Below are 519,740 nucleotides of genomic sequence, written 5' to 3'. Positions count from 1 at the left end.
CCAGATGCACAGCATTCAGGCTTAGGCTGGTTAATGAGAAGTAACATTCACATCTGACAAGTGTCAGCACTAATTAGAACACCACTTCTTGATGTTCTATTCCACTACTGTGTCTGAATCTCCCAACTAAAGGTGGCTACTGACCAGACACTGCACTGGAGAAACCTTACGTATGCATTGGCTACGACAGCAAATTAGTTGGTGGGAATCCTGCAACAGGTATCTCACTTCCTGACTCCCCAAAGCCTGTCAACCATCTATAAGGCAAGGCCGAGGACAGAGGTGTCAGCGTGAGAGCGAGACGGAGATTTAACACAAGTGACTGGAAGCTCAGTGTTGCATTCACAGATTGAACAGAACCGTTGCACAAACAGTCACCCAAGCTATGTTTGGTCTCCCTAGACTACGTCATAAACAAAACTGAAGTAAGTACAGATCTTGCTTTCAGCCAGTTGCCATCCAGAATACTATTGTCTATTGGTCTGAAAGGATCTGAAATGATTAACGACGGGAGCACCATAAGCACCACTGTGTTGACAGCAAACCAACCAGTTTAACCAGTGAAAAAGCAGGAAATATTGATTTTCACCACGAAAGGCAGGATTGCACATTTTAATCACGAGATGGCAGGGATCCACCATTTTGGCCACAAAACACAGGGTATTGTCCTGTACAAGAGTAAACAAGAAACCCAAAGAACTACAGATGCTGGAAATCTGAAACAAATACACAAACTGCGAAAGAAACTCAAGAGGACTGGCAGCACTTGTGGAGAGAAAGCAGAGTTAAAATTTGTTTTCTCTCACAGATACTGCCTGACCTGTTGAGTTACTCCAGCAATTTCTGCTTTTGTACCCACTTGGACAGCAGCACAATGCAGTAACATTGCTATTTTTGGGAAAATAAAAGCCTTTCTAAGCATAACAATTCCATAATCACATTGAGAAGACATGGCATCAGAAGTAATAGTGCCAGAAAAATTTAATTGTGGAGATGGATTAAGTAGAACATAGAATTGAAAATCTTTGACAAAACAGTTCTTTGTTTATATTAAAGGACAAAGAACAACTAGAGAGAGAATAGACCCATCAGGAACCAAACTGGACATGCAAGTGTGGACCCGTAGGAGATGGGTGAGGCCCTCAACGAATATTTCTCCTGTGTGTTTACTGTGGAGAAAAACATGAAGATTTGGGAGAACCTGGGGGAGTTAGTGGTGACATCCTGGGGACAGTGCATATCAAATTGGAGGGGGTGTTGCAAGCAATAGAAGATATGAAGGTGGATAAATCACCTGATCCTGATCAGATACATCCAAGAACTCTGCAAGAGGCTAGAGAAGAAATTGCGGGGGCCCTGGCTGATATACTTGCATCATCATTTGCCACAGGTGAGGTCCCAGAAGACTGGAGGGTAGCGAATCTTGTGCCCTTATTCAAAAAGGGCTGCAAAGAAAAACCTGAGAACTATAGACCAGTGAGCTTAACAGGTAGTAGGTGAGTTACTTGCGAAGATTCTGAGGGATAAGACATACACATATTTAGAAAGACAGGGTTTGATTAGGAGTAATCAGCATAGCTTTGTACGTGGAAGATCATGCCTCACAAATTTGTTTCAGTTCTTTGCTGAAGTGACCAGGAAGGTTGATGAGGACAGGGTGGTAGATGTAGTCTATATGGATATCAGTAAGGCCTTTGATAAGGCTCCACATGGTAGACTGCTCTGGAAGGCTAGATCGCATGGAATCCAGGGAGAGCTGACAAATTGGGAACATGATTGGCTTGATAGTAGGAAGTGGAGAATAATAGTGGAAGGATGTTCATCGAACTGGAGACCTGTGACTAATGGTGTGCCTCAAGGGGTAGTGCTGGGCCCATTACTGTTTGTTGTCTATATTAATGAGTTTGATGAGAATGTACAAGCGTGATTAGTAAGTTTGTGGATGACACTAAAATATGTGGTATCGTGGACAGCGAGAAAGGTTATCGGAAATTGCAGCAGGATATTGATCAGCAGGGGAAGCGGGCCAAGAAATTTCATATGGAGTTTAATATAGATAAGTGTGAGGTGTTGCATGTTGTAAAATCAAATCAAGGTAGGAGTTTCATGGTGAATGGTAGGGCCTTAAGGAGTGTTGTGGAACAGAGGAACCTTGGAGTTAGGGTGCATGATTCTCTGGAAATGGAGTCATCGGTAGATTGAGAAGTGAAGAAGGCTTTGGGCACACTGGCCTTCATCAGTCAGGACACTGAGTATAGAAGTTGGGAAGTTATGTTGCAGTTGTACAGGACATTGGTGAGACCGCACTTGGAGTACTCTGTTCAGTTTTGGTCACCTTGCTATAGGAAGGATATTATTAAACTGGAAAGAGTGCAGAAGAAATTTACAAGGATGTTGCCAGGTCTCAAGGGACTGTGTTATAGTGAGAGGTTGGACAAGCTAGGACTTTTTTCTTTAGAGTGTAGGAGACTGAGTGGAGATCTTATAGAATTGCATAAGAGAGGCATGGATAGGGTGAATGCACTCAGTCTTTTTTCCCAGGATTGGGGAATCAAGGACTAGAGGGCATCAGTTCAAGGTAAGAGGGGAAAGAATACATGGGAACCTGAGGGTCAACCATTTTACATAAGGGGGTAGTACACATATGGAATGAGCTGCCAGCAGAAATGGTTGAGGTGGTACATTAACAACATTTAAAAGGCACTTGGATAAATACATGGATAAGAAAGATTTAGAAGGATATGGGCCAAGTGCAGGGAAATGTGGTCAGTGTGGATGGACATTTTGGTCGGCATGGACCAGATTGGGCCGAAGGGCCTTCCTCTGTGCTGTAGGTCTCTATGACTCTATGACACAAATAACAAAGGTCCTAGCACCAACCCCTGTGTCACATGAGTAGTCACAGGCCTCCAGTCCGAGAAACAACCTTCAATCATCACCTTCTGCATCCTACCATCAGGTAATTTTGAATCCAATTAGCTCGGTCTCCCTGGAACCCATGTGACCCAACTTTCATGACTGGCCTGTCAATGGGGGACCTAGTCAAAGGCCTTACTAAAGTCCTTATAGACAATATCCACTGCCCTCTTCTCATCCATCCTCTTGGTCACCCTTTTGAAAAACTCTAGAAGATTTGTCAGACGTGACTTCTTGCACACAAATCTATACTGACTATCCCTGACCAGACCTCGACTATCCAAATGTTGGTTGATTCTGCTCCTCAGTATCCCATCCAATAACTTGCCTACCAATGATGTCAGGCTCACTGGCCTGCAGTTCCCTGGCTTGTCTTTGCTATGTTTATCGAGCAACATTAGCCAACCTCCAGTCATCTGGAACTTCACCGGTGGCTAAAGGTGAAGCAAAAATCTCTGCAAAGGCCTCTGCAATTTCTTCCCCAGCCTCCTATAATGTCCAAGGATGGACTTGATCAGGCCCAAGGGATTTATCCCCTTAATGCACTTTAAGGCTGCAAACACCTCCTCTGTGGTAACATGTATGTGGTCCAAAACATCCCCACTTGTTTCCTTTATTTCCTTAGCATCCATGATTCTCTCCTCAGCAAATACTGAGGAGAAATATTCATTACAAATCTTCTCCATCTCCTGCGCCTCCACACATAGACAGCCATGCTGATCTTCAAGGAGACATATTCTCTCCCGAGCCACCCTCTTACTCTTAATATAGCTACAGAACATTTTGGGATTATCTTTCACCTTATCTGCCAGATTCATCCCATCTTCCGATTTCCCTCTTAAGTGTGCTGCTACACCTTTATAGTGATCTAGGGTTCACTTGAGCCCAAAAGCTTAAATCCAAAGTATGCATTCTTCTTTTTCCCAACCAGAGCCTCAACATCCCTCATCAGCCAGCGATCCATAAACCTGCCAGCTTTTCCCTCCACTCTAACAGGGACGTACTGTACCTGGACTCTTGACATCACACTTTTAAAAGACTCCCATTTGCCAGTCATTCCTTTTGCTTCAAACAGACTCACCCAATCAATCCCTGATGAATCCTGCCTAATGGCTCCAAAATTGGCCCTGCTCCAGTTCAGCACATTAACCTGTGGACCTGCCCTATCTTTTTCCATAACTAGTAAAACTAGGAGAGTTATGGTCGCTGGACCCAAAGTGCTCTCTGATTGCCAGTTCCACCACTTTTCTGACCTCGTTTCTAAGGGGAGGCCCAGTGTGGCACCCTCCATAGTAGGGCCCTCTACTGGCACAAGACAGCAAATGTCTCTGTTAGAGTTATGAAGCGAAGAAGCCTCACAGGCATAGGCAGTGCCTTGCTATTAAAATTGAATGCTTTGTCTGTCACACAATAAGTCACAAATACCTACCCATACAATATGGTTGAACAAACTATAACAGAAATAAACTTAGTGGATTCCTAATAGTGGAAAACCATATATTTTTCACAATCAAGAATACTCACTCTCGAACAGAAATGCATAGCTTGACTTCAATCTTCTTTAAATGGTAGAAGGAGTTAAACTAGTGCGAGTCCAGTTGAGGAACAGCTAACCAAGGAACAGCTGGTCAAGAATTAACCAAAAGACAATCAGTGGAAGGTTTCGTTTGACTTCCTGGACTCATGATAGAGTGTATGCAGAAAACAGAATCCATTGAAATTGACCAAGTTGGCATATGAAATTAATTTCATACTGTTAATGAGGTGGGAACTTGTAGCTATACTAGTTTGGCAGACATACTATCGACTGCTTTCAATATTGAAGGGAGTTTTGTTAATAATGCAACCATTCCATGTGAATGAGAATTTCCAAACCAATGAATAAGTGGCAGTGAAGAGCTGAATTTTATCATAAGTTGGTTAAATGTCAATTGTGACAAGTTTCATGGAGGGTTTCTCTCCATGAGCTCCATAGAGATTTCTCACACAATTCTCCAAAACTTTCCTCATTGCTAGTGCACTATGCCTGTAAGATGGAAATACCCATCAACACTGAGCCCTGCTGGGTTTTCCAGCATGGGCACCATTTCTAATAAAAGCCAAAAGATCTGCGGATGCTAAAGATCAGACGTAAAAATAGAAATCACTGGAAAAGTTCAGCAGGTCTGGCAGCATCTATGGAGAGAAATCAATGTTAACATTTTGGGTTGAGTGACTCTTATTCAGAATTGAAGAAGGGTTACTTGGCCTGAAACGTTAAGTCTGATTTCTCCTGATAGACGCTGCAGACCTGCTGAGCTTTACCAGTAATTTCTACATTTGGCACAATTTCCAAAGCCCATCCTTGCATTCAGTCAAGTAGTGCTAGCTAGGAGCTGCCCTTTATAGTTCTCACAGGTGTTGGGACAACACAGGGTACATATGTGCCATGGCTAATGCAGTATTGCAAATACAAGTACTCATTGATAATTCACCATGAATCTATAGGCAAATTGGAAATAAAAATCTTGTGATTAAGACTGGAGATGTAGTGCATCCATGGAAGCCATCACTGAGAAGTGAGGGCCAAAGTCTAATGATTTAAGATAACTCCAAAAAAGGAAATTCCCCGTTTCTGCAGAAGACATCCTGGACAAAGGGAATCCAAAAGACTGAAGTTTCTCCAGTTTTAAGGGAGCTCAGGCTGTCATGAAGAAAGTCAAAGCCAACAGTCTACCATCTGGTAAACTACCAGTTTTGCAAGTTCGAAGAGAATTCGTTTCCGGAGAATAGTGAAGCCAACAGATTCACTAAATTTGTAAAGTCAGAGGCTTGAGGAGATGGGTAATGATAAATGTAATTATGTGCACGAGTGTATTATAATAACAATGGAAATAAAGCATGGTAAGGTTCAATATTGGATATGGGTCTGAACAGGGTACGAAAGGCTTCATATCGAGGAATTCCATAAGCACCAACAACTACAATGATGTCATGTGGACTTGTGGATAGAACAGTTTTAGTTCTTCAAGGAGTGAGACCTCATGTCCAGATCCTACTCACAGTCTCTGTGACAACGTCTGTCATTATCAATGAAATCTGTATCTAGTTGCTGAAATGCAATATACCACATTTTGTTCAGTCCTAGAGCTTCTTCTAGTTAGACCAGCAAATGAATTTCCTTTACAGCATTAGACCAACCAGGCGCTTGTAAATCCTGATACTGAAAGAGGACACTGCAATAAATGTCCAATATGGTGAGATGGAGACTCAGTTTAGCTGCACAAACATTAGCACTGCCGTTCATACTTGCCATACACAAATCTTCTGTTTCTTTTGCTTGCCCCATTACCACTTCAACTGGCCTCACACTTATTTTTCTTTGACCTCTCCTGCCCTCCTACCTAAACATAGATCTCCCCTTTTGTTCTTCTTCCTTGCCTTCTCACTCTCAATTGCTCAAAACTTTTAACTATACTCATTTCAGTTGAAAGATCAAAGAGCTGTAACATTAAATCTGTTTCTTTCTCCAGAGATACACCCATTGCAGCATTTCTGATTTCCAGCATTCATATTATCTTACTTTTGAATTAGTACTACAGTTAACGACAGGAACGCTGGCTCAAGCAGGGAAAATAATGCTGAAGGCACCTTCTGGAAAAGATAATTAGGCATTAGGTGGGAACAAAGTTGCATCCAGATGTGAAGCATTCCTTGCTGGTTGAAATTCAATATTTTGGTCATCATGTGAAAATTGACCTTCGGTCGGAAATACCAAGGGCTGCAGGCTCTGAGGGGAGACTACCTCACTTTTAGAAGAGTAGAGGACAATCCTGAAGGAAAATAATTGAGGTCAATGTTGAGGTGTAGTTCAATGCTTTATGAGAAGTCAGCTTTGGGATGTATTTTTATAGAAACATCAAGCATGGCTGCATCACATGTCAAAGTAAACGTGACCCTTGTTGGGAGTCCAATTATTCACACAGGAGCATTTACAATTCTCCCATGGACATCTGAACTTTTGGGTGTTTTTGTCCTCAGTTTGACTGCAAATAGACACAATGATCACTCAGTGTTCAACTTGGCAGCACCTTAACTGCACAGACAATGAAAACTTTAGAAATGTGATATGTAATTAGGTTAGATTCAATCCTTGATTTGCACTTTCTGCCCCGGTCGCCCATGAACATACTCTGCATTTTGTGATGTTGACTTTATTTAAAGTATTCCCTTTGGAGCTGGAGCTGAATTTCTTTAGACAACAGCGTGATTGCTAGACAAAGGGATCTGAATTCATCTGAGAACAAGGAGCCTAACCACTGACCCAGATGGAAGAGTCTGTGTTTAGATTTTAAAACTTTTTACTTGTGGTGTGTGTTCTATCACAGCATTCATCGTACAGCTCTCACGACTGGAGATAATTAGAGATAAAATATATTTGCATAGAATTAAATTAAAATTTCAACATAGATGAAGGTAATCTGGTTCAAATAGTCCTAATCCTATGGCCCCACTCTGTTCCCTTTAATCTATTTTTTACTATAACCAGTTTCACCTATTATTAAATAATGACATGGCTTGCTTCAATCATTGTCTGACACAATGTATTCCACAGCTTTACAGCTCTCTGCATTAAAAAATCTTGCTCTCTGTCCTAAATCCCTTACTTTTATCTTAGAAATATATATCCCTTTGCTCTTGATCCTTTGCTGAAAATAGCCTATTGCAATCCCGTCTCTCTTATCACTTCATAATTTTAAACCTCTCTATCAATCCATGATCTGTTTTCATAAAAACAGCAAGAATTTGCCATTTTTTTCATGTTTATGTCCTCTCTTACCATGCAGTATCTTAATGAATCTGGGCTATAATACTCTCCTTAATTAGCTTCACTACTGTGTTCCAACTTTAAATCTTATACCTATAAAGCAAAAAATAAACTTTTTGTTTATAGCTGTGTTAACTTGAATTGCTCATGTTTAATGAACCTAAATCCACTCTGCTTTTACCCATCACCAGGCCATTCCACATTCAAAATATAATTATTAGTATTTCTTTACCACTTAATGATTACTGCCCATTCTATCATCTCATCATTAACTCCATTCATCTTGGATTGGTCCTTAGAACTACTTTATCTTCTGTGTCAGTGTTCCCTGTGCCTTTGGACACTGTTATGGACCAGATCAGACCCCCTCAAAATATTTTAAGAAGGTAGCATAGATCCTAATGTTTTCTTATCTTAAAGGCAAACGAAAGTTGCTGTGTTCCAGATGTAATTTAACTGGTCAAACTTCTCAATGTTAAGCAAATCACAATTTATTTAAACACTATAGTTAAACTACAAAAAAAAAGAAACAAAATAATAATTGCTGGAAAAGCTCAGCAGATCTGGCAGCGTCTGTGGAGAGAAATCAGAATTAACATTTTGGGCCCAGTGACCCTTCCTTTCTCTCTGATTTACAGCATCTGCAGTTCTCTCAGCTTTTAATAGCAAGAAGAACTTAGAATAACAACTCTGTTGGAAACTTAACAGAATAATTGATATAGTAACTGTTACTAATTAACCGTTCCAATATAATAACATCCTATACACATACCCCTCAGCAAAAAGGCAAGTTCAGAAATCAGATCTTCTCAATGTAACACCCACCTACAGTAGGAAGAGGAACCCCAGCTTGTAGCTATAACTGACTGTGAGAAAAAAATGTGCTTCTACTTCTTCAAGACTCCAGAAGCTTCTGCTGAACCCTGAAGCTAAAACAAACCTAGAAATCTTGGCCTGTCAGAGCTAGCCACACCCATTCAGGCTGCTTTTATTGTTCCCACTTATAAAAGGAGTCCAAGGCCTCACAAGCTGTTAATGTTACAACAGACACCTCTGTACCTTTCGTTCAATCTATCCCTTGAAAGAAACCAGGACAAAATACATCTCTTAAAGCCACAACAATGTCACGCTAGCCCCTACACAACAACAACTTGTATTTACACACTCCCTTTCGTGTAATTAAATGTTTCCATAGGCACATTCCAAAACAAAAAATGGGTCTGAGTGATGTAAGAAGACTTTAGGTCGGAAACCCACAGATCTGGTCACAGGTTTGAAGTATTTTAAAGGAGGAAAGCAAGGTAGAGAAGCAGAAACATGAGGTGAGGGGAGAAAGTTCAAGGCCACCAAAGATGAAGCAATTAAACTTGAGACTGTACAAAAGGCCAGAATTACAGGCAATGCAGATACTCAGGGGACTCTAGGGTGAGAGGAGATTAGACAGAGAGGAGCAAATCTATGACCAAGCTTTGGTCGTCATTGCCGAACATCATAACCTTACACTCCTGTAAAGTCCTGGTGTGTTTTGTTATGTTAAATGTGCTCAATAAACAATGATCTCATTAAGGGAGCAGATTACAATTCAGAGTGCCATAAAACCGTGCAGGACTTGGTCATTTTAAACAGATATGCTTTTCTTTTCCTTCTTTATTTGAAGATAGAAGAAAGTATCAGAACGAGTAAAATATTTCAAATTATAAAGCTTTAATGTGATTGACTTGAATTTAGGCTTCAGGTTATCTGTGATTTATGAAGGAATATGGAGGAGGTTACAGAGTTGTAAACCTATTTAATTGAACATTATTTGGCTTTCGAGCAGGATTTATATGTCTGAATATGCAATATTAATACAATAATCGCACTATAATTTGTTGGCTTCAAAGTAGTGGTATTAATTCTAAAAAAATGTTGACTAATGCTGTGTATCAAGTTCAAACAATGTATGGCAGCATGATTTCCTTGATAATGTGCAATGTGCAAAGTAATGGAAATTTTAATTAAATTTAGATTTGTTTGAGATTAAAGTCTTCTCATTTTAATTTCAACATTTGAACTGCTTTGGCATAGGAGTGTTGGAAGAATATAATGATACCATAAGTCTATAAAACATAGGAGTGGAAGTAAGGCCATTTGGCCCATCAAGTCCACTCCACCATTTAATCATGGGCGATACAACACAGAAGGAGGCTGCTTAGCCCAGCCTATCTGCACTAGATCTTTGGAAGAGGTATCAGGTGATACATTAATTTTTGTTTTATTTTTACATTGTTGGCAATGTCTAATTGCTGTTGAGAAGTTGGGTGGTGAGCTATCTTCTAGGACGGCTGCAGTCCATGTGGTGTAGGGTCACCCCCAATGCTGTTAGAGAGGGAGTTCCAAGATTTTGACTGAACCACACCAATACCAGTATCTTGAAGCCAACAATTTATAGTGCAATTATTGTATTAATATTGCATAATCAGACATATAAATCCTGCTGGAAAGCCATATAGTGTTCAATTAAATAGGTTTACAACTCTGTAACCTCCTCCATATTCCTTCACAAACCACAGACAACCTGAAGTCAAAATTCATCAAGCACATTAAAGGTTTATAATTTGAAGGAATAATGATACAGTCCCAACTCAGGTTGATGTGTTGCTTAGAGAGAAATTTGCAGACGGTAGTGATGGACTTAGTCAAGCGAGCTGCTTTGTGCTGAATAGTGCACAAGCTCTTGAGTGTCACTGGAGCTGCACTCATGCAGGCAATCATAGAATATCCCATCACACTCCTGACTTGTGTCTGGAAGTTAACCCTTTGTTCTCCATGCCTCCATTCAGAAAGCCAAGCACCCCTATTATTCTTTCAACAGCCTTTACAACTTGTGCTGCTAACATCAAAGATTTAATCGTATTAATCATTCATCAACACACCCCTGCCACTTTGCCTTTTAAAACTGCACCATTCAGAAATTGCCAGAAAGAAATTTATCTCTAAGTTTGGCAGATTATTTTTAAACGATTAGGTATGAGATGTTTGAATTAGAAAGACGTCTGCCGTTACAAAACTAAACTCGAATATTTATTGGATTTGTCTTTAGACAATCTCATCAGAACTAAGATGCACAGTTAGGTTTAGGATTGTGGAATAATCTCCTGAGAGGCGATTCCTCAGCAATCAGTTGTCAGAATCAGTAATCAGACATTGTAATGAATGGGGTGTTGTATTATATTTTGTGAACTGTCACAGTACAGCCACAGAATGGTTAGAGCTTGCTACATGATTAGTATTTATTAGAAGAGATATATGTAATGGCGAGTGAATACAAGGTAGTAATCATTGTGTCATCTCCCGGGCCTCTTGAATAATTGTTGCTTTGTTATACACTCCCTGCCATGTACTATTCTATATAAAGTGGCAACTTGAAGCTATAATGACAGGAAGCACAATTGTGAAAGATTCCAATTGTTCCCATTCAATTCAATGGAACAAATTTACCTCTAATTTAATTGAAAGGAAGTATTGATCAAGCATCGTTTGAAGCTCCAAAAACTTAGGAGTGACAAAATCTCCAAAGTCTAACATTCCTTGAGCTTATTTTGGGTCATTAAACAGAAAAACTGATTTTCATTTTCTTTTGCTGCACAGGCAATCTCTACAAGTATTGACACCCTCCTGGGGATGCTGTGAAAATGTCGAACACATTCCTCTGCAGCTGGGCTGAGAAGTGGGAATGCTGTTAAAAAGGCACTGGAAGGCACCAGGACAGAAGCGTGTTCTTTCCTCACTACCCACTGCATGCTCGCAGAAGGAGATGGCCAGACAACTAATCGCATAAACTTGGCAGCATCTTGCTACCCCTGTCGGCATTTTACCATACGTGGGGAGCTTACTGGATATATCAAGGGGATTTCCCAATGGGCTTCAGAGTGGCTGCCCCTTTAAGGTTGCTCTGTGGCTCACAAGGGGCTCTCTGACCTCCACTAATGGTTGACCACACCCCTCCCCAACCAAATTGCAGGTGGGTTAAATAAGAGAAAACCCACCTGCCCATCGAGAGTAAAGACTGAAATAACTGCGGATGCTGTGAATCAGAAACAATGACAGAAATTGCTGGAAAAGCTCAGCAGGTATGGCAGCATGTGTGGAGAGAAATCAGAGTTAACGCTTTGAATTGAGTGATCCTTCCTCAGAACTCAGATTCTGGGGAAGAGTTACTGCAACCTGAAACATTGACTCTGGTTTCAGTCCACAAGATGCTGCCAGACCTACTGAAGTTTTCCAGCAAATTCTGTTTTTTGTTGCCCATCTAGAAAGCCTGAACATAGAGTCACCCCGGTCTTCCTGAAGCTGCAGAAATGGCCACCTCTATCCGTTCCTGTGATTAGGGCCCCGCAAATCAGGGTCACTGAAGTCACCACCAACAACACCACAAAAGGCACTACACAAATGCAAGGTCATCCCGATTAAATGCAAACGACAAAATCTATTCAAACAAAAAGGAACAGGATAACTTGAAAAGTTGTGTCCTTAACATGAAGGTCAACTCCAAGACAGGTGGAATTTTGTTGATTTGATGACCCAGAAAGCCCATTGAAAGACCCTTGGTGCCAGGGTTTCCCAAAACATATGTAGTGACTCTGAGTGGATTTGCCTGCTAAGCTGTTGGAGGTGTGAGGTCAGGGGTTTGCACTCATTTCTGACAACCATTTCACATCTTTGTTTCTTTTTTGTGAGTGGATGTGGCCCAATGGACAGATTTCTGGGGCCTGACTGCAGTTGCAACATTGGAGAGGGGACTTTTCATTTTTTTATGATAAAAATCTTGCCTTTCTGTGTGCAGCAAGGTGTGGAAAATATCGAAGCATTGGCTGATAATCGGCAAGTGGCGATCATGCCACACAACACTTCAGAAACAGAGTCTTCACAAGTACTGACTGACCTGCCGAGTTACTGCAGCACTTTCAGTGTTTGTCTCTGATTCCCAGCACCCGGTGTATTTTGCTTCTCTCCCCAGACTATTAGCCTGGACCTGTCAATAACTAATCCATTGTCATTACCCATATGCTTTCTCCCCCAAATAAAAAGGCTTTATATAACCCCTTAAGATAAGGTGATCAAGCTATTTGAGCCCTTCATCACTAGATAAATTTCAGTCCTGCTGTAACATCATCCAATTTTCCATTCCTTAGCCAAGTCACCGACCAGGATAACTGGATCGCCAAGCTGGGGTAATAATGCCTGGCCTTGACATCCAAATATGGCATCAAGGAGCCTGAGCAAAGCTGCAATGGCCTAATGGTTTTATCACTGCACTGCTAATCCAGAGACCCACATACTCTCTGGCAACATGGGTTCAAATTAGGCCATGGCAGATGGCGAAATCTGAATCCGACAAAAATCTGGAATTAAGAATCCAATGATGGCAATGAATCCATTGCTGATTGTTGGAAAAATCCATTTGATTCCCTAATGTCCATTATGTGGTTGACTCCAAACTGCCCTCTGGGGAATTAGGGATGAGTAAAAAATGCTAGGCAAGCAAATGACGTCCACGTCCTGTTCAAAAATAAAAAAAAAAAGTGGAATCAAAGGTTAAACACTCCTACTGGTAGGAGTCATATCTGGCTTAAAAGTTTGAGGTCAGCCATCTCAACTCCAGGACATCTCTGCAGGAGTTCCTCAGGGTAGTGTCCCTAGACCCAACCATCTTTAGCTGCTTCATCAATGACCTTCCCTCCATCATAGGGTCAGAAGTGGGGATGTTTGCTGATGGTTGCACAATTTTCAGTACCATTCACTAATGCCCATAACATGGCTGACTGAAGCAGCCCCTGTTCAAATGCAAGGAAACCTGTACAATATCTAGTCTTGGGTTAATAAGTGGCAAGTAATATTCTCAATGACCATCTCCAACAAGAGACTGTCTAACCACCATCTCTTGACATTCAATGGTGTTATCATCACTGAATCCCCCACTATCAACATCCTGGGAATTATCATTGATCAGAAACTCAACTGGACTCACCATATAAATGCAGTGGTTACAAGAGCAGGCCAGAGGGTAGGAATACTGCAGTAGCTTACCTCCTGACTAGCGAGTTTTGAGAAGATTTGTAGCTCAGGTTGAGGTTCTGGATGTGAGTTTGCTCGCTGAGCTGGAAGGTTAGTTTTCAGACGTTTCGTCACCATTCTAGGTAACATCATCAGTAAGCCTCCGACGAAGCGCTGGTGTTATGTCCTGCTTTCTATTTATCTGGTTAGGTTTCCTTGGGTTGGTGATGTCATTTCCTGTTGTTTTTCTCAGGGGATGGTAGATTGGCTCATAGTCAATGTGTTTGTTGATGGAATTCCGGTTGGAATGCCATGCTTCTAGGAATTCTCGTGCATGTCTCTGTTTGGCTTGTCCTAGGATGGATGTGTTGTCCCAACCAAAGTGGTGTCCTTCCTTATCTGTATGTAAGGATACGAGTGATAGTGGGTCATGTCCTGACTCATGTCCATGCCACCTCCTGACTCCCCAAAACTTGTCCTCCATCAGCAAGGCACATATCAGGAGTGTGATGGAATACTCCTCATTTGTCTGAATGGGTGCAGCTCCAAAAACACTCAAGAAGCTTGAAATCATCCAGGACAAAGCAGCCCACATTATAGGCTCCACATCCAAAAAATTTCACTCCGTCCACCACCATAGCAGCAGTGTGTAATATCCACAAGATGCACTGCAGAAATTCACCATCTTCTTAAACAGTATCTTCCAATGATGACTACTATTTAGTAGGTCAAGGGAAAACATTGCATAGGAAGCCTATCACTTGCAAGTTCCCATCCAAACGAATCACCATCCTGACTTGAAAATATACCGCTATGTCTTCAGTGGCATTGAATCAAAATCTTGAATTCTCTCCTTACTGGCTTTGTGGATCCATCGACACGAATATATTCGAGAGTTTCAAGAAGCCAGCTCACTGGTCCCTTCTTAAAACAGTTAGGGACACGAAATTAATGCTGGCCTAGCAAACAACACCTTAAAAAAATAAAAAAAAGCACGAGGGTCAACTATGAGACTGGGCCGATCTGGAACTGAATGATTTGATTCTTGCTCCAGCAACCCACTGGCTTCAGAATTCTCATTCAGTTTACAAATTCTTCCATAGCCTTGCCTCTCACTATTTCTGCAATTCCTTCCAACACTAAAACCCTCCTCGAACTCTGCACATCTGTGGGTGGATTCTGGGGTGTCAACACTTCTATTTTGTGATGCTAATTATAAAAGGAATCTGAGAAAGGAAATGGAGCCTTGCAGTTTTCAGGAACATGAGATTGAAACTGAGATTGGAAACCCCAACTACTGGGTAGTATGGAACTCATCTGGGTCAGAGAGTCAATGCGACTCAGTTGATATCCACAGTGGTACAGTACAGGCAGGCTGAAGAAGATGGAGGCTACAGTCAAAAGCTGACAATGGGCAAGTACAGAGTTGCTTTAGCTGTTTCTGTGACTTGAAGATAATATTGATGGATCTACACCTTAAGCAATGTCATGTGCAGCGTTGTTTAGGTTCTGCTGGCATGTTCCAAAATTGGTAAAGAGCATGCTCATTCAACTCAGCACTGCTGCCAGCTGTTGACCAGGCTAATTTCTAAAAGAAGAGGTGAAGTTCTTTGTGTACAAGACCAGAGTTTTGAAGGACTCAGCAACTGATATTGATTTACATTTGTGCTGAGTTGACTGTCAAACCAATTTGTAAGATCTACTATTTAGGGTGTAATTTATAGTTTATGATCAAACTCAATTTCTCTGTTAATTCATGTTTAACTTATTGCCACAGCTGTGGAATTATGTTACACGCAGGGTACTATAAAGAAGGTTAAAGTGATTTTTTTAAAATCGACATAGCGCCTTACAAGACAGGTCTCAGAAATCACTGATCTCGTTGATTCACTGTTGCCATGACTTAATTTTTCAAAAAACCCTCTACATTGCTGCCCCTCTACATCCCTTCTCTCTCCTTTAAGAAGTTCTAACTAAATTTTTGGCCATTTAATAACTCCCTATGTGACTCACATCAAATTTTACTTGAGAATCTCTCTTGTGAAATACATGGGGTGCTTTACAATGTTAAAGGTACTATGTAAGTGCAAGTTCTTGTTGATAGGAGTCATAGGCTCTCTTTTCTGAAAACACTTCACAAACTAGTTGGGCGTTTGTGACAGTCCGGTGATTTTCATGGTCCTTGTTTTGAATATTGATCCACAGAATTATTTGTAAATTGCACTCATGATATCCAGCACAATAACTGCTGTGCCACAATTTCTAATAAAGTAAAAGAAAAAGGTAAAGTTACAATTGTCCTACCAGACCATAGGGCTGCCCTCTCATTAGAGAGAGAGAGAGATGACTGGTGGTGTTTTAATCCAAGGGTCACTATGCCTCAGGTGAGGGGAGAGGTTGAGAAGGAGCTGATGGTGTAGGAACTGAACCTATTCACAGACATAGAATCCCCACAGTGTGGAGACAGGCCCTTTGGCCCAACAAGTCCACACTGGCCCTCAGAGCATCCCACTTAGACCCATCCCCTTATAATCCATCTAAGCTACACATCCTTAAATGCAATGGGCAATTTAGCTCGGCCAATCTGCCTAGCCTGCACATCTTTGGACTGTGGGAGGAAACCAGAGCACCCAGAGGAAACTCACGCAGACACGGGGAGAATGTGCAAACTCAACACAGGCAGTCACCTGAGGGTGGAATCGAACCCAGGTCCCTGGTGCTGTGAGGCAGCAGCCCTAACCATTGTGCTACCCCACTCTGTATTACAAACAGGCAATCAGGCAAACTGACCCTAATCTAGGTTTGCTGAATCTAATAATGAATCAATATGTAAATGGTAAGACATAGTTGAACATTATGCTGTAACATGTAGTACTGATATGGATAGATCAATATGCAAGCCACACTCATATTAAGCATTCTTGATCTGATATTCATTTACTGCAACCGACCAGGCGCGAAACAAAGATCATTGCTAGCAGCATACAGTAATGCCTGTAAATTGATGTAAACCAGAAATAAATTGCATGATGACATTCAGTTCACATGAATTGAAAAGCCTCAGAGATGTTCATTGCATAATTCTTCCTGTGAAGCAAATTTAGGAAGGCAGATAAACCCTGCAAAGGAGCAATGTAACCATGGCAACTAAAAGTACAAGGGAGAGGAGTTCAGCTTGTGACTGAGGAGAATAAATCAGAACCAAATGGCCCTCAAGAGAGCCAACAAAAACTCCCCCTTTCCTGAAAGGGAATGGTCCCTGTGATTCCAGGAGAAGTAGTCCCTAAACATATGCTGTAGAAGGGCAAAGGAGAAGCCATAAAGATATCATGTCAATGTCTGCTCTTAAAAAGGATTGCTCAGGTAATCCCTGCCTCTTCCTGTAGCCCTGCAGATTTTCCCTCTTCAGGGAATGATCCAATTCCCCTTTGGAAGCCCTGGTTGAATCTTTCCCCACCCCACTCTCAGGCAGATCCACTGCCACGGACTGTGTTAGTAGCAACATCATTGGTGGCTTATTATCCTAGCAAAACAACCAGAGATTTCAGATAAGTCTAGCTTTTGCATAGGTTTGGAAAGCTTGAGATCTCGATGCGTCAGTTTAGAAAATGGAAGTATTTTATTCCACAGAATACTAACTGAGGCCATCAAACACTTGCAGTCAAAATCATACCAGAACGCAAAAGCTAAAAGTAGCAACTTATCAACTTATAGAACATAGAACATAGAACATTACAGCACAGTACAGGCCCTTCGGCCCTCCATGTGATGCCAACCTGTCATACCGATCTCAAGCCCATCTAACCTACACTATTCCATGTACGTCCATATGCTTGTCCAAAGATGACTTAAATGTACCTGAAGTTGGCGAATCTACTACCATTGCAGGCAAAGCGTTCCATTCCCTTACTACTCTCTGAGTAAAAAAACTACCTCTGACATCTGTCCTATATCTTTCACCCCTCAATTTAAAGCTATGCCCCCTCGTGCTCGCCGTCACCATCTTAGGAAAAAAGGCTCTCCCTATCCACCCTATCTAACCCTCTGATTATTTTATATGTTTCAATTAAGTCACCTCTCAACCTTCTTCTCACTAATGAAAACAGCCTCAAGTCCCTCAGCCTTTCCTCGTAAGACCTTCCCTCCATACCAGGCAACATCCTAGTAAATCTCCTCTGCACCCGTTCCAAAGCTTCCACATCCTTCTTATAATGCGGTGACCAGAACTGTACACAATACTCCAAGTGTGGCCGCACCAGAGTTTTGTACAGCTTCACCATAACCTCTTGGTTTCGGAACTCGATCCCTCTATTAATAAAAGCTAAAACACTGTATGCCTTCTTAACAGCCCTGTCAACCTGGGTGGCAACTTTCAAGGATCTGTGTACATGGACACCGAGATCTTTCTGCTCATCTACACTACCAAGAATCTTACCATTAGCCCAGTACTTTGCCTTCCGGTTACTCCTACCAAAGTGCATCACCTCACACTTGTCTGCATTAAACTCCATTTGCCACCTCTCAGCCCAGCTCTGCAGCTTATCTATGTCTCTCTGCAACCTACAGCATCTTACATCACTATCCACAACTCCACCGACCTTAGTGTCGTCTGCAAATTTACTAACCCATCCTTCTACGCCCTCATCCAGGTCATTTATAAAAATGACAAACAGCAGTGGACCCAACACCGACCCTTGCAGTACACCACTAGTAACTGGTCTCCGGGATGAACATTTCCCATCAACTACCACCCTCTGTCTTCTTTCAGCAAGCCAATTTCCGATCCAAACTGCCATATCTCCCACAATTCCATTCCTCCGCATTTTGTACAATAGCCTATTGTGGGGAACCTTATCGAACGCCTTGTTGAAATCCATATACACCACATCAACCGGTTTACTCCCATTTGTGAGGAAGACCAGAACCAGGGGCTACAGATTAGCAGGGTTGGCTAAGAAATCCAAGAGGAAATTCAGGAGAAATCTGTTTGCTCACAGCAGGATGAGAATGTGAAACTTGCTATTACAGGAACAGATGAATGAAGTTGGACAGCTGAATGAGCAATTTATTTATTCACTTGCAGAGTGTGGGCATTGATGCTAATTTTTTTTACCCCAGTCTTGAAAAGATAGTGGTCGACTGCATTTTTGGATGCAACAGAGTGTCTTGCTGTACCATTTCAGAGGGTAATCAACCACATTGTTGTGGAGTCTGGAGTCAATGCAGACCGCACCACAGCAGGGAAGGACAGCTGACCTCCTGGCCTAATGTACGTTTATGAACAAGATTTCTCTCAGTCTGGTAGTTTCAAGATCACCACAACTGACAGCAATTTTAATTCCAGCCTTATTTAACAAAGTGCACATGTTTAACCTCAAGGGAGGGTATAATGCTTTTTCACAAGGCTGCAATGTGCATCCATCTCAATCCCTCTGAGACTACACTCAGGGCACCAGTGTCAAATGCTTCAAAGGGCACAACATTTGTAAGGTCTAGTTTGGCTGTTTTGATGTGAGAGTTTTTTTTCAGACAAGTTCTATCTTTTGCTATTGTCTGTTGACTTTTTTGTTGTCAAAAGTTAAATTCAATCTCTCATTTTCCTGCCACATCTGGTATTAAATCGCTTCAATCTGCGATTTGATGAATAAATCCCAGTGCTGAATCTGCCTCTTTAGTTCCCAATCCGTTCAACCCAAACTCCAATAGGCCACTGAACAACTGCTCCTCTCTTTCTGGCCTGTGAATAGTTCCAAAGCAAGGCTGAGAAAGAGAAAATAACATTTAACCTATTGGTTTGTAGCCATTGCCCAGACCCTGCCAATCACTAAAACATCTCCATAGTACATTGGGAAAATTTTCCTTTAAGTGGCTTCGTGCATCCAACAACACAGGAATATGGTCAGAACATGCCGAAATCTACTGCACACCTCCGCCTCAGCAACATCACAGAAATTCCTCAACAGCTTTGTCCTGCTCAGAGGAATGCTAACTGCTCCTTGAGAATGATGCTTCCCGAATAGATGTCAAGGTTTATTGTGGCTCTGTGCAGATTATCAAGCAAACAGCTGGCTGCAGCAACGCCCTTCTTAGCAGATTCTAGTTTTTGGTAAACACCGCTACGCTTTCTGTAAAGTACAGGCGCATGGTCAGTTCAACACACAGAAAGACTCTGCAACCTCAACTCAAAGGTGCTGAGTTTGGACAATATTTCAGCTGATTGCCTCTGAGGTTTCCTATCACAATGGAGAACCAGCACTAAGTGCTGAAGAATCACCTTCTCAACATTAAATGGCCTTAAAATTAAGGGGAGCTGTTTTATCTCACCTTTTTGAGACATTGGTTCCCAAAGGAAAGAAAAAAACAATTGCTTCTGTGTAAATCAGGTGCTCTGGTACCTAATGTGAAACTAGGAATCCTCACTCAGCACTTTCACCTTTGTTTGTTCACATGTCAGGTTTCTGACCACAGCATTGACGGTAAATTTCAAGAACACCCATTAGTTTGTGATCGATGCCCCTATAAGATCCTCATTCAGAAGCTCCTGTATGAAGGGGTACAATTTTTTGAGAATACCTGGCAGCAAGACGAAGAAATGCTACTGATCTCAAAGCCAAAGATCAATTCCACCTCCCGGAAACACTGGCCAAATGAGTAGCCTGTGATTAGTCCCCATCAGCCACTCAAGGACCCAGAGAAGACATGACCTGTGACACCGAATTTCCTCAATGGATATTCTCATTAGCGAGTGATTATTGTCGTCGCTACTGATGCCTGTAAGGTGGGCCTTGACTCAGGACACAGTAAACCTCACCTGGGTCAGCAGCAGTCCCTCTTGCTTAGAGGCAATGCAGGCGATTTTAAATAAAATCTCAACAGCGATGTGCCTGATCTTTGACTGTTCAACTTGTGCTCTTTTGACGGAAGGTACAAATTCACATCTCCCTCTTCTCAGTTGAAAATCTGTTGGCACAAGCTGCAGAATTAGGGCTGGGTGTGAAAGTGGGAATAACTCCACTCAGTTCCCACTCCACATTTAATTGGAACCAGGTTTAGAATGTTTTGAAGGACGTACTTGGCGAGTTCAGTACATATGCTTACCTTTGATTCTAAAGAACTAGCCTGACAGATTTCCTTGAATTTAACAAGTAAGGGATTAGTTTTAAGACAGTGAAACATGCCTAGGTAAAAATGTCAAAAATGTAAAAATGCAAGGAAGAGATGGGCAGAGCTCTTAAAGATAGTGGAATCAAGGGTTATGGTGATAAGGCAGGAACAGGATACTGATTGTGGATGATCAGCCATGATCATAATGAATGGTGGTGCTGGCTCAAAGGGCCGAATGGCCTACTCCAGCACCTATTGTCATTGTCTATTGTCTATTGTCTATTGACAAAAATACGTCCTGACTTCCACAAAAGCTGCACTCAAATCACTTGCAGAAATTTGAATAACAGAATATAGGAGGATGGAACTATCAAGTTAGAGCCTATAAGTAAAAAGAATACCTGGTCAGTGATGGCATGTGTTTACCAACAACGGGATGTTTTATCTGATGCAGCAATGCTTCTGTTATCTATCATAGTATACCAAACCGAGTGCTGATATTGTCGTATCAAAGAATCCAACAGATGGTTATTGCAACTAACTCTTGTGGATAAGCATTACATTCTCCAGGCACACAGGTGACTGGGCTAATATTAGGGAAAAACAGAGGAGCATCCATCCAGTAGAGAATCACAGAGTCATACAGCATGGAAACGGACCCTTTGGTTCAACTCGCTCTTGCTGACCATGTTTTGCTAATTAAACTAGTCCTACTTGACTGCATTTGGCCGATATCCAACTCAACCTTTCCTATTATCCAATTATCCAATTGTAATTTTAACTGCATCTTCCTCTTCCTCTGGCAGTTCACTCCAAACAAAAACCACCCTCTGTCTGACAAAGTTATCCCTCAGGTCCCTTTCAAATCTTTCTCCTCCACCTTAAAAATATTCGCTTTAGTTTTGAACTCCCCTACCCTGGGGAAAAGACCTTTGCTATTGACCCTATGTGTGGCCCTCATGATTTTATAAGCCTTATAAAGTCACCTCTTAACATCCTATGCTCCAGGGAAAAATGTCCCAATCTATTCAGCCTTTCCTTACAACTCAAACCCTCCATTCCCAACAAAAATGCTGGTAAATCTTTCCTGAGCCCTCTCCAATTTCCCATTGCAGCACAACCAGAGCTGAATACAGCATTCCAAGAGCGGCCTCACCAACATCCTGTGCAACCAACTCCTATACTCAATGGTCTGAGCGATGTAGGCAGGCGTGCTAAATACCTTCTTAACCACTCGATCCACCTGTGGTGCAACTTTCAAAGAACTATGCACCTGAAATCCAAGATCTTTCTGCTCAACAACACTGTCCAGGGCCCTACCATTAACTGCATAAGTCGTGCCCTTGTTTGTTTCAGCAAAGTGCAACACCTTACATTTATCCAAATTAAACTCCATCTGCCACTCCTCAGCCTATTGGCCCAATCGATTACGATCCTTTCATAATCTTAGGTAACCTTCTTCACAGTCAACTTTACTACCAATTTTGGTGTCACTTGCAAACTTACTACCTACACCTCCTGATTTCTCATTCATTTATATGAATGACAAACAACAGCGGACTCAGCACCAATCCCTACAAAACAGCATTGGTCACAGGCTCTAGTCTGAGAAAGAACCCTCCACCACCATCCTGTCTCCTACTGTTTGTATCCAATCGGTAAATGCTCCCTCAATTCCATGTGATCTAAATTTACTAATCAGTCTACCACATGGAACCTTGTCAAAGGTGCTACTAAAGCTCATGTAGACAACATTAAACCACTTTGCCTTCATCAACCTTCTTTGTCTCTCCTTCAAAATCTCAATCAAGTTTCTGAGGCATGATCTCCCACTCACAAAACCATGCTGACTATCCCTAATCAGTCTTTGCCTCTCCAAATGCATGTAAATTCTATCACTCAGAATCCCCTCCAACACTTTACCCACTACTAATGTTAGGCTCACAGGTCTGTAGTTCCCAGGCTTCTCCTTACAGCCTTTCTTAAATAAAGGCACCGTCCAGTCCTCTGGCACCTCACCCGTGGCTGTCTAATTCCTAGCCTTATCTAATTAACTTACTCTTTTTTCAAATTCAGAACCATCCTCAACTGTCCTTCTATTTTCACTACTGGTTAGCCCTACTCCCCGCATCACCCAGTATAACGGCCCCCACATAGCAAATCTCCTCACCAGGGTATTGGTCATCCTGCGGTTCTTATGAAACCCGTACCCTTTGAACAGGGATTTTCTGCTCCAGAAGAAATCCCAATAATCCGAAAACTGTATCCTTGCCCACTGCACCACTGCCTCAGCCACTGATTTTGTCAACCTGATTATTTGATTCTCGTTGTTTTTTCTCAGCCTCCCTACATGGTCATCATTGTCACAATGTTTTTCCTCACTCTCTTTGTCTATAATTGGTGTGTTGTACAGTGGACTGAGCCGTCTCCTGTTCTTTCCTGCTGGAGCATCATGATCAGCTACAACTTTGCATGATCAGGCATGGTCACAAAGTAGAGCAGATGATTCCTCATCGGGCAAGCTAGAATGAATGGTCATAATTTTAGGATTAAGGGTAGCGGATTTAAATCAGAGATGAAGAGAAATTACTTCTCTGAAAGGGTCGCAAATATGTGGAATTCACTATCCTGGAGCGTGGTGATGCCAGGACATTGAGTAACTGTAGGGAGGGGATAGACAGATTTTTAATTAGTAGCATCTGTCACTTGGCATGGGGTACTAGGCAGTGAATGGATGACTAGTTGGACCAAAGGGTCTGATTCATACTGTATGACTCTATGACTCTAATTGAAAATCAGGCTACACTTGACAAATTCGTGACCACCCTAGTTTTGAGTACAGTCCCAAACCTTATTAATTATTTGCAGGATATAACCATGTTGCCTGATCACTTGATCTTGTGGCTAATTGTGATTATAAATATGGGGTTCATTGGAGCACAGTTGTAATCCTAACAACAAACAGCAAATCTTGGACAACAAAGCAAGTCGACTACTCTGACAATTGAGAGTGTGATAGTGAATAATGTAGGAGCTCTCGGTGGAATTGTATTTTCAAGATACTCCGTGCAACAAAATTGAGTTAACCTTCATTGGAAGATTTTCCAGTAATTCACCCCTTGTATGTTCTGCTGTCAATGTTTCTGATTGAGTGTGGTACTGTACTAATGTGACTGAAAGCTGACACTTCAAAGCTTTTTCATTACAAGTGCTGAGTTACTTGCTAACAGTTGTTACTGTTTATTTGAAAATATTTTTGGCAACTGAACATTTCAAGGAAATTTTAACTGGCTGACCAGAGCATGAGCAGGCCCATTTAAACAATAAAAAACAACACTAGTTTGACTATCACTGAGTTAATGGGCAGAAGACACAGACTGAAAATGTTTGATTACTGTCTGATTTAAAGCCAGGAACATTGGGGGTCATACGTTTAGCATTCATTTCAGTTCATTTATATCTGAAAACCAGTTATGATGATTAACCTCAGTAAAATAGCTCTGAATTAATAAAATAGAGATAAAATGGTGTATAATGTAGTCCCATGTGGATTATAATGACCTGACAATTAATTTTTATTCACAAAATCTCTTCTGTATCTTAATATTCAAGGTGATTTAAGACACTGTACAAATCTGTAACATCACTGAGCAAAGGAAACTTCTTTCCTTTATTATTCATAGCCATCTCTCTCCTTTGAAGTGAGACAGAGAGAGGGAGACCCACCAAACATAAAGGGCAGTGTTCTGCATTAAGTGTGCCCGACCAGGAATCTCTCCAGTTTGCTGTCTGTACAGGTGGACTGGATGTGTTAGCAGATTGATTATCATGCCAGGCACACTAGTGAAAGGCACCACATAAATGCAAACTTTCTTTTAAATCTTATGTTAATTCTGATAAATTGATTACTGTAATTGAGCTAATTGTTATCTGAGTTCATGCACTCTGCAATTGTGAATCATGAAAAGACTGGCTAACATGTCATTTGAGAGCAGTTACAAAAATGACTTGCAACTTGCATGTGCCCTTATGAGCTTTGATGCTAGAATTAACATGGGTTCTAGTGAAGCAAGCAATTACATTTGATGAAAAAATTAACAAGGGTAATTGGTGTTCATTCAATTTGGAATAGTTCCCACAATAATACGTTCACATGGCATGGAAGGCAGGTCTACCTTAAGCTAGAGGAACAAGACTGAATTTATTGAGCACTTTTTATGACCTCAGGATGTCTCTAAGAGTTTTACAGCCAGAGAAACACCTTGGAAGCATACTTACTGTTTTAGAATAGGAAACATGAAATCCAGCAGCTCCACGAGCTGCAATGTAGTGGTGTTAAAAAATCTGCTTCTGTAATACTGACTGAAGGACGAACAGTAGCAGTAACTCAGTTAGCTGGGTGGATGGTTTATGATGCAGCATAACATCAACGGTACAGGTTCAATTCTTACAAAGATTGAGGTTACCATAAAGGTCCCATCTCTCAACCTTACCTGGGCTGAGCTGAACCCCAGGTTAAGTTGCCACCAACAATCATGTTTCTCTAATGACAGAGCAGCTGAATGGCTAGTAGGACTGTGTAATTTTGTCTTTATTGGCCAGGGCACCGGCAAGAACTGCTGAACTTCTTGGACATGGGATATAAAACATCACCAGATAAAGTCAGAGATAACCAGGTGTAGAGCTGGATGAGTACAGCAGGCCAACCAACATCAGAGGAGCAGGAGAGCTGACGTTTCGGGTATGGACCCTTCATAAAATGACAAAGTCAATAGTGCCACAGCTTATACATCTCGTCTGAAAGACAGTACCTCCAACAGTGCAGCATCCCCTCTGTACTGCACTTCAGCATCCTAAGGAATATTCCTCAAGATTCTCATTCTGAACCCACAACTTTCTGACTTGGTGGGGGGTGGGAGGGGCAGCATGAGTCCGCTACCCACAGCAGGAGGGGCAGTCAATGGAAGAGATGGGTAGCATGGGGCCATTAATGGGTTTGGAGGTGACAAATGAAGATTTTGCACAGGGGAATCTGGAGATCAATGAGGTGAGTGAAGAAGGAGCAAGGAGCAACTGCGGCTGACTAGCAATGTAGCAAAAACAAAAATTGCTGCAAAAACCTCAGAAGGTCTGGTGGAGAGAAACCAGAGTTAGAAATCAGACCTGAGGAAACATTAAAACATTAACTCTGATTTCTGCCAACTGATGCTGCCAAACTATCTGAGCTTTTCTAGCAATTTCTGTTTTTGTTCCTGACTTCCAGCATCTGCAGTTCTTCCATTGTTATTTAACACGGAATGAACATAGAACATAGGTCAGTATAGGCTTTTTGGCCCATGATGTTGTGCCAACCTCTTATCCTACTAAGATCAAACTACCCTGCATACCCTACATTGTACGATCATCCATATAATGAAGCAGCTGAGTTTATGTGAAACATACAAGGGTACAAGGCCTGAGTTTCATAGTATCACAGAATCCCGACAGGCCACTTGTCCATCGAGTCCACACTGACCCTCCGAAGCACATCTCACCCAGACCCACCCCCTACGCTATTCCTGTAACCCTACATTTCCCATGGCCAATCCACCTAACCTGCACATCCCTGGACACTCTGCGGCAGTTTAGCAAGGCCAATCTACCTAACCTGCTCATTTTTGAACTGTGGAAAGAAACTGGAGCACCCAGAGGGAACTCATGCAGACGTGGGGAGAATATGCAAACTCCACACAGACACTCCACTCAGCTCTCATTATTTTTGACAGTTAATGCTGGGTCATCTCTGCATCTCGTACCATCCAACAAAGAATGTTATTGGCTTCAGATTAACTCAGGCTTTATACATAATAGATAAATCTGCTCTGGCAATTATCAAACAACAACCATTGCCTCTAATCATTAGCTTCTGTTCAGGACTCCCAGCTGCGAGCTTTGAAAACTGAGCTAGGATGGCCAATCACTAAAATCACAAAGGCTGCAGTCTGACTATCTGTAATTGTGCTGCTCACAAAGAATTCCTCACAGATCTATCTTCTAGTTCAAAAAGAGAATTTCACACTGTCTGTCTTGATGCATATTTTTTCTAGCAAAATAATTAGATTCCTTTCTAGCTCCAGGGCCAACAGAAACACCCTCACAAAGCATCTGACATGGACCCATACATAATTGAGCGGCACTGCAGTTAGCAGCAGGGGTATAAACATAGATTACTCAGTTAAAGCAACACTCCTGAAATATTCCAAAAGTGCATTGGACAGGCACGGAGAACTTGTGGAAATCAATTGAAACAGAATAAACTAAATATGTTACATATAAAAATAGATGCATGTATACATTGATGCTGACATAACATCGATTAACAGCGATCACTTCAGATTCTATCCAAAGCCAAGCCTGGTCTCTTCATTGAGTGCTTCTTCACTCTGCACAACTTACATTTTCATTTCAACTTGCCTTCACCTTTTCCTGCCAACTTTCTTGCCCCCCCTTACTTTTCTCAAGCCTCTCTCTTGCCACCATGAGCACCCTCACCCCTGTTCATGGTCACCCCATTTCAACCTCACCATATTCCAATTTCCCAGTGAGCTCTCCAACGAACCATTTGCTGACCGCTTTATTCCCTCCAGTCTCCAGGGTATCCCTTATGCTCACTCCCAATTGTCGTTGCCTGGCCTCAGAAATAAGAACTGTGAATTCTCACTCTGGAACCCTCTTGATCTGGGCCTGTGCTTAAATCAGCCAGGACATTTTTCTTCATTCTCTCTAATCTCCCGTGGGCCCATCTCTCCAGTACGTACACTCCAGCAGACTAATTATTTACACTGGCCTGCTCATCAGACACTCTGATTAAATCAGCCCAGCACTGCCTCTCCCAAACAAACACCACTAACTGTTCCAAAATCATCATGCGACCAAGATAACTTCTCGTCTCCCACAGGAAAGCAGCTCTTCAAATCAAACCCACCCTCACCTCAATCGGGATTTGAGAAGGTCACAGAATGGAGGATATCCTGGGAGGCACTCTTGTTCCACTGCTAGAACCTGGCCATAGAACCTTTTTCTCACTGTGATGGGTTTGGGTTTGGAGTCTACTGCCTGCAAGCGTGGAGGAGACAGCCACACTTAGGGTGTTCAGGAGGGTGTTATATAATTATTTAAATAGAAATAATGCACAGGCTCACAGGGAGAGGGCCAGAGAATGGCATGAATTCATGATGCTCATTCTGAGAGATAGTACAGACATGATGGCCACATAGCCTCTTCCTACACTGTAGCAACTCTGCAATTCTGTGAAAGAGGCCATCCAATCCTACAAGACTGTTTTATAAACAAAAACAGAAATTGCTGGAGAAACTCAGCAGGTCAGGCAGCCTCGGTGGAGAGAAAGCAAAGTCAACATTTTGGGTCCAATGATCCTTATTCAGAAGATTTTCTTTTATATGCATTCTTGGCATGTGGGCATCACTGGCTAGCCAGCATTTCTTGCCCATGCCTAGTGGCCCTTTAGAAAGGTGATGGTGAGCAATGGTGAGCACCCACAATGCCATTAGGGAGGGCGTCCTTGGAGTTTGTCTCAGCATCCCTGAAGGAACGGCAGGATATTTCGAAGTCAGAGTGGTGAGTGTCTTGGTGGTAGCGCTCGTGTATATCTGGGACTTTGGATGTTTGGTGAACTTCCGCCGTGCGTCTTGCACACAGCTCACACTGCTGCTACTGAGCATTGTTGGTGGAGAATGTTTGTCAATATGGCGTCAAATAAGTGGGTGCTTTTGTACTGGATAATGTCAACCTTCCTTTTGGAACTGCACCCATGTAGGCAAGTGAGGAACTCTCCTTCACACTCCTGACTCGTGTTTTGTAGATGATGCACAGGCTTTGAGGAGTCAAGAGGTGAGTTACTTGCTGCAATATTCCTGTCCTCTGACCTGCTCTTGTGGGCGCTGTATTTATATGACTATGTCAATTTAATTCCTGTTCAATGGTAAATCCTCCCTGGATTTTGAAGATTTGGGGGATTCAGTGCTGGTGAGACCAGTGAACCTCAAGAGAGCAGAGTTAGATTCTTGTAGGGATTGGCATTGCCTAGCACATGTTGGCACAAATGTTATTCACATCTTGTCAGCCTAAAGCTGGATACTGTCCAAGTCTTGCTGCATTTGAACATGGACTACTTCAGTATTTGAGGAGTCATAGCAAACATCCCCCACTTCTGACCTTAAGACAAAGGGATGGTTATTGATGAAGCAGCTGAAGATGGTGGGCCTAGGACACGACCCTGAGGAATTCTCTGCAGAGATGTCTGTAAGACCACAGTGGCACAGTGGCTCAGCATTGCTGCCCCACAGCACCAGGGATCCAGGTTCAATTCTACCCTCGGGCGACTGTCTGTGTAGAGTTTGCACATTCTCCCTGTGTCTGTGTGGGTTTCCTCTGGGTGCTCTGATTTCCTCCCACAGTCCAAAGATGTGCAGGCTAGGTGGATTGGACATGCTAAATTACCCCATAGTGTTCAGGGATGTGTAGATTAGGTGGATTATAGGGGAATGGGTCTGGGTGGGATACTCCAAGTGTTGTAGTGGACTTGTTGGGCTGAAGGGCCTGTTTCCACACTGTAGGGATTCTATGATCTTCCGTGAAAGACATAAGACTTATTGAGCCTGCTCAGCCATTCAATGAGATCATGGCTGGTCAGTTAATCCTCAACTCCACTTTCCTTCCTTTTCCCAATAACGCTTGATTCCTTACTGATTAAAAATCAGTCTCTCCCAAGCTTGAATATATTTAATGACCCAACTTCAACAGCATCTCACAGTAAAGAATTCAGCAGATTCCCTACCCTCTGAAAGGAAAATCTTCCTTCTCGTCTCTTTATTAAATAGAGCACCCTTCTTTTGAAAGAATGCCTCAGCTCTATTTGGACTCTCCCCGAGGCTGAGATGACTACTGCCCAAAAACCATAACCATCTTTCTCTGAGCTGGTTGTGATTCTAACCCGTGGAGAACTCACCCCTGTTCCTGCTGACTCCTGTGTAGGCAAGAGCTCCTTGATGCCACACTTGATCAAATGCGGCTTTGAAGTCTCAAATAGTCCCCCATCCTGACTCACAACGCACAATGCAATAATTCTTTTTTAAAGTATTGATTGAAATACCTTCCTGAGATGTCTGATTTGATCTGCCATCTGTCCTCCCCTGCCCCCGCTTTCCTCAGAACATCCCAGAATCATTATATTTTGTTGCATAATTGATCCCTTCTGAAGAAAGGTCCCGATCTGAATCATCAGCTTTCCTGCTCCTCTGATGCTGCCTGGCCTGCTGTGTTCCTCCAGCTCCACACTGTGCTGGGTCTCACCCCCTCATGTCACCTCTGCTCTTTTGCCAATCACCTCGTCTTTTGCATCCTTTGACCCGCCTCCCATATAAAACAGCTTCTTCCTACTTGCTCTAAAGGCCCTTCATAGTTTTGTTAAATCTCCCCCTCACCTTCTCAGCTCCAGAATTTCTAGCAGCCTGTTGGTAACATCTCTCTCCAAAATAAATGACGCTAAGAAATGATACCAGAATGTGGGCAGAAATGTTGCATTAATGTCACTGCAATTTTATATGAAAGCATTAAGTGTTTGCTAACATTAACAACTATAATTACTGGTGCATGATAATTGTTATAAAACCATTAACTGATAATTCATGACAATTTAAATTTGCACACAGAGCTTGATTAATGTGGGCCCAAACACACAGCTGCAAGTTTTGATTTTTGGCAGCTTTCAGTCCATGTTAAACTCATTACTGTATTCTTGTAAAGAAAAGACAGGCCTTTCGTCATCACCTCCTCCCACTTCTATTTATCTTCAGCCCGTTTCATCTTTTCTCTTGCTTTGGCACTCTTTATTTTTTTTGTTCTCTCCAGTCCTCTCGGCATTTCTTCCCATCCCTTCCCAGATCTCTTCCTTTATAAGATGCAGGAGCAGCAGTAACCCACTCAGCCCATCTAGACTTCTTCGCCATTCAAAGGGATCATGGCTGACCCCATTATCTTCAACTCCACGTTCCTGTCTTTCCCCATAACCCTCAATTCCCTCACTGAATAAAAATCTACCTCGGCCTTGAATACACTTAATGAACCAACCTCGACACCCCGCACTCTGTGGTAAAGAATTCCGCAGGCTCACAACCCTCCGAGAGAAGAAATTCCTCCTCATTTCTGTCTTAAATGGACAGCCCCTAATTCTGAGATTACACCCTCTGGTTGTAGACCCTCTCAAAAAGGGAAAGAACATTTCCGCATCTAACCCATCAAGTCCCCGAAGGATCTGGTGTTTCAATAACATTGTTTCCCATTCTTCTAAATTCCAATGAATACAGGTCCAGCCTCTGCTCATAAAGCACTGCCTCCATCCCTGGGATCAGCTCAGTGAACCCCCTCCGCACTGTCTCCAATGTTAATATATCTTTCCTCAGATCAGTGGCCCCAAATTGTTGACAATATTCCAGCAGTTGGCTGACCAGTGCCTTGTACAGTTTTAGCAAAGCTTCTTCTTGACTTTCATCTTATATTCACTCTTGGTTGCTTACACTTTGCTTCTTCTCTTCCCTGGCTCTCCCAAGCTTCACCTGGGCACCACTGTCTCTCGCTCTGTCTCTCTCCACTGTAGAGCCCTCCTACCTCAGAGCCAATGACATTGGGCAAAAATTTATGCTGCGGGGACCACGGCAACCTGGGCCACTTCACAGTGAGAGAGATCCCTGGTACCAGGCCCCTGGCAGAGGGAGCACTCTCAATTTTGATTAGGTCAGAAAGGACTGAGACCAGATTCTCTGTCACAGCTGGTGGGTTGTCGGTTTGTCTCATTTGCGAGCCAGTTGATGCCCATCATCCCTGGGCCCTCTGCAACTTAATTGTGGTTCAGGGGTTAAACAGAGGTCGCACTGATCTCCTGCTCATGCCCCATCTTCATCAGGTCATCCAGCAGAATCCTAGATAATAAAATGTGAGGCTGGATGAACACAGCAGGCCAAGCAGCATCTCAGGAGCACAAAAGCTGACGTTTCGGGCCTAGACCCTTCATCAGAGAGCTCTTTGGATGAACTGTTCGAGCTCCTCTGGGGAGCAAGAGGCGGCGCCGATACAGTCATCAGTGTACCGGAGGAAGAGGTGGGGTTTGGGGCCTGTGTAGGTGCGGAAGAGGGACTGTTCCACATCTGCAGAGATTTGAAGAAACTTTAGACAGAAAGAGAACTGTAACAGGAGCTGAGAACAAGGTGTGTGTGTGTGTGTGTGTGTGTGTGTGTGTGTGTGTGTGTGTGTGTGTGTGTGTGTGTGTCTGTGTGTGTGTGTGTGTGTGTGTGTGTGTGTGTGTGTGTGTCTGTGTGTGTGTTCTGTGCATCACCACCCCTCAAAAGCAGAAGCAGAAAGCCAACTTTAGCAGGATTGTAATAGAGATAATGGGAACTGCAGATGCTGGAGAATTCCAAGATAATAAAATGTGAGGCTGGATGAACACAGCAGGCCAAGCAGCATCTCCCAGAATATTCAAAATAAGGGGGACTGCTGTTCAGAAAAGGGGCTGAGCTCTATTTCATTCAGCATGACATCCCAAAAAGTGATGGCATGGAGATTTGAAGGCTGTCTACCCAATGGCTTGAGACTCCTGTTGCCTGAATTAAATATCCTCACAGAGCTACAAGAGCCACTCGCAGTACAACAGGCACTATAAGGGGGCAAATACATGGGAACACCACCAAGTACATGCTCCCCTCCAAGCCACTCACCATCCAGACTTGGAAATATATCACCATCCTTTCACCGTCACTGGGTCAAAATCCTGGAATTCCCTCCCTAAGGGTGTTGTGGGTCTATCTACAGCACATGGACTGCATCAATTCAAGAAGGCAGCTCATCTCCACCTTCTCAACCAGGGATGGGCAATTATCTGGATGGGTATATGAATAGGATGATTGCGTTCAAATTAGTGACTAAACCTACTGGATAATTGTGGAAAAAAACTTTCGGAAGGGAAATCTGCTGGCCTGTACATGGCCTCAGACCCATATAAATGTTACTGATTCTTACCCGCCCTCTCCCAAGTCACTAATTTATATTAGAAACTGTTATAGCAGTTCAAGGCAATGGCTCACCACCACCTCCTTAAAAGGATGGGCAGAGATTCCTATGAATGAATAAAATATGCACCTGCTTGGTCCTCCACATCCCCTTCTCTTTCCCTGTGCACTCTGATTGTTATCTCTTTATTTTTTCCCCATCTCAGTCTCATTCTAGTTTTCAGTCTAATTTTCTCTGTCTATTCAACTTAATTGGAAGAATGTTCACTAAAACATGTGAAAAAGATGAAAGCCCTGGCTGATCTATCTGACTAAACCATCACCCAACTACCCATCTAGATCGAAAGCCAAAGATAGCAGGAACTGCAGATGCTGGAGAATCTGAGATAACAAGGTGTAGAGCTGGATGAACACAGCAGACCAAGCAGCATCAGAGGAGCAGGAAAGCTTGACATTTCGGGTCAGGACCCTTCTTCAGAAATTGACCCTTCTGAAGAAGGGTCTAGGCCCTAAACATCAAGCTTTCCTGCTCCTCTGATGCTGCTTGGCCTGCTGTGTTTATCCAGCTTCACACCCTGTTATCTCAGATTGAAAGCCAGTTTATTTTTAAATATTCATGACTCTTTCACCATTATTGCCTGGGTCTTTCACTCACTGTGTGTCAGGAACTGCCTTCCCCACCTCTGCTACTGAAATAGGATGTAATCTGGTTCTCTCAACAGCAGAGACCGGCTCTGGGAGATTGGATGCGATGAAATATTGCTAAGTTATGGGCAACAACAGATTTTGTCACAAATAAAAAAGAGTTCATTGAGAGGCAGAGGAATTGAATTTCTGCATATTTTGACAGACCTGATTAAGGTGAAAAGACCTTTACACACCTCTTAGAAGTTGGAAACCAAAATGTTGCCAATGGTTTTAAAAGTGCAAATGTACAATTTTCAGTGGGTGAAGCATTTGGAAACCAGAGGGCATAGATCAAGGAGAGCTAGCAAAAGAATATTACTGTTCTTTGTCTACTGAAAATTGTGATCTAGAATACAGTAGCTAGCTGTAGGACAGCAAAATAGTAACATCCAAAGGAGAAATAATTTATAATATGGTGGAGGTGATGGCCGAGCTCTGGGGACCTGTGTTTGAATCTTGCCACGGCAGATGGTGGAATTTGAATTCAATACAAATCTAGAATTAAGAGTTTAATGGCGACCATGAAATCATTGTTGATTTCTGGAAAACCACCTCTGGTTCACTAGTGTCCTTTGGGGAAGGAAACTGTCATCCATATCTGGTCTGGCCTACATGTAACTCCAGACCCACAGCAATGTGGTTGGGTCTTAATTGCCCTCTGGGAAGGGGAATAAATGCTTGCCTAGCCAGTGACGCCCTCATCCCATGAATGAATATTATAAGATGATGATTGGGAAAGTTATGGAGGGCAGGACTGAAGGGATAGTGCTTCCAATGAAGAATGGTGAATGGCTTCCATCTGTTCCATGGGATCCGGAGAATGTATAAGTCATTGGTAATGGGAAATGGTCCTCAGACTGAACTGTCCCTTCCTTGTCAAAGTCAACCTCTATGTGTCCACTTTCTCAAAACATCATTCAATCATTTGCTCAACACAATTTCAATGAAGAGCTTCATGAGTCAATTTGATCCAATCATTTGTCCTCAAAACTCGCTCTTATATTGGGTAGTGACCAGTCTGTCACAAACCTCGGCCTTGATTTTGCCTAGATCTCTCGGGAGATAACATGGCTGCAGAGTTAGGTGGGCAGTGGGGCTGGGGTGGACAGGGGCCTCGAGGCTGACATGGTTTGACATCAGCCATCATGGTGAATGGGCAATCTTAGTTGGTCTTTTCTTCGCAACATTCACAGCTTCCCTTTTTTTCACCAGCGTAGTGACCAGTTCAAATACGAGCAACCTCAAGTTAGCAGCAAGGATAAGTTAGTGTTGCCTCTGAAAACCTTCAACACTCCATTCTGTGAAGATCAAATTCAGCTACGTCGAAGCAAACTTGAACTGAGACAACGCATCCCTCTACCTACTCACTATCAGGCTCTTAATCCCACAACACCTCCCACTTTAAAGTCCTCATCCCTTCCTATCTGTAACCTTCTCAAGCCTGACGATCTGCTGAAGTATCTGCCTTCCTCCAAGTCTGGCCTCTAGTGCATCCCTATTTTGGTCTACGTGCCGATGGCAGCAGTGCCTTCAACTACCTGGAATCTAAACAGTGAGATTCCCTCCCTGACCATCCTGTCCCTGTCCCTGTCTCTGTCTCCTGTGAAAACATTGGGACTGGGACCAGATATATACCATTCAGGCCTCTCAAATCTGCTTTATGGCAGTCTTTGGAACCCTGCCTTTTTCAGTGAATCTTTTATGACCTGTCCAATAGTCTCCTTAATTGGCTTAGGGTCAAGTCAGTTTGATAATGACCCCATGAGAGATATTTAAGGGCATCACATCAATGTAAGTTGCTGTTACTTTGAATGTTAGCAAACTCAAATTTGAGGGAAGATCTCTGTCACTCTCTCTCTTAAAGCCTGGAAGACTTCAATAAACTCTCCTTGGCACAGAGAGAAGCAAGGTTTTCCTTCACCATCACCTAACGGATTCCTGACTATCAATGTGTCTACATTGCTAAAGATTCCCTGAATGAGTATTCAAACTGGAACGGAGCAGATAGCCTGGGCACAGTTAAGGTGATTCTCTATATATCACACATTGCCATTGCTGTTATAGTTTAACAATATCCAGCTTGGGCCCTTCTGGTTTGCATGGAACCTACCTTTAACCATCAAACCACAGTCAATTGTCAGAAAAACTCATCTGGTTCACCAATGCCCTTTAGGGAAGGAAACTGCAATCCTCACCTGGTCTACCCTACACATGACTCCAGACCCACTGCGATGTAGTTGACTCTTAACTGCCCTCTGAAATGCCCTAGCAAGCCACTCAGTTGTATCAGTCACTGCAAAGCCTTGACAATGCAACCATTAGCATGTGGACTATTGCAGTTCAAGAAGGCAGCTTACCCGCACCTTCTCAGGGGCAACTAGGGACAGGCAATTAATGCTGGCCCAGCCAGCGACCCCCAAGTCCCAAGAATGAATAGAAAAAAACACTCTTCCTCCACAAGTCCACGTGATAGATAGGTGACCCTGAACACACACAGCACAGCAGGTAAAAATATCAACAGAAACAAAGTCCAGTTGTGGTTGCCTCGGGGTGAGGGGAATCTGACTGCAGTTATAAATAACAATTCAGTCATGCCCAGATTCTAAAGCTGTGTCATCTGATAATATCAGTGTGTCGTTCCACTGTGCAGGCTGACCTCTATCTTCAATCTCAATCAGTGGGAGGTATCAATAAGACACTACGCATTATAGATGGATGTCACAAAACACTCACCTGGAGTGCTAGCCAGGAAGGAACATATTCTGCAAGGCTGGCAACAATACACCTGGGATTTGGATAAAATAAAAAATTGTGGATACTGAAAATCTGAAGGGAAAAAACAGAAATTGCTGCAAAAATTCAGCTGGCCTGGCAACATCAGTGAGGAGAAATCAGATTTAACGCTTCAGTTCAGTGATGCATCTTCAAAAGCAGCTCAATCTGAGGAAAGGTTATTGGACCCAAAACATTAGCTCTGACTTCTCTTCACTGATGCTGTCAGATGTGTTGAGTTTCTCCAGCAATTTCTGATTTTGTCCCTGGATTTGGAATGATAGAGTCATAGAGTTTGACAGCACGGGAACAGACCCTTTGGTCAAACTTGTGCATATACCCAATGTCGTAAGCTGAGCTCGTCCCATTTGCCAGCATTTAGCCCATATCCCTCTAATATTCATATACCCATCCAGATGCCCTTTAAATGTTGTAATTGTACCAGCCTCCACCACTTCCTCTGGCAGCTCATTCCATACCCGCAATACCCTCTGCATGAAAAACTGCTCTTTAGGTCCCTTTTAAATCTTTCCCCTCTCACCTTAAACCTATGCCCCTCTAGTCTTGGACTCCCCTATGCTGGGGAGAAGACCTTGGCTGTTCACCCTATCCATGCCCCTCATGATTTTCTAAACCTCTATAACGTCACCCCCTTACCTCTGATGCTCCAGGGAAAATAGCCCCGGCCATTTCAGCCTCTCCCTACAGTTTAAAGCCTCCAATCCCAGCAACATCCTTGTTAAGTGATAATGGGAACTGCAGATGCCGGAGAATCCAAGATAACAAAGTGTGGAGCTGGATGAACACAGCAGGCCAAGCAGCATCTCAGGAGCACAAAAGCTGACGTTTCGGGCCTAGACCCTTCATCAGAGAGGGGGATGGGGAGAGGGAATGGAATAAATAGGGAGAGAGGGGGAGGCGGGCCGAAGATGGAGAGAAAAGAAGATGGGTAGGAGAGTACAGGTGAGGAGGTAGGGAGGGGATAGGTCAGTCCGGGGAAGATGGACAGGTCAAGGAGGTGGGATGAGGTGGTAGGTAGGAAATGGAGGTGCGACTTGGGGTGGGAGGAAGGGATGGGTGATAGGAAGAACAGGTTAGGGAAGCAGAGACAGGCTGGGCTGGTTTTGGGATGCAGTAGTGGGAGGATATGAGCTGTGCTGGTTTTGTGATGCAGTGGGGGGAAGGGGAAGAACTGGGCTGGTTTTGAGATGCAGTGGGGGAAGGGGAGATTTTGAAGCTTGTGAAGTCCACATCGATACCATTGGGCTGCAGGATTCCCAAGCGGAATATGAGTTGCTGTTCCTGCAACCTTCGGATGGCATAATTGTGGCACTGCAGGAGGCCCATGATGGACACGTCATCTGAGGAATGGGGTGGGGGGGGAGTTGAAATGGTTCACGACTGGGAGGTGCAGTTGTTTATTGCGAACCGATTGGAGGTGTTCTGCAAAGCAGTCCCCAAGCCTCCGCTTGGTTTCCCCATTGTAGAAGAAGTCACACCGGGTGCAATGGATACAATACACCACATTGGCAGATGTGCAGGTGAACATCTGCTTGATATGGAAGGTCATCTTGGGGCCTGGGATAGGAGTGAGGGAGGTGGTGTGGGGGCAAGTGTAGCACTTCCTGAGGTTGACCAGCTCGTCTCCTCCACCCACTGCATCCCAAAACCAGCCCAGCCTGTCTCTGCTTCTATACCTGTTCTTCCTCTCACCCATCCCTTTCTCCCACCTCAAGCTGCACCTCCACTTCCTACCTACCACCTCATCCCGCCTCCTTGACCTGTCCATCTTCCCTGGACTGACCTATCCCCTCTCTACCTCCTCACCTATACTCTCCTCTCTACCTATCTTCTTTTCTCTCCATCTTTGGTCCACCTCCCCCTCTCTCCCTATTTATTCCAGAACCCTCACCGCATCCCCGTCTCTGATGAAGGGTCTAGGCCCGAAACGTCAGCTTTTGTGCTCCTGAGATGCTGCTTGGCCTGCTGTGTTCATGCAGCTCCACACTTTGTTAACATCCTTGTTAATCTTTTCTGAGCCCTTTCAAGTTTAACAACATCTTTCCTATAGCAGAGAGATCAGAATTATACGCAACATTCCAAAACTGGCCTCGCCAATGTACTGTACAGTCACAACATGCCCTCCCAACTCCCATATGCAATGCACTGGCCAATAAAGGCAAGCACAGCAAACGCCTTCTTCACTATCCTGCCTTCCTGTGACTCCACCTTCGAGGAACAATGGACTTGTGCTCCAAGGCCTCTTTGTTCATCAAACAGTCCCCAGGACCTGACCATTATGTGTATAAGTCCTGCTCATTTTACCAAAACACAATATCTCACTTTTATCGAAGTTAAACTCCATCTGCCACTCCTTTGTCCATTGGCCCACATGATGAAGGTCCTGTTGTACTCTGAGTTAACCTTCTTCGCTGTCCATTACACCACTAATTTTGGTGTCATCTGCAAACTTACTAACCATACCTCCTATGTTCACATCCAAATCATTTATATAAATGATGAAAAGCAGTGGACCCAGTACCGATCCTTGTGGCACACCGCTGGTCACAGGCCTTCTGTCTGAAAAACAGCCCTCCATCACCACCCTATGTCTCCCACCTTCAAGCTAATTTTGGATCCAATTGGCTAGCTCCACCATCCCTACCCTAGACTCGAAATGTTAGCTTGCGCTCTCTCCATGGATGCTGTCTGACCCGCTGTGACCTCCTGCGTTTGTTGTTTACAGGTGAACACACTGGGGACTGCCTAGTGCTGTGGGCCCATGACTGCGCAGACCATAACAGCTCATCCCACCAAGCAGGACTGCATTCAAACCTACAATCCTAGAGGTGAAAGAGCAGTAAGCAGTCTATAACCAACGGTCACACCCAGTTTGATGAACAAAGCACAAGGTGATTTGTTCTATTCAGTCATGGGACGTGATTGTCGCTGGGCAAGGCCAGCATTTATTGTCCATCCGCTAACTACCCTGGTGGTGGTCCTTGAATCACTGCAATCCATCACCATGCCATCAGAGAGGCAATTTCCAGGAAATTTGACTCAGCAACATTGGAGGCATGGTGATATAATTCTGAATCAGGAAGATGTAAGGCTTGGAGACAAACTTGCAGTCAGAACAAGATAAAATAAATACCGCAGAGAAAGAAATTAAAAATATCAGCAAGGGTGCATGGATTGGGAATTAAATAGAGCAACTTGCTTTCTTATTCATAGTAATTATGATGTTTGAGCTTGTTCTATTCCTCTGTCAGTCCTTCGGATATGTTATGTTGTTTACTGTCTAACAGGGGAGAAAGGCATTTGAGAGAAAGCTAATTCAATTCAATTAAGCTTCATGCAGATAGCGTTCCAGCTCTGAAAATGGGGTGTTTCTGAAATGAAGAAAAAAGTCCCTTGTGACTAAGGAACAGACTCATTTCTTCCATTTGTTGCTGACAAGCTTCAGAAATATTCCAGGTTGAAGCCAGACAACTATTGCTTTGGAAAGAAACCAGCTGTCAACAGGCAGAACACAAGGTGATTAATGTACATTGTGAATGAAGCTATTCCCACAAAGAGCCCTGATCCCTCCCCTTTCTGTATCTTACAGCAATCTAGGAGCAGGAGGAAGATTTAGTCGCTTCATTTCTCTGACCATTCAATGAGATTGTGACTGATTTGTGCCCTAATTTCCAGAGGTCCTCTGCTTAAACTCCTTAACTGCTGATCCCTTAAGGACTAAACAATCTCTGCTACATAAAGTGAAATCTGGTCCTCATTCAGTATGGTATGCGCAATGATCACGTTCACCATCTGGTCTTGGTAGGTTGAAACAAACAGAACATAGAACATGGAACATAGAACATTACAGCGCGGTACAGGCCCTTCGGCTCTCAATGTTGCGCCGACCTGTGAAACCAAACTGAAGCCCATCTAACCTACACTATTCTATTATCATCCATATGTTTATCCAATGACCATTTAAATGCCCTTAAAGTTGGCGAGTCTACTACCGTTGCAGGCAGGGCATTCCACGCCCTTACTACTCTGAGTAAAGAACCTACCTCTGACATCTGTCCTATATCTGTCACCCCTAAATTTAAAGCTATGTCCCCTCGTGCTAGCCATCTCCATCCAAGGAAAAAGGCTCTCACTGTTCACCCTATCTAACCCTCTGATCATCTTGCATGTCTCTATTAGGTCACCTCTTACCCTTCTTCTTTCTGATGAAAACAGCCCCAAGTCCCTTTCCTCATAAGACCTTCCCTCCACATCAGGCACCATCCTGGTAAATCTCCCCTGCACCCTTTCCAATGCTTCCAATAATGAGGTGACCAGAACTGTACGCAATACTCCAAGTATGACTGCTGCAGTGAGCTTTTGGAGAGAGACTGTGATGTTTGTCTGTTGAACTCCTTGTTTTTCTGACGTCCCTGTCCTGGTTATACTGTGTCTTGCTGTAATGTAACTTGTTTTCCTTCATTTCTCTATTCTATAACTAAAGGTTGTGTCTACGTACCTAGGACCTAAGATGTCACTGTAAGGAAATTACTGAAGAAGATTCTTGGAGACAGCATTTACTCTTGAATTTTATAGCTGGAGAAGAATGGACTCATTATGTATAGTTAGCATGGCTTTATGCAGGGGAGGTCTCGCTCACAAATTTGATTGAGTTTTTTGAGAAAATAATGGGGATGGTTGATGAGGTTAGGGCAGTGGATATTGTCAATATGTACTGTACTAAAGCATTTGACAAGGTCATAAGAACATAAGAACTAGGAGCTGGAGTAGGCCATTCGGCCCCTCAAGCCTGCCGCAGCATTTAATAAGATCATGGCTGATCTTTTTGAGACTCAGCTCCACTTACTCCCCCAGTCACCATAACCCTTAATTCCTTCACTGGTCAAAAATTTATCAAGCCTTGCCTTAAAAACTTAGCGAGGTAGCTTCAACTGCTTCACTGGGCAGGGAATTCCATAGATTCACAATCCTTTGGGTGAAGAAGTTCCTCCTGACCTCAGTCCTACATCTGCTTCCCTTTATTTTGAGGTGATGCCCTCTAGTCCCAGTTTCACCTGCTAGCGGAAACAACCTCCCTGCCTCCACCTTATCTATTTCCTCCATAATCTTACTTATTTCTATAAGATCTCCCCTCATTCTTCTGAATTCCAATGAGTATAATCCCAGCCTGCTCAGTCTCTTCTCATAATCCAACCCTCTCAACTCTGGAATCAGCCGGGGGAATCTTCTCTGCACCCCTTCCAGTGCTAGAATATCCCTTTGCAAGTAAGGAGACCAAAACTGCACGCAGTACTCCAGGTGTGGCCTCACCAGGACCCTATACAGCTGCAGCATAACCTCCCTGTTTTTAAATTCCATCCCTCCAGCAATGACAGACAAAATTCCATTTGCCTTTTTAATTACCTGCTGCACCTGCAATCCCACTTTTAGTGATTCATGCACAAGGACACCCAAGTTGCTCTGCACAGCAGCATGCTGCAAATTTTTACCATTAAAAACATAGCCCATTTTCCTGTTAATCCTACCAAAAGGGTTATGACCTCACACTTATCAACATTGCACTCTATCTGCCAGGCCTTTGCCCACTCACTTAGACTATCTATATCCCTCTGTAGGCTTTCAGTGTCTTCTGCACATTTTGCTCTACCACTCACCTTAGTGTCATCTTCAAATTTTGACACAACACACTTAGTCCCCAACTACAAATCATCTGTGTAAATTATAAATAATTGCTGTTCCAACACTGATCCCTGAGGCACACAATTAGCCACTGACCGCCAACCAGGAAAAACACTCATTTACCCCTACTCTTTGCTTTCTACTGGTCAACTAATCCTCTATTCTGGCAGCATCTGTGAAGTGAGATCAGAGTTAACGTTTCGCATCTGGTGACCCTTCCTCAGACATGTTGTGGACTGGGTGTTTGTGTGACTGGTGACCAATATAACTCTTTTGCAGAATAGAAAACAGAATTCAGTTCCAAGGGACTCACAACGTTAACTCAGTTTCTCTCTTCCCTGATGCTGTCAGACCGGTCCCCCCAGCACTTTCTGGTTTTATGTAAGTGTGCACTACTGTTGGCTGCATGGATTTAGCAATAATGCCCTTTGTGGCAGCACTATTGTGTTCCTTTACCCAACCAGTGACCTACTGAGAGGGAACTATTGGTTAGTTCTCCTCTGGTCAGGCCCTGAAATCCCAACAGGCAGAAGTTATCCTCAGGTAACTCCTTCAGGTATCAGCTACCCTTATATAACAGTCACTTCTATTGCCTCTTTCTTGATAACTGAACTCATAGAAAACCCCCCAAAATGTCACTTGTACTTTATTGAATTTGATTACAATGGCGTCACTTGGATGTTAAACATCTCTGCTAGCTCAGGCTATGCACTCCCCACTGTATCAAAGTGACTTGTATCATTATATTTACATTAGAATACATACAGAAGCTGGCCATTAGGGCTATGCGTGTGTTTTTGTGCCATAAATAAATGTCAACTAACCCTACCTCATCTCACTACTACTATGATATCTTTTACGATTTTGATGTTCACTCACCAGCTGTCTTCAATTCAACTGATTTGCTGGCATGGTGACAGCTCAGGTCTGCATAGCAAAATTGGGAAAATGAGAATTATTCGGAGAGAGATCTGAAGACAATCCACCCTCTAGTTTTGCTGCTTACATCAGCCGACTCTATGTGCATTTCTTGTCCTTGGACAAAATTGCACCAACGCCAACTAAGAGCATTGGGCACCATACACCCAAATCTCACATCAAACTCTCTTCGCGACTTTAAATTATAATGGGAAGTGCTGGAAAATCACTGCTGGCCAGGCTGCAGATGCTGCTGTTGGTGTTTACCAGATATTTCTACTTGTAGGTGGGCCTTGCCTGAGTGAGATTGCCCAGTCAGTGGAAAAGAATACCAGATTACAGGCAGGTTTATGCAGTTGGATGAGAAGCCACTGGCAACCCAACCTGCTCAAAAGCAGTGGAAAAAAGAAATAGCATGAATGTGCGGAGTTTGAATGAGCAAACTCCCCTTTCAGCAGTGCAAGACAAAGGGATGTTTTCTTTCATTTGTCCCCACTCAATAACTCATTGAAAATGTCATTCCTAAACATGTTGCCTTTTACATTCGCATAACATTGCATCCAAATATAGTACTCGTTATCTGACATTTTACTCATAAACATCTTTATCTTCAGTTGCTTTGCTCTCCAGTGACATCTCTGACTGCCAGTTTAATTAATTGTTGCTGAAGGATTTGGCCACTGGGGCATCCTAATATCACCAGTTTGAGAATTCTGCACAATGATAGATTTCTTCCTTCTGAACTGGGATTTAGCTGTTGATTTCTTATCACTTAAAGACTGATGCAAGAGGCAAAAGAAACAAATGGAGACTGAAAAATAGGGAAATCACATTGACCGCTGCATATCTCACCCTTGCTTCCAAAGCAGAACCCAAAACACTAACAGAATACAGATAACATCTGGCTGAACCATGCAAATATTCTGCCACTGACTTGATGGATTGAATGGCCTTCAGCTGCTTTTCTGTTTGGAGGCAGCAGGTGCAGAATTTTAAATATTTTTAAGGCAGAGGTAGATAGATTCTTGATTACGATGTGGATGAAACATTATTGGAACACATAGGAATGTAGAGTTGAGCTCAAAATCGGATCAGCCTTGGTCTTACTACTTGGTGCAGCAGGCTTGAAGGGCCGAATGGACTACTCTTGTTCTCTCTTCTGAAATGGTTTTTGGTCTTATCACAGGTTTACAATTGCAGGGTGGGTTTTGGAACTATGTTTCCTTCTCTTCCCCCTTTCCCAGCGGCCTCAGTCTCCATTCCTTGCGTGTTGGCAGCGGCGGGAGCAATCCCTCCGCCTAAGGTCAGGGGCTGGGGTCCTCTGTGGAAACGGCAGTCCCAGGAGGTGGCAGCAGCAGCGGCAGCGATGTAAGGCAGAATGAGGCATGGGTTGCTCCGGCACGCTGGGCCCAGCGTCGAAGATGAGCCCAGTTTGGGACCTGGCAGCTTCGGCAGACTCATAGTGATGAGCACTTCGATGGAGGCACAATGGTGCTGAAGAACAGTAACGTGGTTCCAGCGACGGTGCTGCAGCTCCAGCTGGGCCCAGGTACCTGACAGAGAAGGTGGTGGTGTGTGGGGGCTCAGCCCCCCTGAGTGCCCACAGACTGAGGGGTGGGCCTTGAGACTTTGTTTATCAGTAGCGAGGACTCAGGACCAAGGCGGGGAAATGATCTGCATGTTTTCCTTTTCTTTTGGCCGTTTCTTTTAGTTTCTGTTCTGCTTTAATTCTATCTTTTGTGTACAGAGATGGTGCCAGGGAATGGAGACTTTTTACACTTTTCACTGTACTTCTGTAATTGAATACGCGTGATAGTAAAATGTTAATCTCCCAATGTATGGTCTTTCTCATCATAGAATCAAGATCTGCTAAAATTCATTTTGAAACCTGTTTAATAAGTAGTTAGATGAGCATTTGAAACACCATAGCATACAAGGTTCCAAGCCGGATTCTGGGAAAGGAAGTTTAAATAGATACATGATTAATGGCTATCATAGATACAATGGGCCACAGGGCTCCTTGCAAGTTGTTAATCTCAATGACTATAAAATACTTGGGTGTGTTGGGTGAATGTGCTTACTTGTTAAGTAGTAATGTTTGACCAAGTTTTGTTTGACACATCAACTTGTATATTGGAGGGTTAGCTTGAATCATCATCATCGTATCCCTACAGCGTGGAAACAGGACATTCATCCCAACACTGACCTTCCGAAGATCATCCCGCCCCAGACCCATCCTGCTACCTATCCCTGTAACCTTGCATTTCCCACGGCCAACCCATCTAGCCTGCACATCCCTGAATACCATGGGTAATTTAACATGGTCAATCCACCTAATTTGCACATCTTTGGACTTTGGGAGGAAACCCACAGGGATACAGGGAAAAACATGCAAACTCTACACAGAGTTGGAGTGTGGGATCAGACCTGGGTCCCTGGCGCTGTGAGGTAGCAGCGCTGACCATTGAGCCACTGTGACCCCCCCGCGTGAAGTAAACCAAAATCTATCAAATAATTTAGAATGAATGTTTCTCAACACATTCCCATCAGGTCAACAAATAAGAGTAGAAAACTTCAGAAAGGTACAGATTATAAACATATATATGCAGATTACAATATACTGTAGCACAAATGTATATTAACTAATTTATTAGAAATTTATTTGCTATGAAGCCATGTTGTGTTTCACGCTAAAGCTGTTAAGGACTGGCTTGAAAGGTATGATCCCATAGAGCTTTGTGGTTACCTGACTGACAGAAAAGGAATCACATTTGGATATTAATGAACCCTCACAACACAGCAGGCAGCTCTTCAGAGAAAAGGTTCATTTAATTCTGCTGGTCTGAGTCTATCTTTTATTTAAAAAGAATTAAACAGAGCTTAACAACTTGAGGAAATGGAGTGAGATGAATTATTAATCATAGAAATTTTTAAAATGATAATGTGACAGGCAAATTTATATCTTTAATTGCCACAGTATGATTTTTTTGGCCTATCTACTGCTGGTCTTAAATTTTTACATCCAATCTCCAAATTAAATTTATGTATTCCTTGCCATTGTGAATAATTAGCACATTGCTTTCGATCTGGCTTTGAGACTTTTTAATTAATAAATGCTGCTAAACTCTAATAAAATTAATTATTTTGTTATTACAAAGTAACCACCTTCACCCCACCAAATCCATCACTGTACTGGGAATAATCCATGACTTAGAGGTGACACTTACAGTGCAGTTGGAAGACAAGGTGGCACAGTGGTGAGTGCAGCTGCATCACAGCACCAAGGACCCAGGTTCGATTCCAGCCTCATGCAACTGTCTGAGTGGAGTTTGCACATTCTCTCTGTGTCTGGGTGGGTTTCCTCTGGGTGCCCCAATTTCCTCCCACAGTCCAAAGATGTGCAGGCTCGGTGGACTGGCCATGTTAAATTGCCCGTAGAGTCAGGGGAAATGCAGGCTAGGTGGGTTAGCTATGGGGAAATGCAGGGTTATGGGTACAGGGTCAGGGGCTGGTTTGGACTCAATGGGCCAAATGGCCTGCCTCCACACTGTAGGGATTCTATGCTGCTTTGTCAGAGGTGCTGATTTTCAGAATGAGAATTAAAACTAAGGCCCCATTCTGTCCTGTCAAACAATCCCCGGGGGTTATTTAAAGAACAGCAGGAAAGCTCTTTGAAAAAAAATCTTTAATCAGGATGGACTTGTTGCCTATCCTCAAATGGCCTCAAATTCTGTTTTATTGTGCCATTTCAGAGGGTAGTTTACAATCAACCCCATTGTTGTAGGTCAGGAGTCTAACTGTAAGTCTAACTGGGTAAAGATGGTAGATTTCCTTCCCTAAATAACCTTAGGAAATCAGATGAGCTATTACAACCATCACTAATAACCTACTATCACCATTGCTGAAATTAGCTGTGGTCCAGATTTACTGACAGGATTGAAACTCCCCCAGCTCTCACTGTGGGATATGAACTTACATCTCTACAACGTTAGCCTGAAGTCTGTAGATTACTAGTCTAATGACACTACCACTACACCATGGTCTCATCACACCAACAGCATGAAAACTGATTATCTGATCACTATTACTTTATGAGAACTCACTGTCAACAGAGTGGCTGCCACATTTCCAACATTAAAATGGCAATAAAATGTGCTTTTTTTTGTGGAGTGTCAATCTATTTTTTAACCGTAAATCTCTGGAGTGGGATTTAAACCTAAGATCTACCAGCTCAGAACAAACGTGAGACTAACTGAATCATGGTGGCCACTGGTGTGGTAGAATTTGCTCAGGGAGTCCGAGTTGCATATTGTAACCTAGAGCTATGGCTAGCAATGGTGGAGGCTCCAATTTAATTCCATCACATGGCTGACTAGGGACCTCTCCCACTCACCACTAAAATGCATTGGAAGGATTTGCATCTTCACCCCTGCCTGGGCAGATTATGAGCAAGGTAGACAAACAGGAGACTGGAAGATCTCAGCAAGCTAGTTAGCACCTGGAGGAAGGGAGCAATCAATGTTTCAAGCATTATCTTTCTTCCTGACCTGAAACATTAACTGCTCCTTTCCTTCAGAAGCTGCCTTGCTTCCTGTGTGTTCTTCCAGCCTCCTGTTTGCCTACTTTGGATTCCAGCATCTGCAGTATTTTTGTCTCTTACGAGCACACCTTCCTTGTCTATTGAGTTCTGGGTTGGGATTTGAACTCAAACTTTCAACTTCTGAGGCAGGAACACTTCTCATTGTAAACAAGGCCACCTTAAATCATAGCTGACTTTTGAGCCAATGTCCTGGACCAGAGCAGGGCAACCCAGAGCAGGGATGGCTGGTGGATTTGAACCAGTGCGCTCAATGGCTTGTGAGCCTGGTCAGATCACGTGGACTCCCCCCCTACACATTGATATTCTGCAGGAAGTCCTTATAGAAAGACTATAATGTCTATCTTTTTAAACTTTATTTCTTATTTTTCTAACCCATATTTATACTATGAATAGTTGTAATGTAATATGACTTCTTTTCTTCATTTCTCTTTTTTTATGTACCTAAGATATGTACCTTGGTACTTTGTACCTCAGATGGCACCTGGTGTTGGTAACATAATGCACTTTTCACTGTTCTCCTCTTTTTGAGTACACGTGACAATAAACCTAATTCTACAATGTGCAGGTTCGACATGGTCCAAAAGACCGTGTGCAGGTTCGACATGGTCCAAAAGACCGTGTCCAAGCTTAGACGTTGCATTTTATGAAGGATATCCAAGCCTCGGAGAGTCTCTAAGTGAAATTTACCAAGATTGACAGATCTGAATTATTTGGAGAGACCAGAGATTGTTTGCCTTCCAGCCCAAAAGGTTAACGGTACTTTTAATAAAAGTGTTGAAAATGATGAGAGGCTTTTTAAAAATTCAAGAGATGTGGGTATCACTGGCAAGGCCAGAATTTGTTTTCTATTTCATAATACAATAAGGTGTAGAAGCAGAAGTAGGCCATTCAGCCCACTGAATCTGCTCCACCATTCAGTGACCTCATGGCTGCTCTGACAATCCTCAACTCCACTTTCCTGCCCTTTGCCCATAACCCTCGATTCCCTTATTGATTAAAAATCTACCTTACTCAGCCTTGAATATACTTAATGACTCAGCCTGCACAGACCTCTGCTGTAATAATAAATTCTACAGATTCATTACCATCTGAGAGAAGAAATTCTTCTTCATACTTTGCTTTAAATGGGCGACGCACTATTCTGAGATGATGCCTTCTGGTCCTCTGCTCTCCCACAAGGGGAAAACAACTTTTCCACATCTGTCAACTCCCCTAAGAATCTTATACACTTCCTTTTGTTCCTAAAATTGCCCTTGAATTGAGTGGTTTTCCAAGGCCCTCCATGGGACAGTTAGGAGTCAAAGACATGGACATCAGAGGTTTTTCTTTACCAAATGACCAAAGGGGGTTATATATTAATCATTCACACATTTGTGATCACCATTTACCTACAGATTTTATTTTATGGTATTAAATCCCACCTGCTACTGTAGTGGGGTGTGAACTGACACTCCTGGAACCTGGCTCAGGGCCTACTCGTTACTAGCTCAGTGATGGTACCACGCTGCCACCATCTTCCTTTACATCCTGATAGACTAGCTTCCCACTGGAACAGGGAACCAGGGAATCACGTGTTTGAGATAATTGTCCAAAAGGAGGCGAGGTGGGAAGAGGAAGAGTTTACAGTTTGGAATGAATTGAGTGAGAAGGTGACACAGCCAGTACAGCTGCCACAGACATAATGCGCTGAATGGCTTTCTGTCTGCTATATAATTCTAAGCACCAATATATGTTAATTCAGCCTTTCAGTTCAAGTAAATTACAACGTTCTGTGTAATTCATTTACTCGCTTGACTGAGCTGAGAATCATTAAGATCAGCTTAAAATTATTACACACCATTTGTTTAAATTAGGTAGTCAATAATAAATTGAAAAAAATAATTATAATTTGATTTAAGTGAAAACTTAAATAAATAGATATGGTTTAAATAAATGCTCATAAATAAATTTAACAGTAACATTTAAACTACTCAGTTATACTCTTAAAAATCATAAAAGTTCTGAAAAATTAGCCACTATCATGAACCCTCTGACATTAATGAAGTTACTGAAAGATATTACCAAGAACTCGGAGTTGAAAATAAATAACTAATAGTTTATTATAAAACTCTGCCTTCCAGTCAGAAGATGATGGTTTTACATCCCAGTACACAAATTGATTGAATATACAATTATGGAAATTCTCAACATTACTGTAGCTGATTGTGCAAAATATTTGGTTGTAGCCTTTAAGGTGAAATGAGATGTAAATGAAGTGGTCTCGACATGACAGATTGCTTTCTCAAAAATGTCAATTTATTTAAGGAGGTGGTCTTAAAATAGTTTATATGTTATGTTAGGAACAAGATTGAGAAGAAAAGTATTACTTAAAGTGATGGAGCTCTGTGATGTTGGTGTTGAACCCCAATTCTCCTCATCTATCTCCTTGCTGGCTTGCCAATGATCTGACATTTGTGGCCCTTAGTGACTAACCCTCCTGGCAGTGGAGACTTATTTGTTTAAAGCCCCTCAGAATTTTAAACATCTCCAATAAATATTGCTTTAATCTTCTGTGGCACAAGAAAACTCCTCAATTCTTGATGGAGCTCTATACGGCTTTTAATTGTCCTTTGCAGTGGGCTGCCTGCCAGTTCTATCAAGTACTAGGCAGCGAAGGACAGGCAATGGCACCACCAAAGATCCAAGAATTCATTTTTAAGCAACAATTCAGGTGCTCATCCATGCTGAGGGAGTGCTGGCTACATCATTAGAGGTGCAATCTTTCAAATTAGACTTTAAAATGAGAAGTTGGTGCAGAGTCTAGTGGTCCATGAGGGTGTACAAGGTGTCATTATATCCTTCAAAGAAAACAAAGAGACTAGCATTGATATCGCACCTTTCACACCTCAGAACATCTCAAAGCGCTTTACAGCCAATACCTGTATAGCCCCCTGCAGCTCTTTTAAAAGAGCTAGCACAAACACAATGGGCTGAATGGCCTCCTTCTGTTCTGTAGAATTTGATGATATGTATTGCTTGACAGGTCAACCAACCAAGAGTCTTAAAAGCGATTGTCACATTTACTGTTTCAGCTCCTGAGTGGAATCGTGGAGTTATTTTGGAGAATTAGATAACACATTAAATAATATCACACAGACACACATGTCATATTTGCAGCTTGTTAGCACCTCTAACCTATTCATACTACAATCTCACCTCTGGGGCAGAGAGCTCCAAGATGAGATCTAGAGATAATATTGTAACAACAGTTCCTGTTTTAGATCTTCTTTAACATGTAATGTTTGAGGCTACACCTCATGCACATATTGGTAAGTGCATTAATCACATAGTTCTGTCTATCAGAAATCTCCGCAAATTTTTGAGGCTGACAAATGTAACTTCATAACACTTGGTTGAATAAAGATCTTAACTGATTTGCTGTTATCAACTATCACATTAGTATGTGTAATCAGTATATTACTGCCCTTAAGATGGAATAGTCTCATTTATCATCAGGCCATTTTAAACTGGAAACAGCCATAATGTTAACAAATGCTCCAGGCATTTTAAATGTGGATGGTACAAATAAGATTGTCCCATTTGTCATTATTCACCATGTTGATATATCATGTTCAAGCCATAGATTTGCCTTTTCAGATAGAATCATGTGCCCCTCTCCATTCTTCACAAACCAAAAGGCCTACAATTTGATTTTAGTTAGTTGTCTTTTCTCATTGCTGAGGATACTTTTACAAGGTTAATGAAAAATAATTATTCTTCTGGCCTGGGCAAACCTTTACCTTTTTATACATGGTTCTGTTTTTATTCGTTTCCCGTTCTCGTGCTAATAGTAAGTAGGGTGGAACCAAAATAATAAAATGTGAGGCTGGATGAACACAGCAGGCCAAGCAGCATCTCAGGAGCACAAAAGCTGACGTTTCGGGCCTAGACCATTCATCAGAGACAGCTCTCTGATGAAGGGTCTAGGCCCGAAACGTCAGCTTTTGTGCTCCTGAGATGCTGCTTGGCCTGCTGTGTTCATCCAGCCTCACATTTTATTATCTTGGATTCTCCAGCATCTGCAGTTCCCATTATCTCTAGGGTGGAACCAAATGCAGCTTAATTCTCCAGGTATGAGAAATGAACAGTCGGCTAATTGTGATCACATTCAACTAGTTCATTGGTAGGCCATACACACATAGATTCATTGAATCACAGAATGGCAACTATGCAGATGGACACCATTCAGCCCATCATGCTTGTAGGAGCACCTCAGTTGGAGATATCCTCACCCACACCCACCTCCTCAGCCCTGCAATTCTTACCTTCCCTTTCAGAAAATTATCCAATTTTCTCTTTGGAAACAACAACTGAATCATCCTCCATCATATTTAAAGGCAGCTGCTTGCAAACTATCCTACGCCATCTTGACACAAATATTGCCATGAGGTATGATTCAGGATAATTGAAAAAAATAATACTTTAAAAATTACTATTTTATAATTTGCCCTTCTCTAAATCCAGCATCAAAAATGGGCACAATTCATCTTCAGGGTCTAAAGAGAAATTCCCCTAAAGGTTTTCATTTGAAAAACATACATTTGTCTGTGTTCACAGTTGCCTATAATTGAAATAATTGAACTCAATAGCATCTCCACACACTAAGAGAATTCTCTTCCTATGCCCTTTATCTGACCTACATCCTTGAACAAAGAAACAGTTTTTACCCTGCCAACACAGCCTTTAAGATTTTTGAAGCTCACGATAAACGAAAACAGTGTTGCTCAGCACAAGATCTACAGGTCAACCCGGCAAGAGCTGATTGTTCCATTCAACAGGCCAGTGATGCATTTTAATGACTAATCCAACACACAGTGTGCTTCTGTAACCTTAGCCTTTATATTGAGGGCGAGAATGTATTCTTCTGGTTGGCTTCAAAGTTCAAAAAAAAAACTTTGTAGCCAGTAGTTTGAATCTGGAATGCACAGCCTGACAGTGTGGCAAAGGCATAATGGGAATTGGATTAACAAAAGAAGAAAAATAATTCACAAGACTACGAGGAAAGGGATTAGCTGCAGAGGGCTGTCAGGGACTTGATGGGTTAAATGTCCTCTGTCTGTGCTACAAACATCTGAAGAACTTAATGTGCTTGTAGTGCTTATCTTTATGAACACATCTATAGTAATAAAGTAAAAGGAGAAGGATCATCAGACTTGAAACATTAACTTCTTTTTCTCTCCACGAATGTTGCTGAGTTTCTCTAACAACTTCTGCTTTTGCTTGTTTCAGTGTTCCAGCATCACCAGCTCTTTGTTTTATTTCACAGTAATAAATATGAGCACAATGCTTTTCAATTATATAGACAGCTGCTGTAGTACACTCTTCATTTGACTCTGGATATGTCAAAGAGTAATTATGTCAGTGATAATGGGAACTGCAGATGCTGGAGAATCCAAGATAATAAAGTGTGAAGCTGGATGAACACAGCAGCCAAGCAGCATCTCAGGAGCACAAAAGCTGATGTTTCGGGCCTAGACCCTTCATCAGAGGCTCTGATGAAGGGTCTAGGCCCGAAACGTCAGCTTTTGTGCTCCTGAGATGCTGTTTGGCTGCTGTGTTCATCCAGCTTCACACTTTATTATCAAAGGGTAATTATGCTGGGTTGCACCTGATCTTGCTCTGCTTTTCTCTGAAAGATCTTGTCCCCTTAAAGGAATAGGTTGCTGCTAACTGTGTCATGAGATGTGGAAAGCGGCCAACATATGTCCTGTCTATCCAAAGCAAAACAAATCCAACCTTGTCAATTATTGCCACATCAGCCTCGTCTCAATCAAGTGATAGAAGATGTTGTTGATAATGTTATTAAGTACCTACCTTTCAACAACAACTTGCTCACTGGTGTTCAGTTTGGGTTCCACCAGCATCGCTCAGTTCCTGACCTCATTACCACCTTCGTCAACACAAGAACAAAGGAGTTTAACTCCAGAGGTGAAGCGAGAGTGGCTGCGCTTGGTGTCCAGGCAACATTTGACAGAGTGTGGCAATAAGAAGCCCGAGCAAAACTTGAGCTGGGAGAGAATCTCGCCAGTGTTTGGAGTCATACCTGGCACAACTGGGAGATGGTTGTGATGGCTACAGGTCAGTCATCTAAGTCCAGGACATCAGTGCAGAAGTTCTCAGGTCCAATCATCTTCAACTGCTTCATCAATGACTTTCCCTCCATCATAAGGTCAGAAGGGGGCGATGTTCACTAAAGACCGCAAAAGGTTCAGTTGCAACTCCTCAGATACTGATTTCAGTCCATCCCTGAATACAGCAAGACCTGGACAAGTTCCAGAATCGGACGGATAAATGGCAAGTTGTATTTGCAGTGAACATCTCTCACAAGAGAGAATCCAACCATCTCCCTTCAATGATACGACAATCTCTTTTCCCATTCAGGGCAAAACAGGCTGCTTGATCGTCGCACTAGCCAACATCTTCAACATTCAATCCCTTCACAGCTGCTGCACATGAGGCAGCAGTGGGCACCAGATTCAAAATGTGCTGCAGCAACTTGCCAAGGCTACCTACCACCGAGGACATCAAAGGCAGCAAAACCATGGGAACACTACCAGCTTGCACGTTCACCTCCAAGCCCCACACCGTCCTGACTTGGAACTATATCGCAGTTCCTCTAGTGTTGCTAGATCGCAATACAAAACCTTTCCCTAACAGCATTGTGAATGTCCCTATACCACATAACTGCAGTCGTTTCACCCCACTCATTTGGGACAATTAGGGATAGACAACAAATGCTGGCTTAGCCTCCAAGCCCACATCCCATAAAAGAATGTTGAAAAGGTTAACTGATCACTCTGAATGGGTATCTCATTAGGCTCATGGAATCCACCGTGCAGAGGAAAATAAGATTCCTCAACTGACTTTACTCTTTGCTCCAATAGGTTTACAAGTGACTACAATTAGCTGAAAAATTTCTTTAAGACCCCTTCTGCATCCAATACTTTATTGCATATACCATATATGACATATAATTCAGATGCATTGCAAATAACACAGGCCAATGTCTTGTACTAAAGGTAGATGCTTTGATCTTCACAACCCTAAATGGAAATTTGAATGCATTTTTCCCCCAAATAAATCAGAGAGGAGCCAGGACAGTGAGATATAGCCTCACTGAAAAATTAATTTGGTTGTGTTTGCCAAACTTGCGAAAACATCAAAGGCGTCCAGGATTCATAGAAGCATGTGATGTAACTGTCTACCAAGATATTAATTATTTAACTTAATTGGTTCCTATCTCTTATTGAAAATGCTAACAAAGTTAATTCACACTGTGGTTAACAGGAAGTTTTTTTGAAAACTTGCACATTGCTTTGACAGTCTCCTCAAAGCGAAGACCAAGTATGTTTTGTTGCGTCTGTCACTGCACTGTGTGGACCATCCTAACTTAGTGTCAGTTTTAATCAATAAATAATGTAAATCGTTTCTCATTTAAAATAATTCATTGCGGTTGTATATGTGTTGAGTCATGTTTCGTGACAAGTTTCTGTGGATGGATGTGTGTCATTATTGGAAGGAACAGCCAAATGTATTCAAAGGCAGGCTTCTAGTAAATAGATGTGATGTAGGAAGCCCCTCAGCTCAGTGCATACACAGCAGTTCCTTGTGAGAACAATCGCAAATGAACAACACTGCCCTTATCACACAGAAAGGCATCAACTTTAAAGCAAAGGGGCAGACCATTCAGCCTAAATAAGAAAGTAGACATAAGGGACTGAATGGTCTCTTTCTATACTGTAACCTATTGTTCTAAGTACTCTTTACTGGTATTTCTGCTCCACATCAGCTATCTCCCACCCCTATTTTATTTCAACCTATCAGCTATATTCTTTTGTCTTTCTCCAACAGATACTTACCTAACTTTACCTTTTGTACATCTATTTTGCTCTCTTACAAATGTACATCGCTCTGTGAATAGGGAACATACTGAAGCATCTCAAGGTTAGAGATAGTGGGTGGAATGGGGAGGCAGTTGCCCAGTAGCATTAACATTAGACCAGTAATTTGAAGACCAGGTAAATATTCCAGGGGCCCAGGTTTGAATCTTACCTTGGAAAATGGTGAAATTTGAAATCAATAAAAAAAATCTGGAATTAAAAGACAAATGATGAACATGAAATGAAACATCCTCTCTGATGAAGGGTCTAGGCCCAAAACATCAGCTTTTGTGCTCCTGAGATGCTGCTTGGCCTGCTGTGTTCATCCAGCTCCACTCTGTGTTAACATGAAACTATTGTCGATTGATGGGAAATACCCATCTGGCGCATTTGCTGAACCTGGGAGTTTTGCAGAATGCAAACATTGTGACAGCTCCCTGGCTAGTAATGTACATAGTTTTCTTTTAAGAGTATGAAGTGGGAAATGGAAGTTCGACACCGCTATATAGCTATACAGTACGAGGAGAGGGTTTGTATTCTGCAACTTGAAAATAAAGTGTGATTATGCTGTGTACACTTTAGTTAAATAAAACAATGTCGCTTTTTGAAGCAGGGAGTTGGATACTGTGATGTACAGTGGCACTAGGAGAATTTGAGTTAAGGGAAAACTACCCTTTGGATGAGTCCAACTGCAGTTTATTACAAACCCTGTAAGTGCCATTCAAAAGTCTGCAAACAAGAAGCACCTCTCACCATCTCTCCCTGTGAGTGCAAAGGCAAAAAAATCTAGAATCTATACTAAATAGCATGTGAAGGGATGACCTATAATCCGATTATTTAAGGCAGAGAGACAATTACAAAAAATCAAAAGTAAGACAGTGCTACAGACAAACCAAATGGTTGAAATAACATGAAATGTATGAGTCACATGACGAGTGTCCAACCAAAGTAACAAATAATCCAAAACTGTACAAACTAATTAAGGTGGAGAGATAATAACAAATTATCAAGGTGATGGATTTCATTATGAGAAAAGATCTAGGTCCATAATCAGCTATCGAACCATAGTTCAACTATTGCTCCACAGATAACACCATGTCATCGTTGCCAAAATCAAAAGAACTGAAGTAAATGACTCTTCATCTTGTGGTCAAGACTTTTGACCTTCAAAATGAGTTCTCTCTTTCAATTTTTTTTTCCCTAATTAATTTACTAGTGGGATGTGGGCATTGCTGGCTGCCCCCTATTTCTTGCCCATCCCGAGTTACCTTTGAGAAGGTGGTGGTGAGCTGCCTTCTTGAACCGCTGCAGTCCTCCTGTTGTGGTTGACCTAAGACGCTGTTAGGGAGGGAATTCCAAGACTTTGACCCAGCAACAGAGAAGGAATGATGATATACTTCCGAAGAAGGATGGTGAATGGCTTGGAGGGGAGCTTGCAGGTGGTGGTGTTCCCACATATCTGTTGCCCTTATCCTTCTAAATGGAAGTGGTTATGGGTTTGGGAGGCGTTCTCCGAGGATCTTCGGTGAATTTCTGCGGGGCATCTTGTAGATGTTGTACACATCATTGGTGTAGGGTTACATACTTGTGGGTGTGGTGCCAGTATATTTTATTCTGAATGATTGAATCATAGACTCCTTACAGTGTGGAAACAGGCCCTTCGGCCCAACAAGTCCACAGCGACCCTCAGAGCACCCCACCCAAACCCATTCACCTATAACCCACCTAATCTATACATCGCTGAACCTGACAGGCAATTTTAGCATGGCCAATCCACCTAGCCTGCACATCTTTTTGGACTTTGGAAAGAAACTGAAGCACCCAGAGGAAACCAACGCAGACACAGGGAGGATGTGCAAACTCCACACAGACAGTCACCCGAGGTGACAGGCTTCTTGAGTGTTGTTGGAGGTACACTCATCCAGGCAAGTGGGGAGCATTCCAGCACAATCCTGACTTGTGCTTTGTAGATGGTGGATGGCTTTGGGAAGTCAGGAATTGAGTTACTGTCCATTGTATTCCTAGCCTCTGACATGCGCGGTTAGCCATTGTGTTTATGTGGCGAGTCCATTTGAGTTTCAGGTCAATAGTAATCCCAAGGATGTTGATAGTGGGGAATTCAATGATGGTAACACTATTGAATGTCAAGGGGTCGTGGTTAAATTGTCTCTTATTGGGGATGGTCACAGCCTGGCATTTGTGTGGCACAAATGTTACGTGCCACTTGTCAGCCCAGGCCTGGATATTATCTAGATCTTAAGACGAAATCGAATTGAGAGAGAGATGTTGTAGGGGAAAATTTTTCAGGGTAAAAAAAGAGGAAGGAATGAAGAATGACTTTTGTGGCTTAAAAATTGAAGCATATTAATGGAGAATGTAAAGAACAGCACAGGGTAGTGGGATATGGAAAGACTACTCTGAACCAAGGAGCTACTTCAGGCAGCGCACTCATGATGATGATTAAAAAACATGGAATAGATTTCCGAACAGAGCATTGGAAGTGGTGTCATAGAACTTAACAATCATAGAGTCATTTACATCACAGAAGGGGCCATTTGGCCCATCAAGTCCATGATGGATCCTTTCAGAGCAATTCATTTGGTCTTACTCACCTGTTTGATACCTGGAAGCCCACAGGTTTATTTCCTTCAAGTGCCCAATCAATCTTATTTTGAAATCATTGATTATTTTCACTTCTACCACCCTTGTGGCAGTGAATTCCGGGTTATAAACACTTGCTGTGTGAAAGAAAAACTCTTTGTCTCATCCCCCTGCATCTCATCCAAAATCTTAAATCTGTGTTTCCGGCTTTGGTTATAGTCCAATAGGTTTACTTGAAATCACAAGTTTTCAGAGTGCTGCTCCTTCATCAGGTGAAGTGAAGGGAAGCACACAGGCACAGAATTTATATGCATGGAAGTAATGGTCAGATAATTCCAGGTGATTAAGAGTATCAAAAGATAAGTACAAATGGTGTAAGTGGGGTGTTGACAGGCTGAATAACAAGTCTTTGCAGATGATCAAACGCATTAGACGATGTGAATAAGGTGTGAACAGGTAAATTACATGTGAAGGGATGACCTATAATCTGATTAATTAAGGCAGAGAGACAATTACAAAAAAATCAAAAGTAGGATGGTGCTACAGACAAACCAAATGATTGGAATAACATGAAATGTATGAGTCGCATGACGAGTGTCCAACCAAAGTAACAAATAATCCAAAACTGTACAAACTAATTAAGGTGGAGAGATAATAACAAATCATCAAGGTGATGGTGTCAAAACAGAACAGTAGGGAGGATATTGCACAAAACAGTGTGGTGGGGTTACATGTAGCATGACATGATTCCTAGATCACAGTTCAGACTGTCGCCAAGGGTACAGAACTTGGCTATCAGTTTCATGTAAGCTAACTTTCATTGTCTTATTTAAGCCTGACATAATCTCGTACATCTCCATCAAACCTCCCCTCAATCTCCTTTGCTCCAGGAACACCTCAGCTTCTTCAACCCAATCTTGTAACGAAACCCATAGTATTAATTTGTTTTAGTTTAAAGTCATTCGATGCAGTGACAAGAGGATTATAGAGTCACTCTGAAAGTACAACGAAAAGTAGGATAAAGGACTTTTGTCACTTCTATTCAGAAAATATGTTAGTCATGCAGTCATTGAGATCTGCACTACAGTGAAATGTCATTCGGCCCATCATATCCACGGAGTCAAAAAGCAACCAACTAAACTATCCTAATTCCATTTTTCAGCTTTTGACTAACTAGGAAGCCCTTATGGAACTGTACATTGTTTGGCCCATCATTCCTGTGCTGGTTCTTTGTGGAGCTGTCCAATTAGTTGCACCCTCCTATTCTTTCCCCATAGCAGTATGTCATCTTTCCCCATAGCTGTATTTCTTCTTTCCCTTAAAGAATTTTGCGCTCATCAGGTCAATTCGCAAGAAACACCAAAGTAAAGAGAAAACAACATTTATGTTGTAGAGAAGATAATGCTGATTGATTCATTTGCCCACCAATCCATTGGCATTTCTTGCAAATTGTCCTGATGAATGCAAAAGGAAAACTTGGACAAAATGTATCTTTTTATCAGCAATACATTTTGAAATAATAATATAAAAGAATTGTCAAGGAAGATCTGCCTACCGAGTCAGTATGGGTGGAAATTAGGAACAGCAAGGGAGTAGTCACCTCGTTAGGGGTTTACTACAGGCCCCCCAATAGCAGCAGGGAGATTGAAGAAAGCATAGGTCGGCAGATTTTGGAAAAGTGTGGATGCAGTAGGGTTGTTGTAATGGATGACTTTAACTTTCCCAATATTGATTGGAACCTCCTTCGAGCAGAAGATTTGAATGGAGCTGTTTTTGTAAGGTGTGTTCAGGAGGGTTTCCTAACGCAGTACGTTGACAGGCCAACGAGGGGAGAGGCCATTCTAGACTTGGTGCTCGGAAACGAGCCGGGGCAGGTATCAGATCTTGTGGTGGGAGAGCATTTTGGTGATAGTGACCATAACTGCCTCACATTCTACATAGCTGTGGAGAAGGAGAGGATTAGGCAAAATGGGAGGGTATTTAATTGGGGAAGAGGAAACTATGATGCGATTAGACATGAGTTAGGAAGCATGGACTGGGAGCAATTGTTCCATGGTAAAGGCACTATAGACATGTGGAGACTGTTTAAGGAACAGTTGTTGCGAGTGATGAGTAAATATGTCCCTCTGAGACAGGCAAGAAGGGGTAAGATAAAGGAACCTTGGATGACGAGAGCGGTGGAGCTTCTCGTCAAAAGGAAGAAGGTAGCTTACATAAGGTGGAGGAAGCTAGGGTCAAGCTCAGCTCTAGAGGATTACAGGCAGGGGAGGAAGGAGCTCAAAAATGGTCTGAGGAGAGCCAGGAGGGGGCACGAGAAAGGCTTGGCAGAACGAATTAGGGAAAACACAAAGGCATTTTACATTTATGTGAGGAATAAGAGAATGGTCAAAGAAAGAGTAGGGCCGATCAGGGATAGCATAGGGAACTTGTGTGTGGAGTCTGAGGAGATATGGGAAGCCCTAAATGAGTTTTTTGCTTCTGTCTTTACGAAAGAAACAAACTTTGTCGTGAATGAAACCTTTGAAGAGCAGGTGTGCATGCTGGAATGGATAGAGATAGAGGAAGCTGATGTGCTGAAAATTTTGTCAAACATTAAGATTGACAAGTCGCCAGGCCCAGACCAGATTTGTCCTCGGCTGCTTTGGGAAACGATTAATGCAATTGCTTCGCCACTTGCGAAGATCTTTGCATCCTCGCTCTCCACTGGAGTCGTACCTGAGGACTGGAGAGAGGCAAATGTAATTCCTCTCTTCAAGAAAGGAAATAGGGAAATCCTTGGCAATTACAGACCAGTAAGTCTCACGTCTGTTGTCTGCAAGGTGTTAGAAAGGATTCCGAGGGATAGGATTTATGACCATCTGGAAGAGCATGGCTTGATCAAATGCAGTCAACACGGCTTTGTGAGGGGCAGGTCATGCCTCACAAACCTTATCGAGTTCTTTGAGGATGTGTCTAGAAAAGTTGATGAGGGTCGAGCTGTGGATGTGGTGTATATGGACTTCAGCAAGGCATTTGATAAGGTTCCCCATGGTAGGCTCATTCAGAAGGTCAGGAGGAATGGGATACAGGGGAACTTAGCTGTCTGGATACAGAATTGGCTGGCCAACAGAAGACAGCGAGTGGTAATAGAAGGGAAATATTCTGCCTGGAAGTCAGTGGTGAGTGGTGTTCCACAGGGCTCTGTCCTTGGGCCTCTACTGTTTGTAATTTTTATTAATGACTTGGATGAGGGGATTGAAGGATGGGTCAGCAAGTTTGCAGACGACACGAAGGTTGGAGGTGTCGTTGACAGTATAGAGGGCTGTTGTAGACTGCAGTGGGACATTGACCGGATGCAGAGATGGGCTGAGAGGTGGCAGATGGAGTTCAACCTGGATAAATGCGAGGTGATGCATTTTGGAAGGTTGAATTTGAAAGCTGAGTACAGGATTAAGGATAGGATTCTTGGCAGTGTGGAGGAACAGAGGGATCTTGGTGTGCAGATACATAGATCCCTTAAAATGGCCATCCAAGTGGACAGGGTTGTTAAGAAAGCATATGGTGTTTTGGCTTTCATTAACAGGGGGATTGAGTTTAAGAGTCATGAGATCTTGTTGCAGCTCTATAAAACTTTGGTTAGACCGTACTTGGAACACTGTGTCCAGTTCTGGTCGCCCTGTTATAGGTAAGATGTGGATGCTTTGGAGAGGGTTCAGAGGAGGTTTACCAGGATGCTGCCTGGACTGGAGGGCTTATCTTATGAAGAGAGGTTGACTGAGCTCGGACTCTTTTCATTGGAGAAAAGGAGGAGGAGAGGGGATCTAATTGAGGTATACAAGATAATGAGAGGCATAGATAGAGTTGATAGCCAGAGACTATTTCCCAGGGCAGAAATGGCTAGCACGAGGGGTCATAGTTTTAAGCTGGTTGGAGGAAAGTATAGAGGGGATGTCAGAGGCGGGTTCTTCACACAGAGTTGTGAGAGCATGGAATGTGTTGCCAGCAGCAGTTGTGGAAGCAAGGTCATTGGGGACATTTAAAAGACTGCTGGACATGCATATGGTCACAGAAATTTGAGGGTGCAGTCATGAGGATCAATGGTCGGCACAACATTGTGGGCTGAAGGGCCTGTTCTGTGCTGTACTGCTCTATGTTCTATGTTCTAACACTACACACCTGCTGCCATTTCAGAAGTAATTCAAAAGATGTTGAAGCTGCAACACGGTGAGATTGCTTAGCCCACTCTGTTTTTACCCCAGCCCTTTGCAGTTCCAGCAATACTTCCCCAGTTCCACTTCATTAGTTTTGTTCTGCTTTACTGCTAGAGTCTGTTTTGAAATTCTCAGGAGAACTGGGCCTATCTGCTTTAAATGTGATAAAGAATATAAACCTCGCCTGTTGAGCAAATACAGGACAACGATCGGCTGTTTACCAGTGGCACTTAAAAACTCTGCATGGAACAGCCTGCTTATTTATCACGTCCCTTTTCAAACATTGGAACAGTTTTATGAGGCTTCAGCATTAGCTTCACCTGCTGTTCAATGGTTATTCTGTCACTTCTCCATAATCTGTTCTCCAATACACGTCCTTTCCACCAGTATAAACCCTAAACATTTTTCCATGTGCCAAAATGGGCACCTTCAGTTGTAATTCAGGACACCGTGCAACACAAGGTCAGTATCTATATTACTAATTCTAATAACTGTTGAACGCTTATATTGGTTAAAAAGACTGCTTTAGGCAAGAGAGAGCGATTGAAATGTATAAAAATACATAGGGGAAGAGTTTCAATTATTAGAAACATACAGATTCTTTATGTAAATGGAATTGTTTCAGAAATGGAATGATAAATATATTTAATTTTTTAAAAATCAGACAATCCTCAGTACTACAACAAAAAAGGACATATCAATTTCTGAGGAAGGGTCACCGGACCCAAAACGTTAACTCTGTTGCTTCCTTCACAGATGCTGCCAGACCTGCAGAGCTTCTCCAGCAACTTTGTTTTTGCTCCTGATTTACAGCATCAGCAGTTAGAACATAGAACATAGAACATAGAACATAGAGCAGTACAGCACAGAACAGGCCCTTCAGCCCACAATGGTGTGCCGACCATTGATCCTCATGCATGCACCCTCAAATTTCTGTGACCATATGCATGTCCAGCAGTCTCTTCAATGACCCCATTGACCTTGCTTCCACAACTGCTGCTGGCAACGCATTCCATGCTCTCTCAACTCTCTGTGTAAAGAACCCGCCTCTGACATCCCCTCTATACTTTCCACCAACCAGCTTAAAACTATGACCCCTCATGCTAGCCATTTCTGCCCTGGGAAATAGTCTCTGGCTATCAACTCTATCTATGCCTCTCATTATCTTGTATACCTCAATTAGATCCCCTCTCCTCCTCCTTTTCTCCAATGAAAAGAGTCCGAGCTCAGTCAACCTCTCTTCATAAGATAAGCCCTCCAGTCCAGGCAGCATCCTGGTAAACCTCCTCTGAACCCTCTCCAAAGCATCCACATCTTTCCTATAATAGGGCGACCAGAACTGGACGCAGTATTCCAAGTGCGGTCTTCTTTTGGTTTTTGTATTAATTTAAAAGTCTGACTCAGGTTCACATATTTAAGCTACCTCCTATGTCATGAATCAGAGAGATAAACTTTTTGTCATTGTTGAGATGCCGGACTACTGGACTAAGTCAATTCAAAGCACCCCTCACTTTAGGTAAACCGATTTATGATTAGATATGATGTGTGACGGTGCATGAAATTCGAGGAACAGAAAAAACTCAGAGAATTGTTATAGTTCAGAAGGAGGCCACTTGGTCGTCATGACAGCATTAGCTCTCTGAATGTTTTGACTGAGAACCAATCTCCAGCCTGTTCCTTGTAACCCTGCACTTTCTGTCCATTTAAATAATCATCCAGTACCTTCTTAAATGAACCTGCCTCCAAAACTCTTCCAGGTGATGCATGCCAGACCCTAACTACTCGCGGTAGTGAACATTTCTTTTCCCCCAATTCCACCTTTAGTTCTTTTGCAAAACTCTAAAACTGGGGCCTCTGGTTCTTGATCCATTTATGACTAGAATACCTTAATTACTCTTAGGTCAAGTCTTCTCATAGCCTTCTCCTTTCCAAGGAAAACAGCCCCAATTTCTCCAATCCATCCTTATAACTGAAGCATTTCTGGCCAGGACCATTGTCGTAAACTTCTTCTGCACTCCCTCCAGTGCATTCGTGCCCTTCTTATAGTATGACTGGGCAGCTAGTTTGCAATGTAGAGTGACACCAACAACATAGGTTCAATTCCCACGCTGGCTGAGGTTACCATGAAGTCCCTGCCTTCTTAACCTCTCCACTCACCTGCGACATGGTGATTCTCAGGTAAAACCACCACGAGTGGTCTCTCTCTGAGGGGAGAGAGGGAGAGACAGGGAGAGAGGGGGAGAGAGAGCAGCCCTATTGTCTGGTAAGACTGTGATGACTTTAGCCTTTGAGGTCCAAAGAGTGTCCTGTATAAGTTTATCATAACTTCACTGCTGTTTTACTCTGTAATCCTATTCTAAGCCTTGAAAACTGTAAACTCTATTGCAACCTTCGTGTGCATATGACTTAAGTACATATATACCCAGAACTTTCTGATCCTGCACATCCCATAGGATAATGACCTTTACTTTATATTGTTGCTTCATATTATTTTTACCAATGTGCAGCACTTCAATATCTCCGCATTGAACTTCATCTGCCACCTTTCTGCCCAGTCCACCAATGTTTAGTGCCACTTTGAAATTCTACGTTGACTTCACAGACCATTATTCTCCCAAATTTTGTGCCATCTACAAACTTTGAAACTGACCTCTGCATGCCAAGATCTTGATCGTTAATGTATATGAAAAAAGCAAGGATCCTAAAAGCCATCCCATTTCAAACTTTCTTCCAGTCTGAAAAATTACTCTCTGTTTTCTATCTCTCAATCATTGTATTTGTAACTATCCTTCTTATTCCATGACTTTCTTCACAAGTCTGTTGTGTGGCACCGTATGAAATAGCTTTTGGAAGTCCATTTACACCACATCAACAGCCCTCCCCCATCAACCCTCTCCAGAAAACCCCTGCAAGTCAGTCAGACATGATATTCCCACAGTGAATTCTGGTTGACTCTTCTGAGTCAATCCACATTTTTCCATGTGACAATTAATTTCATCACAAATATTTATTTCTCAAAGTTTTCCGACCATCAAAATTAAAGTGGTCTGTAAATTGCTGGGGGGGCTAAAATTGTTTTAGAGGTAGTAGGAACTGCAGATGCTGGAGAATCTGAGATAATAAGGTGTAGAACTGGATGAACACAGCAGGCCAAGCAGCATCAGAGGAGCAGGAACAAAGAACAAGAAATAAAGAAAATTACAGCATAGGAACAGGCCCTTCGGCCCTCCAAGCCTGCACCAATCGAGACCCTCTGCCTAAACCTGTCATCTATTTTCTAATGGTATGTATCCCTTTGCTCCCTGCCCATCCATGTACCTGTCCAGGTACGTCTTAAAAGACACTAACGTGTCTGCGTCTACCACCTCTGCTGGTAACACGTTCCAGGCACCCTCTGCGTAAAGAACTTTCCACGCATATCTCCCCTAAACTTTCCTCCTCTCACTTTGAACTCATGACCCCTCGTAATTGAGTTCCCCACTCTGGGAAAAAGCTTCTTGCTATCCACCTTGTCTATAGCCCTCATGAAAGAAGGCTTTCTGAAGAAGGGTCCAGACCCGAAACGTCAGCCTTCCTGCTCCTCTGATGCTGCTTGGCCTGCTGTGTTCATCAAGCTCTACACCTTGTTATCTCTGTAAGTTGCTGGGCTGATCTTGACAATGTCTTTTGGACAATGGCATAATGCTTGCAAATTTCTTTTGCTTTGGCACCATCCCTGAATCCAGGGAAGATTGAAAGACTATAGCCAGCATCTCTGTGATGTCATGGGATCATAGGATCCCTGGAGTGTGGAAGCAGGGCATTCAGCCCATCGATTCCACACGGCCCCTCCAAAGTGCATCCTACCCAGACCCACACCCCTACCATATAACCCCACATATATCCTATGGCTAGTCCACCTAGCCTGTACATCCTGTCTCATTTCCTTCAATATTCTTGGAGGTAGCTCATTTGTTGCCTTATCAACTTTATGTGCCAACAGCTTATCCAACACCTCTTTCAGTTCTACTTTAAATCTTTTGTGGCTGAGTTTACTCCTCTGTAACTATCACCTGGGCAGAATGTAGAACCACAGCAACCAGAAAATGTTAGCATTTTGACCATTTAATCGCAGCTGAAAAGCTACAGAGATCTCTTCTAGAGGGCAACTTGGAGGGCAGCAGAAAGAGGGTTGACCTGGGTTTAGTTGGATACTGGATGTTATAGAGTGGTTGTAGACAGGTTACAGTGGACGCATGAATATACATTAGGATAGCTGAGTGTGACATACCATGACAGCAGAAAGTGCTGGAGAAACTCAGCAGGTCTGTCAGCACCTGCGGCGAGAGAAACAGAGTTTCTAATTTCGAGTTCAGTATGACTCTATTTTGGAACCTAGAAGAGAGATCAGTCAAAATGCATAAAATTATGGAAGAGACTCAATCATTGTAAATGTAGAGATACTCCACGCAAATGATTCAATTTCCTGTTCTCCATTCCATAAACAGTCAACTCCTTCTGGAGTATAACACCACAGGAAAGCTGACAATTTATTCAAATATTTCTGTCACACCTGATCTTGTTTTTAATCAGGACAAATACAATATTAAATGAACTTTATGTGCCTTTCTTCAAGGTTTGGCGAACAACAGTCAGAATTAGAACACAGTAGTAACCTAGCAACCTTTCGGGCAATCTAGATTCAGAATTAATAGCCCTGAATTTTATTCAGCAAATAAAAATTCACCCTGTGCTTCCTTTAAATTGAATGAAGATTTCTGCTCAACCACCGCTGCTGCTCACCTCCTCCTCAACTAAGTCATCCTTTAGTAGAAAAGAAAATCTAAAACATTTTGAATCTTTGATTCCTTGAAATTTCAAACAATGTCCTGAAAGTCTTAAATTCCACGTCCAGGGCTATAACTTTCAGAAACATTTTCCATATCTGCAAAGATGCTAACATTTCCACCAGGACCAACTTATTCTTCTCCTCCCCATCAGAGGTTGCAAGAGGCAATATTTTCTCATGACTAAGCCTTCAGTTCAGGAATCAGCCTCATAGACAAGTTCTGACCCAATTCAGAGACTGAGAAGCTAATTATAAGTAGCTAGGTGACATCAACTCAGCTCTGCATACACTGACTGAACCTTGCATCACCTAAGTGTGTGCAACATAGCATGACCCAAGTCTTATCATGTCTTACTGCACTTGATCAGGTCCCAGAAAACATTACAAGCCCCATTTTATGTTGGCATTTTTTTGATGTTGTGCCATTTTATATGCTCTTTCAGAGCTGTGGCTATAAGAGCGGGTTAGAGGTTGGGAAATAAGTGGTGAGTATCTCATCTTCTAACTCTCCAAAATGTGACCGCCATCTACAAAGCACCAGTCTTGAGTGAGATGGAATGCCATCATCTCGATGTACCTGGATAAGTGCATCTCCAAAAAGCTCAACATTATGCAGGACAAAACTGCCTGCCTGACTGGTGTACCATTCACTACCTTGAATAGTCACTCCCTCCACTACTGCACAGTGTCAGCAGTGTGCACCATCTACAAATTGCACTGCATCAATTAACCAAGGCTGTTCAATAGCACTTTTCAGACCTGTGAACTCTCCCAACCTCGAATGAGAACAGATGTATGGAAAAACCACCACTTGCAAGTTCACCTTCAAGCTAAACACTATTCCCATATGGAACTATATTGCTGTTCCACCATTATTACTAGGAAGAAAAATCCAAGAACTCCCTTCCTAAATGCACTGAGAATAACTATACCATACGGACTGCAATAGTTCATAGAGGTAGCTTATCACTATCTCCTCAAGGGAGGTTAGAGAGGTCCCTCAAATTAACACCACTAAATATAGATTATCTGATAGTTTATCAATGCTATTGTGAGACCTTACTTTACACATTTTGGCTGCTGCATTTGGTTACATGACCACAGTAGTGAACATATCAGAAGTGCTTTGATTTGGAACATCCTAAGAACATGAAATATATGAAACGAGCATTTGCGTATCATTAAATTTGTGTGTTGAGTCAAATGAGATGAAGGTCATTGGTTTCAGCAAATAGAACTTTTTTAAAGTCACATCAACAATTTCAACTGCATTCTGAGGAAGGGTCACCGGACCCTAAACATTAACTCTGCTTTCTCCTTCACAGATACTGCCAGACCTGGGAGCTTTTCCAGAACTTTGTTTTTGTTCCTGATTTGCAGCATCCGCAGCTCTTTTGGCTTCTATTCAACAATTTCAACGTCTGTTAAAAGGACAGGAGAGATGTGTTCTGCCTTGCATTGCACCTTAAAAGAAGAAAACACCATTCCAAAGTGTCAGGGCTGTGCTTTCAAGGAGTGCAGGCTGGAACATTGAGACTACAACCAAGTCAGCAACAATCTTGTTGAATGGCAGAACAGGTTTAGAGGGTCAATTGGCTTCTATGCCGGCTCCAACATTCACTCTGCAACACTTCCCTCATTGAGCTATTAAGGAAAAATATAAATAAAATTGTCAACTTGAGCAACCATGGATGTGGACAGCTGGCTGGAGAACTGCTGAGTCTTTAACTAGAGACACTTTGCTGACTGAAGCAATTAGCCCATCGTAAATTACAATTCAGGCAGTGCAATCATTGGTGCAAATATGAGGTGCCTGGTGATTAAATCAGTATATATGTCAGTACAAAACTGCCACTTGTTTGGCAGGCAGCCTTGCAAGATTGTTATGTTCTCTTCTAAGGAGAAATTAATTCACACATTGACTTTAATGGGTGGGAATGATATAGCAGCTTGATGGCTGGTTGTGTATTGTATTGCTTCCCCCAATCCCATTGGCAGAAGAGTGACTCTTACTCCACATCATTGTGATCCTTCCATTTCCCACTCCAGTTTCAGCATTTTCTTTATAACAAAGTGTAATGCTGGATGAACACAGCAGGCCAAGGAGCATCTCAGAAGCACAAAAGCTGATGTTTTGGGCCTAGACCCTTCATCAGAGCATCTGATGAAGTTCCCATTATCTCTCTCAGCATTTTCTTTAGTTCTGTTGTGAGCTGGCAGGCCTACATTGCCTGCTATCAGAACTCATTGTCCTTGACTGAGAGTTTTGCTAAGGTCATTACTGAGGGCAGTGAAGAATCAACGACATTGGCCAGACTGGGCAAGCATGGCAGATTTCTTCCACAAAAGCAATAGTGAATCAGATGAGTATTTACAACAATTGTTGATAGTTTTACAGTTACCGACACTATGATTTGATTTCATTTCCAGACTTATTATTTGAATTTAAATTTCACCAGCTGCTCTGTGTGCATGTGCATGTCTGTGAGGATTGAATTTGAACCAATGCTTCCAAGGCATTAGCTTGGGCCTCTGATGACTATTACCACAAACCACCTTCGAAAGCTCAGTCATCCTGGGCAAAATTTTACCAGAGATCAGCTACGCAGCATTTTGTTGACTTTTATTAAGGGTTTCTCTCGCTGAGCTGAGGCCAAGTAGGATTTCTCTGCTGTTTTCCCAAGCTCGTCTCATTAATTGGGCACCACGTGCTTATAGTTCCCTGTTCATCATGTCCTCCTTCTTGCCACAGGTGCACGTACACACCACTGCCAGGACTTCCTGGTGCCAGCACCAGGTCAAGCAGCAACATTCCAGAGCTGCCCTGTACAATTTTCATGAATTGGCCCATCCTTGATGGATGAAGGGACCACCTTGTAGGCAAGGACCTGGAGATGCTGGTGAGCAAGTAGTGCCAGAGGAGGGCTGTTCTCTTCCACCAAGACAGAAAAGGTCATCATGCCTGCAGAGCCCATGAGCCTGGTCTGAGGTGGTACTTGGGTCAATGTGGTATCTGTGGTCTCGAGGAAGGAAGTCAATGGCAATCTCCATTCTGGAAGGGTAAGTACCACCACCTTCTCTCTGCTACTTCACTCCACCTCTGCAGCTGCTTTCACCTCCCACCAAGGCTCATGCTGTTGCATGTACATCTTCCTTCATGCACTCTCGCCCAATTCATTCCAACTAACCCTGCATGCACTCTGCACTGTTAACTTATTACCATTCTAGACACCTCACCATCTTTGCCCCAGCTGCGTCACCTTCAGACCTCTCCATCTCTCTCATTCCAAGAGAAAACTACCCACAATGGGGCAAAGACAGCCAGGTTGAGTGGTGCAATGAGAAGAGTATCCTACTGGCCCTGACTGGTGATAACCTTGGTGATGTTCAAATCAACATGTCACGGCGACAAGTAAAAATTATTGTACATTGCTGTGCCGTTCTCCCATTAGTGTCACTATTCATGTGCTCTTAAAATACCTGAACATCAATCCCTTTATCATGCTACTTTCTCTCCTGCAAGCAACCACCATGGTAGTCCTTCTCCAACTCTGGAGGTCTAAACCACAGATCCTTCAGAGGAAATACAGGCAAGTCTGCCTCTTCCATGCTATACCAGCTCAGATATTGACACCTCAGTGGGTATTTTTACTAAGTTAGAATCAGGAGCTCATTCTGGTGAGCACATCACTGCCATGTCTCTATAGGTGGTTAAGGAATGAACAGCCCAGGTCACAGGCTCTCAGTGGGACTGCTGGAGATCAGGCACCTGCTTAGCTCAAACAGGACAGCGCTCCATGGAGTCGGCAAATTACTATGTTGTTGAAATGCACAAGCACATATAGAGCAATAGACAGGTTGGTTGGGGATCATTGGGAAAACTTACTCAAAGATTGAAGGACTCCACCAATGCTGTCTGCACTGTGTCACCTGGCCTTTATTTATAGGTTGATAGAGCCAGGTCAAGCACACTTAGTGTCTGCTGGATATCAACATGGTGCTGCACTCCATTCCTCCAGTCACCGTTTCTCAGCATCAACAGCAAAGTTGCAGGAACATGAGGGACCTCACTCCGAATGCTCTTTCCTTGCAAGGAGACATGGCAAGACCAGCCATGATGAGCCATTATAGGCTCCTCACTCTTCACGGTGCTCCAGAAGTGACTAGACCTTTCACCCTGTGTGCTACACTCAGCCCAATGGGAGGACATCAAGAAAGGTACATTAGCTCTGGGCAGGGCACACACAGCTTGTCTAGGCTTTCGATACATGAACCCTGGGGCTGCCTGACCGAACCTGCAAAGGCAACAGACTCCACTGTAGGACAGGTCCTCTCCACACGAGCTGTGGACCACGATGTAGCTGAGAGAACCAACCTTCTGAGGGCACATAAGGGAAAAGGGGGAAACTTCAATGTAAATATGTTCAATCTTCAACTGTGTGAACGTCCTTCTAGCTGCAAATGCAAGAATTCAGGTACAGAGCCTAGTCATCCTTAGCCATTATTCGGTCTAAGCTGTGAAGTGAACTGCTACTGCGCCACATGCAGGTTTGGAGAACTTGGAAAGTGCTGACTAACTTGACAACTAAGCTCTATCCTTCCAGCCAGCAATGTTGCAGGATGTGGTCAAGAATACTTCGGGCTAGGATTTAGATTCCACACAGGTTAATGTTTAAGGCTCACATTCACCATTTACTGCTTGCACGTATCTTTCATCTGTACTCTACAGGTGTCTATTTAATGCCAGTGCTCTTCGAAGGGCTTCACATCACATGAATATGAAGCCTCCCCCCTGACAGAATGGAACATTTACTGTCTTGTCTTGAAAACCTCTTGTTTTCAGCGGCTGCAGCGCGAGCCAGAGTGCCAACGGGAAGGTAAGGCTTTTTTTTTTGTTTTTCCCTGTATTAAAAACTTACCTTGTGCAGCAGAAGACCTCTTATTTTCAGGGTGGGTGTGCGGAGGGAACGCTAGCCAGGAAGAAACAGATAAATTCGGGTATTGGCTAAACCCAAAACATTACACATGTAGTGTCTCCTAGATGTCCTCCTTCTCTAACCAAAAAAGACTGTGTGGAGGTTCGGTAAGGTAACGCTTTTTTTGATTCTTCTTCTAGAAATCTGGAGTAGAGGGAATGGAAGCTAGGGCAGGTTGCATGCTCCTCTTGCAGGATGCAGGAAACAAGGGTCACTGCTGGTGTCCCCTCTGACTTCACCTGCCAGAAGCACACCCAACTCAGCTCCTCAAAAACCGTGTTAGGGAACTGGAGCTGGAGCTGAATGAATTCCCGATCATTCGGGAGGCTGAGGGGGCGATAGAGAGGAGTTACAGGGAGGTGGTCACACCCAAGATACAGGAAAAAGGTAGCTGGGTGATTGTCAGGAAGGGGAAAAGGAATAGGCAGACAGTGCAGGGATCCCCTGTGACCGTTCCCCTCAATAATAAGTACACCATTTTGGATACTGCATGGGCGGGGTGACCTACCTACCAGGGAAGGCCATAGTGGACAGGTCTCTGGCACTGAGCCTGGCCCTGTGGCAAAGAAGGGAAGGGAGGAGAATAGGAGAGCAATTGTAGTGGGGGATTCAATAGTAAGAGGCACAGACAGGCAGCTCTGTGGATGCGAACAAGATGAACATATGGTATGTTGCCTCCCAGGTGTCAGGGTCCGTGATGTCTCAGATCGTGTCTTCAAGATCCTTAAGGGGATGGGTGAACAACCAGCATCCACAAACCTGCCTGCCCTGGTCGACCCATTGTCTCAGCCTGTTCCTGCCCCACCGAACTCATCTCCACCTATCTGGACTCCATTTTCTCCCCTTTGGTCCAGGAACTCCCCACCTACGTCCGTGACACCACCCACACCCTCCACCTCCTCCAGAACTTCCAATTCCCCGGCTCCCAACACCTCATTTTCATCATGGACGTCCAGTCCCTACACACCTGTATTCCTCATGCAGATGGCCTCAAGGCCCCCCGCTTCTTCCTGTCCCGCAGGCCCGACCAGTCCCCCTCCACCGACACCCTCATCTGCCCAGCCGAACTTGTCCTCACCCTCAACAACTTCTCTTTCGATTCCTCCCACTTCCTACAGACAAAGGGGGTGGCCCAGGTAAACTTGAGGTTGGGGTGGAAGGTGTAGGTGAAGTGGATGAACTGTTCGAGCTCCTCTGACCCTGGCACCTGGGAGACAACATACCATCCATTCATATTGCTCGCATCCACAGAGCTGCCTGTCTGTGCCTCTTACTATTGAATCCCCCACTACAATTGCTCTCCTATTCTCCTCCCTTCCCTTCTTTGCCACAGGGCCAGGCTCAGTGCCAGAGACCTGTCCACTATGGCCTTCCCTGGTAGGCAGGTCACCCCACCCATGCATCCCTCACGTTCCTGGACCTCTCAGTCTCCATCTCAGGCAACCAGCTTGTAACTGATATCCATTTCAAGCCCACTGACTCCCACAGCTACCTAGAATATACCTCCTCCCACCCACCCCGCTGCATAAATTCCATTCCCTATTCCCAAATCCTCCGCCTCCGTCACATCTGCTCCCAGGATGAGGCATTCCACTCCTGCACACCCCCGATGCCCACGTTCTTCAAGGACTGCAACGTTCCCCCCGCAGTGGAAGGATGGGTGGATGACTGACCAGACTCCTGACCTAGCTCTGCATAGCTCCGTCTACCGTCCCGTGCACTGGCTGCATTGGGTCCACAAGGCCGACCATGGTCCACTCCCCAGACTGCAGAGGCATGGATCTCCTGACTTTCCCAAGCTGCTGGAATGTTATCAGAAGCTGCCTTGACTTAGGGGGAACACCTGAATAAAGGGTGTCACTCTTGTCAGATTGAAGTATGGTAATTTGGTTGAAGTACATGCATTGTGTTCACCACACAATCAGCAGGTGAGAGATTGATGTAGTACAGAACCTCACATTTACCATAGCCACGGAGAGGGAAAGGAGCAGTTACCAGGGCAAGATATTTAACTGGGGAAAAGGAAACTATGATGCTATCAGGTAGGAGTTGGGAAGTACAGATTGGGAGCAATTATTCCACAGAAAGGGCACAACAGACATGTGGAGACTGTTTAAGGTGCAATTGTTGCGAGTGATGCATAAATTTGTTCCTCTGAGACAAATAAGAAGGGGTAAGATTAAGGAGCCTTGGATGACGGGAACAGAGGTGCTTCTTGTCAAAAAGAAAAAGGCAGCTTACGTAACGTGGAGGAAGCAAGGGTCTAGCACAGCTTTAGAGGATTACAGGCTTGCTCGGAAGGAGCTCAAAAGTGGACTGAGGAGGGCCAGGAGGGGGCACGAAAAAGGCTTGGCAGGAAGGATTAGGGAGAACCTGAAGGCATTTTACTCATACGTGAGGAATAAGAAAATGATCAGGGAGAAGGTAGGACCAATCAGGGAGAAGGTAGGACCGATCAGGGAGAAGGTAGGACCGATCAGGGAGAAGGTAGGACCGATCAGGGAGAAGGTAGGACCGATCAGGGATAGCGTAGGGAACTTGTGCGTGGAGTCTGAGCAGATAGGGGAAGCCCTAAATGAGTTTTTTGCTTCAGTTTTCACTAAGGAAAGGGACCTTGTCGTGAATGAGAACTTTGAGGAGCAGGGAAACAGGCTTGAACAGATCGAGATTGAGGAAGTTGATGTGCTGGAAATTTTGGCGAGCATTAAGATTGATAAGTCCTCAGGGCCAAACCAGATATATCCTAGGTTGCTCCGGGAAGCGAGGAAGGAGGATGCTAAGCCGCTGGTGAAGATCTTTGCTTCCTCATTCTCCACGGGAGTCGTACCGGAAGGCTGGAGAGAGGCAAATGTCGTTCCTCTTTTCAAGAAAGGGAACAGGGAAATCCCTGGAAATTACAGACCAGTCAGTCTTACATCTGTGGTCAGCAAGGTTTTGGAAAGAATTCTGAGGGATAGGATTTATGGCTTTTTGGAAAAGCATAGCATGATTAAAGGGAGTCAGCATGGCTTTGAGAGGGGCAGGTCATGTCTCACAAATCTTACTGAGTTCTTTGAGGTCAGGAGACAGGTTGATGAGGGTTGAGCAGTGGATGTGGTGTACATGGACTTCAGCAAGGCATTTGATAAGGTTCCCCACGGCAGGCTCATTCATAAAGTCAGGAGGTATGGGATACAGGCTGTCTGGATTCAGAATTGGTTGGCTGACAGGAGGCAGAGAGTGGTTGTAAATGGTAAGTATTCTGCCTGGAGGTCAGTGCTGAGTGGTGTCCCGCAGGGCTCTGTTCTTGGGCCTCTGCTCTTTGTAGTTTTTATAAATGACTTGGATGAGGAGGTTGAGGCGTGGGTTAGTATGTTTGCATGATGACACAAAGATTGGAGGAGCCGTTGATAGTATCTAGGGCTATTGCAGGCTTCAGCGAGATATTGGCAATATGCAGAGCTGGGCTGAGAAATGGCAGATGGAGTTCAAGCTGGATAAATGCGAGGTGATGCATTTTGGAAGGTCGAACTTAAAAAGCTGAATATTGGATTAAAGGCAGGATTCTTGGCAGTGTGGAGGAACAGCAGGATCTTGGTGTTCAAGTGCATAGCTCCCTCAAAGTTGCCACCCAAGTGGATAAGGTTGTTAAGAAAGCATATGGTGTTTTGGTTTTTATTAACAGGGGGATTGAGTTTAAGAGCCGCAAGGTTATGCTGCAGCTCTGCAAAACCCTGGTGAGACCACATTTGGAATATTGTGTCCAGTTCTGGTCGCCCTATTATGAAAGATGTGGAGGCTTTAGAGAGGGTGCAAAGGAGGTTTACCAGGATGCTGCCTGGACTGGAGGGCTTGTCTTACGAGGAGAGGGTGACTGAGCTCGGACATTTCTCTCTGGAGAGAAGGAGGAAGAGAGTTGACCTGATCGAGGTGTACAAGGTAATGAGAGGAATGGATAGAGTCAAGAGCCAGACCTTTCCCCAGGGCAAGATTGACTGCCATGAGGGGTCATAGTTTTGAGGTGTTAGGAGGAAGGTATAGAGGAGACGTCAGAGGGAGGTTCTTCACCCAGAGTTGTGAGCGCATGGAATACTTTGCCAGTGGTAATCGTGGAAGCAGAGTCATCAATGACATGTAAGCGACTGCTGGACATGCACATGGACAGCAGTGAATTGAGAGGAATGTAGGTACGGTTATTTTATTTTTGGATTAGGATTAATCCACAGCACAATATTGTGGGCCGAAGGGCCTGTACCGTGCTGTACTTTTCTATGTTCTATAACAAAATGACCAGCCCTTTGCTAGTGAGTGCTGACAACCATGACTAGTCTCCCAGCACTGGGTCTGCATTAAAACACGGTAACTGTAATGCACCTTTAAGTTTTGGCTGAGGGAACAAAACACAATAAGGCAAGGCAGATATGCTGTGAGCCACCAAGTATGTACAAAGTGAGCGAGTGCTAAGACAATAATGAAAAGTCCAAGAATGCAGCCTGGTCCAATCTGCTTCAAAATGCAGCACTGAAGTGAAAAATTGCATTTTAAGTGAATCAGTTACGTGCCAGAGGCTGGTACATGTTCAATGGCAACAGACATGGAGAGTAGGGTGCAGGTAGTCATTGCCGATGGAATGTGTCCTGAGATGCTGGAGAGTGCTAGCCAAGATGGAAGTGTGGAGGAGCAAGCATCAAACTGGGGTCCCTAGGGTACCTGCCCCTTCACATCATGAATTTTTAGCATCTAGCTTCTCTCCAGCAGGTGGGAGAATGGGAAGCTGCAAGTAAGTGAGGTAAAATTAACAAGTAATGAGATGTGAATACATTCAATACTTGTTTCAAAATTGGGACTTTTTGCTCGCAAGACCTCACTCGATTTTCCCAATGTTCATGTGATTGCCCACTTTATTCAGTACCTGGGAAGATTTCAACTTTTAACTTCACGCAGTTTGTGATGTAGACCCACTGTAAACCTGAGCTGACAGCTATTTCACACAAGGTCCATATGCACCTCAGAGACCTGATCCCTGTGGGTCAGCAAAGGAAGACAAAAAACAGTCATTAAAGTAACATTAATTTATTGTGAAAAATTATATGTAGAGTCTGCATGTGTAAAGCCATTAAAAACATAAAACTGTGGCGGCTAGGTTATAAAAATTCACATCAGTTCCTAAAAAATAAAATCTCACACTAAATCCTCAATGAATATTTCTGCACAGATTGTGGAACATGAATGATCCTCTTTTCAAAAACAACACTGTCAACATACAATAAAATGCAATTTCAAATTACAGTTACTTAGTTTAATACCATACACAATATCAAACGGGTCCAGTTTGTCCATTCTACCAAGTGAGGCTGACTGGATTGTGGCAGAGAGCTAACATGGGGTCAACGGTTTCCTTCTCCTGCTGTAATGGCTCTGGCTCATAATTAAGTAAACCTCAGCTAATTAAAAAAAAGACAGTTATGAAAGAGACCAGCTTTGAATTCAGAAACCTTAATAAAGTTCCAAAGTTCTAATCTTAAAACAAGAAGTATCACTTTTTTTTAAACTATCACTTATTTTTCGCCTATGCTTGAAATGACAGATTGATGCTGGAACAAAACAATGAGCAATTCTGCCTTTAAGCATCAAGATCAAGCGCTCCTAAAACAGATGTGATTAAATCTCATTCGATAATATCTTAAATTTTAATTGCCGTAACCCCAAGCTCCAAATGAGCAGCCTGCTGTTGTGTGAGACATTTCCATTTTGTACCCTAATCAGAGGTTACATGGCTCAGATGGATTCAGTGTGATGCAGAATGACACAAAGGTTTGAATTCAATTTCCAACCACATGGTTTATGAAGGCTTCCTCATTTCTTTTCTGTATGCTTGTAGAGCAGTGCCACTCAAGTTACGCACCACCAATATCTCTGTATAATGGAGACACAGTCCTTTATGGGCCTTACAGCAGCCAATGCCATATCCTCTGTCAAGCCTGACCATCAATTTTAAGTGATATTCTTGTACTCTTGAAATGTGAGAATGTTCCAAACTTATTTCACCTTCCAGCAATGGATTTTCATCATGTCTACCTGGACGAGAGTCATATCTAGGTCGAAGAAGCTGAAAACAATGAGTGTTAACCCACTGTGCTACTCAACCCTCGAGGACATTTTCTAAAATGATCTAGCAATTATCAATAATTATAGGCAATCTCTTCAGATTTGATTTTGACCCATTGAACCCTTTAAGCCTACATATGGCTCCAGAACACTGACTTTGTAGTAGTCTTTAGTTACTCATTAGAAATAGTATACCAAGGGAGGTTTTCAGACATGGGAAACCACTTTTGTTATAAGTTTTTAAATTCGGCATACCCACATTCAACAGAATTGGTGTCAACCAAAAAATATCCTCATTAGCCTATGGAACAGTGATGTTCTTTTGGTAGTCTTTAAAATATGTATTTACAATACAGAAGTAGACCATTTGGCTCAACATGTCTATTCCATTGTTTATGCTACATGAGTCTCTTCTGACTGCTTGCAGTAAACGTGAGTAACCTATTAATACAAAACAAAAATGTGGATACTGGACACCTGAAACAAAAAGAAATTGTTGGAGAACTCTAGCAGCATTTGTGGATGGAAAATAATGTTAATGTTTTGAGTCAAGAGACCCTTCGTCAGAAAAGGTCACTGGATTCAAAACATAATCCAGGCTTCTCTCCACTGATGCACCAGTAACACTGTCTTCTTTTCCTTTCTGGGTGTATATCTGTTATCCCTTCAAAACATCTATACTATTCACTTCAACTGCACCTTGTGGTGGCAATCTTGCCTACAAGTGAAAATATCTTCCATAGGCTTACCTTATAATACTTTTCTAATATTTGAGGCCTATTATGTCTCAACGTATAGAGGATTTCAACTTTTAGCCATCTCTAGCTCAAGAGAAGAGCCCCAAAGCTTGTTGAATCTTTCCTGATAGGTTGCAGTAAAATTCAAGTAACTTTTCATTGCACCTTCTCGAGCACACCAACATCCTTTTTATAAAGTGGCAATATAAACTATTTTCAAATCTATTTCTCTTGCAAGTTTAATGACTGCAAACATCCATTGTTTGAAATTTGGCATTCTTGCATTTGTCCTGTCGAGTACCAGAGGAAAATCTTCAGTACCATGCTTCTTTTCAGGAAGATTCAAGAAAAACTCAATGCACAAGTCCAAGTTGTTGCAACAATTACATTTAGTTAGCTCTGTCATTGCAACCATTGCGCTGTCTTGATTCATAAATAGCAGGATTAAGATGGTAGGGCTGGCTTGGAAGACAGTTATGTACAGTCACTGAGACACTCTGGTTCATTAGTTTTATTCATCAAAATATTCATCTTGGAGGAACACTCCTGAAGGGAAGTCTAGGCTTTTCAAAGAAGGTGCTTTCTCCTCCTACAGCGGTAGAAATCTGAAAACTCTGACAACCTAGAACAACCCTCCAAAGCACTTTTGAAGCAAGGTCAATGGAAAAATTTAAGATGGAGGTATGCAGATTTGTTAGGTCAGTTAATTAAGGGGGCATGTAAACCATGAGGTTATTGAATAATGGAATAAGCTTGAGGGCTTATTCAGTTTCTGACATTGTTTTCTCCATGGATAGCAAAAATTATTGAAATATAAATATTGAAATCATACAAGTGAATTAATCTGGGCTTTGCTTAACAAGTCATTGTCTCCAGGATATCTTCCAATAGCACTTTATTTTCACCAGATTATCTAAGGATTTGCAGATTTCCTCCGCATTGACAAGATGATGTCTCTTTCATTTTTTCTTCAATGCAGTCGCATTTTGAGGTCTAGCACTTTGCTTCAACATCTGCTGGCGTGTATACTCCCACATGAGCAATGCTCCACTAACATGAACATTCAGTGATCGGATGATACCGCACTGTGGGATTTCCACACAAACATCAAGGTGTTGGATCAAATTGGCTGGAATTCCCTCTCGTTCATTCCTACAGAAATAAAATTGAACATGTCAACCTCAGTAAAAAAATCTGGCAGACTTTTCAAAATGGTAATATAAAGAGAGGATAAATGTCTTCAAGCAGCAGGCAGGAAACCTAAAGTTTAATCATCACAAGTTAAAATACCGTTCTGGTAGGTCAACAAGCAGTCTACATTTGAAAATAGAACAGAAATGTTTACTACCCAAATTTTTAATTCCTTGCAAACATCTGATTCCAATGTTGCAAGATTATCTTATCTTGGAATTTTCTTCAGTTATGCTTTCACGAACTGTCAGTGTTGCTAACTAGGCCAGTAGTGATTGGCCGCCCTAACTGGTCTTCGGATGATGACAAGCTGTTGTTTTAAATCACTGGACTAGGGGAGGAAATGGCCTAGTGGTATTATTGCTGGACCGTTAATCCAGGGAACCAGATAATGTTTGGGGACCCGGGTTTGAATCCTGCCATGGCAGATGGTGGAATGTGGATTCAATAAATATCTGTGATGACTGTGAATCCATTCTCAATTGTCCAGAGCCACAGCAATGTGGCTGACTCTGAACTGCCCTCTGGGCAATTAGGGATGGGTAATAAATGCGATCTAGCCAGCGACACCCTTATCCTGTGAATAAATAAAGAAAAAAACACCCACACAGCTCTGAGGGAATGGCATGATTTTGACCCAGTAACAGTAGAGGAATGTCAATGTTGTTCCAACTCAGGATGCTATGTGGCTATTTCAGAACCAAAGTCAGGAGTTAACCATATAGCTGTGGGTCTGGAGTCACATACTGGTAAGGCAGTTTTCCTTCCCTTCACGACATTAGTGAACCAGATGTGTGCTTCTGACAATTAATGAAGATTATCGACTTGAAAGGTCATAGAAAATATGCTGCTATAGAGGTGGGTTGTAAAGTGTTTGAACCAAAACTACTACAAGTTTTCCAGATTCAAGGATTTTATAGCAGAGCATTCAGAAAGCAGAGGCAGAATCAGACAGTCAGCGTGGATTTAAGAAGGGGATATTATGCTTGATAAATCTGTTGGAATTCTATGAAGATGTGAATTTTCACTTGGAATACTGCGTCCAGTTCTGGGCGCCCTATTATAGGAAAGATGTGGATGCTTTGGAGAGGGTTCAGAGGAGGTTTACCAGGATGCTGCCTGGACTGGAGGGCTTATCTTATGAAGAGAGGTTGACTGAGCTCGGTCTCTTTTCATTGGAGAAAAGGAGGAGGAGAGGGGACCTAATTGAGGTATACAAGATAATGAGAGGCATAGATAGAGTCGATAGCCAGAGACTATTTCCCAGGGCAGAAATGGCTAGCACGAGGGGTCATAGTTTTAAGCTGGTTGGTGGAAAGTATAGAGGGGATGTCAGAGGCAGGTTCTTTACGCAGAGAGTTGTGAGAGCATGGAATGCGTTGCCAGCAGCAGTTGTGGAAGCAAGGTCATTGGGGTCATTTAAGAGACTGCTGGACATGCATATGGTCACAGAAATTTGAGGGTGCATCCATGAGGATCAATGGTCGGCACAACATTGTGGGCTGAAGGGCCTGTTCTGTGCTGTACTGTTCTATGTTCTATGTTCTATGTTCTATGTAACTAGTAGAACTGACAAGGGGGAGCCAATTGATGTCATATATTTGGACTTTCAGAAAGTATTTGACAAAGTCCCATATAAGAGATTAATGTGCAAGTTTAAAGTGTATAGGATGCAGAGATCCTCCAGCATGATCTCAACAGGTTCGATGAATGGGCACATCAGTGGCAGGTGCAGTATAACTTGCCTAAATGTGAGGTTATTCACTTCGGAAGTGAAAATAAGAAGTCACATTACTACCTGAATGGCTGTAATTTGGGAGAGGGGAGTATGCAACAGGACCTGGGCATCCTTGTGCGCCAGTTGCTGATGGTAAATAAGAACATACATAAGAGCTAGAAGCAGGAGTAGGCCATCCGGCCCCTCAAGTCTGCCCTGCCATTTAACAAGATCATGGCCGATCTTTTTGAGACTCAGCTTCACTTACCCACCCACTCACCATAACCCTTAATTCCTTTACTGTTCAAAAATCTATCTAGCCTTGCCTTAAAAACATTCATTCAGCGAGGTAGCTTCAACCGCTTCACTGGGCAGGGAATTGCACAGATTCACAACCCTTGGGGTGAAGAAGTTCCTCCTGACCTCATCTACACCTGCTTCGCTTTATTTTGAGGTGATGCCCTCTCATCCTAATTTCACCTGCTAGCGGAAACAGCCTCCCTGCCTCGACCTTATCTATTCCCTCCATAATCTTATATATTTCTATAAGATCTCCCCTCATTCTTCTGAATTCCAATGAGTATAATCCCAGTCTACTCGGTCTCTACTCATAATCTAACCCTCTCAACTCTGGAATCAACCGGGAGAATCTTCTCTGCACCCTTTCCAGTGCTAGAATATCCCTTCACAAGTAAGGAGACCAAAACTGCACGCAGTATTCCAGGTGTGGCCTCACCAGGATCCTATACAGCTGCAGCACAGCCTCCCTGTTTTTAACCTCCATCCCTCTAGCAATGGCGGACAAAATTCCATTTGCCTTTTTTAATTACCTGCTGCACCTGCAATCCCACTTTTAGTGATTCATGCACAAGGGCACCCAAGTTGCTCTGCACAGCAGCGTGCTGCAATTTTTTACCAATTAAAACATAGCCCATTTTCCTGTTAATCCTACCAAAATGGATGACCTCACACTTATCAACATTGTACATCATCTGCCAGACCTTTGCCCACTCACTTAGACTATCTATATCCCTCTGTAGGCTTTCAGTGTCTTCTGCACATTTTGCTCTACCACTCACCTTAGTGTCATCTGAAAATTTTGACACACCACACTTAATCCCCAACTACAAAACTTCAATGTAAACTGTAAACTACTGCAGTCCCAATACTGATCCCTGAGGCACACCACTAGCCACTGACCACAGAAAAAAAACACCCATTTACCCCTACTCTTTGCTTTCTACTGGTCAACCAATCCTCTATCCGTGCCATTACATTATCTGTAATACCGTGGGACTTTATCTTATGTAGCAGCCTTTAGTGTGGTATCTTGCTAAATGCCTTCTGGAAATCCAGATACACCACATCCACAGGTTCCCCAATGTCCACCATGCAAGTAATGTCCTCAAAAAATTCTAGCAAATTAGTTAAACATGGCCTATCCTTCATGAACCCATGCTGTGTGTTTCCAATGGGGCAATTTATAGCCGGATGTCTTGCTATTTCTTCCCTAATGACAGATTCAAGCATTTTCCGCAGTACCAAAGTTAAGCTAACTGGCCTATAGTTGCCTGCTTTTTGTCTAATTACTTTTTTAAAGAGTGGCGATACATTGTCTATTTTCCAATCTGCGGGAACCATCCCACAGTCCAGTGAATTTAGGTAAATAATTACTAGTGCATTTGCTATTTCCCCCCATCACCCCTTTTAGTGCCCTGGGATGCATATCATCAGGGCCAGGAGACTTGTCTACTTTTAGCCCCATCAGCTTGCCCAGCACTGCCTCCTTAGTGATAATGATAGTTTCTAGGTCCTCGCTTGCTATAACCTTATTGCCATCAGTTTTTGGCATGTTATTTATGTCTTCCACTGTGAAGACCGACATGAAATAACTGGTTAATGTCATGGCTATTTTCTCATTACCAGCTATTAAAGTGGCCTTCTCATCCTCTGAAGGACCAATGTTTACTTTCGCCACTCTTTTACAATTTACATATTTATAGAAACTTTTGCTGCCTGTTTTTATATTCTGAGCTAGTTTACTCTCATTATCTATATTACATTTCTTTATAATTTTTAGTGGCTTACTGTTGGCCTTTAAAGATTTCCCAGTCTACTAGTTTCCCACTACTCTTTGCTTTTTTGTATGTGTTTTTTTTTCAATCTGATACTTTCCTACATTTCCTCAGACATCCATGGCTGGCTCTCTCGTTTCCTATAGTTCATCCTGATCACTGGAATATACTTCTGCTGAGCACTATGAAAAATTGTTTTGAAAGTCCTCCACTGTTCCTCAATTGACCCACCTCAAAGTTTTTGCTCTCATTCTACCTTAGCTAACTCCTCCCTCATTCCTTCATAGTCTCCTTTGTTTAAGCACAGGATATAGGTACTGGATTTAACCTTCTTGTGTTCCATCTGTATTTTAAATTTGATCATACATGATTGCCCCTTCCGAGAGGATCACTGTGAGATTATTAATTATTCCTGTCTCATTACACAGGACTAGATCTAGGATAGCTTGCTCCCTCGTAGGTTCCATTACACACTGTTCAAGGAAATTATCGCGGATGTATTCTATGAACCCCTCCTCAAGGCTGCCACGACTGACCTGGTTTGACCATTCAAAATGTAGATTAAAATCCCCCATGATAATTGCTGTACCATTTTTACATGCATTAGCTACTTCTATGTTTATTGCCTGCCCCACCACAATGTCATTATTTGGTGACCTGCAGACCAAGCCTATCAGTGACTTCTCCCTGCTATTCCTAATTTCCACCCAAATGGATTCAACGTTTGTTCAGTTGAACCAATATCATCTCTCACTACCGCCCTGATATCATCTTCAAAAATCAGAACAACACCACCTCCCTTACCTTCCTATCTGTCCTTCCGAACAGTTTGATACCCCTGGATATTTAACTCCCAGATATGACCATCCTATAACTATGTCTCTGTAATGGCCACTAAATCACACCCATTTGCCATGATTTGCACCGTCAACTCATCCACCTTGTTTCGAATGCTCCGAGCTTTTAGATAAAGTGCCCTTATGCCAGTGTTTGCATCTTCTTTTTGGGTCCTATTACCTCCAGTACTAACTGCTCTTGAGTTCTCCTTCCCTTTAACATTTTACCTAATTTTCAATGGAGTCAAAGCTTCCTCGTCACCTGCTAACCTGCCTTACATTAATTATTATTCTCCCTCTACGCTCACTTCTCCCTTCCCCTCTACTTACTAGTTTAAAGTTCTATAAACCACCCTATTTACCCTTTTTTCCAGAACACTGGACCCAGCCCTGTTCAGGGGGAGTCCATCCCAGCAGTATAGATCACTCCTATCCCAGAATTGATGCCAGAGCCCCATGAAAAGGAAACCCATTTTCCCACACCACTCTTTTAGCCACAAAGTAAGCCACATGGTTAGCATGCAGGTGCAGTAGGTGGTAAAGAAGGCAAATGGTATGTTGGCCTTCATTGCAAGAGGTTCGAATAGAGGAGCAGGGATGTGTTGTTGCAGTTGTACAGGGCCTCGGTGAGGCCACACCTGGAATACTGTGTGGGGTTTTGGTCTCCTTTTCTGAGGAAGGATGCTCTTGCTCTCGAGTGGTGCAGCAAAGGTTTATCAGGCTGATTCCAGGGATGGCAGCACTGACTTATGAGGAGAGATTGATTCAGTTGGGATTGTTTTCACTGCAGTTCAGATGAATGAGGGGGGATCTCAGAGGCTCAAAATTCTCACTTGATTAGACTTTTGAGTTGAACAATCAGCCATGATCATGAAGAATGACAGAGTAGGCTCAAAGGGCCAAATGGCCTGCTCCTGCTCTTGTCTTCTATGTTTCTATGTAAATATTAGCCCCAAAACATTTAAATTATGAAGATCAATGTTGAAGTGAGCTCTGGTTTAACAGACATAGAGACGTGCATTATTAAAGTGAAATCATCATCATTAACAACTCCATGATTAAAGGAATAATTCCCTATTATGACATCAGGAGCAAGCCTGGGCCAATAGGAACAGTAACAATGCCTCACAGAAGTAACCCAATTGCTAGTCCTTCTCAAAACCATACACAGTTCTTTTGCTCCTATAAATTTTCTGTCTCTTTTTACAGGACTTGCACAGGCCATATTTATCCCTCAACCAACGTCATTATGAAGTTGTTTGTGGGCAAATTTACTGAATGCTGTACAAATCATTTACTCAGTTCCCTACATTTTGGAAAGGCTGCACTGGGCTGTAAAGCATTTTGAGGCATTCGGATGCATTCCAAAGTGAAATAGATTGATATGAATCTAAGTCTTTCTAATAACAAAGTGTACAAACTTACAAATGCAAATTGTACAGTTTAGAAAAAGTATACAGAATGCTTCATGTGGCTCTACAAATGTTCTTCACAGTGACTGTTCTAGATCTTGGAGCATGATCTCGTCAGCCATCAGGCAAATATCTGATTAAAAACTCAGAGATACAAAGAAAAATAGATTTACAGATTGACCTATGTTTAACTCAGTTGACAATGACTCACTGTAGACTGCAAACTCAAGGCAAAAGGGAAAACAAAACACGGTCATATAAAGATGTGAACAGAACTCTGGTATCTTAGAATATTACACAGGCAATATCCCTCATGCTGGAGATAGGTGTTTGCAAATTAGAAAGAACATAAAGGCTCCACGAAAAACAAATCTGGCAAATAAGGATTCCTTTGGGCAATATACAAGTAAAGGCTGGTATGCATATGTTAACTGAGGGCACGACGAAATAAGGATCTGCATGATATGCCTGCTACTTTACCAGTTTAGAAATCTGGGAGTTGAAAGTGAAAATGGACTCCACAAAGGCTTATTGAAAACTGTGTTATACAAACGTAGCAGTCGATAACCGTTTTTGTATATGTAAGGCTTTCAGATGGACCGCGTATATTCATTTTCCAGTAATTCAAATGCCATTGTCCGCCCAATTAACCTCTTGGTTTTTCCATTGTACATGACGTGCACATCACTTAAATCAACTTTCCAGTTTTCCACACAGCAATGTTGTTTGCCCAGGACTGAACATAATCCTGGGAGCAAATATTGCTGCGAAAGTCTATAAACAACTTAAAGGATCGGAATAAAATCTGATTTATAAAAATTCAGAACACAACTTCTGATCTGCAAAATTTTTATCACGTTGATAAATGTTAAATGCTGGTCTCTGCTAGATTAATGTAATTGTTCCACAACAAACAGAAAAGGATGGAAAAGCTCAGCAGGTCAAGCAGTACAGTGAGTAACATGGGTTTATTGTTCCAGGTTGAACACTTCTGATCACATCTAAAACTTTAATGCCTACTTTGCTCTCTCTGCTGATCAACTTGCCATATATTTTTAGCACTTGCTACTTGAATTTCAGATTTCCAGCATCTGCACTATTTTGCTGTTTGTTTTACAGCTTAATGTAAACCTGTTTAAAACAAACAGCTGTTAATACAGCACACATAAAAAGTTAAACACACGAACCAGTGCACTAAAAATACTGGAGTTTCTAGTAAATTTATCAGCAGGAAATTATTGCCAATGCATTTTTCCATGACTGAATTCTTCCTTGCTGATCAGGTCATATCCAGGGTAAAACCTGGTCACATAAGAGCAAACTCAAATAATATGCATCAAGGTTTTGTATGCTGCAAACATCAAGATGCACTAGAAATCAGAATGAAAAGGTGGTTCAATATGTTGTCAAGCTCAAGGTCATTACTATCATTGAATGAGATTTTAATTTACTCCGAGTTAAAATCAGGGCCCATTCAGTTTGGTAACATCATGCAAAAAGGATTCTGCAAAAGTGGAATTCTGGTCCAGAAAGCATGTTCATAGAATCCCAACAATGTGGAAACCGGCCAATCGATCCAACAAGTCCACAATGACTCTATGAAGAGCATCCCACCCAGAATAACCCCCCTACACTATCCCTAGAACCCAGCATTTCGCATGGCTAATCTACCAAGCCTGCACATCCCTCGACACTAACGGCAATTTAGCATGGCCAATCTACCTAACCTGCACATCTTTGGATTGTGGGATGAAGCCATCCAGACACAGGGAAAATGTGCAAACTCGAGAGACAACAAAACGTGAGGCTGGATGAACACAGCAGGCCAAGCAGCATCTCAGGAGCACAAAAGCTGACGTTTCGGGCCTAGACCCTTCATCAGAGAGGGGGATGGGATGAGGGTTCTGGAATAAATAGGGAGAGAGGGGGAGGCGGACCGAAGATGGAGAGAAAAGAAGATAGGTGGAGAGAGTATAGGTGGGGAGGTAGGAGGGGATAGGTCAGTCCAGGGAATACGGACAGGTCAAGGAGGTGGGATGAGGTTAGTAGGTAGATGGGGGTGCGGCTTGGGGTGGGAGGAAGGGATGGGTGAGAGGAAGAACAGGTTAGGGAGGCAGAGACGGGTTGGACTGGTTTTAGGATGCAGTGGGTGGAGGGGAAGAGCTGGGCTGGTTGTGTGGTGCAGTGGGGGGAGGGGACGAACTGGGCTGGTTTAGGGATGCAGTTGGGGAAGGGGAGATTTTGAAACTGGTGAAGTCCACATTGATACCATTAGGCTGCAGGGTTCCCAGGCGGAATATGAGTTGCTGTTCCTGCAACCTTCGGGTGGCACCATTGTGGCACTGCAGGAGGCCCATGATGGGCATGTCATCTAAAGAATGGGAGGGGGAGTGGAAATGGTTTGCGACTGGGAGGTGCAGTAGTTTGTTGCGAACTGAGCGGAGGTGTTCTGCAAAGCGGTCTCCAAGCCTCCGCTTGGTTTCCCCAATGTAGAGGATGCCACACCGGGTACAGTGGATGCAGTATACCACGTTGGCAGATGTGTAGGTGAATCTCTGCTTAATGTGAAATGTCATCTTGGGGCTGGGATGGGGGTGAGGGGGGAGGTGTGGGGGCCTAGCCAAACTCGTCCTCACCCTCAACAACTTCTCTTTTGACTCCTCCCACTTCCTACAGACTAAGGGGGTGGCCAAGGGCACCCGCATGGGCCCCAGCTATGCCTGCCTCTTTGTAGGTTACGTGGAACAGTCCCTCTTCCGCACCTACACAGGCCCCAAACCCCACCTCTTCCTCCGGTGCATTGATGACTGTATCGGCGCCGCCTCTTGCTCCCCAGAGGAGCTCGAACAGTTCATCCACTTCACCAACACCTTCCACCCCAACCTTCAGTTCACCTGGGCCATCTCCAGCACATCCCTCACCTTCCTGGACCTCTCAGTCTCCATCTCAGGCAACCAGCTTGTAACTGATGTCCATTTCAAGCCCACCGACTCCCACAGCTACCTACAGTACACCTCCTCCCACCCACCCTCCTGCAAAAATTCCATCCCCTATTCCCAATTCCTCCACCTCCGCCGCATCTGCTCCCACGATAAGACATTCCACTCCCGCACATCGCAGATGTCCAAGTTCTTCCGGGACTGCAACTTTCCCCCCACAGTGATCGAGAACGTCCTCGGCCGCGTCTCCCGTATTTCCCGCAACATGTCCCTCACACCCCGCACCCGCCAAAACCGCCCAAAGAGGATCCCCCTCGTTCTCACACACCACACCACCAACATTCGGATACAACGCATCATCCTCCGACACTTCCGCCATCTACAAGCCGACCCCACCACCCAAGACATTTTTCCATCCCCACCCGTCTGCTTTCCGGAGAGACCACTCTCTCCGTGACTCCCTTGATCGCTCCATACTGCCCTCCAACCCCACCACACCCGGCACCTTCCCCTGCAACCGCAAGAAATGCTACACTTGCCCCCACACCTCCCCCCTCACCCCCATCCCAGGCCCCAAGATGACATTCCACATTAAGCAGAAGTTCACCTGCACATCTGCCAACGTGGTATACTGCATCCACTGTACCCAGTGTGGCTTCCTCTACATTGGGGAAACCAAGCGGAGGCTTGGAGACCGCTTTGCAGAACACCCCCGCTCGATTCGCAACAAACAACTGCACCTCCCAGTCGCAAACCATTTCCACTCCCCCTCCCATTCTTTAGATGACATGTCCATCATGGGCCTCCTGCAGTGCCACATTGATGCCACCCGAAGGTTGCAGGAACAGCAACTCATATTCCGCCTGGGAACCCTGCAGCCTAATGGTATCAATGTGGACTTCACCAGTTTCAAAATCTCCCCTTCCCCAACTGCATCCCTAAACCAGCCCAGTTCGTCCCCTCCCCCCACTGCACCACACAACCAGCCCAGCTCTTCCCCTCCACCCACTGCATCCCAAAACCAGTCCAACCCGTCTCTGCCTCCCTAACCTGTTCTTCCTCTCACCCATCCCTTCCTCCCACCCCAAGCCGCACCCCCATCTACCTACTAACCTCATCCCACCTCCTTGACCTGTCCGTCTTCCCTGGACTGACCTATCCCCTCCCTACCTCCCCACCTACACCCTCTCCACCTATCTTCTTTACTCTCCATCTTCGGCCCGCCTCCCCCTCTCTCCCTATTTATTCCCGAACCCTCACCCCATCTCCCTCTCTGATGAAGGGTCTAGGCCCGAAACGTCAGCTTTTGTGCTCCTGAGATGCTGCTTGTCCTGCTGTGTTCATCCAGCCTCACATTTTGTTATCTTGGATTCTCCAGCATCTGCAGTTCCCATTATCTCTTAAACTCGAGAGACAGTCAGCCAAGGTTGAACTGAGCACAGGTCCCAGGCGCAGAGTGACAGCAGTGCTAACCACTAACCCAAAGTGCCACCATGTACTATCTACAACCAAACATCGGCACACATTTTAATATTTACATGTTACAAGTGTACAGCAGTCCCTACATTTCAAAAGTACTCCATAGACTGTAAAGCCATTCCAAATATCCAGTAATCATGAAAAAGGCTAAATGCAAGACCTTTTCTAATCCAAAAATTAATTTCTGTCTGTGCTTATTTTTAAATTAGTACTCAAGGTATTTTTTTTTAATTCAACCTGTTCAGGGATTTTATGACATACCGCTGGAACAGGTGGGACTCGAACACAGGTCTTCCAGCCCAAAGATAAGAACACTACCATTACTCCACACGAGCCCTCACAATTATGACAAATTAGCACATAGTGTATAAATGATTAAAAATTGGTACTCAAGTGAATCCCCAGTTAATTCTCACCACCTCCATATACTTAAACACAATCAATGTAATATAACAACAGGCTGCAGCAGAATGGCTGCAAGACATTAGGTAAATTTTTCAGGAGAGAATCAAAACAATTTATTCATTTACAAAGATCATGTAGGACTATGAGCAATGGTCCATTTGTTTGAGAATAGTACTTAAATACCCATATAAATGCTCACAGAATACGGATAAACAGTCAGTGGTGTCAACACAACTAAAGCAAAAACAAAAGAAAATGCAATGTCAAAGCCTAAAAGGCTAATTAAAACCCATGGCCTCAGCATAAATGAAAAAGTATTGAGGTTATTCGACAAAACGAACAGAAGCAATTCTTCTGGTGAAATCTTGTTCAATTCAGTACCACAATGGAGCCCTCTCTGGACAAATGAATGGCATTAACGTGACTTTTATTTTCTTTTAACCATAGTTAAATTGGTGTTGTGGTAAACGCTTCAGTGGAGGCAATAATACAGGAGCGGCTCCCAAAAAGACAATAAACCATTGCTTAAGCGATATAAGATGAATAACACAATCACACTGGTAGTAGATGCACCATAGACAAATTCACCTCTTTTTCTTCCCTGGTATAATTCCAACTCACCTATAACATACCAACTGCATTCCTTAAATGAAAGGAGAACCATTAACCTGGGCTACAAAAACTTTGCAATTCAAATCAATTAATCTTCATTTTGCAAAAATTACTTTGCAAAAAACAATAAACCTGGTTCTATCATCACCATGTATTTAAGGTATTCCATTCGTATGACTGGATTTTTGCTTTTCATAGTCAGCAACGTGCAATTGCTATGTAGTCACTTTCAGCTGAACTTTGATGCTGTTTTGTTTTGAGGTCTTTATCCTTCCCAGATGGTAAGAAAGGTCAACTGCAATACTCAGAGTATTCAATACGGTAGCTAACATAATCATACAGACCACATTGAAACAATAAATGCAAAATATTAAAGCAAACACAGTAAGGCGGGGAATCAGGCTCAAACAATTGAAAGAAAATCTCAAGACAAAATGTGGAGATCTTCATAGTGCAAGATTACTACATAGAATGGACTCTCAGACTGGATTAGTGAAACCATTAAAGAATTTGGACGGATATGGGCCAAGCACAGACAGGTGGGACTAATTTAATTTGGGATTATGGTCAGTGTGGACTGGTTGAATCAAGAGGTCGGTTTCCATGCTGTATTACTCTCTGGCTATGACTAAGCACCAACAGCAATAAGTAGCATTTTCATTCTGGAGACAATAAGTAGCATTTTCATTCTAGACACACTAAGTGACGGTTATCTTCATACACTTTGGATACTGCCTATGAAAATCTGCTGCAAATTTAGTGTGTTAAATTATAAATGTCTGCTACATTCTCTTTTCACACAGATACACAAAATTACACATTGTTCATTCAAGCAGTAAATGTTTTTGACTGTCAACAAATGAGCAGAAATCTAGATGGCTATGGCTACAGGCCGCCAGCAATTCAAAGCAGCTTTTTAGAAGAGTATATTTAAAGAAAATAACCCTTTTATTACTTCCACCTATTTCTCAAACAGCATTTCCTAACTAAAGATGATGTGCCAAACTCCAGTACAATTAGGTAACCTACCACTAGGAGGTGTGTCAGAACAGACAGGCAAGACAATAGAGATTCTTTTCTCTCCCCCTGGAGACATCTCTCCCTGCCAGGGCCATTCCAGACTAGGAATTCAACATGATCAGCTGCAGTATCAATTACAGGCAAATCACATGTCTCACTATTCCATGGTACAGCACAAACACTTACATTCAGACAGGTCATTTAATGTAGAGAAACATTCTACGGTGCTTCACAGAGGAACAGTAGAAAAGCAACTTGGTAACACCAACAATGCTGCATATTCTTACACTTAAATCTCTGCCAAGATAAATACATTTTGCTAATCACAAAGCGCAACATCTAAAATATATCCAATTCAGTCTTGACTTTAAAGCAGTCACAGGTAATGTTGTGTGATAACAAAGTGTGAAGCTGGATGAACACAGCAGGCCAAGCAGCATCTCAGGAGCACAAAAGCTGATGTTTCGGGCCTAGACCCTTCATCAGAGAGGGGGATGGGGTGAGGGTTCTGAAATAAATAGGGAGAGAGGGGGAGGCGGCCCGAAGATGGACAGAGGAGAAAATAGGTGGGGAGGGGATAGGTCAGTCCGGACAGGTCAGGGAGGCGGGATGAGGTTAGTAGGTGGGAAATGGAGGTGCAGCTTGAGGTGGGAGGAGGGGATAGGTGAGAGGAAGAACAGGTTAGGGAGGTGGGGACGAGCTGGGCTGGTTTTGGGAAGCAGTGGGGGGAGGGGAGAGGAGATTCTCCAAGTGCAAATAAAGGGTGATTTGGTGAGGAATACTGGTCTCTATGGAGTTGTTTAACTTGAATGCTAACCTGTGATAGGTTGTAGCAAACCTTCCTGCTATCCCCACTGTGGAGAGCTTCTCCCCTCTGCAGTCACAGCTCCATTTGCCTGTTATGTCAGTAGACCCAGAAGCACTCCAACTCCTGCCCCAATAACTGGTACAGACTTTGTATGGACAGGTTACAAACCTCCTTTGACCCATCCCATGACATTGCAACAACCCCACAGAATCCAGCAACTTGCCCTCGTAAATCCAAGGACATTTTGTGGCATTTCCACAAATATTGCAACAGCAGAATCCAGTCAAAAGCATCTTAAGTCAGTTACCTGTGATAATGGGAACTGCAGATGCTGGAGAATTCAAGATAATAAAGTGTGAAGCTGGATGAACACAGCAAGCCAAGCAGCATCTCAGGAGCACAAAAGCTGACATTGCGGGCCTAGACCCTTCATCAGAGAGGGGGATGGGGTGAGGGTTCTGGAATAAATAGGGAGGGCGGGAGGCGGACCGAAGATGGAGAGAAAAGAAGATAGGTGGAGAGGAGAGTATAGGTGGGGAGGTAGGGAGGGGATAGGTCAGTCCAGGGAAGACGGACAGGTCAAGGAGGTGGGATGAGGTTAGTAGGTAGGAAATGGAGGTGCGGCTTGGGGTGGGAGGAAGGGATGGGTGAGAGGAAGAACAGGTTAGGGAGGCAGAGACAGGCTGGGCTTGTTTTGGGATGCAGTGGGGGGAGGGGAGATTTTGAAGCTTGTGAAGTCCACATTGATACCACTGGGCTGCAGGGTTCCCAAGCGGAATATGAGTTGCTGTTCCTGCAACCTTCAGGTGGCATCATTGTGGCACTGCAGGAGGCCCATGATGGACATGTCGTCTCAGGAATGGGAGGGGGAGTTAAAATGGTTCACGACTGGGAAGTGCAGTTGTTTATTGCGAACAGAGCGGAGGTGTTCTGCAAAGCAGTCCCCAAGCCTCTGCTTGGTTTCCCCAATGTGGAGGAAGCCACACCGGCTACAGTGGATACAGTATACTTCATTGGCAGATGTGCAGGTGAACATCTGCTTAATATGGAAAGTCATCTTGGGACCTGGAATGGGGGTGAGGGAGGTAATGTGGGGGCAAGTGTAGCACTTTCTGCGGTTGCAGGGGAAGGTGCCGGATGTGGTGGGGTTAGAGGGGAGTGTGGAGCGGACAAAGGAGTCGCGGAGAGTGAGTGGTCTCTCCAGAAGGCAGACAAGGGTGGGGATGGAAAAAAAAAGTCTTGGGTGGTGGGGTCAGGTTGTAGATGGTGGAAGTGTCGGAGGTTGATGCATTGTATCCGGAGGTTGGTGGGGTGGCATGTGAGGATGAGGGGGTTTCTCTTAGGGTGGTTATTGCGGGGGCGGGGTGTGAGGGATGTGTTGCGGGAAATGCGGAAGACACCGTCAAGGGTGTTCTCGACCACTGTGGGGGTTGGGGAGGGGGGTGCAGTTGTGCTCCTTGAAGAATACAGCCATCTGGGATGTACAGGAGTGGAATGCCTCATCCTGGGAGCAGATGCAGCAGAGGCGAAGGAATTGGGAACAGGCTTGGGAACCCTGCAACCCAGTAGTATCAACGTGGGCTTCACGGACTTCAAAATCTCCCCCTCCCCCACTACATCCCAAAATCAACCAGCTCGTCCCCTTCCGCCACTGCATCCCAAAACCAGCCCAGTTCGTCCCCGCCTCCCTAACCTGTTCTTCCTCTCACCTATCCTCTCCTGCTCCCACCTCAAGCCGCACCTCCATTTCCCACCTACTAACCTCATCACACCTCCTTGACCTGTCCGTCCTCCCCGGACTGACCTATCCCCTCCCTACCTCTCCACCCATACTCTCCTCTCCCCATCTTTGGGCCGCCTCCCCCTTTCTCCCTATTTATTTCAGAACCCGCTCCCCATCCCCCTCTCTGATGAAGGGTCTAGGCCCGAAATGTCAGCTTTTGTGCTCCTGGGATGCTGCTTGGCCTGTGTTCATCCAGCTTCACACTTTGTTATCTTGGATTCTGCAGCATCTGCCGTTCCTGTTATCTCTGATCACCGGTAATGTTGTAATGTTTTACAGTTGTGCTGGAAACAATTTGGGATTTGTGAGGATATTGATATTTCCTACAGAAAAAGTATGACACTCCAATTAGATTCTTTTTATATAATCAGAAATTCATAGACATATCATAGAAATCCTCAGTTTAAAACAGAGGCTATTTGATGAAATTCAAGATTTTTGATTTATTGTAACATATTACTCAGAGACTTGCCCTACACTTTTAAATTAATCTAATGTATAACAATTTGTCAAAATACAAGGAACTTCTATTTACCATTAATGGCTTCCTTTTCATAGATAATATTCTAACTCCTTTGCCTAACCTGCTGAGCTTTTGTGCATTTTGTGCTATTTCAGATTTCCAGAATCTGCAGTATTTTGCTTTTGTATGAGTCGAATATACTTTTGAACCTGGTCAGTTTCTTTTTCCAAGACATGCTACTGGTGCATATGAGAATGATGCATTTGTTGATTCCTCAGAAACTTACTGTTGGTTTCAGAAAATATTTGCTCAAAACTCTGTTAACTGCAAGTGACATTTATCAGTTGCATGGGTGCATCAATTCAGTAACATACACATCTATATTATCTAATGAGTGAAACAGAAATAAAGATTTATTCACACATCATGAGGTTAAGGGCTACTGATCTACACAGCTCTTGACTACCCCATGGCATGATGCAAATCCGACGATGACAAATCAAATTGAAGCATGGTAGCCATCTGCATGACAAAGCATTTTGCTCCACACTTCCTGTTTTCCCAGTAGATTTCACCCAAAACCATTTTGAAATAAATGTCTTACTTTTAATGCAATGCACATGGGTCTGTTAGTTGTGGTCAGCTTTTCTCACCAAAGCTTCTGTGCAGTATTAGTCCCTCAGCTCTTACTCAATACATACCAATCACCTTGCTCCTGCTGAGTAATAACCTCTATGCTGCATAAGCCTCAATGCTGCCAAAATTGCAACAGATACACTGGTACCAAAACAAAAAGAAAGCAGCAGCAAATAACAGTTCAGGGTAAAAGTGGAAGTGCTTCCTCCTTTGACATTTCTCACCCTACTCCACCATTCCACTGCAGTCAGTGGCGTTCTGACTTTCTTCTCTCCTCTCCACATATTAAATAAGGCATACATACATTTTCTTGACCTACATTTGTACTGGGTTGAGAAACCTGCGATTAGTTTGATTTATCCCCGGTTTCTACCAACCAGGTTGCATATGGCAAGCTTTTAAACATCTCTTAGCTTAGCTCACGTAGATTTGTCAATATTCAGCTTTGAAGAAAAATCATACTAGATGTAAAATGTTCTGCTTCACTCTGGGCCTGCTGAGTCTTTCAAGCATTTTTTGTTTTCATTGTCAATGTATGTGCAGTCGTACTCTGTTCTATAAGCAGTGACCTCTTTGGCTTCTCAGTAAAATTGTTAGAGACTAAATGGTATTATGTCCACCATACGAAATAATGCAATTGTTTTTTCTGAGGTGCTTGCAATGTAAGATTTCTGCCATCAACAGAAGGAAAAGAAAATTAAAACATGGCTCACAACATGGCTCATTAATAGTGTTCCACAGGGAAGGCACAAACAAACACCAAACAGAATAGGAGGATTCAGGCAAAAGCAAATGGACAGCTTCTTGTGTGTTAGTCTGCCTGATGTACTGTACAGTAACTATTCCTAATCTCTCAGTAGCTAATTACACACCCAAACAAGAGAAGTACTCATATAAAATGTAAATACTTGACAGAGCCAAAACTGACTGCATATTTTTCAAATTTTCTGTGCACCATTATACATATAATTACATACATTCAATAAAAGCACACAGCATACAGCAGTTTGAGATAAGCTCACATAAGGGATGGTTATATGCTCAGTATTAACATTCTTATTATAGAAATGGCATTATGAACCGAGGCAGCATACACCATAGATTTACCAGGAGGATACTTGAGATGTGAAACCACAGCTAACAGAAGTGATTGGCAGAGGAGGCTGAAAGGAAATGCAGCAAGGATTTTTAAAATATTTGTAATAAGTTTTCAAAAGATTTAGGAGGAAGTCTATTCTTTCTGGTTTCTTAAGCTACACCAATTTAAATTGATGACAAAAAGAGTTTTAACTAAAATACCCATGGGCAGAAGGACATTACATCAAGGTATAATTTATCACTGGAATATGAGAACTATTAGAAGTGGGCAATTCAGCCCCTTGAGCCTACTCTGCTATTCAACAGAATTACGGCTGACCTCATTTCGGCCTCAACTCCACTTTTCCGCCTGTTCTCTATAACCCTCCAACCAATTACTAATTAAAAATTTGTCTAACTTATCCTTCAATTTATCCAGTGTCCTACCATCCACCGTAATCTGCATTAATGAATTCCATAGATTCATGAGCCTGTGAGAAGTTATAATCTCTCCTCATCTATTTTAAATCTGCTATCCTTTATCTTAAAACTATGATCTCATGTTCTAGATTGCTCCACAAGGGGAAATGTCTGCTCTACGTCTACTTTGTCAATCCCCTTGAAACTCTTCTATACCCCAATTAGATCTCCACTTATTCATCTAAACTCTGGAGTGTTTGGTCCTAAACTGCTCAATTTCTTCTAATAAGGTACGCCCCTCATCTCTGGAAACAATCGAGTGAACTTCCACTGAAATGCCTCCAATGCAACTATGTCTTCCTCAAGTAAGGGAATCAAACTGTATACAATACTCCAGGTGTGGTCTCTCAAATGCTGTGTGCAGCTGCAGCAACACTTCCCACTTTCACAGTCTATTGTTTGAGCAATTGGTTGTTACCACAGGTACATTTTACCATGGATAGTTTTCAAAGAAGCGACCATCATTTTAGGAAAGTGAAAGCAAATGTTTGAAAAGGGAAGAATACACCTATGAAGAGAAAGCAGAGTAGTGGATCTAGTTGAAGATTACTTTGACATAGTGGCTACACTATGGTGCATGGCCTTTCAGCTTTGGTGTAAATTTCTTTGCTCTGGTAATATTACATTGGAAGTGATAATGAGGCTGAATATTTCAGTGCCCTTTTGCAAGAAAATTCCGCCTACCACTCTTTCTCATTTTTCTCAGTCCCATCTCTCTCAAGGAACTGCGAGTTGTTTCTTCCACCCAAATATATAGTTTACTTTAACATTTCCTGATGATATACATCTGAACTCTTCATTTTTTAAATGAGTCAATTTTTAATTTTGAATGTTGTGCTCTAATGCTGTAGATGCTTGCAAATTGAATACAGTGGTCCACAAGGTATAAATTTGCTACACAGATCTACTGGACAATTTATACCTGATTAAACAAGATATAGCAATGTTCCTGGAGACAGCGCTAAGGAAAATTAAAACTGAGAAACATGTAACACAAGTAATTTTTTTAAAAAATCAAACCTCTAAAAATGCTTTCAAACATTTGAATACTATATCATTTTCAAGCTTTCCACTGAATATTTTCCCCCTTTTGGCCAATTTTCTCCACATCTTCAGTGAACCACAGTTCACTCTATAGCAGTCACACCTAAACATCCATGCTGGACAATAACTGGAGAAAGCTATTTAACTGTGATGAGTAACCCAGTCCCATCTACATGCAATTCAGCAGAGGTCACCAGATATGAATAAGGAATGGGGAAACCCAGCTGATCTTTTCCTTTGCTATTCCAAAAAGATGACGAGGCCAACTGTAGCACATTAATTAGCATCAAATTCAGCAGATACTAAAATCAACTTTGAAGCTTTCCATGGAAGGTTCAGCTATTCTATGAAACATGGTGGCCAAGTAAATCCATGGAGCAACAGAATTAATAAAACCTTTTTGTACAGCAATTAGAAAAAGGAGTTCTGTCACCAAAAAAAATATTTTATGAAACCACAAGTGTGTAAGAATTAATTGTAACTGAATATCAAACTTTTAGAAAAAAAGAATGTTTTTAAATTTTGACATTTTTATCATTTTGATAATATTATCTAGCTGGGCTCTGCAAAGCATTGACAATATCATGCACACAAAAAGTTGGCATCTTAACTATGAACTGAAAGTAGCCTTTAGTAATTCAAAGTCACCTAAATCAGCTTATCTTGCAATTCAAATTTGTTTTTACATTTACTCCCTATTGTTAATTATGGTCCTTTTTGAATATTTTTTAAACATACAATTTATGAAGTTGAAACCCATTATCATAAATCAGGCTCATCAGTTGAACTCTGGGATGACAAACTAGCTATAAGCACCAAGAAAAACAGGTTTATCATAATAATGATTAAACAATTGACTGCTTTAAACTCCCTTGACATCTCAGCTGGTTAAGGAACTGAGTAACCGAACAACATGAATCAAGAAATTTTAATGGCTAGATTGTGCCCAGTTTGCTGATCCTGTCAGCTAAAACGGTAGCAGCTTCCCAACCACCTCAATAGTAGAAGAAAATAAGGTAGGCTTCGGCTCCTTCTGAATATTTACATAGCCCTGTATGTAGAAACACATACATGCATACAAATGAGCTTTATTTGTTGCCCCAACAACAAATCAGCCTATTAATTGCCACGTAATATGTGGGTTAATACTCTGGCCTTTCATCAGAATATTAATTTGAAATATTATGCCCATTTCACTCTCCACAAATGCTGCCCGACTCCTACGTGGCGTAACCTTTAAAGCAGATAACTTGCAAGCAGCCTGCATCGTGTCCTCTAGAACACTTTGGTGCTGTGCGTATGGACAGCTTAGAGGGAACACCAGTGTTGAATACTTCCTTTTCTTCCCCCAGCTACATTTCAGATTTCTTGCATTTTTAGCAGATTGCCCTTGTAATTCTTAGTTAGCTGTGTGATGTACTGCAGAGCGACTGGTGTCTACGGAAACGTACCCCAGCAAGGAACAAATATCTTTGTGGATCACTGCAGCATAGCAAGTGAGTTACTAAGGTAATAAGCAATAAATTACAGAATTCCATATAATACCTATTATAAATATGCTAAATGCATTTTCGTAAGTGAGTAACAAACAAAATGCTTTATTTAGTCTGGGCCTTAACAGAACATCTCAATCTCAAAGCACTCCAATGCAATGTACTATTTTTAACAGTGACTTAGACAAGGGAAAATAGTGATTTGAGATAACTTTGTTGATGAAACTGGTTTTTAAATAAATACTGTGACTGTGCTAAATGCAAATCTGTTTACACTTCCATAAAACATGCAAGTGCGAAAATTACTAATGCCTGGTCTCACTTGCTGATCCATTTAGGTTACCAAATCATTAATTACAATGGTATTTAAATAGCATTGGTAATTTCTCGATAAGAATTAATTCGACAGCTCATATTTTTATACGTTTGATATAACCTCTATTCATGAGTATTAAAAGGATTACATACAGTACAAAACAAATAGAAATTTCTGGAGAAACTCCAGTGTGGCAGCATCTGTGGAGAGAAAGCAGAATTAATGTTTCAAGTCCGGTGACCCTCCTCCAGAACATACAGTATAAACACAGGTTTTGCATGCTTTTGTGTGAAGCTTAAACCACATACATGCTTATATTACAAACTTCTTGTAACCAATCAACTATTACTATACAATTCCATAAGTTGCCACAAATGTGTAACTACCTAATTAAACCACTGAAATAATCTATGTACCTGTCAGATTGCTATTCAGGACATGTATAATGCAGACGCAGTTTCATTATTAACAGGAAAATAACTACTTATTGTAAACAAACTTATTCTTCAACAAATACCAAAAGTAATGGATTATTAATTATGACTATGCAAGTTAACTTTACATCCTTTAAAGTCCCAAACACACACAGACATTTGTGAGTAAAAGAGTCAAAAACAGATAGTTTGACGCGAATACTCGAGGTGGAAATATACAGAGAGGGAAAAACAAATGCTGTAATTCAAGCAATCAGGCTACAAAGGTGGATGAGTTGTTTCTCACTGTTCTTTTGATCTTCTAAATGTTGGTGACACAATATTGTCAGCAGACTGATGACTGATCTTTGCTTCAATAGCTGATCAAGTAAACCTAGGTCTTGTACCAAAGTTATGTGTTTAGAGCTTCTAGGTTTTTAGTCTTTTCAAGCAGAACCCAAAAGAGATGCTTCTTATTTGCAAGATTCTGGATGTCTCAGAATGCACTGCGCACTCAGGTCATTAACAAACTGCAGATGGTCCAATTCAAAGGGAGCTGTTAGGCAGTTTTCCCTCAATTCAAAGACTCCTGGTGCCACTTCTGTCTCAAAGATTCTAACTCACTGTTCCAAAAAGCTATATAACCAAAACAAAGGCAAGATTCAGTCTAAAGCACAAGTTTTGTCAAGTTTCAGAGTCCAGTGATACCTCTCGCTGCATCTTACCAAACTCATTGGCAATCTACACCAACCCTACAGTGACCCCTTGTCAGATATCGGCCCATCCTACCAACTCCTACAACAATTCACCACTCACTGGGTATATGGTGAAAGACCAGAGTCCCTGGTGATCATGCCACATTTGAAAGGCTGTCCTGTACCCAGATGAGCACTGGCAGCTTGGTTTGGTAGCTGACAAATCATTTTGAAGATGTGGGAGAAGCAGCAGCTGGAGGTCCTGGTGGAGTGGCTGGTGCAAAGGAGAAGTCTTCTTTCTGGAGTACCAGCAGAAAAGGCTATGGCACCAGACCTTGATTCGATGTCAGAACTGAGGTCAATGCAATGTCTAAGCTTTCAAGGAAAGGCCAATGTCACATGAGTGTCAATCAGCAGCGTAAGCGTTATACTCTTCTCCGCGCTACCCTACACTCAATCTATTCTGCTACTTCACTCACCTCCTTACAAAGCTCCCGCTCTACCACTCTCACTACAACCTGCAACAACTGCCTTCACTCATTTGCATCCCCCCCACCCCAAACACCCACATCACTAACCATGCATGGCCTCAGTGGTGCCCACTCTTCCGCCATGTCATATTATCTTTTGACCACTTGCATCTCACTCAGTCCCTTCCTTTCTCTTATGACAGGACAGAACAGAAAGTGTGCCTGACTAGAGTTTAGACACCCTGTAAGAGAACAGAATCCTGCACCCTGCATGAGAAGGCTGGAACAACTTCTGTGGGTATGCCAAGACATCCATATCCCAACAAACGAATAAAATACCATTCATGAATAAAGAACCATTCTCCACTCCAATGCAACACTCAGAATGACCCCACTGTCAGTGTCACTCACTACACACTAAATATAACCATTAAGCACAACACCTCTTCTCTCAAGTCTTGTAGGTGCTAGCAAAGGATCCACAGCTCGTGAGGAGAAATGGGCTGCTCCACCAAACGCCACCTCCATGACACAAGGGAGTTTCCCCCGGCTTCAGAGCAAGGCTGTTGCCTAATCAACTGCTAGCTCAGATATTGACACCACAGTGGAAACATAGTGTTAGAAAGTTTGACAGCACAAGCTGGTAAGCACCTTAGTCTGATAGTTTCACTGCTGGCCAAGAACAATACCGCAGGCCACTGGCACACTGAGGACTACCAGAGGTCAGGTACCTGTCAGGCTCAGGCAGGAAGGGAGCCAGTAGTGAAGGTAATCAAGGTCTTTGTCCAAACACACAAGGAGGGACAGGAGCAGTAGAGGTATGTGGAAGGTAATGGCCCTCATAGCCCAGAAACTGCAGGGATGCAGGCACTTTCTAATCCAAACTGCTAAATCTCCCTCAATCCCGTGCCTGTGTATTTTTGGAGAAAATACACAGGCACGGGATTGAGGGAGATTTAGCAGTTTGGATTAGAAACTGGCTTTCTGTAAGAAAGCAACGAGTGGTGGTTGATGGAAAATATTCAGCCTGGAGTCAGGTCACTAGTGGTGTGCCTCAAGGATGTGTTTTGGGACCACTGCTGTTTGTCATTTTTATAAATGACTTGGATGCAGGCATAGGTGGATGGGTTAGTAAGTTTGCAGATGACACTAAAGTCGGTGGAGTGGTGGACAGTGTGGAAGAATGTTGCAGGGAGATTTGGATAAACTGCAGAAAAGGGCTGAAAAGTGGCAAATGGAGTTTAATACAGATAAATGTGAGGTGATTCACTTTGGGACGAATAATAGGAAGGCAGAATACCGGGTCAATGGAAAGATTCTTGGTAGTGTGGATGTCCAGAGGGATCTTGGTGTCCATGTACATAGATCTCTGAAAGTTGCCACCCAGGTTGATAGTGCTGTTAAGGCGGCTAACGGTGTGTTAGGTTTCATTGGTAGAGGGATTAAGTTCCAGAGCCATGATGTCATGCTGCAACTGTACAAAACACTAGTGCGGCCTCATTTGGAATATTGCGTGCAGTTCTGGTCGCCCCAATACAGGATGGATGTGGAAGCATTGGAAAAGGTGCAGAGGAGATTTACCAGGATGTTGCCTGGTGTGGAGTGCAGGCCCTATGAAGAAAGGCTGAGGGACTTGGGTCAGTTCTCATTGGAGAGAAGGAGGCTAAGAGGGGATTTAATAGAGACATACAAGATGATCAGAGGATTAGATAGGGTGGACAGTGAGAGGCTTTTTCTGAGGATGATGACTTCAGTTTGTACGAGGGGGCACAGCTGCAAATTGACGGGTGATAGATTTAAGTCAGATGTCAGAGGCAGGTTCTCTACTCAGAGAGTGGTAAGAGCGTGGAATGCCCTGCCTGCCAATGTAGTTAACTCAGCCACATTAGGGGCATTTAAACAGCCCTTGGATGATGATGGGATAGTGTAGGGGGAGGGGCTTAGATTAGTTCACAGGTTGGCGCAACATCGAGGGCCGAAGGGCCTGTTCTGTGCTCTACATTGTAGGGATCCAATCACCTGAAGTACGCAGTTGTCTGGCTGTCTCCATGGGCAGGTTAGCAGTTGTCATGGAGACTTACATTCAGCAGCTCAGGGTCTACTGGATACACTCAAACGCCTGCACTCCCAACAGCCCAGCTATCAGTCCTCATACTGTTGAAGTTTGATACCGTGAACAATCCTGTTTCACACCATTAAAATTTGCCTTGCTCAAAAAAAGAACTTTAACTTTTATGGAAGGCCTATCCTTTTCCATAGCTATTTTGAAACTAAGTGGATTGTGACCACTAGGTCCAAACAGTTCCTCTACTAATCCTTCAGTCACTAGCCCTGCCTTATCGCCCAACAGAAGGTCAAGGTTTGCTCCTTCCCAAGTAAGTACATTTATATATTGATAAAGAAAATGATCATGAACATATTTAACAACTTCCACACCATCCAAACCCTTAACATTATGGCAGTCCCAATCAATGTTTGAAAAATTAAAATCCCCTATTACAACCCAGTTATTTGTAGATATATCTGACAGCTCCCTACATTTCAGCTGATCTTTTCAAACTTGGCCTTTTGAAGAAGATTCAAGAATTCTTCTGGACATTTTTCAAGGGGACAATCAGGTATCGTACTGGATTCTCAACAAGGACTTTTTCCTGAAACAGGAGAGGTAAACCTGGAAGCTCTTTTCCTTTGGCAAGAATTCCAAACAAACAATCTCCAAAGCAGACAATGAAACCTGATAGTCATAAACTCAGGCAGATGATATCCAACTAACTGACAGTTAGTACATAACATGTGACGACCAAAAAAAATGCCTTGTTCAAAAAGAATCTTAAGACCCTCATTAACGCCTTTTAAAAAGAAACCTAGGTAACCACAATCTTTCAAACTCAAATCCACAAAAATTAGTAATTTTACAGTCTTCAAAACAGGATTGGGTAATTAAGCGGAGAATAGCCATGATCTAGCGGCAAGGTGACTCAGTGGTTAGCACTGCAGCCTCACAGCGCGAGGGACCTGGGTTCGATTCCAGCCTCCGGCGACGGTCTGTGTGGAGTTTGTGCATTCTCCCAGTGTCTGCGTGGGTTTCCTCCGGGTGCTCCGGTTTCCTCTCACAGTCCAAAGATGTGCCGGTTAGGTGGATTGGCCATGTTAAATTGCCTGTAGTGTTCAGGGGTGTGTGGGTTATAGGGGGATGGGTCTGGGTGGGATGCTTCAAGGGGCGGTGTGGACTTATTGGGCCAAAGGGCCTGTTTCCATACTGTAGGGAATCTAATCTAATCTTATTCATGGTGGAACTGCCCGCTTCTGCTTCTAATGTGTATGTTCGTAAATCTTTAACTTTGTTTATAACTTTAATGAAGAACAATCACCAACTGCGCAAAATTATTTATCGACAGGGCTGCAGACAGTAACCAAGACGATCCTCTTATTGGGCTGTACTAGAAGTTGGGAGGGTAGCTCTTACCGTGACTCTTACCGTGCACTGTAACAGACGTGACAGGCTGACTGGCTTCTTGTGTTACAATCACCATTTCTATGTACTCAACTTCACATCCCATTGTTTTGTAAAAATAAAAAAAACTGAAAATAAGCTGCAGATACTTTTTCTGGTGAAGTTTAAGATTTGTGGTCAACCTAATTTTTAAAACAACAGCAGAGTGACAAACTTGTCAAATTAATTTTTGTGACAACATTATTACATAACCTAACCAATATCACTTCATCAAAATGGGTTCCAACTAAAATCATACATTATTTACTCCATAAATCAATGGTACTATGCATTATAAGTAGTTCAGTGGTGATGACCAGGGTATTTTAATATAGTAATGACTTGAAAGGATTAACGGCCTACTCTCAATTTCTCAAGATACAACTGTCACTACTGAGTAGTATTTTCCAGTACATACAAAAAGTTAAATACACACTTTGTGTATGTGAATACAAAAAAAGATGAAACTGAGTCAAGAACATTTACACAGCATAATTGCTGAACAAGAGTATGTGCATATTAAAAGCTGCTAAGAATGTCTGTAAGAACTTATGGTTCGCAGCCTTAAATTTAGATGTTGTTCAATTTACCATATGCATAGAATTTTAAAAAATAGATTGTATTGCCTCATTACTGCATGGTATGAAACAGAGTTTGAGAACAAACAGAGACAAGTCTGGGCACGAGTGAGACAGATGAGAACTTGGTTTATGTAGGGTAGAGGATAAAGAAGTGCTCCATTTTCTATCCTTTTCAATCTGCAGTAGACGTAGGAGACATAAATTGCTTCCTACAACAGATGGCATGGCAACAATTTGACATAGAGTTTGAACAGCCAGTAGGGCAGGTCTATAGATTCAGACAATTCCAAACTGAATTAAAGTGCGATGCAACAGTGAAGGAAGTAAGTGATTGATTGGCTCACTAGCAGCAGTGAAATCTATTAGTAGCTCATGCATTATTTAAAAAAAACTCCACTATGAGAAATAAATTTAATAACACATGATAAAGATGGCATGCAGATGATGTGTTGTAGCTGCTAGACGTGGAAGCAGATAATAAAGACCATATTTCTTTATCTTGTCTTTATCTAATCCACCTTCATTCAGAACTGAAGGCATGTACTCCCTAGCATCACTATTAATTCATAAACATCCATCACGTACGAATGGTTGAGATGTTCTTGCAATGAAAGTAGTGATATGCACCATAAATATCACAGCCTAATGCACTGATTTTGCTGTTGACATCTTGCTCTACATTGCCAGTATTTCACTTCTAAGCCATAGCAACTAAAGCAGTGTATAAAACTCCCAGGTGCAGGAAGCAAATACTTAAAAGGACCCATTAGTTTAATCTTTCCAATGGTAATAAATTATTAATTGGAAGATAAACTCCACCGTAGAACAACAATGCACACCACCACCTTTTCCGTTTTTAAGCCCAAGTGATGATGGTATAAAACTTGCTTAGATGCAGAAAAGCTGTGACTGTTGTTAATTTTAAAAGGGCAGCGCTATGATTATTACAGCCAACTGTTTTCAAATCAGTGAAAAAGTCTCAGAAAACATGTCACAAAAATATGGAGCAGTGAAACTAATGGCATAAGTCACTAACAATTTTCTTTTCAGTGTGTTGAAAAAAAAACTCTCTCTGATGTAGAAGGAGCAACAATGGCGTGTGGTCTCAGGACAATCTGAGCTATGATCTCGATATTGAAAATGCATGTTATTCTGTACGTGCCTCAGGTGAGACTTTTAGATTGTATGTGGAAGAAAAGAGGCACTGCAGCTGAGCTCAAGCTCAGCATATCCAAATTTCACATATGCAAGTTCAGTTATTATAAAGAGTGAAGCCTCATGGTAAAAGCACGGAGCTATTTCAGAGTCCGTTCTGTTGCCCAGTGGAGACTGACCAACTTAGCACAGGATGGGGATCAAACATGAAATGGCTCGTTGCCCGACAAATATGTTTTGTATTGGCACCAATGTGGCTCTGGTGGAGTGAAAGGGTTATGAAAAGAGGTAAATATAAGGCAAAAGGAAACAAAAACAACAGTTTAAGCTTTGCTGCACTGAAAACTTGCAAGGCTTCAATTTTAGTCAAAGTATCAGGAATGTCTGCCAACAACTGCCTGTACATTTTATATTTTTCATACATAGATAACAGTACCATTGTCTTGGCTGCGGGCAGGAGGGAATTGCGACTGTTGTCGGTGGTGAAGAGGAGGACCCAGGCCAGGCCCCTTTACTAAACACCCAAGGGTTTTACATCTGACAGATGCAACACTTTGTTTTTGTTGATCTAACATGTGCACTATAGATCCCAGAGGGATAACAAATCTACTGGCCTGAATGCCCCCTCTATTGCATGTTTGGAAGACAGACGTTTTGCTGCAAACAAGGCAATTCCTTAAACGTAAAGCAAGAGTCAGTACTTGGCTTATTTCAATCCCATTCTAATCTGCCGAGTTCACATCACACTTCTAGCTTGACTTAGGTTGGAGTCTGCTGTGAGGAATGGGAGATTTTTGGGTGTTTCTTTATTTATTTCTGGTTCCATACCCAAAGAACATCAAAAAACACCCAGAAATCAAATTGTGTTTATTTCAACCAAGTGACAAAGCAGCATGATTGATGAGATGCTTGGGGCCATTTTTGGATACGCAGAATTATATCAAGAATAAAACATCCGTTTCACATATGAATGTGTAAAAATGTAGCTCAATTATCTTTTGTGGCTTACCTTTTGTTCTCAAATCACAGGCATGTGAAAGAAGCCTACTCTCAATCAGTTCTGTTAAGTTCAACTAGTTATCAGTACAGAAACATAGCTCCTTCAAATATATTGGAGTGAGCTGTGCCAAGATTATTTTTAGCATGTAACTCACCCAAGCAAAAGCAATGTTTTTTCTGGGAAGCTATACTGTGCAAGATTATGGCTGTTGGCTGTCTGCTCCACTCCAATGATTGTATGTCCTTCAGTTTTCTTTTGCTGCAGATATTCAACCAACTGAGGAGGTCTCACCTATTAAACAAAGAAATTGAAGTCAGGAAACAAAATAGTTTGACAAATTTAATATCCTCACATTTCAGTGAGCAACAACTGGAATTTTGCCTTCTTTCTTCAACTAGGTGCCCCAGTCCCTCAAATATCAACAGCTCTCATTATCCCAACTTTTGAAGCCAGATCAACAGTAAAAGGAAATGCAAAAACTTCTAATGTAGAATATCAAAGAGGATTATCATAAAATTGTTAGAGAGGCACCTTGCCATACAAAATCTGCTCCTTCCAGTTTTGTGGCTATCATGAGCTCTCACAAACTCCTAACCTGGCACAGCCAGTCAACTTTATCAATGTACATGGCACATACACATAATCCATAAATATTCAGGGATGTGCAGTCTAGCTGGGTTAACTGTGGTAAATTCAGGGTTGGGAGGATAGGGTGGGATGCTCTAAGGGTCACTGAAATTCGATTTGCCAAATGGTCTCTATCTGCATCGCAGTGATTCTGTGATATTCAGCACAGCTGGAAGGAGTATCTCATTGGATTTATTTTAGTTTGAAGATGAGAAATCAGCAGACCATGTGCTGACAGTATTGAGTCATCCTCTTACCATTAGTGCAGAAATACGTTCATCACCTTCAAAGATTAGACGCAATGTGAGTAACATAAAATGAAAATTTTACCATTTTACATCAAGGCTTCTATTCTCCTTTTTAATAAGGAATAATCTCAACTTTTCAAGTTATGTGCTTAAGAATGTCACCTTTTAAAAAAAATGTTAAATTATCACCCTTTTTGAACAAGGTAACTGCACTCCTCTAATTCTGATCTCTTGCACATCACCAATTTTAACTGCCAATGTTTTTGGCTGGTTGGATCTTAAGCTTCAAAACTCATTCCTCAAATTTCTCCATTTCCTTTCTTTTAAGATGGTCCTTAAAACCCACATCTTTGACCATTTTTTGGCTCCTCATCCTAACGTCTCTGTGCTGCTTGGCACTGTTCTCCTGTTTGCACCTTGGGAAGTTTTGTGCATTAAACTGACTATATAAATACAAGTTTCTGTCATGGTTTTCTCCTTTCAGATGAATTCAGGAACATGCATGGGCTGCTGCTGTGTGCATACCTATTCTGAAAGCCATGAAATGCTGTGAAACAGGCTGCATGGTTTTAACATCTCTCTCACCACCACCACTCCACTTTTCACATCCATTCTTGGTCAAAGTGGCAAATTTCCATTACAGAGGGTGGTAATGTGCATTTGGGTTTGCAGAAACCCATAGGTACAAACCTTCGGCCCTACGTTCACTTCTGTCCAGACTGTACTTCATTTAACTGGCAGGTTATCACAACAAAGCCCACTGTTTGCTTTAAGCAAGCTGCAAAACAGCAAGATATCTCTAGATGAGAAGGTTAAATTATTGTCAACAGCCATATCATTTGACCTTCTAAAAAATCTTAAATCTATGTGACAGAAAGAGCTGCACATTTGAAGTATCACATTGGATCTGCTCAATACCTTATGACTCTCAAAAATAGCAGACTTAGTAGGCTTGCTTCTGAACCAACTGGTAGCTAGCACAAGTCCCACTCCAGAGCTGAAGGACTCAACCCACAACCTAACATGGTATTTCAGTGAGGGAGTGCTGCACTTTCAAAAGTAATGATTTTAAAATTAGAAATTAAACCAAGCTTTGCTTGCCCTCTGATGTCTGTTAAAAAGATCCCACTGTTGCTGTTAGAAAGGGCATATAGGAGCACACTTTGGCGTTCTGGTCAATCTACATCTCAACATCACCACCTTCCTGTATGTAAACTGGCGTCTTGTCTGATCTTTGTCTATCCGCTTGGACGTAACAAGTCAGAACAACGTCCTATGCCGGAAATGTCTAAGTTTCCGCCATAATGAAGAGGCTGTAGCGCAATGGTAATTGTACTGCAGTAGTGACCCATAACACCAGATTAATGTTGTGAGGACTTGGGTCCAAAAACTAATAGCTCAGTGACAATCGCTGTTGATGTTAAAAATCTGCTCAATCGTGGCACAGTGATGGCATCCTTATTCCTGAACGGGAAGGCTCAGGCTAGAGTCACAGAGCCCTTATAGCATGGAAGCAGGCCAGTCAGCCTATCGAGTCTGCAATGACCGAAAAAAAGAGCATCCCACCCAGACCCAACACCCCCTACCCAATAAAATTTTTCTTTACGCAGGGTTTCCGAGGAAGAGTCACTGGACCCAAAAGGTTAAATCTGATTATTTTCCCCACAGATGCTGCCAGACCTGCTGAGCTTTTCCAGTAACTTTGTTTTGTACCCTCTCTCCTATCCCTGAAACCCTGCATCTCCCAAGGCAAATCCACCTCACCTACACATCACCGGACACCAAGTACAATTCAGCAGGGCCAATCCACTTAACCTGCATATCTTTGGGCTGTGGGAAGAAACCAGAGCACCCAGAATTAGGCATAATGCTCCAGCTCAGGACAATTCAATGCTTTATACAGAGTTAATATAACTTCATTGATCTTGCACTCATGTCTGTATGAGCCAAACCTATGATACTGTATGCTTTATAAAACTATTCTCTCAACCTGTTCTTCTACCTTCAAAAACTTTGCTTCCAAGTGCTTCTGCAACTTCACCCCCTTTAAAAATGTGTGTTTTATTTGAAATTCTGAATTCTTCCTAATAAAATGAATCACCACTTTTTTCTGCAATGAATTCCATTTGCCGCATATCTGCCCATTCCGCCAATTTATCTATATTCTTTTGAACTTTTATACTATTCTCTCAACAGTTCACAACACTTCCAAATTTTATACCATCCAAAATTTTGTAATTGTGTTGTGCCATGTAAACTACATATGTGTATATCTATTAAGAAAAACAAGGGTTTCAACGCCAATCCCAGGGGAACTCCACGATAACTCTTTTCCCAGTCCAAAAGATATCCATTAATTACTACCTTATTATTATTTCCTGTCACTCAGCCACTTTCACAACCAGTGTTTACACTTCAAAAGCATTTCATTCTATAAAAAAATCTTGAAATAGCCTCAAGTGGTGAAGGCAATATGTAAATGCAAGTTAATGAAATGTGAGGCTGGATGAACACAGCAGGCCCAGCAGCATCTCGGGAGCACAAAAGCTGACGTTTCGGGCCTAGACCCTTCATCAGAGGGGGAGATGTGGTGAGGGTTCTGGAATAAATAGGGAGAGAGGGGGAGGCGGACCGAAGATGGAGAGAAAAGAAGATAGGTGGAGAGGAGAGTATAGGTGGGGAGGTAGGGAGGGGATAGGTCAGTCCAGGGAAGACGGACAGGTCAAGGAGGTGGGATGAGGTTAGTAGGGAGGAGATGGGGGTGCGGCTTGGGGTGGGAGGAAGGGATGGGTGAGAGGAAGAACAGGTTAGGGAGACAGAGACAGACTTGACTGGTTTTGGGATGCAGTGGGTGGAGGGGAAGAGCTGGGCTGGTTGTGTGGTGCAGTAGGGGGAGGGGACGAACTGGGCTGGTTTTGGGATGCGGTGGGGGAAGGGGAGATTTTGAAGCTGGTGAAGTCCACATTGATACCATTGGGCTGCAGGGTTCCCAAGAGGAATATGAGTTGCTGTTCCTGCAACCTTCGGGTGGCATCATTGTGGCACTGCAGGAGGCCCATGATGGACATGTCATCTAAAGAATGGGAGGGGGAGTGGAAATGGTTTGCGACTGGGAGGTGCAGTTGTTTATTGCGAACCGAGCGGAGGTGTTCTGCAAAGCGGTCCCCAAGCCTCCGCTTGGTTTCCCCAATGTAGAGGAAGCCACACCGGGTACAGTGGATGCAGTATACCACTTTGGCAGATGCGCCGGTGAACCTCTGCTTAATGTGGAAAGTCATCTTGGGGCCTGGGATAGGGGTGAGGGAGGAGGTTTGGGGGCAATTGTAGCATTTCCTGCGGTTGCAGGGGAAGGTGCCGGGTGTGGTGGGGTTGGAGGGCAGTGTGGAGCGAACAAGGGAGTCACGGAGAGAGTGGTCTCTCCGGAAAGCAGACAGGGGTGGGGATGGAAAAATGTCTTGGGTGGTGGGGTCAGATTGCAGATAGTGGAAGTGTCGGAGGATGATGCGTTGTATCCGGAGGTTGGTGGGGTGGTGTGTGAGAACAAGGGGTATCCTCTTTGGGCACAACGCATCACCGTCCGACACTTCCGCCATTTACAATCCGACCCCACCACCAAAGACATTTTTCCATCCCCACCCCTGTCTGCTTTCCAGAGAGACCACTCTCTCCGTGACTCCCTTGTTCGCTCCACACTGCCCTCCAACCCCACCACACCCGGCACCTCCCCCTGCAACCGCAGGATATGCTACACTTGCCCCCACACTTCCTACCTTACTCCTATCCCAGGCCCCAAGATGACTTTCCACATTAAGCAGAGGTTCACCTGCACATCTGCCAATGTGGTATACTGCATCCACTGTACCCGGTGTGGCTACCTCTACATTGCGGAAACCAAGCGGAGGCTTGGGGACCGCTTTGCAGAACACCTCCGCTCGGTTCGCAATAAACAACTGCACCTCCCAGTCGCAAACCATTTCCACTCCCCCTCCCATTCTTTAGATGACATGTCCATCATGGGCCTCCTGCAGTGCCACAATGATGCCACCCGCAAGTTGCAAGAACAGCAACTCATATTCCACTTGGGAAACCTGCAGCCCAATGGTATCAATGTGGACTTCACCAGCTTCAAAATCTCCCCTTCCCCCACCGCATCCCAAAACCAGCCCTGTTCGTCCCCTCCCGCCACTGCACCACACAACCAGCCAAGCTCTTCTCCTTCACCCACTGCATCCCAAAACCAGCCGAGCCTGTCTCTGTCTCCCTAACCTGTTCTTCCTCTCACACATCCCTTCCTCCCACCTCAAGCCGCACCTCCATCTCCTACCTACCAAACTCATCCCACCTCCTTGACCTGTCCATCTTCCCTGGACTGACCTATCCCCTCCCTACCTCCCCACCTATACTCTCCTCTCCACCTATGTGTGCAGGGGGACCTTCGGTCCGCCTCCCCCTCTCTCCCTATTTATTCCAGAACCCTCACCCCATCCCCCTCTCTGAAGGAGGGTCTAGGCCCAAAACGTCAGCTTTTGTGCTCCTGAGATGCTGCTGCACCTGCTGTGTTCATCCAGCCTCACATTTCATTATCTTGGATTCTCCAGCATCTGCAGTTCCCATTATCACCAATGTAAATGCAAGTCTTCATTTTTGCATTTACTCTCCTGGCTTGTCTCCCATAGCATGTCCATTGCTTGACATTTCACACTTGATTGATTGGTGAAACAGTGGATACTGACACCATTTCACCATGTACTTCTTGTGGCTATGTACCACCAGTAGCACTTGCTTTAGAGGTGATTATTTTGAATTTGGCTTTGAATACATCGCTTTCATTGCCAGTTTTTACCATAGTTAGTTTGCAGCAAGGGTATGTAGCAAGGATATGCAAGTCAAGACTGCAATTTTGTTGTAACTACATTTGAATGGCTAATGATAAAGCATGGTTACATGTTTAATGTTGAACCCTCTCTTGCATGGCAGATTTAAAGTCAATGGAAATGAAACCTTGGTTAATCAGAAGGGATTCTGGAACATGACAGAAGGCAAAATTACCTATATTCTTTAATACTGAAAAAAGACATTTTGTTGAAGTTTTTCACCCTGCACTTATCAAGACAATTGCAAGAATGTCCAATAAATGGAAGAAATATTTTCATACTGTATGAAAAGTACATACTGAGGAGTTGGCGAGAGGACTGTCCAGGGTAGAAGCAATGTCATGGAAAATGTAAATAACAGCAACTACCAATATTTCTTCAAATTTAAATCAGACTATAATTAAGGCATTGATCTGAAGATTGAACCAGAGAACAAATGTCATCCATTTTATTCTATTTGAACAGGAACAGGAGCAGTATGTGCACATGGTCTTTCTGTCTACAAAGATCTGTACTTGTACATTTAACATGTAGTTTTCAATAAGCATGTGTACAACACTGTGAGCCTAGATGATAATCTTAAACTGGTTGTCAGCATAATTCTAAACAGAGTCGGGTCTATTTACAAAAATGTTGTCCAAACTGCAAGAGTAAATCTCATATTGCATACCATGATTTGAGTTTTGGAAGCATGCTCTTGTTGAATACAGTCAGTGCCTTGTTTGTTTCAAACAGCAGAAGGGACATCCTGATTCAATAAGCCAGTCTTTAGAATGCATAGCCTGGACACCTTGCATCACAGTAGCATTGACAGTCAGAAACACATGCTTGAAAAACTTAAAGCACAATATCCAACATTAGATGTTTTCCAATGTTTGAACAATAGTTGGAACAAGCGCAGTGTGTGTACATGTTTGTTCCTGTCTGCAATTAACTATGCCTTTTGTGTTACTGTTTAGTTTGCCATAGCTAATTCGTACCAACTGTTCCCTGGAAACCATGTTGCTGCCATGCTAACTTCTCTGCCCTCTGCCTGTTACAGTGTTCCAATGGTGCTCAATCCAAGCTAGAGAAACACCACGTAATTTGCAGCTGAACTTTACAGCCTCTAGTACTCAAAGTTGAGTCATACAACTTCAAAGTGTGACTTCTGTGCTCCATCTTTCTTACATACTGTCAGTGCATGAAAAATGTCAAAATATGCCTTTTTCAGCAATATTCAAATCATAGAATTGTTACTGCATGAAAAAAGGCCTTTTAGCTCATAGTATCTGCACCATCCCCCTGCACACATTGACTTAGTACCAATCTCCTGCCACTTTCCCACATCTTGCATGCTGTTTCTATTTAAATAACCATCTAATTCTCTCTTAAAAGCCTCAACTGAACCCATCTCCACTACACTTCCTAGCAGTGCATTTTAGAATCTAATCACCGATTGTGTGACAAAGTTCTTTGTAGCTCATGTCGCTTCTCTTGCAAAACACTTCAAAATTGCATCTTGACCCTTTTACAAGCAGAAACAATTTCTCTGGTGACTACGCTATAGAATTCTGTACTACCAAATTACTACACATTCCTTATCTTGTCAATATTTTTGGCAAACTTAGTTTTGCTTCGGAGGAAGAAACAAGCGAGTCTGGCATCATTTCATAACAACTTCAAAGAGAAGAGAGGACATCAGTTTTACATTCACATATCTCTATGTTAGGCATTGATGTATTTATATATGCATTCCTTTGCTATTTGTTTATCTACAACATTAAATCAAGGTATAGATCCTAAAGTTATAAAATTAAATGCGATTACACAACATAAGATTCTGTTTAACTGAGTAATGGAGAGTCCAGGAGCTCTCTGGCATCACTCAAGTTGCAAACTTAACACTTAGCTATAGAGTGACCAATTTCAGAGTTCAAATTTCTTTTACATCTTTCAGTTCACATGACTAAATTAGCTATATAATGTCATGTTATATCTGTCGTGAAATCCCAAACTGCCAGTCATCATCACAAAATGTGGATTCTAACACTTTTATGGATTAGGGAAATCTTCAGGGAGCAGAGGTCTCCTGCGTAAGAAACTAGAGTTAAATTATAGGGCGACAGCAATGACAAAAGGATACAATTCTTAAACTTTGTAAAATAACATTCATTTAGGCATTATCTACCTTTATATGCCAGTATAAAAAACTATCCTGCATGTCCTACCCCAAAATCGAGTAAATTTAAGGTGATAAATTTTACTTCAAGCCCAAGCTGCCAACAATGACCCTTGTGTTTGAGACTTTCTTGTACTGACTGAGGTAACAAAACTTTACCCACTGGAATTTTTAACTGTGTGTTGCGTCTTAAACAGGGACCCAAAACATAGTTGTGACTAATGTCACAACATTCACTACTGCTGCCAAGAGATTACCTAAACTGTAAAAATTCTATTAAATATTTCAATTCCCATTGATGTCACTTTGTTAACTTACACATTTTTGCATTCACAAGGTGAACACAGATACACATTTCAGACACCCATCTGTTTCTCATGGGTTTTAAGCACAAACAAGTTTTTGAAATAACATTTCAAAAGTAAACTCAAATGACTATTTTAAATTGACTTGTATCAGATTCAATACTACACTCTTCGAAATCCAATTTCACTTTCTTTCCTACTGCCAGACATTAACGCCTAAAACAAACACATACTGCAGCAGATTTACATTGTTTGACTGCTCTCCTGTCAGTCACTCTTCAAATGTCATTAATACCGACGATCCACTCTAAAGTAATAAGCTCCATTGTATCATTATTTAAATGTGACACAGATCAGGCCAAAAGTTGATGGATCAGTCTGTTTCTAGAAAGAGATGCTTGTAACTGTCAGAATGCTGCAGTGCCAATATCGACATCATTCATGATTACGGATGCAAAACTATAACGTGTCGATGACTGGCACTCTTCCTAACCTCTACTCCATCTTCATTGGATCTGCAAAGTGCTTAAATAAACATTTTAAGATATCCTGTCTCCAACTAAGCAGCTTGCTTTTGGAACTGCAAAGCAACCCAGTTCATTTTCCTAAAATGCACCTTCCAACATTACAAAATAAAGCTGCAGCAAGAGTTAGAGCATCATGCAGCTTGGAAACAGACTCTTCAGTCCAACTAGTCCATGCTGAACATATTCCCAAACTAAACTTGTCCCATCTGCCTGTGTTTGGCCTATATCCCTCCAAACCTTTATTATTCAGGTCATTACCCAAATGTCTTTTAAATGTTGTAGCTGTATCTGCATCCACCGCTTCCTCTGGCAGCTCATTCCACACACTAACCACTCTGAAAACGTTGCTCCTCATGGCCTTATTAAATCTTTCTCCTCTTCCCTTAAAAATATGTCCCCTAGCTTGAACTTCCCCACCTTAGGGAAAAGACCTTTGGTATTCACCTTATCTATGCGCCTCATGATTTTATAAACTTCCAGAAGGTCAGCACTCAATCTCCTACATTCCAATGAAAAAAGTTCCAACCTATCAAGCCTATTTTTATTATCCAAACCCTCCATTCCCAGCAACATCCTTCTAATTTTTTTCTGAACCTTCCCAAGTTTAATAATATCCTCTAATATAATCTAAGTATTATCACTCTTCAGAAAACCAATATTATTATTATTTTTCACTAAAATATAAAATTAGTTCATTCATTAGAGATTCACATTTGTATAATGGCAGAAAGCCAGAATTCTTTTAATGCCAGAAATAAACTACAAAGATTAAATGTAATTGCTAATTTTAACCACTAAAGATGGTCAATAGATCACTGGCAATATATAGCGTGTATAGGTCAGTTCTAGAAATGGGTGGCATGGTGGTTCAGTGCAGAGAAATGCAGCCTCAAAGTGCAAGGAATTGGGGCTCAATCCCAGCTTTTGGGGGCTGTTTGTGTGGAGTTTTCATGTTTTCCCCCGTCTTTGTGTGGGCTTCCACCGGGAGTTCCGGTTTCCTCCCGCGGTCCAAAAGATATGCAGGTTAGATGGATTGACTATGCTCAATTGTCTGCAGTGTTTACAGACGTGAAGGGTACGTGGATTAGCCGTGGTAAGTGCTGGGGTTATGATGATAGGCTGGGGAGTTGGGTCTTGGTGAGAAGCTCTTTGGGAGGGTGGGTGCAGACTTTATAGGCCGAGCAGCCACTTTCCACACTGTATGGATTCTATGATTCTAAGAAAGGCTTTTTTTAAGCTTTTCCAGAAAGTCTGGAAGAGAACCAGAAAATAATTCAGAGACTATTTTCTATCCTAGCAATAACAGAAGCTCAATAAAAGGTATTATAGGTGATGGGCATTACCCTGAAGCACTACGTTATTAGATCTTCACATTAAGCTAATTTAAGAAAAATAATCCCCCAATGATTATGTAAAGGATTTTCCCTACACTATGGTTGACAGGATGCTGAAATGTGTCTGCTATACTTCATGCACTTCTCCCATCTCTCTTATCCCCCCTTTTCTCAAGTTTCTGGAAGCACAATAATGCTCCCATTGTTTTCACCTTCCATCACACCTATCTCTGGATCCAACAATTCAGCCCATTTTTTTTTTCACCCACCATGTGCGAGTCCACCATTAAAATATTTTTCCCTTTCCTCTGAGCATTGTTCTACAATTCCGTGGTCCACTTCTCAGTTCCCTCGTACACCTCCTTTCCTACAACACCGTTCCACATAAGCATGAGAGATACAAGACTTGTCCATTATCTTTGTATCCCCCCCCCCGATTATTCATGGTCTTAATTCTGCTCCTAGGTGCAAGTGATTACATTTCTTTCAATTCATGTACTGCATTCACTGCTCCCGACATGATCTCCTCTACATTAGGGAGATCAAAAAAGTCCACTTTGCAGAGCACCTTACTTCAGTTCACATGTGTGACCTCAAGCTTATAGTCACTTTCCATTTTAAGTGTCTGTCCTACTCTGACCAATCTATCCTTGGCCTCCTACATCGTTCAAGTGAAGTTCAAGACTAGTTCCAAGAACTAACTTTTCAAATTGGCATTTTACAGCCTTCAGGGCTCAATGTGGAGTTCAACAAATCTAGAAACTAACTGCAGTTCCCGCTTTTGCTTTGTGTGCTTCTCTCTCTCATTTCACTCATTTAATTTTCTTTCATATGGCAGCTATTCAGGATCCTGCCACTCACACCTCTTCCAGATACATTATTCTCTTGTCTAATCATCACTTTGACTTTGCACCATGAAGCCTTTCATCATTTAATCTTATCTATCATCAACCATGTCACGGGTGACTCCTTTTGCTTTTTCCTCTCTCACCCTCCTCTCTTTACCTTGTTTAAAACTTATGACGTTTCTAACCTTTCCCAGTCACAGGCCTGAGGTGTCATCATTGTTTCCATCATTTTATCTCCATTTCAAATTTCCAGAAATGACAATATTTTCCTTTTAAGTATTAAGCTCAATTCCTTATTCCCACCCAATACTGCCTGCCGCCTTTCCATTCAATGAAAGCTTCTGCATTAACTTCCCACAGGCCTCTGTAATGGAGCTAAGATGAAATTACGTATCTCATTTCTTTAAGATTCTAATCTGTTCATTGACCATTTCATCTTGGACATTCTCTGAACTGACATGAGTTATGATCATCATAGTTGACAACAAAGACATCTATTTCCTAAAGTATACATGAGTTAATCAGATCTTATCAATCCTTGCAGTGATATCCTTGCAACCCTTGCTAACATACAGGGAGGTTATTTAGTACTGAGAAGAGGAGAAATTTGTTTACGCACAATGGTGAGCCTGCCACAGAAAGTAGTTGAGGCAAAAACGTTGAATATTTTCAATGAGTTAGATATAGTTCTTAGGGTTAAAGGGATCAGATGGTACGAGAGAAAGTGGGAACAGGGTACTGAGCTGGATGATCAGCCATGATCATGCTGAACGGCACAGCAGGCTTGAAGATCTGAATGGTATACTCATGCTCTTATTTGCTACATGTGAAGGGGCAAGATTCTAATATGCTAGTGCATGGATAACCAGATGGCCTGCATTCAAGTCCACTTCGGTGCCTTTATCTGCAGCACGGAATTACCCTTTCATTTCTGATCTATGAAATCAAAAAGACGGCAAACACCCACCTCAATGACTGACAGCCACTGTTCAGCAGAAACACTGAGGGCTTGAAACTGTTTGTCATTCACACAATTCATGTTGTTTACAACAAGTGCAGAAGCCCCAAATATCTCACTAGTCCGACATAAACCTGGAGGAAAACAAAAGAACACGTTAACCATCAAGTTATCAATACAACACCAAAAATAATAGACATTCTAAGTATGGGAAGGGGGTATATTTAATTCCTGCTTTCAGCTCATCTCTATTGAAGCACCAAAATTAAAAAGCTACGCAAAAAACCTGCAGAAACTAAAAAAGAAGCTGTCAGATGTTGACATTATATTCAGTTCAAGAATTTCTTGAAAGTCAACTTATGGTTCTTAAGTTATTTCAGACAAATAACACTCGCAAGGGAGGCATATTGCAATGAAGTAGAAACAGTGTGCCTCAGGCAAAGCTTGATTCCTCATTTTAGGCGTTCCTGACCTCAAGCCTATTGCTTTCGGCAAGAATAATTAACTAGTATTCCACTGTGATTTTCAGTACCTCAGGAGTTCAAAAGTGCTTTCGAGACATTCAAATGCTGCTAAAGTGCAGTCACTTTGTACTCACTAAATGTAGCAACCTACTGGCACACAGCAATATCCTATAAACAACAAAATGAGGACATCCAGGTTATTTGTTTTAGTCTTTTGTCACGCAGATTAATTTTGGCCAGGAGGCAAAGAATTCCTTTGCTCTTCTTTGAAGTGGTCTCATGGGAACTTTTACATCCACCCAACAGAGCAGATATTCACTTGATTTAAGACTTTATTCAAAAATTACAGCTTTGACAATGTGGCACTCCGTCAGCATTGCAAATTAGTGTCAGCTTGGATTGACAGGTCACATTTGCCTTAAACCTGCAACCTTTTCCGCTGGAGACATGAATGAAGCATCAAACACAAGACATATGTTTCCCATAAGTTGGTCATGGGGCAAAGATTTATCAGACAGTTATTTGTGCAATGTCACTGTGTGACAGAGCCACTGGAGTAAATGTTTCCTTTCTCTTAACTACCATTAGTAAATGTAAAGGTAGACTTAACAACAGAGGAAAATGCCACAATAACAAAAAACAATGACAATGGAAACTCTTAAACTCTTACTTGATCACTAACTTTGCAGAAAGTTAAGAAAATTCAATTTTAAACGAGGGAATCCATACAAAGAAAGAAAGCAAGGAACATTGCAGCATTTCTACCACTGGATTGGCTGGAAACAGATGAACCAGCACAGAAAAACAATGAAATCCAAAAATTCCTATTGTGCATTACTCAGCCACTCAATTAAGCAGCCCACTGAACAACTGGAAAAACTTGTTAGGGCTAAATTTCTAGAATGTGAAGGCATTTTTAATGTGCAAGGCATTATAATTTTATACTAAGCACATTGATGGCCAAGAGCAGAAGATTAAAGAAAAAGGTTGATGATGACTTGTATGACTTAAAACTGTAAATAACTTTGAGAGAGATTTCAAAGATAAATTTGAAGCAAACAATGTAGTTCATATGTCCACAATAAAACAATCCTATCTAACATTTAATTGGAGAGATTTTTTTGAAATAAATTTAATCTGTCACCACTCATCAACAAGTCTTCTTTAAAATGGGGGAATGCAAAGCGAAATGATAACCCCAACGAGCAGATTTCAAGATGGAAAGGACTTCCGTGTAAGCTTTAAAAATTTGCTCAGAATGTGGGCATCACTGGCTAGATCAACATTTATTGCCTATCCCAAATTTCCTAGAGGGCAGTTAAAGGTCAACTGCATTCTGAGAGTCTGGAGTCACATATATGTGACCGAATATAAAATAGAGTCAAATAAACTACAGTTCGCTCAATACAGCGCACACACATAATTGGCAGTATAAAGGTTTTTTTTTAAGAAAACCCATGATAAAGCAATCACCTCGTAATTTTGCAGTTCTGTTAACTTAATACCTAATATTTTAAAACATCAGTTACCTGAATTAAACCCATAATAGCGTGCAATAAATTAAAGCAGATGGATTAAAAAGCCCATTGAACTGTGGCAAAGCTATTTAAATCCGGAAATTCAATTCAGAGCTTTACAAGTGTTTTGATGAAGAACTGGCAATTGTGGCAGGAACACTTATTTCTTATCCAGAAATAGAAGACTATGATTTCAATTGTCTTGTATTAAACAATTTGAAATATGTAATGATTTAATATACATAGGTGGATTTTTTGATGCTTATTTCATACTAGAGAGCAGGAACTCATTACTGTAGCTTGTAGCACATGGAAGTTGATTAAAAGATCAAAGGATCATTTAAAAAAATGAAATGGCTGAAGAGGGGAAAACAAAATCAAGTAAAATTTTGTGGATCAAACTAAAGGAATAACTCCAGCAAAAATACTCTGCTCCTTGATTTATTCAATAACTTCGTTAGATTTCTGGATCTCATTTGTCACCCGGATTTTCCCCAACATCTGCTGCACTTTTAAGTTTGGATTATCACAACATGGTTCCAAGATTCCTGGTTTGAAGTGGGAGAGAACAGCTGTGTTTTGACTTACTTTGGATTCTGTTCATCACAAAAAATGATTTGGTCATAGACCTTGAGGAAATAATATTAAGTAAGGATATATGATTTAGAACGACAAAAACATCAGAAATGGAGAATGAACAGGCAAATTAGTCTTTGAGAATGCGCTGCCATTTAATATGATTAAGGCTGAACTTCTACAACTCTACTTTCTGTTTTATTCATTTGGAAGAGATGGTAGGGGTGGGAGAGACAGGCGGTAAACTGATGCTAGAGCCATTACCGTTCCTGATTCACTTTGTCGCACCTTGGGGCCATATCGAAACATGGATTAACAAAGCAAAAATGTGGAGTGAGAAGCCACAATGTACTGTTCTTGCTACCACAAATTCAAAAGCTGGAGCCAACAGTGGCAAGAGTTCCATATTTTGTTCATTTAGAATAAAAATAATTCGGCAAAAGAAGTCTAATTCTGATGGAGTCTATGGCTGCGAGGCTGGAAATCCATATCAGCTCAGACAGCATCTGGGCCCAAAACATTGGCTTACTTGCTCCTTGGATGCTGTCTGACCGGCTGTGCTTTTCCAGCCTCACACGTATAATCTCTGGCTTCCAGCATCTGCAGCCCTTATTGTCTCTAATTCTGATGGGTTTGTGCAGGAACTGGACTGACAAAATTATAATTCTAACTAGTACTCTACAATTTTAAACACAAACAACATACTGATCTCTTGCATTAAATGGATCAACTACTGTGGCCAAAATAAATTAATCTATCTCACTTAATACTAACACAAAATGTGGTTTAATCTCATGCAGAAGAAAGACTGCAACCAAACAATGGTTAATAGACATGTGGTGTTCCCTTTCATGTTCTGGCATTTGTTACGGAGACATGAACAACAAGAAATTAATAAAACAAAACCAAAGCAAAAAGTCAAAGCACCTCAAGCAAGAAACCAGTCTGTAGGTGGATTTTCTCTTCAGTAAGCAATTTGACTTTTTTCATGTCTTTCACCTTCTCCATTACAAAGGCATACAAATAAATGCGCCAACATAGAGGCAAGAAGCCTTAGGCACAAACTGAACCCAAAGCTGTGGGTAGCATAATGCTTGTACTGAAATAGAGCAGGGAACAAGATCTTTGAAACACAAAACATATTCTTACCTCCCAGGTTAGCAGGCTTATCAATAAGTGATGCCACTATAATTAGGCTGCTATCAGAAGATTTTCCAGAGTTTGTGGTTCTTTGCTGACAGATCAATTCCAGAACTTGGTCTGGGACATTATTCTTCCACGGTATTATCTTCTTTTGTATATCAGCCCATTCATCATCTTGACTTACTTCAGCGTGGTCATAACCTGTTAAACATTTGCAACTTTATTTGGGCCACTGATTAATTAAGCAAGCATTCTGGACATAAAAATTACTTTTGTGATGACCATTATTATTTCTTTACCAAAAAAAGGATCAACTGACTCCTTTGTTAGAAACCTGTGAAGACAAAACTAAGGTGCACAATAATAGATAGCTTTAAAAGCTAAAAGGTTAATTAGGAAAAGAAGCCTTCAGAAACAATAAAATTACTGCATATCCTTATACAGCCTAATGCCAAGCAGTTAGATTTTCTACCACATTTCCCCAACACTGACACTTCTTTCATGGTTTCAACGCCATATGTACTTGATTTGGTGATCTGCACATAAGCTAACCACTTAAAATTCACTGAAAACAAAAAATGTTAGAAATCACAGATCAGGTAGCATCTATGGAGAGAGAGCAAACTAATGTCTTGAGCCTAGATGAATCTTGACATGCTCTGATGAAGAGTCACTAGACTCAAAACGTTAGCTTACTCTCTCTCTCTTCATGGATGCTGCCTGATCTACTGTGATTTCTAACATTTTTTGTTTTCAGTACAGATTCCAGCATCTGCAATAATTTCTTCCTCTTAAAATGTATTATTATTTTACAATGAACTGTAACACTCTTCAAGGCCAGAATCAGATAGATAATCATTTTAGAGGTCCCAATCACCAATCTAGGATTTATACGTCATTACACTTCGAAGTTCAGTTTTAAAATTGCAAAATACATTTTTTCCTTGATTCTTAATATTAAGAAATAATAGAACTTAGATACAATGACTGTAAACAATTGAGACTGATTTTATTTGAATTAAGGACACTAACTGGGAAATCTGAATATAAAGGAACAGAAACAGACAGATAAGAACAGCGTGTTACTATTGACACTTCCTGAAAAACCCAAAACGAGGGGACATATTTATTGCATTGAATGTTATGTGACCACTCAGACAAAGACAATATATCAGATAAATAAATCAAGGTGAAAAGCTTTAAATCAGGAGAAATTGCAGAAGGCCAAAATAAGGGACAGCATTATTTACAAATTAAAAACAATAACTAGTGAACCAGTCTAAAGGGAAACTAATATTTTAATTATTGAATTAACTTATTGAAAAGTGCTGATTAAACAGACTAAATAAATACAGCAAATGTGATGCACTTAAATTTTCAAATGTATTTAATAAAATGTGACAAGAGGACCCTTCTAACAGTGCAGCTGGATGTGTCAAAAGTGAAGTGGTGCCTTGGATAAAGCAAAGGCTGAAGAACTTTCCAAAGCAGTCAAACTGTTTTATTGACATTGGTATGATGCAGCTTGTGGTGCACTGCAAAGAACTAATATGAAGCAAAAAATATTTGATTTACAACCACAATAAGAACATAGGAAGTAGGAGCAGGATAGGGAATTTGGTTTTCGAGCTTGCCATGCTATTTAATATAAATAAGGCTGATCTTCTACAACTTGACTTTGCTGATGTATCTCCACATCTCTCAATATCCAAAAGAACTATTATGCGTGGTCTTGAATTTGGAAAGGGTGCAGAGGAGATTTACCAGTATGTTGCCTGGTATGGAAGGAAGGTCTTATGAGAAAAGGCTGAGGGACTTGAGGCTGTTTTCCTTGGAGAGAAGGTGGTTAAGAGGTGACCTAATAGAGACATATAAGATGATCAGAGGATTAGATAGGGTGGACAGTGAGAGCCTTTTTCCCCCGATGGTGTTGGCTAGCACAAGGGGACTTTAAGTTGAGGGGTGATAGATACAGGACAGATGCCAGAGGTAGGTTCTTTACTCAGTGTAGTAAGGGTGTGGAATGCCCTGTCTGCAACAGTAGTAGACTCACCAACTTTAAGGGCATTTAAATGGTCATCGGATAAACATATGGATGATAATGGAATAGTGTAGGTTAGATGGGCTTCAGATTGGTTTCACAGGTCGGCGCAACATCGAAGGCCAAAGGGCTTGTACTGCACCGTTATGTTCTATGAATATATTCAATGATTGAACATCAAGGTTTTTAAGACTGAGAATTCCATTGACACCTTTTGCGCGAATCAATTTCTCCTCTTCTCAGTATTAAATGGCCATCCCTGTGTTATGAGATTGTGGTCTCAAGTTCTAGGCCCCTGGCTAAATAAACACTTCATCTTTCGGAATAAAATAACATAAAGAAGTATGGACACTGGTGATCTGAAGCAAAACAGAAAATGCTGGAGAAACTCAGCAGGCCTGGCTTCATCTGTGGACAGAACAACAGAGTTTTGAGTACAGTGGCTCTTTGTCAGATCTAAAGCAGTCGGGAACTGATGGCATTTATATTGATAATGGAAGGTTAAGGTTGGGTAGAAAGGAATGAGTTGAATAGATGGAGGCGGTGGCCACAGAGAGAGAAAAAGGAGAAGCAGATAATAGGAATGCTGACAAACCAGGAGAGTGACAAATGTTGAATGGGTGCTAACAGGAAGTATTAATGGCTGAAAATGAGTTGATTGTACTGGGAGAAACCCACACAGAACAGAACCAGGGGGTGTCAGGGTGGTTAATGAATATGGAGCAAGATGTTCATTCTCCACTATTCAACTCTTTGCACGTGCCCAAATCAACATAAATACACTTTCTCAGCTGCTTTCAGTTCTGACAAAAGGGTCACTAGACCTGAAACATTAATTTGTTTTTCTCTCCATAGTTGATGCCTGGCCTGCCGAGTTTCCCCAGGATTTTCTGTTCTTTTGTTTCATATCCTCCATCAAGAAAGACCAACAAACCTGAGCATAATATCCAAGGTGTGTCCTTACCAATGCCATATATATTTGGATTCAAACTTCTTTACTCTTTAAAAATGAGGGGAGAGACCAAGGGAAATGTACTTTGGCAAAGTACTGTTGGAACATGGAGTGTAATATCAGAAAGAATAGTTGAAGCAAGGAAGATGGGATTTTAAGCAAAAACTAAACTAAGTTAAGGAACGGAAAAGAATTGAGTAGTGGGATTAGTTTGCACTATCCCAGCATTAAGGCATGAATCAACTAACTTCTGTTTGTGTGGCTTGTACGGCCAAAGGTGAAGCAGTCCATACTCAAATGAGACAAGATCAGGACAATATCCAGGTTTGATTTGAAAAGTAGTGAGTAACATTCATGCTACACAAATGCCAGGCTATAACCATCCCCACTAATACACAATCTAAGCACCACCACTTTACATTCAATGATGTTTTCATCACTGAATCCCCCCCAGTCAACATGCGCATACTAAGGACAGGATGGCTCTCATCTGGTTGTTCTCTGCGCAGACTGTCAAAGTCATTTGGCAGAATGCCTCATCACCAGAACTTTCCAACTAGCGCCAAGACATTGTTTAGCTGTTGGTGAGAAAGGCACTGCCTGTGAGATCCTTCATATATGCCCAGATACTCTGTCCTACCAAACGCTGCCTTCAAATCAACACAGACCGTCACATATCTCCTTCTGAACGTGGCTTCGCAAAGGAAGTTTGGAGACAGATGCAATGGCTTTTTTTGGTCAAGGTTCGTCTCAGGTAGCTGTGTGATGTGGGACTCTGTGCTCTCTGGCTGATCCCTAGAGCACACAACATCATCAGCACCATGAGGGCCATCAACTTTTGTTGAAAGACATGCTTAGTTATGCCTAAACTAGTAGGTCTTCGAGAGCAAAGAGATGATCTTGATGAGTGTTGTGGACTGGTATATTCCAAGGTCCAGGACCACGTGCTGAGGGACACACTAAAGCTTGGGCAGTGTGGAAAGACCACTGTCTGAGGTCTTTAGGCCTAAGAACGATGGGGGCACATTCAGTTATCGGACATTCCCGGTGCCTCAAATGCATGTATATATAGTATTATGTAAGCAAGGAATGCCTTGGGTTTGTTTATTCTACACATGTAAAGACTGTACAGAATTGAACTGCTCCAGCGACCATGTATATAAGATTTGTTTTATGAATAAGGTATTTTTTGAATTAAAACAAATTGACCAGAAACGGAACTGGACTTGCCATATAAATTCAGTGGCTGTAACAGCAGGTCAGATGCTAGGAATACTGCAGTGAGCAAACTCACATTCTGACTCCTCAAAGCCTGTCCACCACTCAAGGCACAAGTCAGGAGTGCAGTGGAATACCTCCCCACTTGCCAGGATGGGTGCAGCTTGAACAACATTCATGAAACTTGACACCATCCAAAAGAAAGCAGCCTGCTTGATTCTTCGTGGCTGAGATGCCAGTAGCAGCAGTGTGTATTATCTGCAACATGCATGGTAGGAATCTTCCAAAGGTCCTTCCAAACCCACAACCAAATCAATCTAGATCAAGGGCAGCAGATACAAGGGAACACGACCACTTGCAAATTCCCCTCTAAGCCACGTTCAATTCTGACTTGGAAATATACTGCCATTCCTCCAATGCTTCAATTCCTTCAAAGCTGTTCAAAAATTTAGCTCAACACCACCTTCTCAAGGAGACTAGGGGCAAGCAATACATGGTGGTCTGCCAGTGATGCTCACATTTCATTGGTGAATTTAAAAATTTTGACCTTTGATCTGTAACATGACAAATTCAACACAAAGCCCACAAGATTGAAGAACCTAGAAACCAATGTCATTTTCAAGTTTTGTTTCAATTTAAAGTTCTGCTTTTACTCTTTGGATTCAGGAAATTCGGCCAGAACTGAAATGTGTCTCCTAAACAAGTATATTAATTGGCAGAACTGTCTTGTCAGAATAACTGCTGCAGTGCTAAAGTTCTATTTCCATGTTTCTATTTTGAGAGCTGATCTCTCTTTGCCATAAGGAAGTTGATTTGCATTTCACATTGTTTGATTCTTGTGCTGCCTGAGGACCAAAGTATGTCTCATTCTGCAATTAGCATTTTGAATTAATTTCAGATTGTATTTGGTGGATTGAAAATTGAACATGCATTAGTAAGCTCAGGTGATGATCAGAGAAAGTCAATTTATAGTTTGCAAAATAGTTCTGTATATTGTTAGATATTTAAGATATCATTGGAGAGACTAAGCCATAAATCAAGGAAGCTGAAAGAAATCAAAGCTAAAACTGGGTATGTATTAAATTTTAAAGAATGGCAATGATTGAATCATAGAATCCCTATAGTGTAGAAACAGGCCCTTTGGCCCATCAAGTCCACACTGACCCTCAGAGCACCCACCCAAACCCAATCACCCATAACCCACCTAATCTATACATACCTGAATATCACAGGCTATTTTAGCATGGCGAATCCACCTAGCCTGCAAATCTTTTTGGACTCTGGGAAGAAACCGAAGCACCCGGAAGAAACCAATGCAGACACAGGGAGGATGTGCAAACTCCACACAGACAGTCGCCAGAGGCTAGAATTGAACCTGGTTCTGGAATTGAAGCTGGGTCCCTGGTGCTGTTAGGGAGCAGTGCTAACCACTGTGTCACCACCCTGCCTTCAGAGTGGAAAAAGTATTTAAATGAAACCAGTAATAGTCAAACATATCAAGCCAAGTGAAACTTCAGAACCTTCAACACTTCACAGCATTGGAGAAGCCAAAAAGCAAAAGATTCATATTGACTTAGACTACAGCTGGAGTACTGTGTACAGTTCTGGGTGCCACATTATAAGAAAGCTGTGAATGCATTGGAGAAAGTACCGAAGTGATTTACCTGAATCGTTTCAGGAATTAGGAACCTCAGTTATGAGAACAGGTTGAAAAAATTGTTGTTGTTCTCCTTTGCTAGGAGGGGAATTAATGCAGACTTTTAAAATCATGGGTGGGTTGGTTAGAGTGGATAAGGAAAAGCTGTTAATAACTGAAAGAACTGCTGATGCTTTAAATCAGGGAAAAAGCAGAAGTTGCTGGAAAAGCTCAGCAGGTCTGGCAGCATCTGTGAAGAAAAAAAAATCAGAGCTAACATTTCAAGTCTGGTGACTCTGCCTCAGAACATGTTTTTGCTCATAAAACCAAGAACAACAAGAGGACAAAGAGTGAAAGTGATAAACGAAAGAAGTAAGGATGACATAAGAAAAAACTTTTTCACTCAGCTAGTAGTTTGGGTATCAAATGCACAGCCTGGAAATGCGGAGGAGGCAGGTTCAATTGAGGCATTTAAGACAGCATTGGGTAATTATATGAATAAAAATTATATATAAAATTATGGTGAAAAAGCAAGATATTGACACAAGGTAAATGATGCTTATTTGAAGAGCCAGTACAGGGCAGGATGGGTTGAATAGCCTTCTTCAGCACTGTAATATTTCTCTGATTCTGAATCTGTGAACTCGATAGTCATCTTCTACTCTATGCTTTCTGGATGTTTTCACAAGAATTTGAAATAAAGTTCTGCAAAAAACTTGCCCCGGATGATATTCTGGCTGGAGAATGCACTTGAACCTCTGGTGAGAATGGAGACGGCTTAGCCACAGTTTCACCTCTCCAATCCTCGCTGTTCAAATTAACAATCAGGTTAGGAACAGTCATCATGCAAGGTTAGTAACACTCATGGCTTCAGGAAAAGTGTGGAAGAAAACGATTGCAATTAGGGAGCAAAAGATGTCTTCTACTACCATCCATTATTTTAGTTTATAGAGTGATTCCTGAGGGATCAAGAAGGCTCCAGCAACTTGTGGGAGCAGCAGCATTTTTGTCAGTACATTTCCCCTACCTGCAATCATTTCCCCACACTTCCCACTCTCCGCAGTCATTTGTTTTTGAAGTCTACACATTATAAGAATATGAGAAATAGGAGAAGTAGGCCATTCAGCCTTTCATTTCCACTTCGCCATTCAATGAGATCATGGCTGATCATCTAATTTAACATCAAAGAAATTTATTAATCCACTTTAACATCTACAAATCCATTTAAAGAAGAGTACATGGTGGTTTAGTGGTTAGCACTGCTGCCTCTCAGTGCCAGGCTAGCTGGGTTAGCCATGGGAAATGCACGGTTACAGAGATAGGATGAGGGCAGAAGTAGATTGCTCTTCAGAGTGTCAGTATTTACATAATGGCCCAAATGGCTTGCTTCCACAGCACAGGGGTCCTATGATTCTATCATTTTCCTTCTCCATCTCTATATCGCCTGACATTTTTGTTGTGTAAAAATCTATCAACTCTGGTCTTGAACATATTCAATGGCTGAGCTGCCACATTACTCCAGAGAAGAGAATTCCAAAAGATTTACCGACCTCTAAAGAAATTCCTCTTAATTCCAGTCCTAAATGGCCTTCTCTTATTTTGAGACTGCATCCCTTGGCTCTAGGGCTTTCAGCCAAAGGAGACATCATGCATCTACTCTGTCCGTGTAAGTCACATATAGATCCGACAGGGTAACAATGACATTAGTAAATCAGTTGACCCTTCAACAATCTTTTATTTCCATGGTTATGTTTACTAGAAACTAAAGTTTTAGTTTAATTATTGCATTTAAATTCCCCAGTTAGTCAGCTGGGTTTCAAGCTCACATTTCTGTAATATTAGTCCATACCTTTGGATTACTACTTCCTAACAAATCCATTGGGTTACAGTACAGTAGAAAAGCAGTTATTAGGTCCTTTCATCAAATTTACCTTTAAAGGCCCGTACACTTTCTATTACACTGATAAAGTGGCATCAAAAAGCACTCAAATCCCTCAATACCCAATTAAACGGCAATGTTACATTTAATGCAAAACTAGATGCTGGTCCAAGTGTAAAATTAATATTGGCACTTGACTATAGGTAAGTTAGCAACCATTCTGTTGCTCCAATTTAAACTAAATAAGTACAAAAAGTGAATAAAAACATCAAAACGAGCAAAATTATAAGAACCACAAATGGATATGAAAATGTCACTATTTAAAAGATGTTCACCAAGTAAATTACATGAGAGTAATTGTCAGGGTTTCACAAACCTCCCAATGGATCTCTTAACAATGTGAAATAAGTAGAATATATTCAGGTTTGTATTTATGTGATCTCAGTAAAAAAATCCAAAGTAATTCGATTGCATAATGTCTTTGCTTATGAGCACCTGGAACAAAGTAATCATTTGGAATATTGACTATTTTGTGACACACCTCAATTTCAAGTCTATGTGCATCTTATAGAATTTCCAAATTGCCCTCTTACTCTTCTGGTAAATGTAAATAATCAGATTGGACGTTTAACATCTGCTGCAATGCTGATCAATGCAGGTCTTCTGAACATTCATGTGATAATTCGATTAAATTATCATTAATTCAGAACCACACACAGCTTACAAATGTCAATGTTTTTAAAAACGGGGAGCATCTGGCCACAAATGTAGTCCAAGGTAAGCCACCGAGACTGGGCAAATGGATTTGAATGGGGTCTGAAGATGATCTAACTTCTTACGCTATTCTTGACAGGAATATTTCGCCAATACAATCACTTTGAAGGTAACCTAGTAGCCCGTGACAAGATTATTAAAATCCAGAGATACTGGCATGTCATTTAAATTTTATGGCACAATAGCAAGGCCAAAATATGTAGTCATTTTTTGGCCCTCACAATTGAAAAGGATCAGATTTTTAGTGACAGGTGTTCACTTAGAGAGAGATAAAGTGAGTTAAAATTCATTTTAAAGCCTAAGTCATTGACAATCAACCTCCTAAGGAACTGCATCTAATTGTATAATGTATTCCTTTGATCTCGAGTCTCATTTTGAATAAGATCCAGAAATGGCTTGATGAGCCAAGCAGTTTCCATCATCTATACTTATTACTGATTTTTATGCAGAATTAAAGATGTTACTGCCAGATGCAAGGGCATTCGCTTCAAATTCCACGCACCTATCAGTCCTATCCTTCCTGACTTACACTAACTTCATTCCCATCATCGTTGGTGACACCTGCAGCTGCCTGGGTCCAATACTCCGGAATATCCCACCTCAGTAATCAGGATGCAGGCTAGCAGTGCCTGATATTCACTGGAAGGGTAGTTAACATGGCCAAGTGATGACACGCTGAACATCGGAACAGAGCAGGACCAAGCACTTGCACCTTCAGCCAGCTCCGTCATCCAGCAAGATAGTGGCTGATCCAATCTGCGGAACTCGTCACAAAAGGCACGAAGGCTAAGTCATTGAGTGTATTTATGACTGTGATAGATAGGTTCTTGGCTGTTAAAGGAATGAAGGGGTGCAGGGAGATGGCAGGAGAATTATTCTGTGTGGCTCTTAGTGACTTCATGACACTTGATTAACTTACTGGTAAGCCAATAGGTGTTAAACCTAACTGTACATTAATGATGTGTAGGGCTGGATGAACACTGCAGGCCAAGCAGCATCAGAGGAGCAGGAAAGCTGACGTTTCAGATCTAGACCCTTCTTCAGATTTTTCTTCAGCTCCCCTGATGCTGCTTGGCCTGTTGTGTTCATCCAGCTCTACACCTTGTTATCTCAGATTCTCCAGCACTGGCAGTTCCTACTATCCTACTGTATATTATTGACGGTTGCTACCGACACAGGCTAAATATTTTCTGTAGCAATCTGTATAATGTAGATTAATAGCAATTAATGTTTAATCCGCATTAATAATTACTAATAATGAATAATTAATTAAGAGAAGTAGGTGTGGCTTTGGTACAAAAACATCCCTGCATGTTGATATGTCACCTACTTGTCCCTAAATTGACAGAGATTTAGGTTATTGGTATCAACCGTCAACATGTGGATTACATAGTGACTTGAAAAATAATCGGTTAGTCTTTAAGATGTGTAAATAGAAAACTTAGCTTTCACTACTGAAACCAGATAATTTACCATCAAGTAAGGCTGGCCAACCAAGGCTCAGATGCCATTTGGAAGGGTTGTAGCACAATGTAAAACGCCCTTCCAGACTGTGGATGCAAAAGGTGTAGGCTAGCCAGTGGATACATTTATACGCATATATACTTGAATAGTCAGATTGAAAACACGCATACTTATTGTAAAAACCAGAGTGGACAACATAAATTGTACCCTTGTCTCGCTGAATCCAGTCTGTAAATTTTACATCATGAAGTCGACTCCTAGGGTTAAATATATCAATTGAAGAACTGGAGGACATGCGATTCATAACTCGGCTGAACTTCCAGGGAGGAATCCACTCATCTTCTATAACATCTGATAAACTTGGAATGATGTAAAATATCACCTGCAACAGGAAGCAGAAACACAAGATGCTATGAAACCAGGGTTGTCATATTATCTTCTTTTAAAATTACAAAGTAAAGTGACTGCAGAATTGGAAAAAAAAAATCAGTTCTTGCTTTTTTCTTTAGAATCTCTTGTTCTTCATCTTTGATTAATTGTCTGTTGAATAATTACTATGCCTGATGATCAAATGCTGCAGTCAGTGTTTTACTGTTTGCTTAACTGGAATGATAAATTTTCAAAAGATTCTTACAAGCATGAATGCTCGAGTAAGTGAGAAACAAAACGGGTAAGTTTAATGGCTCTTTGAACTGTTTTGTCATTCAACAGATCATGACTGATCCCTGTTGTAACTCCATTTTCCTAAATCATTTATGTAGAACTGAAAATATGTAACAAATTTCTTTCATTTGGATGGCTACTATTTGCTTGGCTTTCCAGCACTGGAAAGCTTTATTTAGCATGACATTGCAGCATCAGTTATTCCAAACCAACAGGTAGCCCAGGTAAAGCACTGATTTATTCATGATAAGCTTCCCACCTTTCACAGGCTAAGACTGCATTTAACAGACAAAAGAAGTAAGGGGACACACATAGGTGCAGGGTCAGGGTATTTGGGAATGGAGCTGGTGTTTTTAAATATCTCAGATAGTCTGCTTTTGTGGTGTTGATTAAGGGATAATTATCGGCCAGGATACCAGACTCTCCTGTTTTTCTTCAATACAGGTAGTACACCTGTATCACGATACTTGTGTTCTTGTGCGAGTTAGCACTGTAGAAAATCATGCGGCAGAAAATTGCAATACCTGTACAGCAGAAAGTTCGCATTATCCAAACAGCGTCCACTATTCATCAATCACGTTACAGCCAATTTGCACTAATGAAACACGCATTTCAGCAGAACTTCCAATAATAGCCTTTGGACACATTATACCCATCTCAGCAAACAGGTCCTTGGTTTAGTATGTAACCGGAAAGATGGTATCTCTGACCCTAGGTACACGACTAGAATGTCAACCTTGAGTCAAGTCCGAGATGTGTGTGTTTAGGTCTTAAAGTGGGACTTAAAACTGGAGCCTTAATAACAGGAGTGATCCATTCACCCCATTGATCCTGGTCAGCCATTCAATTAGATCATGACTGAGATACACCTCAGTGCCACATTCCAACACTGTCTCCATATCACAAGGTCATTAGTCTTCAGACTTGTCTTGAACATGCTCAATGACTGAGCTTCCATAACCCTTTGGGATAGGGAATTCCAAAGATCTGCCATCTTCTGAATGAAAAAATTCTTGCACATCTCAGTCTTAAACGTTTTATTCCTTATTCTGCAAATATATTCCAAGTTCTCACCTCACCAAATAAGAATTTCATTCACTACACCCACCCTGACATACCCAGCAAGAATTTTGGAACTTTCAATGATATCACATCCCATCTTTCAGAACCTGACAGAATACAGACAGTTTCCTCAATCTCTCCTTGTAAGACAAGGCCATCATCCCATGGATCAGTCTGGTGAACCTCTGTTGCACTCCATCTATTGTAAGCATATCTCTCTTAGGTAAGGGGGTGGGGGGGGCAAAACCATACACAACTCTCCAGGGTCAATAAAATGTGGAGGCAGAGGAGCACAGCAGGTCAGACAGCATCCATGGAGCAGGAAAGTCAATGTTCTCGATAGGGACTCTTCATAGTGACTGGTGAAAGGTCCTGACCCAGAACTTCAACCTTTCTGCACCTCAGATGCAGTCTGACCTGCTGTGCTCCTCCAGCTTCACGTTTTATTGACTCTGACTTTCAGCAGCTGCTGTCCTTGCTATCTCCACAAATCACCAGGTGCGGGTCTTATCAAAACTTTATACAATTACAGAAAGACATCTTTACATCTGCACTCAAATCCCTCGGTGACGAAAACCAAATATTTGCTTCCTTTACTGACTGTTGGATCTGCACAGTAGCTTTTTTGTGACTCATCAACAAGGTCAGCCATGCTTCTCTAGGCACCAATACTCTCTCAACCTCTCACCATTTAACTTTTATACCAAAGTGGCAATTTCACACATTCACATTATATTCCATCTACCACATTCTCGTCTATTCACTCGATCTGTTCATGTTGTGAGAACAACAAACGTTTTTCGGAAAATAAATCTGGAAAATAGACGTTTTGAGAGAGAGAGAGAGAGAGAGAGAGAGAGAGAAGGCACAATGCGCGACACATTGCCTAGCAATGGCTTTTGGACTGTTGATACCATATGGTATCAATGTGGACTTCACCAGTTTCAAAATCTCCCCTTCCCCCACTGCATCCCTAAACCAGCCCAGTTCATCCCCTCCCCCCACTGCACCACACAACCAGCCCAGCTCTTCCCCCCCACCCACTGCATCCCAAAACCAGTCCAACCTGTCTCTGCCTCTCTAACCGGTTCTTCCTCTCACCCATCCCTTCCTCCCACCCCAAGCCGCACCCCCAACTACCTACTAACCTCATCCCACCTCCTTGACCTGTCCGTCTTCCCTGGACTGACCTATCCCCTCCCTACCTCCCCACCCACACCTTCTCCACCTATCTTCTTTACTCTCCATCTTCGGTCCGCCTCCCCCTCTCTCCCTATTTATTCCAGTTCCCTCCCCCTATCCCCCTCTCTGATGAAGGGTCTAGGCCCGAAACGTCAGCTTTTGTGCTCCTGAGATGCTGCTTGGCCTGCTGTGTTCATCCAGCCTCACATTTTATTATTTTGGACTGTTAAGTTTGTTTTGCCACAAATCAGGGAATGGTGCAATTGGTGAGAGACTTTCAAGAAGCCTGCAGGGAACAGAAATTTCTTCCTGTCTCCTGGAAAAGGAAAACAACTTCCAACAGTGGAGAAGTTAGCAAGGAAAGTGTTCTCTCTCGCTCTCAAAATTGTCATATACCTCAAGAAAAAGACTCTGAAAACTGAACTGCCAGCTCATTAAAAAACATGTATCTAAGTGACCACCCATCCAAATTAACTATCTTCCATGACTCTGTTGCCTTCAGCAACATGAACTTGTTTGCAGAAACCAACAAAAACAGGGAAAGTCAGCTCATTCCATCTTGTGGTTTGGATTCCTCATACACAAGATGTTCCATTTGCTTAGTTTTCCACCTATATTAACTCTGCAGAACTGCATGTCCTGTCTGTGTATGAATGTGTTAGGGTTCAGCTTTAAAGGTGATATAGCATATATTTTCATAATAATAGTTAATAATCTCTTTTGCTACTTGTTAAAGGCCAGGTTTATTCAAAATAAGTTTTTGTGTTTATTGATGAAATCTGGCTGGAGTTTGTCTTTTGTTCTGATAACAGTACAAGCAAATTTAACCATCTTGATGATTCATTTGGACATTTACACTTTTCAGATGCCTTATGGAGTAGGGGTTTTTATTATATAGAAAACAGGAGCAAGAGTAGGCCATTCATTTCTTTGGGCCTGCACCGTCATTCGATACAATCATGACTGAACACTGAACTCCATACCCTGTTCCCACTTTCTCTCTATACTTTTTCATCACTTAGCCTGAATAAGTATGTCTAACTTCATCTTGAAACCTTTCAAAGCTTTGGCCTCAACTGCTTTCTGTGGCAGACAGGTGTACAGGCTCACAATTCTCTGGGTGAAAACGTTTCTTGTCATCTCAGTCCTTTATGGCCTATTCTGTATCTGTAGACTGTGATCCCTGGTCTGGACTCCCTGGTCAACTAGAATATATTTAATGTACTTATCCTGTCTGATCCTCCTGGAATTGTACTGATTTCTGTAAGATCACCCCTCATTCTGCTAAACTCTAGTAAATATAGTCTTAATCTATCCAGTCTTGCTTGGTACATCAATCCTGCCATGCCAGAAATAATGGGATGGTAAACCTTTGTTGAACACCCTCCATAGCCAGAGCATCCTTCCTCAGTTAAGGAGATCAAAACTGCACATAATACTCTAGGTGTGGTCTTACTAAGGCCTTGTACAAACGGCACATTCATTTGTTCAGTCATTACAAAGACCACTCAAAGCCTCTTTGCATCCTCCTCACAACTTACTTTCCCATTTATTTTGGCCCCACATCAACATCATTTACTGAGGTTGTGAACAACTGTGGCTCTAGCACTGACGTTTGCAGTAAGCCACTGGTAACAGCCTGCCACCCTGCCACCCTGAGAAAAACATGTTAATTCCTGCTCTGCTTTCCGTTTGCTCATCAATTCTCAGACCTGACTAGTAAATTACCTCCAAGCCCATACACACCAATTGTGCTTATTAACCTCTTATGAAGAACCTTATCAAGACTTCTGAAAATTCCAAATGCACCACATCCATTAGTTCTTCCTAAATCAACATTACAAGCAACATTCTCAAAAACGTCCAATAGATTTGCCAAACATGATTTACCTTTCAAGATTAGGGCAGCATGGTGGCTCAGTGGTTAGCACTGCAGCCTCACAACGCCGTTCAATTCCAGCCTCAGGCGACTGTGTGGAGTTTGCACATTCTCCCCATGTCTGCGTGGGTTTCCTCCGGGTGCTCCGGTTTCCTCCCACAGTCCAAAGATGTGCAGGCTAGGTGGATTGGCCATGCTAAATTGTCCATTGTGTTCAGGGGTGTGGGGGTTATGGGGGGGGGGGGGGGGGATGTGTCTGGGTGGGATTCTTCAAGGGGCGGTGTGGACTTGTTGGGCCGAAGGGCCTGTTTCCACACTGTAGGTAATCTAATCTAATCAAACGACATGCTGGCTGCCTAGCTTTGATGTTTTTTCCCCCCAAGTGTGTAGTAGTTACAACCTTTGGAATAGGTTTTAACATTCTGCCTACTCACATCAAAATAACAAGTCTGTAATTTGCCATTCTCCCTCTCTCTCCTTTCTTAAATAGTGGTTTTATATTTACATCTGTCCAGTCTGCAAGAATCTTTCAAGGATCTACACAATTTTGAAAGAAAACACCGATGTACTATTCCTATTGCTTCCACATGCAACATTCTGGGATGAAGCTCATTTGGTCTGTAGATTCATCACTCTTCAATCCAGTTAACTTTGCCAGTTCTACCTCCTGAGAAATGCTAGTTTCTTTCAGTTCCTCAGTTTCACAAGTCCTCGCATTTCTGCGACATTTTCAGTATCTTCTTCCATGAAGACACAAACTAATTGTTTCGTTTGTCTGCCATTTCCCTGTTCTCGATGATAATTTCTCATATAATGGGCCAACATTCGTACAAGCTGATCTTTTCCACTCACATATAAGAAAGATGCTTTTCCAGGCTGACTTTATGTTTCTTGCTCACTAGCTTGTATTCTTTTATTTTCCCTCCAACAGTTTCTTGGTCAATCTTAGCTGGATTCTAACTTGCTTCCAATCCTCATGCTTACCGCTTTTTTGGAATCCTTATAAGATAGTTTCTTTAATCTAATGTAATCTTTAACTTGTTTTGTTGGCCACGGTTATTTTATTTTTCTCAGTGGGTGTCTGTAGGTTTACAGGAGTATATATTTGTTGAGAGCATAAAGTATCTCTAAATATTTCAGTTTCAAATGTTTAGATTTAAGATCCCAGTTCCAAATGAACTGCTTAGAATATCATTCAAGTTTGAAGTCAATCTAATTATGATCACTGTTGCCCAAAGGCTCCTTTACAGCAGTTAAGAAGCCTCTGTCATTAAGCAAGTCATTTCTCAGTCTGTAACACTAAATCTAAATTAGCCTCTTCGATGTATTCCTCCAGAAACCCATCTTATACATGAGGAATTCAACCTCCACAGCAGTAGCACTGATTAAGTTTATCCTGTCTATAAGTATACTGAAGTCACCCATTATTTCTATATTAACCATGTTACCTCTAATTTCTCTGACTGAAGCAGAAGAGTTACCAAGTGAGCCACAGTCATCACCATCACCAACTAAATAGCAATGGACAAGTGACTCGGTCTACAGGCTGGAACAAATTCACATTAACTGCATTTGAACAACATAACTCAATTTCAGGAACAAAAACAAAATTGATAGAAAAGCCGAGCAGGTCTGGCAGCATCTGTGAATGAAAACACAGAGTTAATGTTTCAGGTCTGGTGACCCTTCAAACACACATGAATAATGAATTTCCAACGTTGACCAGAACAGTGGGTGCCAAAGGAGATGCCTATCTTAAGCTGAAGTCCTTATACATTGTTGGAAAAAAGCTAAAGCCTCTTAGTGCTGCATTTAACTGATATTGAATATGACCTTGAAGCATTGCATGTTGACTAGAGATACTACAGATTTGACACAAAACTTTACGAAAACACAGATATTAAAGAAAGTCAAGAATATCTTCAGCATCTCTTTCTTACCTCTAAACTGTAGTCTTCTAATGGTTGAAATTTTCCAAAAAAGAAATGGTCCTGAATTCTCTGCCAGTTCTTTCCAGCATTCCTTAAGGGAAGAGAAAATAAATTCATCATGAAAAGAACAAAATCGAAACAAAATAAAACTGTTTAAACTTTCAACAGACCCATAAGCTAAATTTGTTAACATTTAAAATTTTATGATTTTAAATTCTAAAATGACAGGTGCTAAATTTTTTGTTCAATACAATTATGAAAGCAATAAGTAATTGTAAAATGATGGATGTTTCTAAATCTGATGCACAAACATCTGCTCCCATGCATAATAAATGTTCATGGTGCCAATCTTTGGGTAGTGTTTGATATGAAATATGGAGGCATCCCCTTTTCACCAATCAAATGTAAATTGGAATCCCCTTGTCAATTATCCAAATATCTTTAGCCACTCCATGGCTATTGTGTATACTTCCTCTATTCCTACAGCAAAAGTCATAGGAGTGCAACTGAAGGTAGGGGCTCTCAGATTCTCTTTGTTCCCCAAAGTCTAATAAGTTAAACTGAAGGGCAGAAATTTGAGGTTACCTGTATGAATTGTGTAGTAGCCGCTTTGCAATAGCTTTAACAGAGATATGTCAGCAAGTTGCTTGATTTTGGCCACACACATGGAATGAAGTAAACAGTAAGAAGATTAAAAAATAATAAATGCCTTAGCGAATTTTATTGCCCCTAAATATTTTTAAACGGTTACTGAACGTGTACACAGATGTATAATTTAAAAAGATACTCTTCCTAAAAGAGCAACTACAGATAAGCACTAAGGTCATTTGAAACTAATGACAATTAACTTTATTGAAAGAAAAACATACTCTTGCCTCATACTGACCCTGTGCTTTGCTTGCTTCCGGCGTGTTCTAGACAAGACTCAATAATTGGCGCCAAAAATTGCAGCTCCTTGCCTTCTACTTTAGACTGTAAACATGCCTCCCAAACTTGCCGTAAGGCAAGCAGGGCATATAGTCGCACACTGAAGTTGTGGTTTAGACACCATGGCAATATCACACTCAATGCCTTTTTCAAATGTTGGTCCTAGTTCATAAGACAATTAAAAAAACCCACAAGAATTTGGATCAACATATTACTGACTGTAAAGGTAATGCAATAAATTACTTGAAGAAAGTGATTCATGATTATCCTTTAGTTTTGCAATGTTAAACTGGTTACATCTCATTTATTGCGGTTCTAAATTTAAATATTTAAATAAAGATATAAAGGTGAACAAGTAAAACATGCACATTGTAAAATTAAAACAGGAATGACTCAGTCTATCCTATCAAAGTCCCCATTTTCATTAAATACATATCATACATCACTGTTCACAACCCATCTTCAACTCAGCTTTCACAGATTAGTGCACGTGACAGAAAACACTCCATCTAAAATAATCTGACTATCTGAAAGGAGACCAGGACAGAAATTTTTTGTTTTGAGAAACTGCAAGTGAGGTTCCCACGATTTTGCCATGATTATTACTTTAGAATCAAGATGCCAAACTCAACCTCACATTAAATATAAATATGTAACACATAAATATATATAAATATAAATACAGTCAGAGCGTCATTCAGCACAGAAACAGACCCTTCGGTCCAACTTGCCCGTGGCACCAAGTTTCCCAACCTAAACTAGTCCCACTTGCCTGCGTTTGGCACATATCCCTCTAAACCCTTCCTGTTCACATTCCTGTGCAATTATCTTTTAAATGTTCTAACTGTACCTGCATCTCTTATTTCCTCGGAGTTCATTCCACTTACAAATCTCCCTCTCAGTGAATGAGCTGCTTCTCAAGTCCCTTCTAAATCTTTCTCATCTCACCTTAAAAATATGCCCTCTATTTTCGAACTCTTCCACCCTAAGGAATACATCTAGCCTATTCACGTTATCTATTCCCTTCTATAAAGGCCACCCCTTAATCTTTTACTTTCCAGTGCAAATAGTCCCAGCCCATCCAACCTCTCCCTAGAAGACAAATGCTCCATTCCTCGCAACATCCTGGTAGATCTTTTCTGAATCCTCTCCTGTTTAATAATTCCTTCCTATAGTAGAGTGACCAGAACTGTACATAATACTACTGTTACAAAAACAGAAATTGCTGGAAAAAACTCAGATCTGGCAGCATTTGCGAACTGAAACCTGAGTTAACGTTTCAGGTCCGGTGACCCACCAAACTGTTCTGAGGAAGGGTCGCCAGACACAAAATATGAACTGATTTCTCTTCTCAGATGCTTCCAGACTGCTGAGCTTGTCCAGCAATTTCCATTTTTTCCTTAGTCTCTATGTTGTACTCAACAACATAAAGATTAACAGAGGTTGAAAAAAAACAAACTGAGCATTAATATACACATCACATCTGAAGATAAAGGCTTTTGCATAAATGCAGGGTTTAATGGAATTGATAGAAGTAGTCAACCATAGGCTTATTGGCAGGTGCAGAAAGCCCAAGAAGTCAAATGGCCTACTCCTACCCTTATTTCTTATTCCTTTCAAGCCAATTAGACATGCTCACACTCAGCTGACTGCCTTTACATCTGAGCTGTGAATTTGAATTTTGGTTCCAGAATTGCAACAACATACCTACAGCTGGTTGTAAATTTAGTCATGGCTGAATACAGGGGCTTTGACAATTTCTCTTTGGGATTTACTGCTATGAATACATAAATGGTAAAAGCTTCATGAGTGCCATCTCTTGTTTTATCTTTTGCAATGAATGTGATTCTTGGCCAACAGGACCATGGAATTCAAGATAACAAAGTGTGGAGCTGGATGAACACAGCAGGCCAAGCAGCACAAAAGCAGACGTTTCGGGCCTAGACCCTTCATCAGAAGAGGGGGATAGGGAGAGGATTCTGAAATAAATAGGGAGAGGGGGGAGGCAGACCAAAGATGGATAGAGAAGACAGGTGGAGAGGAGAGTATAGGTGGAGGGGTAGGGAGGGGATAGGTCAGTCCGGGGAGACGGACAGGTCAAGGGGGCGGGATGAGGTTAGTAGGTAGGGAATGGAGGTGCAGCTTGAGGTGGGAGGAGGGGATAGGTGAGAGGAAGAACAGGTTAGGCAAGCGGGGACGAGCTGGGCTGGTTTTGGGATACAGAGGGGAGATTTTGAAGCTGGTGAAATCCAAATTGATACCATTGGGCTACAGGGTTCCCAAGGGGAATATGAGTTGCTGTTCCTGCAACCTTCTGGTGGCATCACTGTGGCACTGCAGGAGGCCCACGATGGACATGTCGTCTGAGGAATGGGAGGGGGTGTTAAAATGGTTTGCGACTGGGAGGTGCAGTTGTCAATGTCAGCTTTTGCGCTCCTAAGATGCTGCTTGGCCTGCTGTGTTCATCCAGCTCCACACTTTGTTATCTCGGATTCTCCAGCATCTGCAGTTCCCATTATCTCTGAGGACCATGGAATTCCATCAGTTTTGATCATTAAACACAATTAGCATAATGATCATAGAACTTCTGCACAGATTCTAATAATCCCACACATTCCTAAATATTTAACCAATTTAGGTCTGAAAATAAAAATTCTTACCTTTTTTGAAATGTTCTTAAGGATTACATTAATGTGAACTAACACAGCCAGGAATGTGCAGATACTGGTTTTTGTATTTTCCGGGTTCTACAGAAAATGATCCAAAATGAAACAGGAGAATTGAAGCAATATATTCGAATCAATGTAACAAAATAAAACAAAGCCCTTATTTTAAAAAGATGGACTGTAATCTTTCCAGTTTGCAATGCTTGGTATCAAGTCACTGGCGGATTTTGGGATTTTTGGATGACACAATAATGTTGGGGTGCCTACCTACAAACACGTGAACAGGAAAACATTATAGATATGAATATTAACGTAAAGCACAAGTGATAAAACTTTATACAGCAGTCATGAAAATTATTTTACATTTCCAAAGTACTGTACTAGAATGATACCAGAATTGACATATCTGCTGAAAAAAATTCTACCTAACTGTGCTTCCTAAGAACAGATTTCCAGGCTGGCAAGGGAAAACTTAATTCACCATTTTCTGCTGAGTCATTCTCATTTCTAATGGTATTGATTTCTTCGAGTGATGTTATTCTGCCCGCAACAGCATCCACTGGTACATTGTGCAAAAGGTTTGAGTTAGAAAGTGAGGGCATAGTTTCTTTTTAATTATGCAAGGTACTGGAGCCAAGTTGAGCCTCAAACCGAAATAACGTACTGCAACCAGAGTTGTTGAACAATCATCAAGAACAGCAACCAAGACCAATGTTTCCCTATTTGTAAACCAGCTTACCAAGATTATTTGCAGACTGCTTAACACTACTTCAATTGTACTTAGTGAACTCAAAACTGTCCGGGGGGGGTCAATTCTGGGACCTTCCTGGACTGCATAACCCAGCTTTACATCCGCTGAACTGGTGAGCAACAAGCCAAATTAGGTTCTCGTGTTCACTGGGCAAGTAAAGGTTGGCATTACTGTAAAGTGTCAAAATGACTTGTAATCAGGAATAAAACAGAACAATGCTCAAAAAATGTTAGTTCAGACCTAAAATATAATACTATCTTCCATTAATTTGCTAGGAAGAATAAACAGAAACTATATCTTCACTTCAGATTCACACCTTCAGAAGTCACAAAATGCTGTATTTAACAACTGTTAATTCAAACAGGAGGAGTGCTAATTTGGTTGCTCAGCTGAAATAGTCACGCAAATTAGGAATATTGCACTGAGTTTCAATTAACTATAAAAGGATTTTTCCTTTAAGGCATAATTATAACTCTAGAGAATCCATTTAATGCTCCACTTGCAAAACAATTCCCTATACAATGAGTCTGTACTAATTAGAAACAAAATAATGAAACTGTCCTTTCTTTTATGCAACCCTCAATTTACCATTACTCATCTTATTCGATAATTTTGTTTTTAGGGCACAATATATTACTGTAATTAATTTTGTTATAATGCAACATCTGTAGTAATGATCAACAGCAATGAAGACTAGAGCATATCAGAGGCCAATTTCTGGGCAGAAGTTTGGATTTGAGGATTTACAGTGCAGATAACAAAGATGACAATTACTTGCTTGTTGTGCTATATAAAGGAACAAACAGATCATGTGCTTCTCTCACTGATTTTCGTCCTGGCCAACCAGTCCATTGTTCGGCCCACAAAACAATATGTTGTTAAATTCAATGGCAGAGACGGGTCTCAGCTGAGCTTGAGATCCCTCACCCGCTCAAAACACAAAATCATTAACTTCCATTTGGTAACAGCCTCTGCATCTGTTTTGATTTCTGCAACTGAAATTCTCACTTGTGTCCTTATCAATTCTCTTTCTACTATTCGAACTGTCAAGTTGGTTGTCTACTATCTCTTAATCTTCAGTTCACTCTAAGCTCCATTTTTGATATCCTTTCCGATAACCGTACTACTCATCTGTTTATCTTGCCCTTGCTTATCTATATTGGCTGCATTTATGCAAGAACTCAAATTTTAAATTGTTAACTTTTACTTTAGGCCCTGCCTTTGCCTTATCTTCTTCAGCACCACAATGAATGTAAAATTGCTTCAACTGACATTCACGTCTCATACATTCCTCTTCCCTTCACACCAGCGCTGATCATAATACCTTAATGGTTTAGGCAACAAATCAACTATTTAAGATCTCATAACAGTGTTGAGCAATAAAGCTGCAAAGGAAATAATCTGTCAATTTATCTACAATTACAATACTAACGGATAATAAATGATGTCCCTCAGAAAAGAAAATTTGGTTGCAGCTGTAGGAAATTGCACACCTTCAAAGTTTAAAGTTATCACACTGAGACTGAATGAAATGCATCTGAGGATACTGAAGAAAAAAGGGAGTGGAAATGTCAGGGGTACAGGCCATAATTTCTCAAGTCTTCTCTAGAGTCAGGTGAGGTGCCAGAAAACTCTTAAAATTCATTCACGGGATGTGGTTGTCACTAGGTTGGCCAGCATCACTTGCTCTTGAGGTGGTGGTGGGGGCAAGCTGCCTTCCTGACCCGCTACAGACCTTTTACTGAGGCTCACAAGAATTGTTTCAGGGATGAGAAATTTCGATTATAAGGATAGATTAGAGAGGCTGGGATTGTTCGCTTTGTAGAGAAGATGAACAAAACATCCGGTAGCAGTTTTCAAAATTATCAAAAAGGGTGGATAGAATAGATAAGGACAAATTGCTCCCACTCATAAAACTATCAAGAATGAGGGGGGACAGAATATTATGCACTGGAAGAAATACGCACTTGCAACAGGTCAACCATTACGCTGATCAACATGACAGTTCTCAGAACCATGAATTATAATGGATTCCCTCCATAGCTCTGTAATCTTCTCCGGTCCTACAAGCCTCAGATTCTGAAATTCTGAAGAACTCAGGGGACATGAACAGTTAACTTCATTTTATAAAATTTGGTGTAAAATTATGAGTATAGACATGTTAGGTAGGAAGAAACCTGTCTTATGGAAGAATCGATGACTGGGGGTACAGATTTAAGCTAAGGGGGAGGAGGTTTAGTGAGGACCATAGAATCCCTATGGTGCAGACAGAGGCCATTCAGCCCATCATGTCTTCACCAATACTATGAAGAGCACCCTATTCCTCTAACCCCACATTTCCCATGGCTAATCCACCTAGCCTATACGTCCCAGGGCACTATGGGGCAATTCAGCATGGACAATCCACCTAACCTCCACATCTTTGGGACTTTGGGAGGAAACAAAAGAACCCAGTGGAAACCTACAAAGGTAGTTTTGGAGTGGGAGCAGGACTCCACCCATTCACCCAAGACTGAATTGAACCCTGGTCCCCGAGAAGACAAGGCATACAAAGCCATGACCAAAAATGCTGGATGGAATTGGAACAGTTAGTTGGTTGTTTCTGACTGGTGCAGACCTGATGGGCCACAGGGACTCTTTCAGTGCTGCATAACATCTGCGACTCTATGACTCTGTTCTCTCAAACTGTTTATACCTTTCTCTTCCTCTGGGTAACTGATTGAAGTCTATTGCTTTGACTCAGCTCATGGTCACATCTCATTATGGCATCAATTGTGGTTTTAAAAATTTGCTGTAAAGAACCACAGACTATTTGGCAATATTTAAAATGCAATGTAAATACTTGCTATTGTTATTGTTGACATGCTACAATCCAAATTGATGGCAATAGTGGATACATCAGATCCCGGAGTGAAACCTGGTTCGACAGACCACTGTCAAGTAACTCTGTTACTTTTACAATAGTAAAGGAAAAGGATAGATACATACTGCAGGGTAAGGTTTATAATGGGAGTGGGGTGGTGAGGGGTAATTATAATTCTGTTAGGTGAGAACTGGGCAACGTAAAGTGGGAACAGATGCTGTCAGGGAAGAGCACTACAGAAATGTGGAGATTGTTTAAGGAATGCGTACTGCGTGTGCGTGATATGTTTGTCCTGAGCGGGCAGGGAAAATGTGGTAGAGCGAGGGAGCCTTGGTTCTCAAGAGAGGTCGAACAACTAGTTAAGAGGAAGAAAGATGCTTATATAAGATTTAGGAAACAAGGAATGAAAAAGGCTCTAGAGGGATACAAGTTAGCCAGGAAGAAGCTGAAGAAAGGGCTTAGGAGAGCTATGAGGGGGCATGAGGAAACCTTAGCAGATAGGATCAAGGAAAACTCCAGGGCTTTTTGCACGTCCGTGAGGAATAAGAGAATGACCAGAGAAAGGGTAGGGCCAATCAAGGATTGTAAAGGGAATTTGTGCACGGAGCCTAAAGAGATAGGAGAGGTCCTTAATGAATACTTTTCTTCGGTATTCACAACTGAGAGGGACCTAGTTGTAGTGGAGGACAGTGTGAAACAGGCTGGTAGGCTAGAGGAGGTCAATGTTAGTAGGGAAGATGAGCTAGGAAGTTTGAGTAACTTGAAGATAGATACGTCCCCTGGGCCTGATGGGATTTATCCAAGGATTCTATGGGAAGCGAGGGAAAAGATTGCAGGGGACTTTGACAATGATCTTTTCGTCCTCATTATCCACGGGTATAGTGCCAGAAGATTGGAGAGAGGCAAACGTCATTCCCTTGTTCAAAAAAGGGAATAGGGATAACCCCGGAAAATTACAGGCCAGTTAGTCTTACTTCAGTGGTGGACAAATTATTGGAAAGAGCTCCGAGAGATAGGATTTATGATCACTTGAATAGGCACAGTTTGATCGTGATAGTCAGCATGGATTTGTGAGGAGTAGATCATGCCTCACCAGCCCTACTGAATTCTTTGAAGAGGTGACCAAATGTGGATGAAGGTAGAACAGAAGATGTGGTACACATGGATTTAAGTAATGCTTTTGATAAGGTTCCCCATGGTAGGCTCATGCAGAAAGTAAGAAGGCATGGGATAAGAGGAAATGTGGCAGATTGGGTTCAGAATTGGCTGACCCGTAGAAGACAAAGGGGCAGAAAATATTCAACATGATGCTCAGTTACGAGTGGTGTACCACGAGGATCTGTTCTGGGTCCTCTTCTATTTGTGATTTTTGAAAATGATTTGGATGAAGGAGTGGAAGGGTGGATTAGTAAGTTTGTGGATGATACAAAGGTGGGTTGCATTGTGTATAGGGCGGAGGGCTGTTCTAGATTACAAAGGGGCATTGATAGAATGCAGAGCTGGGCTGAGAAGTGGCAGATGGAGTTTAGCCCTGAAAATTATGAGGTGATTCATTTTGGAAGGACAAATTTGAAAGCAGAATACAGGGTTAACGGAAAGATTCTTGGCAGTGTGGAGGAGCAGAGGGATCTTGGGGTTCATGTCAACAGTTCCCTGAAAGCTGCCACGCGGGTTGATAGTTATTAAGAAGGCGTATGGTGTGTTAGCTTTCATTAATAGGGGGATTAAGTTCAAAAACCGTGAACTTATGCTCCAGCTATACAAAACCCTGTTTTGGCCAGATCTGGGATTATTGTGTTCAGCTCTGGTCGCCTCATTACAGGAAATATGTGGAAGCGTTGGAAAAGGTGCAGAGGTGATTTACCAGGATGTTGCCTGGAATGGAGGGAAGGTGTTATGAGGAAAGGTTGAGAGCACAAGGGCTTTTCTCTTTAGAATGACAAAGGATGAGAGGTGACTTGATAGAGGTGTACAAAATGATCAGAGGTATAGAGAGAGTGGACAACCAGAGGCTTTTTCCTAGGGTGCTCGTAGTTATTACGAGGAGGCATAGTTTTAAAGTGAGTGGAGGTAGATACAGGGGAAACATCAGAAGTAGGTTCTTGACTCAGAGTGGTAGGGGCGTGCAATTGTCGGAGCGGATAGTGTAGTCGGCCTCATTAAGGACATTTATTTGCTATTAGATAGGCATATGGATGATAGCAGAAGGTAGGGGTGGAGACTAGACAAACCTTAGGTTTAGGGTAAACATTCAGCATAACATCGTGGGCCGAAGGGGCTGTACTGTGTTGCACTGTTCTATGTTCTAGATCTACTATAGAATTGTCATTAGCAAACCGAGATCCTACAAGAGTAAATTAATACCTCAGAAATGTAAATTCCTACAGCAGTGATATTTCTCACTGCTGCTAAATATACCCAAATAGATTTCAAGAATGGCATGAGAAAATAAGAGGAATGAGCAGATTTAATCAATCCTGTGATTACTTACATAACTGAAGCATTCCCAGAAAGAATCAATGAATTCAGGGCATTTCTGCAGTATTACGATGATAAACCATTCGATCAAGTATTTTACAGATGCCTGATTATCACTCAAACCAGCCTGATAAACTGTTTCTATGATGCTGCTCAGAAAAACCTGCGAAATAGATTGATGCAGCTTTAGCACAAAAAATGGGCAGGATCACAGTTTTGTGTTGTTCCTTGACAGTTTTAGACTGGTAAGTAGCACTGGTTCAGTTTACTTGAAAATCTCAAACAGATTTACTTTACAGAAAAACTGGTAAGTTGCTCTTCAACTGCAAGTTATGTACACATCCTGAGCCCGTAGGCTGCTGCATGGGCACCTCATGAGTGCTGGTCATGTGATGTCAACCTGATCCTTGGCTTATCAACACATTCTGCTCTTAAAGCAGTAACAAAGTATCTCTTTCCCTTCCCCATCTCTGTCTCACAACCCACGAATTGCAATGCATTAGGAATGAAAATACATTAGGTGGCTGCAAAACTACTTACACAGAGTTACGAACTCTAAAAGTTATGAATTGAAGAGTGTCATACTCTGTGTAATACAAAGGTTGCTTGACAATCCTCTGGAGAACATGATGAGCTTATCTTCTGGAGATCCGGTCTACACACCCAGTCATTCGTGGTTGTTGCTATGATGGTCTTTTCACACTTCACTCTCACAGCATACTTTTGTATGTGCTCTATGCATAATTGGAATAGTATACAGTTCCCTGTCTTTCAACTGAAAATTGAGAAAAAGAGTCAGTGGAAAGGAGGAAATTGCTGCCACAAATGATGACTAAATCTGCTGCAAAGTTCTTTGTATTGCTGTAGTTTGTGACTCTGACATGACTCACACATCCACACTGTCTTGCCAATGTCATTGTTGATCCTTGGCTAGTATGCAGTATCCCACGCCTGGCATCTAACTCATTCTGTTGGAAGTGGAACTGTGTGGTGTTTCCAATTTAGTTCCACAAATACATGCAACCCTTAGAGGCTAAATAACACTTTTTGAATTGTTTTGAGATGCAACTTTGTCACAGAACTAAGTGGGCAGCTGCACTCAGACTCCAAAAAACCCAGAGGTCAAACCAGATGTCTCTCTCTGATAATTCAACAAAACCAGCACCAAACAATCCTGAAAAGAACTTCTCACTCAAGCAAAAGCTTAGGTTTTACTGATTAGTTACCAAATTTAAAGTTACCAAATTTAAAGTTACCATGATTGACATGGCAATACTTGCCAAAAGTAAAAGAACCGAGAAAATCATTTCATTCCCACCCTTGTGGCTTGTGTGTCTGATCCAAGAATTTGCCTCTTTCTGCTTATGTTTTCCTTCCACAATATTTCTGCAAAATTGTACATCTTGTCTAGCATGTGTGCCCATATGTTTAAATTTAAAGGAGGTATGGTATAGTTTAAGTTTGCATGTCTGTAATAAACAATATATTTTGCCATTTTTTAAAGCATAACTATGTTACAATAAACAAATCAGTTTTCTCGTTTATTGATTAAACTGGTGAGTTTCCTTTATTTAAGATAGCGAATAAAGTAAAATAAATTAGACATTCTGTGATTAAGACTGACTCGAAATTTTGGAATACAGGACAGCTAGTGGGAGTAACAAGGTGCACTTTCAACATAGCTTGCTTGCTTGTTTTACGTATCTCAGCTACTGTGCCAACGTTGATAACGATACTTGTTTGCAGGTGCTGTTTGTCCTGCTAATATGTCTTCATATTTTCTGTCATCTTTTAGCAGAGTGGCAATATTATGCCTCTCTTTTTCTCCAATTGGTTATTTTGGAAAGCTTTGATGCATGTTGAAACCATTATCAGTTCATTATCCACAGACAGCTCAGCCTCTGAGAAATTAGGATGCTTGCCCTTGTCACAGCACAAACTGATCAAATCATTCTTGCTGCTGTCATTGCTTCTAAGACATCAGCTGTTAAAGACAAATTCCAAAGCCCACTTTTACACAGAACTCCTCCACTCTTTCCCACATCTTAGCAGGATCTCTATGCTCCTTTTCAAAGAGGCATGAAATGTTGACTCTCTGCAGCCAACGATCTCTTCATGTTCTTCACAGGCCAAGTATGGCAGCTACTTCCAAAAACAGAAATCTGTGTGCATGGAATATTACTGTGGCTGTGCAGGTGCATCTTAGAGGAAACGTTTTCTGTAACCCATCCTCTCTAAAGGCTATTTTTATTTGACTGCTACTTATCCAGGTCAGCAATGGTTAAATCTAAAATTCAGAGGTCAATTCTTTGTTTAAAAGCCTCAATTCAGCTGTAGCCTACCAGTTTATGAAAGGGAATTTAGTGGTGATCTTCTGTGTCACCCATCTTTGCAAATGTTCTGGGATATGGAGGGACTACAAAATCTAGTTTACTACTCCGTAAGTCTACTCCATGTGGAGATTCAGCAACATTGCTGTAGTGTTTCTACTTTTTAAAAAAATTCTATCCTGTGCTGATTTTAAGCTGTAGCTCAAGTCCTGTCACCTTCCACAGCCCAGCTCAGAACCGACTCTCCATCCACGAGGTCACTATTCCAACCAGCTCAAATTTAAAAAAAAAATCACTTTGTGGTCGGCGCCATTTGAACAATGATTTTTTTCATCCTGGGGTCCAAGTGTAAATATAACTTCTGAGCTGCTTCAAACCTTTCCTGAGGCTTCTTTGTGTTTTCAAATTCACATTGCTGCATTAATATTTTTGTAAAAGGAAAGCCACCACTGATCACAATGTGTATGCAAATATTGTGTTCCTTAATATAGAACTGCAACTTCCACAATGGAATGGATTAGTAAACAGCATAGGTTCAACTTACTTGAAAATCACAATCAGGCCTGCCCCATACATGAAGTGATAAGTGGCTTTGTAATTGCAAGTTATACACACATCCTCAGACCAATGCTGCTCTTTGGACTCCTCATGGCTGGTGAACATGTGATATCATCTTGGTCCTGAATGCTGTAACACACTCAGCTCTTAAAGCAGTAACACTTCATGTAAAAAAAGTCCATTCAAAGATCCCATGGGTGAATTGAGCAAGCTAATTTTGGATAACAAGGTGCAGAGCTGGATGAACACAGCAGGCCAAGTAGCATCTTAGGAGCTGCAAAGCTGACGTTTTGGGCCTAGACCCCCGAAACGTCAGTTTTCCTGCTCTGCCTGCAGTGTCTATCCTATCTCAGATTCCCCAGCATCTGCAGTTCCTGCTATCTCTGAAGCTAATTTTGGGTTGAATTTTTAAATTCAGCATGCATTTCAGTATGCATCACAATTGCACTTCATTTCAAAAAGCAAACACTGCACAATTATCTGTGCAGCAATCAGCACTACCAGAAAAAGAAATCAACAAACAACAGGCCAAAGAGTGCTTTCATCTTAAAATGAAAAATGGGCTATTAGAGAAATAAAAACAGAGAGCTGCTTTCAAGGATTAACATTTAGAAAGATTAAAATTACTTCACAGATAATTAGTTTTTGTTCCCTAATGAATGTAAATTATAGGCATCATTTTATAATGTTTCTACCTGGTTCATTTGAGGTAGTAAAACGAGCAGGGTCTGCCAAATTCTGTTCTTTAGTCGATGCAGCATGGAGTTCACATAGTATCGGCCTTTGGTGTTCCTTAGCTGTTCATCCTTAAAAACAGAAAAAAAAAAGTGATATGCATCAGATGCTGAGGAACATTAAGTTCGGGATTGTGGAGTGTTATCCGAAAAAATAAATATGATCTTGCGTAAATAATTGCTGAACAGGAAGCAAATGTCCTTTACAAAAATAAATTCCACATCCAAGAGCCATTCTAGCTAACTGGATTTCCAATTTGGAGAACCTCCTCTGATCAAATCTCACTCCAAGTACAAGTTCTGAAAATACACAAACTCTGAGACAGCACACCTACAAAGACTTAAATATGTAAATACCTAAAATGCATACAAATAATACTACCATACATTCAAGTGGAAGTGGAAGGAACAGCAAAAGTGAACATCTGTCGCTAAAATAAATTCTATTAGTCGATTTGTTGCGTTATCAATTGCAGATAGAAACACACTGAAGTTTCTTTCTCTGTTTGCGTTTCAGGGTTCCTACAGATGTTAGAAGTTATATTATATAGACACTGTTCAGCCCACCTGAGATTTATCTTTCACAGAAGTGAACAGTTCAAAGCAACTAATCATATTCCCGTATCCCCTTCAAATTTCTACACCTGTTCAACCTAATCTTGAATGTTACTGTGTTTCTGTCTCAATTATCAACCACAGAAATTAACTTCACAACTCTGCAAGAAGCTTTTTTTGCTGTTCAAAATCTCTTACATTTCAGCATAGTTCAACTGTGCTCCACTTTTCCAGACTTACAAAAGACTTTCTATCATATTGCTGGAAATCTGCATCACTTCATTCTAAGGAAACAAAGCAGTATTTCTTTGCAATTATAGTTCTCCATTATTCCTTTGTTAAAGTCTTAAATTTCTTGCTGCAGTGTGGAGGATATAGTTTTCTACCTGCAGTTATAGGTGACATGCAAACCCTTTGCAACAGTCCCTTATTTGCCTGCGTAAATGGCACACCAATCATTTCAACTGCAACCCCTAAATCACTTCTGGCTTTGCCAAAATGCTGTGAGGCACACTATCAACATGAAATATGAATACCAACTTATCTGGCATATTGCAAAAGGCAGCAGTGGCTGTCTGGGCCTATCTCGATCTAATTGTGTGCACTAGAGGTGTAAGCTGTTGGAATTTCTGCCTCAAGCGTCAAACAAAAACAAACACTCATTTTTTAAACTGACAGCAAAAGGCAGAGACAATTAGTTGACTTCAAAATTCAAATGTGTTAATTCTTTCTCCAACTCACGTACTTTCTGATGTTGACAGAAGATAGAATTTTATGCAATCAGACTTTAATCTCATTTTTACAAGCAGGTTCTCTTGCAAAAAAATTATAAATAGTACTTCAAATTGAGTTTATTTATGTTCCCTTTTGTACTCAGTCATTTAATTAAAGCTTTAAATAGAATGTACCAGAATCTGAAGATATTCCATCTGTACAGTATAGCTACCAAAGTAGTGTCAGATAAATTAACCACTTAGTGATTGGAACCATCAGCCAGGTAGTTCTCAGAATCAAGTCGTACCTGCTCCAAACATGTCTAAGTAGATTGATTAAAAATAATTAAAGTGGGAATAAGTAACCAGCATTGTTGGGATTTCTGTTGACAGTAGAACTAAATCAGACTATAAAAATAAACGTCTGAACTCTGTCTAACCAGCATTTAACAGGGTAGCGTTACATGGTGCTGAGGTCATTTCTGCTATCATGTAAACCATAGCTTAGCTTTGATCATCAAAGGAAGTATCAGAAATTATTATACATATTCAGCAAAAAAAAAATCAGTGTGTACAAACAGTGCATCAGGGTACTTGCCTGAGGAAAATATCAAAAAATAAGTAATTACCTTTTCAAGGAGTTTACTGAAAACATTCTCCATGAATTTCCTGTGCAGGGAATTTGAACCATTCAAATGGCAGAGGAAGTTAATGGCACAAATCCGCACTGATTGATCATCTCTGCTTTCACTGCAAGGTAGTAAATCAACAAAAAAGAAAACAACTATTTCAACAAGTTAATCACTACCCAAGTTTTGGGTCACAAGAATGTTACTGTTTCAATAATCTGATTCCAACCTTAAGTTAAATAATAATTACATACTGTTTCGAAAATGTTTGCTTTTCACCCCTTTTCTCAACTAATTTCCATGTGGCCTTCCCAGGCCAAGTACCATCTGGGGCTGGTGTACATCCTAGTAGATGATTAGTTCTGAGGTGCCTGCAAATGTCATTCTAACCCAGTGGCCATAAGGGATACAAAAAGTTTGTCTGTAACTGTTGCTCCATCATCTAATGCATTCTGACTAATAGATGGCTACAAAACGATTGATTGCATGCCTCTTTTCAGACTTTTGGTGTGTTAAATTGCATGTTGTAAGGCAAACAACTGCAGTTATTAGAAATTGTTCTAGATTACACAGACAAGGTGCAGAGATTTAACATGTTGTTGCCTGGGCTACAGCACTTCAGCTATGAAGAGAAACTCCATAGGCTGGATTGTTTTCCTCAGAGGAGGGAATACTGAGGGGGGGGACCTGAGTGAAGTATTTAAAGTTAGAAGGTCACCGAGAAGGTATATAGGGAGAAACGTTTTCCATTAGGAGAGGGGTTAACAACCAGAGCACACGGGTTTATGGAGCAGGTGGGGTTTAGAGCAGATTTTGGGGAAAAGAATTTCACCTAAAATAAATGGTTACAGCAGGAACATGTGAAAACACCACAGCTACAGGCCAGTTGCCAGAAATTGGAATTACAATAGAATGACGCTCAACAACTGACACAGACACGTTGAGCTGAGGGTCTTTTTCTGTGCTGTGAAAACTGTGACTCTAAAATGGTTCTCAAAAGGATAGCAAGGAAACTTACAAAATGTCTGAAAAAAAGAGTATAATTTAGATTTTAAGAAATTCATTTTTTTTGAAAGCCAACGTATCGAAGTTGGAAAGCACAGCTACAAACCAGGAACAAACACAGAGGCTGCTGGAAAAGATCAGCAGGTCTGGCAGCATATGTGAAAAGATCAGAGTTAATGTTTCGGGTCCAGCGATCCTTCCTCAGAACAGGTTTCTTTCAGTTTTTACAATTACAAACCACGTGTACAAACCTGTACATTGTTAGCACAGACAATGAGCCATAACCCAAATCTTAAAAATCATTAATATTCCCATCAACATCAAACACACCAGTTGGTTGCTCCGCAAGAGAAATTCCTCAACAATTCAGGAAATATACATTTATTGAGAAGTAACAAAATCAGTTAAGCTCCACATTAAGAATCTGATTATATCGTTTACAACTACTTATCCTTAATCATCATCTACAACTATCAAGGATCTCAGTTGCAAGATAAACCACTTTAGCGAGGCACTTTACACAGGTTATGCTGGTCATACGCATTTCAGTCTGCTGGCATATTAGCACATATTATTATACCTGTACTACCACATCATTATATGTAAACATGATGTTTCAGTAACAATTAAAACAAGATTAAAATTCAGGGGTCAGTACAATCTCCTCAGTGGATGGCATATGCTTTTGATTAATGAAGTAAAAGATGCTTCCAGGGCAGTTTCCCAGCTTCAAGGTGAGGCCTGACATGGTCTGGAATCAAAGCCCAGAGCAGACTCAAGGCTAGGTGCCAGCATGGGTTGGGTTGAAAGGACAATTATTCAGAAGTTTTTATTTCTTTGTTTTTAGAATTTATTTTCACACCTGTAAGAATTTGTACTGAAGAACCTGTACCTAGATACCTTTCGATCTAAAATGGCACTCTAAGTAGTGACTTGTAAACTTTTCGTGAGTACATGTGACAATGATGCTAATTTTAAATCATCCTGTGGAAACATGATGGGAATCTACCTTGGTTTAAAAGCAAACTGCTGCAAGCATTAACAAAATATGTCCAGACTCAATTAAAAGGTAGATAATTCACGTCAAATGTGACAGGTTTAGCCATGAGAGTTCAAAATACCTTTAAAAATGCATTTGAATCAGTGTCACACTTGCTAGTGATCAGAACAATCAAAGCCTCTTGTGCTGAAGCAATGTCTCAGTCTACCAAGCTAATTGATCAATGTTAAGTACATTACTTATTCCCTCCAATCAGAATGACAAAATTGTCATTATTGCAATCTGATTAGCATAAGTGGTTCTCACAAACTAGAGCCTCATCATGTATGTTTTAAAAAAATATACTGTAGTGCTATCTGGTCTCTAAAGTCAGAAGTCAAATGCCACCAGGTTATAGTCCAACAGGTTTATTTGAAATCACAAGCTTTCAGAGCGATGCTCCGAAGTCACTTCACCTGATGAAGGAGCAGCACTCCGAAAGCTTGTGATTTCAAATAAATCTGTTGGACTATAAAAACAAAGCTGCTGGAAAAGCTCAGCAGGTCTGGTAGCATCTGTGAAGGAAAGAAGAGTTAACGTTTTGGGTCTGGTGACCCTACCTCAGAACTGTTGGGCAATAACCTGGTGTCATTCGACTTCTGACTTTGTCCCTCCCAGTCCAACACAAGTACCTTCATATCATGATAATAAAGTGTGAACCTGGATGAACACAGCAGGCCAAGCAGCATTTCAGGAGCACAAAAGCTGACGTTTCGGGCCTAGGCCCTTCATATCATGGTCCCTAAAGAATTAGGCTTTAAAAAAGTATAACCCTGCATTCTTTCCATTGAGATTCAATCCAAAACATCAGCACATCCTTTGCAAATAAACAATGCCTATCCAATCCTTCATCATTGAAGAACTAACTCCTTCTCAACTCTGGGAACATGCTTTTTCCCCCACAGCTGTCACCCCAACACTGCCTCCCATAACCGTCTCCATCCCAAAGGCTTTGTGTGCTCATTTAGCTAGAAGAATAGATTTGTTTTCTTTTCCATCGTTTTCCTAATCAGTTTATCATTTAGTAGCACTGGTGTTAAGATCAAGGCGAAAGGAGTGCACCATTATTTTAGTCTTACTACTCCATAGATAACGACAATAAAAATTCTTTTCTCGTAACCAAAATGACATTTAAACACTATTGAGATCAGGTTTAAACAAAACATCCATCGACCAGCTCTGTTAACTACAAGTATAACTTTATATTATCAAAACAAAATGTCAAACAAGAAGCAGTAAATAGTTAACATACACAATCACTAATAAAATATAAATAAGTCAGGGCTTGTAAACTGCAGTGGGAGTGTCCCTACCCATGGACTAGGAGTTCAAGTCCCACCTGCTCCTGAGATATGTAATAACATATCTGCACAGGTTGATTAGAAAAACAGATTACATTTTTATAAAGTATAAATACTTTTACAAAAGCACGCTGAACTGGTGATCGCTTTGCAGATACCAACATTCTGTCTGCACAAAAGACCCTGAGTTTTGAGTTGCTTGCAACTTCAGCACACAATCATGTTCCTTCACCTGCATATGTTTCAGGCTTGCTGCAGTGCTCCAACAAAACTCAGTGCAAGCTGGAAGAACAGCACCTAATTTTTCTGCTTGGGGACAATGCAGCCTTCTGAACTTAATATTGAGTTCAACAGTTTTAGGCCTTGAGACACCTTCTTGCATGTCCTTTCCCCTACCCCCATATACCAGGCCTTGTTATCACATGGGCTGCTATCACAAACAACGCACTATCAGCTATTAATAGTGCACTGTAGTAGCTTTTCATTTGCCCAACTGAACTTTACGCATTCCTTTGTCTGTTCAACTGTTTTTCTCTCTCTTTCGGCTCTATACCAATCTTTTCCGAGCTACCATCAGTTCTGTAGAAGGGTTACTGGACCCAAAATGTTAAGTCTGATTTCTCTCATCAGATGCTGCCAGATGTGCTGAGGATTTCCAGAAATTTCTGTTATTGTTTCATTCCAACTGAAACAGACAACACAAGAACTTCTCCTAGCATGCTACTGTTCAAAAATAGCCCCTGATTGTACAGCAAAGCAAGCAGCTCATACCTATCGTGTGATTGCTAGGAAACATTGTTAAAAAATCTCCAAAGTGAACTTTCAGAACTTTTAAACAAACCATTTTAGTTTTGTGTACAAAACTTGGCAAGTTTAGTGTAAAAGTGAATTTAAGACCTTAAAGTAAGGGAACACTTAGGAGGCAGCGATCATAATATGGTAGAGTTCAGTCTGCAGTTTGAAAGAGAGAAGGCAAAATTGGTTGTAATCGTGTTACAGTTAAATAAAGGTAATTACAGGGGCATGAGCGGGGAATTGACAAAAATCGACTGGAAGCAGAGCCTAGCGGGGAAGACAGTAGAGCAACAATGGCAGGAGTTTCTGGGTGTAATTAAGGACACAGTACAGAGGTTCATCCCAAAGAAAAGAAAGATTATCCGGGGTGGGATTAGACAGCCATGGCTGACAAAGGAAGTCAAGAAATATATCAACAAAAAAGAGACAGCCTATTAAGTGGCCAAGAGCACTGGGAAATCAGAAGATTGGGAAGGCTACAAAAACAAACAGAGGATAGCAAAGAGACCAATAAGGAAGGAGAGGATCAAATATGAAGGTAGGCTAGCTGGTAATATTAGAAATGATAGTAAAAGTTTCTTTCAATACATAAGAAACAAACAAGAGGCAAAAGTGGATATTGGGCCGCTCCAAATTGATGCTGGAAGGCTAGTGATGGGAGATAAGGAAATAGCTGAAGAACTTAAGTACTTTGTGTCAGTCTTCACAGTGGAAGACATCAGTAGTATGCCAACAATTAGGGAGAGCCAGGGGGCAGAGTTGAGTATGGTAGGCATTACAAAAGAGAAAGTGCTAGAAAAGCTAAAAGGTCTAAAAATTGATAAATCTCTTGGCCCCGATGGGCTACATCCTAAAGTTCTGAGGGAGGTGGCTGAAGAAATAGCAGAGGCTTTGGTCGTGATTTTTCAGAAGTCACTGGAGTCAGGGAAAGTCCCAGATGATTGGAAAATTGCTGTTGTAACCCCCTTGTTTAAGAAAGGATCAAGGCAAAAGATGGAAAATTATAGGCCGATTAGCCTAACCTCGGTAGCTGGTAAATTTCTCGAATCCATTGTCAAGGATGAGATTTCTAAATTCCTGGAAGTGCAGGGTCAGATTAGAACCAGACCGCATGGATTTAGTAAGGGGAGGTCGTGCCTGACAAACCTGTTAGAATTCTTTGAAGAGTATGTTCTATGAGAGAAGTTTGTTAGACCAGGGAAACCCAGTAGATGTTATCTATCTAGACTTCCAAAAGGCCTTTGATACGGTGCCTCACGGGAGGCTACTGAGCAAGGTGAGGGCCCATGGTGTTCGAAGTGAGCTAATGGCTTGGATTGAGGATTGGCTGTCTGACAGAAGGCAGAGAGTTGGGATAAAAGGCTCTTTTTCGGAATGGCAACTGGTGACAAGTGGTGTCCCACAGGGTTCAGTGTTGGGGCTGCAGCTGTTCACCTTATATATTAATGATCTGGATGAAGGGTCTGGGGTCATTCTGGCGAAGTTTGCCGATGATGCAAATGTAGGTGGACAGGCAGGTAGTACTGAGGAGGTGGGGAGGCTGCAGAAAGATTTAGACAGTTTAAGAGAGTGGTCCAGGAAATGGCCGATGAAGTTCAGTGTGAGTAAACGTGAGGTTTTGCACTTTGGTAAAAAGAATACAGGCATGGACTATTTTCTAAATGTTGAGAAAATTCGCAAAGCAGAAGTACAAAGGGATCTGGGCGTGTTGGTCCAGGATTCTCTAAAGGTTAACTTGCAGGTAGAGTCCGTAATTAAGAAAGCGAATGTAATGTTGTCCTTTATCTCAAGAGGGTTGGAATATAAAAGCAGCGATGTGCTTCTGAGACTTTATAAAGCTCTAGTTACGCCCCATTTAGAATACTGTGTCCAATTTTGGGCCCCACACCTCAGGAAGGACAGAGTAGCCCTGAAGCGTGTCCAGCCGAGATTCACACGGATGATCCCTGGAATGGTAGGTTTAACGTACGATGAACGGCTAAGGATCCTGGGATTGTACTCATTAGAGTTTAGAAGGTTGAGAGGAGATCTAATAGAAACTTACAAGATAATGTATGGCTTAGAAGGGGTGGACACTAGGAAGTTGTTTCCATTAGGCGGGGAGACTAGGACCCATGGGCACAGCCTTAAAATTGGGGGGGGTAAATTTAAAACTGAAATGAGACGACATTTCTTCAGCCAGAGAATGGTGGGCTTGTGGAATTCATTGCCACGGAGTGCAGTGGAGACTGGGACGTTGGATGCCTTCAAGGCAGAGATCGACAAATTCTTAATCTCAGAAGGAATCAAAGGCTACGGGGAGAGTGCAGGAAAGTGGAATCGAAATGCCCATCAGTCATGATTTAAATGGTGGAGTGGCCTTGATGGGCCGAATGGCCTTACTTCCACTCCGATGTCTTATGGTCTTATAAGTCCTCCAAACAATATTAAATATAAGGTGTCACTGTAAAACAGTCCCTGGAGTCCTAGCCTCACACTGCGTCCGATGTGGAGAGTACAATCATCATTTTGTGATATGCCTTTGATCTTACAAAAATGTAAATCCAATTGCAATTGTGGATTGTGTGTCTTGTAGTGGGCAGAAAACAGGAAATTTGTAGAAAGAGCAACTAAAAGAGTTGCAAAGAGAGGGGTTCAGGAATTGTAAGGCAACATACTTCTAATGTTAAACTTGCCAGAACATCAACTTCAACATAAGCCTGTGCATACTATAGGATTGGTATGGCATGGGGAAAATTCTAAGAGACTCGTGTTCCAAATACTTGACCTTTCTTTATAACCAGCAAGCAACATGCTAAGTGGTTCCTGTTGGTAAATCATGCAAAGAGAATTGAAACAAACCACTACTGAGAAACAGCCAAATGCATCAAACAACCAGGCCACATAAGTAACAGACTGAAAACAGGCAAATTCAAGTTTTATGAAAGCACTGAAATGTGAACAAGAATGTATGGAGGTAGCTAAAAATAAACAATATGTATTTGCATACCAAAGCAACGTTTGTTGAGATTAACTGAAAATCACATAAATGTTTTGCTCTGAGAATACCAAAATAAAAAGCCAGAAAGATCATAAAATTATAGTCCTTCTTCACCCGCCATTCTGTGCAGTTATATTCATGAATGCAGGCTAATTGTTTACAGAGATAACTAGTGAATCTTGTTTTGTCTGTGTGAGCATTTCCAAGTTCATGAATCATTTCTCTGCTTTCCTCCAGATCAACTCTGCCCATTCTAACAATTAACCCAGAAACCAGCTTTTCACTTACCATTCAGTGCCGGTGTTGGCTGCACATTCATCGCCCAGTAATTCTATATGGGTATGTACATCTTGAATCAGTCTAGACAAAAAGAAAAGAATTGATTCTTCGAAAATTTTCATTACATTTATTAAAGACACAAATCAAGAACCGATCTGTGAAAGCATACAACAGATTTTTCTGATTCACCTTTGGTAATACAACTAATTACACATACTTTAGACTTCTAACTTTTGAGATTTCCAAGAAGTGGAAATTTTGTGAAATGATAAAACACTGAGGTTAGTATCAATTTTGATGAGAAGGCGCAGCAATTTTTTTTTCCCAAAAGGACTTCACTTTACCTCTGATCCTTCCTAAAAACAGGTCCAAATAGACATGCCTCTAAAAAAAGATCCATGTGGTTTTCAGGACTCATGAAATAATCTTGTAGAAAACCTTCAACAGGAGAAACAGCGGGCAGCCAAGTTTGGCAACAGTGCGTGATTAACACATTGAAGACTCCAATTTTAGTTTGCGATATTTCAAGCAACTTGTCTGTAATCTGGAAAGGAAAGATAAAAATGAAATTTTACATTTGAAAGATCTTTTACGACCCTTAGATCTTCCAAAATGCTTCACAGGCAATTGTGAAGATGGTTCATGATGTGCTATTATTAGAAAACATGGGCTCCAAAGCGGAAGAGCAATGTTTAGCTTTAAGTTGAATATGCATTTTTATATTGTGTCTTTTAACAAGGGGGGAAAACACAACCTTAGCTTCATTTTAAGTTTGGTGAGTGGTTCCACAATGTCTAGAAAATTTGTTTGCTTGCATGAACAGTCCAGTTCATGAAGAAAAAAGGGTAGAAGATTGAAATAAATAAACTACTCTTTCCCAGTGACAAGAGTCCAATAACACAAAAAACAGTCAAGCCCAGAAGAAGCCAGGCAGTGTATAGTTTTCAGTCAGAGAGAAAAAGGTCTATTGCAGAAGTGCTGTTGGGTTTGCAGTCTCCAAAGCAGTCTGGACTGAAAAGAAGTCCTAAGTGGCTTAAAACTCAGGAAATGAAACACTCCACAAACAGAAGGCTGTTAAAGAGATGACTTCAAACATAGGTGTGCTGAGGTAGCAGCTTCTTTAAGGGTCGGAGGAAGAGACAGACACGAACTACAGAATGTAGGACTGATTTAATGCCGAACTTTGCCAAAAAGAAACAGATTACAGTTGTGCTAATTGAATAAAGAGTTTTAAGGTAGATACAAGGTGACCTTACACAGGTTTAAGAGTCTGTGAAATTGTTGTCGCCAGCTAAAGGTTTCAATCTTTACATGTTGGATATATGTAATAGGTGTTTCAAATAATCCTTGGATAACGTCGCAGTTATATTTTGTAACAAACCCCTGTTCTTTTGTTAATAGTATATTGGCATTCTTTTGTGAATATGTTCAATGATTGACAAATTGCAAGAATAAAACTTAATGCCTATTAAGCCAGGTTTCACTTTGGAATCTGAGATAATGGGAACTGCAGATGCTGGAGAATCCAAGATAACTAAGTATGGGGCTGGATGAACACAGCAGGCCAAGCAGCATCTTAGGAGCACAAAAGCTGACGAAACGTCAGCTTTTGTGCTCCTAAGATGCTGCTTGACCTGCTGTGTTCCTCCAGCCCCATACTTTGTTATCTTCACTTTGGAATCTGACATGTTTAATATTAGCAGGGATCATAACCAAATAAAGAGTGGTCACAGTCATGAAACATTAACTCTGTTTTACCATGCTGGTGCTGCCTGATTTGATGAGTATTCCCAGCAGTTTGACATTTAAATTCAGATTTCCAGCTTCTGCAGTATTTGGCTTTTGAATCAAAAGAACTCCCTTGCTCATCTTTGGATAGCGCCCAGCAATCTATCATCAATTGGAAGAGACTGATGAGGGCATCTGTGTAACATACCATCTGAATGTCAGTACCTCTGATGTTTTGATACTTAGTGTAGTTAGATGTCTTGAGAGTATATAGAATATCATTTGACACAGTTGAGTGCCAGTCAGGCTTACTGCTATATGTACTGAGCATGAAAATAATGCAAACTTGCTTTTAAAGAGAATTAAAATGAATTTAAAAGGGTAGAACGGCTGGATCCCATGCTATAACATCTTATGAAATATTTATAATTCAAATGCGATACCGATCTGAATTTTGCCCTATTACGAAGTATCCCCACGATATTTGCTCAATATGTTTCTTGGACATGTTACCATCTTATAGCCTATGTTCTCTTGAGATTTTCCTGCTACTGTGCAGACCTCTGATGTCTGTGTGTGGTGTCCTCACGGTTGATCAGCACGCATGGACCCTTCAAATGGCTGCACAGTCATGCAGCTTAAAAGGAACATGGCTTGCAGTATACTGTCCAGTTCTACAGATCAATCAATTTTCTCAATCATCTTTTTCCTTTCACTATTAGATATTTCAAAACAATGGCTAAGTCATAAAAGACAACTCAAAGGAAAATAATTACCCTGGAGACTGCAGTATCTGGAAAGTTAAAATCTTAAGAATGTGTACATACGTACCTTTTGTTCATTAATCAAAGGTGAATGCTTTGACTTCCAGAGCTCCCTGGGAATATAACTCTTAATTCACACAAGTGCCATGAAGAGCATGTACTGCTCACCTCCATAATGCTCAACAGTGGTTATCAGGATACTGCAGCACCTGAATCAGGATTTTTCTGAAATAACAAAACTATGTTCTCTCTACACAATTGCTATTCAGCACAGAGATTACCTGACAACAAGTTGGTAAATGTGGAACTTATCCAACAGCATGTGAATAATCAACAAACATCACAGGTAGATGATATGTTGCACAGAATCGAAAACAAAATCAGAAGCACTATACAAGGTATTAATCAGACCACAACTGAAATACTGTTAACAATTCTGGGCCCCTTGTCCAAGGGGAGATACACTGACACTAGATACAGTCTAGGGAAGAGAGATAACAAGGTGTGGAGCTGGATGAACACAGCAAGCCAAGCAGCACCATAGGAGCAGGAAGGCTGACGTTTCGAGCAGAGACTCTTCATCTAATGAAACACGTAAGATTTTTAGGGGATTTTACAGGATAGATGTGCAAAGGTTCCTTCCGTTTACAGATGAGTCAAGGACCAGAGGGCACAATCTCAGAATAAGGCATTACCAAATTAAGACCAAGATAAGGAGAAATTTCTTCTTTCAGAGAAGAGTGAATCTGTGGAATTCTTGACTGAAGAGGACTAACAAGGCTGGGTCTCAAGTATAGTATATCGTTAAGAATATTCAAAGGCTGAAGACAGATTTTTAATCAGTAAGGGAATAAAAGGTTATGAGAAAAGGCAGGAAAGTGAAGTTGAGGATTATCAGTTAGACATGATCACATTGAATGCCAGGACAGACTCAACACGCTAAATTACTTGTATTTTTAAATGTTATGGCTTTAAGGCTGATTGTGTTGATTCTAAAACAAGGGGAGATGAGACAGAAAATCAGCTATTGTTGTACTGAATGGTGAAACAGGTTCAAGGGGCTGTATGGTGAATACCTGCTCATACTGCTTATGCACTTTTATCAAAAGGGTGTATTATCTAGGTCCAATCATTGTGTCAGTTCATTTAATCAGTTAGGACCACTCCTAATTGCTATACCACAGGGTGCGTCCAAGCTGCTGTGGGGACCAGTGTAAGATTACATCAACAGTTATACACAGATGCAACAAACAAGACAAGGCACCAACTGACTACATGGAGGACTGTTGTATAAATTATCACAAACATTTAAATTCGAGAACAGCAAACTAATTCTTACCCTCTGGTGAGGGTGGCTACTGTCAGTGAAATCCCAACACTTAACCTGCACCCTGATAAATTAAGCTAAGCTGTCTCTGAAAACCTCAGCAAGGTTTATCCACTTCACATCAAGTGGAAGATTACACCATATGCATTCAGGATCCTGCCTGAGTGTAAAGTTCTTGATTTTCACATTTCCACTTCAAGACAGACCCACCTCTTTCCAAAAGGTTTCTTTCCTTCCCCACTTTTCCAATCATGGGCAGGGAACAAAATTGAGCTAGAATAGCTTCAGCAAGATACAGTTGCAATGATTTACCAAATTTAACTTGCTGTTTTAATTTTTGGCACTGACAATAACTTCATTTTATGTGCATTGTCCCTTGACATCAGGATGCAAGGAGGCTAATGGAAGCTGGCCTTTTATACTCCAATCCTCTGGAGATATAAGATGTAGAAGTTATGCTGTACCTATACTTCATCCTGATTAGACTAAGCTGCGGAGACCAAGGGGAGGATGAGAGCAGACCTAGGCACCACACCTTGAGGATATATTCGCCTCAGGGGGAGTACAATGTTGGTTTACAAGAATGATACCTAGGTTTTAGGCGCTCGTGTACGATAAAGAGATTATACAAATTACGTCAGTGCTCTCTAGAATTTAAGAGGGTTAAGGGGTGATCTGATCAAAGACTTTAAGATGTTAACAGGAAACGACGGGATAGATAAAGATGAACTATTTCCACTGGTTAGTGATTCTAGAACTAGAAGGCATAGTCTGAGAAATAGGGTCATCTCCAGGAGAGATGTTCAGAGGCACTCATACACACAAAAGATGGTAGAGATTTGGAACTCTCTTCCACAAATGGAAATTGATAATAGATCAGTTATTAGTTTTAAATCTGAGTGAGATAATGTCTCTGCTTATCAAAAAACTTAAGAAATATGGGCCAAAGGTGGGTGTATTGGAGTTAAGTCACAGGTCAGCCATGATCTCATTAAATGGTTGGACAGGCTTGAGGGGCTGAATGGCCTATTCTTATTTTTATGCTACTACGTACCCTCTAATAACTACTTCTTAAAATGACATTCCCTAAAATACATAACAGAAAATATTGCCAGAGGAGCTCTTGGAATCAGAGCCACTGTAAAAATAGTTGGTTCTGGCACAGAAACGAAGCAGTCCCACTTTCTGCACCTTCAAACGTTCTCTTAAATAAGTAAAAATGATATATGAAGGTGTGCAGAATGATCTCAACTCCCTTACGTTGCTGGAAGCATTTCCAGCATGGGTGTGAATATAATCCGTTCCTCTGAGCATAACGCTAAAGGAAAAATGAACATGATGCGCAAGATCATTCAATGACAGGAAAGATCAGGCAGACCCCTTGAACCCCTTGCATGGCAAAATCTTAGTAAATGATCATTTACAGGTGGCCAGATTTTAAAAGGTTTTATGGTTTCAATATGTAGTTGATCTTTATAATTCACCAAGCCAGTCCATTGCAAAAAATGTGTTAAATAGATGTCAAGTGGATACTTGGGCAAGAAAGTTAGGTAATGGAGGACACAAAAAACAAACAATGCGTGCACACTCCTGGAACAGTGCTGGTACAGACCTGAGATCAGGTTACTCAGTCATTAATTGATCAAAGCCATGTGTCTGCCATCTGCATTAGCGGACAACTCTCAAACAACATCAATTGCATTTTTGAGCTTGAACACAAGAATAGATTTTAAACAGAGCTAACAGGGGTCTTGCACACTGGCTGAAGAGCCTCGCATTGGCTCTATTGTTTAAGCCACATTTAATTGCCAACCATTAATTGGGCAGGGTCAACCTTGCCCAGCATTGACGACTAAGGTAGTAGATGTTCTGTACCTGAAAGAGACAGGTCAGGTGCCAGCCGCTCCTCTGCAGCCCCACTGAAATTGTGGCAGCTACCACAAACACTATGCTCACTTGAGACCAAGGGCTGCCATGGATCCAGAAACATGTGACTGATGGCTTGGGAATTGGGGAAGAGAGAGACAGAGATAGAGATTGGGATTAGTTCTCAACAGGACCCCCTATCCAAATACTCGATCCTTAGATCAGCAGCAACTGCCTATCAGCAAAGGATTCCTACTGGAAGCCGGTATGCAAACAGTAAGGATTTAGGTGCACATAATAACCAGTTTGTACACAGGTTGAAGATGATGCTTCATCCTTACCACCAACACGTACAAACCTCTCACTGTAGGATTCTTCGTTTATCGCACTAAAGAACAGACCACAAATAGTTCAAGCTGCATTTTTAAGGTGCTACCTTCTTCAGATCAACTTTATGTCTCCGTGATTGCAGGCTTGATTAATAATAACAAGCTATTCTATAAGTTCTGACAGCATGACCGTAGCAATTATCTCGACATGTCATTTCCCAGTTTTCACTTGGTTTGAAATAGTTTCCCTTTGATCAAAAGCCATGTCATCTAATTTCATGTGATTACACCTGACACCAAGCATGTTTTAATGAGACACCAGCACTTAAAATTAAAATTCAAGATGTAATGTACAAACTGTAGATGAAAAAGCATTAAAATTAAGGGACTTAATGTGAGTTTTAATCAGTAGGCTAAAGAATTGTTCACATAATTCTGAATTTATCCACATGGCCAGCAGTGCTGTGGCTGTCTCATTCTCTATGTACAAAGCAGAACATAAATATCTGGCTTTGCTCCTGAAATAAGCCATTTCTATTACTTTTATTTCTCTCCTATTAAAGTAAATATGAATTTAAAAGGTTTGCATTTCTGACAAGTCTTCAAATGCCAATATCTTGTTTTGAATCCTCAGCCATTCAAAACAAACAAGACAGGTTTGTTCATCCACTTCACCAACACCTTCCACCCCAACCTTCAGTTCACCTGGGCCATCTCCAGCACATCCCTCACCTTCCTGGACCTCTCGGTCTCCATCTCAGGCAACCAGCTTGTAACTGACGTCCATTTCAAGCCCACCGACTCCCACAGCTACCTAGAATACACCTCCTCCCACACACCCTCCTGCAAAAATTCCATTCCCTATGCCCAATTCCTCCGCTTCCGCCACATCTGCTCCCACGATGAGGCATTCCACTCCCGCACATCCCAGATGTCCAAGTTCTTCAAGGACCGCAACTTCCCCCCCCAGTGGTCAAGAACCCCCTTGACCGCGTCTCCCGCATTTCCCGCAACACATCCCTCACACCCCGCCCCCGCCACAACCGCCCAAAGAGGATCCCCTCGTTCTCACACACCACCCCACCGACCTCCAGATACAACGCATCATCCTCCGGCACTTCCGCCATCTACAATCCGATCCCACCACCCAAGACATTTTTCCATCCCCACCCCTGTCTGCTTTCCGGAGAGACCACTCTCTCCGTGACTCCCTTGTCCGCTCCACACTGCCCTCCAACCGCACCACACCCAGCACCTTCCCCTGCAACCGCAGGAAGTCCTACACCTGCCCCCATACCTCCTCCCTCAGCCCCATCCCAAGCCCCAAGAAGACTTTCCACATCAAGCAGAGGTTCACCTGCACGTCTGCCAATGTGGTATACTGCATCCACTGTACCCGGTGCGGCTTCCTCTACATTGGGGAAACCAAGCGGAGGCTTGGGGACCGCTTTGCAGAACACCTCCGCTCGGTTCGCAATAAACAACTGCACCTCCCAGTCGCAAACCATTTCCACTCCCCCTCCCATTCTTTAGATGACATGTCCATCATGGGCCTCCTGCAGTGCCACAATGATGCCACCCGAAGGTTGCAGGAGCAGCAACTCATATTCCGTTTGGGAATGCTGCAGCCCAATGGTATCAATGTGGACTTCACCAGCTTCAAAATCTCCCCTTCCCCCACCACATCCCCCAACCAGCCCAGCTCGTCCCCTCCCCCAACTGCATCCCAAAACCAGCCCAGCCTGTCTCTGCCCCCCTAACCTGTTCTTCCTCTCACCCATCCCTTCCTCCCACCCCAAGCCGCACCTCCATTTCCTACCTACTAACCTCATCCCACCTCCTTGACCTGTCCATCTTCCCTGGACTGACCTATCCCCTCCCTACCTCCCCACCTATACTCTACTCTCCACCTATCTTCTTTTCTCCCCATTTTCGGTCCGCCTCCCCCTCTCTCCCTATTTATTCCAGAACCCTCACCCCATCCCCCTCTCTGATGAAGGGTTGAGGCCCGAAACGTCAGCTTTTGTGCTCCTGAGATGCTGCTTGGCCTGCTGTGTTCATCCAGCTTCACACTTTGTTATCTTGGATTCTCCAGCATCTGCAGTTCCCATTATCTCTGATACAGGTTTGATCCATAACTTGAGTTAAAATATGGATCTCTGCTTGGATCAAAATTATGCAAGGTTTCAGTTGCTGAATCTGCGATTTTTCTCCATGCTAAGCATGGATTCCGACAACTAAATATGGTGCAGAATCACACTGTGATTACCAGTAATTTTTAAAAAGATATGCTTTACATGAATTGTATTCACAGCCTTTTGGAGATAAATAGTCAATCAGGTGATTGATGCACCCAGCTTTTTCCTCATTTCTGCCAGAATGTCTGAGGATCTGATCAGATTATTCCGTATTTCTGTTTCCATTGTAATTTTTTTCTAGCACTGCACAGCTACAGAAGCACACTCACAGAATATTAGATAGTGAATTGCAAATTGGTGATCGAATCTAAGTGAAGCATGAGCATTTATTTGGATCAAAGCTCACCTTACCCTAGAGTGTCACTATAGTAGATGCTGCATGGAGGGAGAAATGGGGAGACAGATATCATCATGGATCACTGACTCTCCATAATGTAAGTGTATAGCTTAAGAACAGTGGGATCATCTATTGCTCAGCCACCATACTGATGAAAGCAATATGTCAGCAAATACCTTCAGCTTGAAGGCATAAAGGATGACATGAAGGCAGCAAACAATAACCAGACTAATAAGTCTCCTCCACAAGTAGAGGCAATTTGTACAGAAATAAATTGGAATCCATATTTAAAGCAAAGTAGGTACATTGCTTCATTATATCAAACATCTGTATAAAATGATCTTAGTTAAAGTAAAGACGAACGGTCAATATAGATTGGCAATGAAAGGAAAATTATATTATAATGAAGATATGATTGCAAGCAATCTGCAGAAAAATAGATCTAAACTTATGATTGAGTAAATGAATAATTCACCAGCAGAGGAGAATTAGGCCATATCCAAAGCTAATTTGTGCAGAAATTGATAAACACTCAAATATCCTCCAGTAATGGTTACAATCTACTTTTAGAAATCTGAAACATAGAACAATAAAGCGTCATGAAACCAAGACAATATCGCAGATTACATCATCAAGGCTTTTGATGGTTATTTAAATCTAATTGCATAAACTTCAACATACAATTTTAATCATCTGGAAAGAGATGGCAGTTTATTGCAGTGATCAAATATAGTGTTGAGAGAAGATGCCCTCATTATTTAGCTACTGAACATTTAATGCAAAAAATTCAAAACAGCAGCAAGACAACATCAGTAACTGACAATGCAATACGAGGATGTAGGCTTCTAATTATAATATGAAGCAACTGTATAATCCCGAGAGCTTTCCTATCTACCTAATCCACGTGGAAACACTTTGATCTGAAAAATTCCCCATTTCCAAACAGCTTCCTTAGAGAAACTTACCCCTTCTATTTCCCCAGGTTCACAATATAGCTGGATTAGAGAATATTGGGCTCAACTTGCTGGACCACTTTGCAATAATTTTCCCCTTCCTAAAGAAAGCATCTGATCATAGATGATACGCAAACAGCTGGACTGCTACACTGCGGCAGAAATACTTTCTCAAAGCAAACATTTTTTCCCTCCAGTCATATACTTACAACTTAAAACACCCAAAAGCTGACAAAGACCCTGGAGTGGGAGATCATCCTGTTGAAAAGGGAACGTGAACTGTGAGGAGGATGTAGAGATGATTCAGACAGATTGAGTGTAAAAATGCACGGCAGACGACATATATTGAGGTTATCCATTTCAGGAGCAAAACAGGCAGACGGATTACTATCTGAATGGCAACTGGAAAGGACGAGGTGCCATGAGACCAGGATTCATACAGGCAGAGTCATACAACATGGAAATAGACCTCTGGTCCAACTTGTCCATGCCAACTAGGTTACCCAAACTAAACTAGCCCTACTTGCCTGTATTAGGCCATTCTAAAACATTCCTATTCATGTACCTGTCCAAATGTCCTTGCAATGTTGTAACTGAACCTGCATCTACCACTTCCTCTGGGAGTTCATTTCACACAAGAACCACCTTGTGAAAAGGTGCCCCAAGGATATTTCTAAATCTCTCTCCTCTCACCTTAAAGCTATGCCTTCTAGTTTTGAACTCCCCTACCCTAGGGCAACGACCTTGGCTTTCATCTTATCTATCCCCCTTGTGATTTTACAGACCTCTATAAAGGTGTGCTCTCAACATCCCACCTTGACGTGAAATAATTCCCAACCTATTCACATACCTCTTATAACTCAAGGACCCCATACCCAGTAACATCCTTGTAAATCTCCTCTGAACCCTCTCAAGCTTAATAATATTCTTCCTACAGCAGGGTGACCTGAACTGTACACAATACTCCAAAAGTGGCCTCACAACATCCTGTACAACCACAACATGAAGTCCCAACTCCCATACTCAATGAAGGCAACCAGGCCAAACACGTTCTTTACCACCCTGTCTTCCTGTGACAGAACTTTCAACGAATTATATACCTGAACCCCTAGACCTCTCTGTTCTGCAACAGTCCACAGGACTCTACCATTAACTGTATAAATCCTGTCCTTGTTTGTCTACCAAAATGCAACACCAAGTATTTATCTCATTAAACTCGATCTGCCACTCCTCAGCATACTGACCCAATTGATCACGTTCCCTTTGTACTTTTAGATAACCTTCTTCACTGTCTTCTATACCAATTGTGGTGTCATCTGCAAATTAACTAACCATGTTTTGCATATTCTCATCCAAATCATTTCTGAAAGCATGCATATAGGTGCAACAGGTGGTCAAGAAGTCAAATGACATAGCAAAAGGATTTGATTACAGAAGCAGGGATGTCTTGCTACAAAATGTACAAGGCCTGGGTGAGACCACACATGGGCTACTGTGTGTAGTTCTGGTCTTCTTACAAGATAGATGTTGTTATAGAGGGAGTGTAACAAAGGTTTATGAGACTGGTATGACAAGACTGATATCTGAAGACAGACTGGATCGGTTTAGATTATATTCACTTCAGTTCAGAAGAATGAAGCGTGCTTCACAACATTCTAAGAGGACCAGACAGGCTAAGCACAAGAAGGATGTTCCAATGACCAAGGAGTGCAGAACCAAAGGTGACTGTCTCAGGAGAAGATTAGGCCCTATATGAATGAGTTGAAGAGAAACTTCTTCTCCAAGTGTGTGCTGGGCCTGTGGAATTCTCTACTACAGAAAGCAGTCAAGGTCAAAGCATTGAATGCTTTCAAGGAGAAGTTAGATATACTTCTTAAGGGTAAAGGGATGAATGGGTATGGAGAGAAAGCAGGAGCAGCATACTGAGTAGGATGATCAGCCATGATTATATGAAATGGCATAGAAAACTTGAATGGCCTACTCCTGTTCCTATTTTCTATGTTTCCAAATTTCTAAAAGGCAAGCAATCCAAGCACAGTACTAATATTTTTAATTGCACCAATTGACATGCAGTCAATCCTAACTCGTCCACAGCCAGTGGCTTATTTTAAGACTTCATTTTTGGCCAATGCCATGGCTCTGTGTAGAAACACACATTAGACCATGCTCAGATTGGAGTACAATCTTTTAAGGGGAGGCAATTCTTTACTCATACATGGGATGACAGCATCGCTGGCTAGGCAGCATTTACTGCCCATCCCTAATTAAGTTAAGAATCAGTTACATTGCTGTGGGTCTGGAGTCACATGTAGACCAGACCAGGTAAGGATGGCAGTTTCCTTCCCTAAAGGACATTAGTGAAACAGATGGGTTTTTCCGACAATTGACAATGGATTCACGGTCATCAATAGATTCTTGACTTCAACAAATCTCTGGAATTAAATTCCAAATGGCCTAATTGGTATTAACACTGGGCTGTTAATCCAGAAACTCAGATAACGTTCCTGGAATCTGGGTTCAAATCCCATGAATTCACTGTCTGCTGTCGGGGAAAATCCATCTGGTTCACTAATGTCCTTTAGGGAAGGAAATCTGCTATCTTACCTGGTCTGGCCCATCTGTGACTCCAGACCCACAGCAATGTGGTTGCTACTCAACTGCTCTCTGGGCAGTTAGGGATGGGCAACAAATGCTGGCTTAGCCAGTGACACCCACGCCCTGTGAATAAAATTTTTATTAAAAAAAAGCACACATGCAATGTACTGCTCATGTAATAAATCACCGAATATATGGTTTGATTTATGAATAACAATACTGCTGCATTATGGGAAATGACAAAGGTCAAAATTAAAATTGATATACTTGTTCCTTGGAAATTTATGAACAGGCCAAGTGATGACCATCTTCAAAAAAGTAATGATTTTAAATTAACCGCCAATTTGAAAATCTCAGTGGTGCCTCTTAACGGTCATTTCACATTTTCCTTTAGTTCCCATTAGGAATGGTGCTATGTTAGTCTGAAACTGCCTTGGCACAGTTCATCTATTATCAGGTACAATGGTCTTCAGTCACAGGTAAGACAGCTGTGGTTTGCAACATTTTGAAAGCATCAAAAACTTTTACACTTTTACACTAATTGCATGATGTCTTGGGTGCAATTACTCTTGCACAGATGGATCGCAGCAGTCAACTTAACAGCAGCACTACTTTCTGCTGCATTGGACACACAGCAATTTCTTATTCTTTTGCAGGATGTGGGCATCACTGGTTCGTTTAGCACTTAGTGCACACCCCAAATAGTTTTGAGGTGGTGGTGCGGTGAACAGCTTAGACAGTATGTGGTGTAGGAAAATCCATTATGCTGTAAGGGAGGGAGTTCCAGGATATTGAGACAGCTACAATGAACGGACAGTGATACAGTTCCAAGTTGAGATGGGGTCAAAAATCACAGAGCGCCAGCTTACAGTCCAACAGGTTTATTTGAAAACACTAGCTTTCAAAGCGTTGCTCCTTCCTCAGGAGCAATGCTCTGAAAGCTAGTGTTTTCAAATAAACCTGTTGGACTATAATCTGGTGTCACGTGATTTTTGACCCTATCCAATCCAACTGTTCAAATTTCATTTTCCAGTACTTGGTCCACAACCTTATATGCCTTGGCATCACAGCTGTACATCTGAATAATATAAATGTTATGGGGGTTTCTATCTCTACTATCCTTTAAGGAGTGAGCTGCCTCTGGCTGAAAAACATTTTCCTCGCTTCCTGTCTAAACCTTCTGCCCATTATCTTAAATCTATTTCGCCCAATCATTGATCCCTGCACCAAGAGGAAAAGTTTCTGTCAATTCTATCTATGCACCTCATACCTTTATACATCTCAATCATCTCAGTCTCTTCTGCTCTCATAAAAGCAACTCCAGTCTATCCAAGATACACTGCAACAACTTAACAAGGCATCTACCAAGCACATGATCGCTGTCATCAAAGAGGACAAATGAAATTGATGCATGGGACAGTCATCACCTATAGATAACCTCTAAGCCCTACACCATCTAGACTTGACATGGGGATTGTGGTCCAAGTGCTGGAAAATGAAATTAGAACAGTTAGGCGGTTGTTTTTGACTGGTGCAACTCAATGGGCCAAACAGCCTCTCTCAATGCTTTATAACTCAAATTGGATAATTCTTTCACATAAAGCCAACTTAACCACGATGAGATAAATAGCCTTCTTCAGCACTTTTATAGTTCTGGGAACTACAATTTGATAACATAATATTTCACGCTGGTGATTTCCAACAAATGGCAAATGCTAAAATATATTTTACCTCTTTCACTTTTATTCCAATGCCACATTCTCCACTGATGCTGAGAAGCTGAGGATGAAAGGCAATCTTTATATAAACATTTAAAGTAGGCCAAAAATGAAGCTGGTTGCTGTTCAGATCCAAAACTACTTTCCAAGCTAGGTCAAGGGATTTCGAACAAAGAGATTCCTCTGACCTGTAAAGCTAAATAAATCAACAGGTTAAAATGCACGGTAAACACTCAAACAATAGTATAACTATATTACAGTTTGCACATTCTTCAGTTTCAAACTGTCAGTAGGCACATTTTACAGACATTCAAAAGACTGAAAATATTTCAACAACATAGCCACAAATACATATCTTTTGGTTACCATCAGAAAAAAGACAATATTTTATATTGTTAAGAAAAAGTAGCACAATCATTTATTGCAAGAGTAAATGTGAAATGTCTTAGTTGCTATTAGTCAAATATTTGTCATATTAAATCTTGCTAACCTTCGGAACAAGAATCTTCATGCATTGCAGTATGGGAAGTACTTGGTCCGATCGAACAATGTTAAGTGCCTCTACACACGCATGGAGAATGAGTGCTGGATTTTCTACAGCAGCTAATGAAAGCACACAACTCTTGTTGGCAACAGTTTCAGATGGCTGCTCAAGTTTGTTCAAAATAAAATGGATGCAGACCCATTGATCATGGATGTATTGTGTAGATACCTTTCCCCAGCCCTCAGCTGAAAATACATCCTCTGAAGATCTAAACAAGAGAAAAATTTTTTTTAAAGACAGGAACGGTTTAGTACTAATGCAGCATTTTATAGCTGCATAAAATTATATAACAGCAGAGAAATGCAAAGTTGTTAATAAAATGCTCCTATCCTCAAATCCAGAAATGCTTCACACAATTCACATATTGTAATGATAAACTGCTTGAGACAAACAATTCATATGAGGTGTTTGAGGGAGAGGCACTAGTTGCAAATTTGAAACCTAAACCACCAAGTAAGGAATAACTAGACTATTCTGAAGACCTTTACAGTCAATATGCAAGAAGTGAATTCTTGTATCGTGGCAAAGCTGCACTCTGGAATGTCAACACCTAGAATTTGCTCCCTTATTCTTAAAACATCTTCTGGGAGAAAAGTGAAAATAACACCATTAAAATATTTGACAGCAAAGAGAAAACTTTCACAATAATGAACAGCCTTCAATCCACATCATGACCAAAAATCTTACAGGAGTCCTGTATCTCAAAAAAAAAGTTAGATTTATTCATTCCGGAACCATGAGGTAATGCTGTAGCTGTACAAAACTCTGGTGCGGCCGCACTTGGAGTATTGCATACAGTTCTGGTCATGGCATTATAAGAAGGATGTGGAAGCTTTGGAAAGGGTGCAGAGGAGATTTACTAGGATGTTGCCTGGTATGGAGGGAAGGTCTTACAAGGAAAGGCTGAGGGACTTGAGGCTGTTTTCGTTAGAGAGAAGAAGATTGAGAGGTGACTTAATTGAGACATTTAAAATAATCAGAGGGTTAGATAGGGTGGATAGGGACAGCCTTTTTCCTAGGATGGTGACAATGAGCATGAGGGTGCATAGCTTTAAATTGAGGGGTGAAAGATATAGGACAGATGTCAAAGGTAGTTTCTTTACTCAGAGAGTAGTAAGGGAATAGAACGCTTTGCCTGCAACGGTAGTAGATTCGCCAACTTTAGGTACATTTAAGTCATCATTGGACAAGCATATGGACGTACATGGAATAGTGTAGGTTAGATGGGCTTCAGATTGGTGTGACAGGTGGGCACAACATCGAAGGCCGAAGGGCCTGTACTGTGCTGTAATGTTCTATGTTCTATAAACCAGTGCAAACAATCAGCTGAGGCAGACTTTATATATCGCATGGCACCAGACATCATGTGCACTTATAAAATTACAAAAGCTCATGTAGTTACAACAATAAATGCCTTCAACTTATTAGCCCACGCTAACACTGCACCTGACTAAATATCAAATCATATGTTTTACTAGCTCTTGCACCATTATACCAAATTTGTGTCAATTGCGCCAATTCCTCAAGTTATTGTATGTGCTGACAGGTTTTTGTTATTAAAATTCCAGATTCGTGATTGATGAAACCATTTTTTACAAAATGAAGGATTTGTAGCAGGTGGAAAAATACTTTGAAACACATTTGAAAGCTGCAGACCTTAAGAGCAAAAAAATAGTGATTGTGTGATTATGTCAATTGCATGCATACTCATTGTTTATTACTAGAATGCATTTTTGTTGTTTAAAACCACCATCCATTCTGGAGCATGTTGCCTCTCTGATGACGGGTCTAGACCCGAAACGTCAGCTTTTGTGCTCCTGAGATGCTGCTTGGCCTGCTGTGCTCATCCAGCTCCACACTTTGTTATCTTGGAGCATGTTGTCTGGTGGCTTGACAACTTGGCATATTTATTTCTGCTAAGGTTAAGTTGGAGAACAGTTGGCACTAACTCAGAACTCACATGCAATGTGGGTAATTATCAGGGACAGAATAATATTTTTCTAGGAATATTTAATTTTAATAGAAGAACACTGTTGACTTAATATTCATGTGTGATTTCACAATAACCTCTGATTAGCTGGCAAGTCATGAATTTAATTAAAAACATCTGGCTTGCAGGTTGATCACCCTAAGATTGGTTGTTGTATCATTTCCCTTCTCAAGAAAGCAGACAGGGAGGTTTGTTCTGATTCCACTATTTATGTTGCATCTTTCTAAGCGGCTGCTGGGCCGATCATGAGCAGGTCCCATCATTCTCCAGCTCTTAGCGTTTCCACTTCATATGGACAGCCTTCGCTCAACAACTTCCCCAATAGCTCGTCCAGTGTGTTGAACGTGGCAAGGTTTGAGCAACTCACTCAAATTCCTTCAGAATCAATGTTAAAATTAGCAAGGTAGGAAAACAATTGTCTGCTAATACTGATTCCTCTCGACGTTGTCCAGACAGCTCTCCCAAATCTTAATCTACTGAAGTTTAGTTGTCTTTCCAAACTGAGTACAACCATTAATACAATGTTTCAACCTGGATACCTCCAAACCAGATTACGTGTCCGATAGTTGGTGTTAGCTGAGCTGCTTGCTGGTGAGGAGGGTGATATCTAACTTGGGTTAAATTTGAATTGGAAGAACTAAGCTGCAAATAAATATCAGAAAAGGCTGCTTAGAATTTTTTGAAGTAGATAGAATGCCTTGGAGAGATGAGTAAATTACACGCACTGTGATCCTCCACCACCTCATGAACTTTAAGCTGCTGCTCCAATATTCACTGCGAACTTTTAATATTCACGTTGGACCTCCCTGCATAATAATTTCGCACTTGAGATAGTAAATTTTTCCCTTCTCTTACCCACTGTCTTCTTCATTGCAGAAAGGTTTCTCGAGTTTCTTGTTGAAGGGACCAATTAAAACAGATTTGGCCAATGTTTTGACAGCATCAAGGGAGTCTAGCAGCAGCTCTGGATACTGGGCGTTAATCTTGCAAATCCAAGCCAAAGAAGCTCTAGCAACCACCTTTTGGATCTGTTGTCTTAGTTTCAGAACCTGTGATAAAAGGCAAAACAGAATTTATGTTTCTTCAGCTGAACTCTGTTAACATTCACATTTGTTTATTTTAGAAACAATATTCATTCATGGATGAGGTTGTTGCTGGCTAGTCCAGCTTTTATTGCTTGTTCTAACTGCCCTTTTTCTTCTTTCTGTTCATTCATGGGATCAGGGTGCCATTGGCTAGGCCAGCATTTATTATCAATCCCTGTCAGCCAGTCCAGGTAAGGATAGCAGATTCCCTTCCCTAAAGGGTATTAGTGAACCAGGCAGGTTTTTATGGCAATCGATTGTGGTTACATGGTGACTCTAGGCAAGCTTTTCATTCAAGATTTGAAAATTGAATTCAAGCTTCAGCATTTGACACGGTGACTTTTGAACCCATGTCCTCAGAGCATTAGCCTGGGATTGTGGGTCCAGCAACATGACCATGACACCACTATTACCCTGCGATGAGGTGGTAATCAGAAGCTGCATAATTTTGCATGTTGGATAACATAACTGCAATTCACAAAGAAAGTTTTTTCATTCAGTCGTGAGATAATGGGCTTTGCCGGCTGGGCCAGCATTTATTGCCTATCCCTAGCTACCCTTGAGAAGGTGGTGGTGAGTTGCCTTCTTGAACTGCTGCAGTCCATGCGCTGTCAGTGGACCTAAAATGCTACTAAGAAGGAATTCCAGAATTTTGACCCTACGGCAGTTAAGGAACAGCAATATATTTCCCAAAAACATTTATTTTCAGACAGTCTGGAATAGACAGCTAAAAACTGCTGATACTACAGATTCCCCACAATTCTTTGTATCTTCATAGAATCCCTACTCTATGGAAACATAACAGTATGGAAACAGGCCCGTCAGTCGACAGCGACCCTCAGAGTATCCCACCCAGACCCATTCTCCAGAACCCACCTAATCTATGCATTCCTAAACGCTATAAGCAAATTAGCGTGGCCAATCCACCTAGCCTGCACATCTTTGGGCTGCGGGAGGAAACTAGAGCAAGCAGAGGAAACCCATGCAGACATGTGACAAATGCACAAACCCCACACAGACAGTTGCATGAGGGGGGAATTGAGCCTGGGCCCCTGGTGCTGCAAGGCAGCAGTGCTAGCCACTGAGACACCGTGGCACCCCTTCTACCACTGATTGTAGACACAGTTCAATTCTTCCTAAAGTCAATCATCAAACTCCCAATGAATGATGATTTCATAAGGAAAGGTAGCTGCAGGTAACTTAATTGCATCCACAGTCAGAGAGAAACTTCCGAGAACTTCTGCCCACCAACTACAGGTTTTTCAAAACAGTTTTACAAATGGAAGAGACTGATTAAAGCCAAGATAAGTTTATTAATGGAAGATGAAGGTGAAGCCAAAAAGGTAAGAGGCAGTAAGCAGCTGGCTATACTTCAGAGAAACATGAAGAAATTGCCTATTATAAAATGGAAGAAAATTATCCAGTTTCCCAATAAACAGTTCTATAAATAACTTCACACAAATTGGTACAAAAACAAACTCATTTTACACATCAAGACATCAGGTGATTGAGAAGCTGAGATTTTGTGTGCAATAAGCAAAACATTTTTAAAGGAGATGGAAAAGTATGACTTATTGAACCAAGATGTTTTATGGGCCTCACAAAAGGGAAGAGTGGAGATATGATCACTTTCATGCCAGCTGGAAGAACATCAAATATTCACTGCCACAGGTAGAAAGGTCAGAGAAGTAAAAAAGTGGTTTTTGAGTCAGACAAAGATAGCAAAGAATTCTCAAAGGGGTAATCGAGCCAAAGGAACTGAGCAAGTTGGGACTCCTGAGTGCAATTTGTTGAATGCATTTTGCAGGAGGCATCCAAGCAAGGGGAAGATAAAAGACAGAATCCAGTTTGGGAGATTATATGAAAGGCCAGGTGATTAGCTGAAATAGCAGGGTCTTCAAGATATTGACAGGGCAATTTTTAAAACAAAAACTCGAAGTGGGTTTGTTCAAAAATGAAAATTTTAGAAATATAATCATCCACCATACCATAATTGGGGACATGCTATGTCCTCAGTTCCCAAGTTTCCAATCTTGGCTGTGAAAGCAAGTGAGAGGGAGAGCGATGAAAGGTGGAAATGAGTGGAACATTACTCTATACGTATGCTCCTAGCACATGCTAACAGGGAGATTCTCACATATCTGAAAACACCTCAATGCTTTTAATAACGGTACTGGACAAAAAAACTCAAATTGAAATAAGCACATGTTAAAAAAATGCTTTAACATAGGCATTTACGCATTCAGACGTCATTTAGTGAATTACAAAGTTACAGGGGCACGTTCTTTACCATGAAAGGACCACAAGGCAAGAGATTTTTAAAATAATTTATTTTAATAAGAGGATAGGATGGAATAAATCTGCACAGGCAGACAACTGCCAAATAAAGAAGCAGAAATTATGCTTTGCAGAGTTCAATGCGTTTAAGTATTTATAGATGTTCTGTCACTTATTCTTTTGGAGGTTTAAATGATTGCATCACTTTTTCAAGCATACCCGTCCAAAGAGAATATCCAACAAGTTTTGTTTCTTGTTGGTCTTCAAGGCAAAGACGACTACGTCCGCCAATTGGGTTGTTTGGTAGGGATCTGGTAGACATACACATGACTATTAATACTCATCTGTGCCTGGAAGATTTTGCTGCAATCAGGACTAGATGCAGCAGATGATTCAATTTTGGATGGGGTGCTGCCTCAGGGACTTCCATCTGTTCCCATCCAAAAATTGCTTCCCCTGCCCAGTAGGGAACAGGTAATTCTGGACTTGGTGATGTATAATCAGGTAGACTTGATTACAGACCTGAAGGTGAAGGAACCCCTAAGGGGCAGTGACCACAATATGACAGAACTCACCTTGCAGTTCAAGAGAGAGAAGCCAGAATTAAGTGTAACAACATTATAATTGAATAACTGTAACCACAAAGGCATGACAGAGGAGCTGGCCAGAGTTGTTTGGAAGGGGAGCCTAGCAGGGAAGATGGTGGAGCAGCAATGGTAGGAGTTTCTGAGAATAGTTTGGGAGGCACAGCAGAAATTCATCTCAAGGAAAAAGAAACATACTAAAGGGGAGGATGCGGCAACCACAACTGACAAGGTAAGTCAGGGACAGCATAAATGTCACAGAAAAAGCATACAATGTGGTGAAGATTAGTAGGAAGCCTGAGGATTGGGAAACTTTTAAAAACCAGCACAGGATAACTAAAAAAGCAATGAGGGGGAAAAGATTAAATATGAGGCTAAGCTAAACATTAAATATAAGACCACAACAGCTTTTTCTTTTAAAAAGATATACAAAAAGGTAAAAGAGAGGCAAGAATGGACAATGGACACTGGAAAATGAGGATAAAGAAATAATAATGGGGAGCAATAAAATGGCAGAGGAACTAAACAGATACTTTGCATCAGCCTTCATGGTGGAAGCAGCAGGACTTCATAAGAATTAGAGGGCAGAGGCAAGTGCAGTAGCCATTCCTATGGAGAAGGTGCTACGGAAGCTGAATGGTATGAAGGTGGATAAATCACCCAAACCAGATGGACTACATCTCAGAGTTCTGAAGGAAATAGCTGAAGATATTGTGGAGGCATTGGTAGTGATCTTTTAGGAATCACCGGAGTCAGGGAGGTTGCCAGAGGACTGGAAAATAGCTAATGTAACAGCCCGCTTATGAAAGGAGAGAGGCTGAAGACAGGGAATTAAAGGTTGGTTAGACTGACCTCAGTCATAGGTAAGATTTCAAGAGTCCATTGTTCTTCTGTTTCTGTACCTCTTTAAATGTTGCCTCTAAGTTCATAATGCATCTCCTCATTCTTCCTATTACAATGCATATTTCACACATTTCCCAGTCTCCAACTCCAACTCACCCTTTCTAAGGACCTCATAATTGGGGAAATACAAAGGATCTGGAAAGTTCTCTACAACTGCAGGGGTCACGGGCAAGGCATTCTGAAATGACTTATTTAGAAAAGTAAGTGAATTTAAAGTAGTTTGCAAATAAAGTAAATTTGCAGAAGCAAACTGAAAAACTGCCAAATACAGGACAGTTCAAAGCAATTTCATGTGCTTTCAGGTATTTTCCCGCATCTCTTTTTGGACTTCTAAACAGGATTTTCTTAAGCCTACATGTCCAAAGAGAACAATCAGTATATAAAACTAGAAAATGCAACATCCTAACACTAATTCATTACACTTCTAATGTACACCACATGAAACTGCTTCAGACTATGGCACATAGGAGCAGATGTCAGTCACTCAGCCCATCAAGTTGGTTCAATAGAACCATGGCTGATCTGATAATCCTTAAATCCACTTTTCTGCCATTTCCTCTTAACCTTGAGTGCTTATTAGTTAAAAATCTGTCTCTCTAAGCTTTGAATGCAACATTGACAGCCCTCTAAGGTTTAAAAACAAAACAGCTTCACCACCTTCGCAATAAAAATTCCTCCTCATCTCTTTCTTAAAGCCTTACATTGAAATTATGCCATTTTATCCTAGACTTTCCCACATGGGAAACAACCTCTCCACATCTACCCTCCAAGTCCCCTAGGAATGTTATATGTTTCAGTCAGATCTCCTCTCATTGTTCTATATTCTAGTGGGTATAAACCTAAACTACTTAACACTTCCTCACAAGGAAATCTCAATCTACACAGGATAAATGAAGTGAATGTTCTCTGGGATGCTTTCCAATGCCGACATATCTTTCCTTTGGTAAGGGGGCCAATACTATTCCTTGTATTCCAAGTGCTTTCTACAGTTTTACAAATAAATTCCTATAGTAATACTCCATTCCCTTTGAAATAAAGGTCAACAGTCCATTCGCCTTCCTTAATACCCTTTGACTTGAAGTGATTAGTGCATTAGGATACCCGAATCCCTTTGTGCCGCAGATTTCTGCAGTTTTCCTTCTGATATTCAAGCTTTTCTTTTCTTCCTGACAAAAAGCATAACTTCACATTTTCCCACAGCACATTCCATCTACAAAGATTTTGCCCACTCACTTAACTTGTCTACATCCCTCTATGAACTGTGCCATCTTCACCACTTGCCTCTCTACCTATTTTGTGCCATCCAAAAACTTGGTGACTTTTAGATATATTATGAAAGGTTGTGGCCCGAGCACAACTTAACAGACAAAATTCTTGCTTCAATTTTTATTTCATCCAATTCAACTTTCTAGGTTAAGCAATGCCTCAATTTTAAAATTCTCATCCTGGTTTTCAAATTGTTCCATGGCCTTGGCCCTCCTTATCTTTGCAATCTCCTCCAGTCCAACAACTCCAAGAAATCCCAGCTCCAAATTCTTCCTAAACCACTACTCCCCATCATCAATCACCTCTTTCAGCAGTATATAAAACTAACTCACAACCAGCCTTTCTTGTGCACCTTGGAGTAAAATGTTACTTTGTAATGCTCTGTGAAGCACCTTGAAATCATAGAATCTCTACAGTGTGGAATGGTAATTACTAATGTACCTTATCTCTTATTTTCTTCAAGCTTTGTGATGTCCCACACTAGAGAACTTGACTGTTAGTCATGATTTCACCCAACATTAAGTTGTTGTCCTTAAAATATTCGATTCCTTTTGATCAGATAATATGGCCATTGGCCTGGGTGAAATGATTACTACTGTGCATTGCATAAAACTAAAGTAGCAGCTTCGTACAATGTTTTGTTAGGGCAAAAGAACACATCAAGGCAAAAACTGCAAGGGTTCTGACAGCAAGTAGGGAAGTGGAACTAAGAAAGGCAACATAAACTAAATAGCCTCCTCCAATGCTGTATCATGCTCTGAATTTGTGCTTTTGTCTATTTGCCAATTATTTGTTAAAATTAGTAAACAACTTTTAAGTTCAGAAGTGTAATTATTGCAGAATGCATTTTGGCTGCTTTGTACATTCAAGGATTTCAGCAAATGATACCAGTCTTAAGACAGCGTGTGTTCAAGGTGCTCTCCAGAGATTTCATAAAGTTTTACATGAGGGAAAACAAAAGGAGGACAGATAAAGAAGTTAATTATGCAAAAGACAGTCAACACGCAAAGTATAATCACAGCAATGATGGGCAGCATGGTGACTCAGTGGTTAGCACTGCATCTTCACAGCACTAGGGACCTGGGTTCGATTCCAGCCTCGGGCAACTGTCTGTGTGGAGTTTGCACATTCTCCCCGTGTCTGCGTGGGTTTCCTCCAGATGCTCCGGTTTCCTCCCACAGTCCAAAGATGTGCGGGCTTGGTGGAGTGGCCATGCTAAATTTCAGGGGTGTGTGGGTGGGATGCTCCAAGGGGCGGTGTGGACTTGTTGGGCCGAAGGGCCTGTCTCCACACTGTAGGAAATCTAATCTAATTAGACACAGCAAAACAAAAACATCTGGGAATAAAAGGCGGAGAATGTTTGAAGTTATTATCATCAGTCCCAAACACAGGTTGAATTTGTGGGATTTTTTTTCAATTTAAATTTTATTTTTATTTTGAGGTGGATTCTTGAATTGAACTCTTGTATGTCTTTCTGAGCTTTGTACAAATAAAGAATGAGCACTGTCCTATTATTAAATGTGTAAATAAATATATTTATATTATCCCATAGGGGATCTGGTTGACTTAGCAGGCTCAACTCCCATACTGACTGAGGTCATGACGAAACTCTGCCTCCTCAGCCTAGTCCCTCGCCTGAGATATGGTGACGCTCAGGTTACATTAACCACAGGTCATTTCTCTGTAATGAAAAAGTAGCCCATGGTCTTCTGGGGCTGTCACACAGTTGACTCATTCTCTTTAAATAAGTTGTTTTAAAACTCTCCGCCTTTAGCAAAGGCACATTGACATTTTTTCTTACTATTTCAGGTATGTACATAATATATGTATGCAAAACTGTTTCTAATCAGAGGGACAATAACTAGAACATATATCAGGTACCAAAGGGTTCAATATGGTAGACTTCCTACAGGTTATTAAAAAAAGTGCAAAGGGAACTTAAAAAAGAAACTCAGAAAACTGAGAGACTGCATGAGAAAACACTAGTGGATAGAACGAAGCAAATCATAAAAGGGGTTTTTAAAAAATGTAAATAGCAAGAGAATAACTCAGAAAAGTTGGCCTGATAGAGAGGTAATCTGTTGGTGGTCTCACCAGCACCTTATACAGTTTCAGTAAGACATCTCTACTCCTTAGAAATAAGGGCCAACATTCCATGAGCCTTCCTGATTACCTACTACACATGTTCCAGCCTTCTTTCATGCAAAAGTATCCTAAAGTTCCTTTGCGTTGCAAGTTCCTCTTTGTAAACTGCTTGTATCTTTCTCACAACTTGCCTTTCTACCTATTTTTGTCATCTGCAACTTTGTCTACTGTACATGTGCTTCCTTCCTCGAAGTCATTGCTTTATTGTGAACAGCAGCAGTTGCAGTACTGATATCCGTGGAATCCCACTGGTCGTGGGTCACCAAGCTGAAAAAGAGCCCTTTCTCCTCACTCCTGCCTATGAGTCAGTTCTCCATCCATGCCAATACCAGGCTCGTATCTTCAGTCTTAACATTCAGTGAGGTACCTTGTCAAACATCTTGCAAAAGTCCAATACAACACATTTACTAGTTCCCCACCATCCATTCTGGTTCAGACTTCCTTGAAAAACTCTAATAAATTAGACAGCCACTGCTGTCCTGTCATGAAGCCATACTGACTCTACTTGCTTAGATTATGGTTTCCAAATATTCTGCTAGTACTTTCTTAATAATTGATTCCAACGTTCTTCAACCAGACATGTTAGGCTAATAGGCTTATAATGACCTGCTTTTTACCTCCCTCCTTTTCTGAACAGGGGTGTCACTTTGGTAGTTTTCCAATCCTCCGGTGCTTCTCCTCTTAGAAAATTACAACCAATGCATCCATTATCTCTGTAGCTATTCTAGGATCTTAGGATGTAAGCCATAAGGCTCAGGGGACCTGTCTGCCTTTAGCTCCATTAATTTGTCTAATCCTACTTCTCTGGTGATGGCATCAGTCCTTAATTCCTCCAACGTATTATTTAGTATTAATGGAAGGTTCCACTGTAAAGACTGAGATAAAATATCTGTTTAACTCCTTTGCTATTTCAGTGCTCCCCGTAAGGCTCTTCATTTTTTAAGGGGCCACTTTGACCTCACCGCTCCCTTTTATAGAGAGAAAGAAGTTCTTATTGTCAGTTTTGATATTCCTCCCAGTTTGCCCTTGTAGTTAATAGTCTATCATTTTTTCAGTCCTCTTTTACTAGATCTAGCCCAGTCTTCAGAGGTATTTCAACTTAATATACTCTAACTTGCTTGGTTAGCCATTTTAAGTTAGGTAACCACGAGTGTTGATGAGATTAATGCATTGGAAGCAGGCAACACAATCTTTAGCAGGGGTTTAGATAGGGTCTGTTTTGGTAGAGTGGTCAAGAAAGTAAGAGCCTATGAGTTCTAAGGCAAGGCAGCATGTTGAATTCAAAAGTGGCTGACAGGCAGGAAGCAGAGGGTATGTAGGATAGTTTGTCAGTGTTTATTAGTTATTTCAGGTAAGATATTTTTCTAACTTTGAAACAAGCATACCCGATGTCACAAAATTTTTTGAGGAACTTGATTAAAAGTATTTTGAGACGTGATCGAGGGTTGAAGAAACAGAGGCACTCAACATCAGTTTCTCTAGCTTAGAAATTAGTTGGTTTTGTTTTGAAGGGGAAACAAACTTGCACCCTGTTTAAAACAACTTCTGGAGCCTTGCTAATTAAATCCATTAAGTCCAAATACATGGAGTTTTCAATTAAATTGATGGTACAGGGATGTTTCCGTAACTAAAAATCTGCTTCCAGTGGTGTGTTTCCACAGGACTCAGTACTGGACCTTGCTGTTCGTGGTGTACGTTAATGACATAGACTTAAACGATACAGATCAAAAAATTCACAAATGACATTAAAAATGGTGTGCTGCTAAATAGGGAGGATAGCTGTAAACTGCAGGATGATATCCATGGGCTGCTCCACTGGGGCGTGGCAAAAGGAGTTCAACCCAGAAAAAGGAAGCCTTCCTGCTCCCATGATGCTTGGCCTGCTGTGTTCGTCCAGCTCTATACCTTGTTGTCTCAGGTTCTCCAGCATCTGCAGTTCCTGCTGTCTCAGAAAAGGGAGGGATTTGGAAGGGATACATCTTTGGAAAATAAAGAAGATCAAAGGGACTTTGGTGTGGATATCCTGATGCTAGCAGGCAGGTAGATGACATAGTTAAAAATACACATGGATATTGGCCGTCATTAGCCAAAACAACGAATACAAAAGGTTATGCTAGAACAATATAAAATGCCACTCGACCACAACTGGAATGTGCCGTCAACACATTATAGGAAGGATGTGTTTGCAATAGAGACAGTGCAGTGGAGACTCACCAGGATGCTACCTGGGTTATGAGGAAAGATTCAACAGGCTGGACTAACTTTCGTTAAACCTGTGACGGTTGAAGAACCTGACAGAGCTGTACAAGATTGAGAGGAATTGATAAGGTCTATAAGGCAGCACGTTTTCCATCACAAGAGGGCTCAACAATTGAGGGTATAGATTTATGGAAAGAGGGAAAAGGCCAAGAAAGGAGTTGACGAGAAATGATTGCACTCAAGACTGGAAATTATTTTCCAAAAGGGTGGTTGAATCACAAACTCTGCAAATATTTAAGCAGTACTCAGATGTTCACTTGTGTTGTCTTAGCTTCCAGACCTTTGGACCAAGAGGTGGATAATAGAATTAATGCAGTCATCTCTTTGTTGATTGGTACAGAGACAACAGACTAAATGGTCTCTTTCTCTGCTGTAAATATCTACGATATGTTTAAGGAAATGTACAAAAGGGGAGGCAAAAATAATATTTTCTTTGTGTTTTATGATGATGTGGAATGCACTCCTAAAAAATGGGGGGGTACAGGCTATCGCCCAGAAAACATATATGCGATGGAAGGATAGAGTACCTCATCATCATTGGAAGTCTGAAGATGCTGAATTGAAGCATGTGTAAGGGAACAGATGTAGCTCCAGACGCAACAGCCTCTCGCCCAGCCCACCACTGAAAGTGTATTCATTATCTCACTCATCACAGCAAGATAGAGATGACACCTGTCAAGGTCCGAAACCTTGAATGAAGGAGAAACAGTGGATTTAGAATAATAGAGGAAAAGAAAACTTAGCTTCATGTATACTTGTTCAGCAGCTCACAGCTTCAAACAACAAGACAATAATCATACCTAAACTTTCTCTGCTCCTAGTTTAAAAAAATAATCTTCGGCCAAGGTGTACTTTGATGAATTTCCTTGTTCACAATTCTTAACAGCAGCTCATTAAACATATGCTTACAATTTCACTACAAAATTGCTCACAGAAGTATTACCTCTAGTCTGCAACAACTGCAAACCTCTTGCACCCACCCCCGCCAAGTACCATTTCCAAGAAAACACACAAGAAATAAAACAATATTATTTGAACCAAAATGTCTGTCTTTGGTTGAGAAATTGGCATCTGATAAGTTTTTTGGAAGCATACTGTCATTATATGATATTCAAAGTGCAAGTAGTGTCAGAGGGCATCTGTTTTACAAAATATGGCTGCAAATGTCAAAATGCAGCAACAGGTTATGAAAATGTAGGACAGTTTGTCAGTGTTTAATAGTTACTTCAGGTAAGATATTTTTGTAACTTTGAAACAGACATACTTGATGTCAAAATATTTTCAGCAACTTGATTACAAGTATTTTGAGACATCATCAGAGGTTGAAGAAGCAGAGACACTCAACATCAGTTTCTCTTGCCTAGAAATTAGTTGGTTTTGTTTTCACAGGGGAAATAAACTTGCACCCTAGTCTATACCAAGTTCTGGAGCCTTGATAATTAAATCCATTAAGTTCAAATACATGGAGTTTTCAACTAAATTGTTGATTCACAGACAGACTTGATGAGGAATAATATTCTATCATTACAAATTGAACATTTTTCTTTAAATTATTTAATAGGCAAACGAAATATACACTGAATTACATTTTTATTTTCACAGTCTACTGCAAAAGTCCTTTACAGAGCCATCCATTTTTTAAAAATTCACTAACGGGATGCGGGTTTCTCTGGCTCGGCCAGCATTTATTGCTCATTCCTAGCTGTCTTCAAGAAGGTGGCAGCGAGTTGTCCAAATTTTATTCTAGACTTTTGCTGCATTGAAAAACTATTTAATTTAGTTTAGTGTTCATAAAAATCGCAGTCCTTTTAGCCCCTTAAGTCTTTCAGTCAAATTACAGCTGGCTTTGGAAATTTTTAATGATCCTGATCCACACCAATGAAACCCGTAGTTATGATTCAGCCCTTTAGAGGGTTGTATTGTATACACTCCAACTTTTGCTGAGGTTGAAATGGTCAAATCAGAAATGAGTGTCAGCTTTGGCTCAGTTGAAAATATTCCCCTCTGTGACAAAACGTTGAAAGTTCAAGCCCCATCTCCAGCAAGCAAGTGCAAAATGTGGGCTGGAACGATGAGGAAGTTGGGAGTATCTACGCTCGACTGAAACGTCAAACTGCGGCTGACCCCACAGACAGATGGAAATGGCACTTCTACCTCATTTTGAAAGGGGAGTGGGGAGATTTCCTTCAATGCCTGGCCTAATTATTACCACTTAACCACCTCCTAAAAGATTGTTATCTCAGATGGGGGCTGTCGAGGCAAGGTAAAGGCTAGGACTGGGAGTATGAGAAAGGCCTACACCAGGAGTGGGAGAAGGGATGCTCTGTATCAGAATACAGGGAGTACATGCACCGGGAGCACATGAAGGGGGTGCCCTTCTTCAGATCACGAAGAGGCAGCTTCTATTTGTCCATTTTGTGCATTAATTTTTGCATCAAAAAATTCAAAGATCTAAAGAACTTCTCTTCCACTAACTTGGAGTCTGGCTGCTGCTTGCTGCTATTTACCAATTATATCAGTTTTCTTATCATATGTTCATTATTTGCAGCACCTAAAGGCAGTGTTTATACGAATAATAGCTTGGAGAATTATGGACAGTATTCTGCAATCTCCACTTACGGTTTTAAGTTCACTCGTTAACCTCCTAAGCGTATACTCCAAGACTTGTTCCACTGAAGACATGAGGCACTCGCGTAGTACATTCAGTACCCTGTCTATAAGCAAAGATAACAGAGGACTTAGATCATAATGCACTGGGTGCAAGTTTTCTATAATTTTCTATTGGTCTGGTAACAACAAAATAAATAATTTTTGTTTAAGAAAGGATTGATAATTGACAATAGGTTCACCTAATTGCTTAGCAAACTTTATTCAGAAAAATAAGCAGTGCCAACCTCATTTTGCAGAATGCTTGACAGCAACGAATTAGCATCAGACCCAGAAAGGCAATGACAGAGGCAGATCTTCAAGTCATTAGCCCAGGCCTATTGAACACACTTTGCAGTTTCTAAAATAGGGACACTGTTACTGCATTGCAGAAATTAAATTTAAAATGTTTATTCCCCTGAAGTAGGGAAAGGAACCAATGATGGTCTTGTGTTGATTAGCAGTGTAAAATTATACCAACACTTTGCAGCAAAAGAGGATCTTACATCTTGAAAGCAAACACAGAGTAACACATTTTAAATAAATATACCTAGAAGCACTAGAATACCCAAATCGGCCAATGTTCAGTTAAAAAATGGCTTATAAAAGTAAGTGTAAGTTCAGCGAACTCATAGCCTATTGATTCCCATAAAAATAACTGAGATAAATCATTGTTACAGCATTCTTTGAAGTGTACTTGTGCCTGCAAGAATGTAGATTCCAATTGGTTTCTCGATTCCTTACTGACCACAGTGCCAGCAGGGACCAATCCAACCAGTTACAATCAGCAAACATTGAAAAGCATGTGAAAGGTATGGTGTAAATGTAATTATTTTCTTACACCACACAGAAAAGCAGCCATTTGATTTTCGCACCATTGTTGTACACCTAAATTGAAATAGTTTAGAAACTAAAAAAAGAAAACATTTGAACATTCAACTTCTCAACTCTACTTTTAACATTTATGCAGTTAACAAACAGATTAAAAAGTTTACAAAATAAAACGCTAATGATTGACTTTCTTCCCCTCGCATTTAGCAGCAACAGCAAGAAGAAATACTAGTTAACACCAACAATTATGTATGGTCACTGTGCTGTTCCTTGCACATGCAAAGATGAACAGTCATAATATGGACAAGTTAATCTATTCTTTTCTCATCACTCATACGTAAAGTCTTGGTGAGACTACTATCACGACACTGCAAATTTTATTTTACAAATGGTTTTGCTCATAAGTCCACTATGCAAGAGACGGCCAATCACTCATGGGGATTTAATCAAAATAAATGCTTCTAATTACTGAAAAATAAACTTACATTAAAATGGCTTATGCATGATTTGTTATTTGGCTTGTTGAAACAAGCGTTGCATGTGACCTGCAAAAAAATCTGAGAAGAAACACAGCTATTGACTTACTTTTAGAAAAAGCTATTCACAGTTCCATCTTGTTTCTGTGGCTCTTTCAGATTGCCAACAATGCTTTCCCCTGATTTTTTTAAAGCATTTTTTAACCATTTCTTTGTTCTCTTTCACTAGCCCCAATGTAATAATTTTTTAAAATCACTTCAAAACCTTTTTAATCATTTGTGGTGCATTTATGACTGTTCCCTTACAGCGCCATAGCTGCCTGATTGGCTTTTATCAACACTGTTTTTATTCTTTTTTATAGCTACTTACTTATCTCTACGTAATCATTCGCTATCTTCTAACATTACTCTTCAAGCCCTTGGTTATCATACCCCGTAAATGCTGCTCATATTAGCGAATAAAAGACTTAGACAACATCAGTATATCCAGTGAATGGACTGACAAAATATAGTGACACATTTTGTTCTGATTCTGCTCTACAAAAAGTAAAACCATCTTTAGGTTTCAACACAATACGAAGATCTGGAATTAAACAGTCAATAAAACTTGTGGTCTTATATCTGCTGTTTTTTTCCTTGTACAGTACATCATTGTGCGGCTGCTGTTTGGAGAAGCGATAAGAGAAAATGCTGGCGCAACTCAGCAGATTTGGCTGCAACTGTAGAGAGAAAAACAGAGTTAATGTTTTGAGTCAGAACTGAAGAGCCATATTGGGCTCAAAACGCTAAATGTGTTTCTCTCCCCACAGATGCTGCCAGATATGCTGAGTTCTGTTCCAACATTTTGTCTTTATTTCAGAGTTCCAGCATCCACAATATTTTGCGACAATTTGGAGACCTGTGTATTTGAGCATTGAAGTATAGGAAAGAATAACAAATATAATAGAAAGGTGTCAGCGTAAAGATACCAGGGTGTTAGCAGAGATAGCAGAGACGGCAGGTCACAGGTATGAACATAGAACATAGAAAAGTACAGCACACTACAGGGCCTTTGGCCCACGATGTTGTGCCGTGGAATAATCCTAATCCAAAAATAAAATAACCTATATTCCCCTCAATTCACTGCTGTCCATGTGCATGTCCAGCAGTCACTTAAATGTCACTAATGACTCCTCTTCCATGACTACCACTGGCAAACTATTCCATGCGCTCTCAACTTTCTGGGTGAAGAACCTCCCTCTGACGGCTCCTCCATATCTTTCTCCGAACACCTTAAAACTATGACCCCTCGTGGCAGTCAATCCTGCCCTGGGGAAAAGTCTCTGACTATCGACTCTATCAATGCCTCTCATTATCTTGCACACCTCGGTCAGGTCACCTCTCTTCCTCCTTCTCTCCAGAGATCTAAGTCCGAGCTCAGTCAACCTCTCCTCGTAAGACAAGCCCTCCAGTCCAGGCAGCATCCTGGTAGACCTCCTTTGGACCCTGTTCCTATAATAGGGTGACCAGAACTGGACACAATATTCCAAGTGTGATCTCACCAGGGTTTTGTAGAGCTGCAGCATAACCTCGCGGCTCTTAAACTCGCTCCCCCGTTAATGAAAACCAAAACAGCATATGCTTTCTTAACAACCTTATCCACCTGGGTGGTAACTTTGAGGGAGCTATGCACTTGAACACCAAGTTCCTGCTGTTCCTCCACAGAGCCGAGAATCCTGCCTTTAATCCTATATTCAGCATTGAAGTTTGACCTTACAAAATGCATCACTTCGCATTTATCCAGCTTGAACTCCATCTGCCATTTCTCAGCCCAGCTCTGCATTCGATCAATGTCTCGCTGAAGCCTGCAATAGCCCTCGATACTATCAACGGCACCTCCAACCTTTGTGTCATCATGCAAACATACTAACCCTCCCCTCAACCTCCTCATCCAAGTCATTTATTAAAAACTACAAAGAGCAGAGGCCCAAGAACAGAGCCCTGCGGGACACCATTCAGTGCTGACCTCCAGGCAGAATACTTACCATTTACAACCACTCTCTGCCTCCTATCAGCCAACCAATTCTGAATCCAGACAGTCAAATCACCCTGTATCCCATACCTCCTGACTTTATGAATGAGCCTGCCGTGGGGAAGCTTATCAAATGTCTTGCTGAAGTCCATGTACACCACATCTACTGCTCGACCCTCGTCAACCTGTCTCGTGACTTCCTCAAAGAACTCAATAAGATTTGTAAGGCATGACCTGCCCCTCTCAAAGCCATGCTGACTCCCTTTAATCACGCTATGCTCTTCCAAATAGCCATAAATTCTATCCCTCAGAATTCTTTCCAAAACCTTGCTGACCACAGATGTAAGACTGACCGGTCTGTAATTTCCAGGGATTTCCCTATTCCCTTTCTTGAAAAGAGGAACAACATTTGCCTCTCTCCAATCTTCCGGTACGACTCCCGTGGAGAGTTAGGAAGCAAAGATCTTCGCCAGCGGCTTAGCAACCTCCTTCCTTGCTTCCCGGAGCAACCTAGGATAAATTTGGTCTGGCCCTGGGGACTTATCAATCTTAATGCTTGCCAAAATTTCCAGCACATCAACTTCCTCAATCTCAATCTGTTCAAGCCTGTTTTCCTGCTCCTCAAAGTTCTCATTCACAACAAGGTCCCTTTCCTTAGTGAAAACCGAAGCAAAAAACTCATTTAGGGCTTCCCCTATCTGCTCAGACTCCACGCACAAGTTCCCTATGCTATCCCTGATCGGCCCTACTTTCTCCCTGATCATTCTCTTATTCCTCACATATGAGTAAAATGCCTTCGGGTTCTCCCTAATCCTTCCTGCCAAGCCTTTCTCGTGCCCCCTCCTGGCCCTCCTCAGTCCACTTTTGAGCTCCTTCTGAGCAAGCCTGTAATCCTCTAGAGCTGTGCTAGACCCTTGCTTCCTCCCGCTTACTTACGCTGCCTTTTGCTTTTTGACAAGAAGCACCTCTGTACCCGTCATCCAAGGCTCCTTAATCTTACCCCTTCTTACCTGTCTCAGAGGAACAAATTTATACATCACTCACAACAACTGCTCCTTAAACAGCCTCCACATGTCTGCCACGAAGATGAGAACTACGTTAGGCCCTCCTGGTGGGAGGTGTAAAATGTTTTCATATTTACTACCACGCTTCCTCTCAAAACAGGGAGAAGCTTACTGACATCTGTTGAGATTTGAGATGGAATTTTTAAACTTGTTAGCTTTGCACATCAATGTTCATTTTTTTGAATTGCTCTGACTTCTTAAATTATGCATTTTATAAAAATTCAACCCTTGGAGTATTCACAAAGTTATGATGTCTGAGCATATTTTTGTAATACAAGGTATTTCTAAGTTCCTGACAGCTGTAATTATTTGTGATGATGGGAACTGCAGATGCTGGAGAATCCAAGATAATAAAATGTGAGGCTGGATGAACACAGCAGGCCCAGCAGCATCCCAGGAGCACAAAAGCTAACGTTTCAGGCCTAGACCCTTCATCAGAGAGGTCTAGGCCCGAAACGTCAACTTTTGTGCTCCTGGGATGCTGCTGGGCCTGCAGTGTTCAGCCAGCCTCATATTTTATTAAGCTGTAATTATTTCATTGCTTTGAGTTTTGATTAATTTGCTTGTCATTGCAGATTCTGCAATTTGTTAAGGGATTACGATTGGCTAAAATTTTGCCTTCAAACATTCTTTGATCGTTTGTTCCAAAATTGCAGTGTAATTTCAAATGTTTCACTTCTTCTGCTATGCTTATTAACATCATGAAGTTAATATCACTGTACTATTGTCAATCAATAACCCAGCATCCTTGCTTGTATGAACTATCCAGCAGATGAACAAGTTAGCAACGTTTGTCATAGCTTGAACAAATCTTGAGATTTGAAATGTTAGTAAGATTTCAAAGGTTAGATTACAGACAGACCATTTTCTCTGACAGGGAAATCTAGACCAAAAGGCCTTTAAAATGCTATGCGCCCACATAAAATATAATTGATGCTCGGTCAATCAAATTTTTAAAACCAATACTGCTAGATTTTCATTAAGTACATGTACCAAAAGGATATAGCTAAAAATATACGAATGTCGAGATGCTACTGGTGCTCCTAATTTAGTGAAATGGATGATTTTTCTCTTTGATGCGTACGTGAAGGAATATGGCATACTATGACCCTCAGTTGGATTGGTTTGCCAAACATTCTGTGGTAAATTAGAAATTACTTTAGAAGACTTGCAGAACAGTTTCCATCTGTCACAAATGAGAAACTTGACAGGCTGGCATCCAAAACGTTCAGCAACATTAGCAATGTTAATTTGTTACAGATCAAAAATCTGTAACACAGAGCACGGATATATTTAAAAAGTGCATTGGGTTCACTGCTGGCAAGTACACTTACATACATTGCCATGACGTAAATTTTGTTGACACAAATCACGTTACTTGCTCTTGGTTTCACGATAATCCCACTTTTCCATCTCATGTAGTTTGCCAAAAACACTCTTCTGAAAGCATGGTCTTTTACGGTAAATAATAAAAAGCTTAAGAATTCCAGAAGCTGTAAATCAGAAACTGAAACAGAAATTGCTGGAAAAACTCAGTAGGTCTGACAGCAGCTGTGAACAGAAAGCAGAATTGATGTTCCAGGTCTTGTGACCCTTCATCAGAACTGATTGAAGTTATGAAAACGTTAGAGAGATAGAACGTTGGTTGGACAGACAAAGGAGTGGGTAAAGGTCAGCCTGGGAGAATTGCATATGGGTTGCTAATGGGAACTATTAGTAGCAGAAAATGGGTTGGCTGCTGTAGCAGTCCATGTGACAAAGCAAGTATGGGAGAGTTGGGGTAAGCACGTGGTAGAAGGTGCTCAGGATCTAAAATTATTGAACTCAATGTTGTGTCCTGAAGGCTGCAGGGACTCCAAGCAGAACACAAGACGCATTTCTTCCAGCTTGCACTGAGTTTCGTTGGAGCTGCTGCAAGCCTGAGACAGAGACGTTGGCCAGGGAACAGTGATGTGTTGAAGTGACAGGCAAGAGAACGCTCAGGGTCATTTTGCACAAAATGTACACACGTTCTTCCTGTCTCCGGGGTCTGTTTCCATGCTGTATGACTCTATGACTCCAAATACAAGGCCCTATAGATTAAAATAAATAGGTTGCAGTATGTGCAAGTGCGCCACATTGCAAGCTGATTGATAATCCAAAATTGGTTGTTTGTACACTTGAGATTATTCACTAATGCTAACCAATCACATGAATGTGATATCAAATGTTGGAAAATGTGTTTACATTTAGATATACAGACTGGCTGAATACCATGAGCGGCTTGCTTTTTGCTAACAGTCAAAAGGGTGTGTTATGGGAAACCATACATCTTTGGGATACATGGTGTACATATTGAACATCACACTAATAATCAAACTCAAGTATCACATTAATCACTTGTATGATAGACAGAATTTCTTGGCTTGATGGCTGTATCTTGTTTGCGATGAACACCACTCATGTTGCTACTGCACAACTGTAGCATGAAACATCTAACTTTACCTACTGTTCAAATTTCTGAGATACCACTCTTTTCCAAGGTAATCTGAGACATAGTGGCAGTCATCGCCTATTCACGAGTTTTGGCAATATAATGTGAGTTTAATCATGTGATTAGGATATACACTTGTAATTTTTTTTCAAAATTGTTCATGGGTTGTGAGCATCTCTAGCTACGTCCATATCTATTGCCCATATCTAATTGCCCAGAGAGTAGTTACAAGTCAACAACATTATGGATCTGGAATCACATGTATGCCAGAGAAGCAAAGTATAATGGATTTCATTCTTTAAAAGATATTAATGAATCAGACGGATTTTTCTAACAGTTGACAATGATTACCTGGTCACTCATTGCAGCAGCTTTTTATTCCAGAGTTTTTTTTAAATTAAATTCAAATTTCGTCATGGTGGGTTTCTAACCCACACTCCAGAACATTAGCCAGAGGTTGTGGATTACAAGTCTAGTGACATTACCATTATGCCATTGCATCCCATTATTTAGTATATTTGAATCTGTAGCTGCATGTAAGAACTGCCTTGTATATTTTAGTGGGTTCCATCCTGCATTCAAATACACTTTTGAAATGAGCAGTCAAGTAAGTTCCCTTTCTTTGTTGCGTTTGTTCAGAAATCTGTCAGTGGGTTCTAGAATACCGTTGGCTGCAAGTTTTTTCAATGGTTCATACACATGAGATTCCTACAGTTCCACACACTACTAGATTGGTTTGTTCAGCAATCATATAAATAAACCCTCAGCCATTTACTCATCTTGTATACTTGAGGCTGAAATCGGGTCCATCCAAACTTGTTGCAAAACAATGGCTACACTGATCAGACCAGAGGCTTGGAAGCTACTGCTGCTCACTAAAACTGGCAGATTATATTGAACAGCATATCACTTTGGGTGTTTGCAAAAAGATACTTACCATAGTCATCCAGCCTTGTAGAATTCTAAATAGGGCCAAACATTAAAGTCATCCAATGATTCTAACAGGACCTGACAGGATTTACACAGGAAGGATGCGCCCAATAACCAAGGAGTCCAGAACCAGAGATCTATCTCAGGATATAGGTAGGCCAATAAGGGAAGAGAGAAGGAAAAATTTCTTTACCCAGAAAGTGGTGAGCCTGTGGAATTCTCTGCCACAGAAAGCAGCTGAGGCCAAAACATTGATTTTCAATGAGTTAGATATAGTTCTTAGGGATAACGAGATCAAAAGGCATAAAGGGACACGCTACTGAGTTGGATGATCAGCCACGATCATACTGAATGGTAGAACAGGCTTGAAGAGCCAGAAGGCATACTCCTCCTATTTTCTATGTTTCTTTGTTTGGGCGATATTTGCTAAATAATCCCAAGTATGCTAAAAATTACACTGACAACCAATTTAAAGATTGTCTGTCAGGCTCACAGCATGATGCGCCTATACATGCTGCAAGCTATATACATTGTTTGCATGATGCTGTTCTTTACAGATTGAAAGAACATAATGAAGGGTCTAGGCCCGAAACGTCAGCTTTTGTGCTCCTGAGATGCTGCTTGGCCTGCTGTGTTCATCCAGCCTCACATTTTATTATCTATACCTACATTGTGTCTTTTTCAACTTAACAAAATAGGTTAGGCTCTGGATGATTCCTCAAGGCAAGGCCTATATCAGAGTCAAACTGCCTGGTTTAAATCTAAACAAAAGTTGGTGGTTAAATGTCACATCATCTAACTGATGTATTCTCCACAGCAATGTCTCCTCCAGACAGAGCTGAACTGCCAATGATCAGCAGCCTTGTCTCAAACAGTATAAAAATTGTTTTCCTCTCTACATCGATGAATTTCCTGATGAGTGCAAGCCTTGACAAATTGTCTTATTTCAGTGGTATTGATGTTCAAATCTACTGGGCAATGAAAGGGATGGGGACTGGAGGGATGAAAAGCAAAAAAAAACTAAATAGAATATGACGTACTAAAATAAGTTACATAATATATTCCCACTTAAACTTTGACAAAAATTCATCGGACTGCATTCATAAATGAGAAAACTGGCATTCATAAATGAGAAGTCGCCACATTAAAGCACATTTTCACATCTGAAGAACGCTCACTCTTCAGTACTAGAAGCAGTAAAATATTAACAGCTGCATTTTATACAAAATTTTGCAATTCAAATGGCCTGAGTTCAAAAGGAGCTTCTGAGCAGATTTCCTGTATTATGTAACTTTCTACATCTCAATTCTCACAAAAAAACAAGATTGGATAGCACAGTACCTCGAATTATCATAATCTCTTGTTCATGCAGGAAACAGCTAATGGGCCCATTACAATTTAGCCACTAACAGCTCAAACATAGAAGCCCAACAATGATAGTCTCTTAAAATAGAAAGCATTACAATGATCCTTTCCTGCTTCATTATTACTTTGACTTCTCTAACCCCAATGAAGAGACTTCCTAACTTTGAAAAATTGATATCCAGCAACAAAAGTGAAAACATAGTATGGCTGAACAATTCAATATGATTCCATTTCCTCCTGTCGGCATATTTTAAGGGAAGGAGTGGATGTTCAATATTATTAAAATCAACTTGCGAATCTTAATAGCACAGCCCAATCCCAGAGGACATGCTGGGTCTGAACACAGTGGAAGAAATTCTATTCGAAGGCTGGGAAATTTGCGAATTAGTAATGGGGGGGCAGGACATGGCTGGCCATCTTTGTATCATCTTGTCATTCCACGTTTTCATGCCTGTTGTAGCAAAAATCTCAAACAAGTGGAGAAAAGGTCAAAGGCCCTGGGCAATCTTCAGTGCACTGCATGGTACTGGATGCTTTGTCTTTCTATGAACACACAATATTCCATCCCAACTCTTGTAATGCGAGTCCAAGTAAATAGTAGGAATAAGGAGGCTGTTAAACACAATCTGACTGAATCTTCACCTCCACTTCTGTGCAGTGGCTCTGAGATAATCAGAACTGACCAGTCAAGTTTAACTTCAAAGTCCAGACTACTGGAAAGGCCCCAGATTTGACCATTACTGAACAAGGAGTCTTCTGACCTTAACCAGTATGGTTGGAGCATAGCTAGAACCATACCTTGAGTAAAGGCAGACAAAATGAAATCAGCCAGAATTTCTGCTCTTGCTCACTAATTGTTGCTGCCTGATGGAAACACAACTGGTAGATGTCAGATAAGAAATGAAAAGGCTCTTATGTGAATAAAGGTCATCAAGCAGAGTGGGTAGAGGTATCCCAAAGCTATCCAACAACGCAATAAAACACACAGCATAGGGGAGAGAGAGAGAGAGAGAGAGACAAAAAACAATGAAAAATAACAAAGAATGCACATGATTTGAAGCCTTCAGAAACTTTAAGTCTGCTAACAGAGATTAATATCTTAAGGGGTTAACCAACCTTCTGGTCTTCTGTCGTGTTTTGGAACGGACATCTCCAACAGCTTTAATAACAGCTGCAGGCTCTTGTCTGCTTTCAGCACAGGTAAATAAGCATGAGTAGTCAGCCTCTTTAAAGCATCTAGAAGGGGATGCAAGAAACAAACCAAGGCCTTCCGATCCCTTCCATTAAATAAAAGGAAAAGCAAGGGTCATTAACAGAGAAAATACATGGGAAATTGTGTTTCCAACAGTTTAGATTCCTTCAAGTACAGAACTTCAGAAAGTCAAGCAGTTTACTCTAGTCTCTTATCCATCTTCTACATTAATCACGCAACACCAAACGTTGCATGGTATTTAAAATACAAGTCACAGGAGTAAGAATTTTTTTTGCTTTATGTTTTGTGTTATGGCACCTTTTCATTCTTTGACACAAACATACATGCTTCACCCTTCATAGTCCCAAACTACTGCAGATAGATATCACTGCCGAATGCTGGCCTAGTGTAACCAAGCTGTGATAGGGATTAATTAATTTGGTCTACTGCCCGTTCCCAATTCACTACAACTTCTTTAAGACCCAACTCTCCTAAATCATGTCTGTGTGCCCTTTTGCTAATACCTATACATCCATCATGAATAGCATAACTCCTTGCTGGTTAAATTTGGTGGGTGATCACAAAACAAGGGGCACAACTACAAAAATAGATTTAGATTCTTCAGAGGTGATGCTTAGAAGCACTTCGCATATAAACAGTAATCCAAATGTGGAACACCCTTCCCAAAAACGTCTTCAGTAGAGGAATTAATTGTAAATTTTAAAACTTTACAGCTGGAGGTTTGGTAAAGTTATTATGGTATATGAAGCAGAGGCATATATCGGCAATGATCTAATTGCCAGCACGGTGGCTCAGTGGTTAGCACTGCTGCCTCACAGCACCAGGGACACCAGTTTGATTCCACCCTCGGGTAACTGTTTGTGTGGAGATTGCACGTTCTCTCTATATCTGCACAGGTTTCCACTGGGTGCTCCGGTTTCCTCCCACAATCCAAAGACATGCAGGCTAGGTGGATTGGCCATGCTAAATTGTTCAGAGATGTATAGATTAGGTGGGTTACAGGGGAATGGACCTGAGTGGGATGCTCTGAGGGTCAGTGTTGACTTGTTGGGCCAAAGAGTCTGTTTCCACACTATGGGGGATTCTATGAATGGCGGAGCAGGCTTGAGGGTTGAATGGCCTCTTCCCATCTTCAAGTTCCAAAGTAAAAAGTAATCAACTACTTTTTCTTTCCTTGAAGATTCTAACGTGAACTGGCAATTTCTTCACCAATGCCTCCTTTTAGCTCTCTCTGCAATTTAAAAGTTCAATTTTTGCGTTGTCTTATGTATTATCTGATGTTAAACCACAATGATTATGAAGCTTAGCTCTGGGCTGGGCACCAGTACAGTGGGACAGATAGGAAGAGAAATGGAATACAACGTGGATGCAATCTAAGGAGTGGTAGACAGATTGTTGGAATTTAAAGCAGTGGGCCCTTTAAGCTAACACCATTCAAAATTTATTAGACATGTCTTGTGCAATACTCAGATCAGTTTGGATTTCTACTGCCACCCCATCCCTCGACTCCCACCCCATTCTTCCAGCAATGAAAACTGAAATTCAGAATGACAAAAATCTGCTATCATGCTGCAGGTTGTCTTTCACTGCTCAAATCTGACAGAATAAAAAAATCCAACATTGTACTGATTCAGATTAATCGCTGACTGGCATTAATACTGCAGCTTCACTGAAGTTCATGAAAAATGAGCCACAAACAGACCAAAGAATACCAGCAAAAAATATGCAGAAAGGTTGTTTTCAATTTATGCTTTGGATTACTAGATACTCATTGAGAATAATAGACTCTACCCTTGAGTGTTGTACTGTCCTTCGATGTCAGCAGCTAGGAGAATCATCCTAGCAACAAGGTGGGCCTCAAAACACTCTGGCATTAAACTGGCATTTTCTCCTAGTTATGAAGAAAGCACATAAATGCATGTTAGATGTAATACGTATTGCATGAAACAGACTTGCAGCATCCAGGTTGGTTGGTCAATAAGGCTATTTTCAAACAAATGATCCAGGTGGCTCTCAGAATCTTGGATGATCCTCCCACACCCTTCAGTGCTGTTCAGTGCCAGTTTACTACTTTTTGGTGGAGTTGCCATGAGGGAAATGGCCAGACTACATCAGGACAAGAAACATATGCAGACCTTAAAACTCTACAGATTGCAACTTATGCAAGATGTTAAGTGCGTACAAGAAAATTTTGTTATTCAGTATGTGGAGGTACCTACTAGAGAAGGGATAAAACTTGACCGACTTTTGAGAAATAAGGCAGGGCAGGTGATTGAGGTGTCAGTAGAGGAGCACTTGGAGCCAATGATCATAATTCTATTAGTTTCAAAATAGTGACAGAAAAGGATAGACCAGATCTAAAAGTTAAATTTCCAAATTGAAGGAAGGCCAATGTAGATGATATTAGGCAAGGACCTTCAAAAGTTGACTGGGAATGGATATTTTCAGGAAAGAGACAACTGGAAACTGGGAAGCCTTCAAAAATGAAATAATGAAAGTCCAGAGACAGTACGTTCCTGTTAGGGTGAAGGACAAAGCTGGTAGGTGTAGGGGATGCTGGATGACTAGAGAAATTGAGATTTTGGTCGAGAAAGAAAGGAAGCATATATCAGGTATAGACAGCAGGGCCAAGTAAATCCCCAGAAGAGTATAAAGGCAGCAGAAGTATACTTAAGCGGTAAATCAGGAGGGCAAAAAGGGGTCATGATATAGCTTCGGTAAATACGGCTAAGGAAATCCAAAGGAATTCTACAAATACATTAAGGACAAAAGGGCAACTAGGGACAGAATAGGGCCCTTAAAGTCAGCATGGCCACCTATGTGTGGAACTGCAGGAGATGGGGAGATAGTAAACAACTGTTTTGCAGTGTTTACTGTCAAGATGGATATGGAAGTTGGGCAACTTGGGCAAATAAATAGCGACATCTTAGAAAATGTCTATATTACAGAAGTAGGGGTGCTGGATGTAATAAAACACAAAGGTGGATAAATCTCCAGGACTTGATCAGATTTAACCTAGAACTCTGTGGGAAGCTAGGAAAGTGATTGCTGGGCCTTTTGCTGAGATATCTGCATCATCAACAGCCACAGATAGGATGTCGGAAGACTGGAGGTTGGCTAACGAGGTGCCGCTATTTAAGAAAGGTGGCAAGGAAAAGCCAGGGAACCATAGACCAATGAGCCTGACATCGGAGGTGGGCAAGTTGTTGGAGAGAATCCTGAGGGACAGGATTTACACGCTATTGGAAAGGCAGGGACTGATTAGAGATAGTCAGCATAGCTTTGTGGGTGGGAAATCATGTCTCACTAACTTGATTAAATTTTTGAAGAAGTAACGAAAAAAACTCAGAGTGGTGGGCATGATCTATATGGACTTCAGTAAGGTGTTTGACAAGGTTCTGCCTGGTAGACTGGTTAGCAAGGTTAGATCACATGGAATACGGGGAAAAATAGCCATTTGGATACAGAACTGGCTCAAAGGTAGGAGACAGAGGGTGGTGGTGGAGGGTTGCTTCTCAGACTGGAGGCCTGTGACCTGCGGAATGCTATAAAGATCAGTGCTGGGTCCACTGTTTATTGTCATTTATACCAATGATTTGGATGTGAATATGGGAGTGATGATTATTAAGTTTGCAGATGACACCAACATTGGAGATGTAGTGGGCAGCCAAGAAGGTTACTTCTGAGTGCAACAGGATCTTGATCAGATGGGCTGATGGGCCAGAGTGACAGCTGGAGATTAATTTAGATAAACATGAGGTACTGTATTTTGGGAAGTCAAATCAGGGCAGGGCTTATACACTTAATAATAAGGCACTGAAGAGACCTTGGAGTGCAGATTTATAGTTCCTCGAAAGTGCAGTTGCAGGTAGACAGGATAGTGAAGGCGGCGTTTGGTGTGCTTGCCTTTATTGGTCAGTGCGTTGAGTATAGAGTTGGGTGGTCATGTTGTGGCTGTACAGAATATTGGTTAGGCCACTTTTGGAATACTGCATTCAATTCGGGTCTCCCTGCTATAGAAAGGATGATGTGAAACTTAAAAGGGTTTAGAAAAGATTTGCAAAGATGTTGCCAGGGTTTGAGCAATACGGAGAGGCTGAATAGGTTGGGACTATTTTCCCTGGAGCTTGGAGGCTGAGATGTGACCTTATAGAAGTTTATAAAATCATGAGGGGCATAGATAGGTGAATAGCCAAGATCTTTCCCCCAGGGGAGTGGAGTCTAAAACTAGAAGGCATAGGTTTAAGGTGAAAGTGGAAAGATTTAAAAGGGACCTAATGGCCAACTTTTTCATGCCGCGTGGCGTGTATATGGAATGAGCTGCCACAGGAAGTGGTGGTACAATTACAACATTTAAAAGACATCTGGATGGGTGTATAAATGGGAAGGGGTTGGAGGGATATGTGCTAAATGCTGGCAAATGGGACTACATTAAATTTATCTGTTCAGCATGGATGAGTTGTACAGCTCTATGACTCTGTCTAAGTTGCATATACAGGCCAAGTCTCCCCCATGTCAAAAGAGGGAACAAAGGCTTACAATTTAAGTCAATACTGGGAACCACTCAACACTTCATGTTTGTTTTGATAAAAACATGTAGGTGTAAGGCCAGGAAGTATTGAGTATCAGAAGTAACAGTCCACAATATGATTGCTCAGTTATACCAGTAACAGCATTACATACCCCGATGTTTATCACTGATTTCTCAGACAGAATGAAAAACACTGACTGGTAAAATAAAAGGCAAAACAAATTGGAAGAAACTGAAAGACTCAAGGTTCTGATAGTGCAAATATGGTCTTTTGTAAGCTTCTGAAAACAATCTTCTGCACTTCTAGAATCATACAACACAAAAAGGAGCCAGTTGTTAGATTTAATCTATGTTCGATACTTGATAAACAATTTCCAAATTAACTGAATGCCTTGGTTTCTCCGCATGGCTTATATCATCATCTATTTCAAATAGTTCTGAAGTTTTCCCTCAACAGGAACAAGAGTGTCAGCCTCCCCATGATTTAATACTCACACATCAGCACTAAAAATGAACATCAATTTCAAATTTAGCTGATGCACCCTTGCTATTTCAGGTTATCATTAGCTCTCAGTCATGCATCATTTCTCTCCTCTTGCTCCCTCCCTCCCTTATTAAGGAAGAGGTTTTTTTTCTCAGTTTTTTTACGCCAACTTTTTCACCCTCTTGACATCCCAAATTCAGGTCTCTAGGATATCTATTGCTGCTGTTGAAAGTATCACGAAACCAATTTAGTTGAGTTGGCAGTATCTCCATTACTCCAAGTATTCTCCCACATATTCAAGAGATGCAATCTGTACTATTTTAACTTACTGGATCAAAAAGTATCTGGTGAATTAAGTGAAGTTGCAATTTCAGACCAGGCGTGATTCGTAATCCGTAGTCCTACAGAAGCTTGCTAATGGTTAGTTGCATACTTTTATATGTAGTATCATTCCAAGTCAGTGCAAAATTTATTGAGTATCAGTTAGGAAGCCCAATAATCAGCAACATCTTAGAATACTCCAATAATAAAGTTCTAACATGGTAAAAATGTAAATTTATAATTAAGAATTATTTTACTTTTTTAAAAATAGTACAGATTGCATCTATTGAATATGAGGGGCAATATTTGGAGTAATGGAGATACTGCCCACTCAGCCAAATTCGTTAAGTTTGAATCCAGTCATCTTTATAAAGGTGAAGATAAAGAAAAAAGTGACAATGGTGCTCTTTTGAGACATTAGTTCTGAACCATTATGGAGGCTTTAGTCCGAATCTGACTCATGCTACATCTGTTCTGGGAATGCTTAACACTGACATTAAGTGCCCAAAATAGAAAAATGTCCTACTTTTCAACTTTGCCATTGCCTACAGAGTTGAGGGAGAGAAAAATCAGAACACACAAAATACTGCTGTCTAATGATGCACATGACAAGTTTGGAAAGTTATAAATTATGTAAAGGCAGAATTTCTACAGTAACACAACTGTCTTATGCTGAAACAAATTGGGCTGTGCAGTGTCTGACCGCTAACTTTGCTCTATTTCATAGCTGACAATGAGGATGAGGTCAAATTAGAATACAGAAATATGACTAGTCAGCACCCTATCTCAGAAATGTTTTTTGGCTGCTCAATCAGCCTATACTTACAATTTTCAGAAAAATATATCCACCATTACATGCGATTCTGCTGTTGGAAATCATTTATTTAATAATCTAGACTGTCCTAAGAGTTACACTAGAAGCCAATTTAAGATTACCACCTGGGCTCTCAGTACAGTTTGTATATACACAGCACCCTTTTTTTAAAAAAGTGCCCACGGTGACTGCCAAACTCTTTGACATCCCCATGGCAACTCCCTGACCAGTCATTATTTATACCAAGAGACATAAAAGCAGAAGTAGGCCATTCAGCCCATTGAGTCTACTCTGTCATTCAATCACACCAGCTATGTTTCTCAACCCATTCTCCTACCTTCACCCTGTAATCCTTTATCTCTTTACTAACCAAGAATCTAATCCATCTGTCTCAAACATACTAAATGATTTGGCCTCCATAGCCCTCTGCAACAATGGGTCCCCCAGATTAACCACCCTGTGGCTGAAGAAATCCCTCCTCATCTCAAGTATTCTTTAAGTTTCAATCAGATGCCTTCCTTTTCAACTCCAGAAAGTCCAGATCCAAATTCTGAAACCAGGCAGGTAAATTAAGATTGACAGATAAATGTCTTTGCTGCATCTCCATTCCAATTATGGCTCAGCCAATCACATTCTCTCCTCATGTGCTATAAAATGGTGATTCTTTCCTGAAGTGTTTCAGGCGTCCTAGTTTTGATGAATACAAGATGAAAGCTTCAACTACATGTTTCCTTTTAGTATTTTGCTTTATTTGTTCATCATCTCTAACAATCACTAATTGTCCTGGAGGTGGTGATGGAGAGCTTCTATCTTGAACCACTGCATTTTCTTGGGTTGTAGGGACACACACAGTGTTATTAGAAAGGGAGCTCGAAGGTTTTGATTCTGTGTGAAGAAATACTGATTTAGCTCCAGATCAGCATATTCTGAAATTTGAAAGAAAAACCTGCTGATGGTGATACTGCTAGACATCTGCTGCCCTTGTCCCTCCAAGCAGTAGAGGTCATATGCCTGAAAGACACTGTGAAAGAGCCTTCGATACGTTATTGCATCGTATTTTATAGATGAAACATGTGACAGTCACTGAGGCAGTCATGGAGGAAGTGATGTTTAAACTGTTGAATGGGGTGCTAATCAAGTGGGTAGGTCTGTCCTGGGTAACACTGAGCTTAAGCATGTGATTGGGATTGCTTTCATCCAGCCAAGTGGACAGAATTCCATCACATTCATTTGTGCATTATAGATGGTGACAGGCACTGGGAAGACAGGAGGTGAGATGCTCACCACAGAATTCCCAGTCTCCGAACTGCTCTTTTGGCCATTGTAGTTAAATAGCTCATCCAGACTATATGTTGAAAGATGGGAGCGACTGGGCTTGTATACACTTGAGTTTAGAAGGATGAGAGGGGATCTGATTGAGGCGTATAAGATTATTGAGGGATTCGACACTCTGGAGGCAGGAAACGTGTTTCCGCTGATGGGGGAGTCCAGAACCAGAGGACACAGTTTAAAAGTAAGAGGTAGGCCATTTAGAACAGAGTTGAGGAAAAACTTCTTCACCCAGAGACTGGTGGATATATGGAATGCTCTGCCCCAGAGGGCAGTGGAGGCCAATCTCTGGATACTTTCAAGAGATAGATAGATAGAGCTCTTAAAGATAGCGGAATCAAGGGTTATGGGGATAAGGCAGGAACAGGATACTGATTGTGGAAGATCAGCCATGATCAGAATGAATGGTGGTCCTGGCTCGAAGGGCCGAATGGCCTACTCCAGCACCTATTGTCTATTGTCAGTTATCTTCTGCAGGATTCGTCACTGCTAAGGCCATGGAATGTCAAGGGGTGACGTTTCAATTCTCTTTTGCAGATCATCAATGCCTGACACTTATTACATGCAAACATTAGCTCAAGCCTGAATGCCTTGTTTCACAAAGACACAGGCTGCTTCAGCATCTGAAGAGTCATAAATGGTGTTGACTATTGATTGCACAGTGCACATCTCCACTCTGTTTTTTTACTGGAAGATTGATTAGGCAGCTAAAGATGCTGGGGCCTATGACATTACCCAAGGACCTCTTGCAGTGGTGTCCTCGGACTGAGATGACAGACCTTACAACTCCCTTTGTGTCTCTAACTCTGCTCAAACCCAATGCTACCGTCCTGAGCCAACTGGTACCTTAATGTCAAGGCCAGTCATTCTCACTTCACCTCTGGAGTTTAACTCTTTAATTCATGTTTAGATCATGGCTGTAATGAGGAGCTGTAAAGCTGTGGAAGGCCCTAAACTGACCAGCAAAGTAGGTTATTCTTTTGCTATGAACTACAATTTCATCACTTTACTGATAATCGAGTTTGTATTTATGGTACAGTTATTGACTGGGTTGCACTTGACCTGTTCTTTTGTGGACAGAACATACCCCGGCAATTTCAAGACAGATGCCGAAGTGACACTGAAAAAGCTTGGCTAAGAGCACTACTGCTTCTGAAGCATGGGATGAGGGTGTCACAGGCTAGGCCAGCAATTTATTGCCCATCCATAATTGCCCAAAGGGCAGTTAAGCAACAACAACAGTTACATGTAGACCAGACCCAGTAAGGATGGCAGTTTCCTTCCTTAGTGAAGAAGACGGGTTTTCCAACAATTGATAATGGATTCACGGTCATTATTAGACTCTCTTAATTCCAGATATCCACTGAATTCAAATTCCACCATCTGAAGTGGTGGGGTTCGAACCCAGGTCCCAAGAACATTAATTTGGTCTTTGGATGAACAGTTCAGATGTTAATATCACTTGGCCACTGCCTCCCCTTGCCATCTTCAGCAGTATTGTCAGAATATTGTCAGGATCCACTGCCTTCAGCCATTTTTTCATATCACATGGAGTGGATAAAATTATCAGAATGTATTCTGCGATGCTGGGGACTGGAGCAGGCGAAGACGGATCATGCACTTGTCACTTCTGGCTGAAGAGGAATGCAAAGGTGTCAGCCTGGTCTTTTACATGGATGTGCTGCAGTACTTGCCTTAAGTTTCTATGTTCAGAATCTCGTGGAACAGTACCTGAAGGTTCCAGTGACTGAAGGTAAAAGGCTTCCTTTGGGGGTGGGGCCATTTCTTGAGCCTCCTATTTCCGGTGCTTAATTGTTTACTACCATTCACTACTGGATACTTGAGAGCTCAGATCTGATTTGTTGGTTAGCAGATTGCTTAGCATCTTTATACCATGCTGCATTTGCTGTGTGGCAAACAAACAGCCCCGGCTGTAGCCTCACTCGGTTGACGCCTTGTTTTTAGCTTTGCCTTGTGATACTTCTGGCATGTCTTTGTGCACTCTTCACTGAACCAGATTTGGCCCCTAGTTTACGGCATTGCTAGAGTAGAGGATATGCTGAACATAAGATTACAACTTGTGATTGAATACAAATTCTGCTGCTAGTGATAGCCCACATACCCATAAATGCCCAGTTTTGAGTTGCTCTATCTGATCTATCCCATTTAGCATGCTGGTAGCACGACACAAAACAATGAAGGGTATTTTCAATGGAACGACAGGAGTTGCCCTCCACAATGACTGTGTAGTATGCCCTCTTACGTATAGAGTCATGGACAGATGCATATGCGACGGATAAAGTGGTGAGGACCAGGTGAAAGAAGCTCTCCTTCACCACCTGCTGCAGACGCAGTCTAACACCTATGTCATTTAGAACTAGGCCACCTCAATCATAATTCATCAACCAGGGAGGGGAGGGAAGCAGTGGGTAACTGAACTGATAACAGCCTGAACTGGTGCCATATCTTGGTTACTTGATTATGATACTATAGTGAGTGATGTAGCCATGCAACATAAAATTAGAAAATGAGATATTTATAGACTAGGTAAACAAATAGAACTGTGGTTGATGAATTTCAACAAAAGTATAAAGCCAACCATTTTGAAGTTTAAAAGAAAGGACAAAGCTTACAAAACATATTGAATAAAATATTATCAGTGTTCAATTGAGAAGAGATTACATGAACTGGGCTAAACCTCCCTGAAATTTAGCAAGGGATGGGATCATTTGAATGCAGCTTTTAGTAATTTGAAAGGAATTATTACAGTTGATAAACAAACTTCATCCACTAGGTGAACAGCATAAGTCAAGAAGGCCTTAAAATCAGCGTCAGGTCACTCAAGACAAAGTTAAAAATTTCTAACTTTTCACACAAAAAAGGTGCGGGGGCGGGAAGGAGCAGAGGGCAGCAGAAACATGAACCATTCTTCACAAAAAGAAGTCTGTAAATATAACCTCAATTAATTTTAAATCTGAGATCAAATGCATTTTTTTGACTAGATAAAAATATAAAAAGATTATGAACTCAACATAGTTGAAAACTGGTAGGATATAGGTCAACAGCAGTGTCATTCAATAGTGGAGGAGGCTCAAGGGTTGAATGGTCTGTTCTACTTTCTAAGGTCCACTCATGGGCCACCCTCTCAACTGGTGACTGGTATGTTGTATAGAACTCAAAGTAAAACAAATGAAACAAATTGCGGACAACACAATTAATCAAAGGAAGCCTTTTACCTTCAGTCACTGGAACCTTCAGGTACTGTTCCACGAGATTGTGAACATAGAAACTTAAGGCAGATCTTCCAAGAGGCAGTTCAGCAGCACCTTCTTCAGGCCTGAAGTTTCCGTCATTACTGTGTAACCACTCACACAACTGGAATAAAAATCCACAAGAACCAAGAGATTAAGTCAAATTTTGATGAATGATCAAAACATATCCATGCATAGTTCAATATGAAATTGCTTATGCAAGTTCAAATGTACTTTTAAAAGACTTAGTGCTCCCATACAGAGTTAGTGAAGAACAACAAACAGGCTTGGTTCCTTCTTGATTGTGCAAAGGGCTGCTGGACAGCAAAAGATGTGGGTGCTAGCTGATTCAGGTCTGGGCTGCTTGACCCAGAATACAATGGGTAGTTTTGCTCACCTTTCAGATGCAGACAAGAGAAACAGTCCTGTAATGTTCTGAGCGAGCACTATTCCCCCAGTTAACCAACAGGAGAGTTGGTGAGAGAAAAAAAAAGTGGAAAATTGCAAGGAGAAAATGGTAATCCAAGGTCTGAGCTTCTAATTATACCATTAAATGAAAACAGATAGTTTCAAACCTCATCACATTACTGGTCCTAACACCGTTTTGCTCAAAACACTTAAATTTGTCTGTATTATGTAGCAACCTCTTTGCATACTTTTCAGAATCCTTTCTCCTCTATTATCAGAAAACTTAGAAATATTACACTTGGTCCTTTCATCCACGTCATTACTATAGATTGCAATATTTAAAACTCTAGCACTGTTATTCAAGGCACTGTGTATGCTGCCATCCTAAAGACGACCTTCTCGTCCCTTCTTTTTACATTCTGTACGTTAACCAGTTCTGAATCCATGTTAATATATTGACCCTATCTGAGAAATCTTAATCTTGAGTAACAACCTTTTATGTCACCTTAGTGAGGTGCCTTCTGAAAATCCAAATATGCCACATCCTCAGATTTCCTCATTTCTACCTTGCTCGTGATTTCCTCAAACAAACTGAAGATATATGTCAGACATCAGTTCTTCTTTTACAAAACAGTGCTGACTGCACATAATCAGAGTTATTTTCTAACTTCCCTGTTACCAGTACTTTAAAAGATTTGAGCATTTTCCAAACTACTGGTGTCAAGCAAAATTGTCTAAGTTTCTTTGTTTGCTTTTTTCAACCTTTTAAATTGTAAGGATTACACTTGCTGCTTTCCAACCCAAAGGGGACTATTCCAGAAGTCAAGACAATTCTAGAAGATCAAAAATCAGTTATTAGTTCTCAATGTTTGCTAAGTAGCTTCGGGATTCCTTTTAAAGTGCAATTTACAATTGGCGCCATTGTTAGAGTAAAACACAACTTGTCGCTTTCCCACGAGGACAGGCAGCACATCTTCGAGAGTTCTGCTTGGTCCAAAGAAAAGTCATTTTGTTTCACTCAGTAGTATAGACATTATGCCTTCCTCATTAGAAGGTCACGGGTTCAAATTCCTACTCCAAAGTCTTCAGCACAATTTCATGCAAGATCACTCCCCACACGAGAGGAATTCTACACCGCTGAATACGCTGCTCTTGGTGCGAAGCATCAAATCAAGACCTTGCTTGGCCTCTAGCAACAATGCCCTTTACAGGGCAATAGGAATACAGTAATTGCTTAAATGAAAAAAATACACACTCCAATTCACATTCTACTATCATAGTAGTTAAATGAGAAAATAACATTGGATTAATGACTAATTTTAATCAATTATAAATGTGGCATGTTTACAACAGCAAAACATGCCAAGATTCTTCATAACAGCATACTTACATGGACTATGAAAGTTGGTCAAAGAAGGGCCCGATAACAGTTGGTTAAAAATTTAAGACTTTTAGTGCCTTTTCTTGAATTTTACAACTCCAAAAGAAGCCAGTAAGCCCATTATTAAACACCGGTAGTTAAACATTGAGTTGACAGAGTGCATGCATATACTTTGCTAGCCAGTTTATTCCAAATCCGACATGTCTCTGAATCAATATATAAGTATCATCTGCTCCCTAGTTCGTCTTACATATCCCTGCAGGACCCTACACCATCATGTATGTTTCATTAACACCAAGTCCCATTTTTCTACCCTCTCACAATACACTTAATTTATTGCAATCATTTATCTATATCCCCTTAAAAAAATTCACTTTGCACCATTGTTTCTTGAAGCTCTTTCATACCTTTAACAACAGGCTGCTTATAAAGAAATGCGCTCAATGGAGTGTTATTGTGGACACAGGGATGGTTTGAGGTGTGTATACCTCAATGCAATAAGTATCAAAAATAAGGCAGATGAACTTAGAGCATGGGTCAGTAGTTGGAACTACGATGTTGCGGCCATTACAGAAACACGGGTAACGCAGAAGAGGAATAGCCATTGGAAGTTCTGGGAATTAGATGCTTTAAAAGAAATAGGGAGGGAGGTGGGGGGGTGGCATTGCTAGTCAGGGCAAGGATAGCAGCTACTGAAAGGCAGTTCGAGAATGATATGTCTACAGAGTCAGTTTGGGTTGAGGTCAGGAAGAAGAAAGGAGCAGTCACTTTGTTGGGTTTTTTTTAAAACAGACCTCCTAATAGTTGCAGAGAAGTGGAGGGGCAGATACTAGAAAGGTGCAGAAGTCACAGGGTTGTAGTCATGGGTGACTCCAACTTTCCAAATATTGATTGGAAACATTTTAGTTGTAGAACAGATTTTGTTCAGTGCGTACAGGAAGGACTCCTGACACAGTATGTTGATAGATCAACACGAGGGGAGGCCACTTTGGATTTGGTGCTTGGCAATGAACCGGGCCAAGTGTTAGATCTGTTGGTAGGAGAGCATTTTGGCGGTTATCTATAAATCTGTTACTTTTACAATAGTCATGGAAAAGGATAGGTACATACAGCAGGGTAAGGTTTTTAATTGAGGGAAGGGTAATTACAATTCAGTTAGGCAAGAACTGGGTTACATAAAGTGGGAACAGATGCTGTCAGGGAAGAGCACTACAGAAATGTGTAGATTGTTCAAGGAATGCATACTGTGTGTGCTCAATATGTTTGCCCCTAGCAGGCAGGGAAGATGCGGTCGATTGAGGGAGTCTTGGTTCTCAAGAGAGGTTGAACAACTGGGTAAGAGGAAGGAGGCGGCTTTTAGGAAACAAGGAACGGAAAAGGCTCTACAGGGATACAAGTTATCCAGGAAGGAGCTGAAGAAAGTGCTTAGGAGAGCTATAATGGGGCATGAGAAAACCTTGGCAGATAGGATCAAGGAAAACTCCAAGGCTTTTTACACATCCATGAGGAATAAGAGTATGGCCAGAGAAAGGGTAGGGCCAATCAAGGATTGTAAAGGAAATTTGTGCACGGAGCCTAAAGAGACAGGAGAGGTCCTTAATGAATACTTTCCTTCGGTATTCACAACTGAGGGGGACCTAGTTGGAGAAGAGGACAGTGTGAAACAGACTGTTAGGCAAGAGGAGGTCAATGTTAATAAGGAAGATGCACTACAAATTCTGAGGAACTTGAAGACAGATATGTCCCCTGGGCCTGAAGTGATTTATCCAAGGATTCTATGGAAAGCGAGTGAAAAGATTGCAGGGCCTTTGGTGATCATCTTTTCATCCTCACTGTCCACAGGTATACTGCCAGAAGATAGGAGAGGAAAACATCATTCCCTTGTTCAAAAAAAGGGAATAGGGATAACCCTGGAAATTACAGGCCAGTTAGTCTTACTTCAGTGGTGGGCAAATTATTGGAAAGGGCTCTGTTAGGCAGGATTTATGATCACTTAGAAAGGCACAGTTTGATTTGTGACAGTCAGAATGGATTTGTGAGGGGTAGATCAGGCCTTATAAACCTTAGTGAATTCTTTGAAGAGGTGGACAAACACGCGGATGAAGGTAGTGCAGTGGATGTGGTATACATGGATTTAAGTAAGGCATCTGATAAGGTTCCCCATGGTAGGCTCGTGCAGAAAGTAAGGAGGCATGGGATGGGGGGGGAAATGTGGCAGAATGGATTCAGAATTGGCTGACCCTAAGAAGACAAAGGGTGGTAGTGGACGGAAAATGATGCTCAGTTACAAAAGATTTACCACAAGGATTTGTTCTGGGTCCTCTTCTATTTGTGATCTTTGTAAATAATTTGGAAGAAGAAGTGGAAGGGTAGATTGCTAAGTTCGCAGACAATACGAAGGTGGGTCAAGTTGTGGATAGTGCAGAAGGCTGTTCTAGGTTAAAAAGGGGCATTGATGGATACAGAACTGGGCTGAAAAGTGGCAGATGGAGTTTAACCCTGAAAAGTTGAGGTGATTCATTTTGGAAGGACAAACTTGAAAGCAGAATACAGGTTTAATGGAAAGATTCTCAGCAGTGTGGAGGAGCAGAGGGATCTTGGGGCTCATGTCCACAGTTCCCTGTGGATAGAGTTATCAAGAAGGCATATGGTGTGTTAGCTTTCATTAATAGAGGGATTGAGTTCAACAGCCTGTGAAGTTATGCTCCAGCAATACAAAACCCTGTTTCGGCCACATCTGCAATATTGTGTCCAGTTCTGGTCCCCTCATTACAGGAAATATGTGGAAGTGTTGGAAAAGGTGCATCGGAGATTTACCAGGATGTTGCCTGGAATGGAGGGAAGGTCTTACGAGGGAAGGTTGAGAGAGCTAGGGCTTTTCTCTTTAGAACAACGAAGGATGAGCGATGACTTGATAGAGGTGTACAAAATGATCAGAGGGATAGGCAGAGTGGACAGCCAGAGACTTCTTGGGGCATAGTTTTAAAGTGCATGGAGGTAGATATAGGGGAGACATCAGAGGCAGGTTCTTGACTCAGAGTGGTTGGGGCGTGGAATGCATTGCCGGAGAGGGTAGTGGAGTCGGCCTCATTGGGGCATTTAAGTGGCTATTAGATAGACATATGGATAGCGAGTTTTGAGAAGAGTTGTAGCTCAGGTTGAGGTTCTGGATGTGAGTTTGCTTGCTGAGCTGGAAGGTTAGTTTTCAGACGTTTCGTCACCATTCTAGGTAACATCATCAGTGAGCCTCCGACGAAGCGCTGGTGTTATGTCCCACTTTCTATTTATCTGGTTAGGTTTCCCAGGTTTTTAGGAAACCTAAACAGAAAAATAGAAAGTGGGACATAACACCAGCGCCTCGTGGTAGGCTCACTGATGATGTTACCTAGAATGGTGACGAAACGTCTGAAAACTAACCTTCCAGCTCAGCGAGCAAACTCACATCCAGACATATGGATGATAGTATAAGGTAGGGGTGGGAGTTAGATTGACCTTCGGTTTCGGGTAAAAGTTCGGCACAATATTGCCCTTTTTGTCTTCATGTCATTTGCGTTCAGGTGTTGGCACTGTCACCTAGAATCTTCCGATTTAAGTGTTAGCTCCACTCCAAACATTCAGGCTGATTCTCCAGTGCACTACTGAGGAAGTACTGTAATGTCAGAGGAAACATCTTTCTGACGAGGCATTAAATCAAATTCCCGATTGTCCTCTCAGTCAGGCACAAAATATCCTACAGCATTTCTTGAGGAGGAGCATTATTACTTAATGCACCAAACAAAAATCAATCATTTTCTAAACAGAGAAAGGCTTCAGAAATCTGAAGCACAAAGGGATTCGGAAGTTCTAGTTCAAGATTCTCTTAAGGTTAACGTGCAAGCTCATCGGCAGTGAGCAAGGCAAATACAATGTTAGCATTCATTTCAAGAGGACTAGAATACAAAAGCAGAGACGCTCAGCTTCAGCAGTACAAGGGTTTGGACAGACTGTATTTGGAATAAACCAGGATGAACTGCTTGTTATATATGAGGCGAGGTTGAAGACTCTGGGTCTGTACTCAGTAAGAGTTTGGAAGGATGAGGGCAGAAATTCACAGAATACTGAGAGGGCTGGATAGAGTGGGGGTGGAGAAAATGTTTCCACTAGCAGAACAGACTCGGACCCGAGGACACAGCTTCGGAGTGAAGGGACGAACCTTTAGAACTGAGACGTGGAGCAATTTCTTCAGTCAGAGGGTGTTTAATCTGTGGAACTCATTCCCACAGAGGCCAAGTGGAGGCCAAGTCACTGATTGTATTTAAGACAAGAAAGATACGTTCTAGATTGGTGAGGATTTCAAGGGTTATGGAGAAAAGGCAGAGAAGGCATTGAGAAACATAATCGGCCACGATCAATGGTGGAGCAAACTCAGTGGGCCAAATGGCCTAATTCTGCAACTATATCGTATGGTTTTTTACCACAGTGCCATCTGTTTGATCTTGTCACACACTCCAACATTATTTTGTGAGCTGCAAAATGCTTTGGGATATCCTGTGGTTGTGAAATGCATGATGTAAAGTAAATCTTTTTGATCCTTAAATTTATGGTGATCAAACAACCAGTACAGTTGTTTCTTCTTTCGTCACATTCTCAAATTGCATCAAATTACTGAACATCAAAGTAGGAATTATAAACCAGTATAAAACATTGCCCACTACACTCTATTTTGTATCAATACAATCAATACATATGAAATTTCTTTCACTGGGGGAAAGTAGGGAGTTAAAGGTATTGTATTTCAGAGTTGCATTCAGTTCCGGCTGGTGGGGTCACTGAGAGTAATGATGCTCAGCAGATCAGCAGCTCCACTAGCAGGAACAAAATGGTACAACTGGATTGTGAAACATCAGCTCATCTTGCTGATAGTGACTGTGTGTGAATCTGCAAACTGTCTAAGTGGAGCAAGTGCCTTATGTCATCAATTATCCTGTTCCAAACTTTCTTGGACTTCAGCACTTTGCTGCTGTTACCCTCAGAGAAGAACTCAGAAGTTCATCAAAACTCCTACCTTAATTAACATAGCAATGGCCATCATTATTTTCCTGCTTCCACTCAAATGTGGACCAACAGCTCTGGAGGCTGGTCATCATGGCTATGGACTAATATTGAAAAAGAATACTGGAACAGAAGTAGGCCATTCAGCCCCTTGAGTATGTATCACCATTCATGATTCTCAACTCGAAATACCTACCCTAGTTCTGTAACCCTGTCTAACAAAATGCTAATTTCAGTTTTAAAACTTCAAAATGATCAAGCAGTTCCAGGTTTTTGAGAAAGTTCTCAATGTTCGGAACTCTTTGCATAAAGGGGTGTTTCCTGGCATCACACCTCAATGCCCTTAATATTGAGGTTATATCTTGTTTTGCATTCACCATCTGGAGAAAATATTTTATTTGCATCTACAAAACCAAATTCTTCAAACACCGGGGAGTACTTGTAATCCGATCACACATAATTCCCTATATTCAATAAAGTACAAGAAAGCAGCACTTTTACTTTGCAGGGTTAGGGAGTCTTTGCAGAACATGGCACAGATCATACATGACTGTTGCCTACTGACCTGAATGAGCAATCATTGATCAAGATTGGGCAATGAACCAAGTAATTTGGATCTTTCTTTTCATCAATGCACGGTGGCAGACTTGGAGTTAACATAAGACATACAGTCAAACATTGGATTTTACAAATCCAAACAAAAACGCACTTTTATACTGATGACCACCTGAAATCATGCCCTTAAAAAGACAAGCAGCGTTTGCTACACAATCCAACATGCAGAAACATATATTCAAAACTAAACGTCCTCATAAATAACAAATAATTTTGTTAGCGTTTTTGCATACTTTTCATGTCAGTGGTGTCCTTCCAAATAAGTGATTCTAGATAAACACATCGTCCTCGAGTTCTCTGCCCAAAGGTAGTCTGATCCACAGCGCCACAATCTCGATCAAGAATAGTACAAGGAAGCAGATATCAAATACATCCCAGCTGTAATGGGGATCAAACTTGGTACTGGTACCAATCTGATCCATACCAGCTGTCCAACCAACGAAACTGACCCACTCTTCAAAAGAGTATAAATTTCTCTGAGTAACACACTTTTACATTCTGGCTGAGGCTTGGAACCTTGGATGATAATAATAGAGGCTCCAATTTCTTTTCTATCACATGGCTAACCAAAAATCTCTCGCTTTTTTTGTCTGCCATTGGCTTGTATTACAAGAATTTACAAATTGATGCTCAACCTGCTCGGTGAATGCCTCCTCCTTGGTTATGAAGTCTTGGAGTGGGACTTGAACGGGGTGGCAGGTAGCAGAGTGGTTAGCACTGCAGCCTCACAGCACCAGAGACCTGGGTTCAATTCCACCCTCGGGCGACTGTCTGTGTGGAGTTTGCACGCTCTCCCCGTGTCAGCGTGGGTTTCCTCCAGGAGCTCCGGTTTCCTCCCACAAAAGATGTCTAAAGATGTGCAGGCTAGGTGGATTGTCCATGCTAAATGCCCGTAGTATTCAGGGATGTGTAGTTTAGGTGGGTTATAGGGGGATGTGTCAGGGTGGGATGCTCTGAGGGTCGGTGTAGACTTGTTGGGCTGAAGGGCCTGTTTCCACACTGTAGGGATTCTGTGTGACATTGAACCCAGAGCTTTTGGGTCAGAGGCAGGAACATTTCCACTTGAGCCACAATACCATTGTATAACACAAATATATAGAACATCATATAAAATAGAAATACAAACTTGCAAATAATCAGTGCATTGAATATAAGAGTTGGAAGGTCATGTTGTGGCTGTACAGGACACTGGTTAGGCCACTTTTGGAATACTGCATTCAATTCTGCACTCCCTGCTATAGAAAGGAGATTGTGAAACTTGAAAGGGTTCAAGAAAGATTTATAAGGATGTTACCAGGATTGGAGAGTTTGACCTACAGGGAGAGACTGAACAGGCTGGGGCTGTAGGCTGGCCTCATAGAAGTTTATAAAATCATGAAAGGCAAGGATAGGGTGAATAGCCAAGATCGTTTCCCTCGGGTCGGGGACTCCAAAACTACAAGGCATTGGTTTAAGGTGAGAAGAGAAAGATTTAGAAGGGAACTAAGGGCAAATATTTTCATACAGAGGGTGGTGCATGTATGGAATGAGCTACCAGAGGAAGTGGAGGAGGCTGGTACAATAACATTTAAAAGGCGTTATATGAATAGGAATGGTTTAAGAGGGATATGGGCTAAAAGCTGGCAAATGGGACTAGGTCAGTTTGGGATATCTGGTCAGCATGGGCAAGTTGGACCAAATGGTCTGTTTCCGTGCTGTACAACTCTATGGTTCTATAAACAATAAAAACAAATTAACTACCTTGTTAACCACAGATTTAAATTTAAGCAAATTTAGTTACTGGCTTGTGGGCCTGTGATAAATTAACGTTCCCACCCACACAATCTTTAACGCAAGTAGCTAAAATTCAGCTCGCCCTCCCCTTTTCCACTATTAAATCTCAATTCCACAGTCTTCCTCTAGTTTAATATTTATTTGCAAAATTCCAAAAGAAAACCCTGTGCCAAACACATTTTTTTAAAATGGAAGGTTTTGTCAAATCTTTTCAATTAATTAAAGATGCAAATTCAGTACAAATGTCTGAATCAATTCGGCTAAATTTGCAACTTGACAACAGAAGTGACAAAATTGAAGGTTTATAAAATTCATTTTACCCTTTGTAATTAATAGTTTGCTATAACTCCACTAAATTCAAATTCATGGAAGATGTTATATAATTGTGAACAGTTAACCCTTTTATCCATAAGTAAAATAAGTAAATGTCATTTCATGGTCTTGTATTATACAAACACAGAATGGACCAAGAGGATCTGGAAGAAACCCTTGCTGTATCCAAAAGGCATTTTATTCGAAAACACATGCAGATTGCATTGCTCGTGTTCTGATCTTTTTATCATCTGACACACCAGCTATTCAAACAGGATATCATTGACAGGCAAGATAAAAGACAGAAGAGATTAAAAAAAAAGAGGGAGCTTGCAGATAATTAATCACTGCAGCTGATGGACAAGAAGATCTCCATAATTTTGACAGCCAAACTGATGAATTTCACCTAGTATCATACAACAGCTGACTGTTTGATCTCAGGGGCAGCATTACATATTCAGAACATCCAGTGTTACTGTAAAACCAGCTTGCTAAACAAATTGCCTTAAAGTACTCCAAGTGTCACTTCGGATCATATTATGGGAAAATAAAAATATGTAAGGCATAATACATGGGTAGGACCGAGAAATAAGAAAGGGATGATCACCTTATTGGGATCGGATTATAGAACGTCCCAATAGCACCTTGGCGTTTCATACACAGTATCCCCAAGTTCCTTTATGTTGCAGTTTTCTGCAGTTTTTCTCCATTGAAATGACAATTTTCTTTTGTGCTCCCTTCCAAAATGAACAACTTCATATTTTCCCACATTATACTCCATACGCCAATATTTTGCCCATTTTCTTTACCTATGAATCTCCCTCTGTAAACTGTTTGTATCCTATTTTTGAGTTGTCTGAAAAATCCTGGCTACAGTACATTTGCTTGCTCCCTCCAAGTCATTAACATATGTTGACAGCACTTGCGGTCCGAGTCCTGATCCATCTATAACGTCATAAATCACCCAAAAAAAAGAGAAAACCCCTATCCCATTCACTGTTTCCTGACCATTAGGCAATTCTCTATCCATACCATCCATGGTGATGAATTTGATGATTGATTCTGCCTCTAATGGTTCAATCTATGTACTGACAATTAGCATGGCCACCGCTAATTCTTCTTCATGATCAATGGTCTGCATTATAACAAGACTAAATTAGGAATAGTGAAAAATCAGCAAACTAGTTGTATATGAATCTAAAGTAGGAAAACTTGGATCTCAGCCAGCTGCAGCAGTTGTGGAAGCAAGGTCATTGGGGATATTTAAGAAACTGCTGGATATGCATATGGTCACAGAAATTTGAGGGTGCATACATGAGGATCAATGGTCAGCACAACAGCGTGGGCTGAAGGGCCTGTTCTGTGATGTACTGTTCTATGTTCTAAACCACATGACATGGCATCAAAGTAATTTGCACACCAATTAGTATGCAATTCCCAACACATACATTACCAGATTGATAAGTACCAGTGCATTTAACAATAAATACCACATTAAAGATTCCAAAAACTAGAGAAAAAGTACAAATTTCCCAACTATGTAAAGCACCAAAATCAATTCCAAAGCTTCAGACATATAAAACAAGTGGATCAATCCCACACCAGGTGTTTCTCTCCTCCTACCTTCATCCACAATTTTGAACCACGAGATAAAGCCTCTTCAGTTCCAACAAATGCCAAGAAGTTTGAAATGTCAGACAATGTTACTGTTTCCTAGAAGGATAAAAAAAACTTAGCTTTTTATCTTCAGTGGCAGATGGTAAAGTACATTTTAACTGCATTAGAGTGACAACTTACAAATTAGAATAATTGCTTTAAAGAGAAAAAACAGCTTACAGATCTCACTTCTCTCCTTAAATGTGGACTAAGTGTCAAATCACTACATATTTGAAGAATCCTGAAAATGAAAACAGTTCAACAGAGGAGTTGGAATTTCATCCAAAGAAACAAGGTAGTATGTCAGGAGGAAAAAAAATTAAGAGACGATAAGAACAGAGATGTCGTTATCTCATAAGATTGTTACTTTTCAAAATATTTACAAGACTAGGGCAAGACAATGGTGAGATGATAATATCATTGGACTAGGAATCCAGAGGCAGAGAACAGTGCCCTGGGAAGAGAGGTTCAAATCAACTAGTGGAATCTGAATTCAATTATTAAGATCTGGAACCAAAGACTAGTACCGAGAGTACAGACCATGATCTGTTGCTAACACTCAACTAATTCATTCATGCTCTTAGTTGGTATGACCTACACCTGACTCCAGGCCCACAGAACGTGGTTGACTTTCAACTACCCTCCAAAATGACCAAGGAAGTTGAAGGGCAATGAGAGGTGGGCCAAAAAATGCTGGTTTCTCACAGAGAGCCACATTGTATGAAAGAATGAAGAGAAAAATATAAGCAGAGATTTAATTCTAGAGCTTTATGTTCCACTCTAGAAAATATAGGGTCCTTACAAGCTTTCCATTTAAGAACACTCTAGGCTTTCAAATTCCATCATTTCAAAATCTTACGGGCTTGAATCCTTTAGCCTGATGTTGAAACTTAAGGCTTGTATTTTTTAAAATTATAAATCTAAAGACTGCACAGTTCACAATTATCTAAAATGCCATACAGTCATGCCCATCATACAAGACGAGTGTTGCTGCATTGACCAGCTTTTATTGCCCATTACCAGTTGCCTTGTAGAAAGTGGTGGTAAGCTGCCTTCTTGAAATGCTGCACTCCAATTTTGTGGTGTACACACCACGTTTAGGGAGGGATTCCAGATTTTGACATATCAATACTGAAGGGACAGTGAGATATTTCCAAGTAAGGATGGAGGGGAACTTGCAGGTGTGAGATTCCAATGTACCTGCAGACCTTGCTCTTCAAGTTTGTGATAATTATGATTTTGAAGGAGCCTTGGTGATTTTCTGCAATGCACTTTCTATATGGTACACACTGTTGTTACCGGGGTATTGGTGGTCAAGTGACTGAACGTTTGTGGATGTAATGCTAATTAAGCAGGCTACTTTGTCCTGGATAGTATCAAGCTTCTTCAATGTTGCTGGAGCTCCGCTCATCAGGCAATAACTTGTGCTTTGCAGATGGCAGACAGGCATTGAGTTCTTTTCTGCAGGGTTCCTAGCCTCTGGCCTGTTGTAGCCATTGTATTTGTATAGCTAGTCTAGTTCATTTTCTGGTCAATGGTTTTGGATAGTGGGGGATTAAATGATGGCGATGTCATTGAATATTAAAGGGGCTGATGATTAGATTCTCACTTGTTGGGAAGTTCATTATTGCCACACAAGTGCCAGGAAATGTTTATCACTTGAAACCTGAATGTTGAAACCTGTTGTCTAGGTCTTGCTGCATTTGGACATGGACTGCTTCAGAATCAGAGGAATCACAAACGTTACTGAATGTTTTGCAACTGTCAGTAAACACCTCCACTTCTGACCTTATCATGGTGGGAAGGTAATTGATGAAGCTGCCAAACATGGTTGGGTGAGAAATTCCTGCAGAAAGGGGGTTCTGGAGGTGAGATGGCTGACATCCAACAATCACAATCATCTTCCTTTTTTGCAAGGTACAACTCTAACGAGCCCAGTGTTTCCTGCACCCCCAACCCCAAGTTTTATGTGGATTCCTTGATGCCACACACGATCAAATCTGGCAAGGGCAATGTTTGCTTGTCCTATGGAATTCAGCTCTTTTGTCCATGCTTGAGCCAAGGTTGTAATGAGGTCAAGAGTCGAGTGGCCCTGCTGGAACCCTAACTCAATATCAGTGACCAGGTTATTGCCAAGCAGCTGCTAATTACACTACTTTATTTCAGCTCCTTCAGCCATGAGTACAACTCAATATGCAGTCCCTGCTCCCATTTGCTCCCTAAAACCTTTGATCCTTTTAGCGAGAAGAACGATATCTAAAGCTTTCTTGAAAACATTCAATGTTTTGGCCTCAAACAAGAAGTGTTGAAGAAACTCAGCACGTCTGGCAGCATCTTTAGACAGAGAAACACTTAATGCTGAGATCAGTGATTCTTGAAAGAGTCCAGTGACCCTCGGCCAATTCAGTTTCTCTTCAAGTGTCAATCTTGCTAACCCAGGAATCAGTCTGGTAAACCTTCCATAGCCAGAATATCTTTCAACAGATGAGAAGACCAAAACTGCACACAATTGTCCAGGAGTGGCCTCCATACAATTGTAGCAAAACTTCCATGCTCCTGCATTCAAATACTGTTGCTACGAAGGCCAACGTACCATTTGCTTCTTTCTTAACTTGCTGTATCTACATGTTTACTTTTAGCAACTGGTGTATAAGGGGACCCAGATAAACCATCAGTAGATGTGCTAGACAACATTATCAATGTGTACATAAGCAGGAGGCTGGAAGAACACAGCCAGTCAGGCAGTATCCGGAGGAAAGGAGCAGTCAACTTTCGGGTATTACACTACTTCAGGACCTTCATCCAGCCTTCTGTTTGTCTACCTGAATAGCAGCATCTGCAGTTTTTTTGTCACTATCAATGGGTATGTCCTATTCCACTGACAGATACCGCCAGCAGAGATGGAAGCACTCTGATATACAGTTAGGAAGCCGTGGCCATAGGAGTCTTCAGTATCGATTCCAGAACCATGAAATCTCATGGCATCATGGGTATGGAAATCTCCCACTGATTACTACATTCCAAACCCAGCCGTGGCGGATGATTTGGTGCGCATCCATATCAAACACCTGCGTACCTATAATTTTTTCTGCTGTTGCACAAACTTCCAGGGTCCACAAGTGGCAGTGGTTTCTGCAAAAAGATGTCAATGCTGATAGGCGTACAAAGAACCTCCAAGCAGCTGCACAGCTTAGATGGAACATTGTTGAACTAAATTACAAACTTCAATCTGAAAATAATCTAAATAAAAAGTCCATGAATATTGCACAAACCCAAGCTTCATCAGATATTAACATGACACACAAAGAAAATCCATCCAGGTATGAACACAAAAACTGGAAACTCTAATTTAATACAAAAATCATTCAAAATATATAATCACACAGTTTACAGTACACAATTCTCTTCAGACCTTTCAGCAGCTTGGGAGAACTGACTGGCTTTCAAGCATACTTCATACCACAGGTAAGCACCAAATGAGCCTGGAGTCACATTCCTAAAAAGGGCATTAATAAAGCAGTTTGGTTTGCACTACAATTGTCACTGGTTTCATTGGACTTTTGATTTCAGATTTTAGAATTCAATGATAGTAATGCCACATAATATTAAAGAGGCTGATGGTTAGATTCTCACGTGTTGGGGATGTTCATTGCCTGGGGCTGAGTGGCATTTATCTATTTATTTCATTTCAACAACTTTGCAGCATTTGTTGTGACTACTTGCTGCCTGGACTATCCAGTGTTCTCGGAGGAAGTACAACATATGTTCTCCATTTACACATTGTGAAAGATAGAAAGCATAAAAGAAAAACCTACATTCTACATAACGTACACCATATATGCAGGATCCTATATTTATATTTTAGTCAGTCACCAGCAACAGCAGTTAAATAAGATTATTTGCAAGTGTAAGTTACATGAACAATATTTTCTTACCACATTAATCAAGTGCATTGCAGTCTGTAGAAGATAACACTGAGCTGCTCCTCGCAATAATACTTGATGATTGGTCAATGTGCAGCACATTACTTCCCTGTGAAGTAGCAGATATATAAACTCAGGGCAAATTTTTGTGGGTTTTTCAGAAGGGCAAGTAATGATTTTTAGCTAAATACAATCCTTCATAGATTAAACAACATAGTACATGTACGATGTCTCAAATTCAGCTGTCCAAAAGCCACTCATTTGTATAGGCTGTCATAGATCAACTTTAATTGCTATCCATTAAGTAAAATTACTTACAGGGAACATATAGTTAGAAGCTGCAATGGAACACTGGATTATTTACTGGCTTTGCACACTAGTCTTTTCCCACATTCCGCATGAGTGGCCTGGGCAACTTTTGGCCCCAACCAACCCTTAGTTCCTTGGTAGTTTCATAAGAATGACTGTACATTGAATATAGCACAGTCTGAAAGCTCCAAAATGTCATACTGGACTTGAAACATTAACTCTGTTTCTTCCTCCACAGAGTTTCTCCAGCATTGCTTGTTTGAGCCTCAAAGACTGCCTTACTAGCCATATCATTTAGTATTTATCCAAAGAACAATTTTTCCACAATTACACGTTATTTTTCAAACTTTAATGAAAACAAATATATTCACTTGATTGTGTTTTTCCTACCAATTAAATTGAGGTTCCAGTTTTGCTGCAGACTGGCAAGATCTAAAATCCAGTGTGTACTTACTCCAGAGGTTTTGAGATAATGTACCCGTATTTCAGTCCCAAGAGTTAGGCATATTTCATAACTCATCAGAAAACTTGCATCATTTGGTGTTCTGTGCACTGAAACTCCTGTGTATTCCAAAATATCTACCACCAAACTGGATACTTCAAGAAATTTCTCACATTGGACTGAGAAAACTGTCAACCAGTCCATATTGACTTATGCTCCCATCACACAAGCAAATACTTCTAATCACATATGTTCCCACATCCATTCAACACATGTTCATGCATCCAACCATACATTCTGAACATGAATGGCAACTTATGTTTCCGTTTCAACCATTAACGCTATTCCTTGTTAAAATGTGGAGTTTTTCAATTGTTCCAAGTTTGTGGGAGTCACCCATGAACATCCATACCGAATAGCATGAAGTCCTTCCACTCCCCAAGTTTTGCGTGATGGAATATGTACGAGAGCTTGAGAGATGAAGAGTATGGGGATAGCACACCAGTGTTTAGCAGCCATTCTTTTAATCAACTTCATGAGAAAGTCACCTAACCAAAGGAAACAAAACATTTTATTTTTAATTTTCACATAAAGCAATTCAAAAGACCACCAATAAACCACAGATTTTTCAGCGTTTCCAATACTTACCTGTTTTAATCTTAAATATTAATGTTATTACCTTATAACTTACAAAGAATTTCAATATACATTGTCAACACAAGTGCTTTCAGCCTAGGTGTTAACTTAGGATCCAATTATCAGAATATTATAACACTAACATACTTTAAGGTATAACATGCTCTATAATTTCTTCTCCATGACTGTAGCATTGTTCAAGTTAGAACACAGAATGATCTCCTTTGAAAAGGGGTACGGTTTCAGACTAAACTTAACAGGTAATCTTTTTAAAAAAAAGGAGGGACATGAATGAAAACTATAAAGTGGCATTAAAAATAAATTACAAGTCATAACTTGTCAGTATTTGATGCCCATCCCTAATTTCCCAAAAGGAAGTGGCACTAAGCTGCCTGCTACAATCCAGGTGGTATTGGTACACCCTTGGTAGGAAGGGTATTAGGGTGGGAGTGGGGAGTCAGGAAGGGAGTTCCAGGATTTCAACCCAGCAAAAGCAAAAGAATGACAGCATCATACTAAGTCAGGATAGTGTGTGGCATGAAGGGAAACTAGCAGTGCTGATGGCATTCCTATGCATCTGCTGCCCTTGCCCTTCTTGGTAGTAGAGGTTGCCAGTTTGAAAGGTGTTATGTGAGGAGCCTTGATGATTGTTATAATTCATAATATAAACTGTACACACTGCTACTACTACGCCTGTGTTGAAGGTCATGAATATCAAAGGTGGTCCCATTCAAGCAGGTTGCCTTGACCTACGTAGTGTCAAGCATTCTGAGTGGTGAGTGTTGTTGGAGTTACCACGCCTGCTCACTGAGCACAGACTTGTTCATGGATACCAGGCAAAGCTAGTAGACACCTGTGATGCTCCCATATAACATTTGCTGTCACACATGACAACAGTCACGGAGGTCCTATGCAATAATAAAGAATGCATGAAAAAAAATAGTCTGGTGGATGAAAATCTGTGCAGTTGTTTCCTTCAGTCACAGAATGCTGTGGATCATTCTGGATTAGAGGTATGTTACTCCACGCCACCAACTAAACGATTCAAACATAGGGGATTCATACAATTAGTTACGGAAAAATTATTTCCTGGTACCATGTAACATTCAAGCAACCTCCCATGTTTGAATCACAGCTTAAAAATCAGTGGCTATAGCCACTTCGTTTTGACTACTTTCCAAAACACATCACCGCGTGCTATCCTGAATCAAAAACACAGCTACAACACAACCAAAAGTACATTTTGCAGAACAGGTTGCTTAATCACAAGAATCTACCTTGGAATTCTTCAGCCAGATTTTCTACGAAATTAACAAGAAATGTCTGTAACTTCTCAGCTAGAATAGGACGGCTGCCAATGATCTGTTCTGGAGATCTGAAAAGTGGAAATGCAATGACATATCAAAGCAGGTAAAGATCATCTGACACAAAACACATGATGTGGTGGTGCCGGTGATGTACTGGGATGGACAAATTCAGAAATCACAAGACACCAGGTTAAAGTCCAACAGGTTTATTTGAAAACACAAGCTTTCAGAGCCTCACTCCTTTTTCAGGTGTTAGTGAGAGGTGAAATCAGATAAAGAGTTTATAAGTAAAAGGTCAATGGGTCACACCACTGATGAGGATGTATTAAATAAACCTAAGATGCTGTTAAATCTTTAATCAGTTGAAAGTTTTTAATTGATTATGTAAATGTAGATTATGTAGATACATGTAAATCCCTGCATTTCATTCAAGTCACTGCCCTGAGAGAACTACAGATTTTATCCAGGTACTGAACTTCAATACCAACCACTGCAGTACACACAAACGAAGCTGCATGTGAACACTATTTAAAAGTGCAACAACACACTGCAGCAACACGGAACTACGCCAAGAGGAAGAAGAATACCTCTTCCAAGCGTTCAAGGATAACGGATATCCAAAGAACTGGCTCAGAAGATGCCTACAAGAACAGCATGAGAAAGATTCTACACGCCCTGACACACTCATCACACTACCCTACATCAGGATCACATCAGAATTCACTACAAGACTCCTACGACCGCTGGGCGTCAGAGTAGCACACAAGCCCACATCAACCCTACGACAACTGCTCACCCGAACTAAAGACGCACTTCCCACCATGGACAGGACCAACGTCATCTACAAAATCCCCTGCGGAAACTGCAAGAAACGCTACATCAGACAAACAGTAAAGAAACAACAAGAGTACATGAACACCAACTGGCTACAAAAAGACACAAACAATACTCACTCATCTCAATCCACATGGACAAAGGAGAACCACAACTTCGACTGGGAAAACACCAAGATCCTGGGACAGGCTAGGCAGAGATAAGCACGAGAATTCCTAGATGCATGGCACTCCATGAAGCATGATATGAATAAACACATTGAACATGACCCCATATACATTCCACTATGAAGGAAACCTGGAAGTGAGGCAATCCATCTCAACAGACCCCAAGGTTTAAAAACCAGGCGGGTTCATCGGAGGCTGCACTGAGGATGTTAGCAAGCATGGTAACGAAACATCTGCAAAACAACAAACCATCTTGACGAGCCAACTAATCTCAACACCCACAACCCCAGCTGGAAATCTACTCCAAAACCTTAGTGATTAAAGATTTAACAGCATCTCAGGTTTGTTTAGTACATCCTCATCAGTGGTGCGACCCTTTTGTCTTTTACTTTTAAATTCTGTGTCTGATACAACCTCTCTCACTAACACCTGGAGGAGTGAGGCTCTGAAAATTTGGGTTTTCAAATAAAGCTGTTGGAATATAATCTAGTGTCATGTGGTTTCTGACTACAAACAAAAACAGCAAATGCAGGAACGAAAATACTTACACACCTGCTGTAAAATGTACTTTCTGAAACAGCATCCATCACTGGCCCACAGACAAACTTAAATTTAAAAGAAAAAAAATCAATTAGGATTGCTGAAATTGTAAAATGCATTCTTGGATTTGGTATGAACAGGCAAGGCAATAAGAAGTCTTTACTTTAAAACGAGGGATGGAAGCAGCAGAGGTTATTCAACTTTTCAGAATAAGTAATAGGACAGAGAATGTGGAAAGGTTCAGGAGTCTAACTTCAGGCACAGCAAATAAGAGGACAACACTGAAAAGGGGAACAATCAACACAGGACTAGGGTGTTGTCTTTTAAGTTCGCAGTACACAAAACAAGGCAAATAGGTTTGTAGCACAGATTGAAATAGGCAGGTATGATGTAGTAGGCATCACAGAGATATGGCTGCAAAGGGATCAGGGCTGGGAACTAATTTTTTTTTGCTCATTCACGGGATGTGGGCATCACTGGCTAGGCCAGCAAGTATTGCCCATTCCTCACTGCCCAGACAGCAGTTAACAATCAACAACATTGCTGTGGGTCTGGAGTCACACATAGGCCAGGCCAGATGAGTATTACAGTTTCTTTCCCTAAAGGACATCAGTGAACCAGGTGGGTTTTTCTGACAATGGATTCATAGCCTGCCATCATTAGACTCTTAATTCCACATTTTTATTGGATTCAAATTCCACCATCACACGTGGCGGGACTAGAACCCAAGTCTTCTGCACATCAGCTAGGTCTCTGGATTAACAGTCCAGCGATAATACCACTAGGCCATCGCCTCCTCCATTAACGTCCTATCCAAAGTACAAGCAGATTGGCACAGGGTTGCCTTTTTAGTAAGAAATTAAATTAAAATCAATAGCAAGAAGTGATATTGGATCGGAAGGTGTAGACTCTATGTGGGTAGAATTGATAAAGTACAGGACTCGAAATAGTAGGCAGGATTGGGACAAAAAACAAATCAGCACATAGAAAAGACATGTAAGAAAGGTATTATCATTACAGGAGACTTCAATATGCAGACCAACGGATATAATCAGGTTGGGAACAGAGCACAAGGAAAGGAATTCGTGGAATGTCTTTGAGATTTTTTTTTAGCAGCATGTGGTAGAGCTCAATAGGGAACTGGCAATTCTGGGTTTGGTGATGTGTAACGAAACAGACTTGGTTAGGAATCTTGAGGTGAAGGAACAGGGGACAGTGATCATAATACCAGCTTGAGAAGAAGCTGAAATCAGATCTAACGGCATTACAAATGAGTAATGTCAACTGAGTAACTGACTATGAAGACATGAGGGAGGAGCTGGCTAGAATCAATTGGAAGGGAAGCCTAGCAAGAAAAACAGTGAAGTAGCAATGGCAGGGATTTCTGTGGGTAATTCAGAAAAAATTTCTGCCTTGCCTTTCAAGGAAGAAACATACTCAGGGAGGATGAGGCAACCGTGGCTGATAATTGAAGTCAAGACAGCGTAAAAGCCAAAGATAAAGCATACAGTCTGGTGAAGATTTATAGGAGTGTTATGGACCAGACTAATTCCCCTTCAAATATTCCTAGGAGATAGCCTAGACCCTGACTTTTATTTTATTTCTAGATAAGCGTAAGGTACTATGTTCTAGATATAATTCGATTAGTTACACTACTCTGCTTTAAGCAAAACACACTTTATTCTTATCCTAAAGTTAAAATTCAAACAAAGAAAGAAGAATTTTTGTACTTTAACTCTATTGGAAACTGAACAGAACAATATATTATTTAGTTACTAAACAGCAACTGTTCCAATATCGTAACATCCATAAACACACCCTTGGCAAAGGCAAAGTCTGTAAAATACACTCTCACTTACAATGTTTCTCAAGAGGAAATAACACAAAATTCTGGTAGAGAGAGGGAGGGATATGGCAGCTTCTACAACTAATTTTAAAGCTCCAACAACTACTAAACGCTAAACTAAAATTATGGTTTTATAGCAGCCTGACTCCACCCATTCATGCTGCTTCGATTGTTCCAATTTTAAAAATAAAAGCCCAAAGCCTCACAGTTGTTTAGTTTATTGGTTTGGAAGAGGTAGCTCAGCACCTAGGCTCAAAGCCTCTCTTCAAAAAACAATACAGGACATAATAGACTTCCTAAAGCCATATTATTGTCACAGAAGCCAGTGGATTGGAAAATTTTTTTTAAAAAAATCAGCAGAGGATAGCTAAAAAGCAAGGTTTTGGGTAGGAGGGGCAGGGGGGGGCAAGGGATGAAATATGCAGGTAAGCTAGCTAATAATATAAAAGAAGATTGCAAGAGTTTCTTTTAAGATATTGCAAGTAAAAGTAGGCATTGAACCACTGGAAATTAAGGTTGGAAAAGTAGTAATGGGGAATAAAAGAAATGACAGAGGAACTGAATCAATACTTTCCATCAGTTTTCACAGTGAAAGACTCCAGCAACACACTCGAACTTCAAGAGAAGTAGCTAGGGAAGCTGAAAGGTCTGATGGTGAATAAGTTGCCTGGGCCAGATGGACTACACCCCAGACTTCTGAAGGAGATAACTCTGGAGATTGGAGAGGTATTCTTAGTGATCATTCAGGAAACACTGCAGTCAGAGAGAGACTGGAAAAAGGCTTAGGTAATACTCTGTTTATGGAGGGAGGGAGGCAGAAGTCAGGAAATTATAAGCCAGTTAGCCTGACATCAGTCGCTGCTAACGAAGAGATTGCAGAATACTTGGAAGTGTATGGCAAATGTGGCTTAGTCAGCACAACTTCAAGGGGAAATCATGCCTGTCAAATCTGTTAGAATTCTTTGAGGAGGTAATGAGCAAGTTAAACAAAGGACAACCAATGGACATGATCAATTAAGATTTCTAGAAAGCCTCTGTCAAGGTGCTGCACAGGAGGCTGCTAATAGAGAAGAACCCATGGTGGAAGGGAAAGGTACTGGCATGAATAGCAGATTGGCTGATTGGCAGGAGGCAGAGAGTGAGGTTAAATGGGTCTTCTTCAGGACGAGAGCCAATGACCAGTGGAGTTCTTCAGGGGTCAGTGTTGGCACCACAACTGTTCACATTCTACATTAACCATTTGGACAAAGTAACTGAGGACATTACTGCTAAGTTTGCAGAAGACATAAAGTTAGGTGTGGGGGCAGGTAGTATTGAGGATTTCAACAGGCTAGGAGAGGGGCAAAGAGGCAGTAGATGGAATGCAATGTGGGAAAGTGTGAGATTTTGCAGTTTGGCCAGAAGAATAGAGGCCCAGACTATTTACAAAATGGCAGAAGTCTTTGGAAATCTCGAGCTCAAAGGGACTTGGGAGTCCTAGTTCAGGATTCTCTTGCAGTTAATATGCAAGTTCAGTTGGCATTTAGGATGGCATTTTAGCATTCATTTCAAGAGGGCGAGAATAGAAGAGCAGAGTATAATACAAGTGCACACTGGTCACACTGAATTTGGACCACTCTAGGCAGTCTGGGCCTCATATCTCAGGATGTGCTGCCATTAGAGGGTCCCAAAGTTTGTTTATAAAAACAATCATAGGGACAAAGGGCTTGTCATAGGAGAAACAGTTGAAGCATTCTGTGTTGGCACTCGGCATTTAAAAGGATGAGGGGGATCTCAATTAAATCTACAGAATAATTAGAGACCTGGTAACAGAGGATGCGGAGGTGATAGGAGGGACTCAGACCTGAGGGCACACCCTCAGAGTGAACAGAGGATCCTTTAGAACTGAAATGAGGTGGAACTTCTTCAGCCAGAAGGGGGTTAATCTGTGGAACTCATTGGCTTGGCCTCTACAACAGGTTGTGATATCAACTGTCCTTAAACGCAGTGACAGAGAGGTTCTTGGGTTGAGAAACATATCGCCTTGATTAAATGGAACAACAAAATCAATGGGCCAAATGGCCTAATTTTCTTCCTATATCTTACCTAATAGGAGTAGAAAAGAATTAAAAGCTCACTCCCCAGGTCCTTACTATTAGGTGTCCTGCTCTGATTTGCCCTACCGAAATGCACATCACATTTAGCTAAGATAAAACTCCATCTGCCATTCCTCAGCCTATTGGCCTGAGGTCCTATTGCAACCTTCTTTGCTGTCCACTACAGACCAATTTTGGTGGTATCTGTAAACTTACTAACCATACCTCTTATGTTCACATCTAAATCAGTTATATAAATGACAAAAGGCGCCAATCACTACAGCACACCACTGGTCACATACCTCCAGTCTGAAAAACAACCCTCCACCACCATCCTCTGGCACCTACCTTCCAGCCAATTTTGTATCCAATGGCTAGACCTCCTTGTATTCCATGTGATCTAACCTTGATAACCAGTCACCCATGTAGAACCTTGGTGAATGCCATACAGAAGTCTATACAGACAATGTCCACCACTTTGCCGTCAACAATCCCTTTTGTCACTTTTTCAAAAAACTCAATCTTAAGTTAGTGAGACACGATTTCCTGCACACAAAGCCACGTTGCATCTGTCCTTGCCTTGAGAAATACACGTAAATCCTGTTTCTCAGAAACCCCAACAATAACTTGCCCATCACAGATGTCAGTCTCACCAATTTACAGTTCCCTGGCTTTTCCCTTCCGCTTTTCCCAAGTAATGGCACCACATTAGCCAGCCTCTATTTTTCTGATACCTCACCCATGGCTATCGATGATATAAATACCTCAGCAAGGGGCCCAGCAATCACTTCCCGAGCTTGCCACAAACTTGTAGAGTACACCTGATCTGGTCCTGGGGATTTATCCACCTTTATGCATTTTAAGATGTCCAGCACTACCTCCTCTATAATACGGTAGCACCCAGTTTTGGCAATGCTTCCATGTAGCACCTCTGGAACATTCATCCATGTTAAAGGTATGTTGTTAATAAAAAAAGGTGGTGTAAAGGTCATCAGAAACATTAACTTGGTTTTGCTCTACAGATACTATATGACCTGAGCACTTCCAGCACATTCTGCCCTCATGTCAGAAATGATAGTGATTGTGACCACCTAGGATTTGGACCTGGGTGCATGTAAAATGGACCTAACAGTCAGGCTATTCAGAGGAGGAAACATTGAAAGTTCTGAAAACCACCTCTAATTTCATTTCAACTTAACTTGCACTCAGAATTCCAGAGATTCTACTTTTAATACAGCATTCTACTAGGCCTAAACATAGTAACTGATTGAAAACAAACAAATCTGCAGTAAAGGATAAGTGTAGTTCAACAATGACTGGATACTGTGTGCAGTGCTTCATTTTCACACAAATGATGAGCAGTTCCTTGATAGAAGTAATGCCCATGCGTGTTGCTGAACAAAGGGACCTTGGTCAGCAGGTTCATAGTTTCTTGAAAGTAGAGTCACAAGTAGACAGGATAGTGAAGGTAGTATTTGATGTGCTTGAAATCGGTGAGTGCAATGAGTATAGGATTTGGAAGGTGAAGTTGCAGTTGTATAGGACATTGCTTTGGCCACATTTGGAATACTGCATTTAATTCTGGTCTCTCTCCTATAAGAAAGATGTTGTTAAACTTGAAAGAGTTCAAAAGAGATTTAGAAGGATGTTGCCAGCAATTAATAGGTTGGAGGGTTTGAGCTATTGGGAGGCTGAATAGTCTGGGGCTATTTTCCCTGGAGCATCACAGGTTGAGCAATGAGCTTGTAGAAGTTTATAAAATCACGTGGGGCATAGATAGGGTAAGTAGCTAAGGTCTTTTCCCTGATATAGGCGAGTCCAAAACTAGAGGGCACAGATTTAAGGTAAAAGGGGCCTAAGGGAAACTTTTTCACACAGAGGTCAGGTACGTGGATGGTATGAGCTGCCCAAGGAAGTGGTGGAGGCTAAATCATGTAGGCATAGGATGGGTTTAGAGGGGTACAGGCCAAATGCTGGCAAATGGGACTAGATTAATTTGGGATATCTGGTCAGCATGGACAAGTTGGACTAAAGGGTTTGTTTCCAAGCTGTACATCTCCATGATTCTAAGTTGAGTACTTTATTGGAATATATGATTTGCTGTGTTCAAGTGAAAGTATCCTTCAATAATTAGAAAATTATGAACTGTAGAGAATTTAAAGAAACTTAAAGCAAATGATGGCACTTATATGACATACTTTCCATGCCATATAATACGTCAGCAGCATCTTTGAATTTTGATCATTGAATGATCGAGAAGGACATATAGATTCCAAAACAGAATGTCAACATTACCTGATGCTGACCCAGGTCAAGAACCTTCATTAAAAAGACAGCAACCCACACCTTCAAGAAAGACCCGATCTTCCTGTCTTCTTTTGCTGTAGGAAAACTAGAAGATTGTAGCCAACAATTTATCACCTATTAATTGCAGCAAATTTTAAAACTTACCTCACAAAGATCTTGAGTTCTGAAGGGATATTTTGTGACACCAAGATCAAGAAACTGGAACAGGCTTTCTTTCATTGCAGTTTTGTTTTTACTTTCAAATATTCGTTTATAAGCACAAAGGAGCCAAGATGTGTGAAAAAATGAATGACCTAGGTATATAAACAACCAGTTAATCAGCTTTTCCCCACGCATCTATTCTGCAAAATAAAACAATTAAACATTTAGAATCTAAAGTCAGGTAACTCAATTCCTCCAAATTTAGAATACCATATATTTAATCAAATTTTCTTCCCTTCTATTCCCTTCTCATCCCAAATAGATAAAACAGTCTTGACACTCAGAGGTAAAAGCAGCTAGTTTTACAAACTAGAGAAGCATTTCCAAAACATTTTCCCCTGTGACTTCATTTTAAGACTTGAAAATTACAGTGAGCCTTCAGTGAGAACTATTAGAGCCAGAATACAGCTGTTAGAATTTGCTTAAAGCTCCACTACCTGCATGTTTGGAAGCCCTTTGTGAGTGAATAATGATTGACTGCCAGATAGAACTTCCTGCAGAGGATAGCAGTCAGGGAAAAAATCACAAACTCACAAAACGATATGATAGTTTAAACTATTTATTCAACTATGCAAGAGAGTTTGTAATTTTTTTTAAAATCCTGAATTTTTTTTTTGTTTTGACTAAGCTCAACCAGTCTGTGCTGATATTTATACCTACCCCCCTACCATCTGTGATTCAAAACAGCAGAGTAAAGTGAGAAACAAATTAGATAAGTTCAAAAAGTCTCCACATACAACAAAATGAATTGTGTCTTAACAGAGAAAAGTGCTCAATTTCTTCATGTTAGACTTGGTAGCTTGCAAAAGAAGGTTTGTTTTTATAAAAGTTGTAAAGGCCTTGATGCAGATTAGCTAATTGAGCAAGCAGAACACCTTGTTAATTTTCGACAGGGGAATAAGTGACATTGGGGCAGCAGGCATCAACAAAAGGTTTTAAATATATTGCCTGTGAGTGTAAGCCATATTAAGCAGTTTTGAAGTTTGATCACTGACATAAAAGAGGAACTGCAGGAGCCAATTTGACCCTGCAGATTTTTTTGTAAATGTAACAGCAATAATTTAAACTTACATAGAAACTTTAACATAGAAAAGTGCCCCAAAGCATTTTATGAAAGTGTGAATCAGACAAATCAAATGCACAACCAAAACTGGATCAAGAAGGTCCTTGAAAAGAAGTTAGCTGTGATGCAGATGATTTAAAGAAGGAAATACTAACATGAAACCTATGTAGCTCAAGACAGAATCAATGGTACAGAAGGTAAAATGTATAAACAGCAAAACAAAACGAACAGGGTGAAGTGTGGCGTTTGGGCAGGAGGGGGTCAGAACAGGGTATCGAGGTGGAGAAGAAAATGCAGTTATATATGGGGCTGCAGAAGAGGAAACATAGGGAGCAACAAGTTCTGAAACTCAAGATTAAGAATTTTATATTGAGGTGTTTAGGGACCAAAAGAAAATTATGTCACAATACCAATTAGCGATTTGAATATTGGGACTGAATGCAAATGTATCCAATCTTGCAGAAAGACAAAGTTAAGTGGGAGGGTGAAGAGAAGGATGCAGAGATGCATCAGCATGATTTAGTCAAGCTAAATGAAAGCAGTTAAGACCAAAACATGGTATGATTTGAAGGAGGAGTTGGATATAACACTTGGGACTAAAGGATTTAGAGAATCTGGGAGGAAAAAGTAGGAACACTGAGTTGGAGAATCAGCTATCATCATAATGAATAGTGCAGCAGACTCGAAGGGCCAAATAGTCCAGCCCACTTATTTTCTATTTTTCTACATTGAGTGAAGATATGGGCTGTATCTGAGTTGTACAACATGCAAAACAAAAGCTGAATAACAAAGAACCCTACAGAGCAGCAATAGGCCCTTCGGCCCACCAAGCCTGTGCGAACAAGATCCTCTGTCTAACCTGTCATCTATTTTCTAACGGTCTGTGTCCATTTGCTCCCTGCCCATCCATGTACCTGTCCAAATATATCTTAAAAGACGCTAACGTGTCTGCGTCTACCACCTCCGCTGGCAACGCATTCCAGGCACCCACCACCCTCTGTGTAAAGAACTTTCCACACATATCTCCCTTAAACTTTCCTCCTCTTTCCTTGACTTTTTGTTTTACTCATTCACTAGCAGCACAGACATGGGCAACCTCTATTGCCCATTATCAACTGCTGAAGGAAGTGAGCTGCCACTCTTCAGCTGTAGTTTATATGGCGTAGATACACAGAGCACTTAAAATAAGGGAACTTCAATAGCAATATTTTTCAAAGTTTGGATAGCTGTGACTTGGAAAAGAACTTGCAGGCTTGATGTTCTCAAGCATCTACTGCCCCTTGTTCTTCTTGGTGAGAGAAGTCAAGGGTTCAGGAAGTGCTTTTGTTGGAGGCTTTGTAAGTTGCTGCAGCGTATCTGATATCTACTGCTGCCACTGCACATTGGCAGTATCCAGGCCACAGTATTCCATAACACTTTATTGTGCCAGGTTGATGGCCAATAGGCTTCTGGCGTCAGGAAATGCGTCACATCTGAAAGAATTCCCAATCTCTATCTTACTGATGTTGACCTCTACTTGTACAACCAGTTCAGTGAAGCTTCTGGTCAACTGTGAACCCAAAGGATGTTGTTACAACAGCAGGTACAGATTTGGGAGCATTTTCCCTGGGAATCCTCTAGACCAGTAAAATCTCATGGTATTGGGTCAAACACAGGTTTGGAAAAAGTTACTTGACCTCATCCTCACCAATCCATCTGTTGCACATATGTCTGACCTTGACAGTCAGTCAAAGAGATCCACCAGAGTGGAGATGAAGTCCATTCTTCACATTGGGGATACCTTTCTTACTACAAAACACTGTGCTAAATGGAATGGACTTCCAATAAGTCTAGCAACTGAAAACTGGTCACACAGAAGGCACAGCAGAATTACATTCAACAACAATCTGTAATCTCATGGCTTGGCATAATGCTCACTCTACCCACACCAGAAGATCATATCAGAAGATCAAAACTAGTTTAATGAAGAGTGCTGATGATCATACCAGGAGCATATCAGGAATATGGTTAAACAAAATGCAACCTAGTGAAGTAACAACACAGAACTGCTTGCCCATTCCTAACAACAGACAGAAAATTTCACTCAAAGTCTAAGAGCTTGAACGGATTGCAGAGTTGCCCTTTTGAGGCACCGATGAAATGCCCTTCAATGTATCTCCATAACTGAAGAGCATTTAAGCTGGGAAGACAACCTACCAAAACTTGTGAGCAGTATAAAATATTAGTAAACATTGCAATGGTTGAAAAAAAATCCCAATTAAGTGATCTAATCACCTTCGTCATTCAAAACAGTGGCATCCATTAAACTCTTAAGTCGGGGCAACACTGGTCTTATGACATGAACCTAAAACACAAAATCAAAAGATTTACATTTTCAGTCACCTCACTAATATAATTTTATGAAGAACATTTTGAACAGTGAATCAGTTTTTAAAAAAATAAAATTAGATTATCTTTGTCAATCCTATCATGATGCTCATTTAAAATTTCATTTTAAAAGCACTTATATGTACGCTTGTGGGACCAAGGCTACAGGCCAAGTGCTGGAAAATGGGATTAGAACAATTAGATGGTGTTTTTGACCAGTACAAACTCAATGGACCAAAAGGCCTTTTTCTATGAGTCTACGCATGCAAAAACAAAGACAAGTAGACAGCATCTGTTCATAATGCCCAAACCACTCCTGCCTAGGTCAATCAGGTACAGCTGTGACACACACAAACAACCTGTCCTCAATCCTTAGGAAATTAACAAAGAAAGGGGAGTAAAGAAAATCAGGAAAATTTTTGCTCTAAATTTAAGGAAGAATTCTTTCACCCAGAGGGCAGTGACTACCTAGAACTCACTACTTAAGAGGGTGGTAGTGACAGAAAGCATAACATTTAAGCAGTATTCAGATGAATACTTAAAATGCCACAGCAATACAAGGCTGCAAACCAAGTGCTGGAGAATAGGACTAGACTAGGTGCTTGATGACCAACGTAGACATTACTACAGTGGAAGAGACCTTTCGGCCTTTACATCTCCATGACTCAATAATTCTCTGATACAATTCAGTGGAGGTCCAGGAGGGCAGTAATCCATATCCTTTCCAGTTAATCCACAATTTACTTTCTACGTCGTCAATGAGGAATTTATCCAATTTCCTTTCGAATTACAGCAAGAAATCCATGATCACTAGGTGCCTCCCTAATCTAGTTAGAGGGCGAATACTCATACAAAATTTGCCACCATAAATTTCCCAAGTCCTTTCATCTAGCAAGGTAGATGAAAGCTCAAAATCTACCAATTTAGTTATTGTCAAACTGGGGCTGAGGTTACTTTGTATTTTTAACAGTTTATTCACAAAGACCCTCAAGTTCCTTCCTGATCCATATGGTTTTTTGGGGAGCCAGATATCAGGCATGCTGAATGTTCTCTCAACAATGTAAAGAGCCAAGTTTCCTTTAGGAGCGTAGCCCACAATATGTCATATGTGTAATCCTGAAATTTCTTCACAATAGTCAACTATTATTTAGTTCAATTATTTAGCTCAGGATGGTACTTCGCAATGAACCACTTTTCAAAAGGACAAAAGTACTTGACATAAGCAACTCACTTGATTTTCTTCCAGTGTTTCCATTATTAAAATATAATTTTCCCATAACTGAGCAAGTTGTTTTCTTTTTTCAGCTGACCACCAAAAAAGGCACATATCTAAAATAAAATGGTTCACATTCAAACAGGTACATGTTTTAAATTAAAAATCACAACAGGAAAATTTCCTTTTAAATACCAAAATCTACAAATTCGTAGCTCGGATTGTGGAGGCAGTGGTTCGTTAGCTTGCCGAGGCAGTTGTTCTGTAGTGCGCAGACATTTCATTACCCTTTTAGGCAAAATCATCAGTGCAACCTCTAATCGAAGCATTAGTACTCTGCTTCCCTCCAGATTTATATGATTTTCTGGTCTTGTTACTTCTGGTTCTGTTGTTTTAGCAGTTGTATGCATACACTGACTGTTTCCACATGTTTGTTAATGGAATCCTGAGTTGACAGCCAGCCTTCCAGAAATTCCATTGCATGTCTGGTGTGTCACAGACAATGAGGGCCATCAGTTCGTCTGGGACAAGCAAACACCAGACATGCAAGGAAATTTCTCAAAGCTTGGTTCTCAACATGGGTCTCCAATACACTGAGAAATGTAATGCTGCACCGGTAGTACTAAATTTTATGTTTATTCACAAATGGAGTATTCTCATTTAAATAGTGTACACTCACTTCCCTTTCTCCTTGGCAGTTTATGTCTCGCTATTCTTCAAACTTTGATATTCAATTTTAATTTTAAGTCAAGGTTATATCATGACTCTGCACACACACAACTAGGCCCCAACACCAAGACACTTGTTGTCAGCATCCTATGTGTACTTTTTCCTTTTAGACACAGGCCTCGAATTTCACAACTAAAGTCCCTACTCAGCAAATGTCTCCATTAATCACATCTAATATACCACCTCACTCACACATATTTTTCAATAATAATTGTAAAACATGGTGAAACATAGACCACGTCAATTAACTCTAAATCTATGCACACCATGAGGTTTCTTTGGTAATTAGAGAAAGCTAACCAAAATATCATGACTGGCTGCATTTCCTTTTTTTTTGTTAAGCAAAGAATATAAGGGATATTGGCATAAGGCAGATGTATGGAGTTAGGCCACAGAGTAGTGATGATCTCAATGAATGGCTGAACAAGGTCATAGGTTGAATGGCCTTTTCCTGTTCCAATGTTTATTGCTGTACTTTATCGTACACAGAACTATTTCAATCCTAGTTGTGAAACAGAGTAAGGCCTGCTAGGAAGTGTCTTGATGCGTTACTTATGTGGACCCCAAACATTTGGAAAGGAATATTTAATCTGAAATCAAGCAGTGCATACAAACAGGCATCTTATTGTGTAAGAACCAGGGGACAAACACCCATTTGGAATCTGAGAAGCCCAACTCAGAGTTAGAGCCAAGACAAAATAACTTAGTGCAAAGCCAAGTTTTCATTATTTTGCCCAGCCAGTTCTGGCACATTTAGGTGCTGATGGTTTTCAGAGCACGGGAAGTCAGAATTCTTGAGAATTCAATCTGATCTAAATTTAATTGGTCTTCAGAGTCTCTGCTGCGTAAAGAAACTATGAAGAGGAAATTCTCCAAACACAGAGTCCCAGAGGTTTTAAGTTCTGCACTGAGTGATGTGATGTGATAGTATCTGGGCCCAGGCAGGGAGTAGTTTTTTGGCGACTGGACACCAACTCAGGGTGTAATGGTAAATATGAATAATTTTTCCAGCATTTTCTGCTTTTAATTCAGACTTCCCATGTCCATATTTTGCTTCTATATAATGCTGTTGAGCTTTGGCACCACTGCTCAGGTGTAGTATATCTTGCTCATCCTCAAATCTTATTTACAGCAGAACAAACTATAACAACTATCACAAAGAATTTCAGAAGCTGGGATATGAGGTTAAAGAGTTAATTGGATTTGCTGCTTCCTCCTATATTCCAACTGCACTAAATTCTATCAGTAATTATTACTATTATCACAAATTAAGTAGTTGTCAACGTACTGGATTCAGCCTGGGACTCTGAGCGGATTTCACTCCTCAATGTGTCCGAAACTTGCACAGCTCTCTTCAACAGGTACATGGCTCTCTTGCGCGAAATGTTATCAGGCTGCACCAGACCCGTTTGCACCAATTCCCAAAAGTCCAGGCAAATTCGGAGGTCGAAGGTGTCGGGGGATGGCCGGTCTCCGGCGCCAAACAGCAGATGGGGAGGTAGCGAGCTCAGCAACAGCAGGGATCTAGAGACGGAGTCGGTCTTTCCCCAGTGTTTCACGCAATCCCAGATTTCCTGGGCCGACGGGCACTTTGACACCGAGCTGCCTGGGTGCCAAAGAAGAGCCGGGATCAGACCGGTGACCATCCTGGATGCTACGCCGTCCTCCCCCACTCTGACGGCGGTCAGGGCAAGCGGTAGCAGCTCCTGTGCCCCGGCTCCTGGCTCCAGAAGCAGCAGCGGCGCCGTCCTCACCAGCACCTCGACGGCGACTCGAATGTCCGAGTACTCGGGGGCCTGGGACTCGCCGCTCCGAGCTCCCTTCCCCTCAACCAAACCGGCCCGGCCCCGTTCCTCGGTGTAGCTCCGGAGAGTACTCAGAATTGAGGTGGTCACGTCACGAATCAGGGTCGGCGGGGCCTGGCGGCAGCAGGCATGGAGGAGACCGCAGAGGGAGTACACCAGCCTCCGGCTCGGCTCCTCCAGCTGTAAATGCTGCAAAAGCGGCAGGCACCAGCCAACGGCCAGGTCCCGCAAGGAGCTGGAGACATCGCGGTCCTCGGCACCCGGCGCCAGCTTCTCCACCAAGACCCCAAATACCTCCACCCGACCGGCATCGAGCGTCCCTTGCTCTCCTCCGTGCCGGCACCAGCGGCACAACTCCTGTACAGTGGATGAAAAACCGGACTGCGGCACACCGCCCAGTCGCTGCAGCAACTCCACCACCATCAGTAACGGCTCCATGCTGGCTGTCAACACCCCGATGCTAATTGCTGGACGGACCACTTCCGGTACAAGGAAGCGTTCCCCCCTCTCTCAAATGCCCGGCGGAAAACAAAAACAGTAAGGATTGCGGATGCTGTAACATCCGGAACCAAAACAAAAGTTGCTGCAAAAGCTCAACAGGTCTGGCAGCATCTGTGAAGAAAATGATCAGAGTTAACGTTTCAGGTCCAATGATCCTTCCTCAGAACTGCTGGGCTTTTCCAGCAACTCGGAGATAGGAAGAACCGCAGATGCTGGAGTCAGAGATAACAAGGTGTAGAGCTGGATGAACACAGCAGGCCAAGCAGCATCAGAGGAGCAGGAAAGCTGACATTTCGGGCCTAGACCCTTCTTCAGAAATCTCCACACTCTGTTTTCCAGCAACTTCTGTTTTCGTTCCGGCCGAAAACACTTCCATCTCATCACTGCTCCCGAAGAATTGGAAGTGTCTCTGTGAGGAAAAAGAAAAAGTGCAGTTAAATTGAAGTAGTTTTCCTCTATTTTAATATTGTGATTCATAAAATCCTATACATACACACCGATTCTGTTACTAGAGCGTAAGAAATGAGTGCAGGAATAGGGCATTTACCCCTGTAAGTTTGTACCGCTATTTGATAAGATTGTGGTTGATCTGACTGTTGTTTTCCTGCCCTCCACCTACCATCCTTGGATAAAATTGAAATGCTACAAATGCTGGAAATCTGAAATTAAAATAGAAAGTGCTGGAGAAACTCAGCAAGTCTGCTCGCGTCAATGGAAAGACACGGTTAATATTTCGAGTCTGGATGTCTCTGCAGTACGGTGTTCTTTGGACAGTTCCAAAGAAGTCATGCTGGACTCAATATGTTAACTTTGTTAAGGTCTCCTTTGACGCAGCCAGACCTGTTGCGTTTCATCAGCACTTTCTATTTTCCCCTCGCCCTTGATTCATTTTCAAATTCAAAATCTATTTTACTCAGCCTGGAATACATTTAATGGCCTGACTCCATTGTTCGGAAACGATTAAGAAAGTTCCCGTCACCTCCATCTTCAAAGGGAGAACTAATTCCTTAAACTGTGTCCACTAGTTCTTGCTTCCTGCACAAGAGGAAGCAACCTCCTGGTATTCACCTATCCTTTCAACCATATATATTTCAATAACATTGCCTATATTTTTTCCAAACTCACAATGGATTATTAAAACTATTAAAGCTTTCTTCATAAGATAAGCCTCGGTAGCCTGCCATTTATCCAATATTATATCGGTACCCATTTGTTTCAAATATACCATGAGCTTCTACATTGAATTTTTAAGAGGTACCTTGTCAAATACTTCCAGGGTCTTAAAGAGGTGACTAACATTGAACAGACCGATATCCATTTGTTGATTTAAACAGTAAAATACTTTAAGAGATTGGCAACTGTATTATTATAAATCTATGGCTTAATACAAACATCAGTTTCAATTTTCTCCTATCTGGAAGCCACAGGGGAGCACTGTGGATATTCCGCACCCCTCCAATCGACCTGTTAAGAAATGTTATTACACATTACTAGGGCAGGTGTAATTTGAATGCAAACATACATAGTTGAGACATAAGGACACTTGCACTGCACCACAAGAGCACTCACCCTTCATAGGGAATAATGTAATCCAAAGAGCATCACCAGCTGTAAATCAACTTTGGAATTATAATGCTTGACACTTTAGGGCCCTCTTGTGGTGCAGTGATTATGTCCCTGCCCCTGGACTGGGAGGCCCATGTTCCAGTCCCACCTGTTTAAATGTGTATACTATCATTTCTGGGCAGGTTGACCAAAAAAAAATAGGTTTATGTTTGCCCCTCAATGGAATCTGCATTTCTAAGCTCATAAATATTTTGATATTAATTTTCCAAATTTCGTTAGGTTCTGAAAAGGTTCTATCAGATTGGAAAGTAGCTAATATAACCGGTCTCTTCAGGAAGGATCAGAAGCAGAAAGCTAGAAACTATCGGCTATTTAGCTTCGTCGCTGTCATGAAGAAGGTGTAAGAATCAATCATTATGAATATTATAACTGAATACTTGGAAATAAGTGAAGTAATCAGGAAAAGTCCACATGGTTTTGTAAGAGAAAACCATTTTTACCTAATTTATTGGAAAATCTTTGAAGGTGAAGTAACATGCACTATGGATGAAGGGAAGTCCATTGATATATGGTACTTGAACTTCCAGGAAGCATTTGACAATGAAAGATTATTCATGAGCATCAATTCATGGTATAGAGATTTACAGATTAGTATATATATAGAAGATTGGCTGGCTGACAGAAATAAAGTATACAAAAATGGTTCTTTTTCTGATTGACAGAATGTGACAAGTGGCATGTTGCAGGTGACTGTGTGTGGGCCTCAGTGATTTATAATGAATGTTATGACAGATGAGGGGAGCTAAGCCATGGTAAATTTGTGATTGACACGAAGATAGTAAGAATGTCATAAAGGGACGTAAGCATGTTACGGATTCCTCTGGGTATACTGAGTGAACGGGTAAAAGTCTGGCAGATGGAGTATAATGTGGAGAAGTGCGAAGTGTTCACTTTGGCAGGAAGAATAAAAATTCAGGGTATTATTTAAAGGGGAGTGACTGCAGAGTTCCCAGGTATTGAGGGATCTATGTGTTCTTGTACGAGTCACAAAAAGGTTATATACAATTACAGAACGTAATTAAGGTGAAAGGAATGATGTCTTTTATTACAAAAGGAATTGAATATTAAAGATGTTATACTTGAGGGTTAATTCGCATTGGTGATAATCATATCTCAAAAATTGCATGCAGTTTTGATCTTATTTAAGGAAGGATGTAAAAGTGTTAGGGGTTGTTCAGAGGGGATTACTATCTCCAAGGGTTGTGTAACATTTGAACTCTGCCTCAGAAGGCAGTAGTGGTGGGTCAGCTAGTATTTTAAAGGTGGAAGGAGATAGAATCTTGTTGGGCAAGACAAACAAAGGTTATATGAAAATGTGGAATTTGAAACACTAACAAACGAGCTGTCTTTTTGAGTAGGGGATAGGCTCAAGAGATCGAATGGTCTACTTCTATTTTGTGAGGTGGCTTGTCTGTAAAAAGTAAAGTTTCCATAGTCCTACCAGGCCATAGAACTGCTCTCTCATGAGAGAGAAATCACTGGTGGTGGTTTAACCTGAGGGTCACCATACATCATGCAAAGTCGAGAAGGACAGTCCTTCATCATAACCTCAGCCAGTGTGGGAATTGAACCCATGCTGTCAGCCTTCTAGCCAACTGAGCTGACCCTGAAACCTGTACAGACTATCAGGAAAACTGTTCTGTCTAGCAAAGGAAGGCTTGAAGCTAACATTCTGATCAGTTAGTATAATGTACTGTTTATTTCAGATTTAAAACCAAAGAAACAGCAATGATAAAAAAAATCTTGATAGTGAAAAATGTGCACTGAAGGATGATTTTAAATATGACACTTTATACAACTGGTAAGTTAATGCTTTAGAAGATGGTTTATTGGTAGGACAGGCCATCACTAATTTCTTTAGAGACTACATCTGTCTTCACATACCCTTCATTGAGTTGCATGGCACTATCAGTGTGCTAAATGGGAAAGATATCAATTAGATCCAGCAACTCAAAATTAGGCATTCATGAAACACAGGCGGAGCCATCAGCAGCAGCAGAAGTGTACTTGGCCACAATCTTTAACCTCATAACCTGTTATATCTTCCACCCCACCATTGCTATCAGACCTGGGGATCAACAATGGTTCAATGAAGAATGCAGGAGGCCATGCCAGCAGTAACACTAAGCATACCTAAATATGAGTGGTCACCCTGGAGCAACTACAACACAGGACTATTTGTGTACTAACCAGCAGAAACAGCATGCTATAGACAGAGCTAAGTAATCCCTTGAGCAATGAAACAGTTCAAGGTTCTACAGCATTCAGTCATGAACAGTAGTGATCAGTTAAATAAGTAACAGCAGGAAGAAGCTCCATTAATATACCCATGCTTGTTGGAAGCCCAGTCAAAGATAAGACTGAAACATTTGTTCCAATCAGAAAGCAGAAGTGCTGCACAGATGATAGATTTGGCAGCCAACAGATATTTATTTGGGGACCAAGTGTGTGTTAAAATTCACAAATGACACTAAGATGAGTGATAGAGCAAAGTGTGCAGAAGATACTGAAAGTCTACAGAGGGATATAGATAAAGTGAGTGAGCAAGGGTCTGGCAGATGGAATCAATATTGGTAAATGTGAGGTCATCCATTTTGGCATGGATAACAGTAAAATCGACTATTTTTCAATGATGAAAAATTGCAGCATGCTGCTGTGCAGAGGGACCTGGATGTCCTTGTGCATGAATCACAAAATGTTGGTTTGCAGATGCAGTGGGTAATTAAGAACACAAATGGAATACTGTCCTCATTGCTAGAGGGATGGAGTTTAAAAATAGGGAGATTCTACTGCAGCTTTATAAAGTCCTGGTGAGGCCACACTTGCGGTACTGTATACAGTTTTGGTCTCCTTAGTTGAGAAAGATGTACCAGCACAGGAGGAGATGCAGGAGGTCCACTAGGTTGATTCTGGAATTGAGAGTTTTAGATTGGGAGGACAGATTGAGTAAACTGGGACTATACTCATTGAAATGTAGGAAAAAAAGGGAGAATCTTATTGAAACATATAAAATTTTGACGGGAATAGATAAGCTAGCAGCTGGGAGGTTGTTTCTACTGGTGGGTGAAACTAGAACAGGAGGGCATTGCCAAAAGATTAGGGGGAGCAGATTTAGGATTGAGTTGAGGCGGAGCCTCTTCACCAAAGACTTGTGAGTCTGTGGAATTCCCTGCCCAGTGAAGCAGTTGAGGCTGTCTCATTGTATATTTTAAAGCAAAGATAGACAGACTTTTGAACAGCAAAGGAATTGAGGGTTATGGTGAGTGGGTGAGTAAATGGGGCTGTGTCCACAAAAAGATAAGCCATGATCTTATTGAATGATGAAGCAGGCTTGAGGGGACAGATGGCCTACTTTGCTCCTATTTTTAATGTCCTTGTGCTCTTTCCTGCATCACAGATTCCAAATGTAAGCCAACTCAATTCATTCCACATGATATCAAGTAATAGCTGAAAGAACACTGCCAAGGTGAACCTTCAAAACTCTGATGTTGCTTCAGAGATTCTTCAGAACTCAGATCCTTCTGAACAAGTGTCACTGGACCTGAAACATTAACTCTGCTTTCCCTCCACAGATGCTGCAAGACCTACTGTTTTTCTAGCATTTTCTGACTTTGTTTCTGATTTCCAGCATCCAAGGTTCTTTGGTTTATTGTTAGATTAGACATCCTTGATCTACTTTCAAGAGTTCCATTGTATCATTATGTCAAACTGAGAGGACAGATAAGGCTTCCATTTAATGTTTCACATAAGGGGTGATACCTCCTACAGTGCAACACTCCCCTCATTATTGCACTGAAGTAATTGTGTTCATATCTGTAGTGATACCTTAACATAGAACCTTCTGATTCACAGGTGAGTGCTACCACTATCATGGCTGACACTATCACACTAAATTTCACCTGTTCTGCTGGTCAGATAAGTCAAAACATATATTCGTAGAATCATGTTGTGGAGGTGCTGCTGTTGGACTGGGATGGACAAAGTTGGAAGTTACATGACAGGTTATAGTCCAACAGGTTTATTTGAAATCATGCATGCTTTCAGAATGCACTGACAGAGCACAGCACAGACCCAGAGCTTGTAGGCAGATAGATCAAGGGCAGTGTCTGCATAACTTTCCAAACTTCAAACGCAGCGGGGAAAGAAATATACAAAAGGTGACATCTCGGGTCAGACACTGAATTGTAAGTGTGAAACCTTGTCCAGAATCATTTCATCCAAGATGTTTGTTGATTTGCAGATACAACGTATTCTGTTCAAGAAACACGCAATTTGTAGTCACAGTCAGTCAGTGTGGCATTTTATAAATTCCTGCTTGCGTAATAAAACCAGCCTGAATCCAGGTTAAAACTCTGAGCCAAATTTTGGACAAGGCCTCATACCTACAATTCAGTGTCTGACCTCAGATGTCACCTTTTATACATTCTTAATGCTCTGCTTATTTGAAGTTAGGCAGATACTGATGAAACCTTTAGTTATCTCAAGGCAGTGACTTGAAACAGATCCTGGAATTTGCATCTTAATCAATCAAAACTTGTGTCTCCTTTCGAACAGAGTTCTCCATATCCTGCTTCTGCAATTTCTAGAATGATCCTTTGATCTCTCTGCCCTTCATTTCTCTGCCTAAAACTCTGTGCCTGTGTGCTTTCCTCTCTCTAAGCCTGACAAAGGGGCTATGCTCTGAAAGCTTGTGATTTCAAATAAACCTGTTGGACTACAACCTGCTGTCATGTGATTTTTGACTTTGACCACCCCATTTGAACACCAACACCTCCACATCATATAAACTCTGGGTCTGTGTGCTATGCTCTCTCACTGCACTTAACGAAGGGGCTGTGCTCTGAAAACATGTACGATTTCAAATAAACCTGTTGGACTATACCCTAGTGTCGTGTGACTTCTGACTTCATACAATCATAGAATGCCTAGTACAGATAGAGGGCATTTGGACAATCGAGTTTGCACCACCCCTTCGAAGAGCATTCCCTCCAAACTGTTCTCATCACCTTGTATCTATCATGGCTAATCCACATAGCCTGCACATCCCTGGGTACTAAAGGACAATTTAGCATGGCCAATCCAACCAATCTGCACAGAGAATCATACATGTCTTTTAAATGCTGTAACTGTACCTGTATCTACCACTTCCTCTGGCCGTTCATTCCACATACAAATGACCCGATATGTGAAAACAATGCCCCTCAGATCCCTTTTAAATCTTTCTCCTTTCACCTTAAAATTATGCCCTCTAGTTTTGAACTCCCCAACCTTAGGGAAAAGAGCTTTGCTATACACCACATTTATGCCCCTCAATTTTACAAACCTCTATGTTTGGACTGTGGGAGGAAACCAGGGCACCCAGTGGAAACCCATGCAGACACAGGGAGGAAATGCAAACTTCACACAGGTAGTTGCCCAAGGGTAGACTCAAATCCAGGTGCTGTGAAACAACAGTGCTAACCACCATGCTGTGACCTTTGTAAAGTGCCATTCCAAAAGAAATCCACCTATTTCTATGCTATATTTTAATGTGGGGAAAATAATGATTTATTCATTTGTTCTATTATCTTTTCAGAATAATCCAACATTTCAGCAGCTTTAACCTGCAACACATCTTTTTAGTCCAACAATGTGATACAAGGAAAGAACGATATAGCCAGCCGCGACCATATAATTGAGATTGGATCATATCCAAATTGCCACTCATGTCAAGAAGTGGTTGCACAGAAGTGAGGTGAGATTGGCAGACTTACCAGGATAAGCAGCCATTCTCAGAAGTAAGATGAACAAACCTTGAGCATTATTATTTTTAGGTTTTTATTTCTTCCTGATAGAGCTGTTGACCAGTTAATTTTCTAGTGCTTATACATGAAACAAGTTTCTAGCATAACGTGCTTGGTTTCAGGACACAAAGTAAAAGCCTGCAGTAATTGGGTATTGCCTTTGTTGGCGAATGATTGTACTGGATTTCAATGAATGACTGATTTCAAGACAACTGTAACCTTGATTTTTGACTGCTGGAATTGAGAATGACATGCTTTAATGCAAAAAATCTTATACTGCAATATTTTAATTGAAACAAACCCATTTACAATGCACGTTTGTTCCAATGCCAAAAATGAATCAGTAGTTCTGCTACATGTCAGAATTATTTTTCCAGATAAAGTTAGTTTATAATTTTGCTGATGTATATTTTGATTTTCTTTTTAAATATGCCAATATCATCCGGGGTCTGTGGTAAGTAGTATAATCTTACAAAACAAATTCACCATCAACAGAATGACTTTGCTGGAGCATCCCGAATGCTGGCTGGCTGGCTGGCTGACAGTCAGTCCCCTGAACTGAAGAGATGCTAATCTCCTGTTTATATTGGCTAGCCATTCCATTTTAAATGACAGTGCAATTGCGCAAAATAACTGAAACCAAATCATGGTTAGTTCAGATTTCCACATGTTATGCCAATGCATAGAAGGGGTTGACCAACCACCATGTGGCCTTAAATGTTGTGGTATAATAATAACCATTCATTATTAAACTTCAATTTTGATGTTTTTAATTTATAATCATCCTGATTACACATTTAAAAAAAAACTAAATTATCGCATCTTTGCTGATGCTTTCAACTGCATGTGAACACCAGTTAGTTTTCATCATGTGAGAAAGCAAGAACTGCAGATGCTGGAGTCAGAGATAACCCAGTGTGGAGCTGGAGAAACACAGCAGGCCAGGCAGCATCAGAGGAGCCAGAAAGTTGACAATTTGGGTCATGACCCTTCTTCTGAATTTTTCTGAAGGGTCCTGACCCAAAATGTCAACTTTCCGGTTCCTCTGATGCTGCCTGGCCTGCTGTGTTCCTCCATCTCCACACTGTGTTATCTCTAATTTTCATAATATGTTGGGATTTTCTAGTCCATACTAACTCATTGGCCACTAAAATTTCAAACGATGTTGGTCCACAGATCAATAAGTTCAAACTGGTGATATACAGGCCTCTTTAGTGTTATGTCTTCTAATATTAATAAAAGTGCAGAAATAGTTATGCAATTAATAGTTCATGCATGAATTGTTTCAATGTAAAGTGAAATGAACAGCTGGAATCATGACAACGCACATACGTGAGAGGTATTGAATGAAATGAGTTCAGTAAAGAAGTTAATAGAAGTAAACTTGCAGTTTATACTTGTTTCTTAATTAACTGCTCAACTTCCAGCAGACTACATTTTAAACCTCTTCGATTTCTGTCGTAGTTACATTTTCAATACAGAGTAAGTAACTGTAGCTTATGAATAATGCCAGTCTCAATTTTGTATTGTGCCCTGTCCACTTTATTTTTTAGTTTTGTTTGAAAGTAAGAATATGTATTTCTTAACAGAGTCAGTAGTCTGGAGAATAAGTTGCATGACTAGAAGGGCTTTGAAAAAAATAAACACTCAGAACAGGAAAACTCTGGATAGTAAATTTTGATTTTATGTATACATTATTTGACTCCATCTATAATATAAAGAAGCATCTGACAGTCACTAATGAGAGAGAGAGAGAGTTGGAAATTATTCAAATGCAGCAAGATCTAGACAACATCCAGGTTTGCGCTGACAAGTATTAAGAAACATTTGTGCCACAGAAGTGGAGTAAAGGAGTGGAGAGGTCATATTATGGCTGTAAAGGACATTGGTTAGGCCACTTTTGGAATATTGTGTTCAGTTCTGGTCTCCCTCTGATAGGAAGGATATCGGGTAACATGAAAGGGTTCAGAAAAGACTTAAAATTATGTTGCCAGGATTGGAGGGTTTGAGCTATGGGGAGAGGCTGAGTAGGTTGGGGCTATTTTCCCTGGAGCATCGGAGGCAGACAGGTGACCTTATTGAAGCTTAGAAAATCATGGGGGGAATGGAGAGAGTAAAGAGTCAAGGTCTTATCCCATGTGTATGAGCCTCCAAAACTAGTGGGCATTGCTTTAAGCTGAGAGGGGAATGATAAAAAAGGGACCGGCACAACATTTTTATGCAAAGGAAAAACGTGGGCATTTATGAAGTACCCCTGCTGAAGTTGGCATCGTCAGAACAGACGTGACAGAGAAGGAGAAATTGGAAGAATGGGTTAGAGCGCTTACAGGAAGCAGCGTCTGATGTATAGTCCAGGTAACTGTGAGAGTTCATAGATTTGTAATGGATGTCAGTATCCAGCTTATCTCCAGAAATGGAAACAGAGATGTTGAGGAAGGGAAGATTCAGAAACGGACCAGCTAAAGGTGAGGGCAGGATGGAAATTGGAAGTGAAATTAATAACGTTTCAAAATTTTTGCAGTTCAAAATGACAGAAGGAAGCAGAGCCTCTTACTGAAGAAAAGTTGTGGGGAGGGACCCAAGTAGGATTAGATGAAGAAATGTAAGAGACAGTCATGACTGCGGCCAATGCAGGTCCCCATGGCCACAGCATTGACTTCAAAAAGATGAGGAATTAAAGGAGAAGTTGTTGAAAGTGAGGATGAGCTCAGCCAGGAGGGTGATGGTGATGGATGGGGACAGTTCAGGCCTTTTTTCCACAAAGAAGTGAAAAAATCTGAGACTATCCTGATGGGGGAATGGATGTGTGAAAGAACCGTGTGCCATGGTGAGGAGAATGGAGCTCCATCCCAAGAACTGGAAATTTTGAAACTGTCATAAAGCATCAGAAGAATTGCGAATGTAGGCAGGGAAGGACTGGACAAGGGGAGAAATAAATCATAATACAGCATGAAAACACTTATCCACGCTGACCCAAACTAACTTGACACATGTGCCCGCACTTATCACTCTAAACCTGTCCTATTCATGTACCAATCGAAATGACTCTTAAATGTTGTAACTGTATTTGCATCTACCACATCCTCTGATAGTTAATTCCACATGCGAACCACCCTCTGCGTGAAAAAGTTGTCCCTTAGGTGCCTTTTAAATCTATGTCCTCTCACGTTAAAATTATGCCCCCTACTATTGAACACCCCAATCCTGGATAAAAGACCTTGGCTATTCACCTTAACTATGCCCCTCATGATTCATGATTATAGAGGTTTCAACCTCTATAAGGTTTATAAAAAGGTCCACCTCCAGTGAAAAGTCCCAGCTTTTCCATGTAACTCAAAATCCTCCCAGCCCTGGTAACATCCCTGTAAATCTTTTCCGCATCTTCCCCAATCCAAAAATATACCTCTATAGCAGGGACCAGAACTCTACACAGTACTCCAAAAGTCAAGGTAGGAAGAAAGAATAAATTGATTAGGGATAGTCAGCACGGTTTTGTGAAGGGAAGGTCGTGCCTCACAAACCTTATTGAGTTCTTTGAGAAGGTGACCAAACAGGTAGATGAGAGTAAACCGGTTGTGGTGTATATGGACTTCAACAAGGCGTTCGATAAGGTTCCCCACAGTAGGCTTTTGTACAAAATGTGGAGGAATGGAATTGTGGGAGATATAGCAGTTTGGATCGGAAATTGGCTTGCTGAAAGAAGACAGAGGGTGATAGTTGATGGGAAATGTTCATCCTGGAGACCAGTTACTAGTGGTGTACCGCAAGGGTCGGTGTTGGGTCCACTGCTGTTTGTCATTTTTATAAATGACCTGGATGAGGGAGTAGAAGGATGGGACGACACTAAGGTTGGTGGAGTTGTGGATAGTGACGAAGGATGCTGTAGGTTACAGAGACATAGATAAGCTGCAGAGCTGCGCTGAGAGGTGGCAAATGGAGTTTAATACAGACAAGTGTGAGGTGATGCACTTTGGTAGGAGTAACCAGAAGGCAAAGTACTGGGCTAATGGTAAGATTCTTAGTAGTGTAGATGAGCAGAGAGATCTCTGTGTCCATGTACACAGATCCTTGAAAGTTGCCACCCAGGTTGACAGGGCTGTTAAGAAGGCATACAGTGTTTTAGCTTTTATTAATAGAGGGATCAAATTCCGGAACCAAGATTTTATGGTGAAGCTGTACAAAACTCTGGTGTGGCCGCACTTGGAGTATTGCGTACAGTTCTGATCACTGCATTATAAGAAGGATGTGGAAGCTATGGAAAGGTTGCAGAGGAGATTTACTAGGATGTTGCCTGGTATGGAGTGAAGGTCTTACGAGGAAAGGCTGAGGGACTTGAGGCTGTTGTCGTTAGAGAGAAGAAGGTTGAGAGGTGACTTAATTGAAAGATATAAAATAATCAGAGGGCTAGATAGGGTGGATAGGGAGAGCCTTTTTCCTAGGATGGTGACGGCGAGCACGAGGGAGCATAGCTTTAAATTGAGGGGTGAAAGATATAGGACAGATGTCAGAGGTAGTTTCTTTACTCAGAGTAGTAGGGGAATGGAATGCTTTGCTTGCAATGGTAGTAGATTCGCCAACTTTAGGTACATATATGTCATCATTGGATAAGCATATGGACGTACATGGAATAGTGTAGGTTAGATGGGCTTGAGATCGGTATGACAGGTTGGCACAACATCGAGGGCTGAAGGGCCTGTACTGTGCTGTAATGTTCTATGTTCTAATGTTCTAAATAAGATCTTTGGGGCAGGAACAGGTAGAAACAACGGGTCTTCCCGGGCAGTGCCATTTGTGTATTTTGGGGGAAAGGGTAGAAATGGGCTGTATGGAATTAGAGACTGTGAGCAAAGAGGCTGTTGGGGGTAGATCCCCAGATGAGATGAGGTTGGTGACGGTCATGGACTCAATGGTCCAGGCAGCGTAGGAAAGAGGTGTCCAAGAGCTGACACTCAAGCCTCTGCAAATGTGGAGGTCACTACGCCATACAATGGGTTTTTTAAAGCATTCTCACAACTCCTACACCTAGTATCATATTTACAAGGGTTACATTCACTGCAGCTCAGCCCGTCTCTCTTCATCTCCTTATTTACCCACCCCTTTCACCTTCCTCTCTCCACCTATCCATTCACCCTCTCCTCTCCCATCAACTTCAGTCTTTAGCACAAATACCACTTATTTTTACATCAGCTAACAGCAATGCTGATGAGAACTCCATACGTTAACTGTTTTCTTCCCACAGTTGCTGCCCGACTTGCTGAGTTTCGCCGGCAATTTATGTTTGCGTTTCTGATCCGCATCCGCAGTTGTTTGTTCTGTTCTGTTCTGTGTTTACTAAGGTGAGGGGTAAAATTCCTGTACCGATAGGAAAGGGCAGAAATAACCACTCTATTTCGGCGGCTCGATACCTTGAACTATCGGCGCCATCAGCAGGGCGTCGCCCGGAGGCTTGTTCTGTTGATCGGGAATCTCTTTGTGTTTCCCTGACAGCGGCCCAAAACGCGCTCACTTTCTTCAGGCTGACAGTTGGGGGCGCATGCTCACTAACAGCTCTCTAGGTAAGGGGGGGAGGGCTGAAAGGCTAATTAGGTGGGGATGAATTGACTGACAGTTCAGTCGGACACGGCCGCCCAATTGAACGACGGCCGAGAGGGCGGGAACTTACTTTGGCCAACGGTCGATGCCTTCTGCGTGACGGTGCGTCTGACCAATGCGTGTCGGCTTAAGCGGCCAGCTCAGGCCAATGAGTGGGAATCGAGGGGTGGGACTCGCCACTCACAGCTGGGAAGGGTGGGGCTCGAGCTGGATTGTTGAGTGACGATCGAGAGCGTGGCAGCGACGGGAACGAATGACGGTTGAAGTGACCAATAGAGTGGCGGTTCAATGAGCGGGTCAAACACTATCTCATGAGGACTGGTCATGGTTGGACCGGCCCGAAGAGGTTGCTGTCGAAATAACCAATAGATTGCGACTGGGGGCGGGACAATCCCAGGTGATTGCGGGACGAGCTTGGATGAGGGGCTGTGGGCTGGTTGTTGACGGTTGGTCGTACTGGTTGCGGGTGGCTTGCGCTATCAGGAACTTCCATCCACATTCATGGCGTCGGCGGTGGTGGTAACTAACTGCGAGGTGGGCGAGGCGATCGTGGCCGGTGGTGCTACTAATGTCGCCGCCACCGCTACCCCTGGTCTGGAGCAGAAGAAGTTCGAATACTTCTCCTCTATCAGTCCTATGGCCCGGAGGATCATGCTGGAGAGGCAGAAAATCCGCGAGAAGTACGGGCCGCGCTGGGACACGCTGGAGCCCAGAGAGCAGGAGGAGATAATCGACAACTGGATAGTGGATCCCCATATCCGCAGCCGGTACAACCTGCATCGCAGCCAGAGAGAGGAAACGGTCTGTTATCCCAGACTACAGCTCCAAACCGGCCAGAAGGTTGTACATTTCGGGGAGGAGGTGAGGGGCGGATGCTTCTTGGAGTCTCTTAGCTGGGGTGGGGTGAGCGCTAGTATTTTCCCTGCGCTTTTTCGCCACGATTAAAAAATTACATCGTTTTTACTTGCACAGGAAACGGGAAAAGGCGTGAGGCTGACCAAGCCCTTTAAAACGGTAAACTACAAAAGTTCCTCAATTTTAAAATCTAAAAGTGTTAGAAAACTCTTGTCTACTTGAGGGTTAATTCTTTACCCATCCGCAGTATGTGAGGAATGTATCCTGGATCTGTTGCAATTGAAGCTCTATGGCTTTTTTCTCTCCAAGTCTTGCATGCCTCAAGTGTTTCTCACAAGGCGGCCCTTGTACAGGGAGGCAGGCGCGCTGTGTGCGAAATTACTAATTTTAGTTATTTTCGAAATTTATTGTCATTTTAAAATGACATCTTTGGCAAACTTCAACTAACTGCAGAATTTAAGAAAAAAATACGAAATGCTCGAAAAGACTTGTATTGTTTAGTAACATTTCTGGAGAGCCAATAGAAAAAAATTAACGTTTTAGGTAGAAGATATGGGAGGCCATGACTTAGAATGAAATTCGGAAAAGCGTTTACACCAAGCCTGATGAAAGTTTGGTGCTCTCTTTGCAGATGCAATTGATGTTAGATGTAAGTGTTTGTCATTTTTTTTCTTATTCCAAGAGATGAAGGGATGTGGGGTTATGTTGTAGATTAGCATGATTTCGTGAAGGGATAGCTGAAACTATGAAGTACGACTGAAAGGAGGCCAATTTGGCCTCTTGGATCCTACTTTGCATTCGGAGAACATTATGGCTGACCTTAACTGTGTTCTCAATGTCATGTTCCTGCCAACCATCAATCCCCTTTGACCAACTTTAGGTACATTTTAAGTCGTCATTGGATAAGCATATGGACGTACATGGAATAGTGTAGGTTAGATGGGCTTCAGATCGGTATGACAGGTCGGCACAACATCGAGGGCCGAAGGGCCTGTACTGTGCTGTAATGTTCTATGTTCTAACGTTTTTGACTAAAACGTATGTACTTCTCCTTTGAAACATATTCAGTGACCTTGCCTTCAGTGCTCTGAGGAAGAAAATTCCAGAGACACTTAACCTTATGGGAGAAACAGGCTTGATGGAACAGGAGCCAGCCACTTAGTCCAATGTTTCAATTGGAATCCACACTTCCAGCATGCTCAGCATGTTCTTTTGTAATAAAGTATCCTGATTTGTCTATCTTTCAAGAGCCAGCAGTTTGCATTTCTTGGTTCAGAAGGTTGTATGTTCGTATCTCTCAAAAAAAAACTTTTTCAGCACTTAAGTAGACTGAATGCAGAGGATGATGGAAAATGTTAAACAAAATCGGGAAGACGTTACTTCCCGGGGAAGCAGCAAGACTAGGTGCCCGTTGTTCTGTAGGGTACTTGGGAGTAAATAGTTCATTTTGTGCATACCATCCACAAAACTAGATCATATTGTTACTTCCCAGATGCTAGATTTAAAATGTCATAACTAATACAAATAATTCTGGAATAGGATAACAAGCAACCAGGGGTTCCCATGTGAACCACAATAAGGTAGATAAGAGTGGGTTTGATTCATGACAAAAGGTGCTAAGTTATAGGTTAAGGATTAAGCTTCCCCAGATGGTACTGTCAGTCATACACACCCTTGCCAGAGGTAGAGAGAAGTTGTCAGCATGTGGCAGGAAGCATAAGTAGAAGGAAGAGAATCAAATTTCTTGGGCAATGGGACCACTTTCTTGTGCCAGTGATAGTTGTACATACAAAAAGCTTCACCTGAACTGCAAAGGTCCCATTGCTTGTGGAAGGGCTAAATAGTGTGGTATAATAATTTAAACTAGTTAGTTAGGTGAAAGGAAAAATCCACTCTTTCAGAAGAAATTAGTATAAATAGAACAGTCGGATACTTGGGTTTGGTGGGGAGAGATCCAAATAAGATTTCTGTGCACAAATGCATGAAGAAAGCAAGAGTTCAAACCACAAACTCGACTTGAAGAGCATATTTAACTTGAATGGATGAAGTGTAATGATGCAAGTATTCCAGGCAGTGGAATTTCCACAAAGGATTTGAAGAGAACAGGGTAGGCGTAGCAAAAGGTCTGCACACAGAGGGGGAACGTTTGCTCTTGCAGAGAAGTTGGACTGAATGGCCTCCTATCATTTTATGACCTTTTCAGTAATTTAATGTTGATTACAAATAGAATTGAGGAAAATGAATTTCACTAAGGGTGATCTGGTGGTGGAAACAAAAACAGAAGTTGCTGGAAAAGCTCAGCAGGTCTGGCAGCATCTCTTGGTGGGGGCGGGCAGGGAGGCAGGAATCAGAGTTAGTGTTTCAGGTTGATTGACCTTTCCTCAGAACTGGAAATGTTGCTGGCAGAGACCAAAACATGCAAAAATGCAATATTCTGGTGTAAATTGTGCACAATTTTGTGATGATATAGGTGGCATGGTGTAAATATTGAGATCAGGGAGACAAAAGCCAAAATAATGTAGTTATATGGGATCAGAGATAATGGGAACTGCAGATGCTGTAGAATCCAAGCTTTTTCTGATGAAGGGTCTAGGCCTGAAACGTCAGGTTTTCTGCTCCCGAGATGCTGCTTGGCCTGCTGTGTTCATCCAGCTCCACACTTTGGCTGTGTAAACAAACTTCCCATATAACTAAGATAACAAAGTTGTATTCCTAGAATGTAGTTAGGGTAGTTTTCTAGATGTGTTTTAAAATCAATAAGGGAACAGGCTATTCTGCATTTAACTAAGAATGACAAAAAACAATCTTACTATGAAGGATCATATTGCAAAATGTTTTTGTAACGTAACTGAATTTGACAATAAGTTTCAGCTGAAGATGTACATGTCATAAACTAAGATCTTAAATTTAGGGAGGCGAACTTTGAATAGATGAAAAATTATGTAACCCCAGCTAAGTGAACTGTGAATACTTTCTGTCGTTTGTAGGTTGACAAATTTTAAAGAACTATAAATGCTTACTGCAAAATCCTTAACCTTTTGTGTAAGCAGTAATGGTCGAGAACTTAAGAGAAAATTTGAGGCTAAAAGTAACATCTTGTGCAAATGTACATGTGGTATTCCGTAGGAATCTGTAGTGGACACTGAGCTTTTAACATGTTTGTTAACTTATTAATGCATGTCCAGGTAGGCGAATAACGTACTTCCTAATTTAGTGTTATGTTGTTGTAAATAGAAAGTTACGCATGAACATAGGACTAATTTGAGTGGATAAAACCACGGCAAATGGAGCTCAGGGCAAGAAATTAAGCCCATTTACTTTAGAAAAACAACAATTTCTTAATGGCGAACGTCTAAACTGTGGTAGAGAAAGTGGATAATCAGTGCCCAGATCAGTAAAAGTTATTGTTGAAGTGCATAAAGTAATTAAGGCTTATTGGAATTATGTCCCAACTATTCCAACTGTGACTCGTGTGGCATGAATGTTACTTGCCAGTTGTCATCGCAAGCCAGGACATTGTCTGGGTCTTGCTGCATTTGGACATGGACTGGTTGGTATCTGAGCAAGTGTAGTGATGCTGAACATCTATAAATTTCTCCAATAATAGAATCTAACTATCTCCCTTGAAAGTCAGTGGCATTCTCATCACTGTATCTGACACCATCACCATTCTGGCAGTTACCATTGACCAGAAACCGAACAGTACCATAGTTACTGGATCAGAGGCTAGTGTCCTAGGCCTGACCATCTTCAGTTGTTTCATCAATGACTTTGCTTCTGACCTAATGATGGAAGTAGAGATGTTTGCAGATTATTGCACAATATTAAGTGCTCCAAGCAGTCCATGTGTGTCTGTATGCACTAAAATGTGGACAATATTCAGACTTCTGGTCATTAAACAGGGCAGGACTTGTATAGTTAATGGTAGGACCATGGGGAGTGTTGCTGAACAAAGAGACCCAGGGGTGCAGGTGAGTTTTGTTGAAAGCAGAGTCACAGGTAGACAGGGTGGTGAAGAATGCTTTTGGCAACTTTGCCCATTTGCCTTCATTGTTCAGAACATTGAGTACCGGATTTGGGATGTCATGTTGTGACTGTACAAGCATTAGTGAGGCCAATTCTGGGATACTGCATTTAGTTCTGGTCTCCTGCTTCGTGAAATAAGTTGTGAAACTTGAAAGGTTTCAGAAAAGATTTATAAGGATGTTTCCAGGATTGAATGATTTGAGCTAAAGGGACAGTCTGAATAGGCTGTGGCTTTTTCTCCCCTGGTGTGTCAGAGGGGTGACCTTCAGAGGTTTATAAAATGAGGGGCATGGATAGGATAAATAGTCAAGGTTTTTCTCTGGATAGGGGAGTGCAAAACTAGAGAGTATAAAATTGAGATGAGAGGGTAAAAATTTAAAGGGGACCGAAGGAGCAACTTTTTCAAGCAAAAGGTGATGGATATTTAGAATGAACTGCCAGAGAAAGTGGTGGAGGCTGGTAAAATTACAGCATTGTAAAAGGCATCTGGATGAGTACATGAATAGGAATATGGGCCAAATGGGACTAGATCAGTTTAGGATATCAGGTTGGCACAGGAGTTGGACCAAAGGGTTTGTTTTCATGCTGTAAAATTCTACTACACCATAAGTGGCAAGCAAAATTTACGCTTTGGATGTTCTGGACAATGACTATTTAAAATGATAGAATTTTTGTGGTCCACTCTTAACAGATTTTAAGCATGAATACTTTTGTATTGGAGACTAATACTTTTATCAACAATTAAGCTAGCCTAATTGTTTTGTGCGCATTGTAGGTTTGCAGTTGATTTATGGGAGTGTTTTTTTTAGATATTTTCTAGTTGACTTGTTCAAAGACATTAGTCCTGAGCAGATGGAATGTAAACACCTCTTGGGTCAGTGATATGGAAATTGGCACTTCACCATAAGAACTCTTTGGGTATGGTTTTCATAATAATCATTTGAGAATAATATCAATGATTATCAAGTAATTGTCAATGAACCCAGTTGTAATAAATAGCTACATGACTGCTACCTGGCCTGTTCTCTGACGTGAAATTGGGGATTTTAAAAAAAATTTTGCTTTATGGCTTGTATAACTTGTTCTGGATCTGAGTTGTTCACTAATTTCTGCTCTCCGATACTGAACAAATAAACACTGATGTGGCATAACATGTCCTTGAGGTGCAAAGCTATTTCCCTGATGGGGATATTATGAATGTTTATTGAGCAGTCTGTGTGTGGTGTGAATGTTTTGTGAGACTGAACATTGGCTGAATTTCGTTAGTATGATGGAAATAAAAATACACACACCACTTGCACTAAATATGAAATAATCAAAGTGCATAAAAACTTCACAGTTTTTCACCACACTCTCTTGGTAATGGTTTCTCATGATATCTTTCAAAGCACTGATCTTTATTGGGCAATCAGCAAAAATAGCTGCCTTGGACTGTAGCGGTTCATGTGCTGTAGGTTTCTCTGCAATGTCTTTGGAGGGAAGTCCAGGATTTTGACCTAGTGACAGTGAAGGAATGGTGATATTTCTAAATCAGCGTAAGTGGCTTAGAAGGCAACTTGTAAGTGGTGCTACACATGTGTATCTGCACTCGTCCTTCTGGCTGGAAGTGATCATGAGTTTGCACGGTGCTTTGAATTTCAACAGTGCAACTTGCAGACAGTAGCACTATGTACTACAGAATATTGGCGGTGGAAGGAATGGATGCTTCCAGATATGATGCCAATCAAGTGGGCTGCTTTATCCTTGATATCAAGCTCCTTGTGTGTTGGAGATGCACCCACTCAGACAAGTAGGGAATATTCCATCATAATCTGACTTCTGCCTTGTAGATAGACAGGCTTTCTGGAGTCAGTTGAGTTACTTGCTGCAGTATGGCCAGATTTAGCCATGATCTCACTGAATGATGGAACATATTCAAGGGGCTGAATGGTCTACATTTCTTATTTGAAATAACTTTGATAGGCTGGTATCCTGTCACCAAGTTGCCCTTTATCCTCATGTGCATAGTATGTGACACTAACCCAGCCAGCACAGCCAGCTCCTAGAGGGAGCACGACACCTGTCACGTCTATGTCAGCCAGAGTTCCCCAACTGGACCAAGTTAATAGACCTAATCCAGAAATTCATATTCTGAGATCCACCTGGCTGAGTTCATTCCAATCACCATGTTATGAATATTTTTCTTTGTTAACCATTTTTAGCATGAAGGTGTTAAGGTAACTGTGAGGCCAATAGTGTCTTTTCTTGAGAGCTAACAGTAACTGGAAACAGAACTCTACTTGAATTTTGTGTGCAGGCTGTATCCTTTGTCCTTCAGAGACCTTTATGTGAGATCAAATACTAAGAGGACTTTGAACTGGTCAGCTATTACAATGTTTCAGGGAAACACTTCAACTTTTTTTTGTTTCAAAATATAATACAATAGTTAGGGTATGTTCAGTATAATAAAATAAACAGTTACGAAAAGTCAAGGAAAAGAAAGTGGAAACTGAAAGAACTGAATGAGCAGCCAAAGCTGCTTGTGCTTACTTCAGACCTTATGATGTTAGGTGTGGTTCAACAAATAAGAGTCACCTCAATCTGGTTGTGGGGGCTTAAGTTAATTTCAGAAACCCGAGCGCACAATCCAGACTGAATTCAATGCAGCAGCAAGGGTTTGCTGCAGTTTAAGGTTTGATTGGTTAAATTGATGTGTCCTCAGGTAGTCGTAAAGATTTGTTACATTATCCAAAGAAGAGCAAGAAACCTTTTCTGCATTGCACTATCCAAGATTATTACTGATTTATCTGGTCACTATCCATTGGTGTTTGTGGGACTTTGCTATGTGGAGAATACTTGCTACAACTACAACGGTGACTAAGCTTTAAAACTACTTCATGGACTGTAAAGCATGCTGACAGCCGGGGTCATGAAAGATACTATATATGTAACATTTTATTGTGTTCCTCTGTATCTTGTAACAAACACATTTTGTAACTACTTTTTTTTAACCATTTTAGGATATTACATGGCAAGATGAGCACTCTGCTCCATTCTCTTGGGAAACAAAGGTAAACCATCTCCAGTCTTCGTTTATCAAAGTAAAGTTGGTCACTGTTTTTGTGCATAAAATGTACAAAAAATTAAATCGTGTTAAGTATGCATGCATTTATTTTACGCTCAAGAACAATTTGAGCTTTCACTTATGCCTTAGTTTGGTATACAATTGCTGCTTATCAAAACGAAACTAAATGCAACTGAAATGTACTCCAAACATAACAGCAAAACACACCATAGAAGCTTTTAAATGAGGATATTTGAAAAATGAATTAATCCACCTAATAACATTTAATATCAATGTTTCTTTTCCTGAGGACACAGCTGTAATTGTTATTGTGGCAAACCACTTCTCTTTTCTGCCTTGTTACAGACAAAAGTGGTGCAGTGACAACAAGTCACTGGCATGCTTATTTAAGTATGATGCAGATTGGGGTTCTCCCAGCATTTTCTTTTGAGCTCCCTTTCATATTGTTTCAAAAACAAAAATGGAGTAACAATGTTTTTAACAAATCAATCCCAATCTTTAACTGTATAATGTGAAATCAGTTTCTGATGCTAATCAACAATTGTCATGAATCGGAAGCATTTTGGCAAATGCACATGTATGTATTAGTGGCTCTGTCCTTTGTTTTCTTTGCATTGTATCAGCCGTAGCTCAGCTGGTAGCATTCAGTTGGAACTCAAGTCATATGGTTGTAGGATTTAAGTCCTATTCCAGACTGTAGACATCAAAATCAACGCTGACACTCCAGTATAGTACCAAGGGAGTGCTAGAGTGTTGGAAATGCCATCTTTCAGGTGTGACTAAAAACTGAGAGGCTCACTCAGTTGGGTGTAAAAGATCCTCTGATGCATTTCTGCTTTCTTGGCCAATATTTATACCACAATCAACATCACACAACTGGATCATCTGATTTTTCAATTGCTGTTTGGAGGTATTTACTAAGCACAACTTGTCTGCTGCATTTTATAAATTATGAAAGTGACTACATTTGGAAAAATATTGTCTATAAAGCACTCTGGGATATCTGGTGATCATGAAAGATGCTAAATAGAGATAATGTTTTTAATTGCAAAGACGTCAGTCAAGTTGCAGAAATAGTAGGAACTGCTGATGCTGGAGAATCTGAGATAACACTGTATAGAGCTGGATGAACACAGCAGGCCAAGCAGCATCAGGGGAGCAGGAAAGCTGACGTTTTCGGTTGAGATCGTCTTCATTTCTGAAGTGTTATCTCTGTTTAGTTAAGTTGGTTGTGCAAGATGATGCCACGTTCAGTTGCACCAGGGCTAGTGTAATTGTGTTTCATCTGTTATTTGAACAGAGGTGACTGGATGACATTCAGGATGGGGAATCCTAGCTAATTTTAATTGCCCTTCCAAGATTTTGGAGGTATTCCTATTGTCATTAATCATGAGATGGACAACTGAGTGCAAACCAGGAAACTAACCAAGGCATTCCTGTGTTAATAGAGGATTAGACTTGTATCTCTGAGATTCACTGGAGATGTACAGCAAATCTACATGGCATTTATTCTGATTTATCAGCACTCTTAGGCTGCTTGTACCACATCGGATGATGTTGGTATGAGCAGTTTGATCCACTCTTTGTTCATCCTGGTACATGTTTTAAGTGTAGTTAATTGTGTTGAACGGTTACACCTGAATTCAAGTACAACTGAGTGAAAGTTACTGATGTTAATTACTTAGTAGTGAAACACTCAAACCAAAGGTGAAGGCATTCAATTTGGCAATATTTAAAAACAATTGATTTAAGATCAAGTGGTACACTGGTAGTGTCCCTACCTCCTCCCAGAAGGTCCGGGTACCAAGCCCAAACTATCAGAGGTATGTCATAATTTGAGCAGGTTGATTTTAAAATAACTATGTAACTTATTTTCTTGGCATGTGAATGTTGCTGTTAAGCCAGCACTACTTCCCATCCGTAATTGACTTTGACTTTGAAATGGCAGTAGTGAGTCAAATACATACAAGACTTGAGAAAATTAAAAACTATATAAACAATTGCTGAATAAAATATGGGTGCTTGTTCACCTTGGTGCCTGGATTGAGTATTTTTTCCCCTTAATTGATCAATTGACTGGCAGAGTCTAGGACCAGAGGGCATAGTCTCAATTCAGGAGAGCCAATTTAAAACTGATCTGAGGAGGAATTTCTTGAGGGTTGAGCATCTTTGTAACTCCGCAGCACAGAGCCATGGAGGCAGTGAGACCCTTGACCAGTAGGGACCCTAAGAATTATGGGGAAAAGGGCAGAAAAGTGGATGCAAGGAGTGCTGGGTCAGCAATAATCCTGTTAAATGGCACAGCAAGCATGAGGGGCTGAATGTCCTAAGTCATTAGATTAGATTCCCTACAGTGTGGAAACAGGCCCTTCGGCCCAACAAGTCCACACCGCCCTTGAAGCATCCCACTCGGACCCAACCCCTATAATCCACAGACCCCTGAACACTACGGGCAATTTAGCATGGACAATCCACCTAGCCTGCACATCTTTGGACTGTGGATGGAAACCGGAGCACCCGGAGGAAACCCACGCAGACAAAGGGAGAATGTGCAAACTCGACACAGACAGTTGCCTGAGGCTGGAATTGAACCTGGGTCCCTGGTGCTGTGAGGCTGCAGTGCTAACCACTGAGTCTCCGTGCCGTCCTGCTCTTGCTCCTGTTTCTGTTCTTGTTCTTCATGGCCACAAATCTTTCCAGAGATTCAGACTAATGCTATGGTGACATGGGTTAAAAGCCCATTCTGGCAAGTGGTAGAACATTTTGTAAAGATCGGGAATGTAAATTTAGTCTCAGTAATGGTTACCATGAGTATTTATTTTTAATTATCATAAAAACCCATCTGATTCTCTAATGTTCATTTTAAGGAAAGAAATCTACAATTTCCATACATGACCCTAGATTTGCAGTAATGTGACTTTTTTTAAAAATAATTCCACTAAATTGCCCATCAAGCCACACAGTTGTACCTAACCAGTGCAGTAAAATGAAAACATGAAACCAGACAGGCCATCAGTTGTCCATTTTAGGCACTGAAAATAACAGCAGCAAATCCAACCCTGCAAAGACCTCCTTAACACTTGGTCAATTCTTTCCAATTTTAGCACTAATAGACTGGCCATGAAACACAGTCCTCTGCATAGAATCTTCCCTTGTATCCAACGTCCTGGCAGCTCCCTCACCCCATCTCTTCCCACCCCCCCCCCTCCATTCCTGCTGTCAGTATTGCTCCATGTTGAACATCACTTGGAGGAAGCACTGACAGCAGCAAGAGGGAAAACAGTCTGCTGTGGGTTAGGGACTTTAATGTACATCACCAAGAGTGGCCTGGTCTTCAGTGTGAAGTACCAAGTCAGACCATAGCAGCCTCCTCCGTATGTCCCCAGCTTCACAGATGTCAGTCTTCAATCAATTTGATTCACTAATTAGGTGAAGGCGTAGTTGCTGCAAAGGCTGTGTGCGCTCTGACAACAGACAATCATACTGAAGATTTGTGCTCTGAGCTGCACCCTGAGCTAAGCTGTTCTAGTACAGCTACAGGGCATTTAACAGAGATTTTGGAAAATTGACTGACTGAATTAAACCAGTGACTTACTGTGACCATAGGAGCAGATCAAAGACGAGGAATTCTGTAGGGAGACACTCACTACTTAAGTTCCTGCCTTTGCGAAAGCAAAGAGGGGAATGTTATCCACTTTCCTTGACGAATGCAGTGCAAATGACATGTGCTGCATTATCCAGGACAGAGCATCCTGCTTGATTACCTCCTTATCCACCACCTTAACTATCCACTACTTTGTCCACTGTTGCATAATTGTACCGTCTGCAACATGCACTGGAGAACTCGGAGCTTCTTTCAATAACATTGTTTCAACCCATGACCTCTACCACCTAGAAAGGCAAGGATGTTAGGCACGCAGGAACCCCTGTGGCTGTGTGAACCTCTAAATTACACACTACTGATGTAGAGGAATTTCTTACTATTCATTTTATGGGATGTGGATGCTGCTGGCTGGCCAACATTTATTGCTTATCCCTAGTTACCTTTTGAAAAGAGGGCAGTGAGCTGCTGCTTTGAACCACTGAAGTCCACCTGCTGTGGATTGATCACAATGCCACTGGGGAGAGAATTCCAGGATTTCGACCCAGCAACTGTGAAGGAACAGCAATATTTTTCTAAGTCAGGACTGCTTGTGTCTTCGAGAGCAACTTGAAGGTGGCAGTGTTCCCATCTACCTGCTGGTCTCATCCTTCTAGATAAATGCAGTTGTGGAATGTTACTGGATGAATGCAGGCCAAGCAGCATCTTAGGAGCACAAAAGCTGACATTGCGGGTCTAGACCTTTCACCAGAAAAGGGGGATGGGGAGAGGGTTCTGAAGTAAATGGGGAGAGAGGGGGAGGTGGATAGAGGAGAAGATAGGTGGAGAGGAGACAGACAAGCTGAAGGGGCAGGGATGGAGCCAGTAACGGTGAATTTAGGTAGTGGGGGATAGGTCAGTCCTGGGAGGATGGATAGGTCAAGGAGGTGGGATGAGGTTAGGAATGGAGATGCAGCTTGAGGTCGGGGGAGGGGATAGGTGAGAGGAAGAACAGGTTAGGGAGGCGGGGATGAGCTGCGCTGGTTTTGGGATGCATGGGGGGGGTGGGGGGGGGAGATTTTGAAGCTTGTGAAATCCACATTGATACCATTGGGCTTCAGGGTTCCCAAGCAGAATATGAGTTGCTGTTCCTGCAACCCTCTAGCATCGTTGTGGCACTGCAGGAGGCCCAGGGTGGACATGTCGTCTAAGGAATGCGGGGGGGGGGGTGCAGTTGAAATGGTTCGTGATTGGGAGGTGCCGTTGTTTATTGCAAACCAAGTGTAGTGTTCTGCAAAGCGGTGCCCAAGCCTCCACTTGGTTTCCCCAATGTAGAAGAGGCCACAGTGGATGCAGTATACCACGTTATTAGATGTGCTGGTGAACATCTGCTTGATGTGGGAAGTCTTCTTGGGGCCTGGGATGGGGGTGAGGGAGGAGGTGTGGAGGCAAGTGTAGCACTTCCTGCGGTTGCAGGGAAAAGTGCCAGGTGTGGTGGGGTTGGAGGTGAGTGTGGAGCGGACAAGGGAGTCTCAGAGTGGTCTCTCTGGAAAGCAGACAAGGGTGGGGATGGAAAAAATATATATCTTTTGGGGTCAGATTGTCTGCAAGCTGCACTTCCGTTTCCTACCTACTAACCTCATCCCTCTCCCTTGACCTGTCTGTCCTCCCCGGACTGACCTATCCCCTCCCTACCTTCCCACCCATACTCTCCTCTCCACCTATCTTTTCCTCAATCCATCTTCAGTCTGCCTCCCCCTCTCTCCCTATTCATTTCAGAATCCTCTCCCCATCCCCCCTTTCTGATGAAGGGTCTAGGCCTGAAACATCAGCTTTTGTGCTCCTGAGATGCTGCTTCGCCTGCTGTGTTCATCCAGCTCCACACTTTGTTACCTTGGATTGTACAGCATCTGCAGTTCCCATTATCTCTATGGTATATCGCTGTTGCTTCAAAAACCTGTCAGGTAAAGGACAGTCTGCTCTGTACCTCTGCCTGCATTTAGTTGTTTTTGAGATTGAGTTCAAAATTGTTGCAGTTGGATTTTATTTCAGCTACCATTATTATTCTGTAGAAACTGCAGTTTTCATTAAAAATGAAATGTATTGGCAAAGATTGGCTTGTATGCGCTTTAACGGGAAAAAATTTTATGGGAAGGTATTTGTGGGAAGAATGCTATATGAAAGTATTTCTCCGTGGGAAAGAACATTGGTTTTTCTTCCCAGAAGGTCATCCAAACAAAAACTATTACTTTACAGATTGACTGACTGTATAAGAAACAAGGAGGTAAGTCACTGAATTAATCTGACAACAAAGACAAAACCTGATCTTTCAAACAGCTCAATGCCTAGCGAGAGCATGTTTCCCATGTAATGTGGCTCCAGAATTGTTTCACAGTCCATCATTGGTCAGAAATTCTTCTATGCAACCTTTCCAGAAAAATGTTGCCAAAATATTGTCAAATTTACATTTCTGTATTGACTTTAAACTGAGTATTTTGCCTCCATGTTTCTCTTTTGTAAATGCAAATTTTATCAATTACAGAGTCAGATGGAATTCAATTTTGCCTCTATTGCTGCTTCTGAACAAGGAGTTTCCGTACAAAGTGAACAACGGCAGCCTGTAAAGACATCCCAAGGAAATCATCAACTTAAAATATCCCAAGGAGGGCTTCCAACCAAACCACTGCAAAATGGAAAGACACCAAGCATAGATGGTCTTGCACAAGTCAGAAAAGAAGAGTCATCCTCCTTTTGGAAACTGAGTAATGAAAGATCCAGGCTGGAGGGCGAACAATCTGATTACCAATATGTAACCCCAAGTCAGATTAAGTCAATGGAGAAAGGGGAAAAGCCACTTCCTTCCTACTTAAGACAAGAATCATTACCTAAGGATAAAGATGAAAATAAATCCGAGAAACATCGGGTGAAGAAGCAGGAACGAATAATCAACACCAACGTCTCATCAGTTTTTATTGACTTGGACAGGCCAAGGACAAGCCAACCTTCAGTCAGTGTATGTGATGGTGTTTCCACTCCTAGCCATACTGAGAAATCTCCAGATAAAAAGACTGTTTCAAAGGAATCTGTAGATGAAGAGCGAGATGACTCCTGTGCATCTGATGCACCATTATTTTTGCAGGTAAGGTTTAATGTCAGTGATGTGGGTTACTGAGTTATTGGGTGTAATAATATTAACATTTGAGTGCAGACTCTGAATAAAAGGCGAGCCATGAAATGGACTTTAACTGAGGGTGGTAAATCTTTGTAATTTTTTACCCAAGGGCTATGTAAGATCTGTCATTTTGAGGAATCAAGATAGATTAAGTTTCTCCTTCCTGATGACATTAAGGAACATGAGAATGTGGCATGAGATAGAAGATCAACTGTGATCTAGATTGGAGGAGTAGGCTTAAGGGACTGAACAGCCTCTCGCTTCTGTGTTCCTCTGGTGACATGGTGATTGAAACTGATGCATTATTGCAATATAGCTGATAAATAATTCTTCATAGAAATGTAGAGGAATGGGCATTCTGTTTTCAGTCTCTTTTTATTCCTTGTATAGGGGTGTGAATGATATCTTTTAAAAATTGTGGCAAAATAGGTTAAAAATTAACACCTTCCACATGTAGTCAGGAAAATTCTTAAGTGTTTGGTATTGAATTCCTTAAAGGACATTTTTGGTACTGGACATGGCAGGGAACTTCATGAATGATGAAAATCAAGGTAAAACATCACCCATACTCGAATACTGACTGGAAAGAGAACTCCAGTAGATTCACTGCTGTGGTGAATGCCCCAGTTAATGACTGACCATCGCAAGGAACAGAACTGTGCAGGGCCCGTGTCCCTGCCTGAGTGAAGAAATCTGAGTTCATATCCCAACAGCTGCAGAAGTGTACAGTAATATTGTCAAAACAGGTTGATAGCTATAAAGAACAATGCTTGAAGCCTGTTGTGGCACATTGGTTGTGCCCCTACCTGGGACACCTGGAAACATTTATACCTAGACCAGATATGACACCTGTGTGAATAGGTTGACTGGAACATACCTATTAAGTCAGTTGACAACACTTATTTTTAGGATTATCAATAAGGGCATGTATGGCATATATGTTGACACATGGGACCCTGTTCTTTGCCAACACTGTTCACACTACATTTTTTTTCCAGGCAATATCTTGCCCTTTGAGTTAACTTGCCATGTTTAAAACTTAAAACTGGGCCATTAACTGACAGCTGTCAATGACTGTTGTGATCTCCATGGCAACTGACCTCTAGCCATAAGCATACAATGTGCAACCCATGAACACTCCCCTCATACTGCGAAATTGTTTTCTTTGGTACTTGCTTTTGAATTCCGAGTGCAAGATAAAAGGTTTCAACAAATTGTCTTCCAGCAATAACTTCCTTTTCTTTAAAACAAATCATGAATTAAAAATCCTCGTGACTTGATCTCAGGTTCATGGCACAGCATGGTGGATCCCCAAACTTTAAATCCTCTAACCTTATACAACCAACAAGGTTATGTTCCTCAGTCATAGAATCATAAAGCATGGAAAGAGACCCTTTAGCTTAACTCATCCATACCAACCAGGTTTCCCAACTCAACTCGTCCCACTTTGTTTGGCCCCATTCCCTCTAAACCTTCAGAAAACCCATTGTTTTGGACAACCTTTTGGTAATCCTTTCCAACATTAACTGGCTGTCAGTTCTTTATTTCCACAGTGAAGGATCTTGAGGGATTATTAAAAGTTCTCATAACTGTTCAATTGTAATTGTCAGCTAAATATCCTTTTCAATACTGGTTATAAAATATAGTTAAGGGACTAACTGAATAGACTTGATAAGTGACATGGAGTGCTTGCTGAGGCACACAGTTTATAGCCTTGCTTATCTGACCTTTTGTTCTGTACATAGGCATTTTGTATTATTAGTGCTAACGGTTTGCTGTGTGCACAAGCTGTAAGCCATGTTCATGGAATTAGAAGGATGGGAAAAGTTCCATTTGAAGCATGGACCATGAGTTTAATAGTCAGCTTCCAAACTATAAATTGTAATTTATACCAGTTATAGTTCAAGGAATTATGGATTAGTGGCTGTACCTTGTACTTACTAATTGTGGGGGTCAAATTTTTTAAGCTTATTAGGAAGATGTAAAAAGCAAAGAAATACTTGATTGTTGCTTAAGTGGAACTCCTCTACTGCAGATTTCCTAACTTGCAAGTGAAGACATTAGTGTTTACTTCCTAAAAAGAACACTCCATTCTCTAAAGCTTGAGTAATACTCTTATAAATTTCTGCCCTTATTGACTTGTAACCTGGCATTTTGTTAAAGTTCAGTACCTCATGAAAACATTTCTAAATTATGGCTTTAAAATTATTCCAGTGAACTTAGAGGTGTCCTTTCTGCAGGACTCATGTTTTTTCCAGACTTTAGAAATGACTACACTTCAGTGACAGACTGTAGAATAAATAGATGTGGCCATGGTAAAGAACAAAGTCTGATAAATGCTACTTAAGCCAACCTCTAATCATTTATTTTAAGATACCTATCCAGAGATTTTTGTTATAAGTTTAACTGAGTTCATTAAAGAAATGTTTGAGTGCTCTGCCTATACAGGTGGAGAAGTGATAACCTGAGTGAAGTCACAATTGTAACTTGAACTCATTTTTCTCTCCTCACTACAGATTAATACAAGTAGTTCTATTCTAAAGACTGGATTTGATTTCCTGGATAATTGGTAATTGCTTCTGCTTCACAAATCTTAACCCAAAAAACCTCTACCATTTTGGCTTACGATTGCAAAAGTGATACTTCTACTTTAAATTTGGGAGTTGAAGTGGATGAAAATCCTGCTCCAAGCCCTCAGCAGTCAACCGGGCAAGATGACATCACAGATTTGTATATTGTTGCACTTAGTATGTATGAAATGTGTGCATTAGCTTTATGTAGATGGAAAATAATCCTTAAAATTATTAAATGTAAGCCACACTTTGGAATTATTCATCTTTTAAAATGCTCCATGAAATTCAAATGTACATTTGAGCCAGGATTCCTACTACAAACTATTTTTCGCGGTCCCCTTCTGGAAACTATTACAAGAACAACGGGGGAGGATTGGTTGTCTGAATCAAAATTTGAAGAACAACAAGTTTAATCAATGGAAGGAAATTTTAAGCAAATGATTGTCCACTACTAAATATGTAAGCCCAGAAGATAAAGCAATTATGTAGCAGTCAAGTTTTCTTCCAAGATGAATCCCAGGTTGTTTTAGTTTTTATACTTCAACTGTTAAGTGTGCATGTATACCTTGTAAATGGAGGGGTGGTAGGAAGAAATCCAAATAAAACTACATAAAGGATTCCAAAGTATGTATATTAATGTATCCATGGTGCTTAGGAGTGAATTAGTGGCAAGATTCCTGAACAAGGAATGATTGTACCCAAGGTGGGTGATAACTACACTTGTGAAATTTGCTACAGAAAGAAAGTGGCAGAGCTCAGCTTAAATAAGTGTCATATTACAGAAGTAAAAACTATTTTCTGGCTCAATGCCGTAAGTTGGTGTTCTCTAATCCAATGTAAATAAATTTGTTCAATTTGTACAAATTTTACCAGATGGATCCATTGCTTAAATGGCCATTTTGATCACAGTAATTTTTTTTAACCTCTGAAATGGGTACATGAACAAGTATTCCAAATGCATTTATATCTACACTGAAGTAAAATCCTTCAGAATATGTTGCTTGTTTTCTGCATTTATCTGCTAGAATTATACAATGTTGTTCAGCACAACGAACTTATATAGTGGAAACAGCCAGCCATTTACTTTGAAAACCTGTGTATGATAACAAATCTAAACTCTAACAGTAATTAAAGAATTTAAAATAACATGGGTTTAAAGTTATGCAATAGCCATGCAGAAGTAGAGCTTACCTCTTTTTCGATGAGGTGTAGACTAGATGTTTGTCATGTTACTTGCTCCACCTTTGAGTGCCTGTCTAAACAGTTGTGCCAGTTAATGTTGAATTGTAATTGTCAGCTGTCTTTACGTGATACATTTTGTTGAAATGCATGTTGCAGATAAATATTGAAATAAATGCCCACAGTTATCTTGTGGCTTATATAAATAAATTGTACTGTTTCAATTCAGCATGATCCTATGGTATACTGTCCCTCACAGATGAGGATAACTCTTCCACACAAGGTGAGGCTGGACAGACCAATGTGACTTTTGCAGGCTGTTACATTTGGGGTAGATGAAGCATTAGTGTGGCAGCATGCTCCTTACCCTGTTTTATTGCCTGGCTTCTGCATTATTTCCCCAAACAGCAAGTCTCAAAGTATTAGATGCTTTCTTACATGCTGCTCCTCCACTTTTGTCTCAGGCCAGTGATTCCCAGAGGGCACCCCTGAAGTGCTTCATCTGTCCATCTGAAGCTGAGAGTAGAGCACCTGCTTGAGGAGTATTGTCAGATGTGAATGATGTACCCAGCCTATCATGCTTTGCACTGTTCCTACCCAAATTGAGCCCTTATCTTACCAAAACAGTATCCATTGGATGGAAAAGCATCATTCCACCAGTGACAATTTTTCTCTTCCACTTTGTACTAGTGTACTTTACTCACTTTGTTAGAATTGTCAAACTGTTCTAAATTTTTAGACATTGTTTATCCTTCCTGTTCATGAACCATGTAGCAGCTTTGAATTAGAATGTGTATCAGATTAGCTGTCATCAGATGGGAGCATTTTTAGTCCAATCTGTGCTGCAGGCTGAGAATTTCCAGGCCTTTGTCATTTGAAACAATGAAATGCAGTTGACCAATTACAGGCTTTCCTTGTAAGTACTCACTTCCCCAGACAGATGCTCTTAGTGTGGTGATTTTGTTTTTGGTGGAAGGTCCCTTAGTGGTGTGAGAACCCTTTCTGGATAGAGAAAGAAGGGAAAAATATCCAGAGTTACGGCAGAAGTTGTAAAGCCCAAATTTTAGTCTGCTGCACAAATAAAATTGGCCAATGTAGTTAAGAACTAGCTCATGTTGGGGGAAATTGTACTGCATATTGTGTCAGTCTTTGTACCCTGACTCAATCAAAATCAGTGAAAAGTTGTTTTTGAGTTCAGTACAAGCAGATCACGAGTCCCTTTTTTAATACAAGATAACTTATAAAACAAACATTGTTTTGCAACTGGTCTGTCAACACCTTGCAATGAACGTTATATCTTAGCAAGTTTTTTCCCCTGTCTTGGTGCAAGCAGTATTTAATTGTATTTGACAGATGTGCAACTAGCTACCCCTCTCCTAGCTTTGTTTGAGAATACAAAATAGGTGACGCAAGATTTATCAGCATCTTTAATTAGACAAAATAGAATTTGTTTGGTAAATAATTCAAAGTAAACAAAATGCCACTGAAAGTTCCACCATCATGTAGAAGAAAAAATTTGTAAATAAGTTTCTGCAAAACATTTTAAAATATAGTGCAAATTTAAAACTGTGGCAATGTGAAAAGAACCAATGCAAGGTTAGATTTCTAAAAGATGGTTGGCCCCCATTAAATAGGTTCACTTTGAGGGGTAATAGTTTTCCTTTAAACCAATAATTGAGGGGGGGGGGGGGTGCAGGAGAAACTAGAGTCAAGCTTTTTAGTTTGACAAATTCATATTGGTTACTTAGCTGTAAACTTTCCATGTGACTGATGATTATTACACTTAGCAAAGTGAACATTTGTTTCCAGTTCCTGTGAATGCAACATAAAGGCTTTACCTCCACGTGGAATGTGTTAAAACCCACTGATCTATATAACTTCTGAAATATTGAAGTCTAAAAGAGGCAAAAGAAATTGTAGCACCACAGCTAGGTCAATGTGTGACACAGGTTACCTTTAGTGACTTTCCTGCATAACTCACAACCAGACAAGGGATTCAATTTTTGTGACCCAACATGATTTATTTTGAGATTAAAAGGAGTTGACTGAATCCCTTTCAGATTAGCATGCTCCAAAGCATTAATACTTCCATCAGTTTCATCGATAGCTGTGTCCCTATTTGTCAAACTGCCTATGTTTTAGAACTACTGGAGTGGATAATCCAATTCACATGTAACAACTGTACAATACTCTGATAATTCATGAGGGCCTGCTCCAGAAAACCAAAAAAGAACAAACAGCCAGAAAATGCTCCAACTAAAACGCAGCAGCTTGTGCAATTACAGGTGTTACTGGGAACATTTTATGTACTCTTCCATCTACAAGAGTAGAAAACACTCAATTTAAAAGGAACAAAAGCAAAGTTGCTAGAAAAGCTCAGCAGGACTGGCAGCAGCTGTGAAGGAGAAAACAGTTAATATTTCGGGTCCGGTGACCCTTGCTCAGTTCTGAGGGTCACCAGACCCGAAATGTTTTCTCCTTCGCAGATGCTGCGAGAGGTGCTGAGCTTTTCCAGCAACTTTGTTTTTGTTCCTGATTTACAGCATCTGCAGTGCTTTTTAATTTTTACAACATTTAAAGTCCTGCAGCACTGATGTAGGAATCAATTAACCAATATTTGTTTAAGACCTGAAACAAAATTTCCCTTAGCACTTTGATCACTCAAAATTAATTGCATATAATAGTCAGGTAGTAGCCTGTTTACAATTTATCAATCCATTCTTTAAATACAGTACTTCAATATCCTAATAGAAATAAGCAGCACCATCCATGTCATGTAGAAATTCTATGAAGAGGCAAAAGTTATTTTTTCCTATTATTAAATTAAGCATTATCCAAAAGGACCTAATTTCTTTATAAAAATAACTTAATATGAAGCAAAGAAAGTCTCTCCTTTCTTCAGTCTGCAGGTGCTCCTATGAGTTCTTAGGGCAATGAGAAGACGAGTCTGTATTAAGCACCTCAATCATTGTTCTTTTGGTTGGAAAAATCTCCAATACAGCTGGAAGACTGGAGTATGATGCTGGTAAGCTAAAGGGATGAGATAAATATTTAACAACAGGTCAGTTTATTAATTAACGATTTTTAAGATTTTGTTTTTAAAAAGGAAAAAGCAGTACCAGTCAATCACAAACCTGAAGGCCTGAAAGGATATGACAATTGGTTTGACCATCCATTACCAGATTATGGCTAAAGCACTGAGTTTTGCCATAATCAGCTAAAACTACTTAATATTCCAGAATCATCCAGAATGCAAAGATAGCCCCAGCTTCTGTACTGCAGATCATTAAAAACACTGCCATCTCTACTATGCTCACTCCATCAAAAAAGGTGTAAGAAGCTCAGGGACTTTTGTCACTAAGATTTGATTTTGATTTGTTATTGTCACACATACTGAAATACAGTAAGTATTGTTTTGCGTGCTGACCAAACAAATCATATCTTACATACGTACACCAGGGTAATAGAGATTAGCTAATCAGCTGCCTCTTCCACTTGCCCACCAGGCCAAACTACCTTTAAGAATAATCCCTCAGGCTTGGCCCTGAACACTCACTTCTTTCTAGTTTCTTGCCGATCTGTCCCCATGCTGCCTTCAAGTACATGTATTTCCCAAAGCCATACCGCCAACATCCTCAACCTATTCATACTAATCTGCATTTCCAACAATTGCTGTATTTTGCCTTTATCAGAGATATTAAGAACTGCAGATGCTGGAGTCAGAGAACACTGTGGAGCTGGAGGAACACAGCAGGCCAGGCAGCACCAGAGGAGCAGGAAATTTGACGTTTTCGGGTCAACTTTCCTGCTCAGCCTGCTATGTTCCTTCAACTCTACACTGTCATCTCTTTTGCCTTTATCATACCTTTTTAACACAGTTTCCCAATTTACCCTAGTCACTTTAGCCTCATAGCATAATTTATTTTGTTTAAATTTGAGTCTAGTTTCTGACTGAACTACATCACTTTCAAAATTACTATAAAATGCTGTAATTTTGTGGTAATTCCTTCCTAAAGGCTCCTTTTCAATATGAATTTTCCTGACTTATACTCCGCTTTATATTACTACTACTGTTTGGTGACCTATAAAGAACTCCCAAAGAACCTGCCTCTTTCCGTTTCTTAGTTCCAAACTGATTCTATAATTTTAGAACTCAGGCCACCTCTCAGTAAAGTACTCATACCTCCCGGTTTTGGTTTTCTTGTAATCATACCTTGACAATGGCTATGACATACTCTTACTGCTGTGTTGATTTACAGCCTTGCTGTTTCCCTTTTCATCTATTCCATCATGCCCTGCAATATACCTTCCATCCTCTATTTAGCTTAAAGCTCTCTCCTTATTTACGTAATTATATAACTCACTAGAACACCAATCGCAGCTCAGTTTGAGTGAAATCTATGCCAGCAGTACAGCCCCTACTTTGCCCACGACTGGTGTAAATGCCCTAGAAATTGGAACTCACTTCTTCCATACTAATTTTTGAGCCATATATTCCCTAATCTTTAGTCTATGCCAATTTACACATGGCTGACAATATATTCCACAGATTATTACCTTTAAAGCTCTGCTTGTTAATTTAGTGCCAAGCTCCAGACTGGCTGTTCACAAGACATTTTCTAATCTTATCTATATTGTTGGTACTTATGTGGTGAATGACAACTGAATCCTTTTCCTCCCACTAAGTTCCTCTCCAGCCTTGAGCAGTTATCCTGATCTCAGGCACTGGGCAGCAGGCAATACAGCCTGCTTGATCCATCTGAAGTAACAAAGTGTGGAGCTGGATGAACACAGCAGGCCAAGCAGCATCTCAGGAGCACAAAAGCTGACGTTTCGGGCCTAGACCCTTCATCAGGGTCTCTGATGAAGGGTCTCGGCCCGAAACGTCAGCTTTTGTGCTCCTGAGATGCTGCTTGGCCTGGTGTGTTCATCCGGCTCCACACTTTGTTATCTTGGATTCTCCAGCATCTGCAGTTCCCATTATCACTGCTTGATCCATCTCATGGCTGCAGAGAATGATCTTTATCACTCTTGCTAATATTGACACCTGGCACCATTACATTTCCTTTGACTCCCCACAACTGAACAGCTTACTGTACCAAGATGTCATGGTCAGTCTGATCGTCCATATCGCAGCCCTCACTCTTCTCCAGACGAGCTGCAAGGACTTTAAGCCTACTGAAAGGGGATGAAGACTCTCCCACTCATTTTTTCACTTCTCTTACCTGCCTGACTCCCCTGTAACTGACCACTGACTGAATCAGATAATGATAATTTAAAAGGGGTGTGACTGACTTGGAGAACAAAGAGTCAAGATAACCTTCTACCTGCTTGATACATCACATTGTTTAAAGCTTCACCTCCAGTTCGAAAACCAGGCTAAAGCTCCTCAAGCTGCAGACACTTAGCATGTGATTGCTAGGAATTGTTATTACATCCAAAAACTCGCACCTGCTGCAGATGCACCGCATGAGCTCCCTGCCTTTGTATTTGAGCTAGGTAAGTGAATTAATGTTTTTCAATTAGTTTATAGTTCCCCATCTCACCTAACTCACAACCTATGCATCCAAGCAGCACTATAAATCCTTTATATGTAGATATTTTTAATCAACCTGTTCAGAGATATTATGATACACCTCTGAAACAGGCCTCCTGGCTCAGAGGTTGGCCACTATTACTTCATCACAAGAACCCTAAATCTTTGATTTGCAAGCAGTATGCATATAATGAGTCAGCTGTGCCGAAGCAGAGAAACCAGATTCATTACAGCTGCTGTAGGGGGCTTGTATGTCCCTGTTGAAATGTTGAAGCTAACTTACTTTTTAAGAGATAACCAGGTGTAGAGCTGGATGAACACAGCAGGCCAAGCGGCATCAGAGGAGCAGGAAGGCTGAAGTTTCAGGCCTACACCCTTCCTCAGAAAATTATATTTTCTGAAGAAGGGTCTAGGCCCGAAATGTCAGCCTTCCTGCTCCTCTGATGCTGCTCGGCCTGCTGTGTTCATCCAGCTCTACACCTGGTTATCTCAGATTTGCTAGCATCTGCAGTTCCTGCTATCTCTTACTTCTTTTTAAAATAGTTTTAGTTTGTTGCTAAATGAAAACAAAAAGTAGACTTTACAGAAAGATTAACCCTTCAAATCACTTCACTCATGTGGTTTCTAGCTTCATACTCAGTACAGCTGACTTAAGGTACCAAGACCAGATGAATTTTCACTGAAATCTATTGCAAATAAAACTCAAGACACAAAGCATTACCAGCATGTTCCTAAATGTCTTACCTTTTCAAATTCATCCAGTTTTTTCCTATTTTACTGAAAGCCTCTGGACTTGGTGTTGTCATAGCTTCAAAATCTACTAACTGAAAATTATGAAACATCAAAATACTTATCCAAAAAGTTATCAAACAAAATATATTACACCAAGGATCAGATTAATACACAGGTGTCCAAACAGAGCCGAAGGGCTATTTTCAGTCCTTGAGGCCGAGCAATGCAATCATGAATTTCAAGTATTGATGTACTTCTCTATTTCTCACTATCTGAGTTTTGTGAAGGTTAGGAGAGAGCTATTTAGCACAAGTGCCTCACTGGAGGACAAGTTCTCTGACTGAGTGCTTAAATTTATTCACACTGGCAGTTGGAAATAAATGTACAAATAACAAGGAATGTAATTTGGGCAACAATGGTCCATGTTATCCACCTAAGCAATCCAGGATGTCAAAATATTGCATGAACCTATTTTAAAACTTGTCTTTAACTGATTTTTTTGTAAGGAAAGTTGAGAACAGAACACTGACCACACTGAGGTAAAACTAACTACAAGTTATTCAACTGAGACAGCAGGGATCTGAATTAATAGTTTTGTAAACACAATTCATAATGTCATGGCATTTTACATGGTTCACTTGACAATGAATTATCACTCGGTCATTTTCAGTGGTTTGACTTTTCAGAGAGTTGATTCCAGTGATTCACTGGAAAAATGAATTAAATTTGTTCAGCATATCCCTGCAACTGCCTAATATACAATAAAATAAGCATTTCAAATATACAGAATACAAAGCAGAAGAAAACCTGTATCATCAGGCCATAAGAAATAACCACAACTCCCCAGCAATGAACTAACAACAATGTATAGCAGAGAGCACCTGGAATGAAGAAAAGCCTCCCAAGGCTCTTCATGACATCATAACAGAGATATATAAAAAATGTAGTGAAGCTCTCCCAGTAAGTAAGTAGATAATCTGCAGAGCTTGGTGTTTTATCATGGAATGAGAATATCCCAAATTCGATCTTCAGTCTGTGTTCAGCGAACTAATTTCAGCTGGAGCTCTAGTTGAATACAACCGAGCATTCCATGGTAAATGTTTGAGCAGTACTCGAGCAATTTTTCTATTTGTTCAAAGCCCAATGAAGTTTTTCAGTTAACCAGATGGAAGGTATAATAATCAACCTGAAAACTTGCACTGAAGAACAGATGGCCTAAGAAAAACCAAAGAGACAACCACCAACATTGTATATAATTTACTTAGTATCTACTGCCATGAATATTTTAAAGAAACATGCATTTTTAAAATTTTTGTACAATTCATGTGATCCTAAACAGTTTAATGTATTATGGTCTAGGACCAGAGGGCATAATCTTAGATTCAGAAGGTGCACATTTAAGACAGAAAATGGCAGAGGAATTTCTTATCTGAGGGTAGTGAATCTGTACAATTCTTTACCACAGACAGCTGTTGAGACTGGGTCATTAAATATATTTAAGGTCAAAATAGACAAATACTTAATCACTAAGGGAATCAAGAATTATTGGTAAAAGGCAGGAAGATGTAGTTGAGGATTATTAGATCAGTTGTGATCTCAGGTGAATGGCAAAGCAGATACAATAGGCTGGATGCTCTGCTTCCATTCCCACAGCTTATGATTTTCAACTGTCTAAAGACAAGATTAAAGGAATACTGTTTCAGCATGCATCCATTCTCTGTTTTCTCTCTTTGTGTCGCAAGTCAAATACCTTAAACAAAAATATACTTTGCACATGACAGAATACATTGGCTAAATTCTTACAACTCCAGAAAGTCCTGAAGAGTGCAACAGTCCATTTTAAAATTCAGGTGAGAAGAGTCAGGCCAGATTACACATTCTGTATATTTGACGTGTGGACAGAAACTCCTTACTTCGACTCTCCGGATACGCGCTTCTTTTTCAGTTCCACTTTCTCCATTCAAAGATAGATTGAGAAATCCAATTCCTTGGAGTAGAACCAGTTTTCTCCTCCTTTCTATAATAAATTATCTCTCAGACTGTCCTTACTACATCAATGATGATTGGGATCATTTTCAGATCTCCTAGCTAAAAGTTTTAAAAATTTGCTGCCCAATGATGTTGCCAAGGCTGTATTACTACCACAATTTATATCCTTTTACATTTGCCAGGATTTAGATCAATTCGTCCTGAATTTTCCTCTCCTCCACCCAAATTATTCCATCCAATGCTTAACCAAGTTTCCTGACCACCTTAAAACCTGTTCATTAAACCCATTTAACGACCAAACAAGCTGAATTCACCTGCAAGTCACATTGATCATTTGCTCGGTCAGGAATAAGTGCTCTCGTTGTATTGGAGCATTTTTTGATGGAGGAAGAGAGAGAGATATAAAAGGAGAAATAAGTATGAAAAAAAAACAGGAATTCACTTGCTGACCGTTCACTTAAAACTGCCTTGTCAGATCATTGATGACCATTGCATTAATGATGAAAACTGATAAGAATAAAAGTGACCACAAGATGGACATTACCACTTCAGTTACAATCAATTTTCAGACTGGGACGTTAGGTGGAGCATTTCATGAATTGAAGATCTTTCTTACTGATAGATGTATTTTTAATAACATCCCTATGATAATATACATTATTCACACTTTGAAAGAAGTTTATGATTCATCCATACCCTTTCTATCCTCACAGCTGAAAAAGATAATGTTGCCTTATCAGAATGTTCTCCAAACTTACCTTTCCTTTGGGGATTCTCCCTGTGATCTCTTTCCCACTAGCCATTAATGCTCCCATGATCACTGAATATGCCACCACACTAGAAGAAAGAGCACATCAGCATTAGAACACAAAAGCATTTCTATTCTCATGACAACTGATCTCAGATAGCTATTTTACAAACCTGCAGTAATGAATCCTTGAAAGGCAGCTCCAAACATTACGGGTGACATCTCATCCAGCTTATGAAAAGTAGCCATTCTCCAAAAAAAAAATCAAGGGGCTTGGTGGAGATCATACCCAGCAATATTGCAGTGTAACTGGTACAGATCAATTGGAAGAAACCATTCTTCTCTCCCCAGCCTACCTCCCTGTCTTTCTAATAAATACAGCTCAACAGGAAATCAGTGGGACACTCATTTTTCCAAAGAGAAGCAAGTTTCCAATCTTCATAGTAATGAAGAAGCCAGCAGTATTTCTGTTAGGGCAGGGTTGGTAGACACAAAACACCACAGAATGAATGTTCAAACTGTTCAGGAATTAAACAAACAGCCACCTCAAATGCTCCTTGAAGAAGAGTGGAAGAGATAACATCTGACAAACAAACCACTTTGTAAATTCAAGTCTGTTCCCTCAAAATTTACTAATTATATGGGATGTCTCAAAGCATTTAACCAAAAAAAATCAGTATTTCTAAAGGAGTTATTTTGAATTATTTTGTAAGAAATGTGGGCAGCCAACTTGCACACCAATATGTTCCAGAAACAGCAATGTGACATGACCAGATATTTCCTTTTTATTCCATAGGAATTGGGCCTCACAAACTAGGCTAACATTTAATATCCATCCCTAACTGCCCTGGAGAAGCTGCCTTCTTGAACTGCTGCAGTCCATGTGGTGTAGGTACACCCATGCTACTTTTAGGCAGAAATTCCAAGCTTTTGATCAACAACGACAATGTAGTTATAAAGTCAGGACAGTGAACATGCATGTCATGGTACTCCCATCTATCTGCTGCCCTTACCCTTAGAAGGAATGGGAATTTGATAGGAGCTGCTTTGCGTTATTAATTGAGAAATAAACATCAGCTGGAATAATTTCTGCTTTACTTCATCAAATCTTTCAACCACATGAGGTAGATGGGGCTTCAATTTTACATCACATTCAAAAGCTGGTACCAAGCATTGCAGCACTCTTGCAAGACTGCAGTGGCAGTATCGGACTGAACTTCTGTGCTCAAGTCATTGGTGCAAAATCTGAACTGGTCACATTGTGGTGCAGGGATGAGAGATCAAAATTGACCTATGCCTACACTTTTCAATTTCAAGCTATGCATTTCTGGAGCTACTTTCTCCTTTAGCGCATTTAAAAGAAAAATATTATACTCTACTAACCTGGATCCTCTTGACAGAGGCATTAGATTGTAAAAGTAATATACCAAAGAAAGGATAAGGTTGCACACAGCATCTGTTTCCTGGTTCAAAAGAGAAAATAAAACAAACATTTATTTCTGAAGAGAGAGTTTTCAACCGATTAAAGACAGAGAAGACACAGAACACTTTTGATCGGAACAGAGGGTGAATAACTTGATTCTAGGTGTCATTAATTTTTTTTTAAAAAACAGTGCTGTCGGCATTTCTATCCCCTGTAGACTGCAGCAATCCAAGGTGGTGGCTCACCACACCTTCTCAAGGGCAATCAGTGATGGGCAGTAAATGCTGGACAAATCAGTATTGTCCACACAATGTAAACACATTTTTAATATATGAAATAAGCTATCCAGACATACTTCAGAGTAATTTTGAAGTGATTTACCTCCTTCACCTCTATTCAGCACACCCACCACTCTAAGGTCCATAGATTTCTGACGAAGGTTCACTGGACTCAATGTTAACTTTGTTTTCTTTTCACAAATATTGCCAGACCTGCCGAGTTTCTGCAGCACTTGCTTTCACTTGTTTAGACCAGGAGTCTGGTCTATTGGTTCATTACAAGATAATGTTTTCCAATGGCCTACACTACTAAAGCGGCATGATTTAAACATAGTAGTCCCATTTTACATACTTTTATTCCAAAAATGCGAGGGAATAGCAAAGCTGTATGATCGGTGGACTAATAACCTATGATTAGGAAAGGTCTGGAGGGATAGGGGTCTGGATCAGGCAGGTGGGACTAATTTAATTTAGCATTAACATGGACTAGTTGGACCAAAGGGTCTGTTTCCATGCTCCGTGACTATGTTCTGGGAACCAGGTTCAATTGTCACCAGGGAAGATGATGGAATTTCAATCTGATTAAATTCTGGAATTAAGATTGTTCGAAGAACCCATCTGGTTCATTAATATTCACTGGGAAAGAAAACACCACCTTTACCTGGTCTGACCTTTAAATGACTTCAGACTAACAGCAACGTGGTTGACTCTTAAGTGACCCCCCAAAGTGGCCACTCAGCTATAACAATTGTTAGAATGTCTCAAAAAAAAGGAATGAAGCCAGACAATTCACTGGTATCGACCTAGGCATCGAAAACAACTAGCTTGGGTTAGTGAGTGACAAGTACCATTTACACCACGCCAATCCCAGAAAATGACCATCTCCAATAACAGCTCATTCAATGGCACTACCATCACTGAATCTGGTGGTAACCACTGACCAGAAACTGAACCTGGACTAACCATACAAATAGTGACTACAAGAGCAGATCAGGGGCTAGGAAGCCTACAGCATGTCACCTAATGACTCCCCAAAAACCTGTCCACCATCTACAAGGTGCAAGTCAGCAGTGGGATGCAATACTCTATATATGCCTGGAAGACTGCAGCTTTAACAATACTTGAGAAGTTTGACACTATCCAGGTCAAAGCAGCCTGCTTGAATGGCACCACATCCACAAGCATCGATTCCTTCTACCACCAATGCTCAATAGTAGTAATGTGTACCTATAACAAGACGCACAACAGACCCCTTAGGCAGCACCTTCCAATATTTCCACCTAGAAAGGTGAATATGGGTGAATATTTCCACCTAGAAAGAAGAGGGCAGCAGATACCTGGGAACACCATCACTTGCGAGTTCCCGTCCAAGTCATTCACGATCCTGATTGGGAAATATATCACTGTTCCTTCAGTATTGCGAGGCAAAATCCTGAAACTTCCTCCCTAAAGGTATTGTGGGTCTACTTACAACATCTAACTGCAGTAGTTTAAAAGGCAGCTCACCACCATTCTAAAAGATGGGCATTAAATGCTAGTTCAGCCAGTGACACACACATCGCATGAATGGATCATTTTAAAATGATCCAGAGGTAAACGTCAAACAAAACTGGAAGTATCACTGTTAGAAAGTAAACTGCAAATAGAAAATCAAAGAAAAAGGTGAACACTCAGTAAGATTTAATTGCTGATGCTGTAGGCATACAATGAGATTTATATATATTTAGTCCTCTCTAACACCTATTTCGCATTTGTTACCAGTCCAGTAATGTTTCAAATTAAACTCATTCTTTTAAAGAAAAAGCATAAGACCTGAAGCAATGGACTTGAGAGAGGGGATTCCTCATACTCAGCAATAGACAACTCTGCAAGCCTACACACAGGATGAAGGGTCTAGGCCCGAAACGTCAGCTTTTGTGCTCCTGAGATGCTGCTTGGCCTGCTGTGTTCATCCAGCCTCACATTTTATTATCTTGGAATCTCCAGCATCTGCAGTTCCCATTATCTCTCAGCCTACACACAGGATGGATTCAGCTTTCGACTGTGCAAAGCTATCTGAAATGAATTTAACTGGTAATAAACTGTTGCAATGCTACAAGGTGCAGCTGGAAACCTAACAACTTCTGACGCTAACATCCATGACCACATAGTCCAGAAAATGATCTGCAGCCGTATGTAATTGGGCAAGTAGGAACTCTAGTATCTAAGTGGCTTAGTGATTATTTAGGACGGTGTTCAGTTTCTTTGGTACCGTGTGACTGATGAATAAAACGTCGCCACTGACTACATATGATTATCCTATCCAAAATGTTAATCTTTTCAAGATGGTTATTTTGAGGGACTGCAATTTCAGATGTGTTATTGTTGAGAGAGTAAACATCACCCCCAATGCATTATTGATCAGAAATATTCTCAAAATCTTCAGATTACATATCATGCCTCCAGAAATTCTAATATCAAGACAAACAACACTGTTTGTTCTTACCCCAAGCTCAGTGGAAAGTATCAATGCCTTCCCTTTGCTGCTCAGGTCCTTATATAGTGCCTCTATTTCATCATGATATTGCTGAGTTCGTTCCTGTGTTGTTTGGGTTTCCACAGAAAATAACATGTTGCCAACTCTGGTCAAAAAATAAATGACAGACAGCATTGATGGGAAAGTATGTGATTAAGAAGCAAGATGCAATCTCATAGCATATCATGACAAAAATATTTCCATAAAGTGCTTTTTCTCCCCCTTTTTTTCTGCAAGCAATATCTCAACAGTACAACATAATGCAAAGAAGCACGCACACTCTTATTTCAATATATTTCTTTCTCCACAGGGAATAAGTCAATTAAGAAAAAAATTTGAAACTCAAAGGATAGCAAGGGGACACATTATTTTTTGCACTATTATGATCCCAGCTGATGGTACTACTGAGCAGGTCAGATCCGAGAATGAAATTTGGCTTAGAGATCATGGGAACTGCAGATGCTGGAGAATCCAAGATAACAAAGTGTGAAGCTGGATGAACACAGCAGGCCAAGCAGCATCTCAGGAGCACAAAAGCTGACGTTTCGGGCCTAGACCCTTCATCAGATGAAGGGTCTAGGCCCGGAATGTCAGCTTTTGTGCTCCTAAGATGCTGCTTGGCCTGCTGTGTTCATCCAGCTTCACACTTTGTTATCATGAAATTTGACTTAGCAGGTTTTTTTTTAAGTTAGTTAGTTAACATGATGATTAGTCATGGAAACATTTTCACACAAGACTGCAAATTTTCTGTAACTACAGAACAGAAATTTGTTAAACAAAAAAAGAAAGTAAACATAGAATACAGATAGAATGATCTTAAATCACACAGCCAAACAAAATTTCAACTTATGTCCTTGACAGTGTTCATGACAGACACTTAAATCCACACAAGTTGTACCCGTATCTCAACTCTTTAGGGTTCCTACTCCAAAGACCCCTTACTTTTTCTTTGCTAGACACTAGACATTAATTTTGATGAGTCCTTTCCAAGTCTGCCAACATGAACATTTTCACAATTCTGAAAGTAGACATGTTCTCATTTATAATAACGTCCAGATTTCAAGCAAACCACTTGGATTTGGAATGTCACAAATTAAAATCCTTCTGAGGTGACTTATTCCCTGAACTTCTCCTAGGAGACAAACAAAACTTGCTTTTAAATCCAGTGTCTTCTGAACTGAATTACAAAACTTGCTCACTCCTAGATTCCGCTGATTTGAAAACAAAGCTTAAATGTTTACACGTCCCATCACAAACCCAATAGCATAAACATCTTTCCATTGACATCATAGGTTTCTGTAATCACTCGATTTCTGACAAATTGCTGTATTTAGTCACTGTTCCAGAATGACACTCTGACTTTGTTTATTTCTATAAGAAATCCCTTCACAGAAGTACTAATACACATGTCTCAGTTCAAAGATGTGCATGCTAAGTGGATTGGCCAGGCTAAATTGCCCGTAGTGTTCAGGGGTGTATGGGTAATAGGGGGATGCTTCAAGGGGTGGAGTGGACTTGTTGGGCCGAAGGGCCTGTTCCAACACTATAGGGAATCTAATCTAATCTAATCTAATCAAATCAATCACCCTATGATCTCTGTGATACAATCTGCCTGTATTGCACACAAAACTTTTCACTGTACATAGGTACGTGGCAATAAACGAAATCTATTTTGAAATCCAAATTCTAAAAATATTATTAGATATAAATTATTTATCCTTCATCATAGCACTCAAGATAATCATCAGTATCATGATATTAAACTATATTCGACAACAACACACCTCCATCCTAATCTCAAAAAATGTATACAACTCTTCACCAGACTGGCAACCACATTCCCTAAGCCAGCTATTCTCATCCTTATACTACAAATAATCATGCCAATTTGTACTGAACTTTGGGCAGTATTGCACATGAACTGTGTTAAGACTAAAATCATGTTACTGACAGAACAAAAAGCAAGGGCCATTTTTTCCAACAATCCAACTGCATTTATTTAATCCAGGTCGCAATGGCTCAGTCCTCAGACATATCATTAAGACATAATTTAGAGATCAAGAAATACCATTGATTCCATCAAAGGCCATTCTTCTGATACATGAACTCTTCCATCTTAATGTCTCACTGTCCTTTCGATACCTTTATTTCTTTGCCTTATGTTGTAACGGACAGGCCGTTCCTATTCAATAATAACTGCAAGTTGAATCAAAGTCAAACCTTAATTATTTATTCAACTGTATAGTGGTCAACCTACCTGTCACCTGTTATGGTGATGGTAAATCCATCATATTCTTTTCCTTGATGTTTTAAACTGGGCACCTTTGTGTTTACTGTGAACCCATCCCGGGTTTTGCTGTTGAACTGCTTCCAAACAAAGAAAATAAAGAAAATCACCCATGGCTGTCTCAACAAATTGCCCCCAAAATTTAAAAATCTGTATCCTCCAAGGAGTTCCTTCCCTCCTCCCCAATAAACTCAACAGTCAGAAGAATTAAGAACTAACCCCAAACCATTTCCGCCGTTCACTATCATCATAGCTGATGTTTACCTCAACATCACTTTCTCACCTGCTCTCCATTTCCCATGGGACCAAAAACATATTGACATTGAATTCAAAAACAATTAATGATGAAACAAGCACAACCATCTGGGGCAGACGATTCCAAAGATTCACGATTCTAAGAAATTTCTCAGCTCAGTCTGAAATGATTGACTCTTAATTCTAAAACTATGTCGCCTTTCGAATACACGTCTACTTTCTCAAAGAACATTAATTTCACTCGACATTGGTTACCATAAGCAGAAATCTACCAATGCCTCATTTAATAAATTCCATTGTCTAGCATTGTACTGAACTATGTGAATGTCACATTGCTGAAACATGTTTACACAAGTGTTATCAGTTGATCAAACCATCTTGCCACATTAAAGATTTAAAGAACACACAATGGTATATCAAAACACTGACTCTGTCCATATTCTACAATATAGCTTATCAAAATTTTAGCAAACAATAAAGCTCCACCTCCTCACAATTTCAGATTACTGGAAAGACAATTCTTTAAGAATATTCTGAGACAGTCGTCTGATACAAATTAAAAATGTAATTTGTTCTCTTCAGTCTTTTTCGGTCCAACTCTGTCCCCAAATTACCAATTTTGTGGGGTTTTTTGGAGAAATTACACAGTTCATAAAATCTGTGCCAATTCAGGCAGGTCTCTCTGCTATGAGTTAAGAGTTGAATTTACACTGGTGTTCAGTGATAATGGGAACTGCAGATGCTGGAGAATCCAAGATAATAAAGCGTGGAGCCGGGTGAACACAGCAGGCCAAGCAGCATCTCAGGAGCACAAAAGCTGACGTTTCGGGCCTAGACCCTTCATCAGAGAGGGGGATGGGGAGAGGGAACTGGAATAAATAGGGAGAGAGGGGGAGGCGGACCGAAGATGGAGAGAAAAGAAGATAGGTGGAGAGAGTATAGGTGGGGAGGTAGGGAGGGGATAGGTCAGTCCAGGGAGGATGGACAGGTCAAGCAGGCGGGTTGAGGTTAGTAGGTTGGAAATGGAGGTGCGGCTTAAGGTGGGAGGAAGGGATAGGTGAGAGGAAGAACAGGTTAGGGAGGCAGGGGCAAGCTAGGATGGTGTTGTCTCTTTCACAATCTAGAACACTAGCACTTACACTGCCAAATTTAGTTACAGTATTGGATAAAAAGGAACAGTTTATGGAAGTTTTTTCACCTTGCATCCATCAAGACATTCACAAGAAAAACAAAGTTAAAGTGGGAACAATATTTTATCCTGTATGAGAAGACAGTGCTGATTGGTTGGCAAGTGAATTGATAATGTTGTACACTGGTATTTTTTCAAATGTCCTGCAGCACAAGATAAAGTGTGTCTTTTTTTAAAAACAACACTCAGATTCTGTACTGCGACTATTTCGAAATCCAGCTCCCTTATCCCAATAGCAGACTCTTAGGTCTTACTGTATCTAACAGCGCAAGTTTTAAGATCCAGTTCATGGGACCTGAATTAAACTAGGGTCAGCAACATGCAACATCACTCATCTTGCCTACAAAGATTCATTCAAACCCAGACAACAGAAGTGAAAATGCGATCTTAACATCAATAACTAAAGATACCAGCTCTGAAACAATAATAAAAATATTATTTAAGAATGTGAAGAAAGTTTCTTTGGTGAATTTACTTTCATGATTGGAAGGAGGTCCTCAATTTTTTTCACTTTCTCCAGGGCATCTCTCACTTCAGAAAGGCCTTTGGGATTATTAGTACTACAGGAGAGGAGGGAAAAGTTACTTTCATGTTGAGAAAGGTCTCTTAATTGTAAATGAAGTCAAAATTACCTTATTTCTCTTATTCCTTTTCATACACAATTGAAAAACTACAAGAAATATAAAAATTGCAGAACAGGAAAAGACTACCTGGTTCATCTAGTCTGCCCCATATCATTTGGGCAAACATTCAGAATAAAAACTTCTTCCCTTGCTTCTTATTACTGTCATGCCTCCAGCTTACAGGGAACGTGTGTTATGATTGGAAATTTTTTTTGGGATGAATGGGATTGTCTGTCTAAAAGTAATGAACAGGGTCATGCAATCCACTTCAAGATCTGCCTGACATCAAGCCTCGGTGCCTTGTTACCACAGATACAGGGAGGACAAGAGAGAAAAATACAAAATATTCACATCCGTAAATAAATCTGTAACTGAACTAACTGTGGGTGGTATTTCAGTCTTCAAGTTTTTGGCCAAAAAAAGGAAAATAAAGGAGAAGAAAGAAACTCAAAGGCTGCCACTAAATGATCAGCAATACCACCAATCTCTGAATCACCAAGCAGAAATTCAGGAGACCAGATGGTTTCTGGTCAAAGAAATGCATCCTGTGGCAATCCAAGAAATCAGGAAGATACACACCTGGCATGGTTTGGGAGGGTGGGGAAAGAGGGGGCTGAGGAGGAAAAAAAAATCACCAGAGCAGACCTTACTGCTACTATTCAGTTTGGGACACCTCCTCTTCTCAGAAGTGCCTTCTAGTGGTCATTTGACACTACAACTTGGCAAATTGGGAAGAAGTGAACTCTTGGGAAGCTGGGAGTGATTTTGTTCTGATTCCTGTAAAAAATGCAAAGCTGCAGAATAAAACCAGTGCAATACAACTCGGGCATGAAATGTTCAATTTTATTACCAGTTTGGACAGTGGGGTATATCTTTTCTGTTGTTTACTGTATTAGTTACCTACTAAATAGCATTTAGCCAATTTTGCTTTCAGTTTGTTTCTTGAGGTAAAAATCTTAAATCATGCCGAGTGATCCTTTCAGTCAACTACTAGGAATTCAAATCTCTTACCTAGTTAATCGCTATTCACAGGGATTATTGCATCTGAAATTGCCACCCTAACTCCTCCAATACTTACAAAACTGGTCAAAATAAACCAAAGCATTCAACAGAACTGTCATTAAATAGATTGTATTGTGAATAAAAGCATCCACCGTAGTTGCAGATCTCTTCAAACACTTAGTATTTTTGAACTGTGGATGGTAACATAGTTCCTTTGATTATAGAACAGCATGAAAGGTTAACTTACAATGTCCAGCAAAATTAACAAAAGTGAATTACCCATGATAAACAAGAATTCTGTCTTTTATGAAGTTCAGTATTTTGTCGAAATATGCCAAGTACCGCATGTTAATTATTTGACCCCTGAGGAAGAGAGAACATAATTATTCACTGTTGATAGGATTAGGTTTAGCAGAACACAAGAGATTGAAAATTTCAACTGAGGTTGTACGAAATCAACAAACAGAAGGGTCTAGGCCCAAAACGTCAGCTTTTGTGCTCCTAAGATGCTGCTTGTCCTGCTGCGTTCATCCACCTCCAGACTTTGTTATCTCGGATTCTCCAGCACCTGCAGTTCCCATTATCTCTCTCAATTATCTCACATCCTCATGTTAAGAGAACCGGAAGGTATATCAGGAAATCATTTTATGCAAAAATAAGCTGAGAGTGCTAGAAGGTCTGCTCCCAGCGTTTAGCCAGTGTACAAGTGGAACACTTATCTTAAAATGTTCTCTACCACTGCCTCGTTAACATTAACTCTCTCTCATCCCCAAATTTGCAATATTGTGATGGAATATCGCAGCAGCAAAACTACTCTCTCAAATGGTGCAAGCTGATTAATACCAATCATCCAAGGATTTGTACTTTTGTGGGTCATACAAGTGCATACACTTGACACAATTTTTAACAATCACAGGGGCACAGTTGTGGTTGCTGGTACTGATTGATCTTGACATTCAGATTTAGGGTTTGCCCCACCCAGGGAACGGCATTAACAGCCGTTTCCAAACCTGCAGATTCACAGAACTTAAAAAAACCCACAAACAAGAAAAATAAAGAAATTGAATACAGTGGGCTTCAAGAGTTATATTGTTTTAGAGATAGTAGGAACTGCAGATGCTGGAGAATCTGAGATAACAAGGTGTAGAACTGGATGAACACAACAGGACAAGCAGCATCAGAGGAGCAGCAAAGCTTGTGTTTCGGATCTAGACCCCTCTTCAGAAACGAAATGAAATGAAACGAATCATTGCTAAAGAAGGGTCTAGACCCGAAATGTCAGCTTTCCTGCTCCTCTGATGCTGCTTGGCCTGCTGTGTTCATCCAGCCCTACACCTTGTTATCTAAGGGTCATATTGTGGTGTGTACATGATCCAAATATCAGTCAGGAGATTTTGTTTTAGTGAACACAGAAGCTACAGCAACAGATTGTCCAAAGAACAGCACTTCAATGTTTTTGTTCCAAGAACTATAACACATGAACCCACCCTCATTCCACCAGCTCCTCCAACACAATCACACAAGATTAATAAATTAAGGCATGAAGTGGGAGAGAAGGTAAATATATCATAAGTCAACCCATTTTCAAGCCCACAGAGAGCTGCAGTGTGTAAAGTTTCAACAATTAACATCTCTCCACACTCACAAGTTATACTTATACTTCATTTGTTCCCATTGTCAACTGCATTCCCAAAATTTCTTTCTCCTGTTGTGCAGACCTCAGAGGAATATTCTAGAGTCCTGAAATTCACTAAGTGAAACATCACAGGAGAAAAATGGCACTTCCCTGGGGTAAGCTCCAGATGAAGCACTGACCTTGGCTCAGTGGGAGCAATCTCATCTGAGTCAGAAAACTGAGAGGTCAAGCCCTGATCCAGAGACTCTTCCATTGTTGAAGGTGGTACCCTTTCGATGTGACGGTAAGCAGAGATTCCAGCTGCTTTGTCAGGAGAATGTAAAAGTGCTGAGCAGCTCCCCTTTAATGCATGTCACGAACAGTCTGGTCACTTGTTTCACTGCTGTTTTGGAAACCAGGAGTGCTCAGATTGACAACACCTTCCCAGTACTATATCAATGAATACACTCCAAAATATTTAATTGGCTGTGAAACATTTTTGCATATCTTAAGGTGATGAATGGTACCATATCAATGCAAGATATTTTTCCACAAGATCTCTATGAATGGGAGACCTTTTTATTGTTAAACCAAGTGGTCTTTGCTTTAAATTTACACTGCAGGTGAGAATGAGATTAGGGTGAGGAATTCAACTTTCATTTGGAAAATAAAACCAAAATAGGTGACAGAAAAAATAAAACGAATTCGCAATTCTCAAACACAGTGCACAACTTCCATGACTTGGAGCAATTGATTTTAGTTGTTTATCAAAGTTAAGATTTACCTGATGAGGTTTATATGGTTATTGAAGCCTCGGCTCAAACTCTGAGCTGGCATCTGGTCTAACCATAGTACTGGTTGATCAGGATCTGCAATTCTATGGTTAAACACAAAGACCGAATTAGCATATCCAACAAATATCACTCCAGAAGTGAACTGCTTAGCAAAACTGTTCAATACTGCCAGTTTTGCTGGAGCTTTTTATAGCAACAATGAGTGCCAAATTGGCTAATGGCAGCAGCCACACCAGCAAAAGATGACTTCTCTTCATACAAACACGAAAGTGCTATCCAATTGGCAATAAAAATAAGGGATTGAAGAATTCTCAGCATGAACCAAGTACGATTTGGATTTCAACATAGCTTTTAAAGTTGAAAGAAATTTAGGAAAAGACAGCATTAAAGCAATGTTATATTGGAAACAAATAAACCTGGTGATAGCAGTTACTTAGGTTCCTTGGAATAGCAACGAAATTACATTACTCATCATCGCCTGAAAACAATATCTGCTGCAATGCAAGATAGCGTGGACACCAGTATCTTCAAACAACTATTATTCTTCATTTGAGAGGATGGGTAGCATGCTGATAGATTATTGTTCCATGAAAATCATCACATCAAAACACAATCAGGTCCTCAGCCAACATCCATAGATTTTAACTTCACGTATCACTCAACAGCAATATGCAGCAGGAACTCAGGAAATAATTTTCTATGTTTCTACCAAACAATTTATTGATGTCTTTCCTCACTGAGCCCATGTAGCTACCACATTTTAAATGTGGTAACATGGCGGATCATAGCAATTCTGAACTTTCTGGCTCAGGCCACTATCCACAAACAGGGCCATGACAGAAATGTCAGCAAAACCACTCTGCAGCTTTATAGAATGTGTTATCAGTGGAAACATTTTAAGGGAAATTTGCATTAATTTTGGCAAACTTTATTTTCAAAACCTCCAAAAGTGCACTTACATCCCGAGATATAATCCAAATCCTGGCCTTACTGCTGCAAGAAGCACAGCACTGAAAAATAAAAAGACTAAAAGATGATTTTCCTTAGACAAACCAACGGAATTTATTTTTTGTTAACCAACAATAAATCATTGGCACTGTCAAAGAACAGAGCTTGTACTGTGAATTGTGACACTTCATGGGAAAATTGGCCAATATCCTGATAATACGTCACTAAATTCAGCCACTGTATTCATCTTTAGACTTCAGCATGGATCACAGCTATAATTATTAGTTGCAGATTTATTTTGCTGCAGGAATTGAGAAAATACTGAACGATGCTGTGGTTGAATGGTATACACAGGTTTAAATCCGTTTTCAGTTGGAATCCTTTCACCACTTTATACTATTACCTTCTCCATTTCACAGCAATATCAAACATGTCCTTCCACTGCATTAGTCTGGTTTTGCCACTCACACGAATTTTTGAATTTGACCATGCTCGTTGTACAACTTGCATAATTTCTAATGTTGCAAACCCCATAGCTGCAGAGACACAAGAAGAATTGTAAATTAAAACAAAACGTTTACTGTTATAAATACTTACACAAGTTTGCTCAATTATGTGTTTGATTCTTTCGTTCTAAACCCTACTCTATTATTTACCTTTCACATGTGGATTAACATTTAAAAATTATTCACCGAGGTGACGTGGCCATTGCTAAGATGTTCCAGAATTTTTTGCCCTTCTCTGGTTGCTATTGAGAAGTGTTGGTAGCTGTTGGCAACTCTAACTGTAGAAGCCCTAACATCAAGCTCAATTTTAGTCCATCATCTATGCATTTTATCAAATGATTATTTTCAAGCAAGTTGGGAGTCCAATGATTTCTTTCACCCTACCTCCTTTGTCCAGAGGCACAAATGCAGTTACCCAAGTTGAGGTCAACTAATGTGTCACAAGTTGATCAAGCCTGGGAGTGCAGATAAACATCACCATGCATTCCCCATTATATTCCGGGTTTCAGTGATTTGTGATGATGCAGATTCAAGAACAACTGCTGTCACTAGACATTCAATGGGCATACGTCCACAGTAAATAACTGTATAGAACAATATTATTACAGTAAATCAGAAATGATATTCTCTCTGCTTGCATTTAATGGAGGATTATTAACCGCACATAATTAAAACAGGGAAACGGTTGAGTTCAGATGTCAGACCTTTGATCAAAAAACTGCAGTGTGAAATCCAATTAAAGAAAAAATGTATTCTTTTAGAAGTTTACACACTTTTGTGCAAAATATTAATCTTTTTGACTTATGGGTATTATGACTATTACAGAAAGTAAGTCAAAGGTCTTGGAGACAGGAATTTAACAAAACAGTGTAACAGTATAAGCAATATTACTGGAAATATGGATGGTTAGAAAAGCAACCAGACAAAAATGATCAGATAAATGGGTGTAGCAAAAATTTTCTGTTCACAAACTACACAGTATGACATTGTGCATTAGGGTATAATGAAGTAAGACACCGTAAACTATTTTCTTTTAAACAAAGATTTGACTATTTTTCTATATATTTCAGTATGTTCTGCTTAGCGAGGGGCTTCATGCAAAGGTGGCAGGGTTGACGGAAGAGAGCGGGCAGATGTTGAGATGGTAGGGCATATGGGCCACATTGATCAATGAAATTCTCTATTGGTAATACCTCAAGCATCAATTCAACCTGTGGAATGATAAGTAGATGGCCTTGACCCCACTGACATGACCAAGAACAACAATAACTATCAAGACCAGTCAGTGATGGCGAGTTAGTCTGGTATGAGATCTGGCAAACAGTCCTATTAGAGGGTGAATACTTCCTTCAAAAAAAACCCTTCTGACAACGCCTGCAACTGATTAGACCCAGATATTCAGGTTTTTCTTGTCAATAGATATAAATGCAAGAGTTTGAAGGCTGTGACAAATTCTAGCTAAGGTTCAACCTCCTAAACTAAACCTGACAATGAATGCGGCAGACATTAAAAAGGACAAATTGAATTTGTGCACATCCATCTTACATAGATGGGAGAGGACAGTTACAGTGAAATTTTCACTATCATTATTCCATGTAGTTATTTAATGGAGTTGGATAGATGCCCAAACACAGATATAACATGCACAAATCACTGTTCAACAATCTGACTGCAAGAGAATGCCGGCTCCAGAAAAAATGATGGCTTGACGGTGAGCCATTTTTAGCATAAAAACACAATGGTAGTATATTCCTAACCTCACCAACATCATTCTGATTACTAGGATGAATGGGTTATCCAGTGAGAAAAGGGTGAACAGGTTGAGCCGAAATCTACCAGAGTTTAGAAAAATTAGAGGCATAAGACATAAGCCCGAGAGGATTTGGCAGGGTGAATAATGAAAAGATGGTTCCTACATCCAAGTGAGACTAGAACTCAGGGGACACGGTTTAAAAATGTTAAAAATATGGAACCTCTCTTTGAAAACTGAGATGAGATTTTTTTCTATCAAACGTTTACCACCTTGTTGAACTCTCCTCAGCAGAAGATGGAGGAGACCAGGTCACAGAATATTTTACGTCAGAGAGAGATAGATTCATGACTAACAAGGGAGTAAAGAGCATTAGGTTTTTTTGGGAATGTAGAGTTGAGGTCAAAACTAGAATAGTCACAACCTTACTAAATGGCGGAGCAGGCTAGAGGCACTAAATGGCCTGCTCCTGCTCTTTAAATTTGCAATAGGAGTTTACTGGACAGTCAAATGCAGTAATAGCCATAAATCTTTTGCTTTTTTTGAGCAATATCATAAAGCTAAGTCAAAACTTGCAACGCTAATCCAACAAAGTATCACCATGCATCTTTGGTTTATATAGTTGAGTGCACCAATAAAGATGTTCCTTTCCTGACAGCTGTGAATCTCAGGTATTAACTACTGAAAAGTGTTGTAGATGTTCAGTACCCTGAACATATTCAAGACCGAAACCAACAGCTATTTGGGTATTAGCGGAATTAAGAGTTACGGGGAAAGATGGATTTGATGATGGTCAGTTATGATCTTGTTGAATCGTTCAACATTTTAAAGGGCCAAAAATGCTGATGACAGCTCCAACTGTTCACGTTTTTAAAACGAGCACAAAATCTTCCATGGTGAGCAAATTCAAGCACTCAAATGGGGTGCAACATGGCTCAAACTGCATGTCCGGCTATTCTGAAAACATTTCCTCAACTTCAGCATCTTGCAGCTTACCTCTGTGTATCCTTTTGTTTGGAAGAAAGCCAGGTGTGTCATATTGCATAAGAGAACCCAAGTGATCTGCAGTGCAAATTAGCTCTTGGACCTCTATGTTGTAGCTTTCAAAGTTCTGAGGTAGGACATCCCTATGATTTAAAAAATATTTGCAATCAAGCTTAGTTTATGCAAAAGTACGGTATTCAAAATAGATCACAGAAACGAGCACATGCTGATGTAATTTGAAAAGACATCTTTACTTTTTCTCATAACCAAATTACTTACCATCCATTCAACTCACAATAATATCGACAGCATTCTGAAATTCCAGCCACAAGATACACAATTTTTTCTTTTATAAATTTGGATCCCAAAATCATTTGTGTATTTAATTTACAAAATTAGAACCTGGGATCTCTGGATTGACGTAACTTAATTCTGCACTAGTTAATTTCATTTAGGAATTATGGGAAGTCCAAAAGCTCCTAAATAGACTGTGTTCAAGTTCTTCAGACTATATTTATCTTCCTAACTGCAAGTCCTCAGTTCTCTCAGCTTCCGATTTTGCCATAATCAAACACTGAATGCCTGTACCTTAATACCTTTTACGTTATTTAATACCACACTGAACTTTTCATTCCATTCTTCAGAGTGTTTCTTTTTTGTAATAGTTACCTGCATTTACTCCGAATGCCTCCATCCTTAAGCTCATACATACCCAATATAAGTCTCAAATAAAACAAAATGTAACAGGTGCTGGAGATCTAAACTAAAAATAGTGAATGGTGGAGAAAGTCAACAGGTCCAGCAGTATCTGTGGAAAAAGCAACAGAGTTCATGCTTTGAGTTGGACATGACTCTTCTTCGAAACATATCTGTTTCCCTCTCCACAGATACTGCCAGATCTGCTGACATTCTCCACTACTTTTTTGTTTTTATCCTAATAAAAGTCTAGCTAAGAACATGAGCAAAAGCTTGGCAATACTACACAGTCGTGTTAAAACTCACTTTATGTGAGGCTGTAATCCTGGTTGTTCTTCATAGTCTTCTATAAGGAAGGGAAGATTCTTGGCCCAGTGATCCTTGAAATTTCCAGGAAGGTCAAGGTCTATGTTATACTCCGTCACCGGCAAGTCAAGATGCGCATGTAAGTAACGTGAATATTCTAAAAAAAGGGTTAAGCAACCACGTGCAAAATGCTTATAATAGCATCCACATTTACTCAAGACATATTCAAAGTATCAATAAAATTCCAGTCTACTCAATGCACACTGACACATTACTAACTGATAAAGTCTCCAAAATGTTGTAATAGGCTTTGCTGAAATGTTTGAAGTAACAGCCTCAAAAATCAATGTTAGCCACACATGGAGCAGCAATGAGGTGATAACCTTGACACCACATGCTGGAGTTCCAACACACTATGACATGCACAGGTCAAGAGGCTGAACATCTGCTTTCAATGGCGAGCTAGCCTATGATTCTATGACTGAGTAAGTTTGCAGAAGGGCATAACATATGCAATCAAAATCAGCATTATAACCTTATCGATATTGGAACCTAACTTATAGTCTGTAACTCAATGTTTGGCTTCCAGCAAATAGTGATGGGTGATGAATATTTGAAAATGAAGCTAAAGAGACAGTTGCTTTTCTACACACCATCAGCATCTAGATAGAGAAACTGAACAGTTAAACTGGTTCTCTGTACCTTGGCTAGTCCCATTCCTAGAATTCTGTAAGTTTTCTCTCTTCACTTGTTAATCAAATTCCCTTGAAATCTGTCTCCACCACACACATAAGTAATACGTTTCAGATTTTAACTACTTGCTGTGTTAGCAAATGGATAACATAAAGGAAACATTTTTTTAAAAAACATTAAATGGATGTCTGCTGGTTCCCAAACCTTAAGTCATTGGGAGTGCTTCTCTCCCTGTACTTTGCCTGGACACGGTCATGATGTGAGTACCACAATCTTCTAGCAATTTTTTCCTCTCCAAGTAGGACAGCCCCAGCTTCTAGAAGGCCCTCATCCCTAGAACCCTGACACTTTTGGCATCTTCTCTGAAGCTTTCACACCCTGTCTAAATTGCTTTGCCAAGAATTGGACACAATATTCTAATTGAGGCTGAACCAGTGTTTTACAAAAGCTTCCTCATGATGTATCAGAAATAATGGGAACTGCAGATGCTGGAGAATCCAAGATAACAAAGTGTGAAGAGATGAAGGGTCTAGGCCCGAAACGTCAGCTTTTGTGCTCCTGAGATGCTGCTTGGCCTGCTGTGTTCATCCAGCTTCACACTTTGTTATCTTCCTCATGATGTACCTGCTTTCATACTCTGCTTCAATTTACGAAGCCCAAGATCTCGTACATCGTTTATGCACTTTCTCCATCTGCCCTTCCCCTTCAGCTTCACTCCCATGTTCTAATATTCCCTTCTTTTTCATGGACTTTAGCTTTCCAGCAAGTCTGATACATGTCTTCATGAAGTTCATATATACATCAACCCTATTATCTCATCAAAAACCAAGTTAGTTAAACTCAACTGGTTTGTCTTTGCAAATGTGTTGTTTTTCCTTCATCAATCCACAGTCAATCCACAAGGAATTGTGCACTTTGTTATCATTTTCAAGTTTTGTTACCATTGAGGTTAAACTGACTGGTCTATAGTTGCTGGGTTTAATCTTTCACCATTTTCTTAATGAAGGTGTAGGTGATTGCAAGTCTCCCAGCCCTCAGTTCCATTGCTGTTTTCAAGAAGGATCAGAAGAATACAGATACTGCTTTCTTAATTTCCATCCTCACTTCCCTCTGTATCCTCAGATGTGTATAATCAAGGTACTATTACTTATCAACTTCCTTTCAAATACTGACTCGATCAATGTTTAGCCAACAAACTGTCTCCTCCTTTACTATGGCTTTGGCAGTATCGCCCTGCCTTGATAAAGTATTCATCTTGCCCTCAACCATTTGTAAATCGACCTTTTGATCCCTAATCAGCTGCAGCCCTCCTCTTAAAACCTTTTACTCTTCAATTGCCCAAAGATGACTTCTGGATTTTTTTTATTATATATAAAGTTTACTCATGGGTCTGGCAAAGCAAACATTTATTGCTGATCTCTCCTTGTACAGTTAGAAGTCAACCACATTAGGATTATACGTTGTTCAGACTGATGTGACAGATTTCCTTCTCCAAAAGGATTTAGTGAATCTGATGGATTTGTACTGCTGTCAAGCGGTTAGTCACCATTAAACCAGCTTCAATTCCAGACATTTATTCACATATCACTATCTTCCATGGTGGGATTCCAACCCCTGACCCTAGAGCACTAGCCTAGAGTTCTGGATTATTAGTCCAGTAACATGATGCTTACACCATTCCCTCACCTGAAATCAATACCAGCTCCTTCTCATTTTCCTGCTGCCACTCTTACTTCCTGCCTCATTTTTTTTCCTTGAGATATTAATATGTCACCTGGTTCCCAGTTGCATTATCAACCAGTCACCTGCAACAAGTGCCCTTTTTCAATACCCAACCCTCCATTTCTTTCATCCACATGGAGGCTTTCAGGCAAATGTGAAAGCCAAGTTTATAAAACATTACAGACCTATTTAAGAATTGAAGAGGTGCTTTCCTTTAAAGCATACATAACTTCAGTGGCTTAAATTATAACAAATTTGATAAGAACATTGTAACTAGAAAATATTACAATGAAGTAGTACAAAAACAATATTCAATTAATACAATGGATCTGGTAGTAAAGCTGTATTTCAAATGATTTGCTTAGATTAACACAGTAAGATGACAGAATGAAAGATCTGTTCAGTATTCCCATGGTGGGAGAAATACATTCAAAACATCCACAAGTACTTTTTAAAAAAGGTACATATCATCAGAAAAACTAGACTTAAAGCATAATAGAGCACAACTCACCTCTGAGGTATTTCACTTTCAGAAACTCCGGACTTGCTTTCTGACCTGGAAGTGGGTCATTTAGCATCACTTTAGTCTGAGCTTTAATTCCTTCATAAAACTGACCCATAGCAACGTGGCCCAGGCCTCTCATGTACTGGCAAACCTCATTGTATGGTTCCAACTGCAGGCACCCCTACGTTATTTTTTGAAAAAGGAACCAAGCACATTTACTGAGTTAATTTCTCAAACTTCATAAATGCTGTGGTAGTACTTATAGAAATTGATATTTAGACTATGTTAAACTGATCCTTAGCTCCTGCACCATACTTACACAAATAATGGCCAGTAGCAGCATTGAGAATGTTGAAATGTTGGCAAATATGCAAAGGTGACATTAAAACCAAAGTCTGTTACTAATAAGTTTGCAAAACATGGCAAGATCAAGGCTTAACCTAATATTCATCCCCACAACATAGTTTTTCAGTTAGCATAACGTGGCTTCTAGGAGACTACAAAGACTAAGGTTGTGCTGCAATTAGTCCAAACCAATGGGTGGGCACCTAAACATGCAGGCTGATCGAGTTCCAATATACATCAGAAAACAAGCAAAAAAAGTATTGTTGAAAAGGTCAATGGATGCTGAAGGTTGAACTGTACGAAAGAAAAAGATAACTACTTTACAATACAAAATTTTTGCATGCACAAGAATGCACTTGAAAGAGGGAGGGCTACTTATAGACAATATGCTGTAATATGAGAAGGCAAGAGGTAGGCATGAATTGTTTCTATGGTTCTATGGCTTTAAGAGGTGCATTTTGTCCTGGTTTTTGTCTAATGAAGAAAGATAGAGACAGAGGTGTTGAGGAGTCTGTTAAAAGCCAATAAAGGAAACAGCTTCTGAGGTCTTGGCTTTTTTTTTAAAAAGTTGGAACAATAAAAGCAGTCTGATCGGGTGAGGTCAAGCTTTCATAGAACCAGGAATTTTTTTAGTTTTAGCCTTCAGCAGCAGTAGCTGGGATCATAAAGCGTAGAATTGTAGAATCATAGAATCCCTACAGTGTGAAAACAGGCCCTTTGTCACAACAAGTCCACACTGACCCATAGAGCATCCTATCCGGACCCATCCCCCTATAACCCACCTAATCTACACATCCCTGAACACTACAGGCAATTTAGCATAGCCAATCCACCTAGCCTGCACATCTTTGGACTGTGGGAGGAAACCAGAGCACCCAGAAGAAACCCACGCAGACACAGGGAGAATGTGCAAACTCAACACAGACAGTTGCTGGAGGGAGGAACTGAACCCAGGACCCTGGCACTGTGCTAACCACTGAGCCACCGTGCCACTCTGGATCTTGAAGCTGGATGTGCAATCTCTTGTTCCTGTTTCTGTTGCAGCTAAAAGCTGGGGCTCTCTTCCTGCTGCTAGAATTACAAATGAAACAATCTATTTTACTGAATTTATCTTTGCGAAGGGTGTGTTTATGGGATGTTACTATATTGGAACAGTTAAATGAGTAATTTATTATTTTAAGCATTTTGATAGTTACAGTCGAGTCATAATTAAGCCAATTCCTTTATTTTATTTTTATTTCGTCTGTATTTTAACTTTATTTTTACATTAGTGTTCAACTTACATTTATGTTAAAATAAAGAAAAGTTAAAGTCTAGACTATCTTCTTAACATATTTGGAGGGCATTTGGTCTGGTCCATAACAATAGGCAACAATGAACTAAATCAATTTAAAATAGTACAAATAGATAAAATACCTGAAGATAAATTAGGATTTTAACAGCAGAAATCAACTCACTGAAGAGAGAAAATCTATAGAAGCGAGCAGGATTATGTGGATTAGTAGATGGCCAATGGATCAAGTGTAGGGTATGGATACACGTGTGCATCCCCAATTGCCCGAGAACCTGGTGCTGCACCAAATTCTTGAATTGCTGTGGCTTAAGTGGTGCAGGTGTACCCTGGTGTTGCTAGGAAGGGGATTTCATAATTTTGACTAAGGGAGTACAAAGGAATGACAAAGATGGGAAACTTGCTGTGGGGGTGTTCATGTGTATCTGCTGCCCTCATTCATCCTGGTAATAAAGGTCGTGAATGTAGGCAGTATTATCATAGGACCCTTGGTGAGTTGCCAAATTGCGTCTTGTAGATGTATTAGGAGTGAAAGATGTGAAGATTATGGATGCGATGCCACCGAACAGACTGCTTTGCCCTGGATGGTGTCAGACTTTTTCTTTTGGCTGTTGTTGGAGATGCACTCACCCAGGCAATGGGTTAGCATTCCATCATATGCATGCCTTGTAGTTGATGGACAGACTCTAGGCAGTCAAGAGCCTAGTTATTTGCTCAGAATTCCCTTCATCTGATGTGTTTTTATAGCTGGAATAATTATATGGCTGCTCTGATTCCGTTTCTAGTCATTGGTAGCCCCCATCATACTGAAAGCAGGCAATTCAGAAATAGTAATGCTACTCAATGTTATGAAAACATTATTCGGGCCTTTCTTGATGCAAGATCTGTCTGGCACTTGTGCTGCCACTTTAGAGCACAACATATTACAATCATCAGGTGTTGGAGTGGTATGAAATCAACAAACAATATTGATTATGAAGATGATTAGGAGTGCTTGGAAGAACAGTAGATAGGCCTTCACAAACATTCAATATAAACAGTAATTCTGAGAAAAGAAGTCACTTCGCCTGTGCTTCAAACTTAAACCAGATACGGTGTTGCAGTCAGAGAGGATGAAACAGCATTCGTGGTTCAACAGATTTAAAGGAAGCTGAAATATGCAGAGTAAGCAGCTGGATTAGACACATGAAATACGTGCAGTGGAATGAGAGGCTCCAGATTTGAAGAAGCATGGTTTTGGATCATCTTACTGAGACGGTAATGAAGGAACACAAAAACTGATACAACAATTTACGGAGCTGAGTCTGCAACACTGGAAGCAGCAGGGTGCAGTGCTAAGCTTCGCACCAACAATCCAGCAGTCAAGCTATGTTCAGTGGTTTGTCAAAGGGATTTGCACGGATAACTCCACTATCTGGACTAGTGAATAGCATAGTTATAGTTATAACAGGTGTTTAATGCCCGGATTAATGCAATGTCAGTCGCAATTTAGGACAAACTGGAAAACAAACGTTCAAAGACATGAATATTTAAGCATATTTAATATGCACTAAAGAATCCAAACTCTCAAAGTATCATGCTTTAAGTCTCATTAAAAGACTTTTGTTTAAATCAATCCATAATAAATACCATGGACCAAGGCAACAGAATTCCCTCATGGCATAGGCCATTAAAATGAAATACTTTGGTCAAAAAAAAACACCACACGCCCAAAAAAGCAGTCAATTCTGTGCTGGCATTATCTGAATCCCAAGATGAGAGATATGTAAGAAGGAAGCATAATTTCTTCTCTTTCTGCTCATTTCAAAGCTCCCATATTTTGCTCTCACATTGGACGTAGTAAAGAAAACCAGATGCCAACTACAACATCACATTTTTCGTATCAATGTCATCCAGAAAAAGCATTTTGGTCAAATGAGGATAGCAGTTCTCTTAAGTATGATGAAATATGTTTAGGTTTATGCTCGCACTCAATCTTAGGCTTGTTTGGACTAGCTGGCTCTTCCTTGCGAATTAGAAAAAAAAATTAGATACATGCCAATATATAGAAAGTATTATTTTTTTGTTTACAAGGCAGTTGTGGTTTTGACTGCTCTGTTGTCAAATACCAATGTAAGCTCCCACCCATATTAAAGGAAAAGAAAAACAAATAAATCGGAGAATTCTGAGATGGACTCTTCCTGCCCACCTCACTAACCAATCCCCACCACTCCCTACCTGTACTCACCTATCTCCATCCCACCTACCTTCCCCTGCCCCAGCCCCGCCTGTCCTCCCTCTATTTCTCAGCTTCCTTCCCCCTCCCCATTGCTGAAGGAGGGTCCCGGCCTGAAACATCAACTTTCCTGCTCCTCTGATGCCTCTTGGCCTGTTGTACTCCTCCAGGTCCACACTGTGTTGTCACTGACTCCAGCATCTGCAGTTCTTGCTATCTCTCAGAGAATTCTGGTCAGTTCATAAATATTAGCAGCAGCATTGACACAGATCAGAGAAAGAGTCAAATACCTTCTGATTTCTACAACCCAGAGTAAATGTCAAAACCTATGTCAAAACTGTTGGGAGGTTAGCTTCCAGCAAAACAATGGCTAGCACAGCCAGCTCATGGCACCACGGACCCAGAATCAATTCCAGCATTGGGCAAGTGTGTGTGTGGAGGTTGTATGTTGTCCCATTGTGGGTCTTCTCCATGTGCTCTGGTTTCCTCCCAGTCGGAAAGATGTGCAGCTTCGGTGGGTTGGCCATGTTAAAAATTGCCTTTTAGTATCCAGGGATGTGCAGGTTAGATGAGTCAGCCATGGTACAGGAATGGGATGCAGGTTAGGGTGGGATGCTGTTGAGGATCAGTGTGGACTCAGTGGGCTGATTGGACTTTTTCTGCACTGTGGGGATTCTATGGCTGAGTCAGAGGAGAAATGAATCTGAAAAAATCTTTTAATATCATTTGAAAAATATCTGTAAATGTATCATACCTTAAAGTCTTTCAAGGCATCCTGGAGACTGCCGTGATGATAAAGCATCATTCCTCTCAACTGAAGGGACTGAATGTGGTTCTGATTCAATATTAAGGCCTTTTGGAAACTTTCCATAGCTGCTTCAAAGTCACCCAACTCTCTAAAGGAAAGTGCAGTTTCACAATAGAAAGTATCAGCCTCACATGCTAATTTTTCTCCACAAGTAACACAAGTAAAGTTGCCCATCATGAATAAATAAGTAACGGGAATTATGATTGTTATTCAGATGTATTAATAAAGACTGCTTAATATAAATTAGCCCCTAGTTTGGAGAAAAACGAAACACTAAAGGGTTACACAGCTGACTGCCACAGATGTTGATGCCAACATCAAAAACCCATCGTACCCCAGTAATGATTTCCTACAACCTCTTCTGTCAGGCAGAAGATACCGAAGCCTGAAATCACACACAAGCAGGTTCAGTAACAGCTTCTTCCCGGCCATTATTAGGCTGATGAATGGACTCTCTAGCCTCGAATAAAGGGGATCTTGCTAATGCTGATCTCGCCTTGAACACATCTTGTGCAATGTAATCTGTATGCCTCTATCCAAGTCTTTTTGATCTATGCATCCTTGCTCACTATGATCTACCTGTACTTCTTGTAAACAAAGCTTTTCACTGTACTTCAGTACACAAGACAACAAATCAATCAAATCAGGTATCATGTTATCTGAATAATGCAGAGAGGTGATGCTTACCACCTTCATGCTGGCTGTTGTGGAATTCCAACTGGTACTGAAGTTTAAAAAGATCCCTTCCCAAATTCATTCTGAATTCTTAGTAGTAAATCAACTATTAGATACAAGCACGGGCTGCTGGCTAGCAGGCAACACGGAGCCAGTAATATAACTCTTAATTTATTATGCCTGTGCCACTGTGGATTGCATATATACCACATCACGACATTCTAATAATCCTTCAGAGCATACTGGGGGCTAAAAAAAAAGTCCCATTCATACCCGGCTTGAAAAATTGTCATGTTCAATATCAATCAATTTGTAAGCCGTTTACTTATCTTCTTCAATTTTAATGGCATATGCTAATTCCACATTCATCAGTCTCTCCCAAGATTGCAGAACAAACTTTCAAGTCCAATCTGCCAGGGGAATACAGGAACTAACAAAGCAACTACAAGAACAAGCTGAACTGTGGTCCCAGCTTGTACCCAAACATTCCGTACAAGTGATACATTTCTTGTTCACCACTTACAAAGGGAGCAGAAAATAATGCAAGCAGTCCCCAAGAAAACTACAACTTTACTAATTACCAATTTAATCAAAATTGAGTGGTGTTCTTTTATCCAGAACACAAAAGTAGTCCATAATCTAGGCCAGACATGCTTGAAAGAAAAGCATTAAAATCTGAAACACTGTGACCAAAGAGTGAATGCGAAGGATGTCATGTTTGGAATTTAGATATTCACTTTGAATATTTGCTTGGAACAATTTTTATATATATCACTAAAACAGTAATGTGAAGGCTGAAATATTTCAGTTTGGTAAGGCAGCTTCAGGTGCAGCTAGAAATGTTCCCTGTGGAGCAGAGAGTCAAAAACCACAAGACGTGGGAAGAGTGGTAATGTTGTTGCAGGAGAATCCAGAGGGCCGGATTAATGATCCTTTGACACGTGTTCAAATCTCAGCAGACAATTCAGTTAATGAATGAAAATCAATCCAGAAGGTGGTGCTCATGTGATGACTAGATTGTCACAGCATCCAGCTACTTTGCTAACTAGCATCTCTGGGGAGTGAAATCTGCTGTGCTTATCCAATCTAGACAATTTGACTTCTGACACAGAACCACATGGTTGATATTTTACTGCCCTCTAAATGGGCTACCAAATTACTCTATTGTAAAGTCGTCTCATCACTGCTTGTAAGAGGGCTGTTAAAGAAGGGCAATAAATGCCCACCTTTGACAGTAAAAGCCACGGTTTTGTTTATAAAGGATTAATAAAAATAGACAGATATTATGTAAGAGTCAGTGGAGGAGTAAGCTAGTCTAACAATCCAAGTAGCAGGTCAAATTACAGAAGTGTGCTATTTCTGGTCTGTACCTTCATTTTTGTTCCCATTTAGTGAATAAAAATCAACTAAAAACATAACTGGGCAGAGATGAGTAAATAGGCTGATTGATGCAGTCTCATTTTTTAGGAGAATTGTTGAAAACATTAGACTTTAGAATCCCTACAGTGTGGAAACAGGCCAGTTGGCCCAACAAGTCCACACTGCCCCTCTGAAGAGCATCCCATCCCATTGCCCAACATTTCCCATGTCTAACCCACCTAACCTAAACACCCCTGGGCAATTTAGCATAGCTAATCCACCTACCCTGCACATCTTTGGACTGTGGGAGGAAACCGGAGTACCCGGACAAAACCCACACAGACATGGAGAGAATGTGCAAACTAGATACAGACAGTCGCCCATGGCTGGAATCAAACTCAGGTCCCTGGTGCTGAGAGGCAGTAGTGCTAACCCACTGAGCCACCGTGCCACACAACATGCTTGAAAATTTCTCAAAAACGTTGAAGGGCGTGCTCCAGCTAAAGTGATTTTCTGTAATAGAACTCTTGGTTTTGTTTATAAAGGATTAATAAAAATAGACAGATATTATGTAAGAGTCAGTGGAGGAGTAAGCTAGTCTAACAATCCAAGTAGCAGGTCAAATTACAGAAGTGTGCTATTTCTGGTCTGTACCTTCATTTTTATTCACTAAATGGGAACAAAAATGAACTAAAAACTAAATTAAAATCACTATTACTTCCCTTCCCACCAAAATTAAAACTAAACCAACCTGTATGCTTGGCCTAGACTTCTATAAGCATCTGTAAAATCTGTTTTGAGTTTAATGGCATCTTTAAATGTATCAATTGCCTCCTACAAGAGCAAAGGACAAAAACAAGATTTAGTTTACTACCTAATCACATGAAACAAATACAAATTGTCTAGTTTGCAGCAGAATTCTTCTCTAAATCATTAACTGAATAGTTCATCACAAATCACAAGTAATTAACACTATTCACTACAAGAACAGGATATATTTTACCATACCAACGACAATATTGTGGCCCAAAATACTGAGCCTCAATATGCTGTAGCATAGAGTAGTAAAATGCCAACCCTAATTGTGAACTCCCCTTCTCAATGCATGGAGCTGAAGGAGGCTATTGTAGAAATGCTCTAAAGAATTGCCTTAAATGGGTACCTCAGATGGACAGCAGTGGTCTGTTGAATTCTTGGAAAAAAGAATATTTAATGCTAATTAAACCAGAAAGGGTCAATAAAACAAAATATGCTGCACCAGGTACTGAGCCTTCCATCTTAAGTTTACCTACAAACAATCTTCCTGAGAAATGACCTGTGAGCTATGGAGTAAACAAGGAACTTTGCATCCCCAGGTACCAACATTTCAATACTCAAGGGCTATTTATTAATAATTCTTCTGGTAATTTTTCCAGCGATCTTTATAGAATCTGTGGAAGCACTGAATCAAAAGTACACAAAATGACATTTCTGCAACATCAGTAAACATATATTTGACTGGGATAATGGCTCTAGAAGGTAAAAATATATAGCTACAACTTCCAGATTATAGTCACATTACTTAGATATACAAGTTCCTTCAAAATCCTTCAAGGGAAATGAGTCTTAAACCAGCTTGAGGGAAAAAAGCAATAAAAGACTACAAATTGACCCAGGAGTTGATACTCTGGAAAAACGGACAACACGTTTAATAGATGCAAGTTTATTACTCTTGCATCTCAGTAGGTCAATTCCATTCACCAGAGATAAATCTACCCAGCTCACAAGTTGTGGAAAATATTGCTACCAAATAATGTAAATGATTTATCAGTTATCTAAAGGGTATAATTATAAATGAACATCTTAGCAGCATGTGTAATTCTGGCTTTCTCAAATAATCTGAAGCTGATGGATTTGGTTTGATATTCTTATTCTTTATACAATACACTCACCTTCAGCATACCTCTGTGATAGAAGGTTAAACCTTTGTACAGCATTGCTATTGGTTGATATTTCTTCATTTCCAAAGATAATTGAAAGTCTTCATGTGCTGCTGCATAATCCTAGATGATATAATCATACAAAAGCTAGAAACTTACTTGAAACTTCGAAATAAAACTATAGCCAAATTTTTTTTTAAAAATGTGGTAACAGAACCATTCTTCCAATTTGATTACCCAAACATATCAAATACTATTTTCCTTATAACCGTGTTTCGTGTGATGAAGCGCACATTGTACATCAGTCATGCCTCAATGAGAACAACTGCCCACATGGAAAGGGGAAGTGAAAAAGTATCAAGTTGCCCTGGGATCTATTTATGCCAATAAAATGCCAAGTCTTTCATGACATTCTTTTTGATAAGTTCATAAAGATGTAAAACAGGGGGAGAATAGACCATTTGGCCCCCTAAAACTGCTCTATCATTTCACAAGGTCATGGCTGATCTGTTTGTGTTTTGAATTCCCATGTACACCCTTCTTAAGAGGTGATGATCCACCTTCTTAGGAAGGGGTGATCTATCTCTGCTCTAAAAATAATCAGGGACCCTTGCTACAACTGCTTTTTGAGGTAGAGAGTTCATAACTCTCAGGAAAAAAAAATTCTTCCAAAATTCTCTGTCATTAAACAGTGACTGCTAATTTTAAAGTGGTACCCTTTGGTCCTGAACTCACGGACATAAGGAAACATCCTTCCCATGCTCACTTTGTCGGAACCATTCAGGATCCTCTACGTCAACCAAGTCATCCTTCACCCTTGTAAACTCCAGTGGAAACAAAGCCAGCCTATCCAACCTGTCCTCATGAGACAATCTGCACATTCCAGGAATCAGTTTAGTAAAGCTCCTCGAAGGACCTGATGGGATGCATCCGAGGACATTAAAAGAATGAGCTATAGAGATAATGGATGCACTAGAATCCTCACATTCTGGAAAAATCGCAGTTTGGAAAACTACCAATATATTAACTTTATGTTAAAAAAGGAAGGAGACAACAGATAGATGTTCTCTAATCAACCTTTTTAAGAGATGTTATTACACACCTCTGGAGCAGGTGGGATTGAAATTGGGCTGCAGTTAGCTCAAAGCCTGTTATGGGGAAATGTTAAAGCTTATTATAAAGGATATAAAGCAAAGCATTTAGAAGTGCACAACACAATCAAGCAGAGTTAACATGACTTCACAAGAGGGAAATCATGCCTGACAAATATATTAGCTAAGGGGTCAGCAGTGGTTTAAAATATTTACATTTTCAGAAGGCATTTAAGAAGGTATCATACATTAGGCTACTTAATATGATAAGAACCCATGGTGTTGGAGTTATAATATTAGCATGAATAGAGGATTGGCTAATAATCAGAAGACAGTTGCGATAAGGGGTCATGTTCAAGATGACAGCTGTAATGAATAAAGTGTTACAGGGATCAGTGCTGGACCACAATTGCAATATGTATTAGTGACCCTGATGACAAAAGTGAATGTACAATATTCATGTGTGTGGATGACACAAAAATAGTTGGGAACGCAGGTAATCGAGAGTCTACAAAAGAGATATAAACAAGTTAAGCAAGTTAGTCAAAAATACATGGCAGATAGAATATAATGTGGGGTAAGTGTGAGATTATGCACTTTGGCAGAAAGAACAGAGGAGCTGACTATTATTTAAATGGACAAAGATTTCAGAAGGCAACAGAAGGGATTTGGGAGTCCTCATGCAAAAGTCACAAAAGGCTAGCGCACAAGTTCAGAGGGTCTTCGAGAAGAGAAATGAAATGTAGTCTTTTATTTCAAAGGAAATGGGGTATAAAGATTGGGAGGTCTTTCTCAAACTATGAGATTCAGTTGGAAATAACAAAGTGTGGAGCTGGATGAACACAGCAGGCCAAGCAGCATCTTAGGAGCACAAAAACTGATGTTTCGAGCCTAGACCCTTCATCAGAAAAAAAAAGCTTTTTGTTCCTGATGAAGGGTCTAGGCTCGAAACATCAGCTTTTGTGGTCCTGAGATGCTGCTTGGTCTGCTGTGTTCATCCAGCTCCACACTTTGTTATCTCCGATTCTCCAGCATCTGCAGTTCCCATTATCTCAGATTCAGTAGGAATACTGTGAACAGTTTTGGGCTCCTTTTCGAAGGAAAGATACATGCTGATATTGAAGGCAGCGCAGATAAGGTTGAAACAATATGGAGGGAAAGTCTTACGAGAGGAAATTGAGGAGGTTGGACCTATTATACTCAGTGGCATTCAGAAAAATGAGATGACCAAATGAAACACAAAAGCTGCCTCGAGAACTTGACAGAATTGATGCAGAAAGGTTGTTTCCCCTTCTGGGGCAGTCTAGGGTCAAAGGACATAATCTCAAAATAAGAAGCCACCCATTTAAAACAGAGATGAGGAGGAATATCTTGGAGAATAGTGAATTTGTGGAATTCTTTACACAGGGCTGTAGAGGCTGAATTGCTAAGTATATTCAAGGCTGAGAGAAACAGATTTCTAATCAGTAAGGGGATCAAGGATTAACGAGATAAGTCAGAAAAGTCGATCCGCAAGTGATCAGATCAGCCACGATTTCATCAAATAGTGGAGCAGAATCAATGGGCGAAATGGCTTGTTGCTGCTCTTATGGCTTATGGCCTTCAAAGATATTTACATCGTCCAAGAACCAAGAACAAAGTGTCACATAGAAATCCCTCTCTTCACTGCCTTTCACAAAAACGTTAATTCATTTTTGATTTATAGTTACGCTTTTACTGGTTGTGCGTTCAGTATTTTATCAAGCATCAAACTTGAGAGTGTGTTTTTCCAGTATTTCTTTACAGGAAGCCTGATCTATACCAACATACTTGTAGTCATGATGGCCAGATAGTGAAGACAAGTGCAAACCTGGCCAATTTTCCATTCACCTAAGGCACCATTCCAATTTGTAACATGCCCACTTACATTTTCAGCTAAGAGCAGTTAACTTAGCGTAGATCCATGACCAGATGTGGGGACACCAGCAGTCTGTGGTTTACTTATTCACTGCTTAAATCAGATGATTTACCAAACTGGCTTGTCCACAGATCTGTTAATGTTTCAGCAAACATATAAAGAATTGTCTGCCTCAAGAATTCGGCTTTCATTTTGTCAACTGTCATTTATACTCTTCACTTTGCAGACTCAAACAGTAATGTGGTTTTATCTATTCTATATGCTCCAACATTTTGTTTTAATTTTGATGAGCTCCCCTTCTGCTTGATTCAAGTTTAAACACTAGTTTTAGCTACAATTGTTTAAATATAACCTTGTGTTATAACAAGCACTACCTACAAAATGCAAATTTTATGGCTGGGCTCTTAGATCACTATTTTAGTACAAAATTTATGGCTAACTACAGCATGCATTATTATTAATGCACACACCTCAGATATGAAGTACAGGGTGCCTCTATGTCTGTACAGACGTGCTGATGGGCGCAGCTGAATGGCTCTGCTGAGATCATTCAAAGCTTCACTAATTCGACCCAAGGGAGACAGAATCTGCCAAAAACAGGGACACCAATATCATAATGTGCACACAAACCATCCTAATTGCTTTCCATGACAACAAACATGTCATCAGAAATATAAATGAAGTCAATGAACCAAAATAAATCTTACCTCCGCTCTCTGCTCAAATACCTCAGGTGCATTGGGTTCCAAAGTTATAACTCTGTTCAGCTCAAAGAGTGCAAGCTCAGCATTTTTGATATCCTGAAATATAAATTTAATTTTGAATATCAGTGAGTTAACACAGATAAATACAATGCAAGTCATTTTATTAGAAAGAACAAGCAGGTCGCTTGCTGCTTGAAAGTTATAAAAGTCTTGTTGCAGAAGGAAACAAACAAACCACAGTACAAATACAACAAAGTCATGCCACAAGATAATAAGGCCATAAGTGTTAGGTTTCATTTTAAGAGCAATGATAAAATAACTAAGGTCTGCTAATCATGTATGAAACATTGGTTTAACCCATAAGACCATAAGACCAAGGAGTGGAAGTAAGGCCATTCGGCCCATCAAGTCCACTCCGCCATTTAAATCATGGCTGATGGGCATTTCAACACCACTTCCCTGCACTCTCCCCGTAGCCCTTGATTCCTTTTGAGATCAAGAATTTGTCGATCTCTGCCTTGAAGGTATCCAACGTCCCGGCCTCCACTGCACTCTGCGGCAATGAATTCCACAAGCCCACCACTCTCTGGCTGAAGAAATGTCGTCTCATTTCCGTTAAATTTATCCCCTCTACTTCTAAGGCTGTGCCCACGGGTCCTAGTCTCTCCACATAACAGAAACAACTTCCTAGCGTCCACCCCTTCTAAACCATACATTATCTTGTAAGTTTCTATTAGATCTCCCCTCAACCTTCTAAACTCTAATGAGTACAATCCCAGGATCCTTAGCCATTCATCATACGTTAAACCTACTATTCCAGGGATCATCCATGTGAATCTCCGCTGGACACGCTCCAGGGCTAGTATGTCCTTCCTGAGGTGTGGGGCCCAAAATTGGACACAGTATTCTAAAAGGGGCCTAACTAGAGCCTTATAAAGCCTCAGAAGCACATCGCTGCTTTTATATTCCAACCCCCTTGAGTTAAACGACAACATTACATTTGCTTTCTTAATTACGGACTCTACCTGCGAGTTAACCTTTAGAGAATCCTGGACCAACACTCCCAGATCCCTTTGCACTTCTGATTTGCGAATTTTCTCACCGTTTAGAAAATAGTCCATGCCTGTATTCTTTTTTTCCAAAGTGTAAAACCTCACATTTACTCACATTGAATTTCATCAGCCATTTCCTGGACCACTCTCCTAAACTGTCTAAATCTTTCTGCAGCTCCCCCACCTCCTCAGTACTACCTGCCTGTCCACCTATCTTCGTATCATCGGCAAACTTCACCAGAATGTCCCCAGTCCCTTCATCCAGATCATTAATATATAAGGTGAACAGCTGTGACCCCGACACTGAACCCTGCGGTAAACCCCATTTAAAGAGTTCTATAGAGTGACAAAATAGAGATCATTAAAATTCTACGAAGTTCTAACAGAGTTGGTGCAGAGACAATCTCTCCTCCATTGGGGAAGTGCACGATTTGATGTGTTTGATATGAGATAGTCACCAAGAAATCCAATAGGGAAGCCATTAAAAATTTCTTTCTTGCAAGAGTGGTGACAACTTGGAACTCATTACCATCGGCCGTGATTCAGGTGAATGGTATAAAAGCATTTAAAGAAGAAATGAGCCAGGCATATGAGGAAGAAGCAAATCAATGATGGTGACAATGATTTAGTCAAATATAAGAGGATGCCAAAGTGAAATATAGCATAAACACCAGCACAAATGAGTTGGGTCATACATCTTAAAAACCAATCACTTTATTTCAGTCTGTAATCTCCCCACCTAAACACTTACTCTAACTTTTCTGAGACCACCTTGGGAAATGGTGATCAATCTTTAAAGAAACAAGGAGTGGTATTAATAGCTTAGCTTATAACTATGTTTGCCAGCAAATTTACTGCACTTGCACAAAACTCATTCATAAATTATAAATAAAAATTAAAGACTGTAATAAATTCATAGAAATATCACAGACTCTCTCAAATCACACCTCAAACTTTAATTTGAACTAAATAAATACTGACCTGTAGACCCTTCTTTCCATATGCTATTCCCCTTCCATAGATAGCACCTACTAGTTCCGGGTTTCCCTATTCTCAGGCATCAAAATAAAGGAAAGACAAGTAACATCAATGTAGTTATGTCAGACACATGTGCATCTGTACAGTGGTACACTTGTTATGCTGTTATGGCTCACTACATTTTACATTGTATTATACCATCAATTATATATTTAAAAAGTGAATCTACAAATTCACTTGTCCTCTCAGAGGCAGGCATTCAATGCCTATGCCCTAATTTTCCAGCTAATCAGTTTAGAAAAAGAAATATACAAAATGTATTTGACATTCAATACTGGTTCAGCATTAAAAATTCTATTACTCAGTCTCTATGTGTTCAGAATTTAATTCACAAGTGACAGAGCAAACATCTGTTATGGAGAGAAAAAAATGGCACTAAACAAATACACATGAGGGGTAAAGCTCGGTTTTGCAGTTTTGCTGTAATTTTGATAAAATGTACATACCTGTAGCAGTACTGAAAAGTGTTTAATTGCTTCATCATACAAGTTGTTTCCAATTAAGGCATAGCCAAATGCTGAGAAGACATAAATATGAATTAGCTTAAAAATGAATCAAAACCTGAGGGATGTTGCAGTTCATTTCCAAAGAAAGGTTCACTAAATTAATCTTAATTAGGGAAGGATTCTTATGATGAAGAGCTGAGTAGGCTGGGGCATACTCACTGGAGTTCAGAAGAACATGAGGCAACCTTACTGAAACATACAAATTGCTCAGAGAACTTGACAGAATAAATGCAGAAAGTGATTTCCCCTTGTGGGATAGTAGAGGACCAGGGGATATAATATCAGAATAAGGAGTCGCCTATTTAAACAGAGATGGGGAGGAACTTTTTGTTTCAGGAGGGAAAAAAAATCTGTGGAATACTTCACTGCAGAATGCTTTAAGAGGCTGGTTCGTTAAAACTATTTAAGGCTGAGATAGACAGATTTCTAATCAGTGAGGGAATCAAGGGTTGTGGGAATAAGGCACGATCCTACTAAATTGTGGTGCACACTCAATGGGCTAAATGGCCTATTTCCACTCCAATGTATTATGTTTCAAATATAAATATTATTTTATTTAATTTAATCTTTATCATTTTTAAGAAATTAAATACTAATATTGCCAGCCTACTGAATGCAATGCTGTAAGGGAGGAGCATTTAACATACCTTGCTTAATAACTAAAAGTAAGTATTAACAACTGTCACAGTCACCAATTTAAAAATTCAGCTGTTGAGCAATTTCTGAAGAGACAGGGCTTAACACAGGTATACAACTTCCCATTAAGGTCATTAATATTCACATATTGAAAACAAATAAAATTCTGAACTCAAGATAATAAAACGTGAGGCTGGATGAACACAGCAGGCCAAGCAGCATCTCAGGAGCACAAAAGCTGACGTTTCGGGCCTAGACCCTTCATCAGAAAGGGGGATGGGGTGAGGGTTCTGGAATAAATAGGGAGAGAGGGGGAGGCGGACCGAAGATGGAGAGAAAAGAAGATAGGTGGAGAGAATATAGGTGGGGAGGTAGGGAGGGGATAGGTCAGTCCAGGGAAGACGGACAGGTCAAGGAGGTGGGTCGCGAACCATTTCCACTCCCCCTCCCATTCTTTAGATGACATGTCCATCATTGGCCTCCTGCAGTGCCACAATGATCCACCCGAAGGTTGCAGGAACAGCAACTCATATTCCAGTTGGGAACCCTGCAGCCCAATGGTATCAATGTGGACTTCACCAGCTTCAAAATCTCCACTTCCCCCACCGCATCCCAAAACCAGCCCAGCTCTTCCCCTCCCCCCACTGATTCAAATTACCAGCCCAGCCTGTCTCTGTCTCCCTAACCTGTTCTTCCTTTCACCCATCCTTTCCTCCCACCCAGAGCCGCACCTCCATCCCCTACCTACTAACCTCATCCCACCTCCTTGACCTGTCCGTCTTCCCTGGACTGACCTATCCCCTCCCTCCCTCCCCACCTATACGTTCCTCTCCACCTATCTTCTTTTCTCTCCATCTTCAGTCCACCCCCCCCTCTCTCCCTATTTACTCCAGAACCCTCATCCCATCCCCCTCTCTGATGAAGAGTCTAGGCCCGAAACGTCAGCTTTTGTGCTCCTGAGATGCTGCTTGGCCTGCTGTGTTCATCCAGCCTCACGTTTTATTATCTTGGATTCTCCAGCATCTGCAGTTCCCATTATCTCTGATAAAATTCTGAACTCCTTTTGTGTCTGTCAGACCTATAAAGCCATTAATGGCAACACTCGTCAGTTGAATGCAATACACACAAGTCCAAGATTTACTTCCTTCCCCATGCAGAGGGCTGATCTACAGGAACAATCTTGATTCTGGTTGCCAAGTTAAGGCAGGAACAATCCTTCTTGTTCACTATCTAATGATCTCAACAAGGATGTGGATACGAGGTGAGTAATAATTACATTTCGTGCTCCAAATAGCTCAACTAGATAGGCTAACTGTTGAGGGTTCAAACATTAGTGATGGCCATTTGAGAAAAATTTAAAAAGTGACACATCGATGGAGCTATCCTTCAAGAGATTACAGAGGTAGAAGTGAGCAAAGAAAGATGTTACATTGCAAGACTACATTTTCTTTCTAATAGTGTCATGGGTTTCTGCAACTTTTTACCATCAACATCCAAATGCAACACAGATAACCAACATCGAACAACTGTAGCACAGCCGAACCCAAGTGGGGCCACTGTCTTTGTAGCATAGTGGTAGTGTCTCTACCTCTGAACCAGGAGGCCTGCGTTCAAGTCCTATTTGCTCCAAAGGTGTGTCTGAACAAACTGATTAACAAAATTTATAAATACATTTTCCCACTATTTAATATGATCAACTTATTTCTTAAAAAGTAATGCAGCATCCAAAGTGGGCTTTTGTGGCATGGTGGTAGTGTCCCCATCTGAGGTAGGTGGCCTGGGTTCAAGTTGCACTTGTTCCAGAAGTGTGTAATAAAGCACACCGAACAAGTTGATTAGAAAGCATCTAAGGCAACATCCAAGAACTGTTTCGACAAAATAGATTAGGGGATCTTGCAGTGCAGTAGGATTGTCCCTACCTTGAGTCCAGGGGTTCAGGTTCAAGTCCCACCTGCCTCAAAGTGTATCACAAAATGTTCAAACAAGTTGATTTGACAACAATTAGAACAGATTAGGTTAGCGAGACTTTCTTGGTACTTCTCACAGGTGGCAGGAGCCAATGGAAGATAATGTCTGCTCTTGCATCTTTCAACAGTCAGCTCTGGAGCAGGTCCTACAATTGTTACTACAGTAGGAAACAGGACAAGCCTAAGTGATACAATTCTTGTTTTGAAAATATAATGTCTTTTCCTCGACTTGATCCAAATTAAAAGCTATTGACACAGCCAACAAACTAACACATACCCAATTCTTCATTTGTATTCTCATCAATACTCGAAAAAGGGAATCTCTTTTGTTCAGTTAATACTTTAGCTTGACTCTGAAATTGAGAAACACATTGCAATGATGCAAAGACAGTAAACCAACAATCTGTAAAAATATGTTTTAACTGTAAATTATTTCCATAAATTAAGGAGCAATTTCTGCCCAACTCTATCAATTATCTTCAAAGAATGTAATGCAGATGCCTTGCTTACATGGCAGAATCTTATATTTGTTTGCTTTGATAAAAATTCAAATGTAGTCTAACTGAGGGCATTTATGATGAAATCCTGTTGAACACTCCTTCCCTCATGTATAAATCAACCTCTGTTTACAATGTAATGGGTTTGATTATTTTTTTCCCCCCCAATTTCTGTTGATAATTCTAAATAAGCTGTTGGAATTTTTTTTAAAATTCTGGAGCTCCTTGCAAAACACAACCTACAAAATGAATGAAAGAATCGTAAGTCTTCTCTCACAATAGTTTCCCATTCTTCCCAGCCAGTGGTAAAGCTAAGGAGAGTGAGTGAGCAAACTCTCTTCAACTGAACTGTAAAGGCCAGAAGGAGCTCCTCACTGGTTTGCATTGTCAGTCAAACATGGGTAGTTTAGAGGTGGATTTCTAATTTATTCCTTTGTAACTCAATTAACCCAAAGGACCTTCTTTAGCAAAGAAGTTTTAACCATTTGTTAAAACATGCCTGTTTGTGTTCAGTTGGAAACTATTACATTTCTGGAAGACTTTCTGTACTGAAATATTTGGGTATCACACAATGAACTGCACTACTCTCCAATACTTCCACTTCTACCTCAAAAAACTCTAGCAACTTTGTGACCTCGTGAAGTAAAAGGGACAGCAGCAAAATAGACATAAAATTAGTTAAATGACAGGTAACAGCAAGAATCAATGGCTGCTACTTGGACTGGAAAAAGACTTAAACTGAAATTCCCTGCTTCTCTTGATGTGCAAGGTACAATTTCAAAATTTACTGATGATAAAACTTGGAAGTATTGTGTACTGTGAGGAAAGTAGTGTAGACCTTCAAAAGGACTTGGCAAGTTTCAGCAATGGTCAGGCAAGCGTCCAATGATCCACTTTAGAAAGAAAAATAGGGAAAGACAATACACAAAAACATATAATTTTCAAATGAATGGCAGGGCGGATGGGCCTAGTGATGTATTTGCAGATGAGGTGAGGATTTTCACTTGCACAATAGATTACAGAAGCTGGGTAGTTTTCTTTGGAGAAGGCTGAAAAGAGATTTGATATATACGCAAAGTTATAAGGACTCTGGACAGACCAGATATGTACATTGTACCCACTGGTGGAAATATTGAGAGGACATTTACTTAAGATGTTTGGTAAAAGAAGCAATTGCCACATGAGGAAAATTGTTTTTAATGCAGGGAAAGCTCTCACATGGAATGCACTGCCTGAGAATGTTGTGGAAATAGGTTCAAACATAGTTTTCAAAAAGAATTGGATAAAATCTAAAAAGGACAAAATGCAGGACTGTAGAAAGCTGACAAGGAAAGCATTGGTTGAATTAGTCTTATAGAGAGCTGGTCAAGGCAGAATGTGCCCAACGGTGTCCTTCCACATTGCAACCACACCATGATATTTACCGTGAAAATACTTAACTCCTTAAAATATAACCCAGAATTAATAATGCTTGGTCCCTGAAATATCCAATTTTTAGAATGTAAAAAAAGCTATAAATAAAAGTCTGAATAATTCTGACACTTGCTGTACTCAACACCACACATAGTTAGAAAAAAAAACTATTTCCTCATAATTTGAATTTTAAAAACTGCAACCAAATATAGAGTTAGTCATAAAATGAACAGGTTTTCAGACTGAAACTGGTCCAGTTGATTCAATTCTTTTTAGTGGGTGCTTTATAACTCAAACTATTGTAAATTGCAGGTTTAAAATACCAGGTACAAAATAATTAATATGCTTCACAAATTTGGCTGGCATTTAATCTAGCATTGAAGTGATATTTGTGTCAAAATAATAAAATGAAAGTGCATTCATAAATCAAGGTATTTACTGTACCCATGTACTTTATTTAAAGAGGAACAGGATAATGTACCAGAATTTTCTCTGTATCGAGGGCCAGCACTGGCTCACATGGTGGAGCCCCACTTGGGACACAGTCTGTATCTTCAGGATTTAAAAATGAAGACTCTAAAACATTAAGCAAAGCAAACCTCTTAGTAAGTCACTCAGTATATTAAACCTTTTTCGCTTTATTTTCACAATTTTAATCTCAGCCTTCAGCCCCAAGAAAGGCACACAATTGAAAAACCATTGTCTTAATTTTTCAAGTATTGACTTAATCTTACATAATTCCAATTAAGCTCTTCCATTTTCTTTTTATTTCAAAGTTTTTTTTTTAAAATGTCCTAATATATTTTAAATATTTTCCCACAAACAGTAACAGAAATTGCTGGAAAAACTCAACTAGGTTCTGAGGAAGAGTCACTGGACCTGAAATGTTAAGACTGATCTCTCTCCACAGATGCAGCCAAACCTGCTGAGCTTTTCCAGCAATTTCCGCTACTGTTTCTGATTGCTAACATCTGCAATTGTTTTGGTTTTTAAAGTATTTGGTAATTACTTCAATTCACAAAAGACCACAAGGATGGGTGGCACGGTGGCTCAGTGGTAACCACTGCTACCTCACAGCACCAGGCACCTGGGTTCGATTCCACCCTTGGGCGGCTTCTGTGTGGAGTTTGCACATTCTCCCTGTCGGCGTACATTTCCTCTGGGTGCTCTGGTTTCTTTCCGCAGTCCAAAGATGAGCAGGCTAGGTGGATCAGCCATGCAAAATTGCCCATAGCGTTCAGAGATGTGTAGATTAATGGGTGTCTGACAGTTGATGTGGACTTGTTGGGCTGAAGGGCCTGTTTCCACACTGTAGGGACTCTATGTGTCCTGTGTATGTGAGATGATAACATGCACCCCAAAAACACTGAGTTAATGTGGATCTGAAAAACCTGTTTGATAAAGTTTTTGTAAAAATATGATGTAGAACAAAAGTCAAATCTGTTCATTACCAAAATTACAGATGTAATAGTCTTCATTGGTCAGGGCACCGAGTGCAAGCATTAGGATGTCATGTTATGGTGATACAAGAATTGGTAAGGCCACATTTGGAGCACTGCATACAATTCTGGTTGCCCTGCTATAGAAAGCATGTTATTAAGCTGGAAAGAGTGCCAAAAAGATTTACAAGAGCGTTCCGAAAACTGGAAGGTTTGAGTTATAAGAGCAGGCTGAATAGGCTGGGACTTTTTCCCCGAAGAATAAAAATCTGAGGGGTGACCTTATAGAGGTTTATAAAATCATGAGAGGCACAGATAAGGTGAATAGCCAAGGTCTTTTCCACAGGATAGGGGATCTCAAAAGATGGCATATATTTAGGGAAAGAGGGGAAAGATTTGAAAAGGACCTGAAGGGCAACTTTTTCTCACAGACAGTGGTGCGTTTATGGAATGTGCTGCCAGACGAAGTGGTAGAGGCAGATATAATTACAATACTTAAAAGACTTTTGGATAGATGTATGCATAGGAAGAGTTGAGAGAGATATGGGCCAAACACAGGCAAATGGGACTAGCTCAGTTAAGGAAACCTGGTTGGCATGGATGAGTTGGGCTGAAGGGCCTGTTTTCATGCCTTATGACTCTGACTCCAACTTCATAGATTAGGACAGCATTGCTATACAGTACTGCACGCTGATTTCACTATCAAGCATTAAATAGAGATACTGAACTCTGCCTTGACTGTGTGTTTGAATAAAGATCCATGTTACAAACTCAAGAGATCAAATTTCCCTCTTCAAACAATACTACATTGCTATTTGCTGGGTGCTGTTGGTACATAATGCCATGTTATTCAGTATCAAATCGGCCACTGTCAAGTAAATCATTAGGCAAAGCAATTCAGTCTAAATTAGTATGAGAAAATGGTAGTAATGTAGGGACACAGTTTTTAAAAAATTGCTATTTTACAGATTCATATGATTACACACTAAAACATTTCCATAAAATAGGCCACAACATTTAAATATCTTGAGTTTAATTTTAAGAACTTGCATTTATATATTGTCTCATTACATTTTCACATCAAAAGCATGAAAAGACTTAACTGCAAATGAACTGCGTAGCAAAAAGTGAAAATGCTAGATAAACTGTGCAGGTCTGACAGCATCTGCAGATATTGAAAGAGTTAATGTTGAGACCAGCATGATCTTTTTCGGAGCCCAGTTCGCTCTCCCTACAGATGCTACCACCATTGTGCAGTTTTTACAGCATCTTGAAGCATTATTTCAGATTTCCACAGTATTTTTCATCTTAACAAACAGGAGTCATCTTTTCATACAATCACAGAATGGCAACAGCACTGAAGCAGGCCATTTCACCTGCTCTGCCAGTGCTGACTCTCTGCAAGAGCTGTCCAGTTAGCCCCACTCCTGTGTTTATTGTAGTCTGCATATTTTCCCTTTAAATAATAAAGTAATTCCTTTTGAAAGCCACAATTCCAGAGCATAACTGCAGATTGTGTAAGAGCGCCACTTCGGTTCTTTTGCTAACTGCTTTGAATTGGAGTTGACAAAGTTGCTGGAAAAGCTCAGCAGATCTAGCAGCATCTGTGGAGGAGAAAACAGAGTTAACATTTCAGGTCCGGTGACCCTTCCTCAGAACTGGGCCAGAAACGTTAACTCTGTTTTTTCCTTCACAGATGCTCCAGTCCTGCTGAGCTTTTCCAGCAACTTTGTTTTGGTTCCTGATTTAAAGTATCTGCAGTTCTTTCGGTTCTTGAATTAGAGTCAACTAGTTTTTGACCAATAGGAAGAGATTCTGAGATAATGGGAACTGCAGATGCTGGAGAATTCCAAGATAATAAAATGTGAGGCTGGATGAACACAGCAGGCCAAGCAGCATCTCAGGAGCACAAAAGCTGACGTTTCGGGCCTAGACCCTTCATCAGAGAGGGGGATGGGGAGAGGGAACTGGAATAAATAGGGAGAGAGGGGAAGGCGGACCAAAGATGGAGAGTAAAGAAGATAGGTGGAGAGAGTATAGGTGGGGAGGGAGGGAGGGGATAGGTCAGTCCAGGGAATACGGACAGGTCAAGGAGGTGGGATGAGGTTAGTAGGTAGATGGGGGTGCGGCTTGGGGTGGGAGGAAGGGATGGGTGAGAGGAAGAACAGGTTAGGGAGGCAGAGACAGGTTGGACTGGTTTTGGGATGCAGTGCGGGGGGGGGGGGGGGGGAAGAGCTGGGCTGGTTGTGTGGTGCAGTGGGGGGAGGGGACGAACTGGGCTGGTTTAGGGATGCAGTTGAGGAAGGGGAGGAGATTTTGAAACTGGTGAAGTCCACATTGATACCATTAGGCTGCAGGGTTCCCAGGCGGAATATGAGTTGCTGTTCCTGCAACCTTCGGGTGGCATCATTGTGGCACTGCAGGAGGCCCATGATGGACATGTCATCTAAAGAATGGGAGGGGGAGTGGAAATGGTTTGCGACTTGGAGGCGCAGTTGTTTGTTGCGAACTGAGCGGAGGTGTTCTGCAAAGCGGTCTCCGAGCCTCCGCTTGGTTTCCGCAATGTAGAGGTAGCCACACCGGGTACAATGGATGCAGTATACCACATTGGCAGATGTGCAGGTGAACCTCTGCTTAATGTGGAATGTCATCTTGGGGCCTGGAATAGGGGTGAGGGAGGAGGTGTGGGGGCAAGTGTAGCATTTCCTGCGGTTGCAGGGGAAGGTGCCGGGTGTGGTGGGGTTGGAGGGCAGTGTGGAGCAAACAAGGGAGTCACGGAGAGAGTTGTCTCTCCGGAAAGCAGACAGGGGTGGGGATGGAAAAATGTCTTGGGTGGTGGGGTCGGATTGTAAATGGCGGAAGTGTCGGAGGATGATGCGTTGTATCCGGAGGTTGGTAGGGTGGTGTGTGAGAACGAGGGGGATCCTCTTTGGGCGGTTGTGGCGGGAGCGGGGTGTGAGGGATGTGTTGCGGGAAATACGGGAGACGCGGTCAAGGGCGTTCTCGATCACTGTGGGGGGAAAGTTGCGGTCCTTGAAGAACTTGGACATCTGCGATGTGCGGGAGTGGAATGTCTTAACGTGGGAGCAGATGCGGCGGAGGCGGAGGAATTGGGAATAGGGGATAGAATTTTTTCAGGAGGGTGGGTGGGAGGAGGTGTATTCTAGGTAGCTGTGGGAGTCGGTGGGCTTGAAATGGACATCAGTTACAAGCTGGTTGCCTGAGATGGAGACTGAGGGGTCCAGGAAGGTGAGGGATGTGCTGGAGATGGCCCAGGTGAACTGAAGGTTGGGGTGGAAGGTGTTGGTGAAGTGGATGAACTGTTCGAGCTCCTCTGGGGAGCAAGAGGCGGCGCCGATACAGTCATCAATGCACCGGAGGAAGAGGTGGGGTTTGGGGCCTGTGTAGGTGCGGAAGAGGGACTGTTCCACGTAACCTACAAAGAGGCAGGCATAGCTGGGGCCCATGCGGGTGCCCATGGCCACCCCCTTAGTCTGTAGGAAGTGGGAGGAGTCAAAAGAGAACTTGTTGAGGGTGAGGACGAGTTCGGCTAGGCGGATGAGGGTGTTGGTGGAGGGGGACTGGTCGGGCTTGCGGGACAGGAAGAAGCGGAGGGCCTTGAGGCCATCTGCATGCGGAATGCAGGTGTATAGGAAGAGATTCTATCTGTATTCATAATTTTGAACACTGCCATGAAATCTTCTCCTGTCCTTCTATTTTTAAGGAGAACAAAATGGTTTTTCCAACCCATCCATGTAATTTGTCTTTCATCCCCAAAACCATCCTCCCAAATACCTCTGCATCCTTCCTACTGTCTAGTGCCCAGAACTGGACACAAATCTCCAATGTGAGAATGAATCAATCAATAGTATGTGAAGAAAGGTTCATCACAATTTCCTTGTTTTCATGCCTCTATTTATACTGCCCCTGATTCCATATGCCTCAGCTACTTAAAACTGGGATCAGTTGAGCAATTAAGTAGAGAACTATTAACACAAGTGAAACCCCACTCACAGACTGAACATTTCAAGAGGCTAATCTATAAAACATCCTTCACTGAGTGTCAATGTGAAGTAGATTTAAAAGAAGCAACTGTATACCCTATTGTAAATGAAAGTGGAGAGCAAATGAAACTTTTAGTCCCATCGGTTGCCCTCTGGTGCTGCTTAGTTCACATGCTAAATGGAGGCTAAGAAAAATGACATTTCGTTTGTGGGAGTTGGGCACCACCTGCAAGCTCTGCATTCATCGGCCAATCGCTAACTGTCCTGGAGAACGTGGTGGCAGACTGCCTTCTTAATGTTGCACTCCTTGGCACGTAGGAACATCTACAAGGCTTTTATAATCATACACTCCCAAAGCACTTAAAAAGCAATAATTACTTTTTAAAATTTGAGATTTTTTTATTCAACTTGTTCAAATGTATTATGACACACCTCTCTAGAGCATGTCAGACCCAAACCAACACCAATAGCCTCAAACTAGAGTCACTACCAAGTCTCCACGATAGACATCACTTTTTAAGTTTAATCATCGTAGTAATGCAAGAAATGTGACGGACAATTTGCTCACTGCACAATGTCACAATCAGCACAGTGTATAATGCTGGATAACTCATTTGTTGGGGGAACAATAACTGGATATTTTTTCTATGTAGTGTTATCCACATGTCTACGTGCATCTGAAGGGCCAGAGGGAATCTTTGGCTGAACACCATCCCTGAAAGTACAGCAATCCATCAGTAATTATCATGTAGAGTGTCAATCTACTCTTTGAGCTCAATTCCTACTGTAAGACCTGAAGAATGCAGAGTGACAGGTTTGAAGATAGTACGTGTTGAAAAAAGATTGGAAAGCACTGTTCATTTTCAGGGAGCTGACTTTAACAAAACACAAGCACATTATTATTGAAGAATTTCCAAACTATCAAGAAGTCCATGCAGGTCGCTTCAGTACACCTGATATCTCTCTGTCTGCAGGTGCTGTGATGGAATCTTTAGTTTCGAGACTCGTGTCTGTTTTTAGAAACTGACCCTAACTGAAATGAGGAACCGAAAGGGTAGCCATGATGTGGAAGAGCCGGTGTTAAACTGGGGTAGACAAAGTGAGAAGTCACACGACACCAGGTTATAATCCAACAGGTTTATTTGAAATCACAATTAAGTAGGGAACAATTAATACAAGTAAAACCCCACTAAAAGACTGAACATTTCAAGAGGATTGCTCCTTCATCAGGTGACTTCACCTAATGGACGAACAGTCCTCCAAAAGCTTGTGATTTCAAATTAAGCCTGTTGGCCTAGAACCTGGTATCGTGTGGCTTCTGACTTTGAAGCAAAAAGGGACAGATGAGGAAACAGACACTTGCAATTTTGAAGGAAGTTAAAACTTCTCAGGAGACTGAATCTGGTACTAAGCATAAAATAGGACATAGATTAATTCAAGTTCAGTTGAAACAAATGTGTCCAGTAATGCAGTACAATCTCCGGCAAGTAAACCCAAAAGCTGAGGATAAAGAAACATAGCTGCTACAACTCTTTCTGTTACAAGAAATTAACATTGCTGGATCCATGTCATGCAGACATAATTAAGCAAGTTCTGCAGACCTGTGCCATTTTTGGTGATGAACTGTAGGTATGAAATTCAGAGATAACAAGATGTAGAGCTGGGTGAACATTGCAGGCCAAGCAGCATCAGAGAAGCGGGAAGGCTGACATTTCAGGCCTAGACCCTTCTTCAGAAAATGTCAGCCTTCCTGCTCCTCTGATGCTGCTTGGCCTGCAATGTTCACCCAGCCCTATAGCTTGTTATCTCAGATTCTCCAGCATCTGCAGTTCCTACTATGCATGAAATTCAGGTTGATTGTGCACTGCTTTTAACCTGGGGTCAGGTTTGATGTTAACAGAGAGCAGCTGAAATTCTTTGTGACGAAGACAGAATGTTTGAAAGAATTATGTGGCGGATATTGATAACCTACAGACTAAATGCACAGCCAATTTATAATATGCCTTAGTTGTATCTGTCATTTAATAAGTAATTCATAGTCTGTAACAGACAATTTGCTTACAGTCATGTTGACTTGCATTGTTTCTGAGTATTAGAATATAGATGACTATCTAAACTAGTATTGAGCATTTGCTTCATTTAACGCTTGTATAGTAAAAATTCTTCTGTTTCATGCAGAACTTGGCCTCCATCTGTTTAGAGAATAATTGATTTCAGATTATTTTAAAAACCCAGAGTTCAAACCAGTACACACCTTTACCCAAATCCTGCAGTTTTGAGAACAGTCAACAAAAACTAGTTTTGTCCAACAAGATAGAATTAGTTACTGACCCCATAGTGAGACCACCCGAGTAGCAGCAACCATGAAATAACTGAATTTCACATGCAGTTTATGGATAGAAGTGTGGGTTCCTAGGGTAATACTTTGAATTTAAACAAAGGCAATTACGATAGCATTAAAGCAGAGTTATTGAAAGTAAACTGGCAATTTAGATTAAGAGATCGGTGAATACAGATATACTGGAAAACATTCAAGGGTATATTCCAGAAAGCGCCAATAGAGACTGTCCAACAAATAAGAAAAATTCTAAGAGTTGGACCCACCAACTGTGATTAACTAAAAAAAGTCAAATAGAGTATCAAACTCAAAGAAAAGACATATGACTGTGCAAAGATAGGTGACACGTCAAAAGCTTGGACAGAACATAAAGAAAGCAAAAAATTACTCAAAGTTTAATTAGGATGGAAAAATCAGAGTATAGGAGAAAGATGGTCAAAAATTAATAAAAATATAGGAAATGTTTCTTCAGAAATGTTTAAAGAAGAGTTTACAATGTAACTGTCAGTCCAATAGAAAATGAGTCTCAGGAATCAGCAATGGAGAATAAAGAGATGGCAGTCATATTGAACAGATATTTTGTTTCAGTCTTCACTAGAAAGGATATGAGTAACATTCCAAAAATAACTGTACATCAGAAATTAAAAAGGAGGAAGGAACTCAAGAAAATCACCAGGGAAGCTATACTGAGTAAATTGTTGGAACTAATAGTTGACAATTCCTGGATCCTTTACTTAATTCATTGTAGATTCTTAAAAGAAGTAGCTAGTGAAATAGTTAATGCATTGGCTTTAATTTTCCAGAGGTTCCAGGAAAGTTCCTTTAGATTGGAAAATACATTTTGTAACTCCTTTATTCAGAACGGCGGGAAGCAGAAAGCAGGAAACTACATACTAGCTAGCTTAATGTCTGCCACAGAAAAAATATTAGAAGCTCTTATTAAGGACATTACAATAGGGCACTTGGGGATAAGTTAAAGGTAATCAGTCAGAGTCAACAGGGTTTTGTTAAAGGGAAATCATAACTAACATTTAACTAATTCATTTCAGTTTTTTTGAAGTAACTTGTGCTGTGGGTAAAGTAAAACCAGCATATGTACTGTACTTAGATTTCCCCAGAAGGTATTCGATCAGGTGCCACATCAAAAGTTATTGCAGAAAATAAATGTTAGAGATAACATATTAGCATGGGATAGGTGGTGAGCTGGCTTATGGGAGGAAGAAAGCAGAAATAAACGGGACCTTTTTCCAGCCTGGCAGTGGTGTGCCACAGGGATCAGTGTTGGGGCCTCAACTCTTTAGAATTTATATAAATGATGTGGGTAAACACACCAAAAGGTATGATAGCTAAATTTGTTGATGAACCAAGATAGGCAGGCCATTGAGTTATGAAGAGGACAAAAGGGATATAGACAGGTTAAGCGAGCGGACAAAAATGGAATATAATGTGCGAATATGTAAAATTGTCCATTTTCACAGACAGAATGAAAAGCATATTATCTAAACAGTGAGAGCTTGCAGGGCTCTGAGATGCAGAGAGTGATTTAGATGTCCTTGCACATGAATTGCGGAAGGTTAGTACGCAGACACAGCAAGTCATTAGGAAAGCGAACAGAATGTTCTGTTTAATTGCAACAGCATTGAATGCAAGAGTATGGCGGTTATAAGACAATAAGAAATAGGAACAAGTGTAGGTCAATCAGCACCTCAAGCCTGCTCCATTGTTCAACACGATCATGGCTAATCTGCCATTCCTCGAGTCCACTTTCCTGCCCTTTCCCATAACCCTCGATTCCTCTACTGATTAAGAATTTCATTATCTTAACCTTAAATATACAAAAGAACTCTGCCCCACAGCTCTCAGTAGCAAGGAATTCCAAAGATTCTCAACCCTCTGAGAGAAGAAATTCCTCCTCATCTGAGTCTTGAATTGGCTCCCCTTTATTCTGAGAAAATGCCCTCTAATCCAAGGCTTTCCCATGATGTGAAACACACTCTCTGCATTTAGCCTGTCAAGACCCTTAAGAAATCTATGTCAATGAGGTCACCTCTCATTCTTCTAAACACCACTAAGTAGAGTCCCAGCCTGTTTATCCTTTGCTCATAAGACAATCTGTCATATTGGGGATCATCTTCATGAACCTTTCCTGAACTGCCAATGAAACACTATCTTTCCTTAAATGAACGGACCAAAACTGTTCTCAGTACTGCAACTGTGGTCTCACCAGCACCTTGTACAGCTGCAGTAAGTGTTCCCTACTCTTATCTCCAACTCCTTTGAAATAAGAGCCAACATTCCGTTAGCATTCCTGATTACCCACTACATCTGCGTGCTGGCCTTCCATGTTTCAAGTATAAATACTCCCAAGGCGCCTTTGTGTTGAAATTTTTGTCCATTTAAATAATATCCTGTTCTTTTGCTCTCCCCTCCAAATTGAATATTTTGACACTTTCCCATATTAAACTCTATATGCCAAAGTTTTGCCCAATTACTTAAACTTACCTTATTTCTGTAAACTATATGCATCCTACTCACAATCTGCCTTACTATCTATTTTAGCGTCATCTATAAATCTGGCTATCATACATTCACATCCTCCCTCCAAGTCATTAATATGTATTAAAAACAGTTGCAGCCCCACCACTGAGCTTCGTGGTATCCCATAGGTTGTCAGTCTGAAAAAGAACCCATTATCCCCACTTGCTGTTCTCTTCCCGTGAGCCAATTCTCTATCCATGCCAACACAGTACTTCCAACACTAAACTCTTCTGTTGTAACTTAATCTTTTGTGAGGATTTTTTTAAAAAACGCCTTCTGGAAGTTCAAACGCAACTACTGGCTCCCCTCTATCCACACTGGTTGAAACTTCCTTGAAAAACTCTAATAAATTAGTCAGGCATGATTTCTCTTTCATGAAGCCATGCGGATTCTGCTTGATTAGATTGTGATTTTCTCTATGTTCTGTTATTACTTCCTTAGTATTGGATTCCAATACATTTCCAACGATAGATGTTAGGCCAACTGGCCTATCATCACTTGCTTTTTGCCTCTCTCCCTTTCTGAGAAAGGCTGTCACATGAGAAATTTTCCAATCCTCTGGAACTTCTCCAGAATCCAGCAATTTTTGTAAAATTACAACCAATGCATCCACTATCTCTGTAGCTACTTCTTTTAACGCTCTACGGTGCACATCATCCAGGTTAGGGAACTTATCTGCCATTAGCCCCATTAGTTCATCTAATCCTACTTCTTTAGTGATGGTGATGCTACTTAATTCCTCCCTGTATTCGTTAGCATTCATGCTTCATTTGCACAGGATCTAAGTACAGAACTAGTCACTGTGCTTGCAAAAGGAACTTACTGGCAGCACTTCACTGAAGATTTACTTGACGAATACATGAAAAGTGCAGATTGCCTTCTGAGTAGTTTTAGACAGCCTTAGCCTGAATTGTCTTGAGTTTACAGGAATCAGAGGTGACAGAACAGGATGAATGTGGAAAAGCTGTGGGAGAAACTAAAACTTGGGGTCATATTTTAAACATAAGGGGTTGTCCATTTGGAACAGAGATGAGAAAAACATTTTCTCCCAGAGTATTGAGAGTCCTTGCAATTCTCTGCCCCAAAAGGCAATGGATACAGAACCCTGAAATATTAAGACTGTGGTAGATAAATTAGTGACCACCATGCAGGTGAAAGATTTAAGAGTATGTACGAATGTAAAGTTGATGTTAAAATCAGATCAGCCGTTATCTTATGGCATAGCAGTGCAAGCACAAATGGCTGAATGGCTTATTCACGTTTCTTGATTATACATTCATAGAGTTAATACACTCGTGCAGTGATTCTGAAGATAAACTAACCGAATTCAGGCAATATACCATCACACAGCATTTGATCAACTCCCCTTATTCAATCAAGGCCACAACTCGAACCTGAAATAACAGCGTTATCTGAGCCAAGACAAGAGAAATTCAATGACTAGCATACTCCAGGCTCCCCCGATGTTTAAGCGGGCATTGCTGCTACAACCACTTCCCTGATAATAATAATCTTGTCCAGCTCAGCTAGTGCACAACTGAATCTACAAAGGGTTTGCTGAATTACAAACTTCCAGCATCAAGCAAATGACGTGAAAACTGCATTAACTCCTATGAGACCACTTATCTGTCAACCACTACAACTACCTTCAAACAAGATAGCCACTGGTAATTTGGCAATGGCAAATGTGGATTTAAACATTAAATGGCAATCAAATACCCATTCCTGCCTTTTTGCCACCAACGTGTTTCACAACTTGATCATGACAGTGGAGGAAGTAAATCTTTCATTTACATACAGCAAATTTAACCCACATTGGGACACTTAATGACTTCTTTTCAATTTGGTCAAAAAGGATATGCCCAAGATACCGTTGGTATCTACCAGGACCTCTAGATAAAGCTATGGGTAACCAGTTTAGACAAAAATCTCAAACAATACAACTGGTGAATGGTGCTGAATTAAACAATATGAGAAACAGATCGGATAGCACCAACCACTTCCTGGCATTTCACCTGCCAAAATGCACAGTATATTCCCAAATCATTATGGCGTAAAATTTGAGGTTGCTGCGGGTAATACTGATGAGGACACAAGCACTTATCATGGGGAGTTAGATGGAAAGCAATTCTTTGTTATGTTTGCGTTTCTTTCCTCACGGCTCCTTTCACCTAATTTAGAAAGTAAAATCAAAGGTCTAAAAAAGACTCTCCCCCTCACATTCCAGTATGTTACAAGGTACATTTCAGATGAGACATTACACAGTTGTACTGCTGTGCTCGATATACATTAAACATCCGATTGCACTATTTGAAAAAAAGAAGAGACATTCCCTCTCCCACAACATGGTCAAAATTTATCCCTCAATCAACTTCAGTAAAAAAGATCATCAGTTCATTGTCACAACCCTGTTTATGGGCCAAGTTATGTTTAATTCAACTGCTACAGTTCCAACGTTAACTTGTGAAATGTAGGAATATCCTTAGATTGCAACACTCAACCAAGGTGGTAAAGAGTGCAACTCAACTGCTTAGATTAGAGACCGGAAAACAGACTGTTATCAGAGATAAGAAACCAAAGTGTGGAGCTGGATGAACACAGCAAGCCACGCAGCATCTTAGGAGCACAAAAGCTGACGTTTCAGGCCTAGACCCTTCATCAGAGAGGGGGATGAAGGGTCTAGGCCCGAAACGTCAGCTTTTGCGCTCCTAAGATGCTGCTTGGCCTGCTGTGTTCATCCAGCTCCACACTTTGTTATCTTGGATTCTCCAGCATCTGCAGTTCCCGTTATCTCTGGTTTCTTACCTCTGAAGGCTGTCCTGTGAGCTTGCACAACTGACCTATCAACATTTACCTGGAAATAGATTCACACCTAGAGAAATAGCAGCACAAATCTGCATACCAGATAAAGTGGGCAAAAAAAAAATATCCCATGACAGTAAGAGAGTACAAAAGTCAGAGAAACTAGAGAGGGTACCTAAATAGGTCACTGTGATCAGAGTTAATGGGAACTGCAGATGCCAGAGAAGCCGAGATGACAACGTGTGGAGCCAAGCATCATATTAGGAGCACAAAAGCTGACGTTTCGGGCCTCGACCCTTCATCAGAAAAGGGGGATGGGGATAGGGTTCTGAAATGAATAGGGAGAGAGGGGGAGGCGGACCAAAGATGGATAGAGGAGAAGATAGGTGGAGTGGAGAGTGTAGGTGGGGAGGTAGGGAGGGGATTGGTCAGTCCGGGGAGGACAGACAGGTCAAGGGGGCGGGATGAGGTTAGTAGGTAGGAAATTGAGGTGCGGCTTGAGGTGGCAGGAGGGGACAGGTGAGAGGAAGAACAGGTTAGGGAGGCGGGGACGAGCTGGGCTGGTTTTGGGATGGGGGAGGGGGACAGATTTTGAAGCTGGTGAAATCCACATTGATACCATTGGCTGCAGGGTTCCCAAGGGGAATATGAGTTGCTGTTCCTGCAACCTTCCGGTGGCATCATTATGGCACTGCAGGAGGCCCAGGATGGACATGTCGTCTAAGGAATGGGAGGGGGAGGCTGAAATAGTTCATGACTGGGAGGTGCAGTTGTTTATTGCGAACCCAGCAAAGATGTTCTGCAAAGTGGTCCCCAAACCTCTGTTTGGTTTCCCCAATGTAGAGGACGCCACAAAAGGTACAGCGGATGCAGTATACCACATTGGCAGATGCGCAGGTGAACATCTGCTTGATGTGGAAAGTTATCTTGGGGCCTGGGATGGGGGTGAGGGAGATGGTGTGGGGGCAAGTGTAGCACTTCCTGCAGTTGCAGGGGAAGTGTCGGGTGTGGTGGGGTTGGAGGGGAGTGTGGAGCAGACAAGGGAGTCCCAGAGAGAGTGGTCTCTCTGGAAAGCAGACAAGGATGGGGATGGAAAAATGTCTTTAGTGGTGGGGTCGGATTGTAGACGGCAGAAGTGTCAGAGGATGATGTGTTGTATCCGGAGGTTGGTGGGGCGGTATGTGAGGGCGAGGCGGGGGTGGGGGGAGGGGGGGATTGTCTTTTGGCAGTTATTGTGGGGACGGGGTGTGAGGGATGAGTTGTGGAAATCTGGGAGATGCGGTCGAGAGTGTTCTCGACCACTGGGGGGCGGGGCAGAAGAACAAGGACATCTGGGATGTATGGGAGTGGAATGCATCATCCTGGGAGAAGATGTGGCAAAGGCGGAGGAATTGGGAATAGGGGATGGAATTTTTGCAGGAAGTTGGGTGGGAGGAGCTGTATTCTCAATAGCTGCGGTCATTATACTACTTTCAGAACAATAGTGTAATTTGAAAGTGATAATCATTTATTTCCATTTCAACAATGTACTATGGTCTGTGAACAATTTGATGCAGGTTTGGTGCTTCTTAAATATAGACACCAAACAGGTGACAGACCTATCAGTCAACAACAATCATTCACTGCAGAGGTAGTAAACAAAATTGACAAAAACTGCTGAGATAATGGGAACTGCAGATGCTGGAGAATCCAAGACAACAAAATGTGAGGCTGGATGAACACAGCAGGCCAAGCAGCATCTCAGGAGCACAAAAGCTGACGTTTCGGGCCTACACCCTTCATCAGAGAGGGGGATGGGGGGAGGGAACTGGAATAAATAGGGAGAGAGGGGGAGGCGGACCGAAGATGGAGAGAAAAGAAGATAGGTGGAGAGAGTATAGGTGGGGAGGTAGGGAGGGGATAGGTCAGTCCAGGGAAGACGGACAGGTCAAGGAGGTGGGATGAGGTTAGTAGGTAGATGGGGGTGCGAGGAAGGGATGGGCGAGAGGAAGAACAGGTTAGGGAGGCAGAGACAGGTTGGACTGGTTTTGGGATGCAGTGGGTGGAGGGGAAGAGCTGGGCTGGTTGTGTGGTGCAGTGGGGGGAGGGGACGAACTGGGCTGGTTTAGGGATGCAGTTGGGGAAGGGGAGATTTTGAAACTGGTGAAGTCCACATTGACAGTGGATGCAGTATACCACATTGGCAGATGTGCAGGTGAACCTCTGCCTAAATGTGGAATGTCATCTTGGGGCCTGGGATGGGGGTGAGGGGGGTGGTGTGGGGGCAAGTGTAGCATTTCCTGCGGTTGCAGGGGAAGGTGCCGGGTGTGGTGGGGTTGGAGGGCAGTGTGGAGCGAACAAGGGAGTCACGGAGACAGTGGTCTCTCCGGAAAGCAGACAGGGGTGGGGATGGAAAAATGTCTTGGGTGGTGGGGTCGGATTGTAGATGGCGGAAGTGTCGGAGGATGATGCGTTGTATCCGGAGGTTGGTGGGGTGGTGTGTGAGAACGAGGGGGATCCTCTTTGGGCGGTTTTGGCGGGGGCGGGGTGTGAGGGAAATGTCCCTCACACCCCGCCCCCGCCACAACCGCCACATGTCCCTCACACCCCGCCCCCGCCACATGTCCCTCACACCCCGCCCCCGCCACATGTCCCTCAACCGCAGGAAATGCTACACTTGCCCCCACACCACCCCCCTCACCTCCATCCCAGGCCCCAAAATGACATTCCACATTTAAGCAGAGGTTCACCTGCACATCTGCCAATGTGGTATACTGCATCCACTGTCAATGTGGACTTCACCAGTTTCAAAATCTCCCCTTCCCCAACTGCATCCCTAAACCAGCCCAGTTCGTCCCCTCCCCCCACTGCACCACACAACCAGCCCAGCTCTTCCCCTCCACCCACTGCATCCCAAAACCAGTCCAACCTGTCTCTGCCTCCCTAACCTGTTCTTCCTCTCACCCATCCCTTCCTTCCACCCCAAGCCGCACCCCCATCTACCTACTAACCTCATCCCACCTCCTTGACCTGTCCGTCTTCCCTGGACTGACCTATCCCCTCCCTACCTCCCCACCTATACTCTCTCCACCTATCTTCTTTACTCTCCATCTTCAGTCTGCCTCCCCCCTCTCCCTATTTATTTCAGAACCCTCACCCCGTCCCCCTCTCTGATGAAGGGTGTAGGCCCGAAACGTCAGCTTTTGTGCTCCTGAGATGCTGCTTGGCCTGCTGTGTTCATCCAGCCTCACATTTTGTTGACAAACACTGCTGTTCCCATATTACTGACGTTTACACGCAGTTAAATTTCCAGTACAGGGGTACTGCAATAATGTTAATTCTCTTCTAAGGCACTGGAGCCAAATTTACGATCTAAAACAAATTACAAGTATTCTTCCTGGCATTCCTAGAGTACACATTTCAGGTCAAAGTCTCCAAAATCAATACAATCATTGTTCAAACCCTGCAATATCCTGACAGCAGGTGCCAAAATGTTATCAAGGATCTTAAGGTTATGACGAGCCTTTTTGATGACGAGTTCTTGATTATTTTTAAATCACCATAGTTGGCCTCACTACAACTCATTCTGTAAATGCCTGATGCTTCCTGTTTCCATCCTCACCTTCAAAACCCTTCACAAAGTTTATTAGTCTAAGCTTCTGGTCACCTCATGGTTACCCATTCCTCATGTGAAGACCTTTGATGTCAAAGGCTTAAACTGTTGTTCTTCGGATGTTTGAGGACATAAGTAGTGCACAAAGAACAGATGAAAACACATCTTGAGCCATCATTAAAATTGAACCATTCGTTATTGTCAAAACAGCAATTTATAAACAGCTTTTATAATAGTGTTCGGAATGTACCGCAATTACATATTTGAAAAAATATAACTCCATATATACAACCCTACATGGATCCAATCATCACAGAGATTTAGCAGCTACCTGTCCTGACCGCGGATGCGGAAGTCAGAAAAAACTTGCACTTCAGACCGTACAAAATGAAGGACGTGGCAAGAAAAATATAAAGTCAATCTCTCACCGCACTCCACGAAGTCTTCAGATTTTCCAAATTCAGACTGCATAACACAGCCTTGCTTCTGCAGATGGTTATTGCTAGTAAAGGACAATAGCGAAGAAAAGTACTCGGCCCAGGCCGAGCGGCATTGGGAAAACAATAATAGTTGAGCAACGACAGCCACCGCGACTGACTGACTGGCAGCTGCCATTTTTTTTCTGCGGGTCTGCTTCTTTGGGAAGCGCACGATGAGGCTGGGGTGAGATGCGCCACGGCCGTGTCCTCTGGAAGATGTAGTTCTACCAGCTCAGACACCGGTTTGTTCATTGGAAGGAAGGACTACATCTCCCGACAGGTATCGGGTGACGCCTTCTGACGCTTTCACCCAGCTGGAGGGTCACGATTCCGACGCATGGGCTGGTAACCCGGCAACGGCGAGGAGCTGGGGTGGTGTGTGTGAGGAGATGGTCTGGGCCTCGCGTTCGAGTTTGTCGAAAGTGAGCGGCCGTTGGTCGGAATGGCGGCGTGTTATCGGTGCGTGGAATGCAATGAGGAGGCGCAAGAACTTCACAGGGACTATAGCCGCGGCGTCATCAAGATAACCATCTGTGTAAGTGCAAAATCTTAGCCAGTTTGAAAAAGAAACAAGCCTCTAGAATCACGTAGAATTGCTGCTGTTTGAAACAAGCCATTCAGCCCATCATGTGTGCTGAAGGATCCAATTTCCGCCGCTTGGGGTCTTCCCACAGGGTGAGGCCCCCAAGTGGAACTCTGCTGATTTATAACAATTCTGCGTTGTGCACTAATGTCCGTGCACAGAGCACCTTGCACTTGTAGGTCTCTTCCACCAGCCCCTCGCAATTCTCACTCGGGGCAGTTGGAACCATAGAAATGTTGCAGAAGGGAGCGATTGGGCCCATCTTGTCCATGCCGACCCAAAGTTGCCCTTTCTAATCCCATCTTCCTTGTGATACTGTGAAAGCATCAAAATGGGGCCACTGTAGAAAAAGAAGTTTGGGGAGTCCTAACATTTTGCTCACTGATTCTTCATTGCACTTAAGGAATGAGTTGCCAGGGGAAGTGTCAGAGGTTGGTACAATTACAACATTTAAAAGGCATCTGGATGGATATATGAATGGAAAGGGTTTAGAGGGATATAGGCCAAATGCTGGCAAATGGGACAAGATTAATTTCGGATCAGAGCTAATGGGAACTGCAAATTCTGGAGAATCTGAGATTAAAAAATGTGGAGCTGGATGAACACAGCAGGCCAAGCAGCGTCTTAGGAGCACAAAAGCTGATGTTTTGTGCCTAGACCCTTCATCAGAAAAAGAACTTCACAGGGTCTATATCCATGGTGTCATCAAGGTAACCATCTGTGTAAGTGCAATATCTTAGCCAGTTTGGGGGAAAAAACAAGTCTCTGGAATCACGTAGAATTGCTACTATTTAAAACAAGCTTTTCACCACATCACGTGTGCTGAAGGATCCAGTTTCCGCCGCATAGGGTCTTCCCACAGGGTGAGACCCCCAAGTGGAACTCTGCTGACTTATATTCTCTGCAGATTAATTTAGGAAAACTGGTCAGTATGGAGAGTTGGACCAAAGGGTGTGTTTCCATGCTCTATGATCCAATGACTATGACTCTACGTTGTTCCTTTTCAGATTAAAAAAAAGTTGTATTTGGACAGGCATTTGACAAAACAGAAAAGGGTAAGTCATAAGATGAGAGCCCATGGCTTTGGAGGCAGTATATTGGCATGGATAGAGAATTAGGTCATGGCAGTATGCAGAGCGTGGGACTAAGGGGCTGTATTTCAGGTTGGTTACCTGCAGCTAGTGTGGTTCCACAGTAATCATTGCTGACACTGCAACTGTTTGCAATATATAATAATAAATCAGGAAGGAAGTTAATGTACTGTCGCCAAATTTTCAGGTGATACAAAATAGGGGAAAAAGCAGATTGCAAGAGGGATACAGATGCAGCAAGTAATCAGGAAAGCAAATTAAAATGCTGGCTCTTATTTGAAGGGGGTTGGAATGTAAGAGTAGGGAAGTTTTACTGCAATTATTCAAGATGGTGAGTCCACAGCTGGGGTGCATGAGAGAAGTTTTAGTCCCTTCATTTAAAAAAAACATTTCATTGTAGGTAGCTCAGAAAAGGTTCACGAGAATGATCCCTGATATGGAGGGATTGTCTTGTGAGTGGAGGGTAAACAGGTTTGGACTCTATTGACTGGACTTCAAAAGATTGAGAGGTGACTTCACTGAAAAATGTTGGATTCTTTGGGATCTTTATGGGGTAAATGCTAAGGGGATGTTTCTCCTCATGGGAGAATCTAGGACAAGAGGGCACAGTCTCTGTATCAGGAGTGCCAAATTGAAGACTGAAACGAGATGGAATTTTTTCTCAGAGATTTGAGAGTCTTCAGAAATCCTAGCCACAGAAATGAATGGGGTCAATGTATTTGAGGCTTAGATTCGTTCTTGATGGAATTGAGGCTTACAGCCAAAGTACAGGAAAGTGGATGTGAGGAATGTCATCATCTGTGGTCCTATTGAAGGGGCAGGCTTAAGGGGCTGAAAGGCCTATGCCAGTTCCTGTTCCTTATGGCCTTTTAAGGCTGTGTCTATTTTGAATGGCATCACCAGGTGGCACAAAGAGGGCATATATGCACTGTTGAGATCTAACATCACCGAAGTGTTGGAACTAAATTGCACTGCTGGAAGTGTCTCAATGCAGATACCCATTTGAAGATCATTGCACGTGTGCCAAACTGTCGACCTGCCTCTTTAAAAATGGCACCTGTTAACTTGGGTCCTGTGAGAGAAACATCCTAAGAAGCTGTTGCTGGATTACATTGCCATAAAGGATGTTTCGGGAGGCTGCTGCAGTGGTGAAAGTGGTCTGCTTTGGCATCTTCAGTGGAGTGGTGGGTCTGACACAGGATTCCAAAGGCCCAGGTTGGTGGCATCTTCAGCTATGCAGTGGTTTCAACCTGGAAATCCAATGGTGTGGATGAGAAGGCCTCTACAGCATCTTCTGTCCCAGAATCCCAATACCCAGCATGGTGGTCTGCTTCAGCAGTCAGGCGTGGTGGGTCTTTGAGGCAGTGTTTGTGGAGTCTTTGATAGCATGGTGGCCCAGCCTGAGATTGGGCAGCTTCAATATCAACTTTCTGCTGTGATGGAGAATAGTTCCTGTCTTTCCTTGACCTTGGGAACCCCTGAGCTGCGATGAACAAAGATAGATTTTGCCTTAGTTTTTTTTAGTATGATTTTTGTTCTCAATATAGGTGCCGGAGTGTGGCAACTTAAATACGTTGCACTGTACTTTTCGTAAAAATGTGTGACAATAAGTTACTATTCCAATGAAGGAGGTACGGGAAGATTGTGGCAAACAGGCAAAGGATCAACACTCTGGCTCAGTCTGCATAAGACGTAGGAGCAGAAGTCGGCCGTTCAGACCATCAAATCTGCCATTCATTAAAGTTATGGCTGACTTGATAATCCTCAACTCCACTTTCCTGCCTTTTCCCTATACTTGATTCCCATACTGATTAAAAAATTATCTCTCTCAGACTTAAGTGTTTTTAATGACCCATCCTTAACAACCCTCCTCAGTAAAGAATTCCACAAGCTCATTACCTTATGTGAGAAGAATTTCTTTCTCATCTCTTTCTTACATGTGAAGCCTTTCATTCTTAGACTCTCCCACAAAGGGAAACAACCTTTCTGCATCTATTCTTTCAAGTGATTAAACTGGACAAAGACTCCAAAATCCTTCTGTTATGTCGCTTTTAGCAGTTCCCTTGGAGCAGACAGCGCAACAGCTGGAGGGCAGATACTCCTTGTTTTGGTCCAGCTGGTGTCAAACTTCCACCACCAACTTTCCAAACCCCTTATCAGCAACGTACCGCTGATAATGTCATCATTGTGCATTGTGCACATCGACGTAATAGATGCAGGTGACGTTGCTGCCTGAAGTGCTCCCTATAAAGACCCGATGTCATCTTTGGCTGCAGCTGCACATGCACACAAGCACTAATGCATTCCGTATAATTAATCCCTTACGATAATTCAATTCTTTGTTGATTGCTTCAATTGAACTTGCTTCCATCCCACTCTTGGCAAGTGAATTTGAGATTTTTTAAAAAAATTCATTCATGGGATTTGAGTGTAACGAGGAGGCGTGATTTATTGCCTACACTAGCTGCCCTTATGAAGGTGCTGGTGAGCTGCCTATAACTAATTGCTGCATAAAATCATTTTTCTCTTGTCACATTGCTTCTTTTACAACTAATCTTAAATCAATTGCTTCTTGTTCTTGATCAATCACCAGTAGGAACAACTTCTTCCTCATTGGTAAAACAGGGCCTTCATAATTTTGACTGTTTTTGCACCTGTACCAGTCCAGGAAAGAGGTGAGTATTCAAATTTTTACAAAAGAAAGATATTGCATTTTCTCTGCACCTTTCACAGATGCAAAATTACTCCAATATACTTCACAGCCAGGTTGTCCCTTTACTTTGAACAGTAATAAGGTGGAGGAAATTTAGCAACCAATTTGTAACAGTAACTTCTCACAAATAGTAATGAGACAACTGCTCAGTGAACTTGAGAAAGTAGGAACTGCAGATGCTGGAAAATCTGAGATAACAAGGTGTACAGCTGGATGAACACAGCAGGCCAAGCAGCATGATAGGAGCAGGAGAGCTGACATTTCGGGCCTAGACCCTTCTTCAGAAATGGAGCATTTCTGAAGAAGGGTCTAGGCCTGAAACGTCAGCTCTCCTGCTCCTGTGGCATTGCTCAGTGAACTTGTTTTGACGATGTAGATCTTAACCACGCTGCTTGGAGAACACCCTGCGCTATGCCATGGACAGACCATTTGGAGCCTTGCCTCAAGGTCGTCTTCAGAAACATCTCCAAAAGTGCAGCATTCCCTTAGTCCCATAACCAGAAATGAATTAATAAACAGATGGACTGCCAACTCCCAAATGGCAGAATGGAAAATGTAATTTAAATGTTGGCCTGTGCTACATAATTGTTCATATTCAGTTTTCTTTTGTCCGAAATAAGTGAACTACTTATTGTACAACATTACACTTTCTAACTTTAGTAATTATATACTACTCCTATTTCTTACATTCTTATTTCATTGAACTTGTGTTTTTTTGCATAAATGCACAATAACAATACAGCTCTCTGATCATTGTAAGGCTTATGATGTATTTCTTCTACAAATCAATAAATAGTAACAATATTATTCCAGTAATTAAAGAACATGTACCAAAAAAATTTTGATTTTGCTTTCAGAAATCATGCCAGAAACCAGTTGACAAGTACATTGAATATGACCCAGTGATCATACTCATTGATGCAATCTTGTGCAAAGTGCAAGCTTATAGGCATATCATCCTCAACACTAAAATTAATGTAAGTACTTCTAAAATTACATTATTACTTCATGATGAATTGCTTGGTAATTACACTAAAATACAACACAAATATTATACATTTTGTGACCAATACATTTCTCATAAAATGGAACTTTTGGTGATAAAAGCAGTTTTGTTTTCTTTCCTCCTGAAGGTATTGATACTATATTGAACCAATGGCTAAAATACACAACGTACTCTCCGGTGTCCATCTGAGGCTTCAATTACTTGGATAATCTCATGAGAGACCAGCCACCTCTTGGAATATCAGGATGGTTAATCCAGTGATGTTTCTGTTACCTTTTTCTTCAGATTCATTGGAAGCTGTGCATATTCTGCTTGTTGTGTGAAGCATATCTTCGATGGTCACAGCTACAGGACTCACAGCAAGCAGTTGATCCAACAGATATAATTCGTTATGCCAAAGAATGGGATTTCTACCAGATGTTTGGATTAGCTAGTTTGGGTAAGTAGTGTAGTGTTAATGTCATTGGATTAGTAATCCAGAGCCCAGGCATGAACGTGAGCTCCAATCACCATTTTGGTGAAATTTGAATTCAGTAAAGAAAAGAATCTGGAATTAAATGCTGGTCTAATGGCAATCGTGTTACTTCTGCTGATTGTTGTAAAAACTAATCTGGTTCAGTAATGTGTGTTAGAGGAGGAACCTGGCCGACCTTACCCAGTCCGGATTACATGTGACTCTTGACCCACATCGTTGTGGTTGTTTCGTAAGTAGCCTCAGAATCAGTCAATCAGTTCAAGGATAATAGAATGGACAACAGGTATGAGTGATGCCCACACTCCAGGCAGGAATCACCCACCTGTTAATGTAATCTGAATAAAACACATGAACTAGAGAAGGAAATGTGCAACATAGTTGCTTTTCACAATAAAGATTTCAAATTAAACATTACCCGTGTGGAGTTGTTCATGATATTCGGCAGGGTTTAAACCAACTTCGCAGGGGTGTCGTAACCAGGGGAATTTTTAGAGAGAGTTATCAAAATGCACAGGATAATGGGAGAGCTAAGGATCAAAAGGCTGTAATTACATTGTTTGTTGTAGTCAATAGACTACCAATTAGAGGAAAAGATTAGGAGGTGTAATTATAATGAGAGATTTTAGTTACCTGAATATAAAATGGGGCAAATCTCATTGCTAGGATATTAGTCGCTTTCAAATTCAGGACTATTAATATTTTGAAGACTTTGATCAGGTGACCCCTTAAGCTTCTAAATTCTAGGGGAAAAAAGCCTAATTTGTGTAATCTGTCTTCGTAACTTAATCCCTGAAGGCCAGCTGTCATTTTTGTTAACCTATGTTGTACTGACTCCAAGGCCAATATATCTTTCCTAATGTGTAGTGTCCAGATTTGCTCACTCTGCTTCAAATGAGATCCAACCAGGATTTTGTGTAACTGCAGCCTAACTTTTGCATTGTACTCTCATCCTCCAGATAAAAAGGCCATCATTTCATTAGCTTACTTGATTATTTTCTGCCCCTATCTGTGGTGTTTTAAAGATCAATGCACCTGAATGCCATGTCTCTTTGGACAGGCACCATTTTTAGCTTCATACTGCCCAGAAAGTACCCTGATCTATCCTTTTTCGGTCCAAAATGGATAACCTTATACTTGCTTACATTGACCTCCATCTGCCACTATTTTGCCCATTCACTTAGTCTATCAATATATCTTTGCAATGTAATCACCTACAGTGTCTATAATGCTGCCTGACTTTGTGTCATTAGCAAATTTGCAAATGACTTTCTGTTCAAAACCTGATATGAGGAAAGGTTTCTTCCCCCCACACAGTGAGTGGTTAGGATCTGGAATGCACTGTCTGGGTTTGTGGTGAGGACAGGTTAAATCAAGGTATTCAAAAGGATGCTAAGTGGTTTTTGGAAGAGAAACAATGTGCATGGTTATGAGGGAAGTCAGAAGAATGGCAGTCAGTGATGTGACGATTTGTAGAAATGGCACAGACACAATGAGCTGAATGACCTCCTTCTGCGCTGTAACAGTTCTGTGATTCCACAAACTTGAGATCATCCAATGTTCTCCTGCTCCTATCTTATGCACCAAGTCCTTTTCACCCCTCACCTCTCGCTCACTAATCTATATTGACGCCAGTTCATCAATGATTTGATTTTTCAAATGCTCAGCTCTGTTTTCAGATTCCTTCGTGGTCTATCTCCTCCCATCCCAGTAACCTCCTCCAGAGGTACACCCTTCTAAGATCTCTGCCTTGCACTATTTGTGACATCTTACATATCATCGATTTTAATTGCTCCCACACAGGTAGCTGCTTGAAGTGTTGGTTGCCAAGGCCTTAATCTCTGGAATTCCCCCTCTAATCTTTCAGCCTCTCTACCTCTCTGCCCTCTAAGACATTCTTTAAAAACTACCTCTTTGACCAAGCATTTGACTCCCTGATGCAACATTTCTTTGTGAAACATTGTCTTGAACTTCACTGTCAAATGCTCCTGTGAAGCAACCTGAGATGTTTTACAAAATTAAAAGCAATGTATCTTTTTTTTATTTAAAGTATCACTTGCAACAGTACCATAAGATAATTAGATTAATATGTGCCTTTTTTCAATGTCTAGAACTAGCAGCATTCCTCAGTGGGACACTTTTCATTTTGTGGTTAACAAACAAAGATTTCATCCAGAAGAAATCAAACTGCAACACATTGCTAGTAGCTTTATTACTATCTGGCTATGGGAAACTCCTTGTGATTCCAGCTGTGATCTGGGAACATGACTATTCACCACTATACATTGGCCTCATCAAGTTCTTTGTGCTTGCATCAAATTCCCAAGCTGTCAGAGGTAATGAGTTCATTATATCAGATTACTTATTTTACAGAATTTGAAGTAATATGATGAACGTAGTCCATTTCCTTCTCTGAAATCCAGTGAGTTTGCAATGTAAAATTGTTTCCATATATACCATCTTCAATTGTCTTGTCAAACTTGAAAAATCCATTTGGAGGTTATTGTATTTTAACATTTCCAATGAAAATTAGCAATTGACATGAATGCAATATTATGTGTCAGCATCCACCTGCCCTATCAATTCTTCAAAAAGATTTGCAATGTAGTAAACTTAATTTCTGAACAAAAATCACGTTTATTGCTAATGGAACATTGTGATGGCGGTAGATTTTAATTGTGAAGTAGCTTTGCTGGTTTTGAGGAAAAGCCAGCTGATAAATTTTCATTAAAAGCTAATTGGTAAAGCTCCAGATTTTTAAAAGGAAAAAATTGTGGATGGAAATTCACGATTGATGCCACTCTTTCTATGAAGAGCTTCAATTTCTAACATTCACTGCTCTCTAGTTTTTCAGCGTCTGGGCTTGTCAATGTAGGCTAGATTCTACCTTTCATTTTCCAAGCATCAGATTTATTTGTGTGAGCACATGTATTCTACAGCTGCTTGTTCGCCAAAGATGTGGAGCTTGGATGAGATTTTACTTAAAATATTTTGTATCATAAGTTTTCAAATGTCAACCAACATTGTAAGTGGAACAATTCACTTTTGAGCTATGGAATGAATTGACTTGAAACAGGAGTGAAATAATTATGTTTGAATTGTAAATTGGTGCCCTGCATTGATCATATGACTCCAATTTGTGTATTAAGAGGAAATACTGTCTAAAAGGCAAGCAAACCAGTTATCCAGTAGCAAAGCCGAAGGATGAGGCATTAAACCACATCAGTGCCTGGAGCAAGGTGTGCAGTCATATTCCAGCATTTTTGGTGTATAACCACCCTGGTTCTTCCTGTGTATCGAGTTTCATTGATTCTTTTAGTACATTTTTGTGTCTGCAGTGATATAATGTGCAACAGTTCATAGGATGAAAAAATCCAATGATTCTTTTTGTACTGGCATTTTTGAAAAAAAAAGCAACTGCATAGCAATTTACTACATTTTCACAGTTGATGAAATGGTATATACAGCATTAAGTGCACTAAACGTCCTTGCCACTTCTATTTTGTCAGTCTTTCCCCCCCCACCCCAACTTAGTATATCAATGACATTGATCTTGGAGTCCTTAAATGTACCATAAGATTTTGGGCGAACTTCTGCCAAAAAACAGAAATCGGTTTAGTGGTCACACATTGGCACGACAGCAATGTCTGCAGACCCAAAAAACACTCAGACATTTTTGTGACATTGAACAAGCTGAACTCTGATCTGTCATATTAACCATGTGATGCTAGTGTTTAAATGTTCACTGACCAATTGGCAAAATTTTCTGCTCTAATACAAATGCTTCCCTGTGAAACTCAATGCTCAATTTTTCATTTTATTTATTCCACCTTCTGAATCTGAATTTTGTGTGGCTGCTTTGCACTATATTTATTGTTTACTTCGAGCAGGTCAGCTTAGCATCTGGCTGTGGAACATTGTGAGGTTGAAAAAGGTGCAGTACAAATGCTGGACCTTTGTTTCAGTGTTCTTCCTGCCAACTGCCTTTTTTGAAATATTTTCATCCATTCCCACAGTAACAGTGCATTATCTTTTAATTTCTTTTCTGCACTGTTAATGTTTTGAGCCTCTAATTTCTAGATACCAGATTACCAATAAATAAGGGCACAGGACCTTTACAAGCAATTCAAAATCCTGTTTATTTTAGTTCAAGTGTCAGTGTTTTGTAAAAAGCTTAACTGTATAATTGACAAGGACCATACATTCCTGAACATTTGAATTTCAGTCTTTAAAATGTGAAAATGTCATCTTATGGTTTCTTTTGTTTTACAGTAGTGTTGAATAGCAGCAGGAGATTTGCATTGTCTGTCATTTTTGTTGGATGGATTGTGGAGCAATTAGCAGCCTGCATCTTTCAACAGCTCCAATTGACTGCGTAGTGTGTGAGAAATATCTAAGAACATAAATATGGGGGATGATAAGAACTGGCTTGTCAGCCATTTGAATTGCTTCTTCCACAAAACTTTGATTCCACTGATACACACTCTCTGCAACGATCTTGCGAAAGATTTTAACAGCACAGGTAATTTTGTAAAAAAGCAAGAACATGAAATTTCTTTGTAATCATAAAAGCACTCAAACATAAATCTCTTTTTGACAATCATTTCAATCCTGTTTATATTCAAAATGATTCAGTTATTTTATGTATATCATGGAAATAGGCAGAATTGTTGTCTTGCATTCTCTGAAGATAGAATTCCAATTCTGAAGAACAACATAGCTTTTGTACAAAATAGCAGGCAGATGTCCCCATCAACAACTGCAATGGCATCTGTTTGGCACTTTTTAGTCCTAAATAATAAATAAGATTATGAATCTTGAATATTCTGTTGATTTTTCTTCCCCCACAGTTCATGACTATTTAGTTAGTAGTCAAATTCACTCCTTCAAAATACATTTGACTGATTTTCCAGTTTTATTTAGTAAAACAGGAAGTCGTTTGAGAAGATCAGCTCTTTGCTTGTACAATCTACACAACAATGCATAAGTTTATTGCAAGCTCAGTTCAATAACTATTGAATGACACTGGTAAAGAGATTTAATTTGCTATGGCACTGAAATAATATTGATCGCTGGTGCAAGTTTATTTTTCTTTCTTTGTTCAGAAGTCTTAGTTGCCAATAATTGAAGTAGATGTGATATCCAGTCACATGATTTTATTTTTCAGTGATAACTCTTAATTTGTTCATTGTTTGTGGGCATTGCTGGCAAAGTCTACATTTATTGACTTAGTACACTTAAGATGACATTAAAACAGCTTGATTGAACTGTCGCAGTCCTTTTGTGTGAAGGGGAGTTCCAAGAATTTGACCCAGCAAAAGCAAAGAAATGGCAGGATCTTTCTAAGTGAGGTTGGTGGGCAGCTTAGAAGATGACATGCAGGTAGGTGTTCCCAAACACCTGCCTTTCAGCTGACTGTTGATATAACCTTGGTGTGCTGCTCCAGTGTATCTTTCAAATCATACACATTGCAACAGTAGTGCACTGTTGATGCAAGGTTTCTCAATCCCATTCTCCCACTTTCTCCCCATAATCATTGACCCCTTGACAATCAAGAACCTTTGTACCTCTGTCTTAAATATACTTAATGACTTGGCCTCCACAGCCTTCTGTGGCAGTGAATTCCATAGATTCACTGCTGTCTGGCTGAAGACTTTTCTCCAGGCAAAGTCCAGATAAATAACATCCATTGCATCTCCTTGGTCTAGCCTGCTTGTTACTTCCTCAAAGAATTCCAACAGATTTGTCAGCCGTGACCTCCGCTTCTTGAAGCCATGTGGATTTTGTCCTATTTTAGGGCACTTCCAAGTGTTCAGAAATCTCATCCTTCACAACGGACTTCAAAATCTTACCCACGACCATTGTTAGGCTAATCGACTTCTAATTTTGTCTTTTGCCTTCCTGCCTTTTTAAACAGGGGTGTCATGTTCGTGATTTTCCAGTCCTCTGGGATCCTCCCTCCCTCTCTCAATTCCTGAAAGATCACCACTAATGCCTCCACAATCTCTTCAGCTATCTCCTTAAGAACTTCATCAGAGATAGTAAGAAATGCTGATGCTGGAGACAGACATAACACAGTGTGGAGCTGGCGGAGCACAGCAGAACAGGCAGCATTAGAGGAGCAGGAAAGTTGATATTTTGGGTTGGGACCCTTCTTGAGAAATGGGATGAAGTGATCCATAAGTGGCCCAGATGATTTATCCACCTTCAGGCCATTCAGTTTTTCTAGCACCTTCTCCTTGGTGATGTCAACCATACTCAGCTCTGCTTCCTGATTCTCTTGAATTAATGGGGTATTACTCGTGTCTTCCGCTGTAAAGACTGATGCAAAGTAATTATTCAGTTCCTCAGCCATTTCCTTGTTCCCCACGACTATCTCTCCAACATCATTTTCCAGTGATCCAGTGTTCACTTTTGTGTCTCTTTTGCCCTTTATATATATATATTTTTTAAAAAAACTCTTACAGTCCTCCTTTATATTACTGGCTAGCTTACCCTCATATTTAATCTTCTCCCTCCTTATTTTTTTTTTGTTGCCCTCTGTTGGTCTTTATAAGCTTTCCAATTCTCTGGTTTCCCACAGCCCTTTGCCATATTATATGCTTTCTCTTTTGCTTTTATGCTATCCCTGACTTTCCTAGTCAACCATGGTTGCCTCATCTTCCCTGTACCATGCTTCATTTTCCTAAGGATAAATTTTTGCTATGACTCCTTAATTACTCCCATAAACTCCTGCCATTGCCATTCCACTCTCTTTCTTGCTAGGCTCCTCTCCCAGTCAATTCTGCCCACTTCCTCCCTCATGCCCCTTCAGTTGCCTTTATTCAGCTGTAATACCATTGCCTTTGATTCTTTCTTCTCTATCTTGAATTGCAGAATAAATTCAATCATAGTATGATCACTGCTTCCTAAGGGTTCCTTCACCAGAAGCTCCCTTATCAAGTCTGCCTCACTGCACAACACTGAATACTTACTTCCTGTTCCCTGGTGAGCTTCACTACAAGCTGCTCCAAAAAGCCATCTTGTAGATATTCCACTATCTATTCCCCTGAATATAGAATCCCCTACAACTACCACTTGTCCTTTTACTCCCACTCCTTGAATGACCTTCCGTATCACGGTGCAGTGGTCAGTTGGCTCATTGTCCCTGCAGCCCTTTTCCTCATCCACACAGGGAGCAAATACTTTGTACCTGCTGGACAAGGTCAAGACCTTAGGCTCCTCTGTTCCTGACTGCAGGATCCCTCTATCTGCCTCGCTTGCAGTCACCCCCTACTATTTTAGCAATTAACCAAATTTGAAGTACTTAATCTACCAGGTCTGACTGCCTCCTGAAACACAGCATCCAGTACTTCTCCCCCTTCCCGATGTGCTGCAGTGTTTGAAGCTCAGATTCCAACTCATCAACTCTGAGCTGAAGTTCCTCGAGCAACTAACACTTGCTGCAGATGTTGTCATCGCTGTTCACAATGGGATCAACCAGCTCAAACATCATACATCTGGAATACATCAAATGTCCAGCCATTTCTATTTTAGCAAATTACTTTATTGAGTTAATTAAATTTATTGATTCTTCTTTGTGTTCATTTTCAAATTTAGTGCAGATTTCTTACCAGCCAATCACATCACAGCCTCTCTGTGACATCACTAGTTTTTTAATCACAGCGACAATGTGCCCTAAACTCCAGTAGGTTTGTACTCACTCTGTGCTGCTCATCCAACAGCTTCCAGCCAAATAGGCTGCATTCCCCGGGCTTCGAATGATTTATACTCACTCTGCGCTGCTGCTCCACTGTCCAACAGCTTCCCGCTGATAGGTTTATGCTCACTCTGTGGTGCTGCTCTGCGCTCTGACAGAAATTTCTGCCACCACTCTGCAAGAAACTTCCCTTCATCTCCATTCTTTAACTGTGACCAGTGATTAGAAATTCCTCTGTCATTGCGAATATCCTTCTTGCACTTGCCTTGTCTAGTCCTGTTGAAATTTTTTAGGTTTCTGAGATCTCTCCCCTCATTATTCTAAACTGCAGTGAATATAGCCCTAACCAATCCAGTTTCTCCTCATATGTCAGTCCTGCTATCCCACGAATCAAACTGGTAAACCTGTGTTGTGTTCCTTGCATAGCCATTCTTTTCATCCTTCCTCAGATAAGGAGACCAAAGCTGCTCACAGTACTCCAAATGTGATCTAACCAAGGCCTTTTACTATTATATTAAGACATCTCTACTCCTGTGTGTGAATCCTTTTGCTGCCTTCACCACCTGTTGCACTGTATGCTTAATTTCACTGACAGGTGTGGAAGAGCACTCAGATCTTGTGCACCTCACCCTTTCCCAATCACTGCCATTCATAAATCATCCACCTTTCTATGTTTACTACCTAAGTGGATAAGTCTCATTTCATGGACCTAAGTCTCATTTATCTATGTTATACTCCAACTACATACATTTACCACCCACTCAACTTGCCCAAATCACATTGAAGTATCTCTGCTTCCTCCTCACAGCTTACCGTCTCACATAATTTTTGTGTCATCTGCAAACATGGAGATATTACACATAGTTCCCTCATCCAAATCATGAACATATATTCTGAATAAGTGTGGTCTTAGCACCGATTCCAGCAGTGCTTCACTAGTGTCTGCCTGACACATGGAAAAAGACCCATTTATTCTCACACTGTTTCCTGCCCTCCAACTAATTCTCTATCCATTTCAATACAATACCTGCCAATCCCATGCAGTCCCATGCTAATCTGTTTTGTGGGAATGTATCAGAAGCCTTCTGAAAGTCTAAGTAAACCACATCCACCGGTTCTGCCTTATCAACTCCCCTATCTAGATCCTTGAAGAATTCCAGTAGATTTGTCGAGCATGATTTAGCTTTCATTAACCCATGCTGACAAATTCTGCCGTCCTGCCATTTATCAGCATTGACCATATGACACTGGAGGATGTTGATAATTTCACCTCTAAGCTCCACAATAACCTGCAATCTGTCACCTGATGTTGACATTGATTAACCGTCAGAAAGGTTTCAGCTGTCATATCAAAGGTGAGTAACAAAGTGTGGAAACAGCAACCTGACTGAGAACACAAAACTGCAACTCTGCTGGACCCACATCTTCAGCAAATTCCTCTACTTTCGTGAGACCTAGACAACATGTACTAGGCTGGAGTAAAGTCTAAACAATATTCACCTTTGTTGTTCCAGATTTGTCCTATTGACAAGACAAGATTACAAGCTCCAAGCTCCTGGATTGTGCTAATTCCATCAGCATGCATTCATTGGTAAGCCAACAATGTCTGCACTGGCTCAGCCATATTCAATGAATGATTGCTGTATGCTCAGACTTTCTTTATTGTGAATTGGTCTTTGGATCACCTTTTTCTTAGCATGGGTTCTCTGCTGCATGAACATCAGTAAGCAACATCATAAGACAGTAACTGTTGACACTGACATCTGGAAGATGACTCCCTGGAAACCTTCAGTCTGACTGAAAGATCGGAGTGAAAATGCTCGGCTAGCTGGTGAAGAGACCCCAAAAAAAAAACTGAAACCAGCAAATCCAGCTCTTCCTCATTCTTCATCTGTCATACCAGAGTGAGCTCCTGAGCTACAGCAGGTGATACTTAACAGAGATGACTAACACTGCATAAATCATTGTCTTGCAAGATTGAAGACTGGCCCCCTCTCTGAAGCCAGGAAATGTGATGCATGATACCCAGTCTTGCTCTTGTAGCCAAAGTATTTCTATGGTTGGTCCATTAGATCCATTTCCAATCAATAATAGCTCATATTTCAGAGAACGAGGCAAATGTTTATGGTTTGAGAGGCACTAATCTCCATCAAACATGGCTGACCAGAAACGTCCAAAGCGTCAAAGTGACAGGTCCCACTTTATTTGTCTCTGTTATGGGTGCATCTGTTTTTGGTTGGATGCCGTCAGCTCCATTGTGATTTCAAGCACTTGAGAGTTGACCTCTCATTGACCATGGCTGCTTATCGTAAACCCCTGATTGGTAATGGTGTCTGATAAATGTCAAAGGGTGATGATTAGATTCTCTCTTTAGAAATGATCGTTGCCTGGAAAGTAAAAGCTACTTTTTGTGGAAGTTGGCCATAATTTTAAATAAAAGTGAAAATTTTAAGTGAAATAACTTGTTCCTAAATTGTGTTGAAACTAAAGGTAATTTCTTTAGAATTTTTTTTACTCCTTCGGTGTCCTTTTTCTGAGTCATGAATCCATACCCACACAAAAGAATAGATTGGACTTCTGGCATTATTGATGTACACATAGAGAATTATCAGACTGCCTCAACTTATTGTGAAAGACGTCACCTCCAAACAATGTGACACTTTGAGATCTGAGGAAGTGTCACCGGACCCAAAACGTTAACTCTGTTTTCTCCTCCACAGATGCTGCCAGACCTGCTGAGCTTTTCCAGCAGCTTTGTTTTTGTTGTATGCGACACTTCCTCCGTATTCTGCTTGACTACTGGTATTATGTTAAGATCTCTGAAATGGGTCTTCTATGACACCTAATTCAGTGAGGTTTCAACCAGGTTTTATGTTTGATTTGCATCATCTGAATCTTGCCTGTGTCAAGCTAATCTGCAAATGTTCTTTTCCCCATTGATTTAAAAATACTAACGTTTGGATGTCAAAGAGGGAACAGTTCCTATCCTGTCCAAATTCTTGTCAGGTATAGAGTTAAATGAGGTGAAGGTTGGCCATCAAATATTTTGAAGTGAGTTTGACTGAATTTGCATTCCATGATGTAATGCTTCACTGCATGTATCAACATCTAATTCCCTGTTCAGTCTCTCTCTGCTTTGTTCTTAGATGAGGGGAATTCCACGTGAGCACTGAGTACGCATTTACATAGGTTTAACATTGAAGCAAAACAAATAATGCAATATATTAATGTGACACTTCAAGCGTAAATGTAAAGAGCAACAAGATAATCCCGCTTTTGTGTGCCAAAGCACTTGGATTGGCTTTACCACCTGCACACCATGTTGTCTTGCAGATCGCAAGACCAAACCCATGCTCTAATATTCTGATACAGTACTGTTTTATCACTGACCCCACTGCTGACATTTACATCACGTTACTATAAAGTTCATTACATTGTAGTTGAGTTTATTGTATAGTTTGGTTTCAGTAGCATTTTCATTTGAAGCATTTTAAGGACATTTTATAGTTTATCGTACCAAATAGGAATTAATCACACAATTTTTTTTTCCATCACAATCTACACTAATTAGAGTTTGTGCTTTGGTTCAGATGTTGTTTGTCCGACATACATGATGTTCACATAAGATTTGACGAGTTTAAGGTGAGCTCCAGTGCCGCCATTTTTAAAAAGCATGCATTAGAATTATTGACAGAAGTAGAAGTTGATGGAAAAGCTCAGCATATCTGGCAGCATCTATGAAGAAAAGAGTTAATATTTTGGGTCCAGTGATCTTTCTTCAGAACTGACAATTGCTAGGAAAATCTTGGTTTATATGCAGAAGATAGGGTGGGGGAAGGAGGTAGGGAGTAAGCAATAGTGATAACAAGGTGTCGAGCTGGATGAAAACAGCAGGCCAAGCAGCATCAGAGGAGCAAGAAAGCTGACATTTCGGGTCTAGATCCTTCTTCAGAAACCTGGAGATAGAGCCCAGAGAGAGAAGAACAGCTGTACAAACAAAGGAATTGATAACAATCTGGCTAGGAGGGTGAATAGCTGTTAATGGAGACTGTTAGCGAATAACAATAGATACTGTATAATGGCAGACTGTGATAACAAGGCCTGGTGTGTGGTGTTGGGGTCTGGAACATGGGAGAGTTCAGGCCCTAAAATTACTGAACTCTGTATTGAGTCCAGAGGGCTGCGGGGTCCACAAGTGGAAAATGAGGTGTTGTTCTTCCAGTTTATGCTGAGCTTTGCTGGAACACTGCAGCATGCCTGAGACAGATATTGGCCAGGGATCAGAGTGGTGTGTTAAAGTGGCAAGGAACTGGAAGCACAGGATCTTTTTTTGCGCAGCACGCTGGCTCACTATTTAGCACTGTGCCTCTCAGTGCCAGGAACTTGGGTACAATTCGGCCCTTGGCCAACACTGGCTGAAAATTTGCACATTCTCCCCTTGACTTCGTAGGTTTCCACCAGGTGCTCCTGTTTCCTCCCACAGTCCAAAGATGTGCAAGTTAGGCAGAATGACCATGCTAAATTGCTCATAGTATTCAGGGATGTGCAGGCTAGGTGGATTAGTCATGGGAAATGCAGGGTTACAGAGATAGGGTGAAGGTATGGGTCTGGGTGGGATGCTCTTCGGAGGATTGGTGTGGACCCATTGAGCTGAATGACCTGTCTCCACACGGTAGGGATTCTAGTATGAGATGTTCTGCGAAGCGGTCATCCAGTCTATGCTTTGTTTTCTCCAATGGAGAGATCACCTTGTGAGTACCGAATGTAGTGAACTAGATTGTGGGACGTACAGGTCAAGTGCTGCTTCACCTGGAAGGTATGTTCGGGCCCTGAGATGCTGGGGAGGAAGGAGGTAAACGGGCAGGTGTTACATGTTCAGCGCTTGCAGTGGTAAGGACTATGGGAGGGTGTTGATAATGAAGAAAAAGTGGAACCGGGTTTGCCGGAGGGAATGGTCCCTGTGGAAAGCAGACAAAGAAGGGGAGGGGAATATGTATTTTGTGATGGCATCTTGTGGAGTTGGCAGAAGTGGCAACTGATGATCTTCTGGATGTGGCTGCTGTTGGGGTGGTAGGTAAGGACGAGGGAATTTTTTGCTGTTGTGGGGAAAAAAGAAAGGGGGTGAGGACAGAAGTGCATGAGATGGGTCGGACCTGGTAGAGGGTCCTGTTGACAACGGAGCTGTGGAATCCTTGGTTGGGGCAGAAGGTGGGCATTTTGAAGGCTCACTTGTCGAAGTTGGCCTCATCTGAACATATGCAACAGAGACGGAGGAACTGAATGGGATAGAGTCTTTACAGGAAGTGGGGTGTGAGGATGTATATTCCAGGTAGTTGTGGGGGTTGGTAGGTTTATAGGGGATATTAGTAGCCAGTCTCTCCCCAAAAATGGAAACAGATGTCAGGAAAGGGAAGGGAGGAGTCAGATAATCCAGGTGAAAGTGAGGACAGAGTGGAAATGGGAAGCAAAATCAAAGAGCTTTTCCGATTCTGGATGAGAGAGAGAAGCAGCACCACTGATATCATTGATATATCGGGGAAAGAGTTGTGGGTGGGGGCCGGAATAGGACTGGACTTAAGAATGTTTGATCTGATCAGCCCTGTGAATCAGCAGAGACTTGGATGAGAGTGCAACAAATTTATGGCTTATACATCGGCTCGATTTTTAAAGTTTATGAGCTGCTTCTTCCACCCCTCCCCCCCATTTTACGATTGAATAAGTAGGCCAGTCAAGAAAAGAACATATCTAGTCTTGGTATCAATGTGGACTTCACAAGCTTCAAAATCTCCCCTTCCCGCACTGCATCCCAAAACCAGCCCAGCCTGTCTCTGCTTCCCTCAACTGTTCTTCCTCTCACCCATCCCTTCCTCCCACCTCAAGCCGCACCTCCATTTCCTTCCTACCACCTCATCCTGCCTCCTTGACAGGTCAGTCCGGGGAAGACGGACAGATCTCCTCACTACCTCCCCACCTATACTCTCCACCTATCTTCTCTCCATCTTCGGTCCGCCTCCCCCTCTCTCCCTATTTATTCCAGAACCCTCTCCCCATCCCCCTCTCTGATGAAGGGTCTAGGCCGGAAACGTCAGCTTTTGGCTCCTGAGATGCTGCTTGGCCTGCTGTGTTCATCCAGCTTCACACTTTGATATCTAGTTTTTACTTGAGTACAGGTCCATACGACTCAGCGTTCATTAAAACAGATCTCCAAGGCGAGATGAGGAGTTGTGAATCAGCTGCTTTTTAAACGCCCCTCTACCTCGGTTGGCGTATTCGTCCAGCCCCACACTTTGTTATCAATGACTCCTGTCCCTTTTTAGCACGTGGCGAGATCATTAAAATTTAACGTAGTCCACAAGTTAAAAGAAATATCTGTATTTGTTGACTTTATAGAGTGTTAGTTTTGTCGCTAATATATACGAGTGAAATTTTTTGCCACTTGTACACTTCGGCCCGTTTTCTTCAGTGTCTCGGTTACCGATCACCGAGAATAAAGTTCGACACGACGGCATTGGTGGATATGTTCAGACAGATGATTTATTTAATGAGGCAGTATACGATTTGACTGCTTGGCCAAGGCTATAGATGTTTGAACTCTTGACCCTGCGACATGCAGAAATCTCCCTTAAGGCTAAATCGCACCAATTCTGCTTGTCTCCATTTCTGCCAGGAGATCTGCTGCCATGCTCAATTACACGAAGGCTAACTTCTCAGCGCCTCAGTTGCAATTATAAAGGAAATCGACCTGACTCAGCGAGATGCGATTTTTGTTTATTTAGGTTCTTTCTCGATGTTGTTTTGAAGTCGTGCAGAAGTTGCTGTGACGATACTGTGTCAAAGAAACGCAATAAAGTGTCTCTGTGCGACAGGCTCGTGTGGCAACAAGCTTGTTAAGAGCTGGAGCATGGCGAGCCGACGCAGAAGAAACATGCCCTTCCTGAAAACGGAATCTCACATCATTGTACTGAAAAGAGGAAATGCAGGTCAGCAGAGAAACTCTTTGGCATCCTCCCTACTCAGTTCGGAAAACGGATGTAAATTATGAACCCGTGACAATGCTGGCGTCTACCTTGGATTGGCAGTATTGGACTGCTCCAGTGCATTCAACCCTATAAAAGGGAAGGACATTTAGGATATTTAAGACATACTCGCTTGTGTGGAGACAACAGGTTGGGTTATATTCTCACACCACGCTTCTGTCATTGTAAATGTTCTTTCACTGACCTTCTCGAAGAAGATTAGTTTTCAAGATTAGCACTTGCATACGAATATGTACTTCCCAGAATCTTTCACAGTTAAGTGTACTTATAAAGTGGAGTATTGTTTGTAAAGTAGGGAGAATGTTCCCGCAACTTACAACAAAATAGCCATCACTTAATAATAAAATGTGAGGCTGAATGAACACAGCAGGCCAAGCAGCATCTCAGGAGCACAAAAGCTGACGTTTCAGGCCTAGACCCTTCATCGGAGAGGGAACTGGAATAAATAGGGAGAGAGGGGGAGGCGGACTGAAGATGGAGAGAAAAGAAGATAGGTGGAGAGGAGAGGATAGGTCAGTCCAGGGAAGACGGACAGGTCAAGGAGGTGGGAGGAGGTTAGTAGGTAGGAGATCGAGGTGCGGCTTGGGGTGGGAGGAAGGAATGGGTGAGAGGAAGAACAGGTTAGGGAGGCAGAGACAGGTTGGACTGGTTTTGGGATGCAGTGGGTGGAGGGGAAGAGCTGGGCTGGTTGTGTGGTGCAGTGGGGGGAGGGGACGAACTGGGCTGGTTTTGGGATGCGGTGGGGGAAGGGGAGATTTTGAAGCTGGTGAAGTCCACATTGGGCTGCAGGGTTCCCAAGCGGAATACGAGTTGCTGTTCCTGCAACCTTCGGGTGGCATCATTGTGGGACTGCAGGAGGCCCATGATGGAAATGTCATCTAAAGAATGGGAGGGGGAGTGGAAATGGTTAGCGTCTGGGAGGTGGGTGTGAGGGATGTGTTGCGGGAAATGCGGGAGACGCGGTCAAGGGCGTTCTCGACCACTGTGGGGGGAAAGTTGCGGTCCTTGAAGAACTTGGACATCTGGGATGTGTGGGAGTGGAATACCTCATCGTGGGAGCAGATGCGGCGGAGGCGGAGGAATTGGGAATGGGGGATGGAATTTTTGCAGGAGGCTGGGTGGGAGGAGGTGTATTCTAGGTAGCTGTGGGAGTCGGTGGGCTTGAAATGGACATCAGTTACAAGCTGGTTGCCTGAGATGGAGACTGAGAGATCCAGGAAGGTGAGGGATGTGCTGGAGATGGCCCAGGTGAACTGAAGGTTGGGGTGGAAGGTGTTGGTGAAGTGAATCTACCCCGCCCCCACCACAACCGCCCAAAGAGGATCCCCCTCGTTCTCACACACCACCCCACCAACCTCCGGATACAACGCATCATCCTCCAACACTTCCGCCATCTACAATCCAACCACACCACCCAAGACATTTTTCCATCCCCACCCCTGTCTGCTTTCCGGAGAGACCACTCTCTCCGTGACTCCCTTGTTCGCTCCACACTGCCCTCCAACCCCACCACACCCGGCACCTTCCCCTGCAACCCCAGGAAATGCTACACTTGCCCCCACACCTCCTCCCTCACCCCTATCCCAGGCCCCAAGATGACTTTCCACATTAAGCAGAGGTTCACCTGCACATCTGCCAATGTGGTATACTGCATCCACTGTACCCGGTGTGGCTTCCTCTACATTGGGGAAACCAAGCGGAGGCTTGGGGACCGCTTTGCAGAACACCTCCGCTCAGTTCGCAATAAACAACTGCACCTCCCAGACGCAAACCATTTCCACTCCCCCTCCCATTCTTTAGATGACCTGTCCATCATGGGCCTCCTGCAGTGCCACAATGATGCCACCCGAAGGTTGCAGGAACAGCAACTCATATTCTGCTTGGGAACCCTGCAGCCTAATGGTATCAATGTGGACTTCACCAGCTTCAAAATCTCCCCTTCCCCCACCGCATCCCAAAACCAGCCCAGTTCGTCCCCTCCCCCCACTGCACCACACAACCAGCCCAGCTCTTCCCCTCCACCCACTGCATCCCAAAACCAGTCCAACCTGTCTCTGCCTCCCTAACCTGTTCTTCCTCTCACCCATTCCTTCCTCCCACCCCAAGCCGCACCTCCATCTCCTACCTACTAACCTCATCCCACCTCCTTGACCTGTCCGTCTTCCCTGGACTGACCTATCCCCTCCCTACCTCCCCACCTATACTCTCCTCTCCACCTATCTTCTTTTCTCCCCATCTTCGGTCCGCCTCCCCCTCTCTCCCTATGTATTCCAGAACCCTCACCCCATCCCCCTCTCTGATGAAGGGTCTAGGCCCGAAACGTCAGCTTTTGTGCTCCTGAGATGCTGCTTGGCCTGCTGTGTTCATCCAGCCTCACATTTTATTATCTTGGATTCTCCAGCATCTGCAGTTCCCATTATCACTCAGCCATCACTTAATGGTTGTTACTGGTTAAGGTATAAATATTGGTCAGTGCACAGGGGAGAGATACTATTCGTTGAAGACTTGACTGTATGTGCAGAAAGGTTCTCCTTGTGAGAGAGTCTAGGACTAGAGGGCATAAACTCAGAAGGAGTCACCCATTTCTGACTGAGATGAGGATTTTTTTCTCTGGGAGGGTAGTGAATCTGTCAAATTGTTCACTGCAGAGGTCTGGCAAGGCTGGGTTAAGTATATACAAGGCTGAAATAGACAGATTTCAGAAAGGAAATTAAGGGCTGTAGGGAAAAGACAGGAAAGCAGAGTTGAGGATTATCAGATCAGCCATGATCTTATTGACTGGTGAAGCAGACTCAGTGGGCTGAATGGCCACCTTCTGCTTCTGTGTTCTATGGTTTTATTGCAGTAGAAGAATCCCAAATCTCTTAGTCCTGAATCCTAACCAAAGCCTGTAACATACACGTACCGAGAGCTTCTCCATACTTTTGATAATTATGTACTGCGGAAACCATCGAGGTTGATGCCCAGCCACTTTTGAATTGCTTAGACATTTCAGTTTTGAAATCCTACAGACCCAAACTAAATGGCAAGCTTCAGTTACACATACAAGAGATATTTATGGAGCATTACAGTTGGATAATACTCTTCCATAATTATGGAAATTTTATATCATGGAACAGGTACAAAATATACTAATAGTTATTATTATGGTCTACACCAGAACAGCGCTGGGCAGATGTTCTCATAAGCCGCATAACTCGGGAGGGAGAGAGGACTTTTGTAGTGGGGCCATTGGATCAAATTTGGGAAGATGTGGTGAATCAAGAAGTAGACAAAGGCATGAAAGAGAGATATCAATAGAGGAAATCACAGAATTGTTATGGCGTTATGGGTCCATTCAACCTATCATGTCTATGCTGGTTCTCCTACCCTTTCCCCATGTTCCTGCACACCATTTCTAACCAAATAATCATCCAATGTCCTCTTGAATGCTTCAGTTGGAGCTCCCTCCTCCACATTTCCAGGCAGTGCATTTCATACCCTAACTACCCACTGTGAACAACTTTTTTTTCCTCACATCAATCTTGCATGGTTTATGTATCACATTAAATCTATGCTCTCTTGTACTTTTTCACTTTTCCAAGCAAGAACAGTTTCTCCATAGCTTCTCTGTCCAGCCCACCCATTATATTGAAAGCTTCTATTCAATCTCCTCTCAGCTGCCTTCTCCCTAAAGAGAACTGTCCCATGTTTTTGTTACAGTAGCACTATGTACAATTCTTGTCACTCTACTATAGGAAGGAATTAATAAACAGGAGAGGATTCAGAAAATATTTACCAGGATGTTGCGAGGAACGGAGGATTTGCCTTATAGGGAGAGTTTGGATAGGCTGGGATTGTTTTCACTGGAAAATAGAAGATTGAGGAGTGACCATTATAGAGGTTTATAGAACCACGTGGGGAATAGATAATGTAATATTCCTTAGGGTGGGAGAGCTAGAAAATAGAGTGCATATTTTTAAGGTGAGATGAGAAAGATTTAGAAGGGACTTGAGGGACAGCTTTTTCACTCAGGGAAGTTTATTTGTGGAATGAACTCCCACAGGAAATGAGAGATGCAGGAACAGTTACAACATTTCAAAGATATTTGCACAGGAATATGAATAGGAAAGGTTTAAAGGGATATGGGCGAAATGCAGGGAAGTGGGACTGGCTTAATTTGGGAAACTTGGTTGGCATGGACGAGTGGACCAAAGGGTCTGTTTCTGTGCCGAATGACACTCTGACTCTATTTAACGTCTTCAATCTATTCTCATGACTGAAGTTACTCATTCCTGGAACCAATCACTTCTGCACTATCTCCAATGCATTCACATCTTTCCTATAATGTGGCAGCCACAACTGTACAGAATGCTCCAGCTGAGGCCTAACAAGTGTCTTGTACAAGTTCACCATCACCTGCTTGCTCTTGTTCTCTTTGTTCCCTCTTCATAAGCCAAGAGCACCATGCTTTATTATGTGCTGTCTCCACCTGTACTACCACCTCCAATAATCTGTGCATATCAACCAAGTTCCTCTGTTCCTGAATCCCATTTACAATGGTACATCCTATTTACGTTGTTTATCAATGTTCTGGCCAAATGATGAACACATCATGACAGGAAAACATGGAAAGCAGATATCTAAGAGAAATCAACAGATGAGGCTAGAGGTTACAATAATAATCAAAGAACAGAATAGAGATCCTGTATCTGAATTCACATAGAATGCAGATTAATACAGAAAGTGCTGATAATAATAAGTACGTACGATCAGATAGCCATTACAGAGTCTTGGCTGCAGGATGACATCAGTTGGGATCTGAATATTGAAGAAACATTTACAAAGGACAGGAAACTAAGAAAAGATTGATGCAGGAGGTTCTCTTAATTATAGAATTAACACAGCAGAGACAACGCAACTTCAGGAAATCAGAATGTAGAGCAGTTTGGGTGGAGATTGAGGGTGATAAAGGAAAGATATGGTAATAATTTATGAACATTTTAATCAACACATAGACTGGAAAAATCAGATGGACCAAGATGGCCTAACCGAGGCATTTGTAGAATTTTTCAGGGTTGTGTCTTCAAGGTTTTGGAAGCAACCAGAAAACAGACTATATTAGACCTATTATGCAACAAGATCACATTTATTACTGATCTTAAAAGAGTCCTCAGGTGGCAGAACTCATAATATGATTTAATTTTACATTCAGTCTAGGGAAGCGGGTTCAAGACTGGCATTATAAGCTTAAATAAGGGCAATTATGAGGGCACAAAAGCAGAACTAGCCAAAGTGAATTGGCAAATTAGATTCAGTGATAGGTCGGTGGAAATCTAAGGGCAGACACTTAAGTGGATATTTCTGAATACTCAGAATGTATACATTTCAGTAAGAAAAATTCCAATGAAAGGACTCACTATTTGTAGCTCATAAAAATGTTACTAAGTACCAAACTTAAAGTATATAATTTTGAGAAGATGGAAGGTCAGAACAAAATGCAAAACAGCAAATATTAACAAGGAGGGAAAAGTTACATTCTGAGAGAAAGCAAGCTAGAAATATATCTTTTGCTATTTATAACGGAAAAGAGTTAACAAAGTAAACATTGATCCGATATCAAATGAGTCTGGAAAATTAACAGTAAATAAGATGATGATGAATTGAGCAATTTTTTTTGCATTAGTCTTCACTGTGGGTGATGTTACTAACAACACAGAAATAGGTGTAAATCAGAAAATGAAAAAGAGGGTTGAAATCAATAAGTTGCAAACGCCAGAAAATGGCATGGAGTAAATTGTTGGAGCTACAGCTGACATGTACCTGTGTCCTGAAACGCTTTATCCTAGAGTCGTAAAAGAAGTGGTCAGGAAGACAGTTAATGTTTTCCAAAGTTCCCTCTATTCTGAAAAGTTTCCATTCAAATTGAAAATAGTGAATAGAACTTCTTTACTCAAAGGGTGAAAGGCAGAAAGCAGGAAACCACATGCCAGTTAGATTACCATCTGTCAGAAGCAAGACATTACAAAAGTTCAAGGTAATCAGGCACAATCAACATGGTTTTATGAAAGGGAAATCATGTTTCGCCAATTTGTTGGATATTTTGATGAAGTGATGTGCAATGGAATCAAGGGAACAAGTGTTTATGCTTTACTTAAATTTCCAAAAAACATTTCATCAGGTGCTACATCAGAAGTTATTATGCAAAATAAAAGATTATGATGTAGAGGGTAATATATTGGAATTGAGAAAAGATTCCCTGTCTAAAAGGTAACGTAGTTGTGATAAATGGGTCATTTTCTGGTTGGGAACATATCAATGGTTGGGCCAGCACGGTGGCTCAGTGGTTAGCACTGCAGCCTCACAGCGCCAGGGACCCAGGTTCAATTCCCACCTCGGGCGACTGTCTGTGTGGAGTTTGCACGTTCTCCCCGTGTCTGCATGCGTTTCCTCCAGGTGCTCCGGTTTTCTCCCACAGTCCAAAGATGTGCAGCTTAGGTGGATTGGCCGTGCTAAATTGCCCGTAGTGTTCAGGGGTGTGTGGGTTATAGGAGGATGGGTCTGGGTGAGATGCTTCAAGGGGCAGTGCGGACTTGTCGGGCCAAAAGGCCTGTTTCCACATTGTGAGGAATCTAATGTGATGAATGGTTTACCACTGCGATTAGTGCTGGGGCCTCAACTTTTGACAGTTTTTAAAAATGACAGAGACAAAAGGAGCTGCATTTAGTTTCTTCATGCACATTACCATTAAGTATTAAAACACATTATGAAATAATTTGTGAAGGAGGGTCACATGACTGAAAACATTAACTTTGCTTTCTCTTCATAGATGCTGCCAGACCCGCTGAGTTTCCCCATCAATTTCTGTACTTGTTTCAAATTTCTAGAATCTTCTGTATTATTTTATTATTATGACATAATTTATCCCATTTTTGTCCTGTAAAGACATTGAGGTGAAATTCAACAGTGGTATGAATACAGAAGGGAGATGTTATGGAAAGGAGATAGAGTGGGGTGTGTAATAGGGAGGTGATCTGCTACTGCTTATTTGAGTCAAAGTTAATTTTCACCATTATGGGAGTTATTTTTGTATCACTTTCAGAGACCTCACCAAACCGGCCTTTGGAATCAACACAGTGTTTGATAGAACGGGAGCAGAGATATCATAACAAACTCAATTGTCTTTTTTGACAGTAGTCACTGGATGGTTAATAGGAGTGGAATCCATTGGATTTCCTCTCCAAAACCATGGGGTAATGAGTGCAACTGCCATTTCACCCTGATATCTATCAGATTTGCACAGCCCAAGAACAAAATGGGTACTTTCTGATCTGTCAGGCTCATTCCACACTGCTGTTAATAAGTGGACCACAGTTTGTAGCCATCCATCAAGCTATCGGCTTGGCACCTGAGCTTCCAGGAAGCCACAAAATTGATAATTGTGAAAAAATGAAACTGTACTTTTCATATTACAAAAATGATTCTGGAGAAATGGACAGAAATGTGTCTTAGCTGCCTTCCACTTTGTGAAATCACCTGTCAGCAGCCTTTCTTGGCACTCAGCCTGATTTTCTTTTTCATTCTGTTCAATTTTATGATTAGAAGGTTCTTCACGCAAATAATTATGCTAGCATGCAGTGTATTAGTATAGACAACCATTGATGCAAACTCATTTGATGTGTTTTAAAGCCTGGGGCAGGAAGACCATTGACTTTTCCTAATAAAAAGCAGTGAATTGAAATTAACAAATGGTAGAACAGATTTGAAGGTTTCTGTTTCAATGCAGTAACATCTCATGGTTCATATCAGAGTCACAGAATTTTACACTGAGGCCGGCCTTTCTAGCCATCAATCCTGTGCCCAATGTTATTCTCTAGATGACCCTCCTAGTCTTAATGACGTGTATTTGTATAATGCCTGTGAAGCAGTTAAACATCAAAACATTTCAGAGAAGAATTAGCAAAGCAAAACTAGTTACCAAACCATTTTGTGAGAGATTAGGGCGGAAAACAATTCTATGCCTGTGATGTTTCTGCCAGTGATACTGCAGGTCACTACTGCAAAAAAGATCAGGACTACTCGTAATATTAAGCAGATTGAAACAGTTTTTCGTGTTCTTAAATTCCAATTCACCCCTAATGCCTGTATTTTCACCAGTTGTCCTAAATCAGACAGCACTTCAAGTAACAGGAACTGCAGATGCTGGAGAATCCGAGATAACGAGATGTAGAGCTGGATGAACACAGCAGGCCAAGCAGCATCAGAGGAGCAGGAAGGCTGAAGTTTCGGGCCTAGATGTCAGCTTTCCTGCTCCTCTGATGCTGCTTGGCCTGCTGTGTTCATCCAGCTCTACACCTTGTTATCTCGGATTTCAGGTAAATGTTCTTTTTAATCATCTGTAGTTGGTAGTTATTGATCATCAGTATCCTTTGTGCAGATCTTTGATGAATGTTTAACAGGTTATTTGACTGTCAATATATCTTACACAAAATTCATTGTTGACCATCGCCTGACTGAGGGGCTTACTAGGCCTTTTCAGAAGGTGATTAAGAATTGATTACATTGGTGTGGGACTTGATTAATAGTGGCAGATTCTTCTTGAAAGAACATCAAGGGACCAATTATGATAACAACTTAACAGTTTAATGCTGGAAGAGACATTAGTTCAATGATGATAGTGCCCCTATCCCTGGACTGAGAGACCAGTGTTCAAGTCCCACCTGCTCCAGACATGTGTAATAACATCTCTGAACAGGTTGTTTAGGAGAGTGGGTTAACTTTTTTAAAAAAACACAATTTCACAATAAGGCTTACTACCAGATTTAAATTGAGTTCAAATTCTCAGACTACCATGGTGGGATTTGAACTCATGTTCCTTGGATTATTAGTTCATCCCTTTGGGATGTTAGCCCAGGAATATTTCTAGTACATTCCTATCCTCATTTTTCTTTTGTAATTTCAGTTCACTTGCCTTAATTATTCCATGGGCTATCAAGAGATGATAAATGACTACTGGCAGTGTTGAGAAGATTATTAAAAAATAGTTCTATTTCACTTAATATTACCATTCTATAATTTTTATTTATATTCGTGCTTGGTACTCATTTGCAGGGTTTGGGTTTAACATCATGGGAGGAATGGATAAACCCTGTTATCCTGGAAATTTTGGAATCTATGTGGCTAAAATAAGAGAAAATGAATCAGCAGCTCTTGATGGGAGACTTAGAGAGGGTGACAAAATCTTGGAGGTATGTTGTCGAAACTGATTTGATTAAACATAATTTTTTCTAGAATTAATGACTATGTTATGTTGAAAAGGCAAAAGGAAACCTACATCAAATAAAAATCTGGAAATGCATGGGAGGTTTCCCACTACATGAAAAGGCAGGTTATTATTTAGCCTACAAATTGTTGTCAGAATGCAAAGGTAAATTAGCCACTTTCGAGGATTGAACCAGAAAAGCAGTCAGTGATTAAGTATCACTGGCATGGCTGATATTTATACCCATTCCTAAATGCCCTTGAGAATGTGATGGTGAGCCGTCTATATGAACCACTACAGATCATATGATTAAGGTAGACCCACGGTATTATTAGAGAGAATTCCAGGGTTTGAAGCCAGTGGCATTAGAGAAGTAATATATTTCCAAGTTAGGATGATGTTCAATTCAAAAAAAAACTACAGGTGGTGGTGTTGCCCAGTATTTTCTCCCAATTTGAGTGTAAAAGCTGCATTTGGAGGAGTCTTGGCAATTTGCTGTTGTGCACTACAGCCAGGTAGAGGGAGTTAATGTTTAACAATTGCTAAGCGTCATGATTTAACTGGAAAAAGTGTGTCAATCGTTGCGCCTCATTATTCCACAATTCATGACAAAATGTATAAAACCTTCATGAGACCACTAAAATGATCATAAAGAAACAGGAGCTGAAGTACGCCTTCCGGCTCCTTGAGCCTGCCCCACCATTCAATAACATCATGCCTGATCTTTATCATAGACTCAGCTCCACTTGTCCACCCGCTCACCCTAACCCTTAATTCCTTTACTGTTCAAAAATCTATCTTTTCCTTAAAAATATGCAATGTGGACACCTCAGCTGTTTCACTGGGCAGGGAATTCCACAGAACACAACCCTTTCGTCCAGCTTCGTCCTAAATCTGCTCCCCCTTATTTTAACTCCTAGTTCTAGCTTCACCCACCACTGGAAACAATCTGGCCTAGACCTTACATCAGAAAAGCTTTTCTGATGAAGGGTCTAGGCCCAAAACGTCAGCTTTTGTGCTCCTGAGATGCTGCTTGGCCTCTGTGTTCATCCAGCTCCACACTTGGTTGTCTCGGATTCTCCAGCATCTGCAGTTCCAATTATCTGTCATTGGAAACAATCTTCCTGCTTCTTTCATATCTATTCCATTCATTATTTTGTATTTTTCTATAAAATCACCCCTCATTCTTCTGAATTCCAATGAGTATAGTCATAGTCTATTAAATTTGTCCTCAAGTCAACTCTCTCAATTCTGGAATCAACTTGTGAACCTTCTCTGCACCCCCTCCAGTGTCAGCACATCCCCTCTCAAGTAAGGAGACCAAACTGTACACAGTACTCACCAGCACCCTATACAGCAGCAGCATAACCTCGCTTTGTCAAAAGTCCATTGCTCTGGCAGTGAAGGACTATATTCCATTTGGCTCCTTCGTTACCTGCTGCACCTACAATCCAGCTTTTTGAGATTCATGGACAATCATTCAATTTGCCTTGACTGACTGCTACCTGGAACAAAAACAATTTGCAGTAGGTTTCTTCAGTAACATTAAAAAAATGCTATTTCAACATGCTTAACTATAATGAAAATAATGCAAGTAAGTTATTTCTAATTTATGCAACTTAAACTATATCCCATTCAAACCCACAAATATACACACACCACACACTCAGTCATGATTAAGACAAGCAAAATTTACACACAACACATATGTGTGGAAAAAGGACAAAAACAGGTAAATAAAATTATGAAGATCAAAAGTCCAGACCAAAAGAAAAGTTATTTTTCTCTCTCAAACCTTTTGAGATTTGTAATTATGCAACACGGTTGTCTATTTGGTAATTGTTGTCCTTACAATTTAATGGCCAATAGGGTGAATCTAGGTTTCTTCTTGAATAAATTATTTTAATTTTTCTTGGCTTTCTGGTCTTTCTTCCCAAAACAAGTAGGGGTGGGAATGCAGAGGAGCTGTTGCCCGTCTGCAGATTCTGTTTGTTTTTCATTCTTTGCTGCTCTTGGCACTCATAGTTGTTTTAACACAGTGCCAATACTCTGCAGCTCAACCAATCAGAAGGCTGTCGCCAAGCAGAATTTCCTTAACTTGAAAGATTCTTGGTTGCATTTGAATTCTTTCACTTATTGCTTCCTAAAAACAGCACGGTATTGCATAACTTATCCAATTGGAACACTTGATTTTCATATTGCAAAACTTTCCAGTTATAGCACTCCAACTTCTATTTCAGTCTATAATTCCAAAAAATGAAAAATTAGTGCTGTCTTACATTAGCTACACAAGACTAAGCATTTATATATTGAAAATTAACATAGTGGCACAATTGCGGAGCTTTCTTAAAAATCACCATCTACAGGCTTAATTATAGTGATGCCACCTCCAAGATTCTCCCCATAGTTATTTGAAACTGAGCCTATCAGTGCCAAGAACCCGTCATCATTTCTCACTTTTGTTATTGGTAAAGTGCTCGGAAGGCATTCATTAGCCATTTTCAGTGTCTCGAGGCCGAGGCGGAAAAGGTGAAAAGGCAGTTAAGTAGTGTACAGTTTAGTTAATGCCAAGGTTGGGGTTTAATACTGAAGAGTTCAGGAGAAAAGCAAACCTGAAAAATAAGAATTTTCAGAGTTTTGAAGCTTGAGTTTTTGTTGGAGACCAAGAAATTAACCTTAATTTCAACATGTTCCGTAGAAAAAAATTGGCAAAGTGTATCAATGGAGAACAGAACCTTTTGTTTTCTGTCTGGGCTGCTTTTGAATCTGCATTCAATAGGCAGTCCCCAATTTATGAACATTTGTCTTAACGAAGAAAATCTGATATAGGGGTGTCACAGAATCATACAGTACAGAAGAAGCACTTTGGCCCATTAGGTCAGTACCACAACAGGTACTGAAGATGTATTAATATTAATTTTAAAGACCCAACATTCAAACATTTGTATGTACTTACAGAAGGTTTTTCATATTTTGCTGTATTGTGTTCCAGCTTGCATATAATTTGACTTACAAACGTATTCAAAATTGGACCCCATTTGTAACCTGGAGATTGTGCAATGGATTAGCAGGCAGTCTAGTCTCTGTACCAATGCTTTATAATATATCTGTGAACCTCAATGAGAAAGTGTCTATTGTCAGCAAGAACTATGGTAACTTTACCCTTGAGGGCCCTTTGGTGCAGTTGGCAAAGTTCAGATCTCTGGAGCCAGAAACCTGGATTCAAGTCCCACCTGGTCTGAGGTGTATAATAGCATCTCTGAACAAGTTGATTAGAAAATATCTTTAAGATACATTCCTTCTGAGTACACTGTCACATATCTGTTTTGTCTTTTAGGCTAGTGGAGTTTCACTTGTTAATATACTGCACGAGGAAGCAGCAGACATATTTAGGAATGTGACCAGTGATGAATTAGTAATACGAATTGAGAGACAGGTAAGGGTCAATTCAAGAGAATTGAAATAATTCTGTTAGATTTTTGTGGATAAAAGCAGCTGGTGAAACTGTTGTTGGGTTAAAACTGTAACAATCACAGCACACCTGAACAGAGGAAGGTGCAGACTCTTCACAAGAAGGCAAATAAACGCCAAACAACCCCACTGAAGGAAAGCACGGTAAACACAAATAAGTTTTCTGCAAGGGCAAGGAAATGGGCCCTGAACACACTGGCCAACCATGGCAATAGATCAACTGAGTACATTTATGTTCATCGAATTCCATGCAAGCAACACTCGTGGCACTTCCACCAAAATGTCTATTCTGCAAAAAGATTTTAAAAATTGTACAATTGTAGTCTATACATTTATTTATGCAATTTTAGTAAGAATATGCTGCATGTCTTTTTTAGAGGCACTTTCATAAGTAAAATGCGTCAAGGCAGATTTTGGAATGTTTCGACTTTGCCTTCCTTGAGCCCTCAGTTTTTGTATGTAAGCAAAGAATGTTCATTGCCTTCAAAGCAACAGGGCAACGTATAACATTCCTAAAGTATTCCAAAAGCAAAAGTCATGAATCTTTCAAAGGGATCACGAAGATTTTTATTTATCAATGAATGATGTATTTTTGTATTCAATAATATCTTTTTCTTGGACACTGAATTCATGCCATTTATCCTCAAAGGAGACTGAGGCAGGTGATGCATTCTTTACACAGACGTTAGGAATAAGGAGCTTTGTGACAGCAAGCTGATCAACTTATGTATGCCTCTCAGTGTGAAATGCTTTCCCTCTGCTCATCCATTTTCCTCAATACTTAAAGTGCATATGATATGAATAATTGATTGTTTGCAGAGCTGGAGCCAAACAGCATTGTGAAATTTTGAGAGACATACCTGAATTTGAAGCTAGAAAAAAAATCCTTTACATGACTCCACAGTTAGTTAACTTCCAATCAGCATCATCATCAACCCAATGAGCCCCCCCACCCCAAAAAGAACTATCGCCACTCCTGTTTCCTGAGAATTCCCCAACTCATTTAACAATTGTCCCCTTCCATTGCTCTAGCTGAGGGTCACCATGGTGCCAGCAATGGCCTGAATCCTGTTGTGTTGGCCTGTGCGCTCTCAGAAACCCTCAATATCAGGAATGCCTCAGTCTTCACCATTTAGGTGTGCTGAAGTATCTTGCTCACTATATTTCAAACAGCACATGCTAATAAATTACATGATTAGGGTACATTTAACAGCATTTTAAGTTAGGTTTTGGATTTGAGTTAGTAACATATGGATTTTCTGTGCGTCTGAAATTGATACTTAATTTCTGTAACCATTGTAATTTATTTTAAAAGTTTGTGAGGGCTGCTTTGGCAGTCTAATGGGTTCTTGTTACTTTAGGATGTTTTTACAACATCGTAAAGTAGACCATTGTGTTTTAATATCTTTTAGAAATTTTTAGACAGTTTATTTTAAGCTTAAGGAAAACACCAGTGGCTGAGAGGAAGAGGTTTTTGTTTCAGTTTTACTTTGTGGTGGATGAGTTCTGAGAAGACCTTAAATGGAGTGGGTTTGGTAGACCATTGCTCCTGATAAGGGGAGAATATAATGAAATTGATTACCATGGACTAAGGAGTTAGTACCAAACCGTCCAGTTGGGTTAGACCCCTCAAGAGGTTACTTGAAGCTGAGTATGTTTAACCTCGGCTGTTTGATAGCTTCGGGAAAAAGCTAGCAGAAGTTTCAGCCAAGAAGTTGGAAGACCTAATGATCTTTAATCAATCAAGGTGTTAAAGAAAGGGATTTCGGTGTGAGCAGTGTACATTTGGTCTTTTGGGGACTGTATGAGGGATTTGCTTTCCTTTGCAATTGGTAAACGAGTGTTTTAGGATTAATGGAATTTTAATTTAACTGTTATATAAGACTTTTGAATGTGTGTGATAAGCAAATAGATTCTACTTATTCAATTTTATCTTCATTTATTTTGCTTAATTAAGCTTCTATTTCATTGTTAAAACAAAATCTGCAACTTTGTGTGCTTCTGTTTTAGGGAGAGACCGCCTAATTATACCCAAAACAAGAAGTGATTAACCAAACCAGATTTGAGACTGACATCTGACTTGTCCAGTAGTAGCATCAGATGGAGTCCTAATTCATGTGGTGTTTTTCAGGTTGGAGATGAGTTTGACAATGAGATGTGCTCAACAGCTGAATGGAAGCAATCACACCTCTGGCAGGTTATTTGCAAGTCTTCCCCTCGGATAGTAAACCAATGTGATGGGGATTTTATTGTGCAGTTTTGTCTTCTCAGTGACAACTTGCATTTAAACAGTGTATTTAATGTACTAAAATGTCTCAATGTGCTTCACAATAACATTATAAAACAAAATATGAAAACAAATCACACAAAGTCGGTATAAGCACAAGTTGGTTGATGAGGTAGTTTTTAAAGAGTGCCTTGAAGAAAATCAAGTCAGAGGGAGGGAATTCCAGAGAGTCATATCTACCTGCAATATTTCTAAAACAAAAAATGCAAAAACTACAGTGCAGACTGTATTGCAGAAGCAAATAAACTTTTAAAAAAAGAGAAAATGATGGAAGCCCTATAATTAGGTGATCCTCACCAATAGTCAGAACTGGTGAGCACAATTTTTAAAATTTTCTGACCAAACTGCAGTTGAACTCTGAGGGAATTCATTTTGAATTTACCATAACAAAAGTAGATTTTATTGCTTTCTGAGACACTGATCCTTCCAGCCAACACAAAATACTTCATGTTTTGCATATTGAAACAAAATGCAATCCTCTTACACACTCTGGAAAATAACACAAGATCATTGGTATTGAAAAATTGTACATGTACATGCAGATCATAATGATTGTGGTGAGATGATTAAACTACAAGCACTGATTGCATGAGTTTGCATATTCCCTTAAAAAGAGTAATTTGAGGGATATAAGACAGTGAGAGCAATTGATAGAAAAAAAAGAAATAATTCAGTTTGTTCAGCAAATCCAGGTCAAATTGACCAAAGTGTCAGAGAAATCTGGAATTCTGTCCCCCTAATGATTGTGAATACTGAGATAACCGACATTGTAGATTTTTTTAAGTTAAGAATGTTGAACATAGAACATTACAGCACAGTACAGGCCCTTCGGCCTTTGATGTTGTGCCGACCTGACATACCAATCTGAAGCTCATCTAACTTACACTATTCCATGTACATCCATATGCTTGTCCAATGACAACTTAAATGTACCTAAAGTTGGCAAATCTACTACCGTTGCAGGCAAAGCGTTCCATTCCCTTACTACTCTCTGAGTAAGGAAACTACCTCTGACGTCTGTCTTACATCTTTCACCCCTCAATTTACAGCTATGCCCCCTCGTGCTCGCCGTCACCATCCTAGGAAAAAGGTTCTCCCTATCCACCCTATCTGACCCTCTGATTATTTTATATATCTCAATTAAGTCACCTCTCAACCTTCTTCTCTCTAACGAAAACAGCCTCAAGTCCCCCAGCCTTTCCTCATAAGACCTTCCCTCCATACCAGGCAACATCCCAGTAAATCTCCTCTGCACCCTTTCCAAAGCTTCCATATCCTTCTTATAATGCGGTGACCAGAACTGTACACAATACTCCAAGTGCGGCCGCACCAGAGTTTTGTGCAGCTGCGGCATACTCTCATGGTTCCGGAATTCGATCCCTCTATTAATAAAAGCTAGAACACTGTATGCCTTCTAAACAGCCCTGTCAACCTGGGTGGCAACTTTCAAGGATCTGTGTATATGGACACCGAGATCTCTCTGCTCATCTACACTACCAAGAATCTTACCATTAGCCCAGTACTTTGCCTTCCGGTTACTCCTACCAAAGTGCATCACCTCACACTTGTCTGCATTAAACTCCATTTGCCACCTCTCAGCCCAGCTCTGCAGCTTATCTATGTCTCTCTGCAACCTACAGCATCTTACATCACTATCCACAACTCCACCGACCTTAGTGTCATCTGCAAATTTACTAACCCATCCTTCAATGCCCTCATCCAGGTCATTTATAAAAATGACAAACAGCAGTGGACCCAACACCGACCCTTGCGGTACACCACTAGTAACTGGTCTCCAGGATGAACATTTCCCATCAACTACCACCCTCTGTCTTCTTTCAGCAAGCCAATTTCTGATCCAAACTGCTATATCTCCCACAATTCCATTCCTCCGCATTTTGTACAATAGCCTATTGTGGGGAACCTTATCGAACGCCTTGCTGAAATCCATATACACCACATCAACCGGTTTACTCTCATCTACCTGTTTGGTCACCTTCTCAAAGAACTCAATAAGGTTTGTGAGGCACGACCTTCCCTTCACAAAACCGTGCTGACTATCCCTAATCAATTTATTCTTTTCTAGATGATTATAAATCCTATCCCTTGTAATGTTTTCCAACACTTTACCAACAACTGAGGTAAGGCTCACTGGTCTATAATTACCAGGGTTGTCTCTACTCCCCTTCTTGAACAGGGGAACCACATTGGCTATCCTCCAGTCGTCTGGCACTATTCCTGTAGACAATGACGAGTTAAAGATCAATGCCAAAGGCTCAGCAATCTCCTCCCTGGCTTCCCAGAGGATCCTAGGATAAATCCCATCCGGCCCAGGGGACTTATCTATCTTCACACTGTGTAGGATTTCTAATACCTCTTCCTTGTGAACCTCCATCCCACCTAGTCTAGTAGCCTGTATCTCAGTATTCTCCTCGACAACATTCTCATTTTCTAGAGTGAATACTGTCGAAAAATATTCATTTAGTACTTCCCCTATCTCCTCTGAAGGATGAATTTGAGGTACAGATAGCCACAGTACCAATGAGTGCCCTACTACTGTTGAGATATTGAGTCTTCAGAGAAAACTGGATGCAAATGGTACTGCATATTCTAGAAAGATGCAGTTGTGTAAAACTCTCAACAGGATTAGGGAAGTCTTGTTTCAATTGTACAGAAGTTTGGTTAGACAGCACCTGGGCTACTGCCTGCAGTTTTGGCCACCTTAGTCTTAAAAAGACATTGCCATAGAAGAACTGCAGTGAAAGTTAAAACTGGGCCTGTATTCTCTAGAGTTTTGAAGAATGAGCGATGATCTCATTGAAACTTACAAAATATTTCCAGGGACAGACAGGGTTTTGCAGGTAAGATGTTTACCCTGGTTGGAGAGTCTGAAATCAGGTGCACAATTCAGGTGATTTTTTTTCACTTAAGGTTGTGAATCTATTGAATTCTCTATCCCAAAGGGCTGTGGAAGCTCAGTCTTGGTATTTAAAGTAGAAGTTGGTAGATTTCTGATTATCAAAGGAATAAATGACTACAGCGATAATGGGTAAAAGACATTGAAGTGTTCAATCAGATGTGATCATATTAAATAGAAGAGCAGATGTGATGGGCTGAATGGCCCACTCCAGACTCTAAATTCCTAAAAGAGATGAGAAATCCCCAAGAAGAGAAGTTAAATCTGGGAGCAGTAATGCATAATTAGGTTTTTACTAAATTGAAAAGTTTATTCTAGTATAAAGTTCTACAGTTGCTGATTGCCATATTAAAGCTTCAGGGCTGAGTGAGGGGGTAGCTTTCACAGCTGTTTGGTGACTGTGCAACTTCTGGCTGTTTAACATTTTAATGTTGAGGTTCATAACAGCAGAGTTGGGTATAGGATATTTGTACTCGTGCTCAAGGTAAATTTCAGTCCTTTCATGTTTAATCCTGAATATTTGCGAGGCTGAATGGCCCACACTTGCTCCTTGTTCTCAAGCTGAACTCTGTCAAACTGCCTGCTATGGATTTCAAAATACTGCAGTTGTTGGAATTCTGGAAAACAAACAGAAAAGGCTAGAAGAGTCCAGTATGTCTAACAACATCCACAGAGAGAGAAACAGTTAACCTTACTTCAGAACTGAAGGCATAAAGAAATATTGAGAGGCTTTCAGCAAGTGAAAGGTTCAGTTGGGGTGATGGGGTTGGAGGAGAGAACAGAAAGGAAGTTTTCAATATGTTGAAAAATTGGAATGGTTAATGGACAAGATTTCATTCGACAAAATGTGGGTGGCAAAGACTGTAAAGAACCACAAGGTTTGCCCCGTGTGGTGTGAATAATGAACAGCTGTGGGTGAGATCAAAACCATAATAAAACTATGTGGGGTTGCACATAGTTTAAAATCTAAAATCATTAAACTCTCTGTTAAGTCCAGAAGTCTCTCAAGTAACTAATCAAAAGAGGTGTTCTTCCTTATGTTTGCATTGATGTTCACTGGGACAGTGCAGAAGGCCATGGAAAGAGATGTCCAAGTGAGAAGAAAGTAGAGAATTAAAATACAAGCAACCAGAATCTCTGGGTAGTGCCTGCAGGTTTAGCTGAGATTTCTTGTGGCCTTTAATTTTAATTTTCCACCTTGCTGTCACACGAACATCACCATCTTTGGCCAGCTGCACTCTTCCGTTGAAGTTCAACCCAACTCCAGGAACACCTCAGCTGACAATTTGTTATTTCACAGCCATCTGAACTTAACATTAAGTTTAACATTGTCAGACAGTAAACTCTATTCACAACATTTTATTTAGTTTTCAGGCAGGTGTTTGTTACTCTGCTTTTAGACCCACTCTGCCACCTTTACCATAACCTCTCCCACGCTCCACTCAGTCACCAATCTTTCCTTTTGTTCTTCCTTCCCTCTCCCTCGTTTCACTTGATTACACCACATTAATATTTCTATTTCCATTCAGTTCTGAAGGAAGATGCCTGACCTAAAACATTAACTCTGTTTTTCTCTCCACAGTGACTGCCAGACCTGCTGAGTACTTTCCTTGCTGTAATCAGCTAACACCAGCGAAACACATAATCTGCTTGTTCTGTCTGGCTAAACCTGACATTGATAGTGCTGTTACCACAGCTAAGTCATTGTGAGGGTCAACAACGACATGACACCAATTTAAGGTGAATGGCAAAAGAACTAAAGATGACATGATGAAACGTTTTTTATTTGCAGTGTATGGTTTGGATCCAGATTGCTCTGCATGAGGATGTTGCAGAGGCAATTTAATCATTGATTTTAAAAGGGAATTCACTCATTATTTTGTGGGAGAAGGCAAGCAAGTAGCCCTAGCTGAGATGGGCTGAATAGCGTCTTCTGCCCAGTTACTGTTCTCTAATTCTGAATTGAACTACTTAAAGCCAAATTCCTCTCCAGATGCCCAAGGTGCAGTGTCAACCTCAAATACCTTAACTATCCCCTGCTCTATGGTACTAGTGGCAAGTAATAAGTTTCCTACCCAAGGTTAACAGTAATTAATCACTTTCAAAAGTTACATAGCACCATAAAAGAAGTTGAAGCTGAAACAGAGCCAAGAAGGATGCTCAAGTAGCAACATAAGCCCAGTTCTGTGTGCTGTGAATAGTAGCCTTCACTGACTGACCAATTCGACCACAATTCCCTGATACAGAACCCGTTTGATATCCTGTAAGTTTCTGTTTTTACCTATTTGTTGTACAATTTGCTACCTGACTATTGGAGGTGTAAATCCCAAGGGATATAAATCTACATCTAATTTCTTTTGCAAAAAATCACTTCTGATTTCTTATTCATTATCATTTAATTCCAATTTATGCATGTAATAACATGAAGCATTGTTTTGCACCGAGTCCCTAACTTTCTGTTTTCATTTACGGCAGACCACTGTAGTCAAGAAACCTCGAAAATGGCATCACCATTCAAGAACATTTAACACCGGCAAACTGCCATGGATCTTTCTAGCAACTTCTTTGGTGACCATGGTTGTTGTGGTGGGGGCACTGAAACTGTCAACAATAAAGAAATGAAATAAATTGCCAATTATTTATGTAATAACCTGTATAATTGCCAGTATCTTTATTCTTTTGATAGAACACAATTCAAAGGCCACATTAAGTTGAGCATAAAAGTAATGTGGTACCAAAACACAGATTCTGATCAGCAGGTGAAAAAGGAAGATTAGTGCAATCCTTGCCTATTGGTACATGCAGCACTTAATAATTAATTTCTACTGAAGAAATTCTTTATTTGCTCTGCGTAAACTTATTGTCTGATGTAGCTCAGGGTAGCAGAAGAGCACCAACTTGCAGGCAGCTGAGATCTGGAGTGAAAGGTCGAACTGTTACATTAGAAAACAATATCCCCAATTAAAACACAAGATTCATTCAGCTTTAGGCATTGGAAGGTTTGGAAGATACTGGAAGTCTTTCTATTGTGGCATTAAAATAATATAAAATAGACAATGTTCTCAAAATTAATGGCAGTTTTAAAGCAAAGGTGGGACATTTATAACCAGTGTTGGGGTTAGGGTACCACATCCAGGTTCAAATATTGGACCTCCTCTTGAACAATTTACTCTATATGCATCCAGACATTCACTGCCGGCCCTGAGACCATCAGCCTGTTCTTCCGTTGGCCTGGCGCTTGGTGGCGCTGCGAGTCGCAATCGTGCTTTCTTCGGGTTTCCGTTATCCCTACCTCTCGCCGTGGTGCCCCCGTGCGGCGCGAAGAAACTTCGTTTTCTGTCACCACTACCCGTTTATATCACTGAACTCTCGTGCCATAGCGCCCCCGGGCGGTGTGGAGGTGTGAACTTCCGCGATCATCATCGCCACCGCCAGTGATATCAGTGACTCCTCCCGCTATGCCGCCCCCGGGCGGGGCGGAGGGGCGAGAAAGCGGTTCCCACCTTTTTGTCCGCCGACCATGGGGACGAGCGGAGTTCGGACGCGGTAGAGGAGCTGGCGCGCCGTGGCTGGTGGACCGGCGGTTGGCGGCCGAGACGGCGTCCTCTCCTGTCGTCGCCCGGCGGGGGAGGAGAGGGAGAAACCAGAAAGCGGCGGGAGGGTAACAGGGGAAGCCCGGTCCGCGCCGGCCGCCGGCCCGGGTAAGAATGGCCAACGAGTTGGTGATCCTCAACGTGTACGACATGGTGAGTGAGGGAGTGAAGGTTTGGGGGGGGGCGACTGTTTCTTTTTAACCCTCAGTGTGCTCAGAATTTCACTCGGTCACTGACCTCAGCTTGGTGTTTGTGTGTGCAGTCTTAACAATAAACATTTGGTAACTGCCTCAACGTTATGTGTGGCATTGCTGCTAATGTAACCTCAATAAATAAGTCAGGCAGATCACCAAAAAAAATTAACTAAAAGCCCAATCCAACTCCTGTATTTGTTCATGTAAATGGCACACCTCTGTATATGTACAGATTTACATCCAAACACGTACACATAATAATTTGTATTTTGCGACCTAAGGGCTCCAAACTGCCTTAACTGAAGTAAATCCAGCCCAGTTAGTATCTTATTTCAGATTTTGTTTAATCTGCAATTTAAAAGTTAAACTCCTATCTTCTTGAAACAGCTTTTCCTTGCAACTTGTACATTGCTTTGTTATTGTTTGACTTGTTCGAATGAAGGCATAACCTCGCCTTCCTTTAAACGAGATGCGGTTAAAATAATTGTAGAAATCCCGGCTGAAGTGGAAACTTTTGAATCTTAAAAACCTCGCCCAAAGCTGCATAGTATTTTCCACTAAGATTTAAATTGTTTCTTTAAACTATTAAGGACAGCTCATCGATTGTTTCATTTATAAACGTTGAGGAAGTTTGGTCGCACCATTTTGTGTTTGAGATCGTTTTAGTTTTTGTTGAATAAATTGAGTCAGATGCTCTTAAAGTTTGAAGCTCACCCTTTGCAAATTTTATCGAACAAAGCACAAATAGTCTGTTTTTCTTTCTACTCCTGTGGGAGCACACGTGTATGTACAGCTGCATAACGCTGTCATATCCATTTTTGTTAACGTGTAAAATTCAAGGTGGAGAAAAACCACACACGACTCATGCCTCCAGTGACTCTTGAATGAGAGCGCTTCAATTATTTTACAGTGGTTCAATCAATCGGATCGCTTTGATATTATGACATGTTTCCTGCCTTGTTGCAACCCCCCAACCCCAAAATTTTACTAGTTAAACATGGGGAATGACTGCCAGTGTTCGGCCTGTACTTGAAAATAACATAATCACACTTCTGCACACAGTGAGTGGATGAACTAATCTTCCACAAAGACTAGCATCAGTTTTAACAGTCAATGTTGATTGAATTTATAAGCATTATTTTATCATTTTATGTTTAGTGGGATTGTTCATTACCAAAGGGAAGGTGTCAGGGGTGTGACGTAGAAGAACTTAGTCACCTAATTTGCCTTTTAACAATTCTCATGTAGGCAGTTAGGTAAGAGCTGTGTCGAACAAGAAATGTTATGTTCAAGTTCCCATTGTGGTCTAGTTAGGGGAAAGAGCTTTGGCAATTGAAGGTAATTACTAATGTTTTGAGCGACGGTAGAATGGATTTGCATACTGTACCAACCTCAGGTAGTAGATTTTCTCTTCCTGCACTCGAACAGAAGAAAAGCTTGCATTTATGCTGTTTTTTTTTCCACCACCACTGCATGTCTCAATTTCCTTTTCAGTTTATGGAGAACCTTTTTGAAAGAAGTGTAGTCGTTCTTGTAATGCATGAAATGTGGCAGCCATGCTATATACAACAGGTTCCCACAGAAACCAATGTGATGAAAACTAGACAATCTGCTTTGTGAAAACCAAAAGAACTTTGCTGTAAATCGGGAACAAAAACAGAAGTTGCTGGAAATGCTCAGCAGGTCTGGCAGCATCTATGAAGAAAAATCAGAGTTAACGTTTCGGATCTGGTGATCCTTCTGTTTTGTGATGTTGAGTGAGAGATAAATATTGGCAGGACACCCTGTTCTTCACAGTAGTGCCATGATTCTTTCATATCCATCTCTGGAGGCCTCAATTTAACCTCTCACCTGAGATGTTAAGCCTGGAATGGACTTGAATCGGAAACCTTGTGACCCAATCGAGAGTGCTACCAAGTGAACCACAACTGACACCACACAGGAATTCAGTTGGTACACCAGTTGAATATTTTGCATCTTAGAGCAGTGAAAGCTAAAATATCATTTGTATTACATAATTAACTATGTACTAGAAGGGGAGGCAAAGGTCTCGTGGTATTATTGCTGGACTGTTAATTCAGAGACCTAGATAACATCCTAGGGACCTCTGTTCAAATCCTGCCAAGGCAGGTGGTGGAATCTGAATTCAATAAAATATCTGGAATTTAGAATCTAATGACCATGAGCCCATTGTCAATTGTTGTAAAAACTCATCTGGTTCACTAATGACTTTAGGGATAAAAACTGCCATCCTTACCAGTCTGGCCTACATGTGACTCCAGATCCACAGCAATGTGGATGACTCTGAACTGCCCTCAGTAATTAGGGATGGATGATAAATGTTGTCGAGGCAGTGACACCGTCATTCCGTTAATGAATAAAGAAAAAAGTGCAAAATAAATAAGGTAGCATTCTTCCTTCCTCACAAGGTGGTTATTCTTTGCTTCAAAGCATAGCACCACTGGACACCAAACAGTGTTGGCAGTGTTTGTTGGTGATCGCCGGCAGACCCAGCAATGAGATTCACAGCTGAAATGGTGAGCTTGTGCTGTGATTTGCGAAAAGTAGAGATGCAGAAGATCACAGACACAGAGTTTAGTTAAAGCTAAGTCCTTAATTTTATGAGCAAATATTAGTTTTGAGTTGTGGCTAACTTCAGAATCCATCGTACCATTACCTAGGGGGGCCTCTGTAAGATTAAGTAGCATATATCCCGGTCTAGTGTACAAATGTATTGGGACAGTATTGAATTCTGTAACCATGGAGTAAAAAGCAGTATTAGTGTAGTCCTATTTATTAAAGTTTGCAGCAAAATTGAAACTAAAACTACTTTTAACAAATTTAATGTTATGTATTTTTGCTGCCCATGTTCCTGCAAATCAAATGATTATATTATACTTGAGTATCAACCATTCATTATCAAGTATTTATTCGCCTTAAAATTTTGATTGTTTTAGCCTTGGAGTTACTTATTTAGTCTGTTAGAAAGTTATTTAACTGTGGAGCTGTGTTTTGAATGCATGAAAAATCCATCTTTAATCATCATAAAATGTTATGCACTCAAAATTAGCTGCATAATTCCCCGTCATCCACATTAGCATAACGCACATTCAGGTGGTGTAGACCTCTTGTTCCACTGTGTATGACCTATGGTTTAATTTGACTGAATTCAGAACACAGCCAGATGTATCATGGTGTGGTTATTGTGCAGTGTGATTATTATACATGTTACCTGAGTGAAACTCTACAGATTTCTACGTAAAGTACTTTGGTTAGATTCTGACCCTGCAACATTTACATCACAGGTAATTTTTTTTTAAATTTCGGACTAGTTCTGGTAAGTTTGCGTTGTTCCTGAGCTTGATGATGGCCTGTACCCCATATGGCTGTGGATTGGAAGGCTGCATGTTTGACCTCAGTGTGTGTGTTGAGTTAATTTACCTTACTGGCATGAGATAAGTGATTAAAACAGAATTCCCAGTCTTCACCCCTATTTAGTGTCATCCAGCGTGGAAACAGATCCTTCAGCCCAACTCATTCATGCAAAGCAGCTTTCCTAAACTGACCCAGCCCTATTTGCCTGTATTTAGCCCATAGCCCTTTAAACCTTACCTGTCCAAATGCCTTTTAATTGAAATTGTACTCATCTCTGCTATTACTTCTGACAGCTCGTTCCATAAATGCATCACCGTCTGTGACAACGTTGCCCCTCGGGTCCCTTGTAAATGTTTTCTTTCTCTCCTTAAGCTATGCCCCCTAGTTTTGGACTCTCATACCTCCAGAGAAAAAGACCTTGGCTATTCACCTTATTTATACCCCTCATGATTTTGTAAACCTCCATAAGGTCACCCCTCAGCCTCCTACACTCTAGGGAGGATAAAGTCCCAGCCTATTACAGCCTTTCCTTTTAGTTCAGACCCTTCAGTCTCGGTCATATCTTTGTAATTTTTTTTTGTACCCTTTCCTGTTTAATAACACCCTTCCTACAGGGCAACCAAAATTGTACACTGTACTCCAAATGTGTGTTTACCAATTTCTTCTACAGCAGTAACATATTGCCCCAAACCCTGTACTCAGTACTCTGACTGATGAAGGCAAGCATGCCAAATGCTGCCTTCACCACCCTGCCCAGCTGTGACACCACTTTCAAGGAACTTTGTACCTACGCCCCAGATCTCTCTGTTTGACAGCACTCCCCAGGCCTTTACCATTAACTATGTAAGTCCTGCCCTTGTTTGTCCAACCAAAATGCAAGTTCAACTCAATCTGCCATTCCTCTGCGCACTGACCCAGTTGATGAAAAGCACGTTGTATTCTTAGATAATGGGATATCGGTAATAAAATGTGAGGCTGGATGATATCGGTGATTGTTTAAAGACAGAATCAGCTTATTTTTCTGTGTTCTTGATTATGGACTGAAATGGAAAATGGGCTGCTTTTAAAAACAGAATTGTGCAAGCATTATTGCACATTCTTAAAACCTGGTGAGCAACACTTGTTGCAGGGGTTGTTTACACTGTTGTTTGTTCAAACAGTGGCTGAAGTTTAGTTGCCAGTCATTCATGCAAACAAGGGCAAGTACCTGAAGAGGGAAAATTGAGGAATAGCAAATCCTGACATGTCAAAAGGATTATCTCTGGACGCTGTGGTCTGGAATAACTGAGCCACTACCTGGGTGCTACCAGGGCCTAAAGCACAGGCAAATTAGGGAATTTTGCATACTTTGATAAGACCTTTAACCTTTTGTGGTGACTCTGGGAATAGCACGGTTGATTTCCCAGTGAGGCATAACAATGGAGGTCGAGAGATCTGGACTGAGTTGAGTTTTGATACTGTGGAGATTCCCAATGCTCAGAATGATGGCCACTTAGTTACTGCCAGAGTTTATGCACAATGGTTTGGTTAACATTTTCTTAAGGAGTGAAGAAAAATGGGGAAAAAGAACTGGAGGGGGAAAGTGATATTTGAACAAATTATTTGTTACTTTTTTTAGTGTGTAACAAATTTTGTCATGGATGATTTGGCACCCATGCTGGTTGTCTCTTAATCTGGAACTGGAAAATCTGCAAGCATGTCAGTTGTGTTTGCTTAGTCTGGGAGCTAATCTAGATGACTACCCTGCACGCTTTTTCAGATCAATTGCCTTTCTTGTTCTAGTTGCTTCTAACCATCGTCTAAAAGAGATGATTCCTTTGTCGACCTTCTCAGTGCTTCCTGTACCTGCAGTTGGTCACCTGACAAAGGGCTTGTGCTCTTAAAGCTTGTGATTTCAAATAAACCAGTTGGACTATAACCTGGTGTCATGTGACTTATAACTTCATCTTTACTAAGGGAAGGCTTGATCACACCGCCTTCCGCTCTGACATTCATAAACTTTACATGAGTTCCCCTCATTATTGACCAGTGACCTGTTCTTGGATATATAGAGGTAATTTGCATTCCAAAAGATCTAATCCAGATGGAAAATATACAGTAAATGGCAGAACCCTAAAGATAGACAGAGGGATCTGAGTGTACAGGTACACAGGTCACTGAAAATGGCAACACAAGTGGAGAAGGTAGTCAGCAAGTCATGTGGTATCCTTCATTGGCATCGAGTTTAGAAATTGGCAGGTAACGTTGCAGCTGTACAGACCCTTAGGCTGTGTTTGGACTATTGTGTTCAATTCTGGTCGTCATACTACTAGAAAGACGTGACTTTGGAGAGGGTACAGAAACGATTTACCAGGATGTTGCCTGCTATGGAGGACGTTACCTATGAGGAGAGATTGGTGAAACTTGCATCGTTCTCACTGGAACAACAAAGGTTGAGCGGTGATAAAGGTCTACAAGACTATCAAAATCATGGACGGAGTGGACAGTCAGAAGCTTTTTCCTGGGGTGGAAGAATCAGTTAACAGGGGTCATGGGTTTAAGGTGCAAGGGGCAAGGTTTAAAGGTCATGCCCAAGGCAAATTTTGTTACACAGAGGGTGGTGGGTACCTGGAACTTGCTGCCGGGGTTGGTAGTGGAAGCAGATACGACAGTGACTTTTAAAAGGCATCTTGACAAATATATTAAAAGGATGGGAATAGAGGGGTATGGTCCCCAGAAGGATTTTAGTTGTGATGGGCAGTATGTCACTGCAGGCTTGGAGGGTTGAAGGTCGAATGGGCTGTAATTTTCTTTATTGTTTGTTCTAGAGATGGGTGACAAATGCTATTTTTGCTGACCGTACCCACCTCCTTGAAAATTAATTAATTTTTAAAAATTCGTATCATAACATTGAGCTCAGAAGTAAAGGAAAGAACTGAGTTTCTGCTGCAATCAAATTAGTCTTTATAGTAACCTTACACTGGGCCATTGAGATACGTTGATGTCGTAGGTCACATTTTAACTGTAGACCCAGTCTGACCATTCAGGGTGGTGCTTATGGATTATTTCATTGTTGGGCAATGTTCTTTGGGTAAGATGTTGAACCCACGTCTTTTAACCGTGTTCAAATGGATGGTAATGATTCTGTAACACCATTTGAGAAGAGGGAGCTTTCCATATCTCCTGACAGAGTTCCTTCCATAATCACTTTATCGAATAAGTATTCAACAGAACATTTGTCTTCTCCTTTTTAGAATGTTACTGTTGCAGAATGTGTATAGATGTGCACAAAAGTGAATGGATCTCAGGTTATAAATTCAGGTGCTGTTTGAATGCAAGGACCATATCAATTATATAGCTGCTGCCTTTTGAACTGAAAATCTTTTGTGTGATGCTTCAAATTGAGATTAGTGTGAAATAATTGACTCATTCTTCCAAACCGTAGAAAATATAGGTAATTTGTCACACCTTACAGGGATAGCACATTTGAAATCAAGCCCGACTGTTCCTGGAATTGTCATAAAAGCTAAGGATTTTATTCAAGTACACAAAGTTCCCCCATTTAACTGTCATTTTAGATCCAGGTTGACAGAAAAGAGCCTAGGTTTCTGTACTTGACGCGAATTATTATTTATTACATGTAGTTGGGTCCTCGCTGCAGGTAAACAATTATAAAGTGTTGACACATGACTTGGTTAAAACTCTAATCTCCTGTACATACAAAAAGGCAGACATGAAGAAAAATACTGGTATCCTGGTTGGGTGTAGATCTGAGAAGGCTGTTCAGTGGTTCCCATCCTTAGAGCTTGTTGAGATGATCCTTTTGGCTTCTCGGGACTTGTCATTCATTGATGTATTTTATCCAGGTGCACAAATTACTAATTACTGACTTGCTAGTTAAAAGCCACAGCTTGCAGCAACAGGTGGGAGAAAAATAAACTAGCTTTTTCAGGTCTTAGGTGCTTTTTGTTCTGGAGAAAAGGACAGCAGCCCCACTCCCTGACTTCTGGAGGCTTCTGGCTGTATCACTAAGAACCATAAGTTGTTTAGCTACCTGCCACCCTGTTGCTGGGCAGAAGGCCTTTGTTGTCAACAACTGGTCACCATTATACAGACCAATCAGCTACCAGTTGCTGCCCAAATCTCACTTTGTACCCATTTCCAATGCCACTTTGTCTGCAGTAACCTGCTCCCACTGCTTGAATGAGCAATTGTGTTAACAACACTTGCAATAAGTACCAGTAACTATCTGTCAAAATGTGCAGCAATCCTTTCCATGATCCTTAGTGTTCAAAACAATCCATTTCTCATTCGGTTGATAAAAATAACAAGGTATGGTCTTCTCAGATTTCTTAAATATTGTTGACACTGATATGTGTACGTACTTTTGCTCACTGCAGGCTAAATGCAAGCTGATACCCTTGCACCTGAATAGTTGCGGTACAATTGGAACACATTCACCTATTCCTTGCCAGATCCCACTTTTCTCTTTACTTTTGACTCCTCATCGTTAATGTTAATGTTAAAATTCAATTTCCCACTTTTGGCTTATAATTGCTAGTAAATGTAGGGATTTGTTTTATGCAATTACATAGAATATGTTCAAGCTACAACAAATGATCAAAGCTTATTCCGAATCATTATATAATTTATACCTAGGCATGTGCTGACATTGAATGAAGCCTCTCTGTAGTGAAGTTGACTGAGTAACTTGTGCTTGAAAAGTGCCACTGAATAATCTAAATGAATAGAATACTTTGTGATAATAAAGTGTGAACTGGATGAACACAGCAGGCCAAGCAGCATCTCAGGAGCACAAAAGCTGACGTTTCGGGCCTAGACCCTTCATCCGCAGAGACCACTGTCTCCGTGACTCCCTTGTTCGCTCCACACTGCCCTCCAGCCCCACCACACCCGGCACCTTCCCCTGCAACCGCAGGAAATGCTACACTTGCCCCCACACCCCTATCCCAGGCCCCAAGATGACTTTCCATATTAAGCAGAGGTTCACCTGCACATCTGCCAATGTGGTATACTGCATCCGCTGTAGCCGGTGTGGCTTCCTCTACATTGGGGAAACCAAGCGGAGGCTTGGGGACCGCTTTGCAGAACACCTCCACTCGGTTCGCAATAAACAATTGCACCTCCCAGTCGCGAACCATTTCAACTCCCCCTCCCATTCTTTCAATGACATGTCCATCATGGGCCTCCTGCACTGCCACAGTGATGCCACCCGAAGGTTGCAGGAACAGCAACTCATATTCCGCTTGGGAACCCTGCAGCCCAATGGTATCAATGTGGACTTCGCCACCAGCTTCAAAATCTCCCCTTCCCCCACCGCATCCCAAAACCAGCCCAGTTCGTCCCCTCCCCCCACTGCCCCACACGACCAGCCCAGCTCTTCTCCTCCACCCACTGCATCCAAAAACCAGCCCAGCCTGTCTCTGCCTCCCTGACCTGTTCTTCCTTTCACCCATCCTTTCCTCCCACCCCAAGCCGCACCTCCATCCCCTACCTACTAACCTCATCCCACCTCCTTGACCTGTCAGTCTTCCCAGGACTGACCTATCCCCTCCCTACCTCCCCACCTATACTCTCCTCTCCACCTATCTTCTTTTCTCTCCATCTTCGTTCCGCCTCCCCCCCTCTCCTATTTATTCCAGAACCCTCATCCCATCCCCTTGTCTGATGAAGGGTCTAGGCCCAAAACGTCAGCTTTTGTGCACCTGAGATGCTGCTTGGCCTGCTGTGTTCATCCAGCTTCACACTTTATTATCTTGGATTCTCCAGCATCTGCAGTTCCCATTATCCAGAATACTTTGTGATTTGTTTTGTGACATTGTTTGTTGCACACATTGACAGTAGCAAATGGATCTGCCTGTGGCATTGCTCTTGCTAAAGATTTGGGTAATTTGATTTGGAAAACCAGTACAGCATATGGAAAGACCAACGTATCTAAGGTACACATCAGCTACTTGAAGACTGCAGACTTTCCAAGCATTTAAGTCTTTTAAAAAAAACTGATCATTATAAACCAATTTTAATGTTTTCAATACTGATATCTGCTTATTAATGTTACTGGTGGGTCTTTCTAAGTGTTACCAGATCATATTTCTGACCCCTAAGTACATTGGTATCTCATAGCAAGAACAATAACATAGATTAATGAAATGCTCTTTGTCCCGCTGGCCTTAGCCTTAATTCTGTGTGTTTCGTTTACATATCAGATGGCTCAGTCTTTTGTTCAGACCGAATCAAGGGATGATTATGTAACCTTTATCTTTGGAGTTCCAGCAGGCTCAGGACCAGTGGTCTTTTATTTTCTTTAAGAAAAGAATTGAGTTCCCACTATTATCCAATTTCCATGTCCACATTTCATTGGGGTAAGGGTTATGACCAGTCTCCCACCACACAAGCTGACACATCAGTGACTGCAGTATCAAAAAAATAAGTGGTGGAGTTCGCAGGCGTCTGGCTGCATCCATAGAGAGACAGCAAACTAACGCTTTGAGTATAACACCCGTCCACTTTGCACAGGGACCGTTCACTCCACAACTCCCTTGTCAGCTGCACACTCCTCACCAACTCCTCCACTACATCTGGTACCTCCCCCTGCAACTGCAGGAGATGCTACTCCTGCCCATACACGACCCCTATCACCTCTATCCAAGACTTCAAACTATCCTTCCAAATCAGAGATTCACCTGCACTTCAACTAACTACATCTACTGTAAACGTTCTCCGATGTGGCCTCCTCTATATCATGGAGACCAAACACAGAATTGGGGACCGGTTTGCAGAGCATCTGTGCTCTACACGCACCAACCAACCTTCTGGTTGCCATCCACTTTAACTCCCTCTCCCAGTCTCCTGGTGACATGTCCATCCTTGGCTTCCTTCACTGCCAGATGGAGGCCAAATGTAAACTGGAGGAACAACACTTCATATCTTGCCTTAGGCACTTACTGCCCTATGACCTGAATATTGACTTCACCAGCTTCAAAATCTCTCCACCCCCAATCTTCCGACTCACCTATCCGCTTCACCCTTCCCACTGACCATCCACAATAACCCCCTACCTGTGACAATCTATCTCCATCCCACCTTTCCTCCCCCACTACCTTTATTTATTTCTGGGCTCCCCCCCCCCCCTTGTCCTGCTGAAGGGTTTTGACCTGAAACATTGACTCCCTAGCTTCATTTTCTTGACTCTAACTTCCAGCATCTGCAGTCCTTACTGTTTCCTCTTCATCAGAGCTGACATGAAGTCTTGAAGAGTAGCATTTATGCAGTAGTGAAGGGGTGGAGTGCTGGGTTAGAAACGGTGCTGATAGTGCAGATTAAGTGATCGGAATGTGAGAATGCAGAGCAATGGTGTGTCTGACTGCCAAATGGGAAAGAACAGACAGCCTATTGGAGTCAGGGGAGGGGAGAGAGGACATGGTGATAGAGAATACAAGTAAAGTTAAAAGAAAGGAAAAGGATGGGCGTGGGTTCACAATTTGAAGTTGTTGAACTCTATTAAGTCCAAAAGGTTGTAAAGTACCAGATCTGCTAAGTGACTGCAATATCTTACTTTTGTGTATCTGTAAACTTCTCCAGCCCTACAGCCTTCTCAGGTGTATGAGCTCATCTCCGTCATCCCCCTTGCACACTCCTAATATTAATTGCTTTGCCATTGGTGGTCAGACCTTTAGTTGCCTGGACCCTAAGTTCTGGAATTCTCAACCTTGCATGCCTCTACCTAACTTTCTTCTTTTAATACACTCTTTGACCAAGCTTTTCATTGTCTGACCTAATATCTCCACGTGTGAGTCTGTTGTACTTTGTTTCCTTTACTCGTGCTCAAATTCATGGGATGTTATATTACTTTAAATGTCTGAGTCCAAGGCGCACCTCCAGAGCTGTGCCCTAACATGTGTGAACAGAAGTTTCAAAATATCAGCATCTGTGACCTAACCATTTGTTGTCTTTTCGAGCTCTTTTGATATAATGTAGTGCCCCCACTTCTGAGCAGGAGAACTGGGTTCACGTGCCACCTACTCTCAATGATTCTGTGACAAGATTGTTAGAATAAGATAGCATAGAGGTCATTCAGCCCACTGTGCTTGTGGGTCTACACTACAACAAACATGGCTGGTCAACTATGATCCAAGATCTGTGCATTTGTTTATAACCCTGAACCATTGACAGCACTGGGGTCATGTATAGGATGAACCAGACAGATAAAAGGGCTGAGAAGAGAGTCTACAGAAAGGTAGATAAGATTACTGACAGATAACAGAAAAAGTACCAGTTTTACCACATAGACTCCTAACATCCAGCAACATGAAACTAATATGCATTGATCATGTTCTGTAATGCCATTCAAAACTTCATCTTTTTAATAATATTTTAAATACATAAATGTTCAGAAAACACATCCATGATTTTAGCATTTTCTTGTTAAAACCCCTAATTGCTTCCTTGCCAGCCAATCCTACTCTTTGACTCGTGTGCAATACTATGTACGTGAAATGCGGACTCCAGAAAAACTGTTTCTCCTTTGATCGGGTTAGAAATCTCACGACACCAGGTTAGAGTCCAACATGTTTATTTAAGAGCTGAAGCTTTTGGAGCTTTCTCCTCCATCAGGTGTTAGTGAGAGAGGTGGCATCAGACACAATTTAAAAGTGAAAGATCAAAGGTTCATGCCATTGATGAGGATGCCTTTTCACTGGTGTGACCCTTTGATTTTTTACTTATAAATTCTGTGTCTGATACCACCTCTCTCACTAACACCTGAAGAAGGACTGAGGCTCCGAAAGCTTGTGTTCTCCGATAGACATGTTGGACTATAACCTGGTGTCATGTGATTTCTGAACTTGTCTACCCCAGTCAAACACCAACACATTCACATCCTTTGATCAGAGAAGAATGAGTGATTCACTGGAATTATTCAATAGCTTGAAGGGTTTAATAGTTTTTCCTCAGTTACATTGTTTCCAGTGGCAGATGAGTCAGAAACCAAGGTAACAGTTTGGAAACAGTTGGCAAAAGAACGAGAAGCAAGGTGAGAATTTTGTTTGGTAATTCAGAGCTTATGTACGGTTGGGAAGACACTGCCTAAAGCACATCCAGTAATAACCTTTGAAAGAAGGGAAAACATTTGCAAACATATTGAGAAAGATAGAACATTAGCATTAATTAGTCAGTATTTTGAAAGTACCAGAACAGGGTGAATGGACTCAACGGAATCCTTCAGTCCTATCTAATTTTGACTTTTAAATAATCGTACCTGTGATCATCGGGAATAATACTTGCAAGCCGTACAAGGACTGGGGGACACAGATTTAAAGTTTTGGGCAAGGCATAGAAGGCTTCAAGGGGTAAAGCGTTTTACATTGTGGCCAGGACCTCCCTGCCTAAAGAGGATTGTGGAAGCAGAGATGATGAATGATCACAAAAGGCAATTGGGCACTTCAATGAAATAAACTTGTAGGGTAATAGAGAAAGAACAAAGGAATCAAACTGTCTGGATTCTCCAGAGAATCACCGTGGATTTGATGGGCTCATTGCCTCTTTTTATTTTCTTCTGTGAAATGCATGTGTTGCTGTTTGGTCCAGAATACATTCCTGATTGTCTTGGAGAAGGTGGTGGTGAGCTGCCTTCCTCAACAGCTTTGGTTTATTTGTTATAGGTACAACCACAGTACTGTTGGGGAGATAAATACTATTAGGAGGGACACTCTAATTCTACAGAAATTGCTGGAGAAATTCAGCAAGTATAGCAGCATGTGTGGGGAGGAAAAAGTTAACATGTCTTGTGACCTTTCTTCTGAAACTTTGACACGGCTTTCTCTCCACAGCTGCCGCCAGACCTGCTGAATTCTCCAGTTTCTGTTTTTGAGATTTTCAGTATCTGCAGCTCTTGTTTTATCTCTCTAATTCTGCAATACATTGCAATCCTCATCCACCCTCCCCATCAAAGTTAATTTAAAATTTCAGTTTATTTCCCCATCGCTCATTTTCCACAAAACAACTGTCTCCAATCATACTACTCTCTTCAGCTAGCAAGCGGAATGCACCACAGCATGTTGCTGGCTGTTAAAATGATGCTTCTCCCTCTTGCTCCCCTTCCCCTTGATAAATATGGACGTTTATCATTCCAGTGGAGCCTGCTAACTGGTTCGAAATTTATCATGTCGCTGAAAGACATGCATGATGGCTGTCACGGCAAAACTGGACGCTCAATTGACACATTGTACAAGATGAATACAATTCTATATTCATAAGATTCAAGCATTCACATATAAACCTTAAACCATGCATTTCACTTTCAGCTGTTGTCAGATAATGAACTTCGGTAATCCTACCATTTGACTCTAGCCATGAGAACTCTAACAGTTAAGGCAATTGTTGGAATTTATCAAAGCAAAACAAATGAAAGTATGCTTGGTTATTATAATCTAATTGAGCAATATTGAGAAATTTTGCTGGATAGTGTTCAGAGGAACTAGATTTCCGTTACAAAGTGAATCAACTCAATGACTATTTGTGAACGAGAAAATCTTGGCTGTATGAGAAATTACGAACGTTGTGTGTCACAACAGTCTGCTGTCATAGAAACCGTAGGGAGGTGTAACCATGTGGATATCTTTGAAGTATTGTTAGCAAAGTGTGCTAATCTAACTACACAAGTTATTTCCGATGTTGAATCTGGACCCAATCATTAATTGACAGGCTCACTTTGAAATAATTTGGGTGAGAGTAGCTGTGGCTGATGGTTTCTGTCAACCTGGTCTAGAGTTTCTGTAGCACGTTGTCTGCTTGAGCATCTCTTTCCAAACTGTAAACATGTCAAGTATTGCAGCTGAAATGAAATTGAGCATATTGCAAATCATACGTTGTTCCATGTCTCCTTACACTACTCCTATTCTAATTACCAATTGTTCCCTTTTTTTGAAGCACGTTTGGAATCTAAAATTGGTTTATAAAGTTGTTACTAAATCTTGAGGTTAAGCATACTGTACTTTTTCCTCATGTAAAGAATAAAAAACTGTACATGCACAAAAATTAATTTGTGTATGCTGCAAGCATTCAAGATGACCCAAGGATCAAATGGCTTCTGGCTGTAATTTGATTCCTGTGGCTAAATTACAGCTTCAATCTCAATTACAGTTTCAACCATGTAGCACTTCTACAAAGGAATCTGAATAAATGAAAACTGTGTACACACCATCCATTCATATAGTCACTTCAACACAAAAAGATGTCCCAAAACAGAGTATAATCTCAATGTCTGTTCAAACAAGGAAGTGTTATATAGGTTTAAAATAGGTTTTGAGCTCGGGAGGCAGAGCTCTTTATGGAAATAATCACTTAAATAGAATTAGGTTAGCTGGGTTAGACAAGGAAAATGCAGGGATAGGCAAATGGGTCTGGGTGGGATGCTCTTCGGAGGGGTGTGTGGACTTGTTGGGCTGAATGCCCTGTTGCCACACTGTAGGAATTCTGATTCTAACATGCACAACTGAGTTCAGGATTAAATGAAGGTAAGACTATGAAAGTTGATTCTTGAAGTTGCAAAAGACATGGGTAATTATTTTAGGAGCTGATAGGCTGAAGTAGGAGTTTAGGGATGTGCGTCAGAAACTCAAACTAGCGCAAAGGACACTGCTGAAATTCAGAATGATTGGCTTTAACCCAGACAGGAGCCAAATAGAAAGATGAAATTAATGGCAAGGTTGCAAAGGCAGAGGTTAATTCTAGTTCTGAAATGACAGGAAGTAGTTCTGAGGTGATGTTAATTTTAAAATTAACGGCAATTATTCTGCCATTGGAAGGCAAAATGATTTCACAATTCATTAAGAAAAACAATGTAGAAAATAGTGAATCCCAAAAAAGTTTTGCAAAATAACCACTTTATTGAGGATTTCAGTTTTCTCTGTAAGAATTCAAGAACCAGTTTACAGAAAAAAGGATCTGAATCATGTCCACTCTGTTGTTTCTGTGGCAGTAAGTGATTTATTTATAAAAACCAATAGTTCCTCATGTGCAAAATGTTTACATAATAGTATGCTAGTAATTCAAAGTCATTTTTTGTGTTTGGGCAACAAAATACACAGTACAAACACAGTAATCTTTTTAAGCTGCAAAGGAGGCAGATTGATATGTGGCTGTAGCTTGAGTATAAAGAATTGAACTGCATAATGTTTTTCTTTTAATATATATTTAAACTTACATTTCTTAAACTTTATTTTGAGTGAAAAATGATGTCTCTGGTAAAATTAGGTTATGCCTTTAGGAAGCATTTGTAAAGGTCATTATCCATTTCTTGCACAGATGATCTGTTGCAGTAAAGATTCTACCTAATCCATTCAAGGTCTTAAATAAATGTTTCTTAGTGATCCTCATTCTTTCTCCACCCCTCCATCTCAACCTTTCTCCTCAAGTTTTGATTGCACAAAAATGCATCAAAAATTTTTTTTCTGATTGTCACATATCCTTTGTATTTCATGGCATATCAAATCACCCAAATCCATACACTTCTTTGAACCTAAAATCTTGCTCTTCACCAGGTATTTTAAAAAAAATTTTTATAAATAGGTGCTGCTGAAAATGTTTTATATTAACAGTTTGAAGCAGTCTGCAGGATCAAGTCATTATGGACAGAGGCATAGCTGAGATGTTGAATGTTTTTCATCAGTTTCAACAGATAATGCACATAGAACATTAGAAGAGGAAATGAAAGTCACCAGATAACTTTCAAAAAGGAATTTTAAAAAATGAGATAAATCATTAATGGTTTGAGATCACAACTTTTTTCTGAGTGTTTAAGGGCCTTTGCCTAACGAAGACGAAAAGGATTAATTTAAGAGTAAACATGTAACATTTCTAGGTTCCACCTTTTTTTAGGATTGGATGATTCATAACAAAATACGTCAGAAGTATTAATGAAGTGTTAGTGTTCCTAAATATTTATTTGAAATGTGAACATTGAAGATATCTTCGAGTAAAATTTGATGGTAATGTGTCAAATAAACCTATGCATGTTGATTCAAGTTACAACAGCTTCTAGAGCTTCTACATAATTGTTTGAAGTGATTGGCACATTTGTCACCTCTCATTTCAAAGACGAGTAACATAGAGAATCATCAGGCCACCTATGATCAATGTGTAGCAATTCTTTGCAAGTCATCAGTCTGACATTGAATCTGTACCTATTTTGCAGTACCACTGTGATTGTTTATCAATTAGCAGCAAAGCATTGAGATGACTGAACCCCTTGTCTTTGGTTCCTGCCTCAGACTCCATTACCCAAGCCATCAACCCCACTCCTCTTTCTGGAATCTGTGTGGTTAAATCAGATGGTCAGTTTCCCAGTTGTCTTCCAAGAGTCTTTATGCTCTCTTTAGTTGCTTTGTTTTTATGTACCTGTACAAGCTCTTGCTGTTTGTTTTTATATGGCTTGCCAGTTTACTCCCCTAATCAGTATCTCCAGTTTTATTTTCTAGTCATCTGCTAATTCCTTAAAAAAATTCCCAGTCATCTGGCCTGCCACAAGTTTTGTTTTGTACGCCTTGGTTTTCAGTTGGGTGTACTACATCAACACCTTTGTTAGCCACGGGTGGTTCATCCTTCTTAACAAGTTGACCAGAATACATTTTTGTTCAGCTTTATAAAATAGCTGATAAATGTCCTATCATTTGTAAAGGCAAGGACTGATTAGGGGCTGTCAACATAGCTTTGTGCGTGGGAAATCATGTCTCACTAACTTGATTGAGTTTATTTGAAGAAGTAACGAAGAAGATTGAGGGCAGAGTGGTCGGCTTGATCAAATGGACTTCAGTAAGGTGTTTGACAGGTTCCTCATGGTAGCATTTTTAATCAAGGTTGGATCACATGGGATACAGGGAGAACTAACCATTTGGATACAGAACTCACTTGAAGGTGGGGAAGGTGGTGGTGGAGGGTTGCTGTTCAGGGTGGAGGCTTGTGATCAGTGGTGTGCCTCAAGGATCGATGCAGGATCCACTGCTTTTTGGCACTTATATAAATGATTTGGATGTCAACATAGGAGGTATGGTTAGTAAGTTTGCGGATGACCTCAAAATTGGAGGTGTAGTAGACAGTAAAGACGGTTATCTGAGTACGATGGTATCTTAATCTGATGGGCCAATGGGCCATGGAGCGGCAGATGGAGATTCATTTAGATTAAATGTGAGGTGCTGCGTTTTGGAAGGGCAAATCAGGGCAAGAGTTATACGCTTAATGGTAACGTCCCGAGGAGTGTTGCTGAACAAAGAGATCTTGGAGCGCAGGTTCATAGTTCCTTGAAAGTGGATTCGCAGGTAGATAGGATAGTGAAGATAATGTTTGGTATGCTTACCTTTATTGGCCAGTGCATTGAGTCTGGGAGTTTGGAGGTTATGTTGCAGCTGTACAGGACCTTGGTTAGACCACGGTTGGAATACTGTGTGCAATTCTGGCTTCCCTGCTGTGGCCAAGATGTTGTTAAACTTGAAAGGGTTGGAGAGTTTAAGCTATAGGAAAAGGCTGAATAGGCTGGTGCTATTTTTCCTGGGGAGTCAAAGGCCGAGGGATGACCTTTAGAGGTTTATAAAATCATGAGGGGCATGGGTTGGATAAAAAGACAAAGTCTTTTCCCTGCGGTGGCAGTTGCGGTGGCAGAGTCAAAAACTAGAGGGCATAGCTTTCAGATGAGACGGGAAAGATTTAAAAGGGTCCGAAGTGGCAACTTTTTCACGGCTGGTACTTGTATGGAATGAGCTGTTAGAGGAAGTGGTGGAGGCTGGTACAGTAGCAACATTTAAAAGGCATCTGGATGGGTAAACGAATAGGAAGGGTTTAGAGGGATATGGGCCAAATGCTGGTGAATGAGACTGGACTTAACTAGGAGATCTAGTCGGCATGGATGCATGGGCCAAAGGGCCTGTTTCCTTGCCATATATCTCAATGACTCTTATCAGTTTTTCCCCTAAATACATGCCTCATAACAACCAAGACAATTTTTAAAAATAATTTTCATTGGAAGAATTTTAGTTTAATATGCAGCTAACAGCTGCTATGACCAATCCCCAGGCAAGGTTTCCCAAGTTATAGTTCTAGGCAGGACACCTCAAACGGTTAAGCTCCTGTGTGAAGACAGATGAACTGGCTTTCCTTAGTTGTTCCCTCTCAGTTGGTCACAACAAAGGTAATTCTGAAAGAATCCCTCCCCATGTGGATACCTTTCTCCCAAATGAGCTTTGGTTTAAAAGAATCCAATTTAACTCTGAAATGAATTAACAAAGATACTGAGCTTATTAAACACAAGAATAAACAGCACAACATGTACACATGGATAAGATTTGGGGTGAGTTCAAAAAGATTTTTTTAAAATTGTCTCTGAATTGATTGTGAAGATCAACTAGTTGAACGTTGTGGCGAAAGTGACGAATGTTGTGCGTTTATTTGAGAAAGGCTGTAAGGAGAAACCTGGGAACTGTACTACAGACCAGTAAGTCTGGCATCAGTGGTGGGTTAGTTGTTGGAGGGGATTCTGAGAAAGAGGATTTACATGCATTTGGAGAGCCAAGGACTGATTTGGGGAAATCAGCATGGCTTTGAGCATGGGAAATTGTCTGTCAAATTTGACTGCGTTTGTTGAAGTTGTAACCAAAAGGATTGATAAGGTCATAGTGATAGGTATTATCTGCATAGACTTTAGTAAAATTTTTGACAAAGTTCCACATGGTAGATTAATTAGTAAAGTTAGATCACATTGGATTCAGGATGAGCTTGCCAATTGAAAACAAAATTGATTTGATGGTGGGAGACAGAAAGACGGAGGGTGGTGGTGGTGGTAGAGGGTTTCTTGGACCAGCGATATTTTGCAGTGATCGGTGCTGGGTCCACTTTTGTTTGTGTTTAAATAAATGATTTAGATGAGAATTTAGGAGGCATTGTTAGTAAGTTTGCAGATGATGCCAAAATTGGTGATATAGTCGACGATAAGAAGAATACAAAGGGATCTTGATTACTTGGGCCACTGGGCTGAGGTGTGGCAGATGGAGTTTACATTTTGAAAAAACAAACGAGTGCAGAATTTGTACAGTTAATAGTAAGGCCTTGGGCTGTGTTGTAGAACAAAGACCTCGCAGTTCAGCGACATAGTTATTTTGAAAGTAGCATCACAGGTAGACAGGGTCATGAAGGCATTTAGGATGCTTGCCTTCATTTCTTGGACCATTGAGTCTAAGAGTTGGGGCTTCATGGTGAGGCCACTTTTGCCGAATGTATCTATTTCTGGTTGTCCTGCTATAGGAAGGATATTACTAAATTGGAGGGGCTTCAGAGAGGATGTACTAGGATGTCATTGGGAATGGAGGGTTTGAATTCTAAGGGTAAACTGGGAATTATTTTCACTGGAGTGTTAGGAGGTTGAGGTGTGACCTTTACAGAAGCTTATAAAGTCATGAGGGGAGGGGATAAGGTGAATAGCAAAGGGCGTTTCTTTAGGGTGGGACGTTCAAAACTGGAGGGCATACTTTTAAGCTCAGAGGAGAAAGATTTAGTAGGGACCTAAAGGGGCAACTTTTTCACACAGAGGGTGATTCAGATGTGGAATGAACTACCAGAAAAAGTGGTAGAAGCAGGTACAGTTACAGCATTTAAAAGACATTTGAATAGCTACATGAATAGGAAAAGTCTGCATTTGGCCCACATACTTCTAAACAAGTGGGATTAATTTGGGAAAGTTGGTCAGCGTGGATGACTTGAATCGAAGGGTCAGTTTCATGCTGTATGACTCTATGACCATAAAACAAAACAGCTAGTGCTGGAAATCAAAAATATAAACAAATGTGGGAAAAGGCAGGTCAGGCACCGTCTTATGGAGAGGAAGGAAATTAAGTCATGTTTCATGTCCAATGCTCAAAATACACGGACAACTGATGATTCCACCCTAAAACTCTGTTTGCCCACAAATAGTCAACTATGAAAGGAATTAATCATAGAACAGTCACCTCTGTATGTAGAAATGACAAACTGAGAGGAACTGTTCCTCTGTTACCATTGGTGCTGATAGGTCCACCAGATAAACAGCATGTTTGGTGGAAGCGCTGATGGTGAGCAAGTTGCAAGGTCAGGGCTGAGAATTTTGCTGAGGCCGTGTCCATAACTTGGCCAAGTTCAGGGCTTCATCTTTTCTCCAGTTTTGAGTGAGAAGGAGGCTGCAAGATGTGTTGTGGACAGGGGCAAAGCTGAACTCAAGAGGTTTGGGAGAAAACCAAGGAAATTCTGCAAAGTTAGGGGAAATGCAGGAGGCAGCAAGAGCAATTTGAGAGAGAGGTTGGCTTTAAAGGAGAGAGAGAGAACTTTTAAACCTATCAAAGAACATTCAGCTCAATCAGAGACAGGGAAGCCTGAAGTCACTAAGGCTGCATAAGTACAAGTCACTGTCTAAGGAAAAAAGTAGTGGATCCTATTGGAGTGACTACTGTGTGTTTAAATGTTACATCTACAATTAACATAGAAATGTAGAAAATAGGAGCAGGAATTGGCCACTTGACCCTTCAAGCCAACTCCACCATTTGTTATGATTGTGGCTGATCATCCAACTCGCCAGTCCTGGTCCTGTTCCTGCTTCCTGCTCTTTTCCCCCCCCGGCGTTCGGCCACGTGTGCTAAATACAACTCCTCCTTGAAATCCTACTGTGTTACTGGCCTTGAGTGCTTTTATGTGGTAACGAATTCCACAAGCTCACCAGTCTCCAGGTGAAGAAATTCTCCTCGTCTCAGCCCTGATTGGTTTACCCTATATCTTTACACTGACCCGATTCTGGATTTCCCCCAGCATCAGGCCCAGCCTTCCTGCATCTTCTGCATTTCGTCCTGCCAGAAATTTATAGATGTCCATGAGATCCTCCACCCCCATCTTGGCAGGTCTTCTGAACTCCAGTAAATATAGACCTAACAGATTCATGCTTTAGACTGCCCATGTGGAGCTTGCATTTCTCCTGCGTCTGTGTGGTTTCCTCCCACAGTTCAAAGACTGGGGGTGTCACTGAACAAAGTCTGCAGGCTCATAGTTCCTTGAAAGGGCAGTCACAGGTAGATAGGATAGTAAAGAATATGTTTGGTATGCTTGTCTTTATTGATTAGTGTATCCCGTATAGCAACCGAAAGAACTGTGGATGCTGTAAATCAGGAATAGAAACAAAGTTTCTGTAAAAGCTCAGCAGGTCTGGCAGCATCTGCGAAGGAGAAAACAGAGTTAACGTTTCGGATCCGGTGACCCTTCCTCAGAAGGTTCTGTTCTGAGGAAGAGTCACCGGACCCGAAACGTGAACTCTTGTTTTCTCCTTCGCAGATGCTGCCAGACCTGCTGAGCTTCTACAGAAACTGTTTTTATTCTCTATAGGAGTTGGGAGGTCATTTACCAGAGATTGGTTAAGCAACTGTTCAAATACTGTATTCATTTCTGTTCTCCCTGCTATAGGAAGGATGTTGTGAAACTTGAAAGTGTTCAGAAAAGGTTTACAAGGATGTTGCCAGGGTTGGAGGGTTTGATCTACAGGGAGAGGCTGAATAGGCTGGGGCTATTTTTCCAAGGAGCGTCAAAGACTTGAGGGGTGACCTTAGAGGTTTATAAAATCATGATGGGCATGGGTCGGGTAAATAGACAATGTCTTTTCCTGGGGTGGAAGAGTCAAAAACTATAGGGCATAGCTTTTAGGTGAGAGGGAAAAGATTTAAAAAGGACCTAAGGGGACAATTATTTCATGTGGAGGGTAGTGCATGTATGAATGAGCTGCTAGAGGAAGTGGTGGAGGCTGGTATGATTACAATATTTAAAAGGCATCTGGATGGATATATGAAGAGGAAGGGTTTAGAGGGAGGTGGGCTAAATGCTGGAAAATGCTTGACTAGATTAATTTAGGATACCAGGTTGGCATGGACGTGTTGGACCAAAGGGTCTGCTTTCATGCTGTGCAGCTCTATGACTCGATGTGCAGGGTAGGTGGATTAGCCATGGGAAATGCAGGTTTTCAGGGATTGGGGGGGGTGGCGTCTAGGTCTAGGTGGGGTGTTGTTCGCAGGGTTGGTCTGACTTGAGGACTGAATGGCCTCCTTCCCCATTGTAGAGATTCTATGATCTACTATGTGTTCCCTATCAAATGCTTTGATTTTCAGAAAAGGTGCAATTGAATTAAGTACAGTGTGTCATACACTCCGCCATGTGGACAAAACCACCTCTTGTTGATTATTTCGTAGAAATTTGTGCACAAATGAGGTAAGATTAATTACTGAATAATTTATTATAATTCCTTCCCCTGGCAGAACTGTAAAGTCATTCACTGTTCACACCCTTAGATGACAGTTTACATCTCCAAGTAGATATGGAAATTTATGGCAAATACTGCTGCTGTTTCCTTGCCAGTATAGCCCTTCAGTATTCTGATGTTCATTTGAGAGTTGGGACATTTAATGACATTCAGGTCTTTTTTTTCCTCTCTCTTTCACTACTTTTACTCTTTTATCTCTAGTAATGGATTTTTCGCATCCTCTTTGGTAGCTCTGAGGTCCTACTTTCACCAGCTGTCTCATAATAGAATTAACTGTTATTTATCATTCCTTCACTTTAAAGTGTGAGATGCTTCTTTTAAATAAGTGGCCACACTTATCCTCCAATTCTGTTCACTACTTCGATTTTTTTTTTTCTAGAATTCCTTGTGAATTCCCCTCACTGCTACTCTCTTGATCTTTTTAACCTCTGTTTTTTACTTTCTTTCAATACTTTTCTTGCTTTATTCTCCATAGTGACCACCTTTTTTAATGTAAACTTGACTGTAATTGCTTCATTAATGAAACTCCAGCATTTTTATATCCCCTTCACTTTTAGTTGGAAGAAAGTTAATATATATTTTTATTCATTATATATTTCAATATTTCCCAATCCAGACCAACTGTGATCTTCTGTTTTTGTGAACAATTAATGTGGGCTCAGCTCCCTTTCATTCGATTGAAATTAGTAGATGCCCAAAGCATTTTGTTGCAAGTCCACCATTAATAAACTGTTAGTACTTCAAACCTCATCTCTGATTTCTTTCTGGAATCTCTGACCATGTCCTGTGTCAATCACAGCAGCAAAATGTGAAGTGACAGTAATTATGTAAATCTAACTGGTTCTGAGCCTTCAACTAACGTCCAAATGTGACTTTTTCAAGTTATGTAGTTTGGGTCAATATTCCATTATGTTGCAAATATGATTCAGTGTTGGCAATATGTCCAAATGGATACTTTTGCTTTACTAGTCATTTGTATGTTGTGCAGATAGTTGTCATTTATGTACCACCCTTATAAGGGATGGTGCTCTACTATTTGACGTCAACAGGAAATGTAGACAAGTCAATTCCTGTCCACAGCAGATGTACGCACACATTGTGGAGGTTGCTTGATAGCAGTCAGTAATAGGAAATCTGTCTGATTATTTTTTTTCTTTTGACTCCTTCCCATTGCAACCACATGTATCTTCCCCAAGCCAGTTATGTGCAGGCGAGGAAGCCAATCTGCCACCATTTTAATCATTTGTGATTTACTGAAGCATGCTAAGCCATCATCTTTTTTTTAAAATCCTCATTCTATATATTTTTGTATTCCAAGTAATGTTTCAAAATGTTGGTGCTTATGCACATTACCATAAGATCATAAGATGTAGGAGTAGAATGAAACCGTTCAGCCCATTGAGTCTGCTGCAGAATTTGATCTCAATCCCATTCTCCTGCCTCCTCCATAACTTTTGATCCCCTTAATTATTAAGAACACATCTATCTCTTGTCTTAAGTACACTCAAATGACTTCACCTCCACAGCCTTTGCAGCACTGACTTCTGCAGATTAACCATCCTGTGGCTGAAGAAATTCCTCTTCATCTCAGTCCTAACGAGTTGTCCCCTCATTCTGAAGCTGTGCCCTCAGATCCTAGTCTCCCCTACTGGTGGAAACATCTTTAAATCTACTTTCTCCAGGCCTTTCACTATTAAGTAAGTTTCAAACAATCAACCCTCACCAGCCACCATCCGTCTAAACTCCAGTGCGTACAGACCCAGAGTCTACAACCACTCCACATATGACAAGTCTTTCATTCTCGATCATTCCTGTCAACGTCCTCCTTACCCCCTCCAATACCAGCATGTTCTTGGATACAGGGCCCAAAACTGCTTACTGTATCAAAGATACGGTCTGACCAGAGACTTGTACAGCCTCAGCAGTACATCTCTGCTCTCATGTTCCAGTACTGGTTATCGATGGAATATTGGTTTTGGAATAATCTCACCAAAATTCTTTAATGTTTTAAGCCAGTCCCAGAGTATTAACCTAAAGATCCAGTGGAATTTCCATTTACGCCTGGGTAATACTGCATCCTTTTTCTTTTGTATATCCTCTTGACCAGCCTTTGGGGTGATAAGCGTAGTCCTTAGTTCACCTCTTTGTTCGGACTGCTTACAGTAGCTGAATATTGATTGGTATTAGCCATTGACTTTTGCTTTGGCTTTTCTATAAATATATCTTAATTCCATCTTTATTCTTTCTGTATCTAATTCCTTCCTGACAATGAGGAGCATAGGGCACTCAAGTTGTTGGCCATTTGAGGCATCACCTTCCATAAGATACTGGCTGATCTTGTTGTGACATCAACTCTGCCTCCCTGTCTGTCCTCTATAGCTGTAACACCTAGCTATTTGTCCACAAATAAAACTTGAAGGATTTTAAAGGAATTTGTCTCTGTCTTTTGTCAGTTACCCTCAAACTACAGACTTGATTATAGCAGAGAGCATTTTATAATGTGTAGGGAATTTAATCATATTTTAATTTTGAGAGAATGGATCTCTTATACCAGTTTTACCTTCTATCCTGAATTCTTTTACACAATGTTGCCTTGAGGTAAAATTGCTATAATCCTAGGTGACAGTAGGGCTTCTCTGTCTGAGAGAAGACTGGCGGTACTTTAACCTGAGGGTCACCACAAATGAGGCTAGATCAAGACAGCGGGACCTTCATGGTGTCCTCTGCCAGGGCAGCAGTTGAACCCACAACATTGACAACACTGTGTCACAAACCAGCCATCCAGCCAATTGGGCCAACCAGTCCCCACCTTGGGCTCATGCATTATGGGGCAAAGTTACCACATATTCTACTGAATTAGGTTTTGAGTGAAACATAGTGGAACCTAATATAATTTGTTTTATTCTTTCATGGAACGTGAGCATTGCTGGCATGGTTAGCATTTGTTGCCTATCCCTAATTGCCGTTGAATGGAATGGCTTGCTGGACCATGTCAGAGGGTTATCAAGAGTCAAACACATTGCTGTGGATCTGGAGTTATATTCAGGCCAGCTCAATTAAAGATGATTAGTGAACCAGATGGGTTTTTACAATATATAGTTCCAGTTGTTCTGGTAATCATTATTGACTTAAATTCAATAAATAATTGTGGAATGTAAAATTCCTTATCTGGCGTAGTTGATTTTGAACTCCTGTTCCTGGACCATTAATACATCACTAGTCCAGTGACATAATCTCACATCCCACCGCATACACCTCCCCGCCAACCCCCACTTACTTGAGTTCAGAAAATATATGTCCTGAATTTGAGATGTTACTAATTGACATGTATAATTTCTCTAAACCTTTTCACTTCCCTTGATTTTCCAGTACTGGATTAATGAATACACCTCATCATTAGGAATTGGAGTCTTCCATTCAGGCATTGAAGTATATGGCAGAGGTAAGGATTTTTAAAAAAAACCATAATTTATACTGAATTATTTGCTTTTTTATTTGTACTAAAGTGTAGCTGATCAAATACTTATAAAATTGTTTAGTCATGTGGTTGCCATTCATCTTGAGGTTTGTGGTGAGCATTGCATCATCTTGCCCCAGTTCACTGCAATCCCTTCTTGCAGACATTTCATCCTGCATTACCTAATAGATTGTGGGACAATGATGGGTATTGATTACTGCTTTCATTGCTGCTTTGTAATGCCCTCCTGGTCCTGAGATTGTCTCTGCTTGCTAGTCTACTATCCTGCCTGTCTCCTTCCTGAGAAGGCAAAAGATCCCAAAGGATATTGATATTTGAAACCAACACTTTAAATTGACAATTATCCTTGAAGCTCCAAGAACCTATCATTTTCAGTTGTTACTGCAATCTTTTCTTTTTGCAAATTTTTGAATTTAGTTTAGTCACATTCTGCATTGTAGTGGAAAGATAGTGATTTGAGAACCTTAAGTTTAAGTAGTAGAGAGACACAAATTGTCGAGAACTGGAACTGGAGTTACTTTACTCTTTGTCCTGCTGGCAAATGTCTAAAATTTTCAAAGTAATTATTAGGTGTACGCAATTGTTTAGGCTAGAGTCTTTTCATCCATAACTATAAATTAAAACTAAATCCCTTAATAAAGGCATTTTGTTTTCTGCAGAGTTTGCCTATGGTGGCCATCCTTATCCATTTTCAGGAATATTTGAGATCACTCCTGGAGACTCAACAGAGCTAGGGGACACATTCAAATTTAAGTAAGTAATACAGTAATACTTCTGAAAGTTCAATTATTAATATGATCCATTATTTATTAAGCATCTGATGTGCTCATTAGAGTAAAGCTGACTTGATGGACTCTTTTTGGGATAGGGGCTAGGAGAAATCACATGCAAAGCATGCCCAACATTTTGTGTATTAACAGCTGGGAAGTGCCTTCTATTGCTGTGCAATTAACCCGCTGGGACAAATGCCATGGCTCTAATTTGTTTGTCCCCCACTAAGGGTGTGTACTATGGCCATAACTAGTTGAATTGCGGGGCTAATTAAATTGAACATGCTAGAATATATAGCTGGAGGTGGGCTGTAATAGGATTTCAAGGTGAAGATTATAAATTCACACTGGAGCTAATGAAGCTTAACATGTTCAGGAGTAATAACTGTAGAATGTATTGTTAGGATGCGCAAACTGGCAATGTTGTACATATCGCCAATCTCTGAGAAAGCTGTGCGTCTGGAACTAAGTGATCCTTGTAATTGTGCTAATCCCATGATTGCATTATGTAAGAAGTTTCAGGACATTATATCTAGATTTTTTTGTTAGATTAATGAGTTAGTCCTATAAAGTTATACCCAGGTCTGGAGAATGTGTAAAAACTGTGTGTGATATAAACTGTACTTCGCTATTTGAACTCTTCATAAAATTGAGAGGCATGGATAGGATGAAAATACAAGATCTTTTTCCCAGGGTTGGGGAGTCAAAAACTAGAGAGCATAGGTTTAAGATGAGAGGGGCAAGATCCAAAAGGGACCGAAGAGGCAACTATTTCACAGAGAGGGTAGTACATGTATCGATTGAGCTGCCAGAAGATGTGGTGGAAGCATTTAAAAGGAATCTGAATGAGTAGGAACAGTTTAGGGAGATTTTGGGTCAAATGCTGGCAAATGGGACTAGATTTATTTAGGATATCTGGCCAGTGTGAATGATTTGAACCATGCTATACAAGTCTGACTCTATAACTATGGTTAACTACGCAGAAATTCTGTGGTTTGCATCCATGCAGTCCAGAATGATTCTTAAATTACCACAAGTCCAGGATAATTACACAAATAACACATGCAGGAATAAACAAATATATTTAAGACTATGTTCAGTTGAACTTTTGTTTTCCAGCATTTTGATTCTTGTTTCCCTGTTTGGGTTTAATATTTAATAATATCAAAGTAGTGAAAATTATTTTCATCTGTGTGGCTGCAAAATGATCCCTTTACATATGATTGTGTTATTTTTATGGTGGGATTGACAGACATGCATTTAACATTTTGAATTATTTCAAAGAATGAAAGCAACTTTTTTATAGTACTTGGTGAAATTGTGTATGTACTGAGCTAGAATTCATTGTTTGCAAAATCATTTTTTCTCGTGAATGGTTCGCTTTCTACCACAGCTGCTTTTAAATCTGAGAAAATGAGCCTGTTTGAAGAACTGGATATTTCTGATAACTTGAGAATCATTTGCAGAAGTTAAACTAGTTGAAATCTCTAGTTCAGTCAAATCACAGTTTATTAAAATGAATAGAATGTTTTGGACAAGATTAGCATTCTTGTATGAGTTCACTTAACGTGTTTGCACTCCCTAGGGAAGCAATTGTGATGGGTAGCACTGATTTTACAGAAGATGACGTGGAGCGCATTGTGGAAGAGCTTGGAAAAGAATACAAGGGGAATGCCTATCATTTAATGCACAAAAATTGCAACCATTTTTCTTCAGCTATATCTGAGGCAAGTACATTGTAACTTACAGAACCATCCCACAAAGTTAATTTCATACTAGTTCTGTTTTAATTGACTGTTACATGGCAATTCACATTATGGACAGCAAAATAACTCATTCACCCACACTTGCATAATTCTGATTGTGATAGTAATAGCCTCACCCTGGTGTTTCTTTGTGTATTTCCTTCATGAAACAGTTAACGTAAAGACCAAAGAACCAGTATCACAAAGACCTCAGAATTTTTTATTTGGCAAAGTCCGTCAACCTTGAGAAAAATGATGGAGGTATATTTGTTTGCAACAATAGTATAATATTTTCTCAATGATAGGGCTAAAGAAAATGTTGAGGATCGTTCTTGACAAATACCTTGGTTCTAGAAAGAATTCTAGAAAACTAGAGAATTGCTGGGGGGATAAAAAAGACATGCTGTCCAAGCTTTTTGTCTTACACTCATCAGGATAATTTCCAATGGAGTAATAAGATATGTATATGACAAAATGGTGCTGATTGATTGGGAAGTTGACTCTGGTTGAGGCATTTCCCACAGAACTTGTTTTTGAAAATTTTTAAGAAGATTTTGTATGAACTTGAATGTTAACAAGTCCTTTTCTGTACCATATATGTAGTACATTGTTTTTATGCGTTGCTTGTTTTCCTGTCAAACTTTACTTCTATCCCAATGGAATGAACTCAGTTCTTCAACATTGGTAAGATTGTGGATAATTTGGCAGGATTTCCTCCCCAACCCCTGAAACCACTGCTGTATTCGTGGATACCTGATGGGGAGAAGGAGCAGTCTGATCAATTTTGTAATTCTTAATATTACAATATTGAAACAATAAGAGAAATTTACTCTATAATTTATTCAGTCATCTGACAAGACAAGCATCTGCAGGCCAACAATGGCCACAAGTGACCTCCTTTAATGGCTACAGTCATTGCGTAGGTCTCCCCACAATGCTCTTCAGGCGTGTGTTCCACGATTTTGACCTTGTGCCCATAAAGAAATGATAAAATTGTTCAAAGTCAGGATGGCGTATGGCTTGGAGAACTTTCAGGTGCTGCGTTTCCACATGCCTTTTGTCCTTACCCTTCTAGGTGGTTTGATTTCTAAATGTTGTCAAGGATGCACTGGTGAGCTGCTAAAATGCTGCTTGTCTGTAATTCACACTGTTGCCCCTGTCCCTCAGCAGTGGAGGGTGAGAATGTTCAAGATGGTTGAAGAGGTGGCAGTCAAATGAACTGATTTTATTTCTAATGCTGATGAGCTTTGTTTCGTATTATTGAAGTTTCGCTCCACTAGATAAATGGAGAGCATTCTCTTGGGTTTCTAAGTGATAGCTTGTAGAGGGTGAACAGGCTTAGAGTCACAAAGTGAGTTAATTGCATCAGGATTTCTTAACCTTCAACTGCACTTGTCGCCACAGTATTTGTATGATTATTCTGATTCAGTTTCTAATCAATGATAACTCCCTGGATGCTGATAGTAAGGGGCTTAGTTATGTTAATGCCACTGAATGTCAGAGGGCGATGGTTGAATTCTCTCTCATTTAGAGATGTTCATTGCCTGGTGCTTGTGAATTATGATAACCCAGAATCCTGAAGAAGTCATGTTGGACTTTAAATGTTGTGATGCTATTTCTGTCTTTAAAGTAATAGATTCTCTTTCATCCAACAGTGTAACAACTTTTTAAATCTTCTATAGTAAGCAAAAATTAAACTTGGCAACCAGTATGACAGTATAAATAACTTTTGGACAGGGCCTAACTCATCTGCAAAGTTTTTTCCAACAAAGATGACAGATCTTTAACTCTTCAGCAAGAATGGACAAGTCCCCTAGAAATTACATGTTTATTACTCTGGTGTTTTGCAATACTACCTGAGGAAGAGTCATATAAGAGCTCATAAGAGCCTGGCTTTTTTTTTGTGTTAACAGTGCTGAATAAAGACTACCTGTTAGGTCGGCTAACTCCATGGCACACAAGTCTGGGACCTTTTTTGGCTTACTCTCTGCAGTAATTTGGCATTAATGGTTTCAATGATGTATTGATATACGCGCAAAGTGCAGAGACTCTTATTGCTTTCCTGACAACTGGAAAAACTTCAATACATTCTGCGAACAAGTAAATGAAGGTTGGTTTTGTTTGTGTCAAGTAAATCAGAAAGGTGGCTTGTATTTGACACTCAATCCACAGCTTCTCATTAAGTATTGGTAGGTCACATCATGTATTATGATCAGTTATATATGCAAAATTGAATTTTGTTGGTGTTGCTTTCACTCAGCAACGAAGAACCATTTTTAAAACAAAATGGCCAAAGTGGCATTGTGAGACAACACATTGACATTCCAATGCAGTGTGCCAAAAGGAATAAATTTCATATGCAGCAAGCATCCAATCTCTTGTCCTGCTGATGTCTTGTTTATAGTGAAGGCAAACAATGGATGAGTCTTCCACAGTAATGTTTGTGTGTCGCCTAATGATTAGCTGAAGAGTGGCATTGGCTACTGCCAACAAGGCAATCACATACTTGGCAGAAGATAGTATGTGGTGTGTTCAAACTAGAAATGTAGCTGATAGTTTGAAATGCAGATAATGTTTGCATCAATGTTTCTTATTTGAAAGAAGTTGGCAAAACTGCAGCAGGTTCATGTTTGGGAGGACCTGGAGTTCTAAGTAGGTGTTTGGTAGTTCCAAAAAGAAGCTAAGTAATATTTTTGGCTGGACTTGCCTTGTGTCTTTTAGACCTTTGGCAGCAGTTTCTATTTGTGGTAGTATTCTAAAACATCACAGTAATGTACATGTAATTCCTAAGGGGGCTTGTGCATTCTTGCTGAAGGATTAAAGATCTGTCATCTTTGTTGGAAAAAAAAATTTGTGCAGATGAGGTAGGCCCTGTCCAGAAGTTAGTTGTATTGTCATATTTATTGCCAGGTTTTATTTTTGCCTTTAGTTTTGTGGTCTTTATTAAAATCCAGTACTTACCTATAGAAGATTTAAGAAGCTGTTATGCTGTTGGATGAAAGAGAAGCTGTTACTTTGAAAGCACCAGTATTCTGTTGAGAAGAGAAATGTTTTGGAAATGATTGTGTTAATACTGACACCTGAAGTATATGGGTGTCAGTTCCAGTTGTCATACCGACCGTAAATAAATGTATACATTTTAATTAATTGATTTTGTTTAAAAAACCACTTTTGCCTAGAAGAATGGGCTGAAGGGAAAATTAATGTTTGATTATGCTGGAACTGACTTTGACTTTAACTAGTTTTACTGTCTTGCTATTTTCGGAGTAAAGGAAAAGAGCGGTTTCTTCTTCCCCTCAAAATCAACGTAGATTGTCAAGGCTGATAATGTAGAACATCAACAAGGTTAAAAGAGAAGCCAGGGTGGGGATTATCGATTTGGAAACCCAAACAATAGACTTTTTTCACAATAGATATTTCTGTTAATATCATTGTCACAAGGCATTCCACGGAACTGACCTCCCTAATTTTGCAAGGCAAATTATGCTTTTACTTGAACAAGTTTAACAATGTCTCATTAAAGGAATTCTAGCATGTGCCAAAGGGGGAATGGGGGAGACTGAAGGAAAATACATAATCACTGAATAATCTTGCTGTTCTGCCACAATCCTTTGCAACTACTCAAACATGCTATTTTGTAATGAGGTAAAAAAGACAGGAATTTAAATGATTTTCATTCGAAGGCAGTGTGACTTCTGGCAGTTTCTGCCTCTGATTTTATTTCTTGATGCAGTTCTTTATAGTAGTTCTTGTGAGACAAGAATGAACTCATCTGCCTTTAGTGAGGTCATGCTTTGGATAATCAGACGATCTTTGCTGCTCTGCTTGAAGATCTTCTTTGAAGGCAATGTAAGACTTCTAAATAATCACTAATCAAGATGCCAGTTTTCATCAAAAACCTACAAAACCTTTGATAAATCGATAAGTACTTTAAGTTGTACAATGAAGTTTCCTTCAGTTCTCGTTTAATGACATGTTCTAAATGTTCTATCTGATTGCCAAAATACCAAACTAGAATAATTAACTGTGAAGATATGTCAAACCATTTTTTAAAAAATCATTTTTAAGTATTGAGTGCTACTGATGGCCATGTGGCTGGTCAATTTCCCTACATGCTGAATAACCTTTTAAAGGCACTGTAAACAATCTGCTAATGTTGCACTGATCTGTAAAGTTCCAACATTTAAAAAAATAGACAAATTAAATAGGTGTTACTTGGCATCACATAACTTGTTATATACTGTCTCACAGGGTATATTTAAATCAAGGTTCTCTCTCAAGGCGGGGTTGTTGCTGCCGAGCCTGTTTTTGATCTTCCTAACTGAACTCGAGAAAGTGGTGTCATTTTGAACGGCTGCAGTCTGTGTAGTCGAGGCACATCCAAAATACAGTTGGACAGGGAGTTCCTGGCAAAAATGGTGGAACAGTGGTTACTTTTTCAAGTTGGGATGGCATTGACCATTAAAAAGGAAAATGAACAATTGGCATCGCAACTTAATTTATGGTGATTTAAAAGGTTGACTCCATTAAATGTTAAAACTAGAAACAGCTGTTATGTGCAAACCTTACATAAAAGATTGATTTTTGACTCATGGGTTTAACCGAACTTTAAGTGGTGTACTTGTGGCTATTCTGCAGCCCAAACTGCAATGTATCTTTTACAGTTGGAAAAATATACCATTTATTTGAATATAATGTTATGTACATGGTGACCAGAAATAATTAAATTATTATGGATAAAAGTAACCACATTTGTCTCTCAATACATAGCCAAGTTTTGAATTGATCTCTTGTCGGTCTCCAAATTACCATCACAGAACAAGAGTTTTTTGCCAACAGTACAATTATATAGCTGTGATAACCAAGTGTGGAGCTGGATGAACACAGCAGGCCAAGCAGCATCTTAGGAGCACGATGAAGGGTCTCAGTCCGAAATGTCAGCTTTTGTGCTCCTAAGATGCTGCTTGGCCTGCTGTGTTCATCCAGCCCCACACTTTGTTATCTCAGATTCTCGAGCATCTGCAGTTCCCATTATCTCTGATCACAATTATACAGCCGTGCTTTTGACAAATTTCTACTTTGCTTTCTTATTATCGCAGCATTGGAATTTTAAACTGGTCATAACCACAAACGTTACATTTGCAGTTTAGATGCAGCTCTCTTTGTGAAAAGGATTTCCAAGTGTTGTGCAGTCAAAATAAATTGCTCTGTCTTTGTTCTGCTTGAGAATCTTAAGGGTTGAAACATGGCTGATTTCCAATGGAAGAGCCAGTAAAACAATGCATTCTTTTGGACTTTGGAAAAGAAACTAGGCAATATAATTACTGGTAACATCCTATTTTTGGTGCAGTGTTGATGGAATGCAATATTGGCTTTCAGATTGGATCCCAAAATGAGCTTCCATCTGCATGTTGAAGTGGGCATGAAAGAATCTACAATACTTTTTTGAAAATATTCTGGTCAAAGCTTCCCCTGAATCAACAACTTTAAAATCTTATTTACTATTGGAGCGTATGTTCAATTTTCCCTCAGTTTTACTTCTAAACTAATCACCAACTATGAGCCACTTGGGACATTTGGAAGACCTGGATAGTGCATAATTGTAATTAGTATGTATTTTCCTCTGCAATCTATTTTTGATGATTCAATCCTAATGGATGTAATCTAATAACTTTGCTGAGGCATTTCTGGTCATCTTGTTTATGAACTGAGAAATTTTGCTTTAGAACCATTGTGTTGGGGATGTTAAAAGAAATCTATTATTTGTCTTTAGTTTCATATAAGTTCTAAAATAATATCTAATGATATGGGATATACTGCTGTCGCATTAATGTAACTTGAGTGCAACTGCCTAGAAAGGTTTTTGAACTTGGTCACCAATATACAATCAGGAAAAGTCAGACCTTATTTTTCTTGGCAGAATCATTTTACACTGTGTTTAACTCGCAGCAAGTGATTGAAAAGGGGCTTTAGCAAAATCCAGAGGGGAAGATGTATCAGAGATAATGGGAACTGCAGATGCTGGAGATTCCAAGATAATAAAATGTGAGGCTGGATGAACACAGCAGGCCAAGCAGCATCTCAGGAGCACAAAGGGTCTAGGCCCGAAACGTCAGCTTTTGTGCTCCTGAGATGCTGCTTGGCCTGCTGTGTTCATCCAGCCTCACATTTTATTATCCAGAGGGGAAGATGTTGCCTTTTAGTCATGCAGTAATGTCTCTAATACAAAGCACCTTACGAAAATAATTTTGCTATATCACAGCCAGACTATGCTTTTTATTTACGCCCAGAAAAGATTTGGTATTGAATCAAATAAGGCAGTCAAGCTTGAGATGTAAAAGTAATTATTGTTGACATATTTCACTTCCAAACTACCTAAAGGCTAGCTTGCTGAATCTTTGTTTTCCCTGACACATGCTTTTGGGTTTGTACTGGTGTAAGCAGCAGCAAGCACTATAATTATGAAGCATGTGGTAGTTCTTGGCGTGAAGCCATCAGTCCACCCCCTTCTCATATGAACGCCAATCTCGAATCATTGTTTGAATGCAGACATTTTCTGAACTCTTGGGCATGAGGTTGGGTCAGACATGCAAATTGGACTTCACTGCTACCAGCAGTCAAGATTTATGAGTAATATGTTCTTACCTTACAGGAATAAGATAAGTATATGGGTTTGGACCTGTCACTATTTGATTTTTGTAACGAGCAGTAAGAAGGAATGGAGATAAAAGCGCAAATATTTCCATTCAACTGTCGTCATGCAGTATCTGGAAGTACTGATCTGAGTTCAATTTATTCTGTTAAAACTAATGAAGAAACATTAATTGAAGGCTAAAGAGACTTTGACTCATCTCTCAAACAGTAAGAATCAAGTTCACTAATTTTCTCAGCTCTCATCACTAGAATCTGCATGATAGAATTATCAGATTGTACGCAATATTCTAGGTCTACTTTCCCAGACCAGCTGTCAATTTTTTTTTAAAAAATCATTCGTAGGAGGTGTGTGTCACTGGTGGAGCTGCATTTATTGTCTATCCCTGATTTCGGTTGTGCAGTACCTTCTTGAAGTCTGTTTGGTGTTGGCATACCATAACGCTGTTAGGAAGGGACTTCTCAACTTTTGATCCAGTGACATTGAAAGAATGGTGATATAGTTCCAAATCAAGATGGTTTGTGGCTGGGGAGCGGATCTTGCCAGCAGTGGTATTCCCAGATAGCTGCTCTCCCTGACCTTTTAGTTGGAAGTGCTGGTGGTTATTTGTTTGGAAGGTGTTGCCCAAGGGTAAGAAGAATGTAACACCCAGGATCTTTGTTTGAAGTATTGTTTCTAACCACTTTAAAAAGTAATCCTATAGGAGTTAACTGTGCGTCCAACCATTTTCTTCCATGTATGTTATTAATCTACACATAACTTCAATCAGTGCAACTATCTCGATTGACACATTTTCTTCATAAGACCCCCTGATTTTGTCTGATTCTAGACATTTCCTTTGCCCTGTCTACCCCCCCAAAGAAGGTTGATGTATGCAACTTTAACTACCTTGAATGGGTTGTGAATATAAGTTGAGATACTGAGAGATCCTAGCAAAGATTTTCCTAAGTGCCCTGTCACCACATCCTTTACAGATTCTGGTAATTCCCTGCTACTGATGACAGTGTTATTGACTAATCTATTGTTCCATGTTTTCTCTTTCTCCTTTTTTTAACAGTAGTGTTACATTTGTAACTTTTCAATGCTAAAATCTAAGGAGTTCTAAAATATCAAACCAATGCATCCACTATCACTGCTGCCACCTCTTGTAAAATCCAAGAGTGTAGGCCATCAGGCCCAAGGGATTTGGCAACATTTAGCCCCTTTTTTAAAACTAAAGACTTTTCCATTCCTTACTCTTAACATGCTGTTTTTTTCCCCCACAGTATTCAACATATTCCTTGCATCATATTACTGGCATGATGGTGCACACAGTTGCTGCACATCTCTCCTATTTCCTTATTTCCCAATTACTATTTATTCTTGTCCCTGCTTCCAAGGGACCAAAATTTATTTCCATTAATTTGTCTTTACTAAAGCTTATATAATTTGTTTTATATTTCTTGCTGGTTTTACTCTCACTTTGTATTTTCTCCCTCTATCAATTTCATTCTTGTCCTCTGTTCTGAGGAAGGGTCACCGGACCCAAAACGTTAACTCTGTTTTCTCCACCCCAGATGCTACCAGACCTGCTGAGCTTTTCCAGCAACTTTGTTTTGTTCCTGATTTACAGTTCTTTAGGTTTTCATTCTTGTCATTTGATGTTTTAAATCCGCAGACTTCCTCCTCTGTTTGCCAACATTTGTGATGTTCTTTTAATCTTAAACTATCTTAAACTTCTCTCATTATCCGTAGCAGTGTAACTTTGTCATTGGAAAGTTTTATAGCTCAAGGGAATTTGTATTTATGCAAATATATTAATTATCTAAATGTTTGTCTTTACTGGTATGTTACACTGCCTCAGCCAGCTTGCCCCTATGGCTTCATAGGGTCTTAAATTTACATAACACCCTCTATTTTAGATTTGGCTACATGACTGCCAAGCATTAAACAGAACTATTGCATAATGATTGCTTTTCTTCAAATTATCTGCAAAATTACTAATAAGCCATATCTTATTAGATGAAACTAGTTCCTAAATAACCAGTACACATTCTAGTTTCTGAGCATAGAATTCGTTCAAGACATTTTTCAAGAATACTGTGAATTCACCTCAACTATCTTTGCCCATTTTGTTTTATTCCTTCAGAAGATCCTATAATTAAGGTATAGCCCTCGTTTCCCACTCTAATATACTGGATTTATAACTTGTCCAACTCTAACCAGACTAAGTGGACCTGTAAACCACTGAAGTGGATTTTTTTTAGCCTTTTGTTGTTTAGCTCCATCTGTGTTAGTCTGAAAAATCAGGATGCAGAATTAAGTTCTTTTCCATCTCCCAATTGCCCCAACCCTCCTTTATGATGATCTTTAGTTTTGAGGTCACCTGTCATTATTAGGGGTCTTCCCTCTTTCACATGTTGCTTATTTTATCTGTAAGAGCCATATCTTGGAATATTTAGTTCCCAACCTTGGTCATGCTGCAGACATGTTTGTATAGTTCTAGATCAAATCCATTTATTTCTGTTCTATCATTTATTCAGCTATTTTGTTATAAATGCATCCTGCATTCAGATATACTGCCTTTAACTTTAACTTAATCCTGTTTTTCCCCTGGTTATGACCTTCTTCACTATTATTAAATCTAAGATTATGTTCTAAAATGGAACATTCTGGAGTGTTTCTTTCGCCCAAAACTTTCTGATACAGAGCCAAGAGGTTAGGCATTGAGCCAAGGTCAACACAAGTCCTTGGTTGTGTGATTCATCCATAATTTTCAGTGTGTGCCTTGGTAGCCTGAATGTTATAAATAGATAGGCGCACAATGCTTGTACAAAGATAATAAGACACTTTGAGTATAGTCGATGTTTAGTTGACCTGAACTGGGTTTAATTAAATGTTAATGTAGCAGCGGGATGACACTTAACAAGTAAGCTGCCTGCTGTGAATTAATCCACACAAACTTAGATTGACAATGAAACATGAAATATTCTATGCTGGTTTAGTTGATCTCAAGGGTCAAAGCAGAAACACAGCAGCAGCAGTAGTAGAAAAAGAATGCTGGGTTTCTATTACTGATTATTCTCTGTTAATCTCTACAGGAGGTTTACCTGGAAGATAGAATCGGACTTGGATGTGATTCACTTCATAATGAACTGCCTACAGCCCCCAGTATCTACAGTCATTGAATGCAACAAAACGCTTGCATCTCTCTTTCAGTGCACAAGTTCCAAGCCAGGGGACTAACAAGTCCAAATCTAATTAGTCCATTTACCTTTTCTTTTAATATCGTTCTCCTAAGGTTGCACAGGAAAACCATTACGTGAGCAAGTCCTGCAGGGCAGTCAGTGTTCTTCAGAAAGGTAGCTAGAGGATCAGATTTGAGGGAAGGAGATAATTTATCCTGGTTTTCTTAACGTAACCTTCCAAGACCTTGGTCAGCTGTCTGCAAAGCAGCAATTTGCTTTGTCATTGGAATAATACCAAACTTTGCTCCCTCAAAGAAAATCGAAGTTGGGAACAATTTAAAAATGGCATGTTATTTCTGCTTTTCTTTTGTAACAGATCCTCTGTGGCAAAGAGATCCCTCGCTGGGTTAACCGGCTAGCTCACTTCAGTTCCTGCATTCCATTTCTCCAGAGTTGCTTGCCGAAAGAATGGCTAACACCTGCTGCACTCCAGACCAGCGTAAGCCAAGAGCTGCAGGATGAGCTCGGGGAGGGAGAGGGTGCAGCAGCATCAACTTCAGCTTCTGCTTCAGCATCCACCCCAGGCCACCACACCAAATTATGATTCTGCACAGTGACTTGAGACTGTAGACATACTGACTATTTCTTATTTACTTAAAAAAATCAGTAACTGCAATTATTAGAAACTGTTCTGCAGGGTGCTGAACACTCAAGATCCTTGTTTCTGAATCTAATTTTTTTTAATATCTTACCTGGCGTTTTCCATACTCAATTATGTTTTGTAGTTGATATTCCATGTTCTACCTTGTGCTAAAATATCACCCACTTTCTGATAGCTTGAGGGGTCACGGTTTAAAAAATGTAGACTTCTTTTGAAAGCTATACATACAGTATTTTGGATAAATGTTTACAAAGTCCCATAACTGGGATCAGCACCTAATGACCTGTTGTAATGATAATACTGGTAATTTTATATTTTGTAAAGCACTCTAACTGTTGTAGGCTGGTACAGTAGATAATGAAGTCACGTTTCACTGGTGATTAACCTCCACCAAAAATTTTAACTCCCTCTTTGCATTATCCTCCCCACAACCATCCATGATTAACTGAATGATGCAACATAGAGTTGGCAGATTTTTATTATTTATAAAGATGTTCAAAAATAAGCTTTTCAGCTGTATTTTTCAGAGAATGCACAAATACAGCAAAATCAATTTTTATATGCTTCAACAGCTGTATCAGTCTGCAACACCTGAAGTTAAAATGCTATTACTGTATGCAGTACAAAACATCAAAATGAGCAATAAGTCTTTCACCAGCATTCTCAATGAACAGGGAGTTTAAGTTTGTTCTGGTGAAATAATCAGTATCTCTGTTCTTGAGGCAGAGAATCAAAGACCTCTTCAGCTGCATAGACCTGTAAGTGAAACAATCCCCAGTACTAACTGGCATCCTGTTCAGGCTGTCTCTTCCTGCTAATATTGTATGTAGTCTGTTTTAAAAACTTAGAGTCAAGAGTTGCTCGTAAATGATTTTTGAAACCTGCAGGAACTTTTGTCTGGTCATTTCCTAACAAAATGATATTGTCGGAGGGATTAGCACCTTAAAATTTACACTTAGATTATTGTGAATCATGAAATGAGATTAAAATTTTCACTGTCATTTTCTAATTATGAAATCCCTTTGACAGTGTAGGGAGTCATTTTAAGGAAGTTTTCATTTTCAGAAATGATTTACAGTATTCTAAGAAAGTGGTGTTTTGATCATGTGCATAATCTGTTCGCTGGGGTTGAATGATGTAACAGTCCCAGGCTTGAGCAAACCCTCGTTCCTTGCCTTTCCATGCCCTTTTTTTTTGTTTTGAAACAAAAAACGCTGTACTTTTCAGCAGCCCTTTAGCAGATTGTCTTTGCATTGACACTGCACTGTTGTGTGCCTTAGAGAGTTTGTAAATGGGGTATTACAGACTATCCTAAACTTATAAAAGGTGACTTAAAGGGACATTGTGTTTCTGTGCTTGGCAATCATGTGTACACGAACCTTCCTTGGGGTACCACGCCAAAACAATTTTTCTGGCTAGCCCATAGATGTCATTTGCAAAAGAAACAGTTTAATGTTTATTCAAACTGCTTGATGTTAGAACGCACTTAAGAGTTATCTCACAACGTACAGTTGGATAAGTTGCATGGCAAAGTTGCCAAATATTGGACAAGATTGCTAGGAGACGTTAATGGTATGTCATTTGTCAGAACTTGTGTCACTGAAGGAGACTGACTCTCATTCTAATTATACTTCACCCAGAAGTTTTGACATACGCTAAGAGTTGTGTTGCTATGCAATAGTATTCCTAACACTGCCTGACTTGTCAAGTAATTCCACTGCTGTCAAGATCACTGGCCATTGTTTCGTTACTCAAGCACAGTTGATTCTAGTCCAGTGACTAGCCATATCAGTGAGTTCACTATCTCTGCTGCTTCTTTCTGAGGAGATATGTTAACTGAGGGGCAGGCAACGACAAACAGATCATCCTAATGCCAGCTAACACCAACTAGTTCGATTGTGGTACGCTTTGCTGATTAACCTGGTGATGATTTGTCACGTGGAGTGACAGGAAATCCTTTGGTAGCATGTATCATAAGGGAAAGTTAAATGGTTAATATTTACCAAGTAAAGGATTTGTTAATTCCCTGTACTTTTTAACCCTTTGGAGCCCCGCAATAGCTTAGTGTACTATCCAAATGTCTTTTCAACTGAACGAGGTACAAAAGCATGGCCACAGATATAGTGATATAGCACACACTTTATACCTCTGAATTTGACATCAATTTTCCCTGAACTGCTAGATCCTACACAATACCTATCCAAGTTTATTACAGAATTTTGTTTCAGACTCCCTTACCCTCTGAAATTGAACTGTGGATAATGGACTGGTTTTAGAGAGATGTAGATCTCCCTCTGCTTTGTTTATTTGCTTGATCTGCACTGTGGAAGGGTCTGCAGTAATACTTCAAACCACTTTGGTAAGGGGTGGGGGAGTAAGTCTGAGCCACCCTGGAGAAAACTTAATGGCCATCAGGGCCATAGGTAGAGCAGTCCAGCTGCAATCACATTAGTCTGCCAGGAAAAGAAGTCACATTGTAAGACTAAACCCAGCTTTAAGTCCCATGTTGCAGTGGTCTAAAAGACTTTGGTCACAGCCAGTGGTCCAAAACAAGGTAGGATTAACTATGCAGCATATCAAGAGTCCTGTGGAATTGGGTCTTTAGGGGTAGGGGGTGGGGAGGGGAGAGAAAGGTAACATGGCCCCTGTTCATTTGATCTTTGGACTGAGAGGGTTAAATATCAGGATGATGGTCTAAATATTGGACTGGTCTTGTGTAGTAGTTGAATGAGACTTTCCAGGTAGTGTGCTTCTGATTGTATCTTGGATAAAAGTTGCGCATGACCACACAGCACTGCCTCTTTGGTACAGAATATATTACATACCCAAATGCCTGGGTACTTCTGTGAGGTGCCTTTTAGTTGTGACATAGGGACCTATTGATGATCCAGGTCAATTCATCCAAAATACCTCGTAACATTTTCCACTCCAGTAGCTGTATGTAAAATTAAGTCATGTTGTATCTAATTTAAGCAAAGGGTGGTGAACAGTCCCTTCACTGTTCCTGATTTTGCAAACTGTACTTTATTTTTTTGAACAAAATGTGACAATGGCATTAAAAAGAAACTTGTTTGTTCTAAAATGCAGTTTCTTTTGAGCTTTATTTTATTGTAAGATCTTCAATTGCCAGCACCTACAATGTAATGATCCTTCACTATTATTGGGTCAAACTCACTAACAGCATTGTGAGCGTACCTCCACCATATGGACTGAAGCTGCTCAGGAAGAGGCTCAACGCCAGCTTTGCAGGAGGAATTGGTATAGGCAATAAATGCCAACTTAACCAGTGACACCCACATGTTTGAACAAATTTTAAAAGTGTTATCTGCACCTTCCTTGCCCACAGATACACTGTGGCAAAAGACACCCATAATATTGCAATAACTGCGTCAAACACTATGCCTGGGCACATTTCTGTGGTTGATTTTTATTCGGAGATCTGATGTTGAATTTGAATATCCTGATTTTGACTTTCTGTCGGCATTCCAGCCTCTGCCTTGCTGCAGTTTGAAGTTCTCTCTTTTGTGGAAGGAAAGTTGCAGTTCACCATGTTGAACTGTCTTACCTTGCAGATAGAGAGATCCAGGAGGTAGTGCTGGAGGATTGTGGGTCCTTGAGCTTACCTGACATATTTGCAATTCTTGCTCCCCTGTGCAGATGTGAGTGGGGGCTGTAAAGTGTTGCAAAGTTGGGTAGAGCACTTGTGAATTGGAAGGCAGGATTTCAAATTTGTTTGTAAAAATGATGGGGGGGGTGTGGGGGGGAAGAGTGCGTATTCCCTTTAAGAGGTGATGTGCTTTTCTTCAATGAAAATCAAAAAGTAGATCACACTGGAAACAGCTTACCACATGTGAAAAAAGAAACCCAAGAGGATGGGAAAAAGATGAGAGGCCTCAGGTGTTGCCACTGTAATACAGGAGGACACATGAAGTCACAGTGCTGGTGGTTTAAGAGAGTCATTGGGGGAAGGGATGTGGTAGAAGAGTCTAAACCAGTGGGATTAGTTGAGATAGTGAAGGAAATGCCAAAAGAAGTCCAGAAACTGCAGGAGAGTGCACAGCCTAGTCACCAGCTAGATAGTAAGAGTGTGACTGATCTTTTCGAGGACTGCACCTGTGTGGGTAAGGTTTACTAAGGAAGACTAGGGGGAGAAAGTAAAGAAATTTTAAAAAAAATTCAGACAGATGGTAACTGGTCAGTCTCTAATAGTAAGGTGAAAGTATTTACACTCCTGAAATGTTACCTGAGAGTGTGATAATCTGTGGAATAAATGGAGAAAGATTTAGCATTCCTCTGTGTAAGATATGACTAAAAAGTCCAATGAAGACTGGGGAGGTGACAGTAGGAGTGATTGAACGAATATCTATTTCAGGAATGCAGTTTGTTCGTGGAAATGACCTAGTAGGATCAAAGATGTGAGTGATGCCTCCTAGTCGAGAAGCCAAAGGAAAATTAGGGAACTGAGGAGGTAAAAGAAAAAAACCCTGGAGTTTTTCTGGACTGTGTGGTGACGAGGTTCCACAACCGTAGGTTAAAGCAAGAAGGGAAAAACAAAGACAAGGAGGAGTTGAGGCCCAGTTAGCTGGCACCCTGTTTGATGGCATAGTAAAGGAAAAGTGTGTACATGTAGAAGATCAGGCAGAGGTGTTTAGTTATGAGAGATTAATGGAGTTACAACATAAAGATGAGACAATAAAAGATTACTATCATATCCTTATCCTTCAAAAAGTGATCAGAATGTGTTCCCAAGTGCTATTACCTTAGGGATAGAATCCTGAGGGGGAAATGGAGACCTTGGCACATTAGTGCAGAGGAGAAAGGGGAGGAAGTTCGCCAGATTATTTGCAGCCGGCAATGCAGACAAGGAAGTATTGTATGTAGGATGCAAATTACCTGTAGGAGGTCATCTAGGAGTGAGGTAGACACAGGCTAAGATACAGAAGCATTTCTATTGGCCTGGATTACATAAAGATGTGGTTGAATTTTGCCTTAACTGTCATATGTGTCAGCCCGAGGCAGTGATAAAAGCAGCGCCTTTAATGCCAATTTCTGCGTTTTGAAGAACCTTTCATGCAGGTTATGATTGATTGTGTAGGTCGCCTCCCTAAAACAGTATTTGCTAACCATAATAGACACATCTACCAGGTTTCTGGAGGCAATTCGTCATGGAATGTTGAGGCAAGAAGGTTGTGGAGAAGTTGCTTGTTTACCCAATCTACTACACAGGGAGATTCCGTCAGACCAAGAGTCCAATTTTGCTGCCAAATTATTTAAGGAGGTCATGAATAGTTTTCGTATCCAACTCTTCAAATGAAGTACACATAATCCTGAATCCCAGGGAGCATTGGAAAGGTGGTATCAGACTCTAAAGACCAAGGCTTATTGCCAGGATTACCTGGATGATTGGGATAAAGGTATCCCATTTATATTATTTGTGATGAGAGATGCTCAAAATAAATCAACTCGGTTTACTCCATTTGAATTGATACTCGGACATGAAGTAAGAGGCCCCCTAAAATTAATTAAAGTTAATAGGTCTGAAGTCAGAGATCTCACAGCTGGATTATGTAACTGTCGTGTAAGAAAGATTAAACAGGGTTGGTGAACGAGACAACGTTTGAAGCACCTAATGTGGGAAGAAGCAGATACGAAACTTGTGTGTTTGCCCATGGGGTTAATGTATCGGTGTTATTACCAGTGGTAGGAGATTCCTTCAAAGCTAGATTTAGTGGTCCCTATCAGATTGAGAAGCTGTCAGGTGAATTATCTGGTAAGTATCCAGATAGGAAAAAAACTTTTTCGAGTTTGTCAGATGAATATGCTGAAACCTTACTATGACTGGGAAAGGGAACCAGAAAAATAGGTATTAATTACTGCCTCTGAGAGTGAGGAATCAAATCCAGGTTTTGATGTGTTTCATAATAAATTGAATAATAAGTAAGTCCTGAAAGAATGAGATATTGTAGTAAGCTATCTGTCTCAGGAACAGAGAACTGAATTAAAAGGCTTGTTGCAGCACTATGAGGATATATGTAGTAATAGAATGGGGAAAGTTAATACTATAGTATGTGATGTTGACATAGGGAATGCTGTTCCGATAAACCAACACCCCAACAGGCTTAATCCTCTGAAAGTAGCACAGGTACAGAAGGATATGAAAACAATGCTCCAAGAAGATATTGTTGAGCTGAATCAAAGCAAGTGGAGTTCACCTATCATGTTGGTTCCCAAACCTGATGGTACTCAGTAATTCTGTGTGGATTATCAGAAGGTTAAAGCCGTGCTAAATCGGACTTCTACCGAAATCCAAGGCTGGAAGACTGTGTGGAAAATGTTGGATGAGCCTTTTAATTCACAAAGTTGGACTTACCTCATGGTTACTGGCCAGTACCTTTTGTCAGAGACAGCAAAAGAAGTGTTTGCAATCCCAAATGGGCTGCATCAATTCAAAGTAATCCCTGCTGGAATGAAGAATGCACCAGCACTTTTCAAAGACTTACGAACAGAGTTGTGGCAGGATTGACTGATTGTGCCAACTATATAAATGACTTGGTGATCTTTAGCCATTCGTGAAAAGATCACATGGTGCATATGGCAGAGCTCTTTTGAAAGACTACGGAAGGCAAAACTGGTTATAAATTTAACAAAAACTGAATTTGCAAAGACACAAGTGATGTTCTTAGAACACAATGAACATGGAAGAATGACACCAAGGAACGTGAAGATGAAGGCCATCAAGAAATTTCAAAGACCATCCTTGAAGAAGGAGATGCTACATTTTTCAGGACTATGTGGCTTCTGCAGGTCATTTGTTCCAAACTTTAGCACTATGGTGGTACTGCTGATGAGTTTGTTAAAGAAGAGCATGAAATTTTGGTGGACAGAACAATCCCTGGAGATATTTGAGAATTTAAAATATACCAGAGAAAATACTCAACCGTTGAAAGAGAGTTATTGAGTATGGTACTGGCCTTACACTGTTCGCAAAACAAACATTAAAATGTATCAGAGACTATTGTCTGTACTGATCACAAACCTTTTTTCATTTTTGGAAAGATTGAAGGACAAGAACACCAAACTATTTCATTGAAGTCTTGTTACAAGTATTTAATTTACAGACTGTACATGTTGCAGATCGTAAAAGTGTTACTGCAGATGCATTAACATGGGTTTAAAAGAAAATATGTGTATAAGAGGTAGATGGTGTTCAATGTTACATATGCACATTGAATTAGTATGAAATGTATAACTCTAGATTAATGCATTGTAGATTTAGCAAAAACGGCATTAAGATTTATTTTTAAAAAATGATGACACCTTTTCTTAATGGATCATTTTTTTCTGAAGGGAGGACATGTTGCAAAGTTGGCAGAGTGCTTGTGAATTGGAAGGCAGTATTTAGTATTTGTTGGTAAAAATGATGGGGGTAGAGGATCACGTCGTCCCTTTAAGAGATGACGTGCTTTTCTGAGGTTGGAGATAAATGAAAAGTCTGCAAGCAACTGCAGATGCACAGACAGTTCTGAAATTGAAACATATATCAGTTGGTTGTATGGGTGGCAACATTAGGTTTGTTTTGATGTTAAGGCAATATCAGCCAATTAATTTAAATATCAGGCCCTTAGAGACTGAAAGCCAATTGAATTTGAATCTGATAGTGTTGACAACTTAGGACTAATCCTATTAAAAGAGAATTGACAGGTCATCGAGGGTTTTTAAGAAGAGGGTTTTTGAAAATCGGTGCGCGTGAACTGCCATCAGAAGAGAGAAATTCTGGCTCCCGCAGAAATCTTTCAGCTCTCTAACAGGTACCATGGCGCACTCAGCTAATATTCCTGCCACAAGGATTTGACAAAAAGAATTCCTGACTGGATAACAGTGAAGGAAGATGGTTCTGACTGAAAAATAGTAGAAAAAGCATGGAACATTCTGGAAGATACATCCTGACTATAGATTTGAGAGTTTTAATTTATATAAACCAAAGTAAAGAGAAAAACAAGTGGTACTTGTATATTTATTGGAACGGCATGCCATTAGAATTTTGTTTTATTCGGCAATACTTAGCAACTGGGAGAATTATTCAGTTTGTTAGTGGTTCAGTTCATTTGACTGTTAGAGACAGTAAATAAATTGTTACTTATTGCTTCCAAATTGAGTAGCAGAGAGTTCATTTCATTTAACCACCACCCTCCTCCCATAACAGATTGGGGACGAAGGAAGGTTATCCCATTTTTTCACACTTCCTTTAACAGATTAGGAGGCCAAGCAACTTCTCTGGATGTTTTTGGTTTTAGTTATCAGAGGGAGTCAACCTCTCCTTGGTAACAAAGGGAGGATGAGCAAGCTGACAATAGCATAATGATACAGGGAGCCATTCAAGGCAGTGGGAGGGGGAGGAATTAGATGTGGTTTGGATTGTGAGCCCTGAAGATTGTGTTGCCTGGCTCGTGCCCAAGTTTAGGGTATCTCTCCTGGGCTGTGGAGAAACTTGGAGTGGGAGGGGAAAGATCCACTTGCTGTGGTCCACATGGGTACCAACATCATAGGTGAAAAGGGGTTCTACTGAGGAAATTTGAGCAGCTAAGGGCCAAATTAGAAAACACAACCAAAAAGGTGGTAATCTCCAGATTACTACCTGAGCCATGAGTAAATTGGAACAGGGTCAACAAAATTGAAATACTAAACATGTGGCTCAAAGATTGGTGTGGAAGAAACTGATTTGAATTCATGGGACATTGGTACTGAGGAAGGAGGGAGCAGTACTGTTGGGATGGGCTCTATCTGAATCAAAGTGGGCTCAGAGTCCTGAATCATATAACAAGGGCTGTGCACAGACCTTTTAAACTAAACAGTAGGAGTTGTATGGAAAATCATGGAAAGAGCTAAAGGGTAGGGAAGGCTCAGCTGTGGTTATTAAAATTTCCAGACTGAGAAATATGGGTAGGGGCGAGAGAGATAATGGGAACTGCAGATGCTGGAGAATCCGAGATAACAAAGTGTGAAGCTGGATGAACACAGCAGGCCAAGCAGCATCTCAGGAGCACAAAAGCTGACGTTTCGGGCCTAGGCCCGAAACGTCAGCTTTTGTGGTCCTGAGATGCTGCTTGGCCTGCTGTGTTCATCCAGTTTTGCACTTTGTTATCTGGCATAGGGGTAGGGTTAGGCATCTCGCTATGAGAAGGGGCAGTTAATGTGTAGGTTTTGTGTTTACATGCACTCTGAATATGAACCTAAGGAAAATGACTTTGCAGCGCAGAATGAAATTGGCATGTATGATGTGGCTTTGTCAGAGATATGGCTGCAAGGGGATCAGGGCTTGGAACTTAAAAATCTAAGGTTAAATGTTCTGTCAAAAGGGCACGCACAGGGGGTGGGTTGCCTTGTTAGATGTGAAATTAGAAGTTGATAACAAGGAGTTGGAGGTGTAGAATGTGTGCACGTAGAGTTGAGGAATTGCAAAGGAAAAAAGACAGAGTTGAATACAGGCAGCAGTCAAGATGTGGAGAAGTAAATAAATCCTGAGACAAGAAAGGAACTATTACAACGTGTGGAACAACAATGAACCAGCTCAGCGAGCCAACCAACCACAACACTCATAACCTAAGCTACCTTAGAACTATGACCATAATCATGGGGCTTTCAATATGCAGGTGGACTGGGGAAATTGGGTTGATAGTGGATCTCAAGAAAAGGAATTTGAGGACTGTCTACAAGATGGGTTTTGGTACAGTTTGTGGCAGAGCTGACTAGGAAAAAGGCAATTCCGGATTTGGTGATGAATGATGAGGGAGCTTAAGGTGGAGGAAGGAGATAGCTGAGGAATTTCAAAAAATTTATTCATTCACAGGATGTGGACATCACTGGCTAGGTCAGTATTTATTATGCATTCATCATTGCCAGGAGAGTATATGGGAACCATATTGTTTTGGGTCTGGAGTCACATGTAGGCTGGACCAGCTAAGGACAGCAGTTTCCTTCCCCTAAAGGACGTTAGTGAGGGCCAATTAGGTTTTTCCTGGCAACTGACAATGGTTTTGTGGTAATCATTAGATTCCTAATTCCTGGTAGTTGTTGAATTGAAATCTCACCAGCTGCCATGTCAGGATTCGAATCCCCCCAGTGACCAAAGACTCTGGATTATAACAGTCAGATGATAGTAGCATTGGCCCATATCTTTGCCACAGAAGCATTGGTAGTGATCTTTCAAGAATCACTGGAGCCAGGGATGGTCCTAGAGGACTAGCAAACAACACCGTAACACCGCTGTTTGAGAAGGGAGGGTGGCAGAGGACAGAAACTATAGGCCAGTTAGTCTGACCTCAGTCATTGGTAAGAATTTAGAGTCCATTATTAAGGAAGAGAGTGTGGAGTATTTGGAAATGCATGGTAGAATAGGGCTCAAGATTACGGGAAAAATGCAGGAGAGTGGGGTTAAGAAACATATCAGCTGTCTTCAAATGGCAGAGCAGACTCATTTGGCTAAATGGCCTACTTCTGATCCTGTAAGTCATGGCCTTAGGGTACAGGCAGGTAAGTCAGCACCTGACTCCCCAAAGCCTATCCATCATCTACAAGGGTGCAAGTTAGGAGGATGATGGAACACTTCATTTGCTTTATTGAGGGCAGCTCCAACAGCGTTCAAATACCTTCAAGGAAAATACAGCCAGCGTTATAGGTCCCCTATCCACCATCTTCAACATTCACTCCCTCCATCACATGATGATACACATGGGAACAGTGTGTACCACCTACAAAGTACATTGCGGTAATTCACTGAGATTCCTTTGACAGCACCTCCCAAACCTGTGACACCACTCGCCATCCCATCTTGGAACTATAATGCAGTTCCTTTGCAATTTCCGGATCAAAATCCCAGAATTCCCTCACTTAAAGCAGTCTGGATGTAGTTGCACAACATGGACTGCAATTCAACACTGCCACTTTCTCCAGGGCTGTTGAGGATGGGAAGCAAATACTAGTCCAGCCAGTAGCTGTACAATCCCTGAAAAAATTAATAAAATCTGGTGTGACCCAATGAAAATTCCAGTGATGGGAGAGCCTTGGGAGCCAGCCAGCATTACTCTGGGTAAGTACGTTCGCAATATCACAATTAGACATGGCTGCCTCTCTCTGATTAGCGACAACATATGTTTCAATCTTGCCCTTATTCTACATGTCTAAATTGAGCAAAACTGTCTTTTAAAAGAAAAAGTCATGGCTATTTACTAACTTATTCTGCTTTCCCGGACCTGAAATATTGTAATCATGAAGGTGTTCTCATTCAAAACTATCACTATTGATTTTTAAGGCTTTGTAAATTTTGAATATTAGGAATGTTTAAACTGCTATGTTTTAACCTGTTCAGACGTGTTGTGACACACCTCTGCAGTAGGTGTAAGTTGAAACTTCTGACTGAGAGACATTGCTATGTTTGCGTGCTGTCAGATATCTTTAAAACCTAATTCTCTGCTTTCCCTGGATTAGCTTATTGTCAGTCCACATTTTAAGAAAGGCTTGCAATTAGGTTGTGCCATTCATGATCACTTACTTTCTCACTACTTTACAGCCAGTTTAAGTATTTTTGAGGTGTTGTGTTAAACTGTTGGAATCTTAGAATCCCTACAGTGTGGAAGCAGACCATTTGGCCCATCAAGAGCATGCTGACCTCTGAAGAGCTGCCCACCCGGGCACCCCACTATCCTATCCCTGTAACCCTGCATTTCCCCTGCCTAATCCACCTAGCCTGCACGTCCCAGACGCCATGGGTAATTTAGCATGGTCAATCCACCTAACCTTGAACATCTTTGGACTGTGGGAGGAAACCGGAGCACCCGGAGGAAACCCACACAGACACAGGGAGAATGTGCAAACTCCACACAGACAGTCACCTGAGGCAGTAGCAAATCCAGGACCCAATTTGTATGTAGTAAACTCCCAAAGAGCTATATGATGGAAATCAGATTATCAATATTTCAAAAAAGTTAGGCTGAGGGATAAATGTTGGCCAACTCTTCAAAATAACATCCTGTGATTTTTATAATCACCTGGGCAAACCTAGACTCATAACAAGTGTCAAGGGCATTTGACAGCAGACAGTGTTGGTAATCTCCTTTGTACTTTCTATCATCACTGAAAAATTGGATGTTACTAATCGTTTTAATCCTACAGTCTTAAACAAAAATGTTTTTTGGCACTGGTTGAAGTTTAGTGTGAGCTGTTAATTAAATTAGCTACAACTTTCCATGATCTAAAAGTATATTTTTCCTGATTCCTGCATAAATTAAAATTTTATTTCTCCATGCCACTTTAACTCAGGCAAATCGAGCGGCTCTGATATTTTCCCTCAGCTTTACATCCAGGTGGGAGCAAGGCAGAAGGTGAGACAACTCTTCATCTGTGGATGAAGAGAAACTGTTTTATAACTGAACCCGCCAGTTCACAGAAATAATAATGGCTTTAATTGCCTACTTTAGGAATGTTTTGCACACCAAAGCCAAGAGCTCATTTTCAGAGATAACAAGGTGTAGAGCTGGATGAACACAGCAGGCCAAGCAGCATCAGAGGAGCTGGAAAGCTGACGTTTCGGGCCTAGACCCTTCTTCAGAAATGGGGTCCTCCCATTCCTGAAGAAGGGTCTGGGCCCCAAATGTCAGTTTTCCTGCTGCTTGGCCTGCTGTGTTGATCCAGCTCCACACCTTGTCATCTCAGATTCTCCAGCATCTGCAGTTCCTACTATCTCTCAGCTCATTTTCAAAGTTCTTTGACTTGCTTTTGTGATGAAAGTTTACAAAATTGTTATTTTTGGGAATTAGAATCTAAAGTAGAGGTCAGTAGAGTTTTGATTTCCAATGTTGTGAAGTTCTGATTTTCTTTCAAAAAGACAAAGTAATTTGGAGCAGTGACACAGCCTTTGCTATATATCATGTAGGAGAAGGGTTTTATTTTTGTTGTTCATAATCAATTGTTACGGATTAATTTTATATTTTAAAAATTTTGCTTTTCTTCCGTATAGTAAACTTGTGTTCTTTCCTTAAATGTACATTGATAATCTGTTTTGAGTATGTTCAGTGATTGACCATCAAAGCAACCAAGTTGGAAAAATAAAACTCGGGATCTGTTGAGCCAGATTTCAATCTGAGATTTGACTTGTTCAATATTACAGTAAACTGGAATCATAGCACTAACTCATACAAAGTTGGACAGTGTAACTTTTTTTATATCATAGAGGAATTACAGAAGCGCTTCTGTTTTTGATCAGTGACTTCTGAAGCAGGCTGTTACAGATTCTTATGCCCACAGAGACTTGCTGAAATAATCTAGACTGACTCATCAGTGCAATACATAAGGAGTGCTATGCAGCTAGCAGAGATGATTTTGTATAAATAGACACTTAAATCCCACTGCTTGTCCAAAATTCATCATTAAGAACCAAAGTGAACGACCCCTCTCATTCCCTGTCTCCCGCTGAACACTTCCAGCTGTCACATTTTTGCTCACTCTGTCTCTCTGTGTTGCTCTCCCTTGTTACGATCTGCATGTTGCATGGTGCCTTGCATTCTCATCATAATCCCATATATAAAATTCTAGTGTCATCTGCAAACTTGTGACATTTGTGAAACACATCTGATCAGACTTGAATCCAACCCAAATGGAAATACCAGTAAAACTGGCGAAAGACACTACTGCTCCTACTCATGTTATAAACTTCAAAATGAAACTCCAGTATGACCAAGATGTCATTTCTAAGAATGAGGTTTGTTTTTCCTTTTTGGGGAGGTTGTGCAGACACAGTGGCAGCCAAGATGACGATGTTACATCCACAAAAATGCAGTTGTGTATCATCCGCTCTCTGCTTCATTCTCTCCACCAGGACCAACAGTCTGTACCATCTACACGATGCACTGCAGCACTCAGTAAAACTGCTTCAACAGCGCCTTCCAAACCAGCGACCCCTTCCACCTAGAAAGTCGTTAAGAGATCCCGGTGTTCTTCATTTGTCCATGGGTTCTTTAGTGTCCTCCTGCATGAACAGGTAGACCAGATGTTGATTTAAATAGTTTAACCCCACAGCCTTCTCGCTCTGATAATGCTGCACTCTCCACTCACCCAGTGCATACAAGTCCACGTGCCTTCTCGCCCAGAGAGAATATTTTGCATTTATGGATCACCTTTAAAGTTGGGACATTTCAAACACTTCAATGGAGAGTAATCCTTGCTGCAATGTAAGCTACCAATTTACACACAACAGAATGCCATAGACAATGGGTAAGGGATTAAATGTTTCCCAATTAGATAATAGGTTTCAGCGATTGAGTTGAAGGATAAATGTTGTTCATTTTAAATAATACCGGGATATTTTCCATCTGAAGGTGGCCTGGCCATGGTTGAAGTCACCTGCAGAAGGCATGGGAAAGCAGTACATGACACAAGTCAACAAATGGGTGTGAGATGTCTGCTTTCAGAAGTCAGGCTTTTGTTTGTTTTATCCAAAGCTTCTCAGGCCCTCCCCACAATCTGATAACTGTCTTGGAAACAGTTAAGCTGCAACCTACTGTAAATATGTCAAGGATTGGAATCTGGACATTTGGGCCCTGCTTACAGACATTATGTTCAGAAGCTACATTTTAGCTTCAAACTCTACACATGGCTGACTGAACACAAAATGGTTATTTCGGAGCAAATCGATCCCTCAACCTTGGGGAGCAGCGCCCTCAAGGGGTGCAATTGGGAACAACAACTGCGCAGGTCTTTCTAAGAGAAACCATATTCCTCAGTGAGGGGAGATGAGTTACAGAGTCAGTAGATAGCAGTTCTCATGGGCTACGTGATTAAGGAGAAAATGATATTCGCCTCCTTTGCAATCATGCTGACAGTCAAGAGAATTGTTATAGCTTAGTGTAATGCATGCAGAAAATGTTGACAAACTTCGCCTCTGCCTCACATTGTTCAGCCCATCTAGTCCACACACACTCTCCAAACAGTATCCCATCCAGACCAACCCCTATGTTGCTGTTTTCCCTATGGTTAGCCCACCTAGCCTACACATCTCCAGATACTATGGTCAATTTAGCATGGCCGGTGCACCTAACCTGCACATCTCTGGACTGAGAGGAAACCCACGCAGACATGGAGAACGTGCAAACTCCAGACAGACAGTCACCCAAGGATGGAATTGAACCCAGGTCCCTGGTGAACCAGTGGTGCCAACCTCTGAGCCACCGTGCTGCCCACGAGTGGCTCCAGAATTTTTTCCTATGTTAATCTTTATTAAGCAGCACGATAGTGATCTTAATCAGCATGGGAAGCAATATCTAACTTTGGGCAGCTGTGATAAATGCCTGTATATAACCATGTATCAGCATGCCAACCATGTTTCAAACACTACCTACTCTGCAGTGAGTTACTAGACCCACTGTTAGGATGTGGGTTCCTTCTGGATCCTTAAGCATAGTGCTATAGAGTCATACAGTGCAGAAACAGACCCTTTGGTCCAACCAAGATAATAAAGTGTGAAGCTGGATGCACACAGCAGGCCAAGCAGCATCTCAGGAGCACAAAAGCTGACGTTTTGGGCTTCAGTCCAACCAGCCCATGCTGACCTTAATCCCAAACGAAACTAGTCCCAACTGCCTGCGCTTCGCCCGTATCCCTCTGAACCTTTCTTATTCATGTACTTCTGTAAATGTCTTTTGAACATTGTAACTGTCCCGGCATCCATCATTTCCACCAGAAGTTCATTCCACAAACGAAACCACTCACTGTGTAAAAAAGCAAATTGCCGTTTATGTCTTTTTCATATTTTTCTTCTCTCGCTTTAAAAAACATGCCCCCTAATCTTGAAATCACCCACCCTAGGGAAAAGACACCTGCCATGCACTTTACCTGTACCCCTCATTATTTCATAAACCTCTACAAGGTCAGCTCTCAAGTTCCTACGCTCCAATGAAAAAGTCCCAGCTGACCTTGGAGAAACTTGTGTGGGGGAGCTCACAGCAGGGGAAGCAGCTAAGTGGTATTTTTACAGCATAACCATACTGTTGTTCTTGTGGATTTACAATTGTGAGTAGAATGGGTTTTTTTTAAATTTGTTTTTATTGAGATCTATCTCTTGATTAAAAATGTAAAACATAGGTACAAAGTTAGCCTGGAGCAATGTTTTTTAGAGTAGTGAGACTGGGCTATTTTCTGGGACTGTAGCGTGTGAATGTACAAAGTTGGCTTTTAGCAGAGCAATGTGCTCTTCCTGTGAATGTGGGAGATTAGGGAGAGTTTCCAAGTTTCCATGTTTCCATATGATGTTTGCAGGATTTGTAATCAAACACACTCCCTATCAGATCGCATGGATTAGTTGGAAAGGCGATTAAAGCCAATGAAGAATTTACAGGAGCTGGGGGGTGTGATGGATGGCAGTTACAGGAAGGGAGATAAACTGAAGATACAGTCGGGTAGCTGGGTGACCTCCCGGGAAAGGCAGGAGAGGAAGGCAGGTGGAGAAGGATTCTCCTGTGGCTACCCCATCTCAAACAAGTATGCTGTTTTGCTTAATGTAGGGGGTGATGGACTCTCAGAGGAATGTAGCACTGACAGCCAGAATTCTGGTACCAAGACTGACTCTAATGTAACGAGGGGTATGTCAGGTTTCAAGCAATTGATTGTGACAGGGGGCTCTCTAGTCAGAGGCACAGACAGATGTTTCTGGTCAGCAAGACATTAGAATGGTGCGTTGCCTCCCTGGGGCCAGGATGAAGGATATATCGGAGAGGGTGCAGATTATTGTCAAAGGGAGATTGTTGTACACATTGGAACTAACATAGGAGAGAAAAGGGTGAGATTCTGAGGGGACAACATAGGAAGTTAGGAATTTAAACAAAGGGAAGGCCTCAGGGATAGTAATATCTGGATTACTCCCAATGCCACAAGCTAGTGAGGGTCATAATAGGAAGATAGAGCAGATGAATGCGTGGCTGAGAAGCAGGTGCAAGGGAGAAGGATTCACACTTCTGGATCATTGGAATTTCCTCTGGAGTAGAAGTGACCTGTATGAGAAGGATGGATTGCACCTGAATTGAAAGGAGATTAATATACTGGTATCAGAGCTGCTCAGGAGGAATTAAACTATTAGGGGGAGGGGGAATGTGATGGTGATGGTGGTGGTGGTGGGAACCAGGGAGATAGAGAGAAAAGAGATCATTCTGAGACTGCTACAGGGCAGGCAGGAGCAAAGTACAGACTGAGGTCAGACCGATAAATTAACCTGCATATGGGTCAATCAAAAAGGCCTAACAAGGAAGGCAGATAAACTCGGGGCATGTTTGGAAACATGGTTCAATGTTTCACTTCAGTGTAACCAGTAACTCTGATGGAAGGTGCTCTACTCTGTCAAAATCCAGGTTGAGAGAATGTATGGAACTGTTCCAGTTACTCAAATTCTGATGTCCTAAAACAATTTTTAAAGGTTCATCCCAAATGGCTTGGAAAGGAATTGGAAAGTTGTCTCAATATACCTAGAAGAAGAAATTTGTGGTGGAACAGTGGCTCAGTGGTTAGCACTGCAGCCTCACAGCGCCAGGGACCCAGGTTCGATTCTACCCTTAGGAGACTGTCTGTGTGTGTGGAGTTTGCACATTCTCCCCGTGTCTGCGTGGGTTTCCTTCCACAGTCCAAAGATGTGCAGGGTAGATAGATCAACCATGGGAAATGCAGGGTTACAGGGATAGGGTAGGGGTGTAAGTCTGGGTGGGTTGCTCTTTTGAAGGTTAGTATGGGCTGAATGGCCTGTTTCCACACTGTAGGGATTGTATGATAGTTGAGTCGGGAAATTAAAGGGTTGAAATAGGAGTGATATTTATCTGGGGTTTCAAACAAAGGCAAGACAGTTATTAGAGTCAAAAGAGATTCACTTGGCTGATTTCTGGAATGAAAAGAGCTATTAATCAACAGCAGCGAAGCAGGTTTGATCTTATTCATTACAGTTTACAAGATTGAGGGACGATCTTATTGACACATACAAGATTCTGAGGGGTCTTGCCAGCCTAGATGTGGAGAAGATGTTTCCTCCACTGGGAGATTCTCAAACTTGGTAACATAGTTACAGCATAAAGTAACACTTCAAATTGAAGAATGAGGGAATTTCTTCACCTCGAGGATACTGAACATCTGGAGTTTCCTACCTCCAAGGCTACAGCACTGAGAGTATTTAAGGAGAGGGTGGATAGAATTTTGAAATAGCAGGGAGCTGAAGGTACCTTTTCAGCCTTGCCCCAGCCCCAGAGATTTTCAACAGACTCCACCCAACAGTCGGCTAAATTTCAAAGACATCATATGCCGCATGGACAAAACATTGATACATTGCAAGAAGGTCAAGGAAAGTGACCAGCGATTTGCTGCAGTTTTAATACCTCCTACAGCTTCAAGTGCTTAATTTCAACGACAAATATGAACAATCAAAGGGATCTGCTCGCTTCTCAGGACACAGATGATGTAGAGGTGTTGCTGTTGGACTGGGGCAGACAAGGTCAGGAATCACACAACACCACATTATATTCAACAGGTTTATTTGAAATATGCGGGGTTACAGTGATAGGCTTGTTGGGGGTTGGAGGTGGGATGCACTTCAAAGGGTCCATGCAGACTCGATGGGCTGAATGACCTCTATCTGCACAGTAGGGATTCTATAATTCTAAGCGGTAACAACAGATTTCCAACTCTGTGGAGAATTCGCAACTTTTGGCATTTGGGGATGTATGTGCGATAGTGATAATTTAAATTGTATTCTGTGTCCTAACACTTATTGAACAAATCTGCAAAAGTAACTCCCTGTTGAGCAGGGGAGCCAAGTGTTTCTGGGTAAATGAGAATGTGAAATACAAGCCAATCGGTCGTGGTGATCTAACCGAATTGTGTCAAAAGCTCGATGGGCTGAATGGACTGCATCTGCGCCTAGATTGTACGTTGGCGGGGACCTTGTTTGATAATGAACCTGTGACTTTATGCCAGCTTTTCCAATGAGCTTTGGGAGAAACATTAATAACCTCTTCTTAAATATACACATCAATCATTGCTGAAGTTAAGACCATTATCGGCCCTGGAGGCTCCAACTCTGTCCTCTACAACCTGGTTTAAAATAGACAATAATGACATCAAATTATTCATGACCACTTGTGAGAAATAATTGCCCAGCGAGATGTGACGGATGTTCAGTGAACACTGTTCCAAATGAAAAATAATGTTCATTTCAGAAGTGGTCTGTTGTTGTTAAAAGCTGTAAAGACTCATTGACACTGTCGCTGTGGCGAATATAATTTTCTAGATTTCTGTAGCCATAGTAACAAGACAGTATTATTGAAGAGATGTCTAAATTGTAGTAAGTTTGACACAAAATTCAGAAGCCTATGTCCACGGCTGCAGTTTTACTGTCCCAAAGAGTGTGAAACTGGTATCTACAAAGCAAGGTACCCATACAACGAGATCACAGTTATACTGTGGGCCGTGATCCTCTGACTCCCACTGTCCCGATAAGATAAGCACAGCTGATAAATTAGATTAGATTCCCTGGAAACAGGCCCTTCGGCCCAACAAGCCCACACTGCCCCTTGAAGCATCTCACCCAGATCCATCCTCCTATAACCCACACACCCCTGAGCACTACGGGCAATTTTAGCATGACCAATTCACCTAAACTGCACATCTTTGGACTGTGGGAGGAAACCGGAGCACCCGGAGGAAACCCACGCAGACACAGGGAGAATGTGCAAACTCCACACAGACAGTTACCCGAGGCTGGAATTGAACCTGGGTCCCTGGCGCTGTGAAGCTGCAGTGCTAACCACTGAGCCACCGTGCCGCCCTAAATGTCACCCAGAATTCCAGAAGTTTTCTAAGTTGCATTATTATCAAGCTATCATCCCTCAGGTCATTGACCTAGCATGGCTCCTCAACCCCCATAAATGTAAATCTCCTCCTTGTGTTTAAATGGCCTCATGGTCCCATCGTTCCCTAACGTTTCCCCCTCCAAAAGCAAGTCTGACCCCTACTGCTGCAACCTTCTCCATGGGTACAGCAATAAGGCAGGCTCCCAAACCAGCCCAGTCAGAATGAGATTGAATCCCAAGCTGTTGGCATCAATCTTAACCCACACAGGCCACCCTGTCAACCAGCCCACTGTCCCAGCTGCCAAGCAGCCTGCGTGAGCTGCAGGCCTTCTACTTTTCATTGTGATATATACTGTCTAATTTGTAGAGTAAGTTTGCGTTTTGAATTTTGGGTGAGTGACGTTTGGGCTTTCTGTGTTTCTTCGTTTGTAAGTGTTTCTGTAGCCATGGTGATTTCTTTATTAAAAATAGTTTGTAAGAATTACTTTGGCAGCACTAGTAGATTTTTATTTAATGCAGGTTGTTTTACAACCCAGCAAGGTAGGTAATTGTGATTTAAGGTCTATTAGAAATTTCCAGACTTTGGGTTTTTTAAGCTTAGGGAAAATACCCAAGCATACAGGGAGTTTGTTTTTTTTTAGTTTTGTTTTATTTCAGAGCAATTCAGTAAAGCCCTTGGATGGTGATGGCTGCACAGAACAGTGGTCCCGAGAAGGTGAGAATATGGTGAAACTGGTTTACCTTTGAATAAGGAATGAATGGCAGTCCCAAACCAGAAGTGTTGGGATAAAACTCTGAAGAGGTTATTTGAAGCTGGATACATTTAAGCTCGGGTTGATGATAGCTCCAGGAAGAAGCTATCAGCTTCCAGCCTAAGAAGTGAGCTCATACTGAGAACATAGAACATAGAGCAGTACAGCACAGAACAGGCCCTTCAGCCCACGATGTTGTGCTGACCATTGATCCTCATGTATGCACCCTCAAATTTCTGTGACCATATGCATGTCCAGCAGCCTCTTAAATGTCCCCAGTGACCTTGCTTCCACAACTGCTGCTGGCAATGCATTCCATGCTCTCACAACTCTGTGTAAAGAACCCGCCTCTGACATCCCCTCTATACTTTCCTCCAACCAGCTTAAAACTATGACCCCTCGTGTTAGCCTTTTCTGTCCTGGGAAATAGTCTCTGGCTATCAACTCTATCTATGCCTCTCATTATCTTGTATACCTCAATTAGGTCCCCTCTCCTCCTCCTTTTCTCCAATGAAAAGAGTCCGAGCTCAGTCAACCTCTCTTCATAAGATAAGCCCTCCAGTCCAGGCAGCATCCTGGTAAACCTCCTCTGAACCCTCTCCAAAGCATCCACATCTTTCCTATAATAGGGCAACCAGAACTGGACGCAGTGATCCAAGTGCGGTCTAACCAAAGTTTTATAGAGCTGCAACAAGATCTCACGACTCTTAAACTCAATCCCCCTGTTAATGAAAGCCAAAACACCATATGCTTTCTTAACAACCCTGTCCACTTGGGTGGCCATTTTAAGGGATCTATGTATCTGCACGCCAAGATCCCTCTGTTCCTCCACACTGCCAAGAATCCTATCCTTAATCCTGTACTCAGTTTTCAAATTCAACCTTCCAAAATGCATCACCTCGCATTTATCCAGGTTGAACGCCATCTGCCACCTCTCAGCCCATCTCTGCATCCTGTCAATGTCCCGCTGCAGCCTACAACAGCCCTCTATACTGTCAACGACACCTCCAACCTTCGTGTCGTCTGCAAACTTGCTGACCCATCCTTCAATCCCCTCATCCAAGCATTAATAAAAATTACAAACAGTAGAGGCCCAAGGACAGAGCCCTGTGGAACACCACTCACCACTGACTTCTAGGCAGAATATTTCCCTTCTACTACCACTCGCTGTCTTCTGTTGGCCAGCCAATTCTGTATCTAGACAGCTAAGTTCCCCTGTATCCCATTCCTCTGAAGGAGCCTACCGTGGGGAACCTTATCAAATGCCTTGCTGAAGTCCACATACACCACATCCACAGCTCAACCCTCATCAACTTTTCCAGTCACATCCTCAAAGAACTACTTACTTTAAGCCTATCAAGGTATTAGGGAAAGATTTTTCTCTGGAGTCAGTACTATACAGGATCTGCTTTTGGGTACAATGCAAGGGACTTTGGGACTTTGGAACTTAAAGGAATGATTTGGGATTTAATGAGATTCTAGTTTTACTATGCCTTTAAAACTCTTTTAATTTAAGTAGATATTTTAGTTTATTTCAATTTCCCTTGGTAAATAAATTTGTCTTATTGTTAAAAATCTTGCAGCATTGCTTATTCATGTCACAATGAGAGACCAACTCGTTTATCAAGCCAGGTTTCAGTGTGGGATCTGGCTTATTCAATGGTGACATTAGCTGGAATCACAACACTAACCATTCTTGGTAATCATGGAGCCAATGCATGTTGTAAGCACAGACGGCAATCTTCTTCTCTGTGACGAAGAGTTTCTCCCATTCTAATGAGCTGCAGTTAGGTGCACTAGAAGGATTTACAGAATAATACTTGACGTTCTTGGCCATGTTAAGAATGCATCATCCTTGACCATCAAATCCTGCAGGGATTTGAATACAAAGTGACCGGCGCAGAGGCAGGGTCACAGCTATTTGAGAAAGGAGGTAAGGAAAAGCCAGGGAACTGTAGACCAATGAGCCTGACGTCAGCGGTGGGCAAGTTGTTGGAGGGAATCTTGAGGGACAGGATTTACATGTATTTGGAAAGGCAAAGACTGACTGGGGATAGTCAACATCACTGTGTGTGTGTGTGTGTGTGTGTGTGTGTGTGTGTGTGTGTGTGTGTGTGTGTGTGTGTGTGTGTGTGTGTGTGTGTGTGTGTGTGTGTGTGTGTGTGTGTGTGTGTGTGTGTGTGAAAAATTGTGTCTCACTAACTTGATTGAGTTTTTTTTGAAGAAGTAACAAAAGGATTGATGAGGGCAGAGTAGTGAATGTCATCAATTTGGACTTCATTTCGACGTTTGACAAGGCTCCTCATGGTGGACTAGTTACCAAGGTTAGATCACGTGGAATACTGGTAGAACTAGCCACTTGGATACAGAACTGCCTCGAAGGTAGAATACAGCAGGTAGTGGTAGAGGCCTGTGACCAGTGCTGTGCCATAAGGATCGGAGCTGGGTTCACTGCTTTATATAAATGATTTGGATGTGATCGTAGGAGGTATGGCTAGTAAGTTTGTAGATGACACCAGCATTGGAGGTGTAGTAGACGGTAAAGAAGGTTACCTCAGAGTAAACACGGTCTTGATTAGATGGTCCAATGGGCTGAGGTGTGTCTGATGCAGTTAAATTTAGATAAATGTGTGGTGCTGCATTTTGGGAAGGCAAATCAGGGCAGGACTTATACACTTAATGGTAAGGTCCTGGGGAGGGTTGCAGAACAAAGAGACCATGGAGTGCAGATTCATAGTTCCCTGGAAGTGGAGTCGCAGTTATATATTACATTGAAGAAGGCATTGGGAATGCTTCCCTTTATTGGTTGGTGAGTTGAGCATAGGAGTTGGGATAACATGTTGCGGCTGTACAGGATATTGGTTAGACCACTTTTTGAATACTGCATTCAGTTCTGGTCTCCCTGCAATAGGGAGGATGTTGTGAAACTTGAAAGGGCTCTGAAAAGAAATACAATGATGTTTCCAGGGTTGGAGGGATTGAGCCAGAGGGAGAGGCTGTATAGGCTGGGGCTATTTTCCTCAGAGCATCGAAGGCTGAGGGGTGACTTTATAGAGGTTTATAAAATCATGAGGGACATGGATAGGGTGTCCTGAGGTGGGGGAGTCCAAAACTAGAGGGATTAGGTTTAAGGTGAGAGGGCAAAGATTTAAAAGAGGCCTGAGGGGCAACATTTTCACACAGAGGGTGGTGTGTGTATGGAACAAGCTGCCAGCAGTAGTGGTGGAGGCTGGTACAATTACAACATTTAAAAGGCATCTGGATGGGTACATGAATAGGAAGGGTTTAGAGGGATATGGGCCAAATGCTGGCAAATAGGACTAGACTAATTTAGGTCATCTGGTCAGCATGGACATGTACTGAAGGGTCTGTTTCCATGCTGTACATCTCTATGACTGTATTACCCATATCGATCTACAGAAGTGATTGCTGTTCAAAGAAATAGTTAACTGGTTGTTAAGTGCAGCATTTGTGAAATGTACTATATAAATGTAAGTCTTTCTTTTTGTCTGACTGATAACTTTTCTGGGAAGTGACTTTGGTGGTTTTTCCATGTTGCGTAAGCTGAAAGTTGATCTTGGAAGGTTAGCTTTCAATGTTAGACGATTGGGCATGGCCCAATTCACAAACCTCTGCTACAGTTTAAAATCTGTTGAATACCCCAGGGAAACCCTGGGTGCTTTCTAATCCCAGATCAACATTTAACCCTGAGGTTAAATTCCAGACTATCAAACCCACAGTGAAAATATTTCCTGGATGGTGAGATGGAGAGGAGAGGTAGCAGACTGCACCCTTGAACAGAAAATGTTTTGCAGAAAAATGAAAGATTTGCACGACAAAACCTGAATATCCATACAGTGCAACAGCACCAGAGGGAGTATCATCAAAAAATAAATCTCAGCAGCAGTTTGTGAGGAGTCTGAGCCACTGGAAAATATACAGGAGGAGACAGTGAGTTACAGCAATTGCTTCGCAGCTCTGACAGGGACATAACTCAGTTATTGAGAATGACTTATTATCTTCAAACGCCAAGAGTACAACAACAGCGGGAGCATTGTAAGTGAGATTTATGATTAAAGGCGGATAGATTTGGAGTCCTTTTAAACATTACTCAGATATATCAGTATACACCATTATTTTTTACTCTCCTTTCCTCCATGAGCTGCAACTACCCAGGGACCATTATATCTGTACTATGGGTTACGCAACAGTGACCAGGGCAATGTCATAATGCCAGTCAATAATCATTAGGAAATCTACTTCATATTGCAATAGCTTCGTCTACTTCCAGTTTTTGCAAACTTATTACAGGACCTGATAACATGATGGTTTCTTTATATAAAAAAAACCCATTTACAACCATAGGACCAATGCCCCATCAATGGTACCTCTTCATATCGACGAAAATCCATGTTTATGCCTGGGCCGGTGAAAAGCCCGCATTTAGATTGGTGCCCAGTGACGTCAGCAGAAAAAGAGTGGACTGTTGCATTTTAAATTTTACCATTACAGATGAAACGAAAAAAAGGTTACGTTTCAAATTGATGCTTACTCTGAAATGTCACCAGATTTGCTGAGTGGGATCTCCAAAACCATTCAAACTAGCAGCAGGCCCCCTTCAGCCTGCTCCCCCCACTCAATAAGATCACAGCTGCTCTGATCCTCCCATTCCCACCGACACCTGATAACTCACTCATTTATTAGGAATCTACATCAGCCTTAATAAGATTCAAGGACATTGCTTCCACTGTCTTTTGAGCAAGAAAATTCCAAAGACTCTCAACCCTTTTAGAAAAGTTTCTTCGTATCTGGGTCTTAAATGGGCAACTCTATTTTCAAACATTAACCCTAGTTCTTGATTCCCCCACAAGAAGGGGACCTATCATGCAGATCTGTCAATAGCCCTCAGACTATTACGTCGCAAGAGCCGTAACATCTTGCCCCTGATTCACAAGATGCTTGGTCCAAATATCACTCCAGAGTCTTGAGCCTACAATCTGGGTTGACTTCATGGTGCAGTGCTAAGGTGTGCTGCACTGTCAGGTCTTTCAGGTACAATGTTAAACAAACTGCCCCTTCAGGTAGCTGTGAAATATCAATGCCTCTCATTCAAAGATGTGCGGGGGAGTTCTCACTGATGTCCTGACCTTTATTTATTCTTCAATCTGTATCCTAAAAAAATGGTTATCATCACATCATTGCTCATGGGATACTTATGTGTAAAAATTAGCCATTTCATTTCCAAATGGAGATGACTCTTTGGAAGTATTTCATTGATGATGAAGCGTTTTGGGATGTCCTCAGATTGTGAAAGGTGCTATATAAATGTAAGTGTTTATTTTTATGATAATAAAATGTGAGGCTGGATGAACACAGCAGGCCAAGCAGCATCTCAGGAGCACAAAAGCTGACGTTTCGGGCCTAGACCCTTCATCAGACCCTCTCTGATGAAGGGTCTAGGCCCGAAACGTCAGCTTTTGTGCTCCTGAGATGCTGCTTGGCCTGCTGTGTTCATCCAGCCTCACATTTTATTATCTTGGAATTCTCCAGCATCTGCAGTTCCCATTATCTCTGTTTATTTTTATGGTCACTTTGGAATGCTGGGACATCCTGTGATGGAGCAGGTCATATGATGCCCTTCATTCCTCCACTTTGCCTTAAGTTGAAGGTGTAGCCCTGAAGCACAGCTTTCTTATAAAACCCTCTCATTTGTAACACTCCGTTTAAATCAATGGCTGCGAATCTGCACTCACTGGAAGCTAAAGCCGATGGACCGTTGCCCAGGAGCACCATCTCCTGGTCACTCACTGTATTTTAACATTGGCCAGGCCCAGCAATGAATGAAATACCTTTTTTCATTAATTCATGACACATGGGTGTCACTGGTTACGTCAACATCTGGTGTCCAGATCAAATTGCTTCTTGAACTAAGTATTTTGCCAAACCATTTCAGAGGGAAATTAAGAGGAAGTTAAACTCACTGCTAACCATGTGAGTATTTAGACAACTCCATTAGACAAGAGATAACACTGTGTAGAGCTGGATGAACACAGCAGGCCGAGGAGCAGGAAGGCTGACGTTTCGGGCCTAGACCCTTCAACTGAAGAAGGGTTTGGCCCAAAACGTCAGCCTTCCTGCTCCTCTGATGCCACTTGGCCTGCTGTGTTCATCCAGCTCCACACCTTGTTATCTCAGATTCTCCAGCATCTGCAGTTCCTACTATCTCTGAAACCATTAGACAAGATTTTCATTTCCAGATATTTTTTCATTGGAATTGGCCATCTGGTGTGGTGAGATTCTGAAGAAATCATAGTAGACTTGAAAGGTTAATTCTGTTTCTCCTTCCACTGAAGATTGCAGACCTGCTGGCTTTCATCTGCATTGCCTGTGTTTATTGACTGACTCCTTATCCTCAGACTAGGATTCCTACTCTAGGTTCTGCAGCCAGAGAAACAGCCTCTGATCATCTCACTTGATAACGCCCCCCCACCATTGATTCTTATTCTTCAATTAGATCACTTCTCAATTCCTCAAAATTGGGTGGCACTATGGCTCAGTGATTAGCACTGCTGCTTCACAGCACCAGGGTCCTGGGTTCAAGTCCAGTCTTGGGCAAGTGTCTGTATGGAGTTTGTATGTTCTCCCTGTGTCAAGCCTCTTCCAGATGCTCTCCTCTCCTCCCACAGTACAAAGATGTGCAGGTTAGATGGATTGACCATGTTAAATTGCCCTATCGTGTGTGGGCTAGGGTGATTAGCCATGTGAAATATTGGGGTTTGTGTGGGATGCTGATCAGATGGATAGTATGGGCTGAATGGCCTGCTTCCATACAGTAGGGATTCACTGAAACCTGAAAGAGTACACTCCAATTTTACTCAATCTCATCTCAGGAATTCAGTACCTTCACAGCATTCTCTCAAATGTTAATATAATTTTTCCTTAGATATGGTGTTCCAAACAGGTCTAACCATCTTCAGCTGCTTCATCAATGACATTCCCTCCATCAAAAGGTCAGAATTGGGGATGTTTGCTGATGACTGCACAATGTTCAGCACCATTCGTGACTCCTCAGATACTGAAGCAGCCCATGTTCACATGCAATGATATCCAGGCTTGGGCTGACAAGAGTTAAGTAACATTCATGCAACATAAATGCCAGCCAATGACCATCTCACATAGGAGACCATCTAACCACCACATCTTTGACATGGTGCTGCTATCACTGAATCTCCCAGCAGTTACCTCTGGGATGTTAAAATTGACCAGAAACTCAACAGGACTTGTTGTATAAATACAACAGTTACAAGAGCAGGTCAGAGGCGAGGAATACTGCAGCATGTAACTCACCTCTGGACTTCTCAAAGCCTGTCGACCGTCTACAAAGCACAAGTCAGGAGTGTGACAGAATACTCCCCACTTGCCTGGATGAGTGCAGCTCCATCAACACTCAAGAAGCTTGACACCATCTCGGACAAAGCAATCATTTGATTGGTACTGCCAATAAACATAAACACCCACTCCCTCCACCACCAATGCTGAGCAGTAGCGATGCCTGTAAACCTCCTTCACGCCTTTGCTACCTTTAGATGTGACTAGTGTATCCCTGGTTGGGGTCACTTCCAGAAACCTGAAACCATCAAGTCTCCATGTCTTAACTCACTGAGTCCTGCACACCCAGCGCCTGCCATGATCACTCAGCTGTCCTAGCATCTTGTCAAGCAACACCTTGACTTTAAATTTTCATCTTTGTTCACCCATGTCTTCACGGCCTGACCCTTCCTTATATCTGCCACAGCCTTCAGCTGTACTTCAAGATAGAACATAGACATAGTACAGTACAGGCCCTTCAGCCCATGATGTTGTGCTGAACTTTCACCCTAATCCTAAAGTCTATCTAACCTCCACCCCTACCTTATACTATCACCCGTATGCCTATCTAATAGCCGCTTAAATGCCCCTAATGAGGCCGACTCCACTACCGGCTCCGACAATGCATCCCACACCCCTACCACTCTCTGACTAAAGAACCTACCTCTGATGTCTCCCCTATATCTACCTCCACTCACTTTAAAACTATGCCCCCTCATAATAGCTACGTCTACACTAGGAAAAGGTCTCTGGCTGTCTATCTATAACTCTGATCATTTTGTACACCTCTATCAAGTCACCTCTCATCCTTTGTCATTCTAAAGAGAAAAGCCCTAGCTCTCTCAACCTTTCCTCATAAGACCTTCCCTCCATTCCAGGAAACATCCTGGTAAATCTCCTCTGTACCTTTTCGAATGCTTCCACATCTTTCCTGTAAATGGAAAAGTCCTAGGGAAAATTGATGAACAGAGAGATCTGGGTGTTCAGGTCCATTGTTCCCTGAAGGTGGCAACACAGGTCAATAGGGTGGTCAAGAAGGCATACGGCATGCTTTCCTTCATTAGGCGGGGTATTGAGTACAAGAGTTGGCAGGTCATGGCAGGACTTTGGTTCGGCCACATTTGGAGTACTGTCTGCAGTTCTGGTCACCACATTACCAAAAGGATGTGGACGCTTTGGAGAGGGCACAGAGGAGGTTCACCAGGATGTTGCCTGGTATGGAGGGTGCTAGCTATGAAGGGAGGTTGAGTAGATTAGGATTATTTTCATTAGAAAGACAGAGATTGAGGGGGGACCTGATTGAGGTCACAAAATCATGAGGGGTATAGACAGGGTGGATAGCAAAAAGCTTTTTCCCAGAGTGGGGGACTCAGTTACTAGAGGTCATGAGTTCAAAGTGAGAGGAGGAAAGTTTAAGGGAGATATGCGTGGAACGTTCTTTACACAGAGGGTGGTGGGTGCCTGGAACGTGTTACCAGTGGAGGTGGTAGACACAGACACGTTAGCGTCTTTTAAGATATATTTGGACAGGTACATGGATGGGCAGGGAGCAAATGGACACAGACTGTTAGAAAATAGATGACAGGTTAGACAGAGGATCTTGATTGGTACAGGCTTGGAGGGTCAAAGGGCCTGTTCCTGTGCTGTAGGTTTCTTTGTTTCTTTGTTTGAGGCGACCGGAGCTGAACACGATAATCCCAGATGTGGCCGAACCAGGGTTTTGAATAGCTGGAGCATAACTTCACAGCTCTTGAGCTTGATCCCTCTATTGATGAAAGCTAACACACCGTATGCCTTCTTAACAACTCTATTCACCTGGGTGGCCACTTTCAGAGAACTGTGGACATGAACCCCAAGATCCCACTGCTCCTCCTCACTGCCAAGAATCTTTCCGTTAACCCTGTATTCTGCGTTCAAGTTTGTCCTTCCAAAATGAATCAACTCTCACTTTTCAGGGTTAAACTCCATCTGCCACTTTTCAGACCAGTTCTGCATTCTATCAATGCCCCTTTGTAATCTAGAACAGCCCTCTGCACTGTCCACAACTCGACCCACCTTCAATTGTCCGTGAACTTGCTAATCCACCTTTCCACTCCTACATCCAAATCATTTACAAGGTATCTATGTCATTCTAATTCTGATCTTGAGTTTCTCTTAATTTTAATTTATCCATTAGAGGTGGCTGTAACTTCAGCAGTCTGGGCCCTGGGCCCTGCATTTCCCTCTCTACAACACTTTCAATTTCCTTCAAGTCACCTCTTAAAAGTTTCCTCTTTGCGAAGCTGTTTGGCCATCTGACCTAATACCTTCTTATGTGGTCTTGTGTGTCATATAGGAGATTTAAAAATTTTTCAGTCAGGAAGGGAATCAAGCGCTATGGGAATCCGGCAGAAAAGTGGAGTTGAGGATTATCAAACCAGCCACAACTGTATTGAAGGGCTGAATGGCTCCTATGACTTATGGTCTTATTTGGTTTTCTAATTCTTCTGTTAGGTGCCTTGGGATATTTAATTGTATTTGAGGTGTTATAAAAGTATAAGCTATTGTTGCAAAAAATTCCTTAATAATGGAGTTCATCATTTTCTTGCAGATTGATGTCAGTCTAACTGACATATTGGTCACATTACATCTTCTTACATTCCTTGTGCATTTCTGGGGAAGCACGGTGGCTCAGTGGTTAGCACTGCAGCCTCACGGCACCAGGGACCTGGGTTCGATTCCAGCCTCGGGCGACTGTCTGTGTGGAGTTTGCACGTTCTCCCTGCGTCTGCTTGGGTTTCCTCCGGGTGCTCCGGTTTCCCCCCACTGTCCGCAGGTGGATTGGCTGTGCTAAAATTGCCCATAGTGTTCAGGGATGCGTAGATTAGGAGGGTTAAAGGGGGATGGGTTTGGGTGGTTCACTCTGAGGGTCACTGCTCAAAGAATCTAGGGAATTTTGGGGGATGCACCATGAAAACCTTTTGGTAACAGTATGGAAATGGATTTATTAATTAAACCAGCTAAAACCTTTGAGATCCTCATACTGTGATAATGGGAACTGCAGATGCTGGTGAATCCAAGATAACAAAGTGTGGAGCTGGATCAACATAGCAGGCCAAACAGCATCTCAGGAGCACAAAAGCTGATGTTTCGGGCCTAGACCCCCAAAACGTCAGCTTTTGTGCTCCTGAGATGCTGCTTGGCCTGCTGTGTTCATCCAGCTCCACACTTCGTTATCTTGGATCCTCATACTGTCCTGTCAACCAAACCTGGGGACACAAGTGATCAAATATTGGTCAAGGATAAGTGGAGGTGAACAAGCCAACCACAATAATTGGATAAATGTTTATTAAATCATTTGGTGACACATTATTACAGTGGTTTGAACATTGAATGGTTTTTTAATACTTTAATACTGTGACTTTAATAAAATATAAATAATTGTAAACAATCATTAATAAATCCTAATGATTTCCAAACTCAAAATCGTACCCCTGTTCCTTTAGGGATCCAGTTTCGATATCAAACCAGTTCCTGTTGATTCAGTTTTTCACCATGTAAAGAATGCTTCTTACATAAAAATCTCCAGGAAATTATGCTTGCAACTGGTATAGAAAATGTACTATAAATTATCTCAAAAACCTGGAAAGAAAAATTTCCAGAACTCAATAGTTTATTAAAACATAAATATTCTGACATTTAGATATTTGAAGTTTAAGGTTATTTGAGGTGCCTGGTTTGCTGTGACCTCAATAGTAGGCTTTGTGGCTTCTCTCAAGATGCTGTCAATTGCTAATGCTGACCTGCTCACCTTTGCTGTGTTACCTGCAACAGACCACTAGTGGATATGTTAAGCATGGGTCGGAAACAGTCCTTTAAGATGGGACTCGACCTTGAGTTCTTGAGAGAAGAGAGGGAGCTGTGGTACATTAGATTAGGGACAAGCAGACAGTAATAGGGAAACAAGTAGACACCTTGCTAGGGTTGGCCTATACGATCATTGGCTCTGGAATTTGTTTAATTATAATGTATCATTAGAGAGCAACTTGCCAACTCTTATTTTCTACAATTGAGCTATTTAACTCCCCAGAGATTAACACTACTCTAAGATGAAGGAAAGTGCCCAAGGGCTTTTATGTGGGATATTCCTGACAGTCACCAAATTGCTACTGGAATTCCCTTTAATGTGTTGCCAAATCTCTGGGCAGGTATAGAGTGAAGTCTATCACTATGGGTCTGATATTGTAGCATCTGTATCCAGCTGAAGGAAGCTTCTTTCTCAGTTGTCTACCTGAAGGCAGGTCATGGAAAATTATTTGCCATGCTGCAGCAAAGTGTCATGGCTTTTATAATGGGTATGTTGAGGTGACAAGTTGTGAGTGTATCTCAGGCATGATGGGGGTTGAATCTCATGCTGTCAGCACTGATCTGATCCATACACTCAATATCTAACAGGCCCTTCCCATGCAGGAAGCTCAGGGATAGACTGTGTCTTTGGTGTCGGTGCAGAACAGGTGAAAATATATAGGAGACATGCTCACATCCGTGAGAGGGAGAGAGAGAGGCTGGTAGCCTCAAACGTAAACAAAAAAACACTGGAAATACTCAGCCTGAAACCAATCCCGTTCACAGACTCTTTAGGTTTGGAAAAGCAGGCTGGAAAATAATCTTGTTTCATAAGATAGAATAATACCATGGACCCAGGTTTGATTCTACCCTCAGATAACTGTCTGTGTGGAGTTTGCACATTCTCCCTGTGTGTCCTCTGGGTGAATGGTTTTTTAATACTTTAATACTGTGATGTTAATAAAACATAAATAATTGTAAACAATCATTAATAAATCCTAATGATTTAATAGGTTAATAATGGGTTCCCTCTGGGTGCTCCGGTTTCCTTTCACAGTCCAAAGATGTGCGGGCTAGGTGGATTGTCCATGGAAAATGCCGGGTTACAGTGATGGGGTAGGGATGGGTGGTTCTGGGCGACATGTCCTTTGGAGAGTTGGTATGGACTTGATGTGTCAAATGGTCTACTTCCACACTGTAGGGTTTCTATGATTCTATTCAATGATGTTCATTTGCAGATACCACCATTTCTTTACCCATCTGAGTAACACCCCAATGATATCTGACCAAGTTTGCTTCACATATATGGTTCTAGTGAGAAACAGTTCCTTCCTTAAATGCCGACTTTTGTCAAACTTTTCGGGGAAGTATCGTTAAGAGCTTGATGTAGCAGAGGCTAAAGAAAAAGTACAGCTGAAATCTGGAAATTGCAGAAAATGCCAGAGATTCAGAGTGGTTGCTTCTGTTGAAAAGACATTCCCAAAACATTAACCTACCTCTCACTTTTAGGTGCTGATTAACATCTGGTGCTTTTACTGTGGATAACTAGTGACTGGATTCCTCTTTGAATGATTTAGAGGCCACTAATTATTGACTGGATATTTGCAGTAAAATGCACAGACTATACCTTCACACCTTTCATTTGTACTGGATTAAATACTAAATTTGCTTTTCTGTAGCCCCTTTCAGGACATCAGGATGCCTTGAAGTATTTTACAGCCAAGGCAAAGTAACGTTGGAAGCAGGGTGGCTAGTTTGAGCACAGAAAGCTCCCGTAAAAAGCAATGATAATGACCACATAATCTACTTTAATAATGTTGATTGAAGGAGAACTCTCCTTTGAGACAGTGCTGAGTCCACTTGAGAGGTGAGATGACTTGAAGTCTTAGATAAAAACTAACTCCCCTCCCGGTACAGCACTCTGTCAGTGCAGCACAGTCTTAGGTGTGAACCCCAAACCTCTGACACCAATCTAGAGTACTACCCGCAGAACTTCAGCTGATTTTAGCTTGATCTAATACAAAACCCATCAACTCTAAGTGAGGGGCTCTAAGGGACCACATTTTTCCCTTGTGGGCAATAAACTGCAAAGAAAGTTGGACACTGCTATATAGCTAAAATACCAAGGTAGGTTTGCAACTTAAAATTTAAACAGTGCACATTTTTAGCTGTAAAAGACTACGTTGCTTTGGGGAAGCAAGATGGCTACATCACTGAGACAAGGTGACACTAGGAACTATTGAGTTGAGGAAAATGGTCTGAAAACAGCCCTCAGATTGGTCCACCTGCAGTTTGTTATAGACTTTTGAACGCAGTGCAACCAGAAACATGCAAAGTCAGCAAGCAGGAAACATTTCACTTCCTCTTCTCTGTGTGTGAAATACCAACATGCCTGAGACTCAAAAACAAAGAAATCTGACACCAGAAAAGGCCTAGAACCACCTGAACTCATGTCATCATTGTTAAAATAAAAAGGGAGTGTGAGAAATAACTCTCCACCTTGTGCTCTGGACTTTGGATCTACAAAATTTGTTTTCCCTGTCTTTATACTTCCAGCCGTGAGTTTTTTTTGTCAAACCATCTGTCTTTGATTGGTCTTTTTTGTGTATGTGGTTGCGTGTGTATGTTTGTTAGAGTTTTTTTTTACAGGGCATGCCAGGGATCATCCTCATGATCTTTTTCTCTCTGCCATCTGTTGAAGAATAAGTTTGTTTATTATAGAGTTATTTTCCTACTAATGACCAAATCTGGCATTAAACTTGAAAGGGTTCAGAAAAGATTTACAAGGATGTTGCCAGGGTTGGAGGGTTTGAGCTATAGGAGAGGTTTAATCGGCTGGTGCTATTTTCCCTGGAGCATCAGAAGCTGAGGGGTGATTTTATGAAGGTGCATAAAATCATGAGGGGCATGGATAGGGTAAGTAGCCAAGGTCTTTTTCCCAGGGTAGAGGAGCCCAAAACGAGAGGGCATAGGTTTAAGCTGAGAGGGGAAAGATTTAACAGGGATCTAAGGGGAAACGTTTTCACACAGAGGGTGGTGTGTATATGGAATAAATTGCCAGAGGAAGTGATGGGGGCTGGTACAATTACAACATTTAACAGGCATCTGGATGGGTGCATGAATAGGAAGGGCTTCGAGGGATATGGGCCCAATGTTGGCAAATGGGACTAGATTAATTTAGGATACCTGGCCAGCATGGACAAGTTAGAGCAAAGGGTCTCTTTCTGTGCTGTACAGCTCTATGACTCTTAGCTTCTACTGTGAGCAGTTTTGATTCCTTTGTTTAAGGAAAGATAGTTGTTTCATTGGACACAATTCAGCAGCAGTTCACTAGGATGATCCCTGGTATGAAGTGATTGTCTTATGAGCAACGATTAAACAGCTTGGGATTCTACTCATTGGAATTTAGAGGAATGAGAGGTGATCTCACTAAAACAAACTGAACTCATGATGGGCTTGGCAGGGTAAATGCTGAGTGGATTGTTCCCCTCATCGGGACTCTAGGGCCATACAGCATAGTCTCAAAATTTGGGGACACCAATTCAAGACTCAGCTTAGGAGGAATTTCTCTTCTCAGAGAGTTGAGAATCTTTGAAGAGGTGCGGGGGGTGGGAGCAGAGTCCTTGTGTATGCTTAAGGCTGAAATGCGTAGATTTATTGATCAGTCCAGGAATCCAGGGTAATGGGGAGAAGACAGTAACGTGGATGTGAGGAATGTTGGATCAGCCATGATCCTAGTGGATGGCACAGCAGGCTTGAGGGTTTGAATGGCCTTCTCCTATTCCTATTTCTTATGGAATTACTTCCATCCTGAATAGCAATCGTCATAGGAATTGTTCAAATTGGTGGTTTAATTAGGTAGGTACACATTTGTGATAGTTTGTGGAACAATGGGGCTTGATTGTCAGCACATTCTTCCCAGCTGAGCGGTAGAAAACACAATCTTATCAGGGTCCCATTTCTAGCTACTCCCTCACAACTAGTTAGTTTGCAAAGTGCATGCCTATAAACTTCAGGGGAAGGTGAGCAATTGGAGCTCAAGGGTCACATCACCAGTCACCATTCAATTTGGGAGCAGACCAAAAGCTAAAGGGACTGTACAAAGCATAGTAAATACATAGGGGCAGGATAGAGATGTTGGTGGGGTCAGGCCATGGATGTGATGGAACCAGAGCACTGTGTGTATAATGTACCCTTCTCTGTGGTAGGCGAGTGCAATTCCTTGGAGAAAGCAGTTTTTACTCCATATCTTTTCAGACTAGCATGAAGTGAATTACACTGCAGATCTAGCCTGATAAATATATCAGCTGTTTACTCATGCTTTTGTAATGTGAAATCAGTGTTGGAAATGATGGAACTGTTCTCAATTTTGTGTCGGCACGCAGGATCACTCAATTCTACTTGAGGGACGGGGGATGTTGACTGAGAACTTGGCTGACTGCAAAGGACCCTCTGATCCTCAGTATCGGCTCTGTTCAATTCTCAGTGAAAGATGAGGACAGAGGCTGGCAATACACCATCTTGGATTCCTCCATCTCAGTTGATCAGAAATAAAAGAACAGCATTTGAAGTTGTTTCTCATACAAAAAGTCTTGAATGTTCTTTCAGCCAGTTTGGTGTCTTTGTATCTTGGCTAAGGCTCAGTGAATGACATTGCCTTTGGTTTTGTTTTCCATAGACAAGGCTCCCATCATTATATAGACTTAATCTCCTCTTTTATCTGTCCAATCAGCATTCGAGACAGCACAATTCCTCCGATCTGCAACAACATATCAGAGGAATATTTAACTTGCTGAAAAAATACAGTTTCACCCATTGAACACAAGCCTTCCACATACACAGCACTTCAATTCACCTGATGCTCCAGTTGGTAGCCTAAGTCATGTCAATGCATTTTATGGTTAAATGTAGGTCTCCCTTGTTGTCATTAAACCTTGCCCTATATACTGGAGAGAAGTCCTGAGATTGCCCCCCAGAATTGGGAGTCTGTACAGATTTCCAGTTTTTTGAGATGTGTGAGTTTCCTGAGGGTGTGAGACTTTCTGGGGGAGGTAGGGGTTGAGAACTTTTCTGGCAGTGTGGGAGTTTCTGAGGACCAGGGTTTGCAGCTGCGGAGGGGGGGAGGGGTAGGAGGGGTGCGCTGTGAGAGTTTCTGTGGGATCTGAAGTTTCCTGGGTAAAATAGGAGACAGAGTTCCAGAGCGTGTAGTTCGATAGTTTCCTGCAGGTAGAAATTGTAGGCACTTACAAGGGGCCTGGTACTTTCTTGGGGGATCACAAGATGGTAAATGGTTTGTGGTTGCCTGGGGGTTCAGAAGTCTGCTGGAGGTTGAATATTATTTGGGGATGTGAGCATTTGCTCGAGACATGAGAGATTCGTGGGAGTTTGGTAGTCTTTTGGGGTTTAATGGTTTCACAAGGGATGCAAAATTTCCTGGTGGCTCGTAGCTTCCTGGAGTTAGAAAGTTAACTGGGGTTTGGAGTCTAGGGAATTGCCACAGTGAATATATACACATATTATTTTCCACAGCGGCACGGTGGCTCAGTGGTTAGCACTGCAGCCTCACAGCGTCAGGGACCCAGGTTCGATTCCAGCCTCGGGCGACTGTCTGTGTGGAGTTTGCACATTCTCCCCTTGTCTGTGTGGGTTTCCTCTGGGTGCTCCGGTTTCCTCTCCCAGTCCAAAGATGTGCAGGCTCGGTGGATTGGCCATGCTAAATTGCCCATAGTGTTCAGGGGTGTGTGGGTTATAGGGGAATGGGTCTGGGTCTGGGTGGGATGCTTCAAGGGGCAGTATGGACTTGTTGGGCCAAAGGGCCTGTTTCCACACTGTAGGGAATCTAATACAATCTAATCCCAGAGAGGCAGTGCAGTGGAGGGTCACTGGGCTGATACCTGAAAATGTCGGGACTGTACTATGAAGAAAGATTGGGCGGAATCGACCTCCACCGGAGTTTAGAAGGAAGAGAATAAATAAGACCATAAAACATAGGAGCAGAAATTAGACCATTCAGCCCATCGAGTCTGCTCTGCCGTTCAATCATTGCTGATAAGTTCCTCAACTGCTTTCTCCCTGTAACCCTTGATAATCAAGAACCTATCTATCTCAGTCTCAAATGTACCCAATGACTGGCCCCCACAGCCTTCTGTGACAGTGAATTCCATAGATTCACTACTGTCTGGCTGAAGAAGTTTCTCCTTATCTCCGTTCTAAAAGGTCTTCCCTTTACTCTAAGGCTGTGCCCTTGGGCCCTAGTCCCTCCTACCAATGGAAGCATCTTCCCAACATTCACCCTGTCCAGGTCATTCAGTGTTCTGTAAGTTTCAATTCGATCCCCCCTCATCCTTCTAAACTCCAATGACTATAGTCCCAGAGTCCTCAAATGTTCCTCATATGTTAAGCTTTCCATTCCTGGGACTACTCTTGTGAACCTCCTCAACCCGCTCCATTGTCAGTACATCCTTCCTGAGATATGGGGCCCAAAACTGAACGCAATACTCCAAGTGTAGCCTGACCAGAGCCTTATAAAGCCTCAGTAGTACATCCCTGCTCTTATATTAAAGTCCTCTTAAAATAAATGCCAACATTCATTTGCCTTCCTGACTATTGACTCAACCTGAAAGGTTACCTTGAGAGAATCCTGGATTAGAACTCCCAAGTCTCTTTGCACTTCAGACTTCTGAGTTTTCTCCCCATTTAGAAAGTAGTCCATGCTTTTATTCTTCTTACCAAAGTGCATGACCTCACACTTTCCCATGTTGTACTCCATCTGCCACTTCTTTGTGCACTCTCCTAACCTGTCCAAATCCTTCTGCAGCGTCCCCGCATCCTCAATACTACCTGTCCCCCCCCCAACCTATCTTTGTATCTGCAAACTTAGCCAGAATACCCACAGTTCCTTCATCTAGATCATTAATGTATGAAGTGAAAAGTTGTGATCCTGACACTGACCTTTGCAGAACACCACTTGTCACCAGCTGCCGTCCTGAGAAAGACCCTTTTATCTGCATTCTCTGCTTTCTGCCAGTCAGCCAATCTTCTATCCACGCTAGCACCTTGCCTCTAACACCACATCAGCAGCCTCCTGTGCAGCACCTTGTCAAAGGCCTTCTTGAAGTCCAGGTAGATAACATCCATTGGCTCTCCTTGGTCTAACCTGCTCATTACTTCCACAAAGAATTCTAACAGATTTGTCAGGCATAGCCTCCCCTTGATGAAACCACACTGACTTTGCTCTATTTTACCATACACTTGCAAATATTCAGAAATCTGATAGAAAGGTATAAAGTTCTAACAATGCTGGACAGACTACATGGAGGGAGGATGTTTCTCCTAGCTGGGGAGTCTAGAACCAGAGGACACAGTCCAGGATATGGGGTAGACTACTTAGCACTGAAATGGGGAAAAAAATGCGTAACTCAATGGGCAGCGAGTCTCTACAATTCTCCACCATAGAAAGCTATGGAGGCCAAATCATTGGATGTATTCAAGAAAAAGATTCATAATTTTTTTAGATACTAGAGGTATCAAAAGGTGTGGGGAGGAAGCAGGAATATGGCATTGAGATAAAGAATCAGCAATGATCATGTTGAAAAGCAGAGCCGGCTGAAAGAAACAAATAGCCTAATCGTGGTCCTATTTTTTCTATGAGCTGTGCTGCTTCCTTCCCACTGGTTCTAGCTGTTGTATTAACGGGTCTCTTAATGCCCTCTTCTGTCATTCCATTTCCCCCCTAACAGTAGCCCAGCCTAATCTGAGTAAGAATATTTCGATCAGTCTGCTGCTTGTACCTGTACGAGCCATGGCTAAAGCGAAGACAGAGAAATACAGACACAAGTAGCTATATATGAGTGGTCTCATCCACACAAAGAGTGCCTACCTGTGGCAGTGCCAGCCCAAGGACAATGCCCCCCACCAGCACCAGGTGACTTTCTATCCAGATCGCTGCCTTGTCAGCACAGCCCACCGGGTGCAGGAATTTAGAGGCTTCCAGTTGGTTTAGCGATTGTTTACCAAAGCCGCACATCGTATTGATCACTGCCTGGAGGGAGGGGGAGATAATAAGGAACAAACAAAGCAGGTGATAGACATTTTGACAGTGGTGTGCCTGGGGGCCCCGATGTGCACCTGGAGAAATGGGGGTGAGGGGGGCAGATCTCCCAGCAGGCATTGCTAATCTCACGTACACCTGAACAAGTCAATGGCTATTAAACTGGAGCTGACTTTGGAAAAGTGCTGTTCTCGTGCATGTCGTATTTCAATTCACTGGTCACTCTGGTGGAGTAACAATGTCAGAATCACTAAAACTGTAGAAATAAACTTTTATCCAACTCAAGCACCTAACATCCAAATCAAGTCCAGTGTAAAAGCGAAACATGTTCCTGTGGTGAAGAGGTAGGGTCCCTACCAGAAACCCCAGGCTCAGGCCCCACTTACTCCATAGGTATGTCATAACATTTATGATATTTTGATTTAAAATATACAAAAACAAAACAGTGATTGCTGGGGGTCTGGCATCAAAACAAAAAAATGCCACAAATAATCAGCAAGTCACGTGGCATCTGTGGAGAGACAGAATTAACATTTCAATCTGTGACCTATCAACCGAAGAATTCTTTAAACTTGTGCCTTTAAATAATAACTGAGGCAAAATAACTGAGCTGTCATCTCCAAGAATCAAACCCAGCAACACTTAGGGCCTGGAAGATGGCTTAAAAGAATCTTTAAAAAAAATGCTGCGCCTTTTCTTTTATTCTTCTTCATTTTCTGCTATTATATTCCACATTATGGATCATTTTTCTGTGTTTTAAGATGACACCTGAGATTGGGGCAGTAGACAACACTTTTCATAGTATTTTGTAATGAGATACACATGACAATAAATAAATCAAATCTGATATCTTGAATGGCTTACCTCACCAGGTATCAGTGTACAGCAGGAGTAAGGCACACCACAGCGTTCAGGGCTGGGATTGTTAGGGGTACAATTGAAATACATGTTCTTTGACCAATCTTTGTAGCTGTTCCAACCACAGCATTGAAACTGTGAGAAGGTAAAGGAAGGTAGATTTTACAGGCTGTCCATTATCTTAAGATCGTCATTAACATTATTTCAATAAGCATTTCTGTGTTCATATATTACAAATATATATCTATATTAACAGCAGTTTAAGAAGCTGCAAGGGAAAAGCATTATGAACACGTGCATAAATGTATATCTAATAAACTACACATAACAGAGTCACTACTTCCAACCAGGATGGAGGTGATTATACTACACCTCTATCACAGCTTGAGGGTGTTTCTGGCATTTGTTACCCATTCCTACCTCACCTTAAACTGAGTGACTTGTCAAGCCATGTGAGAGGGTACATTATAGTCAAAAACATTACTGTGGATCTCTGATGAAGGGTCTAGGCCCGAAACGTCAGCTCTTGTGCTCCTGAGATGCTGCTTGACCTGCTGTGTTCATCCAGCCTCACACTTTGTTATCTTGGATTCTCCAGCATCTGCAGTTCCTGTTATCACTGATCACTATAGATCTGGGGCCTCATGCAGGCCGTGTCAGTAGAAGGAGGAATGGAGACAGTTGAAAAGGAAAGTTGAAGATGGCAAGAAGGATGGTCAGAGAGGGGGAGGAGGAGGGTCAGAGACAGGGAGAAGGATGGTCAGAGAGGGAGAGAAGGAGGGTCAGAATGGGGAGAGGAAGGGTCAGAGATGGGGAGAAGGATGGTCAGAAACAGGGAGGGGAAGGGCAGAGACAGGAAGAAGAAGGGTCTGAGATAATGAAACTAGATTCTGAGATGGTACAGCCACTGCAACCTGCTCCAGAGGTAGACAGGAGACAGGAACTGAAAGACACTATTGATGATAGACACAAGAAGTGGTGAGATGGGGGTGAAAACACACAAGGGAAATTGTCATCATTTTAGAGAAGAAAGCCAGCTTAATGAAGGTATTGCATCACATGGGTTGTTTGTGAAACTATGATGGGTTCAATAGTGCAGCGATTCGATCATTTTGTAGAGAGTAAGGGAGAACAAGACAAAGCACTGAAGAACTGATTGGATCGAACCAGGTTGGGCAGCAATCTGGATTGGAAATATCCAGGATTTAAGGGCATATCCTCCTGTTCCTTTGTTTCTATATATTCATGTAGCCTGTAACTGTTTGCATTTTACAATCTATGACTATAATGTAGGCTATTTTCAACCAGTGATTTCTGTGTGAGAAGCAGGCAAGGACCAAGTGGGATCCTTGGGATCTCTTTTGGGCTAGAGGTGATCTGTACAAGAGGTTTGAGTTGCACTTGAACCAGGGGGGGTCCAGTATCCTTGTGGGGAGATTTGCTGGAGGTACCCGCAAGAGTTAAACTAGTTTGGACGGGAGGAGAGGTGGGGGTGGGGGTGGGGAGTGTGGGTGGGACTCTGAATAGGAGGGGGGCCATCAAGAAGTCACGGGAAAATATGTTAGCCCCTGATAGCAAGTTTACTATTCAGGATCATCAGGGGCAGAGTAAAAGGAGCGAAAAGACTTCTGGTTTAAAATACATTTATTTCAATGCACGAGGCCTGACTGGTGAGGCAGATGAACTCAGAGCATGGATTGGTTCTGGGGACTGGGATATTATAGCCATAACAGAAACATGGCTAGGAGAAGGGCAGGACTGGCAGCTCAATGTTCCAGGTTACAAAAGCTACAGACGTGACAGAAGTACAAGTAAGCAAGAAGGGGTGTTGCCCATTTTGATAAGGGAGGACATGACAACAGTGCTTAGAGAGGACAATCTTAAGGAATCATCAAATGAGGCCATATGGTTAGAACGTAGAAATGAGAAGGGGATGGTCACTCCGTTGGGACTGTACTATAGACCCCCAAATTAGCCAGCGGGTACTAGAGGACCAGATGTCTAAACAGATTGCAGATACCTGGAAGCATAACAGAGTTGTATTGTTTGAAGACTTTAATTTCCCCTGTGTTGACTGGGCCACCCACAGTGTAAAAGGCCCGGACGGAGTGGAATTTGTCAAAGGTGTCCATGAAAGTTTTCAAAATCACTATGTAGAGGGCTTTACTCTGGAATGTGCAACACTGGACCTCCTCTTAGGAAATGAGGTTAGGCAAGTGTCTGAAGTGTTAGTCAGAGGGCAGTGTGGGTCCAGCGACTGTAACTCTCTTAGTTTTAACACAGTTAAGGAAAAAGATAGGACAGGCCCACAGGTTAAGGTGCTGAACTGGAGCAGGGCCAATTTTGGGGCCATTAGGCAGGATCGAGCAGGGGTTGATTGGGTGAGTCTGTTTGAAGGAAAAGGAATGACTGGCAAATGGAAGGCTTCTGAAAGTGCGATTTCAAGAGTCCAGGGACAGTATGTTCCTGTTAGAGTGGAGGGAAAAGCTGGCAGGTTTATGGATCTCTGGCTGACAAGGGTTATTGAGGCTCTGGTTGGGAAAAAGAAGAAGGCATACATTGGGTTCAAGCTATTGGGCTCATGTGAATCCCTAGATCACTATAAAAAGTATATGAGCACAGTTAGAGGGAAAAGAGAAGAGCAAAAGAGGGTATGAGATGGATCTGGCAGATAAGGTTAAAGATAATCCCAAGAGGTTCTATAGCTATATTAAGAGTAAGAGGGTGGCTAGAGAGAGAATAGGTCCACTTAAAGATCATCATGGCCATCTAGGTATGGAGTCACAAGAGATGGGGGAGATTTTTAATGAATATTTCTCCTCAGTAATTGCTGAGGAGAAAATCATGGATACTAAGGAAAAAAGGGAAACAAGTGGGGATGTTTTGGACCACATACATGTTACCACAGAGGAGGTGTTTGCAGCCTTAAAGTGCATTAAGGGGATAAATCCCTTGGGCCTGATCAAGTCCATCCTTGGACATTATAGGAGGCTGGGGAAGAAATTGCAGAGGCCTTTGCAGAGATTTTTGCTTCATCTTTAGCCACTGGTGAAGTTCTGGAAGATTGGAGGGTGGCTAATGTTGTTCCATTGTTTAAAAAAGTTAGCAAAAACAAGCCAGGGAATTACAGGCCACTGAGCCTGACATCATTGGTGGGCAAGTTATTGGAGGGGATACTGTGGGACAGGGTCAACCAACATTTGGATAGTCAAGGTCTGATCAGGGATAACCAGCATAGATTTGTGTACAGGAATCCATGTCTGACAAAATCTTTTAAAGTTTTTCAAAGAGGTAACCAAGAGGATGGATAAGGCTAGGGAAGGGGATGTTATCTATATGGACTTTCGTAAGGCCTTTGACAAGGTCCTGCAAGGCAGGCTAGTCATGAAAGTTAGGTTGTATGGGATCCAGGGAGAGCTAGCTAACTGGACTCATAATTGGCTCGATGGTAGAAAGCAGAGGGCGATGGTTGGAGGTTGTTTCTCGGAATGGAGGTTGTAACTAGCGGTGTGCCACAGGGGTCGATGCTGGGACCTTTGTAATTTGTTTTTTACATAAATAATCTGGATTTGAATGTATAAGGCACGATTAGTAAGTTTGCAGATGATACAAAATTCAGAGGTATTGTTGATTGCAAAGAAGATTACCAAAAATTACAGAGGGATCTTGATCGGGTGGGGAAGTGGGCTGAGGATTGGCAAATGTAATTCAATACACATAAGTGTGAGATATTGCACTTTGTAAAGTCAAACCAAGGTAGGACCTGTACAGTAATGATAAGATTCCAAGGTGTGTGGTAGAACAGAGGGACCCAGGAGTACATGTTCATTGTTCATTGAAAGCAGCATCACAGTCAGACAGGGTGGTGAAGAAGGCATTTAGCATGCTGGCCTTCATCAGTCAAGGCACTAAGTATAGGAGTTGAGACGTTATCTTGCAGTTGTTGGTGAATCTGCACTTGGAGTATTATGCACAACATTGATCATCCTTTTATAGGAAAATCATTATTAAACTGGAACGTGTGCAAAGAAAATTTATGAGGATGTTGCCAGGACTAGTCAGCCTGAGTTATAAGGAAAGGTTGGCCAGGATAGGGCTTCATTCCTTAGGATGTAGGAGAATGAGTGGCAACGCTATTGAGGTGTATGAAATCATGAGGGGCATGGATAGGATGAATGCACATCGTCTTTTTCCCAGGGACGGGGAATTGAAAGCTAGAGGGTGTAGGTTTAAGGTGAGAGGGGAAAGATTTAAGGAAGACCTGAGGAGCAACTTCTTCACGCAGAGAGTGGTGTGTATAAGGAATGGGCTGCCAGAGAACGTGGTTGACGCTGGCACAAGAGCAACATTAAAAAAAAAATTTGGATAGGTATATGGATGGGAAGGGTTTAGAGGGATATGGACCAAATGTGAGCAATTGGAGTTAGCTGAGTGGGCACCATACGCAGCATGGACCAATTTGGGCTGATGGGCCTGTTTCCATGCTGTATTACTCTATGACTCTAAGTGGAAATCATCCCCAGTGGATCAATTAGGGTCTAGATAAAACACCTCACAGACAGAATTATACAGAAGATCAATGCTGTTATCTCAGTGAATGTAGTTGGAGCCATTACCTCTCTCTGAATGTAGTCAATCAGATTCTGCAGGTCAATGTCATCTCTGTAATGGACAATGGCTTTCTTGATAAATTTATTCACTGTGTCTTCAGCCTAGAAGGAGAATAAAAGATCAAAGTGATTGATGAGACAGTGTACAATGAAACAGTGCATTAAAATTTGGCACGGGTTTACGTAGATGTGCCTTTGAATCGCAGTGGCAGTGACTGACCTTCTTCAACAGCTCCAGCTGACTGGGACTTCTGCAGTTTCAAGTTAGAAGTCAAATAACTGTGTACGGGCATCAGCTGAGTCAACAAGGGACATGCTCAGCTCTGAGATAGAATGTTGGCAGTTTGAGGCCCACGTCAGACACTAAACCACAAAGTCTAGCTGGCATGTCAGTTTAGTGCTGTAGAGAGTGCTGCACTGTCAGAAGTGTTATTTTTTAGAATCAATCATAGAATCCCTACAGTGTGGAAACAGGCCACTCAGCCCATCAAGTCTACACCAACCCTCCAAAGAGCATCAGACCCATACACATCCCCCCACCATTCCTTGTAACCCTGCATCTCCTGTGGCCAACCCACCTAGCCCACACATCTTTGGATAGTGGGAGGAAACCACAGCACCCGGAGGAAACTCATGCAGACACGGGGAGAATATGAAAGCTCCACACAGTGACCTGAGGGTGGAATTAAACCTGGGTCACTGACGCTGTGAGGCAGCAGTGCTAACCACTGAGCTACCAAGCCGGCCCAGATGAGACTTTTAATTACTTGTAACATTTATGTATTTAGGTGTAACCTGCAGTGCCAAGGCACACAAGGTTTTGGACAAGTACTGGAAAATGGTATTAGAATAGTGAGGTCTGAAATAATAGGAACTGCAGATGCCGGATAATCCAAGATAGCAAAGTGTGAAGCTGGATGAACACAGCAGGCCAAGCAGCATCTCAGGACCACAAAAGCACCTGAGATGCTGCTTGGCCTGCTGTGTTCATCTAGCTTCACACTTTATTATCTTAGAATAGTAAGGTGTTTGGTTTTGACTGGCACAGACTTGATGGGCCGAAGGACCTTTCTCTGTGCTATGAACCACTATTACTAATGTTGTGATTGTAACAATGTCAGCCAGGTGGATCTCATAGAATGTGAGTTCCCTAATTGGGGCTGACTGATAGAAACGGGAGTGTTCGGGGTTTTGTTCGTTCTGAGAGCTGGCTGTGAGGAAGCCAGACCAGTGTCAAGTCCTATGCACATGTAAATAAAGGTTGACTTAGAGACATGATAATGGCCTCTGTAGAGTTATTTCAAGGATAACAATGAGATTTTGCCTGCCCGCCACCACCCTCCGCAATGTTCTCTAAGCTGCTTGGCTGTGCCTTTACACAGGCCCTCTGATGTTCCACAATGATCGCACATTGGCACACCGATTGCGCATAAACTTCTAAATCCAGAAATCACAGCCATGCACTGGTCTAGGAAGCCTGTGTGGTTGGTAAGAAAATTAAAGGGAACGGTGACCCTTGCATTGTACCACAAAGCTGTTTTGAAGAGCACAGAGTTCCAAGGGAAGATCAATACATCACATGTAATCTTCCTCTTCCTTTCTTTCCAGACTATGAATGAGTTTAGATCATCATATTCCTCCTGAGGGACATCAGGAGGGTCCCCTTGTTCTTCTTTGAATGAAGTTTTTGGATCTTGATGTTTGGTTTAACATCTCATCCTAGAAGTGGCACATCCAGCAATATAGCACTGCCTCAGTAGTGCATTGACGGGTCAGCTTTGAATAAGTGCTCAAGTCCAGAAATGTTTTTTGATTCCTCCAACACTGAGGCTTGTTTGCAATGTGCTGAGTTGCAGAAAAAAATAAAACACTTCCAATTCAGGTTACCAGACTGATTCCTGGGGTGGCAGGACTGTTGGACGAGGAGGGACTGGATCAGTTAGGATTATGTTCACTGACATTTTAAAAAAATTAAGGGGGAGGGATTCTTATAGATGCCTGTAAAATTCTAACAGTGCTAGGCAGGGTAAAAGCACGAAAGATGTTCCTGATGATCAGAGAGTCCAGAACCAGGGGTCACAGTTTAAGGATACCGGGTAGGTCATTTAGGACTGAGATGAGGAGAAAAGATTTCACTTAGAGAATGAGGAGCCTGTGAAATTCTCTGCCACCGAATGCAGTTGTGACCAAAATATTGAATGTTTTCAGGAAGGAGTTAGATATAGTTCTTAGGACTAAAGGGATTAAACGATATGGGGAGCAAGTGGGAATGGCGGACTGAGTTGAATGATCAACCATGATCATATTGAATGGGTTAAGCAGTCTCAAGGGACCGAATGGCTTCCTGGTCCTCCTATTTTCTATGTTACGATGCTAGGTCCAAGCAGCTGGTTGAGGTAGTGATACCTCACTGAAGTGCAATCCTAGACTGTGTACATAAAGCCCTGTACAGGACTGAACCGTCAACTCATTGGCATACATGTAGAGCATGCAATGATTAGGCGTGAGCTGACACCTGTTATAAAACACCAAGGTTAGCAGCTAGCATCCATTGCTCCTATCCAGGGATTCCTGCTGGAAGTACATTTGTGTGCAGAGGATTGAACTCTGCTATGACAGCCCCCCCATGCCAATGCTGCCTCAGTACTCAATCTATATAAGATCAAGATTTTCCTCAATAGTTGTTTGTTCTATCATAAGATAACTCATTACAGTAGATCTGAATTATGTGGAAAATTGCAGAACAGGTCAATTGCCCCAAGAGATCCATGCTGGTGGTCATGTCCACCTTTAAGCTTTTAATCATTATTTCATCTAACAGTGTCAATGTGCTCTTCCTCTCCCTTCTCCAGTGTCCTTCCAGTCTCCCATTAAATGCACCTATATCATTCACTACAGCCAATCACTGTGGAAGTGGGTCCACATTCTAGCCACTCTCTGCGTAAAGACATTTCTCCAGAATTTGCCATTGCATTTATCAATAACCACCCCCAGTTGTGGATTCCACCCACAAGTGGAAATATCTTCTGCATAATTACCCTTTTAAACATCTTGATAACATTTGAAAACCCACCTTAGCTTACTCTCTTCTAGAGTATGTCCAACCTTTCCATTTTCTATCAATTGTAGATGGTAAAAGAATCAGGAAAGACACACAGTTTTGGTTAAAAGCTTAGTGCAGAATATGATGAAATAAATCTATGAGACCCTTTCTTCAGATGAAAGCTGAGGCAGGATAGCTGCAGTTATTGACCGTGAGATTTTTCATGCATCCCTCAGAAAAAGTGAGGCATGGAATACAATGTTATTGAACTCAAAGGGCACTTAGAAAACCTTTGATTGCCCATATTAGTCAGTCCACCCCTAGATTTGGGATGGACGCACGACTTTCCTGTTCCCTCTGGAAATACCTTGTCTGAATAGACGAATCCCAGGACTCCGACAGCCAACTGTACCAAGAATAGGATGGTCAAGCTCACCGAAAACTGCGAAGAAAATAAGCCAAGACAAAGCTGTGTTATTACATAACAATGTGAGCAATACTGACTGTTATTAAGGCACGTGACTTAGTAATCTCTCTGCTGTCCTGATACACCTACAGTTTTAACAGCTACTGACAGACCTTGTGGAGAATTGTGGAACTGGGTCAGAAAGTTATGCTAACTGCAATGAATTAGACAGCTGTGGGATTTTAAATGGTCATGCATTATGGGGCACATATTGGTGTTACTCAGAAAAAAATCCTCCATCATGTGTTGTAACATTGATCTGAAATCTTCCCTTTCTGCTTGGTAGGGTATGCTTGGCACAATAGGCTGGGAAAGTATCCTAACTGTCAACCTGTGGAATATGCTTGTCATCAAAACCCATATCAAAATTTATGCAATGTGTTTTTCTCCAGGTTATGCACTTTGGCAGCAAGAATAAAAGAGCTGATTATTACTTAAATTGGAAAAGACCACAGAAACTTACAGCACAGAAGGATTTGAGGGTCCTTGTGCATGCATCACAAAAAGCCAGCTTCTAAGTTCAGTGGGTAACAGGGAAGGCAAATGGAATGTGGGCCCTTAATTTCAAAGGGAATGGAATGTAAAAACAGGAGGGTTTGCTAAAACTATACAAGTCACTATTCAGACCTCAGTTTGAATACTCTGAACAGTTTTGATCCCTTTATCTAAGGAAAGATATACTGGCATTGGAGGCAGTCCAGAGAATGTGAACTTAGTTTATTCTGGGTATAGGTGGATTTTTTTTATGAGGAAGGGTTGAGTAGGTTGGGCTTGTACTCATTAGTGTTTAGAAGAATGAGTGGCAACCTTATTGAAACATGTAAGACTCTTAGGGGACTTGACAGACTAGATACTGAGAGGTTGGTTTCCCTTTGAGGGAGAGTCTAGAACCAGAGGGCGCAACCTCAGAATAAGAGGTCACCCATTTAAGGAAGAGATGAGGAGAAATTCTTTTCATTCCAATGGTAGCGAATCTATAGGATTCTTTACCGCAGAGGCCTGGTGATGTTGGGATCATTTATGTTTTCCCAAGAGGACAGACGTGGCCTTGGTTTAATGTCTCATCTGAAAGGTAGCAGGGTAGAGATGAAACATTGTGTGATTATGGCCATGATACCATAGAACTGCACTAAAATGCCAGCCTGGAATGCGCATAAAAAGCCCAGGACAGGACTGAACCACCGACTTGCTGATACACACGAGAGCATACAATGAATTGCTGCACGCTGTATCCTTGTATAAAATACAAGAATAACAGCTATCAACAAGGGTTCCAATCCAGAGATTCCTGTTGATAATAGATTTGTGTGCAGAGGATTGAACTCTGCTATGTTTGCACTACATGTAAATACTTTGTCAATGATACACTCCAAATTCTCACATCAGACAGAACCACGAGGTTCTGAAGAGTGCTTGGAGCCTGATGGGTCACACCTTTGCCTGAATTAAATCCTTCAGACGGAAAATATAGTGAATGGTCCTAAAACGAAAGGGCAGAAAGGAAAGGGAAGTTCTGCACAGTTAGCAGGTAGTATTTTTCTGTGTATTTGCAGACTAGACCAGTCTGTGATCACAGTGGTGCCTCTCCAACATGTCTTCCATTTTGTGCTTGGGAAATTGTGGCTAACAAACTTGATTCAGTTTTCTGAAGAGGTGACCAAAAAAAATAGATGAAGGCAGAGCAGTAGATGTTGTCCATATGGATTTAGCAAGGCTTTCAACAAGCTTCTATATGGTAGACTGGTTAGAAAGGTGAGACCACATGGGATCTGCGCAGAGATAGCCAATTGGACACAAAATTGTCTTGACAGTAGGAGACAGAGGATGGTGGTAGAGGGTCGTTGATCAGACTGGAGGCCTGTGACCAACAGTGTGCCCCAAAGGTCGGTACAGAGAACTTGAATAGGCTAGGACCTTTTTCACTGGAACATAGTAAGCTGAGAGGTGATCTTATAGAGGTTTATAAAATCCTGTGGGACATGAATAGAATGAATAGCCAAGGTATTTTGCCCTAGGTAAGGAAGCCCAAAACTAGACAGCATTGATTTAAGGTGAGAGGGGAAAGATTTAAAATGGACCTGAGGGGTAACATTTTCACACAGATGGTGGTGTGTATGTGGAATAAGCTGCCAGAGGAAGTGGTGGAGGCAGGTACAGTACAACATTTAAAAGGCATCTGGATGGTACATGGAGAGGAAGGGTTTAGTGGGATGTGGGCCAAATGCTGGCAAATGGGTCTCGGTCAGTTTAGGAAACCTGGTCATCATGGATCAGTTGGGCTGAAGGGTCTGTTTCTGTGCTGTATGACTCTATGACTCTATAACGAGATGCTGAGGCATAACATGGTGAAGATCTAAAATAATCTAAAGGCATAAATACATCTGTACATGAGTGCAAATAACCATGACCGGGAAGGATGTGAGGTTATTGTTTTCATGTGCTTCTTTTGAAATGTTTGCAGGTTGTGCACTGCTGTTGATGGATACAGCTGTGCCCCACTAAACTCACCACTTGCAGCAGCACAATGTTTTCTCGCAGAGCCCCAATGCAGCCACAGAATGTAATTAAAAACATAACAGCTCCAACCACAATCATAATTATCGCAGGGTCAATGACAAAGGTATCCCGCACGGCATCTGTGTGAGAAAACCAGAGTAAATCCTGACTTTGAGCAAAGGTTCAAAATGGATGATGATGACAGTCCATTTCATATCTCTCTCCTTTACTTCAGTACTCCGATTGAGTTCAATACACATCAAAGTAGTTAGCAAGGAAGGGTCCAGGCCCGAAACGTCAGCTTTTGTGCTCCTGAGATGCTGCTTGGCCTGCTGTGTTCATCCAGCCTCACATTTTATTATCTTAGTTAGCAAGGAAACCTGCTTTCAATAATTCATCTGGCCTATATATAGCTCTGGATCTCTCTTAAAGGCCCTCTAATGGGACGTAGTTTTGAATATAATACCATTGTATCAGGCCACACTGGGCAATAAATATCAGTAGAGGTAATGATACTCAGATTTGAAGAATTTATTATTTTAAATCTGAGAATCTCCATCTTAAGCAGCTTTATTTCTCAATGCTTTAGTGACTCTGTAACAATATCATGACATCCCATCACCCCCAAGTTGGTCCATAGACAAATCTCACGAGATAGCATGCCCAATCACATTTACTGAAACGTCTTCTTTCGCTCACTGCAGTTGCCTATTTTAACAGCATTGCCCAATGCCTCTGACTTTCTTCAGGATTTCATAGCCTGGAATATTTAACTCATGATTGTTATCAAGGTGTGCTACCTGAAATATTAATTTAGATTGACATTGATTGGACATATATCTATGTTGTGGACATTTTGGGAAGAAAGGAGACTGGTTGTAGAGGGGAAATTGTTGTATTTGTGCAGAACACAAGCTGGTTGACTGGAGTCACTAAGTCAACAATACTTTCAGAAAGAGGTCACATGACCCAGTTTGAGGGTAAAAGAAAGCTATTGGATTTGATCACGACATTCAGAGAGATAAGCAACAGCCTTTGCCCTTTCTTTTCTCTGAACCCATCACATCAATGATTTAGAGTTGAAAACCCACGAGAAAGCTTTATTACCACAAGTGGAATATTTCTAAATGAGAATCCAACATCTCTACCACTGTCTCCAGAAAAGGGAATTCTGCCACCATACCTGATCCAGAAAGACTGCAGTGCCAAAAGCTTGTGTGGAAAATGGCTTCAGGTACAGTTTACCATTTGGACAATCTGTGAGTAATTATTTTCCTGCATAGAACTCTTATTTGGCCCAAGTATTTTAAGGTAACATTCTGCAGAGTTCTTATATTTTTTTCAGACTGGGTAATGAGGCAGATTTCCCCCACTAAATGAAATAGTGAACCAGTTGAGTTCTTATGACAATTGATGACATAGAACATAGAACATTACAGCACAGTACAGGCCCTTCGGCCCTCGATGTTGTGCCGACCTGTCATACCAATCTGAAGTCCATCTAACCTACACTATTCCATGTACGTCCATATGCTCATCCAATGACGACTTAAATATACCTAAAGTTGGCAAATCTACTACCGTTGCAGGCAAAGCGTTCCATTCCCTTACTACTCTCTGAGTAAAGAAACTACCTCTGACATCTGTCCTATATCTTTCACCCCTCAATTTAAAGCTATGCCCCCTCGTGCTCGCCGTCACCATCCTAGGAAAAAGGCTCTCCCTATCCACCCTATCTAACCCTCTGATTATTTTGTATGTCTCAATTAAGTCATCTCTCAACCTTCTCCTCTCTAACGAAAACAGCCTCAAGTCCCTCAGCCTTTCCTCATAAGACCTTCCCTCCATACCAGGTAACATCCTAGTAAATCTCCTCTGCACCCTTTCCAAAACTTCCACATCCTTCTTATAATGCGGTGACCAGAACTGTACACAATACTCCAAGTGCGGCCGCACCAGAGTTTTGTACAGCTTCACCATAACCTCTTGGTTCCGGAACTCGATCCCTCTATTAATAAAAGCTAAAACACTGTACGCCTTCTTAACAGCCCTGTCAACCTGGGTGGCAACTTTCAAGGATCTGTGTATATGGACACCGAGATCTGTCTGCTCATCTACACTACCAAGAATCTTACTATTAGCCCAGTACTTTGCATTCCGGTTACTCCTACCAAAGTGCATCACCTCAGACTTATCCGCATTAAATTCCATGACATTCTCATCGTCACCTTTGCCAAGACTAGTTTTTGAATTCCAGATTCCACAGTGTGCTCCTGGCCTTTGAACTATTAGCCCAGTGTCACTATAGTTGTATAGACTTGCACAGTTAAAATGTTTAGTTCATAATCTTTACATCTTTGCTTGTTTTGCTTTGTTTTCAATAAAATGGTTCTTTGTTTGTTACTTAAGGAATGTGGTTGAGTTGCTTCTAATATTGATTCTGTATACAGTCTGACACATGCCTAGCAGTATCATCTCACTTTGTAAATTCAATCATTTGTGATAGCCAGTGGGGTAAGAGAGACAAGGAAAGGAATTGGTTCATGTCTCCTAACTCGGATGTACCGCCTAGCCGAACTCGTCCTCACCCGCAACAACTTCTCTTTCGATTCCTCTCACTTCCTACAGACTAAGGGGGTGGCCATGGGCACCCGCATGGGCCCCAGCTATGCCTGCCTCTTTCTAGGTTACGTGGAATAGTCCCTCTTTCGCACCTACACAGGCCCCAAACCCCACCTCTTCCTCCGTTACATTGATGACTGTATCGGCGCCGCCTCTTGCTCCCCAGAGGAGCTCAAACAGTTCTTCCACTTCACCAACACCTTCCAACCCAACCTTCAGTTCACCTGGGCCATCTCCAGCACATCCCTCACCTTCCTGGATCTCTCAGTCTCCATCTCAGGCAACCAGCTTGTAACTGATGTCCATTTCAAGCCCACCGACTCCCACAGCTACCTACAGTACACCTCCTCCCACCCACCCTCCTGCAAAAATTCCATCCCCCATTCCCAATTCCTCCACTTCCGCCGCATCTGCTCCCACGATGAGGCATTTCACTCCCACACATCCCAGATGTCCAAGTTCTTCAAGGACCGCAACTTTCCCCCCACAGTGGTCGAGAACGCCCTTGATCGCGTCTCCCGCATTTCCCGCAACACATCCCTCACGCCCCGCCCCCGCCACAACCGCCCCAAGAGGATCCCCCTCGTTCTCACACACCACCCCACCAACCTCCGGATACAACGCATCATCCTCCGACACTTCCGCCATCTACAATCTGACCCCACCACCCAAGACATTTTTCCATCCCCACCCATGTCTACTTTCCAGAGAGACCACTCTCTCCGTGACTCCCTTGTTCGCTCCACACTGCCCTCCAACCCCACCACACCCGGCACCTTCCCCTGCAATCACAGGAAATGCTACACTTGCCCCCACACCTCCTCCCTCACCCCTATCCCAGGCCCCAAGATGACTTTCCACATTAAGCAAAGGCTCACCTGCACATCTGCCAATGTGGTATACTGCATCCACTGTACCCAGTGTGGCTTCCTCTACATTGGGGAAACCAAGCGGAGGCTTGGGGACCGCTTTGCACAACACCTCCGCTCAGTTCACAATAAACAACTGCACCTCCCAGTCGCAAACCATTTCCACTCCCCCTCCCATTCTTTAGATGACATGTCCATCATGGGCCTCCTGCAGTGCCACAATGATGCCACCCGAAGGTTGCAGGAACAGCAACTCATATTCCGCTTGGGAGCCCTGCAGCCCAATGATATCAATGTGGACTTCACCAGCTTCAAAATCTTCCCTTCCCCCACCGCATCCCAAAACCAGCCCAGTTCATCCCCTCCCCCCACTGCACCACACAACCAGCCCAGCTCTTCCCCTCCACCCACTGCATCCCAAAACCAGTCCAACCTGTCTCTGCCTCCCTAACCGGTTCTTCCTCTCACCCATCCCTTCCTCCCACCCCAAGCCGCACCTCCATCTCCTACCTACTAACCTCATCCCACCTCCTTGACCTGTCCGTCTTCCCTGGACTGACCTATCCCCTCCCTACCTCCCCACCTATACTCTCCTCTCCACCTATCTTCTTTTCTCCCCATCTTCGGTCCGCCTCCCCCTCTCTCCCTATTTATTCCAGTTCCCTCTCCCCATCCCCCTCTCTGATGAAGGGTCTAGGCCCGAAACGTCAGCTTTTGTGCTCCTGAGATGCTGCTGGGCCTGCTGTGTTCATCCAGCCTCACATTTTATTATCCTGTAACGCAATCATGCTCTGGTCGTAGCCAGTCTCTAGCATAACTATTACATCTTAGCCTTTCAGCCTAGTTTATACTTCTACCTTGGTTTATTTCATGAGCCGTATGTGCTTGTGAACAGAATTCTACTTGAGTGACTGTTCTCAACTTGCACAAATGTTCCGCCAGTCTCACAGTTGCATTACTGAGGCAATCAAAAATCCTGAAATCGTTCCAGAATTACTTGGACGGTGGGCTTTAGGACTGGAGGAGTGCTTAATGGATGTAATCCAATTTCAGACATCAAACCCCTTCCTATTTAATATAAAATCAAAATATCATGTAGGTAACCATTGTTTACCACGCAGTGTACTGGAGATGCTTCTCAACGTTTACAGTATTTGAGAGGTGTGGATCTTTGAAATTCATGGAAGTTATGAATTTACCAAGTGTCAAAGCATCATATACTTCGGAGATATACAGAACCGATAAAGCTGACTGTCACTGGGGGAGATAATCTCCTTGCATTTGAGATGACTATGGTACTCTTACAATTCATCTTTCCTAAACCAAAAGAACTGTGGATGCTGTAAATCCAGAAACAAAAACAGAAGTTGCTGCGATAGCTCAGCAGTTCCAAGGTGAGAAATCAGAGTTAACATTTCAGGTCGAGTGCCCCGTCCTCAGAGGAACGGTTCTGAGGAAGGATCACTCGACCTGAAACATTAACTCTGATTTCTCTCCATAGATGCTGTCAGACCAGCCGAGTTTTTCCAGCAATTTCTGTTTTTGTGCACACTCTAGCAAATGTGAAGCTGCTAACACTGACCCTTCATTGACAGGATGCCCTGTATACCTATCGAGTGTAAACAGAATTACTGTATCTGGCTATTACTGGTATGTGCGTATGAAACAGGAGTCATTGCAAAGTGTATATCCTTGGAAATTGCCAACTGCCCAGGCATTGCTTTGAACAATTCCAAATCGATTGTCCATGCCCCTGTCACACAGACAAAAGAAAGTTTTCATCCACCTGTGGCTTTTTGAATCTTTGCATACACTCCAATGGCAACAATCACCAGTGAGATGATCTGCAAGACAAAATACAATACATAAAGAATCAGATTAACATTACAAGTTAACATATTGATGACCTGTGTTCATTCAGTCAAACTCACTTTTTTTTAAACAGTTTTAAAAAAGTTTATAAAGCTTTTTTGTAGAATTTAAATTCTATCAGCAAAGAATAAGATATTGGCTTGTTGCATTGCACCTAGTAATTAATACTTTAAAATGAAGATACGTGAACACAAACAATACTGCACAGTGAGGGTCACACAGCGCAAGAACTTCTCTAAACATTTATACGCGCATACCAGGGAGTGAATGTTTCTCTAAGTGATTCCCCAATCCTTTCAGCTTTTACACCATTGTGTATGACTCACAGATGAAGGAATATGCCTCCCAGACTAACCAACCTTTACAATGTCACAGCTCCAAACACTGATTGCCCTGTGTAAACTATAGCACAGATGGAGATCATCTGGCCCTCGTTGAAAGACCATCTATGGGCCCTTAAAACTCCCAATTCGGCACTTTCACGGGATAGAGCCAATTCTACATGTCTCTTGAGGTACAGATCTGGTTCAATTAGTAACTTCCTTTGAATCGGAATATTAACTCCACAAGCTAACCGATCCGTGAACATTTCCCAAAAGTGCTGGACCCATCCTCACAGCTCTCCACCAACTTCCGCAGTTTCATCCAGAATTCAGTAACTGGTTCCCCAGCAAGCCTATTAGCCATGTTGCAACATAACGTGTAAGATTTTGCTACAATATAACAAATTTACTTGGATCATAGTGATCTGTTACCAAATCTATCAGTTCATCAAGGGATTTTGTCTCTGGGTCTGGTGGTTAGGTTCAACTCTTTATGAGTTTGTGGGGCCCCACAAGTGGTCAGGAGAATTACTGTTTATCAGTGATGCCTTTTGATCTTATTTGCCTGCGAGAAATACTCTCACCCTTTTCACCACACCTGCATCAGAAGATTCCAGTTTCCCAAACAGCTGCATTTTCAATATTTCCCCATCACTTTCATTGGGAAGCAGGGCTGACTGAAACATTTCTTGACTCTCGTCACCAATGTAATAACTCAGGAAACCTGACCAGAAAGGAATATCGTTTATTGTTGAACGCCAAAACAGACCCACTACTTATACGTGGGTTAGTCCCAGCCCAGACAGAGAGTTCTACAGACTCACCCCTAGGTCTGCTTTATCTTATTTTTTAACTCAGTAGTACTATTATGCACAAATAAGCAATCTTCCCACCACCAAAATCTCCTGGACTTTTGTTTTGCTTTTTTTTAAACTAATAAACACCAGCAGTAAAAACACACATGTAACCAATTAACTATTTACATGCAAAGCCCATTATGGACAATTTCAACCATCAAAGGTGGGGCTGCATTATCCTATTTTTCTAATCAACCTATTCAGAAATGTTACTACACATGTCTAGAGCAGGTGAGGCTCAGGTGATGAGTTCTAGCTGGGCAAGCCATTGCCTGTTACGAAGGGAACTCATACTCAATGAGCTCCGCAGAGAGATAAGATAATAATTTCCAGTGGGCCTTGTAGAGGTTATCACAATTATCAATTCCCTCTTGAATGAACCTGCCCTCACCATACTCTTAAGTGTTCCAGATCCTAAGCACTCACTGTGTGAAAAAAAATTGCCTCATGTCACCGTTTGCCAATCACCACAATCTAACTGTCCATCCTTTCATCAATGGGAGCACTTTCTCCTTATCATTTCTGTTGATCTTGAATATCTCTATCAAATCTCCTCTCAACCTTCTCCAAGAAGAAAACAGCAAATCTCTTAATCATTCTGCGTGACCCAATTTCCTCATTCTTGGGACCATTCTCATGAAACTTTTCTGCCATTTCCCTAATGCCAAAAATTTGCTTTGCCAAGGTACTTAACATTGATTCCTATACATTTATCTACAATCATCTCTGTTGAATTGTGATGTTCATTTACTTTTGAACCTTCTTTTGTTCACTCCTCCTAACTCTTGTTAATTACCTCATGGAATCTCGGAATAATTTTCGCACAGAATGAGATCATTTCCCTATTGTCTCACTTATCTGTGCATTCTGATCCTAAATAGTGAGCATTGAATGACTCGTCAATGAAGCAAGGTATCACAGCTGTGTTTGTTACTGCCCTAGATTGTTTTTCACATTTATGCACTTTCTGGGGTAAGTAACTTGTGATACTCTTGTGTACTGTTGGTGATTCCAAAAGCAGCAATTGATAGACTGAAAGCAGGGTTTATTCCCTCCAACCCCACTTTTTTAAAAAAATCAATCCTTTCACCCAATGTTGACATTGCTATAAATTGTAAGTAGCAGGCTAAGTTCTCCAAACTGTCCCACTGGGCCAGGGTGGCAGCTGTTAGTTTTTGGACAGGACCCTCTGCAAGGACTGCTTAAAATTGTCCAACCAACACAGGCACCCTGAATTGTTCTTCAGGATCGCAGAGCTGTAACAGTGCAGAAGGGGGCCACTTGGCCCATCATATCTGCACACCCTGTCTGTATGAACATTTCACTTAGTCACTCTCCAGCCTTCCCCCATAATCCTGCCATGTTCTTCCTTTTCAAAGGACAGTCTAATCCCCTTTCGAATGTGCTATCACTCTACACTCTCTCTCAGTGATCTAAGGAAAACATTCCAGGCCATAACTATTGGCTGCTTGTTGCTTTGGCTTCTTGTGTCAATTATTTAAAACCTTTGTCCTCTCAATCTCAATTCTTTAATGAGTACTAATATTTTCTCCCAATTTGGCCAGAACCCCTCATGATTTTGAATGCTAAGTCATGGATGTTCTCTCTATGATATCCTGATGTGCTCTATGTCTCTCACAGCTCTGATATGGATCAGTCCTCAGTTTTCCCTCTTCTCCTATTCACAATGTCAAATATTGTTGCATGACAGCTCCTGGCAAAAAACCACAAGCAAAGATGTTCAGCTACAGGGGACTCAACATTTCTAAGGTAAGCAGTTGGTCCGGCTAGGGTGATCAGGTATCATTTAAATATGATACATGGTTGAACATCATACGGTCAGAATACATCATGATCAAAACTCCAGATAAGACTCCAGTGACCCTACATAAGGAGTAAGATACGCGAGTAAGTACAGCAGGATAGTTGGGCAGAATACAGTCACTTTAGTTACTTCCACTGCAATTGGAAATGGCACCTAGTGAGATAGATCATAGTCATAGAGGTCTACAATATGGAAATAGGCCCTTCAACCCAACTTGTCCATGCCACCAAGTTTTCACAATTGAATTAGTCCCATTTGCCTCCATATGGTCCATATCCCTCCATATCTTTCCTATCCAAATACCTGTCTAAATGTTTCTTAAATAATGAAATTGTACTCACTTCCATCATTCAAGAGAAACTGAATACAAAACGTGTACAACAAAAGAAACTTGCATTTCTCTAGCAGCCTCTCATGACTTCAAATCATTTAAACTAAAATTCAAATTTTACAATGTAGTGTAATGCAGGAATTACAATAATTAAGAATTATTGCATAAAATCACCATAAAGCAACTGGTCAAAATAGGCGTTTAACAAACTGTAAAGATAAAAATACCAGAAACTGCAAGGAGATGTATTTTAACGTGTGTGAAATGTGAATAGATATCTGAGCCTAAAGCCGATCCTGGTAATGCCTTACAGCATGAATGCAAAGAACAGTGAATTGCTGGTTATGTAACTGTTTGGACCTGTCTGGCCTGTTTGGGCTAAAATTAGCTTGGTTCCTCGAAGCTGTTCAACTTGTGTAATTCTTCCCCTCAAGGTATACTTTTATTTATAAAATGAGCAAAGATTCAAGACAAGATAATACAACTGTTATGGTTTTTAAAGTGTATTGCAAGTTAATTTGCTTCAAAGCAATGCACACCATTGTATGATAACCCCTGTACCCACCTCTACAATGACAATGGACAATGGAGATTTAATCTACATTTGAACATTTTCTGATGCATGTAATTACTTGTGGGAATAAGGGCAAATTGAACAATCTGAAAATATTGCTATGTCAGTCAGTCTAATAGTCACAACTTTGTTTGTTGTTTTTAATGGTGGCTCATTGTTTATATAAATGACGCATAAATTGGTCCATAAACGTTACTGAGCACAGTAAAAGCAGTGTTTGCAAATTTACAATTTAGTCTTAGCCATTTAGCTCAAATGCAGAGCACAAAAAGAATGAGATTAACTCAGATGAAATATTTTCACAGTCCAATGAACATGGCGCCACGGAAAAACAATAGTCCAGACACAACTGCGAGCAATATTCAGTTTTAAAATGCTATCCTGAATTCTTCTGCATTTTTGCTAACAGGCAGCCAGACTCAGTAGATATTTGAGGAAGATTTTGAGGGGAGGAGGGGATAGGTGGGAGGAAGGACAGGTTAGGGAGGCAAGGTGTGGAGCTGGATGAACACAGCAGGCCAAGCAGCATCTCAGGAGCACAAAAGCTGATGTTTCGGGCCTAGACCCTTCATCAGAGAGGGGGATGGGGAGAGGGAACTGGAATAAATAGGGAGAGAGGGGGAGGCGGACCGAAGATGAAGAGAAAACAAGATAGGAGCAGGAAGGCTGACATTTCAGGCCTAGATCCTTCATCAGAAATGGTTTGTGAAATCCACAAAAGCCCAATGGTATCATGGTATCAATGTGGATTTCACAAGCTTCAAAATCTCCCCTCCCTCTACCGCATCCCAAAACCGGCCCAGCTCGTCCCGGCCTCCCTAACCTTTTCTTCCTCCTCCCACTTCAAACTGCACCCCCATTTCCTACCTACTAACCTCATCCCACCCCCTTGACCTGTCCGTCCTCCCTGGACTGACCTATCTCCTCCCTACCTCCGCACCTACACTCACCTTTACTGGATCCATTCCTGCCTCTTTAGCTTGTCTGTCTCCTCTCCACCTATCTTCTCGTCCATCCATCTTCAATCCGCCTCGCCCTCTCTCCCTATTTATTTCAGAACCCTCTCCCCCTCCCCCATTTCTGATGAAGGGTCTAGACCCGAAACGTCAGCTTTCCTGCTCCTATGATCCTGCTTGGCCTGCTGTGCTCATCCAGCTCCACGCCTTGTTATCTCGGATTCTCCAGCATCTGCAGTTCCTACTATCTCTGATACTATTTTAAACCCTCTACCCTTGTGTACTCAGTTTCAATTCATTTTGGATAACTTGGGTTCCTTAGGAACCCTGCTTTCTAGCACCTTAGGATGTCCTACCACATTAAAGGGTCTATAGAGCTGAAAATTGGTGCTACCTGTCATTTTAAGGATCCATTGTTATACTGGTATAAAAGGTCAGAATAATATAACATCTTATCCTGTGGTGGTTTGGTGGTGGTGGGTGGGGGGGTGAGGGTTAGTGTTGGTATTTAGATAATTCAATTGAGTTACTTAAGAATTTGTGAGGCCTTTTTCTCTTTCGGTCCCTGTTGCTTTTTGTATGGTAATCAGCGTGCTCTTGCCGATCAATTAGCACCCTTTTCTCCCCTATTGTAAATTGTTGAGATTGTTTGAAATTTGACCTTCTTGCAGTTGTGCAAGATGAAGAGCTTTGATAATTTTTTTCAGTAATAAGATTCAAGCTGTACCAAGTGACCGTATGCTAGATTTAGATGAGGAAAAATGGAGGAGGTTCAAGCAGAGCAATGACAAACCATTTTGTCTCCTTCTCCCATTTCTTATGCTTCTATATATGATCAGTAACACGGACTGCTTAAATTGAATTCCCCATTAATGTGCCATACTCTATGTAAATTTTGCAGCATTTCTGTATTAACAAAATGAGACATCTGGCTGATCTGTTTATGGTGGAGGGCAGAATGTCAGCTTTGAACACTGAACAATTTCCTATGCCTCTTTGAGTAATGTTACAAGAACTGTAACATCCATTAGAACAGATGTTTGAAGGATTGTATTTCCAAGTGTCAGCTGTGGAACCTTGCAGAGTGCTCAGAAAAGATTCCGCTGAAAGGAGAAAGTGGGTTAAAATCCCAGAGGCGGTTGCTCTTCAGAAGGAATGTGCAACTGCATCAGAAACACACAATACAGCAATGTTCTCAGAAGCAGTATTATTGTGAAAGATGAATGTTGCTCTCAGCCATCCCTGTTTCTTATTCTCTTGCTTTCTGTTGTGTCAGTCAAACTGAAATGGTGCATCAGAGCTAGGATTGATGTTACTGTGTGGCTCTGCTTGTTTATAGCAACAGTTGACACCAATCATTTAGGTTGGGATTGAAGAATGCAAGTGTAAAATAATCAAGAACTTAATGGGAGGGCAGGGATGTCTAATAGCAATGTGGTTGTGATGATGTATGTATGTAGGAGAGTATTTGGTTTGATTTGAACAGAGCAAAATTGTTAATAGAATGGGATGCTGCTGGAGGGTTCTGTCAGTGTCATTTGGGGAGCTGAACTTCAAACATTCAGCGCTGAGGCTGAATCCAGAAGTCCTGCTCTCAAAAATGCCCCCAGTGTTTTTGCAGAGGGGAACCTGGAGTGGAATCAAAATTACATCCAATTTACAACTCACAGAGGCAGAAGCACATTTACAAGAGCAGTTGTGTCCAGCCGTGCCTGCCTTTCATCAGCCAGGAATGGCAAAAACACAAGGTGTGCAGGTTAGATCTGGCAAGGGGTGGCACAGTGGCTCAGTTAGCACTGCAGCCTCACAGCACCAGGGACCTGGGTTGGATTCCATCCTCGGGTGACTGTCCATGTGGAGTTTTCACATCCTCCCTGTGTCTGCATGGCTTTCCTCCCACAGTCCAAAGATGTGCAGGTTGGGTGGATTGGCCATACTAATTTGAGCATAGTGTCCAGGGATGCAATGACTAGGTGGATTAGCCCTAGGAAATGCAGGGGTACAGGGCTAGTGGAACTGGGTGGGATGCCCTTCAGCAGGGTGGTATAGATTTGATAGGCCAAATGACCTGCTTCCACACTGTAGGGATTCTATAAAAAGGTGGAACACCTTATAGATACAGCCTTTCGAGGAGGCCAGATGCCTTTTGTGAGGGGTAAAGTGCTCTTTAGACAATAGACAATAGGTGCAGGAGTAGGCCATTCAGCCCTTCGAGCCAGCACCACCATTCATTATGATCATGGCTGATCATCCACAATCAGTATCCTGTTCCTGCCTTATCCCCATAACCCTTGATTCCACTATCTTTAAGAGCTCTATCTATCTCTTTCTTGAAAGTATCCAGAGAGTTGGCCTCCACTGCCTTCTGGGGCAGAGCATTCCATATAACCACCACTCTCTGGGTGAAGAAGTTTCTCCTCAACTCTGTTCTAAATGGCCTACCTCTTATTTTTAAACTGTGTCCTCTGGTCCTGGAATCCCCCATCAACGGAAACATACTTCCTGCCTCCAGATTGTCCAATCTCTTAATAATCTTATACGTCTCAATCAGATCCCCTCTCATCCTTCTAAACTCAAGTGTATACAAGTCCAATCGCTCCAATCTTTCAACATATGATAGTCCCGCCATTCCGGGAATTGACCTTGTGAACCTATGCTGCACTCCCTCAATAGCCAGAATGTTCTTCCTCAAATTTGGAGGCTAAAACTTCACACTATACTCCAGGTGCGGTCTCACCAGGGCCCTGTACAGCTGCAGAAGGAGCTTTAGTATGATAAGAGATAAAAATAGAAATTCATCAAGATGGCACCTTCCAAACCCATGTCCACTACCATCTCGAGTGGTAAAGGCTGCAGATACATGGGAACACTACCAAGTAGAAGTTCCCCTCCAAGCCATTCAGCATCCTGACTTCAAAATATTTTGCTGTTCCTTCAGTGCTGCTGGGCCAAAACCCTGGAAATCCCTTCCTAGTGGCATTGTGTTTGGGCTGCAATGGTTCTTCTTATGAGCAATTAGAGATTGGCAATAAATGCTGACTCAGCCAGTGACACTCGCAGCTTGTGAGCAAATAAAAAGAACTCAGCCAACTGAAGAGTTCAATATACTCCAAATATTGGGGTTGAAGAAGTAGTTAAGAGTGTGTGTGTTCTTTTCATCCATTAACAGAGTAAAGACATTGCTGGCTAGCCCAGAGCTTATTACCAATCTCTAATTGCCCTGGAGATGGAAGTGATGAGCTGTCTTCTTGAGCTTCTGCAGTCCTCCAGGCATGGGTGTGCACATACTGCTATAGAAAGAGAATTCCAGGCCACTCATGCAGTGACAATGAAGGAACAGTGATATAGTTACTAGTCAGGCTTATGATTTGGAGGGAGGTTCACAAGTATTTGTGTTCTAATTTATCTGTTGCCTCTGATCTTCTCAGTGGCAGATGCCTACACTTTCTCTCATCTCTCCAGCTGCTATGCAGACCTCTGAAGTCCACATATGGGCAGTGGCTGGAGAAATCCAAAGTGTCAGTATGCTGATCACCATGAATGGACCTTTGGTACGGTTTTGCAGTCACACCAGTTAAAGGGTATGTCGGTTGGAGGGGCTGCAAGCTTGGAAGATGCTGTTGAAGGAGCCTTTTGTGAGTTACTGCAGTGCATCCTGTGAATAGTACACACTGCTGCTACTGTGCGATGGTGTTAAAAGGAATCAATGAACAGGGTAGTGGATGCCAGTCAAGTGGACTAATTTGTCCTGTGCCATCTAGAGTGTTTTTGAGTGTTTTTGAAGCTGCACCCTTCCAGGCAAGTGGAGAGCAAGCCATTAAATTGTGGTGCGGTGGTAAAGTCCCTACTCTGAACCATGAGGCCTGGGTTCAAGTTCCACCTGCTCCAGAGGTGTGCAATAACATTTCTGAATAGACTGATTAGGGAAAAAACTAAGATAAGCTCCTGACTTGTAGATGAGGATAGGCATTTGGAAGACAGAAGGTGAGCTTCATCATTATAGAATCATGGAATCCCTCCAGTGTGGAAACAGGCCCAAGAAGTCCACACTGACCTTCTGAGCATCCCACAGAATTTCTAACCCCTAACCTACTCTTGTAGCCATGGTGCTTATATGGTCGATCCAGTCCAGTTTTTGGTCAACTGTAAACTCCAGGATTTTTGGTACTGGGAGGATTCAGGGATGGTAATGCCATTGAATGTCTAGGGATGATAGTTAGATTCTCTCTTGTTGGCGACATCCAAAGCATAGCACTCACAAATGTTACTTGCCACTTCTCAGCCCAAGCCTGGATATTGTCCAAGTCTTGCTGCATTTAGACACAGACTGCTTCAGTATCTGAGGACAACAACTAAAACAGAAATTGCTGGAATATCTCAGGTGTTCCTGCAACCTTCAGGCTCCACTTCCTCCAGCACTTCCAATTCCCTGGCCCCCAACACCTCATTTTCACCATGGACGTCCAGTCCCTATATACCTGTATTCCCCATACAGATGGCCTAAATGCCCTCCACTTCTTTCTGATCAACAGGCTTGAACAGTCCCCCTCCACTGACACCCTCATCCGCTTAACCGAACTTGTCCTTTCCCTCAACAACTTCTCTTTCAATTCCTCCCACCTACTACAGACAAAGAGGGTGGCCATGGGTATCTGCATGGGCCCAAGCTATGCCTGCCTCTTTGTAGTTTATATGGAACAATTCCTCTTCTGTACCCACACTGGCCCTAAACCCCACCTCTTCCTCCATGACATTGATGACTGTATTGGCGACACCTCGTACTCCCACAAGGAGTTCGAACAGTTTATCCACTTCACCAACACCTTCCACACCAACCTTAAGTTCACCTAGACCATCTCTAACACCTTCCTCACCTTCCTGGACCAATCTGTCTCCATCTCGGGCAAGCACCTAGAAACTGATATCCATTTCAAGCCCACTGACTTCCATAGCTGCTTAGAATAAACCTCCTCCTACCCACCTTCCTGCAAAAATCCCATCCCCTATTCCCAATTCCTTCGCCTCCACCGCATCTGCTCCCAGGATGAGGCATTCCACTCCTGTACAGTTCAGATGTCCTTGTTTTTCAAGGACCGCAACTCCCCCCCTCAGTGGTCGAGAACGCCCTCAACCGTGTCTCCCGCATTTCCCGCAGCTCATCCCTCACACCCCGTCCCCGCAATAACAACCAAAACAGAATCCCCCTCGTCCTCACGTACCACCCCACCAACCTCCAGATCTAACGCATCATCCTCCGACTCTTCCGCCATCTGCAATCCGACCCCACCACCAAAGACATTTTTCCCTCCCCACCTTTGTCTGCTTTCCAGAGGGACCACTCTCTCTGTGACTCCCTTGTCCGTTCCACACTCCCCTGCAACCACAGGAAGTGCTACACCTGCCCCCACACCTCCCTTCTCACCCCCATCCCAGGCCCCGAGAAGACATTCCACATCAAGCAGATGTTCACCTGCACATCCACCAATGTGGTATACTGCATTCGCTGTACACAGCGTGGCTTCCGCTACATTGGGGAAACCAAGCGGAGGGTTGGGGACCGCTTTGCAGAACATATACGATCGGTTCACAATAAACAACTGCACCTCCCAGTCGTGAACCACTTCAACTCCCCCTCCCATTCCTCAGATGACATGTCCATCCTGGGCCTCCTGCAGTGCCACAACGATGCTACCCGAAGGTTGCAGGAACAGCAACGCATATTCTGCTTGGGAACCCTGCAGCCCAATGGTATCAATGTAGATTTCACAAGCTTCAAAATCTCACCTCCCACTACTGCATCCCAAAACCAGCCCAGCTCGTCCCCACCTCCCTAACCTGTTCTTCCTCTCACCTATCCCCTCCTCCCACCTCAAGCCACACCCCCATTTCCTACCTACTTACCACGGCCCGCCCCCTTGACCTGTCCGTCCTCCCTGGACTGACCTATCCCCTCCCTACCTCCCCACCTGCACTCACCTTTACTGGCTCCATCCCTGCCTCTTTGACCTGTTTGTCTCCTCTCCACCTATCTTCTCCTCTATCCATCTTCGATCCGCCTCCCCTCTCTCCCTATTTATTTCAGAACCCTCTTCCCCTCCCCCATTCCTGAGAAAGGGTCTCGGCCCGAAACGTCAGCTTTCCTGCTCCTAAGATGCTGCTTGGCCTGCTGTGTTCATCCAGCTCTATACCTTGTTATCTCATCTTGTGCTAGGTATGTCTTCAACCCACACAATTTTCCCTCTGATTCTGACTGACTCCAGATTTGCTAGGAGTTCTGATGCTGTATGTGGTGAAATGCTACTTTAATGTCAAGGGCTGTCACTCTCACCTCACCTCTGGAGTTCATTACCTTTGGGAAATGAGTTCAGGAGCCTGGTAGCCCTGAGTGTCTGAGTGTTAGTAAGCAGATTATTACTCAGCAACTATTGCTTGATATCACTATCAACAATTTTTTTCCATGATTATGGTGATGATCATGAGTGGACTGATAGAGTGCGAATTGGTCAATTGGGTTTGTCCTGCTTTTTGTGTACAGGTAACTGTCAGTGTTGTAGCTGTATTGGAACATCATGATTCGTCTGGAGGCCCAAGTCTTCAATATTTTCACCAGAATGTTACACAAGTCCAACACCTTCAGCCATTTCTTGATAACGCATGGAGCGAATCGAACTGGCTGAAGACAGACATCAATGGTAGTGGGATCCCAGGAGGAGGCTGCAATAGACGTGTGCACGGTTTTCCCTGCTGTTGTTTTTCTGACGTTGCCAACCTGTCTCTCCAAGGACAAGAACCAGACATTTGCCATCAATGCCAATTATCCTCTAAATGGCCTCTGAATGAGCAGATTTAGATCTCACCTCAAAGGGAACATAAAATAAACAGGTCAATTTACCCAAATACTGGTATTATTTTTCTACCAAATCTTTGAAAGACCATGAAACAATTTAAATGAAATAATACATGGTGAAAGGATCTTTGCAATTAGGTTCCTCTGATCATTCAATTTCTTTTATTTTTTCAGAGGATGTTGGCATCACTGCAAAGCAAGTATTTCTTGCCAATCCCTAATTGCCCTTGAGAAGGTGGTGGTGAGCAAACGGTGAAATGCGCAACTCAGCCAGATTCAGCCTGGCTCTCCCTCCCCATGATGAGTTAAAACTGATCAATCTCGGAGCTGTGTACCAGCATGAGTGGTAAGATCATCTTCTGATGAAGTCTGCATAAAACGAATGCATCAGATCAATAGAAATCTCAAGGGCACAATCCTACAAGGGAGGGAGATGGATGTTGGCACCACCGTGTACAGGCATAAGTGCTGCCCCTGGCTGTACAGAACATCACCCAGCTACACCATTAGCCCCCTTCAACAAAGCATCTTTCCTGCTACTATACTATACCAGTACCTATAATCAATCTAACAGGTTCACTAATTCTGCGAAAGCAGACTACATAACTGCACCAACACTTAAACAACATTTGATCCATTGAAAAAACACAGACACTCAAAAAATGATTATGAATCACATTAAAATAATAACCACTAGGAAATATTAAGATAATACAGGCAATCCCTTCACTAACAGCTTCACTTAGAACTGATGGTTAATGTTATGGACAAAGCAAATATTACAGAACGAGCTACAAAGAATTAACCCTTAAACAGAATCAATTAAAACACATTACATGCATGTTGTGGCAACAAAAATAAAACTGTCTGGAAATGTATCAACAATTACTTACCCAGAACAAGAAACTGAAGAAAAATAGATAGTACTTAATCCAGGGATTAATAAATGTGATATTTGCGCCTCTGTTCAACCTTCTTCCAAGATCCATTGTGGAAATACAACAGCTGTTTAAAGTAAAATATCAGGACAGGAAAATAGAAGAGATTCCCCAAATGATGAGCTATAAAGAAAATGTCAGCAGACTTCTGGCTTGGCGTTCTAATGCAGTGTGTGCAATGTGTGTGTGTCTGTACGTGAATGAGTCTGCCTATAACTGAACACTGCAACTCATTCTGTGCCTCCAGTTGGTTCTGTACCATAAATAGACACACTCTTATCACCCAAATGCATGCGCCTCAGACACAACACAAGCGGGAATACTGATTCAACGTCAGATATGACATATTTGGCACTTGGGTATACAGGACCAGCTGCTGTAGCTTTTCTTTAAAAATCTGTTTAATGACTGAAGTCAATGGTTTTACATAGATTTGTGCCCCTGACCACTTCTTTTGTTCTGACCTTCAGAGCAAGGTTTTAATATCTTTCTTTGTCATATACTAAAATATACTTAATCAAACAACATTTCATTTGATATACAACTTAGTTATGTACATGTGACTATATTCACACATTTTTTAATATATATAAACAAATTTTATGACACTGACTTTAAGATGTATATTTTATATGTAGACAAACACTTTAAACAATTATTAAATGCTGTGATATTATGTTCCTCACAAATTTTGAGCCAAAGTTGAAATGTACATTTGTGAATTTGCGCTCATTTTCAACAATTTGCATTGCTTGCAAATTTCAGTGTCGCTTTCTGGCTTGTGGTGTTTTTACTGACTATGCAAACTGGTGAGGCACTTCTGCAAACGCATATCCCCATATCAGATCCTAAAGGCTTCTATTCTGGTTTCCCCTATTTGACATCTTTGCATGAAAGAAGCTTCAGCTGCTGTTATTTCTCTGCAAGTAGCATAACATGCATTGTTGCAATGCTGCAGATATAATGAATGCACCAACATAAAAAGTATTCATTATAAGCATCAGTTGATAGCATCTGCAATTCATTAGCTTGCTCTTCCCATTACATTTGATGCATTGTGGTTACTTTTAGAATATCTGGTTCTCTGTATTGTACGTCCAGCATATTGGGTTTACTGCTTTTACAGTTTTGAGCAGGATCATTGGACACCAATGCGGTATGTGAACATTTTTTTCACCCGTTCTAGGCAATGATTATTAAGCCATGAGAGCAGGAACTTAACCAGCTTCTATTCTTTCTTAGTGTGTATTAGCTTATCTCAGGAGTCAGGCCTAGGGAAGTACATGCAATGCAGGTAGCCGTAGCACTCCTCCATTAGGGTGGAGCGTTCGTTAGTTGTAATTACTCCTCATTGCTAGTTTTGCTGCAAACCTTGCTTAGTTGGTTTTCAGGTGAGGATAGATTGGATGTGATAATGCCATGCCATATATTTTTACTGCCACTGAGGCCTCAATGTGACAGTACACTCCTTCCCACCCCTACCACCACTGCCCTAATAACAAGCAGTGCAGTGTTGTTGGGGGACTAATAATTTAAATTGGATTAAGCTTTCCCTACACACTGGTTACACACCATATGTCATTTTTACAATGGCAGATATCGGGACATCTGAATATCGAGCCACAGAGAGGTTACGGACTTCATTATTGTAGTGATTGAAATGAGGGCCAGGTGGATCCACTGACTATGGGATTCTTGATTGGGGCTGTTAACCTGGGCTGACAGATATAAACAGGAGATTCGGAAGGTTTCCTCAGTCTAGGGACTGGCTTTGAGCTGACTGGTCACAACCCACAGAAAATACATATGTGAATAAAGGGTGACAGGGTACCAGCCTCTGTGCAGGTATCCCAATTTAACATTTTGAAACTCAGCACAACACAGTACAGTGTGAAAGGAAGGTAGATGTTGACAGCTCTGTGAATGAAGTTCTTTTTCCAGCATTCCTGTGAGCTGGAATCTACAGTCAAGAAAATCTGCAGTATCCCTTACCTTCCCCAGAAATACAAGGGATGAAATGACTTGGGACAACCATGAAGAACAATCACTGGGCAAAGAAAAAACTGGCACACACCTGCCGCTCAATGAATGTGGCTCAACACAAGGGTCCTCATGGTAGACTGTTAAGCAAGGTTAGATCATACAGAATAGGGGGAGAACTAGCCATTTGGATACAGAACTGGCTCAAAGGTGGAATATGGAGGGTGGTGGTGGAGGGTTGTTTTTCAGACAGAAGGCCTATGACCAGCAGTGCGCCGCAAGGATCGGTGCTGGATCCACTGCTTTTCATCATTTATATAAATGATTTGGATGTGAACATAGGAGGTATGGTTAGTAAGTTTGCACATGACACCAAAATTGGAGGGGTAATGGACAGCGAAGAAGGTTACCACAGAGTATAACAGGACCTTGATCAGATGAACCAATGGGCTGAGGAGTGGCAGATGGAGTTTAATTTAGATAAACATGAGGTACTGCACTTTGGAAAGGCAAATCAGGGCAGGACTTATACATTAGTTGTAAGGTCCTGAACAAAGAGGCCTTGGAGAGCAGATGCATAGTTCCCTGAAAGTGGAGTTGCAGGTAGATAGGGTATGTAGAAGGTATTTGGTACGCTTGCCTTTATTGACAGTGCATTGAGTGTAGGAGTTGGGAGGTCATGTTGTGGCTGTACAGGACATTGGTTAGGCCACTTTTGGAATACTGTGTGCAATTCTAGTCTCCCTGCTTAGGAAGGATGTTGTGAAATTTGAAAGGGTTCAGAAAAGATTTACAAAGATGTTGTCAGGATTGGAGGCTTTGCGCTAGAGAGAGAGACTGAACAGGCTGGGGCTGTTTTCCTTGGAATGTCAAAGGCTGAGGGGTGACCTTATAGAGGTTTATAAAATCATGCAGGGCATGGATAGGGTAAATAGGCAAGGTGTGTTCCCCAGGGCAGGGGAGCCCAAAACTAGAGAAAATAGGTTGAAGGTGAGATGAGAAAGATTTAAAAGAGACCTGAAGGGCAACTTTTTCACTCAGAGGGTGGTGTGTATATGGAATGAGCTGCCAGAGGAAGTGGTGGAGGCTGGTATAATTATAGCAATAAAAGGCATTTGGATGGGTATATGAATAGGAAGGATTTTGAGGGATACAGGCCAAATGTAGGCAAATGGGACTGGATTTATTTATCATCATGGATGAGTTGGACCGAAGGGTTTGTTCAGAGCTGTACAATTCTATGACTCTATGTGGCCAATGTCCTCTGGAGAGGAATGATGAAAAAAAGGGAGAAAACAAGTGAACACATCACTCTAAGAATGAGATAGTAGGAACTGCCAATGCTGCAGAATCTGAGATAACAAGGTATAGAGCCTGGATGAACACAGCAGCATCAGAGGAGCAGGAAAGCTGACGTTTAGGGTCGAGATCCTTCTTCAGAAATGGGGGAGGAGAAGGGGATTCTGAAATAAATAGGGAGAGAGGGGGAGGTGGAGAGAAGATACACAGAGGAGAAGATAGGTGGAGAGGAGACAGACAGGTCAAAGAGGTGGGGTTGGAGCCAGTAAAGGTGAATGTAGGTGGGGAATTAGGGAGGGGATAGATCAGTCCAGGGAGGAAGGACAGGTCAAGGAGGCAGGATGAGGCTAGCAGGTAGGAGACGGGGTGGGGCTTGAGTTGGGAGGAATGTTTCGGGACGCAGGGATGAGCTGGGCTGGTTTTGGGATGCGGTTGGGGGAGGGGAGATTTTGAAGCTTGTGAAGTCCACATTGATAACATTGAGCTGCAGGGTTCCCAAGCAAAATATGAGATGCTGTTCCTGAAGGCTTTGGGTGGCATTATTATGTCTCTGCAGGAAGTCCAGGATGGACATGTCATCCAAGGAATGGGACGGGGAGTTGAAATGGTTCATGATTGGGAGGTGCAGTTGTTTGTTGCGAACCGAGGGAGAGAATGGTTCCTCCGGAAAGCAGATAAAGGTGGGGAGGGAAAAATGTCTTTGGCGGTGGGGTCATATTGCAGATGGCGGAAGTGTCGGAGGATGATGTGTTGGATCCGGAGGTTGGTGGGGTGGTAGGTGAGGACAAGGGGGATTCTGTTTTGGTTGTTATTGCAGAGGGCCTTTAGGCCATCTGCATGGGAATTCAGGTGTTTCAGGACCGGATGTCCATGGTGAGGATGAGGTGTTAGGTACCACAGAATAGGAGGTTTTGGAGGAGGTGGAGGGTGTGAGTTGTGTCACGGACTAGGTGGGGACTTCCTCGACCAAGGGGGAGAAAATAGAGTTGAGATAAGTGGAGATGAGTTCGGTGGGGTAAGAGCAGGCAGAGACAATGGGTCGCCCAGGGCAGTCAGGTTTGTGGATTTTGGGAAGGAGAGAGAAACTGGCGGTGCAGGGTTGGGGAACGATGAGGTGGAGGCTGTGGATGGGAGGTCACCTGAAGTAATGAGGTTGTGGATGGTTTGGGAGATGATGTTTTGGTGGTTGGGTGTGGGGTCATGATCAAGGGAGCAGGAGGAGGAGGTGTCAGAGGGCTGGCACCTGGCCTCGGCAATATAGAGGTCAGTGCGCCATACTACAACTGTGCCCCCCTTGTCTGTGGATTTTATGGTGAGGTTGGGATTGGAGAGAAGGGAACGGAGGGCTGCACATTCTGTGGGGAGAGGTTGGAGTGGGTGAGAGGGGTGGAGCAATTGAGGCGATTGATGTCGCGACAGCAGTTGGAGATGAAGAGGTCGAGGGAGGGTAGGAGGCCTTGGGGTTGTGTCCAGGAGGAGGCGGTGTGTTGGAGGCAGGAGAAAGGGTCAGTAGAGGGAGGGTTAGGCTCATGATTAAAGAAGTAAGCACCGAGTCGGAGGTGGCGGAAAAACTGTTCAACGTCCAAGCGTGATTTGTATTTGTCAATGTTTGGGTGGAAAGGGACAAAGGTGAGTCCTTTACTAAGGACTGACCACTCATCCTCAGTAAGGGGGAGGTCTAGGGGGATGGTGAAGACTCAGCAGGGCTGGGTGCTACTGTCATCTCTAGAGCTGCTGGCTGTGGAGGCGGTGGGCGGAGCGATGTCGGTGTTGGTGGTGGGCGGAGTGACATTGACATGGTGGGAGCAACGTCGGCAGTGGGCGTCGAAGAGGAGATGCCGGACATCTTAAAATGCATAAAAATAGATAAATCCCCAGGACCTGAACAGTTGTTTCCCAGAACTCTGTGGGAACCTAGGGAAGTGATTGCTGGGCCCATTGCTGAGATATTTGTATCATCGACTGCCGTGGTGCCGGAAGACTGGAGGTTGGCTAATGTGGTGCCATTATTGAAGAAAGATGGTGAGGAAAAGCCAGGGAACTATAAACTGGTGAGCCTTACATCAGTTGTGCGTTCTCGTTGGAGGGGATTCTGAGTGACAGGATTTACATGCATTTGGAAAGCTGATTACGGTTAGTCAACGTAACTTTGTGCATGGGAAATCATATCTCACTGATCTGATTGAGCTTTTTTGAAGAGATGACAAAGAAGATTGATGAAGGCAGAGTAGTAGACATTGTCTATGTGGATTTCAGCAAATCGTTCAACAAGGTCCCACATGTAGACCGGTTAATATGGTTAGATCACATGGGATCCGGGGGTGCTAGCCAACTGGACACAAAGTTGGCTTGAAGGTAGAAGACAGAGGGTGGTAATGTAGGGTTCTTTTACAGGCTGGATGTCTGTGACAGTGGTGTGCCAAAAGGATCAGTAACTCACCTCCTGACTTCCCCAAAGCCTGTCCACCATCAACAAGGCACAAGTCAGGATTGTAATGGAACACTCTCCACTTGCCTGGTTGAGTCCAACTTCAACAACACTTAAGATGCTTGACACCATCCAGGACAAAGCGGCCGATTGAATGGCATCACATCCACAAACAATAATGTCCTCTACCAAGTCAACATGCTCAAAATCAGATCCACCAGACAAGACATATTGTTTGTGTATCTCAAACCAGACTCCTGGACTAGCTCCTTTGCTTCGAACTTGGTTGCATTCGTAAGTTCTCAGGAGGAGACCGGAAGTACTTTAGAGATTGACCCAACGTATTGCTGAAAATGTCAAAACTTACATACTCACACATGGGAGTCCTTGGTTTGTGATGGACCAAAATGGGGAACGTTTAAACAGCAAGATATTGAACACATCAAGAGACGTTATCAAGAACTTGCAAAGGTCAAAGAATCAGACAGCATGCACAAATCTCCAAATACCACATCTACTTGGCCCTCTAAGACTCACCTGTCCTGTATGTGGCAGAGTCTGCAGACCACTCATTGCACTTATCTGAACTATCTCAGAACCCTTCAAAACAGAGTGTGAGTAAGTCATTGTTGATCTTGAGGGACCCCCTATGAAGACGGAATACTGTCCTCTGCTGTTGCACAGAAGTGGGATGCTAAAATCTCTTATAGTATCTAATGGGGAAAAGGCAAATTCAAGTTGTATTGGTTTTGATCATAGAATGGTCAATTCCCAGACACACAGCAATGGGAAAATAGCCCACTTTGCATTAACATGTTATTACCAGCATTACACCAGGAGCAGGGAGCTTGCACGAATATATTGAAATTTCGGTTCTCTGAGGTAGGAATAACGTGAAGACATTCACAGTTTGATTTCCGTTTGCCATGCTCTCTGACATTCCTTTGAAGAAACCTCAAATGAAACAGCACTTATTTCATGTGCCCTTAACAATAACATCTGGAAAGGCAATGGATTAATGGTATTTTCACTAGTCGACTAATCCAGAGACCCAGGTGATGTTCTGGGGACCTGGATTCGATTGCTGCCAAGGCAGATGGTGAAATTTGAATTCAATTTTAAAAATGTGGAATTAAGAGTCTAATGATGACCATGAAACGGGTCTAGGCCCGAAACGTCAGCTTTTGTGCTCCTGAGATGCTGCTTGGCCTGCTGTGTTCATCCAGCCTCACATTTTATTATCTTGGAATTCTCCAGCATCTGCAGTTCCCATTATCTCTGATCTCTATCCATGAAACCATTATTGATTATTGGGAAATACTCATCTGATACTCTCAAGGCTTTTAGGTGAGGAAACTACTACCCTTATCTGGTCTGGTCTATATGTGACTTTAGATCCACATTGCTGTGATTGACTCTTATCTGCTCTCTGGGCAGTTAGGGATGGGCAGTAAATGTTGGCCTAGTCAGAATCGCCCACATCCCGTGAATGAACAATTAATATTTATATAGCATTTTTAAAATATCAACTATCCCAAGATACTTCACACAACTATACTCAGACAATAATTTGACACAAAAATTTAATAAACAGATATTGTGTGTAATTAGGAGGGCAACTGAATGCTGTGACTTATTTTAAGGACATGGAATACGAAAGTAGGGAAGTTTTGCTCCAATTTTATAGGACATTGTGAGGTTACATCTGGAGTGGTGTGGACAGTTTGGTTTCCTTAGTCAGGAAAGGATATCATTGCTTTGGAAGTAATGCAAATAAGGTTTTTTTCCTCTAATTTTTTTAGATGAAGGGATTACTTTATGAAGTAAAGACAAACAGCTTGGGCCTGTATCTGAGTTTAGGATAATGAGCAGTCATCTTTTTGAAGCCTATAAAGTCCTGAAGGGGCTTGTCAGGGTGGATATTGAAGGGATATTTCCCATTGAGAGAGACTAAACCTGAGGGGACACAAGTTGAAAATAAAGAAGTCTCCATTTACAGGAAAGATTTTTATTAGGTTATTCACTAGCCTAGGATTATTATTCTGTGGAATGTTGGACCATCGAAAACATCAAATGCTGGAGATCACAGCAGGTCAGACAGCATCCATTTTTTGTTGCTATCAGTACAGATTCCAGTATCTGCTGTAATTTGCTCCTACATTGGGTTATTGAATATTTTTTAATGTTCAGTTGGATTGACAAAGGTGTCAAAAAGAAGGGAGTGGTAAAGAAAGCAGTGGCCACAATCAGAGCAGCCATGATCTTATCAGAGATAGTAGGAACTACCGACGCTGGAGAATCTAAGATAATAAGGGGCAGAACTGGATGAGCACAGCAGGCCAAGCAGCATCAGAGGAGCAGGAAAGCTGGCGTTTTGTGTCTGGACCCTTCTCCATGTTATCAAATGGCTAGCACACTTGAGGGGCCAGATGACCTTCTCCTGCTCCTGATTTGTATGCTCATACATATTGAGCCACTTTGGGAGACAGTCAGATGGGTTACTGAAAGCCCAGGAGTGTCTTAAAGGAATAGAAGGATACACAGGTTTCAGGAGGGAATTCTAAGCCTCAGAGTTGAAGGTGCCGCTGCCAAGGTCAGAACAATGAAAGGGAGGCACAGCAAGCCAGAATTGGAGGGGTGCAAAAATTCTGAAAAGTAAGAGGTCTGGATCAAGTTAAAAGGCAAGTAAAGACAAGGACATAGGTGAATTTGAAAACAAAGATGAGAATATTGTTTTTGGACCAGTTGCTTACTTAGATGAGCAAGCTCAGAGGTGATGTACAAATGGAACTGTGTGCAAGTTAGGAAATATGGCAGCAAACCTTTGGATGAGTTCAACTTTATGGAGGATGGAAGAAGGGAGGTCAGACTGCCATCCACGCAGAGATAAAAGAGGAGCAATAGAGTACAATTAGGAAAGTAACTGGTCTTTAGATCCCATTTGGCAATTGAGATCAATTATTCTTGTTTTTCCATTTGGCTGTTGCCAAAACGTAATGTCAGATTACCATTCAATGATGATTCTGCAGAAAGAGGCAAATTAAACTGATTTACAAACTGAAGATGTTTTAGAACAGAAATAAGACACTTTTCCTATTGATAGATTGCAAACCCTACCTAATCATCTTTTCGGTATGCTTATGCAACTTGGAAAAAATACAAATGTAAGAAACAAATAGCATAATGACAGGAGGAAGTGCCAAAGGATAAATTGCCTCTCATCTTCTAAGGGCATTAATGGTGATCTTGTGTAGTACCATGTAATACTTTACTCCAAATATTAGTGAAAGTCACATGGGAAATCACTGCTACATAATAGACTGTTCTCTGTCCAAGAACTGCACTGTATAGATCTTTAATCTTTAGTGGAGGAGAAGTACAGAAGAGAGAAAGGAAGAGAGTTGTATGACTCAAAGAACATATTTGTCAAGGGTATACTTGTGAAGAATAAGCTTAGCTATTTGGATATAGTAAAGGAGCAGTCTGTGGATCACTGGTGAAGCTACGGTTGAATTGACCCACTTGATCCACAAAGACCTTCTTGGGACAACCTGTCATGGGCAATGTCAAGATCACTGTTAAGTCTTGCCACCTCCAGAAATTTGATATAATCATGTTTTAGAAACAGTAATAGAGCTTACATTGACCTTTTTTTTTCAAATCTTTCCATAAGCTGCAGAATTATACACTGTTATTTTGCTACACAGGTCGCATTGTGATAGCGAGTGATGTGGCTCTCTGGAATGCATGTACAAATGTGCATAATGTAGTTCCTAAATCATACTGGATCAATACAACAATATAACAGTCACTACTACCCTAAGCTTTTATCCCACAGGGATCTTCCAGGCAGCTGTAGTGGTTATCTCTACAAATCCTCCTTATGCAAGCTGGCCAACAGCAGTACTATCTCTGTTTTCTCAGTGATACACCCACATGTTGACTTTTTCCATTGTACATAAATCCGCCTTGGTGCTATCTCTAACGAGGTTGACATTTATGGTTTCTCTGATTTGATTTGATTTATTATTGTCACATGTATCTAGGTACAGTGAGAAGTTTTGTTTTGTGTGCAGTACAGGCAGATCATACCATCCAAAGGGCATTAGGAATATAGAACAGAGCAAGGAATACAATGTTACAGCTGCAGAGAAAGTGCACAAAGAGCGAGGTCAACATTAAATTTAGAATTTGAGAGGTCCATGCAGAAATCTAATAATAGTGGGGAACAAACTATTCTTGAATCTGTTAGTACCTGTGTCTAAGCTTTTGTATCTTCTGCCTGATGGAAGATATTAAAACCAGAATTGGAGGGGTATTTGATGATGTTGGCTACCTTTCTGAGGCAACTAGAAGTGTAGATGGAATCAATGGATGGAAGGTTGGCTTACGTGATGGACTGGGCAACTCTCTATAGTTTCTTGTGGTCCAGGGCAGAGCAGTTGCCATACCAAACCATATTGCATCCAGATAGAATGCTTTCTATGGTCCAACTATAAAAATTGGTAAGACGCAGGTTCACATAGTTCTGTGTGCCATGTGAAGTGGGAACAAATAGCACACAATCAGTACACACATAGATCTGCTTGTCTGGGAGTTCTACTGGTAACTCTGTAATACTTCTAAGCAATAGTTTTCATTTAATACGCTCTGGCCACAAAGATTCCCTTGGGATATTACCAAAAAAAGGTATGCTTTTATTAAAACTATTTGCGAAAAGAAATGCTTAATATCATTGGTAAAAACATTATGAGTGGGTGTGTGTGGTTTACTACTGGAATTTTGACAGCACCATTAATGCCATACCCAACAGATGGCAGGGAAAGCTCATCAGTGGAACCCTCTTCATTGCAATCATTTAAGACAACATGAATTGTGACAAAATGAGGACAGATTAAAGAGAAACACACCTCATAACTGATTTTGAGCCTTTATTTTCCTGAATTTTATAATAAAGATTAAATACACTGAAACACCGCAAAAACTTTAATACCTCAAAAAGGTGATCATAGTAACATCTTAAAAAATAAAGTTAAATGACCACATGAGGAATTTTATGCTGCAAAGAAATGTAATGTTAATTGTGTTGGGAGAATTGGGTTCAAAGGTGATGAGGCTTGTTAAAGAGTAATTGCTGAGCAATTCTCTTGCATATGAAGTTGAAATGTAATAACTGGGGGGAATATGGACCTTGAAAAAGGCTGTGCCAAAGTAAAAATTGCAATTATGAGATGCAAATAAATGTGATCTCTGAGGATATGACTGGAATTCCTCAATGGTAATTTGCCTTCAATCATCATTGTGATCCATCTGGTCATAATTGCATGACATCAGCCTCCTGAAGCAACTGTTCTACGTGGAACTCAATCACAGCAGGAAGCTCCCAGAAAAGGAAAGTGGAGATGTTTTAGCAATGGCGACAAAGTATCCTTGAGGAAATCAAATAAACCATTGACTGTTACGCATCAGAGATAGTAGGAACTACAGATGCTGGAGAATCTGACGTAGCAAGGTGTACAGCTGGATGAACACAGCAGGCCAAGCAGCATCAGAAGAGCAGGAAGGCTGACGTTTTGGGCCTTTTTCTGAAGAAGGGTCTAGGCCTGAAACGTCAGCCTTCCTGCTCCTCTGATGCCACTTGGCCTGCTGTGTTCATTCAGCTCTACACCTTGCTATCTCAGACTGTTAGGCATCCTTGGTTTTTCACTGATCAAAATTGAAAAGATCCAAAATTGGAGAACTCAATGTGCAGTCTAGAAGTCTACACAGTGCCTAGTCGAAAATCTAATTCTTTACGATTAGATTGAGCTTCATTGGAACACTGTAGGAGACCAAGGATTGAAATGTCAGAGTGCGTAAAGCAGGGTAAAGAATTGAAATGACAAGCAAAGGATGCTGGAGGTTACATGCTGGAGTCACAGATAGACCAGGAGCAGCTCAAAGTGGCAGGTTCATCTCCCTGAAGCAAGTGAAATTTCTAGAACAGTCCAGTAGTTTAACTTACTCAGTATTCTGATGTGCCAGCTTGCAAATTACTAGGAAAGGTACCAAACACATCAACAGTCTTCACTGGAAACACCAGAGGTGAAGTCAAGTAGGTGGAGAAAGAGTGCAAGAGCCCTCAAGCACCTCATAACTCTGATATGTCAAGCTCCACCTACCCACAAATGGCACACCATGCAAACTGAGCTTTGGATGTTTTAATCATCTCAGAACCCATCAGTAAGTCATCTCAATTCTGATGATGTGCCTAAAATAAAAACTGATAATGAAGCTGTTAACATTGCCATCAAAAAATATTAAATATTACAGCTGAAAATGCCCCAAGTACGAGTAAAGTATATAACAATGAAATCATTTAAATTTTTTATTCTATGTGGTTTAAATCAGATTGGAATTAAAAATTAAATAGAATCACTGTAAAACCAAAGGAATTTGTCATAGTAGATATGAAATCAGGATGTCTCAGAAACTAAAGCAAGTAAAAGGGAGAAATAAATCATTGATGAATGAAACATAACGTTAACACCTTAGTAACACAATTTATGAAGCCTTGGCCACAGCTAAGTGAACTTCAGAATACTCAAGACTCTGGCGATGCTTTGTTCTTGTTAGTCAAAGCTATTTTTTTTCAATCTTCTTCATTAAAGCTGTTATCAAACAGGAAAACCTTAGAGCATATAAGCAAAATTCAGAACTGCAGTTCAGTAGATATGCTTTCTGGACTTAATCCCAAGAGTAGGACTTCAATTCCCACCATGACAAATTGCAAAATTAAAATTCAATCTAGTGACTTGTGGGCTGGTTCCCAGAAAAAATGAGGAAGGAAAATTACCAAGTAGACATAGAAATGCCAAATGCTTCAGGAAAATGAACCTGCTGTCTGACCTATTCGTGACTCCAACATACAATCTTCAGCTTCCGGTCGCTTGTCATTTCAATTCTCTACCTTGCTCCATGCACTCTGACCCCTCTGTCTTCGGCCTCCTGCAGTGTTCCAATAAAGCTTAACACAACCTTGAGGAACAGCATCTCATCTTTCAACTCGACACTCTTTGGACATAACGATAGGTTCAACAATTTTATCTCATAACATATGGCTCCATTACATGTGTGTTCTTTTGCTGGTTTTTTGAGGATGTAACTATGAAGATGAACAAGGGAGAGCCAGTGGATGTAGTGTACCTGGACTTTCAGAAAGCCTTTGATAAAGTCCCACGTGGGAGTTTAGTGAGCAAAATACTGACTTGAATTGAAAATTGGCTGGCTGACAGGAAGCAAAGAGAAGTGATAAATGGGTCCCTTTCAGAATGGCAGGCGGCGACTAGTGGGGTACCACAAGGGTTGGTACTGGGACCGCAGCTGTTTACAATATACATTAATGATATAGATGAAGGCATTAAAAGTAATATTAGCAAATTTGCTGATGACACAAAGCTGGGTGGCAGTGTGAAATGTGAGGAGGATGTTATGAGAATACAGGGTGACTTGGACAGGCTAGGTGAGTGGACGGATGCATGGCAGATGCAGTTCAATGTGGATAAATGTGTGGTTATCCACTTTGGTGGCAAGAACAGGAAGGCAGATTACTATCTAAATGGATAATAAAATGTGAGGCTGGATGAACACAGCAGGCCAAGCAGCATCTCAGGAGCACAAAAGCTGACGTTTCGGGCCTAGACCCTTCATCAGAGAGGGGGATGGGGTGAGGGTTCTGGAATAAATAGGGAGAGAGGGGGAGGCGGACCGAAGATGGAGAGAAAAGAAGATAGGTGGAGAGAGTATAGGTGGGGAGGTAGGAAGGGGATAGGTCAGTCCAGGGAAGACGGACAGGTCAAGGAGGTGGGATGAGGTTAGTAGGTAGGAGATGGAGGTGTGGCTTGGGGTGGGAGGAAGGGATGGGTGAGAGGAAGAACCGGTTAGGGAGGCAGAGACAGGTTGGACTGGTTTTGGGATGCAGTGGGTGGAGAGGAAGAGCTGGGCTGGTTGTGTGGTGCAGTGGGGGGAGGGGACGAACTGGGCTGGTTTTGGGATGCGGTGGGGGAAGGGGAGATTTTGAAGCTGGTGAAGTCCACATTGATACCATTAGGCTGCAGGGTTCCCAAGCGGAATATGAGTTGCTGTTCCTGCAACCTTCGGGTGGCATCATTGTGGTACTGCAGGAGGCCCATGATGGACATGTCATCTAAAGAATGGGAGGGGGAGTGGAAATGGTTTGCGACTGGGAGGTGCAGTTGTTTGTTGCGAACCGAGCGGAGGTGTTGTGCAAAGCGGTCCCCAAGCCTCCGCTTGGTTTCCCCAATGTAGAGGCAGCCACACCGGGTACAGTGGATGCAGTATACCACATTGGCAGATGTGCAGGTGAACCTCTGCTTAATGTGGAATGTCATCTTGGGGCCTGGGATAGGGGTGAGGGAGGAGGTGTGGGGGCAAGTGTAGCATTTCCTGCGGTCGCAGGGGAAGGTGCCGGGTGTGGTGGGGTTGGAGTGCAGTGTGGAGCGAACAAGGGAGTCACGGAGAGAGTGGTCTCTCCGGAAAGCAGACAGGGGTCTTCCTCCCACCCCAAGCCGCACCTCCATCTCCTACCTACTAACCTCATCCCACCTCCTTGACCTGTCCGTCTTCCCTGGACTGACCTATCCCCTCCCTACCTCCCCACCTATACTCTCTCCACCTATCTTCTTTACTCTCCATCTTCGGTCCGCCTCCCCCTCTCTCCCTATTTATTCCAGAACCCTCACCCCATCCCCCTCTCTGATGAAGGGTCTAGGCCCGAAACGTCAGCTTTTGTGCTCCTGAGATGCTGCTTGGCCTGCTGTGTTCATCCAGCCTCACATTTTATTATCTTGGATTCTCCAGCATCTGCAGTTCCCATTATCTCTGATACTATCTAAATGGAATCAAGTTAGGTAAAGGGGAAGCACAACGAAATCTAGGTGTTCTTGTACATCAGTCAATGAAAGCAAGCATGCAGGTACAGCAGGCAGTGAACAAAGCTAATGGCATGCTGGCCTTCATAACAAGAGGAATTGAGTACAGGAGCAAAGAGGTCCTTCTGCAGCTGTACAGGGCCCTGATGAGACCGCACCTGGAGTATTGTGTGCAGATTTGGTCTCCAAATTTGAGGAAGGACATTCTTGCTATTCACAGAGTGCAGCATAGGTTCACGAGGTCAATTCCCGGAATGGCGGGACCATCATTTGTTGAAAGATTGGAGCGACTGGGCTTGTATACAAGATAATAAAATGTGAAGCTGGATGAACATCTCCACCTATCTGGACTCCATTTTCTCCCCTTTGGTCCAGGAACTCCCCACCTACGTCTGTGACACCACCCACGCCCTCCACCTCCTCCAGGACTTCCAATTCCCTGGCCCCCAACACCTCATATTCACCATGGACGTCCAGTCCCTATACACCTGCATTCCGCATGCAGATGGCCTCAAGGCCTTCCGCTTCTCCCTGTCCCGCAGGCCCGACCAGTCCCCCTTCACCGACACTCTCATCCGCCTAGCTGAACTCGTCCTCACCCTCAACAACTTCTCTTTTGACTCCTCCCACTTCCTACAGACTAAGGGGGTGGCCATGGGCACCCGCATGGGCCCCAGCTATGCCTGCCTCTTTGTAGGTTACGTGGAACAGTCCCTCTTCCACACCTACACAGGCCCCAAACCCCACCTCTTCCTCCGGTACATTGATGACTGTATCGGCGCCGCCGCTTGCTCCCCAGAGGAGCTCGAACAGTTCATCCACTTCACTAACACCTTCCACCCCAACCTTCAGTTCACCTGGGCCATCTCCAGCACATCCCTCACCTTCCTGGACCTCTCAGTCTCTATCTCAGGCAACCAGCTTGTAACTGATGTCCATTTCAAGCCCACCGACTCCCACAGCTACCTAGAATACACCTCCTCCCACCCACCCTCCTGCAAAAATTCCATCCCCTATTCCCAATTCCTCCGCCTCCGCCGCATCTGCTCCCACGATAAGACATTCCACTCCCGCACATCCCAGATGTCCAAGTTCTTCAAGGACCGCAACTTTCCCCCCACAGTGATCGAGAACGCCCTTGACTGCGTCTCCCGTATTTCCCACAACACATCCCTCACACCCCGCCCCCGCCACAACCGCCCTAAGAGGATCCCCCTCGTTCTCACACACCACCCTACCAACCTCCGGATACAACGCATCATCCTCCAAGACTTTCGCCATTTACAATCCGACCCCACCACCCAAGACATTTTTCCATCCCCACCCCTGTCTGCTTTCCGGAGAGACCACTCTCTCCGTGACTCGCTTGTTCGCTCCACACTGCCCTCCAACCCCACCACACCCGGCACCTGGACTGACCTATCCCCTCCCTACCTCCCCACCTGTACTCTCTCCACCTACCTTCTTTACTCTCCATCTTTGTTCCGCCTCCCCCTCTCTCCCTATTTATTCCAGTTCCCTCTCCCCATCCCCCTCTCTGATGAAGGGTCTAGGCCCGAAACATCAGCTTTTGTGCTCCTGAGATGCTGCTTGGCCTGCTGTGTTCATCCAGCCTCACATTTTATTATCTTGGAATTCTCCAGCATCTGCAGTTCCCATTATCCCTGGGCTTGTATACACGAGTTTAGAAGGATGAGAGGGGATCTGATTGAGGCCTATAAGATTTTTAAGGGATTGGACACTCTGGAGGCAGGAAGCATGTTTCCACTGATGGGTGAGTCCAGAATGAGAGGACACAGTTTAAAAATAAGGGGTAGGCGATTCAGAACAGAGTTGAGGAGAAACTTCTTCACCCAGAGAGTGGCGGATATATGGAATGCTCTGCCCCAGAAGGCAGTGGAAGCCAAGTCTTTGGATATTTTCAAGAAAGAAATGAATAGGTCTCTTAAAGATAGTGGAATCAAAGGTTATGGGGATAAGGCAGGAACAGGATACTGATTGTGGATGATCAGCCATGATCATAACGAATGGTGGTGCTGGCTCGAAGGGCCGAATGGCCTACTCCTGCACCTATTGTCTATTGGTTTGGTTTTGTCGCAGTTCCTTCTTTACCCCTTCTTGCCACACTTACAATGCGACTACTATGCAGCCATTACATCTGAATGCATCTTTTGTTTCTTTATTATATTCATATCACTCTCTGTCTTTTGTTCCAAATCTTTTTATCAATTCTTCATGGGATGAGGGCATCTCTCGCTAGGCCAGCTGTTGTTGCCCTTCCTTAATTGCCTGTAGAGAGTGGTTTGCGAGACCATGTCAGAGATCAGTTGAGAGTTGCCCACATGGATCTGGAGTCACGTTGGGCCAAAACTGGTAAGGCATTAGTGTACCAGGGTTTTTTTAAACAACGATCCATGTTAGTTTCATGGTTGTCAATATTGAGTCAAGCTTTATTAAGTGAATTTGAGTTCCACCAGCTGCTGCGCTGGGATTTGAATTCATGTCCCTAGGGCATTAGCTCACTTCTGGTTTTCTGGTTCAGTAACAATACCACTAGCCTCCTGTCTCGTTCACTTTGTCAGCTGATTACACTCTTACAGACTTTCCATGTGTTCTTCCTGACCCCTCCCACATTTCCACTGACTCAAAACCAATTACATTTCTATCATTCTTCAACTTAAACCACAGGTCACAGGCTTGAAATATTACCTCTATTTCTCTTCTCAGATGGTGCCTGATCTGCTGAGTATTTCCAATATTTTCTGCTTTAATTTTATACGGTTGACTTTTAATGGCCACAGAAAGCCAGGCCCCAGCAGCAAAATCTATCGCTGAAGAAAGAAGCCCTCCGTCTTCTCTCAACAACCTCATCAATATGCCCAGAACTAGAAATAGCATTCCATCACATGAAATTATGATTTGTGTCTTGTAGTCAATTCTATAAGAAAATGCCTGATGTGGCTCAGGACCCCACATTTGCTGTAGATAAAAATTGTGGGCTGAGAAGTTGCATTGCTTGCTGGTCTCTATATATTTCTGGTTGTCTTTAGATTGTCATTGCTAGAGGGATGGAGTTTAAAACAGGGAGGTTATGCTGCAGCTGTACAGAGTCCTGGTGACGCCACACCTGGAGTACTGCGTGCAGTTTTAGTCTCCTTAATTGAGAGGGATATACTAGCACTGGAGGGGGTGTGGAGGAAATTCACTCGGTTGATTCCAGAGTTGAGAGGGTTGGATTATGAGGAGACACTGAGCAGGCTGGGATTATACTCATTGGAATTCAGAAGAATATGGGGAGGTCTTATAAGAAATATATAAGATTATGAAGGGAATAGATTAGGTGGAGGCAGGGAGGTTGTTTCCATAGCAGGTGAAACTAGGACTAGGGAATATAGCCTCAAAACAAAGGGAAGCAGATGTAGGATTGAGGTCAGGAGGAGCTTCTTCACCCAAAGGGTTGTGAATCTGTGGAATTCCCTGCCCAGTGAAGCAGTTGAAGCTACCTCGCTGAATGTGTTTAAGGCAAAGCTAGATAAATTTTTGAACAGTAAAGGAATTAAGGGTTATGGTGTGAGGGCAGGTAAGTGGACCTGAATCTCAAAAAGATCAGCCATGATCTTATTGAACAGCGGGGCAGGCTCGAGGGGCCGGATGGCATACTCCTGCTCCTAGATCTTATATTCTTATGTCTTCTCAACCAGCTGAGGTATTCCTTTTGCCTTGCCTCCTACAGTGCCCCTCCAAAAAAATAACTTGCCACCCCAACCAGCCATCATTATAGTTGTCTTTGTTTTACAGTTGTCTATGTCTTCTATCAATCTGAAGAAGGGTCAATGGACCCGAAACATTAACTCTGATTTCTCTCCACAGATGCTCTCAGAGCTGCTGAGATTTTCCAGCAACTTCTGTTGTTTCTGATTTCTAGCATCTGCAGTTCTTTTGGTTTTTATCTGCCATCTTCATATCTGGCCGAAAGGTATCCTGCAGAAATATGGACATCCAGGAGGTCATGGCCTAATGGACGATTCACCACATAGAGAAGGTATTTGGATATGTGGCCCTCATCCACCCAATGAAGGTACTAGATCTCGCTGACTTAGCATTGAGTGCAAGAATTGTTCAATGCAGAAGGCTTGTCTTTGGAAGTCCCTGGCCTGTAAGGCCATAGAAATGGGTGGATTTCAATCAAATAATGAAAATGTAAGCTAATTCTCTGTAAGATCAGGGCCAACTATGGTCTTCAGGTAAAGTGAATCCAGAGGCTGTGAGATCAGGAAACATGGTACGAAATTCTATCGCTTGGTTTAAAGTCAAACATGGTGCTGTTTATTTACATAATAATTTGATTTGAATTACTACTTATTACATTCTATGGCAATCCAGAATGATTATCCATATTTCCAAATTGCCCTAGGCCTATACAGACACAACATGTAACATCAGCTGGTCATCACAGGGCAGGCTGCAGGAGGTGTCAATGCATTTGCTGCTGATGACACCATGTTTTGTGTGCAATAATGTCGACGTCAGCGCATGCACTGCTCGTAAGGGACCAGGCAAGCTGAGAGGGAAGCAGAGTGGAGTTTGCACCAGGAGCAGTGGGGTAGAGGCCTGCATCAACAGCGAGAGTGGTGGGAATTCAGGCATCACCAGCCTGCCTCTGTCATCGGGACTGGAAGGGAATGGAAGCACGCACCGGCAGACAGTGTTTTAGCCTCTACTTTGTTCAGTGGCGAGAAGAACAATTTGGAATTAAATGCATTAAATTTCTTTTTAATTTGTTTAAAAGTCTAAAGAACTTTTCTGAATGTACACTTCCTGCAACACCATCTTTGAGTCTGGTAGCTGCTTTCAATCGCTTACCAATGATGTTGGCTTTCTCTTCATGCATACATGCAGTTTGTGCCACCTACAGGTTGCATTTATACAAATCACAGCCATGGTAATTTGGAAAGAAGAGAAATGGGAGAAACACAAGGGTTTATCCTGAGGGCTGAAAGACTGAAAGTTCTTTTGATTTCAAAATATACTTTATTCACAAAAAATAATTTTGTACATATACATAATCACAAATGCAGTTCGATTCTGTGCAGTAGCATATTAAGGAAACAAACACTGGAGTTTGACTCTATCCAAACAAACCAAAGACATCTCTTATACATCCAAGACTATATTTACATGCATTTGAGGCATTAGGATGATCCGATAATTGAACGTATCCCCATTTAACTTCAGCAGAAATGCCTCAGACAGTGGTCTTTCCCCACTGTGCCTTGGCGCACAACATACATTCAAATAGATGGTGTTTCCCATGGTTTCCCCTCTTGCTAACATCTTCTTTGGTTTCTAGGAGAGGCATCTCTTTGACTGAATGATCACTAACCTATTGCCCCTTACAATATCCAATATGTAGATGACACCTTTTATCCTGTTTATCAAATCAAAGTTTATCATTGAAATTACACAATCAAACAAGCTGCCTTTCCATGACATTTTAATTGGGAAGTCAACCAATGAGTTCTCTACTACTATCTACTGGAAGTGCATATTCACTGGTCATTCTTCACATTTCCAAAGGTTGTATATGCTACAAGCTCAACTTTGTTGGCATCCTCCTGAATAGGGCCCAAGCCATGTGCTCATTACGTAAGCTTGATGCTGCTAAAGGAAGTATCAAATATATGCTCTGAAATAACAGTACCCTTATCAAATTACTGTGCATCAAGCAAACTGCTTGAAGCAGCTGATGGCCACTATTTTTGGCCCTAAAAAATGCCCATTGTACCTTTCTCATGGCAGGGGGGTTATGGAGCTATATGCCCCATAGTAACAGCTTGACCACTCAGAGGTTGCCTGCTTTGTCTGTTTAATCAGCTATGATTGACAATTACCAGTTCCTCCTACATCTCTATGCCAATTATGGTCCAAAGAAAAAGCATTCTTTTCTCATGCCGTGTAAATTGAGGTTCCCTTTCTAAGCTTGTTATTTTGTTCCCCAGTCTTAATAACAGTCTTAATAAGGGGAAGACAAACAGTATCAACCTCACGTCTCTTTTAGCAATGTTGAAGTTCTGTACTTCCAAGCGATAATTTGAAACTCCAGATTTTAGGATTTGGATGGATGGTTATTGACCTGAAGTATTAATTCAGTCTCTCCTTCTGCAGGTACTGCCTCACCTGCTGAGAATTTCCAAAGTTTTCCATTTTTATACTAAAGCTTAGGGCTTGTGTCACAATTTGTAATGTAGCATATTCGAAAGGTCATTGGAACCAGCCTCATCAGATCTTCAATGTCAAATGTAGAAGTAAGCCACATAGACTGGGACACTCCCAGGTATTGATCCCAAGCCTGAAGGCAAGTTAACTGGTTATCAGCTGAGGCTACAGTTAGAATCAACTCTCTTAGAACTGAGGGCCAGCAATAGGTCAGTCAAGAAATGAAATCTGTATAACGTGGATGCATTAACTCAGAGATCTTGGAGAGCTGTGGGAGGCTTCAGAGACTGGGACAACACTGGTATAGGATGGCCACAGATGAACAAAATGAAGAGAATTTTAAATCAGAACTGTTGCTATACCAGGAGCAAATGTAGGTCAGTGAACACAGGAGTGACAGGTTTTGGTAATCATCATTACAATACACAAGGTTACCTCTTAGCCTATCAAGTCCACATCCATTCTCTGCACAGCAACACAGTCGGGTCTGTTTCCCCACTCGAGTGAGTTTTAGATGAAATCATTCACTGCAAATAAGTTGATGTTATTTGAGCATTTGTTTCCCCAAAGCCTTCAAACTATGTCAAAAACAGTCTAAAAACAGCTAATAGAAACAATTTATTTTGTCTACCTTATCTAAATCTGTCAAAACTTTATACATCTCGATCTAGCTTTGATCTCCTCTGTTCCAAGGAAAACAACCATAGCTTCTCCAGGCTAACCACGCAACTAAATTCCCTCAAACCTGGAGCCATTCTGGTAAATCTCTTCTGGCCTTCTCTTTGGTGTCAAGGTACAGACATCAGAGTTTCAAGTGACATGAGGTTTATGGCTGATGGAGAATCTTAGGTTAAATGGATGGAGGGTTGGGAGTAAAGTGATTCAGAGCTTTGTAGGGAATGAAATTTGGTGTGCCAGAGACAAGTGAGTACATGATCTCAATTTTAATCACAAGGGAGTCCATAAGCTCTCGCTTTTGCTGGTGAGGGCGAGGAGGCAAAAGAGAGACATTTGAAAGCAAAATTAGCAATGTAGAAGTGAAGCCAGGACAAAAGTGGTGCAGTCTGAACTTAAAGCTTTATGATCATTTATAATTGCTATACTGTACAGCAGAAAGTTGGCATTATCCAAACTGCATCCGCTATTCATCAATCACATTACAGTCAATTTGCGTTAACAGAATGCATGTTACAGCAGAAATACCTGTTATCAAATCCTATGTTTTTGATCAAGTCTTGGTTTCATCTTCTGTTATGACAAAAGGATGGCAAGGTGGCTCAGTGGCTAGGACTGCTGCCTCACAGTACCTGGGTTCATTTCCAGCCTTGGGCAACTGTGTGAAGTTTGCACATTCTCCCCGTGTCCACATGGGTTTCCTCTGGATTCTCTGGTTTCCTTCTAAAGATGTGCGGGGTAGGTAGATTCGCTATGCTATAATGCCCAGGCATGTTTAGATTAGGTGGGTTAGACATGGGAAATATAAGGGAATGAGACTGGGTGGGATGCTCTTTGGAGGGGTGGTGTGGACTTGTTGGGCCGAATAGCCTGTTTCCATGCTGTAAGGATTCTATGATTTAGCAGTGAAGTCTGCAGTGAAAATCTGGAATAAGTACACAGTGTCCTGGCAATGTTCAGCAGCTCCGGGAGCATTTATAGAGGGAGAAACAGAGTTAACATTTTCAAGTTGAGTGTTAACTTTCCATTGAAACTGTTAGTGAAAATCTGGAACTCTCTCCCTACAAAATGCTGTGAACATTTGGTCCATTCAAAATTTCACGATTGGGAGTGACATATGTTTGTTCAAAGAAGGGAATCTGTGTTTATGAAGCAATAGCAGTTTTACGGAGATGAAGAACAGAATAGTTGATTAAATGGCGATGAAGTTGAAATGGGAAAAAGTAGGGCAATGTGGGTGATAAGAAATGCCAGGAAATGATTGCTGGTGACCACTGTTTGTAATCAAGATTGTGATGCTGAGGCCACATGGAATAGTATGATGAAGGAGAATGATGAAGAATTTGGGCAAAAGAATTTATAAGATTAAAGATAAAGTAGAGGGCAGTCAGGCAGCAAAATCCTGACAAGGCAGAATGAGTTTGCGGTTCTTAGAATTCGTCTTTGGCTGTCTCACAAAATTTACAGCACTGAAATGGGTATAGCCTCTTCAAAACACCTTTTCACATATCCTTCAATGACGTTTTGCCCCATGCTCTTATCAAACTTCCTCTTATCTCATACCAAGATTTTCTCACTGTGTCACTGACATTGAAGGAACCCTCTCAACATCCTCACTCCACTTGTAGCACTCGCGTCCTCAATGTCTGACTCTCCCAATCCCCACTCTCCTCTCCCACATTATCTATTCCCCTAAGTCTGCATTTCTGCCCTGCTCAGCATTCCATTTTGCTCTCTGCTCAGCTCACCCGCTGTTCCCAATGGCAATCCCTCCTCTCAGTTGCTTACCCCTTCCATTTCCAATCCCAGTTCTGTTCTCCCATTCTCAGCTCTGTTCTGCAGGTCTGCTCAGCACCCCTTACTCAGTTGTGTTACTCCAATCTTTCTCCCACACCCTATTACACTCCCAAAATGCTTGTCACAATCCCTGCCAATCCCAGTTCTGCTTTCCTACTCCCAACGCCACTCTCCAGCTCCCCTCAGCATTCCCATCCTGCTCTCCCACACACCCTATTCTAACCTCACGTTCCTAGCTATGCTCAACAACAAAGGCACTGTGCACACTTGTGCAGTAAATTATCCTCTGCAGTTGCAATGGCAATACACACCACCCTTTTTCAATGGAGAACAGCTGCAGAATTCAGAGGTACAGAGGGATCTGGACGCCCAGGTACCTAAATCACAAAAAATTAGGTTGAAGGTAGAACAGCTGATTAGGAAGGCAAATGATATGTTTGAATTGACTGCAATGGATTTGGAAAATAAATGTTTTCGACAAGTATAAAACTATTTACTGCAGTTGTACAGGGCATTCATGTGACTATATCTAGAGTACTGTAAACAATTTCCCTTATTTAAGAGGTATGTAATTTTTTTCTTTTTTCATTCACAGTGTTTGGGCTTCGCTAGCTATGCAGCACTGACTGCTCATCTAATTGCCCAGAGGGCAGCTAATAGTCAACCACATTACTGTGGTCTGGAGTCACATTTAGGCCAGACCACGTAAGGATGGCAGTTTCCTTCTCTAGAGGACATTAGTGAACCAGACGGGTTTTTCCCGAAAATTGGCAATGGATTTTCAGTCACCATTAGATTCTTAATTGCTGATATTTATTGAGTTCTAATTCCACCATCTGCCATTGCAGGGTTTGAACCTGGGTCCCCAGAACGTTGTCTGGGTCTCTGGATTATTAGTCCAGCGTTAATACCACTTGGTCATTGTTTCCCTTGTAGTATTACAAATAGTTGGGACATTCAACTGATGCCTGGGATGAGGGGGTTACATTTTGAGAAATTCTTG

At 41.5% G+C, this 519,740-nt stretch overlaps 6 protein-coding genes and 1 long non-coding RNA gene across 21 annotated transcripts; 4 read left to right on the top strand and 3 right to left on the bottom strand.

Annotated features, from left to right (window-relative positions):
- Nucleotides 1–77,198: 77,198 nt before the first annotated feature.
- On the bottom strand, nt 77,199–260,361 carry tarbp1 (TAR (HIV-1) RNA binding protein 1). The gene is made up of 32 exons (XM_048536298.2): nt 260,074–260,361; nt 246,430–247,856; nt 244,431–244,528; nt 243,107–243,176; nt 239,713–239,861; nt 233,353–233,405; nt 231,770–231,867; nt 230,269–230,404; nt 229,118–229,214; nt 225,150–225,239; nt 213,992–214,130; nt 205,068–205,167; nt 203,180–203,340; nt 192,887–192,981; nt 190,795–190,956; nt 180,604–180,797; nt 177,705–177,966; nt 177,228–177,410; nt 169,094–169,219; nt 163,744–163,943; nt 163,409–163,480; nt 156,001–156,121; nt 154,065–154,175; nt 150,495–150,644; nt 144,384–144,470; nt 141,683–141,885; nt 140,806–140,887; nt 134,287–134,461; nt 124,122–124,316; nt 120,425–120,549; nt 108,688–108,824; nt 77,199–80,092 (listed from the first exon to the last, which is right to left on the bottom strand). Exons 2-32 carry the CDS (start codon nt 247,382–247,384, stop codon nt 79,900–79,902), a joined length of 5,019 nt encoding a protein of 1,672 aa, XP_048392255.1. The 5' UTR covers nt 247,385–247,856; nt 260,074–260,361; the 3' UTR covers nt 77,199–79,899.
- A 358-nt stretch (nt 260,362–260,719) lies between these two features.
- On the top strand, nt 260,720–279,096 carry c9h1orf198 (chromosome 9 C1orf198 homolog). 3 transcript variants are annotated; one of them, XM_048536531.2, is made up of 5 exons: nt 260,720–261,309; nt 261,421–261,462; nt 268,329–268,379; nt 274,516–275,112; nt 277,662–279,096. In XM_048536531.2, the coding sequence occupies exons 1-5, from the start codon at nt 260,950–260,952 to the stop codon at nt 277,716–277,718; spliced, it is 1,107 nt and encodes a 368-aa protein (XP_048392488.1). In that variant the 5' UTR covers nt 260,720–260,949; the 3' UTR covers nt 277,719–279,096. The 3 variants fall into 3 exon arrangements, with proteins under 3 accessions (XP_048392488.1, XP_048392490.1, XP_048392489.1); XM_048536533.2 differs by lacking the exon at nt 261,421–261,462 and having other exon boundaries at nt 260,722–261,288; XM_048536532.2 differs by lacking the exon at nt 261,421–261,462 and having other exon boundaries at nt 260,725–261,309.
- A 1,210-nt stretch (nt 279,097–280,306) lies between these two features.
- On the bottom strand, nt 280,307–344,860 carry ttc13 (tetratricopeptide repeat domain 13). 5 transcript variants are annotated; one of them, XM_048535661.2, is made up of 23 exons: nt 344,548–344,777; nt 327,888–327,982; nt 325,774–325,849; nt 322,834–322,904; nt 322,331–322,396; nt 320,301–320,393; nt 320,064–320,180; nt 316,618–316,728; nt 315,438–315,520; nt 312,599–312,740; nt 308,000–308,174; nt 305,074–305,230; nt 304,084–304,214; nt 301,235–301,367; nt 299,874–299,966; nt 297,754–297,837; nt 296,325–296,409; nt 294,376–294,485; nt 292,089–292,224; nt 289,286–289,365; nt 287,913–287,991; nt 285,178–285,257; nt 280,307–281,927 (listed from the first exon to the last, which is right to left on the bottom strand). In XM_048535661.2, exons 1-23 carry the CDS (start codon nt 344,732–344,734, stop codon nt 281,813–281,815), a joined length of 2,499 nt encoding a protein of 832 aa, XP_048391618.1. In that variant the 5' UTR covers nt 344,735–344,777; the 3' UTR covers nt 280,307–281,812. The 5 variants fall into 5 exon arrangements, with proteins under 5 accessions (XP_048391618.1, XP_048391619.1, XP_048391616.1 ...); XM_048535662.2 differs by having other exon boundaries at nt 294,376–294,482; XM_048535659.2 differs by lacking the exon at nt 327,888–327,982 and having other exon boundaries at nt 344,548–344,860.
- On the top strand, nt 344,491–385,741 carry arv1 (ARV1 homolog, fatty acid homeostasis modulator). Of its 9 annotated transcripts, none has more exons than XR_009446182.1 (7): nt 344,491–345,133; nt 349,843–349,962; nt 350,277–350,430; nt 352,575–352,799; nt 354,736–355,845; nt 359,677–359,753; nt 377,778–377,854. XR_009446182.1 is itself a non-coding variant. In XM_059648729.1 (6 exons), the coding sequence occupies exons 1-6, from the start codon at nt 345,041–345,043 to the stop codon at nt 385,735–385,737; spliced, it is 750 nt and encodes a 249-aa protein (XP_059504712.1). In that variant the 5' UTR covers nt 344,491–345,040; the 3' UTR covers nt 385,738–385,741. The 9 variants fall into 9 exon arrangements, 4 of the variants coding, with proteins under 4 accessions (XP_059504712.1, XP_048391628.1, XP_048391626.1 ...); XR_009446183.1 differs by lacking the exon at nt 377,778–377,854 and adding an exon at nt 359,859–360,623 and having other exon boundaries at nt 354,736–354,985; XR_009446184.1 differs by lacking the exons at nt 354,736–355,845; nt 377,778–377,854 and adding an exon at nt 359,859–360,623.
- An 826-nt stretch (nt 385,742–386,567) lies between these two features.
- desi2 (desumoylating isopeptidase 2) lies at nt 386,568–429,141 on the top strand. The gene is made up of 5 exons (XM_048536466.2): nt 386,568–386,861; nt 412,956–413,028; nt 413,724–413,817; nt 415,420–415,561; nt 425,775–429,141. The coding sequence occupies exons 1-5, from the start codon at nt 386,823–386,825 to the stop codon at nt 426,000–426,002; spliced, it is 576 nt and encodes a 191-aa protein (XP_048392423.1). The 5' UTR covers nt 386,568–386,822; the 3' UTR covers nt 426,003–429,141.
- A 7,823-nt stretch (nt 429,142–436,964) lies between these two features.
- On the top strand, nt 436,965–514,837 carry LOC132210022 (uncharacterized). Its single transcript, XR_009446179.1, has 3 exons — nt 436,965–437,145; nt 494,649–494,820; nt 514,464–514,837. It is a non-coding gene; the product is annotated as an uncharacterized LOC132210022 (long non-coding RNA).
- On the bottom strand, nt 457,401–495,644 carry tspan33b (tetraspanin 33b). Its single transcript, XM_048536055.2, has 8 exons — nt 495,368–495,644; nt 482,676–482,733; nt 477,411–477,538; nt 474,804–474,878; nt 471,400–471,495; nt 466,790–466,918; nt 465,755–465,916; nt 457,401–462,634 (listed from the first exon to the last, which is right to left on the bottom strand). The coding sequence occupies exons 1-8, from the start codon at nt 495,461–495,463 to the stop codon at nt 462,569–462,571; spliced, it is 810 nt and encodes a 269-aa protein (XP_048392012.2). The 5' UTR covers nt 495,464–495,644; the 3' UTR covers nt 457,401–462,568.
- Nucleotides 514,838–519,740: the final 4,903 nt, after the last annotated feature.

The sequence above is a fragment of the Stegostoma tigrinum genome, chromosome 9 (genome assembly GCF_030684315.1).
Source record: "Stegostoma tigrinum isolate sSteTig4 chromosome 9, sSteTig4.hap1, whole genome shotgun sequence".
Lineage (NCBI taxonomy): Eukaryota > Metazoa > Chordata > Chondrichthyes > Orectolobiformes > Stegostomatidae > Stegostoma > Stegostoma tigrinum.
This window is presented reverse-complemented; position numbering and strand designations above follow the sequence as displayed.

Bases quoted from the DNA above. Each gene is read 5' to 3' on its own strand.
- tspan33b (XM_048536055.2), bottom strand. From the start codon at position 495,463: ATGGATCTTGGAAGAAGGTTGAACAGAGGCGCAAATATCACATTTATT. The intron at 477,539-482,675 runs GTGGATGAAAAC...TTTCTCACACAG, and splicing joins AAAGATTCAAAAAGCCACAG to ATGCCGTGCGGGATACCTTT. The intron at 474,879-477,410 runs GTGAGTTTAGTG...TTTTCTTCGCAG, and splicing joins ACATTGTGCTGCTGCAAGTG to TTTTCGGTGAGCTTGACCAT.
- desi2 (XM_048536466.2), top strand. From the start codon at position 386,823: ATGGCCAACGAGTTGGTGATCCTCAACGTGTACGACATG. The intron at 413,029-413,723 runs GTAAGGATTTTT...TGTTTTCTGCAG, and splicing joins CATTGAAGTATATGGCAGAG to AGTTTGCCTATGGTGGCCAT. The intron at 415,562-425,774 runs GCAAGTACATTG...CTTTTGTAACAG, and splicing joins TTTCTTCAGCTATATCTGAG to ATCCTCTGTGGCAAAGAGAT.
- c9h1orf198 (XM_048536531.2), top strand. From the start codon at position 260,950: ATGGCGTCGGCGGTGGTGGTAACTAACTGCGAGGTGGGCGAGGCGATC. The intron at 268,380-274,515 runs GTAAACCATCTC...TATCAATTACAG, and splicing joins CATTCTCTTGGGAAACAAAG to AGTCAGATGGAATTCAATTT. The intron at 275,113-277,661 runs GTAAGGTTTAAT...TCCTCACTACAG, and splicing joins ATGCACCATTATTTTTGCAG to ATTAATACAAGTAGTTCTAT.
- tarbp1 (XM_048536298.2), bottom strand. From the start codon at position 247,384: ATGGAGCCGTTACTGATGGTGGTGGAGTTGCTGCAGCGACTGGGCGGT. The intron at 177,411-177,704 runs GTTAGCAAGATT...TGATTTATTTAG, and splicing joins TGAAGATTCTTGTTCCGAAG to CTTTACAGGTCAGAGGAATC. The intron at 169,220-177,227 runs GTAAAATATATT...CCAATTCCCAAG, and splicing joins TTGGAATAAAAGTGAAAGAG to CCATCAGTCACATGTTTCTG.
- ttc13 (XM_048535659.2), bottom strand. From the start codon at position 344,850: ATGAACAAACCGGTGTCTGAGCTGGTAGAACTACATCTTCCAGAGGAC. The intron at 315,521-316,617 runs GTGAGTGTATTG...TTGCTCTTGTAG, and splicing joins ATCACAGAGGTATGCTGAAG to GAGGCAATTGATACATTTAA. The intron at 294,486-296,324 runs GTAAATTCACCA...TTTGTTTGGAAG, and splicing joins ACCTCCTTCCAATCATGAAA to CAGTTCAACAGCAAAACCCG.
- arv1 (XM_059648729.1), top strand. From the start codon at position 345,041: ATGGCGGCGTGTTATCGGTGCGTGGAATGCAATGAGGAGGCGCAAGAA. The intron at 350,431-374,289 runs GTAAGTAGTGTA...ACTCATTTGCAG, and splicing joins GTTTGGATTAGCTAGTTTGG to GGTTTGGGTTTAACATCATG. The intron at 377,877-385,590 runs GTAAGGGTCAAT...CATTTACGGCAG, and splicing joins TAATACGAATTGAGAGACAG to ACCACTGTAGTCAAGAAACC.